We start from the raw sequence: 576716 nt of genomic DNA on the forward strand, positions 1-576716 counted from the left end.
GCCCAACACCGGAGGGATTCATGAGGCTGACAAATCTCCCAACAGAATAAGGGAAAAAATTAACTCCTGTTTAATTTTAAATTTTAGTTGGGCCGGTGATAATGTTATGATTCCCGTACTCCAGACCAGAGGAGATCTTTATGGCAGAGGTCTGAGTACTGGAAGGATATGCTGGTACGGGAGCAGGAAAGCCTAGTAACCCCTGGCGCCCTAACTCCGTTGTCTCGCCCGTGTTATCAGAAATCCCCTGCGAGACTATGGTTGCTTGAGCCCATGGCAGCCGCGTTCGAAGGGCGGATTATGTCTGCCCAACCCCGATGCCCCCTCAGGTCTTAATGGGAGACAAAGGGAAATCCGAGACAGGGTGATAACAAGGGGCCCTCTGACTAAGCAACCAGGCCAGGGGTTACAAGCTATCTAACTTAAACCAAAAGTATGTGCGGACAAACCGCCAGGGAAAAGGACAACCAAAGATCCACTGATCCGTTACTCCTATCCAGCACCGCTGGATACCAGAGTGGATTTGTGGGAGCGGAATCCTCCGCAAAAGCTCCAGAACACAATAAACTAAATAATAAATAGTAGCGGTCAAGCCGCGACACACGGCTACGCCGCGACTCACGAACACCACAGGATGTTAAAGGTGCTCGGTCGGACTCCAGGAATAGATGACAAATTCCGAGTACTGGATCACTGAGGACAGGAACAACCGGGTTGAGCAGGACTGGAAACTCTCTGTAACTGACACAGCAAACAGGAAGCTATCACCGGCGTCTGTGAGAAGTCCTGAGAGTGCTTAAATTTGGGAGCCCTCCAATCATGATCCAGACAGGGTAATCACATAATGATGCCGTGCAGCTGCATGCTGCACGGCCAGAATACACAAGCACTGATTAATTAAGACCCAGCAACGGGGAACGCGGTCTGACCGTGGCGTCCCCGTTGCTAGGGTCTGAGCGGCTCCGTGCGCCCGGCGTCTAGCGTTGCTAGGGAGCCGGCGGCTGTCTGCCTGCGGCGTCCCTAGTTGCTAGGCGCCGGGCCGCACTGACGGGCGGACCCTCGGCGCCTAACAGTACCCCCCCCCTTGAGGAGGGGTCAAGGAACCCCTAAGGCCAGGTTTCTGAGGAAATTTTCGAAAAAATGCCCTTTTGAGCCTCGGGGCATGGAGATCCTCATCCAGGACCCAAGACCTTTCTTCTGGACCATAACCTCTCCAATGTACCAAAAAATAAAGCCGACCCCGGGACAACTTGGAATCGAGAACCTTCTCCACTAAGAACTCCTGCTGACCCTGTACATCTATTGGTGATTTCCCCTGAGAGATCTTGCGAGGAAATCTACTGGACGAAACATATGGTTTTAACAAGGAGCAATGGAAGGTATTTCCGATCCGTAAAGTTTTTGGTAAACGTAACCGGAAAGCCACTGGATTGACTTTTTTGATAATATGAAATGGTCCAATAAATTTAGGACCCAATCTGGCTGAGGTTTGTCGAAGTTTAATGTTGCGAGTCGACAACCATACCCTATCTCCAACTTTAAAAGTGCACGGCCGCCGGAGCCTGTCAGAAAAAATTTTCTCCCGAAATGCCGCTTTTCTGAGAGCCAGGTGCACTTTTCTCCAAATGAGTTTGAGATGAGAGGTCAAGGTCAGTGAGGAGACAGAGGAATGTTGAAAAAAGGAATTAGCTCTGGGGTGAAAACCAAAAACTGTAAAAAATGGAGATACATTGGTGGAGGAATGACAGGCATTGTTGTAAGCAAACTCTGCAAACGGAAGAAACTCAGACCAGTCATTTTGGAGTTTGGCCGAGTACAAACGCAAATATTGTTTTAATGATTGATTAACTCGCTCAGTCTGCCCGTTGGATTGGGGATGGTAGCCAGACGTTAAAGATAATTTCATCTTTAATGAGGCACAAAAAGACTTCCAAAATTGTGCAATGAATTGTGGACCCCGATCAGAAACAATATCAGTGGGTAACCCATGGAGTCTGAAAACATGGCGGAGGAACAAGACTGCCAATCCCTGGGCAGATGGCAATCGGGGAAGAGCAATGAAATGGGCCATTTTGCTAAAACGGTCCACTACCACCCATATGACTCGGCATCCGGCTGACAGAGGGAGGTCCACCACAAAATCCATGGAAATATGAGACCATGGCCTAAGAGGAACATTCAAGGGCATAAGTTGACCGATAGGCAAGGAACGGGGAACCTTATGCTGTGCACAGACCTGACAAGAAAAAACAAACTCCTTAATGTCTTTGGAAAGACCAGGCCACCATACCGAGCGGGAAACTAATTCAAAAGTTTTAGCGATCCCCGGATGCCCGGCAACCTTGCTATCATGAAACTCCGTCAAAACCGTTGCTCTCAAAAACTCGGGGACAAAAAGACGACCAGCAGGAGTATTTCCAGGAGCTTGATGTTGAAGCTGTTTTAACTGGGTAAATAAATCTTGTGTGAGACCTGCCCGAATGACTGAAGACGGAAGTATGGGAGTAACAGGACTGTTGTTTTGAACTGGAAGAAAACTGCGTGACGGGGCATCTGCCTTGGTATTCTTGGAACCTGGCCTGAAGGTGATAATGAACTTGAAACGAGTAAAAAATAAAGCCCAACGAGCTTGCCGGGCATTCAGCCGTTTAGCTGATTCAATGTATTGAAGATTTTTGTGATCAGTCAAAACTGAAATGGTATGAGTGGCTCCTTCAAGCCAATGCCTCCACTCCTCAAAAGCCCATTTAATAGCCAGTAATTCCCGGTTACCAACATCGTAGTTGGATTCAGCAGATGAGAATTTCCTGGACATAAAGGCACAAGGATGTAATTCCAGGGAATCCGGATCCTTCTGAGATAGGATAGCCCCTACTCCAACCTCCGAGGCATCAACCTCAACAATGAAAGGCAATTCTGGGTTGGGATGTCTGAGGACCGGGGCTGAGACAAAGGCTTGTTTCAAGGCCTGAAAAGATAACTCCGCTTCACGTGACCAGTTGGTAGGATCTGCTCCCTTTTTAGTCAGTGCCACAATGGGAGCAACTAGGTCAGAGAAAGAGTGAATAAATCTTCTATAGTAATTCGCAAACCCTAAAAAGCGCTGAATTGCTTTTAAATTGGTGGGTTGCGCCCAACTAAGGATGGCTTGGAGCTTCTTTGGTTCCATACAGAATCCCCGAGGGGAAATAATGTACCCTAAAAAGGATACCTCCGTGACATGAAATTCACACTTCTCCAGCTTGGCATATAGGTGATTTTCACGTAATTTTTTTAGAACCTGACGCACCTGGGTAACATGTTGTTCAATAGAGTCAGAATATATCAAAATATCGTCTAAGTAGACTACAACGAATCTTCCAAGAAATTCACGGAGCACATCGTTAATGAGATCCTGGAAAACTGCCGGAGCGTTGGACAGGCCGAATGGCATAACCAGATACTCATAGTGGCCTGATTGAGTACTGAATGCCGTTTTCCACTCATCCCCTGACTTGATTCTGATGAGGTTATATGCTCCTCTCAGGTCAATCTTAGAAAAAATCACAGCCGAACGTAGCTGATCAAAGAGGACAGAAATCAGCGGCAAAGGGTAAGTATTCTTTACTGAGATTTTATTCAAGGCTCTAAAGTCAATGCAAGGTCTGAGTGATCCATCCTTCTTCTCCACGAAGAAGAAGCCTGCACTTAAAGGGGATTTAGATGGCCTGATAAATCCTTTCCCTAGGCTTTCTTTAACATACTCATTCATGGCCACAGTTTCAGGTCCGGACAATGCATATAACCTTCCCTTAGGCAAAGTGGCACCAGGAATTAACTCGATAGCACAATCATAAGGCCTATGGGGAGGCAGAATATCCGCATTGCCCTTGGAAAATACATCAACAAAATCCTGGTATTCCACAGGAATGGGTGCGGGAATGACAGCAGCTATTCTGATGGGAAGCGTAATACATTCCTTATTACAGATGGTACCCCATTGTAAGATCTCCCCCGACTGCCAATCAATGATGGGATTATGAAAGGCCAGCCAAGGGTGACCCAGAACCACAGGAACTGCTGGGCAATGGGTAAGGAAAAACTCAATCTTTTCAGAATGCAGAGCTCCTACCGAAAGTAGAACAGGAGGTGTACAGAGAGAAATAACCCCATTGGACAAGGGACTCCCATCTAAACCATGCATGGTGATACACCTACCCAAGGCTAACTGAGGAATACCTAAGGCCTTAGCCCATGTTAAATCCATAAAGTTCCCTGCAGCTCCACTGTCCACAAAAGCCGAGACCGAGGAACAGAGGCTGCCAAAGGAAACTTTAGCTGGAACCAACAGTGAATTATTTGAGGAGATAAGCTGCAGACCAAAGTGAACCCCCTCACAACTCACTTGGTCGAGGCGTTTCCCGACTTGTTCGGACAACTACGGGCAAAATGTCCCTTACCCCCACAGTATAAACAAAGACCAGAATTTTGCCTTCTGGTTCTTTCTTCAGGAGACAGTTTGGAGAGGCCTATCTGCATGGGCTCCTCTATGTCCACAGGAATGGAAAAAACACGAGGAGAAGACCCGACAGATGCTCCTTTTTCAGTCCTCCGCTCTCTGAGACGACGATCAATCTTAATAGAGAGCTCCATGAGTTTATCGAGAGTCTCAGGAGCGGGATACTGAAGGAGACTGTCTTTTATAGACTCGGATAAGCCGAGGCGAAACTGACTGCGCAGGGCTGGGTCATTCCATCCACAGTCGTTCGACCAAAGGCGAAACTCCGTACAATAAATCTCTGCGGGATTCCTACCCTGTCTGAGAGCACGCAACTGACTCTCGGCGGATGCCTCTCTATCAGGGTCGTCATACAATAGCCCTAAAGACCCCAGAAAGGCGTCTACAGACAATAAAGCCGGATCGTCTGTCTTTAAGCCAAAAGCCCAGGTCTAAAGATCCCCCTGTAGCAAAGAAATAATAATTCCTACCCGCTGAGATTCCGTACCTGAGGAGACTGGTCTTAAACGAAAATACAGTTTACAAGACTCTTTAAAATTAAAAAACTGCTTTCTATCCCCAGAAAAACGGTCAGGCAGATGCATTTTTGGTTCAGGAATGACCCTCGGGGAAGTCCGTAACAGATCTTCCTGTGACCTCACCCGAAGGGACAGATCTTGAACCATCTGAGTAAGCTCTTGAATCTGGCTAACTAAAAGCTGGCCAGGATTTGGCCCAACACCGGAGGGATTCATGACGCTGACAAATCTCCCAACAGAATAAGGGAAAAAATTAACTCCTGTTTAATTTTAAATTTTAGTTGGGCCGGTGATAATGTTATGATTCCCGTACTCCAGACCAGAGGAGATCTTTATGGCAGAGGTCTGAGTACTGGAAGGATATGCTGGTACGGGAGCAGGAAAGCCTAGTAACCCCTGGCGCCCTAACTCCGTTGTCTCGCCCGTGTTATCAGAAATCCCCTGCGAGACTATGGTTGCTTGAGCCCATGGCAGCCGCGTTCGAAGGGCGGATTATGTCTGCCCAACCCCGATGCCCCCTCAGGTCTTAATGGGAGACAAAGGGAAATCCGAGACAGGGGGATAACAAGGGGCCCTCTGACTAAGCAACCAGGCCAGGGGTTACAAGCTATCTAACTTAAACCAAAAGTATGTGCGGACAAACCGCCAGGGAAAAGGACAACCAAAGATCCACTGATCCGTTACTCCTATCCAGCACCGCTGGATACCAGAGTGGATTTGTGGGAGCGGAATCCTCCGCAAAAGCTCCAGAACACAATAAACTAAATAATAAATAGTAGCGGTCAAGCCGCGACACACGGCTACGCCGCGACTCACGAACACCACAGGATGTTAAAGGTGCTCGGTCGGACTCCAGGAATAGATGACAAATTCCGAGTACTGGATCACTGAGGACAGGAACAACCGGGTTGAGCAGGACTGGAAACTCTCTGTAACTGACACAGCAAACAGGAAGCTATCACCGGCGTCTGTGAGAAGTCCTGAGAGTGCTTAAATTTGGGAGCCCTCCAATCATGATCCAGACAGGGTAATCACATAATGATGCCGTGCAGCTGCATGCTGCACGGCCAGAATACACAAGCACTGATTAATTAAGACCCAGCAACGGGGAACGCGGTCTGACCGTGGCGTCCCCGTTGCTAGGGTCTGAGCGGCTCCGTGCGCCCGGCGTCTAGCGTTGCTAGGGAGCCGGCGGCTGTCTGCCTGCGGCGTCCCTAGTTGCTAGGCGCCGGGCCGCACTGACGGGCGGACCCTCGGCGCCTAACAGTTGTTTAATCGGTAAGCACATACTGTACTAACATTTATTTTCTGGATATGTTAGAATGTGATATACAGTAGTCAGTGAAACTGAGCCATATTAATACCTCATGGAGCAAGATATTGGTACAACCAACCTCCACCCATTTTCATGAGTAATACAGCATTTTGTGATTTGAATAAATACTCCTTTAGTGCATTATTAAATCTATTACTCACTGTGTCCCAAAGTCCATTAGTGCATTTGCCTATGGAGTTTTGAGCCTGATAAATAATATTTCAAACATTTCCTATTCAGTACCTGAGTACTTTTTCTGTTCATCCACATTGCTTTTGATTGGCAGTCGCCATTGCTCCTTCATCTTCAGCATGATATAAGTAGGAAAATAAGTGGTGAAGAGGAAGAAAATTTAAGTAGAAATAGATCTTGCTGGGTGAGAGCAAAATAGTTTGAGAGCAGCACAGAGGGAAAGTGGGTTGTGGGAGCAAATGGTGGTGGGAGATGGTGACAAGGATAGACATAATAGATGTAAAGGCAGAAAGACAGACGCACATAGGAAAAATGAAGGACATCTGAGGAAACAATTTGACAAAGATGCACATGCAAAACAATCTCTTAGCCTTACAGATAGGAGGAAATATTAAGGCAGGCACACAAATATGGGATAAGAATAGGGTAGATGGACAAATAGGGATAAGAATAAGGCAGGCACATAATTAGGGATAAGAATAAGGCAGGCACATAAATGGGGGGGGGGAGATAGAGCAGCAGGGCCGGCTCGAGGCATGTTCGACTCGAGCGGCCGCGCAGGGCGCCACCCTTAAAGGAGCCTGGAGCCGGCCCTGATCTCCCCTGCTGTCCTCCCGCTGTGTGCGCTGTGTGCGCTATGCGGCGCCGGCGTCTGATGTCAGACACCGGCGCCGCACAGCGCGCACAGTCAGACAGCGGCGCGCACAGCAGCACTCCCCCTCCCTCGGCACAGCAGGTACTGGGGGGCCTGGGGGCATATGTGGCACTGTGGGGGGCATTTATCTGGCACTGTGGGGGGGGCATTTATCTGGCACTGTGGGGGCATTTATCTGTGCACTGTGAGGGGGCATTAATGTATCTGGCACTGTGGGGGCATTTCTGGCACTGTGGGGTCATGTATCTATCTGGGACTGTGGGGGCATATCTAGCACTGGGGGGGGGGGCGTTAATGTATCTGGCACTGTGGGGGACATTTATCTGGCACTGTGGGGGGCATTTATCTGGCACTGTGGGGGGCATTCATTTATCTGGCACTGTGGGGGGGCATTAATGTATCTGGCACTGTGGGGGGGCATTTATCTGACACTGTGGGGGCATTTATCTGTGCACTGTGAGGGGGCATTAATGTATCTGGCACTGTGGGGTCATGTTTCTATCTGGGTCTGTGGGGGCATATCTGGCACTGGGGGGGGGGCATTGATGTATCTGGCACTGTGGCGGCATTTATCTGGCACTGTGAGGGGGCATTAATGTATCTGGCACTGTGGGGGCATTTATCTGGCACTGTGAGGGGGCATTAATGTATCTGGCACTGTGGGGTCATTTATCTATCTGGGACTGTGGGGGGCATTTATATATCTGGCACTGTGGGGGTATTTATGTATCTGGCACTGTGGGGGGCATTTATGTATCTGGCACTGTGGGGGGGGCATTTATGTATCTGGCACTGTGGGGGGCATTTATGTATCTGGCACTGTGGGGGGCATTTATATATCTGGCACTGTGGGGGGCATTTATATATCTGGCACTGTTGGGGGCATTTATGTATCTGGCACTGTGGGGGCAATTATGTTTCTTGCACTGCTGGGGGGGCATGTCATGTGCATTTGGCACTGCTGGGGGGCATGTCATGTGCATCTGGCACGGCTGGGGGGCATGTCGTGTCTAGCTGGCACGGCTCGGGGGCATATCATGTAGTGTTCCCATGTCTCAGTGCAATACCTGGCGCAAAGTGTCTAACGTGCTCTGCCTGGCGCAAAGTGTCTAACGTGCTCTGCCTGGCGCAAAGTGTCTAACGTGCTCTGCCTGGCGCAAAGTGTCTAACGTGCTCTGCCTGGCGCAAAGTGTCTAACGTGCTCTGCCTGGCACAAAGTGTCTTAACGTGCTCTACCTGTCGCAGTGTGTATAGGAGGTTCTACCTGGTGCAATGTGTATTAGCTGCACTACTGTGTGGTGTAATGCGAATTGCCACTATTATGTGGCCGCGCCCCTTCCCCACGAAGCAACGCCCCTAAATTTTTGATGCGCGCCTTCGGCGCGCAAGGTCCATGATTTTGAACGGGGCAACAAGCATTACAGTATGTACATAATTTTTCCCTTCTAACTTAAATATGTGCCCTCCCAAATGCAAAATGTGCCCTCCCCGTGATTAGCACCCCTGCCCTAAAAAAATCCTAGAGTGAACACTATCATGTGTAGCTGGCACTGCTGGGGGGCATATCATGTGTAGCTGGCACTGCAGCAGGGCATGTCCTGTCTATCTGGCACTGCTGGGGGGTATATCATGTCTATCTGGCACTGCTGGGGGCATGTCGTGTAGCTGGCACTGCTGGGGGCATGTCATGTGTAGCTGGCACTGCTGCGGGGCATGTCATGTCTATCTGGCACTGCACTACTGTAGACATTATGTGTAGCTGGCACTATACTGGAGACATTGTGTGTAAGGAACACTACTGTAGCTGTTATGTGTAATGCTGCTAATTGTGTGCGTAGAGGGGGTGTGAAAATATATTTATTTATTTATAGTGTGATAATATGAAGTTGTGAGGCCCTGCCCACTTTTTCAGAGACCACGCCCACTTTTCCGGGAGCGCGCCTACGGCGCGCGCATAGAGTATGGGAGGGGGCGCTTTTACATTTTCTGGCACAGGGTGCTAGTAGGCCTGGAGCCGGCCCTGTAGAGCAGGACATAAATAGGTGGACAGAATAGGGCAGGCACATAAATGGGAAAATAATTGTGCATAAATAGACAAATAGGGTACAAGAATAGGGCAGGTACGCGAATAGGGGGAAAGAATAGGGCAGGCACATACAGAACATGGGGGAAAGAATAAGACATGCTCATAAATAGTAGAGATGAGCGCCTGAAATTTTTCGGGTTTTGTGTTTTGGTTTTGGGTTCGGTTCCGCGGCCGTGTTTTGGGTTCGACCGCGTTTTGGCAAAACCTCACCGAATTTTTTTTGTCGGATTCGGGTGTGTTTTGGATTCGGGTGTTTTTTTCAAAAAACACTAAAAAACAGCTTAAATCATAGAATTTGGGGGTAATTTTGATCCCAAAGTATTATTAACCTCAAAAAACATAATTTACACTCATTTTCAGCCTATTCTGAACACATCACACCTCACAATATTATTTTTAGTCCTAAAATTTGCACCGAGGTCGCTGTGTGAGTAAGATAAGCGACCCTAGTGGCCGACACAAACACCGGGCCCATCTAGGAGTGGCACTGCAGTGTCACGCAGGATGTCCCTTCCAAAAAACCCTCCCCAAACAGCACATGACGCAAAGAAAAAAAGAGGCGCAATGAGGTAGCTGACTGTGTGAGAAAGATAAGCGACCCTAGTGGCCGACACAAACACCGGGCCCATCTAGGAGTGGCACTGCAGTGTCACGCAGGATGTCCCTTCCAAAAAACCCTCCCCAATCAGCACATGATGCAAAGAAAAAGAAAAGAAAAAAGAGGTGCAAGATGGAATTATCCTTGGGCCCTCCCACCCACCCTTATGTTGTATAAACAAAACAGGACATGCACACTTTAACCAACCCATCATTTCAGTGACAGGGTCTGCCACACGACTGTGACTGATATGACGGGTTGGTTTGGACCCCCCCAAAAAAGAAGCAATTAATCTCTCCTTGCACAAACTGGCTCTACAGAGGCAAGATGTCCACCTCATCATCACCCTCCGATATATCACCGTGTACATCCCCCTCCTCACAGATTATCAATTCGTCCCCACTGGAATCCACCATCTCAGCTCCCTGTGTACTTTGTGGAGGCAATTGCTGCTGGTCAATGTCTCCGCGGAGGAATTGATTATAATTCATTTTAATGAACATCATCTTCTCCACATTTTCTGGATGTAACCTCGTACGCCGATTGCTGACAAGGTGAGCGGCGGCACTAAACACTCTTTCGGAGTACACACTTGTGGGAGGGCAACTTAGGTAGAATAAAGCCAGTTTGTGCAAGGGCCTCCAAATTGCCTCTTTTTCCTGCCAGTATAAGTACGGACTGTGTGACGTGCCTACTTGGATGCGGTCACTCATATAATCCTCCACCATTCTATCAATGTTGAGAGAATCATATGCAGTGACAGTAGACGACATGTCCGTAATCGTTGTCAGGTCCTTCAGTCCGGACCAGATGTCAGCATCAGCAGTCGCTCCAGACTGCCCTGCATCACCGCCAGCGGGTGGGCTCGGAATTCTGAGCCTTTTCCTCGCACCCCCAGTTGCGGGAGAATGTGAAGGAGGAGATGTTGACAGGTCGCGTTCCGCTTGACTTGACAATTTTGTCACCAGCAGGTCTTTCAACCCCAGCAGACCTGTGTCTGCCGGAAAGAGAGATCCAAGGTAGGCTTTAAATCTAGGATCGAGCACGGTGGCCAAAATGTAGTGCTCTGATTTCAACAGATTGACCACCCGTGAATCCTTGTTAAGCGAATTAAGGGCTGCATCCACAAGTCCCACATGCCTAGCGGAATCGCTCCGTGTTAGCTCCTTCTTCAATGCCTCCAGCTTCTTCTGCAAAAGCCTGATGAGGGGAATGACCTGACTCAGGCTGGCAGTGTCTGAACTGACTTCACGTGTGGCAAGTTCAAAGGGCATCAGAACCTTGCACAACGTTGAAATCATTCTCCACTGCACTTGAGACAGGTGCATTCCATCTCCTATATCGTGCTCAATTGTATAGGCTTGAATGGCCTTTTGCTGCTCCTCCAACCTCTGAAGCATATAGAGGGTTGAATTCCACCTCGTTACCACTTCTTGCTTCAGATGATGGCAGGGCAGGTTCAGTAGTTTTTGGTGGTGCTCCAGTCTTCTGTACGTGGTGCCTGTACGCCGAAAGTGTCCCGCAATTTTTCTGGCCACCGACAGCATCTCTTGCACGCCCCTGTCGTTTTTTAAAAAATTCTGCACCACCAAATTCAAGGTATGTGCAAAACATGGGACGTGCTGGAATTTGCCCATATTTAATGCACACACAATATTGCTGGCGTTGTCCGATGCCACAAATCCACAGGAGAGTCCAATTGGGGTAAGCCATTCCGCGATGATCTTCCTCAGTTGCCGTAAGAGGTTTTCAGCTGTGTGCGTATTCTGGAAAGCGGTGATACAAAGCGTAGCCTGCCTAGGAAAGAGTTGGCGTTTGCGAGATGCTGCTACTGGTGCCGCCGCTGCTGTTCTTGCGGCGGGAGTCCATACATCTACCCAGTGGGCTGTCACAGTCATATAGTCCTGACCCTGCCCTGCTCCACTTGTCCACATGTCCGTGGTTAAGTGGACATTGGGTACAACTGCATTTTTTAGGACACTGGTGAGTCTTTTTCTGACGTCCGTGTACATTCTCGGTATCGCCTGCCTAGAGAAGTGGAACCTAGATGGTATTTGGTAACGGGGGCACACTGCCTCAATAAATTGTCTAGTTCCCTGTGAACTAACGGCGGATACCGGACGCACGTCTAACACCAACATAGTTGTCAAGGACTCAGTTATCCGCTTTGCAGTAGGATGACTGCTGTGATATTTCATCTTCCTCGCAAAGGACTGTTGAACAGTCAATTGCTTACTGGAAGTAGTACAAGTGGGCTTACGACTTCCCCTCTGGGATGACCATCGACTCCCAGCGGCAACAACAGCAGCGCCAGCAGCAGTAGGCGTTACACGCAAGGATGCATCGGAGGAATCACAGGCAGGAGAGGACTCGTCAGACTTGCCAGTGACATGGCCTGCAGGACTATTGGCATTCCTGGGGAAGGAGGAAATTGACACTGAGGGAGTTGGTGGGGTGGTTTGCGTGAGCTTGGTTACAAGAGGAAGGGATTTACTGGTCAGTGGACTGCTTCCGCTGTCACCCAAAGTTTTTGAACTTGTCACTGACTTATTATGAATGCGCTGCAGGTGACGTATAAGGGAGGATGTTCCGAGGTGGTTAACGTCCTTACCCCTACTTATTACAGCTTGACAAAGGGAACACACGGCTTGACACCTGTTGTCCGCATTTCTGGTGAAATACCTCCACACCGAAGAGCTGATTTTTTTGGTATTTTCACCTGGCATGTCAACGGCCATATTCCTCCCACGGACAACAGGTGTCTCCCCGGGTGCCTGACTTAAACAAACCACCTCACCATCAGAATCCTCCTGGTCAATTTCCTCCCCAGCGCCAGCAACACCCATATCCTCCTCATCCTGGTGTACTTCAACACTGACATCTTCAATCTGACTATCAGGAACTGGACTGCGGGTGCTCCTTCTAGCACTTGCAGGGGGCATGCAAATAGTGGAAGGCGCATGCTCTTCACGTCCAGTGTTGGGAAGGTCAGGCATCGCAAACGACACAATTGGACTCTCCTTGTGGATTTGGGATTTCAAAGAACGCACAGTTCTTTGCGGTGCTTTTGCCAGCTTGAGTCTTTTCAGTTTTCTAGCGAGAGGCTGAGTGCTTCCATCCTCATGTGAAGCTGAACCACTAGCCATGAACATAGGCCAGGGCCTCAGCCGCTCCTTGCCACTCCGTGTGGTAAATGGCATATTGGCAAGTTTACGCTTCTCCTCCGACAATTTTATTTTAGGTTTTGGAGTCCTTTTTTTTCTGATATTTGGTGTTTTGGATTTGACATGCTCTGTACTATGACATTGGGCATCGGCCTTGGCAGACGACGTTGCTGGCATTTCATCGTCTCGGCCATGACTAGTGGCAGCAGCTTCAGCACGAGGTGGAAGTGGATCTTGATCTTTCCCTAATTTTGGAACCTCAACTTTTTTGTTCTCCATATTTTATAGGCAGAACTAAAAGGCACCTCAGGTAAACAATGGAGATGGATGGATTGGATACTAGTATACAATTATGGACGGACTGCCACGGTTAGGTGGTATAAAAAAACCACGGTTAGGTGGTATATATTATAATAATAATACAATTATGGATGGACGGACTGCCTGCCGACTGCCGACACAGAGGTAGCCACAGCCGTGAACTACCGCACTGTACACTGGTTGATAAAGAGATAGTAGTATACTCGTAACAACTAGTATGACACTATGACGACGGTATAAAGAATGAAAAAAAAACCACGGTTAGGTGGTATATATTATAATAATAATACAATTATGGATGGACGGACTGCCTGCCGAGTGCCGACACAGAGGTAGCCACAGCCGTGAACTACCGCACTGTACACTGGTTGATAAAGAGATAGTAGTATACTCGTAACAACTAGTATGACACTATGACGGTATAAAGAATGAAAAAAAAACCACGGTTAGGTGGTATATATTATAATAATAATACAATTATGGATGGACGGACTGCCTGCCGACTGCCGACACAGAGGTAGCCACAGCCGTGAACTACCGCACTGTACACTGGTTGATAAAGAGATAGTAGTATACTCGTAACAACTAGTATGACACTATGACGACGGTATAAAGAAAGAAAAAAAAATACCACAGTTAGGTGGTATATATTATAATAATAATACAATTATGGATGGACGGACTGCCTGCCGACTGCCGACACAGAGGTAGCCACAGCCGTGAACTACCGCACTGTACACTGGTTGATAAAGAGATAGTAGTATACTCGTAACAACTAGTATGACACTATGACGGTATAAAGAATGAAAAAAAAACCACGGTTAGGTGGTATATATTATAATAATAATACAATTATGGATGGACGGACTGCCTGCCGACTGCCGACACAGAGGTAGCCACAGCCGTGAACTACCGCACTGTACACTGGTTGATAAAGAGATAGTAGTATACTCGTAACAACTAGTATGACACTATGACGACGGTATAAAGAAAGAAAAAAAAATACCACAGTTAGGTGGTATATATTATAATAATAATACAATTATGGATGGACGGACTGCCTGCCGACTGCCGACACAGAGGTAGCCACAGCCGTGAACTACCGCACTGTACACTGGTTGATAAAGAGATAGTAGTATACTCGTAACAACTAGTATGACACTATGACGACGGTATAAAGAATGAAAAAAAAACCACGGTTAGGTGGTATATATTATAATAATAATACAATTATGGATGGACGGACTGCCTGCCGACTGCCGACACAGAGGTAGCCACAGCCGTGAACTACCGCACTGTACACTGGTTGATAAAGAGATAGTAGTATACTCGTAACAACTAGTATGACACTATGACGACGGTATAAAGAAAGAAAAAAAAATACCACAGTTAGGTGGTATATATTATAATAATAATACAATTATGGATGGACGGACTGCCTGCCGACTGCCGACACAGAGGTAGCCACAGCCGTGAACTACCGCACTGTACACTGGTTGATAAAGAGATAGTAGTATACTCGTAACAACTAGTATGACACTATGACGACGGTATAAAGAAAGAAAAAAAAATACCACAGTTAGGTGGTATATATTATAATAATAATACAATTATGGATGGACGGACTGCCTGCCGACTGCCGACACAGAGGTAGCCACAGCCGTGAACTACCGCACTGTACACTGGTTGATAAAGAGATAGTAGTATACTCGTAACAACTAGTATGACACTATGACGACGGTATAAAGAATGAAAAAAAAACCACGGTTAGGTGGTATATATTATAATAATAATACAATTATGGATGGACGGACTGCCTGCCGACTGCCGACACAGAGGTAGCCACAGCCGTGAACTACCGCACTGTACACTGGTTGATAAAGAGATAGTAGTATACTCGTAACAACTAGTATGACACTATGACGACGGTATAAAGAATGAAAAAAAAACCACGGTTAGGTGGTATATATTATAATAATAATACAATTATGGATGGACGGACTGCCTGCCGACTGCCGACACAGAGGTAGCCACAGCCGTGAACTACCGCACTGTACACTGGTTGATAAAGAGATAGTAGTATACTCGTAACAACTAGTATGACACTATGACGGTATAAAGAATGAAAAAAAAACCACGGTTAGGTGGTATATATTATAATAATAATACAATTATGGATGGACGGACTGCCTGCCGACACAGAGGTAGCCACAGCCGTGAACTACCGCACTGTACACTGGTTGATAAAGAGATAGTAGTATACTCGTAACAACTAGTATGACACTATGACGACGGTATAAAGAAAGAAAAAAAAATACCACGGTTAGGTGGTATATATTGTAATACAATTATGGATGGACGGACTGCCTGCCGAGTTCCGACTGCCGACACAGAGGTAGCCACAGCCGTGAACTACCGCACTGTACTGTGTCTGCTGCTAATATAGACTGGTTGATAAAGAGATAGTATACAATACATACAACAATATACTACTATACTGGTGGTCAGGCACTGGTCACCACTAGTCACACTGGCAGTGGCACTCCTGCAGCAAAAGTGTGCACTGTTTAATTTTAAATTAATATAATATTATGTACTCCTGGGGGCTCCTGCTATAACAACCTGCAGTGCTCCCCAGTCTCCCCCACAATTATTATAAGCTTTGCCTTTTATACATTGATGTGCAGCACACTGGGCTGAGCTGAGTGCACACAGACTGAGTCACACTGTGTGACTGGCTGCTGCTGTGTATCGTTTTTTTTCAGGCAGAGAACGGATATAGCAGAGAACGGATATATTATATTAAAATAAATAAAAGTTAACTAACAACAACTGCACTGGTCACTGTGGTAAACTCTGTCTGACTCTGCACAATCTCTCTCTCTCTTCTAATCTAATTTCTAATGGAGAGGACGCCAGCCACGTCCTCTCCCTATCAATCTCAATGCACGTGTGAAAATGGCGGCGACGCGCGGCTCCTTATATAGAATCCGAGTCTCGCGAGAATCCGACAGCGTCATGATGACGTTCGGGCGCGCTCGGGTTAACCGAGCAAGGCGGGAGGATCCGAGTCTGCTCGGACCCGTAAAAAAAACATGAAGTTCGTGCGGGTTCGGTTTCAGAGAAACCGAACCCGCTCATCTCTAATAAATAGGGGGAAAGAATAGGTAATGTACACAAATAGGGGATAAGAATAGGGCAGGCACACAAATGGGGGGGAAGAATAGGGCAGGCACATACAGTAAATAGGGGATAAGAATAGGGCATGCACATACAGTAAATAGGGGATAAGAATACGGCAGGCACATACAGTAAATAGGGGATAAGAATAGGGCAGGCACATAAATGGGGGATACGGATAGGGCATGTACACAAATAGGGGATAAGAATAGGTCAGGCACACAAATAGGGGATACGGATAGGGCAGGCACATAAATGGGGGATACGGATAGGGCAGGCACATAAATGGGGGATACGGATAGGTCAGGCACATAAATAGGGGATAAGAATAGTTCAGGCACATAAATGGGGGATACGGATAGGGCAGGCACATAAATAGGGGATAAGAATAGGTCAGGCACATAAATGGGGGATACGGATAGGGCAGGCACATAAATAGGGGATAAGAATAGGGCAGGCACATAAATGGAGGATACGGATAGGGCAGGCACATAAATAGGGGATAAGAATAGGGCAGGCACATAAATGGGGTATACGGATAGGGCAGGCACATAAATAGGGGATAAGAATAGGGCAGGCACATAAATGGGGGATACGGATAGGGCAGGCACATAAATAGGGGATAAGAATAGGTCAGGCACACAAATAGGGTATACGGATAGGGCAGGCACACAAATAGGGGATAAGAATAGGGCAGGCACATAAATGGGGAATATGATTGGGGTAAGCACACAAACAGAGGAGACAGCTGCACACACATTCATAAAGAGAAGACTGAAAGCACATATGTTTTATTGTTATGGTATGTGTGGAATTACATTATAAAGTGAAGAATGACAAAAGTTATTTTTTATCCACTTTTTATAAGCAACAAAGGGAAATTATTAACTTATTTCCTAGAAAATCCTTAAAACTAAAATGTTATGCTCTGATTGGGGTAGGTAATACATTGCAGCCACCAGAGTGACGGCTGAGTTACATTGCACTACACTTCGACAAGCCACCTGTCTGAATGGATAGCTAGAGTACATCAATATTGTATGTACGGCGTACAAGGAGGACAAAGACAACCACACCAATTCAACACAATGTGTTGTATAATGTTTAGGCAGCACCAAAAGGCACACACATTATATTTAGCTATTGAAACATAAATTGAGAATCTATATGTATAAAAGTCAAATACCACAGACTCATCACAAAATCTTCTGAACCATAAGGACTAGGAACTTGCCATTTGCACAGTAGCTTGCTTATGTGACGCAGGCGCCCAATATGAAGGGATTTTTCAAATTTCCACCTACAAAGGGGATAAAAGTGGTGAAATGATTATTGGGAATTACCCCTCACAGAGGAGAGTTAAGACCCAGCCGGGGCTATAAAGAATGCATGGTGCCGTCAATACTAAGTCGCGGAAAGGGGAGGGCACAATGCTCCGTTCCTAGACTTCCCTTGCCAGTGGCAGTTGCAGAGCAGTCCATTATTCAGATAGGGGAGCCACATCAATTGCCACCCCTAAATGCTGTCAAACATTGCTGGGTGTGGCTATCCTATTTGAATAGTGGACTGCTCTGCAACTGCCACTGGTAAGGAAGTCTAGCCTTATGGTTCAGGAGATTTTGTGATGAGTCAGTGGTATTTGCCTTTTAGATATATATATATATATATATATATATATATATATACATATACATATTAGTGATGTGCACCGGACATTTTTCGGGTTTTGTGCTTTGGTTTTGGATTCGGTTCCGCGGCCGTGTTTTGGATTCGGACGCGTTTTGGCAAAACCTCACCGAATTTTTTTTGTCAGATTCGGGTGTGTTTTGGATTCGGGTGTTTTTTTACAAAAAACCCTAAAAAACAGCTTAAATCATAGAATTTGGGGGTCATTTTGATCCATTAGTTTTATTAACCTCAATAACCATAATTTCCACTCATTTCCAGTCTATTCTGACCACCTCACACCTCACAATATTATTTTTAGTCCTAAAATTTGCACCGAGGTCGCTGGATGGCTAAGCTAAGCGACACAAGTGGCCGACACAAACACCTGGCCCATCTAGGAGTGGCACTGCAGTGTCAGGCAGGATGGCACTTCAAAAAAATAGTACCCAAACAGCACATGATGCAAAGAAAAAAAGAGGCGCACCAAGGTCGCTGTGTGACTAAGCTAAGCGACACAAGTGGCCGACACAAACACCTGGCCCATCTAGGAGTGGCACTGCAGTGTCAGGCAGGATGGCACTTCAAAAAAATAGTCCCCGAACAGCACATGATGCAAAGAAAAAAAGAGGCGCACCAAGGTCGCTGTGTGACTAAGCTAAGCGACACAAGTGGCCGACACAAACACCTGGCCCATCTAGGAGTGGCACTGCAGTGTCAGGCAGGATGGCACTTCAAAAAAACACTCCCCAAACAGCACATGATGCAAAGAAAAATTAAAGAAAAAAGAGGTGCAAGATGGAATTGTCCTTGGGCCCTCCCACCCACCCTTATGTTGTATAAACAGGACATGCACACTTTAACGAATCCATCATTTCAGCGACAGGGTCTGCCACACGACTGTGACTGAAATGACTGGTTGGTTTGGGCCCCCACCAAAAAAAGAAGCAATCAATCTCTCCTTGCACAAACTGGCTCTACAGAGGCAAGATGTCCACCTCATCATCATCCTCCGATTCCTCACCCCTTTCACTGTGTACATCCCCCTCCTCACAGATTATTAATTCGTCCCCACTGGAATCCACCATCTCAGGTCCCTGTGTACTTTGTGGAGGCAATTGCTGCTGGTGAATGTCTCCACGGAGGAATTGATTATAATTAATTTTGATGAACATCATCTTCTCCACATTTTCTGGAAGTAACCTCGTACGCCGATTGCTGACAAGGTGAGCGGCTGCACTAAACACTCTTTCGGAGTACACACTGGAGGGAGGGCAACTTAGGTAGAATAAAGCCAGTTTGTGCAAGGGCCTCCAAATTGCCTCTTTTTCCTGCCAGTATACGTACGGACTGTCTGACGTGCCTACTTGGATGCGGTCACTCATATAATCCTCCACCATTCTTTCAATGGTGAGAGAATCATATGAAGTGACAGTAGACGACATGTCAGTAATCGTTGGCAGGTCCTTCAGTCCGGACCAGATGTCAGCACTCGCTCCAGACTGCCCTGCATCACCGCCAGCGGGTGGGCTCGGAATTCTTAGCCTTTTCCTCGCACCCCCAGTTGCGGGAGAATGTGAAGGAGGAGATGTTGACGGGTCACGTTCCGCTTGACTTGACAATTTTCTCACCAGCAGGTCTTTGAACCTCTGCAGACTTGTGTCTGCCGGAAAGAGAGATACAACGTAGGTTTTAAATCTAGGATCGAGCACGGTGGCCAAAATGTAGTGCTCTGATTTCAACAGATTGACCACCCGTGAATCCTGGTTAAGCGAATTAAGGGCTCCATCCACAAGTCCCACATGCCTAGCGGAATCGCTCTGTTTTAGCTCCTCCTTCAATGTCTCCAGCTTCTTCTGCAAAAGCCTGATGAGGGGAATGACCTGACTCAGGCTGGCAGTGTCTGAACTGACTTCACGTGTGGTAAGTTCAAAGGGTTGCAGAACCTTGCACAACGTTGAAATCATTCTCCACTGCGCTTGAGTCTGGTGCATTCCCCCTCCTTTGCCTATATCGTGGGCAGAAGTATAGGCTTGAATGGCCTTTTGCTGCTCCTCCAGCCTCTGAAGCATATAGAGGGTTGAATTCCACCTCGTTACCACCTCTTGCTTCAGATGATGGCAGGGCAGGTTCAGGAATGTTTGGTGGTGCTCCAGTCTTCTGTACGCGGTGGCTGAATGCCGAAAGTGGCCCGCAATTCTTCGGGCCACCGACAGCATCTCTTGCACGCCCCTGTCGGTTTTTAAATAATTCTGCACCACCAAATTCAATGTATGTGCAAAACATGGGACGTGCTGGAATTTGCCCAGATGTAATGCACACACAATATTGCTGGCGTTGTCCGATGTCACAAATCCCCAGGAGAGTCCAATTGGGGTAAGCCATTCTGCGATGATGTTCCTCAGTTTCCGTAAGAGGTTGTCAGCTGTGTGCCTCTTCGTAGCCTGCCTAGGAACGAGTTGGCGTTTGCGAGATGCTGCTACTGGTGCCGCCGCTGCTGTTCTTGCTGCGGGAGGCAATACATCTACCCAGTGGGCTGTCACAGTCATATAGTCCTGAGTCTGCCCTGCTCCACTTGTCCACATGTCCGTGGTTAAGTGGACATTGGGTACAACTGCATTTTTTAGGACACTGCTGAGTCTTTTTCTGAGGTCTGTGTACATTTTCGGTATCGCCTGCCTAGAGAAATGGAACCTAAATGGTATTTGGTACCGGGGACACAGTACCTCAATCAAGTCTCTAGTTTGCTCTGAATTAACGGTGGATACTGGAACCACGTTTCTCACAGCCCAGGCTGCCAAGGACTGAGTTATCTGCTTTGCAGCAGGATGACTGCTGTGATATTTCATCTTCCTCGCAAAGGACTGTTGGACAGTCAATTGCTTACTGGAAGTAGTACAAGTGGTCTTCCGACTTCCCCTCTGGGATGACGATCGACTCCCAGCAGCTACAACAGCAGCGCCAGCAGCAGTAGGCGTTACACTCAAGGATGCATCGGAGGAATCCCAGGCAGGAGAGAACTCGTCAGACTTGCCAGTGACATGGCCTGCAGGACTATTGGCTTTCCTGGGTAAGGAGGAAATTGACACTGAGGGAGTTGGTGGTGTGGTTTGTAGGAGCTTGGTTACAAGAGGAAGGGATTTAGTGGTCAGTGGACTGCTTCCGCTGTCACCCAAAGTTTTTGAACTTGTCACTGACTTATGATGAATGCGCTGCAGGTGACGTATAAGGGAGGATGTTCCGAGGTGGTTAACGTCCTTACCCCTACTTATTACAGCTTGACAAAGGCAACACACGGCTTGACACCTGTTGTCCGCATTTGTGTTGAAATAATTCCACACCGAAGAGCTGATTTTCTTTGTATTTTGACCAGGCATGTTAATGGCCATATTCGTCCCACGGACAACAGGTGTCTCCCCGGGTGCCTGACTTAAACAAACCACCTCACCATCAGAATCCTCCTTGTCAATTTCCTCCCCAGCGCCAGCAACACCCATATCCTCATCCTGGTGTACTTCAACAGTGACATCTTCAATTTGACTATCAGGAACTGGATTGCGGGTGCTCCTTCCAGCACTTGCAGGGGGCGTGCAAATGGTGGAAGGCGCAAGCTCTTCCCGTCCAGTGTTGGGGAGGTCAGGCATCACAACCGACACAATTGGACTCTCCTTGGGGATTTGTGATTTAGAAGAACGCACGGTTCTTTGCTGTGCTTTTGCCAGCTTAAGTCTTTTCATTTTTCTAGCGAGAGGATGAGTGCTTCCATCCTCATGTGAAGCTGAACCACTAGCCATGAACATAGGCCAGGGCCTCAGCCGTTCCTTGCCACTCCGTGTCGTAAATGGCATATTGGCAAGTTTACGCTTCTCCTCAGACGCTTTTAATTTTGATTTTTGGGTCATTTTACTGAACTGTTTTTTGGATTTTACATACTCTCTACTATGACATTGGGCATCGGCCTTGGCAGACGACGTTGATGGCATTTCATCGTCTCGGCCATGACTAGTGGCAGCAGCTTCAGCACGAGGTGGAAGTGGATCTTGGTCTTTCCCTATTAACCTCCACATTTTTGTTCTCCATTTTTTAATATGTGGAATTATATGCCAGTAACTATCAATAGCAATGGCCAACTACTACATATACTGCGCACAACTGAAATGCACCACAGGTATGGATGGATAGTATACTTGACGACACAGAGGTAGGTAGAGCAGTGGCCTTCCGTACCGTACTGCTATATATACTGGTGGTCACGGTCAGCAATCTGCAAAACTAAAATGCACCACAGGTATAGAATGCAGATGGATCGTATACTTAATGACGACACAGAGGTAGGTACAGCAGTGGCCTTCCGTACTGCTATATATAGCATACTGGTGGTCACTGTGTCAGCAAACTGCAAAACTAAAATGCACCACAGGTATAGAAGAATGTAGATGGATAGTATACTTAATGACGACACAGAGGTAGGTACAGCAGTGGCCTTCCGTACCGTACTGCTATATATACTGGTGGTCACTGTGTCAGCAAACTGCACAAATGAAATGCACCACAGGTATAGAATGTAGATGGATAGTATACTTAATGATGACACAGAGGTAGGTACAGCAGTGGCCTTCCGTACCGTACTGCTATATATAGTATACTGGTGGTCACTGTGTCAGCAAACTGCAAAACTAAAATGCACCACAGGTATAGAATGTAGATGGCTTTTTCCCGTGCCGGCATTGTAGTTAACAGTGTGAGGGCTAGGGTCCCTTCACACTGCACGGCCCCGGCCCGGCTGCCGGGTTGCAGCCGGGTCTCACCACTGGAAGGTCCGGCGGCCGGGCGGCCGCCGGGCCGTCTTTGGAGCCAGTAAACCATGTGTGTGAAGGGGAGCTTTCACATACAACGTTTTTTTCTGAAGCTGTGTCTGATGCTGCCCATGCGCACAGCATCACACACGGCTCAAAGCCGTCCTGTGTGACAGACACTGCCGGTTTCTCCCGGATGGCAAAAAGCCGGACAAAGTTTGTCCGGCTTTTTGCCATCCGGGAAAAACCGGAGTGTGTGTTACAGCCCTCTCACCTCCTGTGGCTTGGAAATACCGTTTCAGAGCCTTTCACACTGCACAGTGAAACGGTTCTGAACCGGGTAGGACCCTGCTTTTTAACCGTTTCAAAATACCAGTATTTTGAAAACGGTAAATTCAAGGTGGCCCTTTCACAACGCAGCTAGAACCGTTTAGGAAGGCTGAAAAATCGGCAATTTACCGGGTTAAAGCTGCGGTGTGAAAGGGGTATTAGTGTCTATAAGGAGTCCTCCAAGCATCTACTAAAGGAATAGTGATGGGTTTTTGGGGGTTTTAAATACACTTATATACAATTGGAGATTGGTAAACAAAATTATATCAACAATGTTTCATCAGTTCAAGTAATCAATGCTACTGTAGCTCAACTGAGTTTTTTTGTTTTTTTTAAGAATAAACTTATCTTAAGCAACAAATGTACACTTTATTTGAGTGACAAAAAATGTTACAAATTCATTCCACTGAGCACTTTATTGTAGATAAGGACAATGATTCCCTTTGCATGGTAAACATATAAAGTGGATATTTTGGATCTAGTGTTAAAGCATATGTTTACAATGGTGGTCATTCCGAGTTGTTCGCTCGCAAGCTGCTTTTAGCAGCTTTGCACACGCTAAGCCGCCGCCTACTGGGAGTGAATCTTAGCATAGTAAAATTGCGAACGAAAGATTAGCAGAATTGCGAATAGACACTTCTTAGCAGTTTCTGAGTAGCTCCACACTTACTTGGCAACTGCGATCAGTTCAGTCAGTTTCGTTCCTGGTTTGACGTCACAAACACACCCAGCGTTCGCCCAGACACTCCCCCGTTTCTCCAGCCACTCCCGCGTTTTTCCCAGAAACGGTAGCGTTTTTTCACACACACCCATAAAACGGCCAGTATCCGCCCAGATACACCCACTTCCTGTCAATCACATTACGATCACCAGAACGAAGAAAAAACCTCGTAATGCCGTGAGTAAAATACCTAACTGCATAGCAAATTTACTTGGCGCAGTCGCAGTGCAAACATTGCGCATGCGCAATTAGCGACTAATCGCTCCGTTGCGAGAAAAAAATACAGAGCGAACAACTCGGAATGACCCCCATAATCTGTTGAAGATGTGATTTTTAATAGTTCTGCCTTTCATCCACAGGGACCCCTTTGGGTCACATACAAATTTGCACAAGTAGTACAAACTGATACCGACACGGACTCTGATTCCTGTGTCGACACTAGTGATTCCAGGGGAATAGGTCCTAAGCTAGCAAAAAGCATTCAAAACATGTTTAAGCTATAAAGGAGGTGTTAGAAGTTACGAAGCCCCCTCTTTTACCACAAGGAGAGGGTTTACTTTAGTAAAGAAGTAATATAATTTTCCCTCCACCTCAGGAGTTGAACAGTCTCTTGGAGGGAGTCTGATTTAACCTGAAAAGAAATTTCAGATTCCCAAAAGGAATTCAGGCAGCTTACCTTTTTCCAAAAGGTGGGAGTCACTCCGCATTTGAGACAGGGCCCTTTCATAAAAGAGGAAAGGAGTTTCTCCCTGGACCTGGAATGGCTTCACTTAAGGAGCCGACAGACCGCAACTGAGTGAGGTGATCTATTTATGTGGCCAATGGGACACTACTCAGGCCTCCCATTGTCTGTGCGTGGGTGAGTAGTGCTATTGAAAAGTGGTCAGAAAACTTGTCATTAGACATTGACACAATAGATGGAGACGAGATACTCCTAACGTTAGGTCATATCAAAGACGCTGCTGCGTATGTACTAGAAACCATGAAATATATTGGTCTCTTGGGATCAAGAACCGCTACCATGGCAGTATCGACTCGGAGGGCGTTGTGGATTCACCAGTGGAATGCTGATGCGGATTCCAAAAGAAATATGGAGGCTCTCCCGTATAAAGGTGAGGCCTTGTTTGGTGATGGGCTGGATGCGTTCGTCTCGGCAGCTACCGCAGGTAAGTCGACATTCTTGCCTTATGCTCCTACACCGGCAAAAAAGACACATCACTCTCACATGCAGTCCTTTCGGCCCAACAAATACAAAAAAAACAAAGGTTCCCCCTTTTTTGCAAATCCGCCGCGTCTCCCGGATCATAGGAGCAGAAGTACACCCCTGCTTCTGCCAAATCTGCAGCATGACGCTGGGGCTCCCTTGTGGAAGTCCGCCCGGGTGGGAGCACGTCTGAAACTTTTCAGCCAAATCTGGATTCAACCTGGCCTGGACCCATGGGTCTTACAAATAGTGTTCCATGGATACAAACTAGAGTTTCAAGACGTCCCCCCATGCCGATTTTTCAAATTGACCTTGCCAGCTTCTCTTCCAGGAACAGAGGCAGTAACAATGGCAATTCAAAAATTATGTCAGGATCAGGTCATTGTCCTGGTACCCTTGTCACAGAAAGGAGAAGGTTTTTATTCAAGCCTCTTCGTAGTTCCGAAGCCGGACGGCTCGGTCAGACTGATTTTAAACCTGAAAAATCTGAATCTCTACCTGAAAAGGTTCAAGTTCAAGATGGAATCCCTGAGGGTAGTGATTTCCAGTCTGGAGGAGGGGGACTTCATGGTGTCAGTAGACATAACGGATGCTTACTTGCATGTTCCCATTTATCTTCTTCACCAAGCTTATCTGAGATTCGCAGTACAGGATTGCCATTACCAGTTCCAGACGTTGCCGTTCGGACTCTCCACAGCACCGAGGGTATTCACCAAAGTGATGGCGGAGATGATGGTCCTCCTTCGTCAAAAAGTAGTCAATATAATCCTTATCTGGATGATCTCATGATAAAAGCGAGATCCAGGGAACAGTTGGTGCAGAACATTGCACTCACCTTGTCAATACTCCAACAACGCGGTTGGATCAGGAATTTTCCAAAGTCGCAGTTGGAACCGATGACAAGTTTGTCCTTTTTAGGGAAGATTCTGGACACAGAAGTACGGAGAGTATTTCTTCCAGTGGAAAAGGCTCTGGAAATCCAGAAAAGGGTCAAACAAATATTGAAACCAACAAGCGTGTCGATCCATCAATGCATTCGGTTGTTGGGGAAAATGGTAGCGGCCTACGAGGCCATACAGTTTGGCCGATTTCATACCAGAGTATTCCAGTGGAACCTGTTGGACAAGTCGTACGGATCCCACCTACACATGCACCGGAAAATAATCCTGTCCACCAAAGCCAGGATTTCGCTCCTGTGGTGGCTACACAGTTCTCACCTACTAGAGGGACGGAGGTTTGGGATTCGCGACTGGGTCCTAATAACCACGGATGCAAGTCTCCGAGGCTAGGGAGATGTCACACAGGGGGAAAGCTTCCAAGGAAGATGGTCAAGTCAGGAAGCCTGCCTTCACATAAACGTTCTGGAATTGAGAGCCATTTACAATGGCCTTCTACAAGCGGTACATCTTTTTCAAGATCATCCCGTGCAGATCCAGTTGGACAATGTAACAGCAGTCACGTACATAAACAGGCAAGGCGGAACGAAAAGCAGAGCGGCAATGGCAGAGGTGACAAGGATTCTCCTCTGGGCAGAAAGACATGCAGGAGCTCTGCCAGCAATTTTCATTCCGGGAGTGGACAACTGGGAAGCAGACTTCCTCAGCAGACACGATCTCCATCCAGGAGAGTGGGGCCTCCACCAAGAAGTCTTCGCAGAGGTGACAAGTCTTTGGGGAGTTCCTCAAGTAGACATGATGGCATCTCGTCTAAACAAGAAGCTTCAGAGATATTGTTCCAGGTCGAGAGACCCTCAAGCAATAGCAGTGGATGCACTGGTGACCCAGTGGGTGTTGCGGTCGGTATGTGTTTTCCCTCCACTTCCACTGATTCCAAAAGTTCTCAAAATAATAAGAAGAACAAGAGTTTGAGCAATCTTCATTGCCCCAGGCTGGCCAAGGAGGGCTTGGTATCCAGATCTTCAGGAGTTGCTCATAAAAGATCCTCGACCCTTCCTCCTCGAGAGGACCTACTACAGCAGGGGCCGTGTGTGTCAAGACTTACCGGGGCTACGTTTGACGGCATGGCTGTTGAGCATCGGATCCTAGCCCGAAAGGGTATTCCCAAGGAAGTCATTCCCACTCTTATTCAGGCCAGAAAAGGAGTAACGTTTTTTCTCCATTTTCTGCAGGCTGGTGTGGATGCGGGCCTTACATTGGGGTCAATCAAGGTCCAGATTTCGGCCTTATCAGTTTTCTTTCAAAAACAATTGGCCTCCTTTCCAGAAGTTCAGACGTTCGTGAAAGGGGTTCTGTACAACCAGCCTCCATTTGTGCCTCCAGAGGCACCATGGGACCTTAATGTGGTGTTGCAGTTCCTTCAATCAGATTGGTTTGAACCTCTGCAGGAGATAGAATTGAAGTTTCTCACTTGGAAAGTGGTGATGCTTTTGGCCTTGGCATCTGCAAGGCGGGTGTCTGAGTTGGGGGTTTTGTATCACAAAAGCCCTTACCTGATCTTCCATGAAGATAGGGCAGAGTTAAGAACTCGTCAACAATTTCTTCCAAAGGTGGTTTCGTCCTTCCACATAAACCAACCTATTGTGGTGCTAGTAGCTACTGACACTTTCACTGAGTCACAGTCTCTAGATGTGGTTAGAGCTTTGAAGATTTATGTCGCAAGAACAGCTCGGTTATGGAAAACAGAGGCTCTGTTTGTCCTGTATGCTCCCAGCAAGATTGGGTGTCCTGCTTCTAAGCAGACTATTGCGCGCTGGATCAGAGGGACAATTCAGCACGCTCATTCTACGGCAGGCTTGCCGGTACCGAAGTCGGTGAAGGCCCATTCTACTAGGAAAGTGGCCTCATCCTGGGCGGCTGCCCGGGGCGTCTCGGCTTTACAACTTTGGCTACTTGGTCAGGGTCAAACACATTTGCTAAATTTTATAAGTTTGACACTTTGGCCGATGAGGACCTCAAGTTTGGTCAATCGGTGCTGCAGGGTCATCCGCACTCTCCCGCCTGTACTGGAGCTTTGGTATAACCCCATGGTACTGAAGTGGACCCCAGCATCCTCTAGGACATATGAGAAAACAGGATTTTAATACCTACCGGTAAATCCTTTTCTCCTAGTCCGTAGAGGATGCTGGGCACCCGACCCAGTGTGTACTTTACCTGCAGTTTTGTTCTTTATAGTTACACAAGTTGTGTTGCATTTGTTTTCAGCATGTTGCTGTAAATGGTTTATGCCTGTTGGCGTGTGTCATGTTGAATGCCATGATGTGCGGCATGGTTGAGGTGTGAGCTGGTATGAATCACCATTAGTATAAAAGTAAATCCTTTCCTCGAAATGTCCGTCTCCCTGGGCACAGTTCCTATAACTGAGGTCTGGAGGAGGGGCATAGAGGGAGGAGCCAGTTCACACCCTTGAAAAGTCTGATAATGTCAATTATTATCTTTAAACATAAAGCTATACACTATTACCGTGGAGCCGCTATGGCCGCTAGACCACGTGCACGTGCTACGCACTTTGTACGCTATTTGCGTACAGAGTCCCGCACGTGGTTTGCACTTGGCGTACACACGCTGCACTGAGTGTACGGAATACACACAGCGGGCGCACACACAGTTGATAACCTTTAAACCTTGTTAACTAAACACAGTAAGAATATGCTTATACTCTAAACCTTAATAATCAAATACTGTAACGATGTAACGCTTATAACCTTTAACAATGTGTATGCTGTTTGAGCGATTAAGACGCTAAGAGAGCCCTTTGCAGGAAAGTGAAGACACAACACCGAATTTGGTTATAACCAGAATAAAAGGGGAAAACAGTACAAATTATACACTACAAACTAACAGGGAAATCTAAACAGAATAACAGAGAATAAAACATACAATGGCGAACAAATGGCTACAGAGAAATATACATACGTGGGGAATCTTTCGCACGCGCGACCTGGAATCCAGTCCTCAGCTATTCAGGAAGAAAGCCTTCAGAGACATGAGGCTGGCCAGGCAACAGTGGTCTTTATATACACAACATACATTCACAATACAATGGTATATCATACCTCCCAACTGTCCAGATTTTCGCGGGACAGTCCCGTTTTTTGGGGACTGTCCCGCTGTCCTACCCGCGGGCCGCAGTGTCCCGCGGTGGGGGGCAGTTGGGAGGCTCTGTCTGTCGCTGCCCTGCTTAGCAGAGCAGCGGTGAACAGACGCTGTGCGCATGCGCACAGCGTCTATTCACTGAAGTCAGAGGGAGAGGGGGTATGCCAGCGGCTCACAGAGCGCTGGGTATGCCCCCTCAGTGACGAAAACGGGGCGTGGCTCGCGGGTCCTCCCGTGAAGCCACGTCCCCTTTTACTTAGGCCACGCCCCTTTTGGGAGCGCGCGTGGGTTCGCCGCGCGTGTGTCCCTCTTTCAAAGGGGACAAAGTTGGGAGGTATGGTATATGTCATCTCTTTGTTCATTGGACACAAGGATGTGTCTCTACATTACAGCAAAGGTCATAGGTGGATTTGAACAGGTGGGCTGTGTCTTTCCCCAACTGCTCAGGTGGGAGGTATCCTCAGGATTCCCGCCGCATGTGTAATTTACAGCAAATACAGTTAATGTTCATAATCTACTTTTGTACATAACTATACGCAGGAGCGAGCGATCCTTTCCTAACTAATACCGGAATATTACCCTTAAAATACCCTACAGCTGGATACTAAACACCACCTTTCAACCTTTATCTGACCCTTCCTATCATGCAAAGAGGAATCTCTCTGTCCAGGAACAGTTTAAACTAATCATACTCGCTGACATGGTCTAGGGGAATATTAACTACAAAATGCACTATATGGGTTAAATATGCTACGATCGAGTCGCACGCTACACGATCACAAACTCTACCGTAAATGCGCATACCACGCGCCAAGGCGCATGGCCGTGGAAGCTCCGTTACGCAAAGTGCGGATATGCGCACGCACGGCAGAGCGAGTGCACGCGCAGCGGGCATGTGCATGGGGTTAGTACAAAAGGATATGCATCATGATATTTTTCGACTTTGACAAGTCTTAAAGTGCCCATGGCTCCTGCGGAACCGTCTATACCCCATGGTACTGAAGTGGACCCCAGCATCCTCTACGGACTAGGAGAAAAAATCCTGTTTTTTTTCCTTTAGGTTATTAGCATTTTTCTGTTTGTCTCAGGTGGATTAGCCTTGATCTGCGAGTTGCATAAACGACATATTTGATGCACATGCTAATAGGTGGATATTTTCACTGGGTTTTTTTTAGCCCGAATTTTAGAGCTTTACTTTTAGTTATAGCAACGGGTGTAGTATGTGCTGCCGGCGGTCGGGCTCCCGGCGACCAGCATACTGGCGCCGGAATTCTGACCACCAGCATACCGACAGCTGGGCGAGTGCAAATGAGCCCCCTGCGGGCTATGCACGCCACGATATCTATTCTCCCTCCAGTGGGGTCGTGGACCCCCAAGAGGGAGAAAAGTTGTCGGTATACCGGCAGTCGGGATTCCGGCGCCAGTATGGTGGTCGTCGGGAGCCCAGCCGCCGGCAACCTGAAGACCACCCTATAGCAACAGTGACACCATCAGGTTCAGGAAATATTGATTGCTTGTGCAGCCCTGCTATGCTAAAAAAGTTTTGTGTAAAACTAGACTAGCGCTGCAGTTACTTACCCTGTGCGGTGGATCCAGCGATGAAGGTCCCAGAATAGAAGTGGGCAGTGTAATGTGACTGACGGATGCTACTGTGTGGGGTAATGTCACTGACAGACACTACTGTGCGGGCTAAAGTGACTTATGGACGCTATTGTGCAGGGTAATGTGACCGACAAATGCTACTGTGCGGTGTAATGTGACTGACGGACGCTACTGTGCGGGCAAATGTGACTGATGGACGCTATTGTGCAGGGTAATGTGACTGACGGACGCTACTATATGGTGTAATGTGACTGACGGACGCCATTGTGCGATCAACCCCAAATTAGGCCCTTAGATAAGCTGAAGGCTGCATAAGCCTGAGGCCATATAAGAGATCAACTTTTTGTGATTGGTTGTTTAATGACTAAGCAGTTGCTAGGCAGATCAGTTTTCCCTGTTGGTTTTTTCCCATTATATTAGAAGGTTGTGCATCAAGTTTAATAGGAGGGTCTTAGGATAGTATATAGGTGGGGGCCATTTTCCTAGACTTCCTCTTGCCATTCATTGTATGCCCGCCCGCCCTCCCGGATTTCAGCTACGGTTTTTGTTCTTGCAGTGGGCTATTGAAAGCCAGATTGGCGGGAAGTCGCTACCAACCAGCTGTCACACAGGCATAAGTGGTCATTGTGGGGCTCCCTCTTTAGAAGGACGGCAGGTGTGTCCTTTTCTTGCGGTTGGACATTTAGACGTTCCCCTGCGGGAACCGAACGTTTGCCAGAGAAAGAGGGGTAAGGCCAGCACAATGCGGGTTATGCGGGAAGGAGGCGGGGTATGTGTACTCCCCTCCTTGGTTTGGTGGTTTTCATCTAGGTGACTGATGCTGGTGTTTGGCAGCGACTTTCTGTTTGCCATCCTCCAAGCTAAATTTAAGTCTATAATCAAAATCAATTCTAATTCGATCACAATTATAGTTTAAAGAGTTGGTCAGCGATTAATAAACATCGTCTGACCTTTAACTCCAGCTACTGTGTCCGTGTCTTTATTTCAGTGTGTGGTGTTGTTTAATTTAGTGATAAGCTAGCTTAAAGAAAAGGTTTATGTAATCACAATAAAGTTATGAGCGCCTTATATATTTATAGAAGGACAATGTTTATGACTGACATATTTCTATGATGTTGTTGTCTGAGCAGTGCACATCATATACCCAATTAAAGGTCTTAAGGGTCTATTTACTAAGCCTTGGAGAGGGATAGAGTAGAGAGAGATAAAGTACCAGCCAGCCATCTCCTAACTGTTATGTTACAGGCTGTGTTTGAAAAATGACAGGAGCTGATTGACTGAATGACAGGAGCTGATTCCACTTTATTTCTCTCCAAGGCGAAGTAAAAAGACCTCTTGGGGGGTCAGTCTGAGTTGATGCTCGCTGCGCAGCGATCAGGTGAAAAAACGCGCGGCGTACGGGTACAAAGCCCTTTGTGGTTGTGCTCAGGTTCTAGCAAAGTTTTTCTTCGCACTGAAGATTGACAGGAAAGGGGTGTTCCTGGTTGTCAACTGACCGTTTTCAGGGAGTGTTTGCAATAATGCAGGCGTGTCTGAAAAAACGCAGGCGTGGCTGGGCGTTCGCTGGGCGGGTGTATGACGTCAAATCTGGACACGAATAGGCTGAAGTGATCGCAAGCGCTGAGTAGGTTCAGAGCTACTCTGAAACTGCACAAACTGTTTTTGCAGAGCTCGGCTGCACAAGCGTTCGCACTTCTGCAAAGCTAAAATACACTCCCCAGTGGGCGGCGGCATAGCGTTTGCACGGCTGCTAAAACTAGCTAGCGAGCAATCAACTCGGAGTGATCCCCTTGGTCCGTAGATTTGTAGAAAAATATTGGCGTTGTAATTGGTTACTATGTTGCAGAGTTATGTGGCAAAACATCCACCTACCATTTACAATGCATCAACATTGTGCTCTGGAAAATGTGACAGTTGGTGAACTCTTCCTGTACACCTGCTGGGTGACCTGGAACATGTGACCTGCTGGGTGGTCTGGAAACTGTGACAGTTATTTGCAACCACCTACTAAGCAGGGATTTTCTAAATTTGACTCCTAAGGGAGTGAAAAGGCTTAAAATGTTCCACCTAGCAGTCCTGCAAGTATGGAGGTACGGGGTGGTACTGCATACCGGTAAGAAATTGCAAGCCGGTGTGCAGTACCGCCGGCCCAACCTCCATGTTTGCAGCCGCTGCGCTGCGCATGCCTCTCCTGTGTCCCTCCTGTGTCTCCAGGGGCGGCGTGTATCTGAAATGAGGCACTGGTTTGTGAATCAATCAGAGCTTGTGGACCGGCAGCTATGGCTCCTGATTGGCTGCCGGTCCATGAGCTGTGATTGGCTCACAAGCCGGCACCTCATTTGAGAGACATACCGCCGGAGACACAGGAGGGGCGCGCGTTGCGGTGAGCGGAGGAGCATGTGTATCTGGCACTGGGGGGCATACGTGGCATTGGGGGTATATGTGTACCTGGCCCTGGGTGGCATATGTGTACCTGGCAGTAGGGGGACATATGTGGCACTGGGGGCATAAGTGTATCTGGCACTGGGGGGGCATATGTGTATCTGGCACTGGGGGGCATATGTGGCACTAGGGGCATATGTGTATCTGGCACTGTGGGGGGCATATCTGGCACTGGATGCATATGTGTGTCTCGTACTGTGGGGGCATATGTGTTTCTGGCACTATTGGGGCATATTTTTATCTGGTCCTGTGGGGGCATATCTGGCACTGGGGGCATATGTGTATCTGGCACTGTGGGGTCATATTTTTATCTGGCACTGCGGGGGCATATCTGGCACAGTGGGGGCATATGTGTATCTGGCACTGCACTACTGGGAGTATATGTGTATCTGGTACTCCACTATTGGGGGCATATGTGTATCTGGCACTATTTGGGGCATATGTGTATCTGGCACTGCGCTATTGGGGTTATATGTGTATCTGGCCTAACATATGTGTATCACGCCCCTATTTTCATTGGCCACGCCCACTTTTTGGCACACGCACCTTTGGGGCGCGCACACAGTACCACTAAGAATTTTTTTCTACTTGTACCACTGCCTCCCAGCAAACCATTGCCTGGTTGAAACTGAGCACATCAGCTAGTTTTATTATATTAAAGTATGTACAAACACCTCTATCTAGTGCTTTTTCTTCACAGTGTTCTCCAATCTTGTCTAATCCCTGACAGACTTTTTTCAATCATTCTAAAATAAAACATTAACGCCCATGGCCCATCATGTATTATTCTGTAGTATGTGTGCTCCTTGCATTTCTCTATAGTGATCAGTTATTCTCTCCTCTATACCTAGTCACCCCCATCCCCCATTCAACCTCTGCCCCAAACTTTCTTCACCATGTGTAAAACACAATGACATTTCTGTGTGTAATATATCCTCCAACCAAACAAAGGTCCTGTCTGCTATTATAAATACACTTGGAGCTGCCTGTGAAATATTATTTCTGTAATACGTTATGTCACACTGTGGAGACTGTGACAGGTACTGTCCTACTTTAGTGGAAAATAAATGCTGAAGAATTTTGGAATAAATGATGCATAATCAGGTTTATATTAGTGATGAGCGGGTTCGGATCCGCCCGAACTTCACCTTTTTTTTCACAGGTCCGAGCAACTCGGATCCTCCCGCCTTGCTCGTTTAACCCGAGTGCGCCCGAATGTCATCATCCCGCGGTCGGATTCTCGCGAGATTCGTATTCTTTATAAGGAGCCGCGCATCGCCGCCATTTTTCACTCGTGCATTGGAGATGATCGTGAGAGGACGTGGCTGGCGTCCTCTCAGTTTCTATGTTCAGTGGGCTGCAAATTGTGCTGCAAATATCTGTGCTCAGTGTGCTGCAAATATCTGTGCTCAGTGTGCTGCAAGTGCAAATATCTACGTTCTCTGCCTGAAAAACGCTCCATATCTGACTGTGCTCAGTGTGCTGCAAATATCTGTGCTCAGTGTGCTAATTGCTTTATTGTGGGGACTAGGGACCAGCAGTATTATATAGTAGGAGGACAGTGCAGAGTTTTGCTGACCAGTGACCAGTGACCACCAGTATTATACGTTCTCTGCCTGAAAAAAGCTCCATATCTGTGCTTCATTGTAGTATATAGTAGGAGGACAGTGCAGAATTTTGCTGACCACCAGTATAACTATATATATAGCAGTACGGTACAGTAGTCCACTGCTCTACCTACCTCTGTGTCGTCAAGTATACTATCCATCCATACCTGTGGTGCATTTCAGTTTTGCACAGTTTGCTGACCACCAGTATATAATATATAGCAGTACGGTACAGTAGGCCACTGCTCTACCTACCTCTGTGTCGTCAAGTATACTATCCATCCATACCTGTGGTGCATTTCAGTTTTGCACAGTTTGCTGACCACCAGTATATACTATATAGCAGTACGGTACAGTAGGCCACTGATCTACCTACCTCTGTGTCGTCAAGTATACTATCCATCCATACCTGTGGTGCATTTCAGTTTTGCACAGTTTGCTGACCACCAGTATATACTATATAGCAGTACGGTACAGTAGGCCACTGCTCTACCTACCTCTGTGTCGTCAAGTAAACTATCCATCCATACCTGTGGTGCATTTCAGTTTTGCACAGTTTGCTGTCCACCAGTATATAATATATAGCAGTACGGTACAGTAGGCCACTGCTCTACCTACCTCTGTGTCGTCAAGTATACTATCCATCCATACCTGTGGTGCATTTCAGTTTTGCAGTTTGCTGTCCACCAGTATATAATATATAGCAGTACGGTACAGTAGGTCACTGCTCTACCTACCTCTGTGTCGTCAAGTAAACTATCCATCCATATCTGTGGTGCATTTCAGTTTTGCACAGTTTGCTGTCCACCAGTATATAATATATAGCAGTACGGTACAGTAGGCCACTGATCTACCTACCTCTGTGTCGTCAAGTATACTATCCATCCATACCTGTGGTGCATTTCAGTTTTGCACAGTTTGCTGACCACCAGTATATACTATATAGCAGTACGGTACAGTAGGCCACTGCTCTACCTACCTCTGTGTCGTCAAGTAAACTATCCATCCATACCTGTGGTGCATTTCAGTTTTGCACAGTTTGCTGTCCACCAGTATATAATATATAGCAGTACGGTACAGTAGGCCACTGCTCTACCTACCTCTGTGTCGTCAAGTATACTATCCATCCATACCTGTGGTGCATTTCAGTTTTGCACAGTTTGCTGTCCACCAGTATATAATATATAGCAGTACGGTACAGTAGGTCACTGCTCTACCTACCTCTGTGTCGTCAAGTAAACTATCCATCCATATCTGTGGTGCATTTCAGTTTTGCACAGTTTGCTGTCCACCAGTATATAATATATAGCAGTACGGTACAGTAGGCCACTGCTCTACCTACCTCTGTGTCGTCAAGTATACTATCCATCCATACCTGTGGTGCATTTCAGTTTTGCACAGTTTGCTGTCCACCAGTATATAATATATAGCAGTACGGTACAGTAGGCCACTGCTCTACCTACCTCTGTGTCGTCAAGTATACTATCCATCCATACCTGTGGTGCATTTCAGTTTTGCACAGTTTGCTGTCCACCAGTATATAATATATAGCAGTACGGTACAGTAGGCTACTGCTCTACCTACCTCTGTGTCGTCAAGTATACTATCATCCATACCTGTGGTGCATTTCAGTTTTGCACAGTTTGCTGACCACCAGTATATAATATATAGCAGTACGGTACAGTAGGCCACTGCGCTACCTACCTCTGTGTCGTCAAGTATACTATCCATCCATACCTGTGGTGCATTTCAGTTGTGCGCAGTATATATAGTAGTAGGCCATTGCTATTGATATATTACTGGCATATAATTCCACACATTAAAAAATGGAGAACAAAAATGTGGAGGGTAAAATAGGGAAAGATCAAGATCCACTTCCACCTCGTGCTGAAGCTGCTGCCACTAGTCATAGCCGAGACGATGAAATGCCATCAACGTCGTCTGCCAAGGCCGATGCCCAATGTCATAGTAGAGAGCATGTAAAATCCAAAAAAATAAAGCTCAGTAAAATGACCCAAAAATCTAAATCAAAATCGTCTGAGGAGAAGCGTAAACTTGCCAATGTGCCATTTACGACACGGAGTGGCAAGGAACGGCTGAGGCCCTGGCCTATGTTCAAGGCTAGTGGTTCAGCTTCACCTGAGGATGGAAGCACTCATCCTCCTGCTAGAAAACTTAAAAGAGTTAAGATGGCAAAAGCACAGCAAAGAACTGTGCGTTCTTCTAAATCACAAATCCCCAAGGAGAGTCCAATTGTGTTGGTTGCGATGCCTGACCTTCCCAACACTGGACGGGAAGAGGTTGTGCCTTTCACCATTTGCACGCCCCCTGCAAGTGCTGGAAGGAGCACCCGCAGTCCAGTTCCTGATAGTCAAATGGAAGATGTCACTGTTGAAGTACACCAGGATGAGGATATGGGTGTTGCTGGCGCTGGGGAGGAAATTGACAAGGAGGATTCTGATGGTGAGGTGGTTTGTTTAAGTCAGGCACCCGGGGAGACACCTGTTGTCCGTGGGACGAATATGGCCATTGACATGCCTTGTCAAAATACAAAAAAAATCACCTCTTCGGTGTGGAATTATTTCAACAGAAATGCGGACAACTGGTGTCAAGCCGTGTGTTGCCTTTGTCAAGCTGTAATAAGTAGGGGTAAGGACGTTAACCACCTAGGAACATCCTCCCTTATACGTCACCTGGGCCGCATTCATCAGAAGTCAGTGACAAGTTCAAAAACTTTGGATGACAGCGGAAGCAGTCCACTGACCACTAAATCCCTTCCTCTTGTAACCAAGCTCCTGTAAACCACACCACCAACTCCCTCAGTGTCAATTTCCTCCTTACACAGGAAAGCCAATAGTCCTGCACGCCATGTCACTGTCAAGTCTGACGAGTCCTCTCCTGCCTGGGATTCCTCCGATGCATCCTTGAGTGTAACGCCTACTGCTGCTGGCGCTGCTGTTGTTGCTGCTGGGAGTCGATCGTCATCCCAGAGGGGAAGTCGGAAGACCACTTGTACTACTTCCAGTAAGCAATTGACTGTCCAACAGTTCTTTGCGAGGAAGATGAAATATCACAGCAGTCATCCTGCTGCAAAGCGGATAACTCAGGCCTTGGCAGCCTGGATGGTGAGAAACGTGTTTCCGGGTATCCACCGTTAATTCACAGGGAACTAGAGACTTGATTGAGGTACTGTGTCCCCGGTACCAAATACCATCTAGGTTCCATTTCTCTAGGCAGGCGATACCGAAAATGTACACAGACGTCAGAAAAAGAGTCACCAGTGTCCTAAAAAATGCAGTTGTACCCAATGTCCACTTAACCACGGACATGTGGACAACTGGAGCAGGGCAGACTCAGGACTATATGACTGTGACAGCCCACTGGGTAGATGTATTGCCTCGCGCAGCAAGAACAGCAGCGGCGGCACCAGTAGCAGCATCTCGCAAACGCCAACTCATTCCTAGGCAGGCTACGCTTTGTATCACCGCTTTCCAGAAGAGGCACACAGCTGACAACCTCTTACGGAAACTGAGGAACATCATCGCAGAATGGCTTACCCCAATTGGACTCTCCTGGGGATTTGTGACATCGGACAACGCCAGCAATATTGTGCGTGCATTACATCTGGTCAAATTCCAGCACGTCCCATGTTTTGCACATACATTGAATTTGGTGGTGCAGAATTATTTGAAAAACGACAGGGGCGTGCAAGAGATGCTGTCGGTGGCCCGAAGAATTGCGGGCCACTTTCGGCATTCAGCCACCGCGTGCCGAAGACTGGAGCACCAGCAAACAGTCCTGAACCTGCCCTGCCATCATCTGAAGCAAGAGGTGGTAACGAGGTGGAATTCAACCCTCTATATGCTTCAGAGGATGGAGGAGCAGCAAAAGGCCATTCAAGCCTGTACATCTGCCTACGATATAGGCAAAGGAGGGGGAATGCACCTGACTCAAGCGCAGTGGAGAATGATTTCAACGTTGTGCAAGGTTCTGCAACCCTTTGAACTTGCCACACGTGAAGTCAGTTCAGACACTGCCAGCCTGAGTCAGGTCATTCCCCTCATCAGGCTTTTGCAGAAGAAGCTGGAGACATTGAAGGAGGAGCTAAAACAGAGCGATTCCTCTAGGCATGTGGAACTTGTGGATGAAGCCCTTAATTCGCTTAACCAGGATTCACGGGTGGTCAATCTGTTGAAATCAGAGCACTACATTTTGGCCACCGTGCTCGATCCTAGATTTATAACCTACGTTGTATCTCTCTTTCCGGCAGACACAAGTCTGCAGAGGTTCAAAGACCTGCTGGTGAGAAAATTGTCAAGTCAAGCGGAACGTGACCCGTCAACAGCTCCTCCTTCACATTCTCCCGCAACTGGGGCTGCGAGGAAAAGGCTAACAATTCCGAGCCCACCCGCTGGCGGTGATGCAGGGCAGTCTGGAGCGAGTGCTGACATCTGGTCCGGACTGAAGGACCTGCCAACGATTACTGACATGTCGTCTACTGTCACTGCATATGATTCTGTCACCATTGAAAGAATGGTGGAGGATTATAAGAGTGACCGCATCCAAGTAGGCACGTCAGACAGTCCGTACGTATACTGGCAGGAAAAAGAGGCAATTTGGAGGCCCTTGCACCAACTGTCTTTATTTTACCTAAGTTGCCCCCCTCCAGTCTGTACTCCGAAAGAGTGTTTAGTGCAGCCGCTCACCTTGTCAGCAATCGGCGTACGAGGTTACTTCCAGAAAATGTGGAGAAGATGATGTTTATCAAAATGAATTATAATCAATTCCTCCGTGGAGACTTACACCAGCAATTGCCTCCAGAAAGTACACAGGGTCCTGAGATGGTGGATTCCAGTGGGGACGAATTAATAATCTGTGAGGAGGGGGATGTACACCAGGGACGTGCAGTCAGGGGAGGCAGGGGAGGCAGTGCCTCCCCTGTCATAATGATTAAAATAATAAAAATAAGATATTTATAACACAGTCTGTTATAAATATCTTTTTTCATTATTTTAATAATTCCCTCCCTGTGGCTGCTTGTGAGGGTGGGAGGCAGCGGGAGAGGTGCCTCCCGCTGCTAACACTAAAAGTCCGGGCAGCGGGGGGGCGGGGTGCAGTAATGGGCTGTGAAAGCCCATTGAAAATGAATGGGGAAGCGGCACCCATACTGGTGCCGCAATGACAGGGGCGTGCATTCAGCCCCGATGAATGCACGCCCCTGTCAGTGCCCCAGATGTGATTGGCCCAGCGGATCCAGTGCTGGATCCGCTGTCCAATCACTAGCGAGCCCCCTTCCCGGCTGCAGCGGGCGCCGTGGGCTGTGTGGGCGCCCGCTGCAGCCAGCGCTGCTGAGCGGCGCTACTATGGGAGAGATGTCATGAGTCATGACGTCTCTCCAATAGTACAGCAGAGAAGAGCCGGCGGACGGAGACGGAGGACAGCGCTAATGGAGCTGCGCTGCTGGAGCGGTAAGTATGTGTGTGTGTTTTTTTTTTTTTTTTTATGTGTGTGTGTGTTGGGGGCAGAGCAACAGGGGTTCAGCAACTGGGGGGCACAACAACAAGGGGCACAGCAACAGGGGCACAGCTATAAGGGGCAGAGCAACAGGGGCACAGCAAAAGGGGCACAGCAAAAGGGGCACAACTATAAGGGGCACAGCAAAAGAGGCACAACTATAAGGGGCACAACTATAAGGGGCACAACTATAAGGGGCACAGCAAAAGGGGCACAACTATAAGGGGCACAGCAAAAGGGGCACAACTATAAGGGGCACAACTATAAGGGGCACAGCAAAAGGGGCACAACTATAAGGGGCACAGCAAAAGGGGCACAACTATAAGGGGCACAGCAAAAGGGGCACAACTATAAGTGGCACAACTATAAGGGGCACAGCAAAAGGGGCACAACTACAAGGGGCACAGCAACAGGTGCACAACTATAAGGGGCACAGCAAAAGGGGCACAACTATAAGGGGCACAGCAAAAGGGGCACAACTACAAGGGGCACAGCAACAGGGGCACAACTATAAGGGGCACAGCAAAAGGGGCACAACTACAAGGGGCACAGCAAAAGGGGCACAACTACAAGGGGCACAGCAACAGGGGCACAACTATAAGGGGCACAGCAACTGGGGGGCACAACTACAAGGGGCACAGCAACTGGGGGCACAATTACAGGGGTCACAGCTACTGGCGGCACAGCTACTGGGGGCAAAGCTACAGGGTGCACAGCGACTGGGGGCACAGCGACTGGGGGCACAACTACTCGGGGCACAGCTAGGGGGCACAGCTATTGGGTGCAAAGCTACAAGGGGCACAGCGACTGGGGTCACAACTAGAGATGAGCGGGTTCGGTTTCTCTGAATCCGAACCCGCCCGAACTTCATGGTTTTTTTCACGGGTCCGAGCAGACTCGGATCCTCCCGCCTTGCTCGGTTAACCCGAGCGCGCCCGAACGTCATCATGACGCTGTCGGATTCTCGCGAGACTCGGATTCTATATAAGGAGCCGCGCGTCGCCGCCATTTTCACACGTGCATTGAGATTGATAGGGAGAGGACGTGGCTGGCGTCCTCTCCATTTAGATTATAAGAGAGAGAGATTTACTGGAGCTTAGGACTAGGAGGAGTACTGTAGAAGTGTAGAGAGTGCAGAGAGTTTACTAGTGAGTGACCACCAGACAGTGCAGTTTATTTAATATATCCGTTCTCTGCCTGAAAAAAGCGATACACACAGTGACTCAGTCACATACCATATCTGTGTGCACTGCTCAGGCTCAGCCCAGTGTGCTGCATCATCTATATATATTATATATCTGTCTGACTGCTCAGCTCACACAGCTTATAATTGTGGGGGAGACTGGGGAGCACTGCAGTGCCAGTTATAGGTTATAGCAGGAGCCAGGAGTACATAATATTATATAGTGAGTGACCACCAGACAGTGCAGTTTATTTAATATATCCGTTCTCTGCCTGAAAAAAGCGATACACACAGTGACTCAGTCACATACCATATCTGTGTGCACTGCTCAGGCTCAGCCCAGTGTGCTGCATCATCTATATATATTATATATCTGTCTGACTGCTCAGCTCACACAGCTTATAATTGTGGGGGAGACTGGGGAGCACTGCAGTGCCAGTTATAGGTTATAGCAGGAGCCAGGAGTACATAATATTATATTAAAATTAAACAGTGCACACTTTTGCTGCAGGAGTGCCACTGCCAGTGTGACTGACCAGTGACCTGACCACACTGACCACCAGTATAGTTAGTAGTATACTTATATTGTGATTGCCTGAAAAAGTTAAACACTCGTCGTGTGACTTCACTTGTGTGTTGTTGTTTTTTTTATTAAATAAAACTCATTCTGCTGACAGACAGTGTCCAGCAGGTCCGTCATTATATAATATATAATATATACCTGTCCGGCTGCAGTAGTGATATATATATATTTTTTATATCATTTATCATCCAGTCGCAGCAGACACAGTACGGTAGTTCACGGCTGTGGCTACCTCTGTGTCTGCACTCGGCAGGCAGTCCGTCCATAATTGTATACCACCTAACCGTGGTTTTTTTTTCTTCTTTATACATACATACTACTACGACATCTCTTTATCAACCAGTCTATATTAGCAGCAGACACAGTACAGTACGGTAGTTCACGGCTGTGGCTACCTCTGTGTCTGCACTCGGCAGGCAGTCCGTCCATAATTGTATACCACCTAACCGTGGTTTTTTTTTCTTTCTTCTTTATACATACATAGTTACATAGACATCTCTTTATCAACCAGTCTATATTAGCAGCAGACACAGTACAGTACGGTAGTTCACGGCTGTGGCTACCTCTGTGTCTGCACTCGGCAGGCAGTCCGTCCATAATTGTATACCACCTAACCGTGGTTTTTTTTTCTTTCTTCTTTATACATACATACTACTACGACATCTCTTTATCAACCAGTCTATATTATTAGCAGCAGACACAGTACAGTACGGTAGTTCACGGCTGTGGCTACCTCTGTGTCTGCACTCGGCAGGCAGTCCGTCCATAATTGTATACCACCTAACCGTGGTTTTTTTTTCTTTCTTCTTTATACATACATAGTTACATAGACATCTCTTTATCAACCAGTCTATATTAGCAGCAGACACAGTACAGTACGGTAGTTCACGGCTGTGGCTACCTCTGTGTCTGCACTCGGCAGGCAGTCCATAATTGTATACTAGTATCCATCTCCATTGTTTACCTGAGGTGCCTTTTAGTTGTGCCTATTAAAATATGGAGAACAAAAATGTTGAGGTTCCAAAATTAGGGAAAGATCAAGATCCACTTCCACCTCGTGCTGAAGCTGCTGCCACTAGTCATGGCCGAGACAATGAAATGCCAGCAACGTCGTCTGCCAAGGCCGATGCCCAATGTCATAGTACAGAGCATGTCAAATCCAAAACACCAAATATCAGTAAAAAAAGGACTCCAAAACCTAAAATAAAATTGTCGGAGGAGAAGCGTAAACTTGCCAATATGCCATTTACGACACGGAGTGGCAAGGAACGGCTGAGGCCCTGGCCTTTGTTCATGGCTAGTGGTTCAGCTTCACATGAGGATGGAAGCACTCAGCCTCTCGCTAGAAAAATGAAAAGACTCAAGCTGGCAAAAGCAGCACAGCAAAGAACTGTGCATTCTTCGAAATCCCAAATCCACAAGGAGAGTCCAATTGTGTCGGTTGCGATGCCTGACCTTCCCAACACTGGACGTGAAGATAATCTGTGAGGAGGGGGATGTACACGGTGATATATCGGAGGGTGATGATGAGGTGGACATCTTGCCTCTGTAGAGCCAGTTTGTGCAAGGAGAGATTAATTGCTTCTTTTTTGGGGGGGGTCCAAACCAACCCGTCATATCAGTCACAGTCGTGTGGCAGACCCTGTCACTGAAATGATGGGTTGGTTAAAGTGTGCATGTCCTGTTTTGTTTATACAACATAAGGGTGGGTGGGAGGGCCCAAGGACAATTCCATCTTGCACCTCTTTTTTCTTTTCTTTTTCTTTGCATCATGTGCTGATTGGGGAGGGTTTTTTGGAAGGGACATCCTGCGTGACACTGCAGTGCCACTCCTAAATGGGCCCGGTGTTTGTGTCGGCCACTAGGGTCGCTAATCTTACTCACACAGTCAGCTACCTCATTGCGCCTCTTTTTTTCTTTGCGTCATGTGCTGTTTGGGGAGGGTTTTTTGGAAGGGACATCCTGCGTGACACTGCAGTGCCACTCCTAGATGGGCCCGGTGTTTGTGTCGGCCACTAGGGTCGCTAATCTTACTCACACAGCTACCTCATTGCGCCTCTTTTTTTCTTTGCGTCATGTGCTGTTTGGGGAGGGTTTTTTGGAAGGGACATCCTGCGTGACACTGCAGTGCCACTCCTAGATGGGCCCGGTGTTTGTGTCGGCCACTAGGGTCGCTAATCTTACTCACACAGCTACCTCATTGCGCCTCTTTTTTTCTTTGCGTCATGTGCTGTTTGGGGAGGGTTTTTTGGAAGGGCCATCCTGCGTGACACTGCAGTGCCACTCCTAGATGGGCCCGGTGTTTGTGTCGGCCACTAGGGTCGCTAATCTTACTCACACAGCTACCTCATTGCGCCTCTTTTTTTCTTTGCGTCATGTGCTGTTTGGGGAGGGTTTTTTGGAAGGGACATCCTGCGTGACACTGCAGTGCCACTCCTAGATGGGCCCGGTGTTTGTGTCGGCCACTAGGGTCGCTTATCTTACTCACACAGCGACCTCGGTGCAAATTTTAGGACTAAAAAATAATATTGTGAGGTGTGAGGTATTCAGAATAGACTGAAAATGAGTGTAAATTATGGTTTTTGAGGTTAATAATACTTTGGGATCAAAATGACCCCCAAATTCTATGATTTAAGCTGTTTTTTAGTGTTTTTTGAAAAAAACACCCGAATCCAAAACACACCCGAATCCGACAAAAAAAATTCGGTGAGGTTTTGCCAAAACGCGTTCGAACCCAAAACACGGCCGCGGAACCGAACCCAAAACCAAAACACAAAACCCGAAAAATTTCAAGCGCTCATCTCTAGTCACAACTACTGGGGGCACAGCGACTGGGGGCAAAGCTACAGGGGTCACAGCGACTGGGGGCACAACTACTCAGGACACTGCTACAAGGGGCACAGCTACAACGGGCACAGCTACAGGGGTCACAACTACTGGGGGCACAGCCACAAGGGGCAAAGCTACAGGGGGCACAGCGACTGGGGGCACAACTACAGGGGTCACAACTACTCGTGGCACTGCTACTGGGGGCACTGCTACAGGGGGCAAAGCTACTAGGGGTACAGCTACTAGGCTCACAACTATTGGGGGAGCCTGCTCCATCATCCCAGCTAGCAGCAGCACTCTCCCCTGTCTATGCTAACGTCCTCCCGCGTCAGCGAGTGTATAATATTCATTAATTTCTCTCTCTCCTCCTGTGGATTACTTTGTTTGTAACTATAATTTTCATTTTTACAGGTACCGGCCCTATTGGATTCTACTGGACAAGTGGACGTGACCGGCGTGGGATGTAGGTAAGTAATCTCTCTCTCATTTTTACAGGAACCACCTATTGGATTCTACATGGACAAGTGGACGTGATCGGCGTGGGATGTAGGTAAGTATGTGTGAGTGTGTAAGTGTGTTTTAATAAATTTTTACTTTCACGGTGTGTGTGTTGTGTTTTTATTTGGGTATTTTTTTTGTTGTAGAACTACAGGTACCAGCGGGCCCGTTATTTCCCTGCATGCTGGTACTTGAGGTTCTTCAAGCACCAGCAAGCGGGGGAGGCTTGCTGGGCCTTGTAGTTCCACAACAAAAACAATGGCCCTCATTCCGAGTTGTTCGCTCGCAATGCGATTTTAGCAGTATTGCACACGCTAAGCCGCCGCCTACTGGGAGTGAATCTTAGCTTATCAAAATTGCGAACGATGTATTCGCAATATTGCGATTACACACCTCATAGCAGTTTCTGAGTAGCTTCAGACTTACTCGGCATCTGCGATCAGTTCAGTGCTTGTCGTTCCTGGTTTGACGTCACAAACACACCCAGCGTTCGCCCAGACACTCCTCCGTTTCTCCGGCCACTCCTGCGTTTTTTCCGGAAACGGTAGCGTTTTTATCCACACGCCCATAAAACGCTGTGTTTCCGCCCAGTAACACCCATTTCCTGTCAATCACACTACGATCGCCGGAGCGAAGAAAAAGCCGTGAGTAATAATCCTATCTTCATAGCAAATTTACTTGGCGCAGTCGCAGTGCGGACATTGCGCATGCGCACTAAGCGGAAAATCGCTGCGATGCGATGAAATTTACCGAGCGAACAACTCGGAATGAGGGCCAATATTCTTTTTTATACACACTTATGGCTATCAGCCCGGCACCCACCGCCCAGGGGTGCTGGGGACAGCCTCGGGCTTCACCCCTGGTCCTTGGGTGCCTGGAGGGGGCGACCTCTTGATTTAAGGGGTCCCCACTCCTCCAGGGAACCCCGGCCAGTTGTGACTAGTTGGGGGGGGTAATGCCATGGCCGCAGGGACCTACATAAATGTGTCCCCCGGCTGTGGCATTATGTCCCTGGCTAGTGGAGCCTGGTGCTGGTTTTAAAAATACGGGGGACCCCTACATCTTTTGTCCCCCGTATTTTTGGAACTTGGACCGGTCTAAGAGCCCGGTGCTGGTTGTCTAAATACGGGGAACCCCTGTCCAATTTTTTCCCAGTATTTAAACAACCAGGACCGGCTCAAAGAGCCCGAGGCTGGTTATACTTAGGAAGGGGGACCTCACGCATTTTTTTTTTTACATTTTTTATCCCATTCAGACCCTTCTCCATTAAGTTAATGGAAGCCCTGGACAACAAAATTGCATTCATGTCCTCCTCCCACTCCCTTCCCAAACACTAATTTTAATTTTTTTTCTATAAAAATGTACAATATATCACAAGTATGATGAGCAGGCAGGCTGCGGGCATTGGCGGCATCGGATTGAAATGCAAATTAGTGGCGGAGGGCTGGGTCAGTTGATGGTGGGCGAGTTTGTAAGCCATTGGCGGTGGCAGCAGGCATCGGCTCAGAGGCAGTAGCAGGCATTGGCTCGGCGGCGGTAGGGGTCATCGGCAGGATTCGGCGGACATTATGGCTGTAGTGCCTCACCAGCCTCTGACCTCACTGCACGCCACTGATGTACACAGTGAAAGGGGTGAGGAATCGGACGATGAGGAGGAGGTGGACATCTTGCCTCTGTAGAGCCAGTTTGTGCAAGGAGAGAATGATTGCTTCTTTTTTGGTGGGGGCCCAAACCAACCAGTCATTTCAGTCACAGTCGTGTGGCAGACCCTGTCGCTGAAATGATGGGTTTGCTAAAGTGTGCATGTCCTGTTTATACAACATAAGGGTGGGTGGGAGGGCCCAAGGACAATTCCATCTTGCACCTCTTTTTTCTTTCATTTTTCTTTGCATCATGTGCTGTTTGGGGACTATTTTATTGAAGTGCCATCCTGCCTGACACTGCAGTGCCACTCCTAGATGGGCCAGGTGTTTGTGTCGGCCACGTGTGTCGCTTAGCTTAGCCATCCAGCGACCTTGGTGCACCTCTTTTTTTCTTTGCATCATGTGCTGTTTGGGGACTATTTTTTAAATCTGCCATCCTGTCTGACACTGCAGTGCCACTCCTAGATGGGCCAGGTGTTTGTGTCGGCCACTTGGGTCGCTTAGCTTAGGCCATCCAGCGACCTTGGTGCACCTCTTTTTTTCTTTGCATCATGTGCTGTTTGGGGACTATTTTTTAAATTTGCCATCCTGTCTGACACTGCAGTGCCACTCCTAGATGGGCCAGGTGTTTGTGTCGGCCACTTGGGTCGCTTAGCTTAGTCACACAGCTGCCTCATTGCGCCTCATTTTTTTCTTTGCATCATGTGCTGTTTGGGGACTATTTTTTTGAAGTGCCATCCTGCCTGACACTGCAGTGCCACTCCTAGATGGGCCAGGTGTTTGTGTCGGCCACTTGTTTTGCTTAGCTTAGCCATCCAGCGACCTTGGTGCACCTCTTTTTTACTTTGCATCATGTGCTGTTTGGGGACTATTTTTTAAATCTGCCATCCTGTCTGACACTGCAGTGCCACTCCTAGATGGGCCAGGTGTTTGTGTCAGCCACTTGTGTCGCTTAGCTTAGTCACACAGCTACCTCATTGCGCCTCTTTTTTTCTTTGCATCATGTGCTGTTTGGGGACTATTTTTTTGAAGTGCCATCCTGTCTGACACTGCAGTGCCACTCCTAGATGGGCCAGGTGTTTGTGTCGGCCACTTGGGTCGCTTAGCTTAGTCATCCAGCTACCTCGGTGCAAATTTTAGGACTAAAAATAATATTGTGAGGAGTTCAGAATAGACTGAAAATGAGTGGAAATTATGGTTATTGAGGTTAATAATACTATAGGATCAAAATGACCCCCAAATTCTATGATTTAAGCTGTTTTTGAGGGTTTTATTGTAAAAAAACACCCGAATCCAAAACACACCCGAATCCGACAAAAAATGTTCAGGGAGGTTTTGCCAAAACGCGTCCGAATCCAAAACACGGCCGCGGAACCGAATCCAAAACCAAAACACAAAACCCGAAAAATTTCCGGTGCACATCACTAGTTTATATCATAGAATAAGCAGTTCAAGTAAAAATAAAGCCTTTGCTGACTATTACAAAATAGACCAGCACACATGTTTATTAAATTGTGGCTGCGATGTAACAATGGGGTGTTGGAGCAATGATTGGGAGACCAGGACACCAATGCGATAAGCTGGAGAGGGGACACTTTATATGGGGTGGGGGAGGGCGGGATGCGGTAAAGGGTTGATTAACACAAATGTAAATTTCAGTTATGTGTTGTCTTTGGTACTGTACGTATATATGGAAATCTGCATAGTACCACTCCCATACTATCATGCGTCACAGCATCCTGTCAGGCAGAGTCAGAACAACTGGACAGAAGAGAAAATTAGGTTATCTTAAGGGCCCCATACACTTATGCGACATGTACGACCGTCATGTCGCTGGCGATCACCCCAGCAGCCTCCCAGGCGGCAGGATTGCCCACGATAAATTGTATGCTGCCCTTTTGCATACAATGTATCTTGTGTGATCCTGGGCGATCCCAGCGATGCCTGCGGGTTCGGACATGATCACTAGTGCAGCACGATTAATCTGGAGGATCCGATCCGATGCTCACGGGAATGCGCATCAGATCAGATCGAAAACACCTCCAAAATGCCCGATTTCATCCAACATATCGGGCCGAATGCCCAAAATCGGATGAAATCAGGCATTATCGTTCTAGTGTATGGGGCCCTTAAGAGCAGCGCATGGTTAAAACTTAACTTTTATTCATTGTTTTTAATAAGTATACAGCAAACTTAGCTAAATAATTGTTAAGAATTGAATAAACACAAGAATGTGTAAAAAAAAAAAATGCATTTAACCACTTGCCTGGCATTGTTGCATCAGATGCGACCATACCAGCAAGCAAGGGCGTAGCTACCATAGGTGCAGGGAGTGCAGCTGCTATGGTGCCCAGAGCTGAGAGGGGCCCACCTTCCCTGTCACAGTTACATGTGTTATATACAGAGGCGTAGCTACCATAGGTGCAGGCCATACTTACCTACTCTCCCGGAAGCTGCGGGAGGCTCCCGTTTTTTGGGGTAGCCCGCCGCACCCCCGGAAGAGTGGGCAGGTCTCCCGCATCTTGCCCGCCCCCCGCATCGGGAAATGCCGCGATTCGCGGGTCCGTCGGGTGGAGAAGGGGTTAAAATGACACAAATCGCGTCATTTTAGCCCGGCCCCTTCCCGCGGACCCGCGGCATTTCTCGATGCGGGGGCGGGGCTTAGTGATGTCACAGCCCCCCCCCCCCCCCCCCTTCCCGAAGACACTTCAGCGTCTCCTCTCCGGGCTTCTTCTGAAGAGGAGAAATAAAAGAAATAAAATGTAGGTAAGTATGGATTTAGTGTCTCTTATGATTGGCTGCCCTTTGACAGGCTGATTTATAAGCATAATCTTATTGGTTTGCTTGATCTGCCTGTAATTTGTGAGACTGTTCCTGATAGTGAGCAGCAGCAGAGGAGGAGGCAGGCTGGGCTCATTATCCTAATGTGGACCATGCATCATACTTAGCCCCGCCCCCTTCCCGCGGACCCGCGAATTGCTGCATTTCCCGATGCGGGGGGGCGGGGCTTAGTGAAGACACTGCAGCGTCTCCTCTCCGGGCTTCTCCGAGAGAGGAGAAATAAAATGTAGGTAAGTATGGTGCAGGCAGTGCAGCTGCTTTGGGGCCCAGAGCTGAGAGGGGCCATGTTCCCTGTCACAGTTACATGTGTTGTATACAGGGGTGTAGCTACCATAGGTGCAGGGAGTGCAGCTGCTATGGGGCCCAGAGCTGAGAGGGGCCACGTTCCCTGTCACAGTTACATGTGTTATATACAGGGGCGTAGCTACCATAGGTGCAGGGAGTGCGGCTGCTTTGGGGCCCAGAGCTGAGAGGGGCCACCTTCCCTGTCACAGTTACATGTGTTATATACAGGGGTGTAGCTACCATAGGTGCAGGGAGTGCAGCTGCTATGGGGCCCAGAGCTGAGAGGGGCCACGTTCCCTGTCAAAGTTACATGTTATACACATTTTTCACCATTGGGTGATAAAAACGTTTGCCTTGGGACTTTCAATATATCTAGTTATGCCCCTGGACCTGCTCATTGTAATGTGGTATAAAATTAACTGGACTGAATGTATTATAATGTTACGTAATATGAACTGGGGCACTATAGTGTGGTATAAAAGGAACTGGGAACACTTTATGTGATTATGTGAATTGGTGACACTGTGTTGCATAATGTGTACTGGCAGCCCTACAATGTGATATGATGTGAACTAGGGCATTACTATGGTTTAGAAAATGAGCACGGGCACTATTATGGGGGCATAAAATTAACAACTCCTGCGGTCTCTCTCAAATCATTGGGGCAGGGGGCCCTTCAAAATGTTGCTATGGGGCCTATAACGTTCTGACTACTCCCCTGCCAGCAAGTGCCTTATCTGATCTGGTCAGGGCTGTTTCTAGCCAATTTGGCTCCCAGTGCGAGATTTAAAAATGCGAACCCCCATGACATAAAAAAAATGTCCCCCCCCACACACACACACACCTAGATAAAAAAACAACTTGTGCACGCTCCTGGCAAGGGGGTGTCAAAGGCGAAAAATATTGTTATTCTCATGCCTTGTACTAACCCCATGCGCTTTCCCGCTGCACGTGCACATTCTCTCCCGTGCGTGCGCATATTCGCAGTTGCGTGACGGCGCCTCCACGGTCATGCGCTCAGGCGCGTGGTATGTGCATTTACGATAGGGTTTGTGTGCGTCTGGCGGGCGACTCGATTGTTACATTATTAATCCAAATAGTGTATTTTATAGGTTATGGTCTCCTTAATAATATCAGTAAGTTTGTTTAGTGTAACTGGTTCATGGACAGAGAGATCCCTCTTTACATGATACGAAGGGTCAGACAGGTTTTGAGCAGTGGTGTTTAGTATGCAACTGTAGAGTATATTATTAGTAACATTCCGGTATTGGTTTGAGAGAAATTAATCGCTCCTGCGAATAGTTATGTTTATAAGAAGTTTATGGACATTTACTATATTTGCAGTTCATTATCCATGCGGCGGGAATCCTGAGATTCCCTCCCACCTGAGCAGTATGAAATAGTCACAGCCCACCTGTTCGAATCAACCTATGACCTTTTGTTATAATGTGAAGACAGATTCCTGTGTCCAATGAACAATGAGATTGTAGGCCCCTTTGTAGTGTACTGTATGTAGTGTATATAAGGCAGCCAGTCTGGGCCAGCTCAGTCTACTCTCCACAAAAGGTTTTCATCACTGACTAACTTGAGAGCTGGTGACCAGGACTGCGCAGCGATCATTCCCCAGTGTGTAAGTTTTTCTCTGTAACCAACTTGTTCTCTGTTTGTATTTGCCATACTCTCTCTCTCTCTCTCTCTCTCTCGCTCTGTTATTGTTAAACTGTTGTATATTGTATAATTTCTGTTATTTCTGTTTAGATATTGATGTTAGTCTGTAGTGTATAAGATGTTAACTGTATTTTCCCTTTTTACATAACTAAATCTCGTTAGTAAAGGTTTTGGAACCTTACAAGGTATTGTGTGTTTATCATTACATTGCTAAGGGTATTCGGAGCGTCTCAATCGCTCAAGCGGCTTTTATATAATAGAGGTTAATTAGCATTACATTGTGTTCACATTACAAAACCAAGGTTTACAGTATAGGCTCAGCCTTTCATTGTGTTGCATACAAGGTTTACTGTGTGTCATCCTGTGAGCGTCTGCGCCGCTCGTGTTCCTCTTGTGGGCACAGCGTCCGCTATGCTAGTAGCGTAGCATTACGGTACTCGGACCGCCTATAGCGTGCTCGATACCCAGCGTAAGCCGTGAGCGAACGTGCCGCTCGTGCGTCTCGACCACGGCCTAGCGTCTGCTATGCTAAGTGCATACCCTTACGGTACCCCGTACGCCCATTGCGTACTGAGTCTCTTACCAATATATAGTGAATGTTATAAGATAAATATTTAGTTTTATCAATTGGCGGCTCGTCCGTCCTCCACATATCCGCTCTAGCGAACACAAGCAGACTTTATCTGTCAGCAAAGGGCGGGAAGGGGTATCCCTTCGTACCCGTGTTGGTGGTGAGGGATACGGTAGTGCTGACTAGATAAGCGTCTGCATCGCTGTGCTGTTGGAGTGCTGGTGTAATCCGGAACCGGAAGGTAAGAACAGTACGCTATTGTCTTTTAAAACTGTTTTATTTCTGTTTGATACACATTGCGTACGCAACACACGCACACACCTGCATTTTCCATTTGTGTAAATTTTCACATCTCGCCTTCCTGTTTGCCATTTATCATTGATAACGTGCTGAGAAAGATTTGTTGCTATTGGTAGTTAAAAGTAAAAAAAAATAATACGTAAGGGAGTAATTTGTAAAACACGCACACGGTTTGCCTAAGATACAAGGAAGTTCTGTGTGGTGCTCAGTAAATGATTACAGTTAAATATCATTTGCATTGATATAAACGTGTTACTTGTGTTTTTGTGGACATATCTGGCCTGCGTACACGTGTCTCTAACAAAGGGCGGGACTAGCGTACGTAAGGGCCGACGCACGTAGCGTATATTACGCAACGGAGCGTATGGGTACGCCCACGTAATACAAATGACACAATAGTATTGTTTTAGTAGGCGATACGGAAGCAACGCGATAATAGCGCAAGTCACTCTCAGTGTCCTAAATTTTAGCGTAAATAATCCTTCTCTAGTTGTAACTCCTTTCGGGACTAGACTGCGATACTGAATGAAAGGGATTTCTGCGCAGAAACGAAAGTAAAGATTATATGAGGTTAAAGAGTGTGTATACATATATATAAGTTTCTCATTTTTGGGTGGAACCACAGGAAATCGAGTTCTCATGAGGTACATACGTGAAAGTGACAGCGCGGTGGCTTGGGAGGCATCCCTTGTTAAACATATTGAAATAAGAGCATTAGAGTATAGCAGACCAGGAGGTCACGGACCAGGAGGTCCAGAGACAGACCAGGAGGTCTAGGTACAGCAGACTAGGAAGTCCGCTATAGATAGAGTCAAGAAGCACAACACCAGGAGGGTTGGTGCAATACCCATATAGGCCATTAAGCTCTGGCTGAAGGAATTTGCAGCCACAATTTTTGATTCCACTGGTCGTTCCGCACATAAGATTAGTTGCTTATGTGCAGTACGATTGTACCGCATGTAATTGTGTGCATTAGTTTGTAACTTGACCCAGTACCATTTGCGTACGCTAGAGGGGTCATAAACGCTATTTGTACATTCTAACGTGATTTGTGTAATTTTTTTATTTTAAGGGAGGTTCGCTAGTCACTCGGGAATTCTCCAGCAACTGATATTTACTGGGAAGGGTTAAGTGCTCTTCGGATCACACCCACACGTTCCAGTAAATAGAGGTTCAGGTCGCAGGGGCCCTAGGTTGAGTACGCCAGCGCTAAGGCAGTGTGTGGGCGTATTGGTCGACGTGGGCGAGTGAGTGAAGGTACTCTGTAAACTTTCACCGTCGGCCTACCCCGGACATCTTGGTTTTTGTAAGGGTTCGCTGAAGACCCTGATTTGAAGGTCAGAGGTAGTGAAAGCAACACCTGCAAAGATGGGGGCCAGTTGTTCAGGTAGGGGGCGATCAACCCTGGTCCAGGTTGATTTAGTAAACCGGCCAATAGGGTCGGCAAGGTATATCATGTGTGAGAAATACGGTTCACACACAGAGGTTTTGTGCGATGAATGGGAAAGAATGACTGTGCATGACGGGGAAAAGTTCCCACGGGTAGGCAGTTTTAGCCCAATGTGTTACAAAATCTAAGGAGAAGGATATGTCTCATTAAATCTGCAAATAGACGGATCAAACATTATGATTATTTACAATTATGGCAACAGGAAAGTGAAATACAAAGAGGATTGGCTCAAGCGGCTGGATCTAACCCTATCAGGAAACTGATAGCCACCGCACCACCACCACCATACATAACGGGAGAGAAAGTGGTTACAGAGAATGGCACACTGGTGTATGATAAACATGCACTTAGTAACTGTATAGATGTTAAGAATAATGTAACTAAGATTGTTGATGCTAATACTAACTCGTGCAAGCTGTACCCTGTTTTAAACTTTCCCCAGGATTGTGACCAAGAGGATGAACCCACAACAATATCGGCACTCTCTCTAGCAGCCACCATAGCAGAAACAACAGTGGGCACGGCCCAACCAGTAAGAGCAGTATCAAAGGCCCCTAGTGGAGGGACAGGTGAGGTCGTATCAACTGGTAAGTACGGCACTGTACACTATGCTGAAACCATTACACCACATGTTGAAGAATCTACTCAGAATGATATTATTGAACTTAATCCCATTAGGGTAATTGCAGTACCAAATGGGAAAACTGACACTTCAGGAGTCACTCCTGTCAGAAACATCGCCATGCACTGCCCCTTTTCCCGAACGGAATTAAGATCAATGGTGTCTGAATTCCCTGATCCTAGGAAAGATCTAGTTGCAAGCCAGAAGTACATTAGAGAGCTAGGAAATACTGTGGAGCCCAATAACAAAGATTGGCGGATATTGCTGAGGGCATGTTTACCCTCCAATGTCGACTCAGCGAGATTTGGGCATGTTTACCCTCCAATGTCGACTCAGCGAGATTTATAGCTGACTGTAGACTAGATGAAGAGGTACCCCTTACTGAGGAGTACAATCAAGATAATGTGAAAAGAATTAATTTGCAGCTGGGAGTATATTTCCCAGCCGTTGCTAAATGGAACAAAATTTTCTCCATCAAGCAAAAAGAGGGAGAAATAGCTGCTGATTATTTTCATCGGGCACTGCAGGAAATGGCTAAGTATACAGGGATAGAAGACATTAAGACAAATGTGAATCATAGAGAAGTAGCAGTATCTGTGTTAATGGATGGTTTAAAGGAAGTATTGAGGACGAGGGTACAGACCACCAACCATGTTGGCGAGGTTTGTCGGTGGCTACTTTGAGAGAGGCCGCTATTGATCATGATCGGAACATCACCAGACACAGGGAGTCGCAGAGTGATAAGCTGATGGCTGTAAGTATACAGGCCCTTACCACAAGGCCAACTCAGCATAAGTCTCAGACCCCTGTGGGTAAGTCAACTGTGGTAACTTGTTATTACTGTCATAAAGAGGGACATTTTGCACGAGACTGTAGATTGAAAAATGCACAAAAGTCATATCAACCCCCTAGACAACGACATGACACACGAAATTGGGATCAAGGACCGCAGAGACGGAGTTATGAGCCACACGCAGGGGAAACAAAAAGGTATCCCCCAAGAACAGACTGGCAAGTCTCTGATAGTTCCCATTTACCCCCTTCACAGGTAATAGCTGCCAGCGCAATGCAGGGAGGTCACCACATACAATAGGGGTGGGGCCACACCTGTAGTCTGCAGCCAGTGAAATTAATTGCGAGCCTTGGAAGTGAACCCGAGGTCACAATTGATGTAGCTGGTAAATCTCTAAATTTCCTTGTAGATACGGGGGCGGCCAAGTCAGTGATAAATTCGACCGTGGGCATGAGAACCACTGGTAAAACAATTCCAGCCATGGGAGTAACAGGAGTAGTACAGCACTACCCTTTAAGCAAACCTGCAGAGATTACGATAGGGCCTTTGCATACCAAGCATTCTTCTTGCTGGCTGCATTGGCTCCGACTAATCTCCTAGGGAGAGATTTACTGTGCAAAATGGGATGTGTCATATATTGTACTCCTGAAGGTGTGTTCTTGGACATACCCGAAAACCACGCTCAGGAAGTGCAGGATATGCTAGATTCCCCAACAAGATTAATGTCACACACTGTTATTGTAAATAGGTGTCCGTCCAAGGTAGAGGAAATGATTTCCCAGACACCGGAATCACTTTGGACCAAGGATGGACAAGACACTGGATTAATGGCAAACGTAGCCCCAGTAGTTGTGCAAGTAAAAGATGGTAGGATAGCTCCAAAAATCCCACAATACCCTCTGAAGCCAGAGGTGGAGTTAGGAGTTTACCCTGTAATAGAGCGCTTGCTACAACAGGGCATTCTGGTAAGGACGTCCAGCACTGCCAATAGTCCCATCTTCCCTGTTAAAAAGAGTGGGGGGAGGGGTTACAGAATAGTGCAGGATCTAAGAGGGATCAACAAAATAGTTGAGAGTCAATTCCCCGTAGTGCCAAATCCAGCTGTCATCCTTATGCAAATCCCTCCCACTGCCAAATTTTTCACTGTGATTGACCTCTGCTCCGCTTTCTTCTCGGTACCTCTGCACCCTGACAGTCAATACTTATTCGCATTTACATACAGAGGAGTTCAGTACACCTGGACCCGATTACCACAAGGTTTCATTGACAGTCCAAGTATTTTCTCACAGGCTTTGCATGATTGTTTACAGTCTTTTCAACCTGAGAGTGGATCAATATTAATACAATACGTAGATGACTTACTGCTATGTTCAGATTCACTTGAATCGTCCCTGAGAGATACGAAACAACTCCTGTTACATCTTTCAGACACCGGACACAAGGTTTCCAAAGATAAGTTACAATTATGCCAGACCAGGGTGAAGTATTTGGGACACTGTCTGACACAAGGACTGAGACACCTCACCGCTGATAGAATTCAAGCAATTCGTGACATGACCCTGCCACAAACCCAGCAACAGATTAGAACGTTTTTAGGAATGTGTGGGTATTGCCGTAACTGGATCCCAGGTTTTTCCATACTAGCCTTGCCTTTGCAGGAGATGGTCTCCTCAAACAAACCTGACCGGATTTCGCACACAGACGAGTCTGAGATGGCATTTGAGAGACTTAAACAGTGCCTAACGCAGGCACCAGCATTAGGCATGCCAGATTATGGAAAACCCTTTGAGCTGTACGGAACAGAGAGTGCTGGGTGCGCGGCAGGTGTATTAACCCAGAAGCATGGTGATGCCAGCAGGCCGGTAGCCTACTATAGCGCTCAGCTAGACACGGTAGCGCGATCCCTCCCCACATGCTTGCGAAGTGTTGCAGCAATAGCATTGCTAGTAAGTAAAAGCGAAGATGTAGTGCTAGGACACAACCTCACAATTCATACACCACATGCAGTGTCAGCTTTACTGAATTCTGCCCAAACCAGACACGTCTCATCAGCGCGGTTTACAAGATGGGAATTGGCATTGATGGCCCCCGTAAACATCACCATAAGGAGATGCAGCGCATTAAATCCTGCAACATATCTCCCAGGTGTGCCTGGACAGGCACAAAGGGTGGAGGATGAGAGTGATGGTGAAGGAGGATTTAGTAAGGAAAATGACACACATGATTGTATGGAATATTTGACCCAAAATTTCACGGCAAGGCCTGACATCAGTGACAACCCACTGGAAGATGTAGATTTTACTTTCTACACTGACGGCAGTTGTCACAGACAGACGGACTCGGGAGACTTGTGTACTGGATACGCAGTCGTAGATGACCAAGGTACTATAGAAGCGGAACCCCTAGGCCCACCACACTCAGCACAAGTTGCTGAACTGGTTGCCCTAACCAGAGCATGCGAATTGGCTAAAGGCAAGTCAGCCAATATCTACACAGATTCTAGGTACGCCTTCGGAGTAGTCCATGATTTCGGGGCCCTATGGCGCCTCAGAAATTTCATGACGGCAGCTGGCACACCCGTAGCACATGCAGCCCACATCAAAAGACTTCTAACAGCGATACAGGAACCCGGTAGAGTGGCTGTTATCAAGTGTAAAGCTCACACGTATAGCCAAGACCCGGTATCACTTGGTAACAGCCGAGCAGACGAAGCTGCTAAATCAGCAGCCAGTAACCCCATACAGACAGACAGCACACAACTGATGGTATTTAATACTGTAAACACACAGAAATTATATGAAATGCAAGATTTGTGTTCACCACAAGAAAAGGCAGTTTGGAGGTCAAAAGGATATGGACAGGAGTCCTCAGGACTCTGGACAGATGGACAGGGTAAGCCAGTGGCACCCAGAGCATACCTTCCAAGTCTAGAGGAAGCGGCACATGGACTGACTCATCTAGGCAAAGAAGGAATGTGTAGGTTGGTAAGAGCTTATTGGTGCGCCCCAGGATTTTCTTCTCATGCGGGTAAAAGAGCGATGACATGTCTCACCTGCTTGAGGAAGAATATCGGAAAGGCAATACCAACAGAGCCATCCCATATCCCTCCTACAGATGGTCCTTTCCAGGTAATACAAATTGATTTCATACAATTGCCACCTTGTAGAAATTTAAAGTATGTATTGGTTTGTATTGACGTGTTCTCAAATTGGGTTGAAGCATTTCCCGCGGCCACAAATACCGCTGTGTTTACTGCAAAGAAAATTGTGCAGGAATTTGTGTGTAGGTACGGTGTCCCTAGAATCATTGAGAGTGATAGGGGTACCCATTTTACAGGTGAAGTTTTTCAAGCAATGTGTAAGTTGATGGGAATTAATAGTAAGCTGCACACTCCGTACCGCCCCCAGGCGAGTGCGAAAGTGGAAAGAGTAAACAGCACTATTAAAAACAAATTAAGCAAGGTAATGGCTGAAACAGGATTGTTGTGGCCCGAAGCTTTGCCAATCGTATTATACAGCATCAGAACCACTCCCAGGTCCCCTCTTAATCTGTCTCCTTTTGAAATTCTGTTTGGTCGACAACCCCATGTTATGATTAACCCCCAGGATGATTTGAAATGTAACAATGAAGTAACTGTAAAGTATTTGGTAAAGATGAGTAAGCAATTGAGGAATCAGAATGATAATCTAAAGTTGGTGATTCCTGATTTGCCAGACAGTAATTGTCATGACATTGAACCTGGGGATTATGTAATGATACGGAATTTTCTACGCTCAGGTTGCCTTATTGACAGATGGGAAGGACCATATCAAGTCTTATTGACCAGCACGACAGCATTGAAGGTTGCCGAGAGAGAGACTTGGGTCCATTCGTCTCATTGTAAAAAGGTTGCTGACCCAGAGAGGTCCCGTGATAAAGAACAGACGGTAGAGGTTGTATCACTAGAGTGTATGTTCCGGGAAGGTTGAGACGACACCTGAGCGCTGAGAATAATAAGACCGGAGGCGTTTGTCGAGCCAGATTTCTTTTTCCCTTTTGTTATTTTCTCCAGTTCCCATCTCCCTCCTATTCTCCTTCCTCCTTCTTATTTTTCTCCTTTTCCTCCTATAAGATGGACTTGCCCCAAGAGACTGTGATCCGGATTTTCCTGTTGACCATGATGTTGACCAGAGCAGTCTGTTTCGGTGAGAGTACCATGGAGGCCGAGAAAGGATCTGGAATGGGTTCTGATGACCAGGATGGAGGCGTAGTTTTCCAAGAGCAACATAATCACAGAGTAAAGGCGAGTATCAGAAAACGATCTGGTAGCATTGACAATAGAAGGAATTGTGAAGGATTGTTATCTGAAGAGAACTGCATCTGTAGGCATTGTGACAATATAGTTGAGGATGGGTGCATCAAGAAATGTCAGTCCAGTTTTAATGTCCACATGGACCGGCATCCATTGAGTGACTATCACTCCTTAGTGGGTAAAGTGTTTAACCAGACAGACTGTTGGGTATGCTCTCAAGTACCTCAAGGTCATAGCAAATCAGGACTAGTACCATTCCCGTTAACTGCAGGAGAGGTACTTGAGTTAAGTGGTGGGAGGCCGGTGGACAAGAGGTTTAATATCTCTAGTCCTCCTAGTTTGAAGCTCCACCAATATCATGTGGATAAGTCCTTAGTATGCTTTAACATTTCCAATCCCCGAAAGCCGGGAAATTGGGAAGTGTCATGGAGTAATCAAACCATGACATTTTCATATAGAGCCGATAGAATGCCCATAGACACAGAGCTTATACGCCAGATAGCCAACAGTGGAAAATATTTCCGGTATAGGTACACTCTAGGAAGTAGGACCATGCGAGTTGGAGAAGTATCACCAGGATACTGTGCACATATCATACAACCAGATACGTGTACTAGACAGATGGGAGAATTAGGGTTAGGAGATTTCACAAGGAAAATTTGTAACATGGTAATGTCATACTCTGTCCCATATGTTCTCCCCGATGATGCATATTTCATATGCGGGAGAAAGGCGTATAAGTGGCTTGCCCCAAACTCAGAGGGATTGTGTTACATTGGAAAAGTACTGCCTGAAGTAATGACTGTATCCCATAACAAAATGAAAGACATTCACCGCGGTGCCCAAGCTCCTTATACTCACACTCATTACGAGCACGTCGTTAAATGGCACCTGATAGAGAGGACAGAGCATCCGGCCTCTGATCTGATCCATGAATCCACCGGGATTCAATTCCTACTCGCGTTAGATATCACTCGTACCGCCAGAGGAGCGATAAATTATAAATATATATCTGCGCTAGCGAACTTGTTAGACAATATCACCGAAATGTATGACGACACGTTCAGGTACACTGGGAAAGAGTAACAAGCCTACAAAACAGAGCTGGTTCAGCATAGGATGATTCTCAATTATCTCACAGCAGTGACAGGCGGGTATTGCGTTACCCTAGCAACTCAGTATGGAGTAAAGTGCTGCACGTATATTACAAACAGCACCGAGGACCCGGCCGAGGTCATAGACCAAAAGATGGATGACATTTTGCAATTAAAGTGGGAGTTTCGAAGGAAACACAATCTCACACTCGCTGCTGTGGGTAATGAGCTGACCAGTTGGGTGTCATGGTTGAACCCACGAAATTGGTTCTCTGGTTTAGGAGAATGGGCCCAAGGTATTATAATGGACGTAGGGAAATTTCTCTTGTGTATTCTGGGAGTCGTCATATTGGTTGGTCTGATATTTAGATGCGTTCGGGCTTTAACAAAGTGTAAAGGTAGTATTAGAGTGATGAGTCTGAGGAGCGAGGACACTGTAATAACAACAACTAATTTGATTTATGACCCAACGATAGAGACAATGTTGTGATGAAAATGTGATTCCACGGTCCGTTTCTTTCACCCGTTTCTCCTTTGTTTCCTCCAAGGTACAAAGACATCCGCTTGGAAGAAGAATTTGACAACCTCTTTTATACAGACCATTGATGAACTATGCTACAAGCCCCCAATATCCCTAGTGACTTTAACTTTTTACGAAAGCCCAATACTTTAGAGACTGTAATTTTATGGACAATGGAACAGCTTTTGCTCGCTATTTATAGCAAAAGCACCGAGAGACATCAGACAACATGTACATCAAGACAAGACATCAGACAAGACCTCAATCGGCGACTGTTTATTTAAACTCACATAGTTTACGACTGCATTTATAACGATTGTTTCTTATCTTCATCTCTACAACCTCCAGGTAATGACACACATAGTCGACAGGGAATATAGACTCATATAGCAGCATTCACATGTTCCCCCCTTTCATGTATCATCAACTAAATGTGCTCCCCCATTTGTTGCAACCAAAAGCCGAAAAGAGCTCGGTAGAGTTTGACAGCCCATCCACAGACCCTCGATACGGGATAAGAAGGATTCAAATGTATACTTCGCAATACCTCGAAGCTTGATTTAAAACACGTACGGCACGATGATACATGACCCCTCAAACATGGATTTCATACACACATGCTTTTACTGTCTCACTAGGTCATACTTTTCCCACCTTCTCCTCTCCTCCCTTACCCAATCATAAAAGGTGTTTACATGATGACATATATTTTTCTGTTTTGTTTAGGAAGTGGCAGTTATTGGTGACTGCCAAAGGGTGGACTGTCAAAGTCGAAAAATTTCGTTATTCTCATGCCTTGTACTAACCCCATGCGCTTGCCCGCTGCACGTGCACATTCTCTCCCGTGCGTGCGCATATTTGCAGTTGCGTGACGGCGCCTCCACGGTCATGCACTCAGGCGTGTGGTATGTGCATTTACGGTAGGGTTTGTGTGCGTCTGGCGGGGCGACTCGATTGTTACATTATTAATCCAAATAGTGTATTTTATAGGTTATGGTCTCCTTAATAATATCAGTAAGTTTGTTTAGTGTAACTGGTTCATGGACAGAGAGATCCCTCTTTACATGATACGAAGGGTCAGACAGGTTTTGAGCAGTGGTGTTTAGTATGCAACTGTAGAGTATATTATTAGTAACATTCCGGTATTGGTTTGAGAGAAATTAATCGCTCCTGCGAATAGTTATGTTTATAAGAAGTTTATGGACATTTACTATATTTGCAGTTCATTATCCATGCGGCGGGAATCCTGAGATTCCCTCCCACCTGAGCAGTATGAAATAGTCACAGCCCACCTGTTCGAATCAACCTATGACCTTTTGTTATAATGTGAAGACAGATTCCTGTGTCCAATGAACAATGAGATTGTAGGCCCCTTTGTAGTGTACTGTATGTAGTGTATATAAGGCAGCAAGTCTGGGCCAGCTCAGTCTACTCTCCACAAAAGGTTTTCATCACTGACTAACTTGAGAGCTGGTGACCAGGACTGCGCAGCGATCATTCCCCAGTGTGTAAGTTTTTCTCTGTAACCAACTTGTTCTCTGTTTGTATTTGCCATACTCTCTCTCTCTCTCTCTCTCTCTCTCTCTCTCTCTCTGTTATTGTTAAACTGTTGTATATTGTATAATTTCTGTTATTTCTGTTTAGATATTGATGTTAGTCTGTAGTGTATAAGATGTTAACTGTATTTTCCCTTTTTACATAACTAAATCTCGTTAGTAAAGGTTTTGGAACCTTACAAGGTATTGTGTGTTTATCATTACATTGCTAAGGGTATTCGGAGCGTCTCAATCGCTCAAGCGGCTTTTATATAATAGAGGTTAATAAGCATTACATTGTGTTCACATTACAAAACCAAGGTTTACAGTATAGGCTCAGCCTTTCATTGTGTTGCATACAAGGTTTACTGTGTGTCATCCTGTGAGTGTCTGCGCCGCTCGTGTTCCTCTTGTGGGCACAGCGTCCGCTACGCTAGTAGCGTAGCATTACGGTACTCGGACCGCCTATAGCGTGCTCGATACCCAGCGTAAGCCGTGAGCGAACGTGCTGCTCGCGTGTCTCGACCACGGCCTAGCGTCTGCTACTCTAAGTGCGTACCCTTACGGTACCCCGTACGCCCATTGCGTACTGAGTCTCTTACCAATATATAGTGAATGTTATAAGATAAATATTTAGTTTTATCAGGGGCGTGGCCTCATCTAAATGGGTGTGGCCTCGTCTGAAAAGACTACCTCACAATCCAGTTTTTGACCCTGCTCCAACAGATCACGACCACCACAGGAGAAAAAAAATTCTACTATATTAAGCCCCACACAGTAATGTCCCCTGCACCATATTATGCCACACACCGCAATGCCCTTGATACATTAAATCCCCACACTACGGCAGGCAAGAGTCCCCATTTCACACATTACGGTAGGTGTCCCCATTTTACACATTGAGAGAGAGAGAGAATACTTACAGAGGCGATTACTGCTCTTCGGCCCGCTTCACCAGTCACTCCTCACGCCGGCCTGTCCCTCTTCCTAACTTGGATCCCCCTCTGTACTCCGCTAGGGGGGGGAGTTTCACGGAGTGATGGGGTTGCGTCGTGACGTAACGACGCAACCGCGTCATTCCATGAAACTCCGCCCCCGAGCGGGTTACTCAGGGAGAAATGGGAGGGGGAAGCAGGGAGCCACATTTAGTGCCGCTGCTCGCCTGCCCCAAGAAACGGCCCTGGATCTGGTCGCACAGGATGCGACCAGTCAGATAGAGAGTATTTGCAGCTGCAGGGAAGAGAAACTACCTGCTGCTGCTGTTCTCATAGGGACCGGAAGGTCCTTCTGCCTTCCCGCACCCTCCCCCAGTTTTTGCCATGCTGACCGATCAGCAGGATCCCCCCACCCAGCGGCTATAGACAATAGCGGCCACTGGGAAAGTGTAATCACTCCCCCCCGCTCCCGTGTACCTGGTGGCTGTTAAAACATAAATCGCAATGATTGTGATGCTTACGATGTTCCGATGGTGTTGACCGATGTTTGAGGAAAACAATATTTTTTTTTACAAATATTAGATATATTTAAAAAAATATATCAGTTTTTTAACTAAAATAATTTTGGATAAGGACAAATACATATTCTTCGCCTAATTCACTCATAAAAAACAGTCAATTTCTGAGCGTTTTTTTTTTTGGGGGGGGGGGGAATTGTCAGATAAGTGGTTAAGAAAGAAGAGTACTTAAAATCAAGAATCCTGTTATTAGAGTCCATGTCAGTTATTATGCTCTTCATATAATTTAATCAATATACAGTATGTGTGCATGATAATCTTTCAATGTATATCTGTCCCAATTACTAATGTGATACAATACTCCATGCCCAGGCCTTAAAAAATTCTATTTACATGTATTTCTGTTACCTGATATGAACAAACAGGTGAGAAGCAATTCATAATAAATGCTCCTACCTAGAAGACCAGATAGACAGGTTCTCAAACTTGGTCCTCAGGACCCCACACAGTTCATGTTTTCCAGGTCACCTGTAGATTTTTAGAATGTGACAGTTGGTGACACACAGTGTACCTGCCGGGTGACCTGGAAAACGTGGACTCTGTGTGGTCCTGAGGACCGAGTTTGAGAACCTATGAGATAGAGTACCAATAATCGCTCTTCAATAAATTAGCCCATACCTAATATACTAACTTTTAAGAATGGGCTGTTGCTAATGGGCAACAGGCTAAAACTGACCACCTGTTCCTGCTGCACGATCCTCCTTGGATAGACACTTTTGCTCACTGCACTGGCAGCTGTCCATAGAGAGCAGTGGCCTTATGTTCTCATTTTCTCTGCTGTCAAAAGTAGACTGGAGGAAGCACATAATTAGCTAACACTCATTTGCATACACCCCTAGATACATAACATGGTAATTTCATAAAAACCTCCATATCACAATCAAGGATGTTTTCTTGTTTCATTCCCATTTGCATATCTACTAGCCGAAATTCATCTGCTCTTCTCTTAATATATGTAGATTGACTATCTTGCTTTTATATTGTATTCTATAGTAAGTATGACTGGAAGTAATCATTTACATTAAGATCACGTGGCAACACTTTATGGCTGGAACTATAGTGATGCTGTATCCATGAGAAAGGAAATTTGAAATCCTCTACGAAACTTGTACTCACTGCAGTGAAATATGCCACATATAACATTAAAAAGGAAACACTCCTTAAAAATACTAACAAAAATTAATTTATACATATTCTTTTAAGAAAGAAATCTGCGGGGGGCGTGGCCTGGCTGCCTAATGGTGATGTCCGTGCTATACTGAGCTCCTGCTAAGGTGGCTTTTATTTCACCTCTCCCTGCACACTCACCCTCCCAGTTCTGTCACCCACCCACCGGAGACCCTCCTGCCGACTTGCCTGCTGTCTGGGGAGCGGTTGGACCGGCTGGCGGTGGCCGGCGGACCGGGGCCTACTTATGCCAGTGACAGGCCGCTCCCGGAGGCGCTGCGTGGCCGGCGCGGGGCTCCGGAGCTCGGCCGAATTCAGCGGCGGCTGCGGGGATCGTCAGCCCGCCTTCATCGCTCCCTGGTGCCCGGGGTTCCCCCCCTGCATACCTCTCCTCTGCCCCGATCCTGAACGCTTCAGACGGCCGCGGTCTACACGCTCCTTGAAGCCAGGGACTAGAGTTGCGGGCGGACCCGGAAGTGGCGGGGACGTTCCACGGGGCCTCTGGCTGTTTGCCTCCTTCTGCTGCCGCCTCCTGACCGCCTCTGGGGCCCCCATAGGGCTGAAGGTTGCAGGTACCTCTCCACATATCATTCTGAGGCTACTGTATACTGCCCTACATTAATTTCAATCAGAGGCCACCTTTGATTTCTACTCACTGACTTTAGGTAGACTGAGGCTCTTGGTCCCCCCTCCTCACTCCTGACTCTGAGCTTCCCCCACTGCAGCTACCTTGCAGCACTCAGGGACCTGTTATACCCCCCCACAAGTACCCACTGGATGCTGCAATCAGTGTGATCTGGGGTCTGACCAAGCTCGGGGATCTGCTGTATGGGAAACCTCATTCTCTCTCCCCCACACCTCCTATTTGCCATCCAAGAAAGGTCTTCCGCTACCCGCGAGCTGTTACGCTCTCCCCTACTGAAAGTCCACGAACGGCCGCTACCCTCTCCACGGCGTACCCTGATATTCTGCCCCTGCTTGGATTCTGCTGACCCATTTTTGATACACTGACCCCCCCAGTGGTCGCTGTTACCCACGGCTACGATATTGCCGCTCTTGCCTATACAGTCTGAGCCTGGTGTTCCTTGCGGCTGCGATGGTCTCTGGATGAATAACACCCCATGGTCGGCCTGACCGCCTCATAAACCACCTGTGTCAATTCCTATTCTCCACCCCACCGTTCCTTCCCCCCCCCCTCTCTATTGCAACTTTACTGGACAAGATAGCTCTCCCCTCGGCTGGCATCCATTATGTCACAAAGGAACAAGAAAGCTCCCCAGGCCTCCGCAAACTTCTTCGGGAGCTAGGCTAAGGGTCCCCAGACTATGGCGACCTCCCCGGAGTCCCCTTCGTCACCACTCTCTTCAGAGTCGGGTATTGACCCTCAGATACAAGCAGTGATGTCTGGCCTCCTGGATGGCGTGCAAACAGCCTTTAAGCAAGAACTATCCAAAGCTGTCTTGGACTTCAAAACGGAGATTGCCTCGCTTGGAAATCGTACGGATGCCTTGGAGACAAAGACTGACAACTTGTGTCGCTCGCAACAGCGTCTAGACCACGAACTCTCGAGGCTCCATGCTGAGGTTGAGACCCTGAAGGAACGCCAAGAAGACCAAGAGAATCGATCCCGTCACAATAACTTGCGCATACGTAATGTGGCGGAATCAGTCCAGAGCTCTACGTTGCCCTCCTTCTTGAAAGACCTCTTCCAGCATTTAGTCCTGGACTTATCTGATGAGGATTGCCTCTTTGATAGGGCACACAGGGCCCTGCGGGCCAAACCTTCAACATCACAACCCCCGCGGGACATTATAGCCCGCCTCCATTATTACCGCTCGAAGGAGAAAATAATTGCTTCAGTCCAGGATTCCTCTGATATAGCCTTCCAGGGCATGCAACTGCAGATTTATCAGGACTTGGCACCCTCGACCATCCAGAAACGGCGGGACCTCCAACCGATTACTAAGCTTCTACGCCAACACCAAATTCAATATCGCTGGGGATTCCCCTTTCAGTTGCAGTTTTCTTTTAATGGCATCAACTATACACTTAAGACCCTGGCACAAGGGCAGGAACTGCTTCGCAAGCTTGATCTCCTCCCATAATCGTCGTCCTCTTCTCTCGACTCATCTGCCTCACCGAAATCACAACGACCCCGTCCGCCTCAGCCAGACTGGACGAGAGTATCTCGTCATAGAGGCGAAGATGATGCTCCCCCCTGATTGCCTGCCCTCCTTTCTACTATTGGTTTCATGATGCCATTGTTCCAGTTTGCTGGAGGTTCCCCCTGGACTGGACTGACCATCCCCTGTTCTTTGGACCTCCTTTGTTTGTTTGTTTTTTGTTGTTTTTTTTTCTATACATTGCTGGATGTTTTGCCCTTAATGTTCTATATCCTGTGACATTAGTTGTTTGTCTATTTTTTGTACTGGGGGCCCTCCACGGAGCGGGTTGACCTGGTCCCTGCTTCATGGACCCCCCTAGTTTATCTCAGGCATTATATATGATGGTTATTTAAACGTTTCGCCTGTTATGTTTGCTATTGTTCATGTTGCTTTCAGGTTCATATTCACAGGATGACCGGTTGTTTTGGTGGTTCGGTCTTCCGATGTCTACCCTACCATGTGTACCACATGTTGTTGCCATACTATTCTCCTTGATACCCTCCTTCCCTCTCCTTCCTTCCAGGTTCTCCCCCCCTCCCCTTTTTTTCCTTTTTTCCCCCCTTCTCCCTCCCTCCCCTTCCTTCCTCTCCTGACACAGGTTTTATCTTCGTATGTTATAGTTTTTTGGCCTCGGCCATTCTGTTCTCGGTCAGGCCGCACCGCCTGATATGGTGGTTCGTGCCTCTACCCCCATGCTCCCTGCCTTGATTGCTTTTTTGACTATGTTTTTCTTTAGTTTGGCGGTCCTATTACGGGCCCCATTGCTACAGGGTTTTTGCCCGGATGGGCTTTTTCCCCTTTCTTCTTCCTCTTTTTTTTTTTAAACATTAGATTTTTATTGAAAAAATTTTCACACAGAAATGGGAAACAGAAAAAAGAGTAAAGGGGAACATAGGGGTAGTCCGGAATGGTTACCATAATCAAAGCACTTTTAACGCACAGTTGGATGAATATACAATCGGTTACATCGGGCATTCAGAATCAAGAAGAAGAGAAAAAAAAACACAAAAAAGAGGCTTAGCACAAACCAACAAAAAACAAAACAAAATTTTTTATTTTTTTTAAAGAAATTGTCTGATAACACAACATTCTTAAAGAGGTCAAGCTAGGTGGGGTGAAGCACAGATAAATCAATTGGAGAACTATAGACAGTTAGCCTACCTTCTCTCCCTGTTATGCACACCAGTGCCAGCAGGAATGTACTGGTGTCTGAACGGAGAGGGATGCAAAACAAATGAACTCACAGACAGACTGGGGAATATGACATTACATACATAGAAGGTGATAGGGTAACAAAATAAACACAAAGTGAACAGAGAAGCCCAAAGGCTAAGAAACTGGGTGTCTCCCTAGTATTAGGAATGCTTAGATGGAAAGAAGCGAGATGTTGTGATTTAATACGTAGAGAACCTGAAATGCTGTTGCTAAGGGCAACAGCAAAACCCTAAAGGGTTACCAACGGGTGTGGCAGTAAACTCCTTGGTCAGAGATGGAATAATAGACACAAGGAGAGTCTCCACAATCCTAGTCCTCACTTGCAGTGCACTGGTTCAGCTTACTGCCACTAAACTGACACCTGAACACCTTGCACAGTGAGAAAGGATTTTGGCAGGCAAGTCTGAGAATACAGCCGCAAACTTGCTAGGTTCACAGAGTAGCAAAAGAACCCCAGCAGGTTAAACGACTGACTCCAGTCTTACTGCTAGGTCTGGATTGGCAGAGTGTAATACCAAATCCCAAGGCCTATTTGCAGTAAGCAACAACAAATACAAAGTTTACACAGTACTAGCTAGCTTTCAGGAACTGACTAACCAACAAAGATTCAGCAGCATCTGCCTAACCTGAGAAGAGGGTTTATATAGCAGGTGCTGTCCACGCCCCACTCAGACCTCACAGACTGTGAGCACAAAAACCAGCACCGGATCCCCTGCCGTGCACAGAGCCTGTAACCACTGCACAGCAAAAGACCCGAACCGGAGTATCAGCTACGCTCAGGTTACTCCGCTAGCACTTGTCTCCCGGTTGCCATGACGACGTGGCAGCACAGAGCAGGAGACCCTAACAGTACCCCCCCTCTGGCGAGGGGTCAAAGAACCCCTACCACCGGGTTTATCGGGGAACTGCGAGAAGAAAGAGCGTATCAGTCTGGGGGCATGAAGATCACAACTGCGCACCCACGACCGCTCCTCCGGGCCATAACCCTTCCAGTGCACCACTAATGACAGCCGACCCCGAACCATCTTGGAGTCAAGAATCCTTTCAACAACAAACTCCCTCTGGCCACGTATCAGAAGAGGGGAAGGTCTTTCACTGGAAGAAGGATTACTAATCGCCCGTTTTAAAAGGGAACAATTAAATGTTTTATTGATACCCAAAGAATGGGGTAGATCTAACTGAAATGCCACCGGATTGATAACCCTAGTGATCTTATAAGGACCGATGAACCGGGGGCCTAACTTATGAGATGGCTGTCTCAACTTCAAATTCTTGGTAGACAACCAGACGAAGTCTCCTAATTTGAAGCTGCAGGGTCTTTTCCGCTTATCAAAAACCCTTTTGGTCACTAATGACACAGACACAAGGGCTTTCTTCACTTTCCTCCAAATACCTCTAAGGACCGAAACCACAGAGGAACCACCAGGCGTGGAGTCCTGGGGGTCAAAAGAATTGGCCTTAGGATGATGCCCATACACTCAAAGGAAGGGAGAGATCCCTGTAGCAGAGTGAGCCGCGTTGTTATAGGCAAACTCCGCCATGGACAGATGAGCAACCCAGTCAGTCTGACACTTGGAGACATAACACCTGATGAACTGCTCCAAGGACTGGTTCACCCTTTCAGTCTGCCCATTAGACTGTGGATGGTAGCCTGACGACAAGCTGACAGAAATCTGGAGATCGGAACAAAATGCCCTCCAGAATTTGGCCACAAACTGGGATCCGCGGTCAGAGACCACATCAAGTGGCAACCCGTGGAGGCGCACAACATGCAGCATAAATAATTCAGACAGGCGTCTGGCCGATGGCAGCCCAACCAATGGAACGAAGTGCGCCATCTTCGAAAACCTGTCAACGACAACCCAGATGGCTGTCATCCCCGAGGATTTGGGCAAGTCCACCACAAAATCCATTGAAATGTGGGTCCATGGCTTAGATGGAATAGAGAGTGGATGTAATGGGCCAACAGGAACCCCTCTAGGAGTCTTATTTCGGGCACAGATGTCACATGCCCGAACCCACTGATCTACATCCCTAGCCACCGAGGGCCACCACACCGCCCTAGATAGCAACTCCCGAGTTCTGGCAATACCCGGGTGACCTGCCGACTTCTTGGCATGGAATTCCAGGAACACTCGCTGTCTTAACCTAGGAGGCACAAACAAAAGACCTACCGGAAGGTCTGGAGGAGCCTGCTCCTGTGCTCTAAGGACAAATGACAAGAGGTCCTGGGTAATGCCCACTTTAATACATGATGGGGACACAATGGGCAATGGCTCCTCGGTGGTCTCCTGGATTGGAGCAAAACTCCGCGAGAGCGCATCAGCCATGATGTTTTTTGACCCAGGGCGATATGTTATAAAAAAAATTAAAGCGAGCAAAAAACAAAGCCCATCGTGCCTGCCTGGCATTGAGGCGCTTCGCTGACTCTAAATATGCCAAATTCTTATGGTCGTGAGAATTGAGACCACAAACTTAGCCCCCTCAAGCCAGTGTCTCCACTCCTCGAGTGCATCCTTAATAGGCAACAATTCCCGGTTACCCACATCATAATTCATCTCGGTAGGCGAAAATTTACGGGAAAAGTAAGCACAGGGATGAAGGCGATTATCAGACACCCCCATCTGAGAGAGCACTGCCCCAATACCCATCTCAGAGGCATCCACCTCCACCACAAAAGGACGCTCTGGATCTGGGTGTCGCAGCACCTTGGCCGAGACAAATGCCCTTTTGAGACGGGCAAAAGCCGCTTTGGCCTCACAAGACCAGTGAGCAACATCCGCCCCTTTCTTAGTGAGTGCCACCAAGGGCGCCACTATAGACGAAAATCCAGCGATAAATCGTCTATAAAAATTCGCAAAGCCCAGAAAACGCTGAAGCGCCTTCAAACTAGTGGGCTGCACCCAATCCAGGACTGCCTGTACCTTGGAACCCTCCATTTGGAAACCTTCTGGGGAGATAATATATCCAAGAAATGCGATTTGCTGAACTTCAAATTCGCACTTCTCCAGCTTCGCCCCAAGCCGGTGGTCTCTGAGTTTCTGGAGGACTAAGCGTACATGCTTCCGATGTTCCTCCAGGGAATGGGAGAAGATTAGGATGTCATCTAAGTATACAACTAAGAATCTATCCAAATATTCCCTGAGCACATCGTTCATGAAGTCCTGGAAGACTGCCGGGGCATTACAGAGCCCAAAAGGCATCACCAAATATTCATAATGCCCTGAGTGGGTATTAAAGGCAGGTTTCCATTCATCCCCCTCTCTTATTCGAATTAGATTGTACGCACCGCGTAGGTCAATCTTAGAAAAAATGGTGGCAGTACGAAGCTGGTCAAACAAGACCGAAATGAGAGGCAGTGGGTATGAGTTTTTAATCGTGATACGGTTCAATTCCCTGAAGTCGATGCAGGGTCGCAACGAACCGTCCTTTTTACCCACGAAGAAGAACCCCGACCCAACTGGAGACTGTGAAGGTCTGATAAATCCCTTAGCCAAGTTCTCCTGAATGTACTCTGCCATAGCCTGAGTCTCAGGACGTGACAGGGAGTACAACCTGCTCTTGGGAAGCTTAGCATTCGGCAACAAATCAATGGCAAAGTCATAGGGGCGATGGGGAGGTAGTACCTCTGCAACTCTTTTGGAGAACACGTCCGCAAAATCTGCATAACATCCTGGCAATCCTGGCAAACTTAGCTGCGAAAGCCTGACCGGAAGGCTCAAGCAACTCCTGAAACAATCAGTACCCCAACTAAGAATCTCCCCAGAGACCCAGTCAAATTGAGGATTGTGGGCCCTTAACCAGGGTAACCCCAACACCAATGGGGCAAAAGTACAGACAGTCACATAAAAGGACAATTTTTCAGAGTGTGTGGCTCCAATAAACAAAGAAATCTGGCTAGTGCAAGAGGTAATTTTACCCTGGGATAATGGTTCCCCATTTAACCCACAAATCTCAATTTCCGATGCCAAGGGTACTAAGGGAACAGAGTGTTTCAGGGTGAATTGGCGGTCCATAAAAACCCTGTCGGCCCCACTGTCCACAAAGGCCTCAGTCTTGACAGTTTGACCGAGGATCTTCAAGGTCACCGGAATGATAAAAGTCTTCTTGGGAAATTCTGACTTCTGGCCTGACAGGATATTTCCCATCACCCTCAGGCCCTGAAGTTTTCCGGCTTTTCTGGGCATGATACTACCACATGACCTTTATTCCCACAGTACAAACATAACCCCTGCTGTCTCCTCCGCGTCTTCTCACGCGAGGAGAGGCGGGTAGCCCCAATCTGCATAGGCTCCTCGGAAAATTCCTCAGAGTCTGAGGTTCCCTTGGGAAAGAAGGAAACCTCGGTCTCCCTTTCAAGCCTGCGCTCTCTCAGCCGTCTATCCACCCGAATGGATAACTGCATGAGCTGATCCAAGCTATCAGGCAAGGGATATTGTACCAGTTGGTCTTTTAACTGGTTAGAAAGACCTCTTCGGTACTGGTGTCTCAGGGCTGGGTCATTCCACTGGGTATCATGGGCCAACCTCCGAAACTCCGTACAATAAACCTCAACTGGCCTTCGCCCTTGCTTAAGGATCGAAATCTGAGCCTCGGCTGAGGCCGTCTTGTCAGGGTCATCATACAACATGCCCAGTGCCGTAAAAAAAGCATCAACACTTTTAAGCGACGGACAGTCAGGCTGCAACCCATATGCCCAGACCTGTGGGTCTCCTTGTAGCAAAGAAATCACTATGCCCACCCGCTGAATCTCCGACCCAGAAGACTGAGGCCTAAGCTGGAAATATAGCTTGCAGCTCTCCTTGAAACAAAAGAACTGCGAGCGATCTCCAGAAAAACGATCCGGGAGATTTACTTTCGGCTCCTTAACCCCTGAAGGCACTGCTGCTGCGGGAGCTCCGCCAGCGGCCTGCGAGGTGTGCATTTTAATGGACAAATCATTAAATTGTCGAGTCAGGACCTGCACCTGATCGACCACCTGTTGCAAAGTATTTTGAGGGGTATGCTCCATATTCCCACAAAATTTCAACAGGAGTATTAGGCTGCTGAATATGTTATGCACACCAGTGCCAGCAGGAATGTACTGGTGTCTGAACGGAGAGGGATGCAAAACAAATGAACTCACAGACAGACTGGGGAATATGACATTACATACATAGAAGGTGATAAGGTATCAAAATAAACACAAAGTGAACAGAGAAGCCCAAAGGCTAAGAAACTGGGTGTCTCCCTAGTATTAGGAATGCTTAGATGGAAAGAAGCGAGATGTTGTGATTTAATACGTAGCGAACCCGAAATGCTGTTGCTAAGGGCAACAGCAAAACCCTAAAGGGTCACCAACGGGTGTGGCAGTAAACTCCTTGGTCAGAGATGGAATAATAGACACAAGGAGAGTCTCCACAATCCTAGTCCTCACTTGCAGTGCACTGGTTCAGCTTACTGCCACTAAACTGACACCTGAACACCTTGCACAGTGAGAAAGGATTTTGGCAGGCAAGTCTGAGAATACAGCCGCAAACTTGCTAGGTTCACAGAGTAGCAAAAGAACCCCAGCAGGTTAAACGACTGACTCCAGTCTTACTGCTAGGTCTGGATTGGCAGAGTGTAATACCAAATCCCAAGGCCTATTTGCAGTAAGCAACAACAAATACAAAGTTTACACAGTACTAGCTAGCTTTCAGGAACTGACTAACCAACAAAGATTCAGCAGCATCTGCCTAACCTGAGAAGAGGGTTTATATAGCAGGTGCTGTCCACGCCCCACTCAGACCTCACAGACTGTGAGCACAAAAACCAGCACCGGATCCCCTGCCGTGCACAGAGCCTGTAACCACTGCACAGCAAAAGACCCGAACCGGAGTATCAGCTACGCTCAGGTTACTCCGCTAGCACTTGTCTCCCGGTTGCCATGACGACGTGGCAGCACAGAGCAGGAGACCCTAACACTCCCCCTATAGTCGGACCAACCTAACCATTTTAGGTGAATAGAATTAGCTGAGGAAGAGTATTTAGCTTCCGCTGTTTCAAAAATAAAATGTTTGTGAACCTTATTTTGAATAAACGTTAGAGAAGGGAGATTCTCAGATTTCCACAATTGGGCTATAGCAGCTTTAATGGCTATCAGAATATGCCCCAAGACGTAACGATCACCTATAGAGAGGTGGTCTACGAACAAATGAAATAATGCTAAAGATGGGTCCAGGGGGATGGTGAATCCTAAAATCATGCTAACCATACTGAAAACCTCTCTCCAAAGTGGTTGTATAAGTGGGCACGCCCAGAAGATATGAAAGATATCCCCCGTTGAGCCACATTTCCTCCAACATAATTTAGATTGTGAAGGCCAGATTCTATTTTGTCTTTCAGGGGTGAAGTAGGCCCTCTGTATAAGCTAATAGAACATTTCGGAGTGGTTAATACATTTGGAGACTTTAAAACAAGACATAAATATACTGTCCCATTCTGCATCAGTAAAGGATCTATTCAAATCTCTTTCCCATAGAATCTGAGCTTTGAATTTAGACTGTGTGCTGTCAGTTAATTGAAATTGATACCACCACGTAATCCCATATTTATGTGAGGGCGACTCCAGTCGGCTTTTAATGTAAGCCGGAAAAGTAGGTTTGTGAAGATGCAGAGCAAGTGAGCGTAACCAACTTCTCACCTGCAAATATTTGAAAAAGTCTTGGGTCCGAATCCCAAATCTCTCTTGAATTTGAGAAAAGGACATCAAGACGTCACCTATAAAAAAATCGCCCACAGTGGAAAGGCCCTTCCGAATACAATCTAAGAGGGAAATATTAGGAATCAATGACATAAGAGCGGATAACGACAGACAGGGTGACGGTAATACAATCTCTTCCGAAGAAGACACTAGTTTATGCCATGAATCTAGGGTCGTTTTAATAGACTTGACAAGCTTTGGGCAGCAGAGGGGGGCAACCAAAACAAACCAGGAAGGGTAACAGTGTTCAAATAAGAAGCTTCCAGAATGACCCAAGGTTTCAGGCTCGAGGTGTCAAACCAGTCTCTAGACTGACTTAACAGACAAGCAGCATGGTACTTTTCTATGTCAGAGAAAGCTACCCCACCGGATTGTTTGGGCAGAATAAGAATCTTTTTAGCAATTTTCGGCCTAGAGCCTCCCCACACGTATCTAATCAGGACCTGGTTAAATTTATTATAGAAGAGTTTGGGAAGGGGTCTTGGTATGGCACGAAACAGATACATTAATTTTGGCAATAAGACCATCTTGGCAGCGGCAATCCTACCCAGCCAAGACACTTCCTGCAACATCCACTCCCCAGTCAGCTCCGTAAAGGCTTTTAATAATGGGGCATAATTACAATCAATTAAATTATCTTCACTGGATAAATTAATCCCTAGATATCTCAGGGAGCAGGACTTCCAGGCATATTTGTACGATTCCTTCAACCTAGAGACCACAGTCGGAGATATATTGAGTGGGAGGGCCTCAGTTTTATTAGTATTTAATTTATAAAAGGAAACATCCGAATAGTCTTGAAGGGGTTCACTACGATCTGCCGGCGGCCGGCCTCCCGGCGACCAGCATACCGGCGCCAGGAGGCTGGCCGCCGGCTTACCGACAGTGTGGCGAGCGCAAATGAGCCCCTTGCGGGATCGCTGCGCTCGCCACGCTACGGGCACGGTGGCGCGCTATGCGCGCCACACTATTTTATTCTCCCTCCAGGGGGGTCGTGGACCCCCATGAGGGAGAATAAGTGTCGGTATGCCGGCTGTCGGGCTCCCGGCGCCGGTATGCTGGTCGCCAGGAGCCCGACCGCCGGCATACTGAACACCACCCGTCTTGAAGAACGGCATGAAGAACTGGCAAGGAAGTCTCAGGATCGGAAAGACATAATAAAATATCGTCCGCAAATAAGCTGATTTTGTGGGAAATGCCCCCTATAATAGGGCCCCTAATCGAGTCCCGAGATCTAATGCAAGCAGCCAGGGGTTCTATCGCCAACGCAAAAATAATAGGAGATAACGGGCAGCCCTGACGAGTGCCATTAGAGATATTAAAGGGTGAAGAAAGACATCCATTAACAAAGACCCTCGCACAGGGCGTGGAATAGAGAGCCAGGATAGAGTCTAAGATCCTTCCAGAGAAGCCAAATTTGTCCAGAGTTAATCCCATAAAGTCCCAGTTCAACCTGTCGAACGCCTTTTCGGCATCCAGAGACAGAACTAGGAGGGGTTCTTTTCTACAGGCAGAATGTTCAATGACATTAATCACCCTTCGCATATTATCTGGGGCCTGTCTGTTCAAGACGAAGCCCACTTAATCAGGGTTGATAAGAGAGGGGAGGAGGGGACTGATACGGTTGGCAATTAATTTGGCATAAAGTTTTAAATCCGTATTTAATAGAGCAATTGGTCTAAAATTTTGGACTGAGGTGGGAGGTTTTCCCGGTTTGGGGATGGTGACGATTCGATCTTCCAGCATTTCCTTGGGGAAGCGTCCAACTTCTGAGGCTTCATTAAACACTGATAAGAGCACCGGGGCCAAACTCTCCTTAAAAGATTTATAGAAACCAGAAGGATAACCATCGGGACCCGGGGCCTTATCTGCTGGAAGGGAGTCAATAGCCTTTTCGACTTCCGCTTAAGTCCAAGGCGCACTAAGAGAGCTACAATACTCTGGTGACAATGAAGGGAGGGGAAATTTGCCCAGGAAGTTCTGAACATCCGTGCCTGAAGGTTGAAAAATGGAGGAATCCTCCTTCAAATTGTATAGTTTGGCATAATAAGATGCAAAGACTTTTGCAATTTCGTCAGGATCATAAACTCTCCTGCCCCTATCCGAATGGATAATGTGAATTTTTTCCTTAGCTTTCCTGCCCCTCAACTTCCTCGCCAGCATCCTACCAGCCCGGTTACCATAAACATAGAATTTTTGGTTTAGTCTATGCAGGTTGCGTTGGACTTCCGCTAAATAGAAAACGTTTACCGCCTCTCTGGCTTCTTGCAATGATTTAAGAAGGGTTTTATCATGAGGATGTGCCTTGTGAGAACTCTCCAAGGAAGTGACTGCAAGCTCAGCTTGTTCAAATTTTTAACGATATTCCCTTTTAAGTTTAGCCGCTGTTTGAATCGCTGTACCTCGTGTTACTGCTTTGAGGGCACACCAGAATGTGAAGACGGATGTCTCCCGAGGAGAGTTCTCAGAGAGGTAATAATCCATAGTGGTTTGGATAGCCTGCTTGGTCTCTGGCTGAAGAAGACTGTGTTTACCTAAGCGCCAGGGGGCCGGGGTAATCTTTCTACTACTAATAGCCCAGTCGATGAATAGTGGGGAGTGATCCGACCATGACATGGGGAGAATAGAAATTTTACGGATGGACTGTAGAGTCCACTTATCTGCTAAAGCTAGGTCTATTCTGGAATAAGAGGCATGTACTGGAGAATAAAATGTGTAGTCTCTGTCCATTGGGTGTTTAACGCGCCAAAGGTCTAAAAGATCATTTTCCGCTAATAACTGACGGAAGCCCTTTGCATTCCTATGGAGCCGACTGGAGAGTGAGGTCCGCTTGCCAAAGTTATCAACCAAATAGTCAAGGGTCAAATTAAAGTCTCCCAAGAGAAGTAGAGCACCCTTGGCCAATTGTTGCACCTTAGCACATAGTTTCCTACAAAATGCTAATTGCTTGGTGTTCGGGGCATAGCAGGAAACTATCGTCACCTCTTTATTTTCAAGAGTACCCACTAAAATTAGAATTCTCCCCTCAGGGTCGCAGTATTGTGATGTGAGGGAAAACGCGCAATGTTGAGACACTAAGATTGCCACCCCCGGGCGTGGCCACGGCGGCAGAGGACTAGGCAGCAGGATCGAGGAGCTCCCTGGATAATTAATCCTGTAACAATCCTGGGGCCCCGATCCTGCTCTCCTCTGGACTAATCTCCTGCCTGGCGGTGCTGGGGAGGCGGTGGAGTGTGTGTGCGAGCGCTCCCGGCTCGCGTCGGCGGCCGCCCGGACTCCGGGCCTAGGCCGCAACTCAGTCCCCGGCCTCGATTTTGAAGCTCCGCCGGGCGCGTGCGCGCGCGCACACGATCGAGCGCCCGAGGCGGACGCGGCGTCCAGCGGCACAGGAAAGGAGCGGCACCCCACTCCTGCACCCTCAGGGCCACATCCTGATACCCTGAAGGCTGGTGCAGAGAGGGAAGGAGGGGGAAATCCTTGTGCTGGGCGGCCATTTTACCTGCAGCTCCCTGAGGCACTGAACACAGCAAGGTGCAGTGTGGGTGAAGACTGCACTGGGCTGGAGGATTGATACTGTCCCAGCTGCCCTGCCTCCAACTGCTTATACTGCTGGAATACCACACACTGGACATATTTATTTATACCATTGGACCCCCCAGGTCCCCCTTCTCCCTTCATTACAACATCTGGCTATCCCAGTGCCTGGCGTGCTGCTGTTACTGCATTTACCATCCACTGATATACTTTTGACACTGAATAACGGGACTCTCATTACTGCTGGACCCCCACAAGATGGTGAGGGGCGGCCAGAGTGCGGCCGCGGCTAAATTGGAGAAGTTTGCCCGACAGCCTACATCTCAGTCGACGCAGTCATCTCCTAAGCCTTCCCCCCCTACCAGAATGGATCCACCGGCTGGGGCCGACTCGGGGGCGAATACGCAGCCGTCTGCACCCTCCATCCAGCAGGTCCTGGAGGCCATAGCGGCCAGTGAGCAACGCCTATCGGACAAGATGGAGAAGGTGCAGTGCGATTTATCACTGCTACGACAGGACGTCCAACGAGTACGGGAGAGGGTGGGCGAAACTGAGACAAGGGTCTCCAACCTGGAAGACCTCAGCGGCCCTCTGCAACAATCGGTGTCTGCAGTTACACAGCAGGTCACAACGATACAAGCCAAACTCCTGGACATGGAGGGCAGACTCCGCAGAAACAACGTGAGGTTCGTAGGCCTCCCCGAAAAAGAAGAAGGGGCACACCCCGAGGATTTCCTGGAATCCTGGTTAAAAGAGGCATACAGTGCTGAATCCTTTACATCTCAGTTTGCAGTGGAGCGGGCCCACCGCGTGCCCTTCCGGCCTTTACCACCAGGTGCCCCACCACGAACTTTTATAGCAAAATTCCTGCACTACAAGGACCGGGACTCCGTCCTGCGCCTGGGACGTGTGAAGGGTCCCCTGATACGGAATGGAATCCGGGTGTCGGCATTTCCGGACTTTGCAGCGGACGTCCAAAAAGACCGAGCACAGTTTCTCCCCATAAAGCGACGCCTTCGGGACCTGAATATATCCTATTCAATGCTGTTTCCCTCCAGGTTGCGAGTGGTGGCGGACGGGGAGACTAAATTCTTCAGCTCGCCCAGGGAAGCGGCTTCCTGGTTGGACAGATACGCTCCGGGGGCACGCCAGCTGGCTCCAGACTGACATCGGGTCGCCTTCCTTTATGGGCCTACAACTCGCAAGTATAAGTCCAGGGAGCTTCCTCTCGTTTAGCGGTTCTGGACTTTGCTGAGAAGTGTTATAAACGTATAAACGCATAAGGGTTTAAATATTGGGGTTGTTTGATCTGTACGCCTAGTACAGTGTTGCCGTAGGCTTTGGGTTCTCCAGGGCTAGAGTTCGGTTAGGGATTTAGGTATGCCACAGTTCGGGGAGGTATACGGGGAGGGGGGATGCAGGGGGGCTGCTGTTGGCCCCCCAGTAGTTTTTCTGTTTTATGTTTTGAATTTAAGAAGCCTACATATTAGTCATTCGGAGGGTGTGGTGGGGTTGCACTGTTTCCAGGGGTTTGGCTTGGGGTCCGGGGCCGGTGGACGGCGCGACTGCGCGAGTAAGGAGCCGGGGGGTTGGGTGGTAGATAGGAGTGTTGCGCCCCAGCTGATGACTTGGCGGACATGCCTCCCTTAAAAATCTTGTCGTGGAATGTCCGAGGCATTAACAACAAAGTAAAGCGATCCTTAGTGTTTAAGATGATCAAGAAATATTGCCCAGATATTATCTGTTTAACCGAAACCCATTTGGAGGGAAATAGGCTGTTGTCGCTCCGTAGGCCTTGGGTGGGCTGGGCATATCATTCCTCGCACTCCTCCTATTCCCGGGGGGTGTCGGTAATGATTAAGAGGACTGTGCAGTTTGAGATGATTAGGGTAAATACAGATCCACATGGTAGATACGTGTTCATAGAATGTAAATTGTTCTCACGTAATTTTTTCCTGTTGTCTGTGTATGTTCCCCCCCCGTTTTCATATGATGTCCTGCAAAAGGCCGCCTTATTTGTTGCCTCCTCCCCACGTACCCCTGTCATCTGCTTGGGGGACTTCAACGCTGTGTTGGATGCCTCCTTAGACAGATGGAGGGCTCCCCGGGATCAAGGGACGGGGGGCGGTTCAGCCTCATCGGGATCTAAATTCGCAGACTTTCTAGACGGTATGCAGTGGGTAGACGTCTGGAGAATTCGGAATCCTAGTCTTAGGCAATACTCCTGTTATTCGGGTACACATGGCTCTTTTTCTAGAATCGACCTGGCCCTGGTCTCGCCTGGGCTTTTGCCTGGCGTGACGGATGTCCGTTACGAGGCACGGGGGGTGTCAGATCACTCGCCCCTGGTGCTCTCAATAGATGGGGAATGTCAGAGGGGACAGTCATATTGGCGGCTACACCCTTCCTGGTTGGCCCAGCTGGGCGAATGCCCGGAGTTGGTGTCCACATGGGAGGGATTTTTTGCAGACAATGTGGGATCGGCCCCGGCCCCGGTTGTCTGGGACGCGTTCAAGGCGTATTTGCGAGGTACAATGATCGGCAAAATTGCAGCCTGCAAGGTGGCTAGAAGGGCGACGGAAAGACAGCTTGAGACTGAGTGTAGAGATCTGGAGATGCGTTACCTGACAGAGGGTACTCCTGAGCTGAAGGCCCGCTGGCTTGCGGCCCAGGAGGCCTGGCTGGCCCACCTTTCAGATATAAATGCACGTTCCCTTTTGTTTAGGGCTACTAACATATATATGCAGGCGGACAGACCAGGTAGCCTGATGGCCCACTTAGTGCACTACGATCGACCTGGGACCACGATAGCGCAAATGCTTGACCCAGGCGGCTTCACGGTGGATGCCACCCCCGACATCGCTCAGATGTTCCTCGGCTACTTCAGAGAAGTATACGACAGTAGATTGACATGCTCCACGGAGGAACTAGACTTGTACCTGACAAACATTCCCCTTTCTAAACTCTCCCATGAGGCCAGGGACGCATTGGACGCACCTCTGACCCTGGAAGAGGTGGTGTCGGCGGTGGAGGTGTCTCCTAGAGGTAAATCCCCGGGTAGTGACGGTATTCCCACGGAACTATATAAACAGTACATAGAGTTCTTTGGTCCCCAGCTGCTTGACACGTATGTTAAAATGACTGCCACTAACAGCCTTCCTCCCTCAATGTCCGAGGCGATCCTTATAATGCTTCCAAAGCCTGGTAAGGACCCCAAGTTGTTGGACTCCTACAGGCCGATCTCCCTCATCCCCACTGACGCCAAGATCCTGGCGAAAATTCTTGCGGTCCGACTCAACCTAGCAATTGAATCTATAATTCACCCGGATCAAACCGGCTTCATGCCTGGGAAATCCACATCCATTAACTTGCGCAGGCTATACACCATTTTGCAGGCCCCCCGCGACTTCCCCTCGGACGCGGCTGTAGTCTCATTGGATGCAGCCAAGGCATTCGACAGCGTTGAATGGCCTTACCTGTGGGGAGTCATGAGGAACATGGGCTTCGGCCCAAACTTTATTCAATGGATCAAACTACTATACCAGAATCCACGCGCCAGGGTCTTGGTGAACGGCTACATTTCCTCCTCCTTCCCTTTGACACGGGGCACCAGACAAGGATGCCCCCTCTCTCCTGCCCTGTTTGCCATAGCCATAGAGCCCCTCGCTTGCCTGATCAGATCGCACCCGGACATTGGGGGAATAGGTACCGGCCCCTGTACTGACAAGATAGCCCTTTATGCGGATGACTTGTTGTTATTCCTCCAAGACTACGCAGTAGAGATGCCCACTGTGCTGCGGGTCATCGAGACATTCGGTGGGTACTCGGGTCTCCGCATAAATTGGACTAAATCATTTATTATGCCCATTATAGGCCCCCTCCCTCAGGTTCCGAAAATATCCCTGCCACTGTGCTGGACAGTTCAGTTTAAGTACCTCGGAATTCTAATTACAAACGACCCATCAGACTTTGTGCCCTTAAACCTCGACCCCCTAGTACAAACAGTAGTGCGCAAATCTAGAGCCTGGGGTAAGCTACCACTGACAATGACGGGCAGGGTCGGCCTTATTAAAATGGTAGTCCTGCCTAAACTATTGTATGTGCTACTACAGTCCCCTGTATTCATTTTTCCAGCCTTCTTCAGGAAATTAAATAGCGTCCTGTCCTCCTTTGTATGGGCCAATAAAAGAGCTAGAATTAAATTAACCACCCTCACCAGACAAAAAGGGGACGGCGGTCTGGCCTTGCCCCACTTCCAACTATATTATTATGCTGCTCAGCTATCACATATCAGTATGTGGCTTCGGGAGGGGGGGGGGGCTGGGCTGGGCCGGGCGTTCCTTCAATGCTATTACCCAGACCTTTCCCCGGCACAGGTCCTGGTGGGGGAAAACCCTTCCAGATTTCTACCTCCTATTGTCTTTCAGGCGATGAGAATATGGCTAGCATTGAAGGGCCTACTCGGGTATGAAGGCATGGACCCTGATACTCCCCTATGGCACTCCACAATGCTTAATGAACTGAGGTCCCTAGAGGGCGGGGAGGTATGGGCTCCGTACTCGATAGACTCACTGTCCCAATTATATAGTGACGGTTCATTGAAATCATTTCACCAATTAAAGGAGGAGTTTGGACTCCCGAACTCTTACTTCTACAGATATTTACAGCTCAGGCACGCCTTGCAGGCGCAATTTGGAGACTTCCCCCCGGCGCTCCTCCCATTTCCCATCAAAACATTTCTACAATCACTGGGTCGAGTCAAGGTGATTTCCTTCACCTACTCATACCTCCTTCAAACAATACATGCAGACCCGCTCTCGAATCTTCGGGCGAACTGGGAGTGTGACTTGGGTCCCATAGACGGGGAAGACTGGGAGGGCGCTCTGGGCAATCCGAGCCAGGTCACCAAATCGCTACGGTTTCAGCAGATACAGCTTTTCATTCTGCATAGATCATACATGACACCGAGCAGGCTGGCCAGATTCAGGTCTGATAATGTTGATGTTTGCCCCAAGTGCGGGGCTGCCGGAGGCACATTCTGGCACCTCATATGGGAATGCCCGTTGCTACAGGTGTTCTGGGCTGGGGTCAGGTCGATTCTGGAACACACGGGAACACAGAGGGGAATGCTGACTCCGAGATTTTGCATTCTGGGGGTGGGTGACTCGGATTCTGGGTCTAGATGGGAAAATACGTATGCCCGCAGCGTATGCGCACTTGCAAAAGTGTGTATCGCGCGGACATGGATGGCCCCCAGCCCTCCCACAATACCTGCTCTTAAAAGTTTGATCAATGATACCCTATTAAAAGAACGATATGTATATATGAAATATAATGCCCTTACCAGATACGAGAAGATTTGGTCTCCTTGGATCACTTCCACATACTCCTCCCTTGCCCTTCAAATGTAGCGGGCACTGCCCATTGCTGTGGAAGCGCTGTTTGGGCCCCGGGGCGTTGGGCCGAACCCTTTACCTCTCCTAACACAGTTGCTTAAATATTTAGCTGTCGCACCACACCATGCACACATCAGCTTGACTAGGCTTGAGTTTGTTTAGAGGGTTAGTTCGGGGGTAGTGGGGTTGTGGGCTATATACGGCTCACTAGACGGGGTAATTACACTTAAGGTGGGGGGAGAAAACTTAAAAAATGTTAAGTATGTGAACCATGACTTGGCTACAGACTACAAACAATATGTATATCGCGGGAAGACCGCACGGAAATGGTAATATGGGGAATATCATTCATGCATGTATAATACCATAAAGTTAATATGAATGACTGAATACTGTGATTATACACTATGACCAGTAACGTATTCTGAAATGTCTGTATCTCTAACTTTGTGGTGAATAAAAATTACTCTATTTAAAAAAAAAGATTGCCACCCCCGCCTTCTTTGCTGGTCCATTGGCCAAATAGCAATGGGGAAATCTCATATTAGTAAACCGTGGAGGGGCAGATTTAATAAAATGCGTCTCTTGGACGGCTATGATTTGAGCCCTAATTTTATGAAAATAATTAAGTGCTAACCTCCTCTTATGTGGGGAATTAAGACCCTTCGCATTTATAGAAACAATGTTAACCATACTGCAAAAAAATCGAACCAGCTGGCATGTAGAAAGTGTGAGCAACAATTTCCGGACAGAAGGAGAGGAAAAGGGAAAGAAAGGATAAGAAAAAGGAGAATAACAGTTAAAGGAAACATAACATTAACCCCTCTTGGGGGCACGGTTGGACGCCTAACCATGGCGACTCAGAATTAATCTGTGGGGGGTAGTGGTCAAACTGCCAACACCCGAACTAAAATTTAACAAGATGCAGTTCCTCGGGCCTCTATCTCTGGTCCCCCGCACCGCCAACCCCCGGGATTAAAAAAAAGAGAATCATTATTCTAGGGTAGAATACCCAGCTATCAACGAGACGTGGGGGGCAGCAGAGGCAGACAATAAACAGTAAACCATCGGTGTCGAGGCATCACCTGAAAACAGTTTAACAATATTCAAATCGGCCTTACATAAACACCCGTAATAAGCAACCGCCAGGGAACTGGTGCAAAATAGGAAACATGACATAACAAAACGCTTAGAAAGATATAAAAACAATGCAAGTATAGTAGAACAGACGATTCTCAAAGCTCAGCCGCCGACGAGGCCCAGTCCCGCTGAAGGCCTCGTTCGGGAGAGGTGTGTGTAGATGAGCTTGCAGAGTTTCGTGACGTGAGGATCTTTTTACCCTCCTCGACGTTTGTTATAAATACAGTAGATCCTTCTCGAGAAATAAGCAACTTTGTAGGGAATCCCCATCTATATAGAATGTTCTCTTTGCGTAACACCGACGTGATGGGGTAGAGAGAGCGCCTTTTCGCTAGGGTAGCAGGGGACAGGTCTCCGAATATCTGAAGTGAGCCCAAAGCCTCCGAAGCAATATCCGAGGGTCTAGCAGCTTTCAGAATTGCCTCCTTCACGTGGAAATAATGTACCCTCATAAGAACGTCCCGGGGGACCCCATCAGGAGCGTTCCTGGCTTTGGGGAGCCTATGGATGCGGTCAATCAGAAAGTCCGCCGAGCGGTATGAGGGAAGGAGTTTGCTAAAGAGGTCAACTGCAAAATTGTTTAAAGCGCTATTGGCGACAGCCTCCGGGACACCTCGCAACTTTATATTGTTACGTCTCGATCTGTCCTCCAGTTCAGAAAGCTTTTCCCTGAGTGTTGTGACCTCATTTTGAAGCAGTTCATGGGAGGAGATCAGGTCATTATGCGACGACACCACTTCACCCATTTTCGATTCTAGGTGATCGGTGCGGCCACCAATCTCATCAATAGATCTCTGGCATTCCTTCATAGTCGCTCTAACTTCAGCCGCAACTTCATCCTTAAATTGCGTTAGGAGATGCTTCATAGCGCCCACCGTAAGCGAGTCACTATCCTCGATAGAGCTGGTGTGTGTGGTAACAGTGGTAGGGGCAGACGCATCTCGAGGCGACGAGGCCACAGGGACAACAGACCTAGAGGGGCCAATCCGTACCTCTTTTGATTTAGCGGCTTGAGGAGAAGGTTTAAAGAACGCCACTTGGGAAACAGATTTAGTGGCCTTATATTGCTTGGGAGGCATAATAAAGCAGACCGGCACAAATAGAAGAACAGCAAAACTGTGGCGGATCCAAACGGTCAGTACTTGATGGTTATTGGTACCCTCCGTTCTGAAGTCTTGACACTTATTTCTGTATACGCTCCTAACCAGGATTAGCCTCAGTTTTTCCACTCCTTTTTCCGTCACATTAGCAAGGCTGCACAGGGCCACATTGTGTTGGGTGGGGATTTTAACACCATTCTTGACCCCAGTTTAGATAGGACTGGTCCCCCCCTTGCCTCTAGAGCTTCACGCACGCTTGCAGCCTCCCTTAAGTTTCACGACCTACGGGACTCGTGGCGTCTCTGCCACTCTGGAGCCAGAGACTATACACATTATTCGGCCCCGCATCAACACTACACTCGGATTGATATGTTACATATTTCGTCATCCATTGTCCCTAGAATTACTGACGCAGGGATAACCCCTTTCACTTGGACTGACCACTCCGGTGTTTATGTTCTCCTGGATCTATATCATTCCGCGCACACTGTTCGCTAATGGCGATTCGATGAATCCCTGCTGCTTAACTCGTCAGTCTCCTCGGAAATACGAATGGCGATAGAACAATATTTCACTGAGAATACCACGCCTGATGTCTCTTCTGGTATAATTTGGGAGGCTCATAAGGCCACCTTGAGAGGTCTCCTTATGGCACGGACCTCCTTGCTGAGCAAGAAAGTGACGCAGGAGATACACTTGTTAGAATCTCAAATAGCCACCTTAACCGCCCAACATAAACTAACTTCCTGTCCTACCTTAGTTGCACAAATCACTAACCTACAAGGCCAACTGAACGCGCTTTTGTCCCGTTGTGCGGCTCTTATTCTGCGGAAATTAAATCAGAAATTCTATGACAAGGCGGACAAGTTAGATTCCCTGCTGGCGAATAAATTGCGACACAAACAGGCGAGTGGCGCAATTGATAAATTGTATTCCCGAACTCTGGGTGGGCCTACTTACGATCCTAAACAAATGGCTGATGAGTTTAGAGATTACTATAGCTCTCTTTATAACTTGACGACCCCAACGCATGCCCCTTCCCTCGACCCGGAGGTTACGTTCCTACCTGTCCTCAACCCCTCTGCCGGGCATATCCACGGCGCAATTAGACACACTAAACCAAGATATCTCAGTAGAGGAGACGTTAACAGCTGTGAAATCCATGCGGTCCTCAGCCGCTCCTGGCCCTGACGGTTTCACGGCCCACTACCATAAACACTTTGCTAAAATATTGGCCCCTCACCTTACCGCCCTCTTTAATCAGATATTGGGGGGCGCATCCTTTGCTCAGGTGACTACTCAAGCTGATATAGTCGTGATCCCTAAGCCTGACAGAGACCCCACTCAGTGCGGTAATTATAGGCCCATCTCATTGCTCAATGTCGACTTAAAAATGTATGCAAAAATCCTAGCTTTGAGATTGGCCCCCCTTCTCCCCGCACTGGTACATCCCGATCAGGTTGGATTTATTCCAGGCCGCCAGGCCTCCGATAACACCAGAAGGGCCATTGATACTATCCATTCTATCCACCAACAAAAGTCCTCTTCCCTGTTGCTAGCCCTGGATGCGGAGAAGGCGTTTGATCGCATTTCGTGGCCCTTCGCCTTCTCGGTCCTCCAACGCATGGGCTTTTCTGGTAAGTTTTATGATGGTGTCTCAGCATTGTATCGCAATTCCTCAGCGCGGGTCTCTGTCAATGGGGTCACTTCTTCATGCTTTGAGATATCTAACGGTACCAGACAGGGATGCCCACTCTCGCCCTTGATTTTTGCCCTTGTCATGGAGCCTTTAGCGGCCAGGGTTCGTCTCAATCCGAATATTACAGGGATTCAAATTGGCCGCATGGAACACAAAATTGCACTTTATGCTGACGATGTACTGGTTTCTCTTTCAAACCCGACATTGTCACTCTCTCCTCTCCTCTCTGAGATTGACCTCTATTCGCAATACTCGGGTTATAAGATTAACGCTACTAAAACAGAAGTTCTTGATTTTTACATTACCCCTGCATCTAGATCGCAACTTGAATCAACATTTCCATTCTCCTGGCATAACCAAAAACTCAAATATCTAGGTATTTATCTAACCCACAGACATCATCAACTCTTTCAGGCGAATTTCCCACGTCTTATGGAACGAATTCGTTCTGACCTCCAAACTTGGTCATCCTATTTTATTTCATTAATTGGACGTGCCAATTCTGTAAAGATGAATGTTCTTCCCAGACTCATTTATCTTTTTCAATGCTCCCGATCTATGTCCCCCCCTATGTTTTTAAATTCTTGCAATATCAAACTTCTCGTTTTATTTGGGTCAATAAACATCCTAGAATTAAACTTTCGCTGCTACAACGACCTTCCTGGGGCGGAGGTTTAGGTATACCCAATTTCAAATACTATTACCACGCAGCCCAGATGGCATCCTGTGTTCAGTGGTGTGGCCCAGGGGCTGATAAAGTGTGGATAGCTATCGAAGCCGGCGAGCTGGGACTCTCCACGCTCTCTTCTGGCTTCCGAGAACCGCCCGCCCTCGTGCCACCTCATCTCATCCAGTGGTGGCCCGTTCTCTATACATTTGGGATTTTGTGGTGAGGAAACATCAATTGGCCCCTAACCCATCCCCCCTCATACCTCTGTTCCACAACCCTGCCTTCCCTCCTGAAATGTTTAAATCTGCTTTCTCACTCTGGAAACAGGGAAACGTTGCCTTTCTTAACGACATTGCCTCTACTACACCCTTTACTTCGTTTATCCAGATTCAGACACAATACTCTCTCCCTCATAGTGAATTTTTCCGCTACCTCCAACTTAGACACTTTCACTCCGGGGTTCATACCACTTTCTCTTCTAGGCCTCTCACCACTCTTGAAAATATATGAAAAGGTCTTATATCAGATCTCTATACTTTGCTATTGCGGGGCTCTGCTACTCCCAGAGATCACAGAGAATTGGCCTGGGAGAGAGACTTGGGTGTCACTTTGGATGAGGATGAATAGGGTGAAATTTGGAGTAATGCGTCCTCTAGCTCTATCTGAGTCAGGATAAGAGAAAATGTATATAAACTGGTATATCGTTGGTACTATGGCCCTCATTCCGAGTTGTTCGCTCTGTAATTTTCTTCGCATCGCAGCGATTTTCCACTAATTGCGCATGCGCAATGTTCGCACTGCGACTGCGCCAAGTAAATTTGCTAAGAAGTTTGGTATTTTACTCACGGCATTACGAGGTTTTTTCTTCGTTCTGGTGATCGGAGTGTGATTGACAGGAAGTGGGTGTTTCTGGGCGGAAACTGGCCGTTTTATGGGTGTGTGTGAAAAAACGCTGCTGTTTCTGGGAAAAACGCGGGAGTGGCTGAAGAAACGGGGGAGTGTCTGGGCGAACGCTGGGTGTGTTTGTGACGTCAAACCAGGAACGACAAGCACTGAACTGATCGCACTGGAAGAGTAAGTCACGAGCTACTCAGAAACTGCACAGAGAAATCTTTTCGCAATATTGCGAATCTTTCGTTCGCAATTCTGCTAAGCTAAGATTCACTCCCAGTAGGCGGCGGCTTAGCGTGTGCAATGCTGCTAAAAGCAGCTTGCGAGCTAACAACTCGGAATGAGGGCCCATGTACCTTCGCGATTGAAGGCGATGTTCCCTGATGTTACAGATGGCTGTTGGAGGGGCTGTGCTTCTCAGGGGACATATATGCATATTTGGTGGACCTGCCCGAAACTAGTACCTTTATGGAAGGAAGTTTTCCGACTTCTTTCATCCCTACTCTCCACCCCAATCCCCCTGGACCCTAAATACTTTCTACTGCCTCTGGACCTTCCGACTTTGACTACACATCAGAACAAGTTATTACGTCATGCGGCTACTGCCACGACATGTCAAATAGCAAAGGCCTGGAGGTCGCCCTCCCCACCGTCCCTACAATCCGTTGTAACTCACATTTGGTACGTTTATAAGATGGAATATATGACCAGTCTTATTAGACAATCGGCCAGGGCGTTCGATAAAATCTGGACACCCTGGCTCACTTCTCAAAATGCCCCCTCCCCATTCGGTAACTGATTAAGCTACGCACCCTTATTCTTATGTTGGCTGCCTGGATCCCGCCACTCGGACCTCCCCTCCTCTTCATTCTACCTTCCCTTTTGCCCACAATCTTGTTTCTTCCTTTTCCTGTCCCTATTCTTCCCGTTCTCTCACTTTCCTGGGCTGGTTGGCCACACCATGGACCTAGAGGACTCTTCCTTTTCTCGCTCTATCTCTGCTGTCTCACTTTAAAAGAAAACGGATTTACTCACTTGATTACTGTTATCTCCTAGTTGTGTACATCTTAGTACTAAAATGTTTGTCTATGCTTCTGAAACACACCGTTTATATGTATTACTGTGAATCGACCAATAAAATTCTTCTTAAAAAAAAAAAAGAAAGAAATCTGCTGAGCTGTTTTTAGAGTCAGGAATTATTTTAACTTGGAAATTGGATGAATGGTTTCGCAAATCAATCAGAATGTTTCATCACTTTCAGCATGTGTGAATTTTTAAATTATTTAAATAATACAATATTTACACCTCAGTCACATACAGACAGATGGAAGAATTCTGTTATCTGGACATTTTTTTTTTTTTTTTATTATTATTATTACTAGCAAAACCAGTCCACAACAGATCAGTTTCCAGGATCTTGTGTCTGTGGGTCTGAGATTAATTCTTATTTTGTACATCTTACAATAGTCATTTACAAGGTGCTGATGGTAGGTGGGTGGCAAAATGGGTGTAAAATTCTCTAATAATAATTCCTTGCTAAAATTACGTATTTCAGTCTATGTTAGGAACTCAAGATGCGTTTCATTTGGTAACAGTAAAGTATGTGTCTAGATGATTAGCACAGAGGAGTGCTTGCACACAATCAATTATGGCCATAAAAGCATCTTTTTTCCCAGGTACCTACATACATTGTCAGCTGTATAACATCCTGCACTGTTCAAGCTCCGCTCCATCTACCAGTGTGTATAACAGTGAGTACGGCTGTTACTACTTTATCTTTAATAAAACTAGTTCCACTAGTTAACAAAGCTGTTCATAGTTGTAAAGCATCTGTCAGCATGTACAGAAACTCTGCTACATACACAAACCTGTACACATAACAATCCTTATTGTGCAAACACATCTGTACTCCATAACTGAATGTGTGCCTGAGGTGCCCTGCCCACAGTGCATATGCTCGGTCGGCACACCATCAGGCACGGCCACTCACCTCCGCCGCCGCCAGCTGCAGCGCTGCGCGCAGTCATATATGTATTGGTGCACTCGGATTCTTCTCTGCCGAGCACATTACTACATAAAAGACAACGGGCAGCGCTGCAGCTTCCCCCTGCATGCTCCGCCCCTTCCCGGCTTATCCTGTCTCCGACGGAGCAGAGTAGTGCTGCTATGCTCAGCTCACAAGTAGTGCCCTTTCTGTGTGTGGGTCATCAGGCTTTGCTTGCTCCTCCACCTGCTCAATCACCTGTGACCTACAGGGATGTGTATATATACACACAGGGTAGTAACTAGGGTAGGGCAAACCGTTTGTTGCACACTGCACAGTTTTCATACAGGCACACCATCTGCTCTTACCCTGATTGGTGGTGTCTGTATGCGGGGAACGGTGCAGAGCTGGCTGCTGTGTAGGTAAAACGCACGGCAGTGATCAGATCTGAATTACACCCCCCCCCCCCCCCCCCCATGTGCACTGCAGGCGGGGCAGATACAGTATAACATGTGCAGAGAGAGTTAGATTTGGGTGGGTTATATTGTTTCTGTGTAGGGTAAATACTGGTTGCTTTATTTTTACACTGCAATTTAGATTTGAGTTTGAACACATCCCACCCAAATCTCTCTCTGCACATGTTATGTCTGCCTGTCCCCCCCACAGTGCACATGGTTTTGCCCAATAGCTAACAAATTTGCTGTTGCAATTAGATCTGAATTAGATCCTGAGAGAGATATGAAGGGGGCAATGTGTGGGTTGCTAAGTTGAGCCTTTGTCTCAGGTGAAAGAAAGCCTTGCTTCACCCCTGCATTACAATTTTAGTCTTTTAATTCCTGCAGATTTGCTTCAATGTTGCCTCCTTTCAATGCATTGTCCCTTGCCTCATCTAGGCGTGTCTTATAGGGCAATTGCGTTAATAATATATCAGACAATAAACAAATAAAACTGAATCATAAAAGTGACACTAGAAATGAATGCATGTCTCCTTCTTGTTATGCTCTTTGACTCTGTAAGACCTAGTGCATACATTGCTTGCCTACTTTTAAATCCTCTCCATTGTGGCACCTTGATGAACTGTTTCATTGCAGTGTTACCTCCTGCTGTGCGATGCTGTGATTTCTGGTATTGGGCAGCGGAAGGCGAGCCATAATGTGAATCGCTGCAACTAAATTCATCAAGCCCCGGTCCACCACTTCCCTAGGGATTGGAGGCTGGTCTCTTCCGGGAGTGAGGGAGAACTCTGACATTAGTGAGTCTCATAGACGTTCCAAGAAGGATATTTATCAAGTCTGCAAGATAGATACACAGTGGAGAGAGAACTGCCAGCCAATTAGCTTCTGTCATTTTATAAGCTGTGTTTGAAAAATTAAAGTAACTGATTTGTTGGTACTTTGGGGGTAATTCTGAGTTGATCGCAGCAGCAAGTTTGTTAACAATTGGCCAAAACCATGGCCCTCATTCCGAGTTGTTCGCTCGCAAGCTGCTTTTAGCAGCATTGCACACGCTAAGCCACCGCCTACTGGGAGTGAATCTTAGCTTAGCAAAATTGCGAACGAAAGATTCTCAAAATTGTGAATAGAAATTTCTTTGCAGTTTCTGAGTAGCTCGTGACTTACTCTGCCACTGCGATCAGTTCAGTCAGTTTCATTCCTGGTTTGACGTCACAAACACACCCAGCGTTCGCCCAGACACTCATCTGTTTCTCCAGCCACTCCCGCGTTTTTCCCCAGAAACGGCAGCGTTTTTTCACACACTCCCATAAAACGGCCAGTTTCCGCCCAGAAACACCCACTTCCTGTCAATCACACTTCGATCACCAGAACGAAGAAAAAACCTTGTAATGCCGTGAGTAAAATACCAAACTTCTTAGCAAATTTACTTGGCGCAGTCGCAATGCGAACATTGCGCATGCGCAATTAGCGGAAAATCGCTGCGATGCGAAGAAAATTACCAAGCGAACAACTCGGAATGACCACCCATGTGCACTGCAGGTGTGGCAGATATAACATGTGCAGAGAGAGTTAGATTTGGGTGGGTTATTTCGTTTCAGTGCAGGGTAAATATTGGATGCTTTATTTTTACACTGCAATTTAGATTGTAGATTGATCACACCACACCCAAATCTAACTCTCTCTGCACATGTTATATCTGTCCACCCTGCAGTGCACATGGTTTTGCCCAACTGCTAACAAATTTGCTGCTGCGATCAACTCAGAATTAGGCCCTTTATCTTTCCTATGTTTGATACATCTCCCCCTAGGACAGTAGGCAAGACTGATGTAATGATTCTGCAGAGCTTATGTGCTATCTATTAGAGATGTGCACTTGAAATTTTTCGGGTTTTGTGTTTTGGTTTTGGGTTCGGTTCCGCGGCCGTGTTTTGGGTTCGACCGCGTTTTGGCAAAACCTCACCGAATTTTTTTTGTCGGATTCGGGTGTGTTTTGGATTCGGGTGTTTTTTTCAAAAAACCCTAAAAAACAGCTTAAATCATAGAATTTGGGGGTCATTTTGATCCCAAAGTATTATTAACCTCAAAAACCATAATTTCCACTCATTTTCAGTCTATTCTGAATACCTCACACCTCACAATATTATTTTTAGTCCTAAAATTTGCACCGAGGTAGCTGTGTGAGTAAGATAAGCGACCCTAGTGGCCGACACAAACACCTGGCCCATCTAGGAGTGGCACTGCAGTGTCACGCAGGATGGCCCTTCCAAAAAACACTCCCCAAACAGCACATGACGCAAAGAAAAAAAGAGGCGCAATGAGGTAGCTGTGTGAGTAAGATAAGCGACCCTAGTGGCCGACACAAACACCGGGCCCATCTAGGAGTGGCACTGCAGTGTCACGCAGGATGGCCCTTCCAAAAAACACTCCCCAAACAGCACATGACGCAAAGAAAAAAAGAGGCGCAATGAGGTAGCTGTGTGAGTAAGATAAGCGACCCTAGTGGCCGACACAAACACCTGGCCCATCTAGGAGTGGCACTGCAGTGTCACGCAGGATGGCCCTTCCAAAAAACACTCCCCAAACAGCACATGACGCAAAGAAAAAAAGAGGCGCAATGAGGTAGCTGTGTGAGTAAGATAAGCGACCCTAGTGGCCGACACAAACACCGGGCCCATCTAGGAGTGGCACTGCAGTGTCACGCAGGATGGCCCTTCCAAAAAACACTCCCCAAACAGCACATGACGCAAAGAAAAAAAGAGGCGCAATGAGGTAGCTGTGTGAGTAAGATAAGCGACCCTAGTGGCCGACACAAACACCGGGCCCATCTAGGAGTGGCACTGCAGTGTCACGCAGGATGGCCCTTCCAAAAAACACTCCCCAAACAGCACATGACGCAAAGAAAAATTAAAGAAAAAAGAGGTGCAAGATGGAATTGTCCTTGGGCCCTCCCACCCACCCTTATGTTGTATAAACAGGACATGCACACTTTAACCAACCCATCATTTCAGTGACAGGGTCTGCCACACGACTGTGACTGAAATGACGGGTTGGTTTGGACCCCCACCGAAAAAGAAGCAATTAATCTCTCCTTGCACAAACTGGCTCTACAGAGGCAAGATGTCCACCTCATCATCATCCTCCGATATATCACCGTGTACATCCCGCTCCTCCCAGATTATCAATTCGTCCCCACTGGAATCCACCATCTCAGCTCCCTGTGTACTTTGTGGAGGCAATTGCTGCTGGTCAATGTCTCCACGGAGGAATTGATTATAATTCATTTTAATGAACATCATCTTCTCCACATTTTCTGGAAGTAACCTCGTACGCCGATTGCTGACAAGGTGAGCGGCGGCACTAAACACTCTTTCGGAGTACACACTTGTGGGAGGGCAACTTAGGTAGAATAAAGCCAGTTTGTGCAAGGGCCTCCAAATTGCCTCTTTTTCCTGCCAGTATAAGTACGGACTGTCTGACGTGCCTACTTGGATGCGGTCACTCATATAATCCTCCACCATTCTTTCAATGGTGAGAGAATCATATGCAGTGACAGTAGACGACATGTCCGTAATCGTTGTCAGGTCCTTCAGTCCGGACCAGATGTCAGCATCAGCAGTCGCTCCAGACTGCCCTGCATCACCGCCAGCGGGTGGGCTCGGAATTCTGAGCCTTTTCCTCGCACCCCCAGTTGCGGGAGAATGTGAAGGAGGAGATGTTGACAGGTCGCGTTCCGCTTGACTTGACAATTTTGTCACCAGCAGGTCTTTGAACCCCAGCAGACTTGTGTCTGCCGGAAAGAGAGATCCAAGGTAGGTTTTAAATCTAGGATCGAGCACGGTGGCCAAAATGTAGTGCTCTGATTTCAACAGATTGACCACCCGTGAATCCTTGTTAAGCGAATTAAGGGCTCCATCCACAAGTCCCACATGCCTAGCGGAATCGCTCCCTTTTAGCTCCTCCTTCAATGCCTCCAGCTTCTTCTGCAAAAGCCTGATGAGGGGAATGACCTGACTCAGGCTGGCAGTGTCTGAACTGACTTCACGTGTGGCAAGTTCAAAAGGTTGCAGAACCTTGCACAACGTTGAAATCATTCTCCACTGCGCTTGAGACAGGTACATTCCACCTCCTATATCGTGCTCAATTGTATAGGCTTGAATGGCCTTTTGCTGCTCCTCCAACCTCTGAAGCATATATAGGGTTGAATTCCACCTCGTTACCACTTCTTGCTTCAGATGATGGCAGGGCAGGTTCAGGCGTTTTTGGTGGTGCTCCAGTCTTCTGTACGTGGTGCCTGTCCTCCGAAAGTGTCCCGCAATTCTTCTGGCCACCGACAGCATCTCTTGCACGCCCCTGTCGTTTTTAAAAAAATTCTGCACCACCAAATTCAAGGTATGTGCAAAACATGGGACGTGCTGGAATTTGCCCATATTTAATGCACACACAATATTGCTGGCGTTGTCCGATGCCACAAATCCACAGGAGAGTCCAATTGGGGTAAGCCATTCCGCGATGATCTTCCTCAGTTGCCGTAAGAGGTTTTCAGCTGTGTGCGTATTCTGGAAACCGGTGATACAAAGCGTAGCCTGCCTAGGACAGAGTTGGCGTTTGCGAGATGCTGCTACTGGTGCCGCCGCTGCTGTTCTTGCGGCGGGCGTCCATACATCTACCCAGTGGGCTGTCACAGTCATATAGTCCTGACCCTGCCCTGCTCCACTTGTCCACATGTCCGTGGTTAAGTGGACATTGGGTACAACTGCATTTTTTAGGACACTGGTGAGTCTTTTTCTGACGTCCGTGTACATTCTCGGTATCGCCTGCCTAGAGAAGTGGAACCTAGATGGTATTTGGTAACGGGGGCACACTGCCTCAACAAATTGTCTAGTTCCCTGTGAACTAACGGAGGATACCGGACGCACGTCTAACACCAACATAGTTGTCAAGGCCTCAGTTATCCGCTTTGCAACAGGATGACTGCTGTGATATTTCATCTTCCTCGCAAAGGACTGTTGGACAGTCAATTGCTTGGTGGAAGTAGTAAAAGTGGGCTTACGACTTCCCCTCTGGGATGACCATCGACTCCCAGCAGCAACAACAGCAGCGCCAGCAGCAGTAGGCGTTACACGCAAGGATGCATCAGAGGAATCCCAGGCAGGAGAGGACTCGTCAGAATTGCCAGTGACATGGCCTGCAGGACTATTGGCATTCCTGGGGAAGGAGGAAATTGACACTGAGGGAGTTGGTGGGGTGGTTTGCGTGAGCTTGGTTACAAGAGGAAGGGATTTACTGGTCAGTGGACTGCTTCCGCTGTCGCCCAAAGTTTTTGAACTTGTCACTGACTTATTATGAATGCGCTGCAGGTGACGTATAAGGGAGGATGTTCCGAGGTGGTTAACGTCCTTACCCCTACTTATTACAGCTTGACAAAGGCAACACACGGCTTGACAAATGTTGTCCGCATTTCTGGTGAAATACTTCCACACCGAAGAGCTGATTTTTTTGGTATTTTCACCAGGCATGTCAACGGCCCTATTCCTCCCACGGACAACAGGTGTCTCCCCGGGTGCCTGACTTAAACAAACCACCTCACCATCAGAATCCTCCTTGTCAATTTCCTCCCCAGCACCAGCAACACCCATATCCTCCTCATCCTGGTGTACTTCAACACTGACATCTTCAATCTGACTATCAGGAACTGGACTGCAGGTGCTCCTTCCAGCACTTGCAGGGGGCGTGCAAATGGTGGAAGGCGCATGCTCTTCACGTCCAGTGTTGGGAAGGTCAGGCATCGCAACCGACACAATTGGACTCTCCTTGTGGATTTGGGATTTCGAAGAACGCACAGTTCTTTGCAGTGCTTTTGCCAGCTTGAGTCTTTTCAGTTTTCTAGCGAGAGGCTGAGTGCTTCCATCCTCATGTGAAGCTGAACCACTAGCCATGAACATAGGCCAGGGCCTCAGCCGTTCCTTGCCACTCCGTGTGGTAAATGGCATATTGGCAAGTTTACGCTTCTCCTCCGACAATTTTATTTTAGATTTTGGAGTCCTTTTTTTACTGATATTTGGTGTTTTGGATTTTACATGCTCTGTACTATGACATTGGGCATCGGCCTTGGCAGACGACGTTGCTGGCATTTCATCGTCTCGGCCATGACTAGTGGCAGCAGCTTCAGCACGAGGTGGAAGTGGATCTTGATCTTTCCCTAATTTTGGAACCTCAACATTTTTGTTCTCCATATTTTAATAGGCACAACTAAAAGGCACCTCAGGTAAACAATGGAGATGGATGGATACTAGTATACTTATGGATGGACGAGAGACTGCCGACACAGAGGTAGCTACAGCCGTGGACTACCGTACTGTGTCTGCTGCTAATATAGACTGGATGATAATGAGATGAAATCAATATATATATATATATATAATATCACTAGTACTGCAGCCGGACAGGTATATATATTTATTATGTAATGACTGATGACGGACCCGCTGGACACTGTCAGCTCAGCAGCACCGCAGACTGCTACAGTAAGCTACTATAGTAGTATGTATATAGAAGAAAGAAAAAAAAAAAACCACGGGTAGGTGGTATACAATTATGGATGGACCAGCGACTGCCGACACAGAGGTAGCTACAGCCGTGGACTACCGTACTGTGTCTGCTGCTAATATAGACTGGATGATAATGAGATGAAATCAATATATATATATAATATCACTAGTACTGCAGCCGGACAGGTATATATATTTATTATGTAATGACTGATGACGGACCTGCTGGACACTGTCAGCTCAGCAGCACCGCAGACTGCTACAGTAAGCTACTATAGTAGTATGTATAAAGAAGAAAGAAAAAAAAAAACCACGGGTAGGTGGTATACAATTATGGATGGACCAGCGACTGCCGACACAGAGGTAGCTACAGCCGTGGACTACCGTACTGTGTCTGCTGCTAATATAGACTGGATGATAATGAGATGAAATCAATATATATATATATAATATCACTAGTACTGCAGCCGGACAGGTATATATATTTATTATGTAATGACTGATGACGGACCTGCAGGACACTGTCAGCTCAGCAGCACCGCAGACTGCTACAGTAAGCTACTATAGTAGTATGTATAAAGAAGAAAGAAAAAAAAAAAAACCACGGGTAGGTGGTATACAATTATGGATGGACCAGCGACTGCCGACACAGAGGTAGCTACAGCCGTGGACTACCGTACTGTGTCTGCTGCTAATATAGACTGGATGATAATGAGATGAAATCAATATATATATATATATATATATATATATATATATATATATATCACTAGTACTGCAGCCGGACAGGTATATATATTTATTATGTAATGACTGATGACGGACCTGCTGGACACTGTCAGCTCAGCAGCACCGCAGACTGCTACAGTAAGCTACTATAGTAGTATGTATAAAGAAGAAAGAAAAAAAAAAAACCACGGGTAGGTGGTATACAATATTATATATATATATTATATACAATTATATATATATATATATATATATATATATATTAAACTGGTGGTGACTGGTGGTCAGGTCACTGGTCACACTATCAGCAACTTGCAAGTAGTACTCCTAAGCAGACAATCACAATATATATTATACTGGTGGTCAGTGTGGTCACAATGGCAGTGTGGCACTCTGGCAGCAAAAGTGTGCACTGTACGTTATATGTACTCCTGAGTCCTGCTCTCAGACTCTAACTGCTCCCCACTGTCAGTGTCTCCCCCACAAGTCAGATAATATACAGTCACACTATCTATCACTTCAGCAAGTAACTAGTACTCCTCCTAATGCTCCCCAAAATTACTACTGTGTCTCTCTCTACTGTCTCACTCTCTTCTCTATAAACGGAGAGGACGCCAGCCACGTCCTCTCCCTATGAATCTCAATGCACGTGTGAAAATGGCGGCGACGCGCGGCTCCTTATATAGAATACGAGTCTCGCGATAGAATCCGAGCCTCGCGAGAATCCGACAGCGGGATGATGACGTTCGGGCGCGCTCGGGTTAACCGAGCAAGGCGGGAAGATCCGAGTCGCTCGGACCCGTGTAAAAAAACATGAAGTTCGGGCGGGTTCGGTTTCCGAGGAACCGAACCCGCTCATCTCTACTATCTATGAGGCAGATGAAAAACTCATACTGATGACAAGAGGGCTAATTCTAAGTTGGATGCAGCAGCTGCCGTGTGTCTTGTGCTGCTGTCACATCTGCTACTTTATGCTAATGCTGTCACAAAGCCCTTCCCTGTTGTACAGCCATGCGTCTGAATGTGCAAGGCAAAAGACACCCACTCTGAGCGTCTACAGATGTATCAATCCTACTGTACTTGATGCATCTTTAGAAGCCACCATCGGTCGCATCATCATACTTGCACGAGCTCTATACTAGTAGGTGCAGATTCTCTGTCAGAGTATGGCCTCCAATGTGAACGATTAAGCACCTGTGTACACAACCACATTCAGCAACATCTGCACTCTGTGCATTTGATTAGCCATCCCCAAGGAACGCCCAAATACATTACAATACATTTGAAAGTCTGTGTATCTGTATCAGTACCGTGACTCTGCGTGTGGACAAATGGAATGCATTCGCATTGCGACAGATGGTAACGCAGAAGTAAAACATTGCTCCGCTGTGTTCAACATCAGCAGCACGTGCGATTCACAATAAGGCCCAAAGGTAAAGTGAAGTAGAACATTTTAATTTTGAAATATATGGAAAGCAAAAGGTTTCCTTAAAGAAATGAGAGGGAATTCTCTATGCCTCAGATTCCCTGAGCCAGGAAGTTGTGGACATTCTACTCTGCAGCTGTGGAGTGTGAATAGCGCTTTTATGTTTAGCCATTGTATGTATACAGTAAGTCCTTGTATGTACACAGTAAGTCCTTGTATGTACACAGTAAGTCCATAAGTAAACACAAAGCTATAAATAATGGCCACTCTCTGTATACACCTATACCTTTATCTTGTAATATATTTTTTTTGTATGTCCACTTTAATGTAAATCATCTTTAAATCCTGGGGGATCTACTAAATTACCTAAACGAACATGGCTGATAACATGGGTTCGGTATGATAATCCGCCGCACAGGATGCCGAATGTCATTATACCGACATCGGCATCCTGAGAGGTGGAATGCCGGCAGGGGGGCAAGCGCAACTAAGCCCCTTGCGGGCTCGCCACGCTGTGGGCTCAGTGGCGAGCTTTGCTCGCCACAGGTTCTATTCTCCCTCTATGGGTGTCAGTATACCGGCAGCGGTATGGTGCCCCCGTCAGGATCCTGGAATCTGTATTGTGACCGCATACCGATAACATATATAATATAGCTTTAAAATATAGTTTTATCATAAAAACATCGATTTAGGGGATGCTTTGTGTGCTATAAATGGAACTTCTGAAGTGAACTTGTCTATAAAGAGATCGACTTATAATGCTGAATTAAACAGCCTTCAGGGGGGAATTCAATTGTTTTTGGGAGCCCATAAGTAACGGCCGCCCGGCGGGAGTTATTCAATTGCTTTGCCATCAGACGTGAGTATTGCAGTGCTCATTATTTCTGCTTACAACTTCATGAGGTGACAAGCATAAATCCGTGAAAAGTCTGGCTTTTGGGCGCCCAATCTACCGTTTCGGCACCAATACTTTGCTCGGGCTTAGCCTCTTTATGCATCTAAACCCAGTGGGCGCAACAAGTGCGATAAGTAATAAGAACCCACGGCACTCGCAGAACAATTGAATATTGCTCATTGGGTGCCCATTACTTAGAAGCACCCAGAAACAATTGCATTCCCACCACTGAGTTTACATGCAATATTGTAATAGAATATATAATTCTCATTAATAAGCAGAACCATTTACACTTTACATATCAGTTACAGGGGTACAGCAGTGTCCATCAAAGATACATTTCAGACCATGGAAAACTGACCCATGTGCTGTGCACTAACACTTGTTTGTCTGTGGTTATACTATATTACATCTTTGCCGTTTGCTCCTTTTTAGCGTGATTACGATCTGTAAAACAGCTTATTTTATCTGAAATTCAAAGACGATGACTGCATCTAGAGTATCTCTTAAGAGATGCTTGGTCCGCATCAGACCTTTTATGGTAACATTCATTTATATTTGTTGTTTAGCATGAAACCGTACTGATTCACAAAGCAGTTTGCCTGTAAATGTTCCCATACAAGCTAAATACAGATGCAGAATACGATTTCAGCTATCCTCCATCACTTGATGAATGTACACCAGGCTCTGGAAAACATCAGTGCGCACATTTAGCTGCGAATAGCACAATAGGAAGGCGTGCACTGCCAGGAAGGATTATTCTGACACTGAAGCCTGAAAACTATAATCTTAACCCTGGGATGATTTGTATTTAGTAGGACTATAAGTATAAGACCAAACTTAATTACAAATCAGGAACTGCAGATTTCTCTGCGCTAAGAAGCTGAAGAGAATTAGATTACTGCATCGGGTACTGAATTATAGCGAGAGACTCATGTGACCTCACTGGTCATAAAAGTTTTATATGGTTGGACCTATTTCCAAACATTCTTAGCCATGCTTTCATTCCTCATTGGGGCTTATTGATGTATTAACTTGGCTGCTGTAATAAGGTGTCTACCATAGCAACCAAACACATGCTGTACACTATATTAGCAACAACAACTGCTACCTCATTTATGCTTTGTACATTAATAATTACAAGACAAGAGTTGTTTATAAAGAGGAAGACATTTTATTCAGGTTTGTCAGATATGGCTGAGAAGCCAGGAGCCTGCAGTGTGGCACGAAACTGTGGCCGTGGATGCAGCCTGTGAAGGTGAGTTTGCGGCATTCATAGCAAAGAACAGTTCTAAGTTGGGTATTATTTGGGTTATACAGCACTCTGATTTATTTCATTCTTGCCTGAAGTCGCAGAAAATTCTGAGTGCCTGATTGCGAAAGCCAGCACACGTCTAACTTATTGCACAGCCAACCTTTTCAAGCTCTTCAGTTTGGATCAGCATTTGAAGTGATTTGGCGCTAATATCTGTTGTACGAGTCGTACGTCTCAGCAGAGGCCCATTACCCTACACAATGCTGCAGCTTCCTAGTGCCTGGAAACCGTGTTACCAAGTGCAAAATAAGACCTGTGACATGATGGATAAGCGCATTACTCTTCAAACCAGCGGGGGTGGTGGTGGACCAGTAAAGAAAAAGGAAAAAAAGAAAGAAAGGAAATATATATATATTTATATATATATATATATATATATATATATGCAGCAGGATTAGTGGCACACAAGTGGTCATGTATGAACGCTATGCACAGACGCATGTCATATAATTGCACTTGCATGCAAAGATAGAAATATATGAATGCATGACCAATTCAGCTAGAAAACAGGCATATGGAAAGGGCAATGGTCTTATATAAAGGGGAAGTTTTATCAAACCCCTGAAAGAGCACAAGTGAAGGTGTTGCTCATAGCGACCAACCAAATTGTAGCTATCATTTATCTACTACATTCTATAAAATGATAGCAAAAATCCGATCCAGTCATTACAGGTGCTAGTCTTATTTAGAAGGTTCAATAAATCTACCCCTAGGTATCGTAGGCATGTACCTATTACAGTGACAAAGCTGAACAGATTACAGTGGCATTCCAAGCCATAGAAAGCATGAGGGCATTCACTAAAGCGCAGAGTTATTTTTAGGGTACAAACATACCTGGAACCCAACATTTCAAAGGGAAGCTATTGGCAAACTTAGGGGTCTATGTACTAAGCCTTGGAAAGAGATAAAGTAGATGGAGATAAAGTACCAACCAACCAAGCGTCTGTCATTTTTCAACCACAGTCTGTAACATGGCAGTTAGAAGCTGATTGGCAGGTAGCTTATCTCCGTGAACTTTATCTCTCTCCAAGGCTTAGTACATAGACCCCCAAGGCACATAAATCAATGCAATATCAACTGAGAAATAATAAACTTTTGTGAAACACAACTTATCTCCCCTAAATTCTAGTTATTCAATAACAAAATAAAATGAAAATACTTCGGGGTATATTCAATACCTGTCGGATCCTTTCCAACGGAAAGGATCCGACAGGTCAGAATTCAGTGCGATGGCCAAATCCGTCAGGTTTGGCCCGTTCCTGACACTGCCAATCCGACTTTTTTTAACGTCGAATTGACATTGTTGGAAACGGGGATAAAAACTGTTGGGTTGAACGTGCTTACGACAATACATGCGGCTCGGCGGCGTGTATTCCGACAAGTCAGATTTCCCGTCTTGTTGGCAAAAATGGGGCCCTAATGAATAGGTCAGAACCCCTTTCTGACAAGACGGCAGCTTCCGACGCTTATTGAATACAGCCCCTAGTGGAAAAAGCTAAGGTTGACCATGTTTAGTCCCAATGTTTGTACATGTGTTTCACTGGGGTAGAAGAAACATGATTCATAGATGTGTGCAAATGTCATCGCAGCTGCCATTTAGTACAGAGCGGCTGTGCAAAAATATGCAAATGTCTCAGCCGCCGGGATCTGTAGTGAAATGCCCATTGTTGGAGGCTCCATTATGTAGCTTGTGTAGTCACACAGCATGGCTGTCAGAAGACGCCAAAGCAAACTGTGATAAGCCTCCGGTAAGCATGCATTTGAGTTACCCCCCCCCCCCCCCATTATTTCTCACATAGTTCCCTGCTTATCACTCACTTTGCAAATAAATCCCCTCTGTGACCGCCAATGCTCCATAGCATATAACCTCAACACTGAATCCATCTTGGAAGCAGGCCATCAGGCAGCAACGGCGTAAACTGCTGCTATTTGTATACTTGCAGATTGGCATACTTGGAGCCCATATATGGAATCAAATTCAATAAGGAGGTGCACCTAAGCAATGGACATTACTCACTAAATAGAAATATGAATAACTAATGGCTTTTAGCTTTCAGTATGTACATGGGGTAATAGACAGAAGGTGTACAGAACGGAACGCCCTTGTAGCCATGGCTGTAGGGTTGACGGAAAAGGAACCCTTTTTCCCTTTGTTCACTTGGGAAGGGGAAGGGAGGGGTGTAGACCTTTGTTTTACCTTTTCTTACAACTTGTTCTGTAAGTTGAACAACAAATCTGCATTACACGTCACGTGTACATTTGTCTTCACCAATTTTTTACTCAATCTCTCCATTGGTCACAGGAAGCCATTTAATTCAAGCAGCATGATCGGACTCTTACATACATATGGACTGATATAAATATAAAAGGTGAGCACTATAAGGGCTACAGACTCCACCGTCAGTTTTTAGCCATGTATCCCCCAGGTACGGAATGCTAATTGTATCTCTGTGCTGGATTTAGAGGTGGCACTACTGCGTCTGCGATAGCGGGGAGCGATAATGTGCACATGCTAATGAAGGCCTTCCTCTTGTGCACCCGTGTGTGAAGGAGAGTCCCAGCACTGAGGCGCCATTTCTAATGTCCATGGACAGTGCAACCGTGGCGGTGGTTCTGAACACGCCACCAACACTCACACCATTGACGCTTGCTTCCTTCTCAAATTTGTCTAAATATGGGTCCTGTGGTTGTAGTTCTGCATTTGGGAACGCGGCCAATTAACACAACCGTGGCACACCCATCATTTTTGCAAACACTTTAGGTCAACTCCCAGTCACCGCCCATGGTTGTGCGCCGCAAGCTCTATTGCAAACGACTCTATTGTGCGCAACAGCATTCTATGCATACCCTCAATGGTACGTATGTGCCAGGAGTTTCAGCAGTTGTGCAGTGCTGCAATGTAATCACCCTGCATTACTTTCAGGCACTTCGTTTCCTCCATATACTTTAACATGATAAGCATTTAATCTTATATTTGGGAAATTTTTCGGTGATTCTGGGCAGTAAATCTTAATCGAAACAGAGAAGACGGTACGATTTTTCTCCTTTGAGCAATAAATCTCACAAGATTAATCGCTTATTATCCCTGTTTTCCTACAAGATTAATCTCAGGAGATATAATCGCAGAGACTGAAAATCGCCTTTATCGCCTGAGCCTCAGTAATTATTGCCTTTGCCAAACAAAACCTAAAAGTTGCACACAATTAAGTAGAAATTGATTTTGCTTTAATTGAGGCAACTACTTTATTGTTTAAGAGTGTAAACTTGCTTTATCTGTCACATATGTTCTGGACTTATGAGCTCTTTGGCTAGTTAGTGGTCATGCAATGGCTTTCTTCTTGTCCCTATCTTATTGCTACATGTCAGACTGTTTAATACTAAAAGATTTAAGTGCTGCAAACAAAATTGACAACATTAGATTTCTTTTTCTTAAGGTGGGTACGCACTGGAAGATATATCAGCAGATCAGTGGATATGCAGATATATCTATAGCGCATACACACTGCCCGATCCGTCGTGACTGACGACACAAACTGAGCAGGCATTTACTTACATGCGCCCGCACAGTTGCACTGTCAATCAGCACCGGCGGTAGGCTGACCACTCGCACACACAACACAATGGACCGATATATCTGTAGATATATCGTCCATCGTCTATGTTGCAGGGCCAACGCGATTTGTCTGTGAACGACGGCATTCACAGACATATTGCTAGTACACACTGGCCGACGGACCATCGCTATCGGCCAGTGTGTACCCAGCCTTAGACCAGAGGTTCCCAAACTCTGCCATTACAGTCCATATTTTAAGGATATCCATGCTTGAGCACAGGTGACTTAGACCCCTATGTACAAAGTCTTGGAGAGAGATAAAGAGGACAGAGATAAAGTACAAACAAACCAGCTTCTGTCATTTTTCAAACACAGCTAATATGACAGTTAGGAGCTGATTGGTTCTACTTTGGGGTAGACGTACAAGTCTTGCAGAGTGATAAAGCGAAGAGAGATAAAGTACCAGCCAGTCAGCTCTTAGCTGTCATGTTACAGGCTGTGTTAGAAAGATAAGTTAGGAGCTGATTGGATGGTACAGTACTTCATCTCTCTCTAAGGGGGATATCCATAGCCCCGGTAATTTACCAGGCTAATTGTCCCGCTGGGGGCTATCTAATTAGCCCCGATAAGCCGGCGCGTGCCGCGGCTTATCAGGGATTTTGTTTCACCTGCATCCAGCAGGCGAGGCAGAATCCCCGGAAACAGCCCCGTTTTCGTCCGAAAATCGGGCTGTTTCACACGAAAACACACAGGTTTCACTGAACCTGTGTGTTTTCAGGAGAAAGGTTTTTTTTTTTTACAGGCGATCCATCTGGATAGCCTGTAAAAATAAAAATCGGTGAAACATCGGAAAAAAGACCCGATGTTTTAACGGGGATAATTGGATATCCCCCTAAGTCTTAGTACACCAGCCCCTAAATCTTCAACCACTTTACCTCTCACCAAAGCTTTGTATGCAGACACCATAATTAGTACAGCAGTCAATTTGATTTAACCATCTAGGATATACTTAAAGCCTTGACTGTAATGGCAGAATTTGGTAACCCCCGTCTTAGGGCCATGCAGCAGCATGGCCCTCGCTGGCGACATCACCGATGGACCTGCATGCGCAGCCGATGGGCGATGTTGCTGATGATGCACTGGAGCATGATGATCAGCCACATAGCGCATACACTTTAGACAAAATCGTGACTGTCAGAATCGGCCACATCGTCTAGTGTGTACCCAGCTTTTGACTAATGCCCTGATTCCACCCTTACTGCTGATTATATTAACAAACAGCCGTCTCAGCGCTGAGGTGAAGTACCGATACGTAAGTTATGAAGACGAAGACGTGCATATGTAAGCACAACAACAATTGCATAGTCTTTAGGATGAATTCATCTGTCAAATAAATAAAACGATTGTCACAGTACACAAGCCTCTTCTGTAGACGACAAATAGTTGTGCAAGTACTTTCAATAGTGGTAATGTACCTCATTCCAGAATTACTGAACATGCACTGGGCAGAGAGAATGTATATCTTCCATGTTCTATCCTGACATCAGAAGCATAAGGCAGGACTATTTTAGTTGGAAGGGCATAAACCAACATTTGACCGGCTTTGTCAGTGTTCTGTTGGTTGAAGGACAATGAAGATGAGGAAAGTTCCAAAGCACTACGGAGAAGTGCTGGTTTGCTCTGTATATTATCCTATACGTCCTGTCTACTGCCAAACATTTTGCAACATATTGTACATTTAGCAAAAGTAAACGTAAAGCTTTTGCACATTGCTTCTCTAACACTTTATCACCACCAGCCTCATCTTTTTTTGTGACAGTTTCTCCACTTTACCTTCCCATTTACACAATGCATTTGTGGCTTGCAGAAACGTCTGTATTGCTCTAACTAAATATGTCCATCACTAGTGTAGGAGGACACATTAACATGAAAAAAATCTACAGTCTAAAGCAGGCTTAGGCAACCTATGGCTCTCCAGGGGCTGCAGAACTACAATACCCAGCATACCATGATAGTTTGGGGCTGGAATGGGAGTTCTGCAAGAGATGGAGAGTTACATGTTGTCGATCTCTGGTCTAGAAAGTCTATACCACCGAGAGCGCCCAAGTGGTACAAAACTAACCTATGGCTAAATATTTCAGTGTAGACACCCTGTGGTCCTGTGGGAACTGCATAGGAATTCTCACTACTATTGTACATTTACAGCATATATGTGTTTTTTGTTCCTCCCCCCCCCCAATTTCTAATCTAGTACAACACATTTTGTAAAGCAGTAAAGACATTACATATAATTTGTTTGTGATTGTAAATCGTATGCCTTTTGTTCCTGAAGTTATTGGGAAAAAAAGTAGATTATTAGGGGGCAAGAATGGACCAGCGTGTTAGAAAGTCTCAATGGGCTATCAGAAGACATTGCCGAGCTGCTCCTCCTTACTGTAAAGGAGACGGCTTATTCTAACACAACAGTACAAATAAACCCCTCGTACACACCAGAAACAGTTCCTACGGTATCCAATTCATCACCTGAGTTGCTTCAAAGTGACACATTATTTATCCACAGAGTCACTTAAATTGACCCAATGAGGATATAAAATGCCCAAACAATGTCCATTCCCAGTTTTGCATCCATTAATCACAAGTCTTATTTCTTTACGCACACCCTTTATAATGGCTGGTTAATCACTGTTCTTAGCCCATAGTTTGATCTGTTAGATCCTTCAGGCTCTTTTGCTGTCCGTGTTCTGGGAAAAGAATGTTCATGAGTTTGCAGAGTGATCCAGTTACTATATATTTCTGAGGGAGGGATAAATGGAGCAGGAGGCAACTGGTTAGGTCCTGTCCTGGTTTTCTACGTGCAGGTTCAGGTTCCAGTGGATTAGTGTTACAACAAGAAGATAGAGAGTCCTCCTCAATAAGGGGAGAAAAGTATAGTCCCGTGTGCAGTTCTGATGGGCCCAGGAGCTGGTCGCAGCAGATGGTGTGTGAGAGTAGGAGCTTGTAGAAGGGGAGGATTCCCAGCGTGACGTAAGCTCAGTGGAGAGGACACAGCAGCAGCCGCCATGGCAACTGCCAGTGGACTGGGCAGAAGCCCTGCAGATAATGTTTTAGAAAGATCCTTGGAGAACATCAGACTAGTCTATAAAGGAAAAGACAGGTAGATGTAGCATAAACATCAGTTTCTGAATAGGCAATTTCACCCAGTGTATTAAATATCTGCACTATTATTAGGAAGTTTTTTTCCCTTATCCAAATATTTATCAGTGCAAAAATAGACTATATTATGTAAATCTGTAACTATTGTAGATATTAGCCTAATGATCTAAAATTTAGAGAACTTCTGACATATGTTAAGATGTAATATATAACATCATCCATATGGGCTATTGGAACTTCCTCTCTCTGGCCTTACCGTACCCTCCTTCCCCACTTCAATCTACCATGAACGGTGCTGCTTATTTTCTTTTCTAACCGCTCTGCAACAGCCTCCCACTTTGCAGCCACTTTACTGGCTCCAAAACTCCTTTCCAATCCAGTTCAAACGCCTGCCCATCAGTTGCAGAGTACTTAGGAATCTATTTACCAAGCCTTGGAGAGAGAGAATGTAGACGAAGATAAAGTACCACCTCCTACATCTTTAGCCTCATTTCTGTCCACACTCCCTCCTGCCTCCTTTGCTCTTCCTCATATTTCTGCCTCAAATCCATCCTGATTGCCTCTTCTCATGCCCGCCTCCATTATTGCTCCACCTCCCATACTCTAGAACTCACTCTTTCACCAAGTCAGCTTTTCTTCCAATCTCAGCAGATTTTTCATCAGAACCTACCATTCCTCCTTCTAAATATCCTCTCTTCTATCCCTCGCTGTCCTAAGCTTCTCTCCAGTTCACTGTCCAACTGTCACAACCCTCCTATTCGCATGTATGCTCGTCTTCATCCCTAGCATAATCTTTACTTCCAGCACTCTTTTTCTCCTAGTCCCAGGCCCTTACAGTAACTCTGACTGTGTGTACTCACCCCCTTCACTGGGTACAGTGTCACAGACTGCTGAACTGTTTTCCCTTCCCAGTGAGCCACCAGTCACCTGTGTCCTACCTAGTTTGGGAGGCCTAAAACTCTGTGTTGTTCCAAAGAAATGGCAACTTACATTTACTATATTTATTATATTTCAAGTTTCACCTGTACTTTGAATATTCCCTGAAGGTGCACCAAGGGTCTATTTACTAAGCCTCAGAGACAAATAAAGTGGACGGAGATAAAGTACCAGCCAATCAGAAGCTGTCATTTTTCAAACACAGGGGTCTATTTACTAAGCCTTGAATGGAGATAAAGTGGACGGAGGTAAAGTACCAGCCAATCAGCTCCTAACTGTCATGCCACAGGCTGTGTTTGAAAAATGACAATTGCCGATTGGCTGGTACTATATCTCCAGTGACTTTATCTCCATCTAAGGCTTAGTATATAAACCCATAAATCTCCGTCATCTTTATCTCCATTCAAGACTTAATAAATAGACCCCTGTCTGTAACATGGCAGTTGGGACATGGTTGGGTTTTACTTTATCTCTGTTCACTTTATCTTTTCTCCAATATTATCTAAGACCCCAATATCTTAGATAATATCGTATCTTTCCTCGCCCCCTGTTCCTCTAAAATTCCCCCCCCCCCCCCCTTACTTCTTACGGATGCATCATTCCTGGTCTAGCCTCCATACGTTATGAGTCACGCACACTCGGCGCACGAGTGCTGCCAGCTCGTGTGTGACTCGGCCGGCACCGGGCGTCTTTTTTCCCTGAAAATTTTTATTTTTTCATTGCTATGTGAATACGACTCATAAGCACTACGCTGATTAAAATGATATGCAGCATATGTATACTCTGTGTGCGAATGCAGCTGTATAAGAAATGCTATGTTACAGTGTCAGTAAAAATCAGCTCCTGTCATTTTTCAAACACAAGGGTCTATTTACTAAGCCTTGAATGGAAATACAGTGGAGTCAACCAGCTCCTTACTGCCATGTTACAGGCTGTGTTTGGTTGGGACTTTATCTTCATCCACTTTAGTTCCATCCAAGGCTTAGTAAATAGACCCCATAGCCTGTAACATGGCAGATAGGAGCTGACTGGCTGGTACTTTATCTCTCTGCACTTTATCACTCTGCAAGGCTTAGTACATCTCGCCCATACAGGTAGCAGGTGTAGGTAAGGAAATTCCTGGCTGTTGTTACACAGACACACACCTCATGCTGCTGCTCGGCATCACTGAGTGGTAAGGTAATGTGGTGACATCACTGCATGTAGTGACAGCCTATCAGTGACGTGGAGCAGAAACATGAGGTGTGATACCCAGGGACATCCACTCCCCTACCTGTCTCTCAGGCATCTGGGGATAGATGGGCAGGATGGCTAGTATGCAACAAGGGGATCATTTTTTTGTCCAGACATCCCTGGCAGGTTACTTACCGCAAGTTCCTGTAGAGTTTGATGTTTCTTGTGCCGCCTCAGCAGAGGGTTGGGCTTCCCTGACACACCATCACGATGTCTGCGGCTTGAGATGTGCTGACAGGAACAAGAATGTATATGGTTTACATAAACGACTAGACAATTAAATGATAACGTGGGGGAAGTATCTACTCTTAATGTTGTTTTGATTACTGTTCATACTGTAGCTACCACATAATACTGAACCATCTTCTGTAACTGCACAGGGGAGCAGCAGCACAAACTATGGCGGCAGGAACATATGTTCGCAGACCTCATAAGTGGATATACTGTAAATATGCAATTCTGACTTTCACAATAAATAGTGTTTATTACATAGAGGAGTGTTTTTTATACAGGTCACCGAACCTTGAAGTATCATCTCAAATCTGTAATAACCCCAAGTAGGGAGCACAATATTCTGTAAAGCAAGTTTTCTCTATCGTCCTAGTGGATGCTGGGGTTCCTGAAAGGACCATGGGGAATAGCGGCTCCGCAGGAGACAGGGCACAAAAAGTAAAGCTTTAGGATCAGGTGGTGTGCACTGGCTCCTCCCCCTATGACCCTCCTCCAAGCCTCAGTTAGATTTTTGTGCCCGGCCGAGAAGGGTGCAATCTAGGTGGCTCTCCTAAAGAGCTGCTTAGAAAAGTTTAGCTTAGGTTTTTTATTTTACAGTGAGTCCTGCTGGCAACAGGATCACTGCAACGAGGGACTTAGGGGAGAAGAAGTGAACTCACCTGCGTGCAGGATGGATTGGCTTCTTTGGCTACTGGACATTAGCTCCAGAGGGACGATCACAGGTACAGCCTGGATGGTCACCGGAGCCTCGCCGCCGGCCCCCTTGCAGATGCTGAAACAAGAAGAAGGTCCAGAATCGGCGGCATGAAGACTCCTCAGTCTTCTTAAGGTAGCGCACAGCACTGCAGCTGTGCGCCATTTCCTCTCAGCACACTTCACACGGCAGTCACTGAGGGTGCAGGGCGCTGGAAGGGGGGCGCCCTGGGAGGCGATGAAAACCTATTTTTGGCTAAAAATACCTCACATATAGCCTCCGGGGGCTATATGGAGATATTTAACCCCTGCCAGAATCCGTTAAGAGCGGGAGACGAGGCCGCCGAAAAAGGGGCGGGGCCTATCTCCTCAGCACACAGCGCCATTTTCCCTCACAGAAAGGCTGGAGGGAAGGCTCCCAGGCTCTCCCCTGCACTGCACTACAGAAACAGGGTTAAAACAGAGAGGGGGGGCACTAATTTGGCGTTAGAAATATATAAAAAAGATGCTATAAGGGAAAACACTTATTTAAGGTTGTCCCTATATAATTATAGCGTTTTTGGTGTGTGCTGGCAAACTCTCCCTCTGTCTCTCCAAAGGGCTAGTAGGTCCTGTCCTCTATCAGAGCATTCCCTGTGTGTGTGCTGTGTGTCGGTACGTGTGTGTCGACATGTATGAGGACGATGTTGGTGAGGAGGCGGAGCAATTGCCTGTAATGGTGATGTCACTCTCTAGGGAGTCGACACCGGAATGGATGGCTTATTTAGGGAATTACGTGATAATGTCAACACGCAGCAAGGTCGGTTGACGACATGAGACGGCCGACAAACAATTAGTACCGGTCCAGACGTCTCAAAAACACCGTCAGGGGTTTTAAAACGCCCGTTTACTTTAGTCGGTCGACACAGACACAGACAGGGACACTGAATCCAGTGTCGACGGTGAATAAACAAACGTATTCCTTATTAGGGCCACACGTTAAGGGCAATGAAGGAGGTGTTACATATTTCTGATACTACAAGTACCACAAAAGAGGGTATTATGTGGGATGTGAAAAAACTACCGTAGTTTTTCCTGAATCAGATAAATTAAATGAAGTGTGTGATGATGCGTGGGTTCCCCCCGATAGAAAATATGGGCGGTATACCCTTTCCCGCCAGAAGTTAGGGCGCGTTGGGAAACACCCCTTAGGGTGGATAAGGCGCTCACACGCTTATCAGAACAAGTGGCGGTACCGTCTATAGATAGGGCCGTCCTCAAGGAGCCAGCTGACAGGAGGCTGGAAAATATCATAAAAAGTATATACACACATACTGGTGTTATACTGCGACCAGCGATCGCCTCAGCCTGGATGTGCAGAGCTGGGGTGGCTTGGTCGGATTCCCTGACTAAAAATATTGATACCCTTGACAGGGACAGTATTTTATTGACTATAGAGCATTTAAAGGATGCATTTCTATATATGCGAGATGCACAGAGGGATATTTGCACTCTGGCATCAAGAGTAAGTGCGATGTCCATATCTGCCAGAAGATGTTTATGGACACGACAGTGGTCAGGTGATGCAGATTCCAAACGGCACAAAGGTGTATTGCCGTATAAAGGAAGAGGAGTTATTTGGGGTCGGTCCATCGGACCTGGTGGCCACGGCAACTGCTGGAAAATCCACCGTTTTTTACCCTAAGTCACATCTCTGCAGAAAAAGACACCGTCTTTTCAGCTTCAGTCCTTTCGTCCCTATAAGAGTCATATCTGCCCAGGGATAGAGGAAAGGGAAGAAGACTGCAGCAGGCAGCCCATTCCCAGGAACAGAAGCGTTCCACCGCTTCTGACAAGCTCTCAGCATGACGCTGAGACCGTACAGGACCCCTGGATCCTACAAGTAGTATCCCAGGGGTACAGATTGGAATGTCGAGACGTTTCCCCTGCGCAGGCTCCTGAAGTCTGCTTTACCAAGGTCTCCCTCCGACAAGGAGGCAGTATGGGAAACAATTCACGAGCTGTATTCCCAGCAGGTGATAATTAAATTACCCCTCCTACAACAAGAAAAGGGGTATTATTCCACACTATATTGTGGTACTGAAGCCAGAAGGCTAGGTGAGACCTATTCTAAATCTAAAAAAATTTGAACACTTACAAAGGTTCAAATCAAGATGGAGTCACTCAGAGCAGTGATAACGAACCGGGAAGAAGGGGACTATATGGTGTCCCGAGACATCAGGGATGCTTACCTCCATGTCCCAAATTTGCCCTTATCACTAAGGGTACCTCAGGTTCGTGGTACAGAACTGTCACTATCAGTTTCAGACGCTGCCGTTTGGATTGTCCACGGCACCCCGGGTCTTTACCAAGGTAATGGCCGAAATGATGGTTCTTCTTCGAAGAAAAGGCGTCTTAATTATCCCTTACTTGGACGATCTCCTGATAAGGGCAAAGTCCAGGGAACAGTTGGAGGTCGGAGTAGCACTATCTCGGATACTGTTACAACAGCAGGGGTGGATTCTAAATATTCCAAAATCGCAGCTGATCCCGACAACAAGTCTCCTGTGCTTAGGGATGATTCTGGACACAGTCCAGAAAAAGGTGTTTCTCCCGGAAGAGAAAGCCAGGGAGTTATCCGAGCTAGTCAGGAACCTCCTAAAATCAGTGCATCATTGCACAAGGGCCATGGTAAAAAAATGGTGACTTCCTTCGAAGCAATTCCAGTCGGCAGATTTCATGCAAGAACTTTTCAGTGGGATCTGCTGGACAAATGGTCCGGATCGCATCTTCAGATGCATCAGCGGATAACCCTATATCCAAGGACAAGGGTGTCTCTCCTGTGGTGGTTACAGAGTGCTCATCTTCTAGAGGGCCGCAGATTCGGCATTCAGTTTTGGATGTTGGTGACTACGGAGGCCAGCCCGAGAGGCTGGGGAGCAGTCACACAAGGAAAAAATTTCCAGGGAGTGTGATCAAGTCTGGAGACTTTTCTCCACATAAATATAGCTAAGGGTAAATTTATAATGCTCTAAGCTTAGCAAGACCTCTGCTTCAAGGTCAGCCGGTATTGATCCAGTGGGATAAAACATCACGGCAGTCGCCCACGTAAATAGACAGGGCGGCACAAGAAGCAGGAGGGCAGTGGCAAAAACTGCAAGGACTTTTCGCTGGGCGGAAAATCATGTGATAGCACTGTCAGCAGTGTTTCATTCCGGGAATGGAAACTGGGAAGCAGACTTCCTCAGTAGGCACGACCTCCACCCGGCAGAGTGGGAACTTCATGGGGAAGTTTTCCACATGATTGTAAACCGTTGGGAATTACCAAAGGTGGACATGATGGCGTCCCGTCTGAACAAAAAACGGGACAGGTATTGCGCCAGGTTAAGAGACCCTCAGGCAATAGCTGTGGACGTTCTGGTAACACCGTGGGTGTACCAGTCGGTGTATGTGTTCCATCCTCTGCTTTTCATACCTAAGGTACTGAGAATTATAAGACGTAGAGGAGTAAGAACTATACTCATGGCTCCGGATTGGCAAAGAAGGACTTGGTACCCGGAACTTCAAGAGATGCTCACAGAGGACTTATGGCCTCTGCCGCTAAGAAGGGACTTGTTTCAGCAAGTACCATGTCTGTTCCAAGACTTACCGCAGCTGCGTTTGACGGCATGGCGGTGGAACGCCGGATCCTAAGGGAAAAGGCATTCAGGAAGAGGTCATTCCTACCCTGGTCAAAGCCAGAAAGGAGGTGACCGCACAACATTATCACCACATGTGGCGAAAATATGTTGCGTGGTGTGAGGCCAGGAAGGCCCCACGAAGAAATTTCAACTCGGTCGATTCCTGCATTTCCTGCAAACAGGAGTGTCTATGGGCCTCAAATTGGGGTCCATTAAGGTTCAAATTTCGGCCCTGTCGATTTTTCTTCCAAAAAGAATTGGCTTCAGTTCCTGAAGTCCAGAAGTTTGTCAAGGGAGTATTGCATATACAACCCCCTTTTGTGCCTCCAGTGGCACTGTGGGATCTCAACGTAGTTCTGGGATTCCTCAAAACACATTGGTTTAAAACCAGTCAAATCTGTGGATTTGAAGCATCTCACATGAAAAGTGAACATGCTCTTGGACCTGGCCTGGACCAGGCGAGTGTCAAATTGGTGGTTTTTTTCTCAAAAAAGCCCATATCTGTTTGTCCATTCGGACAGGGCAGAGCTGCGGACTCGTCCCCAGTTCTCTCCCTAAGGTGGTGTCAGTGTTTCACCTGAACCAGCTTATTGTGGTGTCTTGCGCCTACTAGGGACTTGGAGGACTCCAGGTTGCTAGATGTGGTCAGGGCCCTGAAAATATAGGTTCCAGGACGGCTGGAGTCAGGAAAACTGACTTGCTGTTATCCTGTATGCACCCAACAAACTGGGTGCTCTTGCTTCTAAGCAGACTTTTGCTAGTTGGATGTGTAATACAATTCAGCTTGCACATTCTGTGGCAGGCCTGCCACAGCCAAAATATGTAAATGCCCATTCCACAAGGAAGGTGGGCTCATCTTGGGCGGCTGCCCGAGGGGTCTCGGCTTTACAACTTTGCCGAGCGGCTATTTAGTCAGGGGCAAACACGTTTGTAAAATCCTACAAATTTGATAACCTGGCTAAGGAGGACCTGGAGTTCTCTCATTCGGTGCTGCAGAGTCATCCGCACTCTCCCGCCCGTTTGGGAGCTTTGGTATAATCCCCATGGTCCTTTCAGGAACCCCAGCATCCACTAGGACGATAGAGAAAATAAGAATTTACTTACCGATAATTCTATTTCTCGGAGTCCGTAGTGGATGCTGGGCGCCCATCCCAAGTGCGGATTATCTGCAATACTTGTACATAGTTACAAAAATCGGGTTATTATTGTTGTGAGCCATCTTTCAGAGGCTCCGCTGTTATCATACTGTTAACTGGGTTCAGATCACAGGTTTTACAGTGTGATTGGTGTGGCTGGTATGAGTCTTACCCGGGATTCATAAATCCTTCCTTATTGTGTACGCTCGTCCGGGCACAGTATCCTAACTGAGGCTTGGAGGAGGGTCATAGGGGGAGGAGCCAGTGCACACCAGCTGATCCTAAAGCTTTACTTTTTGTGCCCTGTCTCCTGCGGAGCCGCTATTCCCCATGGTCCTTTCAGGAACCCCAGCATCCACTACGGACTCCGAGAAATAGAATTATCGGTAAGTAAATTCTTATTTTAATGGGGAAAAAAATTAATATGTTCCTTAACGCACAAGCCCACCCTGACATAGACTGACACAGGAGCCAATGACAGTGACACAAAAAGACAGAGACACCGACAGTGTAACTCTTTTTTGCTATTCTGTGGTGGTATCTGTGTGTGGTATTCTGCTTGTACTGCAGCAATAAATACACCAGGGAAAACAGCCTACAGGAAGTAATATGATGCATGTTCCTGTTTCCTGGTGCATTCTTGGATTCGGAAACTGCTATGACTTAGCGGCAGATATTGTAAGCCTGGAGAAGTAATAAAGCAGTGATAAAGAAGTTATAAGTGGAAGGTGATAACGCACCAGCCAATCAGCTCCTGTCATTTTACAAACCTGTAATGATTGGCTGGTGCGTTATCACCTTCCACTTATAACTGCTTATCACTTCTCCAGGCTTAATACATCTGCCCCTATGTATGGAGTGTGGGGGAAGGACTTACATTGATGCTGTATGTAGGGGAAGTGTCTGTACTAAATAACCATCATGTTCTGCATCACAACACAATGTGTATTGCGATATTATATACAGATACATCAATGGATATTATCCATCTCTGCATATTATATGACTATTTGGGAAAACATTAGATAAACCTACTGATATTTCAGTACTTAAGAGAATGATGAGTGAGAGGTTAGGCTATCCTCCTCTATATTTACTACAAGTCACTCTGGCTGTAAAACTTTATTGCCTCCCACTCTCTTAAAATTTGCCCTGAAAAATATTTCAGCACTGAAACGAAATAATTTTAACTGGAAAAACAGATTGTGTTAAGGAACAATATAGTGGTACTGAGATTGTCTACCTGCTTCAGCTGCCCTTCAGAGGTGACTCGAACATTGCAGATCTCACAGTGAAAAGTCCTCTCCTGGGTGGTGGAGTCCAGAGGGCCACTTGAACCATTGCTCAGCCCTCCAAGTCGCGGATAGGCTTTTATAGGACCCAGGCCACTTTGAGCCTCCAGGATAGTCTTGTGCTTTGTACCTACAGGGAAAAAAAAACATTAATTAGGCTATAATTATACAAAAAGTTAATTGGTTCATTGTGAGCACTACATGGTTGGAGATCATCCAGTTTATTATATTCATGGCTTACCTTTGTTATGAGCCTCCAGTTGTGAGAGGGAGTTTACGGTTATTTTGCAGGGGGCACAGTACAGCGACTTCTTGGATCTTTCATCTTCGCTCTCTGTAGTAGATGGGCTAGCCCCGCTGCTTACAGGGGCACTAGAGGGAAGTGGATTTGTATAACCTCCGACTGTCTCAGATGAGGACTGTGAATACTCAGGTACAGCTGGACCATTGTTTTCATGCGTGATCATGGTCTCTGGACTCTCGGCAAAAAGTAAATCTGCGCCGTCGCTCCCTTGGTGATCTAGTGCAAGAAAGATTACAAGTCAATGCTATTAGACTTAGGGAGTAGAAGAAAGTGCTCATGTAACAAGATAACAAGTAGGAAACATGATAATACACCTGTACTATAATGAACAAGAAAAAGGTATGAAAATTGCATTAATTAACGTGAAGTTCCTCATATTCATATTAACTAATAATTGATGCCACAGTACAGAATTTCTAAAGAAGGTTAGAGGAAAATAGCAAAGCTTCTAAAAGTCATTACCCGGATGTGTCGCCTACTGTACCCTCGGGTGAGATGATCATTTCTGGTTTGAACCAAAATTTAAGAGAATGCAGTATAATGATTAGGATGTACGGTCATCGCTGGAGGTAAGAGGTACTTTGTCCCTCATGTCTCAGTGATGTCATTCGTTCCTCATGTAGTGGCTGCATTATTTTTATGTCAGTAGGTGTCTAGTACACACTATTACATGGATACACCTTTCTGCAAACAAACAATAGAAAGAACTAATCGGTAATTGTGCAATCTACAGTCAAAGTTCCAAAGAAAACTTGTAGCTGGTCATGTGAATTCAAAGTTTGTAATGCTATGATGATGCCATTGATGACTGTAGATGACATATTATTTAGCATTATTTGGCTTATTATTTAGGCCTCTTCAATTGCAATTCAACTTGCATAATCAAATAACAACACAGAGGACAAAAATTTACAGAATGCAATCCCAATATAAACAGAAAGAAATGAAACAACTGTATAAGAATACAATCTGATGTACTAACTAGCACAAAGTTTAACGAATTTGTGAAAAGTGGGCATCAGTGCAATGGGCTATCGCTTAATATAAGCTTTGTGGAATGGTTATATGAGAAGGGGGCTCTACACAGATAATAGGTAGATGGTAGGAGGCCAGGGTAAACGCCAAAACACCGTATCCCCCATCAGTGCATGGAAAACTTTACACATACTGTTCACTTAGAAAAACTATTGTAATTGAAAGAAAAATGTTATGCATCACGGGTGTTCTACGGAGAAAGAGTAACACTGTTTATTTTAGTTGCTATGTGACTAAATGATTCTGTTTGCAGGGTTTCTTGGATGCAATGCGGGCGTGTTTCTATTTTATGACATTAACACTGAGGTCTTGCCTGGGCACAAGCCAAAGCCTGTGGACCCAATGAATAAGGCGTTGGTGACAGCACAAGACAGAAAGTGGGTGTGTGGGATAGAAATAAATTGCATGAATGAAACAAAGTGTTAGGAAGGTTGTGCAGACTGTATGTGCAAGTGCAAATAATACTGAAACCAATTAACATAAAAAGAGATGATAGTATGCAATATCCACAGAGGAGCATTCATACTCTGGGGCTTACTTAATAACATAATACAATGTGCTGTAACCCATAGCAACTGATCAGATTATGGGGGTCATTCCGAGTTGATCAATAGCTGCCGTTGTTCGCAGCGCAGCGATCAGGCTAAAAATCAGCATTTCTGCGCATGCGTATGCACCGCAATGCACAGGCGCGTCGTACGGGTACAATGAGCATTGTGGGTTTGCACAGAGTCTAACGAAGATTCCAGTCACACGGCCGAACGCAGGAAGATTGACATGAAGTGGGCATTTCTGGGTGTCAACTGACCGTTTTCAGGGAGTGCTTAGAAAAACGCAGGCGTGTCTGGAAAACGCAGGTGTGGCTGGGTGAATGCTGGGCGGGTGTGTTACGTCAAAAGTCGTCCCTCCGTCGTTAGAATCACAAAGAGTAACTACAGGGCTGATCTTGTTTTGCACAAAAAGATTTTGCAGGCGCTCTGCTGCACAAGCGTTCGCACTTCTGCAAAGCGAAAATACATTTCCCAGTGGGCGGTGACAATGCGTTTGCACGGCTGCTAAAAACTGCTAGCGAGCGATCAACTCGGAATGACCCCCTATAGTGGGCAACAGGTGGCCCTAGAGCTGCATGCAGCTCTCCGATCTTTCACCTGCCGACACCCACTACTTACCTGCTTTATTGCAAGATTTGCTTGTTAGAACTTTGACATAGACCTACTCTCCTGTAATGTCTGGAAGTTTCCTTAATTTTAGAGAGTTCTCCTGAACACCCTGGAGAACTGTACACCCACTTGGACGCATGGTGACCAGAACTGGATCACCATACCGCTTGAAACTCTTCTCAGTAAACTCTTGGTAGTGAGGTCCCACAAGAAGGCCAGAATGAGCTTGTAATATTTGCTGCTGACAGTTATTAGGTGTCATCATTATTGAGCTTAAGATTTACTAAAGCTTCCAAATATGTGAGGGTGTTGCCCATAGCAACCAGTCTGATTTTAGCTATCATTTCTCTATTGCAATCTAGAAAATGATAGAGAGAATTTGACTGGTTGCTCTAGGAAACACCTCCACTTGTCTGTTTTAGAAACTTTAGTAAATCTGCTAAGGGAAAAAGACAGCTGCCCCTTAGGTGTATAATGTTGCCTAACTGATAGTTTACCGTGGGTTACAGCACATGTGTACATACAGAATCATTTCATTAGGTTAAGATGACATTATGTATAGGTGTCACATTTACCCAGGTCTTACTTCGGGACGGTATCGATAGCCTGGTGGTTGAAATACAGATGGCCAGAATGCAGACAGCGGAATCCCGATGTTCAAACTCCCGATAGATCCCAGTGAGTATTTTAACCCTTACCCACCCCTCCCGCAGCCTAACACTAATCTACCCCTCCCGTAGCCTAACCCTAACACACCACTCCCACAGCCAAACCATCCCCTCTCTCAGCCTAACTCTACTCCCACAGAATAACCTTAACACTCCCCCTAATGCCTAAACCTAACCCCAAAATTTACCGTTGGGATTCTGACCGTTGGGATTTCAACCTTCGGGATCCTGACCACATCCCCTTATTTCATAACATGTTATCACACCTCTCAACTTTTGGGAAGTAGAAATAGGGACTCCAGCGCGGTCTCAGAAAAAAGGGTGTAGTCTCGCAGTATAGCTGAGGGCGTGAGCCACGCCCCCATTACCCCGTCACTATGGGGGCATGGCCAGCGCTCTGTGAACTGCTGGCATGCCCCCAGTCCCTCTTGCCTCTCATCTATTCACAGTTGCTCTGCAGAGCAGCAGTGACAGCAGCCTCCCAACTGCCCCCCTCTCCCTCCCCACCGTGTGACACTGCAGCCCGCGGGTGGGACAGTCCCCCCCAAAAAAGACTGTCACACGAAAATTGCGACAGTTGGGAGGTATGTGTTATGCAATGGTGCACTTGTTGTATTAGGGCAGGGATGGGGAACCTGTGGCCCTCCAGCTGTTGTTGAACTACAGATCCCAGCATGCCCTGCAACAGTTTTAGCATGGCCAAATAGCAAAACTGTCGCAGGGCATGCTGGTACGTGTAGTTCAACAACAGCCGGAGCGCCACAGGTTCCCCATTAGGAGTTTAGGTGGCCACAAAGCTGTGTTAGTTGGGAGGAGGAGATATTCAAGACTAAAAGAAAAATATGTTCTACATGTAGGTCTGAGGAGTGGTTGATAAAAGAACAGTGCAGCCAAAGGCTGTTAAAATACAATAAAATAGACCAAATACTGATTGTTTCAAGGAATGCATTTGGAATGAGGGCAGGTGACTACACTTATGTTAAAAACAAAAGAAAAGCTAATGATGAAAATACTCATGTACTAAAACGATTTGGCAAATCTTTTTCTGCTACTGTTGCAGAGTTTAACTGAGGGTTATAACTAGATAGCTAAAAGGAAAGTGAATCTGAGCTTATAAACTAACTTAGAAGATTTGACTGCTACTGTTCCCATCATTCAGACTTAGCTCAGGAGCCTTTACATCACCTACAGTAACTTAAGAGATGCTCCCTTACTCACAAATCTTTCAGCTAGACGAAATGTGTCAATGTCTTCTTACACAGCAAGGATTACTTTCTTTCTAATGAGAATTTTTAGACAGCTATGTAAAATTGGTAGAAGATACAGGGGCACAGACTCAACTCCAAAAGAGGTCAGTCGTCCCTTTTACATCAAATGCCACCAAAAGTTAAGTTGTAACAATATGCTTTGAACTGTGTTCTTTTATGGCATGCCACAGTCACTGTATTATGTGCTTGAGACCATTCTGAACTTCAAAATGTATAACTTTGAGGAAGCAAACCCTTTAAAAACTGAACTTTTTTCCCAAAAGCAGGCAGCAAAAAGCAGCTCAGTAATAATCTCTTTATCCTTGGTTTGTTTCTGCAGACTGCTATTAAAGATTGATAATCCTGTAAATTTTCCAGTGTTATGACTACAATTTCAACTACAGTCAAATGGCACATGATGCAGAGGGAATACATACATATGACCGTTGGCTGGGATCCCGGCTGTCATGATTCCGACAGCGGGAACCTGGCCACCTGTATGCCGGCAGCGGGGTGAGCGCTAGAAAGCCCCGTACGGGCTCGCTGCACTCGCCACGTGGACACTCATAGAGGGAGAAAAGCCTGTGTCGGGGCGGGATGCTGGCGGCGGTGTTTCACCGCTTGTGGGGATTCCGGTGTCGGCATTGTGACCTCCGAGATCCCGACAGGCGGTCTAGTGATTGCCGCCCATGCAGAGAGCAGTAGAGGTACATCCTGCCCCTTCTTCCACCTCTGCCACCACATGACATGCTGGGTCTGAGAGAGCCAGATACTAGAAACTGTTTCTGTGTTTTGTAGCCATGCTTGTTTTCCATTCTAGAGAGATTTTGAAAAGGTGTTAATCATTTGTAAAATAATAGCTAAGAAATATGACATCATTATGCATCTTAATTATGCAATCAGATGCATAATTTAAAGATACCTACTGTATCTTGATCAAGACAAAAACCTTTTTATGTGCTTTAAAGTTAAAAACTACCACCTAAATTGGTGAATGATTTTGTCAAATGTCCTTGATTGCGGTGTCTCTTTGTTCCTTCCACCCACAGCTCCCACTAAAAATATCAGACAATCCCTGTTTTCATCCAGGGCTGCAAATGTAGCCATTATTTTTCCTTGGACTCTAGAGGTAGTGACAGAGCTAAAGCTGATAGAGAGAGTTTAAGCTTTCAGAATAAATACCAGTTTTTTTAGCTATATTTTTTAAGAGATGGACACATTTAATTATATTTTCATACCCAATATGCTAGTGCATGTTTTCCTGAAAATTAAAAAATCTTGGAATACAAATTGCCGTGCTAGACAGTGTACACAATAAAAGTGGACAGAGTCTCACTGAAACGCTGTTGATAATACTAGAATCAGTGGTGTAAGTTCGTCCCAGTTGCCCGAAGGCAAGATAAATATTGGTGCCCCCCTATTTCCTATATTAAGATACATATATGTATGTATGTATGTATGTGTGCGTGTGTTCTGAAAAAAAATGTATATACTGTATTTATACATTTAATTGTCTTTTATTTTAAATCACACATTTCTTAGCAGTCATACCCAGGATTAGAATCCATGACCTGTTACACTGACAGCAGACACTTTACTGATGGAGTTATGAGAATTCTAACTATATGAAGTAGAAGTTACTTGTAATTGTCAGAGAAGTAACTTCATATAGTTAAAATTTTCATATTTCCTATACAGGAGCAAATAGCTTCATCAGTAAGGTCTCTGCTTCCAGTGTAATAGGTTGTGGTTTCTAATCCTGGGTATGACTCTTGAAAAATGTGTATCTACAGTATAATAAAAAGGATGTGATTTGTAAGGTGCAGGGACCAGTTTGGAAGTCGGCCACTGAAGAGATAGCGGCAGCTATCAATTAACTTAATTCAATGGTGTCACAGAATGGGAGGAGAGGTGCTCCCCTTCATAGCAGGAGACCGGCGGCAGGTGACTCTGTTGCCTCCCAGAGTTCTGCCTCTGACTAGAATGGTGATGTATTATGCACTTTATTGAATAAGCAATAAAGGATTGTTTACAAGGGTTGTGTTCGGCGCCCCGGCGGTCTGGCACCCACTGCCCGATTGTCAAAGGTGAGTATAGAGCTTGGTTTACAGTTAGGGCCTGGAAGGGTGTATTTAGGCTTAGAGTCAGGCACTAGGCGGGTAGTTACTCATAGCCGCCACTGCCTAAGGGTAAGTCCTAGCCGCCACCCCTCACTTATTAGTCCTAACCACCACCCCCAAGGATTACAGTTAGGGTAGGGGCAGGAGAGGGCTAAAATACTTACCCCTGTCCGGTGTCAGGATGCTCATTGTTGAGATGCCTGGGTTGGTCATGTGACCGTTTGGAACTTAAGTCCCTGAATGCCATCCATTTCTTTAAGAATATATGTTTGGAGGACTCAAGTCCTACACAAAGCATGGGCTAACATACTATTCCTTAAAAAAATATAAACCTAAACAACCCAATGCTCCGTCCATTCAGGCTGTAATCAATAAAGTTTGGTTCGCAGCTTCAATGGAATATATCACAGCTTTGCTTCATGATTCTGTGGGGAAATTTTTAGATACATGGAACCCATGGTATTCTTATTTTCAGAGACAACTGCCTGGTCGGATGTAGACAATTACGCTCAGCTTTGTGTTGAGATAGACTTTTATTGTATGAATCTGTATATTTTACTCTGTCTTGAGAATACTAAAGACCGCTCACCCTCTATAGAAGTTTCTTTTTATTCTGTCCCCCCCCCCCCCCATTTTTCTTTCTCTCCCCCCCCCCCGCCCCCCCTCCTCAATGGTATTTTGTATTCAAATTTTATTTTAAATGCAGTTTGTTTAAAAAAAAAAAACATGAAAACTGAGTGGTAATCCTGGAAATTTTTAATTTCAATGTGCATCATTCTACATCAGGATATTTGCTGAACTGTAGTTCTACATGTATATTGATCTATATATATCTATGTCAGGTTGTACTGTTTGCCACTTTAAAAATAAAGAGTTAAAATATATATATATATATATATATTAGAGATGAGCGCCGGAAATTTTTCGGGTTTTGTGTTTTGGTTTTGGGTTCGGTTCCGCGGCCGTGTTTTGGGTTCGACCGCGTTTTGGCAAAACCTCACCGAAATTTTTTTGTCGGATTCGGGTGTGTTTTGGATTCGGGTGTTTTTTTCAAAAAACCCTAAAAAACAGCTTAAATCATAGAATTTGGGGGTCATTTTGATCCCAAAGTATTATTAACCTCAAAAACCATAATTTCCACTCATTTTCAGTCTATTCTGAATACCTCACACCTCACAATATTATTTTTAGTCCTAAAATTTGCACCGAGGTCGCTGTGTGAGTAAGATAAGCGACCCTAGTGGCCGACACAAACACCGGGCCCATCTAGGAGTGGCACTGCAGTGTCACGCAGGATGGCCCTTCCAAAAAACCCTCCCCAAACAGCACATGACGCAAAGAAAAAAAGAGGCGCAATGAGGTAGCTGACTGTGTGAGTAAGATAAGCGACCCTAGTGGCCGACACAAACACCGGGCCCATCTAGGAGTGGCACTGCAGTGTCATGCAGGATGGCCCTTCCAAAAAACCCTCCCCAAACAGCACATGACGCAAAGAAAAATAAAAGAAAAAAGAGGTGCAAGATGGAATTGTCCTTGGGCCCTCCCACCCACCCTTATGTTGTATAAACAGGACATGCACACTTTAACCAACCCATCATTTCAGTGACAGGGTCTGCCACACGACTGTGACTGATATGACGGGTTGGTTTGGACCCCCCCCCAAAAAGAAGCAATTAATCTCTCCTTGCACAAACTGGCTCTACAGAGGCAAGATGTCCACCTCATCATCATCCTCCGATATATCACCGTGTACATCCCCCTCCTCACAGATTATCAATTCGTCCCCACTGGAATCCACCATCTCAGCTCCCTGTGTACTTTGTGGAGGCAATTGCTGCTGGTCAATGTCTCCGCGGAGGAATTGATTATAATTCATTTTAATGAACATCATCTTCTCCACATTTTCTGGATGTAACCTCGTACGCCGATTGCTGACAAGGTGAGCGGCGGCACTAAACACTCTTTCGGAGTACACACTTGTGGGAGGGCAACTTAGGTAGAATAAAGCCAGTTTGTGCAAGGGCCTCCAAATTGCCTCTTTTTCCTGCCAGTATAAGTACGGACTGTGTGACGTGCCTACTTGGATGCGGTCACTCATATAATCCTCCACCATTCTTTCAATGTTGAGAGAATCATATGCAGTGACAGTAGACGACATGTCCGTAATCGTTGTCAGGTCCTTCAGTCCGGACCAGATGTCAGCATCAGCAGTCGCTCCAGACTGCCCTGCATCACCGCCAGCGGGTGGGCTCGGAATTCTGAGCCTTTTCCTCGCACCCCCAGTTGCGGGAGAATGTGAAGGAGGAGATGTTGACAGGTCGCGTTCCGCTTGACTTGACAATTTTCTCACCAGCAGGTCTTTCAACCCCAGCAGACTTGTGTCTGCCGGAAAGAGAGATCCAAGGTAGGCTTTAAATCTAGGATCGAGCACGGTGGCCAAAATGTAGTGCTCTGATTTCAACAGATTGACCACCCGTGAATCCTTGTTAAGCGAATTAAGGGCTCCATCCACAAGTCCCACATGCCTAGCGGAATCGCTCCGTGTTAGCTCCTCCTTCAATGTCTCCAGCTTCTTCTGCAAAAGCCTGATGAGGGGAATGACCTGACTCAGGCTGGCAGTGTCTGAACTGACTTCACGTGTGGCAAGTTCAAAGGGCATCAGAACCTTGCACAACGTTGAAATCATTCTCCACTGCGCTTGAGAGAGGTGCATTCCACCTCCTATATCGTGCTCAATTGTATAGGCTTGAATGGCCTTTTGCTGCTCCTCCAACCTCTGAAGCATATATAGGGTTGAATTCCACCTCGTTACCACTTCTTGCTTCAGATGATGGCAGGGCAGGTTCAGTAGTTTTTGGTGGTGCTCCAGTCTTCTGTACGTGGTGCCTGTACGCCGAAAGTGTCCCGCAATTCTTCTGGCCACCGACAGCATCTCTTGCACGCCCCTGTCGTTTTTTAAAAAATTCTGCACCACCAAATTCAAGGTATGTGCAAAACATGGGACGTGCTGGAATTTGCCCATATTTAATGCACACACAATATTGCTGGCGTTGTCCGATGCCACAAATCCACAGGAGAGTCCAATTGGGGTAAGCCATTCCGCGATGATCTTCCTCAGTTGCCGTAAGAGGTTTTCAGCTGTGTGCGTATTCTGGAAAGCGGTGATACAAAGCGTAGCCTGCCTAGGAAAGAGTTGGCGTTTGCGAGATGCTGCTACTGGTGCCGCCGCTGCTGTTCTTGCGGCGGGAGTCCATACATCTACCCAGTGGGCTGTCACAGTCATATAGTCCTGACCCTGCCCTGCTCCTCTTGTCCAAATGTCCGTGGTTAAGTGGACATTGGGTACAACTGCATTTTTTAGGACACTGGTGAGTCTTTTTCTGACGTTCGTGTACATTCTCGGTATCGCCTGCCTAGAGAAGTGGAACCTAGATGGTATTTGGTAACGGGGCACACTGCCTCAATAAATTGTCTAGTTCCCTGTGAACTAACGGCGGATACCGGACGCACGTCTAACACCAACATAGTTGTCAAGGCCTCAGTTATCCGCTTTGCAGCAGGATGACTGCTATGATATTTCATCTTCCTCGCAAAGGACTGTTGAACAGTCAATTGCTTACTGGAAGTAGTACAAGTGGGCTTACGACTTCCCCTCTGGGATGACCATCGACTCCCAGCAGCAACAACAGCAGCGCCAGCAGCAGTAGGCGTTACACGCAAGGATGCATCGGAGGAATCCCAGGCAGGAGAGGACTCGTCAGAATTGCCAGTGACATGGCCTGCAGGACTATTGGCATTCCTGGGGAAGGAGGAAATTGACACTGAGGGAGTTGGTGGGGTGGTTTGCGTGAGCTTGGTTACAAGAGGAAGGGATTTACTGGTCAGTGGACTGCTTCCGCTGTCGCCCAAAGTTTTTGAACTTGTCACTGACTTATTATGAATGCGCTGCAGGTGACGTATAAGGGAGGATGTTCCGAGGTGGTTAACGTCCTTACCCCTACTTATTACAGCTTGACAAAGGCAACACACGGCTTGACACCTGTTGTCCGCATTTCTGTTGAAATACTTCCACACCGAAGAGCTGATTTTTTTGGTATTTTCACCAGGCATGTCAGTGGCCATATTCCTCCCACGGACAACAGGTGTCTCCCCGGGTGCCTGACTTAAACAAACCACCTCACCATCAGAATCCTCCTGGTCAATTTCCTCCCCAGCGCCAGCAACACCCATATCCTCCTCATCCTGGTGTACTTCAACACTGACATCTTCAATCTGACTATCAGGAACTGGACTGCGGGTGCTCCTTCCAGCACTTGCAGGGGGCGTGCAAATGGTGGAAGGCGCATGCTCTTCACGTCCAGTGTTGGGAAGGTCAGGCATCGCAACCGACACAATTGGACTCTCCTTGTGGATTTGGGATTTCGAAGAACGCACAGTTCTTTGCGGTGCTTTTGCCAGCTTGAGTCTTTTCAGTTTTCTAGCGAGAGGCTGAGTGCTTCCATCCTCATGTGAAGCTGAACCACTAGCCATGAACATAGGCCAGGGCCTCAGCCGTTCCTTGCCACTCCGTGTGGTAAATGGCATATTGGCAAGTTTACGCTTCTCCTCCGACAATTTTATTTTAGATTTTGGAGTCCTTTTTTTACTGATATTTGGTGTTTTGGATTTTACATGCTCTGTACTATGACATTGGGCATCGGCCTTGGCAGACGACGTTGCTGGCATTTCATCGTCTCGGCCATGACTAGTGGCAGCAGCTTCAGCACGAGGTGGAAGTGGATCTTGATCTTTCCCTAATTTTGGAACCTCAACATTTTTGTTCTCCATATTTTAATAGGCACAACTAAAAGGCACCTCAGGTAAACAATGGAGATGGATGGATACTAGTATACAATTATGGATGGACTGCCGAGTGCCGACACAGAGGTAGCTACAGCCGTGGACTATTGTACTGTACTGTGTCTGCTGCTAATATAGACTGGATGATAATGAGATGTAGTATGTATGTATAAAGAAGAAAGAGAAAAAAACCACGGGTAGGTGGTATACAATTATGGATGGACTGCCGAGTGCCGACACAGAGGTAGCTACAGCCGTGGACTACCGTACTGTGTCTGCTGCTAATATAGACTGGTTGATAATGAGATGTAGTATGTATAAAGAAGAAAGAAAAAAAAAACACGGGTAGGTGGTATACAATTATGGACGGACTGCCGAGTGCCGACACAGAGGTAGCTACAGCCGTGGACTACCGTACTGTACTGTGTCTGCTGCTAATATAGACTGGATGATAATGAGATGTAGTATGTATAAAGAAGAAAGAAGAAAAAACCACGGGTAGGTGGTATACAATTATGGACGGACTGCCGAGTGCCGACACAGAGGTAGCTACAGCCGTGGACTATTGTACTGTACTGTGTCTGCTGCTAATATAGACTGGATGATAATGAGATGTAGTATGTATAAAGAAGAAAAAAAAAAACCACGGGTAGGTGGTATACAATTATGGATGGACTGCCGAGTGCCGACACAGAGGTAGCTACAGCCGTGGACTACCGTACTGTACTGTGTCTGCTGCTAATATAGACTGGATGATAATGAGATGTAGTATGTATAAAGAAGAAAGAAAAAAAAAACACGGGTAGGTGGTATACAATTATGGACGGACTGCCGAGTGCCGACACAGAGGTAGCTACAGCCATGGACTACCGTACTGTACTGTGTCTGCTGCTAATATAGACTGGATGATAATGAGATGTAGTATGTATAAAGAAGAAAGAAAAAAAAACCACGGGTAGGTGGTATACAATTATGGATGGACTGCCGAGTGCCGACACAGAGGTAGCTACAGCCGTGGACTACCGTACTGTGTCTGCTGCTAATATAGACTGGTTGATAATGAGATGTAGTATGTATAAAGAAGAAAGAAAAAAAAAAACACGGGTAGGTGGTATACAATTATGGACGGACTGCCGAGTGCCGACACAGAGGTAGCTACAGCCGTGGACTACCGTACTGTACTGTGTCTGCTGCTAATATAGACTGGATGATAATGAGATGTAGTATGTATAAAGAAGAAAGAAAAAAAAAACCACGGGTAGGTGGTATACAATTATGGACGGACTGCCGAGTGCCGACACAGAGGTAGCTACAGCCGTGGACTACCGTACTGTGTCTGCTGCTAATATAGACTGGTTGATAATGAGATGTAGTATGTATAAAGAAGAAAGAAAAAAAAAACCACGGGTAGGTGGTATACAATTATGGACGGACTGCCGAGTGCCGACACAGAGGTAGCTACAGCCGTGGACTACCGTACTGTACTGTGTCTGCTGCTAATATAGACTGGATGATAATGAGATGTAGTATGTATAAAGAAGAAAGAAAAAAAAAACCACGGGTAGGTGGTATACAATTATGGATGGACTGCCGAGTGCCGACACAGAGGTAGCTACAGCCGTGAACTACCGTACTGTGTCTGCTGCGACTGGATGATAAATAATGATATAAAAAATATATATATATCACTACTGCAGCCGGACAGGTATATATTATATAATGACGGACCTGCTGGACACTGTCTGTCAGCAGAATGAGTTTTTTATTTTATAGAATAAAAAAACACCACACAAGTCACACGACGTGTGTTTAACTTTTACAGGCAGACATTCACAATACAATATAGTATACTATATACTGGTGGTCAGGTCACTGGTCAGTCACACTGGCAGTGGCACTCCTGCAGAAAAAAAGTGTGCACTGTTTAATTTTTTAATATGTACTCCTGGCTCCTGCTATAACCTAACTGCTCCCCAGTCTCCCCCACAATTAAGCTGTGTGAGCACAGTCAGATATTATACATAGATGATGCAGCAGCACACTGGGCTGAGCACAGATATGGTATGTGACTGAGTCACTGTGTATCGTTTTTTCAGGCAGAGAACGGATTATATTAAATAATATAAAACTGCACTGGTGGTCACTGGTCAGTCACTAGTATAACTAACTAATACTATCAGCAAAATTCTGCACTCTCTGTTTGAGTACTCCTCCTAAGCTCCAGTAAATGAAGTGTCACTGTCTCACTCTGTCACTAGTATAACTAACTAATACTATCAGCAAAATTCTGCACTCTCTGTCTGAGTACTCCTCCTAAGCTCCAGTAAATGAAGTGTCACTGTCTCACTCTCACTCTCCTATCTATTTCTTCTCTAAACGGAGAGGACGCCAGCCACGTCCTCTCACTATCAATCTCAATGCACGTGTAAAATGGCGGCGACGCGCGGCTCCTTATATAGAATCCGAGTCTCGCGATAGAATCCGAGCCTCGCGAGAATCCGACAGCGTCATGATGACGTTCGGGCGCGCTCGGGTTAACCGAGCAAGGCGGGAAGATCCGAGTCGCTCGGATCCGTGTAAAAAAATAAGAATTTACTTACCGATAATTCTATTTCTCGGAGTCCGTAGTGGATGCTGGGGTTCCTGAAAGGACCATGGGGAATAGCGGCTCCGCAGGAGACAGGGCACAAAAGTAAAGCTTTTACAGGTCAGGTGGTGTGTACTGGCTCCTCCCCCTATGACCCTCCTCCAGACTCCAGTTAGGTACTGTGCCCGGACGAGCGTACACAATAAGGGAGGATTTTGAATCCCGGGTAAGACTCATACCAGCCACACCAATCACACCGTACAACTTGTGATCTAAACCCAGTTAACAGTATGATAACAGAGGAGCCTCTGAAAGATGGCTTCCTAAACAATAACCCGAATTAGTTAACAATAACTATGTACAAGTATTGCAGATAATCCGCACTTGGGATGGGCGCCCAGCATCCACTACGGACTCCGAGAAATAGAATTATCGGTAAGTAAATTCTTATTTTCTCTATCGTCCTAAGTGGATGCTGGGGTTCCTGAAAGGACCATGGGGATTATACCAAAGCTCCCAAACGGGCGGGAGAGTGCGGATGACTCTGCAGCACCGAATGAGAGAACTCCAGGTCCTCCTTTGCCAGGGTATCAAATTTGTAAAAATTTACAAACGTGTTCTCCCCTGACCACGTAGCTGCTCGGCAGAGTAGTAATGCCGAGACCCCTCGGGCAGCCGCCCAAGATGAGCCCACCTTCCTTGCGGAATGGGCCTTAACAGATTTAGGCTGTGGCAGGCCTGCCACAGAATGTACAAGTTGAATTTTGTTACAAATCCAACGAGCAATCGACTGCTTAGAAGCAGGTGCACCCAACTTGTTGGGTGCATACAGTATAAACAGCGAGTCAGATTTTCTGACTCCAGCCGTCCTTTAAATGTATATTTTTAAGGCTCTGACAACGTCCAACAACTTGGAGTCCTTCAAGTCGTCTGTAGCCGCAGGCACTACAATAGGCTGGTTCAGGTGAAACGCTGATACCACCTTAGGGAGAAAATGCGGACGCGTCCGCAGCTCTGCCCTATGTCGAATGGAAAATTAAATAAGGGCTTTTATAAAACAAAGCCGCCAGTTCAGATACTCTCCCGGCCGAAGCCAGGGCCAGTAACATAGTCACTTTCCATGTGAGATATTTCAAATCCACCTTCTTTAGTGGTTCAAACCAATTTGATTTGAGGAAATCTAAAACTACATTTAGATCCCACGGTGCCACCTTAGGCACCACAGGAGGCTGTATATGCAGTACTCCTTTGATAAAAATCTGGACCTCAGGGACTGAGGCCAATTCTTTTTGGAAGAATATTGATAGGGCCGAAATTTGAACCTTAATAGATCCCAATTTGAGACCCATAGACAATCCTGATTGCAGGAAATGTAGGAAAACGACCCAGTTGAAATTCCTCCATCGGAGCACTCCGCTGCTCGCACCACGCAACATTTTCGCCAAATACGGCGATAATGCTTCGCGGTGACTTCCTTCCTTGCCTTTATCAAGGTAGGAATGACTTCTTCTGGAATGCCTTTTCCTTTTAGGATCTGGCATTCAAACGCCATGCCGTCAAACGCAGCCGCGGTAAGTCTTGAAAAAGACAAGTACCCTGCTGAAGCAGGTCCCTTCTCAGAAGTAGAGGCCACGGATCGTCCGTGACCATCTCTTGAAGTTCCGGGTACCAAGTCCTTCTTGGCCAATCCGGAGCCACTAGTCTTACTCCACTTTGCCGTATAATCCTCAATACCTTTGGTATGAGAGGCAGAGGAGGAAACACATATACCGACTGGTACACCCAAGGTGTTACCAGCGCGTCCACAGCTATTGCCTGCGGATCTCTTGACCTGGCGCAATACCTGTCCAGTGTTTTGTTGAGGCGAGACGCCATCATGTCCACCATTGGTTTTACCCAACGGTTTAATAGCATGTGGAAAACTTCTGGATGAAGTCTCCACTCTCCCGGGTGAAGGTCGTGTCTGCTGAGGAAGTCTGCTTCCCAGTTGTCCACGCCCGGGATGAATACTGCTGACAGTGCTATCACGTGATTCTCCGCCCAGCGAAGGATCCTGGCAGCTTCTGCCATTGCCCTCCTGCTTCTTGTGCCGCCCTGTCTGTTTACATGGGCGACTGCCGTGATGTTGTCCGACTGGATCAACACCGGTCTTCCTTGAAGCAGAGGTTCCGCCTGGCTTAGAGCATTGTAGATTGCTCTTAGTTCCAGAATGCTTATGTGAAGAGACTTTTTCAGGCTCGACCACACTCCCTGGAAATTTCTTCCCTGTGTGACTGCTCCCCAGCCTCTCTGGCTGGCACCCGTGGTCACCAGGATCCAATCCTGCATGCCGAATCTGCGGCCCTCCAATAGATGAGCCTCCTGCAACCACCACAGAAGGGATACCCTTGTCCTCGGCGACAGGGTTATCCGCAGGTGCATCTGAAGATGCGACCCTGACCATTTGTCCAACAGATCCCTTTGCATGGAATCTGCCGAAAGGGATTGCTTCGTAAGAAGCTACCATTTTTTTTCCCCAGGACTCTTGTGCATTGATGTACAGACACCTTTCCTGGTTTTAGGAGGTTCCTGACCAGGTCAGATAACTCCTTGGCTTTTTCTTCGGGAAGAAAAACCTTTTCTGAACTGTGTCCAGAATCATCCCCAGGAACAGCAGACGAGTTGTCGGCATTAATTGGGATTTTGGAATATTCAGAATCCATCCGTGCTGCTTTAGCACCTCTCGAGATAGTGCTAAACCCATCTCTAGCTGTTCTCTGGACCTTGCCCTTATTAGGAGATCGTCCAAGTATGGGATAATTAATACGCCTTTTCTTCGAAGAAGAAATATTATCTCGGCCATTACCTTTGTAAAGACCCGAGGTGCCGTGGACAAACCAAACGGCAGCGTCTGAAACTGATAGTGACAGTTTTGTACAACGAACCTGAGGTACCCCTGGTGTGAGGGGTAATTGGAACGTGGAGATACGCATCCTTGATGTCCAAGGATACCATAAAGTCCCCTTCTTCCAGGTTCGCTATCACTGCTCTGAGTGACTCCATCTTGAACTTGAACTTCTTTATGTACAGGTTCAAGGACTTCAGATTTAGAATAGGCCTTACCGAGCCATCCGGCTTCGGTACCACAAAAAGAGTGGAATAATACCCCTTCCCTTGTTGTAGAAGAGGTACCTTGACTATCACCTGCTGAGAATACAGCTTGTGAATGGCTTCCAAAACCGTCTCCCTTTCTGAGGGGGACGTTGGTAAAGCAGACTTCAGGAAACGGCGAGGTGGCTCTGTCTCTAATTTCAACCTGTACCCCTGAGATATTATCTGCAGGATCCAGGGATTTACCTGCGAGTGAGCCCACTGCGCGCTGTAATTCTTGAGACGACCGCCTACCGCCCCCGAGTCCGCTTGCGAAGCCCCAGCGTCATGCTGAGGCTTTTGTAGAAGCCGGGGAGGGCTTCTGTTCCTGGGAAGGAGCTGCCTGTTGCTGTCTCTTCCCTCGTCCTCTGCCTCGTGGCAGATATGAATAGCCCTTTGCTCTCTTATTTTTAAAGGAACGAAAAGGCTGCGGTTGAAAGGTCGGTGCCTTTTTCTGTTGGGGAGTGACTTGAGGTAGAAAGGTGGATTTCCCGGCCGTAGCCGTGGCCACCAAATCCGATAGACCGACCCCAAATAACTCCTCTACGCATCGCCTGTCCACTGTCGTGTCCATAAAGCTCTTCTGGCCGAAATGGACATAGCACTTACCCGTGATGCCAGTGTGCAGATATCTCTCTGTGCATCACGCATATAAAGAAATGCATCCTTTATTTGTTCTAACGACAGTAAAATATTGTCCCTGTCCAGGGTATCAATATTTTCGATCAGGGACTCTGACCAAACTACCCCAGCACTGCACATCCAGGCAGTCGCAATAGCTGGTCGTAGTATAACACCTGCATGTGTGTATATACCTTTTTGGATATTTTCCATCCTCCTATCTGATGGATCTTTAAGTGCGGCCGTCTCAGGAGAGGGTAACGCCACTTGTTTTGATAAGCGTGTTAGCGCTTTGTCCACCCTAGGAGGTGTTTCCCAGCGCTCCCTAACCTCTGGCGGGAAAGGGTATAAAGCCAATAACTTCTTTGAAATTAGCAGTTTTTTATCGGGGCACCCCACGCTTCATCACACACGTCATTTAATTCTTCTGATTCGGTAAAAACTACTGGTAGTTTTTTCACACCCCACATAATACCCTGTTTAGTGGTACCTGTAGTATCAGCTAAATGTAACATCTCCTTTATTGCCAAAATCATATAACGTGTGGCCCTTTTGGAAAATACGGTTGATTCGTCACCTTCACTACCGGAATCAGTGCCTGTGTCTGGGTCTGTGTCGACCGACTGAGGCAAGGGGCGTTTTACAGCCCCTGACGGTGTTTGAGGCGCCTGGACAGGCACTAAGTGAGTGTCCGGCCGCCTCATGTCGGCAAACGACTGCTTAAGCGAGTTGACGCTATCCCGTAATTCCACAAATAAAGGCATCCATTCTGGTGTCGACCCCCTAGAAGGTGACATCCTCATATTTGGCAATTGCTCCGCCTCCACACCAATAACGTCCTCATACATGTCGACACACACGTACCGACACACAGCAGACACACAGGGAATGCTCTATACGAAGACAGGACCCACTAGCCCTTTGGGGAGACAGAGGGAGAGTCTGCCAGCACACACCAAAAAGCGCTATATATGACAGGGATAGCCTTATGATTAAGTGCTCCCTTATAGCTGCTTTTATATTAATATATTGCCATTTATTTTGCCCCCCCTCTCTGTTATACCCTGTTTCTGTAGTGCAGTGCAGGGGAGAGACCTGGGAGCCTTCCTGACCAGCGGAGCTGTGACAGAAAATGGCGCCGTGTGCTGAGGAGATAGGCCCCGCCCCTTTTCCGGCGGGCTCGTCTCCCGCTATTTAGTACATTTAGGCAGGGGTAAATATCTCCATATAGCCTCTGGGGCTATATGTGAGGTATTTTTAGCCTTTTTAAAGGTTTACATTTGCCTCCCAGGGCGCCCCCCCCCAGCGCCCTGCACCCTCAGTGACTGCCGTGTGAAGTGTGCTGAGAGGAAAATGGCGCACAGCTGCAGTGCTGTGCGCTACCTTAAGAAGACTGCAGGAGTCTTCAGCCGCCGATTCTGGACCTCTTCTTGCTTCAGCATCTGTGAGGGGGCCGGCGGCGTGGCTCCGGTGACCATCCAGGCTGTACCTGTGATCGTCCCTCTGGAGCTTCATGTCCAGTAGCCAAGAAGCCAATCCATCCTGCACGCAGGTGAGTTCACTTCTTCTCCCCTCTGTCCCTCGTTGCAGTGATCCTGTTGCCAGCAGGAATCACTGTAAAATAAAAAACCTAAGCTAAACTCTCTAAGCAGCTCTTTATGAGAGCCACCTAGAATTGCACCCTTCTCGGCCGGGCACAAAAATCTAACTGGAGTCTGGAGGAGGGTCATAGGGGGAGGAGCCAGTACACACCACCTGACCTGTAAAAGCTTTACTTTTGTGCCCTGTCTCCTGCGGAGCCGCTATTCCCCATGGTCCTTTCAGGAACCCCAGCATCCACTTAGGACGATAGAGAAAAGCTGAAGTTCGGGCGGGTTCGGATTCCGAGGAACCGAACCCGCTCATCTCTAATATATATATATATATATATATATACCTGCATGTATCTTTGGTTGGAGTTTAAAATATTCACACACTGTTAGCCAGTTAATAATAAGCCGTATTATACCACAAAGATCAGAAAACGAACAATGAAATGCGCTCCAAAAACAATGTGTGGCAGAGCATGGGTAAATCCCTTCCGAACTTGCACCTGTTAAACAATAGTATTTTTAAGGAAGTGCATTATCAATTATAATAACATTAACCATGGGTTGCAAACCAGTGTTCCATTTCATTCCTGGAAGTAATAGAGACTCAAAGGAGTCAAATCACTAATTAAAAGCCTTTCATGGTTGCTCTTGATAAAGTACTTGGCCCAAGTTCAAAAAAATAACCCTCTAACCTCTACTTATGCAGTGATGTAAATAGGCTCTTTTCTAGCTCTCTGAGTCTTCTACAGCAGCTGTAAAAACATTCTTTAATATAGGTATAATGAGGCTTTCCAGTTTCCACAGCTTCATAGCCATGGTCCTGTGTAAGTACAGCCATGAGCCTTCTCTGAGTACAGCCATGTCAGTATGAAACCAACAGTATTTTTTTTTTTACATGTAATGAGCCCACATATTAGAACCTGCGCTAGGAACACAATACAATGACAGGAGGGATTTATCCTCGCACTGAGAAGAAGGTCGGCACTGCTCCTAGAAACTTTCCAGGTTACAAAACTCTGGTAAAAATAGCATTTTACCGGCAATAGAAAAAGGAGACATTGGTTTCAAAGCGCTTCTATTGCCTAATATATCTGCTGCTATTTTTGCTCTAGTTTTCAAGCAGGAGGATTTTTTTGATATATATGTTCCCAGTGTGTGTTAAGAGACAAAGACATGGCCTGAATTCATGTCACACAGCAAGACTTCAATGCATTACTTACAATGGTGGATGTGGGAAATGAGAGGAATAAGGAAGACATGCAGTGATCAGAAGCCAGCTCCCAGACCTGTGCTGCATCCAAACCAAACACTGTCGCTAAGCTCATCCTCTCCACCATGACATTTATACAGGGCACTCGCCCAGGGTTAAGTGATGACAAAAGAGGATCCAGGACTGATGGCTCATTCACCGTCTAAGGTCACGGAACATTCAGTATTTCAAAAATAAAATGTCACCAGTAAACTGAACAACATTAATCCCCACAACCGATGCAACAATATGAATCATTTAATTAACAATGGCAAAGTGAAATTAAGGAAGTTCTAGTCAGAAATTATATGCAGAAACTGTCTTCCCAAGAAGGACTGCATTTTAAAATGATAGGAAGAAATAAATGTTGGTTATCTTTCCAGTACTGATGCTCTATCTGTGCAGGAACAAACTGCAGACATCAACATTGTATTTCTTAATAACCTGCGATCCCTTAGTACAAAAGTGCAGAGGACAGTTTTTGAAAATGAAGCACTGAAGCCTGTTACTACACACTGGACGTCTACATACAGTTACAGTGCGGGTCATTGAGACCTGATCGCTGGGCTGCTAAATTGCTGTCCTGCATTCAGACAGTCGCCGCCTCCAGGGGGAGTGTAAATTCGCCGTGCAATTGTGCGATCCTATGTGCACGCCGAGCTGCTAAAATTCACTTTGTGCAACCCAGGACTTACTACTCCAGTGCGATCGCATCAGGCTCATCGGGTCCAGAGCTGACGTTGAACACTTTCCCTGAAAACGCTTGGGAATGCCTGCGTTTTTCCGGACACTCCTAGTAAACGGTCAGTTACCACCCACAAACTAAACGGCCTCGTCCTGTCAATCACCCTATGAACGCCCGTGCAAACTGATTTTTTGCACCATCCCGGCGCTGACCAGCGATGCCCTTTGTTGCTGTCCGACGCACGTGTGCATTGCGGTGCATATGCAGTTAGGACCTGATCGCCTGCTGTGCGAAAACGCACAGCAGTGATCAGATCTGAATGACCCCCAGTATGTATGTAATGCCTGGAGAAATTGCACTGCGGGAGCCAGCACAATATGAACATTTGTTTATTAATCTGTAGTAAGCAGTCTGAGAAGTCACCACAGGGTTATTTTTGTTCCCCTCTATCTATCTCTCTCTCCTTTTTACGTAAACTTCAGCAAAAACGAGTTTTATGGTAAGAACTTACCTGTGTTAAAACTCTTTCTGCGAGGTACACTGGGCTCCACAAGGAATGGACAATGGGGTGTAACACTGTAAAGTAGGATCTTGATCCGAGGCACCAACAGGCTCAAAGCTTTGACTGTTCCCAGAATACATAGCGCCGCCTCCTATATCACCCCGCCTCCCTGCACAGGAGCTCAGTTTTTAGTTAACCAGTCCAATACAGTAGCAGGAAAAGAGACGACAACGGTTAGTAGCCACAACACCGCATTCTCACCACAGGAGACATGTCAGCGGCTAATGCCAAACCAACCCAAAGAAGTTAAGTGCGTCAGGGTGGGCGCCTTGTGGAGCCCAGTGTACCTCGCAGAAAGAGTTTTAACAAAGGTAAGTTCTTACCATAATACTCATTTTCTGCTGCGGGGTACACTGGGCTCCACAAGGAATGGACAATGGGGATGTCCTAAAGCAGTTCCTTATGGAAGGGGACGCACTGTAGCGGGCACAAGAACCCGGCGTCCAAAGGAAGCATCCTGGGAAGTGGCAGTATCGAATGCATAGAACCTTATGAACGTGTTCACAGAGGACCACGTAGCCGCCTTGCACAATAGTTCAAGGGTTCGCACCACGTTGGGCCGCCCAAGAAGGTCCAACAGACCGAGTAGAATGGGCCTTAATGTGATCAGGAACAGAGAGACCAGCCTTCACATAAGCATGTGCAATCACCATTCTAATCCATCTGGCCAGAGTTTGCTTGTGAGCAGGCCAGCCCCGTTTGTGAAACCCAAACACAACAAAAAGACAATCAGATTTCCTAATAGGAGCAGTTCTCTTCACATAGATACGGAGAGCCCGTACCACATCCAAAGACCGCTCTTTGGGAGACAGATCAGGAGAAACGAGTGCCGGAACTACAATCTCCTGAATAAGGTGGAACGAAGAAACCACCTTAGGTAGCTATCCGGGACGAGTCCTAAGAACCGCCCGGTCACGGTGAAATATCAGATATGGGGAACTACAGGACAAGGCACCCAGATCCGACACTCTTCTAGCTGAAGCAATAGCCAGCAGAAACACCACCTTAAGGGAAAGCCACTTAAGGTCAGCTGAACCAAGAGGTTCAAACGGAGACTCTTGTAACGCCTCCAAAACCACTGACAAGTCCCAAGGAGCCACAGGCGGGACATAGGGAGGTTGGATACGCAACACGCCCTGAGTTAAGGTATGCACATGAGGTAAGGTCGCAATTTTTCTCTGAAACCACACCGACAAGGCAGATATTTGAACCTTGAGGGAGGCCAGACTCAGGCCTAAGTCCAGGCCCTGCTGAAGAAAAGCCAACAACTTGGCTATACTAAACTTGGAAGCGTCATAATCGTTAGATGCGCACCAAACAAAGTAAGAATGCCTGACCCTATAGTAAATCCGAGCCGAAGCCGGTTTCCGGGCCCGCAACATAGTTTGAATGACCGCCTCAGAAAACCCTTTAGCCCTTAAGACGGAAGCTTCAAGAGCCACGCCGTCAAAGACAGCCGGGCTAGGTCCTAGTAGACACAGGGGCCCTGAACGAGAAGGTCTGGGCACTGTGGAAGTAGAATTGGACGCTCTGACGATAGGCTTTGCAGGTCTGAGAACCAGTGCCGTCTGGGCCACGCTGGAGCTATGAGAAGCAGAATTCCTTTTTCTTGCTTGAACTTCCGAATTACCCTGGGCAAGAGTGACACCGGAGGGAACAAGTACGGCAGCCGAAATCTCCACGGTACCGCCAGCACATCCACGAATGCTGCTTGAGGATCCCTTGTCCTTGCTCCGAAGACCGGAACCTTGTGATTTTGTCGAGACGCCATCAGATCTACGTCTAGAAGGCCCCACCTTTCCACTAGGAGTTGAAACACTTCTGGATGGAGGCCCCACTCGCCGGCATGCACGTCCTGACGACTGAGAAAGTCCGCTTCCCAATTCAGGGCTCCCAGAATGAATATTGCCGATATGGCCAGTAGATGGCGTTCTGCCCACTGTAGAATCCGTGAGACTTCCTTCATTGCTAGGCGGCTTTGAGTGCCGCCTTGATGATTTATGTAAGCCACTGTGGTGGCGTTGTCCGACTGTACTTGAACAGGACGGTTCTGAATTAAATGCTGGGCTAGGTTCAAGTCATTGAAGACCGCCCGCAACTCCAGAATATTGATCGAGAGGAGGGACTCCTCCTTGGTCCACCGCCCCTGAAGGGAGTGTTGTTTCAGCACCGCGCCCCAACCTGACCCTGACCCTCTTGCCTTTCTGAGAACGAAAGGACTGCTTTTGATAATATGGTGCTTTCTTAGGCTGTGAGGAAACCTGAGGCAAGAAAGTCGACTTTCCAGCTGTCGCTGTGGACACGAGGTCCGATAGATCGTCCCCAAACAATTCCTCACCCTTATAAGGCAAAACCTCCATGTGTTTTTTAGAACCAGCATCTCCTGTCCATTGCCGAGTCCATAAGACCCTCCTGGCAGAAATGGACATAGCATTAATTCTAGAGCCCAGCAGGCAAATGTCCCTCTGAGCATCCCGCATATATAAGACGACGTCTTTTATATGGCCCAGGGTTAGAAAAACAGTATCCCTGTCGAGGGAATCTATGTCGTCTGACAGAGTATCTGTCCATGCTGCTACAGCACTACACATCTAGGCTGAAGCAATAGCAGGTCTCAGTAGAGTACCAGAGTGTGTATACACTGACTTCAGGATAGCTTCCTGCTTTCTATCCGCAGGCTCCTTTAGGGCGGCCGTATCCTGAGACGGCAGGGCCACCTTTTTAGATAAGCGTGTCAGCGCCTTGTCCACCCTAGGGGATGTTTCCCAACGTAACCTGTCCGTTGGCGGGAAAGGGTACGCCATCAGTAACCTCTTAGAAATCACTAGTTTCTTATCAGGGGAACTCCACGCTTCTTCACATAATTCATTTAATTCATCAGATGGGGGAAAAGTCACTGGCTGCTTTTTCTCCCCAAACATATAAACCCTCTTGGTATTAACAGGGTTAATCTCAGAAATGTGTAATACATCTTTCATTGCAATAATCATGTATCGGATGGCCTTGGTCATTTTAGACTGTAAATGTGCCTCATCATCGTCGACACTTGAGTCGGACTCCGTGTCGACATCTGTGTCAACCATCTGAGATAGAGGGCGTTTATGAGCCCCTGACGGTTTCTGAGTCGCCTGGGCAGGCGCGGGCTGAGACCCCGGCTGTCCCAAGGCTGCAGCGTCATCAAACCTTTTATGTAAGGAGCTTACATTGTCGTTTAAGACCTTCCACATATCCATCCAATCAGGTGTCGGCCCCGATGGGGGCGACACCACACTTATCTGCCCTTGCTCCGCCTCCACGTAACCCTCCTCATCAAACATGTCGACACAGCCGTACCGACACACCGCACACACACAGGGAATGCTCAGACTGAGGACAGGACCCCACAAAGTCCTTTGGGGAGACAGAGAGAGAGTATGCCAGCACACACCACAGCGCTATATAACACAGGGATTTTCACTTATAATAAGTGATTACCCAATAGCTGCTTTATATGTTTTATTTGCGCCTAAATTTATGTGCCCCCCCTCTCTTTTTTACCCTTCTTGTACCTGGATACTGCAGGGGAGAGCCTGGGGAGCTGCTTCCAGCGGAGCTGTGAAGGAAAATGGCGCTGGTGTGCTGAGGAAGAAGGCCCCGCCCCCTCAGTGGCGGGCTTCTGTTCCGCTTTCTGTGTAAAAAAATGGCGGGGGTTTTTACATATATACAGTGCCAGACTGTGTATATGTATTTTTATTGCCAAAAGGTACTTCAATTGCTGCCCAGGGCACCCCCCCAGCGCCCTGCACCCTACAGTGACCGGAGTGTGTAAGTGTGCTGGGAGCAATGGCGCACAGCTGCGGTGCTGTGCGCTACCTTAAATGAAGACAGGAGTCTTCTGCCGCCGATTTCGTCGTCTTCAAGCTTCTGTTCTTCTGGCTCTGCGAGGGGGACGGCGGCGCGGCTCCGGGAACGGACGATCGAGGACAGGTGCCTGTGTTCGAACCCTCTGGAGCTAATGGTGTCCAGTAGCCTAAGAAGCACAAGCTAGCTGCAAGCAGGTAGGTTTGCTTCTCTCCCCTTAGTCCCACGTAGCAGTGAGTCTGTTGCCAGCAGAAGCTCACTGAAAATAAAAAACCTAATAAATACTTTCTTTACTAGTAAGCTCAGGCGAGCCCACTAGGAGCACCCAGCTCTGGCCGGGCACAGATTCTAACTGAGGTCTGGAGGAGGGGCATAGAGGGAGGAGCCAGTGCACACCAGATAGTACCTAATCTTTTCTTTAGAGTGCCCAGTCTCCTGCGGAGCCCGTCTATTCCCCATGGTCCTTACGGAGTTCCCAGCATCCACTAGGACGTCAGAGAAAACTTGTTTAATCACCTTCTGACGCTTGAACCTATCTGGTTTCTCAGGAGGAACGGATGGCTCAGGATCATCCGTAATCTGTAAAATTAACTTAATAGCCTCCAAAAGATCAGGAACATCCACATGTGAACCACCCTCCCCATCAGCCGTATCTGAGTCAGAACCTGTGGGGTCAGAGTAAGTGCCGTCTTCATCCGACGAGGTGTCAGTGACAGCAGTGGATTGTGAGGAGACAAGCGCTCGCTTAGAGGACCCCTTGGACGTAGGCGAGCGACGGTCAGACTTTTTAGTAGTCAGGGACTGGTTCAACTTCTTTATTTGAGCAGATAAAGTTAGCTGCAGGGACCACAAACGGTTGCACCGGCATTGGGGGTCCCATAGAGGGTGTTAGTTTATGAACTAGCGTATGCAGAAGTGTGGAAAAAGCGGCCCACGGCGGGTCATTATTTGCCCCCATTGCCACTGTCCCACTGGGGGGCAAAGAGCCCCCAGAACCAGAGCCCAAAGCAGCTATATTTTCCTCATAGGGGTCTGTGGCTTCAGCAACACCGGTCGTGTGTTCAGCCCCAGAACCGTTACCCTCAGAAGCAGACATGATATAACTTGCAGTATCAGGTAACACAGTACAATTTGTCAGCAGCACAATACCTATAGCCCAAACCCTTGCGCAGTGTAGTCAGCACCAGCAGAGATAAAGGAGAGATATGGTGACTAAATCACAGAGAAAAATACGTAATACAGTATATCTTTGTGAAAATCCTATATTAGATAAAACCTGACGCACCAAGCCCCCTCAGGTTATAGAATATAGGGATAGCAAGTTGAGTGAAAGACACGAAATGGACACCACGCAGCTATCAAATGCACACACAAATAGTCACAGTCTGTACAATGCAGAGGTTTTTACTAACAATAATACTTCACTGGACTAGCTTACACAGCTATATAACAATAGATATAACAGTACACAGTAAGAACTGGATGTATATCACAGGGTAATTGTACTAGGAAACCCTGACTAAGTGCACTCTTTCTTAACTAACACTGACTAAAAAAGGCAGGTAGAATACTTAAGTGTCTTGTAAAGTCACAGCACTGACAACCAGGCGACTTTACATAGGAGGATTTGCCCAAGCATTCCCAGGAACAGTGAGCTGAGGGATAATGGCGCCGCAGACACTGCCAGGGAGTGAGGGAGAGACAGATATGCAGCTCCAGGGCGGGAACATTTGCAGAAAATGGCGCCCTGGGGCTGGGGGAGTGGCTTCAGGTCCAAGCTCTATCCCCCTGCTGGCAAAACCACCGGGTACTGCGGGCTCTAATAAAACGGTTTATAGAGAAAACCTGACCTATCCCATGCCCTGGTGATCTAGTGGGATCGCCTGTACTGCCACAGTGTCCACCGCCAGCGCGCGCGGCCCGCCTCCCACTGACCGGCCGGATCGCGATAAAGAACGGGTCTCGCAAGCAGGACCCACTTACCACCTCCCGAAGCGCGGCCACGCGATCCCGGAGAGCCCCCGTCGTGTGTACCTGACAAGAAGAAAACCGGAGCCTCCTGCTGTAGTTAACCGGCAACCAGGGCTCGGGAGTGTACAGCACCGCTGGGGAGAGCCGGAGCTGCAGCCGTGAATGTCCACTGACATGTAACACTGCTGCTGCCCTTGAAGTCTTCACTTTTTTCCTCAGAAAAAAAGCTCTTCTTAGGGCTGCCTGGAGAAGCCCCTCTGTTAAGTGCCTGCTACTGCAGCACCAACTACAAAACTGAGATCCTGTGCAGGGAGGCGGGGTGATATAGGAGGCAGCACTATGCATTCTGAGAACAGTCAAAGCTTTGAGCCTGTTGGTGCCTCGGATCAAGATCCTACTCTACACCCCATTGTCCATTCCTTGTAGAGCCCAGTGTACCCTGCAGCAGAAATACTATTAATTATCCCTTTGGAATATTGCCAAATATACAACATTTCCTCAGAAGCCATTACTAAACCTTAATTTTATCATTTTATCTTGTTTGCACTACTGACTGCTGTTACCTGGCATAGCTGCACCAATCTTCTGATCCTATTCTATATTGTGCAGCTCAGGCTTTTCCTCCTGTGATATTTTCTTACTTATACTCCAGCAGTTCCCAATCTTCATGCAACGTACAAAGCTGGCACTTACCTTCTAAGTACACTCCGCTGTGTAAAGATGTGCCCTGTGGGCACATCCATGTTGCTGTCCCTAGCTGGGGACAGCGCTGGGGCAGCTTGTCTGTCCCCAGCGCTGGGTGCGTGGCGGCGGGTGTCCGGTGCAGGGATTACCTTTTTCCCTGCACCGGACCAGAGACTGCAGGGGCGTTTGAATCTTGGCGCCCTCCGGGAGCCAATCGCGGCTCCCGGAGCGGCAGCCAATCGGAGAGGGATGCGGCGAGCCAATCGGCGCTCGCCGCGTCATAGGCCCCGGCCCTGGCGTCTGACGTCAGACGCCGGGCGGGAGCCGAAGGGACGGGGCGCGCGGAAGAGCGCGAAGAAAGAAGACGGGCGGGAGAAGAAGAAAGAAGACGCCGGGCGAAGCGCGCGGAAGAGCGCGGAGAAGCCGGACGGGGAGCCGAGGCGCCATGGACGAGAAAGAAGACGGCGGCCGCTGAAGAGGCCAGAAGACGTCTGGCTCCTGCAAGAAGATGTCCAGCGGCGGCTGGACGCGGAGCAGCGGAGGCGGCGCCGCTGGCCAGGACGGGTCAGCGGCAGAAGACGGTGCCGGAGGCCCCCGGATTAGGTGAGGCCTCAGTGAGGCTGTCCTTCCCCCTTCCCTTTTCCTCCCTTGACCACCAGGGACGGGCATTAGGCCCGAGGGCACAATTCAGGCACTAGGCCTGTTGCGCAGATAGGAGGTTTGGGGGCCAATATTTGATTAGGTGGTTTGGGCATTAGGCCCAAGCCACCCTATCCCTGTGCGCAGTTAGGCGGGCACTAGGCCCGTGGGTGAAATCAGGCAATAGGCCTGTGGGACAGATAGAGGGCATTAGGCCCTAGTGTATTTTGGCCAAGTAGGTACATATAAGGTGACCCTGGGCACAAGGCCCAGGTCACCCAACGGGCAACAAGTTAGGCGGGCACTAGGCCCGTGGGTGAAATCAGGCCTCCGGCCTGTGTGCAGCTAGGGGGCGCTAGGCCCAGTGAATAACAGCCCCCGAGGTGAGTACAGGTGGCCCTGGGCACTAGGCCCAGGCCACCCCGAGGTATTTAGGAAGGCAGAGCTGAGGCCCACATGAGGGAAGGCACAGGAGGTGGGTAGGCCGTGCGGTGCCCACCCCCTTCCAGCGGCAGGTAGGGATTAAAAAGGGACAGCACCGTTTGATCTTGTATTCCGATAGTGTGATGTATGTTGTTACCGTGCAGGGCAAAGTGTATGTGTTGTTTAAGTTGTGCATAGTTGTGTCGCACCACCCACACGAGCTAGTTTGAGGGCTCTGTTTATGTAGCTAGTGTAGCGGACGCACACTAGGTTAGAGTTAGGCCCTGCACGGCTGTTTCTCTTTGCCTCCTTACAGGGACCTGTAAGTGGAGAAGATCGGAGTGCAAGACTTGTGACGGTGAGTAGCATCCGTGTACGTTTGTCCCTTGTCTGACCCCGAGCGCCGGAGTCAGGATTGCTCACGGACGTGAGAATCCCTTTCATCACACTACGTGCGAGAGCGCGAGTGTGTGAAAGCTGGGTGGCTGAGGCTTTGTGCCAGTGATGACCTTTCACCCAACCGGTGAAGGTCGCGGTCACCCCTGGGGTATCCCCTGTTCCAGTGGAAGAAGGGTCGATACCCCCCTTAAGGTAAACCATTCTCTCCTCAGCTTGGTCGTCGGTCAGCTCCGAGAGGGAATCGCCGTGTCCGGATCCGATTGAAGATTTCCAGGTCCGTCGAGGGTTCCGGTACCTGAAGGTGAGAGAGAGAGCGGCGCCTGGTGAGTACCGAGTCTACACCTGCATGGCAGCAGGCACCCCACCACACAGCAGCCGCACCCTCTCACAGCTGCACCACCTTTTCTCATGTCAAAAGTCTGTCCCTAACCTATGGAACTCCACCCTTTCACACCTATGTCACATTCTGCACAATATATATACTAATTGTACATTATGATAAAAAGTCACTACCTCTTCAATCGGTATCCCTCCTGCAAACCTGCCTTTGTGCTTCTCTCCCATTTCCGAACACTTTGGAACTTGCACCCCAAATTTCCGCACAAGTTTGTTATCTTGCTTTGAAGCTATAGGTCTAAAATATCTCATGTACTGTAGACAGTAAGATCTATGGATGTAGCACCTACATCTGAATGGTTTTTGCACTTATTATCCTTTGTTCCAAATATAGGCCTGATTCAGAATGGCACTCTACTGCTTCTGCTTTAGTGTCATTTAACGTAGTCGTGTCTACGTCTTTATGCCAATGCTAGTACATGCCTTCCCCCTGTGCAGAAGCGTACATCTGAGTGTGCAAGGACTGGGTCGCCTACTTTGTGCGACTTTAGACTGAACAGTCCAGCTTGGAGCGTCTTTAGATGGTACCATCAGTTGCACCATCAAAACTTACACTGCTGCAAGCTAGGTGCAGAGTCACTGTCAGAGTCTGGCCTCCAATGTAAGTGAACAATCGTCTGAGTTGGCAACCAGTTGTGTGATAAGCCCGTGACACATCCATAAGATGGTGCATCTCCGTGCATCTGAATACCCACCTCCATGTCACCTCCCAGGAAAGACCAATAAGACCAATACATTTCTGAGACTACTTACAGTAGATGCCTGCGCCGTTGAAAAACATTGACCCTTTGCACAAAAATACGCATTGCAACCCCCATACTGTGATGACCCATACGTCATAAGTAGCTATACAAATAAGCTTACAACACACAAATACTTAGTGGGCCTGATTCTGAGTCAGTCACAAGTGTAGATATACACTGCATTATACAATACATATGCAAACAGATAGGTTTGTGGACAGATCTCTCTTTGCGTGAAATGGGTCTCCAACTGGTTACCGTGATGATGCACAGAACAAATCCGTCATGTTGGCGTATCATGGCAGTGTTGTGACCACGCTCATTTGCAGCATGTGGACGGAGATGGGACGCCTGTTCCTGGCGGATCTTTTGCACCCAGCATGATGACAGCCGCGGACAGAGAAATAATGGGCGACGCAGCCTTGCTCATGAAGGTGGATGGAAGATCGGCATAGACAGATGGATACTGGCATTAGCATGACGTGCTGTAGTAAGCAGGATGCCGTGGCTGAAGAGGAATCAGGCCCTAGTTATGAACACAGGGTGTCATTCCGAGTTGATCACTCGCTAGCAACTTTTTGCAGCGCTGCGATCAGGTTAAATCTCGGCGGTGCATGCGCAGGCGCGTCGTACGGGTACAAAGAGGATTGTGATGGGCGATGGATTTAACGAAAAATCCATTCTCAAAGCCGATCGCAAGGTGATTGACAGAAAGAGGGCATTTGTGGGTGTCAACTGGGAGTGTTTGGAAAAACGCAGGCGTGTCCAAGCGTTTGCAGGGCGGGTGTCTGACATCATTTCCGGGACCAAAAAGACTGAAGTGATCGGAGCGGCTGAGTAAGTCCAGAGCTACTCAGAAACTGTAAACAACTTTTTTGTGCTGTCGGCTGTACAAGCATTCGCACACTTGCAAAGCGAAAATACACTCCCCCTTAGGCGGCGACTTTCTGATCACAGCGCTGCAAAAGGTTGCTAGCGAGCGATCAACTCGGAATGAGGGCCACAATCATATGTGTAACTTGAATTAAAGTGACATCCTTAAAAAAAAAAACTATTGGGACACTTGAGGAGAAGGAATAGTTTTTACGCGTTACACAGAGAATGAATGCAGATACTGTGCCAAATAGAAAACACAGCGCCACAGCTGAGAGTAATGGATGCGAGAACTTAGCTGACAAAGAACAGCAGGTACTGTCCCGCACTGGAATGATAACTATGGTTATTACTGAGTGCTTTCCAGTGCTGCCCTCTCCCCAATAGAAAGCATATACTGCAATTTTAGTACTATATGCATGAGAGGAATAAGGAGACATAAAATTGGGTGTGGGACGGGTGAAAGATTTCAGAGTTCAAACTCTCTGTGTCACTGAATTTGATGAATAGCAGCGTGAGCATCTTAGCATGACTGGGCTGGGAGAGAGAAAGAATACATAACACCAACAAATAAACAAGAAAGCACAGAACAGATAGTGTATAAATCTGTTGGCTTACCCCATCAACCATATGTGCAGAGAACAGGCTTACCTCCCCCTGAGCTCACTCACAGCTGACCTAAAAAGTTTGGGTGTGGTACATTAGGTCGACATGAGTTAGGTCGACATGCATTGGGTCAACCATGTTTGGTCGACATGCATTTTGTTGACATGATCACTAGGTCGACATGGTCATTAGGTTGACATGTGCTAGGTCGACATGGAAAACGGTCAACATAATTTTTTTTAACTTTTTCTTCTTGTCGTTTTCTTTGAAAAGTGACAGGGAACCCCAATTAGTGTACTGTGACCCCTCGCATGGCTCGCTTCGGGCACAGGTTACCGTTCCCAATTGTAGGCCACGTGGATCGTTAAGTATGAAATTAAAAAAAATTGTGAAAAACTCATGTCGACCTAGTACATGTCAACCTAATGACCATGTTGACCTGTGATCATGTTGACCTAATGCATGTCGACCAAACGCGGTCGAACCAATGTATATCGACCTAACTCATGTTGACCTAATGACCGCCATCCAAAAGTTTTACCCGTAAGACAAATGGAAATACACCCTAGACATTCAAACTGAAGACACTGGGGGTCTTCTGCTAAGGAAGGCCTGTTCTAACAGTGTTTTATTTAGAGGCTTTATCACCTCGCCCATTAATAACCAGACACATGCATTTTAGAAACATACCTGCAATATGTAGGATGCATTTTAACTTTTACTTGCGCATACAGTATGCATTTAAACTGTATTCAACCAGTATACTGCATTGTTTATACACTGAAGTACCAAAAGTCTTGTGATAGATGCCTAGTATCATGTAGGACCCCTTCTAACCAGGTGAATGGTATACCACTGGAGAGATGTTGACCCATACCGTCTGGATAGCTTCCCACAGCTCCATAATATTTGTAGGTGCTAGATCTTAGGACCTCTCCATCATGTCCCATAAATTCTTGATTGGGTATGTGTTGAGCGAAAGTGGTGGCCAACCATTCGTTGGAACTCTCCTGGGTGCTCCTCGTACCAATTCTGGACAACTTGGGACTGATGACATGATGCATTTCCCTGCTAGAATATTCCATCATTGTGGGGTACATGAAATCCATGAAGGGCTGTAAATGGTCATCAAGCAGTGCATTGTAGTGGTTTATGGTCAATTACGTGTTCAGACGGACCAGTGGACCCAACCGATGCCACATGAACACACACCACACCATTATGGATCCACCACCAGCCTGCATGGTACCATGTTGACAATTGGGGCCTATGGCTTCATGGGGTCTGCACACGCCTGAACAGTACCATCAGCATAAAACAACTGGAACAATGACTCATCGGTCCATGCCACATGCGGCCAGTCCTCTAGGTTCAATTAGCAATGGTGCGAGCCCAGGTGAGGTGCTGTGTCTGGTGTCGAAGTGTTAACTCTTTTGGGTCTTCTGCTCCCATATCACATGGAAGCCTGCACTGAATATGAAGTTGATTTGCGCCAGTATTGCTTGTCTGTTACCACTGACAATTCCGGCCAGATGCCGCTAGTCACAATCATTAAGCATCCGTGGTTGGCATCTGTGTTGTTCACAGTGGGTGGTAATGCCTTTCATGAGGTATTCCCGGTACACACGTGACACCATACATCTAGCAATGTTGAATGTACGCACAACTTCAGAAATTGAATGTCCCACCCATCAGACACCCACTATTATGGCCCGTTTGAACTCAGATAACATACGTTGCCTTGTCATGAGCAGCTTAGCCGGTGCTCAAACCGACTCACGAGAGGTCAGATTACAACTAATGCAGGTCTGGGCATTTCCAATTACGTTACAGTACGGTGGCATCACCTACCATTACCTTTACATACTGGTATCCCATGACTTTTCTCACTTCAGTATATGTAATAAGTTATTGATATAGCAGTAACTGTACTTGACCTCATGAAAAGACATGACAGGCACATATCTGCACACAACCACAATGTTTTCACAACCTTCTCCTGTCCTCCAACTACTCCCCATTGAGCAGCCATGCTGCTTATCTTCATCCACCTCATGGGAAACATGGCAGACCACAAACATAATAAAAAAACTGATGGGGCACCATTAATCATTATCACGGATACATGTCATGCTGTTACAACATCCTGCATAACCAAATAGTAAGTCAACCTTGCCAAGTCTCCAGCAAAGCCAACATTCCTTTAACAATGTCAAACACAGGTAAACTGACCCAGCATCCTACCTTTCAAATGTATGTGTACTGTATGCGTGACTGGCAGTCAGCATACCTCCGCCTGGATCCCGGCAGCGGAATACCAGTAGTGGCAACCTGCGGTCACCATTGGTTCTATTCCTACTACATGGGTGATGTGGACACCCACGAGTGGGAATAGTCCCTGTTGGTCGGCATGCTGACCGTCATGATTGTGAGGGTGTGGGATGTAGGAGGAGGTATTGTGACCGGCGGTCTCCTGACCGGTCACATAACTACGCACAAGCAAATTCTCAAATTTTTCAAACGGTTACATGGGACCGGTCTGCTCACTCACGCCAGGCATCTCCTGCTGTGTGGCATATTGAGGCAAGATGTATGAGAACATATAAGTACTTTAATATTAACTGAAAGCCATTCCAACTAACCTGCTCCATTCATTGTCCTTATAGGGAAAATTTGGTTGTAGCTTTTTACACACTAGGAATTTTGTAAATTCAGTATGATTTACCGACGGGTGGGATGCCGGCTGTTAATATCCCAACTGCAGCATCCCGCCTGCCAGAATGCCGGCAGCGGGGCGAGCGCAAAGAGCCCCCTTGCAGACTTGGACACCCACGAGTGGAAATAGTACTGTTGCGCCAGGATCCTGGCTGGCGGCACTGTCGGCTGGCGGGATTCCAGCGCCAGTATCCTGACCACCGGGATCCTGACAGCCTGCAAATTAAATGCATCCCAAATTTTGCACATCTCAGGGAATACATGTAAACAAGCATTCAGTGGGAGGAAAGAAAGGATGTGTATTTTTAACATGTTGGCACATGAATGTCGACATATATTTTTGGCATATTTTAGCTTAACCCTAACACAAAAATGTACAGCCGACGGTCTGGTGTTGACATGTTAAATGTTGACATTATCATCATGCCAACATTTTAACCATGTCTACATTTTTCTTGTTGACATTATGCCCATGTCGATATTCTGATTGTTGACATTCAGGACCTGTCGAAATTCTGGTTTTATATTCCGATTGTGGACATTCTGACAAGACACAAGAAAATAAGAATTTACTTACCGATAATTCTATTTCTCATAGTCCGTAGTGGATGCTGGGACTCCGTCAGGACCATGGGGAATAGCGGGCTCCGCAGGAGACAGGGCACATCTAAAAAAGCTTTTAGGTCACATGGTGCGTACTGGCTCCTCCCCCTATGACCCTCCTCCAAGCCTCAGTTAGGTACTGTGCCCGGACGAGCGTACACAATAAGGAAGGATCTTGAATCCCGGGTAAGACTCATACCAGCCACACCAATCACACCGTACAACTTGTGATCTGAACCCAGTTAACAGTATGATAACAACAAATGAAGTAGCCTCTGAAAAGATGGCTCACAACAATAGTAATAACCCGATTTTTGTAACAATAACTATGTACAAACATTGCAGACAATCCGCACTTGGGATGGGCGCCCAGCATCCACTACGGACTATGAGAAATAGAATTATCGGTAAGTAAATTCTTATTTTCTCTAACGTCCTAGTGGATGCTGGGACTCCGTCAGGACCATGGGGATTATACCAAAGCTCCCAAACGGGCGGGAGAGTGCGGATGACTCTGCAGCACCGAATGAGAGAACTCCAGGTCCTCCTTAGCCAGAGTATCAAATTTGTAAAATTTTACAAACGTGTTCTCCCCTGACCACGTAGCTGCTCGGCAAAGTTGTAATGCCGAGACCCCTCGGGCAGCCGCCCAAGATGAGCCCACTTTCCTTGTGGAGTGGGCCTTTACAGATTTAGGCTGTGGCAGGCCTGCCACAGAATGTGCAAATTGGATTGTGCTACAGATCCAACGTGCAATCGTCTGTTTAGACGCAGGAGCACCCATCTTGTTGGGTGCATACAATATAAACAACGAGTCAGATTTTCTGACTTCAGCTGTCCTTGAAATATATATTTTTAATGCTCTGACAACGTCCAGTAACTTGGAGTCCTCCAAGTCGCTAGTAGCCGCAGGCACCACAATAGGCTGGTTCAAGTGAAAAGCCGAAACCACCTTAGGGAGAAAATGAGGACGTGTCCGCAGTTCTGCCCTGTCCGAATGGAAAATCAGATATGGGCTTTTGTACGATAAAGCCGCCAACTCTGAAACTCTCCTGGCTGAAGCCAGGGCCAATAACATGGTTACCTTCCACGTAAGGTATTTGAAATCTACCGATTTTAGAGGCTCAAACCAATGAGATTTGAGAAAATTCAAAACTACGTTCAAATCCCACGGTGCCACTGGAGGCACCATTGGGGGTTGTATATGTAGTACACCTTTGACAAAAGTTTGTACTTCAGGAACTGACGCCAATTCCTTCTGGAAGAAGATTGATAAGGCCGAAATTTGAACTTTAATGGACCCCAATTTTAGGCCCATAGACAATCCTGCTTGCAGGAAATGTAAGAATCGACCCAATTGAAATTCTTCCGTTGGGGCCTTTTTGGCCTCACACCACGCAACATATTTTCGCCAAATGCGGTGATAATGTTGTACAGTCACTTCCTTCCTAGCCTTCATCAAGGTAGGAATAACTTCCTCTGGAATGCCCTTTTCTTTTAGAATCCGGCGTTCAACCGCCATGCCGTCAAACGCAGACGCGGTAAGTCTTGGAACATACAAGGTCCCTGCTGAAGCAGATCCCTTCTTAGAGGTAGAGGCCACAGATCCTCCGTGAGCATCTCTTGAAGTTCCGGATACCAAGTTCTTCTTGGCCAGTCCGGAGCCACTAGTATTGTTCTTACTCCCCTTTTCCGTATAATTCTCAGTACCTTTGGTATGAGAGGCAGAGGAGGGAACACATACACTGACTGGTACACCCACGGTGTTACCAGAGCGTCCACAGCTATTGCCTGAGGGTCTCTTGACCTGGCGCAATATCTGTCCAATTTTTTGTTGAGGCGAGACGCCATCATGTCCACCTTTGGTTTTTCCCAACGGTTCACAATCATGTGGAAGACTTCTGGATGGAGTCCCCACTCTCCCGGGTGAAGGTCGTGTCTGCTGAGGAAATCTGCTTCCCAGTTGTCCACTCCCGGGATGAACACTGCTGACAGTGCTATGACATGATTTTCCGCCCAGCGCAGAATCCTTGCCGCTTCTGTCATTGCTCTTCTGCTTCTCGTGCCGCCTTGTCGGTTTACGTGGGCGACTGCCGTGATGTTGTCCGACTGGATCAACACCGGCTGACCCTGAAGCAGCGGTTTTGCCAGGCTTAGAGCATTGTAGATCGCTCTTAGCTCCAGTATATTTATGTGAAGGGACGTCTCCAGGTTTGACCACACGCCCTGGAAGTTCCTTCCCTGTGTGACTGCTCCCCAGCCTCGTAGGCTGGCATCCGTAGTCACCAGGACCCAGTCCTGTATGCCGAATCTGCGGCCCTCTAACAGATGGGCACTCTGCAACCACCACAGGAGAGACAACCTTGTTCTTGGTGACAGTGTTATCCGCTGATGCATGTGCAGATGCGATCCGGACCATTTGTCCAGCAGATCCCACTGAAATGTTCGTGCATGGAATCTGCTAAATGGAATTGCTTCGTAAGAAGCCACCATCTTTCCCAGGACTCTTGTGCATTGATGTACTGACACAGTTCCTGGTTTTAGGAGTTTCCTGACAAGTTCGGATAACTCCCTTGCTTTCTCCTCCGGGAGAAACACCTTTTTCTGAACCGTGTCCAGAATCATTCCCAGGAACAGCAGACGTGTTGTCGGGGTCAATTGAGATTTTGGAAGATTCAGAATCCACCCGTGTTGCTGAAGCACTACCTGGGTTAGTGCTACACCGACTTCCAGCTGTTCTCTGGACTTTGCCCTTATCAGGAGATCGTCCAAGTAAGGGATAATTAATACGCCTTTTCTTCGTAGAAGAACCATCATTTCGGTCATTACCTTGGTAAAGACCCGAGGAGCCGTGGACAAACCAAACGGCAGCGTTTGAAACTGATAATGACAGTCTTGTATCACGAACCTGAGATACCCTTGGTGTGAGGGGTAAATTGGGACATGCAGATAAGCATCTTTTATGTCCAGGGACACCATGAAGTCCCCTTCCTCCAGATTCGCTATCACTGCTCTGAGTGACTCCATCTTGAACTTGAATTTCTGTATGTACAGGTTCAAGGATTTCAGGTTTAGAATAGGTCTTACCGAACCGTCTGGCTTCGGTACCACAAATAGTGTGGAATAATACCCCTTTCCCTGTTGTAGGAGGGGTACCTTGACTATCACCTGCTGAGAATACAGCTTGTGAATGGCTTCCAATACCGACGTCCTTTCTGAGGGAGACGTTGGTAAAGCAGACTTTAGGAACCGGCGAGGGGGAGACCTTTTCGAACTCCAACATGTAACCCTGAGATATTATCTGCAGGATCCACGGGTCCACTTGTGAGCGAGCCCACTGATTGCTGAAAATCTTGAGTCGACCCCCCACCGCTCCTGAGTCCGCTTGTAAAGCCCCAGCGTCATGCTGATGGCTTTGTAGAACCCGGGGCGGGCTTCTGGTCCTGGGCAGAGGCTGCTTGCTGCCCTCTCTTACCCTTTCCTCTGCTTCGCGGCAGATAAGACTGTCCTTTTGGTCGCTTGTTTTTATAGGAGCGAAAGGACTGCGGCTGAAAAGACGGTGTCTTTTTCTGTTGGGAGGGGGTCTGAGGTAAAAAAGTGGATTTGCCGGCAGTTGCCGTGGCCACCAGGTCCGAAAGACCGACCCCAAATAATTCCTCTCCTTTATATGGCAATACTTCCATATGCCTTTTGGAATCCGCATCACCTGACCACTGTCGCGTCCATAAACTTCTTCTGGCAGATATGGACATCGCGCTTACCCTTGATGCTAGAGTACAAATATCCCTCTGAGCATCTCGCATATAAAGAAACGCATCCTTTAATTGCTCTAGAGTCAATAAAATACTGTCCCTATCCAGGGTATCAATATTTTCAGTCAGGGAATCCAACCACACTACCCCAGCACTGCACATCCAGGCTGAGGCTATTGCCGGTCGCAGTATAACACCAGTATGTGTGTATATACTCTTCAGTGTAGTTTCCAGCCTCCTATCTGCTGGATCCTTGAGGGCGGCCGTATCAGGAGACGGCAACGCCACTTGCTTTGATAAACGTGTGAGCGCCTTATCCACCCTAGGGGGTGTTTCCCAGCGCGCCCTAACCTCTGGTGGGAAAGGGTATAATGCCAATAACTTCTTGGAAATTAGCAGTGTTCTATCTGGGTTAACCCACGCTTCATCACACACGTCATTCAATTCCTCTGATTCTGGAAAAAATACAGGTAGTTTTTTCACCCCCCACATAATACCCCTTTTTGAGGTACCAGCAGTATCAGAGATCTGCAAAGCCTCCTTCATTGCCGTGATCATATAACGTGTGGCCCTATTGGAAAATACGTTTGTTTCTTCACCGTCGACACTAGATTCATCTGTGTCGGTACCCGTGTCGACTGACTGAGGTAAAGGACGTTTTACAGCCCCTGACGGTGTCTGAGACGCCTGAACCGGTACTAACTGGTTAGCCGGGCGTCTTATTTCGTCAACTGACTTTTGTAATGTGCTGACATTATCACGTAATTCCATAATTAAAGCCATCCATTCCGGTGTCGACTCCCTAGGGGGTGACATTACCATCATCGGCAATTGCTCTGCCTCCACACCAACATCGTCCTCATACATGTCGACACACACGTACCGACACACAGCAGCCACACAGGGAATGCTCTAATCGAAGACAGGACCCCCTAGCCCTTTGGGGAGACAGAGGGAGAGTTTGCCAGCACACACCAAAAGCGCTATAAATGTATATAAACAACCCTAGAAGGTGTTGTTTACTATATATGCGCTCTTAATATATAAATATCGCCAATTTATGCCCCCCTTCTCTTTGTTACCCTGTTTCTGTAGTGCAGTGCAGGGGAGAGACCTGGGAGCCTTCCTCACCAGCGGAGCTGAGCAGGAAAATGGCGCTGAGTGCTGAGGAGAATAAGCTCCGCCCCTTTTTCGGCGGGCTTTTCCCCGGTTTTTAAGAAACTGGCCTGGGTTAAAATACATACATATAGCCTTAATGGCTATATGTGATGTATTTATTTTGCCACTAAAGGTAATTATATTGCTGCCCAGGGCGCCCCCAGCAGCGCCCTGCACCCTCCGTGACTGAGTCAGTGAGCCGTGTGACAACAATGGCGCACAGCTGCCGTGCTGTGCGCTACCTTCAAGAAGACTGAGGAGTCTTCTGCCGCCTGTTTTCCGGACCTCCGTTCTGCCGTCTCTTCAGCGTCTGTAAGGGGGATCGGCGGCGCGGCTCCGGGACGAACCCCAGGCTGACCTGTGTTCCGACTCCCTCTGGAGCTAAGTGTCCAGTAGCCTAAGACTCCAATCCATCCTGCACGCAGGTGAGTTGGAAATCTCTCCCCTAAGTCCCTCGATGCAGTGATCCTGTTGCCAGCAGGAATCACTGAGATTGAAACCTAAAAAAAACTTTTCTAAACAGCTCTTTAGGAGAGCCACCTAGATTGCACCCTCTCGGACGGGCACAAAAACCTAACTGAGGCTTGGAGGAGGGTCATAGGGGGAGGAGCCAGTACGCACCATGTGACCTAAAAGCTTTTTTAGATGTGCCCTGTCTCCTGCGGAGCCCGCTATTCCCCATGGTCCTGACGGAGTCCCAGCATCCACTAGGACGTTAGAGAAAACTATAACAGTCTATCCTATCAATAACAAGCCTGCAGAAGTACAGTATAATATAACGCCATACACACAGAGTAGAGTGCATGTTCTGATGGATCAGGCAAAAGTAAGTATGTGTATAGGAAGTGCCGAGTCTCCTGAACAGCAGTTCAGCAGAAATAGAATTGGAGGAAGCTTGGAATGGACATGGGGTTATCCCGTGTATTCCATATGCCAAGATTATAAAAGGCTAGTTCTAAATGAGCTAAGAAACTGGCAGACGTAGGGGCCAGGCATTCTCTACAGTATTTACTACATTTTATAATTCTTATTATTATGAACTACTATATTAACAGTATATGCACCAAATCTGTTCCCATTATACTGTACATGACTATCAGTAGCGAATCTTGCTACGGGCACACAGGATTTTTGCCTGGGGCGCCGCCGCCATCCGGAGGGCGCTGCCGCCGTAGCTAGATCCGCTACTGGTGGTGCCCCCCGCTGCTGTGCTGTCACAGCTGTGCGGTGCGCGATGCACCGCACGGCATTGTGGGAGAAGAACATAGACACTAAGGGTCATAATTGACCTCTAGTGTCTATGCTGTGCTATGGGAGAGACGTCATGACGTGACGTCTCTCCCATAGATCAGAGGAGCGGCGCCGGCGGCCGGAGATGGAGGTAAGCAGCGGTCGGGAATCAGGAGCGGGGATGGTGAGTATTAATTATTTTTATTTTTTTGTAAGTGGCACAAACGGGGGCACAACTCTACAGGGGGCACAGCTCTACAGGGGGCACAAGTCTACAGGGGGCATAAACGGGGGCACAACTCTACAGGGGGCATGCCTGACCACGCCCCTTTATGAAGCCCCGCCCCTAGTTTCGCTCGGGGCGCCACAAGTGCTAGAACCGGCCCTGATGACTATGGATTGTCACATTCTATAGAGACACACAAAAGCACACAATCTCTGCATCCGGGAAATTTCTGGAGTAGTTTATTTTCAGATGAAATGGGAGGCTTATTCCTTAGCTATAAAATGCCTATGCTCTTTAACTTATTGCCTGCTAGCGGGAGTATAACAGAACGTGTCTGCAGGGCCTGGCAGTCTCCATCACCATTCAGGCAACTGATGCCATAAAATTCTTTGGACAGGGCCAGGACTCAGCTGCACACAAGAGAACGCACACAGGTTTTCACACATGTACATTTTGGTTCAGAGACTGCTTTGGCAAAGCAGATCTGGACTTTTATTACCTAATGCAACCATATGTCCTTGATTAATATTTTTTTTTTTCTGACACACCTATATATGGAAGTATACATGCATGTGACTGTACAGCTGTTGTTGGGATGTGTTGAGATCACCACACTGCATACATAAGTTTCCTAATTAAACTTGAGGCTTGAAGGCGCACCAAGATACTATACATAAAGTTCATGTACGGGGAAACAAACCTCATCACAGGCAATCAGGCATAATCAGACACACATGCTATTAAGTAAAAGTGAGGGCACAGCGGGACATAGTCCTTCCCTCTGGGGGATGTAAGACTGGGGAAGAGGGGGTGTAATGCTTTTAGTGAATATATTTCTCAGGGAAATTATCCAACATTTGCAAAGTGTCCGCAGCTGGAGGATCAATTACACATTTAACCCTTCTTTAGCTGAATAATACGCCCTTCCTGCTGTAACAAGCCAAATCCACCTCACACAACACAGCACAGATTGTAGGAATTATGGGTGATAGCAAAGCCAAGGCCTTTGTTTTTTTTTATAGCAACAGCATGAATCGTAGTGAAGAAATATCAGCTGCAGTCACTTCGGATATTTTTACGTTCTTTTACATACGGTACTGATACCTGTATAAATATATAACTATATAATGTAGCCATGTGTAACGGGTACAGGATCGCAGAAGGAGGTAGCGACACGCCCCGTAAACAGCTTTCTGCTGTTACTCCCCATTACCACCCACAAACGGTCCCTTACTATCAAGAAGTTTGTGAATGAATCCACACTCCGAGCAACTACGGTAACTAGGCCATACTTGCCTACCTGACCCTCTCCATGAGGGAGAAAATGCTCTGTTCCTGGACTTTCCTGGTAATGTATGATTGCCATCACCTGTGGTGAGCTAGTTAATTGATAAGAAAGGTGTTTCACCGCAGGTGATGGCAATCATACATTACCAGGAAAGTCCAGTAACAGAGCATTTTCTCCCTCATGGAGAGGGTTATGGGCCCTACACATTGGCCGATCCGCCGCCGAGCTGCCCGACGGCGGATACGTCCGACGGTCGACCCGGCGGCGGAGGGGCAGTGACGGGGGGAGTGAAGTTTCTTCACTCCCCCCGTCACCCGGCTGCATTGAAGTGCAGGCAAATATGGACGAGATCGTCCATACTGGCCTGAATGTGCAGTCGACGGGGGACCAGCGATGAACGAGCGCGGGGCCGCTCATCGTTCATCGCTGGAGCCTCCACACTCAAAGATATGAACGGTATCTCGTTCATTTATGAACGAGATCGTTCATATCTTTGACTGATGTCAGCCAGTGTGTAGGGCCTATTAGGTAGGCAAATATGAACTAGGCTGATCATATTATCCCTTTAACCTGGGGCACTCATGAATTACACAGGTTCTGTGGCTGCTTAAAACCAGGTGAAATGCAGGCTTGTAGTCAGCCAACCACAGAACCTGTGTAATTCATGAGTGTCCCAGGTTAAAGGGATAATAGGGTCAGCCTATGGTAACGGACTTTTACCCATCTCTTATCTGCATAAACTATGAATCAGGCCCCTTGGTGGGTGTTTACTAAGATAGTAACAAAGATGCAGATTGCGCTAAGCTTCTATAAGCCTATCAGAAATTAACTTTTATCTTTGTAAATCTATTGATTTTATTGTAGCGAATAAAAAAAATATTTTTAAGTGCCTTAGGATAAATTACCTAATTCATATAAAATACGTGGTAAGGATAGCAGAAAAATAAGTATTTAATATAATCCCGAGAAACAGACCAATTTTATGCACATGCATCATTATTGTATCAATATGATAAATGATCTCGCCAACATAGTTTTAATCGCTTTTAACAAAAACAAATAAAATGGTATTACGTGACTGTATTCTCCTTAGTCATCTATTGCAGTTCCCAAGTATAATTAATGAAGAGTGAATTGATTTAGCATTTGGTACTGAATTTCAAATATCAAAGATGTACAGGAGCAGACTATTCTAAAGATGCTATGTTGGGTGATGGGGTCTTCACACCCAATAGCCACCTTTCCCATATTTACAGTATATCACACCCATTTCACAACGAGCCTCTGCCAGGAATATCGCTGAGGCAAACGGGGTCCTGGGTTGGTGTGAAAGGGTCAAACCAGGTTGTGTATCGCGACCAGGGCTGGCCCGACGCATATGCGAGGTACGTGGCTGCGTAAATCAACAGACTGATAAGGCCGCTGCGTCTGCGTGGCGGTACTCGGAGCTGCCTGACAGTGCCGGACTCTGTGTTTCTAAGTTACATATGAAATTGGTTGAGCTTGAATTGACAGATCATTTCCTTACAGATTTCTCATCATACGTATTAAAGCTGTAGCAATAAATGGTTACTTAATATTTATTTATTTACAGTTTCTTATACAGCGCAGCATATTCCGTTGTGCTTTACAATACTGACTTTTGTTTTGACACTTCCTGTTTATGGGCAATACTAGCGTAATTTGGGTACCTCTATTTATGCGTAATACTGCTCCAATCCGGTATAACCCGTAATACTGCTCCAATCTGTAAATGGGTATAACCCAGACACCTGGTGTATTGGTAATACTGGCCAAATTTGTGCAGCTGTGTTATAAGCCAGGCACCTCTTGTATATGGAGAATTTTGACCTACTCTGGGCACCTTTTGTATAAACTGGGCACCTGTGGCATATGGCCACTGCTAGAGCTATCTTCCTGTCACCTCTGCCTCAATCACCGACTAGCTCCCTCTCATCCCTGCCTCACCAGTCACCTATCTCCCTGTCACCCCTGCCTTCCCAGTCACCCACTATTTCCCTGTTACTCCTGCCACATCAGTCACCCACTATCTACCAGTCACACCTGTTACCCTTGTCACCCACTATCTATCATCCCTGCCTTCCCAGTTACCTATTATTTACCTGTACCTTTGGGGGTACAATTGTGTGGCCATCCCCCTTTTTTGTGAGAACACATCCCTTTAAGAAGTTTATCCCATCAAGGGGCATCAACATTTATATTTGCTTAGAATTAAAAAAATAAGCTCGGGCTGGCCCTGGTCGCGACCAGGGTTGGAACTGGGCCGAATCTGGGTAGGCTGCAGTGTGAAAGGTGCAACATGGTTTATCAGTTACGTAAAAAGGATCTAATTGGTGGAAAGGTTCATGTGACATCGCATAATCAGCTGCGGTCACTGTAGTCGGTTTCCCCTTGCACAGCATGATGGACACACACAAAGTCTGTGTAATGTTGCAGGCTGAGCCATAGCACTAGCATCGCTGTCGGGGGCCCAGAACAAGTAGCAGCCACATACAGTAAGCCAGGCACCTACCCCTGTGCCGACTGTCCAGAGCGACTCTGAGCTGCTGGCCATCCCACCCTGATCCACCCTGATGGGGCAGTAGAGGAGGAGGAATCAGGAGGAGGGCGCCAGGGAGACAAGCCTGACCACTGCCCACTCCTGTACCAGCATCAACAGTGATGCCTGGTGATGTTGCTATCCACTTACCCATCATTGTATGTGACAGTATGGGCAAAGAGGGATATCCATGCCAGGGTACAGTGTGAAAGGTGACAATCGGGAATTAACCTGTGTCCAAGGTGCAGTGTGAAAGAGATATGAATAGCTGTGCATGTGTTGAAACCGCGTTCAATAACCTGGATCGGACCCGAGATTTCAGTGTGAAAGGGGTATTACACAGCAGTGAGGGCGTGTCATTGCAGCAGTGGGCTTTGTAAAGCTGGATGGAAAACCAAATAGAGACAAAACAGGAAAGAATTATCAGAGCCAGCTATTGGAAAATTGCTTGAAAATTATTTTATAATGACATGAGCAGGTTAAAAGTGTCACACAGTCAAATACACGAGGAGCTGTCAAAAAGACAAATACAGTAACATGCTGATGTCTCCAATACACAAGTAATGCTATCCAGATTGTTGGGAGGATAAGCAACTGATCTAAGCAGGTGTCAAAGTGATTGATCCTTTTGTGCTGCTAGGAAGATAAACTAAATAACTCTAAATAACTTCCACCTAGGAGTGGATGATACTGGACCCTATCCCTCAGCAAACAGATCTTTTCTATGACAGATATGAGGTTTACTAGCTGTCATTTTCTAAATGCAAAAAACAGTTTTTCCTCACGATACAGGGGAAGCAAAGGAAAAAAAAGACCATCTTTCTATCTGGACCAAACCATGCTTTATTTTTACACAGCAATTCAGACTATTAAGTTACCCATTCAGGTGCCCAAACGTCACTTTTTTGCGATTGGGTCCAACACTTTGGTTGGGTTTAGCCGCTTTACGTTTCTAAACCTGACCTCTAGGGGCATGCTAGCCGCACTAAATAATATCACTTGAATATCGCCCCGCAATCTCCTGTCACTTTAGATGGGAGATCGGGTGCGATATAACAATTGAATTCCGTCCTATATCTCTCTGCACACTTTAAATCTGCCCCGGGCGCCGGATTTTAAGGGGCGCGGCCAGGGACCTCTACCCGGCTCCCTCAGTCAGCTGCTTCTCCACCCCTGCGATCTGGAAGCGTCTGCCAGCACCCAACACCCAGGAGGATGCCAACAGAGCAGAGCCGGTAATTATGGCGCAGGCAGGAGGGGTTTGATTACACAGAACACAGAACTCCCGCGCCAATTCATTACCAATGCCGCCCGTGGCATACTAATCAGACACGGGCTGTGATATGGATGCGGAGCTGCTGTGGAATGAATATGGAGGATGCAGCCACAAGGCAGAATTTAATATTGAAGCCCCAGTAACAGGAAGTGCCCAGCGCCACCGTCCAGTCCTTCCCCACTCCCCCTGGGCTGTGACGTGCACACTGCACACCACAGCAAACAGCCAGTAAACAGGTTTAAGAAACTTCCCAGTTGCTCTAAGTGTGCTAGCGAGAAAATACATTAATTGAGAGTGGCTGGGCTGCTTCTTCATCCACGGTGTCTCCTCACAATGTGTGGGCTTCAGGGGGGAATACTCCCCCCCCCCCCCCCCCGTATGCACTGCGCATTTGGCCACAGCAGTCGTGGCTCCCAGTGGCCTTCAGTATGTCATCCCTGTAGGAAGCTGCAGAACTGTCGACCTGGCCCATGTACAGTACCATGACCCTGGTCTCAAATCAGCTCCCTCTAACATGTAAGTTTTATCCTGTATTTTTTTATTTTTAATCATTCTCTTTGTTACTGCCCATGTAAGACCCTCTCTGCACTTGTCTCCTCTGTGCCTTGGTTTCCGGTATAAAAGATAGATAGTGTCTAGTTAGACAGTCAATAGATAGACACCATATGTTAGACAGACATTATGTCGACAGGGGCAAAAGGTCGACAGGGACAAAAGTCAACATGAAAATGGTCGACATGAAAAAGGTAGACACCAGGGCCCTCATTCCGAGTTGATCGGTCGCAAGGCGAATTTAGCAGAGTTACACACGCTAAGCCGCCGCCTACTGGGAGTGAATCTTAGCTTCTTAAAATTGCGACCAATGTATTCGCAATATTGCGATTACTAACTACTTAGCAGTTTCAGAGTAGCTCCAGACTTACTCTGCCTGTGCGATCAGTTCAGTGCTTGTCGTTCCTGGTTGACGTCACAAACACACCCAGCGTTCGCCCAGGCACTCCCACCGTTTCTCCGGCCACTCCTGTGTTTTTTCCGGAAACGGTAGCGTTTTCAGCCACACGCCCCTGAAACGCCGTGTTTCCGCCCAGTAACACCCATTTCCTGTCAATCACATTACGATCGCCGGAGCGAAGAAAAAGCCGTGAGTAAAAATACTTTCTTCATAGTAAAGTTACTTGGCGCAGTCGCAGTGCGAACTTTGCGCATGCGTACTAAGCGGATTTTCACTGCGATGCGATGAAAAAGAACGAGCGAACAACTCGGAATGAGGGCCCATGTTTTTTGCATTTTTGTCGTTTGTGTGGATAGTTTTGTCATCTGGGACCCCCAATTGCTTGTAGAAAGGCATACCCTTGCGGGACTCGCTTCGCTCGCCATGCTTCGGGCACAGTGACTCGCTGCGCTCGCCACAAGGTTTATAACCAACTCTATGCCGACATGGATAGAGAAAGTATGAAATAGTCCAAAAACATGTTACATTTAAAAAAAAACATTTGTCTATCTTTTTTATGTCGACCATTTCCATGTCGACCTTTTTACCATGTCGATGTTTTGTACTGTCTACCTTTTTCATGTCGACCTTCTGACCCTGTCGACCTAATGTCTGTCTAACATATGGTGTCTATCTGTTGACTGTCTAACTAGACACTGTCTATCTATCAACCGGATACCCTATTGCATTCCCATCCACAATGCACCAATGTTTTTGCTTGTTATCTCTCTGTGCTAGCATTTCTTCCCTTTCTTGGTGCCAACCTATATGCTCATCCCCTATCTGCACCGGCAGTGTGCCCAGGTGCCATTAAGTTAAGTGCATATAGCCTATCAAACGAGATGCGGCACTCACGCGTCCTAATGTAAGAAGTATGCAGCAGGTTTTTTCCTGGCTTGTTAACGTTTCATTTATTCATATAAATTTTGTCAGGATACAACGAAAGTATATGAATAAATGAAAGCTTGACAAGCCAGGAAAACCTGCTGCATATTTCTTACATTAGGACTCGTGAGTGTCGCATCTCGTTTGAGAGAATATATATATATATATATGTATGTTAATGAGGGGTACTACTGTGCATTGTAATGAGAGTAAGAGTGCACTACTGTGTGGTGTAGTTTGGAATCTATTGTCGTATTTTGAATTATCATTTATTTTTCTTTAATTATATATATATATATATATATATATATATATATATATATATAAAATTATAAATCCTAGTTTCAGCCCTGCCAAGGTGCAAAGTTACTTGCTCTTTTCTACTTTACTCCCCACTCAGAATCAACCCCACAAAGGGCAACCTTACTGCACCGAGTGCTGTACAGAGGGGGTCATTCAGATCCGATCGCTGGGCTGCTAATTTTGCTGGGGGTGTATATGCACCGTGCAATCCTATGTGATCCTATGTGTACGCCGAGCTGCTAAAATCCACTTTGTGCAGTGTGTGCGCAGCCCAGGACTTACTCCTACAGTGCGATCACATCAGGCTGATCGGGGCCGGAGCTGACGTCAGATGCCCTCCCTGAAAACGCTTAGGTATGCCTGCGTTTTTCCGGCACTCCCAATAAATGGCCAGTTATCACCCACAAATGGTTTCTTCCTGTCAATCACCTTGCGAATACCCGTGTGGTTGGATTTTTCGCACCATCCCATCGCTGACCAGCATTGCCCTTTGTTGCTGTCCGACGCGTGTGCGCATTGCGTGCATACACATGCGCATTTAGTACCTGATTGCCTGCTGTGCTAAACACACAGCAGGGATCAGATCTGAATGACCCCCAGAGACATTTATTTCATAAATTACAGGCACTGCACAGTCAGTCTGTCCACTATACTTTGAATTAGCATATGCCTAAAGCTTTCTATATGTGACTAGAGTATATCCTATATTCCCTCTTTTCTTACTTGTCTGATACATGATTTGCATGATTTACACATCCATAGACTGGTGTACTCATCTGGCATAATCTGGGTACACACTATAAAATCTATTGTCCAGTATATCGTCCTGAGGTGGACTGGAAGGACCATCTTATAGTGTATACACCTAATCTGTCCTTGTCACCCATTATTCAGCGCATCATCCCATATGATGTGCTGCACACTGTGGTGATTAACTGGATACAATCTTCTGACACAATATATTGTGCCGTCCTTGGGAAGATTGCACAGTGGCCCTTATTCAGCATTGGTCACTAAATTGAAAAACTGCAAATCGGCCGATTATCGGAAGACTGCGCATGCACTGTGAACGCACCCCACGTGCGCAAAAACTGCATTGCGGTCGCAGTACAAATCGCAGACTCTGTGAAATGCGATTGCAGAGTTACTGACAGGAAGTGACCGTTCGTGTGTGTTAACATGGCATTTGTGGGGAGTTGTTGGAAAAACGCAGGCGTGTCATGGGCGTTTTTGGGGAGTATATATCTGACGTCAGCTGCAGTCACTTGCGATTAAAAATATTTTGCTGGTGTGACTTCATCTGCATTATTCTGAGTAGGCATGGGTTAACCGCAACTGTCAATGGTACTCTGTTTTGTGCACTGATCGTAATTCTGCGAATGCATACGCAGTGCTGCGATTGCATCAATGAGTGTCTTACCATTTCAGGGCGGCTCTTCACATGCGATTTTTAGCAGTAACAGTTTTGAGACAATCGCAATTTCAGTATCAATAGCAATCCAAGCTGAATAACCCCCAGTGTACACTGTATATCTTGTGTTACGGGATTTAGTGAAATTGGAACAATCATAGCATGGTATAGTGCAGGGGTGGGGAACCTGTGGCCCTCCTGCCATGGGTATAGTGTGTACCCAGCTTTAGAGTACACTATCGGCTGTGTTTCCCATCGGTCTAAACTCCACTCCATACAGCTGTAGCTGAACATTTGCACCTTGAACATTTGGGTTTGTACTGTTCCTGTGAGAGGCATAATGGATATATGAATAGACAGGTAGAACAATGCAGGAGACTGCAGGATGGAAGGTACAGTCTTGCATCTGCTTGAACATTCAAAGTCCCATATGAGGCCGGCCTGAGGTACATTTCTACTCTGTTCAACACCAGGACAACTATATGCATCACATTCATAGGGGTAACACTGGGAAACCACCAGTTAGCACGTACCTTTAGCTTCATCTGTATATACCTCAGAGCTTCAGTGAGAATCTGAGGCAAACAGAGCAACATGGCTGACTGCAAATAACTGCCCTAACAGCCATGGGAATTTATGCCTTTTATTGTCTGATGCGCAGACTCTAAATGTTTACTGGGAGCTTTATTTTCCTATAAAGCCATTAAGCCCCATTCGTCATCGCTCCGAGGCACATCTAGTTATTAGTGCAGTCTGTGATTTTCATCCACTGAAATGGGACACATGAGTCACAACATCAGTCACTTAATTTAGGGGAGAAGGAGGTAGTAACGTAAGAGGCCTACTGGGGGTAATAAGCAGCATCATTACATCTGTCACCGGTGTGTAAAGATTATTCCTTCTTAAGGACCAAAGGGGAGTCTCACAATATAGATAATTTATATTACTTGCTTATGGCAGATGGATGTTTTGTTCACATCGGAGCGCAATAATAAAACAGTGTTAAGCAGAACATGCTAACTTATAGCAACCAACTATAGCTTTCCACTAGTCTGACCGCAGAGTGTGTTAATCACTTACACCTGGTTGGTTGCTATGAGTGACAGCACATCTCTATTCTAGGACATTCTGGACATTTTAGTGATACGAACCACAGGTTGTAAGTATAACATAGTTTTGAACAACAGTTTCACACAATTAATAAAATGATAAATCAAAGTGTGTGCGTGGGGGGGGGGGGCACTTACATAATCAGGGGTGCTGTAAGGGGGGGGGGGGGGCTGCCAATGCTAACTGTCGTGGCCCAAACCTGTTAGAGGGGCCCGGCAGTGCCAAAGGCCAGCTGCTGAGTGGTCAAATATCCGCCTTTGCATTTTGTGGTGCTGCTTTTGACATAGCGTATTGTATTTTCCATCATTTTTTGCCGGAGGGCACATCACCATGTAACCCAGATTTGGTCACACCCCTTCAAGTGTCTTAACACCCCTGTACATATACCCGAACTACCTGAATGAGGGGTAGAAAGTATTTCAGTTATGCCTGCGCTCACACTTTATGATCGAATTGCACAGTCCTAACAATGCAGCTCTGCTTCATTTCCCTTACCAATATGACCCCCAACACTATAACTATGCATGTGAGGTGACATCTTGTCCATGGGGTATGATCAGTGTCTTCTCCTTAGTTCCTGAGACCGGAGAGTAGTAACACGCTGTTCCAACACCTGCATCGTTTCCGCAATATGGGAGACAGTCTCCAGGCTGGTGATCTGCCTAACCCCGCTCCCGTGTAACAGTGAGTACATTTGTACAAATCTCATATTCAATAAACCACACAACCTGTTTAAGTTTTACTGGACTAGTTGCCTGGATTAATTACAACTCTGCTGGTGTGTACACAACTCTGCTAAACCAAGTTGTACATAAATTTAATACTCATATAGCTGTACAACACATCCACTATGAAAGAAACATCAAATCAAATCAGCCTGTTTAAAAAATGGAAACAAATTGTGAGGTAGCAATGCTAACCACTGTGCTGCCCCTAAGATTTCAGAACATAAATATACAGCTTCACATATACCAAGAACTGGTTTTGTTCTGAACATTTGAAAAGCTCTAATGTCTGAAGAAGACATGCCTCATGCAAAACACATATGATGTCTCAGTGTACACAAAGATTTGAATCTCAGATAAATGCCAAAGGGGTGGGGCCTTGGACTGCACACCCTAATTCCAAACATAATAAGAGGTGCTGTCATAATGAAACGTCTAGGTTTGCTAAGCAGGATAGTTGTAATAAATGGTAATAAAGTAACAAAGAATAAATTTGAGGTTCTTAGCATCATTTTTGGCCAAACAGCATGGGGCCCACCATCCGTGACCAAGTGCCCTTATCTTGTGCTTCCCTAACACTATGGTTCAAGTCCGGAGGGTCCCATGCCCAGGGCTTGAATCTTAGTGTTAGGGACCCTCCAGATGAGGTCAGCTAGTTGCAGTTGGTGGGCCCATATGTTTTAGCCAAAATTATGCTAAGCATATCAACTTTGCTCTATGTTAGATTCCAGAGTTTATTCTAATTATTCTGTTTAGCAGTGCTTAGTACTATAGAATGTGCATCGGTATTTTACATTTTTTTTAATCCCAGGTAATTGTCATCTAAATGTTAGATACACAAAGCATGTACTGTATATAAACTAATATAGAAGGGATAAAAATATGTCACATCCACAAAAGGTAAATATGTTCTTTAAAGCTCTCTTGACCCACTGTTATACCAAGGTTGGGTGGATAAAATAAAAGACCTTTGTTTTGTTTGGCATCTTGCATGTATCTGCCTCAGTTACACAACAATAACTAAATTAAAGACACTCAGTTCAAATTTGCACTCTGGAGACTTTTATAAATGCAACAAATCATAACTCCTGAAAAAGGAGTTTAATAGAAATTTGTAATATCTAACACACACACACACACACACACACACACACACACAACCTATGCAACAACATTGAGATACTTAATTTAGCTGTACACAACCCAACCTTTTCCCTCCAGATCGATGATAGTAACTTATTTCACAATATAGTATGGTGTGAATTACTCTTGCTAGGAGGTGACATAAATGTAATTTCTAATAAAAATGTTATATTATTTTCATACACCAATTTACAGAACGGTGGGGTTGCAATTGCAAATACGATTTATAAATACACAAGTCATATAACACACATTTACATATATATATAAATACATATGTGTGTGTGTGTATGTATGTATGTATGTATGTATGTATGTGTGTGTGTATATATATATATATATATATATATATATATATATGTAAACAGCTTCACATCATAGTTACTGGCTGCACTGCGTTTCTTTTCACAGTGATACTGTAAATCTGTGTAGATACCGTGTAAAAGGCGCACATACATCTGCAATTAATTGGAAGAATTGTGCATTTTGCAGATGATTGTCCAAAAAATTGGTAATATGTGGGGCTCATCAATTGCCAATTCCGACCAAAAAGTGATTGCAATCGCTAAATCAGGTTGTCCAACATGTTGACTTTCACCGACCAATCGTGACTATAGATATGGTAGTGAGTGGAGATGATCTGACGATTTGCCGACTGCTACTAGTAAAATGATGAGCCTTTCAAAATTGGCTATCTGTATTTACTGAAAATGATCTGCAAATCACTGAAAAATATTTGTAATGTATAGGTGCAGGTTGGTGGATTGGGAAATCATTAAATCATGGAAACATTTCCAGAATCATTGGATTGTTGTTTTCTAAATGCTGATGTATGGGCCCCTTAACCTATGCATGGTGCAAATGCTGAACTCACACACTGATGGTACAGTGTTAAACTGTGTATGGTTGATAATACATACATTGTTAATTATACAGTACATGTTGGTGATAGGGTCCAAGGCATTGGTTAATACAAATTGCAGATAGGGTACAAGGCATTGGTAATGGTAAACACAAGTTGGTGATAGGGTACAAGGCATTGGTGAGTACATGTTGGTGACAGGTTACAAGGCATTGGTAAACACATGTTGGTGATAGGGTACAAGGCATTGGTGAGTACATGTTGGTGACAGGTTACAAGGCATTGGTAAACACAAGTTGGTGATAGGGTACAAGGCATTGGTGAGTACATGTTGGTGACAGGTTACAAGGCATTGGTAAACACATGTTGGTGATAGGGTACAAGGCATTGGTGAGTACATGTTGGTGACAGAGTACAAGGCATTGGTGAGTATATGTTGGTGATAGGGTATAAGGAATCGGTGAGTATATGTTGGTGATAGAGTACAAGGAATCGTGAGTGCATGTTTTACTTATTGCAGTCAGGGGTAGTTTAACCTTTGAGCTACAGTACACTAATTTCCAGGTAAAGTTTACACTGCCTATCATCCAACACCCACACACACATACTGTACAACAGTAACTGGAGCTTTGTATGTTGTTATCACAATACATGTATTTGTTTTTTCCCAAGCCCAACTTTACAAGTAGTTGTAAAACTTAGGCTGTATAGAATGTGGTTATGCATATAGGGCCTGATTCTGTTGGGGGCAAAGCAAAAATGAGCAGTAAAGCTACCCAGTATTTATGGGATGGCGGTCATTAGGTCGACATGAGTTAGGTCGACATACATTAGGTCGACCACGTTTGTTTGACATGATCACTAGGTCGACGTGGTCATTAGGTCAACATGTACTAGATCGACATGGAAAAAGTCGACATGAGTTTTTCACAATATTTTTTACTTTTTTTTGACCTTTTTCATACTTAACGATCCACGTGGATTATTGGGAACGGTAACCTGTGCTGAGTGCAGCAGTAGCAGAGCGAGGCACCTTGCCCATGCGAGGGGACACGGTGCACTAATTGGGGTTCCCCGTCACTTTTCGAAGAAAACGTCACCAAAAAGACCCCACAAAACTCATATCAACCTAGTGATCATGTCGACATAATGCATGTCGACCAAACGTGGTGGCCCCAATGTATGTAGACCAAACTCATGTCGACCTAATGAACCACGCCCGTATTTTTGGCTATATGCAAAAGTAGCCAGTACTGTATTTACCCGGATACAAAACTAACACACATATATTTACATCCCTTGCACTGCAATATTATTTGCCCATGTGCTCAGTTACTTGCTCTTTCTTGCTTTACTCCCTACTCAGAAGCAGGCCCATAGGGGGTAATTCTGAGTTGATCGCAGCAGGAAATTTTTTAGCAGTTGGGCAAAACCATGTGCACTGCAGGGGAGGCAGATGTAACATGTGCAGAGAGAGTTAGATTTGGGTGGGTTATTTTATTTCTGTGCAGGGTAAATACTGGCTGCTTTATTTTTACACTGCAAATTAGACTGCAGATTGAACACACCCCACCCAAATCTAACTCTCTCTGCACATGTTACATCTGCCTCCCCTGCAGTGCACATGGTTTTGCCCAACTGCTAAAAAATTTCCTGCTGCGATCAACTCAGAATTACCTCCATAGTACAGACAATTGTATACGGCAGACTGCTATCTCTGTATGTCCACGGACAGACCTCTCTCTAATACACTGGGTAAATGCTACGAAGCTGAAATGCAGTGACATTATTTAAGGTCTGATTGCCTCTTTGCATATTATACTGGCAAGTGAATATGATATCACGTGTTACACATGGATAAGTAAAGAAAGTACATGTAGTGTCAAATCTCAGTCACCTTTGCTGTCTGTATCACTCTCGCTGGCACTGGGTACAGGGCTGATCAGTGGGGTGTTTCTGTCACCATCTTGCTGTCCCTCTTTTTGTCGGGTTTTGGCATTCTCGATCCCCTTCACTCTCCGTGCGTGTCTGTTCCCTTTATAATGCGCCTCAGCTTGATTCTGCAAGAAAACATTGGTTTTATTCTCCATATTAATATATAAGTGAAGAGCCATGCAGAGAAAATACCTGACTAAGAACCACCGTGGGCCTGCAACGTGGCTGGGTGTTATGCTAAGACATGCATTAATCTTCCAATGCTATGTGCCGTACTGTGTAACTGTATGCTGCCCAACTGTCACCCAATGCGAGATCATGTGTGGCTCCGTCTGTGACAGGACCATTTGGTCACAGCAGGAGGGAGGAATGGGAAGCTGCATTATTTAAAGCTTAGACTCTCTCTGTAGCAATCTACAGTCAACAGTAAAAATGCTGCTAGTTCATTCTGTGACGCTCTCAGTCCACAGGGACCAATAACTGCCCATTTTAATAACACATTCAGTATTATACAGCTTGGATGCCCTCCAACCTTTACTGCACTGCACAGCATGCCCATCATACGCACAATATATGGAGACAAATAATATACAGTACAGTAATTGAAGAATATACAGTATATACACGAGTATTTCTATAGTAGAATGCATTCAAGGATTTTTGTTTTCCCAATGCACAATGCACACAAAAGAATCCCTGTCCATCAAAAGCTCTGGTTCAGATAAATACACTGGGCCTGATGCAGATATGAAGGTAAATTGTCCATAACTGCTCCCACGTGGTGTGGATGGAACTACATGCAGCCGTATGCAGTTGTACGCATCTTTGAGGTGTGTCTGAAATTATACACCTGGAAACGCTCCCATTCAAGTCTGCATAGCCGACAATTCCTGCCGACATGCCTTCCATACCCTCCAACATGACCCGCCCCACTAGGTACAAAATGCTCTGTTTCTGGACTTCCCTCTTAATTTATTATTGCCATCACCTGTGAAGAAACAGCTTTCTTATAATTTAACTAGTTCAACACAGGTGATGGAAATCATATATTAAGAGGGAAGTCCAGAGACAGAGCATTTTGTACCTAGTGGGGCGGGTGATGTTGGAGGGTCTGGCCTTCTAGACTTTGCCTGCAGCAGAACACCCATTTACAGCCCAGTTCCATCCCTTCACTTCCAAATGGGAATGTGACTGAAATGCATAGGACTCTGGTTCCGTAGCATGTGCAGTGCAAATATACTCAAGACATGTTCCACAAATTGCAGATGCCAAAGTGAAGAAAGTGAAGAGAAGATGGTCTCATTTACTGTACAGTACAGTAATTAAATAATACATGCAACAGCTGACTGCACTTTACTTACTGCTGTCTCCCACGCAAAACTTCTCTATACCAGCTTGGTGTACCTGACTCATACTCTGCTGTCTCCCACTCACATTCTCTATACCAACTTATTGCACCTGACTCATACTCTGCTGTCTTCCACTCACATTCTCTATACCAACTTAATGCACCTGACTCATACTCTGCTGTCTCCCACTCACATTCTCTATACCAACTTATTGCACCTGACTCATACTCTGCTGTCTCCCACTCACATTCTCTATACCAACTTACTGCACCTGACTCATACTCTGCTGTCTCCCACTCTCATTCTCTATACCAGCTTAGTGTACCTGACTCATACTCTGCTGTCTCCCACTCACATTCTCTATACCAACTTATTGCACCTGACTCATACTCTGCTCTCCCCATTCTCATTCTCTATACCAGCTTAATGCACCTGACTCATACTCTGCTGTCTCCCACTCTCATTCTCTATACCAGCTTACTGCACCTGACTCATAATCTGCTGTCTCCCACTCTCATTCTCTATACCAGCTTAGTGTACCTGACTCATACTCTGCTGTCTCCCACTCACATTCTCTATACCAGCTTACTGCACCTGACTCATAATCTGCTGTCTCCCACTCTCATTCTCTATACCAGCTTAGTGTACCTGACTCATACTCTGCTGTCTCCCACTCACATTCTCTATACCAACTTATTGCACCTGACTCATACTCTGCTCTCCCCATTCTCATTCTCTATACCAACTTACTGCACCTGACTCATACTCTGCTGTCTCCCACTCTCATTCTCTATACCAGCTTAGTGTACCTGACTCATACTCTACTGTCTCCCACTCTCATTCTCTATACCAACTTACTGCACCTGACTCATACTCTGCTGTCTCCCACTCTCATTCTCTATACCAGCTTACTACACCTGACTCATACTCTGCTGTCTCCCACTCTAACATTCTCTATACCAGCTTACTGAACCTGACTCATACTCTGCTGTCTCCCACTCTAACATTCTCTATACCAGCTTACTGCACCTGACTCATACTCTGCTGTCTCCCACGCAAACATTCTCTATACCAGCTTAGTGTACCTGGCTCATACTCTGCTGTCTCCCACTCAGGCCCGGCGACAGGGGGGGTCAAAGGGGACACTCGCCCCGGGCCCCAAGGGTCAGAGGGGCCCCAAGGGTCAGAGGCGCAAAAAAAACGAGCCGCAGCACCTGTTAATGCTGTCTAAACTACCCACTCCTCTCGGCCGCTAATTAACTAAAAAAATTAATTAATGCTGTCGGCCGCACCAACATTCTCCCCCGGCCCCCCTTACCCTGTCACTTGGTCCAGGCCCGTTGTGGTGCTGACGTCAGGCGTCAGGATGCTGCGCTGTGGCCCAGGCCCTGCCCATCCCCTGTCTCTTGCTGTTGCTGTATGCCATACAGTGTTATCCTGAGCTGTACATACTCCTTTCAACAGTGCGGATCCTCAGCGGCACCGAGCAGTACTAGTACAGATCAGGATGACACGGCAGGGCATGATGTACAGTATACATAATAACACTGTAATAGAAGGGGCATTATTATTGGCAGGCAGGTTGCTGTGTGGCTTGTGGTGCTGTAGTGCACACTATGACCCGGGATGGCACTGAGTTATATCATCCACTGTAATGGAAGGGGCATTATTACTATTATTATTACCAAGCAAATTGCTGTGTGTCTTTTGGTGCAGCTACTGTACATGTGGGTATAACTTGGTGCACACTATGCACCAAGTTATACCCACATGTAGCAGCACCAGAAGCCACACAGAAACCTGCCTGGTAATAATATTAATAGTAATAATGCCCCTTCCATTACAGTGGACGATATAACTCAGTGCCATCCCGGGTCATAGTGTGCACCAAGTTATACCCACATGTAGGAGCACCGACACAGCAACCTGCCTGCCAAAAATAATGCCCCTTCTATTACAGTTTTATTATGCATACTGTACACCATGCCCTGCCGTGTCATCCTGATCTGTACTAGTACTGCTCGGTGCCGCTGAGGATCCGCACTGTTGAAAGGAGTCACAGCAGTTACGGCACTTCCACCTGTCTGGTAGCAGGAACCAGGCACAGCGGACCCCATACAGCATGGGAACTGTGTACAACTACTGCTGGAGGGAGCCACTATAGTGACGGCACCAACACCTGTATTGCAGCAGAATACCAACACAGCGGACCCCCGCATTTCATCAGGCACAGTTCATTTCTGGGGGGAGCCTCTGGAGTGAGCACATCTAACTGAGGGTAGTCAGACTGTCACACAGAGAGCGCACAAAGTGAGATCTGCAGCGCTGAACCATCTCTCCATGGGGTACGAGAAGACGTCTGTAGGGTAAGATAGGGAAAGTTTGCCACATTACATGGGGGCTGCAGTCCAAATTTTTGTGTTAAGAGCCTAAACATTGTTAGTACATTTTATACGTATTTTAATATTTTCACTTAATTGGTACACATTTTATACACAATTATACATTTTTTTATATTATATATATATATATATATATGTATATATATACACATTTATATACATTTATATACATCTTAAATACAGATTTTATACATGATCTTCTACCTCTTATATTTATGCTACCTTATATGCACATGCAGGGGTGGGATGTTTGGAGGAGGGGATGATGAGGAAGGGGGGAGCTCGAGGGCGGTTATGGGGGGCCCCCATAGATATCAGTGTACCAGGCCCCAAGATTTCTGTTGCCGGCCCTGCTCCCACTCTCATTTTCTATACCAGCTTACTGCACCTGACTCATACTCTGCTCTCCCACTCTCATTCTCTATACCAGCTTACTGCACCTGACTCATACTCTGCTCTCTCCCACTCTCATTCTCTATACCAGCTTACTGCACCTGAATCATACTCTGCTGTCTCCCATGCAAACATTCTCTATACCAGTTTAGTGTACCTGACTCATACTCTGCTGTCTCCCACTCTCATTCTCTATACCAGCTTACTGCACCTGACTCATACTCTGCTGTCTCCCACTCTCATTCTCTATACCAGCTTAGTGTACCTGACTCATACTCTACTGTCTCCCACTAACATTCTCTATACCAGCTTACTGCACCTGACTCATACTCTGCTGTCTCCCACTCTCACTCTCTATACCAGCTTACTGCACTTTACTTACTGCTGTCTCCCACGCAAACATTCTCTATACCAACTTACTGCACCTGACTCATACTCTACTGTCTCCCACTCTCATTCTCTATACCAGCTTACTACACCTGACTCATACGCTGCTGTCTCCCACGCTAACATTCTCTATACCAGCTTAGTGTACCTGACTCATACTCTGCTGTCTCCCACTCTCATTTTCTATACCAGCTTACTGCACCTGACTCATACTCTGCTGTCTCCCACTAACATTCTCTATACCAGCTTACTGCCCCTGACTCATACTCTGCTGTCTCCCACGCAAACATTCTCTATACCAGCTTAGTGTACCTGACTCATACTCTGCTCTCCCCCATTCTCATTCTCTATACCAACTTACTGCACCTGACTCATACTCTGCTGTCTCCCACTCTCATTCTCTATACCAGCTTAGTGTACCTGACTCATACTCTACTGTCTCCCACTAACATTCTCTATACCAGCTTACTGCACCTGACTCATACTCTGCTGTCTCCCACTCTCACTCTCTATACCAGCTTACTGCACTTTACTTACTGCTGTCTCCCACGCAAACATTCTCTATACCAGCTTACTGCACCTGACTCATACTCTGCTCTCCCCCATTCTCATTCTCTATACCAACTTACTGCACCTGACTCATACTCTGTTGTCTCCCACACTAACAGTCTCTATACCAGCTTAGTGTACCTGACTCATACTCTGCTGTCTCCCACTCTCATTTTCTATACCAGCTTACTGCACCTGACTCATACTCTGCTGTCTCCCACTCTCATTCTCTATACCAGCTTAGTATACCTGACTCATACTCTGCTGTCTCCCACTCTCATTCTCTATACCAGCTTAGTGTACCTGACTCATACTCTGCTGTCTCCCACTCTCATATACCAGCTTACTGCACCTGACTCGTACTCTGCTGTCTCCCACTCTCATTCTCTATACCAGCTTACTGCACCTGACTCATACTCTGCTGTCTCCCACGCAAACATTCTCTGTACCAGCATAGTGTACCTGACTCATACTCTGCTGTCTCCCACTCTCATTTTCTATACCAGCTTACTGCACCTGACTCATACTCTGCTGTCCCCCACTCTCATTCTCTATACCAGCTTACTGCACCTGACTTATACTCTGCTGTCTCCCACGCAAACATTCTCTATACCAGTTTACTGCACCTGACTCATACTCTACTGTCTCCCACTCTCATTCTCTATACAGGTTGAGTATCCCATATCCAAATATTACGAAATACGGAATATTCCGAAATACGGACTTTTTTGAGTGAGAGTGAGATAGTGAAACCTTTGTTTTTGATGGCTCAATGTACACAAACTTTGTTTAATACACAAAGTTATTAAAAATATTGTATTAAATGACCTTCAGGCTTTGTGTATAAGGTGTATTTGAAACATAAATGAATTGTGTTAATGTACACACACTTTGTTTAATGCACAAAGTTATAAAAAATATTGGCTAAAATTACCTTCAGGCTGTGTGTATAAGGTGTATATGTAACATAAATGCATCCTGTGCTTAGCTTTAGGTCCCATCACCATGATATCTCCTTGTGGTATGCAATTATTCCAAAATACGGAAAAATCCGATATCCAAAATACCTCTGGTCCCAAGCATTTTGGATAAGGGAGACTCAACCTGTACCAGCTTACTGCACCTGACTCATACTCTGCTGTCCCCCACTCTCATTCTCTATACCAGCTTACTGCACCTGACTCATACTCTGCTGTCTCCCAATCTCATTCTCTATACCAGCTTACTGCACCTGACTCATACTCTGCTGTCTCCCAATCTCATTCTCTATACCAGCTTACTGCACCTGACTCATACTCTGCTGTCTCCCACTCTCATTCTCTATACCAGCTTAATGCACCTGACTCATACTCTGCTGTCTCCCACGCAAACATTCTCTATACCAGTTTAGTGTAGCTGACTCATACTCTGCTGTCTCCCACTCTCATTCTCTATACCAGCTTACTGCACCTGACTCATACTCTACTGTCTCCCACTCTCATTCTCTATACCAGCTTACTGCACCTGACTCATACTCTGCTCTCTCCCACTCTCATTCTCTATACCAGCTTAGTGTACCTGACTCATACTCTGCTGTCTCCCACTCTCATTCTCTATACCAGTTTACTGCACCTGACTCAAACTCTGCTGTCTCCCACTCCCACTCTCATTCTCTATACCAGCTTAGTGTACCTGACTCATACTCTGCTGTCTCCCACGCAAACACTCTCTATACCAGCATAGTGTACCTGACTCATACTCTGCTGTCTCCCACTCTCATTCTCTATACCAACTTATTGCACCTGACTCATACTCTGCTCTCTCCCACTCTCATTCTCTATACCAGCTTACTACACCTGACTCATACTCTGCTGTCTCCAATCTCATTCTCTATACCAGCTTACTGCACCTGACTCATACTCTGCTGTCTCCCACTCTCATTCTCTATTCCAGCTTAATGCACCTGACTCATACTCTGCTGTCTCCCACACAAACATTCTCTATACCAGTTTAGTGTAGCTGACTCATACTCTGCTGTCTCCCACTCTCATTCTCTATACCAGCTTACTGCACCTGACTCATACTCTACTGTCTCCCACTCTCATTCTCTATACCAGCTTACTGCACCTGACTCATACTCTGCTCTCTCCCACTCTTATTCTCTATACCAGCTTACTGCACCTGACTCATACTCTACTGTCTCCCACTCTCATTCTCTATACCAGTTTACTGCACCCGACTCGAACTCTGCTGTCTCCCACTCCAACTCTCATTCTCTATACCAGCTTAGTGTACCTGACTCATACTCTGCTGTCTCCCACGCAAACATTCTCTATACCAGCATAGTGTACCTGACTCATACTCTGCTGTCTCCCACTCTCATTCTCTATACCAGCTTACTGCACCTGACTCATACTCTGCTGTCTCCCACTCTCATTCTCTATACCAGCTTACTGCACCTGACTCATACTCTGCTGTCTCCCACACAAAAATTCTCTATACCAGCTTACTGCACCTGACTCATACTCTGCTGTCTCCCACTCTCATTCTCTATACCAGCTTACTGCACCTGACTCATACTTTGCTGTCTCCCACTCTCATTCTCTATACCAGCTTACTGCACCTGACTCATACTCTACTGTCTCCCACTCTCATTCTCTATACCAGCTTAATGCACCTGACTCATACTCTGCTGTCTCCCACACTAACATTCTCTATACCAGCTTAGTGTACCTGACTCATACTCTACTGTCTCCCACTAACATTCTCTATACCAGCTTACTGCACCTGACTCATACTCTGCTGTTTCCCACTCTCATTCTCTATACCAGCTTACTGTACCTGACTCATAGTCTGCTGTCTCCCACTCTCATTCTCTATACCAGCTTACTGCACCTGACTCATAGTCTGCTGTCTCCCACTCTCATTCTCTATACCAGCTTACTGCACCTGACTCATAGTCTGCTGTCTCCCACTCTCATTCTCTATACCAGCTTAGTGTACCTGACTCATACTCTACTGTCTCCCACTAACATTCTCTATACCAGCTTACTGCACCTGACTCATACTCTGCTGTCTCCCACTCTCACTCTCTATACCAGCTTACTGCACTTTACTTACTGCTGTCTCCCACGCAAACATTCTCTATACCAACTTACTGCACCTGACTCATACTCTGCTGTCTCCCACTCTCATTCTCTATACCAGCTTACTGCACCTGACTCATACTCTGCTGTCTCCCACTCTCATTCTCTATACCAGCTTACTGCACCTGACTCATACTCTGCTGTCTCCCACGCAAAAATTCTCTATACCAGCTTACTGCACCTGACTCATACTCTGCTGTCTCCCACTCTCATTCTCTATACCAGCTTACTGCACCTGACTCATACTTTGCTGTCTCCCACTCTCATTCTCTATACCAGCTTACTGCACCTGACTCATACTCTACTGTCTCCCACTCTCATTCTCTATACCAGCTTAATGCACCTGACTCATACTCTGCTGTCTCCCACACTAACATTCTCTATACCAGCTTAGTGTACCTGACTCATACTCTACTGTCTCCCACTAACATTCTCTATACCAGCTTACTGCACCTGACTCATACTCTGCTGTTTCCCACTCTCATTCTCTATACCAGCTTACTGTACCTGACTCATAGTCTGCTGTCTCCCACTCTCATTCTCTATACCAGCTTACTGCACCTGACTCATACTCTGCTGTCTCCCACTCTCATTCTCTATACCAGCTTACTGCACCTGACTCATACTCTGCTGTCTCCCACTCTCATTCTCTATACCAGCTTACTGCACCTGACTCATAGTCTGCTGTCTCCCACTCTCATTCTCTATACCAGCTTAGTGTACCTGACTCATACTCTACTGTCTCCCACTAACATTCTCTATACCAGCTTACTGCACCTGACTCATACTCTGCTGTCTCCCACTCTCACTCTCTATACCAGCTTACTGCACTTTACTTACTGCTGTCTCCCACGCAAACATTCTCTATACCAACTTACTGCACCTGACTCATACTCTGCTGTCTCCCACTCTCACTCTCTATACCAGCTTACTGCACTTTACTTACTGCTGTCTCCCACGCAAACATTCTCTATACCAACTTACTGCACCTGACTCATAGTCTGCTGTCTCCCACTCTCATTCTCTATACCAGCTTACTGCACCTGACTCATAGTCTGCTGTCTCCCACTCTCATTCTCTATACCAGCTTACTGCACCTGACTCATACTCTGCTGTCTCCCACTCTCATTCTCTATACCAGCTTAGTGTACCTGACTCATACTCTGCTGTCTCCCACGCTAACATTCTCTATACCAGCTTACTGCACCCGACTCATAGTCTGCTGTCTCCCACTCTCATTCTCTATACCAACTTACTGCACCTGACTCATACTCTGCTCTCCCCATTCTCATTCTCTATACCAGCTTACTGCACCTGACTCATAGTCTGCTGTCTCCCACTAACATTCTCTATACCAGCTTACTGCACCTGACTCATACTCTGCTGTCTCCCACTCTCATTCTCTATACCAGCTTACTACACCTGACTCATACTCTGCTGTCTCCCACGCTAACATTCTCTATACCAGCTTACTGCACCCGACTCATAGTCTGCTGTCTCCCACTCTCATTCTCTATACCAGCTTACTGCACCTGACTCATACTTTGCAGTCTCCCACTTTCATTCTTTATAACAGCTTACTGTACCCGAGTCATACTCTTTAGTCTCCCACTCTCATACTCTATACCAGCTTACTGCACCTGATTCATACTCTGTAGTCTCCCACTCTCATACTCTATACTAGCTTACTGTACCCGACTCATACTGTTCTCATCTATTACCTTTTCCTCCATATTCATATGTAGGAACTAAAATGGTGAGTTATGTTTGTAGCACATCCTGATGCATCTTTTTTTTACGTCTTAATTAGCAGCAGGCCAAAGTATGATCATTTACAGCAGCGGTGGCCAACCTGTGGCTCTTGAGCCGCATGTGTCTCTTTCTTTATTCAAATGTGGCTCCCAAAACTCTAAATCATGTGACCACAACAGATACAGAAACCTCTGCACTCCAGCCAGACATGCAGCAGCACTACAGGGACTGAAAACTGAAGGAGTCAGATACTAGAGGTGAGACACCCACAAGCAAACAGAGGACACATTAGGGACTGCTGCAATGGCACGAGTTGATGGGGGGGCTGTAGTGATACATGGGGGTGGACTAGAGTGACACATGGCAGAGCTGGCTGGAGAGACACAGCAGGGTCCTGGCAGGAGTGACACATGGGAGACCTGGCTGGAGTGACACATGGGAGAGCTGGCTGGAGAGACACAGCAGGGTCCTGGCAGGAGTGACACATGGGAGAGCTGGCTGGAGTGACACGGGGGAGCTGGCTGGAGTGACATAGGAGGGTGCTAGCAGGAGTGACACATGGAAGAGCTAGCTGGAGTGACAGGAGGGTGTTGGCTGGAGTGACACATGGGAGAGCTAGCAGGAGTGACACGGGGGAGCTGGCTGGAGTGTCATAGGAGGGTGCTAGCAGGAGTGACACATGGGGGAGCTGGCTGGAGTGACAGGAGGGTGTTGGCTGGAGTGACACATGGGGGAGCTGGCTGGAGTGACAGAGCAGGGTCTTGGCAGTAGTGACACATGGGTGACCTGGCTGGAGTGACACAGCAGGGTGTTGGCAGCAGAGACATATGGGAGAGCTGGCTGGAGTGACACGGGGGAGCTGACTGGAATGACATAGGAGGGTGCTAGCAGGAGTGACACATGGGGGAGCTGGCTGGAGTGACAGGAGGGTGTTGGCTGGAGTGACACATGGGGGAGCTGGCTGGAGTGACAGAGCAGGGTCTTGGCAGTAGTGACACATGGGTGACCTGGCTGGAGTGACACAGCAGGGTGTTGGCAGCAGAGACATATGGGTGACCTGGCTGGAGTGACACAGCAGGGTGTTGGCAGCAGAGACATATGAGAGAGCTGGCTGGAGTGACACGGGGGAGCTGACTGGAATGACATAGGAGGGTGCTAGCAGGAGTGACACATGGGGGAGCTGGCTGGAGTGACATATGGGGGAGCTGGCTGGAGTGACAGGAGGGTGTTGGCTGGAGTGACACATGGGGGAGCTGGCTGGAGTGACACAGCAGGGTCTCGGCAGTAGTGACACATGGGTGACCTGGCTGGAGTGACACAGCAGGGTGTTGGCAGCAGAGACATATGGGAGAGCTGGCTGGAGTGACACGGGGGAGCTGACTGGAATGACATAGGAGGGTGCTAGCAGGAGTGACACATGGGGGAGCTGGCTGGAGTGACAGGAGGGTGTTGGCTGGAGTGACACATGGGGGAGCTGAAGTTTATTATGTGAATCTATTTGTGAAAGTGGCTTTTTCAATGGATCTGGCTTTAAAAAATGTATTTTATGTCTTTCTTGCTTTTTTAATGTATTTCATACCAGGGGTGTGGTCTAGCAGGCACAAGACCACATTCTATTTTTGCATGCGCGCCATCGGATCGATGTCGGCTCTTTGACGTACCTAACAAGGTTATTTGGCTCTTTGTCACTGACTGGTTGGCCACCCCTGACTTACAGTTATCACTTTTATATTCTGACAGTAGCATTTCAGATTTATTGTGTAAATAATTTATTGTGCAGGTTCTCACCGTTCAAGTGAGAAAGAATATCTACTCTGCTACACCAATATATAAGATGTGTGGTCTGGGAAAGTAATTTAGTTTTATTTGGCTTATGGATGACTAAAGATCACATACATACATACATACATACATACATGACGATTTTATACTGTAACACATCTGTCTGTAGTCTCCTCTGCCAAGGTTTCTAAAGACTAACATGGAGATTTAAGGGTTTTGCTTGCCTTATTATAAAAGCTGAATATGATGTAATGTTTCACAGACATCTGTAACATATAGAGTGTTTTGTAGGAACAGTGATACCAGCACAGTAAGGGCACTACAAAATCTTGTTCTGTTTTATATCCAGTCTATGATGACAACTAGGAATGTATCCCTTAAGACTTATGAGCACAATTACTGGTTATCCTAGGTCAAATCTGCTGGGAACTTAAAAACAACTTATATGTAAAGGGGCCCATACGTGAGCAATTAATCAGCCCATTTGTGTGAGCCAAGTATGATCAGAATCAACGAGTTGTGGGTTTCTAACAAGCTGGCTTTTGCAGATCATCCGAGAATCGTGGATTGCCAATCGGTGAATGTGATCGGGGAATTGTGCTTGTGGATAAGCCTCTTAAGACAAAGGACTTGGGAAATACATTGTCCTTATTTTAGCTAAGGCTTTCCCATTATTTACTGGAATGTTTAGCTGTGTCGCATTGCACTGGATGGTTCAGAAAGGAACAAGGCCGCAGGTCAACATTCCCCCATGTTTTTTGGTCCCTAGTGGCTTCACATTACCTTTTTTTGGGCCCTGGCTGTCACAGCAGAATCTTGTCAGTTCATTAATATCTTCTTCTCCTAATTCGCTGAGGAAGAATCTACAATCTGCAAGAACAGCTGAGACGTCTGACTAACACTCCATAAATGTAATGGTAAGATGATTAGCAAAGGATAGGAAACCCGTGCAATAGGCCTCCACGACTCTGAGAGAGCCAGCTGACAAAAAAATTTAGGCTTGAAAAAGTTATATATACTGTATACAGCTGGGAAACAATATATAAACTATTCTTATCTGCTCTGACCTCTGGTTTGTGATCACAGACTGTACTCCCACATTCTGTAGAGTCAGCAGAGAGGCATGTGATGCTCTGTAAACATCCATATACACATGCAATTATTAAATGCATTTAAATGTACAGAGAAATCCACAGTCAAGGGCACATGAACCGTTCATTCCTTACTCCAAAAGCAGCTCCGATGCAAACAGACATTGCTGGCTGCAGTGAAAGGTGTTGAGAGGGCTCACAGGCTGGGCCAGGATCAGATCGTATGTCATTTTTGGCTTCTAACCCATCCCTCCAGCAGGATTCAAAGAACTGCATTCCTAGAGAATTCTTTCATTCACTTCGCTACTGATAACATGAATCTAAAGCACTAGAGTATCATGCTTTATTTTAGAGGGTTTCAAAATACTCACAAAAGGAGGCAGATGGTTTTTGAACTGCTCATTATTATTACTGTACTTACAGCTATTTTTTAAGAAAAATAAACTATCCCACATTTACAGTACAGTGTGTCTGGTAAATATGTTATTTGTAAAACAACAAAGCAATTACAATGGATAATGTGGGATGTAATGAAGTCCGAGTTCAGTGACTAATCCATGCCTTGTAAACAGTAGCGGATCCAGCAGGAGGCGATGAGGGTGATCGCCCTGTAACTCAGCAACCCAGCCTCACCCCCTTGTTGTTCGTGCGGGCAGCAGAGGCCAGGGGAGCTGCGTGCGACGGCTGGGACCTGCTGCATTGAGTCGTGGCAGCAGAGAGACGCCTCGGCATGGGACCACCCAGTGTGTCCCGGCACCTGCTACCAGCAGCACAACTCTCTGCGTGCAGCAGCCTTGTTTCCTCCTTCAGCCACGGAGGAGGTGCCACCGCCATGTCTGACTGCGCCAGACCGGGAACAGCAAGGATGAGGCGGTGCACAAAGCCAGGGAAGACAGTGTTGTGGAACATGGTATCAGCACTCAACCCAGATTTATCCCCAGGTGGAGGTCAGTGTGGAGGTGACTATACCAGAGGTGGTGTGTGCTTGGCACAGGTCACTGATATAGCTGTCCATGGGTAGGGGGCATCGGCCTTATATCCACCTCCCTGCACTGTGAAATCCTAATAATCCATTAGTATGTAAATGGCAGCAGAGCTAGGAGAGGATGAGGGGGGAGTTCACACCCCACAGTTCTTCACACACTTCCCATTGCCAGCCAAGGAAAAGGGGGCATCCTGACAACTCATACACAGGCACCCCTTCACCTATCAGCCCATGGCTACCTCAGCCTTTAATACTAATATATATATATATATATATATATAAATATATATATATACTGTATATATATATATATATATATATATATATATATATATATATATATATATACCGTATATATATTATTAGTTTTTTTATTATTATTATTATTATTATTATACTTTATTTATATGGCGCCACAAGAGTTCCGCAGCGCCCAATTACAGAGCCCATATGCGCATAATCAAAACAGGAAAACATTGACTTACAGTTGAGGACAATATTGGACAAGTACAGGGTAACTAAGCATAACTACATCAGTAGACGACACTGAGATAAGTATCAAGGTGGCCGAGAACTGCAGGCTTTGGGTAGTTGAGGATTATTAAAGTAAGAAAAGGATAATCACATGAGGGAAGTGGGCTCTACTCGTTCTAAAGGGGAGGGGCAGACAGACAGGGGTGACACAGATGGGGTAGACCGAGCATTGGACAGAGGGTTAGGATGAGATTTGGCTGGGTTTGGTAAAGAAGTGGGTCTTGAGAGCCCGTTTGAAGTTCTGTAGAGAGCTGGAGAGTCTGAGGGGGAGAGTTAGAGAATTCCAGAGTAAGGGAGCAGTATGTGCAAAATCTTGGAGGTAGGAGTGGGACGAAGTAATCAAAAGATAGGAGAGTCGGCCTGCATTAGCAGAGCGAAGAGGACGGGTGGGAGAGTAAAGGGAGATAAGGTCAGAGATGTAAATGGGAGAAGAGTGGGTGAGGGCTTTATAAGTGAGTGTCAGAAGTTTGTATTGGATTCTGAAATGGAAGGGAAGCCAGTAAAGTGCTTGTAGGAGAGGGGAGGTGGACGTAGTGCATTTGGTGAGGAAGATGAGCCGGGCTGCAGCATTGAGGATAGATTGGAGTGGAGAGAGGTAATTGTCAGGGAGGCCAGTTAGGAGGAGATTACAGTAATCCAGTCTGGAAATAATCAGTGAGTGGATAATGGTCTTGATGGCATCCTGGGTGAGAAAGGGTCTGATCCTGGAAATGTTTTTGAGATGAAAATGACAAGTTTGTGAGAGGTGCTGAATATGTGGCTTGCAGGAAAGGAGGAGTCAAGGATTACACCAAGACAGCGCACTTGGAGGCTAGAGGAGATAGTCATGTCATCAATGGATAATGAGATTGTGGGAGGTGAGATTACGCGGGAGGGTGGGAAGATGATCAGCTCAGTCTTGGACATGCTGAGTTTAAGAAAGCGCTGGGACATCCAGGAAGAGATAGCAGAGAGACAGTTGGAGGTACGAGTGAGGAGAGCCGGGGAGAGATCAGGGGAAGAAAGGTAGATTTGAGTGTCACCAGCGTAGAGGTGATATTGGAAGTTAAAAGAACTAATGAGTTCACCTAAAGAGGACGTATAGAGAGAGAAAAGGAGAGGACCAAGAACAGAACCTTGGGGGACACCAACAGTTAAGGTGGGTACACACTAATAGATATATCTGCAGATCAATTGATCTGCAGATATATCTATGGACGGATCAAGCAGTGTGTTCAGCATACACACTGCCCGATCCGTCGGGGACTGACGTCATGAACTGGGCGGGCGTGTACACACGCCCGCCCAGTTCAGCTGTCAATCACCGCCGGCTGCCGCAGCATGTGTACGGGCGGTCGGCCGACCGCCTCGTACACACACAGCGATGCGCCAATATATCGGTAGATATATTGGCCGTCAGCTGTGCTGCGGGGCAGAGGCGATCTGTCTGTGAACGACGGAGTTCACAGACGTATCGGCCGTACACACTGGCCGACGGTCCCGCGATATATCGGCCGTTCAGGAGAACGGCCGGTATATCGACCAGTGTGTACGGGCCTTTTGTGGAAGTGAGGGGGAGGTAGTGTCATGAGAGGAGACAGAGAAGGAACGATCAGAGAGGTAGGAGGACAGCCAGGATAGATAGATAGATATATATATATATATATATATATATATATATATATATAATTAATTAATTAATGGACTAAACTATATTCTATGGTTACACCAGGTGAGTGGGTGCACAACTTCTTACATGTGCAACTATTTATGGGTCAAACTATTTCATAATAACCAATTTCTATTCAGTATAGTATTTATTATTTTTGTGCATGGAGTGTTACTAGGGGTTGTGTGTGCTGTGTATCATTACTGTCTGTGTGTGTTAGTAGTGTATGTACAGTATGGTGTATCACTAGTGTCAGTGTGTGTCTCAATAGTTTATGTATTGTGTATCACTTGTGTCTGTGTGTGTGTTAGTAGTATATGTATGGGGTATCTCTAGTGTGTGTGTGTGTGTGTGTGTTAGTAGTGTATGCATGGTGTATCACTAGGGCCTAGTGGACTAGACTGCAAGGATTAATTTTAACCCCCCCCCCCCATAGGAGAAGTCTAGATCCGCCCCTGCTTGTAAATGATAGCCCTTTAAAAGAAAAATCTGAGTTCTTCCGGTATCCCACACGGCTGCTCACTTTACTGCTATGGCTTTGTGAGAAAGCACAAGGTTATGCTATACACGCCCATAGGGTGGGGCTAGACACCTACATTGTGCTAAATCCCTTTTATAATAGATATTGATAATTCAATAAATTCGTAAGTGACAATTTATAATACAGCTTTGCCAGATAAGTGGTTAAACAGAAAGTTCCGGCCCTCTGTCAGTACCCAGTCTTAAAAGAGAGCATATAGCTGCAAGAAGCTCTGGTACCCAGCACAACAGGAATCTCTCATAAAGTTTTATTTTTTATTTTTTTAAATGACAGGATGGGGGTGTTCCTATTATTCAAAAAAAAAATTTGGAGATAGACATTGGTTTCTACTTGATAGACAATTGCAATATTATTTTGTCCATGGAAGAAAATAGATCAAAGGCACATACTGGCTAAAGCTAGGTACACACTGGGGGTTATTCTGATATCAGCCCTTATTCTCAGTTGTTCACTCGCTAGCTGCTTTTAGCAGCCGTGCAAATGCAAAGCCGCCGCCCTCAGGGAGTGTATCTTAGCTTAGCAGAAGTGCGAACGAAAGGATCGCAGCGCTGCTACAAAAAAAGATTGTGCAGTTTCAGAGTAGCTCCAGACCTACTCCTAGCTTGCGATCACTGCAGACTATTTAGTTCCTGTTTTGACGTCACGAACGCGCCCTGCGTTCACCCAGCCACGCCTACGTTTCCCCAGCCACTCCTGCGTTTTTATCTGACACGACTGCGTTTTTATACACACTCCCCGAAAACGGTCAGTTACCACCCAGAAACAACCACTTTCTGTCAATCACTCTGCGGCCAGCAGTGCGAATGAAAAGCGTCGCCAGAGCTTGTGTAAAACTGCATAGGCTTTTGTGAAAGTACGTCGCGCGTGCGCATTGTGCCGCATGCGCAGAAGTGCCGATTTTTAGCCTGATTGCTGCACTGCGAACAACGGCAGCTAGCGATCAACTCGGAATGACCCCCATTGTTGGAGGTGCACTGTGCATCGCAAAGTACTGGTTATTGGTACTTTGCACATGTGCAGGAGCTGTTCTGCGAGTTCTTGAATGGGTCCTGTGACATAGTACGCAGCCCAGCATCAGACTATCAGTGATTGACAGTCTGATGCTGTCTGGAGACGAGGAGGGAGCGCCAACGGCCTCTGTTTCTCCAAACGGAAGCATGACACTGCCATTTCAGGGGAGGGAAGAGGCCAGGGATCTCCATGGTTGCACAGAGATTTCCTGGCCTCTGTGACGGACAGCTTGCACATCCCCATAGATGCCGCAAGCCACCCAATGGTGAGTGAGTAATCCGATGCAGAGTCCTAGGATGCAGATCGAATCACTACCGCAGCAGGAGGCATCTACTTGTAATAGAGGCCTTCTGCTGCATTACCCTACAGAGCTATCGCTGCTGCAGTGATAGCAATTCAAACCACATCTGTATCAAGCCAGCTATGCAATGGGTGGCGTCAATCAGATCAAATTTCCAATCCGATGGAGCAATTATCGGATCGGTGCGCACCCGTACACACAGAGCCACTTCTTCCTCAGTGTGCACTTGTCTTTGATTTTTATGAACGGGATTATCGGGACCATCATATAATTATCATCTGATTGACAGAGCTTTTCTAATAATAAGGAAATAAGATAATATTGCCGAGCCGTGCAATAATGCCTGCACAACCAGAGATGCTGGAGGGCTGAAAGTCCCATAGATTAACAAAAGCACAAAGATAAAAATAACTGGGCCGTAACATACATAAAATATAGAAAAAAAACACGATTGTGACTGGGGAAATACAAGAGAGAGAGAAGGCTGTGGGTACAAGAAGCAAAAAGGAGCACGGAAAGCAGAAGGAGAGAGCAGTTTTCCCTTTTGGCTGCCAATGAATCGACATACGCTTAATATCTCCCCACGCCGCCTCAGTTCAGTGTTTAGATAACTGGGGATTAACAGGAAGTCGCCTCTGAAAAATTCTTGGCTGGACACATCCACAACACAGCAGCCGTCTCCTGGGGCAGAGGGGAATGTGTCAACCACCTCACTGCCAGGCCGGATTTGTAGAGCCATACTTCCGACCAGCACAAAGGGAAAATAAGCAGATTTGTAGCCATCAACTTTTTAATCAAAAAGATAATTATACTTCACAAGTTCCATATGAAAAATAGGTTTACGGTCTCCTAACCACTGCAATTAAATTGTGGGTTGAGTCCCAATTAGAAATTGTAATAAAGAGAAGATCTGGAGCTTTTAATGAAGAGCCAAGCCCATTACCACCATATAACTCTTATGATCACATCATGGCAGAATCTAAAAAGCTTAATTGAAGATATAAGCATTCCTTCTGCAAATGATAATAATATCTAGCACATTACATGGCCTACAAACAGGGCCGGTTCTTAGCTTTGTGGCGCCCCGGGCAAAATATAGGGGCGTGGCTTCAAATGGGGGCGTGGTTACGACGCTGAAAGAAAAAATGAAATAAAAAAAAAGTATACTTACCATCCCCGTTCCTGATCCAGACCGCTGCAGACCCCCTCCGCCGGCGGCGCCGCTCTTCTCCTCTCCTCTCTTCTCTTTGATCTATGGGAGAGACGTTATTACGTCTCTCCCATAGAACAGCATAGACACTAGAGGTCAATTATGACCCCTAGTGTCTGTGCCACTATGCTGTGCGGTGCGCGATGACGTCATCGCGCATCGCACAGCAAAGGTCCTCTACATGAAGGGAAACTAGACCGTAGCGTCTAGTTTCCCTTCATGGAGAGGACCTTTGCTGTGCGGTGCGCGATGACGTCATCGCGCACCGCACAACTAAGGTCTTCTCAATGAAGGGAAACTAGACGCTACGCGTCTGGTTCCCTTCAAAGCGAGGGGGCACAGCAGGGCACTGCAGGGGGCACAGTGGCGGATCTTGCCCTGGTGCGGCGCCCTCCGGATGGCGCCGGCGCCCTCCGGAAGGCGGCGCCCCGGGCAAAAGTACCGCTTGCCCGTGGCAAGAACCGCTACTGCCTACAAAGTTCTGCTCACTGTACTTTCCACATCCCTGCTGTCCAGACTGTTCCTAGTATGCATCCATTACTGGATTCTATCAACAAAGGCTATATTTTGAGGGGAGGCAATTACAAGACCACCTGTCGGGATCCCGAAGATCATAATGCCGACGCCGGAATCCCGACAGACGGTGACATACCACCATCGGAATAGCGGCACCACAGGCTTTTCTCCCTCTGTGGTTGTCCACCCAAAGAGGGAGTATAGATCCACCGTGCCCGCAGCGTGGCGAGTGCCGCGAGCCCGCAAGGGGCTTTCTAGCGATCGCTCTGCTACTGGCATACTGGTGGCTGGGATCCCGCTGTCGGGATCATGACAGCCGGGATCCTGGCCGCCGGTACACAGGTATGTATTCCATTTTTGACATGTAACTATATTTGCCTAAATCCACACCTGTCTATGCATCTTCCTCGTCTTTACAGAGAATCCCACTTATTTAGTTATAATAAAGCACGGTTTCCAGTATATCTATAGTTTCTTATAGGTACAACACATGTAAATTTCAGTGATTTTGTAGGGTCAACAATATTTATGAAAAGGTGTTAAAATAATTAACTAAGCCAGTGTGGTGATTATCTCAATGCAAGATCAATTTTTTTTTTTTTTAGAAAAGTTTTTTTTTATTAAAGCACTGCATGTTTTACAATAAAAACATTTGAAATACAATATTAATTGCGTACAGTCGCATTATTGTACATAAACAAATGAGAGTGTGTACAGAGATATAAGACATAGAACAACATTATATTTTGAGATTTATACTCCGCACATAGATTGAGTATTAGTATTTAGATAGGTCCAATGCATAGCAATATCAAAAGGATCACTATGATCCTCTCTCCGAATTATAGAGTAAATAAAATGCAGAGCATTTTACAGTATATGGACATGTATTCATGCAGAAGAAAAAGAAAAGAAAAAGTAAAAAATAAAATTAAAATCATCTCTCTCTCTCTCAACCCCTACCCCACCCCCAGATCTACCCCGCAGCAAGAACAATATATGTAATACATTGCTCACTTAAGATGCCCATGTGTGGTTGGGCTCAATCTCCACAGGTGGGTCATTGTCAGTCAGGCGTAATAAATACCAAGAGGTATCTTTCAGGCTGCAATAAATTTGTCTCTTCATCTCCATGTGGAGATGACAGTGTGGCAATATAGCTTTCCCACATTGTAAAAAAAATCTACTTTAGATTCTTTTTCCAAACTAATTTCAACCCAATCCATTCTAAATTGGTAGAATAGTTTACACTTAAACAAGGAAAATGTCGGGGATGAAGAAGATATCCATTCCTGCAGAAAGGTCTTATGGGCCGCCGCACTAATCGCTAAAAGGAGACGTCTACCTCCCTTGCTAACTTTGCAAGATCAAATGTTAATTTGGCACTAGTGAAGTGATAGGCTGCATTCCCTGAATAGTAGTGCAGTCTACAAAGTAGCTGCCTCCACACCAGTGTACAAGTACACCCATTTATCAGACAAAGGGGGTAATTCAGACCTGATCGTCACAGCAAATTTGTTTGCAGTTGGGCAAAACCATGTGCAGTGCAAGGGGGGGGGGCAGATATAACATGTGCGGAGAGCGTTAGATCTGGGTGTGGTGTGTTCAAACTGAAATCTACATTGCAGTGTAAAAATAAAGCAGCCAGTATTTACTCTGCACAGAAACAATATACCCCACCCAAATCTAACCGTCTCTGCAAATGTTATATCTGCCACACCTGCAGTGCACATGGTTTTGCTCAACTGCTAACAAATTTGCTGCTACGATCAGATCTGAATTACCCCCAAAGGGCCTAATTCAGCATGGATTGCAATTGCAATATTGCTGTGAATAGGTGGGGAACCAAACAATCCCAAAGCAGAATAAAGAAGGTTTCTTCACCACCAATAGATTCATGTATAACTCTTTTTATATACCTTGGCTGTATGGTGGTCATATGACTGAAGACAACAAGAACAAGTTACGTTACTGAATCTACTCATCTCCATCACTGTAGCACTTTTTAGAGTGTCACCCATTTCAAAGTGCACTAGTAGGCGCTTTTAACATATCATTGGCTGTATGTTGTTTTTAATGTGTGACTAACAACACACATTATATATATATATATATATATATATATATATATATGTATGTATAGATATGTATATATATATATAGTGATCGCTGGACAGCTGGGTTAGAGCATTTCCAAAATATCAGGTCTTATGGGGTGTTCCCGGTATGCAGCGGTTAATGCCTACCAAAACCGGTGAACCGGCGACAGGGTCATGGGTTCCCAAGGCCCATTGATGCACGTGAGGAGATAAGGGTAGCCCGTCTGGTCTAATCCCACAGAAGATCTACTGTAGCACAAATTGCTAAAAAAGTTAATGCTGGCTATGACAGAGAGGTGTCAGAACACACAGTGCGTCACAGCTTGCTACATACTGGGCTGCGTAGTTGCAGACTGCCGATGCTGACCCCGGTACACAGCCAAAAGAGTATCCACTGGGCAGGTGAGCGTCCGAATGGGACCATGCAGCAATGGAAGTAGGTAGCCTGGTCTGATTAATCACACCATGTGGACACCTGGGTACGTGTGCATCATTCACCTATGGAAGAGATGGCACCCGGATGCACTAGGAAAAAAGGCAAGCTGGCAGAGAAAGTGTTATGCGCCAATGCTCTTGGGCCCTGGCATTCATGTGGATGTTACTTTGACACGTACCACCTCCCTAAACATTGTTGCAGACCAAGTACACCCCTTCATGGCAATTGTATTCCATAATGGCAGTAGCTTCCTTTCGCAGGATAATGCGCCATGGCACATTTAAAAAAATACTCAGGTATGCTTTGAGGAACATGACAAAGAGTTCAATGTGTTGACTTGCCCAAATTTCCCAGATCTCAGTCTGCTCCAGCATCTGTCGGATGTTCTAGAGCACAGGTTCTCAAACTCGGTCCTCAGGACCCCACACAGTGCATGTTTTGCAGGTAACCCAGCAGGTGCACAGGTGTATTAATTACTCACTGACACATTTTAAAAGGTCCACAGGTAGAGCTAATTATTTCACTTGTGACTCTGTGAGGAGACCTGCAAAACATGCACTGTGTGGGGTCCTGAGAACCGAGTTTGAGAACCTATGTTCTAGAGCAGTGGTTCTCAAACTCGGTCCTCAGGACCCCACACAGTGCATGTTTTGCAGGTAACCCAGCAAGTGCACAGGTGTATTAATTAATCACTGACACATTTTAAAAGGTCCACAGGTGGAGTTAATTATGTCACTTGTGATTCTGTGAGGAGACCTGCAAAACATGCACCGTGTGGGGTCCTGAGGACCGAGTTTGAGAACCTATGTTCTAGAGCATGGGTCTTCAACCTGTGGCTCTCCAGCTGCTGTGAAACTACATATCCCAGCATGCCCTGCCACAATTTTGCTATTAAGGTATGCTAAAACTGAGGCAGGGCATGCTGGGATGTGTAGTTCCACAGCAGCTGGAGGGCCGCAGGTTGAAGACCTATGTTCTAGAGAAACAAGTCTGAGCCATGGAAGACCCACCTCAAAACTCACAGGACTTAAAGCATACCTCCCAACATGACCCTCTCCAGGAGGGACAGAATGCTCTGCTTCTGGACTTCCATCTTAATTTGTGATTGCCATCACCTGTGGTGAAACACCTTTCTAAAAAGCTAGGTACACACTATACAATTATCTGGCAGATAATCTGCCAGATCTGACTGGTTGGAATGAAAATCTGGTAATGCATGAGAGCAAATGACAATCAACCATTTGCTCCCAAACACTGGAAAACTAACAAAACACAAATTTAACCAACTTGGATGAACAATTGTTTTTGTCCATTTTGCAGTTTTTGGGAGCAAATGGTCGATTGCCATTTGCTCTCATCCATTACCAAATTTTTATTCCAACCAGCTAAATCTGGCAGATTATCTGCCAGATAATTGTATAGTGTGTAGCTAGGCTAATCCTTTAACCTGTTCAACACAAGTGCTGGTAATCATAAATTAAGAGGAAAGTCCAGAACCAGAGCATTTTGTTCCACCTGGAGAGGGTCATGTTGGGAGGTATGCTTAAAGGATCTACTGCTAAAGCCTTGATGCCAGATACCACAGACCACCTTCAGAGGTCTTGTGCAGTCATGCATCAGCAGGTCAGAGTTGATTTTCATTCTATGTGTCTTTGATTATGTTCTTTGAGAAGTCAATTTTACTCATGCATATATTGTACACTTTTCATTTCTGATTTAATAAATGTGATTAGTGATGAGATAAATATACTGACCTCCACCATGGTTAGTTGATTAGCAATTATGCTGGTTTTTAATGCTGCCTATTCCCTGTCTATAAATCAGTGACTATGCAAAAACAAGTGGTAATAGTAGAGCAGCCAGCTCCTTGTTACAAAGTACTAATTACGTTGGGTACAGAAAAGTTCATATTCTGTGTACTTTTGAACAGTAAAATGAAGCGTAGCTGACATTGCTGTGAATCATCAGTCTTTTCACAGTTCTCATCAAGACAATTAAGGTAATCAGTAACCACTCTGATCTAAGAGGAAACAAATCTGGTCAAGTGTTGTCATGTCATTTTATTACAGCCCCCCAAAAAAAGGATAAAAAACTTCTCACAGATGTAAAAGAAGAACAAAAAAAACAACTAAAATCTGCAGTCAGCTGGTGATACACAGGAACAGCAGAGATTCATTCAATCTGACACACTATATATCCAGAGCCAGGTTACAAAAGTCCAGAAAACTGTACACAGGCCACCAACAGTAGCATCATCAGACTGTACAGCATGGTTGTGCTGTACAGTCAGGACACTGTAATGTGGAGAGGAAGCCAGTCCATGAGACAGTGTAGTGCATACAGGCATGCTAAATAACATGGACCATCTTTACTGCACATACTATAGCACTTATGTGTATTTTGTAAACCATTAAAAGTATAATGTGAGACCTTATCTCTACCAACTCAGGACTGGCGCCAGAATCACTAACTCTACATAGTAAGGAATCCCCACACCCCCCCTTTCCCACCTTAACTGTCCGCATCACTGCATCTACTCTGCACTTGGAAAGGAATGGCTCCACTCCCCACAATTCCTCCTGTTGGCCAGGGCACAGTGTAATAGAGAGGCTACCACAAATCCTTTGGACATACGTGCCAACTCTCTAATGAGGTCCGTAGAGTCCCGAATTTAGGGGGGCTTTCTTGGCCTCCTGATTCATGGCCAGTCAGTCCGTCACTGCCACCATTTCCACACTGAAGTGGGCAGCCTAGGAGTTGGATGGTGTGACTCACATTGAATTCCATCATCCTAGCCGCGCCACCCTCTACAAAATGGTATTCGGTCTATTGATCTACACTAAAAAGGTCTACAGTCAATAGGTCGACCACTAATGGTTGACATGCATTAGGTCGACAGTGTCAAAAGGTCAACATGGTCAAAAGATCGACAGTCAAAGGGTCGACCGGGTCAAAACGGTTGACACATGTTTTTTTTAGGGTTTATTACATTTTTACAACTTTTTCGGCATTTACTATCCATCCAGTATTTAAACTATTACCTTTAGTAACCTTGTGGCAAGGAAAGCAGAGCACAGCGAGCCACCGAGCCCTAAGCGTGACGAGCGGCCGCATTTAAAAAAAATTGGGGTAAACAATGTTTAAAAACGCAAAACACCCCCCAAAAAATTGTGTTGACATTTTGACCCTGTCGACCTGTTCACAATGAACGGTACAGGACAAAATCACCACCCAACCCTCGAAGAGTGGGTTTTAAAAAAAGTTGGTAAGTATGCCTTGGGGTCATGCAGGGTTGGACTGGTTGACAGAGGCAATCCCCGGTGGTCCCCACTGCCTCCTCAGGATCCAGACTATGCCCTTTAATTATACATATGTTACATTATACGGCACAGGACTCTGGTGTATGTTCTACAGTGCATTGCTGTTATTATTTTGGTACATTATCATACATATACTATCAGTGTTTACTATATATAGTTATAAAGGGTCCCAAATCATGCACTTTGTAATGGTTAGCCAAGCCTCTGTGGTAGCTAGCCACACCCTTAAGCATGGGGCCCTACCACTACATTCCCCCAGTGGGCCCTTCATGCCAACAATGGGAGTTGGTTTGTGCAAAAAAAGCACCTTAAAGGATTGAGAGTAGAATAAAAGAAAAACTAATACAAACGCAGTAAACCATTAAATAATGAACATTAGAACTAGAAGCAGGAAGCAATATCAGTAATAAGAAATACATGTGTGTCTAAAAAAAAAGAATGAGTTATGATGCGTTCCTATGGCGGTCATGCTGGTAATAGATGAATAACATGTTTTAAACTGTACTGCAAAATATTCGTTTAATTCCATATTCGGGCAAAAAATCTTGTATGTTTTAAAGGCAAATATCTGGCTTTAATATATGCATGTACGTGACAGTGTATAAGATAAGCTGAAGGCTGCATAAGCCTGAGGCCATATAAGCGATCAACTTTTTGTGATTGGTTGTTTAAATGACTAAGCAGTTGCTAGGCAGATCAGTTTTCCCGGTTGGTTTTTTCCTATTGGATTAGAGGGTTGTGCATCAAGATGAAGAGGAGGGTCTTAGGTTAGTATATAGGTGGTGGCCATTTTGCTAGACTTCCTCTTGCCATTTAGTTTATGCCCGCCCGCCCTCCCAGAATGCGGCTACGTTTTTTGTTCTTGCTGTGGGCTATTGAAAGCCAGATTGGCGGGAAATCGCTGCCAACCAGCTGTCACACAGGCATAAGTGGTCATTGTGGGGCTCCCTCTTTAGAAGGACGGCAGGTGTGTCCTTTTCTTGCGGTTGGACATTTAGACGTTCCCCTGCGGGAACCGAACGTTTGCCAGAGAGAGAGGGGTAAGGCCAGCACAATGCGGTTTATGCGGGAAGGAGGCGGGGTAGGTGTACTCCCCTCCTTGGTTTGGTGGTTTTCATCTAGGTGACTGGTGCTGGTGTTTGGCAGCGGTTTTCTGTTTGCCATCCTCCAAACTAAAGTTAAATATATATTCAAATCAATTCTAATTCGGCCTCAATTATTAGTTTAAAGAGTTGGTCAGCGATTAATAAACATCGTCTGACCTTTAACTCCAGCTACTGTGTCCGTGTCTTTATTTCAGTGTGTGGTGTGGTTTTATTTAGTGATAAGCTAGCTTAAAGAAAAGGTTTAGGTAATCACAATAAAGTTATGAGCGGCTTAAGGTTCCCAGCAATCTCTTATTAATATTTATTAACATTTATTTACATAGTGCAAGTATTATGACGCAGCACTGTACAAGAATATGTAATCATTTACATTAGCCCCGACCTCATTGGAGGTTACAGTATAAAATCCCCTACCCCACAAGTACTTTTTGTCAGCAGCCAATTAAACCACTAGACAGAACAACAGGAGGGAATCCATGCAAACATTCGGAGAACATATAGGGCCTGATTCTTTGTTACTATGCATGCTTAAAAATCCCTAAACCCTCATACAGCGAATGAGTCCCATGATGCAGACACATAGAGGCGCAGTTGCGGTTCAGACGCACAGGACCAGAAATGTATTGGAAATGAGATGGTCATTCCTGGGCGGTCACTGGGAGGTGGCTATTTAGACGTACAAAAATGGATGTGTTATAGGAGTGGATGGGAGTAGATGCCTAGTCGCTCACATTTGAGGCCATACATACTCAAATAGAAAATCAGCACCTACCACTGGGCTGATGCAAGTTGTGATGAGACTGATGGTGGCATACTGATCAGTATTACAAAGTCTAAAGATGCTCATGGTGGGCATCTCAGTGCTTGCACAGTCAGACACACGGCTATACACGTTGGGTATATGCTACCGCTCCCCAAAGATTCTATCCCCACTCTATGGGTGTCGTGGACACCCACGAGTGGGAATAGCCCTAGCGCAGCTGCAGGCATTCTGGCGGTTGGGATCCCGGCGTCGGAATTCTGACTGCCGGGATCATAACTACATTCCAGCCATACACCAGGGAAAAGGCTATTAATAACATTACATATAGTTGCAAGTGTGATCATGGCGAAATAAGCTAAAGTGGTCAGGCAGGGTGGAGCTCAGGATCAGGCCCACAAACTCCACCCAGATGGGGCCCTGATTGGAATCGAACCCACTGTACAGCAGCAGGATGTGTTTAGCATCCCAGCTGTCGGGGTGCCGGTGGTCATGTGACCGATGCTGGAATCCCGTCACCACTCAGGAAACCGGCGCCGGATCACCGACAGCTAACATCCCGAAGGTGTCAGGTTACGGGTTATGCACTGAGGGTGAGGGTGGTTTAGTCCTAGGACGCCATCCCCCGCGGTTAGGGTAGGGGACAGGGAGGGGGTAGAAATACTTACTCCCTCCGATGTCGGGATCTTCAATGTCTAGATGCTGCAGTCGGTCATATGACTGTCAGCATCCCAACCGCCGGCATATAATACGTATTCCGCGGCAGTAATGCTAACCACTCATAGTGCACAGGCTGCACCAGCATGCATATTGTGCGTATGTAATGGGTTCAATTTAACAAGGTTAACGGTGGTTGGTAACATTAAGGCTAATGGGCATAATTCAGACCTGATCGCTAGGGTGCGTTTTTTTGCATCCCTGCGATCAGGTAGTTGCCACCTACTGGGGTATGGGGAAATCTCTATGCAGGGGTGCAAATGCATGTGCAGGAGAGCTGCACAAACAGAAGTTTGTGCAATCTGTGCACAGCCCAGGACTTACTCTTCCAGTGCGATGATCGGGGCCGGAGCTGACGTCAGAAACCCTCCCTCCAAACGCCTGGTCCCTCCTGCGTTTCTCCGGACACTCCTTAAAAACGGTCAGTTGGCACCCACAAACGGCCTCTTACTGTCAGTCACCTTGCGATCGCACCATCCGTCGCTGCCTGGTGCTCCCCGACGCTGCCGACCGATGCAACTGTGCATTGCGATGCATACGCATGCACAATTCAGACCTGTACGAAAACGCAGCCTAGCGATCAGGTCTGATTTAGGCCCTATGTGCCCAGCTCTTTTAATTCCCCAGTTCACCACCAGACAATTTATCGGGTAGCTAGGGAGATTGGCAAGTCATTGAGAAGCAATTCATTACATTATTTATGCGTGACAAAATCATTTAACCCTTCCAGGGTTTCTTGAACTGAATTTTACCCAATACAATAGTGGAACACAGCAGCATTCGTGATACCGGGGACATGTACAGGATTTCTCCTTGTAAGAAAATGAGAGAGTGTGTAATGAGACTCAGCAGCTCATTTAGTGTAGTGTGAAATAGTGTGAAATGGAGAGTTAATGTGGGAGGTAATTAAAACAAGTTTTACAGTGTTCATGCAGCAGGGGCTGTATATATAAATAGAAAAGCCTCATTATTTTGTTAAGTACAAGGGAACTGCAAATGAAGATAATTTTAGCTATGGGACAAGAAAAATACAAGAGAACTTGAATCCATGCTGTTTTCCTTTCAGGGATCTCTGCATTACCCTGGAATCTCGATGTTAGTGCTATAAGCCCACAGGTCAAGTAGTGAACATGTGTTTCAGAGCTCACTCACTTCATCCAAGCAGTGGAACAAATTCCTCTGTTTTCTTTTTCAGCTAAATAACCTTAAACCATCCACTTATGTGATTCATAATCACAAACACACCGAACATACTGGTAGGGCTTGTCACCTTCATACTGTGGCCCATATTTATCAAGCCTTGGAGAGTTATAAATAGCACAGTGATAAAATGCCAACCAATCAGCTCCTGACTGTCATTTTTCAAACACAGCCTGTAGCATAAAAGTTAGGAGCTGGTTGGTTTGTAGTTTATCACCGTGCTATTTATCACTCTCCGAGGCTTGATAAATGGGGCCTGTATATCTTAACAAAGATTTAAAAATAAAATGAATTGTAGTTAATATGGATTTGATTTATTTAAAATTAGAAAAAGACGTGTTTCACATCAGCAGGTAATGTAATTCTGAGCCTGATTCAGAGGTGGACGGAGGTGTAGTAGTAACTGTGGCTTTGGTTGCAGGCACTACTGCCAATGTATGCTAATGCTGCAGCCGATGGGCTGTCTACGGCTATGAGGCGGCTTTAATCCACTGATGAGCATTGAAAGTCGCACCACACAGCGGTCATCAATCGCACAATCGGACATCAGTGCAATGTCCGATGGTACATGGCTGCCAATGCCAGTGTAAATACGCAGATAAAAGCCACCCCCAGTCACTGCCCAGGGATGTCTATCAAAACTGCATGGATCTCCAATTGTGATTAAGTGTCAGCCGGCAGTAACCATCGGGGACATATGTGCAGTGCATCTCAGACACGTCGGGGTTCTAAATCCGTCCACCTCTAAATGAAGCCATCTATCACACACAGGGACTAATACAGATGTGGTTGGAGGTGGATCGCTGCTGCTTACTTAGCAGCAGCAGCAGCGATGCACTAGTATGATAATGCAGCAGGAGGCGTCTGGTATGCGTAGATGCAAGTTGCAGTTAACGATGATTTCTGTTCAAGTCTGCGGAGGATCGCACAGAATTCTGAGTTACATGCCCTGATCGCAGGTGTCGCAGACATGTTAACCAATGGGTTAGCTCCAGAGAATTAACTCGCGTTAACTGGTGATTTACAGCATAAGAAAAAGAGTCCTTAATTGAACAGACTTGTGCAGTCCGTAATTGAATAGACTCGCACCCTTTTCCTGGTGCGGTAACTGACCGCCTTTAATCGAATCTGGCCCCTAGACGTGTGGCCGATACAAAACATAGATGAATAACAATTGCAGTATACCTTGTGGAGGAGCAGGTGTCTGGCTACTCTGAGGCCACCAATAATAAAGCAGCTATTGGGGACTGTAATCTGTACTAGCAGCAGTGTGGGATAATTAAAATGAGGAAAGGCAGTGGAAGGTGGCATCATGAAAGACGAAGTAGCCATTTTACAAGTCTTGAACCCAGGATTATAGTTAATTGATATGAAGTGAAACGCCTTCCATTTGTGGTTCTAGAGAAGGCTTTCACTTTTGTCATGGAAATCATAGAACACCAGCCTCTGCACCACCTTGTGCTGAGAAGATAATTATATGAGTGGAGTTTGTATGATCTCCCTGTGCTTGCTCTGGTTACACTGGTTTCCTCCAAAAATCTAAAACTATACTGTTAGGTATGTGTGTACATAGGGTAGTGGTATGTGTCATGGGGATGCAATTAATATAACGGCTGTCGGGATCCCGGTGTTCAGGAGCCCAATGCCAGAATTCCGCGAGCTGGTAAAATGCATGCCATCGGAATACCGACCACTCCCCAGTATTTCCACTCGGTGGTGGGTCCACACCACCACCCGAGGGAGAACAGAACCCGTGGTGATAAAAGCTCACCACCGGGCCCGAAGTGTGGCGAGCGCAGCAAGACTGTGAGGGGACTCGCTGCGCTCTCTGTCGGTATTATGGCTGGTGGGATGTCGCTGTCGGGATCCTGACAGCCGGCAACCCATCAGCCGGGATACTGTCTCCATCCCGTGTACATGTGGTAGTGAATATAGATTGTAAGCTCCACTGGGGCAGGGACTGATATGAATGGTATATATTCTTCTTAAAGTGCTGTGTGCGCTAAATATCTGCTAATAAATACATTTATAATGAGGGGTAGGACAGGGGGCTAAACTATAGAGCAGCCATCTGTAATAACTCCTCCAAATTGTAAAGTGTAGACAACACTTGCAGGAAAACCTGCTGCAGGGCTTGAGATATGTTAAAATACTATTCCAGCATAGTAAGGAACCAAAACATAAAAGAAAAGCCAAACTGGTTACTTTATGAGAAAAAGAAAGTTCTGAGGTGGCCGGTCCTAGAGCCCAGGAATACCTGTTAATAACAGTTCCCATGCAACCTGATGATGCTCCAGCAACACTGCGCGAAAGAATAGGTGAAAACTGCCATCTTAAGATGGAGAGAGAATTGACTGCATAGGAAAGGAATGAGTTAAACATCTTGTGAGGGGTGGACTTAGATGTGAGGAAAGTACAGCCTTTTGGAAAAAGGGGAGGGTTAATATATATAGGGAAGGCTAGGCCATTTTGCTCTCTCTTGTTGGTGATTTTGCCTTGGGTGAGTGCTGCAGTGCAGGATCTCCCCATTTATTTGTCAGTGTGGGAATTTCTTATTGTTTAAGCCTCTTTGCCTTACACTGCCCTCCTTTTTGCACCATGGCTGCCTCTCGCCCTCGCCGCTCTGTAGGAACCCCAGCTCGGTACCGCATTTCGGGCGGTGGGGCTGGGCCCGAGGCCGGGCTGGCTGGCCCTGGGGACGGCGTCCCGTCCCCTGGGGCCGCCACAGGCTCGGGCGGGGACACGGAGCGGCGGACCAGGTCAGCCTTGCCGTTGGCCGCGGCCGGGTCCCCGGGAGTGGGGAACAGTTCCGGCGCGCCGGCAGTGGCTGGCGGGTCCGGTGCGCGGGCAGTGTCGGCAGCGCAGCGGGTTACTCGCGATTGCAGGGAGCTCGGAGCGGCCGCGGCGCAGCTCGATCATCGTGCCGGGTGGGACGAACAGGGACGGGTGGCGGCGACGCCTGCCCCCCGGGGTGCTAGGCAATCGCCGCGACTGCTGTCTGGGTCCTCTGCTCCATTTTCTTTTGCAAGTGAGCGCGGGGACGTGGAGATGACGGAGTCCGAGGACGAGGAGGTCGGATTTGCCACGCCGGAGGATTCCGTGTCGGAGCAGTCGACGGCATCAGGTGAGGTGGTACAGGCGGTATCGGGCTCCTCCACGCGCTCTAGTTCTCGCAGCTCTTCCTCTTCCTCCTCTTCCTCTTCTCTGTCGTCGCCTGCGTCCGAAGTCAGTAGTACGACTAGGGCGAAGAAGCGTGCGACGAAATTCGCCAAGAGGGCGGCGGGTCAACAGGAAAGGCGGAAGAGGCGCAAACGGCTTAGCGAGGACGCTCGCAGGGCCAAGAAGCGCCGCGATTTGCCAGGGGTTGTCCGCTGCGACTACACTGCCGTGATGCGGGGGCTGAGGGACAGCTGCCGTAGGAAGATCCGCAGGGGGGACTACGTCGATGTGTTCGTCTTGACAAAGGACGCGAAGAAGGACTATAAGTCGGCGGCAGCAAAGAAGGGCATTGGGGCCGAGGCCTTCCGTACCTTCGACAACTGGCTGGCCGGCTTTTGGGTCTTCGCGGCTTGTTACCTAGAGGATAGGCCGGACGAGCACATGAACATCATTCGGTACCTGCATCTCATACACGATATGCAGCGCACATCGTCGGGCACTGAGTGGCGTAGGTATGAAGAGGAATTCCGGGAGAAGCAGGACGGGTTACAGGTCATGGACTTTGGGTGCAAGGACGTGGAAGTCTGGCTCAAAGTCACTCTGGCTTCGCAACAGGCTAAGGAGCCCCGGAACGCGGGGGCGGACGGGCACCGCGCAGGGTCGTCCGCCCAAGGGTCCGGCGCGGACGGCGGATCGGCCAAGACAGGTAGGTCGGCCGTCCGTGCAGGGGGGCAAGCCGCCGCAAAAGGAAAATGCTTCGCGTTTAACAACGCGGCCTGTTCCTTCGGCAAGCAGTGTCGTTTTCGACATTCGTGCTTGCAATGTGGCGGTTCCCACCCAGCCTCCTCCTGCTTTAAAGGCAGTCGTCAGGGTGCCCGGGGTAAGCAAACTTACCCAAGACCGGGCGCGGGCGGGAGCGCTCCGCAGAGCTCCAACGCCAATTAAGTTGGATACGATGGGCAAGTGGTTGGATTGGTATCCAAATAGGGCGGATGCGAAATTTCTGTTTTCCGGTTTTCGTTTTGGTTTTCGCTTGCCTGTTGCGAGCGAGGTATCGGTTCGGGCCCAGCGGAACCTCCAGTCTGCCCGAGCCTTGCCGTTGGTGCTGCGGGAGAAAGTGGATAAGGAGGTCAGGTTGGGCAGGATGGAGGGATTGTTTATCTCACCCCCGGTGGATGGTTTGGTCATCTCCCCGGTGGGGGTGGTTCCCAAGAAGACTCCAGGCGCTTTTAGGCTCATTCAGCATCTTTCTTACCCGTCGGGGGCGTCGGTCAATGACGCGATACCGCCGGCTCATTGCTCGGTGGTGTATCAGTCGTTTGACGAGGCATTGGAGCTGGTCCGCAGTTACGGGACTGGGGCCCTCATGGCTAAGATTGATGTTGAGTCCGCTTTTCGGTTGCTGCTGTTACATCCGGACTCGTTCCGTTTTATGGGTTTTCGGATTGGAGCGGAGTATTTCATCGACAAATGTTTGCCGATGGGATGTTCCGTTTCATGCTCGTTTTTCGAACGGTTTAGCACATTTCTACATTGGTGCGTGGAGTCTTCGTTAGGGGTTCACGGGGTCGCCCATTACCTCGATGATTTCCTGTGTGCGGGTCCAGCAAGTTCACTGCGGTGCGGCGACTTGCTTTTCAGCATCCGAGCTCTGTTTTTCCACTTCGGCGTTCCCGTGGCCGAGGATAAAACAGAGGGACCGGTCTCCTGTTTGTCATTTTTGGGGATTGAAATTGACACGGTGGCGGGATCGTGTCGACTGCCTCGGGACAAGGTGGTGAAGCTCCGCAACGCTATTTGCCGGTTCGAGGGGTCGCGTAAAGTCACACTGCGGCTGGCGCAGTCCTTGCTGGGCATGTTGAACTTTGCTTGTCGGGTAATCCCGATGGGCGGGGTTTTCTGCCGGAAGCTAGAAAGGGCGACTGCGGGGTGTGCCAGACCACACCATTTCGTGCGCCTGTCCTCCGAGATTAAGAGGGATTTGGCCGTATGGGCCTCGTTCCTGGAGGACTTCAACGGGGTGTGTATATGGCAGGCACCAACGGTCGACAGCGCTAGGTTGCAGCTGTTCACCGACGCAGCGGGTGCCTCTGGATTCGGTTGCTATCTGGAGGGATCTTGGTGCGCGGCATCGTGGCCGGCGGAATGGCATCGCGAAGGTTTAACTAAGGACCTCTTGCTTCTTGAGCTTTTCCCCATTATGGTGGCGCTGGAGGTCTGGGGCGATCGGCTGGCCCATCGCAGCATCTTGTTTAGATGTGACAATCTGGGCGTGGTGTATGCGATAAATAACCAGAGGGCGAAGTCGCTGGTGGTTCTGAGGGTGCTGGGACAGTTGCTATTGACATGCCTGCGTAGGAACGCGTGGTTCCGCGCGCAGCATGTGCCTGGTCTGGAGAACGGAATAGCCGACGCATTGTCGCGAGGGCAGTGGGAAAGGTTTTGTTTGTTGGCACCCGAGGCCGACGAGCATGGTTTTCATTGTCCCGGTTATGTTTGGCAGGTGATCGGGCCGGACTGGAGGGTCTAGCGTTGCGGTCAGTCGCGCCAACCACGCTTAAGGCTTACGGGTAAGCTTGGAGCGAGTGGGAGGAGTTTGTTCGAGGACGAAATCAACAAGGTAAGAGCGGGAATCGGATGATGCTTTCTTTTATTTGGCAGCTGTATGTTTCGGGTAGGTCCAGAGCGGTGGTATCCCGGTACTTGGCTGGTATTTCGTTTTTCAGCAAAATCAAGGTCGTCCCTGACGTGACGAAAAGTGGGATTCTGCTGAAGGTGATGAAAGGATGGGCGCGAGTCGCGCCGGCGCCGCCTGACAGGAGGCGGACCATTGATGCGGCCTTGCTGCCGGCTGTCATCAGGGCGGTTGGCGGTATCGCGTCGTCCACGTTTGAGTCGCTGTTGTTCAGTTTGGCGTTCTCAATGGCTTACCACGGGGCCTTTAGGGTTTCGGAATTGGTAGCGCCAGATTCGCGCATGCTTGTCGGGGACGTGGTGGTGGGTGAGAGGTCCTTGCTATGCAGATTGCGTCGCTCTAAGACGGACCAAGTGGGGAGAGGTCGATGGGTCACCTTGGTTCCGGCATTTGAGGAGAGCATTTGCCCAGTAAGGTTGGCAGTGCAATATGAGGCAGTACGGCCCGACGGTCGGGGGTCATGGCTGCTGCATTATGATGGGCTGCCGGTGACGAAATATCAATTTCGTTGGATGCTGGGTCGCTGTCTGGCGAGCTTGGGCCTTCCACCCGCTGCTTTCGGGACACATTCCTTCCGCATAGGGGCTGCGACGTCGGCTGCGGCGGCGGGATTTTCCATGGCTGAAATCCAGGCGGTGGGGCGCTGGAAGTCGTCAAGTTACAGACGATATATTCGCCCCGTTGCATGAGAGGTTGGCTTGCGCGTGTGTTTTTGCTTAATTATAGTTGTTATAATCATGTTGTTACAGTTCAGTTCGTTCTTGTGTTGTGCGTTTGTTTGTCTTCCCGTTTTATCCTACTCAGGGATTAGCCACTCGCCGTTGCTGGCATGAGCCGGCAGCGGGGGTCTGGAGTTCTTTTGCGATTTTTTGCCTGACTTGACGGACTGAATTCCAATCCACAATTCGGCTGATCAGTTCTAATCAAAGTCCCTCAGCAGGTTTTTACACTTTCACCTCCAGCTGAGTTCTTACATGTTTTTCCCGTTTTATACCCCCCCCCCCCACCCCGTTTAATTTCTTATTTTCATTTGATTTTCCCATTGTGTGTTTATGTTCCGCTTCAAATTGGCTAGAAGCTTGTGCAGCTCGGCTAGGCCGTGACTTCTGCAATAAACGAGAACTCAATTTTTTCTTTTGGCAGATCCTTCAGGTAATGCATTTAATAAACAATGATATAGATAATTAGTAACCAATTTTACCCCCTTTCCTCCTCTTCAGGTTTGTTTGAAGATGACTTGGCTATTTGGGTGGTTGGCCACTCTTATTTGTATTGGGCCGCCAGGTTTTTGGCCTCGGAGGGGGCTCAGATGTTTCCTAGGGCTCAGGGAGTTCGTTGGCTTGGTTGGCGGGGGATGATGTGGAGAGATCTGAGGAGTAGACTAGTCAGTCAGGCCAGCGAGCATGGAGTCCCTAGGGTGCTGGTTGTCCATCTAGGTGGCAACGACCTGGGGAAGAGGACATCTTTGGAGCTGCGGTGGGCCATGATACAGGATCTGGCCAGTGTGGCCGCAGCATGGACCAATTGTGTCTTGGTGTTCTCCTTGATGGTGCCAAGGTTGAGTTGGCGAGGTGTGGCGGATGGTCGCCGGATTGATGAGGCCAAACAGAAGGTGAATGGGGCGGTGGCGAAGTGGGTGTTGTCCCACGGAGGCAAAGTAGTTCGCCACCCTAGGATTCGGTTCCGAGACACTCACCTTTTTCGGCCTGATAGTGTGCATCTATCCAATGAGGGGATGATGCTTTTCCTGGAGGATCTGTGTCTAGTGTTGCAGGAGTTAGGGTGAGGTTATGGTGGCGGTGCGAAGACTCTGGGGAAGAGTCTTTCCCTGTTGGCGGAAAAGAACGGCAGTTTGTAGTTGTATGGTAAGCTGTAGTGATTTACAGTTTGGTATGGTTTAGGTGCACTCACCTCCATCGACTTTTTGGCCGCTCGACCACCCGTCCGGGGGCAGCGGCAGGGCACCCATCAGGGTGGGTAGTCACTGTGGGGGTTGAGTTGGGCACCTATTACCGATTTGATAGTTTGTAGTTAAATTAGGATGGTTTTGAATTTTAACATTTTAAGGTTAGCGTCAGTTTAATAGAGCCGTTCTTTTTTCTGCCACCATATGCCGGCTGAATCGGCATCTTAACAAAGTTTTCATTTACAGGTTTGCTATGGTTAGGGTCAAATAAATAGCTAGCAATTTTTCTGCTAAATTCAAGTCTCCGTGTCTTTATTTCTTGGTATTAGAGGTAATGAATGCTTTACTTGAATGAAGGGGTCCACCAAATATCACTAGGATGTTTAGGAGAGAGAATTGACTGCATAGGAAAGGAATGAGTTAAACATCTTGTGAGGGGTGGACTTAGATGTGAGGAAAGTACAGCCTTTTGGAAAAAGGGGAGGGTTAATATATATAGGGAAGGCTAGGCCATTTTGCTCTCTCTTGTTGGTGATTTTGCCTTCCCGCCCTCCCGCCCTTTTGGTAGAGGTTCTGGCACGGAGTGCCTTGGCGTTGAATTGTTGGCTGGGTTTATCGTTGGCTATTTATTGGCGGAAAAGAACGGCAGTTTGTAGTTGTATGGTAAGCTGTAGTGTTTTACAGTTTGGTATGGTTTAGGTGCACTCACCTCCATCGACTTTTTGGCCGCTCGACCACCCGTCCGGGGGCAGCGGCAGGGCACCCATCAGGGTGGGTAGTCACTGTGGGGGTTGAGTTGGGCACCTATTACCGATTTGATAGTTTGTAGTTAAATTAGGATGGTTTTGATTTTAGCATTTTAAGGTTAGAGTCAGTTCAATAGAGCCATTCTTTTTTCTGCCACCATATGCCGGCTGAATCGGCATCTTAACAAAGTTTTCATTTACAGGTTTGCTATGGTTAGGGTCAAATAAATAGCTAGCAATTTTTCTGCTAAATTCAAGTCTCCGTGTCTTTATTTCTTGGTATTAGAGGTAATGAATGCTTTACTTGAATGAAGGGGTCCACCAAATATCACTAGGATGTTTAGGAGAGAGAATTGACTGCATAGGAAAGGAATGAGTTAAACATCTTGTGAGGGGTGGACTTAGATGTGAGGAAAGTACAGCCTTTTGGAAAAAGGGGAGGGTTAATATATATAGGGAAGGCTAGGCCATTTTGCTCTCTCTTGTTGGTGATTTTGCCTTCCCGCCCTCCCGCCCTGTTGGTAGAGGTTCTGGCACGGAGTGCATTGGCGTTGAATTGTTGGCTGGGTTTATCGTTGGCTATTTATTGGCGGAAAAGAACGGCAGTTTGTAGTTGTATGGTAAGCTGTAGTGTTTTACAGTTTGGTATGGTTTAGGTGCACTCACCTCCATCGACTTTTTGGCCGCTCGACCACCCGTCCGGGGGCAGCGGCAGGGCACCCATCAGGGTGGGTAGTCACTGTGGGGGTTGAGTTGGGCACCTATTACCGATTTGATAGTTTGTAGTTAAATTAGGATGGTTTTGATTTTAGCATTTTAAGGTTAGAGTCAGTTGAATAGAGCCATTCTTTTTTCTGCCACCATATGCCGGCTGAATCGGCATCTTAACAAAGTTTTCATTTACAGGTTTGCTATGGTTAGGGTCAAATAAATAGCTAGCAATTTTTCTGCCAAATTCAAGTCTCCGTGTCTTTATTTCTTGGTGTTAGAGGTAATGAATGCTTTACTTGAATGAAGGGGTCCACCAAATATCACTAGGATGTTTAGTGTGAAGCTGGTTGTGGTTCACCCAAAGTGAGCAGCAGCTATAATTGAAACTAAAGTTGCTTCTGTCATGTATTAAAACAAGGGGGGTGAATATTTATGTAATCTATAGTCCTGCACCAGAGATATACGCAATGCTGATATTTAAGGAGTTAAGTGATTATCAGCCGATAATCGCCTCACTCACAGTGATTGGCAGTCTGGAAGCGTTTGGGGGAGAGAATGGGGAGTGGCGTAAAAAACAGACAAATCATTTCCGTGCATGCCTCGGCCTGCGTCTGTGATCCTGTACGCAGTAACAGTGGCTCCAGCATCTCGCTTCCTTTAGCCATGCCCCGCATCTCTGTACACAGCCGCCGGTGGGCGTTCCACAACATCACCAGGCAGCATTAGCATATTGTCACACATCTGCTGCATATGGGATCACAGCTGTGAATACATTAGCCTCCATCTCTGAAGCAGAACTTATGATTGCCTGTATTTTTATTTGTAAATTATGTGGGCATTCATGGTACACTTAGGGGGTGACCCTATTAGCTGGTTGCGAATCATTGCGGCAGCAGCCGAACTTTACGGCAGCCCGAATTCGCACAAAAGTGCTCGCTGCCCCATAGGGCTCCGAGCACTTTAGTGCGAATTCAGCCCGAAATCAGCCCATGAAGGGAGCTTGCCGGCGTTTAAATGGCACATTGCACCCTTCGCAGGTAATAGGATCGGCTTCTTTGAGTTACAACTGTGAAATGTATTTCCAAATTCCTTACGGCACTGGAAACATTTTCAATAGGTACGTTATATATGCTGTAACCTTAACGTCAATCTAAGCTTTTCCTTTTCTCCCATCTCCTCCTCTCCAGATGGTCTGAATGAGAATGTATAATGTGCACATTTCCGTGCGGTGCTGCTTTTTGTCAAGGAAATGTGTTAGTGCTATTTATATTCATTTTATATGACTAATTGCTACCAAAGTCAGTTGATAATGTATATACAGTATGCCGGCTAACATTAAAATTTCACCTTTGGAAATATCAAATCCTGTGAGTCAGGATCAGAAGAGCATCATCACCTTCTGCTCCTCTATCAGACTAGAGCAGAGGTCCCCAGACACCGTCCTCAAAGCGCCCTAACGGTCCAGGTTTTAAGGATAACCAAGCTTGGGCACAGCTGCCTTAATTAGGACATCAGTCCACTTAATTTACCCACATGTGCTCAGCCATGGATATCCTTGACACCTGTACTGGTAAGGTGCATACACACTGTGCGACCCGTGTGGCGGCCGATACTGACTATATTCACGCTGGAGGCATGAACCTCCGATATAGACAGTATCAGCCCTGCCTGTACCCACTATATTTCATTGCGATGCCGATCCTGCGGGACCGCGCATAGGCATCACAAGGTGCATATACATGGTGCGATATGTACTACACTTACTTCCGATATGTACTACATAGTCCATATCGGGGGTAAAATTGCACCGTGTGTAACTGTGTCGCACCTTTAGGGTGCCTTGAGGACAGAGTTTGGGAGCCACTATACTAGGGGATATATTTATTAACAAACCATTTTTCAAAGCCACACATTCTTGGTAGTTTTAAGGGCTGGGCTTAAACGTGCAGGAGCAATACACACAAAGGGGGTTATTCAGATCTGATCGCTGCTGTGTGTTTTCGCACAGCGGGCGATCAGATCAGAACTGTGCATGCGTATGAACCGCAATGCGCAGGCGCGTCGGACAGCTACAATGGGCATTGGTCAGCGATGGGATGGTGTGAAGGATCCATTTGCATAGGCGTACGCAAGGTGATTGTCAGGAAGAGGCTGTTTGTGGATGGCAACTGACCATTTTCAGGGAGTGTCCGGGCTCAGTCGTTTTCAGGGAGGGTGTCTGACGTCAGCTCCGGCCCCGATCAGCAGGATTCAATCGCACTGGAAGAGTAAGTCCTGGGCTGCACAAACTTGTTCTTAGCAGCTCAGCTACACATGCATTCGCACACTTGCACGGCGAAAATATAATCCCCCTGTAGGCGGTGACTATCTAAACGCAGGACAGCAAAAAAACGCAGCCCATCGATCAGATCTGAAGTAGGCCCAAAGTCAGGCATGTTTTGTGTGCATTATTACAAGAAGTCGGCAGCTTTGAAAAAGCGTGTAATGTGATGTTAGAGCGGTCTCACTCCCAGCCCATCAATGACAGGGAAGCAGGGAGCAGCGACACAGGTATGAAGCTGCCAGCTGGGGCCCTCCATGTAAGAAGCTACTGCTCAGTATGGGGGAGCCCTGTATGTGTAACATTATGTCACTCTTTTAGGGCCTGATTCTAAATCACAGCAATGCGAACGGAATTACAGATGCCTGCAGTGAATGGAATGCTAATACAGCTATATACCTGTATTAAGTTATATGTGTCTATGCAATTGCGCTTCCAACTACTCCATCCAAAGAAGAAACCATCATCATTATCAGAAACTTATAATGGCGTCCATTTAGCATACACACAACAGAATAAGTAGTAACTCTGGCTACACGTTCATGGCAGTCTCACAGAATGGTTCTCTTACGTGTTTACACCCTATTGCTGCCCAGTTACCACATAGAGCCAGATTCTGAGTCAGATGCAGCGGCATCTACGTCTTTTGCCTATGCGTCTGCGACTTTATGCTAATGAGGCTGCAAAGCCCTTCCCTGGTGTAAATCCATGCTTCCCAATGTGCAGGGACTAATGCGCCCAGTATCAGCGTCTTTAGACACCCCCACCGGTTGCACCATTTTAACTTGCACAAACACTATGGCAGGTGGAGAGTCTCCATCTGTGTATGGCATCTGATGTGACTGATTATGCTCCTCTGTACCGCTTTCCAGACACTCCCATGAGACAGTACATCTCCGGGCGTCTGACTGGTCACCTCCCAGGAACACCCAATTAAATTTCAGAGACCGTGCGCCTGACATGAGCAGTGGGGATGCGGTTATGTGACCACTGGTCACTATACCGACACCGGGATCCCAACAGTTAGCCCACTGGACGGCTTGCTGACCAGCAGGGACTATTCCCAGTTGTGGAATAGTCTACGACACCCATAGAGTAGGAAAAGAACCTGTGGCGAGTGCATTCACAGTATGATAAAAAAAATCTCTAGATGGCGCCACATTTTTACTTTCCTGTGAATCAGGTCTACTGTGTCCTATGTGACTGCCTAGAGTCTATTACTGTATATTACAGTAAAGATACAGGTTGAGTATCCCTTATCCAAAATGCTTGGGACCAGAGGTATTTTGGATATGGGATTTTTCCGTATTTTGGAATAATTGCATACCATAATGAGATATCATGGCAATGGGACCTAAATCTAAGCACAGAATGCATTTATGTTTTATATGCACCTTATACACACAGCTTGAAGGTAATTTTAGCCAATATTTTTTATAACTTTGTGCATTAAACAAAGTGTGTCTACATTCACACAATTCATTTATGTTTCATATACACCTTATATACACAGTCTGAAGGTCATTTAATACAGTATTTTTAATAACTGTGTGTATTAAACAAAGTTTGTGTACATTGAGCCATCAGAAAACAAAAGTTTCACTATCTCACTCTCGCTCAAAAAAGTCCGTATTTCGGAATATTCCGTATTTCGGATATTTGGATATGGGATACTCAACCTGTATAATGTTTGATATACACAACTAAACTAAAAGGGATAATATAAACTTACAGACCACTCTTTCAGCCACAATTGCAGTGACTGATTGTGGAATCCACTATCCCCTTTTTTATATATATGTGTAAAAGCTATATTTTAATTACTTTCATTATACATTTAAGATATAAATAAAAGTGTGCCACAGACAGACTCATAGGGCCGGATTCAAATGCCCCCCCCTCCCATTGGCAATTGCACCTGCCGGCAGTATTCAAATGTTGCTGCCGACGGGCACGACAATTAAATTTCAGCATGCTACCCCTGGGGGCGGAGAGCTGAAATGCGCGTAAAGAGACCCGTTTCTTTCCACGATTGCAGCTATTACTTTAATCGGGTTTAGGTGCTTTGCGCGCCTACAGCCAACTGTAATGGGTGCGATCAGCGCGATAACAAGGGGGGAATTCAAATATCGCCCCTCGATCTCCTGTCACTTTAGACGGGGGATATGGGGTGCGATGAGATTTGAATTCCCCCTCATAGTCTGCTTGCTCTTCGCAAACTCCCTTTGATACCGTTTTCGGGACTATTATCTGGGAGCACCACCAACCCAACTCAGCGCTATTAAAATAGCAAGAGATATAGCTGTATTTTGTTTTTTCACCTACATATACATAAATATATACGACTGCTATTTCAATCCATTCACGTGCAGAGGTTGATTCCCTACCAAGACTGCCTAGAGTCGCCTAGGAGTAGCCCCTTTCCTGACATTGGCTTACTGGTAATATAAAGTAATAAAAGGTTATATGGTTAAAGTATCAATTTTATGAAATGTTTGGACAAAGCATGGAGAATCCTTTCCACCTGTCCATTTTGTCCTACTTTCATATGTCTTCAGTGATATTCAGGAAAGAGCAGTGTGACTCAGAAGGAGAGTCGGGCAGTCAAAGCAGAGAGTTAGCTTTTGGGCTGGCTGGTGTATGGGCTGGAAAAATAGGGATCACTGTATAGAAACTGTGTGCTTGATGTAATATTACCTCACCACACTGAACCTCATTTTCAGCGCGATGTACTAAACGGAAAATACGGTAAATCCCCTGTTTACAGCATTTTCCTAATGTACTATCCCCCGACTGCCAGGTTAGCGCCGCGGAGGGGTTTGCCAGCTTTTGATGGCGATACCCCACAGAAGCCAATGGGCTTCTCTCTGCAGCGCTATGTGAGGGATCCAATTGGATCCCTCCCAGCATAACTCACGCCCGCCCCCATCACCCTGCGCAGACTGACTCCCGGGGGCCGAGTCCCGGAAGTCAGGCTGCCGCTGCGCACTGCAGAGTACATCCCGCCCTGTTATTTGCTTGCTACATAAAACGTATCATTATAGGATCTGGCTGGTGACAGTAACTGTTCAGCTAATGCCGGGGTGGGGTTCATGTGAGCAGAAATCAGGGTCACTCATTGAGTTACACCGGCTGCCGCACCAGTTACCATTAGTATTGACCACTGCACCTGCACCATTCTAGCTGCAAGAGATCTGTCAGAATCAGGCCTCCCTACCCCATACGCACAACGGAGCATTTGAAACACACCCAGGACACTCCCATGATACGCCCACAGGTCATGGAGGTTATGTATAATTGCTTTAACATCGCCAAGTTCATAAGCTGAAATGTCCTATTTCATGTAACAACGTAATTGGGAAATTGCGTATGACTAGGATATTCATAAATGCGTTCATTTGCTCCTCTGCATGCGTTGTATCTGCATCCATGACAAGAGAGCAGTGCAAATAAAAATCAGCCCCTAAATGAGCCGGAACCTTATAAACCAATGTATACAGGTGGTCATTCCGAGTTGTTCGCTCGCAAGCTGCTTTTAGCAGCTTTGCACACGCTAAGCCGCCGCCTACTGGGAGTGAATCTTAGCTTATCAAAATTGCGAACGAAAGATTAGCAGAATTGCGAATAGACACTTCTTAGCAGTTTCTGAGTAGCTCGAGACTTACTCGGCATCTGCGATCAGTTCAGTCAGTTTCGTTCCTGGTTTGACGTCACAAACACACCCAGCGTTCGCCCAGACACTCCTCCGTTTCTCCAGCCACTCCTGCGTTTTTCCCAGAAACGGTGGCGTTTTTTCACACACACCCATAAAACGGCCTGTTTCCGCCCAGAAACACCCACTTCCTGTCAATCACATTACGATCACCAGAACGAAGAAAAAACCTTGTAATGCCGTGAGTAAAATTCCTAACTGCATAGCAAATTTACTTGGCGCAGTCGCACTGCGGACATTGCGCATGCGCATTAGCGACTATTCGCTCCGTTGCGACAAATAAAATAACGAGCGAACAACTCGGAATGACCCCCACCCAGTAGAAGCTTTCTGCATTAACATTTCCTGACAAGAAACAGAGCAGTGGTAACAGACATGAATGACTCCCTAGCCATCAGCATATTAGTTATGGGGTCTTACCTGGCAAGCTTCGGTGAATAGAGAGTAACATGAAAATAATTATATATAACAGCCATGAAAATGTGTCAGCTTCACAGTCCAGTGCAGCTGTTTCCAGATGTATATTTCTAGCTGGGTCCCAAGTGACCTTCATATGAATATTCTGTTTCTCCAACTCATGTCGCATCACACACACATTCTTCCACCATGAGAAGCTGTATTCCCCAGGCGTCCCTGCAGTATGAGCTCCTATGCTTGCTTCCCCATATACTTCTTTCTCTGTCTACTTAGACCCTCTGTTACATGTTCTAATTTCTGCCACCTCACTTTTTTTTTATCACCTTTTCTCCTCCCGTTTCCTCTTTATTCCTTTCTATTTCTCCACATCTCTCCTTTATATCTCTCCAGGCCCACTCCTGCTTTCACTCATCAGTTTCTTTACCCTAGTGCTCTTCCGGGCCATTTCCTCCCATGCAATTTATTCTACATCATTGTCTCCATCTTCCAATTCTACTTCTTTCCGGGTCATCACCTTCATATATTCTGGGCTCCATTCCACTTCCTTGCCGCTACCATTCCTCCACCTTGCCATTCCATGCAAAACACTGTCACATCCTCAGCCAGGTATGTGTCAGCGTCACATGTTTGCCAACAGCCTGGAAGGAGTGTGTGGCAGCTGGCTGAGCAGACAATATCGTGCACTGAGCAATGCCCTTCATATTTTACTATAACTGATGTCTACGGTTAATTGGTCACAAATTTCCTAACACTGTTCCTTTTTTTCACTCAAAATTGTCTCATGACGCTGACTTTAAAGACAGCAGAACTTGCTTTTAATTTTATGTATCCCACTGAGGCCATTTACAAATGGCTAAGGTGTAAAGGCACTAACCCTTGGAGAGTGATAAAGTGGGGAGAGATAAACTACCAACCAATCAGTTCCTAACTGTCATTTTTCGAACCGTCTGCAGTTAGGAGCTGATTGGTTGGTACATTGTCTCTCTCACTTTATAATTTTCCAAGACGTAGGCGTAGGGGGTGATATATATCTGATCACTGCTGTGCATTTACGCACAGCGGGCGATCAGCGTTTGACTGCACATGCACCGCAATGCACCAGCGCGTCGGCAAACAACAACAAGCATCACCGAACAGCGACAGGCTGGTGCGAAAATTACAATCGCACAGCCATTCACATGCTGATTGACAGGAAGAGCACGTTTATGGGTGGTAACTGACTGTTTTCTGGGTGTGTCTGGGAAAACACAGGCATTCCCAAGCATTTTCAGGGAGGGTATGTGACGTCAGCTCAGAACCCAATCAGCCTGTTCTCATCGCACTATAGGAGTAAGACCTGGGCTGCGCATACACTGCGCACAGTGAAAAAATCATTCACTGGTGAGTGAGGTGCAAACGGATTTGCAGCTGTCTGCTGACTGAAGAGGTTTTTTTTGCAGCTCGGCGTGTACCTGCGATCGCACACTTGCATGACAAATATACACTCCCCTTAGGCGGCAACCATCTGAACACAGCACAACAACTTTAGCAGCCCAGCAATCAGGTCTGAATCAACCCCACAATACGATCTGCTCAATTGCTGCAAATAATAATTTTGTAACGTATGTACTATGGACCTCATTTAGCTTGGCTCGCTATTGTGATAGAAATTGCAATTTTCTCAGAACTGCTTCTGCTTAAAAAAACGCATGTGAAAAGTCGCCCATAAAGGTTAAAGACGCCCACCGATGCATTTTCAAATTTGCGCATACATTCACATAACTGCGATGCATACACAGAAATCAAGTACCATCCACAATTCCGGTTCACCCATGTATACGCAGGATATATGTGGCTGCAGTAGCATCGGCACCATGTTTTTTATTGCACCCATGTATACCAGAATAAACGCAGCTGCAGTAGCATGTTTTTATTGCAGCAATCACAGCTGACGTCAGATGCACGCCCCAAAAATGCCCATGACACCCCTGCGTTTTCCCAACCACCTCCCACAAACTAACACTTTCTGGCAATCGCTATGCAATCATACTTTGCTGGGCCTACGATCCCATTGCAAACGCATTTTGGCCTTCAGTTGATGTGCATGTGATGTGGTCACATTACATGTGCAGGTTTTCGATAATCGTCCGATTTGCGAATTTGCTATTTTCAACTGAGGCTGAATTAGGCACAATATGCACAAATTTCCATTCAGGTCCTGTGATTGAATGTAATGCTATATTCTAGGCCAGTTGTTTCCCAAAATCAGTGCATCCTAACAATCCAGGATTTACGAATATCCATATTTTGGCACAGATGGATAAATAAAAAGGACTGAGGTAGTGAGATGGTTAAATAAAAAGGACTGAGCACAGGTGACTGAGGTCACCTGTGCTCAAGTATGGATACCCTTAAAACCTCGACTGACCCTAGTTATCCTGAGAACCGTCATTGGGGTTAATTCCAAGTTGATCGCAGCAGGAATTTTTTTAGCAATTGGGCAAAACCATGGAGGTCATTCCGAGTTGTTCGCTCGCAAGCGGATTTTAGCAGATTTGCTCATGCTAAGCCGCCGCCTACTGGGAGTGAATCTTAGCATCTTAAAATTGCGAACGATGTAATCGCAATATTGCGATTACACACCTCGTAGCAGTTTCTGAGTAGCTCCAGACTTACTCGGCATCTGCGATCATTTCACTGCTTGTCGTTCCTGGTTTGACGTCACAAACACACCCAGCGTTCGCCCAGACACTCCTCCGTTTCTCCGGCCACTCCTGCGTTTTTTCCGGAAACGATAGCGTTTTTTCCCACACGCCCATAAAACGGCCTGTTTCCGCCCAGTAACACCCATTTCCTGTCAATCACATTACGATCGCCAGAACGATGAAAAAGCCGTGAGTAAAATTACTAAGTGCATAGCAAATTTACTTGGCGCAGTCGCAATGCGAACATTGCGCATGCGCATTAAGCGGAAAATCGCTGCGATGCGAAGATTTTTACCGAGCGAACAACTCGGAATGAGGGCCAATGTGCACTGCAGGGGGGGGCAGATATAACATTTGCAAAGAGAGTTAGATTTGGGTTGGTTATTTTGTTTCTGTGCAGGGTAAATACTCGCTGCTTTATTTTTACACTGCAATTTAGATTGCAGATTGAACTCACTACACCCAAATCTCTCTCTCTCTGCACATGTTATATCTGCCTCCCCTGCAGTGCACATGATTTTGTCCAACTGCTAATAAAATTCCTGCTGCGATCAACTTGGAATTACCCCCATTGTCTCTATTGCAGAACTGGCTTGCACGCATAGTCTTGGTACCTTCCATGAAAAATCTGGACAATTCCGACTTTGACCAGCACTGCTCAAACAGGATTTACTAAAAGAAAAATGCTGTAAAAATCCAGTTTTTCGGGAGTTTTACCGCATTTTCAATGTACTAAACCCTGGCCGCCCGCTTACCGATGCAGAGGGTATTGCCAGCTTTTTATTGCAATACCCTATAGAAGCCTATGGGCTTCTTACCACTTCCCGTCGCATCCCGCCGCCCCGCGCCACTCACGCCAACCTCCCTCACCTGCATGCTGTCAGCATCCCAGTGTGCTCTTTGAACCCCCATCCTCCTCCTCCACCGCAACACAGGCAGTTTAGTACAACCCGCCCATAGGCTCATAGAGAACCTCTGTTTCTATAAATGGGATCAGTATGAAATACCGGTGGACGGGATCCCGACTGTCATGATCCCGTTCACCGTAATGCTGGCAGCGGGACGAGCGCTAGTAAGACCCTTGCGGGCTCGCTGCGCTTGCCACAGGTTCTATACTCCCTCTAAGGGTTTTGTGGACACCCACAGAGAGAGAATAGCCTGTGTCGCCGCTTCGGGATTCCGGCATCGGCATTGTGACCACTGGGATCCCCTATAAATGTATAGTAACCAGTCTCCTGCATTTAAGGTTTAGCAAACTGATGTCCACCTGTCAGTCCACAGCCCATATGTGGCACAGATATCCTGCGCCTGATTACTACATTATTATAAACAGTGCATATACATATGCAGCCTCTAAAGTGGATGGGTACACATACGATCACTGGACTCGACTCTCAGTGCTGGGCCCCAAAACAGTAATTATACCCCTGATATTGACCATAAGAAGCCTTCATGTGCTACTGATCTGAGTAATGATATCTGCTTTGCTTACCGGGTCCATAAACTGGAAGATCAGGGATAAAAAACAATGGGTATAGTATGAGTGGCCGGCGACCAGGATTCCGGGGGGTGGTCTTCAGTATATCGAATGTAGGGATCCCGGCGCACAGTATACCGGCGCCGGGATCCTGACACCCGGCATACCGACAGCTATTCTCCCTCATGGGGGTCCACGACCCCCCTGGAGGGAGAATAAATAGCGTGGCGCACGTAGCGCGTCACCGTGCCCACAGCGTGGTGAGCGCAGCGAGCCCGCAAGGGGCTCATTTGCGCTCGCCACACTGTCGGTATGCCGGCGGTCAGGCTCCCGGCGCCGGTATGCTGGTTGCCGGGAGCCCAGCTGCCGGCATACCATACTACACCCATCCCGGGGGCCAGCATACTGGCGCCGGAATCCCGACCACCGGCATAGCGACAGCTGGGCAAGCGCTACACTCTGCACTCGCCACGCTGCCGGCACAGTGGCACGCGCTATGTATTTTCCCTCCAGGGGGTCGTGGACCCCTAAGAGGGAGAATATGTGTCGGCATGCCGGCGGTCAGGATCCCGGCGTCGGTATGCTGGTCGCCGGGATCCCGGCCGGCGGCATACTGAAGACCACCCAAAACAATGAGAGAGAGCAAGTACATAAAATCCTCCAGAATTAGAGGAACATAAAGGGTAATTCAGATCTGATCGCTGGGCTGCTTTTTTTGCTGTCCTGCAATCAGATAGTCACCGCCTACAGGGGGAGGGGAAAAGCCTGTGCAAGTGTGCGATCGCTTCTTTTGTAGAGCTGCACAAAAATCAGTTTGTGCAGTCTTTGTGCAGCCCAGGACTTACTTAGCCGCTGCGACGTAATCCTGCTGATCGGGGCCGGAGCTGATGTCAGACACCATCCCTCAAAACGCCCGCGTTTTTCCAGACACTCCTGGAAAACGGTCAGTTGCCACCCACAAACAGCCTCTTCCTGTCAATCACCTTGCGAACACCCGTGCGTTCGAATTTTTTGCACCATCCCGTCGCTAGGCGCCGATGCCTGTTGCTGTTGTGCGACGCACCGGCGCATAGCGGTACATACGCATGCGTGGTTCAGATCTGATCGCCCGCTGTGCGAAAACGCACAGTAGCGATCAGATCTTAATGACCCCCATAGACACTGTTCACTGAGAAACATACTTAGGAAGTAATGTTCAGAAGCAAGACAGAATGGCTCACTGAGGAATATTGTATATTACCTCCTTATCAGACGCAGAGCAATCTTATTCAGGCTCTTTGATTACAAACAATCATTCTCAAAAAGGAAATAAAAGATTTTATTTAGCTGTGAAAGAGTTAACCTCATAAAACGCTATCTTCAGCAGCGGTTTAACTCCCAGGGGTGCAATTCTTCCAGAATAGCCTGTTACTAGATTAGGATACATTACACAGGAAGAGGAATTCATACCAAACTGTTTATATGTCCTTCTGGCTGCTATCACACACGGCAAGGGAATCTCAAGTACTGTAAGCGGCAGTATGCAATGAGAACGGAGGACTAGCAGATCTGTACATGTTATCTGTAACAAACTAATCCAGTGTTTATCAATCCAGCTTCATAGAGGCACAGCTGCTTGTAACATCCCATCTATGCCTACACTGACATGTATAAATATTATTCCAATCTCTGCTGGACTTTTGTCCTCATTCAAAGTATTCAACTACGGATGCGAAATAAACAGAAAAAAAACACTCCCAGGGGCTTCCCCCTCCCATTTTACCCCCCCTCCCGCGTCTCAGCTGGGCACGGGGAGCTAAAAAATAATCCGAAGCGGCCCAGCTGTAAAGACAGCTGTTCTAAAAGCAGGACAGTTAACTAGAGCTAGCAAAGGCAGATTACATGCGAATCAATCAGACAAAGATATGGGTTTGCCACAATTCATTTCCATTGTGTGTTCCGGTCTACTCCTGAGCACTGTGCACATAAATCTCTTGGCAGGCTCACAAGTTTAAATCTCCATTTAATTCCAATTTAAGTCATTACCACAATGCAAAGCACTGTAGCAGCAAAACTGTATTAAAAGGAGAGTACAACAAAAGATGCAAAATGCTTTATATTATACAACGGGACTGTCCAGGCACATCTGAAACAATACACACATACATACAGTACATACAGAAAACCATTCATAAGCGGAACACTTTGAGGATGTCTGCTTAATCTAGAAGTGATTTTAACCACTTACCTCTGAGTTAAAGCGGATTTGACACACGTTGCAGGAGATGACCGGCCGTTTTGTCTTGAAAAGTGGGACTCCAAAGTTAGGGTTCATCAGAGGCTTGTGGATGGGATCCATCTGTGTGGATATAGAACAAGCTGTGTTCAGTCAAACACACCAATACATTTCTATCAATGAAATGCCAGCCAGGCTCCACTTTCCCCAGATTAATTTAGTCTCCAGCCACTAGGAAACAGGAGAGAGCAGAAGTGACTGCTAATAACTGTTCTCAGTAACATAGAGTAAACACAGGTGGCTCAACCCATAGAGCTTGTACAAGAGCAGAACTGATCTGGCCAGCACGAGTTACACGGGGTCTCTTACTAGTGTTCTTCATTTACTTCTGCTGTCGGGGGGGGGGGGGGGGTTAAAGATGTTACTGCAGCAAGAATGCTTTATTTAGCTGTGCGGAGCGAATGTTTGATTCTCCCACCCTTCCCCAAGGGAAATCCACCCTCATCACTCATTTCTGAGCCAGCAGAACTATGACCAAAAAGGCAGAGATAACCCAAGACTTTTACATAGCAAACTATTTGCTGAACATGATGTGTTAAACATCACATGATCCTAAATCTAGAAAATGTATGAAGTATTACCAGGTGGTCTACTTCTCCCTACTTATATTGATGAATTGAGTGGTATTCAGTTATACACAATTTACATCTTGTTACAGAGAAAGAGAATTGTAAATTAAAAAAGACCACACAGAACAGTATAACATATACACAAACAATGCAATGTCAGCTGTGCGCTCACAATTGGCCAATCAGAGGCGATTCCTAGTGCTGGGGACCACCATTACCATAATCAGTGCATTTGTAACTGCCCCTGACCACTCGCAAATAAAATGCACATATTCTGTACAGTATATATGCATCTATGGGTAGGAGAATAGGGGTATCAGCGACCAATGGTGTTTCTTTCTAGAGAACAAGGCTAGAATCTGAACAGTGGTAATGCAAATAACAACACTTGAATGTTCAAAGGGATGCAGACCCGTTTTTCAATAAAAGGTATAACAAAAGTTTTATTCTAAAAAACAAATAGGTTAAGGGGGGTACTCACGGAGCGATCGCTGCTTAAAACCTAAGCAATCTGACTAGATTGCTTAGATTTTAAGCCGTGATCTCTCCGTGTGTACCCCCTACAGCGATAGCGATGCGCAGCCCCGTGCATTGCTATCGCTGGTGCTATCTAGCGGGTCGCTCACTTCACCCGCTGGGTGAAATGAGCGCCCCCCCCCCCCCCCGCTCCCCCCACACGCTCAGCACACATCGCACCGTGCTGAGCGGGGGGAGAGATGCGCTCAGCACACATCTCTCCCCACATCTGCCAGTGAGTGCTGGCCTTAACACTTTTGAGCTAAAATAACAAGAGAATTAATTTAACAAAATTACTTTGAAAAACAATCTAAGAGAAGGTAAAAAAAGGAGAGTATAGAATATTATGAGACTATTTTTTTTTTAATATATATTTTTTTTTTTAAGATAAAGGACTGCAAGCTTATCTTAATGTGGAGAGTCAACGAGGTACACTCAACGCGTTTCGTCCATCTGACTTCATCTACCTGCACACATGCATGCATACACATTCTTGACATGTGCTGAATGATATCACACATGGGGTCTGATTCTGAGTTGGGAATAAAGCAAAAGAGCAAGTAACCGCACCTGGGCAAGCCATGTTGCAATGCAAGGGGCGCAAATATATTTATTGTTTTTGCATGCAGGGCAAATAATGGCTGCTTTTGCATGTATCCAGCAGATAACTGTGCAGTTTTAGTTTTACACAGCAATTTAAATTTGGGGTTGGACATGCCTCTCTCACATCCAGAGGCGGATTGGCCATAGGGTTTACAGGGAAGATTCCCGATGGGCCGGCGCACCTGTGGGGCCTGTTTTGTTTGAGGACATGTGGTCCTTTTTATAGACATAATGAATAAGATGCAAAACAATTTGCATATATGAAAATGACTTTGCCACTTAGCCTGTGATTGCAGATGATCTAGTGTATGCTCTGTCTGCCTGCTTGGCTGACATATAAGATTGAGTGAATAGTGATTGGGATACGGTTGGTGTAATAAGCAAGAAAATATCTTTCTAAAGAATGATATAGTTTCCTAAATTCTGAAGGTGTATCATATAATGTGCTCATAATATTTAATTTTTTTTATTTTTAACTTCCCCCTTGATGCTGGACATGCCCACTATCTGGACAGTCTTGGGGGGAGGGTGCTGCTGCCATGGCCCATGGCTAGACCTTACACCTCTGGTGCTGCCCATGTGGGGCCACTAGTACAAATGTTTCCAAGGCCACTTTTTGTTCCCAATCCGCCCCTGTTCACATCTAAAGCTCTCTGCACCTGCAGTGCAGCATGGTGTTACCCTGGGGCACAGTTACTTGCTCTTTCTTACTTTATTCCCAAATCAGAATCAGGGCCAAGATTTGCTACCCAAACTGTGCAGTACTCCCTCTGCATCAGCCCAAGGTGTATTAAGCACCTATTATTTATTTTTAACCTTTATTTATACGCCACAAGGGATCTGCAATGCCCAATTACAAAGTACATAAACAAATAAGCAAATCAAGTAATGCCCACACTAGTAATGCCACTTACACATTCAGTAATGCTTACCGTAGTAATGCCCCTTACACATATAGTAATGCCCACAGTAGTAGTGCTCCTTACACACACACACATACATACATACATACATACATACATACTGTACATACATACAGGCAGGGTCACATAGACACATACATAAATACAGATGGAGCCTCGGTTATCTTTGCTCCGTGTGTGACTAGGCGCGCCGGGAGCACCTAGTCACTGTGAGCGTCTTCGTCTGTACGGGCGTGCGTACCCGGACGGAGACGTGCCTCATTCACTTGAATGGAGAGCATCTCCGCCCGCGCTCCCGGACAGAGATGCTCTGAATGGGAGTGTCTCTGTGCACTCCCGGCGAGACTAGGAAGACGGATCGCCTAGTCACGCCGGGAGTGCACGTCTGTGACTAGGCAGGCAAAGATAACGAAGGCTCCATCTGTATATACATACATATAGGGAGTGTCACACACACACACACACACACACACTACCTGCAACAGCTCCCTTCTCTTCCATGGCCAGCCAGGAATCAAGGTGAGTCTATATGCTCTTCTGTAAACTGTGGTGAAGCGTGGGAAATACCTTCTGGCCCGCGGCAAGAGGGGGGAGGAGCAAGGAACAGAACATGGGACTCAAAGTGTACCCTCGCTGGCTTGCTTCGGGCTCAGTGGCCAGGTTACTAAAGGAAATAGATTGTGACATGGATAGTAAAACTGCTAGCGACCTTGCTCTTCTCCCTGCCATCGCTGGTCAGATGGTATTTCCCATGGTTACTGAAGAGGATCTAGCGTTGTAGACCCGCCTCCTGTCGGGTCAGAGGAGCGTGTGCTGGGCTCCACTAATCCAGGCTAAGCACACACTCTCTGACCCCAGCAGCAGTAAGGCGGGACTAAGGAGGATATGCTGCTGCTCTATGTAGCGTTGTTCGCCTCTGAGGGGAGTGGAGAGTGTGACCCAGGTAACCCTACTCCCCAGCCCAGCCCACCTGTGAGACTCTGTAAGCAATTTTGTGCATGCGGATCTGAATCATCACTGGCTTCATAACTGTGCAAAGTAGTGCTCAATTTATCCATTTTATTATTTTAGTATTTCTAGTAGGTGCAGTTCCTACTTTGTGAGCTGCTTGACAGATACAGTATAATCCATTGAACACACAAGGGCACCTTTTCTGACTCCCTTTTCTAAAGAATATAAAATATTAAATGTTTGCAATTAACTGACTTAAATATGTAAGATTCTATCCCTTAATAGTTTATCATTTTAATGAACGCAACCAAACCAACATGAAAAATGTATAATATAATTCTGCAGTAATAAGTTTTGCTATTTTCAAATTTGTAATTATGCATTATCATGAATAGAAAAAAAAATGCAAAACACAAATCGCACTTTGCAATGATCTTCCACCTTCGGCAGACAAAGAAGATATCTGGTAGTTTATATTTTAAGCATCAGAATGTAAAACAAGGTGCATCTGATCGCATCTATGCCCGATATATAAAAGGACAATGCTTTTATTAGACACAAAACATCGGGTTTTAAAACCTGGCGCTTCTGATAGAGTTCATGTCCAATTGTTGAAAGCATTGCCCTTTTAAATCTCATGCATAAACTCAATCATAAGGGCGGCAACGCTTTGTAAATAAACCCCCTGGTGTTTAGGAATCAGACTAGGCAGTTGCTGGTGTCAGGCTTATAATAAAGGTAAAATAAATAAAACAAACTAATTAGAATTCTAAAGACAAATCTGCGATCAATAAAAGCGCTTGCCATAACGTTTGAGATATATCTTTTATTCCATCTGTGATAATAAATAATGACAACACTGGAAAATGTATTATTACTACAATTTAAATCCCTAAGAGTTCCCCTTTAAAACAACCATTTTCCACTTTTATATTTTCTTTCCTAGCACTTTAATTGAGACTACTGGCAAAATCTTCACAGCAACAATTTTAATGTTTTGAGTTTCATTTGTGGAACACTCATTATTCCTGAAGCAAAGCATATGCAGGATGTGTTTATGCATTTAGCATAGGGAGAGTTTGCAGAGAAAGGTCAAAGTTACAACTGTCAGCCTGAGAGAAGGATAGCTGGGAGGACACCCAAGACTAGCCCTTACCTCCAAGATAGCGCAGTATTGCTACAGCACAATAACAACCCTTCAGAAGGCAAAATAAGACATAAAACTGAGTTTCTATTAGTGGCCAAAGAATTTGTTAACTCTTCTCCCACATCCTGTTACTTCACTGATGTTATGTTATTATTCCAGGGAAATCTCAAGAATTTAAACCACTCCGCCATCAGAGATAAGGTGCATTACTTTCTACGTATCTGCTTACTTTCTGTATCTTCTGCAGCAGAAGTCCATGGTGCAAGTATGGAGAGGACTTGGCATGATTCTGCCATGCCCCTGCTGTGCAATGATGCGATTCACATAATCAAGCCCCACCCATCTTTTAAGCACTAACGCATTTCACCACAGCAATGGCAGGGCTTGAGGACGTCTGCCCCGCCCCTTTTATAAGAAAGAGAAGTGGGATACATTATTCTGGTCTACTCAGAAATTCAGGAGCCTCCTGGACATTCTAGGAGTAAGTAATATGGTGTAACAAATTAAAATTGTACAACAATTATTTGGGATTTTGGAATGTTTTGTATGAAAGCATGGTATTTCTGCGTTTATAAAATGGTGTGGTATATTGAGACAGATTTCACCCATATGATTGGACACATTAGATCACATGACTGTGCATTATTTCCCAACGACCGCACACCTCAGGCCTGATCTACTTCAACTGTCAGTTGAAACATCATCACAAAGCTCAGCTGTATCACTCCACAAGTGTACACAGTAACAGCTCTCACACAGACACTGCTGACAGGGGAGCAGCTCATCACTACCACACTGTGACTAATATTTCTGACAGAAACATTTTTCAAAATGCCAAATTTACCACGTAACTCAAATGATACCACATCAGACCTCATCACACATGACTTGTACAATGATGATCTATTCAAGCAGCCCCTTCAGAATCAGCAAACATCTGTGTCACCTTACAGCATCTCCACATAGAACTATTTTGTCACAACAGGGGCAATTTTATAAGATAGATACAGTATATCACTCTTGGGTGTGCGGTCGCAACGCCTTGGGTGGATGAACGCACGAGGCCCAAAGCGTGCATATATCAGAGCACAAACGAACACTTAAGAGTGGAATATCCATTAAGTATATACTATTATATATACTGTAATTACAGTATATATGTCTATATCACATTCTATTCTATATGCTCACTGCACCCAGCAGTGAGGTGAGCGGGACTGCACATCGCTGTAGCCGGCACCCTACACACGGAGCAATGTGTGCTTAATTTCTAAGCAATCTAGTCAGATTGCTTATTTATTTATTATTTATTGTTTCTTATATAGCGCAGCAAATTCCGTTGCGCTTTACAATTGGAGATAACAATGATATAACAAAGCTGAGTAATAACAAACAGTCATAGAGGTAGGAAGGCCCTGCTCGCAAGCTTACAATCTATACGGAAATAGGCATGGATACACAAGGATAGGTGCTATCTATTGCATAGTTGTCTGCCAGATTGCAAAGGTTTTTGGTGGGCTGAATGATATGGTCATACAGCAATGATGAACCGTGGTCGAGAGGAAGGGAGAGTGAAGAATGAGAAGACATGTCAGGATATTTGTGGACTGTGCAGAGTGGATGCAATTTGATAGGAAGGTTTATGAAAGTTATGTGGACGGTTCTGGAATTTGATATGCTTGCCTAAAGAGGTGAGTTTTCAGGGAACGCTTGAAGGTTTGGAGACTAGAGTAGAGTCTTATTGTGCGTGGTAGGGCATTCCACAGAGTGGGTGCAGCCTGATGAAAGTCCTGCAATCGTGAGTGGGAGCGAGTAATGAGTGTGGCTGAGAGACGCAGATCTTGTGAAGAGCGAAGAGGTCGGGTTGGGAGATATTTTGAGATAAGCGAAGTGATGCACATTGGTGTAGTTTGGTTAATGGCCTTGTGTGTGAGTAAAAGTATTTTATATTGAATACGGTAGAATACGGGTAACCAATGGAGGGACTGACAGAGCAGATCTGCAGACGATGAACGTCTAGCGAGGAAGATTAGCCTCGCAGCTGCATTCAGAATGGATTGTAGTGGTGAGAGTCTCGTTTTGAGAAGACCAGTTAGGAGACTATTGCAATAATCAATGCGGGAGATAATGAGAGCATGGATTAGAGTTTTAGCAGTGTCTTGTGTAAGGTATGGTCGTATTTTGGATGTTTTTTAGATGCATGTAACATGATCTTGAGACAGATTGAATGTGGGGAACAAAGGACAGATCAGAGTCAAGGATGACACCTAGGCAGCGAGCTTGTGGGGTAGGGCAGATTGTCGAGTTTTCAACAGTGATAGAGATATCAGGTTGGTACCTACTATTGGCCGGTGGAAATATAATTAACTCTGTCTTTGAAATATTAAGTTTGAGGTGGCGAGATGTCGTCCAAGATGAAATGGCAGAAAGGCATTCAGTGACACGGTCCAGTACAGATAGGGACAAGTCAGGGGAGGATAGGTAGATTTGAGTATCATCTGCGTACAGATGATACTGAAATCCAAAAGAGCTGATTAGTTTACCAAGAGATGAGGTATAGATAGAGAAAAGGAGAGGACCCAAAACTGAGCCTTGCGGTACTCCAACTGAAAGACGTAGCGAAGAGGAGGTAGATTCAGAAAAGCGAACACTGAAGGAGCGATTAGTTAGGTAGGATAGGAACCAAGAAAGGGCTGTGTCTTTAAGACCTAGGGATTGTAGTGTTTGTATGAGAAGAGAGTGGTCAACAGTGTCAAATGCAGCAGATAGATCTAGAAGAATAAGAAGTAAGTAATGGCCTTTAGACTTCATAGTGACCAAATCATTCATTACTTTAGTAAGTGTTGGGAACGGAAGCCTGACTGAAGTGGGTCCAATAAATTGTGTGAGTTAAGAAAGTGTGTGAGTCGAGTGTAGGCAAGTCTCTCAAGTAGCTTAGAGAGACAAGGGAGCTGAGAGAGAGTTAGGGTCAGAATTTAGTTTTTTTCAAAATGGGAGTAATCATTGCATGCTTGAAGAGTGAAGGAAAAATACCAGTAGAGAGAGAGATTACAGATGTTAGTAAGGTAGACTGCTTAGAAATTAAGTAAAAATTGCTACGTGTGTACCCCCCCTTTATAGTCATGATTTCACAGATTTTGCAAAGCTAAACTAGTCTCCACCACTCCAAGCCTTCCGCTCCGAGCCTGATTTGCAAAGAATTTATTAGTTTCTTAATACAGATTTTATTGAATATGACACACATTTACACTCCAGAGCACACTATCCATCTACTGAGTATGCATAGTAATTGAGAAGGGTGCAATGATTGTGAGCAGAGTGGATATACAGATATCAACTACTGTGCTTGGGTGGGTTATACATACTTTACTACTTTCCTGGACTGTTTGAGACACTGCCAGGACAAAGGACCTTATTCAGTAAGGATTGCAGATTCTGCATTTCAGTACAATCTGCAATCCTTGCAATCGCATGCAGGGGCCGCCCATCGTAGGGCAAGGACGCCCAGCATGCGACCTGCCACCCACCCACTGTGATCACGCTGTAATTGCCGCCATTTTCTCGTTCGGAGCATTTGGGTGTGACGACATGCAGCCACCCCTAAAGCGCCGCCAGCGCTGCCCCAAGAAATGCCTCTGCCTGTCAATCAAGCAGAGGCATTTGTAGTTAATGCAATACACTCGCATTAACTGCTTGCGCAGGACGGGACCTGCGCGTGTGCAGACTGTACTTTTCTCAAAAAACGCTGTTGCATCGCAGCTGCAATGCGACCTGAATAAGGCACAAACTACGTCAGTATGGGGTTAACATTCAGGGTCAATATCTGGGACAAATCTTTAACAAATCTGTGACAATCACTACTAATTAGTGATAAATCCATGTATTCGTTAATCAGTGGTTGGTGCATTACACTGAACATGCATCAATGCCATTAAATGCACTAAGTGAAGCCAGTGTGTCTCTGGCTATGAGGCTATAATCCAAAACCAGCTGTTTAGTATAGGGCAAACAAGGAAGTACTGTACCAATTCAGTGGAGTACAACATTGTCCTCACAACACGCAGGCTGTATTACTGCACTGATGGGCCCTACACACTGGCCGATTTTCGGAAAGATATGAACGATCTCGTTCATAAATGAACGAGAACTCGTTCATATCTTTCAGTGTGGAGACTCCAGCGATGAACGATGCGCGGCCCCGCGCTCATTCATCGCTGGTCCCCCGTCAACTGTACATGCAGGCCAGTATGGACGATCTCGTCCATATTTGCCTGCACTTCAATGCAGCCGCGTGACGGGGGGAGTGAAGAAACTTCACTCCCCCCGTCACTGCCCCCCCCGCCGCCGGGTCGGCCGTATCCGCCGTCGGGCAGCTCGGCGGCGGGTCGGCCAGTGAGTAGGGCCCTTGATGAGAGTATGTGATTTCATTGAATTGCTAAAGCTGGTTCAGGGAATTAATCCTAATGGTTGGATTATTTATTCTTGCTAAAATTCACTCTGCAGCCCCGTCCATTACACTAATCTTGAATTGGTCTACTGGCATTGCTAACTGATACAGCTTTGGATAGTTCAAAGGCATATGGCAAATGCAATAGTAGAGGTGCAATTTGGAAATGTGACATAAGGATGGAGTTTCAGTGTTTTACACAATAATTTGCTTTATGCCTACAATGAGGAAGGGCAGTAATTCCCAACAGGTGTTTCCAGACACACAACTGCGTCACTGTGGAAGGATGAATGTCTCACACAATACATTTAAAAATATAGATTATAAGGGAAAAATAAGCACTCACTTTTGTGAAACCTCTTCAATATATACATACAGCAATTTTTCATATGAGAATGTCTGACACAAGAGTAGAAGATTCACAGCAAGAGAAAAGTTGATAACCGGTGTTAAAAAAAATTCAATCATTTAAAAAGTCAGCACATTTTACAATTAAAACCTGTGGGGAAGAAGTCTTAGGCTTAGGTTTGCCCATGGCAAGTAAAACAAACAGAATCAGCAAGTCTTAAATAACCTTTATTCAAGCAGTTATTCGTGACAATGTGCTCCTTGAGCATATTGTTCTGCTGCTCATTAGAGATGACAATTTGCACCTCAGCAAAGCAATCAATATTACAGCTCAGCATGCAGTCAAATTATGGATTTCTGCACAGAAAAAATACTGTTTTCCAGCTCCTGATTTTCACATATAGGGGTCAATCCAATTACCTGAGATGATCTGGCGGTAGCAAATCATCGCGGCGGCGGGTGCACTTTACGGAAGCCCAAGTTCACACAAAATTGTTCGCGACCCCACAGAGGTCCAAGCAATTTTGAGCAAATTCAGGCTGTGAATGGTGTGAGATCGCATGACGTTGTCAGTGTTTATACGCTGCGGCAATGGCACTTCACACCTTCGCAGCTAATTGGATTGACCCCATACATTTTTTGGAGTTCCACAACAATAGCACCATGAAACTGGGGATCCCGGCTGCACCAAAGGTCCACACAGCGCACATGAAGGTATCCGCCTAGATTCACCTCTTAGGAGACACATTTGTAGTGTAGACATGCTGTGTGTGGGAACAACTTCAAGAAGAGAACTGTGCAAAAGTATATACCTCACATCAAAGTATGCTTGCCTGGTCTCCTGAATTTCGGGGAGTCCTATAGAACTCCCATGAAAATCAGCCACCCTCTCCACTCCCATTTCTCTTTCTTCTGCTGGGCTGGAGCCATGATGATACGATCAACTTCCTAACACTTAAGAACCACCTCTCATATCAGATAACACATATTTTTTTTAAAATACTCCTCAGTGTAGACTCATTTATGGCCTAAATTAAACATGAGGTTGGGGGGACATTGGAACTTAATGGAAATATTGAAGTGCACGAAGAAGGATGGAGGGTATAGAGGTGGTTTTGCACTGAGCGGATAGAGGGCCTAATTCATGTTTGTACGCTAATGCATTAGCATGTGCAATGCTCTAGGCTACGGTATTGCTAATGTTAGCAAGTGAAGCTGCCGCCCAGGAATTAAAAAAGACACCCACCGGAGGCATTGCAGACTCAATCATAAAATGCGTACACATTAACAGTCTATATGTAAAAACAAGGAACATCGAAGCTAAGGGTAGCCATGTTTTTGTGTATACAAACTTGCAGCTGTCGGCAGTAAACACCCCTGAAAACGGCCATGACACGCCTGCATTTCCCCAACCATTTCCCATAAACTCCACGTTAACAACTTCAAGCGGTCACTTCCTGACGATCACTTTTCCATGAAATCCTCATTGTGAGGTGGATCACAGCAGATACCTTTGTAAATGCGCATTGTGATCGTGTCACATGCGCAGTCTGCCAATAATCGCCATGTTGCATGATAATCAGATAGTCTGTGTAATTAATTTCTCCTATGTAGGACATATAATGCTGTCTGCTACTGTGTATCTATTCCTAGTCTGCCTTGGAACCAAGAACACCTGAGCCTGTAACCCATGTGTCTCCTCAACACTTAGTATATCTTAATAATCGATGTACATTATTGATGGAACCATTGGTTGGTAACCTCGATGGTATGGCTATGAAACCAGGAACCAGGCAGGCAGTAGGCCATTTAGAGCTGGAGGTGGGTTTTCTCATGTCACATGGGGGCAGAGCTATCCCAGAGCTAAGGCGGAAAAAAATAATAATGTTGAGCACCATGTCATTAATGGCAAGATCATCATCCATCGTTGGTTAACCAATGATCGTTGCTAGCAATCAAGGGTTGATGGCCGTCCCAAACACTTAGGGGGGTATTTAATTCAAGTCGAAAACTGCCTCTTGCCTGAAAGACGGCAGTTTCCGACTGTTTTAGGTCAGAAGGGGTTCCGACCTATTCAATGCTGACCCCTTTTTTCTGACAAGTCGAGAAATCCAACTCGTCGGAAACCTGTCGGAAAGCACCTGGATTGGCGGCTCATGCCACCGATCCGCATGTATTGATGGAAGCACGGCCAAACCCGACAGAAAAAAAAGCCGGATTGGCTGGGGGATGTGGCTTGGCTGCCTAGCTGAATGGAAGCAGCTTGGGAGAGCTCTGGGACAAGCCTGCACTGCCTTGCCTATATTACCCTCCACGCACACACTATCAGTGCCTCTCTCCCCCCCCCCCCCCCTTAAGTATCCGAGTGTGCAGTGAAGTGTTGGAGTGCTGCTGTGGATCCGAGGGATGAGTTCATCGTACCCCTGCAGGTTGCAGCTCACTCCTTCCATAGAGGCTGCGGCCAAGAATTCCCTGTCTACCCGGACATCTACTGCGACCAGGTGTGTGCCTCCCTCCGGACCGCCTGGCTGAGGTTGTGCCCGCGGACTTCCCCTCCGCTCACCGACGGCTGCCTCTGACTGCCCGGGGAGTCTCTGACCGCCGGCTTTAGACGCTCAGCAGACACCGCCACGAGCACCCGTGAGGTGAGCTAGCCGCAACACACCGCGGTAATTATCAGCGGAACGCCTGGACACTGGTGCTCTGTTTGCTTCTCCCCTCTCCCTGACAGGGCTCCCAGCCCTACAGCATCTCACTGGTGCCCAGCACGTCCATTTGTTTTCCAGCTTATAATATGGCAGTTCGGAATGGCATTGTCGAGAACGGCCAAATCAAATCGGATTTGGCCATTCATTGAATAGTGTTTTGTCGGATCCTTTCCGATAATGCTTGTCGGAAAGGATCCGACTTGAATTGAATATACCCCTTAGATTAGCACTGTACTTCTGCAGCTCAAGACAACATAACATAATTTGTACTGGTTGTGTAAAAATATTATATATGGGCAATGCAAAAATACTGTATACAGGTGGTCATTCCGAGTTGTTCGCTAACTGTTTTCGGTCGCTGTGCAGCGATCAGGCAAAAAAAAACGCAATTCTGCGCATGCGTATTTGGCGTAATGCGCACGCACGACGTACTTTCACAACAGCCGATGCAGTTTCATACAAGGTCTAGCGACGCTTTTCAATCGCACTGCTGGCCGCAGAGTGATTAACAGGAAGTGGGTGTTTATGGGTGGTAACTGACCGTTTTCGGGGACTGTGTGTAAAATCGCAGGCGTGTCATATACAAACGCAGCATGCCTGGGGAAACGCAGGCATGGCTGGCCGAACGCAGGGCATGTTCGTGACGTCAAAACAGGAACTAAACAGTCTGAAGTGATCGCAAGAAAGGAGTAGGTCTGGAGCTGCTCAGAAACTGCACAATCTTTTTTTGTAGCAGCGCTGCGATCCTTTCGTTCGCACTTCTGCTAAGCTAAGATACACTCCCAGAGGGCTGCGGCTTAGCGTTTGCACGGCTACTAAAAGCAGCTAGCGAGCGAACAACTCGGAATGAGGGCCACTGTCAATGGTCTTACCTGCAATGATACATGTCGGTGCCTCTTAATAGTAGAGTTAAATACTGTATATAATATATATGAAAAAGATATCTGTTATGCTAGCTATGGAAGAAGCAGCCCCGGAGCTTGGCCTCTGCTGACTAGTTTCATCCTATGAACAAGTAAGATAAACATAAACACTCTTTTGGCTGTCTGTAAAAACTAGCCCTTAAAACAACAGAATTGCTGAGATTTTTCTGACACGGACATAATCTTATCCATACACGTCTTCATCTGGTCCATATTTTTTAGTTTATTTACACTTTCTTATACAGCGAAGCAAATTGCACTGCGCGTTACAATTTATGTTTAATCTCAGCTGCCCTGGCGATATTTTCTTGATAAATTGCCTGAACAAGTGACTTTTTTTAATTGCTGCTATAAATGGCTTTAAAAACACAAGATGATTTTTCTAACCCTTTTGCATCCAATGCCATAAGCTCTCTCAGAGCATTTTCATGTGTTGTGACAAACCAAATAAAGAATTCTATTAGCGAGTCACAGTATTAAAAAGCACCTATATACTGTACCTCTGATAATACAAATTATACTACGTTTATGTTACAAACTTGAGAGTATAATTTGAAATGTAATTAATATTTGTAGTAAAGTGAACATTTGTATGCGTTTTGCTGTATTATATAACTTATGTTTCTGTGATTTTAAACCTTCCTCTATCACACATATGTGGGTAACATTTTAAAATATTTTCCAGGGACTATTTGAGGCTGACATTCTGTGAGGATGAATCTCATTTGCACATTTACACAGTACAATGCTAATGCAGAACACCTAGGAAGCCGTGTGTGCTGAATCTCTGAAATAGCAACAAGACAGACAGGTGTCTCAAGACAAAGGAACTGCAAAAGTCCACAACATTAAAGGCCCATATAGATGGGCCGATGCGGGAGAGATGTGTGCTGAGCGAACCGCTCAACACACATCTCTCCCGCCGCTCAGAACAGCGTGATCTGTGCTGAGCGTGCGGGGGGAGACCGGCGGGGGGAGACGGGGGGGGGCTCATTTCACCCAGCGGGTGAAGTGAGCGTCCCGCTAGATTGGCCTACATGCAGGCCAATCTAGCACCAGCGATAGCGATGTAGGGGGTACACACCCTTAAGAATAAATGTCTTTCCTGCATTATAAGTCATGGTCTGCAGGGGTGTGGTATGAGTTGCCGGCGGCCGGGTCCCCGGTGGCCAGCATACCGGCGCCGGGATCCCGACCGTCGGCTTGCCGACAGCGGGGCGAGCACAAATGAGCCCCTTGCGGGCTTGCTGCACTCGCCACGCTGCGGCCATGCTATATATTCTCCCTCCAGGGGGGTCGTGGACCCACAAGAGGGAGAAAAGGTGTCGGTACGCCGGGTGTCGAGATTCCGGCGCCGGTATACTCTGCGCTGGGATCCCAACAACCGGTATACTGAATATTACCCAGCCTTTAGATGTCCTCTATTTCCTCAGTTTCTGACTATAATTGGTACAGATAAATTAAACATAGACAATGCAAACGGAGAGAGTGGATAACTTTTAAGAGGAATCTGCTGGTCAAAGCACCCATGTAGCTGACATGCCCCCAAAAAGTTACTGCTGGTATTTAGCTATTGGGAAATGTTCCTATTAGTGTTAAAAATAGCATATGTTTGCCCTGGCTCCATGCATAGTTTTTCTAGCTCATGTAAATGACTACTTGGCTTCTAAATTCTACATTGTTTTGTCCACCCATGATGTATCCAGAGATGCTTTATTTGATGTCATCTAGTATCATTCACCTGCACTAACCACATGCTGACCTTGGCCAAACCTTTGACGGAGAACTCTTGTCTCTACGGAAAAACTTAGTAGGTACTATATTACGTTCAAGGACCGTCCAGCACTTGTGCTGAGATATAGACCAGAGTGTGCTAGAAGCAACAAAGCAGAGAGCGACACCCCAGGCAGGAAAGAGGAACTGCATGGGTTTTGAAAGGTGCAGGGTGCTGGAATGAACACTACATAGAGATCCAGTGTCAGACTGGGGCAAGAAGGGCCCATCAGGAAAATGCAGTGGTAGGGGCCCATGCTTAAGGGTGTGGGCAGGCAATAGTGGAGGTGTGGCCAACCACCACAGAGTCCAGGCTAACCAGTAGAGATTGCCTGGGCTGGGCCACCGTGCTAAATATACATATAGTAAACACTGCTTGTGCGTGCATGGTAATGTAGAAGATTAATAACAGGAGGAGACGGGCCCACAGGCAGTGGGGTCCACCGGTGGTTTCCCCTGTTCCCCTGTGGGCCAGTCCGACCCCGTAGAGATCAATGATCTATATCAGAGGTTACCAAACGCTGTCCTCAAGGCATCCCAACGGTCCAAATTTTAAATATATCCATGGCTCAGCACAGATGCTTAAATCAAATTGACTGACATACTAATTAAGGGGTCTATTTACTAAGCCTTGGATGAAGATAAAATGGATGGAGATAAAGTCCCAACCAACCAGCTCCTGTCATTTTTCAAACACACCAACGGTTTCTTCACTCCCCCCTTCACCCGGCTCCATAGCAATGCATGCTAATATGGACATAGCCTGCATGTTTAAACGAGCCGGCACCAGGCGCGCATCATTAATCGCTGGTGCCTACACACTGAAAGATATGAACGGTATCTCGTTCATTAATGAACGAGATTGTTTATATTATTAATTTATTAACAGTTTCTTATATAGCGCAGCATATTCCGTTGCGCTTTACAATTAGAACAACAGTAATAGAACAAAACTGGGTAAAAACAGACAGACATAGAGGTAGGAAGGCCCTGCTCGCAAGCTTACAATCTATAGGGAAATAGGCATAGATACACAAGGATAGATGCTACCTATTGCATAATGGTCCACCAGATTGCTAGGTTCTTAATGGGGTGTATGATATGATCACCCAGCAATGTTGGCCAAGTGTCAGGAGGGTGTGAGAGTAAAGAAAGACAAGATATGTGAGGTTATGTATACTGTACAGAGAGGATGTAATTAGATAGGGAAGCACCTAAGGTTATGAAGGTTTATATCTTTCACTGGTATCGACCAGTATGTAGGGCTCTTTAATAAATTGGACTGAAATTGTGGAAAGTTTCTTGTAGACCAATTGAGTACAATTTCATGTTTGGAACCCCAATTCAGAAGCGCTAGTTTCAAACATCCCCTTCTAGTCATTCATATGTTCATAGTAGTTAGGTGATCACTACTTGAAACTTAAGGGCCCCATACACTACTGCGACATGTCCATCTGACATATCGCAGGCGATTGGTGGCGATCACCCCGGCAGCCTCCCGGGTGGCAGGATCGCCCAAGATACATCGTATGCTGTCTGTCCTTTTGCATACGATGTATCTTGGGCGATCCTGGCCGATCCCAGCCACGCCTGCGGGGTCGGACCAGATTGAATGTGCAGCACATTTAATCTGGAGGATCCGATCCGATACTCACGGGGCCGTGCATCGGATCGGATCGTATACACAGCCAAAATTACCGATTTCACCCAATATATCGGGCCGAATGCCCGAATTGGGCTGAAATCGGGCATAATCATTCTAGTGTATAGTGCCCTTTAGCTGCCTCTGGGCTAGATGCATCATCGCTTGGAAAGTGATAAAACGGAGAGTGAAAAAGTACCAGCCAATCAGCTCCTAACTGCCATTTTTCAAACACAGCCTGTGACATGGCAGTTAGGAGCCGATTGGCCGGTACTTTTTCACTCTCCATTTTATCACTTTCCAAGCGGTGATGCATCTAGCCCTCTATCTATTGAAGCGCAAGGAGTCAATCCATTTTTTCTTTATATAATTTTCAAACATGGGGAGAGAGAGGTAGATTTGGGTGGGGTGTGTTCAAACTGAAATCTAAATTGCAGTGTAAAACTAAAGCAGCCAGTATTTACCCTGCACAGAAACAATATAACCCACCCAAATCTAACTCTCTCTGCACATTATGGGGGTCATTCCGAGTTGTTCGCTCGTTATTTTTTTCCGCTACGGACCGATTAGTCGCAAACTGCGCATGCGCAATGTACGCAGCGCGCCTGCGCCAAGTAAATTAGCACAAAAGTTTGGTATTTTACTCACGGCGTAACAAAGTTTTTTCATCGTTCTGCTGATCATAATGTGATTGACAGGAAGATGGGTGTTTCTGGGCGGAAACTGCCCGTTTTCTGGGAGTGTGCGGAAAAACGCAGGCGTTTCAGGGAAAAATGCGGGAGTGGCTGGAGAAATGGGGGAGTGGCTGGGCGAACGCTGGCAGTGTGTGTGACGTCAAACCAGGAACGAAAAGGACTGAGCTGGTCACAATGGCAGAGTAAGTCTGGAGCTAATATCTGCCCCACCTGCAGTGCACACAGTTTTGCCCATTAGCTAACAAATTTGCTGCTGTGATCAGATCTGAATTAGGCCCACAGCCTGTAAGATGGCAGTTAGGAGCTGATTGGCTGGTACTTTATCTCCGTCCAAGCCTAGTAAATAGACCCCTAAGTCAACTGTGGCCAAGCATTGGAAATACTTAAAACCTGGGCCGTTGTGGTGCCTTGAGGCCTTGGGAATCTCTGATCTATATAAAAGATCCAGTCAAACTTTGGTAAATGCACAGAGAAAGTGCCAGATGTCATTGCTGGAAAAAATAATTATCTAACTGATAACGTTCATTGTGCCCACTTCTCAGTCGCTGCCGCATAGCCCTGGAAATCCTGTCACAATTGCCTAGGACTTAAGGTGGCCATCCACTACTCAGACTTGTCTGAACTGCAGATCTCATCAGATTTCTCTTGAGCTCTCCCGGGAGCTTCCCGGGAATCGGATCTGACCCTGGGCTTAATTTTCACTACATTCACTTCAGATGTATCTGATGCGATCTATCATGTGTCAGATCGCATCAGATATATCTGATGCACACATGTTACATGCGATTGATCTGATGCTGCTGCTGCCGCTGTTCCCCCTCTTGGTGGGTGGGAGTGGCCAGGGAGATGCCAGTCAAGTGACGCTTCAGATGAATCTGATCAGATACATCTGAAGAAAAAAAAACAATCCGATGTGCACCTGATTTCTTCAGATTCCGATAAATAGTTGGGGCAGCCTCAGAGATTTGTAGTTCAGACAAATCTGACACGGGAGTGCGCATCGGATCGGAAGAGCCATCCGATGTGACATTTTTCTTCAGATTTGACGGTCAGATGCGTCGAAATCTGAAGAAAACTGTCCAAATCGGACTAGTGGATGGGGGCCTTAAGATTTTGAAGCACTGGGGAAGGGATTTTTGAAGATTCCAATCTTACCAAGTATAGCTGAGTGCACTGACACAATCGCACATTAGACATCATCAAGATGCCTTGTACAGACTGTGTATATAGATTGTGAATACAAAAAAGGAATAATCCCTTATATTTCAATATATATTTTCTATGCACTGTAAAAACTGGTCTGCGACATAGGTTAATGAACTGAGAGCGGAAATGTCCTAGCTGCAGGTACATCTGAATATAAATGCTGTATAGATGTGCATTGTATTCCTGTTGTACAGTGCCCCAAACTCTGCCACAAACAATGAATAATACAAACCTTATTTTTCATCTTACAACCAGACTTCCAGGAGTGATCGCTCAATGGTGGTCATTCCGAGTTGTTTGCTCATTGACGATTTTCGCTATGCTGCGATTTGTGCTAAATGCGCATGCGCAAGGCACGCAGGGCGCATGCGCTTAGTTATTTAACTAAAAACTTAGCAGTTTTGCTGCTGTTCGAGCGGTGCTTTTCAATCGCACTGCTGATCGGTGAGTGATTGACAGGAAAGGGGTGTTTCTGGGTGGTAACTGAGCATTTTCCGGGAGTGTGCTAAAAAACGCAGGCGTGTCAGGGAAAAACGCAGGAGTATCTGGAGAAACGGGGGAGTGGCTGGCCGAACGCAGGGCGTGTTTGTGACGTCAAACCAGGAACTAAACGGACCGAGCTGGTCGCAATCTAGGAGTAGGTCTGGAGCTACTCAGAAACTACAAGAAAATATTTAGTATCAATTCTGCTAATCTTTCGTTCGCTATTCTGCTAAGCTAAGATACACTCCCAGAGGGCAGCGGTCTAGCATTTGCAATGCTGCTAAAAGCAGCTAGCGAGCGAACAACTCGGAATGACCACCAATGTCAGGGCAGTCTACTAGGCAGGGGGTCATATGAGTAAAGGGACAGGGGGCAAGTTGCCATGTCCATTATTTGAGTTCTGCAGAATTATTCCACGTCAACCTGTGCAGAATATAAAGATAATTTGCTTCCTTCAGGTGAAGGGAGAAGTCCTTCAAGGTTTTAGCAGCATATTTTTCTGCCATTTGACGCTTCTAGTGATCTGTAGTTGGCACTGCCACCTGACATGCCAGTACTGAATTCATCAAACCCAGTATTATGTCACGGCAACATAAGTAAAATGCCGCTATTCAGGATCACAGTGCTGGCACCTCGCACCAACGTCATCATACAGAATGGGCATCTAAATGCTGGGATCCCGCCAACGGTATTGTGACCGCCAGTCTCCTGATCGCCGGTCACACATACCCAGCCACATCATAGGTGTTGATGAAACTGAAGTCCCTTATATTTATTTCTACCACTGCTGGTGGGATTATATCTCAAGCCTCCTGCATTGTGTCCCCATCACATCACCCCTCACTTATTCCTATAACAGCGGGGGCTTCACCAATGTACCCACACTTCCATTTTTCACCTTTTTCCAAGTATATATTAATAAAAGGGTTATTTCTGCTGCTCAGGTTACCCTGAAAGGTTTTCCTAGCAATGAATGAGTAATGAAGCATACCGCTGCATCATAATATATTTATAACTCTCTATTAACCACTTAAAAGCATCTGCTGCCAAACACCTTTTTCTCTCACTTTTTAGAGCGTGGCCGTAAACCACAGGGGACAGGCACAAGGGGCGGAACAAGTGCAGAAATACAGGAAGGTGCAGACAGGTAAAAGAGACAAAACCGCACAGTAACTACACATGCGATGAAACCAAGGATCTATCTACTACACTACTGCTGCTATCACCGACCTACATGTCCTCTGCAAGTCACTCTTGCTGCTGTCACTACTATGTACTACTTTTAATTACAGCCTTTCTATAGGTATACACGAAGGTGTGTGTGTGTGTGTGTGTGTGTGTGTGTGTGTGTGTATATATATACATACTATATAAATATATATATATATATATATATTCTGCACAGTACCCCTTGCACTACATTACCGTTAAGTACATTAATGAGAAGCCCCACTCAGTTTGCTTGGCTATAAATGAAGCACCGTTCATAGGCCCTCATTCCGAGTTGATCCCTCGCAAGGCGAATTTAGCAGAGTTGCTCAGGCTAAGCCTACGCCTACTGGGAGTGTATCTTAGCTTCTTAAAATTGCGACCGATGTATTCGCAATATTGCGATTACACATCTCGTAGCAGTTTCAGAGTAGCTTCAGACTTACTCGGCATCTGCGATCAGTTCAGTGCTTGTCGTTCCTGGTTTGACGTCATAAACACACCCAGCGTTCGCCCAGACACTCCCCCGTTTCTCCGGCCACTCCTGCGTTTTTTCCGGAAACGGTAGCGTTTTTATCCACACGCCCCGAAAACGCCGTGTTTCCGCCCAGTAACACCCATTTCCTGTAAATCACACTACGATCGCCGGAGCGAAGAAAAAGCTGTGAGTAAAAATACTATCTTCATTGTAAAATTACTTGGCGCAGTCGCAGTGCGATTATTGCGCATGCGTACTAAGCGGAATTTCACTGCGATGCGATGAAAATTACCGAGCGAACGACTCGGAATGAGGGCCATAGATACCAATATACAGCGCCACCTAGCCATTACATGATTGTGAAATACAAAAGGTATACTTAGTATAGTAACAAGTAGTAACCACTGAACTCCAGAAAGAATAGCTGTAATTAATATAGTTTGCAAATACCCCTTTATATAGAGCGTGTTCTGTAAGGACCTCCACATTGCGCGGTGTAGCACATATAATTCTCCATATCAAACAGAGCATGTGATAGTTGTTAGACCTGAGGATATCTGAACACATACAGTATACATACTAAATACAAAGTGGACTCTCAGGCAAGTATACACATAGCAGATTCCCGGTGGGAATTGGAAAGTGAAAGCTGAATACAGTTGTCTGTAAGCGCAGAAAGAGAAAGGAGATTAGGCAGCAGCAGGATTGTTCCCTCTGATTATGAGGAAGGATTCAGATAGACAGATAACATGGAAGGGAGAGGGGGCAGAGAGACAGAAAAAGCAGCAGAAGGTGAAAAGAGAAAGAGAGGCGTAGGGAACAGATGGAAGGGAGAGGAGAAGAGATACAGTAACAGGAGACAAGTGCCATGGTGTCTCAGGACTGCAAGAGGAGGGATGGCAGTTTAGGGGTGCAATAAATCCTTACCCTTCATATATGTATGTCTGCATCCCACAGCAGCCTGGCCCTGTGCAAGAAGAGAGCAGCCTGTTCTGTCACAGGAGAGCATCCCAAGTGCAGCAGATCCCATCACCCCTTCACTGCCAGAGAGGGTGCTGCACTGTGTGCCCCTACCAGGCTCACGCATGTATCACACAGCACAACGGAGCCTCGCTGCCAGCATACCATGCTGAATAGCTTCCTTAACCCCTTCCCTGCTTTTGTGAATTAATACCGAGAACACATGTACATGTCACGCTCTAGCTCTGAACCAGTGCTCACATTGATTAACCCCTTCATTATCAGGAGTCAACTGTGTTGCAAACTTTGACTCAGCCACAGTAAAACAGGCAATTCCCATGCACTGCAGATACATTTCATCACCCATGAGCCGGAGAGGTGGTCAGCACTCCTGTGCCAGCAATGCACGTCTCTCCCCTGCCACCAAACAGCACACGAGTGGACCCCAGGGCACACTGCAATGTCATAGTGCAAGCCCCCCTCCTCTCTACAGGCAGGCGGCTGTACCCAACAGTCCCAGCAACATTCCTCATTCATACATGCACATAGTAGCAGTCTACCTCACCTGCAAACAAGCAGGCATGTCAGTACCCCGCAGTCCCCCTTAATGCACATTCATTACATTATATAGTGTGCATGTACCCAGGGCCGGTTCTACACCTTGCAGCGCCCAGTGCGAAAGTTTCCACTGCCACCCCCCCCCCCCCCGCGGCAAAACAGGGGCGTGGCTTCATAGGGGAGGGTCGAGAGTAGTTGTGCCCCCCTGTAGAGATGAGCGGGTTCGGTTTCTCTGAATCCGAACCCGCCAGAACTTCATGTTTTTTTTCACGGGTCCGAGCGACTCGGATCTTCCCGCCTTGCTCGGTTAACCCGAGCGCGCCCGAACGTCATCATGACGCTGTCGGATTCTCGCGAGGCTCGGATTCTATCGCGAGACTCGGATTCTATATAAGGAGCCGCGCGTCGCCGCCATTTTCACACGTGCATTGAGATTGATAGGGAGAGGACGTGGCTGGCGTCCTCTCCGTTTAGAATAGATTAGAGAGACACTTGATTTACTAATTTTGGGGAGCATTAGGAGTACTCAGTACAGTGCAGAGTTTTGCTGATAGTGACCAGTGACCACCAGTTTTATTTATAATCCGTTCTCTGCCTGAAAAAAGCGATACACAGCACACAGTGACTCAGTCACATACCATATCTGTGTGCACTGCTCAGGCTCAGGCCAGTGTGCTGCATCATCTATTATCTATATATAAATAATATTATATATATCTGTCTGACTGCTCAGCTCACACAGCTTATAATTGTGGGGGAGACTGGGGAGCACTACTGCAGTGCCAGTTATAGGTTATAGCAGGAGCCAGGAGTACATAATATATTATATAGTGAGTGACCACCAGACACACAGTGCAGTTTATTTAATATATCCGTTCTCTGCCTGAAAAAAGCGATACACACAGTGACTCAGTCAGTCACATACCATATCTGTGTGCACTGCTCAGGCTCAGGCCAGTGTGCTGCATCATCTATATATATTATATATCTGTCTGACTGCTCAGCTCACACAGCTTATAATTGTGGGGGAGACTGGGGAGCACTACTGCAGTGCCAGTTATAGGTTATAGCAGGAGCCAGGAGTACATAATATTATATTAAAATTAAACAGTGCACACTTTTGCTGCAGGAGTGCCACTGCCAGTGTGACTAGTGACCAGTGACCTGACCACCAGTATATATAATATTAGTAGTATACTATCTCTTTATCAACCAGTCTATATTAGCAGCAGACACAGTACAGTGCGGTAGTTCACGGCTGTGGCTACCTCTGTGTCGGCACTCGGCAGCCCGTCCATAATTGTATATACCACCTAACCGTGGTTTTTTTTTCTTTCTTTATACATACATACTAGTTACGAGTATACTATCTCTTTATCAACCAGTCTATATATTAGCAGCAGACACAGTACAGTGCGGTAGTTCACGGCTGTGGCTACCTCTGTGTCGGCACTCGGCAGCCCGTCCATAATTGTATATACCACCTAACCGTGGTTTTTTTTTCTTTCTTTATACATACATACTAGTTACGAGTATACTATCTCTTTATCAACCAGTCTATATATTAGCAGCAGACACAGTACAGTGCGGTAGTTCACGGCTGTGGCTACCTCTGTGTCGGCACTCGGCAGCCCGTCCATAATTGTATATACCACCTAACCGTGGTTTTTTTTTCTTTCTTTATACATACATACTAGTTACGAGTATACTATCTCTTTATCAACCAGTCTATATATTAGCAGCAGACACAGTACAGTGCGGTAGTTCACGGCTGTGGCTACCTCTGTGTCGGCACTCGGCAGCCCGTCCATAATTGTATATACCACCTAACCGTGGTTTTTTTTTCTTTCTTTATACATACATACTAGTTACGAGTATACTATCTCTTTATCAACCAGTCTATATATTAGCAGCAGACACAGTACAGTGCGGTAGTTCACGGCTGTGGCTACCTCTGTGTCGGCACTCGGCAGCCCGTCCATAATTGTATATACCACCTAACCGTGGTTTTTTTTTCTTTCTTTATACATACATACTAGTTACGAGTATACTATCTCTTTATCAACCAGTCTATATTAGCAGCAGACACAGTACAGTGCGGTAGTTCACGGCTGTGGCTACCTCTGTGTCGGCACTCGGCAGCCCGTCCATAATTGTATATACCACCTAACCGTGGTTTTTTTTTCTTTCTTTATACATACATACTAGTTACGAGTATACTATCTCTTTATCAACCAGTCTATATATTAGCAGCAGACACAGTACAGTGCGGTAGTTCACGGCTGTGGCTACCTCTGTGTCGGCACTCGGCAGCCCGTCCATAATTGTATATACCACCTAACCGTGGTTTTTTTTTCTTTCTTTATACATACATACTAGTTACGAGTATACTATCTCTTTATCAACCAGTCTATATATTAGCAGCAGACACAGTACAGTGCGGTAGTTCACGGCTGTGGCTACCTCTGTGTCGGCACTCGGCAGCCCGTCCATAATTATATATACCACCTAACCGTGGTTTTTTTTTTCTTTCTTTATACATACATACTAGTTACGAGTATACTATCTCTTTATCAACCAGTCTATATATTAGCAGCAGACACAGTACAGTGCGGTAGTTCACGGCTGTGGCTACCTCTGTGTCGGCACTCGGCAGCCCGTCCATAATTGTATATACCACCTAACCGTGGTTTTTTTTTCTTTCTTTATACATACATACTAGTTACGAGTATACTATCTCTTTATCAACCAGTCTATATTAGCAGCAGACACAGTACAGTGCGGTAGTTCACGGCTGTGGCTACCTCTGTGTCGGCACTCGGCAGCCCGTCCATAATTGTATATACCACCTAACCGTGGTTTTTTTTTCTTTCTTTATACATACATACTAGTTACGAGTATACTATCTCTTTATCAACCAGTCTATATATTAGCAGCAGACACAGTACAGTGCGGTAGTTCACGGCTGTGGCTACCTCTGTGTCGGCACTCGGCAGCCCGTCCATAATTGTATATACCACCTAACCGTGGTTTTTTTTTCTTTCTTTATACATACATACTAGTTACGAGTATACTATCTCTTTATCAACCAGTCTATATATTAGCAGCAGACACAGTACAGTGCGGTAGTTCACGGCTGTGGCTACCTCTGTGTCGGCACTCGGCAGCCCGTCCATAATTGTATACTAGTATCCAATCCATCCATCTCCATTGTTTACCTGAGGTGCCTTTTAGTTGTGCCTATTAAAATATGGAGAACAAAAATGTTGAGGTTCCAAAATTAGGGAAAGATCAAGATCCACTTCCACCTCGTGCTGAAGCTGCTGCCACTAGTCATGGCCGAGACGATGAAATGCCAGCAACGTCGTCTGCCAAGGCCGATGCCCAATGTCATAGTACAGAGCATGTCAAATCCAAAACACCAAATATCAGTAAAAAAAGGACTCCAAAACCTAAAATAAAATTGTCGGAGGAGAAGCGTAAACTTGCCAATATGCCATTTACCACACGGAGTGGCAAGGAACGGCTGAGGCCCTGGCCTATGTTCATGGCTAGTGGTTCAGCTTCACATGAGGATGGAAGCACTCAGCCTCTCGCTAGAAAAATGAAAAGACTCAAGCTGGCAAAAGCAGCACAGCAAAGAACTGTGCATTCTTCGAAATCCCAAATCCACAAGGAGAGTCCAATTGTGTCGGTTGCGATGCCTGACCTTCCCAACACTGGACGTGAAGAGCATGCGCCTTCCACCATTTGCACGCCCCCTGCAAGTGCTGGAAGGAGCACCCGCAGTCCAGTTCCTGATAGTCAGATTGAAGATGTCAGTGTTGAAGTACACCAGGATGAGGAGGATATGGGTGTTGCTGGCGCTGGGGAGGAAATTGACCAGGAGGATTCTGATGGTGAGGTGGTTTGTTTAAGTCAGGCACCCGGGGAGACACCTGTTGTCCGTGGAGGAATATGGCCGTTGACATGCCAGGTGAAAATACCAAAAAAATCAGCTCTTCGGTGTGGAGGTATTTCACCAGAAATGCGGACAACAGGTGTCAAGCCGTGTGTTCCCTTTGTCAAGCTGTAATAAGTAGGGGTAAGGACGTTAACCACCTCGGAACATCCTCCCTTATACGTCACCTGCAGCGCATTCATAATAAGTCAGTGACAAGTTCAAAAACTTTGGGTGACAGCGGAAGCAGTCCACTGACCAGTAAATCCCTTCCTCTTGTAACCAAGCTCACGCAAACCACCCCACCAACTCCCTCAGTGTCAATTTCCTCCTTCCCCAGGAATGCCAATAGTCCTGCAGGCCATGTCACTGGCAATTCTGACGAGTCCTCTCCTGCCTGGGATTCCTCCGATGCATCCTTGCGTGTAACGCCTACTGCTGCTGGCGCTGCTGTTGTTGCCGCTGGGAGTCGATGGTCATCCCAGAGGGGAAGTCGTAAGCCCACTTGTACTACTTCCAGTAAGCAATTGACTGTTCAACAGTCCTTTGCGAGGAAGATGAAATATCACAGCAGTCATCCTACTGCAAAGCGGATAACTGAGTCCTTGACAACTATGTTGGTGTTAGACGTGCGTCCGGTATCCGCCGTTAGTTCACAGGGAACTAGACAATTTATTGAGGCAGTGTGCCCCCGTTACCAAATACCATCTAGGTTCCACTTCTCTAGGCAGGCGATACCGAGAATGTACACGGACGTCAGAAAAAGACTCACCAGTGTCCTAAAAAATGCAGTTGTACCCAATGTCCACTTAACCACGGACATGTGGACAAGTGGAGCAGGGCAGGGTCAGGACTATATGACTGTGACAGCCCACTGGGTAGATGTATGGACTCCCGCCGCAAGAACAGCAGCGGCGGCACCAGTAGCAGCATCTCGCAAACGCCAACTCTTTCCTAGGCAGGCTACGCTTTGTATCACCGCTTTCCAGAATACGCACACAGCTGAAAACCTCTTACGGCAACTGAGGAAGATCATCGCGGAATGGCTTACCCCAATTGGACTCTCCTGTGGATTTGTGGCATCGGACAACGCCAGCAATATTGTGTGTGCATTAAATATGGGCAAATTCCAGCACGTCCCATGTTTTGCACATACCTTGAATTTGGTGGTGCAGAATTTTTTAAAAAACGACAGGGGCGTGCAAGAGATGCTGTCGGTGGCCAGAAAAATTGCGGGACACTTTCGGCGTACAGGCACCACGTACAGAAGACTGGAGCACCACCAAAAACTACTGAACCTGCCCTGCCATCATCTGAAGCAAGAAGTGGTAACGAGGTGGAATTCAACCCTCTATATGCTTCAGAGGTTGGAGGAGCAGCAAAAGGCCATTCAAGCCTATACAATTGAGCACGATATAGTAGGTGGAATGCACCTGTCTCAAGTGCAGTGGAGAATGATTTCAACGTTGTGCAAGGTTCTGATGCCCTTTGAACTTGCCACACGTGAAGTCAGTTCAGACACTGCCAGCCTGAGTCAGGTCATTCCCCTCATCAGGCTTTTGCAGAAGAAGCTGGAGGCATTGAAGAAGGAGCTAAAAGGGAGCGATTCCGCTAGGCATGTGGGACTTGTGGATGCAGCCCTTAATTCGCTTAACAAGGATTCACGGGTGGTCAATCTGTTGAAATCAGAGCACTACATTTTGGCCACCGTGCTCGATCCTAGATTTAAAGCCTACCTTGGATCTCTCTTTCCGGCAGACACAGGTCTGCTGGGGTTGAAAGACCTGCTGGTGACAAAATTGTCAAGTCAAGCGGAACGCGACCTGTCAACCTCTCCTCCTTCACATTCTCCCGCAACTGGGGGTGCGAGGAAAAGGCTCAGAATTCCGAGCCCACCCGCTGGCGGTGATGCAGGGCAGTCTGGAGCGACTGCTGATGCTGACATCTGGTCCGGACTGAAGGACCTGACAACGATTACGGACATGTCGTCTACTGTCACTGCATATGATTCTCTCAACATTGATAGAATGGTGGAGGATTATATGAGTGACCGCATCCAAGTAGGCACGTCACACAGTCCGTACTTATACTGGCAGGAAAAAGAGGCAATTTGGAGGCCCTTGCACAAACTGGCTTTATTCTACCTAAGTTGCCCTCCCACAAGTGTGTACTCCGAAAGAGTGTTTAGTGCCGCCGCTCACCTTGTCAGCAATCGGCGTACGAGGTTACATCCAGAAAATGTGGAGAAGATGATGTTCATTAAAATGAATTATAATCAATTCCTCCGCGGAGACATTGACCAGCAGCAATTGCCTCCACAAAGTACACAGGGAGCTGAGATGGTGGATTCCAGTGGGGACGAATTGATAATCTGTGAGGAGGGGGATGTACACGGTGATATATCGGAGGGTGAAGATGAGGTGGACATCTTGCCTCTGTAGAGCCAGTTTGTGCAAGGAGAGATTAATTGCTTCTTTTTGGGGGGGGGGTCCAAACCAACCCGTCATATCAGTCACAGTCGTGTGGCAGACCCTGTCACTGAAATGATGGGTTGGTTAAAGTGTGCATGTCCTGTTTTGTTTATACAACATAAGGGTGGGTGGGAGGGCCCAAGGACAATTCCATCTTGCACCTCTTTTTTCTTTTCTTTTTCTTTGCATCATGTGCTGATTGGGGAGGGTTTTTTGGAAGGGACATCCTGCGTGACACTGCAGTGCCACTCCTAGATGGGCCCGGTGTTTGTGTCGGCCACTAGGGTCGCTAATCTTACTCACACAGTCAGCTACCTCATTGCGCCTCTTTTTTTCTTTGCGTCATGTGCTGTTTGGGGAGGGTTTTTTGGAAGGGACATCCTGCGTGACACTGCAGTGCCACTCCTAGATGGGCCCGGTGTTTGTGTCGGCCACTAGGGTCGCTAATCTTACTCACACAGCTACCTCATTGCGCCTCTTTTTTTCTTTGCGTCATGTGCTGTTTGGGGAGGGTTTTTTGGAAGGGACATCCTGCGTGACACTGCAGTGCCACTCCTAGATGGGCCCGGTGTTTGTGTCGGCCACTAGGGTCGCTAATCTTACTCACACAGTCAGCTACCTCATTGCGCCTCTTTTTTTCTTTGCGTCATGTGCTGTTTGGGGAGGGTTTTTTGGAAGGGCCATCCTGCGTGACACTGCAGTGCCACTCCTAGATGGGCCCGGTGTTTGTGTCGGCCACTAGGGTCGCTAATCTTACTCACACAGCTACCTCATTGCGCCTCTTTTTTTCTTTGCGTCATGTGCTGTTTGGGGAGGGTTTTTTGGAAGGGACATCCTGCGTGACACTGCAGTGCCACTCCTAGATGGGCCCGGTGTTTGTGTCGGCCACTAGGGTCGCTTATCTTACTCACACAGCGACCTCGGTGCAAATTTTAGGACTAAAAATAATATTGTGAGGTGTGAGGTATTCAGAATAGACTGAAAATGAGTGTAAATTATGGTTTTTGAGGTTAATAATACTTTGGGATCAAAATGACCCCCAAATTCTATGATTTAAGCTGTTTTTTAGTGTTTTTTGAAAAAAACACCCGAATCCAAAACACACCCGAATCCGACAAAAAAAATTCGGTGAGGTTTTGCCAAAACGCGTTCGAACCCAAAACACGGCCGCGGAACCGAACCCAAAACCAAAACACAAAACCCGAAAAATTTCAGGCCCCCTGTAGATATGCCCCAAGTAACTGTGCCCCCAGTTCATTTGCCCCCAGTAGCTGTTCCCCTGTAGCAGTGCCCCCTGTAGTTGTTCCCCTAGTAGTAGTGCTCCTTGTAGCAGTGCCCCTGTAGTAGTAGTGCCCCCAGTAGCTGTGCCCCCCTATAGATTTGCCCCCAGTAGTTGTGCCCCCAGCTGCTGTGCCCCCAGGTAACTTGCCCCCAGTAGCTGTTTCCCCTGTAGCAGTGCCCCCTGTAGTTGTTCCCCTAGTAGTTGTGCCCCTGTAGTAGTGCCCCCAGTAGCTGTGCCCCCAGTTGATTTGCCCCCAGTAGTTGTGCCCCCAGTAGCTGTTTCCCCTGTAGCAGTGCCTCTGTAGTTGTTCCCCTAGTAGTTGTGCCCGCTGTAGCTGTGCCCCTTGTAGCAGTGCCCCTGTAGTAGTGCCCCCAGGAGCTGTGCCCCCAGTTGATTTGCCCCCAATTGATTTGCCCCAGTATGTGCCCCTTGTAGCAGTGCCCCCAGTATGTGCCCCCAGTAGTTGTGCCCCTTGTAGATGTGCCCCCAGTATGTGCCCCCTGTAGCCGCTTTGAAACCTAAAAGAAAAATCACAATACTTATCAACCTCGCTCCTGCTTCCGGACCGATGCTTCTGCTGCTTCTGCTGTCTCCGGGCGCCGGCTCCTCTCTATGAGAGAGACGTCATGACGTCTTTCCCATAGCAGCGCCGCACTGACACTAGAGGTCAATATTGACATCTAGCCAGAGTCAGCGACGCCGGCTGCAGCCGGCGCACACAGCGCTCGCTGCAGCCAGGGGCCGGGAGCCAGGGAGCGGGTAGTGAGGATAATAGTAGCGGCTCTTGCCACGGCGGCGCCCTCAGGGTAGCGGCGCCCTGGGCAAAAAGCCTGCTTGCCCATGGCAAGAGCCGCTACTGCATGTACCACAGTCCAGGAGACAGCTATCAGACCACAGACCTCACCAGCAGGGTTGGACTGGCCCACAGGGGTACAGGGGAAACTTCCGGTAGGCCCCACTGCATGAGAACCCACCCCTCCTCTAGGGATCAGGCTCCAGACTGCATTAATTATACATTATATATATATATATATATATATATTACCTTGTACTGCACAGGACTATGGTGTATTTTCTGCAGCATACTTGCCTACCCTCCCTCATTCTGCAGAAGACTCCCTGAAAATAGGAATTTAATTACCTGCCGGTAAATACTTTTATTTATTTATTAGCAGTTTCTTATATAGCGCAGCATATTCCGTTGCGCTTTACAACTTTTCTCGTAGTTCGTAGAGGACGCTGGGATCCATTTAGTACCATGGGGTATAGACGGGTCCTTTGGGAGCCACTGGCACTTTAAGAGTTTAATATTGTGGGCTGGCTCCTCCCTCTATGCCCCTCCTACCAGACTCAGGGGCAGATGTATTAACCTGGAGAAGGCATAAGGAAGTGATAAACCAGTGATATGTGCAAGGTGATAAAGGCACCAGCCAATCAGCTCCAATATGTAAATTAACAGTTAGGATGTGATTGGCTGCTGCCTTTCTCACCTTGCACATATCACTGGTTTATCACTTCCTTATGCCTTCTCCAGGTTAATACATCTGCCCCTCAGTCTAGAAACTGTGCCCCGAGGAGACGGACATACTTCGAGAGAAGGAAATACACAGATAGTGGTGAGATTCACACCAGCTCACACATACAACAAAAGGAAAGCCATGCTAACCAACTCGGAACAATTCAGCAACGGCTGAACCAACAATACTGAACCAAGTAACAATGCAGGAATACGAAGCACTGGGCGGGCACCCAGCATCCTCTACGGACTACGAGAAAAGGATTTACCGGTAGGTAATTAAAATTCTATTTTCTCTTACGTCCCAGAGGATGCTGGGGTCCATTTAGTACTATGGGGATGTGCCAAAGCTCCCAGTACGGGAGGGAGAGTGCTGAGGTTCCTGCAGAACTGATTGACCAAACCTGAGGTCCTCAGAGGCCAAAGTATCGAACTTGTAAAACTTAGCAAACGTGTTCGACCCTGACCAAGTAGCAGCTCGGTAAAGCTGTAAGGCCGAAACACCCTGGGCAGCCACGCAAGAAAAACCCACTTTACGAGTAGAGTGGGCCGTAACAGATTTTGGACACGGCAAGCCTGCCGTAGAATAAGCATGCAGGATAGTTAACCTGATCCAGCGAGAAATTGTCTGCTTAGAAGCAGGACACCCAACCTTGTTGGGATCATAAAGGACAAACAGAGCGTCCGACTTCCTTTGACGATAAATTCTCTTCACATATATTTTCAAAGCCCTCACAACATCCAAGGACTTTGAGGTAATTGAGGAGACAGTAGCCACTGGCACCACAATAGGTTGGTTGATATGAAAGGCTGACACAACCTTTGGAAGAAATTGCTGACGCGTTCTGAGCTCAGCTCTATCCTCATGGAAAATCAAGTAGGGGCTCTTGCATGACAGTGCCCCCAATTCCGACACACGTCTAGCAGACACCAATGCCAACAGTGTGACCGCCTTCCAAGTAAGAAACTTGATGTCCACGTCCTGTAAAGGCTTGAACCAATCCAATTGCAGGAACTGCAGCAACACATTAAGATCCCAAGGTGCTGTAGGAGGCACAAAGGGTGGTTGAATGTGCAGAACCCCTTTCAAGAATGTCTGAACCTCAGGAAGAGTAGCCAATTGTTTCTGTAAGAAAATGGACAAGGCCGAAATCGGGACCTTTATGGAGCCCAAGCACAGGCCCACATCCACACCTGCTCGCAGAAAGAGGAGAAACCGTCCCAGTTGAAACTCCACCATAGGAAACTTCTTGGATTCACACCAAGACACATACTTTTTTCAAATCCGATGGTAATGTTTAGACGTTACTCCCTTCCTAGCCTGTATCAGGGTAGGAATGACCTTTTTCGGAATACCCCTCCGAGCAAAGAGCTGGTGTTTTTATTATTATTATTATTATCCTTTATCTATATGGCGCCACAAGGGTTCCGCAGCGCCAAATTACAGAGTACATAAATAATCAAACAGGAAAACAGCAACTTACAGTTGATGACAGTATAGGACAAGTACAGGGTAAATAAACATAGTTACATCAGCAGATGACACTTGAATAAGTATCAGGTGGCAGAAGACTGCTGGATGTGGTACAGTTGAAGATTATTAAAGTAAGACAAAGGATAAGCACATGATGGAAGAGGGCCCTGCTCGTGAACGCTTACAATCTATAGGGGAGGGGTAGACAGACAGGGTTGACACAGATGGGGTACATAGAGAACGTGGAACAGAGGGTCAGGATGAGATTTGGCTGGGTTTGGTGAAGAAGTGGGTCTTGAGAGCCCGTTTGAAGTTTTGTAGAGAGGTGGAGAGTCTGAGGGGGAGAGGTAGGGAATTCCAGAGAACTGCAGCAGGACATGAAAAATCTTGGAGGTAGGAGTGGAAGGAAGTAATCCGTAGGCAGGAAAGTCGTCGTGCATTAGCAGAGCGAAGAGGACGGGTGGGAGTGTAAAGGGAGATAAGATCAGAGATGTAGATGGGAGAGGAGTGGGTGAGGGCTTTGTAAGCGAGTGTGAGAAGCTTAAAATGGATACTGAAAGGGAAGGGGAGCCAGTGAAGGTCTAGTAAGAGAGGAGAGGCAGACGTAGTGCGTTTGGTGAGGAAAATGAGCCGGGCAGCCGCATTGAGGATAGATTGGAGTTGAGAGAGGTGTTTGTCAGGAATGCCAGTCAGGAGGAGATTACAGTAGTCCAGTCTGGAGATGACCAGTGAGTGGATAAGAGTCTTAGTAGCATCCTGGGTCAGAAAGGGTCTGATCCTGGAAATATTTTTTAGATGAAAACGGCAGGTTTGTGAGAGGTGTTGAATGTGTGGTTTGAAGGAGAGGGAGGAGTCAAGGATTACTCCAAGACAGCGCACTTGGGGGCTAGAGGAGATAGCAGTGCCATCAATAGATAGTGAGATTGTAGGAGGTGAGGTTATGCGGAAGGGACCATTCAACCTCCATGCCGTCAAACGTGGCCACGGTAAGTCTTGATGGGCGAACTGCCCCTGTTGTAGAAGGTCCTCACGAAGAGGAAGAGGCCTCGGATCCTCCACCAGTAATTCCAGAAGATCCGTGTACCAAGCTCTTCTTGGCCAGTCCAGAGCAATGAGGATCGCCTGAACGCTTGTTCTTTTTATGAGTTTGAGAATCCTTGGGATGAGTGGAAGTGGAGGGAACACATACACTGACTGGTACGTCCATGGAGTTACCAGTGCGTCCACCGCCACTGCATGTGGGTCTCTCGACCTGGAACAGTACTTTCGAAGCTTCTTGTTGAGGCGAGAGGCCTTCATGTCTATCTGAGGTACACCCCATCGGCTTGTCACCTCTGTGAACACCTCTGGGTGGAGGCCCCATTCTTCTGGATGAAGATGGTGTATGCTGAGGACGTCCGCTTCCCAGTTGTCTACTCCCGGAATGAAGATGGCTGACAGCGCCACCGCGTGCTTTTCTGCCCAGAGGATGATTCTTGTTACCTCTGACATTGCCGCTCTGCTCTTCGTTCTGCCCTGTCGGTTTATGTAGGACACTGCCGTTACATTGTCCGACTGAACCTGAATTGCCTGATTTTGCAGAAGATGTGCCGCTTGTAGGAGGCCGTTTTATATGGCCCTTAGTTCCAGCATGTTTATTGGAAGGATGGATTCCAGACTTGACCACTTTCCTTGAAAGTTTTCTCATAGAAACATAGAAACATAGAATTTGACGGCAGATAAGAACCACTTGGCCCATCTAGTCTGCCCCTTTTTTATTTTATCCTTTAGGCAATCTCAACCCTTTTTTAACCTTGATTCTTTGTAAGGATATTCATATGCCTGTCCCAAGCATGTTTAAATTGCCCTACAGTCTTAGCCTCTACCACCTCTGATGGGAGGCTATTCCACTTATCCACTACCCTTTCTGTGAAGTAATTTTTCCTTAAATTTCCCCTGAACCTCCCCCCCTCCAGTCTCAATGTATGCCCTCGAGTTCTAATACTTCTTTTCCTTTGAAGAATGTTTCCCTCCTGAACTTTGTTAAGACCCTTTATATATTTGAAAGTTTCTATCATGTCTCCCCTTTCCCTTCTCTCCTCCAAACTATACATGTTAAGATCTTTTAGCCTTTCCGGGTAAGTTTTGTGATGTAGGCCATGCACCATTTTAGTTGCCCTTCTTTGTACACTCTCTAATGTATTTATATCCTTCTGGAGATAGGGTCTCCAGAACTGGACACAGTATTCCAGATGGGGCCTTACCAATGACCTATACAGTGGCATTATCACTTCTTTTTTCCTGCTACTGATTCCTCTCCCAATGCAACCAAGCATCTGACTTGCCTTTCTCATTGCTTTGTTGCATTGCTTTCCTGCCTTCAAGTCACTTGAAATAGTGACTCCTAAATCTCTTTCCTCCTCAGTAGTTTCCATTATAGTACCCTTGATACTATACTTAGCCTTTGGGTTTTTGAGACCCAAGTGCATGATTTTGCATTTTTTAGCATTAAACTGTAGTTGCCACGTTCTTGACCATTTCTCAAGCCTACCTAGGTCATTAATCATTTGTTTGACCCCTCCCGGTGTGTCTACCCTGTTGCATATCTTTGTATCATCTGCAAAAAGGCATATCTTCCCTTCAATACCATCTGCAATGTCACCAACAAAGATATTAAAGAGAACTGGACCTAGTACAGATCCCTGGGGTACTCCACTGGTAACATTTCCCTCCATAGATTGCACTCCATTAACTACAACTGTCTGTTTCCTATCCTGCAACCAGGTTCTTATCCATTTCACTAATTTATAATCCACCCCCAGGCTTTCAAGTTTATTTAGCAGTCTGTGATGTGGGACAGTGTCAAATGCCTTACTAAAGTCTAGATATGCTACATCTACAGCTCCCCCTTGATCTATTATTTTCATCACAGAGTCAAAAAAGTCAATAAGATTTGTTTGGCATGATCTCCCACCAGTAAATCCATGCTGTTTTGGATCCTGTAAGTTGTTTGATTTAAGATATTCCACTACTCTTTCTTTTAATAGTTTTTCCATTACTTTCCCTACTACTGATGTAAGGCTTACTGGTCTGTAGTTACTTGCTTCTTCCTTGCTTCCACTTTTGTGCAGTGGAACTACATTTGCTCTTTTCCAGTCCTCTGGAATATCACCTGTATTTAGTGACTGGTTAAATAATTCTGTTAAAGGTGTAACCAGGACATCTTTTAGCTCTTTGAGTATCCTTGGGTGTATTCCATCTGGTCCCATTGATTTATCCACTTTTAGTTTTGAAAGTTCTGTTAGGACCTTCTCCTCTGTAAATGTATTTTCATCTACCTTATTTTTATGAATGTCCTTGCAATTTAACTGTGGCCCCATCCCTTCTTCTGTAGTAAATACTGAGCAAAAATAATTATTTAGGTGATCTGCTATTGCCTTGTCTCCCTCCACCAAATGCCCACTCTCTGTCTTAAGTCTTATTATTCCTCCATTTGATTTTCTCCTTTCACTTATATACTTAAAAAAAGTTTTGCCCCCTTTATCTACTGACTGGGCCATTTTCTCCTCAGCTTCTGCCTTTGCACGTCTGATCACTTTCTTAGCATCCTTCCGTCTGTCCAGATACTCCTCTTTGTCGTTATTATTTTGAGTCTGTTTGTATTTCCTAAAAGCCATCTTTTTTGCTTTCACACTAGTTGATACTACTTTTGTGAACCACACTGGCTTCCTTTTCCTGGTGCTTTTCCTAACCATTTTGATACAAAGGTCTGTTACACTTAGTAATGCACTTTTAATTTTTTTCCACCTCTCCTGCACCCCTTCCAAGTTCCTCCAGTCTGCCAATGAATCACTTAAACATCTCCCCATTTTTGCAAAGTCTGCATTTCTAAAATCCAACACCTTTTGTTTTTGTGTGAGAGGAGTTGGATCCTGTCTTTATACTAAACCATACTGCTTGATGATCACTGGATCCCAGGTGCTCACCCACATATATATCAGATATTCTATCACCATTTGTAAGAATTAGATCTAATATTGAGTCTTTGCGAGTGGGCTCCCTCACCAATTGCTTGAGAGATGCTCCCTGTAAGGAATGTAGAAATTTGCCACTTGTAGCTGAACTTGCAAAAGACCCCTCCCAATTTACATCAGGTAAATTAAAGTCTCCCATGATTATGACTTCTCCCTTAAAAGCCATTTTAGAGATGTCCAACAATAGGTTCCTGTCCAAATCCTGCCCCTGGCCTGGTGGTCTATAGATCACCCCAATGCGAATAATGTCCTTCTTCCCAGTTTCTATGGTGACCCAAAGGGCCTCAGTTTTGGCTTCAATATTTTGTATTAAAGTGGCATTTATGCTTTTTTTCACATACATTGCTACCCCTCCTCCTATTCTTCCTATTCTATCTTTCCTAAATAAATTGTATCCTGGTATAGTTAAGTCCCAGTCATGATTCTCATTGCACCAAGACTCTGTAATAGCCACAAAATCCAGGTTATCCCTTGTCATTATCGCAATTAGCTCTGGAATTTTGTCTCCTAAGCTCCTAGCATTTGCAGACATAGCTTTAAAAAATGTTTCTGTGCATTTGTTAGTAGTAGCCATGTCCAGAGCGTACAAAATGAATGACAAGTTTAAAGTTGAAATTACCTGTTTGGGGATGTTGCTCAGTATTTGTTTTCTTTCTCCTTGGGTAACTGCTCCCACTGAGACTTGCATCCGTGGTTAGAAGGATCCAATTCTGAATCCCGAACCTGCAGCCTTCGAGTAGGTGAGAAGCTTGCAGCCACCAGAGGAGTGAAATTCTGGCTTTCGGCGACAGGCGTATCCGCTGGTGCATGGGAAGATGTGATCCCGACCATTTGTCTAGGAGATCTAGTTGGAAAAACCTTGCATGGAATCTTCCGTACTGTAGAGCCTCGTAGGAGGCAACCATCTTCCCCAGAAGGCGAATGCACTGATGAACCGATACCTGGGCTGGCTTCAGGACATCCCGGACCATTGATTGGATCACCAACACTTTCTCCACTGGTAGAAACACCCTCTGCACTTCCGTGTCGAGTATCATCCCCAGGAAGGGCAGTCTCCTTGTCGGCTCCAAATGTGACTTTGGAAGGTTCAGGATCCACCCATGATCCTGGAGTAGTCGAGTTGAGAGAGCAATGCTCTGCAACATCCTCTCCTTGGAAGATGCTTTTATCAGCAGATCGTCCAGATATGGAATTATATTCACTCCCTGTCTGCGGTGGAGTAGCATCATCTCTGCCATGACCTTGGCGAACACCCTCGGTGCTGTGGAGAAGCCAAATGGCAGTGCCTGGAACTGATAGTGACCATTCAGCAGCGCAAATCTGAGATAAGCCTGGTGAGGTGGCCAGATCGGAATGTGAAGTTAGGCATCCTTGATATCCAGGGATACTAGGGATTCCCCCTCCTCCAGACCTGAGATCACCGCTCTCAGAGACTCCATCTTGAATTTGAATTCCCTCAAGTAGGGGTTCAATTACTTTAGGTTTAATATCGGCCTTACCGAAACATCCGGTTTCGGTACCACAAACAGGTTTGAGTAATAACCCTTGTGTTGTAGGTGAGGTGGAACTGGAACAATGACATTTGTTCGTACCAATTTTTGAATGGCTTCCTGTAGGATAGCACTTTCTGTCAGCGAAACTGGTAAGCCTGATTTGAAGAATCTGTGAGGTGGGAGTACTTGAAACTCCAGTCTGTACCCCTGGGTAACAATATCCATCACCCAGGGGTCTAGGCATGATGAAGCACAGACGTGACTGAAGTCTTTTAGTCTCGCCCCACCTGCCCAATCTCCAGGCTAGGAGGTCCACCATCATGCTGAAGATTTGGAGGAAGCAGAACCTGGTGTCTGTACCTGGGAACTTGTTGGTGCAGGTTTTCTGGATTTTCCCCTACCTCCTCTAAAGAAGGTGGGGGGAGGTTTGTATTCTTTAAATTTTGCAGTCCGAAAGGACTGCAGTGTAGGCGTAGGATAAGATTTCCTAGCTGGTGCTGCTGCGGAGGGAAGAAATATCGACTTACCCACAGTCGCCGTGGAAATCCATGCATCCAATGCGTCCCCAAATAGTGCCTGACCTGTGAAGGGTAGGTTCTCCACACTTTTCTTGGATTCTGCATCTGCAGTCCATTGGCGTAGCCAGAGTTTTCTGCATGCCGATACTGCCATGGAAGTAGCCCTCGCATTACGCAGGACAATGTCCTTCATGGCTTCCACCATGAAACCTGCAGAATCCTGTATGTAACGTAAAAACAAGTCAATGTCACTCCTATCCATAGTATCTAAGTCCCCTAGTAAAGTGCCTGACCATTTTACTATGGCTTTAAAAACGCCTGTAGCCATGTATAGTGATTTGAGCGTAGTCTCAATCTTGCGGTCAGCCGGCTCCTTTAAGGCGGTTGAACCAGGGACAGGTAAAACCACCTTTTTAGACAACCTAGATACAGAAGCGTCTACTATAGGTGGGTTTTCCCACTTCTTCCTATCCTCTTCAGGAAAAGGGAAAGCAATGAGAATTCTTTTAGGGATTTTGAATTTTTTCTCTAGGATTTCCCAGGATTTTTCAAATAAGTAGTTAACTCCTTTGAAGCCGGGAAGGTGAGCGAGGATTTCTTATTTACTGTAAAATAAGATTTCTCTCCCGGCTCAGGTACCTTCTCAGTAATATGCAAAACATCCCTAATGGCTTCAATCATGAGCTGCACCCCTTTAGCAAGGGATGCATCTCCCCCCTCCCCATCACCGTCCCCTGTATCAAAGTCGGTATCAGTGTCAGCTTGCATTATCTGGGCAAGTGTACGCTTTTGCGTAGGTGGGCTCTTAGACGAAGTAGTGGGAGCTGAATACTTCAAACTCTCTACAGATTTTCACAAAAACTGCGTCTCTTTTTCAGTATGTGACATCCTATTTGAAATCTGGGATATCATTCCTCTTAAAGAATCTACCTATGGGGGTTCGGATTCAGAAGGCTGAGACAGCATATTGCAGTCCTGAGTACATGGAATAGACTCCTCAGGAGAAGATAAACACTCTGCAGCACAGGACACAGAATCCTTAGACATGGTAATGTGGGATATACACACTTACACACACACAGGAAAATGTCAGACACAGTTTCCCCCAGAGTACCTTCAGAGAGTCACAGAGTATAAGGAGCCAGCCACACAGCGCCCCTGTAGGCAATTATTATGATAAAAGCCTGGCGCTGACTGACTACCCTTAATAGGGTAATTAGTACTAGTATCACACTCCCCCCCGTCTATAACACGCTGGTACCGCAGAGGTGGAGGGCAGCGCTCCCTGTCAGCGTTCTTTCCTATGTATCTGCAAGAGAAAATGGCGCTGGTGAGTGCTGGATCCGCTCTGAGAGGAAGCCCCGCCCCTTGGAATGGCACGCGGCTTCCAGCACTAATTGTTTATACTGGCCTGAGGTGTTTGTTGCTAACAGCGGGATTAGCCCCTGTTAGCTGAGTGAACTGGGTGAATAGGGTGAATTGTGCATGCTCAGGACGCCCCTCAAAGCGCTTACACAAAGTGTTGCTGAGCTTTCCGGAGCGCAGCCTGTCAGAGCTGCGCTCCCACCCTTGTGCTGCCACACCCGCCGGCGACCCGCTAACCGGGACGCCAGGGCTGTACTCACCACTCTTCTTTCTTCTGGCTCTGTTAGGGGGTGGCGGCCGTGCAGCGGGAGTGAGCGGTCGCCTCGTGGGCTTACGATCAGCACCCTCAGGAGCTCAGTGTCCTGTCAGCAGAGATAGAGAACCATTAACTTCAAGAGTTGGTTCCTACTCCCCCCTAAGTCCCACGAAGCAGGGAGGCTGTTGCCAGCAGCCTTCCTGTAACCTAACAAACTCAGAAAATAATAAAACTAGAAAAACTCCTAAGAGCTCCCCTAGCTGTGACCGGATCCTCCGGGCACATTTTCTAAACTGAGTCTGGTAGGAGGGGCATAGAGGGAGGAGCCAGCCCATACTATTAAACTCCTAAAGTGCCAGTGGCTCCCAAAAGACCCGTCTATACCCTATGGTACTAATATGGACCCCAGCATCCTCCAGGACGTAAGAGAAATAGTAGCAATCTCCCTGACTCCCTGAATAAGTCCAGCAATCTCCCTGATTGCACCTTAACCCCATTATGCAGCTGTTACATTCTTGGGGGGGGGAGGGAATAAATCGCAGATACAGTACATGCATTCAAATGGGATCATCAGCGCCATTTCTCTGCATTGGTTATAAGGCACAATGATCCCTATGGCTACATGTATTTTAAATAAAGTCTCTCGTGGCCACTTACAGTATATGGAACCTCTTGTAAAACACAATACACAAACAAATTCTGCAAAATATAAGTGTATTTTCTTCAACAAGTAGATCTTACTAACTTTGGGGCTCATTAACATTTGGATGTCAGTCATTTTTATGACACGCCTCTCAGATGTAGCAGTACACGTCCGCGCTGATAGGTGTTACTTTCACATCTCCCTGAAATGCTTTTTAAAAAAATAAGATTTTACTCACCGGTAAATCTATTTCTCGTAGTCCGTAGTGGATGCTGGGGACTCCGTAAGGACCATGGGGAATAGACGGGCTCCGCAGGAGACTGGGCACTCTAAAGAAAGATTTAGTACTACCTGGTGTGCACTGGCTCCTCCCTCTATGCCCCTCCTCCAGACCTCAGTTAAGGAAACTGTGCCCGGAAGAGCTGACATTACAAGGAAAGGATTTTGGAATCCAGGGTAAGACTCATACCAGCCACACCAATCACACCGTATAACTTGTGATAACCTTACCCAGTTAACAGTATGAACAAACAACATAGCATCAACCAAAGGATGCCAATATAACATAACCCTTTATTAAGCAATAACTATATACACGTATTGCAGAAAGTCCGCACTTGGGACGGGCGCCCAGCATCCACTACGGACTACGAGAAATAGATTTACCGGTGAGTAAAATCTTATTTTCTCTAACGTCCTAGTGGATGCTGGGGACTCCGTAAAAACCATGGGGATTATACCAAAGCCTCCAAACCGGCGGGAGAGTGCGGATGACTCTGCAGCACTGAATGGGCAAACACAAGGTCCTCCTCAGCCAGGGTATCAAACTTGTAGAATTTTGCAAAAGTGTTTGAACCCGACCAAGTAGCCGCTCGGCAAAGCTGTAATGCCGAGACCCCTCGGGCAGCCGCCCAAGAAGAGCCCACCTTCCTTGTGGAGTGGGCTTTCACTGATTTTGGATGCGGCAATCCTGCCGCAGAATGAGCCTGCTGAATCGTGTTACAGATCCAGCGCGCAATAGTTTGCTTTGAAGCAGGAGCACCCAGCTTGTTGGATGCATACAGGATAAACAGCGAGTCAGTCTTCCTGACTCCAGCCGTTCTGTTAACATAAATCCTCAAGGCCCGGACCACGTCCAGCAACTTGGAATCCTCCAAGTCACGAGTAGCCGCAGGCACCACAATAGGTTGGTTCAAATGAAACGAAGACACAACCTTTGGTAGAAATTGCGGACGAGTCCGCAATTCTGCCCTGTCCATATGAAAAACCAGATAGGAGCTTTTACATGACAAAGCCGCCAATTCTGACACACGCCTAGCCGACGCTAAGGCCAACAGCATGACCACTTTCCACGTGAGATACTTTAGCTCCACGGTCTTAAGTGGCTCAAACCAGTGGGATTTCAGGAAACCCAAGACCACGTTAAGATCCCAAGGTGCCACTGGTGGCACAAAAGGGGGCTGAATATGCAGCACTCCCTTAACAAACGTTTGAACCTCAGGCAGTGAAGCCAGTTCCTTTTGAAAGAAAATGGATAGGGCCAAAATCTGGACCTTTATGGATCCTAATTTTAGGCCCATAGTCACTCCTTACTGTAGGAAGTGCAGGAATCGACCCAGCTGGAATTCCTCTGTAGGGGCCTTCCTGGCCTCACACCAAGCAACATATTTTCGCCATATACGGTGATAATGTTTTGCTGTCACGTCTTTCCTTGCCTTTATCAGCGTAGGAATAACTTCATCCGGAATGCCCTTTTCCGCTAGGATCCGGCGTTCAACCGCCATGCCGTCAAACGCAGCCGCGGTTAGTCTTGGAACAGACAGGGCCTTTGTTGTAACAGGTCCTGTCTGAGAGACAGAGGCCATGGGTCCTCTGTGAGCATTTCTTGCAGTTCCGGGTACCAAGTCCTCCTTGGCCAATCCGGAGCAATGAATATTGTTCTCACTCCTCTTTTTCTTACAATTCTCAGCACCTTGGGTATGAGAGGAAGAGGAGGAAACACATAGACCGACTGGAACACCCATGGTGTTACTAGTGCGTCCACAGCTATCGCCTGAGGGTCCCTTGACCTGGCGCAATACCTGTTTAGCTTTTTGTTGAGGCGTGACGCCATCATGTCCACCTGTGGGAGTTCCCATCGATTTGCAATCGGCGTGAAGACTTCTTGATGAAGTCCCCACTCTCCCGGGTGGAGGTCGTGTCTGCTAAGGAAGTCTGCTTCCCAGTTGTCGACCCCCGGAATGAACACTGCTGACAGTGCTTGCACGTGATTCTCCGCCCAACGAAGAATCCTGGTGGCTTCTGCCATCGCCCCCCTGCTTCTTGTGCTGCCCTGTCGGTTGACATGGGCCACTGCAGTGATGTTGTCTGACTGAATCAGCACTGGTTGGTCTCGAAGCAGAGGCTTCGCTTGGCTTAGGGCGTTGTATATGGCCCTTAGTTCTAGGATATTTATGTGCAGACAAGTCTCTTGACTTGACCACAGCCCTTGGAAGTTTCTTCCCTGAGTGACTGCCCCCATCCTCGGAGGCTTGCATCCGTGGTCACCAGGACCCAGTCCTGTATGCCAAACCTGCGGTCCTCGAGGAGGTGAGCACTCTGCAGCCACCACAGAAGAGACACCCTGGCCCTGGGGGCCAGGGTGATCAGCCGATGCATCTGAAGATGCGATCCGGACCACTTGTCCAACAGATCCCACTGAAAGATCCTGGCATGGAACCTGCCGAAGGGAATGGCTTCGTATGACGCCACCATCTTTCCCAGGACTCGCGTGCAGTGATGCACCGACACCTGTTTTGGTTTCAGGAGGTCCCTGACCAGAGTCACGAGCTCCTGAGCCTTCTCCTCCGGGAGAAATACCTTCTTCTGGCCTGTATCCAGAATCATGCCCAGGAAGGGCAGACGCTTCGTAGGGATCAGCTGCGACTTTGGAATATTCAGAATCCAGCCGTGCTGCCGCAACACTTCCTGAGAGTGTGCTACGCTGATCAGTAACTGCTCCCTGGACCTCGCCTTTATGAGGAGATCGTCCAAGTATGGGATAATTGTAACTCCTTGCTTCCGAAGGAGCACCATCATCTCCGCCATCACCTTGGTAAATATTCTCGGTGCCGTGGACAGGCCAAACGGCAGCGTCTGGAATTGGTAATGACAGTCCTGTACCACAAACCTGAGGTACTCTTGATGAGACGGATAAATGGGGACATGCAAGTAAGCATCCTTGATGTCCAGAGACACCATGAAATCCCCCTCTTCCAGGCTTGCAATGACCGCTCTGAGCGATTCCATTTTGAACTTGAATTTCCTCAGATAAATATTCAGGGATTTTAAATTCAAGATGGGTCTGACCGAACCGTCCGGTTTCGGTACCACAAACATAGTGGAATAGTAACCCCTTCCCTGTTGAAGGAGGGGAACCTTTACTACCACCTGCTGGAGGTATAGCTTGTGAATTGCCGCCAGCACTTCCTCCCTTTCCATGGGGGAAGCCGGCAAGGCCGATTTTAGGTAACGGTGAGGGGGCGTCACTTCGAACTCCAGCTTGTATCCCTGAGACACAATTTGTATAGCCCAAGGATCCACCAGTGAGCGAACCCACTGGTGGCTGAAATTTCGGAGACGCGCCCCCACCGCTCCTGGCTCTGCCTGTGGAGCCCCAGCGTCATGCGGTGGATTTAGTGGAAGCCGGGGAGGACTTTTGTTCCATGGAACTAGCTGCATGGTGCCGCTTTTTTCCTCCACCCCTGCCTCTGGCAAGAAAGGATGCCCCTCTGACTTTCTTGCTCTTTTGCGAACGAAAGGACTGCATTTGGTAATACAGTGCTTTCTTCGGCTGTGAGGGAACATAAGGCAAGAAATTTGACTTCCCTGCCGTAGCAGTGGAAACTAGGTCTGAGAGACCGACCCCAAATAATTCCTCACCCTTATAAGGCAAAACCTCCATGTGTTTTTTAGAGTCGGCATCCCCTGTCCATTGCAGAGTCCATAAGACCCTTCTGGCAGAAATGGACATTGCATTTATTCTAGAGCCCAGCAGGCAAATGTCCCTCTGGGCATTGCGCATATATAGGACAGCGTCCTTGATATGTCCCAGGGTCAGTAGAACAGTTTTCCTGTCCAGGGTATCTATCTCCTCCGAGAGATTATCAGTCCATGCTGCTACAGCACTACACATCCAGGCCGAAGCAATTGCTGGCCTCAGTAGAGTACCAGAATGTGTATAAACAGACTTCAGGATAGCTTCCTGCTTTCTATCCGCAGGACCCTTTAGGGCGGCCGTATCCTGAGATGGCAGGGCCACCCTCTTAGATAAGCGTGTCAACGCCTTGTCTACCCTAGGGGAGGATTCCCAACGTAACCTGTCCGTTGGCGGGAAAGGATACGCCATCGGTAATCTCTTGGAAATTACTACTTTACTATCAACGCCACAAAGTACTACCTTTAGTAACCAGGTGGCGAACGGAGTGGAGCGAGCCACCGAGCCCGAAGCATGGCGAGCGAAGCAAGCCCGCGAGGGTACATTTCGGGTATCCTGTTCAGCCCTGGTTCCTCCCCCTGGTGACGTGGCTTCGCCCCCTGTTCACGTCAGAGGTCCCTTACCCAACTTGGATTTAGTACCATCCGTGATATAACCACATGCCTGCCTATCACACCTACTGCAATAGTGTGGTCATATAGTATATTTTTGTGTTTCCCCATTAATTTTCCAAATGCAGTCACTAGGATGGAAGTAGTGAAAAATGTCTTTTTATTGCAGTTGATGGGGCTTTGGGGCCCATTTATCATTGATCACATATGCATTTCAATATGCGATCATATCAGCTGGATGTATTATCCAGCATCCACAGGGACAGGGGCTCTGAAAGGAGGCCGTCCCTGCGATGTGTTGTGAGGGCTGCCGGGCTTCTAAGCATGCGCAGTCCCTGCTGACCATTCAAGCGCAGAGACTTCCAGGGAGGGTTCCGCTGGTTACAAACGCAATGTGTAGGCCATAGCTGCTGAGATTAATATGTGTAGCTGCGGGGGTCAATATCAGAAATGCTTCACATTATGAATAACGATACATCAGGCAACATCGCATTCCCCGCAGAAACCAATGGGGGATGCTGCTGCCGTTGGGAATGGAGGGATCACTGCGGTCCCTCCTACATACATTGCAGGGATACTTAATATTTGCAGCTAACCCCCAAAATAGAGGGTTTTGAAAAGCCAATGCATAGTAAGTATGAGGCCCATTTATTAAATAATGGGGCAGATGTATTAAGCCTGCAGAATTGATAAAGCAGTGATAAGGGGAAGGTGATATCGCACCAGCCAATCAGCTCCTAACTGTAATTTTTCAAACCCATAATGATTGGGGTTCACTACGGCTGGCCGGCGGTCGGGCTCCCGGCGACCAGCATACCGGCGCCGGGAGCCCGACCGCCGGCTTACCGACAGTGTGGCGAGCGCAAATGAGCCCCTTGCGGGCTCGCTGCGCTCGCCACGCTACGGGCACGGTGGCGCGCTACGCGCGCCACACTATTTTATTCTCCCTCTATGGGGGTCGTGGACCCCCACGAGGGAAAATAAGTGTCGGTATGCCGGCTGTCGGGCTCCCGGCGCCGGTATACTGAGCGCCGGGAGCCCGACCGCCGGCATACAGAAGACCACCCAATGATTGGTGCGTTATCACCTTCCACTAATCACTGCTTTATCACTTCTCCAGGCTTAATATATCTGCCCCAATATTTGCTGTTCTTTCCCTGAAAACACCCGTTTTTTACAGCTTTTACCTGCCATATTTAAAAGGACAATAACTTTTTGGTTAAGATCAAGTGTAGATGCCGACGTACCCTGGTAGGCATAAAGGTGCTCCCAGTAGGCGATAGGCAGTCACTTGATCCTCTGGCCAAGAGGCTGGCAGCCTGAAGCCCACGGTGCTATGTGCCCCTGATGCCTTCTGAGCCAGGGCTGTCTGAAAATGCACAGGTTGTAGGGCACACCTGTACATGAGTATGGCACTTTAAATTAGGCACTTTGTATTAAGGATCCACCATTTTTCCTTTGTCGTAGTCTTCTAGCTGGGGCAAGGATAATTTTCTATTTATCCCGGTGCCTATTTATTTATTTATTGCACTTTGCACTTTTTTGCACCTTTTTCACTACATTTGTTTGTTTTTATTTGTGTTCACGTTTTTTGGGGTTTGGGAGAGACTCTTATGGGCCGCCCTCTCCCCTAGTCTCATGAGGCTCTTTCCTTTTGGGGAGAGCCGAAGAATGTATTCCCCAGGGGGCCACAATTGGAGAGAAATGAGCGATCCCAAGACTTGTGGTGGAAGAAGCCTGAAGACTGTTGCCCCCTAAGGGGCCTTTTGGCTCCGGGAGTCAGGGAATCAAGGTGTCCCTCTTTGCTTTGGCAAGGGGGGACCTGAAGATTCTCTTTTTCCCTCATTGAGCCTGCTCTGATGAAATGGGGAGTAATGGGGCCCTTTTGGAGATGGTCCAAAGACCAAAGACCCTAGCATAGTCTTTGCACTGCACTGAATGAATTGGAGCATACACCTCGGGGCTTCAATCTAAAAAAATAAAAGGGCAATAATAGTAAATGCAAAATCAGGCTTGTTTTGCATGAAGTATTATTGCCCTTTTAAATATGGCAGATAAAAGGTGTAAAAATCGAGGGTTTTGAAATTCACTCCTTATTAAATACTGTATGGCTCAGAAAAGAAGCCTGCTTGTCAAGTATGTGGTAATTGCTCATTTTCAAACTTGTTTTTCAATTAGCTTTAGGCTGTGGTAATTCACTAATGTTGAAAAACCTCTCTAACTCCATTATTTGAGATTATGTTATTGAAGTTGAAGAAGGAAACGACTGTCACACTAACAATAACCTGTAGACTGTATGTAACCAGTACAGCTTTACTGTAGAAAGCTGGTAAGACATGGTAAAAGCAAAGGTACACAAACCTTCTGTGTTACACAGTGTGTCACACTGCTTAAATAACCCGCTTGCAGGTGTGTGAAGGGGTCCCCAAAAAATAAACCCCATGGGTCACCCAGCTGGTCAGTGGTGTTGCAGATGATCCAATATCGCTAATGCACGCAAGAGGCGGAATGCATTACCATATTAAAGCTATCGCTGCTGCTTCCATGTAAGCAGCAGCGATAGCAACTCCAGCCATATCTGAATCAGGCCCTAGGTAAAAAAAACAAAAGGCACAGTGTGCACATAAGGAAGCATTGCAGGCCTGCACTTGCTGCAGTTTTACTGCAATATTTAAAATGGCAAGGTAATTGCAAAATGCCTGATTTCATTCATTTTAAATTCTGGGGGCAAAACAGCCAATAAACGACTTCTATGAAAAACCGTCTCTTATTAAACACACCCCTTAGTGGGGAGTTCAGTTGGGTGGGAGGCTTAAAGAAATTTGTGTACCTTATGCCCAATTTTGGATTACCGTTGTTAGTATGCACACTTGCGGTTGCAGGGAACTGAAAACCCTGCAGTGCGAGTAATATCAAAATAATAATACTTACTTGTCCTGTGGTCTCTCCTCCATCTTTACACTAGGGAGGGGGCTGCTGTAGTTCTCCCAGCCGCTGCCTCCTGGGGGATGACCCTACATGGGAGGGGGGTGTCACACACACTGGGGGTCACACACACACACACACACACACACACACACACACTCTCAATACATTCACTCAGCACTGCCGCAGGATTCTGGATCCCTTAGCCAGGTTAAGAGGGAGGGGGGGGGAGGGTCCAGGGGATACTGTACCTCGGGCCCTCCTCTGTCAAGCAGCCCCCCGACCAAAGCACTCTGACATCACTAGCTCTCCCTATTGTGCAGCAGCAGAACCAGGCAGCTGGAATGCGAACAGGACAGTAAGTAGTGCAGGCAGAGACACAGTATCAGGTTTTAGAGAGAGACACACACAGAGTCCTTTTGAGTTCTCTCCCAGTAACTAGTACATAGGCTGCTGCTGTTCTTGCATGTGACAAGATAGACTATAGGTGTATATTAAGTTTGTTTAAATTGTCTTTGGTCCAACTACAAGAACACTTTATAAAATAGTTGTCTCTCAAATACAGATGTAGCTATGATCATCTTACTACAATGCTGCATGCTGCACCACCATGCCGGCTATTGCTTCATTAATTCATTTAGGAATTAATGGAGCGATCGCCGGCTGCAAATAGTAACAGCCTTGCATCATACCATGCAGCAAGTCATGTTGCAGCATGCTGCATCGCAGTAAGATGAGCATGGCTACATCTGTAGGTGAAGCTATAAACAGTACCCAGGCATTATTAAACTATTAATTAAAATCTAATATATCAATTGGTTTAAATTTAATATACACAATAAGGGGGGAGGTGTCACCAGGGTTCCAGAGCAAAACTCTGATTTTTCCTAAAATAAACAATTTTAAGAAAAATAAGACTTGCTCTGGGGGTGCATGAAAAAAGATGTGATGATTCTTATTTTGCCCCCTGCAACTGAATAACAAGACCCTGCAGCTGTAGGAAAAACCTTGCACTATGGGTTTTTTTTTATTCCCTCCGTTGAGCTCCCCCTTTAGTGTTTTCACTTTTGTACATAGCTAGATTAGTAAGTCCCAACTTATGTGACATTGTTTGTAACATGTATGAGTCACATTTGTAGTCACACACAGATGTTAGTATATTGTCATACATAAAACTACAATTATGGAAAGATTTATATATTTGATAACAAAAGTGAATTGCCAGTGACTTGAACATTTAGATATTCGAGAAGAACAAAAGTGAATTACCACTAATTTGTGTCATAACTATTAAAATACAACTAATAGATATGTAATTTTCATCGCATATATTTTACAGGTTTCTCCTGATATAATTTAATTCTTACAGCACATTCAGCATGGCATTACGACACATAAACTTATGATTTCTATAGACAGAAATTCCAACAGTGACATCTGCAGGCTAAAAGTATGTAATTCTCTACAGAATATAATAAGATAGAACACATTATTTTCTAATAACATAAATTTAACCTTCCTTTTAAAATCCCTGCATTCTGTGGAAGCTACAACATTTTAACGTTTTATCACACCTAAGATGGGATGTACTAACCTTGCGGTGCACATCCTGCCACATATTGCATGGATACTGATAAGAGCTGTCCTTTGCGATGCGCTCAGGTCCCTGGACTTTCAGGTTTATGACCAGGGAGTTCATCTGCGCATGCGCAGAAAGCCTCAGCGGACATGGTGCATGCAGGGAGGGATCCGATGGGATCCCTCACACAGCACGATGCAGTAAGCAGCCCATAGGCTTCTATCTGGTGTTACTCTCCACATCGGAGCCTTGGCAACGGGGCTTTAGAACATTTGGATATGCAGTAAAAACTCTCTAAATACAGAATACCGCATTTCTGCTTTTGTGCACCCTGCGCCTAAACTAAAGGTAAACAATGCTTGACACAAATAAAGTGGCAATTAAAGGGTCAGCACAGATTGCCATATAACTAGAAAGTTATAGCACCTTCATGGAAAAAGGTCACCCACAGCAGGCATGGAAACTAATGGGGATATGTATCAATACTTGGAGAGAGATAAAGTACCAACCAGATGGCTACTTATACCCCTTTCACACCACACAAATACCCCGGAATATTGCTGGGTTGACGTGGGTCGATGTGCAGCGTGAAAGCGGTAAGTTCTGAATTACCGGGTCGCCTGACCTGGTATTTTAACCGGGAATAAAGCCGGGTTATTCCTTGGTTCTTTCCGGGTCAGGTGTGGTGTGAACGGGTAACCCGGGTCGATGTGATCTGGGACCCATTCACAGTATGGAGGAGGCGGTTTGGAGATGATCTCATCTCCAAGTGCCGCCTACTCACCCGCCCTTGATGAAGCCAGCGCCGCCTACGCTCCTGACCCCAATGGCAACCCGACCCGGCATATTGCCGAGTCACGTTGGCAGTCTGAAAGGGGTCTCATGCGGGTTGCACCAGGGAAAGATCCATGTACAATTCCAGTGTGTGTCCTGCACTTGCAATGTAAAAGCAGTTTAACTAACAATTTTCAAACACAGCCTGTAAAATGACAGAAGCTGTTGGGTTGGTACTTTATTTCTCTCCAAACTCTGATAAATATCCCCCTAAGTTTTTAAATACAATTAAAAAATAATTAATTGTAAGGCTTGATAGATATTTTTGTCCTATAAAGGTAAGTGCTTTTCCTTTGTTCGAATTATATGTAGGTTTTAAGTTGCAATATTTATATGCCGCTAAGCGTGGCGTTGGTGTAGCTGCAATGACCAGTATACCTCATATGTTGATAGTTCATTCCAGTACATGGCTCCTTAAGTGCTCACCCACTGCCACATGCTGCAACGAACTACAGATAATTCTAATAAAAGAAAAGAACCTTTATTATTTATTATTTATTTATTTACTAACAGTTTCTTATATAGCGCAGCAAATTCCATTGCGCTTTACAATTTATAAAAACGTCCTATCCATTTAATGATGTCAGGAGCATGATGATCAGTAATACTGGCACAACAGTTTGGTTTTACTATAATTAATATATAGGTTTTTTTGTCATATAATTGTCTTTCTCAATTGTCTGCCACTTACAACATAGTTCTACACAAATAAACTGACTCTTATGGGCTTGGCAGTATGTAGGATTGTGTCTACCACATAAATAATCCAAGTTCTAGTTTCATTCTTTTTGTATTGTTGTATTTAGTTTTTGTCAAGTAGATCTGTGCCATTCAAATCCATAGAACTAGGGGAACAAGTATTTAGGGGTGTAGTTAATTGGGGTTATGTATGGGATCTAGATGCCTGCAATCACATGACCAACATCGGCATCCCGACATTGAGAATGCCGTCAGGTGAGGGGGTAATTATTTTACCCCTCCCCTGTCCCTTATCCTAACCAGCCTAGATGGCAGCTAGGGCTAAGACATTGGGAGTAGCGTCTAGGGATAAGAGTCCAGGGTTGGTGGCTATGGCTAATCCCCCCCTGCCAGGGCCTAACCCCAACTATTCCCCCTGGGCCCTAACCCTAACAGTTACTCAGATACTTCCCTTCAGGATGCGGGCGGTTGGTGTTCCGGCTCCGGGATTCAGAGTGGTGTCGGGATTCCAGCGTCGGTCACATGAACACCAGCATCCCGTCTGCCGGGATGCTTACCGCATCCCGTTAATTGGTATATGTTGTGAATATACTCAATAGCTGTCTAATGTCAGCTCCTAGCTTCGATGAGCAAAGTAAATCATTTCTCATCTGGTAAACATTTCAAGTATGATTTTCTGAGAAACATCTGATGACCTATAGGAGTCAGAATCCATTGCTGAACAATAACCGGAAAAATAATGTAACAGCAGCTTGCAGGCCGTAACCTGTGGTCCCCAGTGAAAGTCTGGTTTGAGTGATTATTTATTGCATTGCGTTGCTGGCTGAAGTCTGTAGCTGTTAGCATCACTTTTATTGTTTAATAACCTTGTAAGAGTCATTTGAAGCTCTAGCGGAAGCTGCGTGTTCTTATTTTTAGCAGTGGCAGTATATTATTGTTTGTGTAGCAGCAATGTTCTTCACTGCTGTCTCCGCCACAAAACCATGTTGTAATGTTTAAATAGTGCTACTGGGGTTTATCCTTTGTGCTTTCTTTATGTTCAAATCAAAGATAAAAGTAATTCAATGGTAATGGTAATTCATTTATTGTGGGAGTTCTAATTCGACAGCCTGACAGACAGGCCACTTACTGTGGGAGTGAGGTTCATAATACATGTATCCCATGTTTCCCAGGGTGTTTGCGTAGGCTTATTTTAAGCATCTCAAATGGTACTGGACAAATTGTATAAAGTTCATTAATAGCTGAAATGATCACTTACACTTACATGTAATTTTCTGAAACCTACTGGCTGGAATTTAAGCAAATTATAAAATAAAAATAGTAGTTAGTAGTTACTGTCTGGTACAAAATGCCTCTAATTTTACTCATATTAACCTTTTCCATTCCAAAACACAGGTTTTTTTTTTACCCAGTCTGATTTTACATACGACTTAGGAGGGGCCTCCAAGTTTGTCCCCATGCATCAGAGCAGTGGGGGGTAGTGTGAGTGACAGTCTAGAGTGGGTGGGCAATAAGTGACCCTCTAGCTGTTGTGTGACTAAACATCCTAGCATGCCGTGCCGCAGTTTTGCTATCAAGACATGCTGGGATGTATAGTACAACAGCAGCTGGAGAGCCGCTTATTGCTGGTAGACCTAAAAAAAAAGAAGCTACAAGTAATGGCCATTATCCATTAATGGTTCATAACCATTTATTAGTTTCCGCCAGAAGGTAAATAGATTTACCATCAATGGGGCTGGTCCAGTGGCAAAATCCCATTTCTTTTTAGTACTGCACGTACTCGACTGTAGTCCTAGGTTAAACCATGAATGGTTTGCCCTAGGGTCACTTCTAAATATTTTGCTGTGGGGCCCACTGAATTTAAGTTACGCCCCTGGGAACATCTCCTTTTATAGCACTTCCAGTGGCCACACCGTGATATACATATCTCCTAACTTTATTATTATTGGTCTCAAGACACTTCAAGAAAGGGACATGCAGCAAAATGTGACAGGCGCTGATTTTTGGATAAAGTGTTGCCTGGATTTGTCAAGTTGGTTTTAAATTGCTGTTTTAAAGCCTACAAAAAAAATTGCAGAGGCAATTTGATATAATTTCCTACTTCTTATGCCAAATTTATTTAGCTGCATTATCTCGGTATCCGGACTCCAGGTCGACAGCAAAAAGGTCGACACACCTTAGGTCGCCGCCAATTGGTCGACACACCTTAGGTCGACGTGGGCAAAAGGTCGACATGGACAAATGTCGACAGGAACAAGGTCGACATGGAAAAAGGTCGACATGAGTTTTTCAGGATTTTTTTCTTTTTTGGAACCTTTTCATACTTAACGATCCACATGGACTACGATTGGAACGGTAATCTGTGCTGAGCGAAGCGGTAGCGGAGCGAAGGCACCATGCCCGAAGCATGGCGAGCGAAGCGAGCCATGCGAGGGGACTCGGTGCAACAATTGGGGTTCCCGGTCACTCTACGAAGAAAACGACACCAAAAAAACATAAAAAACTCATGTCGACCTTTTTCCATGTCGACCTTTTGTCCATGTCGACCTAAGGTGTGTCGACCAATTGGCGTCGACCTAAGGTGTGTCGACCTTTTTGCTGTCGACCCTCAGTCCCAGACCCCATTATCTCATATATTTGGGTTAATGTGGCTGGGCGCGAATCTTTTTCCTCTGCCATTAGATACTGAATTAACCTGCATTCATTCTTCTGAGCACCCTCCTCCACCCCCCCAATAAATAAGACAGTTAGACGTTTTCAATTAGCATAATTTGTCCAATAATTAAATTTTTTAAGTGACAGTCTACAAAAAGCAGAATGGGTTAAATGATGTGGAACATGTATATGTGGGTGTTGTATTGGTGGGACAGGTGTTTTGAAGCTTACAGGTGGGAGTTGCCGTTGTTGTTGTTTTTTTGGTCAGTTTTTCTCAAAGTGGTTTAAAATGACGCAAAAATTACCTGACAGGCATTTTTATGCATCCCAAATTAATTCAGTGTGCTAAACAAAACCCTTTGCTGCCTACAATTTTTTCACTGTTGGTAAAAAATGAAAAATCTCTAATTTGACACCTTTGAAGACCCCAATTTTTTTTTTAATAGCCACTAATAGTCTTTTATACAGTTATCCAATGTTGGCACCTTTTTGGGGTCCATCGAGATTTCCCACCCTTAACATTGGGATACGCCTTTTGCAATTGAATTGCGCGTTAGGCGGAAGTGTGCATATAGAAAGTATCACATATCATCACTTATTTTACCGCAGCTAATTGAATTTGGCCCCAGAGTGTTAAATCTGGCAAAGTGACTTATATAGAGAGGCAGGGCTAAGTGTATCAGAATCTAAATTTGATGCTATGGATCTTATTATCACCTGAGTGAGAAAACTCCAGTTACCACTCTTTCAGGCATGAGGCATCTTGTCTTCCTAGGTGTATGATGGGATGATGGAAACAGTCACTGGGGCAGATGTATTAATCTGGAGAAGGCATAAGGAAGTGATAAACCAGTGATAAGTGCAAGGTGGTAAATGCACCAGCCAATCAGCTCCTAACTGTTAATTTACATATTGGAGCTGATTGACTGGTGCATTTAACACCTTGCACTTATCACTGGTTTATCACTTCCTTATGCCATCTCCAGGCTTAATACATCTGCCCCACATGTGTTTGATAGATCCCTGGGGTAGTCATATCAAGCCTGGAGAAGTGATAAAGCAGTCATAAGTGGAAGGTGATAACGCAACAGCAGATCATTACGGTCTGAAAAATTACAGTTAGGAGCTGATTGGCTGTGTGTTATCACCTTCCACTTATCACTTCTTTATCACTGATTTATCACTTCTCCAGGCTTAATACATCTACCCTCTATTTCCTGTTTCATAACAAAGTGTGATTACAGCTGTTACACTTTATCATTGTGAACTAAAATGTGCATAACATGTAACATAAATGTGACATAACATACCGTGCTGAACCTGGGGAAAAGACCCAAAGCTGGCTGCGGTTCCACAGGAAACGAGAGGAAAGGTTTAATATTCAGATGACGCTGGACCATAGCTGGAGGGCTGTGAAATAGGGCAGGCATAGTACCACCTCTGTTAATACTCCCTGAAAAGAAAATATGAGCGTTGAGTGAAGCAATACAAATGAACATATATTATATACAGTGCTTCATTAGAGAGCCTGTAAGAAATGGCAGGTAAATAGTCAACAGTGGCAGGTAAATAGTCAAAAGTGACGAGGAAGAAATAATATTGAAAGCGTCTGAACTGTGTCGGCATTATAACTTTTAACATAACGGCAAAGTGAGAGATATCCTGAGATGATGCATCCAAACCTTGGAATACAGATGGTGCCACGCTCATGCAGAGGCATAGACCTGGGAAAAAAGTCTCGGAGCCAGTGCACAAAATCTGGAAAGACCTAATCTGTACTGACACATCCCTGGTTCGTACTTTGGTATGAAAGGGGAATGAATATGATTTAAAACCGTGTTCATTATCCTGGCTTGGACCCAGGATTTTGGTGTGAATGGGGTATGATAAAGTTTACTCAGAACTGGAGTAATAAAATGAAATATCATTATTTTGCCACCAGTATGGTATACTTCGAACAACATGTACAAGAACAAAATAACTGGTTCACAACATTGCACTCTGCAATCAGGAAAAGTAATTACTATAAATGTTATCTTCCCATAGACATAAATTCTGAACTTTTTATTTCTTGTTTTTGGAAAACAATAAAATGCCAGCATTCTGCACTACCTCACTGGCCGCAATAGATTCAGTTCATTTTGCAAAGTACACATCGATATGTTTCTAACAAAGCTGATGTGATCTCTGAGCTGGCTCACTGTGTCTCAGATTCAGGTTGTTATCATCCGACAAGGGTGAATCTAATAATTATGTTGCCATTTATATGACCTACAAAAGAGCCCTTTGATGTCTTGCTGTGTGTGGAGCTTTTCAAACTTCACAGGTATTTTGGGTATATGCACCAAAGAGACTGCTGAGGTTTTACAAGCTCGGAACACATCATTGTATGTATGAAAAGTTTGCAATCATTTGGATGAATCGCAGCTGATGACAATAGCAGACGGCTGGATAGACGGGACAGAAGCCGCTCTGATCCTGCTTTACATTTTTCAGATAAAAAAATTGTACAGCTGAAGAATCCTCCTTATTATTAATAAAACTGCGCCTCTTAGATTTGCTTTGTAGAAATGTTATGTTGTTTATATGCTTTGAAGGTTTTTCACATTTATGTGTTATGCCTTTCATATTTGCCTCTTACATTTGTTATTTTGATAATCACTCAAGGCTATTTACATTTTGTGCTATACGTTTCATATTAACAAACTATTTGTTTTGATTCTCCTTTGCTTTGATTATTTGTTATTTATTCAATGTCAGTTTGTTTTATTAGGCTTCAATAAAAAGGTTTAAAAAATAAATAAATAAAAATGTCAATGCATGAAACCTGAGTCTGACAGTAGCCGTGCACCCTAGGAAGAGTTAATGATAAACAGGTCTCAAGTGCACATACACCGTCTTAAGGTGGGTATACACTAGGCGATGTGCTCGGTGAGCAACATTGCCTAGTGTTTCTCCTCCCGGGCTGCCCGACGGCGGGCATACTCACTAATGATATTGTACAGTGACGTCATACCGCGGCCGGCCGGAGCATGCAGCTTTGAATGATGAGTCCAAATTGAGCTGCATGCACGGCTGACACGCTGCGGGGCCTTGGACTGTCACTGGAGACTGTAGTAGAAGATTTTTTTAGTTATCTGGCCACTGCAGCAAGACAATGTGTGAATGCTGTGGACAGGGCCAGCGCTACCACTAGGCAACTTTAGGCAGCTGGCTAGGGCGGCAGCCGCTGGAGGGCGCCTTTTATTCAGTCCAACATTAAAATGAAAGATGTTTCTTTAACATCTTTCATCTTCTGTACCAGATGCTGGTGACAGAAGCGGCAGACACTTTCCCCCCAGCAACCAATTTTTTCTTTAATATTTTCAAGGGGGAGGGGATTGAGGACAAGCGCGCCGCGTATGCAGTCAGAGGCAGCAGGTGCCCGCTCCTCACCAGCGGCAAGTTAACACCGCCAGCGGCGTTATGTAGCCGGTGACCGCAACGGGGAGCAGTGCCTCCCCGCCAGCAGCAGCAGCAGCGCCAACCCGGCCGCCAGGACCATGAGTCGATAGACGTTGGCAGGCAGCTGCAGGGAGCAGTAACCCCGCCCACGCCAACCCGGCCAACGGTAAGATGTCCTTTGTGGTGATGCGGCATCCGGAGTAGTGGCTTCCTGGAGGAGTTACTCCCCGAGAAAGTGGTAGAGGTCACAGTGTATGTATGTATGTATGAGAGAGGCCGTATATGTATGCATGTATGAGAGAGGCTGTATATGTATGTATGATAGAGGCTATGTATGTATGAGTGAAGCCATATATGTATGCATGTTTGAGAGAGGCCATATATGTATGTATGTATGTATGAGAGAGGCCATATATATACGAACGTACGAACGAGAGGCCGTGTATGTATGTATGTATGAGAGAGGCCGTATATATATATATATATATATGTACCTACGTACGTATGAGAGAGGCCGTGTATGTATGTATGAGAGGCCGTGCGTGTATGTATATATGAGAGAGGCCATATATGTATGTTTGTATGTATGTATGAGAGAGGCCATATATATATGTATGTATGTATGAGAGAGGCCATGTATGTATGTATGATGAGAGGCCATGTATGTATGTATGTATGAGAGAGGCCATATATGTATATGTATGAGAGAGGCCGTGTATTTATGTATGTATGAGAGAGGCCGTATATGTATGTATGTATGTATGTATGTATGATGAGAGGCCATGTATGTATTTATGTATGTATGAGAGTGGCCGTGTGTGTGTACGTATGTATATATGAATGAGAGTGGCCGCATATGTATGTATACAGTATACAAGGCAGTGCAATGGTGTGTGTGTGTGTGTGTGTGTATATATATATATATATATATATATATATAGTATATATATATAATGTGAGAGGCAGTGTGTGTATGTATGAATGTATATATGAGAGAGACAGTGTATGGATGGATGGATGAAAGAGGCTACGTACGTACGTACGTACGAGAGGGCAGTGTATACATGTATGTATATGAGAGGCATTGCATATATGTATGTATATGAGAGGCAGTGTATGTATAAATGTACATATGAGAGAGGAAGTGTATTTATGAATCTATATATGAGAGGCAGTGTATGTACGTACGTACGTACGTACGTACGTACGTACGTACGAACGAATGAGAGAGGCAGTGTATTTAAGAATGTATATACAAGAGAGGCAGTGTATGTATATATGAGAGACAGTGTATATATGAATGTATATATGAGAGAGGCAGTGTATGTATGTATATCAGTGGCAGTGTATGTATGAATGTATTAGTGATGATGAGAGGCAGTGTATGTACAGTATGTATGTATGTATGTATGTATGTATGTGAGAGGCAGTGTATGAATGTATGTATGTATGTATGTATGTATGTATGTGAGAGGCAGTGTATGAATGTATATATGAGAGAGGCAGTGTATGTACGTACATACATATGGGGGAGGCAGTGTATGTATGATGTATATATGAGAGACAGTGTATGTACAGTATGAAGGTATATATGAGAAGCAGTATATGTACAGTATGAATGTATATATGAGAGAAGCAGTGTATGTACGTACATATGGGGGAGGCAGTGTATGTATGAATGCATATATGAGAGGTAGTGTATGTAATGTATATATGAGAGGCAGTATATGTACAGTATGAATGTATATATGAGAGAGGCAGTGTATGTACGTACGTACATACATATGGGGGAGGCAGTGTATGAATGTATATACTGTATGAGAGGCAGTGTACTGTATGTATGAATGTATATATGAGAGAGGCAGTGTATGGATGTATACAGTATATGTATGCATACCTCCCAACTTTTCCCTTCTCTAAAGAGGGACACACACGCGGCGCAGCCGCGCGTGCTCCATGAAAGGGGCGTGGTCTAATAAAAAGGGGGCGTGGCTTCACGGAGGACCCGCGCTCGCGAGTCACGCCCCCGTTTTCGTCACTGAGGGGGCATGCCCAGCGCTTTGTGAGCCGCTGGCATGCCCCATCTCCCTCTGACTCCAGTGAATAGACGCTGTGCGCATGCGCACAGCGTCTATTCACCGCTGCTCTGCTAAGCAGGGCAGCGAGAGACAGAACCTCCTAACTGCCCCCCCAACACGGGACACTGCGGCCCGCGGGTGGGACAGCGGGACAGTCCCCAAAAAACGGGACTGTCCCGCGAAAATCGGGACAGTTGGGAGGTATGTGTATGTATAAGAGATAGAGGTGAGTGGCAGAAATAAAGGGAGATAGTATGTGTGTAAAAGAGTGCGAGAATGAGAGACACAGAAAAAGTAGATAATGTGAAGGAATAGGAGAGAGACACAGTATGTATGAATGTATATATGAAATAGGCAGTGTATGGATATGTATGTACAGTATGTATGAGAGACAGAATGAAATGGAAAGAGATAGGCAACTGGGTAGAGTGCCAGAATCTGGGGAGAGCCACTGAGTGTACCCATCAAATAAGGATGTCTCTGAGAGAGACATTCTTGTTGTACTCGATGCAGTTAGACGGCTGGAAAACATATAAGAAGCCGTCCATGCACTTTCACCTTACTGACTGGGAAAGTAGGTAATTGGTGGTGTTGGGGGCAGCAGGCAGTAGTTTTGCCTATGGTGCCAAGAGACCTTGCACCGGCCCTGGCTGTGGACCTATTTGGACAGTGGGCTTGGAGTTGCAGAAACGCCAATGCCCTGCCGATATGACAGCCTGTTGGGCTGACATATTGGAAACTAGATACACACTGAGCGATGTTAATGAAGGATAGAATGATCACTGTTCTGTCTTCATTAGCATATATGGTGTTGTTAGCGATATTCTCAGGTTTGATGTGCAGCACATCAAACCTGACGATGCATATTGGGCATACACACTGCCCGATATGCGCCGAATTGAGCAATATGTCGGTCCGATTGGATGACATATTGCTCAGTGTGGACCCAGCTGTACAGAAACTAACAGGTTTTAAGGTCTGTACACACGGTGAGATCCTTGCTTTGCCTGATTTTGACTGCGATTTCCCTTGAACTCCCCCAGAGCCCAGATAGCACAGATTTTGACTATCTGTACTTTCAATTTTGTCTATGTATGATTTTGACTAAGGGGTCTATTTACTAAGCCTTGGATAAAGATAAAGTCCCAGCCAATCGGCTCCTAACTGCCATGTCACAGGCTGGGTTTGAAAAATGACAGTTAGGAGCTGATTGGCTGGTGCTTTATCACCATCCACTTTATCTCCCCTTAGTGCCAATTTTGACTATACTTTGTACTCGATAGTACACTAAATAGTCAAGACTGACTTGCCTGCACAGTCTATCTAGCCTTGCGATACCGACCTAGCAGGACCGCGCATCGGGATCGAATCGTTATCGCAAGCTGCCTAACATCTTGAGATGAAAAAACAATTTGTGTTCCCTAATGCACACTGAGTGAGTAATAATACTACATAATAATCAGATAATACGAAGATCTTAGTTGCGTATATCTACAGATATAGGGTTAAGCCCGCAGGCCGTTCGGCAAGGCGTCTCCGTCACTGGGGGTCCCTAATACTAGGTATGGGTCCGGGCTGCAGGACCCCATCACGTCGGCACAGGTCGGCTACCCCAGGTCAGCACACAGGTGAAAGTTAATAAGGGTTAATAAGAAGCACAGAAGTGCTATATAAGTAACACCTTCAGATGTGCAGTAAATTTCCTTAAGCTTTTGACTATATAGTCAAAATCTTACAGATTTATCTCACCGTGTGTACACACCATAAGAATACTGGCAACATGTCTCAACAAAGAAAACAAAACAACAAAAACATTGGCTAATATGTAGATCTGTAAGTAAAACTAAATGCTTTATATAGTTACTTTAACTCTAACATGTTATTATGACATTTAATAACTTTGTGGTGCTTTAACTAAATTGGCAAAAGATTGATTTTGTCATATACAAAAGACTCAGTCTCCCCCAGCTTTATATCATTCTACTGTGCTGTTACCAACATCAGCTGAACAGTACAGTGAGTTGAACACCAGAGGGAAGCAGAGAACCATACAACTTTTATACAATCCAAGCCAAATACGCACACGTGTGTGTGTGTGTGTGTGTGTGTGTGTGTGTGTGTGTGTGTGTGTGTGTGTGTGTGTGTGTGTGTGTGTGTATATATAAAGGTACTGATCCACTGCATTGGCAAATGCATGGGGGGTTTCCAGAACTGGGTGGAGCCAATCACAGGGGTGGGGACTGAGGTGACCCAGTATATGCTGGGTCTGTAAAACTAGTGTGTCTGTGTGTGTATATATATATATATAAATATATACATACACGCATATCTACACACACACATATATATATATATATATATATATATATATATACAAAACCAAATGGAGGCACTCAGAAGGAAAGGAGACGACACACCGCTGGAGCGGTGTGTCGTCTCCTTTCCTTCTGAGTGCCTCCATTTGGTTTTGTTATTTGTATGCTCTGCATGAGGTTGTGCACCGGAACAAGCTGTCTACATTGAAACCGTGAGTGCCGGACATATTGGAACTATATATATATATATATATATATATACCGTATATACACATATATATGTATGTGTGTGTGTATATATATATATATATATATATATATACATAGCATATTAAAAATGCATACATATATATATATATACACACAGTACATGTATATATATATACACATGTATATATCATATGTGTGTGTGTGTGTGTTTATATGTATTTATATACATGTGTATATATATATGCATGCACATGGATACATACTGTATGTACTATAATTAAAATAAAGTAAACTTTTATTAAGCACTTACAAGTGCCACCAGGAAGACAGCAGGCTGCAGAGGATGCTAGACAGCCATTAATAATACTCATGGTGGAGGGGGGTTTCTGGGTGCGCCACTGCACTGCACTCGTCACACCTATATTTGAGGTACATGTGGTTTGTGACCACATTGTTTAAATAAAATGTACAGAAGCTCTGCACTCACCATACACAAGGGTGGTTCAATAAGTCAGGTTACAAGACCGCTCTCCTGTGTCATGTTCTCTATGTCATTCTCATTGCTGCCAGAGCAGGTAGACCACTGCTTCCCCTCACAGTCATTAGACTACGCCTCATATCAGTCATACTGTCCCAGCATCAGCTGTAAGATGGCGGGGGTGGGGGAAACATGGTCACACATTGAGGTGTGTAGTATAATCAGATTTCTGCATCTAAAGGGCACATCAGCAGCTGAAATTCATCACCATCATCAGGTGTATAGTGATAACGTCATGTCACGGAAACAGGTTTGGGTTTGGTGCACTCGGCCTGTGGTGGACGTGCTTGGTGGCCAGATCGCTGCTCATCGTGAATATCTGTCCGGCCATTATCAAAGGTGATGCACCAAACCCAAACCTGTTTAGTAGAAGTTCCAGGAGAGCATGTGCACATTAAAATATCTGAAGGTGGAAACCCCATTTAAACACTAGCATAATTTTTTTTTTTTTTTTTACAGAATTAGAAATATATACAGTATGTTCTGTTTAATCACATTTACATTCAGAACATTCAAATCTATGGGGGAAATTTAATTATCCCGCCACTAATTGCCACGCTGCAGATATTCAATTAGCGGTGAACATCCTGCACGCGAGTCCCCGCAGACGGACTGAACCTCGCATCTCATGGACCTGCAAGGTAAAGTCTCTGGAAAAGGCCACAAAATCTGGTTGTGCGTGGGAAAAAACCCCATTGATTCGCAATTTACGCGGAAAAAGTGGGTTTACAAGAATAAAGTCCAGATTTTTCGGTGCAGGAAAAGGGCTATTTAATTGAATAGCCTTTCCCCGTGCCACGGGTATTTTCGTAAGCAACTAGTCGTGGGGGAAACCCTGCGGCTAACTGAATACCCCTCAAAATGCGGTAAAGAGGAACTGATAGCCTGCATATTACTGACTGTGTACATGAGTAACTTGCTGGCAAGATTCCGCGGAGTTTATTTTATACATGTATGTAACTGTACTAACGTCTAGGAGGACACGTAGACAGCCACACCTGTAATAAATAATCCAGATTATCAAGTAGCTTGATATATAATGTGTCATGGATGCTGTATATAGTTCAGTCTCTGAATGATTTGCATTGTGCCAGCAATAATACACTGCTCACAAGGACCACACTGAGGAAAGGCAGCTGTTTAGCCTTACTGACAACATCTGACTACCTTCTCCAGGCTAAAGTCAATGCTGTCCTTAGTAATTAGCATTTTTTTCCATTATGCCCTATATGCTTGGATGGCTCTTTTCTGTCTCTAACCACAGTCATCTGAAAATAATATTATTCATTTGTCATCCTTCACTTCCAGTATCCATTCTATATTTATCACACCTACCTCCTAGGAGCAGAATATTCAAGAAACAATGGAGGTAGAGAACTAGAGACAGAGATATACATAGTAATAGTACATTGACCATATTGACCATATTCAGCTATAATTATCTTATGTATCCAGTCTATAGATCTACACTAAAAACGTCTACAGTCAAGGTCTACAGTCACTAATGGTCGACATGTATTAGGTCAACACAGTCAAAAGGTTGACATGTAAAAAGGTTGAGTGTCAAAAAGTCGACATGACAATTGTGGAGATGTGTCCGGTACTCCGGGACACATCCCATCAGCAGCACGCAGGGGATCTGTGTCCCCTGCGGGAGTGTGTGTGTGGCAGCGCTGGGGCAGCTTGTCTGCCCCCAGCGCTTGTCTGTGGGCAGGAGCGGCGGGTGTCCGATACAGGGATTACCCTTTTCCCTGCACCGGACCGGAGGCTGCGGAGAGGTTTAAATGTTGGCGCCCTCCGGGAGCCAATTGCGGCTCCCGGAGCGGCGGCCAATCAGAGAGGGGCGCGGCGACCCAATCGGCGCTCGCCGCGTCATAGGCCCCGCCCCCGGCGTCTGACGTCAGACGCCGGGCGGGAGCCGAAGAGGTGCAGAAGCGCGCGGAAGAGTGCTGAAGAAGCGGCCGGGACCCGGAGTGAGAAGACTGCGCGGGTGAGCGGAGGAGACGCCGCGAGGAGAAGAAGAAGACGGGCGTGGGAAGAGGAGCTCCGGTGGCCGCTGAAGAGGCCGGAAGACGTCGGGCTCCTGCAAGAAGATGTCCAGCGGCGGCTGGACGCGGAGGAGCGGAGGCGGCGCCGCTGGCCAGGACGGGTCAGCGGCAGAAGAGGGCGCTGGAGATCCCTGGGGCAGGTGAGGCCTCAGTGAGGCAACTTTCACCCCCTCCCTTTTCCTCCCTCGACCACCAGGGACGGGCATTAGGCCCGGGGGCACAATTCAGGCACTAGGCCTGTTGCGCAGATAGGAGTTTGGGGGTCATCATCATAGTCGGTGGTTTGGGCGTTAGGCCCAAGCCACCTAAGCGGCTGATAGGCGGGCGTTAGGCCCGAGGGGCACATCAGGCAATAGGCCTGTGGGACATTAGAGGGCATTAGGCCCTAGTGTACTTTGCCGAATAGGGTATCATAAGGTGACCCTGGGCACCAGGCCCAGGTCACCCAACGAGGGACAAGTTAGGCGATCGCTAGGCCCGTGGGTAAAGTCAGGCCTCCGGCCTGTGTGCAGTCAGGGGGCGCTAGGCCCAGTGAATAAGTGCCCCGAGGTGAATAAAGGTGGCACTGGGCACTAGGCCCAGGCCACCCTGAGGTGTTAGGTAGGCAGGTCCGCTTGACCTGAGCCCCCGGAAGTGTACAGGAGGTGGGCAGGCTGTGTGGCGCCCACCCCCTTCCAGCGGTAGGGATTTAAAGGGACAGCACCATTTGATGTTGTACTTCGATGTGTATGTTGTTACCGTGCAGGGCAAAATGTTGTTATAGAGTTTGTGCATAGTTTGTGTTGCACCACTTACACTTGAGCCAGTTTGAGGGCTTTGTTATGCAGTTAGTGTAGCGGACACACACTAGATTAGAGTTAGGCCCTGCACGGCTGTTTCTCTCTTTGCCTCCTTACAGGGACCTGTAAGTGGAGAAGATCGGAGTACAAGACGTAGGACGGTGAGTAACATCGGTCTGTGTGTTCCTTCTGTGTGTGTCCCTATCTGACTCCCTTCCTTCAGGGCGAACGGTCAGCCTTGCACGCCGGTGCAAGGTAGAATTTCCACCTGGTGCGAGAGTGCCAATAGGTGAAATTCGGGCTCTGAGGCGGACGCCTGGGATGACCCTCACCTAGCCCGAAAGCACTATTTTTCTCTGGGTCGGAGGGCGTTTCGGTCCACAGTTAGGAGGACGGCACTCAGCAATCTCCTTCCTCCTAGGTCGTCGTGTCCGGGTCCGACGGAAGATTTGCCAGGTCCGTTGAAGGTTCCGGTACCTGAAGGTGAGAGAGAGCGGCGCCTGGTGAGTACCGAAAATACACCTGCACGGCAGCAGGCACCACCACACGCACCGCCCCACCTCTTACACAATGGTTAACAAATATGGTTGACACAAGTTTTTTTTCAATTTTATCATACTTTACCATCCACGTGGGCTATGATTGGGAATAGTAACCTGTGCCGAACACAGTGGCGAGGGGACGTGGTACACTAATGGGGCTTGTTTGTGGCATAATAGTGGCAAAACACCCCAAAAGAGAGAGAAAAAATGTTTTTTTTATTATTGTGAGGGGTTTTTTGTTTGTTTTTTTGCAGTTTATGTTTATTAAGATCCAACAAATAATTACATTGACAAACCATCATTTGTACATACATAACAAAGTCACTTGAACGTGGAGATTGTCGTAAGTTATTGAAGACAAATAAAAACATTGGACCAAATTTTTCAATTAAGTAAATCAAGCATCAGATATCAGGCTTACACTCATAACAATAGAAAAAACAATAAAGAGGAAGAAGAATTCGAAAAAGAGGGGGAAAACATCCAAACAGTGGGATTACAGGTAGAATTTGCCAAACAATATCCAGGTATTATCAACTGAAGGGGACATTCAATACCTAGACCACCTCACTCTACCTTCTACATAAGGATCGACAGGCACAGATTCCTTATAGGAGCCATGGTTATTATTGTTTTTTTTTTATTCACACACTGGGGGTAATTCCAAGTTGATCGCAGCAGGAATTTACTTAGCAATTGGGCAAAACCATGTGCACTGCAGGGGAGGCAGATATAACATGTGCAGAGAGAGTTAGATTTGGGTGGGTTATTTTATTTCTGTGCAGGGTAAATACTGGCTGCTTTATTTTTACACTGCAAATTAGATTGCAGATTGAATACACCCCACCCAAATCTAACTCTCTCTGCACATGTTAAATCTGCCTCCCCTGCAGTGCACATGGTTTTGCCCAATTGCTAACTAAATTCCTGCTGCGATCAACTTGGAATTACCCCCACTGCACGGTATGCGTCTTTGATAATTTTTATTGATTGTTTACCTTATAAAATAGTTCATATAATTATTTTTTTTGCAGATATTTTGTTTATTATATATCTCTATTGAATACTGGGGGGAGAGTTATTAAAGCTTGGAGAGAGATAAAGTACCAGCCAATCGGCTCTTTACTTAATCACCTATAAAATGGCAGTAAGACGATGATTGGTTGGTACTTTATCTCTCAACACTTTATTCTCTCCATTCTTTAATAAATCTCCACCTTTATTGCTGGCTTTTCTAACCCCTTACCCCTTTTTTTTCTTTCATAAATATTTTAAATATTACCACACGTTGCAGAGGTCATAATTTAATAATGTTATGCATAAACTAAGGAGTCTATTTACTAAGCCTTGAACGGAGATAAAGTGGATGGAGATAAAGGGGGTCATTCTGAGTTGATCGCTAGCTGCCATTGTTCGCAGCGCAGCTATCAGGCTAAAAATTGGCATTTCCGCACATGCGTATGCCCCGCAATGCGCACGCGTGACGTACAGGTACAAAGCCCTTTGTGGTTTTGCGCAGGTACTAGCGAAGTTTTCTTTCGCACTGGCGCCCGCTAGAAGATTGACAGGAAGGGGGCGTTTCTGGGTGTCAACTGACCGTTTTCAGGGAGTGTTTGCAAAAATGCAGGCGTGTCTGAAAAAACGCAGGCGTGGCTGGGCATTCGGTGGGCGGGTGCATGACATCAAATCCGGACACGAATAGGCTGAAGTGATCGCAAGCACTGAGTAGGTTCAGAGCTACTCAGAAACTGCACAAACTGTTTTTGCAGAGCTCGGCTGCACATGCGTTCGCACTTCTGCTAAGCTAAAATACACTCCCCAGTGGGCGGCGGCATAGCGTTTGCACGGGGGCTAAAACTAGCCAGCGAGCGATCAACTCGGAATGAGGGCCAAAGTGTCAGCCAATCATCTCCTAACTACCATGTCACAGACTGAGTTTAAAAAATGACAGTTAGGAGCTGGTTGGCTGGTATTTAATCTCCGTGCACTTTATCTCCATCTAAGGCTTAGTAAATAGACTCCATAATTAGTAAACTAAGAATAAATATTCAACTCTCTAGAGTGGACTTAGCCATATTAAGGGGGGAATGCAGGGCATACTGTACCCCGGGCCCCCGTTTGTCAGGGGGCCCCCCAACCAGAGCGCACTGACATCACTAGCTTTCCCATTTATGCAGCAGCAGCCAGAATGCTAGCAGGACAGTATGCAGTGCAGGCAGAGACACAGGAGTATCATGTTTCCTGAGCTACTGATGGAGCTTTCCGACTAGAGGAGAGATAGGAGGATGGAGAGAGCTATAAGTGATACAGGGATCCCAGCTTCTACTCCTCCCCACCTGGGTGTCTGAGTCCTGTGTTATCTACTGAAGGTCTAAAGAGAGAGACACACACACACATACACAGTCCTCCTGAGTCCTGTCCCAGTGTGTAAGTAGTACATATGCTGCTGCTATTCTTGCATGTGACAATATAAATTATAGATTTTATTTTTCTTTGTGTATTTTAAGGTTAAGTTGTCTTTGTTCCACTACAAGAAATTGTATAAAATAGTTGTCTTTCAATAAGGTAGAGCTATAAATAGTACCCATGCATTATTAAACTATTAGTTTAAAACTAATATACACCATTGGTTTAAATGTAATATACACAATCCATATCTCTTAACATGACCTGTTCCAGGAGGGATAAAATGCTCTCTATCTGGACTTCCTTCTTAATTTATGATTGCAATCACCTGTGTTGAAGTACCTTCTTAGCAATTAAATAGTTCAACACAGGTGAGGGCCAATCATATATTAAGTGGGAAGTCCAGGTAGAGAGCATTTTGTCCCTCCACGAATGGGTCATGTTGGGAATTATGCACAATCTAGTATACACCCCCTTCCACCCAGGCCCCCGCATGCTGCGGTTGGGCCGGATGACAGGACGGCAGGATTTGAATGAGAACGCATACAAGCCGCACTGTGTTCCATTGAAATCCCGTGTGTCACTGGTCGGATCCTGTTCTGCGGGATCCCACAGAATAGGATCCGTGTGCACACAAAACCCCCATCTAGCAGGACCCGCTTTGCCGCTATGTGTGGCCCTAGCCTTAGACGCAATAATCGGTTGCACCATCGAGACCTGTAATAGCGCCATGCTAGGAGCAAAATCTCCATCAGAGTATGGCCTCTAATATGAAAGATTATGCATCTGAGCTTGCAAGCACATCAGGGCACGCCTGTGACACTCCCACAACACGTCAACAACACGCCCATCAGACAGTACATCTCTATGCAACTGAATAGCCACATCCCAGTCACCGGCCAGGAACTCCCAAGCACATTTCCAATATATTTCTGATACTATGCGTCCCAATCACAAATGTGTCTGTGTGTGTACATGCCACGGAACGCTCGCTCTGTACGGCTTCTTAAATGCAGGCACAGTACCTAAAAATCGCTTAACTATGATGGCTTGGGATCAGGTGACCGGCGGTCAGGATCCCGCCCGCCAGATTGCCGGGTGGGGAGGGGGGTGAACAAGCGCAATGAAGACGCTTGATGTGGACACCCATGAGTGGGAATAGTCCCTGTTAGTCGGCATGCTAACTGTTGCAATTTCTAGTGGTCGGGATTCCGGCGTCGGCATATTGACTGACAGGATCTCGACCGCCGGTAACATGATTACATCCCACTATAACTTTTGCCATTGCATGCGTCTCAGAATCAGGCCTTTAATGTGGATTATATTTACTTTAATTTGTTTGTTACATAATTAATTTCATTGCTTTTGTTGAGTAGCAGTGGTTTACTGGTGCTGCAGTTCTATGGGGATGATCATATGAAGTCCTATTTGAAAATATGGGTGGCCAGAGAATTAGAGTAGATTGTAAGCTCCACTGGTGCTGGGACTGATGTAACTGATTAAATATGCTCTGTAAAATGCTACGTATTATGTAGGCACTTTACAAATAACCGTTCATAATAGTGATCCCGTCGGTGACATATGATAACTGCATTGGTTATGCCCAATTGAACATGAATGAAATGGAAATGGTTTTGTTAGCACAGTACGAGCTGCTTTGTATTGGTGCGAAGCCACTGTTATGGCTCTATATCTAATTTGATCCATTTTTCCCATGACAAGTTCTTATATACACTCACCGTGTAAAGCTCCGTATGTGAGCTACAGTATGAGCTTTATTTAAGGCTACAACATTTACGATCTGTCACAGAAATAAGTTGTAAGACTGTCACTGTCAAATAAAGGGACAGGCTCGGTGGACCGTAGATTTTCTCCCACTCAGTCATTTTGTCATCTTGTAGCGGTGAGGACAGCTGTCATAGACCCTGACTGTAACGGTTTGCATCGCAGTGCCACTTCAGGGTAAGGGAGACACTCCTCATTTTGATTTGCGTTAATTGAAGTGCTGACAGCGTCTATTTAGTTTATTTCTGTCTCTATCCAGAAGAAAATAAAATATTCTCTCTCTTGTTTTTGGAAGCCTCTGTACAGATTTAGGTCACATATTGTTTATGGATTACACGGCTCCAGCTGCTTTGTGTTAAACTGATTTGGGTCATAAGAATTATCATTGGCACAGGCATGCTTAATCTAGGAACGGCTACAGCTTCTATCCTGTAGCATACCCAAGGGAAGGGCACCGATAGGGTGGGGGAACCAGGTACTGTTGGAGGGGCCCAGTGGGGACCAATTTGCAGTTAGCACCTATTATATGACATTTATATATATGTCTCATTGGCCCTGGTTGTGGATCCTAAGTCTAAGTGGGACCAGTAGTTTTCTTTATACAAGAAAATCTAAGAATTTTAAAGCTAATTTACCTTGGAAAATATTTTACTATGGCGGCCTTCGCCTAGCACACACATACCTCCCAAATGTCCCGATTTTCGCGGAACAGTCCAGTTTTTTTGGGACAGTGTCCTGCAGTGAAGGGGCAGTTGGGAGGCTCCTGTCACTTGCTGCCCTGCTTATCAGAGCAGCGGTGAATAGATGCTGTGCACATGCGCACAGCGTCTATTCACGAGAGACAAGAGTGACTGGGGGTATGCCAGCAGCTCACAGAGCGCTGGGCATGCCCCCTCAGTGACGACACAGAAGGCGTGGCTTATGATTGCAGCTTTGCCGTAAAGCCATGCCTCTTTTCCAGAGGCCACACCCTTTTGCTGAAAGTTGGGAGGTGTGGAATCATCTGGAGGGCACCTGCATGCAGACATTGCTCCCAAGGCTCTCCGGCAACTCACTTGGCAGCAGAGGGTGGTATGATTAGTAAAGTAACAATTGTGATTGGTTCTTTCATGCAGCCCCCTCTTTTTGGGTAGGGGGGTTCAGGTTTAGTTACATGGAGGAGCTTTGGTAAAAACAGCAAGGTGTAGGAGGAACCTTAGGACAATATAGTGTAGATACAATTTCTTTGTAAGAAAATAAGCCATGCCTCCCTAAAGCACAGAATACTGACATATGTCCCACACTGATGAACTCTAACTCAGCAGTCATGGCTGAACCCTGTCTCAGCAATGACTACTGTGAAACTCTAAGGGGGGAATTCAAATGTTTGAAAAGTCGGTTGGGTGTCTGTTTTTTCCTGTCTATTAGATAGGAAAAAAACAGTCACCCAACTGACTTTTTAAACAGCTAGAGAAAAGCCAGATTTCCCACAAAAATGGGTATTTTCATTGGAAAAGGGGCTTCTTCCTGTCTATCCAACGCTACCAATGGTAAAAGCATTAGAAAATCTATTTTATAATGATTGCAGTGTTACTTGTATCTTTTATTTTGCTTTACCCATCACTGAACGTTGATATCGAAAGACATTAATTAGAAACATGCTTATTTAATTCAAAAATAAATAAATACAAAATTCAAACTTGAATGCTCTCTGATTATATTTTCCTAATAAATTACAGCAGCGACCACATATTTATAATTTATCATTTCATCTTCCAAAACGAAAGCTATAGAAGAGGATGCATTACCCTGCCCGAAGAAGGTGTCATATGATTGGAGGTGAGCCCGAAGAAGGTGTCATATGATTGGAGGTGAGCCAATCACGTAAGACTCACACCTACGCTTGCGCTGCCTTCTTTGGCTATGTAATCAATGCGCAGTTCAAGCAAATTTATATAGTAGCACTAATTGTGAAACTTGCAACTTCATCATCTCCTCACCTTACATGTAACAACAATCAAAACTTAGGGTGTCATTCAGCACGGAGTGCAGATTCTGCTAAAAAGCAGAATCTGCAATCCTTTCTGTAGCATGCAGGTGGCCGCCCATCGCAGGGCAAGTCCGTCCAGCATGCTAATTGGCGGGCGAGTTATGAGATCATAAAACAATTGCAATCGCATCGCTCGTGCAGAAATTAGGGATGCCCCCCCGCAGCAGCAGCTAGACTGTGTGTGCAGGAGGGCTGCTGACATTTTTTACATCAGAGCGGCTGCGTATGACGTCACACAGCTGCCCCAAAAATGCAGCTGACATGCCCCCGTTTTCCCCGTGCCGCCCCCCACCCGCCTCGTGAGCACCTCTGCCTGTCTCCGTTCGCACCCATTGCAAACCGTTTCCATTCTGTGCTGAGAACAGTGATATTGCGGTTACATCGCGTTGCGATGTGGAATAACCTCCTTAATCTGATATGTGCAGTCTCTGGAGAGGCCTAACGACCACAGCAATTGTGGATGACCCCAGGTGCACCGCCACCATGTTTTGTATCGGAGTGGCTGCCTGTGACGTCATGCAGCCGCCCCGCAAACGGCACTGCCCCACCCCCATTTTGACCGCCACCCCCGCAATGCCACATCGCCAGCCCGCAAACGCCTCTGAATGTTAATCAGGCAGAGGTGTTCACATCAATGCGATGCAATGGCATTGGCCTGGTCGCACATGTGCAGAACCTGTGCGTGCTACTGGCTCCGGAATTGGGAAAATGCAGTCGCAATGCGACCTGAATAGGGGCCTAAAAGTGGATGCTTTGTATGTAACTGTATTACTAAGTCTTACAGAGATTAATTACTCAAATAATGTTTTGACAAAATCAAATGCGATATTAAGAGGATCTGGACTCTCGAGGGTGTTACAGTATATATCTCTTTTGTAGTGTGATTGTTTATATTTAAGAATTCCTGGAGGACCACAGTCTTTTTTAGTCTCATGGTCTCTCAGCACATTACGCTGCTGGCTAACTCACCCATTTGAATGCAGCATGCCTAGATCCTTCCCTGTAGGGATTTCTGGGTACTGGAAAAGGAAACTTGTCCTGAACTCATCCCTACCAAGTTCTCTCTGGTTCATCAACTCTTTCAACACCACTTGGCATGTTTCATACCTGGCTAGTTAAGACATGCCTAGGCTTTCATAGAATACTTGTAATTACATCTGGTAAAGTCAGCACTGTAGCATCAGGTGTGATAAATAGAACCCTGGGCCTGAGTAGGTGCACTATTTATGTGTGTACTAAAACCTCCCCTCATTGCACCGCATTGAATCTGCCCTAAAATATGAATTCTACTGATAAGAGAGATAAAGTGGATGGAGATAAAGTACCAGCCAATCAGCTCCTACATGTCATTTTTCAAACACAGCCTGGAATATGGCAGTTAGAGGCTGATTGGCTGGTACTTTATCTCGGTCCACTATACTGTATCTCTCTTCAAGGCTTAGTATATAGGTCACTTGGTAAGATTCATGTTCAAAGTAAAAAAACTATGTCTGATTTCTTGATAATAGTATCTGCAATCTTCTGTCTATCCTTTAAGGTCAGTACTGACGGGAGAGATGTGTGCTGAGCGAGGGGACGCGGGGACGCTCACTTCACACAGCGCTGAAGTGAGCGGTGCAGGCTCAATCTAGCACTGGCGATAGCCCCGCGCATCGCTATCGCTGGAGGGCATACACACGACAGACCCGTGCTTAAAATTTAAGCAATCTAATCAGATTGCTTAGATTTTAAGCACGGATCTCTCCGTATGTGTACCCCCCTTAAGGCTGGTGTCAGGTGGGTGCTTAAAATGCTAATGCCTTTCTAACAAGGTAGGTGCTCATGCCATCACATGGGAGCCAATATGCTTTAAAGATAATGCATTCAGCCAGAAAAGATTCTTGAGATAGTAAAGGAACACATTTTGCTACACAAAACTTCCAGTTCAGTAATTCCACTGAAGGATGCTGCATATAGCCGATGCCTGTGATCGACAATTACTTGATGCTTTGATTAAGTCCTTTAAAATTGAAACGTGTCAGGGGTACACCCAGAGAACAGGGACGTGCGGTGACATAGTAATATGTTATATTACTGTATATTACAGCATACACATGCCATTGTGTTGCTCTAATTAGAGTGATGTACAGTAGCAGCAATAGAGTGACTATAATGTGACATACAGTAATGAGTCAGGGTCTTCACTCGAGATAGGAATTGGAGTGTCTAACATTTCTTCATGGAAACTTGGATTCACTGGCACAACTGCAATAGGTGTACATTCTCAGGTGGCCGCCTCTCATTAGCAATGTAATATTCTTTTAAGATAGGAAGCTGGGTATTTTGGGGGAGATATATTATCAGTAGCAGCAACAACGGCTCCTACCTTGATGGGGAGGGGGGCTGACAAATGCCCAGTAGCGACGGCGGTACTGCACATGCATAAAACACCAGCTTCTGCATCGGCTGCAGCCCATTGAAGCTGGATAGAGCTGAACAGCAGGGAGGGCTACCCACAGTCATTTTTATAGTCAAAACTCTGGAGTAAAAAGTCTATGACAGGTGAGGCATGCTCCCCCCTGCCTACCTTTTCCGCACATCTCTTATTAAAACTCACCAAATTTCCAGCAGTATATACTGCTGCATCTGTGTATAATGGCCACATGTATATACTGCTGCACCTGTGTATAATGGCTACATGTATATACTGCTGCACCTGTGTATAATGGCCACATGTATATACTGCTGCACCTGTGTATAATGGCCACATGTATATACTGCTGCACCTGTGTATAATGGCTACATGTATATACTGATGCACCTGTGTATAATGGCCACATGTATATACTGCTGCACCTGTGTATAATGGCCACATGTATATACTGCTGCACCTGTGTATAATGGCCACATGTATATACTGCTGCACCTGTGTATAATGGCCACATGTATATACTGCTGCACTTGTGTATAATGGCTACATGTATATACTGCTGCACCTGTGTACAATGGCCACATGTATATACTGCTGCACCTGTGTATAATGGCCACATGTATATGCTGCTGCACCTGTGTATAATGGCCACATGTATATACTGCTGCACCTGTGTATAATGGCTACATGTATATACTGATGCACCTGTGTATAATGGCCACATGTATATACTGCTGCACCTGTGTATAATGGCCACATGTATATACTGCTGCACCTGTGTATAATGGCCACATGTATATACTGCTGCACCTGTGTATAATGGCCACATGTATATACTGCTGCACTTGTGTATAATGGCTACATGTATATACTGCTGCACCTGTGTATAATGGCCACATGTATATACTGCTGCACCTGTGTATAATGGCTACATGTATATACTGCTGCACCTGTGTATAATGGCCACATGTATATACTGCTGCACCTGTGTATAATGGCTACATGTATATACTGCTGCACCTGTGTATAATGGCCACATGTATATACTGCTGCACCTGTGTATAATGGCCACATGTATATACTGCTGCACTTGTGTATAATGCCCACATGTACCCTTGGGCTCATATATTGTGCGTAAATCTGGATCTGGTACTAGCCAATGTCTCCTCAGCTATTTACCTCACCGCACATCCCTGATCAGTAGGTAAGTGTTAAATGCACTAGAAACAGCGCAATGCTAATACATCTCTGCCTTATTGCTGCCAGCTTCACCTCCATAAGAAGGAAAGTAGGAAGAATTTTAGCAGAACGATAAGTGCCCTAACAATGCATATACCCATTTTATGTTGGATCTTCAGTATTTAAATGGAGTTCATTTAAATGTGTGAGTCTAAAGCTACACAAGCTAAAAGTTTACTTCACGGAGAACTAACCAGCTCCGAAGTGTATTTGGATTGTAAGACAATAGTCTATATGCTAATTTTTCTCTTTATTTTCTCTTCTTTTTTTGTCACAAAACACTCCAGCCTTCCATGGGTCACATACCTTTTTTCCCACTTTGGGTCTCGGAGCTGTCCAGGTGTCTTCATCTCCCTGCAGCAGTGGGCTGGCAAGCTAATAATAGCTTGCACTCAGCTGCACAGCCAATTGGAACATATTATATTTAACATCTACAGTACATTGGTGATTGGTATTAGTATCTCCTTTTTTAAAAAGCAATTTATGTTTAAAATATCCCTACATGAGTGGAAGCAGCCATTTTGTGTGCAGAACCAATATTCAAGCATTTTGTCTGCAGAACCAACATCCAGCCTGTCACTACCCTAGTGAGTTCATGGGCTAAGAATGGTTCAGCTTATAAAATAGCTGTTTTCATTCCTGACAAAAATACTGTCATTTGTTTTCCTAAATTGATAATGTTGATTCATAACTATGTTGTTTTGTTATTAAATCCAGCAATTTATACAAAGGGCTTATTTAGTTAGGAATGAAAGGGCTAGTTGTAGCGATTTTTGCATATAAGTGGCTCTTTATTGATAATTATCACACTTTATATGGCACCAAAAGGGTTCCGAAACACTGTACATACTGGTTGAAACATACAGCCAAGTAACCAACTTTACAGTAACACATAATAAACCACAAATTACATAATTATGTGAAGACTACAGAGGGAGAGAGGGCCCTGCTCACAAGAGCTTACATTTTAAGGGGCAATGGATAAGATAGCCTTTGATAACTATAGAGCAAGTATATTATAATGCAATCAAATATGAATTCAGAGCTGGAAATTTGTCTCCTAGTAAACACAGCAAAATCAACAAGTGCATTTTTTTCTTCTTATTTGCCATTTGATAATAACTATGGCCCACAGTTCAGTATATTTTCAATACAATTCCTTGGTGTAAGCATAGAAAAGAAGAAATGTTATGCTTCTGGTGCTATAGGCTCACAGTTTTTAGATTTATGGCAACAATAAGTGGCCCACCACAAAAAAACGCAATGTGTGCAAAATGTCACTGCACCTCTACTTCCCATTGTTTGTATTTTCTCTACAGCCTATTAAATCTCTCTCCTTTCCAATTTTATACCCTGCTAGGTCTCATCCCCTGCACAGTAAGAAATAAACTGACAGGAGAGTTTGCTAATACTTAATTGCATTCAGCTGCAACTTTAATGAAGCAGTGTATCAAGCCTTGGCAGCACTGCCCCAATAAAGAACCTCGTTAGTCAGGCAAAAAATAATCGTTACTTGAAATATACTATGTGTAAAAAGTAAACTACCTCTGTGATTTCTATACAAAAAATGGAAAGTTTTTCCCTCGGGAAAGCATATTATTTAGCTGTAGGTTAAACACACAGATTATAATAATGATCATAGCACTTACTGCACCGCACCACATACCTACCTACCCTCCCAAAACAGCCGGGAGGCTCCTGAAAATTGGGTGGCGCTTATGCCTCCCCGGAAAGGCGGGCAAGTCTCCCACATCCCCCACTGGAAACAATGATAAACCAAAACTGGGTAATAACAAACAGTCATAGAGGTAGGAAGCAGGGCCGGTTCTGGCGCTCTGTGCGCCCCGGGCGGCAATAGGGGCGTGGATTTGTACAGGGGGCGTGGTCATTTACGCACCCTATACAGACTGAAATGATGTGCGGTGCGCGATGACGTCATCGCGCACCGCACAGTAAAGGACCTCTCCACGAAGGGAAACTAGACGCGTGTTTCCCTTCACAGCGGCAGCGGGGGGGCAGCGGCCAGCAGCAGCAGGGGGGCAGCGGGGGGCACACAGCAGCAACGGATCTTGCCCTGGTGTGGCGCCCTCCGGAAGGCGGCGCCCCGGGCAAAAGTCCTGCTTGCCCGTGGCAAGATCCGCTACTGGTAGGAAGGCCCTGCTCGCAAGCTTACAATTTATAGGGAAATAGGCATGGATACACAAGGACAGGTGCTATCTGTTGCATAGTTGTCCACTAGATTGCAAAGGTTCTCAGTGGGCTGCATGATATGACCACACAGCATTGATGAACCGAGGTCAGGAGGAAGAGAAGATATGTGTGGACTGTACTGGAAAGTTTATGAAGGTTATGTGGGCAGCTGAAGAGGTGAGTTTTCAGGGAACGCTTGTTGGCATGCCAGATGTACAGAGCTACACAGTGGTGTAGTTCATTCTAGGCATGTGAAGCATGTGAATCAGCCCGTTTCATGTATTTTAATAGTCTTCTGTGGTTTATATTTTTGTGGCATTAAAATGTTTTATTCTTTATGGATCATTTGTTGATAACTGCACAATTCAAAATGAATTCACAGGTCTTGAGGATGTGCTGCAGCAACACCTACCTGTCTGCAAAAGTCACTGTTGCAATTATGGTCTATAAATGCTAAATAAATTGGTATTACAGACTTACAAGGCATACAGTAGAGGTAAGGAAATAAGGGGGTCATTCCGAGTTGATCGCTCACTGCCGATTTTCGCAGCGCAGCGATCAGGTAAAAAAAACAGCAAAACTGTGCATGCGTATGCGCCGTAATGCGCACGAGCGTTGTACAGTACAATGGTTCTAGTGAATAATCCATTCACACAGCCAATAGCAAGGAGATTGACAGGAAGAGGGCATTTATAGGTGTTAACTGACCATTTCTGGGAGTGGATGGGAAAACGCAGGCGTGTCCAGGCGTTTGCACCACCAGGGTGGGTGTCTCACGTCAATTCCGGGGCCTCCGTCGCTGCATTCATCGCACAGGAACTACAGGGATAGTCTTGTTTTGCACAAAATGTTTTTGTACCGCTCGGCTGCAAAGGCGTTCGCAGACTTGCAAAGCGAAAATACACTCCCCTGTGGGCGGCGACAATGCGTTTGCACAGCTGCTAAAAGTAGCTAGCGAGCGATCAACTGGGAATGAGGGCCTAAGAGTAAAACTTGCTGTGGGCCAGATAAGGCCAGGTATTTTTTTTTCTCATTACGACTATTCTATCTACTAGGTAACTAGAAGTGCAGGTTTCAGTATGCAAAGTCAAGGGGAGGCCATTGCCACCAAATTCTGGGAAATGGAATTGCTGACTGGGATTAAAGGGGGGTACTCACGGAGCGATATTCTAAGCAATCTAACTAGATTGCTTAGAATATAAACCTGATCGCTCCGTGTGTACCCCTTACTGCTGCTAGATTGGCCTGCCGTGCAGGCCAATCTAGCGGGTCGCTCACTTCACCCGCTGGGTGAAGTGAGCGGCCCCCCCGTCTCCCCCCGCACGCTCAGCACAGATCACGCTGTGCTCAGCGGCGGGAGAGATGTGTGCTGAGCGGTTCGCTCAGCACACATCTCTCCCCGCATCGGCCCGTGTATATGGGCCCTCATTCCGAGTTGATCGCTCGCAAGGCGAATGTAGCAGAGTTACACACGCTAAGCCGCCGCCTACTGGGAGTGAATCTTAGCTTCTTAAATGTGCGACCGATGTATGCGCAATATTGCGATTACAAACGAGTTAGCAGTTTTTGAGTAGCTTCAGACTTACTCTGCCTGTGCGATCAGTTCTGTGCTTTTCGGTCCTGGCTGACGTCATAAACACACCCAGCGTTCGCCCAGGCACACCCACCGTTTCCCCGGCCACTCCTGCGTTTTCTCCGGAAACGGTAGCGTTTCCAGCCACACGCCCCTAAAACGCCGTGCATCCGCCCAGTAACACCCATTTCCTGTCAATCACAATGCGAACGTCGGAGCGATGAAAAAGCCGTGAGTAAACTTACTTTCTTCATAGTAAAGTTACTTGGCGCAGTCGCAGTGCGAACATTGCGCATGCGCACTAAGAGAATTCTCACTGCGATGCGATGAAAATCTCCGAGCGAACAACTCGGAATGAGGGCCTTGGGCCTTACCACCGACAACAGCAGTGTTATCGCCAGTGGTAAATGTTTGTTGCATATGGTAAAGCAGGCAAAGAAGATCCCATAACTAGCTAAAATGCACATTTCCGCCAGCAGTAGGGATTTTACCTTTCGATGAATCAGCCCGTTTCATGTATTTTAATAGTCTTCTGTGGTTTATATTTTTGTGGCATTAAAATGTTTTATTCTTTATGGATCATTTGTTGATAACTGCACAATTCAAAATGAATTCACAGGTCTTGAGGATGTGCTGCAGCAACACCTACCTGTCTGCAAAAGTCACTGTTGCAATTATGGTCTATAAATGCTAAATAAATTGGTATTACAGACTTACAAGGCATACAGTAGAGGTAAGGAAATAAGGGGGTCATTCCGAGTTGATCGCTCACTGCCGATTTTCGCAGCGCAGCGATCAGGTAAAAAAAACAGCAAAACTGTGCATGCGTATGCGCCGTAATGCGCACGAGCGTTGTACAGTACAATGGTTCTAGTGAATAATCCATTCACACAGCCAATAGCAAGGAGATTGACAGGAAGAGGGCATTTATAGGTGTTAACTGACCATTTCTGGGAGTGGATGGGAAAACGCAGGCGTGTCCAGGCGTTTGCACCACCAGGGTGGGTGTCTCACGTCAATTCCGGGGCCTCCGTCGCTGCATTCATCGCACAGGAACTACAGGGATAGTCTTGTTTTGCACAAAATGTTTTTGTACCGCTCGGCTGCAAAGGCGTTCGCAGACTTGCAAAGCGAAAATACACTCCCCTGTGGGCGGCGACAATGCGTTTGCACAGCTGCTAAAAGTAGCTAGCGAGCGATCAACTGGGAATGAGGGCCTAAGAGTAAAACTATGCGTTCATTTCTAAATAAATGCATCGTATGGTGTATACACACGGTGAGATATTTTCTTACGATTTTGACTATATAGTCAAAATCGTAAGAAAAGTTAGTGCAGATCGCAAGGTGAAAGTCACCTTGCGATCCCGATTCGATGCCGATACACGGTCCTGCGCGGTCGGCATCACAAGAATAGATACACTGTGCAGGCAAGTAAATTTTTACTATCTCTATAGAAGAGATAGTCAAAATTGACACTTAGCCAAAAACGCACATAGTCAGTATCGCAAGCACACTCATTATGTGCTTGCAATACTGACTATGTGCCGACCTAGCCCCTGTCGCATAGTGAGAATTGGATATAGCCCAAATCTCACTAACTATATTTGCAATGTATACCGCAATATATAAAGTATATATTTAAGGTATCTTCAGTGCTTCAAATATTCCCCCCTCCCCCTAAATTGTGAGCTTCTTGGAACAGGATCCTCTTCTATCACACATCCATTACATCTCTTGAAAAAACAGCTGCTAGCCCATACTAGTATGCCGATTATCCCTTTGCTTCCGGGTGTGGTATGCAAAGTCAACTACACTTAGGTTGACAGTGTCTAGGTCGACCACCATTGGTCGACAGTAAGTAGGTCGACATGGTTTCTAGGTCGACAGGGTCTCGACATGACAGAAGGTCGACATGAGTTTTTGCACTTTTTTTGGTGTCGTTTTCTCCATACAGTGACCGGGATCCCCAATTAGTGCACCGTGTCCCCTCGCATGGCGAGCAACTTTGGGCAGGATGCCTCGCTGCACTCGGCAGAGGTTACCGTTCCCAACTGTAGTCCACGTGGATCGTAAAGTATGAAAAAGTTTAAAAAATATATATTTTTTAAAACTCATGTCGACCTTTTGTCATGTCAACCTAGAGTCCCTGTCGACCTACTTACTGTCGACCAATAGTGGTCGACCTAGACAGTGTCGACCTAAGAGTTGGTCGACCAAGGGACCAGATACCTTTGGTTCCTTAAATCTCGGCAGTATTATGTACTAAGAATTGTGGTGATAATTGTTACCTGTGCTCTGTTTTAGTTTTTCTGTTACTGTAATGTTAAGTTCTGTGTACCCTGTAGTGTGTGCCGTATGTACGGCGCTGCAAGCCACTTGTGGCGCCTTATAAACAAAATGTAATAATAATAAATAAATATTTCTAATGGGGGCAATTAAATTGTCTCTCTTGCTACAACCTTCTCAACGCATCTTTCTACGGTTAAGTCCTCAACGTTAAGTTTTACTGGGAACATTTTGTTGTATACTGTACTTAAAATAAACAGTGTAGGATGGTAACAAAGTATCCGTGCCTGCCTTGGTGACCTGGCGGGAGTGATCATGATGGGTACCTCGACTATCAGCTGTGGAAGCAGCTTGATTGCTATTGGTCCAGGCGGTCAAACTTCTCCTAGATTACTTTTTCCGAAGTTGCACTGGATGTTCTGGGCTTGCGAGTAAACAATGAGAGGCTACTTTGACATACAGGGCCTAACTCAGCATGAGTTGTAGTTTTGAGAAAATTCGCAAAACTACAGCTCATTCCACTAGTATGCAGGCATGGCCGCCCCGCATTCTGGGTCCTATCTCCCTGCTAAAATGTGAAGCGCTCGCAAGTTTAGGGTAACCATCTGCGAAAACAGTCGCTGAGACACAATGTTTTGGGTCGCAGTGGCTGCGTGTGATGTCACGCAGCCGCCGTGGCCGGCTCTGCATATGGTCCAGACACATCCCCATTGTAGGGACCGCGCCCCCCCAAACTCCACCACAATGCCCCTAAAACACAGTAAACACGCCCCGTTGCCGCCCCCCGCATGCATAAAATTATTCAGGAACACTTATGAATTATCTATCTATCTATCTATCTATCTATCTATCTATCTATATATATATATATATATATATATATACGGTATATTACACATTTTATTAGATAAAGAGGAGATAATGCTAAATGAGGACAAGTGATGGGTGATAAAACATCTCTGGCGCAATGAACATAGGTGACGACATCCTACTAATTGCATGTATGGAATTTCTTGTTTCCCCAATTTGTCATTTTCAGCACAGTGGATTTCATTGAACAGGTTAATATTATAATTTTATGATCCCTTCTTAACTATTATTCTGTTGCCTCAACTGGCACATGAAGGGTTAAGAGAGAGCGTGGTTATGTAACGTCACAGGAGACTGGGAAAGTGCACAATACATCATTAAACATCTCTAAGTTCTTAGCTGTTGGCTCTGTGTTCCTCCTCGTCCCAACATGCAGAACACTGAGGTAGCTGGTGTTTGTGCTGCTTTGGTGTGCGGGAACTGCTTTATCGTGCTGTGTTTCCCAGCACTTTATTCTTACATAGCGATCCACTTCAGGTTTAAGCTATGAAAAATCACAGCACAAAGGCATATGTAAGGGAGGTTTTGCTTTTATTATTGCTTGTTTATCTGGAAGAACACAACGCTATAAATGAAAGTCTTTTGTAAGAAAGAATCGGATGTATTGTTATAGGCTTTATTTTTACTAATTAGCAGCCTTATGAATTGGGGAAACCAATAAAAATAAACTCTTCCATTATTGTCCAGCAGCGTCCTTTGCTCTCCTTTTGCCTGGACGCATCCTAGGTGGACAGCTGTTGTGCTTGGGGACAAATGAGAATTGAATCTGTTACAAATTCAGATAATCCGCAGGAATGCGGTCTGGGTTTATCTCAAATTGTTACATTAGTAGGGACTTGATTTAGAGTGTATTGTGTAATGATGTGGTAGCAATAGGGATCAATGAAATACATTCCAGCAGTAATACTAGATAAATCTAATTGATACAGCGTGATTTATAATGGTTTATTTATTGTTTGGATTCTCTACATAGCTAAGAAAGAATGTACATACACTGTGGTTCTGTTTGGAAATTTGTTTCCTTCCTTAATAATGGAATGAAGAAGTGTAGCTTGTGGGTTGCACTTTATTTATGAACAAATGTGCAAGGGTTAAATTCGGTCGTAAATACAAGTCCTAATACCAGTCTCCAGATGCTGTACAGTAGCTGTATCCATCTGTAGCACAAACACTGACATTTGCAATGACAAAAGAGAGCATTAGGGCGTAAGTATTTGTTGTAAAAACACTTTCTCTTACATTGGCTAACATAAGCAGTTTGAAAGACTTTTCACAAATCATAACACAAGCTTATAGAGCAGAGTAAAACTCCATAAAGCACTACAGCAAACAAAAATATATAAATGTGATGTTACTATAAATGTAGGAGCCAAACAGAGATGTTTCAGGGCCAACAGAGTATACCTGTATTTATCTACAATAAAACTGAAGAAGGGCAATTTGGAATAAAACGTAACATGGGACTTTACCTGGATCAGACATATTTGTACATGTTAGCTATTACCTATTGTCATAGCCAGATTAAAGGGAGAATGCAGGGCATACTGTACCCGGGCCCCCCTGTGTCAGGGGCCCCCCCGGCCAAAGCACACTGATATCAATAGCTTTCACTCTTAATGCGAGAGCCAGAATGCTAGCAGATAGTATACAGTGCAGGCACAGACACAGGAATATCATGTTTCATGAGCTACAGACGGAGCTTTCTGACCAGAGGAGAGGTAGGCGGGTGGAGAGAGCTGTAAGTGACACATGGATCCCAGCTTCTGCTCCTCCCCGCCTGGGTGTCTAAGTCCTGTGTAAACTATTATGCAATGAAACCATTTGGGTCTAGAGATAAAGACACACACAGAGTCCTCCTGAGTCCTGTCCCAGTGTGTAAGTAGTACAGAGGCTGCTGCTATTCTTGCATGTGACAAGATAAATTATTTTATTTTTCTATGTGTATTTTAAGGTTAAGTTGTCTTTGTTCCACTACAAGAAAATGTTATAAAATAGTTGTCTTTCAATTAGGTGAAGCTACTGTGTAAACAGTACCCAGGCATTATTTAACTATTAGTTTAAAACTAATATACACCATTGGTTTAAATGTAATATACAAAATCTATACCTCCCACCATGACCCATTCCAGGAGGGACAAAATGCTTTCTACCTTGACTTGCTTCTTAATTTATGATTGCAAACACCTGTGTTGAAACACCTTTCTTATCAATTAAATAGTTCAACACAGGTGGCATCAATCATATATTAAAAATGAAGTAAAGGTAAAGAGCACGTTGTTCCTCCTGAAATAGGACATATTGGGAGGTATGCAGAATCTAATATACATCCCCCACCTTCCACCTGGGCCTCCCTTTCTTCCCGGGTACTCCCAAAGCTTAATCCGGCCCTGCCTATTGTCCCACATGCTTGTGCAGTTAGCACATAGGTGTATATTTAATGGGTGCCGGGTGTGTGGTACACTGGAGCCACTGGGCCCAGAGGAGCTCACACTGCACAATGGGGCTGCAGCTGGCACCCAGTTGTCACCCGCTGAGAGGTGACAACAAAGTGCTGACTCCTCCTCAGTGACATGAGCAGGGTGCTGCACTGTGACATTACGTGAAGCACCATGCTCCTGTCACTATACAGGAGCCGGCAGTGCACTTGCACTTGTCCCCGGGGGCAGCCCGTATCTCTTGCACCCCCGTAGTGACAAAACAGGGGTTCCGGACATGAGGTCACGCACCTGCCCATGGGCCCACACCCCTTTTGTCGGCACATGAAATGTGCGCTTCCGCACCAGGGGGGGTCATTCCGAGTTGTTCGCTCGTTGCCGATTTTCGCAATGGAGCGATTAAGGCAAAAATGCGCATGGTACGCAGCGCGCATGCGCTAAGTATTTTAGCACAAAACTTAGTAGATTTACTCACGTCCGAACGTTGAATTTTCATCGTTGAAGTGATCGGAGTGTGATTGACTGGAAGTGGGTGTTTCTGGGCGGAAACTGGCCGTTTTCTGGGAGTGTGCGGAAAAACGCAGGTGTGTCAGGATAAAACGCGGGAGTGTCTGGAGATACGGGGGAGTGGCTGGCCGAACGCAGGGGGCGTGTTTGTGACGTCAAACCAGGAACGAAACGGGCTGAGCTGATCGCAGTGTAGGAATAGGTCTGGAGCTACTCAGAAACTGCTAAGAATTATTTATTCGCAATTCTGCTAATCTTTCGTTCGCAATTCTGCTAAGCTAAGATTCACTCCCAGAGGGCGGCGGCCTAGCGTGTGCAATGCTGCTATAAGCAGCTAGCGAGCGAACAACTCGGAATGAGGGCCCAGGTGCCACAGCAATCAGTGACGCCGCTGCCCTGCACCCATACTTCTCCAACATTGTCACGTCAGGAATCACCAGGAAAATTAATGCCAGTTTCCCAAAGATCTGCTCATGTACTTTAGAGAAATCACTGGAAACATGAATGCTGAGGAGAGAGGGGCATGCACAGAGACTACACAAGCCCCCTCTTCGCTTAAGATGCCCCTGAGATAGTAAACTGTTGCAATTTATTTGCCTTTAGAATTTATAGTGGGAAGTGCAATGATAGCGTCCTAGAGTTCCAGCTACCTAGTCACACACTGTCTAATCACGCAGGATATAGCATGCCATTTACACATTATTTTAACATAATTACATTGTGCCATCTTTAACAGTATGACACCTGAAGAAGACAGCATGGGATATCCATGTCTAGTTAGGCAGATATTAGCTCTGCAATGACAACAGGAAAATACAAATACTGATGGCTGACTTACTATAATGGTCCTCATGACCTTATTTAACTCCCCATTTATTTTGTGTTAATAGGACAATCATACCTTACTTTGACAAAGCTCTCTCGGAGGACCTTAGGGGTGACCAGTCCCTGGTGTAGAATACAGCTGGCCAATCCTAACTAACACACAGGATGGCAGGATCAGGTTACAGTTTGCAGGTAGCCAAATTGGATGAGATCCAACCGTTTTGGAATCTCTGGCTTCTCTGAGAATGACTGTAAATACTATTTGTTAGTCCTGAAGGCAGCCCACAGACAGCAAATAATGGGGATTTTTCCCGAGCCTGAGTAGCCTGTTTTTCATATGCTGCGACTATGTTAGCTCATAGGTCCGGGAATTTATCCCAGATTCTATCGGTTAATGGGGGTCATTCCGACCCGTTCGCACGCAGCGGTTCTTCGCTGCGGTGCGAATGGGCCGGAAATGCGCATGCGCGGTGGACGCTTTGCGCACACGCATCGTTGCCTGGCGACGATCGTCACCGGGCAACGGCGCCGCCAGCGACAAATGTGATCGCAGCGGCGATCGCAAGAAGATGGACAGGCGGGAGGCATTCCGGGGCGGATACTCACCATTTCCAGACGTTTTTCGGGGTCTGGTAAAAAAAACGCAGGCGTGTCCAGGCAGATGCCTGAGGTCAGGAGGGCAGATGTCTGACGTCAAAGCCGGGACCTGCTTCGCTGGATCCGTCGCACAGGGTAAGTATGTCCAGGGCTAGTCTTATTTTGAGTGAAACTTTTTTAGCATAACAGGGCTGCACAAGCGTTCGCAGCCCTGCTATGCTAAAATACACTCCCCCATAGGCGGAGATTAGTTGGTCGAACCAGCAGCAAAAAGTTGCTTGGTGCGATCAACTCGGAATGAGGGCCAATGCCCGTTACCAGGGTAATTTACCGGGCAAGAAAAGAGGGGCTATAATTGAATAGCCCTATGTCGCAGGTAATAAGCGTTGTTGATAAATGGAGCCCTAATTTTGTTACTGCCATGATCACCAAGATAGTGAAAACAGACCATGTTCATATCAATGCCAATCTTGGTCACATACATAGGTGGCCAAAATAGATTGTAAGCTTACGAGCAGGGCCTTCCTACCTCTGTCTGTTTTTACCCAGATTTGTTCTATTACTGTTCTAATTGTAAAGCGCAACGGAATATGCTGCGCTATATAAGAAACTGCTAATAAATAAATAAATGACTAGCCATTCAGCCTATGCATCAGATCTTGTCTGACTGGCTGGTTGACCCAATATAAGTCATCTGTGTTCATATGGACCACATTATCTTTCAATGCAGTTCAAGAAGGTAAATTAAGCATTTGTGCCATTATTATTATTATTATTATTATTATTACTTCTATTAACATATTTTTATATTTAGTGCCAGCATACTCCGCAGTGCCTTCCCATTGGGAACACATACAATAATAAAACAAGAGGTCCTTTCTTACAAGGTTACACTCTAAGGAGTTTGTAATACCCCTTTCACACCGCAAGTATAACCTGGGATATTGCAAGGTCGAGACAGCTCAACCCGGGTCGAGGTGCAGTCTAATAGCACCACTTTTCAATATCCCGGGTGGAGTAACCCTGCATTTCAACCCGGTATAAAAGCAGTGTTATACACGGGTCCGACCCGGGTCGATGTGCACTCTAAAGTGTCCAACCCGGGTTATTCAACCCTGCACTCATGTAAAAGTGCTGATTGGCTGTTCCTTGTGTGCCTTGATGATGTCAGCAGCCTGAGCCCTGCTACACAGGAGAGAACAGAGAGCAGTAACAATTAGAGCTATTAAGAATTAGGGGTGAGGCAGAGATTGCTAGGCAGCTTACTGTATACCTCCCAATTTATTAAAAGTACAAACAGGGACCTTGGGGTGCACCTGAAAAGGGGGCGTAGCCTACATGAAAGGGGCGTGGTCTCGTGGCAGAGCTGTGATCGTGAGTCACACCCCCTTGTACCGTCACTGAGGGGGCGTGCCCAGTGCTCTCTGAGCTGCTGGCATGCCCCCTCTGTCACCTGTGAATAGACACATGCGCACAGCGTCAATTCACCGCTGTTCTGCTAAGTAGTGCAGCAGTGACCCTAACCTCCCAACTGCTTCCACCCCACCCCACCCCACCGCGGGTGGGACAGCGGGGCAGTCCCCAAAAAACGGGACTCTCCCGCGAAATTTGGGACAGTTGGGAGGTAAGTTACTGGAACAGTAAAGATGCAATTGTATATGAAAACATCGCTCTGTCAGCCATGCTTCCTACAATGCTGTGAGCTGTCCCCGCCCTCTCCTTTTGTCCCCTTCTGACACCTCATCTTTCTGAGCGAAAAAGAGTCCATTTAAAATGACATCCATGGTGTTTTAATTGCTGACCCGGGTTGAGTTAAAAGGAGCCAACCCTGCAATAACCCGGGTTGAAAGTGTAGTGTGAAAGGGTCTGACCCGTGTCCAACCCGGGTTGGACCCAGGTTCAAAATACCAGGTCGGACCCGGGTTTGCGGTGTGAAATGGGTATAATAGAAGTTGGAAAAATTAGGTTAAATGTCACAGGCAGGATATCATCCCAAACTGGTTGCTATAGAAAAAACGGTTAATGGGACTCTATGATCCCGTCACACACAGCAATTTGAAGTTCTGTATCTTGTATAGTTACATAAACAGTGTAAATGTACAGTAAAACAGTTGGGAATTTCATGAGCTTGCCTAAAGAGGTGAGTTTCACCATTGGAAGGATGGAGCGGAGGTTAGGGGAAAGTTTTGTAGAAGCTGGGAAAGAATTACACTGAGTGGGTGCAGCCCAAAATAACCTTGCATGTATGAATTGGATATTGTAAGGAGTGTGGATAAAAGACACAGATTTTCAGTTGAGCTGAGCAATCAAGTTGGGGAATATTATGAGTTAAGAGAAGAGATGAATGTTAGTACAGTTTTGTTTTAATGACTGCTTATTAATAAAAGAGTTTTATATTAATTCTGTATACTATAGACAAGAAAAGTAGAATAGCATTTAGTCTAGCTACTTTCCTAAAGAGAGTTCAGTTAACGTTGCTTTTCACCCACATGTTCTTATTCATTAATTACATGGAAGTACTAGTGACTGATAACATCGTATACCAGACTAGCCCATGTGTACCCTGGCCTGGACAGGCTCTGTCCTGCACACAGGAAGGTGTCTCCAACTTTACAAAGTCAACTGCCCTATTCAACTTTAACTTGTGGGCAACCATTTTGCCTTTGGATTCTTCCCGCTGCCCTAGGGTGCACAAAACTGACCACCCATTTCAGGGCCGGTTCAAGGGCGCAGGAAAAGGGCGTGGCATAATACAGGGGGCGTGGTGAGTCACGCCCCCTGTACATTGAAAGCGCCGCTTGAATGCTGAGCGGTGCGCGATGACGTCATCGCGCACCGCACAGCAAAAGGTCTAGTTCCCTTCGTGGAGAGGACCTTTGCTGTGCGGTGCGCGATGACGTCATCGCGCACCGCTCAGCAGTTACTCTCCACGAAGGGAAACTAGACGCATAGCGTCTAGTTCCCTTAAGGAGGCGCCGAGGACGGGGACGGCAGCGGGCAGCGGAGGCGGACGGGGGACACAGCGGGCAGCAGTGGCGGATCTTGCCACGGTGCGGCGCCCTCCGGATGGCGCCAGCGCCCTCCGGAAGGCGGCGCCCCGGGCAAAAGTCCTGCTTGCCCGTGGCAAGAACCGCCACTGACCCATTTACATCTGCAGACCACCCTAATGACCAACCAGAATTTGTGCAGTCATCTTTGTGTGCATAGACTCTCTCTCTGGGGGAAATGTATCTAACCCTTGAAGAGAGACAAAGTGGAGAGATATAGTACCAACCAATCAGCTTCTAACCGACATTTTACTGGCTCTGCCCCACTTTATCTCTCTCCAAGGTTTTATACATCTTCACCCTTTGTGAGAAACACAAGACGATTACAAAAACAGATTCCATTACATTGTATACGTACAAATGTGTCTTTTACCATGGCAACAAAAGCTTTTGTTTTGTGGAATTTCTAGAATGTTGACCAATATTTCAGGTTGCCATGCTATCTCTCCATTTCCCTTGTTTGTTTGTTTTTTCAGGTTTTTGTAAAAAAAAAAAAAAAAAAATCTGTTTCTTGTAACTCTCATTTTTACTCACCTGACCTAGAGAAAAAATTAGATTTGATGTTTACATCTGTCACTTACCCTTATGAATTTACAGAGAAAACACAGACACTAACCCTCCCTTACTAACTCAGTAACGTAACCTGCTCTTTTCATCCTGTGCGCAGAATGAAACCTTATACTCACCGTCTCCTGTTTCATATTTCTGAATGCTGTAGGATTAAGTTCTGTGCAGAGCAACAAGTCATTGTGAATTCCTCTACTGTTCTGTATTAACTTTCAACACCTCTGATTGGAGAGTGTTCCGCGAATACCCTTCCTTTTCACACAAGAAGTTAGTTCTTGTGCATAACAATGAGTGCAATTGTGGGCATATGCCTGTAATTCCAACAGATAATTGATTTGGCCAATATGCATGCCATGTAATACCACAATAATGACAGAAATTGTTCTTGCTAAATCCAGCTTCTTTAGGGTAGGACAAAATATAGCACATCTTTAGGATTAAATTGAGTTCATTTTATGCTTAATTGGGAATTATATTACATTTCATGATAAGCAAAGTAGCTTTTATGTGACATTATTATAATTGTAGTTGGAATGGACTACATTAATGCAATAATACAACAATAATAATAAAAATAAAATAAATAATAAATAAATAAATACTGTTTCAAGGGGCTGGTAATGGGATCCCGACCGCCAGAATGCCAGCAGCGGGGTGAGCGCTAGAAAGCCCCTTGCAGGCTCGGTGGCTCACTGCGCTTGCCACAGGTTCTATTCCCACTCTATGGGTGTCGTGGGACACCTACGAGTGGGAATAACCTTGGCGCAGCTGTCAGCATTCTCGGCGGTCGGTATTCTGGCCGCCGGGATAGTAACTACATCCAGCTTTAAGGTTAGTAAATGTTATTTTAGAAGCTACTTGGAACAAACTTTTATCATCTGTAGCTAAAAAAAAAAAGAAGAAGACTAGAGGTGGGAAACACTGCTGTAAGTTTTGTAGTAGTTCAGCAGCGGTGGTTATAGCACCTTTTTCCTATGTACCACTTTTTGTTGTAAAAAAACAACAACAACCCTGTATGTCATTGTCTATAAAAGTCCTAGTACCCATGGGGGGTAACTATAATGGATGCAAAGGGGTGGCCACTGCTATGGGGCCCAGAAGCTTAGGGAGCTCTGGACACGTGATTTAAAGTGGCATACCAATTGCTAAGCAATTGGGTCTGATCCATTGCCCTGCCTGAAATGTGTGACATTACATTTTCAGAGAGAGATGTGTGTAATGGGTGTTATAATGGCAAGGGGGCAGAGGCGTCACTAACTTTTGTGACACCCTTTGTGGCAGTATTATATTGTGATTGTGAGAGGGGCGTGGCCTCATGGCACAGGGCCACGCCCACTTAAGTGATGATTTGAGCCCATTCTCATCACCACTGGGGCAGCCCCCCAGGCTCTCTACTGAGTCCCAGCACAAGAAAACAGTGTGGGCGGATGCTGCTCGATGACTCCATCAGCTCTGCTATTTTGGTGTTACTCCCTCAGATGGTGTCACCCAGTGCGGCCCATACCCCAGTAGTGATGTAATGAAGGGCACTGTAATGTGTCACAATATGAACTGGAGGGGCACAATGATCTGCTTATTGTAATGTGGCGGGCACTATAATGTTACATAATATGAACTGTAGGGCACTGTAATGTGGCATAATCTGATCTGCTCATTGTAATGTGGAGGGCACGATAATGTTACATAATAAGAAAAATAAGAACTGGGGCACTGTAATGTGGCACAATATGAAAAGAACTAGGGCACTAACATGAGACATGATGGCACTAATATAATGATTCATAACTGCTGCGGAGAGGTGTCTCTCAAGAAGCACTGGGACAAGGGCCCATTCAGTATGTTGCTATGTTCATGCGCAAATTGCTGTAACTTTTGCCGACAGTGTGAGGCGGCCAGTGCAGAGGAGGTTATTACCGGTACTACTGGAGTGAAGGAAAGAGAGAGACTACCCACTAATACCCCTTTCAGTCACAGCCTTTAGACCTGGGATATTGCTGGGGCTTGCTGCACGACCCGGGTCTCGGCTTTCTGAACAGACCCTACATGAGTCGGATGTCGTTGGTCCGCGACCCAGCTTGCTACCGGGGTTATTCTTGGGATTGACCAGAGTCCCCTGTTGTCTGGTAAGGCATTACCCGGGTCACTGGCGGGCACAGTAGCTCTTGAAGATGACATCATCTCCAAATGTCCACTGTTATACGATAGAGTCGGGTCACTAGAAGACCAGGGTCCACTGTGAACGGCTTTAACCTGTGTGCAGTGTCCCAGGTCAAATCAGGGGTTTATGTCTGAAAGGGTGTAAAGAGAGGGTTAACTTCTGGGTCAAGCGGAGTGCCCCAACCTATGCTATGATCAAGTGAGTACAACTGTCATGTGATGAAAAGAGACAGCCTGTAATAAGATGTGAAGTATTCAGCTGTGAGTTACCACTAAAGTACTTGCTGTAACTAAGGTGCTGGTGAGGAGAAAGATGAAAGACTTTTTATTCAATCATAAGCAGCACTTTGACCTTTATATGATAGTTTCACTGCCATGTGGTCCTGCAGACTCAGTCAGAGCTGAGTAGAGTGCTCTCTTCTGTATGCACTGTCGGGATATTTCTCCCAATTTAAGAAGAGGTAAATGGCAGAGAAGATGTGATGCCTCTCTTTGCCCTGCTTACCACTGTGACAATGACGCTACATAGAATTAACAAGTGTTGAAAAGCTATGGTGTTGCTGCTATGTAATGCCATCTTGAGATGGCATTGATTGCCGATACCCAGCATAAGCATATTGCCTATACACAGCATAAGCATATCACTGGAAGTGGAACAATTCACCTGCAGCTTAAGCTGGCAGTGACGGGGAGATAACTCTGCATTATGCAGCGATTCAGAACGCACTCATTGACCCACTTATGACAAACAGAGCTCATAAGCATGCAGTCTTATTTATCATAGCAGACACCACACAATCATTATTTTATGTGGCAGTCTCCGCTGGGTGATTCCGAAAGTATAGCATGTATTCTGATATCGGTTGCTGATTTAGGGATAGACTGACTTTTGTCCATAATAAGAAACAGCTGGACACTAAAATGCTTCTTGTTTGCAGAGCAACTTTATCTAAACATGTATCAAACAAAATAAATTCAAAGGCACGCACTTCTGCTAGGCAAGCGCAGGGGGTAGCGGCATGTGAGGGGACACTGACGTACAGTCATTGAAGCACTGTGCAAGCATTCACATTGGCTGTTCCAGCGCACAGCAGTGGGACTTCTAGACACAGGACATGTGCACAGTGTTAGCTCTTTGTACTTCATGTAATATTTGTAGAATATGTGTGTACTCAGACTATGAATATGTCAGGGAAAGACACAGCATGAAGCCCCCCCCCCATGTTAAAATGCCCCAGCTTCCATGCATGTATAAACATTCACCACTCTGTAATAGACAGCGGAACTATTCCCGCCCCCCCCCCCCCCCCCCCCCCACACACACACACACATGCATCCCATCCCACTTCTACCCTCCTTATCCCACACTCACCCCCTTCCCCGAGTTCTGCTGCTTGGTGTAATGAGGTGGAAGTTACTTTTATCATTTCTGACAAACTAGGGCACTTCCTCAGCAATGCAGAGAAGAATGTGAAAGGAGGACATAGAATATAGGAGGGAATAAGGGTGTGCAAGAGGCAGAGGTTGAGAGAATACAGAGGTGACAAGAGGGCATACATATGGAACAAAACAGTTGTTTGGAGTTACAAAGTAAAATGTTGGACAAAAAAAATAATAGCTCAAAATTCTATATTAGGAAAACCTTGAATTTTGAACAGAATAACAACATCTAGAATTTGGATGTACTGTATATACCCCGCTTAGCCCAATTACCCTCAGGGACTGCCACTAACAGCGCACATTAAACCCAAGCACGTCACATGTAGTATGTAACCAGCTCTTATTTGTGTGGGGAATAAGGCCGCTCCTCATCCTTTTGTGATCACCAGTGAAAACGTGTAAATGGGGCATGCAGCACCTAAACGACGCCACTGCAGACCGCAAGTGCAAGCAATCCTGGGTATCGGGTCACTGGAACCTATAAGTTCTATCCCTATTTGTTTTCTTTACTGGTGTGAATAACTGCTGGTAAATGTTTTAACATTAGTGGGTAATTGGCCTTATTCTAGGGTTCGGTATCATTTGTCACCAGTGATGCTGTCGGGCTGTGACTGCCCACAACATAACTGACGACTAATGAGCTACCTCCCCTTATTCTAGCATTGTACAAAACTGAACTCAACAGCACATGCAGAACAGTATTGTCTGAAATCTTAAGTGCATTTATTTGTTTCTGTATTGGCCATTAGTCAGGTGTAAAGTATGGGATGGAAGTAGCGTATAACTGTGCTTCTATGCTCTATGTGTGAAAATAAGAATGGATTTATGACGTGAGAAATTGCCATCCTGTGTGCGATGCTGTGTGCACTTTGTGTAATTTGTGCTGGGATCACAAGTGCTACGGTTACAACCCTGCTCCATGGGACTCTCTTTAGTCGACAATCACAAAAAGCTTGCACATTTTGCTGTGGCCAAGCTGATGGTAGACCTTGTTTTACCTTTAAACATGATTGTATTAAGCACAATATTTTAGATAGAACCACAGAAGTAGACAAGGGCGTAGCTACCATAGGTGCAGGCAGTGCAGCTGCTATGGGGCCCAGAGCTGAGAGGGGCCCACCTTCCCTGTCAAAGTTACATGTGTTATATACAGGGGCGTAGCTACCATAGGTGCAGGCAGTGTAGCTGCTATGGGGCCCAGAGCTGAGAGGGGCCCACCTTCCCTGTCAAAGTTACATGTGTTATATACAGAGGCGTAGCTACCATAGGTGCAGGGAGTGCAGCTGCTATGGGGCCCAGAGCTGAGAGGGGCCCACCTTCCCTGTCAAAGTTACATGTGTTATATACAGGGGCGTAGCTACCATAGGTACAGGCAGTGCAGCTGCTATGGGGCCCAGAGCTGAGAGGGCCCCACCTTCCCTGTCACAGTTACATGTGTTATATACAAGGGCGTAGCTACCATAGGTACAGGGAGTGCAGCTGCTATGGGGAGCAGAGCTGAGAGGGCCACACCTTCCCTGTCACAGTTACATGTGTTATATACAAGAGCGTAGCTACCATAGGTACAGGCAGTGCAGCTGCTATGGGGCCCAGAGCTGAGAGTGCCCCACCTTCCCTGTCACAGTTACATGTGTTATATACAGGGGCGTTGCTACCATAGGGGCAGGCAGTGCAGCTACTATGGGGCCCAGAGCTGAGAGGACCCCACCTTCCCTGTCACAGTTACATGTGTTATATACAGGGGCGTAGCTACCATAGGTGCAGGCAGTGCAGCTGCTATGGGGTCCAGAGCTGAGAGGAGCCCTCCTTCCCTGTCACAGTTACATGTGTTATATACATTTTTCACCATTGAGTCGTACGTAGGGGCCCTTTCAAACTTTTTCCTAGGGGCCTGCAATATATCTAGGTATGCCCCTGGACCTGCTCATTGTAGTGTGGTATAAAATGAGCTGGAGGGCATTTTAATGTTATACAGTATAATATGAACCGGGGCACTGTAATGTGGCACAATATGAATGGGGCGCACTATATATCATAATGTGAATCGGGGGTACTGTGCGGCATAATGTGTACTGGCAGCTCTGAAATAAGACATAGGGTGAACTTAAGCACTACTGCGATTCATAAAAGAAACTAGGGCACTACTATGGTGCAGAAAATGAACTAGAGCACTATTATAGGGCATAAAATTAACAACTGCTGCAGAGATGTGTCTCTCTAGAAGCATTGGGACGGGGGCCCCCTTCAAAATGTTGCTATGGGGCCCACAAAGTTTTGGCTACGCCCCTGGAAGTAGAATTTCATACTTGAAAGCATATGCAATGATTTTAGGTAAAAACAGCTTCCACATTAAATAGCCTCTATCGTATGTATGTATGTATGTATGTATGTATGTATGCATGTACCCTACTAGAAGGCTGCCCTCATTTGCACAGTACAGCTACAGGCATTTGGCAATGTCCAAAGGAAAAAGAAAAGAGAGATTTAAAAGAGGATATAGAAGAAAAACGTAAGCCTTTTTGGAGCAAGTAGCAGGCATGATATAAAAGTAGCTTTGTATAAATTATTAAATAAGAAATGTTAAATCATGGTGACAGGTGCACCTTAATGAATGTGTCCCTGCAGCTTACGCACAACACAGTGATGCCTGCTTCTATCACATTATCCAGTGTATGTTATAAATCCTACTGAAGCTAAAGCGTTTCAAGTGTCTCAATGAGCACCAGTTTTATGACACTGAAAAACATGATTTTACAACAACTAAGCAGATTTTATTATTCCTTCTAATTTATATTTATAACCAAGTGGCAGCCATTAATGAGACGGGAAGCAAATCCCAAACTGCCATCATGTCGCTCTGCTAAAGTCCCCTGATCTCCAGCACTTTGTCACTTGGAGGTACGGTAGGACGCAGAGAGAGAACAGGTGACAGATGATTTATTGAGCCAGTAAGGAAGACCAGTTGTTTATATTAACTCGATCTGTGTTCCAAATTCTCATTATTCCTCATAAGGTAGGGAACACACGTAGCGATAAATTAAACAACGTCGCTCATTTTGACCCTTCCTGAGAGACGTCATTTACGTTATCGCTAAGTGTGTATGCCGCCACTGTCGAGCGATGCGCGGCCCCGCGGTTCGTTAACGATCCTTGGTGTCGGCCATGAATGTAGCTCAATTTGGACTCATTGTTCAAAACTGCATGCACGGCTCTTCTGCAGCATAACGTCACTGTGCGATATCATTAGTGATAGCACACAGTGTGTATGACCGCCATTGGGCAGCCCGACCCAGGAGGGGAAACATTAGGCGACCTCGCTCATAGAGCACATCGCCTAGTGTGTACCCACCCATAGTGATGGAACATTATAGTTATCCATTGCTTTCTAATTCATGGGCACCTGGATAACTGCTACATTATTTAGTGTCAGAGTGGGTCATAATCAACCTCCTGGTCAGTAAATGATTGAACAACATAATCTTGTACATGCTGGGGCTGATTCTAAGTTGTATGCAAAGTTGACTTAATTTATAAGCATCCAGGGAAACGAAATATAGGGGTCTATTATTTACTAAGCCTTGGATGGAGATAAAGTGGACGTAGCTAAAGTACCAGCCAATAAGCTCCTAACTGCCATTTTTCAAACCCAGCCTGTGACATGGCAGTTAGGAGCTGATTGGCTGGTATTTTATCTCGATCCAGGGCTTAGTAAATAGACCCCTTTACTCACTTGAGCTAATGCGAGATTCTGTCTGCAAGCGGGAAGGTGTGCCACCCATTGATTTCACGCCAACGGTTGCAAACCTTTATAACTAGAATCTAGGGGCCTTAAAGCAGAAGTGGATGGTGGTCACATAATCCGTGCAATGAGGCAGCGTTCTCTATCTGCCTCCTAGCCTGCAGCCAGACAGTGATTGTCTGTCAGCATGCTGATTGGTGGATGGCTGGAGCTATCCACCAATCAGAGTGATGACAGTCATTCACTGTGTGAAAGCATGTAGAGAGACTGTGTGAAAGCACAGTAGGGGCAAGTTATCTTTTTTTTTAATAGGTTCCAGTCAGGGCCGGATTAAGAGCCACATGGGCCTGGAGCTGAAAATGTTTAAGGGCCTACTGTGATATGCCGAGGAGCTGTGATCAGTGTGGGTGTGGATGGGGCCAGAGGATACTTACATACTTTCTCTCCGTCTCCCGGAGAGGAGACGATGCAGGCGACTTCGTGGGGCGAGGCCGGACTGTGACATCATCAAGTCCCACCACCACATCCGGTAAATGCCGCGATTCTCGGGTCCGCGGGACAGGGGTTGGGCTAAAATGATGCAATTCGCGTCATTTGAACCCCTTCCCCTCCCCACGGACCAGCGAATACGGGAGAGTATGTCTCCATCCTGCCCGCATCACTAGGGTGCGAGCAGGATGCGGGAGACCTGCCTACTTTTCCGGGGGTGCGGGGGGCTACCCCAAAAAATGGGAGCCTCCCGCAGCTTCCGGGTGAGTAGGCAAGTATGGGCAAGAGCCACATGGGTGTGTACACCTCTTACACTATCAGCCCCACTGTTTCGCTAAGTACATAAAAACACAAAAAAAAATCATATATTTCTGAGAAAACTAGAAAAACTATTTAAATACTTACGATTTATGGCCTATAGTGTGGCCAGCTGGGTGGCTGGTCATCCTCACGCTGTGGGTGTATAGGGGCCTCAATGCCTCGCTTTGTCCATGGCCTTCAATGCTGTTAAGACAGCCCTGGCACCAGCCCCACGCTGGCTGCAAGAGAGCCATCTGAAACAGGCTTCACTTCTCAGTATGCACACCTCAGAATTGCATGAAGCTTAAGCTACACACCCATGACGCTCTCACAAGTCAGGGCGATTCTGTGACAGTATTGTCGCCACTCAGCTCCCATCCCGAAATGTCTAATTGAATGGAAAGACAGATCCAGCTGAATTCTGTCTGCCTCATAATAGGACAGAATCCGCTGTATGCTGAAACCCACCATTTGCCCCCGTACACAGAGATCCATCCGACTCCGCATTTAATAATTATAGAATTGAGAAATAATAGTAATAAATAACAGGAGTTAATATAATAAGCAAGATGGGTCTGGTATGATAAACTATATACTACTGCCCTGTCTGCTTTGGCGATATTTAAGGATGTAAAGCGCAACGGAATTTGCTCTATATAAGAAACTTAATAAATAAGGATGCAAACAAATGGGTTCCTCTCCTCTAAAGGCTGTCATTGTGACTTACTAAGCACTTCCTGTTTTATAAAGTGGGGCGAAAAAGTACTATATAAATAATCATGTCCATTGCTAAGTGAGCTGCACCTGATTCCTGGACCAGATGGCTGGACTTGCCCCTCAAGCAGAAAGTTGACAGCCCAAAGCTGGGCTATGGTGCTCTCTGCATTCCTAGATAAACTATGCAGAGGACTTAATTTTGTTCTGTTTCACAGTATATATATATATGTATATATATATATATATATATATATATATATATATATACATATATATATATATATAATCACATAATTAAAAGAAATAAAAGAAATAAAAGAATAAGAGTTCTGTGGTTTACACATCACTGTATGCACGTGACATTGAATGCCTATGTCAGAGAGAATGGGAAGTCTTCTGTTCTTGTGATACTGGGAATAAGTTTTGTAAAGGAAGACATCCCATCTGGCCAGGTGTCTTACAGTGATGGAGGACTGAGATCCACCAGACATAGATATCATCTTCTGTGACACAATATTACTGTGGGAGCCCCCTCCTCTGATAATGTTAACTGAACCATTCCCCTGAGGCCAGACGCTGCCAGGAAGGGAGGCATAAAGGAAGCTATTCAGCAGGGAATCACAACCCCTTCTCTCCTAGTGCATTCCAAGCAAGGTTAAGCCAAGAGTCTATGAAGTTCAGTTAACCCTTTCACAGCTACCAATATCTCATCTGCATACCTCCCAACATGACCCTCTCCAAGACAGACAGAATGCTATGCTCCTGGACTTCCCTCCTAATGTATGATTGCAATCACCTGTGCTGAAACACCTTTCTTATCCATTAACCTGTTCAACACAGGTTACAGAAGCAGAGCATTGTGTCCCTCCTGGAGAGGGTCATGTTGGGAGCTATCCATCTGTCCCCATTTTCACTATAGCGCAGCATCCAAGGATAACAAATTCACAATCCATACAGGGATTATACAATATATACTACTCAATATTGTTAATGGACAGATGGAATATTGTGGTAAACAAAGTCAATTTATTGTTTGTTCCAGAAATATACAGGCCTATAATCTATTACCCGGAATGCATGGGATTTTCATAACAAGATCTTTCTCCTTAGTTTGGTATACAGATGTGTCCTCATTCATCTTTGCTGCAGTCACGCCAAACAGCCCCTCTTGGCACACCAGGTCCTATGAGACTCTGCCAGACTGGGCCTCTTTTTTGCTGATGCCGGGATCCCGAACGCTGAATAGCCCACCGGTCGGCATGCCAACCAACAGGGACTATTCCCACTCCTGGGTGTCCACGACACCCATAGAGTGGGAATAGCACCTGTGGTGAGTGCAGCGAGACTGCAGGGGGCTTCACTGCACTAAACTCAGGATCCTGGCGTTGGTATGGTGACCGGCGGTGACCCGAACCAAACCCCTTTCTGCAATCCATGGCTCTTTTCCATGCCAAGTTCTGTTGTGCGTCATATACAGACACAAATATGCCAGTGTTGCATATCAAATTAATCCTAGTTGCATTGCGCCACAACTAAGATGCATTTTTGACAAGGAATTAGATGCATTTTTGTCAAGGACTAAGATGCATTTGCTACAATAAAAGACGCACAACGCTAGCAGAGTTGCATGGGACCTATCTGCTCACCAGACTGGGGCATGTAGGTCGAGGGCCCACCAGAGGAATGCAGTGGTAGGGGCCCATGATAGGGGTGTGGCCAGTCTGCAGAGGGGGTGTGGCCTGCAACCTAATTGGTTTGATTAACCATTAGAGAGTGCAACGTCTTGGCCCCTTCATATATACAGTAAATTCATCTGCTGCATGCATGATAATGTACCAGATTAATAACAGATTAATAACAGCATTGCACTGTAGAAAATACACCATAGTCCAGTATAAGGTAACATATGTATAATGTATAATTCAAGTGCACAGTCTGGAACCTGATCCTTAAAGCAGGAGGTGGGCCCCCCAGGCAGTGGGGCCCACCGGTGGTTTCCCCTGTACCCCTGTGGGCCAGTCCAAGCCTGCTGCTCACTCACACCAGGCATTTCCCGCTGCATGGTGTATTGAGGCTAGAGAGTAATGTACCATGCCTAAAATATACAATATTATACATACAATATCCTATATTTCTACTAGAGATGAGCGGGTTCGGTTCCTCGAGAACGGAACCCCCCCGAACTTCACCCATTTTACACGGTTCCGAGGCAGACTCGGATCCTCCCGCCTTGCTCGGTTAACCCGAGCGCGCCCGAACGTCATCATCCTGCTGTCGGATTCTCGCAAGATTCGTATTCTATATAAGGAGCCGCGCGTCACCGCCATTTTCACTCGTGCATTGGAGATGATAGGGAGAGGACGTGTGCAGCGTTCTCTCAGTTGTGTTCAGTGTGCTGCAAATATCTGTGCTCAGTGTGCTGCAAATATCTGTGCTCAGTGTGCTTGCAAATATCTGTGCTCAGTGTGCTGAAAATATCTACGTTCTCTGCCTGAAAAACGCTCCATATCTGTGCTGCATTGTAGTATATAGTAGGAGGACAGTGCAGAATTTTGCTGACCAGTGACCACCAGTATTATATCAGTACGGTATAGTAGTCCACTGCTCTACCTACCTCTATGTCGTCAAGTATACTATCCATCCATACCTGTAGTGCATTTTAGTTGTGCGCAGTATATATAGTAAGAGGACAGTAAAGAATTTTGCTGACCACCAGTATATAATATATAGCAGTACGGTACAGTAGTCCACTGCTCTACCTACCTCTGTGTCGTCAAGTATACTATCCATCCATACCTGTGGTGCATTTTAGTTGTGCGCAGTATATATAGTAGGAGGACAGTGCAGAATTTTGCTGACCACCAGTATATAATATATAGCAGTACGGTACAGTAGTCCACTGCTCTACCTACCTCTGTGTCGTCAAGTATACTATCCATCCATACCTGTGGTGCATTTTAGTTGTGCGCAGTATATATATAGTAGGAGGACAGTGCAGAATTTTGCTGACCACCAGTATATAATAAATAGCAGTACGGTACAGTAGTCCACTGCTTTACCTCTGTGTCGTCAAGTATACTACAAAAGTTCAGTAAAATGACCCAAAAATCAACATTAAAAGCATCTGATGAGAAGCGTAAACTTGCCAATATGCCATTTATGACACGGAGTGGCAAGGAACGGCTGAGGCCCTGGCCTATGTTCATGGCTAGTGGTTCAGATTCACATGAGGATGGAAGCACTCATCCTCTCACTAGAAAACTGCAGTGCCACTCCTAGATGGGCCAGGTGTTTGTGTCGGCCACTTGTGTCGCTTAGCTGAGTCACACAGCTACCTCATTGCACCTCTTTTTTTCTTTGCATCATGTGCTGTTTGGGGACTATTTTTTAAATCTGCCATCCTGTCTGACACAATCGTGTATCAGGAGTATACCGCACAGGGGAATAATAAGATATGAAATGGATAATATGATAACCAAAATGTAATGAGTGAGGAAGGAAAACCAATGTTTTCTAATCAATCTTAAATTTGGTGGTGCACCCTGAGTCAGTATTGAAACATGCAACAGGAACGGAGAAAAGAAGACTCTTTTGTGGGTGCTTATTCTGTCTTTTCTTTCCCCTTCTCAATACAAGTAACAAGTAATTGTAGCTGACCAGAATTATTAACATCATTGAGGTGTCATTATTTCCTAACCTGCATTACTCCAAGAGCATTCATTTTCAGGCGTTCAGTTGAGATTAATCTGTATTTGAAACCCAGACAGTTCGGAACCGTTATTTAGTATTTATACTAGTAATATTTGTTCTGTGTTCCTTTTTTATCTTTTACTTATTTGTATATCCAACTACTATTCCATTTTATTTGATCTTGTTAATAAAAATTATATTTTAATAGAATATCATTGTTTCCTTTGAAACTTCAAAAATACTTAAGAGTGCACCCACAAAAGAGTCTTCTTTTCTCCTTTCCTGTTGCATCCTGTCTGACACTGCAGTGCCACTCCAAGATGGCCCAGGTGTTTGTGTCGGCCACTTGTGTCGCTTAGCTTAGTCATACAGCTATCTCATTGCACCTCTTTTTTTCTTTGCATCATGTGCTGTTTGGGGACTATTTTTTAAATCTGCCATCCTGTCTGACACTGCTGTGCCACTCCTAGATGGGCCAGGTGTTTGTGTCGGCCACTTGGGTCGCTTAGCTTAGCCATCCAGCGACCTTGGTGCAAATTTTAGGACTAAAAATAGTATTGTGAGGTGTAAAGGTGTTCAGAATAGACTGGAAATGAGTGGAAATTATGCTTATTGAGGTTAATAATACTATGGGATCAAAATGACCCCCAAATTCTATGATTTAAGCTGTTTTTGAGGGTTTTTTGTAAAAAAACACCTGAATCCGACAAAAAATTTTCAGGGAGGTTTTGCCTAAACGCGTCCGAATCCAAAACACGGCCGTGGAACCGAATCCAAAACCAAAACACAAAACCCGAAAAATTTCCGGTGCACATCACTAATTTCCACACACTGGAGTGACCGGTTCCTAGTTGTTAAATTGAATAGCAGTGCTCCTCACTGTAGTTTAGCAAGAGGCACTGGTTACCTGGTCTCCGGATAGCAGTACCCGTGTTATCCTAGCTGTATTAAATAAATGCACACACCTAGGGGTGTAGCGAGGGTGGCTCCGGTGGAGCGTGAGCTCCGGGCGCCGAAAAAGTTAGAGTGCGCCCTGCCCAGGCCCGGCGCTACCCGCTCAGCGAAGGGATGCAGTGCAGGGAGGCGCTGGGACAGAGAGGCGCTTTCCCTGCTCTGAATCCCTTCACTGCTGCGACGTCCTGTCCCCCCTGCTGCTGCTGTGTCTGTCACTGTATGACAGTCACTGGCAGCAGCGTCTGCAGAATCAAAACCTCCTGCCTCCCCTCCCCGTGTGACAGCGGCTGAGTACGGGACAGAAGGGGGCGGAGCTAAACGGGCCGAAAGGGGGCGGGGCTAAACGGAACAGAAGGGGCGGAGCTACACTGATCAGGCTGCAGTACAGAGGGAGACTGGCTTAGGTAAGTGGTGTGTGTGTGTGTGTGTGTGTGTGTGTGTGTGTGTGTGTGTGTGTGTGTGTGTGTGCATATGGTGGGTGGGTGTGTATGTGTGTGTATATATGTGTGAATTGTGTGTGTGAGGTATGTCTGCGTACGCGCACTTTATGGACGCTAGTACTGGGGGGGGCATTACGTATAATGACGCTACTACTGGGGGAGGCCATTACATGCAAGGACGCTACTACTACTGGGGGGGCATTACGTATAAGGACGCTACTACTACAGGGGGGCATTACGTGAAACTACGCTACTACTGGGGTGGCCATTATTTATAAGGACGATACTACTACTAGGGGGGAATTACGTATAAGGATGTTACTACTACTGTGGGTGCACTACGTATAAGGATGCTACTACTACAGGGGGGCTTTACGCGTAACGACGCTACTACTACTGGGAGGGTGCATTACGTATAAGGACGCTACTACAGGGGGGGCATTACGCGTAACAACGCTACTACTGCTGGGGGGGGCATTACTTATAAGGACGCTACTAGTACTACGGGGGAATTACATATAAGGAGGCTTCTACTGGGGGTGCATTATGTATAAGGACACTACTACAACTGTGGGGCACTACGTATAAGGACGCTACTACTGCTGGGGGGGCATTACGTATAAGAACGCTACTACTACTTGGGGGCATTATATATAAGGACGCTACTATTACTCGGGGGGCATTACGTATAACAATGCTACCACTACTAGAGGGGCATTACGTATAAGGATGCTACTACTGGGGGGGCATTATGCATAAGGACGCTACTACTACAGGGGGGGGCATTACATGTAAAGATGCTACTACTGGGGGGGCCATTACGTATAAGGATGCTACTAGTACTGTGGGGGGGGCATTATGTATAAGGACGTTACTACTACTAGGGGGGAATTACGTACAAGGACGCTTCTACTACTGGGGGTGCACTACGTATAAGGACGCTTCTACTACTGGGGGGGGCATTACGTATATAAGGACGCGTCTACTACTGGGGGTGCACTACGTATAAGGATGCTACTACTACTCTGGGTGCATTATGTATAAGGATGCTACTACTACTGGGGGGGCACTACGTATAAGGATGCTACTACTACTGGGGGGCATTATGTATAAGGATGCTGCTACTACTACTGTGAGTGCATTATGTATAAGGGTGCTACTACTACTGGGGTGCATTACATATAAGGACGCTACTACTACGGGTGAGGCATTACGTATAAGGACGCTACTACTACGGGTGGGGCATTACGTATAAGATTAATAAGATTGTGCTACATTGTGGCGTAATTTTAAATGGGGGTACTATTGTGTGGCCATGCCCCTTAGTTGTGAGACCACACCCCTTTTCCCGGCGCACGCCAACGGAATATGGGAGGGCGCAATTTTATAGTTTGCAGGGGGGCGCCGAACACCCTAGCACCGGCCCTGGCCCTGCCGCCTGCTCACCTCCTCCTTCTGCCCACTATACCACGGGCCGTTTTACAGGCAGCCACAGAGCAGGAGTAGGAGAAGCAGAGGGGCGCACACTGACTCGGTCTTGGAGACTAGGGAACATGACAGACCAGAGGTGACAGCAGGAGACACTGACAGCCGGCACATGCCGGAACTTTGCCGCCCTCCATATACTGTATGTCTCACTGTCTGCTTGTAGCTGTGCAGCAGGTTACTTCTGTCCTGCTACACCACTCTCTGCCTCGGCTACTGCAGCACCTCTTTCTACCCCAGTTGCTGTAGCATCTCTTTCTGCCCTGGCTGCTGCAGCACCTCTTCTGCTTCCGTCATTGCAACACCACTCTCTGCTCCAGCTGCTATAGCACCTCTCTCTACATTGATGCTGCAGCACCTTTCTCTGCCTCAGCTGCTGCTACAGCACCTCACGCTGCATTAGAAGCTGCAGAGTAACATGTATAAGCGTCTCTACTGTGGCATAACCTCTCCTATATTTTTGTGGTGCGCCTTCGGCGCGCACTGTCACTGTTTTGGTCATGAGTGGAGCCCAAAAGAAACTTCCACCCTGAGCTCCACAAGGTCACCAATGTAGGATTTTTCTATTTTTTTTCTTTTGAAATGTAACATGCCCCCAATTCAGTACAGGGGAGGGGGCGCCGAAACTTACCCTTGCTCCAGGGACCATGGCACCTAGCTACGTCTCTGCACACACCTCAGCAAACTAAATCCCAGACAAAAAAATAACTACTTACGGCTTACTACATCTTCATTAAAAAATAAAAAGTCCAGAAAGCACTGAAATACAAATAAAGCACAGGCATACATCTTATATTCAGTAGTGCATTCTGGGAAACAGGTAGTGGGATATGTCCATAAATACCTGCTATTCATTTTTTTTTATTACTTTAACAACTTAATATTTTTTTCAAAACCTCTCAGAAATTCTTGTATTTTTGTAATAGTTGAATTATGATAAAATCATCTATTTAAAATCGATTTTATAAAAACAAAAATTAAATATTGATTTACATTTTTTATATATATATTTTAAACATTTGGTGACCGAAATATCAGACCACTGATCATCAGAACATCACGACTACTAGTGCCTTTCCTCTCTGCTGTCCACAGGTGGGGGTGCCGCCAGGCTGCACAATCAGCAGTGAACGACTGTACTGGGGGAGGGAACAATGATGCAGAGTGGCAGGAAGGTCCTTCTGACATTGGCGGCTGCTGGAACATTATCCTCCCTGTGGCTGTTTCTGACTGGTCACATCAGATGCGACCATGGGCCTAATTTAGACCTGATCGCAGCAGCAAATTTGTTAGCTAATGGGCAAAACCATGTGCACTGCAGGTGGGGCAGATATAACATTTGCAGAGAGAGTTAGATTTACGGCCCCCCTGCAGAAAATGCGGCCGCATGCACAGGACCGCATGCGCCCACACATTTTCTTATTTTTTTGCTGTTGGATTGCACACTGCGATCCAACCTGAATTAGCCCCTATGCCCAGGTTATAGTTATCTTATTCACATTAAAAAACATAGTGAAAACAATACATTGTGATCAAAGTAAAGTTGTTGTAAAATTAGTGGTTACTCGAGACAAAAGGCTGACATTAAATAGGAATTTAATTTATTTAACTTTGATTCATATTTCAGTTAAGGGCAAAATAGCAAAGTAATTGCAATTGTGTTAGTTGTAGTTCATTCAGTATGGGGGGTAATTCCAAGTTGATCGCAGCAGGATTTTTGATAGCAACTGGGCAAAACCATGTGCACTGCAGGGGAGGCAGATATAACATGTGCAGAAAGAGTTAGATTTGGGTGGGTTATATTGTTTCTGTGCAGGGTAAATACTGGCTGCTTTATTTTTACACTGCAAATTAGATTGCAGATTGAACACACCCCACCCAAATCTAACTCTCTCTGCACATGTTATATCTGCTTCCCCTGCAGTGCACATGGTTTTGCCCAGTTGCTATCAAAAATCCTGTTGTGATCAACTTGGAATTACCCCCATGGTGCGCTAAATAAAGTAGTCATTTAATAAACCTGTGCACAAGTGACATCTGTATAAAATAGGCATCAGATTCCAAGCATGTTACAGAGTAGTAACATCATAGCTTCACCGAATCAGCAGTCTAGTCTACGTCAATAAATTCCATCATTGGCATATAATATAATCAACCTTACCATCTTATTTTTATAGTACTAGTCCTTTAGTTAATGACATAAACCACTGTTTACTTCCCATATGTTGCAGAATGTGCAATACAGCATTGTTTCAGCTTGTCAGCAATTAAACTGTCACTGAATGCAAGCATAATTACTGTAATGCTTCCATTGCTAGGGTCCCTCCCTAACAGCACATTATTTATTAAAATATATGCTTGAGCTACACCTCTGTATAAATGCTGCATGACCCCGCCCTATATACATTATATAAGTTATACTTCTGGCTGTAAGTAACAGCTAATATATTCATATATCTCTGGGAAAGTTCTGATGTGTCAATATGTCATTGTAATTGGTTTACAGAAAAGTCTCAACATTTAAATGAATCTGGTACTTCACTGGTACATAGATAGTAAAGTCTTTATACTGGATGAGTAGTTGAGTTTGTGTGTCTAGACGAGTGACAATTAAATAATATATCACCAAGTGCCAGTGTCGGACTGGGACATGAAGGGCCCACTGGGGAAATGCAGTGGTAGGGGCCCATTCTTAGAGGATTGGCAAACCATTAGTGCATGGTCTGGGCACCTTGATAAATATATATAGTAAATACTGCTAGTGCATGCATGATAATGTACCAGACTAATAACAGCAATGCACTGTAGAAAATACACCATAGTCCTGTGCAGTATAATGTAACATATTCATAATGTATAATTGAGAGGGTGGGCCCCCAGACAGTGGGGCCCACCGGTGGTTTCCCTGTGCCCCTATGGGCCAGTCCGCGCCTGTCAAGTGCTAAAAAAGGTAGAGCTATATCAAAGGGATCAACATAATATCCAAAACACTCCACCACAAGCACAGTGGTAACCGATCACTGTATTTCCTCAGCTGTGTAAACACTTTTGCTATTATTTACTGACAATATAAATGATTTTGCTGTGCAGTATATACCTGTCTGTATTTGCTCAGTTGTTTGTACAGTTACTGCTATACGGCCCTTGCTGTGTTCATACGCTCTGCAGTTTTGTGGAAGGTAATACGAGTGTGCACTTTTCATAATATACCCAGAAGAAATGGTAGCATTATCTTTTCTCTATCGTCCTAGTGGATGCTGGGGTTCCTGAAAGGACCATGGGGAATAGCGGCTCCGCAGGAGACAGGGCACAAAAAGTAAAGCTTTAGGATCAGGTGGTGTGCACTGGCTCCTCCCCCTATGACCCTCCTCCAAGCCTCAGTTAGATTTTTGTGCCCGGCCGAGAAGGGTGCAATCTAGGTGGCTCTCCTAAAGAGCTGCTTAGAAAAGTTTAGTTTTAGGTTTTTTATTTTACAGTGAGTCCTGCTGGCAACAGGATCACTGCAACGAGGGACTTAGGGGAGAAGAAGTGAACTCACCTGCGTGCAGGATGGATTGGCTTCTTGGCTACTGGACATTAGCTCCAGAGGGACGATCACAGGTACAGCCTGGATGGTCACCGGAGCCTCGCCGCCGGCCCCCTTGCAGATGCTGAAACGAGAAGAGGTCCAGAATCGGCGGCAGAAGACTCCTCAGTCTTCTTAAGGTAGCGCACAGCACTGCAGCTGTGCGCCATTTCCTCTCAGCACACTTCACACGGCAGTCACTGAGGGTGCAGGGCGCTGGGAGGGGGGCGCCCTGGGAGGCAAATGAAAACCTTTTTTGGCTAAAAATACCTCACATATAGCCTCCGGGGGCTATATGGAGATATTTAACCCCTGCCAGAATCCGTTAAGAGCGGGAGACGAGGCCGCCGAAAAAGGGGCGGGGCCTATCTCCTCAGCACACAGCGCCATTTTCCCTCACAGAAAGGCTGGAGGGAAGGCTCCCAGGCTCTCCCCTGCACTGCACTACAGAAACAGGGTTAAAACAGAGAGGGGGGGCACTAATTTGGCGTTAGAAATATATAAAAAAGATGCTATAAGGGAAAACACTTATATAAGGTTGTCCCTATATAATTATAGCGTTTTTGGTGTGTGCTGGCAAACTCTCCCTCTGTCTCTCCAAAGGGCTAGTAGGTCCTGTCCTCTATCAGAGCATTCCCTGTGTGTGTGCTGTGTGTCGGTACGTGTGTGTCGACATGTATGAGGACGATGTTGGTGAGGAGGCGGAGCAATTGCCTGTAATGGTGATGTCACTCTCTAGGGAGTCGACACCGGAATGGATGGCTTATTTAGGGAATTACGTGATAATGTCAACACGCGCCAAGGTCGGTTGACGACATGAGACGGCCGACAAACAATTAGTACCGGTCCAGACGTCTCAAAAACACCGTCAGGGGTTTTAAAACGCCCGTTTACTTTAGTCGGTCGACACAGACACAGACAGGGACACTGAATCCAGTGTCGACGGTGAATAAACAAACGTATTCCTTATTAGGGCCACACGTTAAGGGCAATGAAGGAGGTGTTACATATTTCTGATACTACAAGTACCACAAAAGAGGGTATTATGTGGGATGTGAAAAAACTACCGTAGTTTTTCCTGAATCAGATAAATTAAATGAAGTGTGTGATGATGCGTGGGTTCCCCCCGATAGAAAATATGGGCGGTATACCCTTTCCCGCCAGAAGTTAGGGCGCGTTGGGAAACACCCCTTAGGGTGGATAAGGCGCTCACACGCTTATCAGAACAAGTGGCGGTACCGTCTATAGATAGGGCCGTCCTCAAGGAGCCAGCTGACAGGAGGCTGGAAAAATATCATAAAAAGTATATACACACATACTGGTGTTATACTGCGACCAGCAATCGCCTCAGCCTGGATGTGCAGAGCTGGGGTGGCTTGGTCGGATTCCCTGACTAAAAATATTGATACCCTTGACAGGGACAGTATTTTATTGACTATAGAGCATTTAAAGGATGTATTTCTATATATGCGAGATGCACAGAGGGATATTTGCACTCTGGCATCAAGAGTAAGTGCGATGTCCATATCTGCCAGAAGATGTTTATGGACACGACAGTGGTCAGGTGATGCAGATTCCAAACGGCACAAAGGTGTATTGCCGTATAAAGGAAGAGGAGTTATTTGGGGTCGGTCCATCGGACCTGGTGGCCACGGCAACTGCTGGAAAATCCACCGTTTTTACCCTAAGTCACATCTCTGCAGAAAAAGACACCGTCTTTTCAGCTTCAGTCCTTTCGTCCCTATAAGAGTCATATCTGCCCAGGGATAGAGGAAAGGGAAGAAGACTGCAGCAGGCAGCCCATTCCCAGGAACAGAAGCGTTCCACCGCTTCTGACAAGCTCTCAGCATGACGCTGAGACCGTACAGGACCCCTGGATCCTACAAGTAGTATCCCAGGGGTACAGTTTGGAATGTCGAGACGTTTCCCCTGCGCAGGCTCCTGAAGTCTGCTTTACCAAGGTCTCCCTCCGACAAGGAGGCAGTATGGGAAAAAATTCACGAGCTGTATTCCCAGCAGGTGATAATTAAATTACCCCTCCTACAACAAGAAAAGGGGTATTATTCCACACTATATTGTGGTACTGAAGCCAGAAGGCTAGGTGAGACCTATTCTAAATCTAAAAAAATTTGAACACTTACAAAGGTTCAAATCAAGATGGAGTCACTCAGAGCAGTGATAACGAACCGGGAAGAAGGGGACTATCTGGTGTCCCGAGACATCAGGGATGCTTACCTCCATGTCCCAAATTTGCTCTTATCACTAAGGGTACCTCAGGTTCGTGGTACAGAACTGTCACTATCAGTTTCAGACGCTGCCGTTTGGATTGTCTACGGCACCCCGGGTCTTTACCAAGGTAATGGCCGAAATGATGGTTCTTCTTCGAAGAAAAGGCGTCTTAATTATCCCTTACTTGGACGATCTCCTGATAAGGGCAAAGTCCAGGGAACAGTTGGAGGTCGGAGTAGCACTATCTCGGATACTGTTACAACAGCAGGGGTGGATTCTAAATATTCCAAAATCGCAGCTGATCCCGACAACAAGTCTCCTGTGCTTAGGGATGATTCTGGACACAGTCCAGAAAAAGGTGTTTCTCCCGGAAGAGAAAGCCAGGGAGTTATCCGAGCTAGTCAGGAACCTCCTAAAATCAGTGCATCATTGCACAAGGGCCATGGTAAAAAAATGGTGACTTCCTTCGAAGCAATTCCAGTCGGCAGATTTCATGCAAGAACTTTTCAGTGGGATCTGCTGGACAAATGGTCCGGATCGCATCTTCAGATGCATCAGCGGATAACCCTATATCCAAGGACAAGGGTGTCTCTCCTGTGGTGGTTACAGAGTGCTCATCTTCTAGAGGGCCGCAGATTCGGCATTCAGTTTTGGATGTTGGTGACCACGGAGGCCAGCCCGAGAGGCTGGGGAGCAGTCACACAAGGAAAAAATTTCCAGGGAGTGTGATCAAGTCTGGAGATTTTTCTCCACATAAATATAGCTAAGGGTAAAATTATAATGCTCTAAGCTTAGCAAGACCTCTGCTTCAAGGTCAGCCGGTATTGATCCAGTGGGATAAAACATCACGGCAGTCGCCCACGTAAATAGACAGGGCGGCACAAGAAGCAGGAGGGCAGTGGCAAAAACTGCAAGGACTTTTCGCTGGGCGGAAAATCATGTGATAGCACTGTCAGCAGTGTTTCATTCCGGGAATGGAAACTGGGAAGCAGACTTCCTCAGTAGGCACGACCTCCACCCGGCAGAGTGGGAACTTCATGGGGAAGTTTTCCACATAATTGTAAACCGTTGGGAATTACCAAAGGTGGACATGATGGCGTCCCGTCTGAACAAAAAACGGGACAGGTATTGCGCCAGGTTAAGAGACCCTCAGGCAATAGCTGTGGACGTTCTGGTAACACCGTGGGTGTACCAGTCGGTGTATGTGTTCCATCCTCTGCTTTTCATACCTAAGGTACTGAGAATTATAAGACGTAGAGGAGTAAGAACTATACTCATGGCTCCGGATTGGCCAAGAAGGACTTGGTACCCGGAACTTCAAGAGATGCTCACAGAGGACTTATGGCCTCTGCCGCTAAGAAGGGACTTGTTTCAGCAAGTACCATGTCTGTTCCAAGACTTACCGCAGCTGCGTTTGACGGCATGGCGGTGGAACGCCGGATCCTAAGGGAAAAGGCATTCAGGAAGAGGTCATTCCTACCCTGGTCAAAGCCAGAAAGGAGGTGACCGCACAACATTATCACCACATGTGGCGAAAATATGTTGCGTGGTGTGAGGCCAGGAAGGCCCCACGAAGAAATTTCAACTCGGTCGATTCCTGCATTTCTTGCAAACAGGAGTGTCTATGGGCCTCAAATTGGGGTCCATTAAGGTTCAAATTTCGGCCCTGTCGATTTTTCTTCCAGAAAGAATTGGCTTCAGTTCCTGAAGTCCAGAAGTTTGTCAAGGGAGTATTGCATATACAACCCCCTTTTGTGCCTCCAGTGGCACTGTGGGATCTCAACGTAGTTCTGGGATTCCTCAAAACACATTGGTTTAAAACCAGTCAAATCTGTGGATTTGAAGCATCTCACATGAAAAGTGAACATGCTCTTGGACCTGGCCTGGACCAGGCGAGTGTCAAATTGGTGGTTTTTTTCTCAAAAAAGCCCATATCTGTTTGTCCATTCGGACAGGGCAGAGCTGCGGACTCGTCCCCAGTTCTCTCCCTAAGGTGGTGTCAGTGTTTCACCTGAACCAGCTTATTGGGGTGTCTTGCGCCTACTAGGGACTTGGAGGACTCCAAGTTGCTAGATGTGGTCAGGGCCCTGAAAATATAGGTTCCAGGACGGCTGGAGTCAGGAAAACTGACTTGCTGTTATCCTGTATGCACCCAACAAACTGGGTGCTCTTGCTTTTAAGCAGACTTTTGCTAGTTGGATGTGTAATACAATTCAGCTTGCACATTCTGTGGCAGGCCTGCCACAGCCAAAATATGTAAATGCCCATTCCACAAGGAAGGTGGGCTCATCTTGGGCGGCTGCCCGAGGGGTCTCGGCTTTACAACTTTGCCGAGCGGCTATTTAGTCAGGGGCAAACACGTTTGTAAAATCCTACAAATTTGATACCCTGGCTAAGGAGGACCTGGAGTTCTCTCATTCGGTGCTGCAGAGTCATCCGCACTCTCCCGCCCGTTTGGGAGCTTTGGTATAATCCCCATGGTCCTTTCAGGAACCCCAGCATCCACTAGGACGATAGAGAAAATAAGAATTTACTTACCGATAATTCTATTTCTCGGAGTCCGTAGTGGATGCTGGGCGCCCATCCCAAGTGCGGATTATCTGCATTACTTGTACATAGTTACAAAAATCGGGTTATTATTGTTGTGAGCCATCCTTTCAGAGGCTCCGCTGTTATCATACTGTTAACTGGGTTCAGATCACAGGTTGTACAGTGTGATTGGTGTGGCTGGTATGAGTCTTACCCGGGATTCATAAATCCTTCCTTATTGTGTACGCTCGTCCGGGCACAGTACCTAACTGAGGCTTGGAGGAGGGTCATAGGGGGAGGAGCCAGTGCACACCACCTGATCCTAAAGCTTTACTTTTTGTGCCCTGTCTCCTGCGGAGCCGCTATTCCCCATGGTCCTTTCAGGAACCCCAGCATCCACTACGGACTCCGAGAAATAGAATTATCGGTAAGTAAATTCTTATTTTAGTACTCCTCGTTATCACTTTAGATGATCCTTTTTCTTTTAAAGTACTATTAATTTCACTGTAATGCAGGAAAGTTAGATGATACCATTTTTGCTGCTTGTATTGTACATGCTGCTTCTTGTATTGATGCCATGTTACTTATGCCTTAATGCACATTTGTGTTTTGTTTTGACTTTACCTTTCATGTGTCTGCATTCCCATTGTTTACTGATCCAAAAAGCTCTTTCTTGTTCTGGAATCCCAGGCTCTCTCCTTCAAAACTATGGCATCTCCACTGCTATTTATTTTAAATATCTTTAATTTAATTTTCTTTCCATTTAGCAGGTTCCCCATGTCTTCATGCGCATATTGCGCTTGTAAGGAACTCCTATTGGCACTTTATGTCCAATTTGCTCATTGCAGCAATCTTGGTGCTCAGGTGCCTGTGAGTGTGGTCCTCTCTATTGAAGGTCATGGACCAGCCATGACAATTCTTGCTGTGACATTGAAACTTCCCGGTCTGATGCAGTATGGGTCTATTGAATATATTTGCCATTGTGTTCCAACACAATAACCTTTTCTTCCCCATGATGTTCTTATACCAGTACTCCACATCAGACCTTACATATATGTTTCTGTTTGTGCACCTTGATCCACACAGCTCAGGGGAACTTTAAAGTGGGACTGTTTCAGGGGTGTAAATACAGGAGACAATGGAAGGCCATCACCACTGGGTGACTGTCCTGAAGGGGGCACACTGACCTCCTCCATTGCTGAAGGTTCTACTTTATATGCCCCAGAGCATGAATAAGCAGGGACCCCCTGGGGCATGTCTCCCTGCCTGGGTGCTGGTAAGTAATGTGGAGGGGGGGAGGTGAATGTGATCTGCAGGAGACAGGGCCCTTCCTTCAGCTCCTCCCACTGTAGCCTATGGGGAGAGACTTCCTCTTGAGTGCACACTCCCCCCCCCCACCCTAATGCCCCCTCATCCACGCAACTATATAGGGGGCACATGTCACCCTTTGTAGATGACCCCGGCTAGTACCAGGCAATTAGTACCCACCCACCTCCCATCTCGGAGAGCATCAATGGCAAACGCCGGATTTCGAGAGGGGGGGGGGGTTTCCAAATGCAATCAACAATCTCCCATTATGTGGAACACTGAAGCAAGTGCGAAAGTCTGGGGAGCAGTAGAAGAACCACTTAATGGCCCTGGATATGATTGTAAACATTTTCTTTTTTTATACACTGGATACTGTATGGAATACAGTGTTCATATTTGGCACTATAGATGGTCTATAGTATATATAGGCTGTATCAACATATTTAAATAATATAAATGAGTTAAGTGGTCATGAAAAGGTTAATCATGCCATAATAAATAAATAAATACACAAACATAATAGAACCAGTACTGCACTTTTAATTACATATTCTTCCACCTCATGGTAAGGCACCTGTCTCTTCTTCCTTTGTAGCTACTCTCTGGTCCAGTGCACTGATTGAGAACTCAGATCCACACACATAGCAAACTTGGTAGAAGAAGCTGCTACCACTGGGCATATGCAGTAGTTTCTGCTCTGTCCCTTACACTGCATGTTGTGGCGGCAGCTCTAGTAATCGTATTATATACTATTGCTATTGTCATAATTTAAGCAACTTGCCAAGAGGAGGGGGGTGCCCGGGCAACCAGAAACACCCCCTGCGTTTGCCTATGAGAGTGTACAGTATGTGTGGGTGCTGCTAAGACGGAGTGTTGGTAGTGAATGCAAACAGAGGGGAAGTGGGGGGAGACTGACAACCTTCTCACCTCTGTGCTCCTAGTATGAACTTACGCCCCTGGACTATTTAATAATGTGTATTATTAGTTGTTCAAGGTTCTTGTTGGTTTAGGTGTAGCCCAGATGCATTTGTCTTATGTTTACCTAGTATTATCCTTAGATTGTAGGTCCTCACACCCTGGTGCCTTTATGCTGTGTTTTGTCTAGAACCACAGTACTATGGTGGTAATTCCGACCTGATCGCACACTGCCGTTTCTCGCAGCGATCAGGTCACTACTGCGCATGCGTATGCACCGCAATGCGCAGGCACGTCGTACGGGTACTAAGCGTTGCTGGGCGATGGATTTAACGAAGAATCCATTCGCACAGCTGATCGCAAGAAGATTGACAGGAAGAAGGCATTTCTGGGTGTCAACTGACCGTATTCAAGGAGTGGCTGGAAAAACGTAGGTGTGTCCAGGCGTTTGCAGGGCGGGTGTCTGACGTCAATTCCGGGACCGGACAGGCTGAAGTGATCGCAGCGGCTGAATAAGTTCAGACCTACTCAGAAACTGCACAAACTATTTTTGTAGTGCTCGGCTGCACAGTGGGTGGCGACTATGCGTTTGCACGGCTGCTAATAGTAGCTAGTGAGCGATCAACTCGGAATGACCCCCTATGTCATATTTCTGCATGTTTGATTCATGGTACAGCACTGTGTAAAATGTTGACCCTTATAAATACCAGCAATCGTAATAATACGCTTTGACACTTTACAAGAAGAAAAACTATGAGAACAAAACTACAAGGATGAGTTTAACTGACGGGAAATGGGACAGGAAATGTTAAATAGATAGTAAGGGTTTGTGGAGTAAAGCAAATATATTCTGTGTCTGACAGGAGTAACAAGGGCACTGTGAGCTCCATGTAAAAGAAAAATGTTTAGTGCATTGTACAGGAAAAAAACAATCAATGATGACAATCTAAAGGAAGCTAAACACAGTTTCTGTGGGTAATCTTGATGGCAGTGGCAAACACTCACTTGTTAACTGTGAATTATGTGCCTACGGACTGCAGTGACATTTTGTTCTGGAGACACGCACCATGGCGAAATGCATTTAAGACAAATTCTACAATCCTATCAGTATAAGTTTTATTTAGTTTATGTTCTTGTACTTGTCAAGGACTTGCTCTAAACTCTTACTGTTGTCCACATCTACTAACGTATTTATACTTTCTCATGAGCAGGGCCCTCCTACCTCTGTTCTTTTGCCTTTTCTTACCTATACTATCATCTACATACTCCCTACAGGGGCACCTAACCCTCGGGTTTTACCACCCTGATGCTTATTTCAGTGTCATGTCTGCTGATGCAGAAATGTGTGTATATACCCTGTACTTGTCCTACAATGTCTTGTACTGTAAGTCGCTGTTTTCTTATTTTGCTAATTTGTTTAGATACTTTGTTAGACTTTGCAGAACCCTTGTGGCGCCATATAAATAAAGGGCATAATTAATAAATATACCAACATTTTTTCTCCCTCTTGGGATCCACGACCCCCCTGGAGGGAGAATAGATAGCGTGGCGAGCGCAGCAAGCCCGCAAGGGGCTCATTTGCTCTTGCCCAGCTGTCGGTATGCCGGCGGTTGGGATTCTGGCGCCGGTATGCTGGTCACCGGGACCCTGACCGCCGACATACCATACTGCACCCCTCCTGCTAGCCACACACTGTTATCACCTATTTACGTCATACACATTTCAACATGCTTCTTCCATCTACATTGCTTACCACAGCTTACTTCCTCCAATCATTGAACTACTGTTATCTGACACCCAGTGTCGCTGAGTGTATGTGTGTCGGGAGGGGATGGGGGGGGGGGGTGGGTACTGCATACAGGGGCCTGATAATATTGGCCAATAGGGGCCGGGTCCCTGGATGCGGTGTGCAAAGCCATCTTCTTTCACATTTTCCCCCTGAGAAGGGATCCGATCAGCTCCTCCCAGCACCCCTTTCCCTCCTGCGGCCCCCTAAACCCATGCATGCACAGAAAGAACTCCGGGTCACAAACCCGGAAGTCCTAGACAGCTTTTATCAGGAGAGCTGTCCTTTGTGCTGTTATGCTTGCGAAGAGTAACGGGAAGCATCACAAGCAAAATGTGATATTTTATGCATCCTGCCCACAATCCTAATAACAGCACTGCAGACACAGATCACTTGGAAAATGGCCGCCGTGGCCATTTCAGAATGATTTGCGCATGCACACTGGAGATGTCCCCGGGAACAATGCGCAGCATAATACCACAGTCTACTCACAGCCAGAGAGGATATGGCCCGCAACAGAGGCTGCATGTGGGCCCTGTCCTCTCTTAAAATGTCCCTGATATGAAACATATTTACTATATTTGGTTTCACCAGTATTGATTACCTTAATAGTGCTCATTCTGCTTCTCACGTTACTACATCACCTACACCTTAGCTCACCACTAATCCAACTTTCTTGTTTGCATCATCAGATCCAATATCTACAATCCACAGCTCCTGTGCAACATCACTATCATGGTAACCTACAACAAGCAGTGCTCTATGGCTACGGATAGATAAGTATAAGGTTCAATAGGTAGAGGAACCTGTGTTTAGTCTCAGATGCAGACATGACTTTGAAGTTGGTGTAATCTTTGCCAGTTAGCATATGTTAAGTAAGGCAGGTTAGCAATGATATATAGGGTGGTTCTTACATAACAAAAAGTTTATCAATTTTTCTGGTTAGCTAATTGAAATATATATAATAGCTAACTATGGGGTAAATGTATGAAGCAGTGATAAGAGAGGAGAAGTGAGGCAGTGGAGAAGCTGGCCATTACAACCAATCAGCAGCTCTGTATAATTTTATAGTAGGCAAATGATAAATGTTACTGCAATGCTGATTGGTTGCCATGGGCAACTTCTCCACTAGCTCGCTTCTCCTCTCTTATCACTGCTTCATACATTTACCCCTATGTCTGCTTAAACTACATGTAAAGAATTAAAACAAGACATTTTTGAACATGAAGCTCTATTTAAGGACACTTCTTTGATCAAAATGTGAATTGGAAAACAAATTTCTATGACACCAAACCACTTTCAAGTATAATTGGCCAAGTATAATTGTTGCAAATGAAATTCACTATTTTCATATGTGCAGTAAGTACACCTTGCATAATCCCTGGATTATTGCTTCTCTCACTTGTTTGCCATATTCTAGAGGGTACAAGTGCTTCTTTATTTAGTGCTATGGGAGAACATCAATACTGGTTGATTGATTTGCCAGCTGCATCCTAGGAGAAGTCCTTAATACTAAGTCAGGGTTAAACTTATTTATGTGTGTATTTCAGTTTCCCTCCTTACAAGAACCATTCATTGTCTTCTACAAAAGCAGTTTAACTTCAGCATCTTTTTATCAAGAAGGTATACAAGGAATGAGCCACACAGACTCGTAAAATATAGATCAAATCTAAAGTATTGAATCAAATTCTAAAGTATTTGTTTCTCTTAGTCTTCACCTCCTACTGTGTACCTATTTATCCCAAGTCTGTAAACTTTTCCAAGTTTGTCTACAAATTTGTAAGTCAAATAATATTTGTATTGCATATACTATTTAATACCCTTATGTTGAGTTGTTAATTTTAGTTGCATTTTTGCACTTAGTTGCTGGGACATCCATGAGTTGAATTCCCACTAATACCAGTTTTTACACAGAAAGGCATGTTTCCAAGTGAAGAAGTTCTACCCAGTAATTTGCTGATAAGCGCAGGTCCTTTTTCTGTGTGAAAGGGTCAACCTGTGTTGCAATTCCCGGGACTTCAACCCAGGAATTTACCAAGGTTGGAGACCTGGTAATTTTGACCCAGTTTGACCCTTTCACACAGACAAAATACCTGTTATGATCCGCAAATTACCAGGTAGAAATTCTTGCCCAGTAATTTGCTTGTCTGTGTGAAAGGGGGGTCAGACAGGAACCGGTAAAATTGCCCGGCACTGTAATGGCGGGTAAAAGCCGGTTAATTCACATATTTCTGTCTGAAAGTGGTATAACTAACGTTTATCAAGTTTCACAGGTCACAGGTTTGGAATTTCCTAAGGCATGGTTATAGGTTTTGACCAGCAGCTGGCATCAAATAATGTTGTTGTTTTTTTACTAAATATTGAGTGGTATTAACATTTGAGAAAACTGTTTCTGTGGCTGCTAACATAACGTAATGGAATATATATTAAGGGTCCCTTATGAATGTATGTATGAGTACTAATCAAGAGACTAATCATCTCATCAAAATACTAACAAACAAATTATCTGATCCTTGTTAATGGCACCACTATATTCATCTTAGTAAATTGCAAATTTGTCCTTTTTTTTGTTTGTTTTTTTTAACTCAAGTGGTCTGTAAATCTGGACTCTGAATAGATTAATATGCTGTACTTGTAGTTATTCATTGTGACTCTCACAGTGATTGTGATTTTATGGTTTGTGGCACTTTTGATTTTATTCAGATTTTGCCAAAGAAGGATCCATGGTAATAAAATAAACATTTTGTACTGATTAGCGCCTCAGTTTTTTTGTTGTTGTTGGTACTAATGGCATAAAGTGCGCTTCTTTTGTAGAGGCAGCTATTAAAAAAATATATATATTTACTTATCAACCACATTCATTGTGTACAGGGCTGTCATAACAGAATTGTGGGTCCTGGGCAAAGCAATGCACTGGGGGCCCTACCCACCCATTCACCAGAATAAATAAAGAAAAAAAGTCATAACTTACCCGTCCTTTGGTCCAGCGCTGGCTCTCTACTTGCTTCCAATGAATCGCTCGCTGATTGGTGGATAGCTCCAGCCATCCACCTATCTGCATGCTGACAGCCATTCACTATCTGGCTGCAAGCTGGGAGGTAGATAGAGAATACTGCACACTGACTGGTGGAAAGCTCCAGACATCCACCAATCAGCAGGCTGACAGGCACTGATCGCTGTCTGGGTGGGGCATATAGAGAATGTGAATTACACACTACCAGAGATATATACGCAAGACGCCTCCTGCAATAACAACTGTCTCTGAATCAGGTCCATAGATACCAGTGTGCACTGCGCATGACTACCGTTAGTTACACAATCCTTTCAGGACCCAAGTGGAGATGAGTTACAATTTGTATTCATCTCATTCTACATTTGGTTACAAAATTTTGCCAGTGGAAGTGTTCCCAATCCTAACTCATCACAACTAAACAGCAGGATTGACCCTCTACTCTCGGTAAAGACCCCATTGGAGAGATGGGGGTAACCTAACTGTCAAGTTTTATTAGGTTTGTGTTTCCGGATGATAGCACATTCTGTCTGGTTCCTGAATTGACCCATTGTGCATAGTTCTAGATACTCCCTGTTTGCTTTATTTGTTACTTCTTTCCTGCAATGATTTGTTTGATTGCTCTGTGACACTTGACGTAATGACAGGTCCCTGTCTGTGATTTCTGCTGTTTACATGCACATGTGATTGCTCTGTCTGTTGTATTTGTGTGGGGGTTTTTTTTTTTCTTTATTCTTTCGTTTTGGAAATTGTATTTTGGAAAAGTTAATAAAAAACGTACACAATTAAAAAAATACCCAGCAGGATTGACGATCATCTTCCCAGCAAAAGTAGAACTTTGCACCTTTACAAAATGGCCTGTTCCACTGTGTAACTTCTCTCTAGCGATGACCGTTTCAATAAATGTCCCCCAAGTGGCACTTTCCACTACCCTAAGCCAGTCCTGGCCTGGTATAAAAGAGACAGTTACTTTGTTGCAAGTGACACTTACCTTTTTATAAATACTGCTCTGTGGTCCTGCTGATAAGTTATATTTCCTTTATATCCCCTCCTTCTTTATAACCAAAACACAGGAACATAACATTTACTCCACACCCTATTCCGAGCACCATACTTCATACCTCCCAACTGTCCCGATTTTCGAGGGACAGTCCCATTTTTTTGGGACTGTACTGTCCCGCTGTCCCACCCGCGGGCCGCGGTGTCGAGGCCACACCCCCTTGCCGGGCGGGCGCGGCAAAGGAGTCCCGAGTCAGCTTCATTCAAAGTTGGGAGGTATGATACTTCATTCACTGAAGCTCTGTAAAAGTACCCATCAATATTATCACAATTATCAATTACATTAATGGGAAAAATACCATGCACTATTAAAAATCATACGGCTTTTATCTAACCTGGCCTAGAACAAGTGCAATTTATTTTGTTGCAAGCATCAACCTTACTATAAAGCTCATCCTGCGGTCTCACTATAAAGCCCCACCCATTTTGACAAAGCCCCACCCATTTTCACGCCACGCTAAACACCTTAATTTTTCAAATTACTTTGATAAATGCCCCCATACAGTATATGTATTTTAACCTGCAGTTAGTGTAGCAGAACACAAGATTAAAGAGTTAAACAGATTGTTAAAAAGAGATTATTAGAGAGAGTATTACAAAGTGAACCCCCCCCCCCCCGGGGGGCGACAACTGCTCTGTATGATTACTTAAGTATACAAAAAAGAAACCTGCAGAACAAAGAATATATTGCCGGGGGCTGTAAGCACCAATCTTGTCTGTATGTCTCTCCAGCACCTGGCTCAGGTAATGAAGCCTGCATGCCTTTGCTAGAGATCTTAATCCTTAGGATGGAAACGGGGGGAGGGGAGGGGGGGGGGGTACGTAAGGTATGGAACCAAAGAAGCAAAACATGATTCTTTGGCTTCAGACAATAAAGAGCAAAAAAGCAAAAAATGTATAAGCAGAGGCATTCACAATGGGAATAGTTAAAAAGGCAGAAAGGGCAGGCTGTGACAGGCTCACAAGCAAACTCACATGCCTGCAGGTGAACTGTGACTGCACAGGCAGACTGATGGCAAGATTGCTGGCCTGTCAACCATAACAGCTCATGAACTGCCGCTTGTGATTTCTGCTTCAGCTAGGCAGTCCCACTAATGCCTGTTAACAAAGCACCCTAAATGGTGGAAACACAGCTGGGAAAATAAATGCTCCTTTTATTGCCAGAGTAAAACAGGTTAAGTGAAACTACACATAGGAATATATATATTCCTACCATCCTGTCTTCTTCCACACTCAGATAATGGAGCTCATTCAGAGATGGATGCAGATGGCTGCATACGCAGACAGATCTGCGTCCATATCCTCACATGCTGGGTGCCTTCCAGCATGTGAGGCTGCCTCCCGATTAGACAATTAGATTGTGGATGCATCGGAACTAAGGCTGACCCCTGGCAGCACAGCCTGGTTGGCCGATAGTTTTTTAATCAGAATGGCTGCATGTGACAGAAAACTGTCCCGGCCACCCCTATTCAAACCACCCCGCCCTCCCAACGCTGCATCGCCGCCCCCCGCGAATGCCCGCCACTGTCAATCACATTGCGGTAAGTTTGCCCCCATCAGCAAACCACGCTGCTACGCGACCCCCGGCTAATGTATCTGATGAGGAATTGTTACTGAGGCAAATTGAAAGAGCAGCAGGAGTAGGTGACATAGTGGTGATGGGAGATTTTAACTATCCAGAGATAAACTGGAAACACGATTCATGTGATACTGCTAGGGGCAATATGTTTTTAAACACACTGGTGATAATGATAACTACAAGGTTCAATTAATTGAAGAACCCACCAGGTACAATGCAATTAACAAACAAGGGGGAATTGGTATCAGATATTGAAGTGGGGGAGCCCATAGGAAACAGCGACCACAATATGATCACATTCAATATCAGTTTTCATAAAGAGTCCTATACTGGCTCAACTAGGACTCTAAACTTTAGCAAAGCCAACTTTGAAATGATGAGGAAAACTCTAAGGGATATTGGGGGTCATTCCGAGATGTTCGCTCGGTAAAAATCTTCGCATCGCAGCGATTTTCCGCTTAATGCGCATGCGCAATGTCCGCACTGCGACTGCGCCAAGTAAATTTGCTATGCACTTAGGAATTTTACTCACGGCTTTTTCATCGTTCTGGCGATCGTAATGTGATTGACAGGAAATGGGTGTTACTGGGCGGAAACAGGCCGTTTTATGGGCGTGTGGGAAAAAACGCTACCGTTTCCGGGAAAAATGCAGGAGTGGCCGGAGAAACGGGGGAGTGTCTGGGCGAACGCTGGGTGTGTTTGTGACATCAAACCAGGAACGACAAGCACTGAAATGATCGCAGATGCCGAGTAAGTCTGGAGCTACTCAGAAACTGCTACGAGGTGTGTAATCGCAATATTGCGAATACATCGTTCGCAATTTTAAGATGCTAATATTCACTCCCAGTAGGCGGCGGCTTAGCATGAGCAAATCTGCTAAAATCCGCTTGCGAGCGAACAACTCGGAATGACCCCCATTGATTGGGAAGGTTTGTTTCTAGGAAAAAAATACTACAGAGAAATGGGATGTAGTATCTACTAGCTAAAAATACTCTCAAATTTATTCCTACGAGCAAAAAAAGGATTCAAAATAATAAACCGATGTGGCTTAATAAAAAAATAAAGGAACTTATGGGCAAGAAAAGGCAAGCATTTAAAAAATACAAATCTGATGGGAATGCGAAATCATTTCAGCACTATAAGGACTGTAACAAAATATGCAAAAAAGAAATAAGAGCGGCTAAAGTAGAAACAGAAAAACTAGTAGCAAAGGAAAGCAAAGCGAATTCAAAAAAAATCTTTAAATACATTAATAGCAAGAGATTAAAGAAGGAGAGTATAGGCCCTGTAAAAGACAAGTCGGGAGTCCTAATCAAAAATTATAATGATATAGCGGACATACTTAATGAATTTTTTTCAACAGTATTTACTAGAGAGGACCCAATTATGGGACTAACACACAACCTCAATAATGAGAATATCCCACTGATAGGTACTTATTTACGTGAGGAGGTAGTCTGTGACCGATTAAAACATTTAAAGATTAATAAGTCACCAGGGCCCGATGGAATTCACCCAAGGGTTCTAATGGAGCTTCACTCTGAACTTGCAAGACCGCTATTTTTGATCTTTAAGGATTCAGTTATATCAGGTATGGTTCCCAAAGACTGGCGTATAGCGGAAGTAGTGCCTATATTCAAAAAGGGAAGTAAAGCTGAACCGGGAAACTATAGACCAGTTAGTCTTACATCTTTAGTGGGGAAAGTACTCAAAGGTATCCTAAGGGATAGTATTCAGAAGTTTCTTGAAGCCAATAAAATCATCAAAAGGAATCAACATGGATTTGTGAAGGACAGATCCTGTCAAACCAACTTACTTGGTTTTTATGAAACAGTAAGTGCAAACCTCGATCAGGGTAAAGAGGTGGATATAATCTTTTTAGATTTTTCCAAAGCTTTCGACACAGTACCACACATGCGACTTATCTACAAGCTACAAGAAATAGGGCTAGGAAGCTCTATATGCACTTGGGTCAAGAATTGGTTAGTTGATAGAGAGCAGCGCGTTGTGGTTAATGGATCTCTTTCAAATTGGACTGAAGTGTTAAGTGGTGTGCCACAAGGCTCGGTATTAGGACCGCTGTTGTTCAACATTTTCATTAACGACCTAACAGAAGGTCTAGAGAGCATGGTGTCAATTTTTGCAGATGATACCAAATTGTGTAAGGCTATAAATACAGAGGAGGATGCTGAGTCTCTTCAGAACGACTTAGTTAAATTAGAAGCATGGGCAGCCAAATGGAGAATGCACTTCAACAAAGACAAGTGTAAGGTAATGCACTGTGGTAGCAAGAACAAAAATACCCCTACATACTGAATGGGGTAAAATTAGGGGATACTGTACTGGAAAAAGACTTAGGTGTTCTCATAGATAGCAAACTAAGCAGTAGTTCCCAAAGTAGGATGGCAGCAAAGAAGGCTAATAAGATACTAGCATGCATAAAACGGGGAATTGATGCAAGGGACGTGAGTATTATACTCCCATTATATAAATCACTAGTGAGGCCACATCTTGAATACTGTGTACAATTCTGGGCACCGTACTACAAAAAGGATATCCTGGAGCTAGAAAAGGTTCAGAGGCGGGCAACCAAACTGATTAAGGGCATGGAGAGGATGGAATACAATGAAAGGCTTGAAAGACTAGGAATGTTTACATTGGAAAAGAGGAGACTAAGAGGGGATATGATCAACATCTACAAATAAATAAGGGGACAATACACAGAGCTAGCGCGGGACCTGTTTTTGGCCAGATCAACACATAGGACTCGTGGACACTTGCTCAGGTTAGAAGAGAGGAGATTCCGCACAATACGTCGTAGAGGCTTTTTCACGGTAAGGACAATACGTGTTTGGAATTCCCTGCCTGAGGGAGTTGTAATGGCGGACTCTGTCAACACCTTTAAGAATGGGTTAGATAAATTCACAATGGATAAGGATATCCAGGGTTATGGTGCATAGTCACGCACTATAGTTACTATAAAAAGGGATAAAATGCAACGGCTGAAATCAGCATCAGTCATAATTTTAGACAAATCATCGTGCATAGGAGACCACAAGTAGGTTGAACTTGATGGACAATTGTCTTTTTTCAACCTCAGATACTATGTTACTATGTTACACATGAGCGGCCTACTTAGGATCAGCCCCAATATCCTGTTGTTTTTACTTTTTACACTAAGTTTCCAATTTTGCAATAGCTTAGTTGAATTTGTTAACGATTCATTAAAAAGACAAAGAGAAAAAGTTTAACTCCAGGTAATTAACTTACCCCAGGTAGTTACAGTTGGAAAACAAGTGTGAAAAGCAGAAAAAGTATTATCTCGCAGTGATAACATTTGGGCCAAGAAGCAATTGCCATGCGTGATAAGAACAGAGTTGAAGTTTGAGGTAGAAAGTTATTGTTTAGCAGTAGAATCACATTGCTGTAGAAATGTAAGCATACATACTGCTACACACATATTTAAGATTATATGAGTGGAATTATCAGGTATTAGAATCTAAAACTAACTGTGAATTGCATAGAAAAAAACTAAAATAAAAAAAGGTGTGTGTGCGTGCGTGTGTGTGTGGGGCACGCTATTAGAGACATGGACGGATTGCCGGAGAGTTGACATAAAAGGTTCAGTTTGATTAGGGGTGAGTAGGTTCTCCGCATGAGTAAGTGCGTGAATATGCGGCACTTATTGTAGGGCCAGATTGGCTGATTTCTTGTTTGCAGTCCAGAGTGCGGGGTGAGATAGGAACAAGATGAGATGTTGCTAACATTTCCAAGACGTTTAATGTGCATTAATTTTACACACCTATTGCGCAAAAATTCTGCTGATAGGGTGTATGTGTGCTCCCGTTTACTGCGTAATTCAATTAGAAAACCGCGCATTCTATTAATGGCCATAATAAAGGTATTTGGGGTTCTTAAATTGTGTAAAATGGCAGTTCGGTTATAAGCATTTTTCTAAAATAGTGAAAACAATTATTGAAAGTAAGTGTTGTAATTGAATAGCCCCAAGGCTACCACCCTTTTTCACAACCAGTAATTTACAGGGTCTAATTGAATTCCCCCCCAAGCCTCTTCCTTTCTATTCAGCAGAATGCTATTGGAACACTAGAGATAGAAAAATGTGTCAACATTTTTGTAAATTTGTACACAAATAGCAAGTTCCTAAATCATAATGCTACTAGCATCATTTACTTTTATATTAAATTTTTTTTTAAAAACACACATATTGTAAAAATTGGATATTGGGTCCAGTCCAAAACGTGTATCCAGAGCTGGAAGCGTGCGAAAATTCAGATTTTAATGAAATGCTCTGTCAATCCCAAATGATGTTTGTTCAGCCATGCAGATGTAATAATAGTCTGATTATCCTTTCAGCAAAAAGGGATTTCTTGTTCGCAGAGAGAGCCTTCCTTTAACCCTGCAACTGCCAGGTCTAGAACCCACTGACAGAGGCACGTACAATGGCAAATGTGAACGGATTGCTTTTATATCTTGTTGGCTGATGCATATTCATTAGTTTCCTTGTACAATTATTAAAACCTTGTAATTCAGAAAAAGCATAACCATACGGACTTCTAGAATAAAATATTTGCATATTTATTTCAACACATGCATGTTGGTTATTATATGTCATAGGGGTATATTCAATTGAAGTCGAATCCATTCCGACATTCATTTGTCGGACTGGTTCCGACCAGGGCTATTCAATGCCATCTCAATTCGAACTTAAAAAAAGTCGAAGTTAGATGCGGGAGCTGAGATGGGGGAGAGCCGCGGGCAGACGGGGAGAGCAGCGCTACAGCAGTGGCTATAGCAGCATAGCCGGAGGATGTGTCACAGCCGCCACTCACGACAGCGTTTACCCGGCACCAGCAAGCGAGGTCTCCCTCGTCTGCCCGCGGCTCTCCCCCATCTCCACCCCCCCATCTCCTCCTCTCACCCCGACTCTGCTCCCGCATCTCAATTCGTCTTTTTTTAAAGTCGAATTGAGATGGTCAAAAAGGGGGCCAAAACCTGTCGGTTTGGCCCCATTTTTCGACAGAAGCACGCGGATCGGCAGCTATTCCGCGATCCACGTGCTTTTCGACAAGTCAAAATCCTCAATTTGTCGAATAATTTGGGGTTAGATTGAATAGTTCGGAACCCCTTCCGACCTAAAAAAGTCGAACACTGCCGTCTTTTCGATAGATGGCAGCTTTCGACTTCAATTGAATATACCCCATAATGTCCATTTATCTAAGTCACCTAGAGTAACTGAATACAGTACAGAGAGAGAGTGTAGTATTAAACTGTCTGTGCATGGGCAGATCTAAATGTTAGATGTGTTATTGTCTTCTATCTACAAACCATGCAGTTTGCATCTATTAAATTCACAGCACTCTGGGTTGCTGAAAGTACAGATGTATCTGCAGAGCCTTCATCAGGTCCCCTTCCACCAGGTACAAAATTCTCTACTCTAGGACATACTACTTTATTTATTATTCTATATGAGATTTGCTCATGCACTGCACCAAAAACCAACACTCTATGGGTTACAGTATTATGCAGCCAACCTTTAGTCTGTTCCAATGCAGAGCTACAAGCAGTCCTTATTTCAACGACCCCAAGCATGGTACCATATGACCACAACATGTAATGTTTTTAGGATTTTTGTGTGTAGAAACCGGTGGTATAATGACTGACCGGCCAAAATAGATGAATTCACCTATGCAGAAAACATGATCTGTTATGGGTACTCGAGGACTGGATTTGAGAACCACTGGCAATGGGTCATGTCACTTGGTGCTTGGATCAAGCAACTATATTGCGTGGTCAGGCTACCATTAGCCCTTCTCATTGTTTTGCTGTTATGACTGTTGTTCTTAGTTTGTGTAGATTAACATTGTACTTTGGATATACTTCATTTGGTAATGAAATGTACAAAAAGTAGCTTTACGGTGTTAGGGTCTCCTGCCCTGTGCTGCCACGTCGTCATGGCAACCGGGAGACAAGTGCTAGCGGAGTAACCTGAGCGCAGCTGATACTCCGGTTCGGGTCTTTTGCTGTGCAGTGGTTATAGGCTCTGTGCACGGCAGGGGATCCGGTGCTGGTTTTTGTGCTCACAGTCTGTGAGGTCTGAGTGGGGCGTGGACAGCACCTGCTTTATAAGGCCTCTTTTCAGGGTAAGCAGATGCTGCTGAATCTTTGTTGGTTAGTCAGTTCATGAAAGTTAGCCAGTACTGTGTAGCTTTGTATTTGTTTGTTGCTTACTGCAAATAGGCCTGGGGATTTGGTATTACACTCTGCCAATCCAGACCTAGCAGTAAGACTGGAGTCAGTCGTTTAGCTTGCTGGGGTTCTGTTACTCCTCTGTGAACTTAGCAAGTTTGCGGCTGTATTCTAAGACTTGCCTGTCTAATCCTGTCTCACTGTGCTAGGTGTCAGGGGTCAGTTTAGTGGCAGTAAGCTAAAACCTGTGCACTGCAAGTGAGAATCAGGATTGTGGAGTCTCTCCTTGTGTCTATCATTCCATCTCTGACCAAGGAGTTTACTGCCACACCCGTTGGTAACCCTTTAGGGTTTTGCTGTTGCCCTTAGCAACAGCATTTTGGGTTCTCTACGTATTAAAACACAACATCTTGCTATTTCCATCTGAGCAGTTCTAATACAAGGGAGATAACCAGTTCCTTAGCCTCTGGGCTTCTCTGTTCACTTTGTGTGTATTTTGTTACCCTATCACCTTCTGTGTACGTTATGTCATATTCCCCAGTTTGTCTGTGAGTCCATTTGTTTTGCATAACAGTTCAAACACCAGTACATTCCTGCAGACACTGGAGTGCATAACAGTTCTGACACCAGTACTTTCCTGCAGGCACTGGTGTGCATAACATATTCAGCAGCCTAATACTCCTGTTGAAATTTTGTGGGAATATGGAGCATACCCCTCAAAATACGTTGCAACAGGTGGTCGATCAGGTGCAGGTCCTGACTCGACAATTTAATGATTTGTCCATTAAAATGCACACCTCCCAGGCTGCTGGCGGAGCTCCCGCAGCAGCAGCACCTGCAGGGGTTAAGGAGCCAAAAGTAAATCTCCCGGATCGTTTTTCTGGAGATCGCTCGCAGTTCTTTTGTTTCAAGGAGAGCTGCAAGCTATACTTCCGGCTTAGGCCTCAGTCTTCTGGGTCGGAGATTCAGCGGGTGGGCATAGTGATTTCCTTGCTACAAGGAGACCCACAGGTCTGGGCATATGGGTTGCAGCCTGACTGTCCGTCGCTTAAAAGTGTTGATGCTTTTTTTACGGCACTGGGCATGTTGTATGATGACCCTGACAAGACGGCCTCAGCCGAGGCTCAGATTTCGATCCTTAAGCAAGGGCGAAGGCCAGTTGAGGTTTACTGTACGGAGTTTCGGAGGTTGGCCCATGATACCCAGTGGAATGACCCAGCCCTGAGACACCAGTACCGAAGAGGTCTTTCTAACCAGATAAAGGACCAACTGGTACAATATCCCTTGCCTGATAGCTTGGATCAGCTCATGCAGTTATCCATCCGGGTGGATAGACGGCTGAGAGAGCGTAGGCTTGAAAGGGAGACTGAGATTTCCTTCCTTCCCAAGGGAACCTCAGACTCTGAGGAATTTTCTGAGGAGCCTATGCAGATTGGGGCTACCCGCCTCTCCTCGCGTGAGAAGACGCGGAGGAGACAGCAGGGCTTGTGTTTGTACTGTGGGAATAAAGGTCATGTGGTAGTATCATGCCCAGAAAAGCCGGAAAACTTCAGGGCCTGAGGGTGATGGGAAATATCCTGTCAGGCCAGAAGTCAGAATTTCCCAAGAAGACTTTTATCATTCCGGTGACCTTGAAGATCCTCGGTCAAACTGTCAAGACTGAGGCCTTTGTGGACAGTGGGGCCGACGGGGTTTTTATGGACCGCCAATTCGCCCTGAAACACTCTGTTACCTTAGTACCCTTGGCATCGGAAATTGAGATTTGTGGGTTAAACGGGGAACCATTATCCCAAGGTAAAATTACCTCTTGCACTAGCCAGATTTCTTTGTTTATTGGAGCCACACACTCTGAAAAATTGTCCTTTTATGTGACTGTCTGTACTTTTGCCCCATTGGTGTTGGGGTTACCCTGGTTAAGGGCCCACAATCCTCAATTTGACTGGGTCTCTGGGGAGATTCTTAGTTGGGGTACTGATTGTTTCAGGAGTTGCTTGAGCCTTCCAGTCAGGCTCTCGCAGCTAAGTTTGCCAGGATTGCCAGGGTGTTATGCAGATTTTGCGGACGTGTTCTCCAAAAAAGTTGCAGAGGTACTACCTCCCCATCGCCCCTATGACTGTGCCATTGATTTGTTGCCAAATGCTAAGCTTCCCAAGAGCAGGTTGTACTCCCTGTCACGTCCTGAGACTCAGGCTATGGCAGAGTACATTCAGGAGAACTTGGCTAAGGGATTTATCAGACCTTCACAGTCTCCAGTTGGGTCGGGGTTCTTCTTCGTGGGTAAAAAGGACGGTTCGTTGCGACCCTGCATCGACTTCAGGGAATTGAACCGTATCACGATTAAAAACTCATACCCACTGCCTCTCATTTCGGTCTTGTTTGACCAGCTTCGTACTGCCACCATTTTTTCTAAGATTGACCTACGCGGTGCGTACAATCTAATCCGAATAAGAGAGGGGGATGAATGGAAGACTGCCTTTAATACCCACTCAGGGCATTATGAATATTTGGTGATGCCTTTTGGGCTCTGTAATGCCCCGGCAGTCTTCCAGGATTTCATGAATGATGTGCTCAGGGAATATTTGGATAGATTCTTAGTTGTATACTTAGATGACATCCTAATCTTCTCCCATTCCCTGGAGGAACATCGGAAGCATGTACGCTTAGTCCTCCAGAAACTCAGAGACCACCGGCTTGGGGCGAAGCTGGAGAAGTGCGAATTTGAAGTTCAGCAAATCGCATTTCTAGGATATATTATCTCCCCAGAAGGTTTCCAAATGGAGGGTTCCAAGGTACAGGCAGTCCTGGATTGGGTGCAGCCCACTAGTTTGAAGGCGCTTCAGCGTTTCCTGGGCTTTGCGAATTTTTATAGACGATTTATCGCTGGATTTTCGTCTATAGTGGCGCCCTTGGTGGCACTCACTAAGAAAGGGGCGGATGTTGCTCACTGGTCTTGTGAGGCTAAAGCGGCTTTTGCCCGTCTCAAAAGGGCATTTGTTTCGGCCAAGGTGCTGCGACACCCAGATCCAGAGCGTCCTTTTGTGGTGGAGGTGGATGCCTCTGAGATGGGTATTGGGGCAGTGCTTTCTCAGATGGGAGTGTCTGATAATCGCCTTCATCCCTGTGCTTACTTTTCCCGTAAATTTTCGCCTGCCGAGATGAATTATGACGTGGGTAACCGGGAATTGTTGGCTATTAAGGATGCACTCGAGGAGTGGAGACACTGGCTTGAGGGGGCTAAGTTTGTGGTCTCAATTCTCACTGACCATAAGAATCTGGCATATTTAGAGTCAGCGAAGCGTCTCAATGCCAGGCAGGCACGATGGGCTTTGTTTTTTGCTCGCTTTAATTTTTTGATAACATATCGCCCTGGGTCAAAAAACATCAAGGCTGATGCGCTCTCGCGGAGTTTTGCTCCAATCCAGGAGACCACCGAGGAGCCGTTGCCCATTGTTTCCCCATCATGTATTAAAGTGGGCATTACCCAGGACCTCTTATCATTAGTCCTTAGAGCACAGGAGCAGGCTCCTCCAGACCTTCCGGTAGGTCTTTTGTTTGTGCCTCCTAGGTTAAGACAGCGAGTGTTCCTGGAATTCCATGCCAAGAAGTCGGCAGGTCACCCGGGTATTGCCAGAACTCGGGAGTTGCTATCTAGGGCGGTGTGGTGGCCCTCGGTGGCTAAGGATGTGGATCAGTGGGTTCGGGCATGTGACATCTGTGCCCGAAATAAGACTCCTAGAGGGGTTCCTGTTGGCCCATTACATCCACTCTCTATCCCATCTAAGCCATGGACCCACATTTCAATGGATTTTGTGGTGGACTTGCCCAAATCCTCGGGGATGACAGCCATCTGGGTTGTCGTTGACAGGTTTTCGAAGATGGCGCACTTCGTTCCACTGGTTGGGCTGCCATCAGCCAGACGCCTGTCTGAATTATTTATGCTGCATGTTGTGCGTCTCCACGGGTTGCCACTTGATGTGGTCTCTGACCGCGGATCCCAGTTTGTGGCCAAATTCTGGAGGGCATTTTGTTCCGATCTCCAGATTTCTGTCAGCTTGTCGTCAGGCTACCATCCGCAGTCTAATGGGCAGACTGAAAGGGTGAACCAGTCCTTGGAGCAGTTCCTCAGGTGTTATGTCTCCAAGTGTCAGACTGACTGGGTTGCTCATCTGTCCATGGCGGAGTTTGCCTATAACAACGCGGCTCACTCTGCTACAGGGATCTCTCCCTTCCTTTGTGTGTATGGGCATCATCCTAAGGCCAATTCTTTTGACCCCCTGGACTCCACGCCTGGTGGTTCCTCTGTGGTTTCGGTCCTTAGAGGTATTTGGCGGAAAGTGAAGAAAGCCCTTGTGTCTGTGTCATTAGTGACTAAAAGGGTTTTTGATAAGCGGAAAAGACCCTGCAGCTTCAAATTAGGAGACTTCGTCTGGTTGTCAACCAAGAATTTGAAGTTGAGACAGCCATCTCATAAGTTAGGCCCCCGGTTCATCGGCCCTTATAAGATCACCAGGGTTATCAATCCGGTGGCATTTCAGTTAGATCTGCCCCGTTCTTTGGGTATCAATAAAACATTTCATTGTTCCCTTTTAAAACGGGCGATTAGTAATCCTTCTTCCAGTGGAAGACCTTCCCCTCTTCTGATACGTGGCCAGAGGGAGTTTGTTGTTGAAAGGATTCTTGACTCCAAGGTGGTTCGGGGTCGGCTGTCATTTTTGGTGCACTGGAAGGGGTATGGCCCGGAGGAGCGGTCGTGGGTGCGCAGTTGTGATCTTCATGCCCCCAGACTGATACGCTCTTTCTTCTCGCAGTTCCCCGATAAACCCGGTGGTAGGGGTTCTTTGACCCCTCGTCAGAGGGGGGGTACTGTTAGGGTCTCCTGCCCTGTGCTGCCACGTCGTCATGGCAACCGGGAGACAAGTGCTAGCGGAGTAACCTGAGCGCAGCTGATACTCCGGTTCGGGTCTTTTGCTGTGCAGTGGTTATAGGCTCTGTGCACGGCAGGGGATCCGGTGCTGGTTTTTGTGCTCACAGTCTGTGAGGTCTGAGTGGGGCGTGGACAGCACCTGCTTTATAAGGCCTCTTTTCAGGGTAAGCAGATGCTGCTGAATCTTTGTTGGTTAGTCAGTTCATGAAAGTTAGCCAGTACTGTGTAGCTTTGTATTTGTTTGTTGCTTACTGCAAATAGGCCTGGGGATTTGGTATTACACTCTGCCAATCCAGACCTAGCAGTAAGACTGGAGTCAGTCGTTTAGCTTGCTGGGGTTCTGTTACTACTCTGTGAACTTAGCAAGTTTGCGGCTGTATTCTAAGACTTGCCTGTCTAATCCTGTCTCACTGTGCTAGGTGTCAGGGGTCAGTTTAGTGGCAGTAAGCTAAAACCTGTGCACTGCAAGTGAGAATCAGGATTGTGGAGTCTCTCCTTGTGTCTATCATTCCATCTCTGACCAAGGAGTTTACTGCCACACCCGTTGGTAACCCTTTAGGGTTTTGCTGTTGCCCTTAGCAACAGCATTTCGGGTTCTCTACGTATTAAAACACAACATCTTGCTATTTCCATCTGAGCAGTTCTAATACAAGGGAGATACCCAGTTCCTTAGCCTCTGGGCTTCTCTGTTCACTTTGTGTGTATTTTGTTACCCTATCACCTTCTGTGTACGTTATGTCATATTCCCCAGTTTGTCTGTGAGTCCATTTGTTTTGCATAACAGTTCAAACACCAGTACATTCCTGCAGACACTGGAGTGCATAACAGTTCTGACACCAGTACTTTCCTGCAGGCACTGGTGTGCATAACATACGGAAGCTGACACATTTTTTTTATATTGAGGTGTATGCTGTATATTACAGTAAGTATAGTTTTTATTTTATATTGTGGTATTTAAACATGTTTTATTGTGTTGGGATCGTTTAAACCATGCTCAGCTTTATTAGAATGTGTTGTTTGTGACAACTGAATGTAAGAATATAAGCTTGGTAATTAAGAATAATGATTAATAAGTGACTTTAGATGGCCTTGCGAGACACACCTAACCATCTTTTTCAAGAATGTAATATGTACGTTACTAAATACATCCCCTTACCCTAATTATGTTGCACAGGGGCTCTGACTATCAAATAATAATTAGCCTGTACAGTTCTAATTCTCTGACCCACAGTTGTCAGTTGTCCCTAATTTCCAGGGACAGTTACAGGGAAAATTGTGTTTCTGGAAAAGTATTTTCAGTGCATACATATCCGCAGCGCTTTACAGAGAATATTTGTCCTTTTGCATCAGTCCCTGCCCCAGAGGAGCTTGCAATCTACGTTTCCTAGCACATGTACACACTCGTACCAGTGTATTTTTGGATTGTAGGGAGGAAACCAGAGTACTCAAAGGAAACCCACACAGGCACTAGGAGACTATAGAAGCTATACACATACCTATGGGGACCCTAAACCAAATTCTACACCCATCCCCAGCCCACCTGAATTGCCCCACATAGGACAGTCCGGGGATGTCCCAGGAGGCTCAGCACGGCCACACTTCCTCCCAGCGCCACTCAGGAGAGCCGGCTGGGAGAGCAGATGTGGCTTCGAAATAACTAGCCACCCACGGGGCTCTGAGGGTGAGTGTCAATCTGCTGGCAACGTAACTGGGTACGGGGGAGAGATAGACGCCGGGGGGGGGGGGGATTTGAGAGTGGGCATGGCATCCCTGTTCTACCTGTGTTCAACCCTGGTTGTAACCCAGGTAGTAATCAACCCAGGTTATTTTTTTGGGAGCCATTTACACTGACGGCCAACCTGAGTTCTACAGAATACTGACCTCAATATGGATTGGCCGCAAAATTTTGCAAGTTTTTTACGTTGGTAATTTTTAAGTGCGCTCAACCGCACAGCAGAATTAATTTCCCATTAGTATTGTGTTCTATAAATATTCATGAGTATTAATGACAGTGAGAACTGATGGAGGGTGGGAGCACACTCAGTCAACTAATGGAGTGGTGGGAGCACACTCAGTCTGCTGCTTAGAAACTTTATTGGTCATCATCAAACTCCAGAAGGTACAGCATTTCTGCTAACAAATTAATATGGAGGGACACCTGATGCTTTGGAGCTAATTACAGTGTTGCCATGCAACACGTATTTAATGTGTCTGGTTTACAAATTCACAAAATAATATTTGTAAAAATTAAAAAAAATTATCTAATTAAATTTATAATTCTAACTAATGTATTTCTGACATGCTTAACATGTTTAAACATAGAAAATAGAAAATAACACATTATGTTTTATCTTTTTATTTAAGAAACATCAGTGATGAATATTAGGTCATATCTGAATGGGCAAAGGGAATAAGAAGCACACATCTTAAAAATAGATTTTATATGAGTAACATTTTCACCCAGACGGTGGATCCTGGTACATAACCATAAATTAACTTTATGATTTTACTAAAAATAAACAAGTACTCACAATGTCTTTTCTTGAACTTTAGTTATTATATATTACTGTAAAGAGTATGGGAGGAGAAAAAATAAGAATTTACTCACCGGTAATTCTATTTCTCGTAGTCCGTAGTGGATGCTGGGTACTCCGTAAGGACCATGGGGTATAGACGGGCTCCGCAGGAGACTGGGCACTCTTAAAAGAAAGATTAGGTACTATATCTGGTGTGCACTGGCTCCTCCCTCTATGGCCCTCCTCCAGACCTCAGTTAGGGAAACTGTGCCCGGAAGAGCTGACATTACTAGGAAAGGATTTGGAATCCAGGGTAAGACTCATACCAGCCACACCAATCACACTGTACAACTCATGATAACTATACCCAGTTAACAGTATGAACAATAACTGAGCCTCTCTCAACAGATGGCTCATACAATAACCCTTTAGTTAAGCAATAACTATATACATGTATTGCAGAGAGTCCGCACTTGGGACGGGCTCCCAGCATCCACTACGGACTACGAGAAATAGAATTACCGGTGAGTAAATTCTTATTTTCTCTGACGTCCTAGTGGATGCTGGGTACTCCGTAAGGACCATGGGGATTATACCAAAGCTCCCAAACGGGCGGGAGAGTGTGGATGACTCTGCAGCACCGAATGAGCAAACTCAAGGTCCTCCTCAGCCAGGGTATCAAACTTGTAGAATTTTGCAAAAGTGTTTGAACCCGACCAAGTAGCAGCTCGGCAAAGTTGTTTAGCCGAGACCCCTCGGGCAGCCGCCCAAGAAGAGCCCACCTTCCTCGTGGAATGGGCTTTTACTGATTTAGGATGCGGCAGTCCACCCACAGAATGTGCAAGCTGAATGGTGCTACAGATCCAGCGAGCAATAGTCTGCTTTGAAACAGGAGCACCCAGCTTGTTGGGTGCATGCAGGATAAATAGCGAGTCAGTTTTTCTGACTCTAGCCGTCCTGGAAACATAAAGTTTCAGGGCCCGGACTACGTCCAGCAACTTGGAATCCTCCAAGTCCCTAGTAGCCGCAGGCACCACAATAGGTTGGTTCAAATGAAACGATGATACCACCTTAGGGAGAAATTGGGGACGAGTCCTCCATTCTGCCCTTTCCATATGGAAGATCAGATATGGGCTTTTACATGACAAAGCCGCCAATTCAGACACACGCCTAGTCCAAGCTAAGGCCAAAAGCATGACCACTTTCCACGTGAGATATTTTAGCTCCACGGTCTTAAGTGGCTCAAACCAGTGGGATTTTAGGAATCCAACACACGTTAAGATCCCAAGGTGCCACTGGAGGCACAAAAGGGGCTGAATATGCAGCACCCCTGTAACAACGTCCGAACTTCAGGCAGTGAAGCCAGTTCTTTTTGAGAGAAAAAGGGATAGGGCCGAAATCTTGGCCTTTATGGATCCTAATTTTAGGCCCATAGTCACTCCTGACTGTAGGAAGTGCAGGAATCGACCCCCCTGGAATTCCTCTGTAGGGCCTTCCCGGCCACACACCAAGCAACCTATTTTCGCCATATACAGTGAAAAAGTCTTGCGGTCACGTCTTTCCTAGCCTTTATCAGCGTAGGAATAACTGCATCCAGAATGCCCTTTTCCGCTAGGATCCGGCGTTCAACCACCATGCCGTCCAATGCAGCCGCGGTAAGTCTTGGATCAGACAGGGTCCCTGTTGCAACATGTCCTGACTGAGAGGCAGAGGCCATGGATCCTCTGAGAGCATTTCTTGCAGTTCCGGGTACCGAGTCCTTCTTGGCCAATCCGGAGCAAAGAATATTGTTCACACTCCTCCGTTTATTACAATTCTCAGCCCTTGGGTCTGAGAGGAAGAGGAGGGAATATATAGACCGACTGGAACACCCACGGTGTTACTAATGCGACCACAGCTATCACCTGAGAGTCCCTTGACCCAGCGTAAAACCTTTTTTATCTTTTTATTGAGGTGGGACGCCATGTAGTCCACCTGACGCAGTTTCCATCAATTTGCAAAACTGCGTGAAGACTTCCTGATGAAGTCACCACTTTTCCGGGTGGAGGTCGTGTCCACTCCCGGAATGAACACTGCTGACAGTGCGCTTACTTGATTCTCCGCCCAGCAAAGAATTCTGGTGGCTTCTACCCTCGCCACCCTGCTTCCTTGTGCCGCCCTGGTGGTTTACATGAGCCCCTGCGGTCTGACTGGATCAGAACCGGTTGGTCGCGAAGCAGGAACTCCGCTTGACTTAGGGCGTTGTATATGGCCCTTAGTTCCAGGATATTGATGTGAAGGCAAGTCTGTTGGCTTGACCACAAACCTTGGAATTTTCTTCCCTGTGTAACTGTCCCCCACCCTCGGAGGCTTGCATCCATGGTCACCAGGACCCAGTCCTGAATGCCGAATCTGCGGCCCTCGAGAAGGTGAGCACTCCGCAGCCACCACAGGAGAGACACCCTGGCCCTGGGGGATAGGGTGATTAACCGATGCATCTGAAGATGTGATCCGGACCACTTGTCCAGTAAGTTCCATTGTCCTTGCATGGAACCAGCCGAAGGGGATGGCCTCGTATGATGCCATCATCCGTCCCAGGACTCGAGTGCAGTGATGCACTGACACCTGTTTTGGTTTTCAATGGATTCCTGACCAGTGTTATGAGCTCCTGAGCTCTCTCTATCGGGAGATAAACCCTCTTCTGGTCTGTGTCTAGGATCATGCCTAGGCGAGGCAGATGAGCTGTAGAAACCAACTGCGACTTTGGAATATATAGAATCCAGTCGTGTTGCCGTTTCACTTCCAGAGAAGGTGATACGCTGTCCAGCAACTGCTCTCTTGATCTCGCTTTTATGAGATCATCAAAGTATGTGATAATAGTGACACCTTGCTTCCGCAGGAGCACCATCATATCCGCCATTACCTTGGTGAAATTGGTAATGACAATCCCGTACCGCAATTCTGAGGTACGCCTGATGAGGTGGATAAATGGGGACACTAAGGTATGCATCCCTTATGTCCCGATTCATTTCAGGCATGCAATGACCGCTCTTAGCGATTCCATCTTGAACCTGAACCTTTTCAGGTATATGTTCAGGGATTTTAATTCAATATGGGTCTAACCGAACCGTCTGGTTTCGGGATTATAACATGGTCGAATAATAACACCCTCTTGTTGAAGGAGGGGACCCTTGACCACCACCTGTTGAAGATACAATTTACGAATTGCAGTTAACACTGGCTCCTTCTCTTGGGGGGAAAGCCCGCCGGGTCCTCGGTGAGGGGGCATCTTCTCACAGTCCAGCCTGTATCCCTGCGATACAATTTCTATTGCCCAGGGATCTAACAGGGAGTGAACCCACTTGTGGCTGAACTTACGAAGGCGTGTCCCCACCGGGCCTAGCTCCGCCTGTGGAGCCCCAGCGACATGCGGTGGATTTTTGTAGAGGCCCGGGAGGACTTCTGTTCCTGGGGACTAGCTGTGTTGTACAGCTTCTTTCCTCTGCCCCCGGCTCTGACAAGAAAGGACGCACCTAAGACTTTCTTGTTTCTTTATTCGAAAAGCTGCATTTAATAGTGTTGTGCTTTCCTAGGCTGTGCAGGAATATAAGGCAAAATATCAGAATTACCAGCTATAACTGTGGAGACCAGGCCCGAGAACCTTTCTCCACACAATCCTCAGCCTTCCATATGCCTCTTAAGTCGGCATCATCTGTCCAATGTATATTCTACAGGACACGTCAAGCAGAAATCGACATAGCTTTTGTCTCTAGGACCCAGTATACTCATGTCCCTTTGGGCATGCTTTATAATTATATATCTATCACTTAAGACAGCATCTTAAAATATTTATATGCATACTAGGGTCTCAATCTCTGCTGATAAGGTACCTGTCCACGCTGCCACAGCGCTATAAACCCATGCCGACACAATCGCCGGTCTGGGTAGTATACTAGAATGTGCACGCTATCTGCAGGATCCCTGAGAATAGCTAGTGCAAACAGGACACCCAAGGGGAAGATTCTCAACACATCCTGGCCAGTGGCGGTTCTTGCCACGGGCAAGCGGTACTTTTGCCCGGGGCGCCGCCTTCCGGAGGGCGCCGGCGCCATCCGGAGGGCGCCGCACCAGGGCAAGAACCGCCACTGTGCCCCCCGCAGTGCCCTGCTGTGCTCCCCGCTTTGAAGGGAACTAGACGCGTAGCGTCTAGTTTCCCTTCATTGAGAGGACCTTAGTTGTGCGGTGCGCGATGACGTCATCGCGCACCGCACAGCAAAGGTCCTCTCCATGAAGGGAAACTAGACGCTACGGTCTAGTTTCCCTTCGTCTTGAGGACCTTTGCTGTGCGATGCGCGATTACGTCATCGCGCACCGCACAGCATAGTGGCACAGACACTAGGGGTCATAATTGACCTCTAGTGTCTATGCTGTTCTATGGGAGAGACGTAATAACGTCTCTCCCATAGATCGAAGAGAGGAGAGCAGAAGAGCGGCGCCGCCGGCGGAGGGGGTCTAGGTCAGGAACGGTGATGGTAAGTACACTTTTTATTTATTTGTATTTTTTCTTTCAGCGCTTAAGCCACGCCCCCATATTTTGCCCGGGGCGCCACAAACCATAGAACCGGCCCTGATCCTGGCCCTAGTGGGGAAAGGATACAGCCTGAGAATTCTCTTGTGGGAAGCTGCCGTCTCTTGTCTGGAGATTCCCGCTCTTTTTCCTCATGAGAGGAGGGAAATTTACCTCAGCATTCTTCCCCTTAACATGTGTACTCTCGTGTCAGGGACAGATGAGTCATCAGTGACATGCAAATCATCTTTTATTCCAATAATCATATATTGAATATCTTTTAGCCCTCTTGGCTGTAACTTTGCATTATCGTAGTCGACAGTGGAGTTAAACTCCGTGTTGATACTTTGTTATTTTGGATAGTGAACATAGAGAGACTCTGAAGGACTCTGTGACATAGGGACAGACCAGGGTAGATTTCCTTTCTGTTCCCTAACCTTTTGTGCAATAATTTTACCTCAGCACTTACACATATCCAAACAGGTGTCGGCGTTGTTGACGGAGACACCCTCCCACACACTTATCCGCTCTATCACCTCCTTAGAGGAGCCTTTTACCTCAGACATGTCGACACACGCGTACCGACACACCACACACACACACACAGGGGATGCTCTATTTGAAGACAGTTCCCCCACCAGGCCCTTTGAAGAGACAGAGAGAGAGTATGCCAGCACACACCACAGCGCTATATAATACAGGGATGTACACTATACTGAGTGATTTTTCCCCTATAGCAGCTTATATACACAGTTTTGCGCCTAAATTTATGTGCCCCCCCTCTCTTTTTTACCCTTTGTGTACCAGGATACTGCAGGGGAGAGCCTGGGGAGCTTCCTTCCAGCTGAGCTGTGAAGAGAAAATGGCGCCGGTGTGCTGAGGAAGAAGGCCCGGCCCCCTCAGCGGCGGGCTTCTGTCCTTTTATGTACTTTAATGGCGGGGGTTAATGCACATATACAGTTTATCAGACTGTATTATGTGCTTTTCGCCAAGTAAGGTAATCTAATTGCTGCCCAGGGCGCCCCCCCCCCAGAGCCCTGCACCCATCAGTGACCGGAGTGTGTGGTGTGCTAAGAGAGCAATGGCGCACAGCTGCAGTGCTGTGCGCTACCTTAATGAAGACCGGAGTCTTCAGCCGCCGATTTTCAACTTCTCTTCGTTCTTCTGGCTCTGCAAGGGGGACGGCGGCGCGGCTCCGGGACCGGACGACCGAGGACTGGGTCTGTGTTCGATCCCTCTGGAGCTAATGGTGTCCAGTAGCCTTAGAAGCCCAAGCTAGCTGCAAGCAGGTAGGTTCGCTTCTCTCCCCTCAGTCCCACGTAGCAGTGAGTCTGTTGCCAGCAGATCTCACTGAAAATAAAAAAACCTAACAAATACTTTCTTTTCTAGGAAGCTCAGGACAGCCCCTAGGGTGCATCCAGCTCTGGCCGGGCACAGATACTAACTGAGGTCTGGAGGAGGGGCATAGAGGGAGGAGCCAGTGCACACCAGATATAGTACCTAATCTTTCTTTTAAGAGTGCCCAGTCACCTGCGGAGCCCGTCTATACCCCATGGTCCTTACGGAGTACCCAGCATCCACTAGGACGTCAGAGAAATACAGATATTAAGGGGGAAGTGAAAAGATGGAGAAGTGTACACTGAAGGGGAAAGGGGGTTGTAAATATTTCAAAAGTGCCATGTATTCATAAGTATAAATGAGATAGTAGATACATTATTCATTAAGTTCTTGAAGTTCTCAGGGTTAAAAGAAATCTATGGTTTTGAAATGTGTATATGTGTTTGAGTGTTTTGTTTTGCATAGATGTAATAAACCTAACAACATCCTATTTGTAAGTGCATTTAGGAGTCAAGATGTTTAACAAAATTTTAAAACCATTCTTCTGGCTGCATGTATAATACGGATGGCTAATTTGTTAGAATTATTACCAAGACCTGTTATATGGGCTCAGCAGTGGCGGTTCTTGGTGCGGGCAAGCAGGGCTACTGCCCGGGGCACTGCCACCTCAGGGCGCAGCTGCAGTCACCCCATCAGCACCCACCTGCCCTTGCCCGCCCTCCTTGCCGCCCACCGCCATTTACAACTGGAGCCCAGTTTGGAGACAACGCTGGTCTGGCGGTAGAGGGGCTGTGAGTGGCACCGGCATCAAAGCACCGGGAGGTGTGACAGCAGTGGCTGCAGGAAGGAAACCTGCTACTCCATGCTATGCCTCCCGGCCCCCGCACCGTGCTACCTGACTCCTGCCTCCCAGGCCCCCACACCGCACTGTCTGCCACCCGCCTCCCAATCCTGACACTGTGCTGTCTGCTTACCAACCCCCACTTTGCACTAATGGTGAAAGGATGCAGCTGCGGGTCTTCGGGGACAATAATGGAGAGGAGGTGGTGACAACCTGCTGCTGACTTGCCTTGTCTGGAGACAGGGACCTGCTGCGTCTAGAGAGCTGGTGAGTAACAAACACACACACACTTAATCACTCACTGACTCACTTACACTCTCTCCTACGAGGCTCTACCTGGTGCAATGTGTATAAGGGGCTCTACCTGGTGTAATGTGTATAAGGGACTCTACCGAGCGCAATGTGTATAAGGGGCTCTACCTGGTGTAAAGTTTAAGGGGCACTAGCTGGTGTAATGTGTGTAAGGGGCTCTGGTCTGCTGTGGTGTAATTCGTGTAAGGGGCATTAACATGGCATAATGTGTATAAGGGATACTACTGTATGGTGTAATGTGATTAGGCACATTCGCCCTGGGCGCCACATGGTCTAGAACCGGCCCCGGGGCTCAGTGGAACTGTAATCAGAAATGTATCTTCCACTAGCTTCTGAATATTTGAAGGCAGTGGTTCTCAAACTGTGTGCCTAGACACCCTGGGGTGCCACGGGGTAGTTGAAAGGGTGCCTAAAGTTGCTGGCCCAGGACCAATTCAATTTATTTATGGCCAATGTATTAAACAAAATCAGTGCTTGTGGCTTCCAGTCATACAATATGTGGACAAACAGAAGTGTATCCTGTCCCTCACCACATAACTAAACCTAAGGATGACATATAAACATAATTTACTTACTTTCATTGTTTCTTTCTGAATTTCTCAATTTGACCTTGGGTTGCCATAAAAAAAATTCTGATACTTTAGGGTGTTGTGACTCAAAAATGCTTGGGAACCACTGTCTTATGGACATCAACTAACAACATGCCCAGTAAATATGATTGGTCTCGTTTTTTATTGTTTACAACCTCTCCAACACCGAGAAGAAGCTGAAAGTCCATTATTTAGTCTAGTTAGATATTGTCTATATCTTGTTTTGTATATATTTTATAGCCTTTGCTTTGCTTAGCATTGAGAGGGAAGATTCTACTATGCCTTGTCTAATTTTAGACCATAAATCCTCCTCTGGGTCTACAGTCCTAGATCTTTGTATAAAACCTTGGAGAGAGAGAGAGTGGAGAAGTTGCCCAAATCAACCAATCAGCTTTTATCTGTCATTTAATTAGCACAGTTTTTGAAATGTCAGAGCTGATTGATTGCTTTGGGCAACCACTCCACATCAAGGCTTGATACACCTCCCCACAGTGACAAAATTGACTTAATCTGTGTGACAGGTATTTTTTTTTTACATTTACTAATTATTCCATCACTGCAACAGGAAACTAGTTCATAGTTGTAATTATTTATGACATCTGACAATGTCAATGATAAGATCAACAATATTTCATGTATGCTTCTGTGATACAGAGGTAAAATGACTGATCTTATTGGGTCAACTTCAAAAGCAGACATAGATTATACCCTAAGGGTGGTGTACCCTCCAATACCATGCGTCAGCATTAATCATGATGAAGATCAGTCAGTGAGGACTGCCAGTACACAATGACCTGTCTTACGTGCCCTGACCAGACCTGCAGTGCTGCTTGCAGTACTTTCCAGGGGTGCTGAGAGGTAAGGGGGAAGGTATGGATAGCCTGGGCCCAGGACTCAGTAGGGGCAAGGGAGCAGTAATCATGCAATGCAGTGACCCCCCCCCCCCCCCCCCCCCCAGTTCTTCCCAGCAACTTGCATCATAGCTACATAGTGATCAAGTTGCATAGCTAAGACACCCCCACGCCTCTCCCCCGTGACCATGCCATCACAGCACATGGGTCTGCGGAAGTCTTGGTGGTCCTGTTACTTTCGGTCCAGCTAGCAAATATACAGTATTATGTACTGACAGTGTGCTTACAATAGAAATCAGTGACCCCAATGATAAAATCCTTTCAAGCCTTATCCACCAGCCGATGAATAAACCTGAGTGCTGCTGCTTGCCAGCAGAGGGGTGCTGCATGTAACAGCCAGCAGTTCATCCAGTGTGTGCCGCATGTTCAGATTGCTTGCACAGAAGTAAACATGTATATTTGCTCGCATGCAGAGTTGTATGCATCTCTGCGGCCTGACCGACCTAATCCGTATGAGAGAACGTCTCATTAAAAAAACAGTTACGCCCTATCAGTGTCATGCGGAGATGCATTTGGTTTGCGGATACCTCTGCATCGCACATAGCTGTATACACTTGGTTCCGGAGCATGCGTAATCAAAAACGCACAAAACATGAGGTGCGGACTGCATCATGCCCAAATATATATGCCATCTACAGGTTAACTGGTACAGAAGCGATACACAGACAGCTACCTCAGGTGCCACTAACAGGATAATGCAGTTATCCAATTTTAAGCCTAGCTATAAAGACTGTTTAATATAATTGTATTTAATTCACTGCCTATTAATTAGAGACATTTCTAAAGAACCCTGACCAGTCAGCATATCTCAAGGACACAGCTGTTTTCCCCTGACTGCAGAGATGAAGTTAAATTTCTTTGGCAGTAATTCATGACAGCCCTGAAGAATCCCTAGCTCTCAGACTCAGCACACTGTCATTGTAATGTGCAATAATACAACAGGCCCCTAACTAGAAGCATGGGTGTGACATGGAATTAACAAAATGTACACACAAAGTTATGATTGATTAGTACATATAGATGGTCTTTTTCTAGATTGACATAACTGCATAAAATGATAATCCTATTTAGCTTTGTCTCATGGCTCTAAAATTGCACATCAATGTTCTGACTCATGGCAGATATATACGATAGATAGATAGATAGATAGATAGATAGATAGATAGACAGACAGACAGACAGACAGACAGACAGACAGACAGATAGAGCCCACAGGTGCGACACTGCCTATTGTATTGCTTTTTCTATGCGTGGAGTGCCGCACCTGTGGGCTGTATTCATCTAATTGTGGGGGCAACAGCTAAGTATATCAATTAATATGTAGTGCCGGACCTGTAACTGTTTTTATACATACAAATATATATATATATATATATATATATATATATATATATAAAATCAGTGGTCTAAGTGGGAATTTGGAAGTGGGGGTATGGAAAATTGAAAGGGGTATAGTGTCTACTCCAGGGTGTACTGTGTGTGCATGCCAGAAAAGGTGTGTGGCCTATCACCACAAGGGTCGTATCCTTAAGAGGCACATGGTGGAGGGAGGACTGAGGGGGATGGGGGGGGGGGTGATGCAGGGTGGGAGGAGGACATAATGGGGATAGGGACAGAGGAAGGGGGATATTCTGGGTGGGAGAGGACGCAGGGTGGGAGGGGAACATATTGGGGATTGGGACACTGGGTGGGAGAGGATGCAGGGTGGGGGAGGGACATATTGGGGATTGGGACGCAGGGTGGGAGAGGACGCAAGGTGGGAGAGGGACATATTGGGGATTAGGACACTGGGTGGGAGAGGTCGCAGGGTGGGAAAGGGACATATTGTGGATTGGGACACTGGGTGGGAGAGGACGCAGGGTGGGAGAGGGACATATTGGGGATTGGAACACTGAGTGGGAGAGGACGCAGGGTGGGAGAGGGACATATTGGGGATTAGGACACTGGGTGGGAGAGGTCGCAGGGTGGGGGAGGGACATATTGTTGATTGGGACACTGGGTGGGAGAGGACACAAGGTGGGAGAGGGACATATTGTGGATTGGGACACTGGGTGGGAGAGGACGCAGGGTGGTAGAGGGACATATTGGGGATTTGGACACTGGGTGGGAGAGGACGCAAGGTGGGAGGGGGACATATTGGGGATTGTGATCTAATATTAAAGCCTACCAGTCTTGATGGGCGCCCTGCGTGGCTCCAGTGGCGGCAGGTACAGGAACCAGGCACACCCCAGGTGGGCGCCCAGTGGGGCTCCGGTGGCAGCAGGGATGAGAGCCGGGCACACCCCACGGGGCTCCGACAGGGAAGGGAGCAGCATCATGTAAGGGCAGCAGGCTAGCCACTTCCCCCGCCTCCTGCTGCACTCTTTTTAATTCAATAAAAAGCCAGACTTCCGGGTCAGTGGAAACGAAGTGCCGGTATGCCATACTGCTGCATACCGGCCTACTTCGATCACTGTATATAATGTCCCAAAGGCGGCACTCCAAATAAAAAAAGACAACAGAGACAAAAAGTGTATCCATTAGGTCCACACTCACGTTACTGTACAATTGTTGGGGTGACCACCAATAGAGTGTAATCATGCACCAAATACAGTAGCCAATAAGGGGTGTAATCAACAGGCTTCTCAATAATCAGTAGGATTTATTCATATTGCTACCATTGATCCAACATCAACATTTTGGTCCTTGCTTGGATCTTTCTCAAAATACCCACCCGTATATGTGTGTATATATTTTATATATACCAATATATTCTTATGGCACTCACTTTCCATATATTATATACCAGCGTGCCTTCCTCTAGGTACATACAGGTAGATGGGTTCCATTACCGGGATGGCATATCTCCTCCTTGTGGTAATGAACCAGGTGGCACTCCTTTGGATTTTTCAAAATAGTGAATCAAATTGTATTCAAGCCAATATCATATCAACAAAGTGCAAGCATAGTGCAGGTCACCAACGTTTCAACGCATTCCCAGCATTTTATTCAAGATGCTATGTCATGTGAGAAATGTGAAACATAACAAAACTTAAAAACTTTATTTGTTGTATCCTGAAGAAGGACAGTGCCTCCTGAAGAAGGGCAGTGCCTTCCCTGTCATTAATTATGAAAATAATACAAAGAAGATCCATAAGACACATATTCTGTGTCATATGTATCCTCTTTATATTATTCTAATAATTTTAGTCTAGTAATTTAGTTTGGGAGGCACTGATAGCAAGTGCTTCCCGCAGACAATGGGAACAAGGATGAAGCAGGGGGCGGGGCCAAGCGCTGGGCTGTAAAAGCCCATTAGTAAAAGAGGGGAAAGCGGCACTTATACAAGTGCCTCGCTGACAGTGATGGGCTTTCAGGCATGCCCCTGTCAGCGAGACAGCTGTGATTGGACAGCGGATCCAGTACTGGATCCGCTGGTCCAATCACCCATATGCGGCGGGGGGAAGCAGCAGTTACTAATGGCCCTCATTCCGAGTTGATCGCTCGCTGCCGATTTTCGCAGCGTAGCAATCAGGCTAAAAAGCGGCATTTCTGCGCATGCGCATGGTACTGTGCATGCGCTAAGTACTTTCACACAAAACTTTGTAGTTTTACACAAGCTCCAGCGACGCTTTTCAGTAGCTCCAGTGTTCGTTGTTTGATTGACAGGAAGTGGGTGTTTCTGGGCGGCAACTCAGCGTTTTCAGGGAGTGTGCTAAAAAACGCAGGCGTGCCAGGTAAAAACGCAGGAGTGGCTGGATAAACGGGGGAGTGGCTGGCCGAACGCAGGGCGTGTTTGTGACGTCAAACCAGGAACTAAACTGACTGCAGTCATCGCAAGCTAGGAGTAATTATCGAGCCACTCTGAAACTGCATTACATTTTTTAGTAGCAGAACTGCTAACCTTTCGGTCGCACTTCTGCTAAGCTAAAATACACTCCCAGGGGGCGGCGGCCTAGCGTGTGCACTGCTGCTAAAAGCAGCTAGCGAGCGATCAACTCGGAATGAGGGCCAATGTTGGAACTGTCCCGGGTCACTACAGCAGCAGTGGCCTCGGGAAGCCCAGAGCAAGAGTGCATGCAGCGGCGGTAGTGCCCGCATTCTCCCCTCTCGTTCCTCCTTTGGGTCCGCCTGCCCAGCCAACAGCAGCGGCAGCATCATCCCAGGTTAGAGAGGGGGGGCAGCTGCAGTGAGGTGCAACAGTGCATTGTGATTATATATGCCTCCCCAGCCAAACACCTCACCGCACGTCACTGTGTGTGTATAATATATATATATATATATATATATATATATTAGAGATGAGCGCCTGAAATTTTTCGGGTTTTGTGTTTTGGTTTTGGGTTCGGTTCCGCGGCCGTGTTTTGGGTTCGAACGCGTTTTGGCAAAACCTCACCGAATTTTTTTTGTCGGATTCGGGTGTGTTTTGGATTCGGGTGTTTTTTTCAAAAAACCCTAAAAAACAGCTTAAATCATAGAATTTGGGGGTAATTTTGATCCCAAAGTATTATTAACCTCAAAAAACATAATTTACACTCATTTTCAGCCTATTCTGAACACATCACACCTCACAATATTATTTTTAGTCCTAAAATTTGCACCGAGGTCGCTGTGTGAGTAAGATAAGCGACCCTAGTGGCCGACACAAACACCGGGCCCATCTAGGAGTGGCACTGCAGTGTCACGCAGGATGTCCCTTCCAAAAAACCCTCCCCAAACAGCACAAGACGCAAAGAAAAAAAGAGGCGCAATGAGGTAGCTGTGTGAGTAAGATTAGCGACCCTAGTGGCTGACACAAACACCGGGCCCATCTAGGAGTGGCACTGCAGTGTCACGCAGGATGGCCCTTCCAAAAAACCCTCCCCAAACAGCACATGACGCAAAGAAAAAAAGAGGTGCAATGAGGCGCAATAAAAAAACCACGGTTAGGTGGTATATATTATAATAATAATACAATTATGGATGGACGGACTGCCTGCCGAGTTCCGACACAGAGGTAGCCACAGCCGTGAACTACCGCACTGTACACTGGTTGATAAAGAGATAGTAGTATACTCGTAACAACTAGTATGACACTATGACGGTATAAAGAAAGAAAAAAAAATACCACGGTTAGGTGGTATATATTATAATAATAATACAATTATGGATGGACGGACTGCCTGCCGACTGCCGACACAGAGGTAGCCACAGCCGTGAACTACCGCACTGTACACTGGTTGATAAAGAGATAGTAGTATACTCGTAACAACTAGTATGACACTATGACGACGGTATAAAGAATGAAAAAAAAACCACGGTTAGGTGGTATATATTATAATAATAATACAATTATGGATGGACGGACTGCCTGCCGACTGCCGACACAGAGGTAGCCACAGCCGTGAACTACCGCACTGTACACTGGTTGATAAAGAGATAGTAGTATACTCGTAACAACTAGTATGACACTATGACGACGGTATAAAGAATGAAAAAAAAAACACGGTTAGGTGGTATATATTATAATAATAATACAATTATGGATGGACGGACTGCCTGCCGACTGCCGACACAGAGGTAGCCACAGCCGTGAACTACCGCACTGTACACTGGTTGATAAAGAGATAGTAGTATACTCGTAACAACTAGTATGACACTATGACGACGGTATAAAGAATGAAAAAAAAACCACGGTTAGGTGGTATATATTATAATAATAATACAATTATGGATGGACGGACTGCCTGCCGACTGCCGACACAGAGGTAGCCACAGCCGTGAACTACCGCACTGTACACTGGTTGATAAAGAGATAGTAGTATACTCGTAACAACTAGTATGACACTATGACGGTATAAAGAATGAAAAAAAAACCACGGTTAGGTGGTATATATTATAATAATAATACAATTATGGATGGACGGACTGCCTGCCGACTGCCGACACAGAGGTAGCCACAGCCGTGAACTACCGCACTGTACACTGGTTGATAAAGAGATAGTAGTATACTCGTAACAATTAGGATGACACTATGACGGTATAAAGAATGAAAAAAAAACCACGGTTAGGTGGTAGGTATATAATAATAAATAATACAATTCTGGTCGGACGGACTGCCTGCCGTGTGCCGACACAGAGGTAGCCACAGCCGTGAACTACCGCACTGTACACTGGTTGATAAAGAGATAGTAGTATACTCGTAACAATTAGGATGACACTATGACGGTATAAAGAATGAAAAAAAAACCACGGTTAGGTGGTAGGTATATAATAATAAATAATACAATTCTGGTCGGACGGACTGCCTGCCGTGTGCCGACACAGAGGTAGCCACAGCCGTGAACTACCGCACTGTACACTGGTTGATAAAGAGATAGTAGTATACTCGTAACAATTAGGATGACACTATGACGGTATAAAGAATGAAAAAAAAACCACGGTTAGGTGGTAGGTATATAATAATAAATAATACAATTCTGGTCGGACGGACTGCCTGCCGTGTGCCGACACAGAGGTAGCCACAGCCGTGAACTACCGCACTGTACTGTGTCTGCTGCTAATATAGACTGGTTGATATTTAAAGAGATATTAGTAGTATACAACAATACTATACTGGTGGTCAGGCACTGGTCACCACTCCTGCAGCAAAAGTGTGCACTGTTAATTAATATAATTGTACTCCTGGCTCCTGCTAACAACCTGCAGTGCTCCCCAGTCTCCCCCACAATTAATTATAAGCTTTTAATTTATACATTGATGACTGTGCAGCACACTGGGCTGAGCTGAGTGCACACAGACTGAGTCACACTGTGTGACTGACTGTGCTGTGTATCGTTTTTTTTTTCAGGCAGAGAACGGATATAGCAGAGAGAAGTGAACGGATATATTATATTAAATAAAAGTTAACTAGCAACTGCACTGGTCACTGACTGTGGTAAACTAACTCTGTCTGCGACTCTGCACAATCTCTCTCTATCTAATCTATCTATCTCTATTCTAATGGAGAGGACGCCAGACACGTCCTCTCCCTATCAATCTCAATGCACGAGTGAAAATGGCGGCGACGCGCGGCTCCTTATATAGAATCCGAGTCTCGCGATAGAATCCGAGCCTCGCGAGAATCCGACAGCGTCATGATGACGTTCGGGCGCGCTCGGGTTAACCGAGCAAGGCGGGAAGATCCGAGTCGCTCGGACCCGTGGAAAAAAAAGTGAAGTTCGTGCGGGTTCGGATTCAAAGAAACCGAACCCGCTCATCTCTAATATATATATATATATATATATATATAAAATATATGGCTATTTATTTTCTGTGAACTGTTGTTCCAGGTGTTTTGCAGACAATACAATAAATATCTGTGTTTTTTCTACTAGCTGGATATTCTTTTTATTTCCATCTCATGAACAGCAAGATCTGTTTCTATTTCTTGCTGCATTGATGCTTAAAAGCTTAATTCTATTAAGCTTTTAAATAACCTTGAAATGGCTACTTACTGAGAGTTAGACGTCACTTATCAATGAATAGAAGCATAAATAAGTTTCTATTATTTCCCATTAGTATGAACCAGCAGGTACAACATTTTAGCTATTTTGTCTTCAGCCACTCTGTACATGAACAGAGGAGACCTACACTTCAAAATATTTAGCAGCATCTGGTATGTGCTTCACATGCCAAAATTCTGCGAAACTGACAAATCTGGAGAACTAGAGAACCCCATGCATCCCACCCAACAGTGAAATGCGTGCTTTGGGGGTCATGATGATATTTGCTTTGAATCATGGTGGTGGGGCGATTATGATGCAAAAGGTGGTGGTGGGGGGGTCTTATCTTGACTGGTATTGGTTAATTCAGTATCTGTTATGGTATTTTGAGGCTGGGGGGGCCAATGTGCAGCGCCCCACCCCTCATGCAGAAAGCTTCCCCCATACCTCATCATTCTGGTAATTAATCATAGTGATGGCGAATGTGCAGAAGAGAGTGTTTGCTGCTCCTACAAAGAGACCTTCTTTCCGAATATATCATCAGAAGGATAGTGCCACCAGGCGAGCATAGGGATGGGAATACAAAATGATATGGTCCCTGGGCCTAATTCAGACCTGATCACTCGCTAGGGGTTTTTGCACTGCTGCGAGCAGATAGTCGCCGCCCATAGGGGAGTGTATTTTTGCTTTGCAAGTGTGCGAACGCATGTGCAGCCGAGTGGTACAAAAAAGTTTTGTGCAGTTTCCGAGTTGCCCAGGACTTACTCAGCCGCTGCGATCACTTCAGCCTGTCCGGGGCAGGAACTGACGTCAGACACCCATCCTGCAAATGCTTGGACACGCCTGCGTTTTTCCAAACACTCCCAGAAAACGGTCAGTTGCCACCCACAAATGCCTTCTTCCTGGCAGTCTCCTTGCAATCGCCCATGCGAATGTATTCTTTGTACGATCCATTACACAGCAATGATCCGATTTGTAACCGTGCGACACACCTGTGCATTGTGGTGCATATGCATGTGCAGTTCTGACCTGATCGCAGCGCAGCGAAAAATCCTAGCATGTGATCAGGTCTGAATGACCCCCCTAGTGCGCATCCTTTAGCGGCCTCGGTATAGTATAGAAAATGGGGTCACACCTTTTTCCCCAAACATACAAAGTTTAAACACAGTTTCTAATACTCAATGTAGGCGCATAAAGAAAACAATAAGCACATTTCCCGATAAGATGCTCTTTCTTCCACTTCAGCAGATGTGTAGTTCCTACATAAAGGGAGGAAGAAAAGAAAAAAACAGATCATCATGTAATACAGTAAGCGTGCAATTGTTCCCCAGTAATCACCTTGTGGGACACACACACACATATGATAATCTGTGAATGAAATTGCTGTATGGTGGGCAGGGCCGGCGACAGGGGGGGTCAAAGGGGACACCTGTACTGGGCCCCAAGGGTCAGAGGGGCCCCAATTTTATACCACTTTATGTCCAGCAGGTATGTTAGCAGGAAATCATCATAAAGTTATTGGGGAGAGACAGACCGTGGTGTGTGTGAGGGTCCGGGGGAGGAAGGAGAGATATACATATTTATATATCTGTATACTGTAGATAAAAATATATATATTTATTTAATAACAGTTTATTATATAGCGCAATAAATTCCGTTCCTCTTAGGGGGCCCCAAAGATATCCCTGTCCCGGGCCCCAAGATGTCTGTTGCCGGCCCTGATGGTGGGGTGCTCCCCCCTAACCAAACTCTCACAATGGTAGGTAATGATCAGGCATCTCAAATAACCATTCACAACACGTAATCACTGTATATAAGACATTGTATATAATATTGTTGGGGATGCCCCTCAACAAAGCAACACAATGGTAGTACTGTAATAATAGTAGATACATCTGTGTGGGTGGTGGTGAATCAGTCAGTGCAGGGTGTGCAGCACGGGGACCTCCCCGTACCCCAAGGACGTGTGGTGAGGTAAATGGCTCGGGATGCACTGGCTAGTACTAGAGCCAGATTTACACATAATTTATGAGCCAAAGGGTTCATTTGGGCGTTATACACAGGTGCAGTGGTGTATATACTGCTGGAAATGTGGTGAGTTTTGATTAGAGGTGTGCAGAAAAGATAGGCATTGCCTCACCTGCCATTGACTTGTTACTTCAGAGTTTTGAGTATAACAATGATTAGAATAATACAAAAATATATTTCTAATATATTCTTTCTACTTTTCATATAATTAAGGGGTTTCTGCGACCACGCACTAATCGTAGTCACATGCTGGGGGCAGCACAGCACAGGGCAAGGCATGCAAATCTTGGCAGCGATGCGATTGCAATTCAGTTGCGATTGCATCACTGAATTGTGGATGCCCCTCTGCCTCCGCAGCCATGCTACGTAGGCGGATGCAGAGTGGCCATTTTTCGGGTTGCAGCAGCCGCTTGTGATGCCCTGAACCCACCCCCATTTCCAATGCCACACCCACCCAATGCTGCATCACCGCCGCACAACTCCACGTCACCCCCCTGATTGCCTCTGCCTGCGTTTACATGCAAACGGGAACTGCATGTGCGCACTACAGCAAACAATGGCCCAATGCAATCACATCAGTGGGCCAACCTAAATAAGGGGGTAATTCAGAGTTGTTCGTAGATATGCTAAATTTAGCACATCAACGACTATTTACTCTGACATGCGGGGGGACGCCCAGCACAGGGTTAGTCCGCCCTGCATGTCAGGCCCTACCCCTGCGGCCCATACTCATGCACAGAACAGACGGTTTTTAGCCTGATCGCTATGCTGCGAAAAAAGGCAGCGAGCGATCAACTCAGAATGACCCCCATGGTTTTGCCCAACTGCTAACAAATTTGCTGCTGCGATCAACTCTGAATTAGAGTGCTAATTCAGTAAGGATCGTAAAAAGTACAAATTTGCAAAAACTGCGACCAATCGCAAAATTTCGAAAGCACGCCCAAATGGAAAATCTGCAGCACTAATTTAATGTTACAAAAAAAAAAAGGTGGACTTGTCAAATTTGCTAATTTTGCGATGAGATTTTAAAAATCTGTATTTTTTTTGCGTAAAACGTACACTTAGTCGCATTATTTGCGTAAAGGTTTCTGATGTCACAATTTAACATCAGCCACACATAACATTGAGCCAACCATGCCTACTGACAGGATGCATCGAACAACAAGACAAGCTACTTCCGCTGCTGAATCCACAAACGTACGCGGAAAAAGGAAAACCAAATTGTTGTTTTTTTATGTTGAAAGTTTACATACATGGCATATTAATGTTTCTTTGTTATTATTAACATTCCTTATGGTATTGTTTAATGTGAAAATATAAAAAAAAAAAAGTGGTGCATAATTAAAATGTCCACAAAATCCCAATTATTGTGGTGCTGTTATTGAACATATGTTTCTTTGTCAAGGGGAAAAAACAAAACAAAAAACCTTACACATGTATGTGGGTATGATTTTTGAAGATAATAATTGATTGTTGCTTTAAATCATAAATCATAGCACCGTCCTTGACTGGTTTACCTCTTACCTCACTATCCGCTCCTTCTCTGTGTCTGCCTGTGGAACCAACTCGCACCCTTCCATCCTTCCTGTTGATGTCCCTCAGGTTTCTGTCCTAGGCCCCCTTCTGTTCTCCCTGTATACCTCTTCCCTGGGTGCGCTCATTAACTTCTTTGGCCTTCAATACCACCTCTATGCTGATGACACACAACTCTACCTCTCATGTCCTGATCTGTCCCCCTCTGTCCTCTCTCAGGTCTCCAGCTGCCTCTCTGCCATCTCCTCCTGGATGTCTGAGCGCTCTCTGAAGCTCAACATGGACAAAACTGAACCCATTATCTTTCCCCCAGCCAGAGCAACACCCCCTACAAATATCTCTATCACTGTTGACAACACAATCATCTCCCCCGTTCCCCTACTCCGCAGCCTGGGCGTCACTCTTGACTCCTCCCTCTCCTTTGCAACCTATTTCCCAGCTCTGGTGCAATCCTGTCGCTTCCAGCTACGCAACATTGCTCGCATCAGGCCATTTCTCTCCCAGAGTGCAACTAAACTTATCATCCACTCACTGGTCATCTCACGACTCGACTACTGCAATGTTCTCCTCACTGGCCTCACTTGCTCCCATCTCGCTCCCCTCCAATCCGTCCTCATCTCCGCAGCTAGGCTCATCTTCCTCTCCCGCCGCTCCACATCTGCCACTCCCCTTCGACAAAATCTACACTGGCTCCCATTCCCCTACAGAATCCTCTTCAAACTCCTCATCCTCACATACAAGGCCATCTCTAATTCCACTGCTCCCTACATCTTCAACATCCTCTCCCTTCAAACTCCCTCCCACCCACTACGGTCGGCCGTTAACCGTCGCCTCTCATCTGCCCAGGTCACTGCTTCCCATGCACAAGTTCAAGATTTTGCCCGTGCTGCACCGATTCAGTGGAACGCTCTCCCCCGCTCCATTAGACTCTCCCCACCTTGCAAAGCTTCAAACAGGCACTGAAAACCCACCTATTTATCAAAGCGTACCCCTCCGATGCATAACCTAGTCCTTAGGCTGCTCCTCCAGCCCCCTGCCCCATGCCTTGAACATCTCTGCTTTGCTTGCATACTGCCATCATGTTTCCTCCTGCTTGCTTGCACCTCATGTCATCTGTCTGTCTCCCCTCCCCACTAGATTGTTAGCTCTTCAGAGCAGGGCCCTCTTTCCACTTGTTGTCAAAGCCCTCTTCTCGACACATTTCACTCGCAGCTCTCTCCTACTCAGCGACCATCTTTACCTGCTTTTTCTCCTACTGCTAAAGGCTCATCTCTATCTATGGCCGCCAGCCCCAAGTAGTACAATGATTACTCTCTAGCTACTTACATCTAAGCTGTATTATGTTTTGAGAATTGTGGTGCTCTTTGTTACCTGTACTCTATTTTTGTTATTTCTTTTCTTTAATGCTAAGTTTTGTCTCCCTGTACTGTCCCTTGTACGGCGCTGCGAAACACTTGTGACGCCCTATAAATAAAATTTAATAATAATAAATAACTCAGCTTTTAAACTAAAAGCCATTAATTAAAAAAAAAACTTGCTTGTAAATGTTATTGTACATGCTTGTAGAAAAACAAGTGTGTTCTTGACAAACCTGCATTGTTATTAACTTAAAGAATTATTAGGTTACTAACATATATTTTAGAGTAATACATGTGTTAAATAGTTTAAAGCTCCCTTACATGTTGTTACGTTTCAATGCTACTGAATTGTGGTCAGCAGTGTGCGCTGCTTCAGCTGGGTGTAATGAAGCAATGATTGCAGTATATATCCAACATTCTACAACTGAGGTCAGCTTGTGCAGATTTTAAGGTAGACCTGTAGTCACTCAGAAACTGCACACCATAAATGTGCGTTCAGTTGCAAAAAATGTGTAGGCACCGCCTCTCAAAAAACTGCATACGCCCACAACACGCCCCTGCTCGTAATTTTTGCGAGACCAGCCCTTTGGTATACCCCCTACACGCCTACTTTTCGGAGTGAATACGCAGTTTTTGCTACGTCTGAGAAGTTGTAATTTTAGACGTAGATTCTACTTCGCCCATGACCGTTGCGTTCCGTGCGCATGCGCACTACGCGGATTTCCGCAATTTTTACGTTTTAGCAATTTTGCGTTCCTTACTGAATTAGCCCCTAGGCCCATTATCCTTAACATTATTAATGCCTAGGGTGCAACATCTATTTCATCCATTAACAAAGATAAAAGACTCAATATATGGATTTCCTATATACACACTCTTGATTCCTCTATTAAAAACACTATTTGTGCGGTGGTTTGTTTAACCTCATGGTACAATTTTTCTTGGAGAAATATACTTCTAGGGACTGATTATGACTGTGGAGACGGAAAAACAAATTAAAAATGTGTGTCTGTTTGTCTGTCCATTCGTTTGCAAAAAACTACTGGATGAATTTGGGTGGTGTTTTCACTACTGTTTAGCTTAGTGACCTAGAAAGAAACTGAGGTATGTATGATCTTGATATCACATCAGGGAAAGGAACAAAAAAGGAAACACCAGATGCTTCACACTCGGCGCAATCAGTATGCAGGCTCGCAGCCCCAAACATAAAGAGACGCCGATCATGTACAGGAGGAGTGGACAGTGCTGGCGCTACCTACTCAGCACAGTCTACAAAGCAAGGAGGCACCGGACACCAGAGGCTCTCTCTCCCCACTCTGCTTCTACACATTGCTGATGTCACGTACACTTTCCAGTGTTGCTGCCGCAGCCTGCGTCTGTCACAACGTATGACAGGCAGCAACGGCGCCAGCAGCATAAATAGAAGCTCTACAGTTTAGTCTGAACTCGTTAGAGGGCACTCCCCCCCCCCTTCCCTCTCCTCCCGGCTCCTCCCCGCTGCACCGCTCAAGTGGGATGACAGACCTGCTGCAGCATTGTCCCCACTCCTTCATTCCCCCTGCCACTAAAGACACAGTAGTCTTCAGCACCTGTCCGCTGCCCATATCCCATCAATGGCACATTTATGTAGAGGGTTACAGCTCTCTATCATTTTCGGGGCCCAGGCACTTTTATTTTTCATTTTCAGCCACATGCTGCACTGTGCTTATAGCAGATGCCGGGCAGCTACTTCCCGATGCTCTGCTGACTCTGAGTCTGCTTCCTGATTAGAAGCAGGAACAGGAAATCACATGGTGCACGTGTCTACACTGGAGGAACCTTAAGGCATGAAGAGGAACCGCCCAGCAGGTCTAGCAGTCAGCCATACCATACGGAGGAGCATACACTCAGGTACACTCTGAAGCTGATACACTGGGGAAAGTGGCATATTTATATGTGCTAGGGAAGGGGGTGGTATAAATATGTGCTGGGGGGGAGTGGTATATTAATGTGTGCTGGGTGTGGTATATTAATGTGTGCTGGGAGTAGTATATTGTGTGCTAGGGGTGGTATATTAATGTGTGCTGGGAGGGGGGGGAGTAACAAATTAACAATGTGTGTGTGGGAGAGACTGGTATATTAATGTCCACTGCTTGTCAACCACTGCCTCTCCCCTGCTGTAACCTCTTTCCTGTCACTCACTGACTCCCAGAGGCTGATTGCCCATAGGGTCTACAGCGAAGATTCCCGGTGGGCCGACGCACCCACGGGGCCTGTTTTGTTTGAGGACATGTGGTCCTATTTATAGACATAATGAATAATATAGACATAATGAATAAGATGCCAAACAATTTGCATATATGAAAATGACTTTGCCACTTAGCCTGTGATTGCAGATGATCTAGTGTATGCTCTGTCTGCCTGCTTGGATGGGATACGGTTGGTGTAATAAGCAAGAAAATATATCTTTCTAAAGAATTATATAGTTTCCTAAATTCTAAAGGTGTATCATATAATGTGCTCATAACATTTAATTTTATTTCCTTTTAACTTCCCCCTGATGCTGGACATCCCCACTATCTGGAAAGTCTTGGGGGGAGGGTGCTGCTGCCATAGCCCATGGCTAGACCTTACACCTCTGGTGCTGCCCAAGTGGGGCCACTAGTACAAATTTTTCCAGGGCCGCTCTTTGTTCCCAATCCGCCCCTGCTGACTCCCACCCTCTCCCCATCATCTCTTTGTCCTGTCACCCACTGACTCTCACCCTCTCCCCATCATCTCTTTCTCCTGTCACTCTCTCCCTGTCACCCACTGACTCTCACCCTCTCCCAGTCACCTACCTCTCCTGTCACCAACTGACTCTCACCCTCTGCCCGTCACCTTTCTCCTGTTATACTCTCCCTGTCACCCACTGACTCTCACCCTCTCCCTATCATCTTTCTCCTTTCACCCTCTCCCTGTCACCCACTAACTCCCCCTCTCCCTGTCACCTATCTCTCCTGTCATCCACTGACTCTCATCCTCTGCCCGTAACCACTTTCTCCTGTTACACTCTCCCTGTCACCCACTGACTCTCACACTCTCCCAATCACCTCTTTCTCCTGCCACCTTCTCCCTGTCACCCACTGACTCTCACCCTCTCCCCATCACCTATCTCTCCTGAAACCCACTGGCACTCACCTTCTGCCCGTCACCTCTTCTTCCTGTTACACTCTCCCTGTCACTCATTCACTCCCACCCTCTCCCAATCACCTCTTTCTCCTGTCACCCTGTCCGTGTCACCCATTGACTCTTACCCTCTCCCCATCACCTATCTCTCCTGTCACCCACTGACTCTCATCCTCTGCCTGTCACCTCTTTCTCCTGTTACACTCTCCCTGTCACTCACTGACTCTCACCCTCTCCCAATCACCTTTCTCCTGTCACCCACTGACTTTCACCCTCTCCCCACCACCTATCTCTCCTGTCACCCACTGATTCTCATCCTCTGCCCGTCACCTCTTTCTCCTGTTACACTCTCCCTGTCACTCACTGACTGTCTCACCCTCTCCCAATCACCTCTTTCTCCTGTCAACCTCTCCTTGTCACCCACTGACTCTCACCCTCTCCCTGTCACCCACTGACTCTCCCCCTCTGCCCGTCACTGTCTTCCTGTCACCCACTGACTCTCACCCTCTCCCCATCACTTATCTCTCCTGTCACCCACTGACTCTCACCCTCTCCCTGTTACCTCTCTCTCCTGTCACCCAGTGACTCACCCTGTCCGCGTCACCACCTGTTTTCACCCTCTACCTCTCATTGTCACCTTCCTCCTCTCACTGTCACCCACTGGCCACTGCCTCTAATTGTGGCAAATGGAACTCGTTTTCCACAATAAGCGTGCCCGTGGCTGTGCATGCACCCGAAATCCATAGGATATGCTTCCGCGAACGCTACGCAGCTTGTCATGGCTAGTCACAAGTGTGATGTGGCTGCTTGCGGGTAGGATGAGAGCGGCCACATCTGTATTTGTAGGAGGGCGCAAAATTTATAGTTTGCAGGAGGGCGCTAAACACCCTAGCACCGTCTCTGGGAGCGGAGATGCGCTAGGCGGTCAGGTGAAAGACCGAACATATATCCTCCGCTCCGTGCAGTCGGTGAATGTAGCCACAGCAGCATTGTGCATGTTTAGCCCCTCCTACTCCCTGATGGTCCCGGCGGCCAGTCTCACCTCTAACGCGATGCATTGCTACTGTGTGTTGGTCCCAGCGCCTCCATCCCTGGAACTCCCGGACTCTTCTCCATTGTACTGCCTTCTTCTATACTGTTACTGCCTCCCCTTCCTCGGTGGCTCCGCCCCAGGTCTGTTCTGCATAGGATATCTGATTTCCCACGCTGCTCTCATTGGCTGCACCATAGCAACACCACAGAAATAAGATATTCTGTCCCAGCTACAGGTATGTTGAAAGGGTGGTTAAACGGTATATAATAAATATTAATAGATATAAGGGGGTTATTAGTATTATTATTTGGGGGGTAGTCATTATGGGGGTGAAAGGGTTAAGATGAAGAGCTATTGCTTTTATTGGAATTAAAGAATGTTAAATACTTATTTTTGATTATAGTGAGGGAGGTAATGAGGGGATTAATATATTAATTCAATTAATTGATTAGTAAGGGCTAATGTAGGTAATATCCCGGCTGTTGGGATCCCGGCGGTTCAGGATCCCGGTGCCGAAATCCCACCAGCCAGTAATGCCAACAGCACTCGCAACGGTTATTCCTACTCATGGGTGTCCGTGACACCCATAGAGTTGGAATAAAAAAAGGGGACTCTTTGTGCTCGCCCCGCTGCCGGTATTCTGGCAGCCGGGATGCACCTGTCGGTATATTGACAGCTGGCATCCCGTCCACCTGGATATCATTACCATCCCAATGAGATAACCAGTTAAGAAGTAAAAAAAAAAAATCACTCTATTATATGGTGGTTCCACTACTGCTCTTTAAGGGGGTGATAAGGATATACAGATGTAGCTACGCTCATCGTTGCCGCAATGCATTCGCATGGCATACTCATCGCAGCAATGCGCGTACGAGCTGCACTGTGACTAAATGCAGCTGGGGATCACAACATAGAAGTATATTGCATGTGCGTGCGTATGCACACATGCACCATAGACGTGGGCACACTAGTCGCTCCACGCATCACGGCAACGATGAGCGTGGCTACATCTGTAGGGTAATGAGTGCTAAGGTTCTTTTAAAAAAGCGTAGTGTAAAATAAATGTTTATGTACAGTATATGCTATGATGGCACCTGTAGGAAAGAAAAAATGGTGCGTCAACTTAGTTGTTCAGTGCCGCACGTTCTCATACCATCAGAAGCAGGTGGTGACACTAGCTCTAGCTGACCCTACCTCATGTGGCGGTTTGGGAGAATAAGCCCCCGTCTAAGGTGACTGGTAGGCCGGGGTGTATCTAGAGGTCTGAGTGCCCCTGGCTGGCGCCGCCCCCCCCCCCCCTCCCATATTTTCAGAATAATCACAGCTGTTCAGGCTTTCTCAATGCCACAGTCCAACAGCAGTGGTCGATACATGCTGCCTTGAGGCAGAGCTAATGCAGCAAATGTCTGGTAGTGGTAGATGCTAGATCCAAGTGGGCTAGGACATCTGATGTCACAACAGTATGACCCGTGACCTGCCTCCTCATGAGGGGGCAGATTCGGCGCATCGGGTAGATGGTTAGGTTTAGGCTGCAGGAGGGAGACCGGGGTAGGCTGTGGGAGAGGACGGTTAGGGCTAGGCTGCAGGGGAGGGGGGTGTTAGGGTTATGCTGCTGGGATGGGGGGGTTTACGTTTAGTGAGGGTCATTCAGATGTGGTCGCAAAGCAGTATTGTATACAAATTGGTCGATATTTTTGCACTGCGCATGCGTATGAGCCGCAGTGATTATATTGCGATGGTGTTTTTACTGAGGAATTAGTCACAAAGAGAGTGAGAGGTAGACAGCATTTTGGGGTGGTAACTGGGAGTAGTCGGGTAAATGCAGGCATGTCATGGTCATTCAGACAGCGTTTTCTGAGGTTAGGTTTGGGCTGAGGGGCGGGCATTATGTTTAGGCACTCACAGGGAGGGTTTGGGTTAGGCTCCGTGGATTTGGCAAAGTCTGCCACATATAATAATGGTAATAATAATTAATTTCTACAGCACTATAAATATATATTACATACACACAGGATCGGCACTCAGAGCCGGCCCTAACCAATATGATGCCCTAGGCAAGATTTTGGCTGGTGCCCCCTAGCACCACCACTGGTTCCGCCTCTGACCTTGCACCTCTTTCCCAGCACCATCACCCCTCACCCATAGCAGTCCTTATTTTGGTGTTTGGACCCCCTATATTTTAAATAGGAACAGTTCGCACATTTGGTGCACAGCCCAAAAAGGGGTGTGATTTTGCTGGCAAGGGGCATGACCACACAATAGTAACCCCAATTCCAATTACGCCACACAGTACTGCAACTTTATTCACATTTGATCATGCGATAGTGTCCATAATTCATATTACATCCCACAGTAGTATCACTTTACCTTATAAACGTTACTCCTCACAGTAGAGCCCCTTATTCATATTACATCACACTGAATTGCTCCTTATTCACATTACACCACACCCTATTGCTCTTTATTCACATTAGACGACACAGTAGTGCCCTTTCTATACGCAACGTCACATAGTAGAGCACCTTATACACAAAATGCCACACATTAGTAATGCATTTATATACATAATTCCACACAGTAATGACCCTTACACATGAGACACCTTATTAATGTCCTTATAAACATAATGTGCCTTACACATTATGACAACTTTATTAATGCCCTTTTACACATAATCTCCCTTACACATATGCCGCACATTATTAATGCCCTTATACACATAATGACACATAGTGCCCCCTACACATTATTAGTGTCCCTATACATATAATGACACACATACAGTAGTACCCTGTTACATATATGCTGCACATTATTAATGTTGTAGAAAAAAACGGGGTGAAAATCCTATAGGGCGCTTCTTGTATCCGTGAGCTGCCTTCTAAATCCAAAATAGGACCTATCCCAAAAAGGTCCTAGAATGTGGACAGAAAAAAGGGGTGTTGTGGATAAGATGGCGCTAACGTTCATGCAAGGTGGAATAGATGAGGGAGTCGAAATACTTAGCTCTGTGTATCACCGTGGTGGTCCGAAGAGACTCTATGTTCGGGTCCCCGATATTGCGTTCGACCACGGACGGAGTGAAAAAGATAGAGAACACACAATGTGTGATATTGTAACATAAACAGTAGCAGATAAACTACATTGAATTCATCCGGCGTACCTCACTTACAATGTGAGTCGTCGGATGACAAATATAAAGGTATCTTTTTTCTCATAAAAGATGGTACTTCTTCACATGTTCATGTGAAGAAGTACCATCTTTTATGAGAAAAAAGATACCTTTATATTTGTCATCCGACGACTCACATTGTAAGTGAGGTACGCCGGATGAATTCAATGTAGTTTATCTGCTACTGTTTATGTTACAATATCACACATTGTGTGTTCTCTATCTTTTTCACTCCGTCCGTGGTCGAACGCAATATCGGGGACCCGAACATAGAGTCTCTTCGGACCACCACGGTGATACACAGAGCTAAGTATTTCGACTCCCTCATCTATTCCACCTTGCACATTATTAATGCCCTTATACACATAATGACTAGAGATGAGCGGGTTCGGTTCCTCTGAATCCGAACCCGCCCGAACTTCAGTTTTTTTTACACGGGTCCGAGCGACTCGGATCTTCCCGCCTTGCTCGGTTAACCCGAGCGCGCCCGAACGTCATCATCCCGCTGTCGGATTCTCGCGAGGCTCGGATTCTATCGCGAGACTCGGATTCTATATAAGGAGCCGCGCGTCGCCGCCATTTTCACACGTGCATTGAGATTCATAGGGAGAGGACGTGGCTGGCGTCCTCTCCGTTTAGAGAAGAGAGTGAGACAGTAGAGAGAGACACAGTAGTAGTAATTTTGGGGAGCATTATTAGGAGGAGTACTACTATACTACTACTACTTGCTGAAGTGATATAGATTAGATAGTGTGACTGTATTAATTATCTGACTTGTGGGGGAGACACTGACAGTGGGGAGCAGTTAGAGTCTGAGAGCAGGACTCAGGAGTACATATAACGTACAGTGCACACTTTTGCTGCCAGAGTCAGTGCCACACTGCCATTGTGACCACACTGACCACCAGACCAGTATAATATATTTTGTGATTGTCTGCTTAGGAGTACTACTTGCAAGTTGCTGATAGTGTGACCAGTGACCTGACCACCAGTTTAATAATCAATCACCACCAGTTTAATATATATATATATATATATATATATATAATTGTATATAATATATATATATATATATAATATTGTATACCACCTACCCGTGGTTTTTTTTTTTTCATTCTTCTTTATACATACTACTATAGTAGCTTACTGTAGCAGTCTGCGGTGCTGCTGAGCTGACAGTGTCCAGCAGGTCCGTCATCAGTCATTACATAATAAATATATATACCTGTCCGGCTGCAGTACTAGTGATATTATATATACATATATATTGATTTCATCTCATTATCATCCAGTCTATATTAGCAGCAGACACAGTACGGTAGTCCACGGCTGTAGCTACCTCTGTGTCGGCACTCGGCAGTCCATCCATAATTGTATACCACCTCCCCGTGGTTTTTTTTTTTCTTTCTTCTTTGTACATACTACTATAGTATAGTAGCTTACTGTAGCAGTCTGCGGTGCTGCTGAGCTGACAGTGTCCAGCAGGTCCGTCATCAGTCATTGCATAATAAATATACATACCTGTCCGGCTGCAGTACTAGTGATATTATATTGATTTCATCTCATTATCATCCAGTCTATATTAGCAGCAGACACAGTACGGTAGTCCACGGCTGTAGCTACCTCTGTGTCGGCACTCCGCAGTCCATCCATAATTGTATACCACCTCCCCGTGGTTTTTTTTTTTCTTTCTTCTTTGTACATACTACTATAGTATAGTAGCTTACTGTAGCAGTCTGCGGTGCTGCTGAGCTGACAGTGTCCAGCAGGTCCGTCATCAGTCATTACATAATAAATATACATACCTGTCCGGCTGCAGTACTAGTGATATTATATTGATTTCATCTCATTATCATCCAGTCTATATTAGCAGCAGACACAGTACGGTAGTCCACGGCTGTAGCTACCTCTGTGTCGGCACTCGGCAGTCCATCCATAATTGTATACCACCTCCCCGTGGTTTTTTTTTTCTTTCTTCTTTGTACATACTACTATAGTATAGTAGCTTACTGTAGCAGTCTGCGGTGCTGCTGAGCTGACAGTGTCCAGCAGGTCCGTCATCAGTCATTACATAATAAATATACATACCTGTCCGGCTGCAGTACTAGTAGTGATATTATATTGATTTCATCTCATTATCATCCAGTCTATATTAGCAGCAGACACAGTACGGTAGTCCACGGCTGTAGCTACCTCTGTGTCGGCACTCGGCAGTCCATCCATAATTGTATACCACCTCCCCGTGGTTTTTTTTTTTTCTTTCTTCTTTGTACATACTACTATAGTATAGTAGCTTACTGTAGCAGTCTGCGGTGCTGCTGAGCTGACAGTGTCCAGCAGGTCCGTCATCAGTCATTACATAATAAATATACATACCTGTCCGGCTGCAGTACTAGTGATATTATATTGATTTCATCTCATTATCATCCAGTCTATATTAGCAGCAGACACAGTACGTTAGTCCACGGCTGTAGCTACCTCTGTGTCGGCACTCGGCAGTCCATCCATAAGTATACTAGTATCCATCCATCTCCATTGTTTACCTGAGGTGCCTTTTAGTTGTGCCTATTAAAATATGGAGAACAAAAATGTTGAGGTTCCAAAATTAGGGAAAGATCAAGATCCACTTCCACCTCGTGCTGAAGCTGCTGCCACTAGTCATGGCCGAGACGATGAAATGCCAGCAACGTCGTCTGCCAAGGCCGATGCCCAATGTCATAGTACAGAGCATGTAAAATCCAAAACACCAAATATCAGTAAAAAAAGGACTCCAAAACCTAAAATAAAATTGTCGGAGGAGAAGCGTAAACTTGCCAATATGCCATTTACCACACGGAGTGGCAAGGAACGGCTGAGGCCCTGGCCTATGTTCATGGCTAGTGGTTCAGCTTCACATGAGGATGGAAGCACTCAGCCTCTCGCTAGAAAAATGAAAAGACTCAAGCTGGCAAAAGCAGTAGCACCGCAAAGAACTGTGCGTTCTTCGAAATCCCAAATCCACAAGGAGAGTCCGACTCCAATTGTGTCGGTTGCGATGCCTGACCTTCCCAACACTGGACGTGAAGAGCATGCGCCTTCCACCATTTGCACGCCCCCTGCAAGTGCTGGAAGGAGCACCCGCAGTCAGTTCCTGATAGTCAGATTGAAGATGTCAGTGTTGAAGTACACCAGGATGAGGAGGATATGGGTGTTGCTGGCGCTGGGGAGGAAACTGACCAGGAGGATTCTGATGGTGAGGTGGTTTGTTTAAGTCAGGCACCCGGGGAGACACCTGTTGTCCGTGGGAGGAATAGGGCCATTGACATGCCTGGTCAAAATAAAAAAAAAATCAGCTCTTCGGTGTGGAAGTATTTCACCAGAAATGCGGACAACATTTGTCAAGCCGTGTGTTGCCTTTGTCAAGCTGTAATAAGTAGGGGTAAGGACGTTAACCACCTCGGAACATCCTCCCTTATACGTCACCTGCAGCGCATTCATAATAAGTCAGTGACAAGTTCAAAAACTTTGGGTGACAGCGGAAGCAGTCCACTGACCAGTAAATCCCTTCCTCTTGTAACCAAGCTCACGCAAACCACCCCACCAACTCCCTCAGTGTCAATTTCCTACTTCCCCAGGAATGCCAATAGTCCTGCAGGCCATGTCACTGGCAATTCTGACGATTCCTCTCCTGCCTGGGATTCCTCCGATGCATCCTTGCGTGTAACGCCTACTGCTGCTGGCGCTGCTGTTGTTGCTGCTGGGAGTCGATGGTCATCCCAGAGGGGAAGTCGTAAGCCCACTTGTACTACTTCCAGTAAGCAATTGACTGTCCAACAGTCCTTTGCGAGGAAGATGAAATATCACAGCAGTCATCCTGCTGCAAAGCGGATAACTGAGGCCTTGACAACTATGTTGGTGTTAGACGTGCGTCCGGTATCCGCCGTTAGTTCACAGGGAACTAGACAATTTCTTGAGGTAGTGTGCCCCCGTTACCAAATACCATCTAGGTTCCACTTCTCTAGGCAGGCGATACCGAGAATGTACACGGACGTCAGAAAAAGACTCACCAGTGTCCTAAAAAATGCAGTTGTACCCAATGTCCACTTAACCACGGACATGTGGACAAGTGGAGCAGGGCAGGGTCAGGACTATATGACTGTGACAGCCCACTGGGTAGATGTATGGACTCCCGCCGCAAGAACAGCAGCGGCGGCACCAGTAGCAGCATCTCGCAAACGCCAACTCTTTCCTAGGCAGGCTACGCTTTGTATCACCGCTTTCCAGAATACGCACACAGCTGAAAACCTCTTACGGCAACTGAGGAAAATCATCGCGGAATGGCTTACCCCAATTGGACTCTCCTGTGGATTTGTGGCATCGGACAACGCCAGCAATATTGTGTGTGCATTAAATATGGGCAAATTCCAGCACGTCCCATGTTTTGCACATACCTTGAATTTGGTGGTGCAGAATTTTTAAAAAAACGACAGGGGCGTGCAAGAGATGCTGTCGGTGGCCAGAAGAATTGCGGGACACTTTCGGCGTACAGGTACCACGTACAGAAGACTGGAGCACCACCAAAAACAACTGAACCTGCCCTGCCATCATCTGAAGCAAGAAGTGGTAACGAGGTGGAATTCAACCCTCTATATGCTTCAGAGGTTGGAGGAGCAGCAAAAGGCCATTCAAGCCTATACAATTGAGCACGATATAGGAGGTGGAATGCACCTGTCTCAAGCGCAGTGGAGAATGATTTCAACATTGTGCAAGGTTCTGATGCCCTTTGAACTTGCCACACGTGAAGTCAGTTCAGACACTGCCAGCCTGAGTCAGGTCATTCCCCTCATCAGGCTTTTGCAGAAGAAGCTGGAGACATTGAAGGAGGAGCTAACACGGAGCGATTCCGCTAGGTATGTGGGACTTGTGGATGGAGCCCTTAATTCGCTTAACAAGGATTCACGGGTGGTCAATCTGTTGAAATCAGAGCACTACATTTTGGCCACCGTGCTCGATCCTAGATTTAAAGCCTACCTTGGATCTCTCTTTCCGGCAGACACAAGTCTGCTGGGGTTCAAAGACCTGCTGGTGAGAAAATTGTCAAGTCAAGCGGAACGCGACCTGTCAACATCTCCTCCTTCACATTCTCCCGCAACTGGGGGTGCGAGGAAAAGGCTCAGAATTCCGAGCCCACCCGCTGGCGGTGATGCAGGGCAGTCTGGAGCGACTGCTGATGCTGACATCTGGTCCGGACTGAAGGACCTGACAACGATTACGGACATGTCGTCTACTGTCACTGCATATGATTCTCTCACCATTGAAAGAATGGTGGAGGATTATATGAGTGACCGCATCCAAGTAGGCACGTCACACAGTCCGTACTTATACTGGCAGGAAAAAGAGGCAATTTGGAGGCCCTTGCACAAACTGGCTTTATTCTACCTAAGTTGCCCTCCCACAAGTGTGTACTCCGAAAGAGTGTTTAGTGCCGCCGCTCACCTTGTCAGCAATCGGCGTACGAGGTTACTTCCAGAAAATGTGGAGAAGATGATGTTCATTAAAATGAATTATAATCAATTCCTCCGTGGAGACATTCACCAGCAGCAATTGCCTCCACAAAGTACACAGGGAGCTGAGATGGTGGATTCCAGTGGGGACGAATTGATAATCTGTGAGGAGGGGGATGTACACGGTGATATATCGGAGGATGATGATGAGGTGGAGATCGTGCCTCTGTAGAGCCAGTTTGTGCAAGGAGCGATTAATTGCTTCTTTTTTGGTGGGGGTCCAAACCAACCCGTCATTTCAGTCACAGTCGTGTGGCAGACCCTGTCACTGAAATGATGGGTTGGTTAAAGTGTGCATGTCCTGTTTATACAACATAAGGGTGGGTGGGAGGGCCCAAGGACAATTCCATCTTGCACCTCTTTTTTCTTTAATTTTTCTTAATTTAATTAATTAATTAATTTTTCTTAATTTAATTTTTTGCGTCATGTGCTGTTTGGGGAGGGTTTTTTGGAAGGGCCATCCTGCGTGCCACTGCAGTGCCACTCCTAGATGGGCCCGGTGTTTGTGTCGGCCACTAGGGTCGCTTATCTTACTCACACAGCTACCTCATTGCGCCTCTTTTTTTCTTTGCGTCATGTGCTGTTTGGGGAGGGTTTTTTGGAAGGGACATCCTGCGTGACACTGCAGTGCCACTCCTAGATGGGCCAGGTGTTTGTGTCGGCCACTAGGGTCGCTTAGCTTACTCACACAGCTACCTCATTGCACCTCTTTTTTTCTTTGCGTCATGTGCTGTTTGGGGAGGGTTTTTTGGAAGGGACATCCTGCGTGACACTGCAGTGCCACTCCTAGATGGGCCCGGTGTTTGTGTCGGCCACTAGGGTCGCTTATCTTACTCACACAGCTACCTCATTGCTCCTCTTTTTTTCTTTGCGTCATGTGCTGTTTGGGGAGGGTTTTTTGGAAGGGACATCCTGCGTGACACTGCAGTGCCACTCCTAGATGGGCCCGGTGTTTGTGTCGGCCACTAGGGTCGCTTATCTTACTCACACAGCTACCTCATTGCGCCTCTTTTTTTCTTTGCGTCATGTGCTGTTTGGGGAGGGTTTTTTGGAAGGGCCATCCTGCGTGCCACTGCAGTGCCACTCCTAGATGGGCCCGGTGTTTGTGTCGGCCACTAGGGTCGCTTATCTTACTCACACAGCTACCTCATTGCGCCTCTTTTTTTCTTTGCGTCATGTGCTGTTTGGGGAGGGTTTTTTGGAAGGGCCATCCTGCGTGCCACTGCAGTGCCACTCCTAGATGGGCCCGGTGTTTGTGTCGGCCACTAGGGTCGCTTATCTTACTCACACAGCTACCTCATTGCGCCTCTTTTTTTCTTTGCGTCATGTGCTGTTTGGGAAGGGTTTTTTGGAAGGGACATCCTGCGTGACACTGCAGTGCCACTCCTAGATGGGCCAGGTGTTTGTGTCGGCCACTAGGGTCGCTTAGCTTACTCACACAGCTACCTCATTGCGCCTCTTTTTTTTCTTTGCGTCATGTGCTGTTTGGGGAGGGTTTTTTGGAAGGGACATCCTGCGTGACACTGCAGTGCCACTCCTAGATGGGCCCGGTGTTTGTGTCGGCCACTAGGGTCGCTTAGCTTACTCACACAGCTACCTCATTGCGCCTCTTTTTTTCTTTGCGTCATGTGCTGTTTGGGGAGGGTTTTTTGGAAGGGACATCCTGCGTGACACTGCAGTGCCACTCCTAGATGGGCCAGGTGTTTGTGTCGGCCACTAGGGTCGCTTAGCTTACTCACACAGCTACCTCATTGCGCCTCTTTTTTTCTTTGCGTCATGTGCTGTTTGGGGAGGGTTTTTTGGAAGGGACATCCTGCGTGACACTGCAGTGCCACTCCTAGATGGGCCCGGTGTTTGTGTCGGCCACTAGGGTCGCTTAGCTTACTCACACAGCTACCTCATTGCGCCTCTTTTTTTCTTTGCGTCATGTGCTGTTTGGGGAGGGTTTTTTGGAAGGGACATCCTGCGTGACACTGCAGTGCCACTCCTAGATGGGCCCGGTGTTTGTGTCGGCCACTAGGGTCGCTTATCTTACTCACACAGCTACCTCATTGCGCCTCTTTTTTTCTTTGCGTCATGTGCTGTTTGGGGAGGGTTTTTTGGAAGGGACATCCTGCGTGACACTGCAGTGCCACTCCTAGATGGGCCAGGTGTTTGTGTCGGCCACTAGGGTCGCTTAGCTTACTCACACAGCTACCTCATTGCGCCTCTTTTTTTCTTTGCGTCATGTGCTGTTTGGGGAGGGTTTTTTGGAAGGGACATCCTGCGTGACACTGCAGTGCCACTCCTAGATGGGCCAGGTGTTTGTGTCGGCCACTAGGGTCGCTTAGCTTAGTCATCCAGCGACCTCGGTGCAAATTTTAGGACTAAAAATAATATTGTGAGGTGTGAGGTATTCAGAATAGACTGAAAATGAGTGTAAATTATGGTTTTTGAGGTTAATAATACTTTGGGATCAAAATGACCCCCAAATTCTATGATTTAAGCTGTTTTTTAGTGTTTTTTGAAAAAAACACCCGAATCCAAAACACACCCGAATCCGACAAAAAAAAATCGGTGAGGTTTTGCCAAAACGCGGTCGAACCCAAAACACGGCCGCGGAACCGAACCCAAAACCAAAACACAAAACCCGAAAAATTTCCGGTGCACATCTCTAATAATGACACACATAGTGCCCCTTACACATACAGTATGTTGCACATTATTAATGCATTTTTACATGACACACATAATGCTCCTTACACATATTCCGAACACTACTGCACAACCAAACCACTCACATGCACACAGCACTCACACAGCCGCTAACACTGTGACCTCTGCCTCTGCTTGGAAACAGATGTGTCCTCATAAATCTTGCCTCAATGCTAACGTCGGGCACACCTTTTTTTTATGAAAATGCATCTTATTTTCATTGCTATGTGGCTAGGATGAACACGCAGCTTCTGCTGATTAAAATGATATGCAGCATGCCTATATACTGTGTGAGACTGCAGCTGTATCTGCATATGAAATGCTACACACAGAATATAGGCATGCCACATATCATTTTAATCAGCAGAAGCTGCTGATGCCCCTAGGCATATCAAATGCCCTAGGCAATTGCATAGTTTGCCTATACCTATGGCCGGCTCTGTCGGCACTCCACATATTACCGCGTTTGTGCCTTCACATATACAAAAGTATAAGCATATCTCTCCATCGGTGTGGCACTCGGCAAGAAAAAATACTCGAGACCATTCTGGTATTTATCAACTTTCAAGTGCCTTTTTTACATAAAGGGCACTGAAATGTTGATAAATACCACAATGGTCTCTTGAGTATTTTTTCTTGCCAAGTGCTGCACCGATGGAAAGAGATTATATATATATATATATATATATATATATATTCTGTTTTCATTGCCTTTGATATTAATATATTGATCATTTTATAATATTACCCCCTCAAACATAGACACTAACAGCCGCTTCCTGGTTATGCTGCTGAGCCATGACCACCTGTCATTGTCATCCTAGGAGAAGCGCCCATGTTTGTGCATAATAATAGCCTGGCACAAGGGAGAGAGCAGGAGGCCATACGCACTGCGTGACGTCATTGCATATAACGGGTGGCCGGGAACCATGATTGTACCTTTCAGTAATCCAGACCGGGCGCCGCCACGGGAGGACATTCCCAGTGGTAACATAGATGTGCGCAAGAGCCCACTGCCCATCCAGCAGCATGTGTGTCCAATGAATGTCCTCCCGCTGCGGCGCCCAGTCTATGTTCCCACTTACTACTGATCCTACTCACTGCAGACTGCTGCCTCCTGACCACACAACATCACAAAGTGGGGGCGTGGCTGGCAGCTTCAGGAAGTGCAGCACTGTCTGAGCATCCTAAGGATGCTCCGGGCAGCTGCACAGACTACAGCAATGATAGTGCTAGTTTTAAGAAAGGGCCATTCTACCCCCTGGCCACGGGTGGCACCGTCAGACGGCGCCCCCAATTGGTAGGCACCCCTGGCGAGTGCCATTCTGGCCAAAGGGTAGATACGCCCCTGCTGGTAGGTAATTCAAGTGTTTGCACAACTAGCCCCTTGACGGATCACGGCGGCAGCATTCATTTCACGAAATAAGCTGCATTAAGTGGCTTGTCCCGTCTAAGTGACGGACGTGCTGCAGTTACGGCACACCCAGCAGTTGTCGCAGGTCTAACCAGCCATGGTGGGAAACTATAGTGACATCAAACAATCAAATATTCAGCCAGTGACTGCACCATTGACGTCCATAGTGAGCACACCATAGATGCAGGCATACTAGTTACGCCATCCATGACATTTAGCGATTCAGCAATTTATGGGAGCCGAAATGAGATTATATCTTGCCCGCCAAACCTAAAAACGTTCTGACGCCCCAGTATATATATATATATATATATATATATATATATATGTGTGTAAAAAGAGCATAATAAATATATGTTATAGTGTGTATTCTGATTGTTTCCTGAGAAAGATGAAAGACACAGGCACTGGCTCTATTCCCCATCCTTGTATAATCTCTGTACCCATCCTGTCTCTTTCTGTTTAGGTCTGGAGGGATTTAGGTCAGTGCTCAGCAAATTTGCAACAGTGAAGAAACACAGTGAGGGCTCAAAGGATGAGAAATATTGGAGGGCCAGTTAAATTATCTTATCTGTTCCAGTATTCCTTACACAGCAGTTAATTAAATCTCTTAAATAGGTCACCTGGGTAAAATAATGATTGCATAGATATTTCCATATACATATATTACAGCAGATATATAGCTTATGGGCATTATTTTCAATGTATTTTATATACGTGGTCAGTAAAACACACAGATCTGCATACATGATTTTGCAACTCTTTGAGTTCTGATTTTACTGCGGCATTCCACGGAATGTAATGTTCCACTGTTTTTGCAAATTTACATTTCGCAGTTTATATTGTATGAAGAGACTTGGGCCAATGATCACTACATTTGGCTATGGAATGTAGGTGGGTGGACCTGTAAATACTTCAGGCTAATTTCTGCCAGAGGAGCAAGGCAGTCACTTTGTAAATATTGCTCATCTTGGGGGAGATGTACTAAGCCTGAAAAGTGATAAATATCACTGTGATAAAGCACCAGCCAATCGGCTCCTAACTGCCATATTACAGGCTGTGTTTGAAAAATGACAGTTAGCAGCCGATTGGCTGGTACTTTATCACTGTGATATTTATCACTTTTCAGGCTTAGTACATCTGGCCCCTTGTGAGCTGTCAAAATTTGCCATCCAAATTTGATGAATCCCCTATAAACTCCCAAAGAAAGGAAAATCTCTCGGACTGTAATTTGTGAAACATAACGAGTCTTGCTCTAGCAAGAAGACAAGACAAATGTAAAACAATGCTACATTTTATTTTTGAACCCCGATAAAGACACTTAAATTCCAAATCCTATGTAGCCGACTTTTATTCTGTTTATTGTGCTTATTGTCCAAATATAGGTCATGTGTGACGTACTAGATGTTCTGCATTGGCTACATGACTGATTAAATTCTGCATTCGTATCAGAGCAATATGTCAGAGCAGATGTCTCTTAGCCTAAAATGTAGCAAAATATCACAATAGCCGGATCTCCTGATGGACTAAATCCACTTCTGACAGCTTTGTATTTCTTGTACATACACACCACAGTTGTGGTTCAATGTCTGACTGCTAGGCCTGTCCTTGTCTTTTGTATTGTGTTGTGTTTTACACTTAACAACATTGGCAAACCGTGAGCAGAGAAAAACTATACATATAAAAGTCACAAGAAGGAATATGGGGCCTTGTTCTCCTACTGAATGAAGACCAATGGTGTATCTATGCTGGATGCAAGGTGTGCTGTGTACATACCCCTCACCCGTTCACAATCCATCAGTGCCGCAGAGACCACGGGAAAAATTCTGCCTGAGACATTTTTTCAAAGATCTGCGAATGCACAATACTGAAATCATCGGAAATAGACCCTAGCACATTGCCAGAGTGTACTTGGGTATGCATCTGCAGGAGAAGAGTAGGGCCCGCATGGAAACTGCATGCCAGCTCCATCCCCTCTAAAACTGTCCCTGATGAAGATTTCATAGAAATTTTAATTTAATCTCATACCTTGAAGAATGTCAGTCAGTAAGTCTTTAAAAAAACTGAAAAAGTTTACGTCTGTAGATTGTATGTCCCTGTTTTCAAAAATGTACATTCTGCACATTACCACTATTATTGTATGATTGCAAATTTTCATTACCCAGACTTGTCTACATCATGTACAGAAGCTGTTTATTTGTAAGGGGTTGGGTATAAAATGCCAGCGGTCAGGAACCCGATGGTCAGAATCCCAAGGATCACAATGCCGACGGATCGCGGTGAGTATTCTAACCCTAACCCACCCCTCCTGCAGCCTAGCCCTAACCGTCCCCTTCGGCAGCCTAACCCTTCCCTCCCCCTAGTGCCTAACCCTAAAACTAACCCTAATACCATTTACTGTACGTCCATTGGCATTGTAACCATCGGGATTCTGCTGTTGAGATTCTGAACATCGGGATCCGGACCGATAGGATCCTGACTGCATCCCTTTATAAGACCATATACCGTATATACTCGAGTATAAGCCGACTTTTTCAACACTTTTTTTTGTGCTGAAAAAGCCACCTCGGCTTATACTCGAGTCAGTGCACAGTGACAGGGAGTGCAGTGTGAAGGAGGGACACGGAGCGCACAGCGCGCGGCTCTCCTGTGTCCCTCCTGTATCTCCGGCGGCAGCGGCGGGTCTATTAAAGGAAGTACCCGTTCGTGACCTCTGATCACGAACCGGCACTTCCTTTAATAGACCCGCCGCGGCCGCCGGAGATGCAGGAGGGACACAGGAGAGCCGCGCGCTGTGCGCTCCGGGTCCCTCCTTCAGAAGACAGCGCGGGATTGACGGAGGGGTAAGTAACAGTACTGGGGGAGCATATTTGGCACTTGGGGAGGGGGCATATCTGGCAGCAGCATGAGGGGCATATCTGGCAGCAGCAAGAGGGGCATATCTGGCAGCAGCATGAGGGCATATCTGGCAGCAGCATGAGGGCATATCTGGCAGCAGCATGAGGGCATATCTTGCACATCTGGCACTGTGGGGCATATTTGGCAGCATGAGGTTATATCTGGCACATCAGGCACTGTGGGGGCATATCTGGCACTGTGGGGGCATATCTGGCAGTATGAGGGCATATCTGGCACTGTGGGGGCATATCTGGCAGTATGAGGGCATATCTGGCACTGTGGGGGCATATCTGGCACATCTGGCATTGTGGGGCATATCTGGCAGCATGAGGGCATATCTGGCACTGTGGGGGCATATCTGGCAGTATGAGGGCATATTTGGCACTGAGGGCTGTGTACGGCTAGAGCTGCATTTCCCACCCTAGGCTTATACTCGAGTCAATAAGTTTTCCCAGGTTTTTGTGGTAAAATTAGGTGCCTCGGCTTATATTCGGGTCGACTTATACTCGAGTATATATGGTAATATAATATAATAATGATAATATTCTGTGCCTGAGTGATATACTATAGGAATGGCTACAGCTAATAACACAGGTTGTGTAGCAGAGTAGTGTTGAATGCCACTCCAGGGTAAAACCTGGATAAAACTATTTCCAATTTTTACCATCCCCCAATAAAATGTATGCATAAAGTGTGCTCATCACAAGCCCATTTATAATATAACACAAGGCCACTTTCCTTACTGAAGAACATTCTCAGTCTTGTCATTAATGTGAGCAGTAATGAAGAGCTCACAGGAAAAAACGTTAAAGTAAGACGAATAGCGCCCTTACGTATAATGCGATGTGCCCTCTGCCTTTCCATCAACTCTATGTATTTACTATGTATTTACTATGGACAGCAGCCAGCTCCCACCCTCTGTATCATCTTCCCTGCGTGCCTGGCTCTCAGTGCTTTCTTTTCCTCACTGCCACTGAACGGACATAACTTTTATTCTGTCACCCAGCATTTCATACATTTTTGTTACATCTGTAATTTCAAAATGTCAAATCTCAAGAAAATCCTGACACATTATGTTTAGTTTATCCTTCTGACTAAAAGATTATTCGTTTAGCTGCAAAGCTTTGCAATTAAATGACAAATTGTTTTTAATAAAATGAGAGAAATAACAATATTAAGAACACACTTGAAGGCTAAACACTGCATACAAATGATTTTCATTTTTTTTTAAGTTAGTGTAATTCACATTCCAGCAGCCACATGATGCAGAAGTATTATTTATTCATTGTTCAGTACTAAGTAGCGTGTGCATTTTGTTACATAGCACTGTACAAAGAGTTATTCATGCACTATTTACCTGCCCAGTCATGTTTACAATGTCATTATTCTGTGTGTGGGACTTGTCGAAGGTCAGAATAAGCCGACACTTTGATTCAAACCTGGGTACATCTCTCAGGGGTATATTTACTAAAGTGCAAGTTTATGGAAATGGAAATGTTGCTGTCAAGTCGGCTCTTAAATACTAAGGTGCTCATTGTAGTAGGTTGTCCACATGTTCTTTCTGGCAGAAAAACTATGGCCCATCCAACATAACACTAGCACTAAGTATGTACTACTAATCCTGACTATTTCAAGTTTAGTTCCACATATTGAATGTTTCATTGTTTTATTGATAAAACCAGCTTTGTTTGAAACAGAGAAATACATGTGGGGCAGATGTATTAAGCCTGGAGAAGTGATAAAGAAGCATCCCAAGTGATAGGTACCTAATGGATAAGGATATACAGGGTTATGGTGCGTAGTCATGCACTATAGTTATTAAAAAAAAAAGAGGAATAAACACAACGGCCGACATTAGCAACAGACAAAAATAATACAGCGTAGGAGACCACACATAGGTTGAACTCGATGGACAAATTGTCTTTTTTCAGCCTCAGAAACTATGTTACTATGTTACTTTGTATATGATAAGTGGGAGGTGATAACGCATCAGCCAATCATTACGGGTTTGAAAAACGACAGTTAGGACTAGAGCTGATTGGCTGATGCGTTATCACCTTGCACTTATCACTGCTTTATCACTTCTCCAGGCTTAATACATCAGCCCCATGTATATCTTCTGGTCTATTATACACCTTTTCCACTAAACTTTTAACCCAGGTTACTGCTGGGGCAACCCGTGTCGAGGTTTGGAGGGAAAGGGTCAGATAAAAATGAGTAATGGTGAGTGTCATGCTAAAAGTATACAGAGAACCAGATCACAGGCGACTGGAGATGCCATCTTCATGTGCTGACAGAACAGGCAGACTGCACACTTGTGCAGTCTGAAAGGGGTCTATTGGGGTATCTCTCTCTCCTCTCTCTCTCTCTCTCTCTCTATATATATATATATATACACACTAGCGTTTTCCTACGGCTTTGCTCGCGTGGATGTCTGTTATTGCTGAGCAGAAATAATTTTCCAAAGACAGTAGTGCCATCTAATATTGTGAAGTATATTTTTATATTGTACACATTGATCACAAAATGTCTTTGTAAACAATATTTATAGTTTTTACTTCAGAGATTTTATACAAAAAGATGCTTGGGGTTATTAACTCAGCGCAGGCCACGTAAAGCTGCCCATGGGAGAAGCCGCTGGTCCTGATATCTATGCCTGCAGTTCTGAGTGTTAGCCCCTGTGACTTGCTGATAATCATAGTGAAGCAGACGCTTACGGGAAACTGCAGGTGCGTGAATTGAAAATGAAAATTGTTGGGGATAAGAGGTATAAATGGTATAACACAGTCTCACCTGTGCCACATCCCTACAGAAGCTCTGCCTCAATTAGGTTCCCATGCAGAGCATTCACTTTAAGTCAGGTTCTATTGCATAACTTGGGCGGAGTCAAGTCCCGCAGAAGCATGATCGGAACACCAACTTTAAGTGCTGAGTCTCAAGCGCCTGCTGTTTCCTTATTGTTTACTCTCTGATGTCACATCAAGATTATAAATACTTCAGTTTCTTCCTAGGTCGCTAAGCTATACAACAGTGAAACCGCCATCAAAATTCATCCAGTAGTTTTTACGTGATGCCAGAATAAACAGACAGACAAAAATTCTGACCTTTTTTCTCATCATTTCCATTGTTCATAAACAGTCTCTAGAAGTATATTTCTGAATAAAAATTACTATGTACAGATACAACCCTTACAGTTTTATTATATGTATAATATTTATTAACAGTGCGCCTGCATATTCCATTGCACTTTAGAATTGGAAACAAACAATTTTAAAACAAGGCTGGCTAATGACAGACAGTCACAGCTGTAATCAAACATGAGCCTACACATGTGGGTTTCCATATCTCTGTTCTGAGATGTATGCTTCTTTAGATATGTAGAGCCTTAAAACTTGCACATAGATGCACCTGGAGCAAATATCAACCTCCCCCATACAATTGTATGCAAACAATCTTTTAACACTGGCACTGGTTAGCATTGCTAGAACATGGATGGCTCCTGCTTCTCCTTCCATTCCCCACTGGATGCCCTCTGAAGTTTGATAGGATCTGAGATCTCTGGCAAGAATCTAGGTATGTCCTTCCCTAGATCATTCCTAATTTGGTATGTAGTGCCTCCGCCAGACCATGCCTCTTAATGTGGTATGATTGTTACTGATTTGTACTGCATTACTGCATATGTTAGCCACTGTCATGTCCAACATCTTTCTTATCTATTGATCTCTCTGTACACCTTGTGAATACTCAGTTCTGCCCAACATTTACTTCACTCCAATTTGAATTTTGTATATATTCATATTGGATTTTGTATCTCACGAACTTATGATACAATGGGGGTCATTCCGAGTTGATCGCTAGCTGCCGTTGTTCGCAGCACAGTGATCAGGCTAAAAATCGGCACTTTTGCGCATGCGTACTTTCACACAAAACTATGCAGTTTCACACAAGGTCGAGCGACGCTTTTCAGTCGCACTGCTGATCGGTGAGTGATTGACAGGAAAGGGGCATTTCTGGGTGGTAACTGATCGTTTTCCGGGAGTGTGCTAAAAAACGCAGACGTGTCACATAAAAACGCAGGCGTGCCTGTGGAAATGGGGGAGTGGCTGGCCGAACGCAGGGCGTGTTTGTGATGTCAAAACAGGAACTAAACAGACTGAAGTGATCGCAAGGAAGGAGTAGGTCTGCAGCTACTCAGAAACTGCTTGGAAAAATGTCACCACTATTCTGCTAACCTTTCGTTCGCACTTCTGCTAAGATGAGATACACTCCCAGAGGGCGGCGGCAAAAAGCAGCAAGCGAGCGATCAACTCGGAATGAGGGCCAATGTTCTCATCTTTCATGGTATGTTTTTATTGTTTTTGCTATGTATGCTCCAGTTATTTTTTGTTCTTTTGCTTTTTATTTATTTGCTTTTCTATGTTTCTTTTTGTTTTCTTGTATTATTGGAAACTTTTAATAAAAATACCTAATAAAAATAAAAATATGCATCAATCATCATCATTAACAACAACTCCAAAACTTGCAGCTGGTCATAAATGTGTAAATTGTATCAGCTCAGTGTTTTAAGACCTATGTACAGGTTGATGCTACCATCTGAAATTACAATATACAAAATATTCTGAAATACAATTTTTTTTGGGCGCAGCTGAGATAGTCACACCTTTGCTTTCTGATGGTTCAATGTACGCAAACCTTGTTTCATGCACATAATTAGTAAAGCTGTGTGTTTAAGAAGTATATGTAACATAATGCATTCTGTGTTTAGACTTGCGTTGCTTCCCCAAGATATCTCATTATGGTATGCCAATTCCCCAAAATATGGAACAATCCTAAATCCAAAATAGTTCTGGTCCCAAGCATTTTGGATATGGGAGACTCAAACTGTAACTGAAAATAAGGCATGTCTCAAAGAGCCATCCTTTAAATTACATTGTTACTGTACTACAGTTGCACGTTAGAGACCTGATTCATCTCACCAAGTTCAGAATATGTGCAACTCTATTACATGTGTAATGCATCAATTCTGTAGTAAAACACATTCTTACATTGCACAAATGCACTTCCATGCAGCTCTAAGGCAGGCCCATGATGTCCAAAATATAACAGAAACCTAAGAAATCGTGCATAAGGTATGTCCAAGGTTCAACCATCATCCACCCTTTCAATAAATAAAAACTGAAATAAATCCTTTATGTGTATCAATGTCACCACGGCAGCTTCCAAACCTCATTTGTCTCAAATACAACAGACGCCCAGCTCCACCTTCCAGATAGAAATACTCGTACAGTTGTGTCTGCGCACACACTAGTTTCCCATGAGTGGATAGTATGGAAGACTTAGAACACTTAGCAATTAATAAAAAAAATTATATGGGAACTGAAAGCTGGATTTATTATTGCTTCAAAGCTTTCCAGTTTTATTTAAAAGATCAAAATAATTACATATAAATTAATGGAATTGAACTTGGTATGTATGGGTAATGAGAAAATAACAGAGAAGTTCTTAGAAAACTTACAACAATTTGTACTTTGATGCAAGTGCCTGTTAACACGATGCACCTTCCTTTTCATATTCTATTTTCACCTCTGTTAACACAGTAGAACCGCAACAAATGATCTAGAACTTGGAACTAGCCATTTTCCAGATTAAGGGGAACATGGAAGCAAACAGACATTTGTCACAATATAATGCAGTCTGAGATCGCTGGAGATGCGGGTTGCCGGACGTTTCATGGCATTTTTTTAAAGGGACAATCACTTCCAAGGCATGGTTTCCGAGATCGTCCGGCAACCCGCACGTCCGACGATCTCGAACTGCTTTATGTCTGGGTTATTTAAGACTAAATTGCTTTCAAAATCTATATCGTGCAAACCCACCTTCTAGAATTAGAATGGTTTAATTTTACTTAGTCAGCTAATGATCTGCATGTGTGCACAGTTGTACCGTAGGTGTACCACACTGCTTAGGTATGATGTGATTTGGCCTCGTGTGATTGGTTTGTGTGTGTCCAGTCTGGATGTCGTTAAATCAGTCCCAATGACCGATCACTGTGTGCCAGAGTAAGTTTTACAGTCCAAAAGAAAAACATATGCATGTCATTTACGTGGACATAACCAAAACTATTTCATGCTCTTTTGTTTATCCTAGTATGTGTATCCAAATAAGGAGCAATAAGGGGACATGTCTCAGTATACAGCACACAGTTTAATGGCATGCCCCCCTGATAGTCGAACCTTGTAAATAGTTTATATTAACAGTTTGACACTGAACTGAGCAGCAACAACAAGCAGGAGACCACAGCCTCCTTACAGCACTAGCAAGTACAATTAGACCACACAACTATTCTTGTTATAACGGAGATGCCATAATACAAAATAATAACAGAGATGTCATAATACAATTAGCCAAAGAGGGACTCAACCATCATTGCCCCACCCACTTACCGAAGCACCCAAGCAATGGAGGAAATCACTATGGCAGCACTCCTGTCCTAGTTGTCATGGTTAAACATAAATAGCCACCCAATCTGCTGTAAAACGTCACCCTGTGAGTTCTGGCCACCAGCGCCCAGTGTTCTGCATGCCACTCAGCCCAATGGGAGTCACCAGCATAATATACAGCATGGTTATATCTGACAGTCACCAGCAACCCCTGTTGCACCAACTGCCACACCACTCTACCCTATGCTGTCCACAGCCTTTTGCTGTGCTACAGGGATCAGGTTCTGTTCTCTCCCAGCTGTCTTCCCACTACGCATGCTACACACAGAAGGACCTGATTTTCTTCCTCCTCATCCAAGGACCTACTGGTCCCCACTGGAGCTTTGTTTATTTGTTTATTTATTTGAGCTTCTCTGTGGTCCACTATGGGCCTAATTCAGACCTGATCGCAGCAGCAAATTTGTTAGCAAATAGGCAAAACCATATGCAGTGCAGGGGGGACAGATATAACATGTGCAGAGAGAGTTAGATTTGGGTGTGGTGTGTTCAAACTGAAATCTAAATTGCAGTGTAAAAATAAAGCAGCCATTATTTACCCTGCACAGAAACAATATAACCCACCCAAATCTAACTCTCTCTGCACATGTTATATCTGGCCCACCTGCAGTGCACATGGTTTTGCCCTTTTGCTATCAAATTTGCTGCTGCGATCGGGTCTGAACTAGACCCTATATTACTATTTACACAGTCCCTAGAGTTTGTGTAGCAGTCTATGGATGACACAAAAGAGAGTGGGGGAGGGTGGATTGATGGATTAACATTTAAGAGGGTTTGAGAAATCACGTTATACATTTGACCAAGTGTACTTGAAAAAAAATGGGTTAAACTCCGAAGCTCAATCATTCTTCCCAGAGCTGCTTTATTTTTTTAATGTTATCATCGCAGGAGTTAGTCTGTTCTTTGTGTTCTTTAATTAAATGTTAAATGAGAGTTGGGGGGAAATTTAATCAGGCAGGACTGGTTCCAGGGAGACATCCATATGTCTCTGTCTGCAGGCAATGAGTCTGCCACATCAGGCATGTTACACTAACCAATCCTGGTGGAAATGAGCTAGAAAGTACAATGATTATAGATGGGAACGTACGGTATCCACCAGAAATGCAATGATGTACGAGTATGTAGTGGTCCCTTGTGAGAGAGTGGAGGGGGCTGCAGTATCCCATAGCAACTCTTGTTTTCATGTTCTAGCTTGCACAAGGCTGCTCAATGCACATGTCTGATTCTGGTTACTAAACATATAGCCTATGTTAGCAAATAACTGCATAAGTATGTGATACAGTATTTCGTTACTTAAGCCTTTAGAAGTGTCAGACTACTGGATCTTGGCTTTGTTTTCCCTTGAATTGCTAACTTCCTGAGTCAGTGGAAATGCTGCTACCACTGTCAATGTAAACCTTTCATGTTTTTGATACTCAAACAACATGTGTGTGTGTGTGTGTGTGTGTGTGTGTGTGTGTGTGTGTGTGTGTGTGTATATATACATATATATATATATATATATCTTCAGATACAAAGATTTAAAATTTATAATATGTTTACTTCCAATGCCTGATCTAGTGAAAAAAACTAGGAGCTGCCTGTCTCAGGATAAATAGAAAGTTTGGGATGCAATTCTATAAATGTTTGAGCTAATTGCATGTTGTGCTGCTGAGGAGTCACAGAAGTGTCTCTTTCATGCTGATGGACCAAGAGTAAATGATGCCATTGCTGAACCACAAAGATGAAGGTGATATTACCTAAAATAACATTGGGGTGAACTGGAGTACATGGTTTGTACTTATGAATCTGCTGATTTGGTTATGGAAAGATGCTCCGCAGCACAGACACACTGATGTGTGACCTCATGGGCCTGGAGTGGGATTTATACCTAATTGTTTGGCGTCACACATTTGTTCAGAAGAAATCTGCACGTATATGTGTGTGCGTATACATATTTTATGGCATCTGACATTTGGGTCTGTTTGCAGCTGAAGAAGTGGGACAGGGTAGTGAGGAGGCATTCAGTTTCAGATAAAGTACTGTAAGAGGGTGTTCATGTAAATGCCTACAGTTGTAGACCCTCATGGACAGTATCAGTTTCAGGTCCCTGAGGGCTAGTGCAAATACACAATGATGATGAAGGTCGTCAGTTTTATTAGCTAATTTAAACTTTACCTCTGAAGCTTATTAGTATCAGTGACAAGTGACAGCCCAGTTTCCAGTCCAGAGACAGAATTGCTGCGCCTACCAGGGCCACTGCACATGCATGCAAACACTGGCTTCTAGGGACTGCATTGGCTGCAGCTCCTTGAAGCTGGGTAGGGCTTTTGAAAAAGCAGAGGAGTAGCTCCCAGTTGTAAGCCTTCTTTCTGTCAGCCACGGCCTCAACTGGCAGCAGTACCACTGGGAGAAAACACCTCCCCCTGTGATTGCCTCTCTTGTGTGTGATTAGCACTTAGGGGTCTATTTACTAAGCCAGTGGTTTCCAAACTTTTTTGAATCACAGCGCCCCAGAATATGACTTTTTTTTTCACGGCACCCCTAGGCCAAAAATTTCTTATTGAAAAATGTAAAAAGAAATATTACATTAAGTAGATCGCGCTTATAGGTCATCCTTAGGGTCAGTTGTGTAGTGAGGGACAAGATTTGCTTCTGTTTGGCCACATATTTTATGACTGGCAGCCACCAGCACTGGTTTTGCCTATTATATTGACCATGAATAATTTTAATTGGTCCTGGACCACCAATCCAAGGCACCCCTGCAAGTGTCCCGAGGCACCCCAGGGAGCCACGGCACACAGTTTGGGAACCTCTGTACTAAGCCTTGGATGGAGACAAAGTGGACAGAGGAAAAGTACCAGCCAATCAACTCCTGTCATTTTTCAAACCCAGCCGGTAACATGGCAGTTAGACATTGATTGGCTGGTACTTTATCCCATCCACTTTATCTCCATCCAGGGCTTAGTAAATAGACACCTAGTGCTTTCACGAGAAGTAACTGCCATTGAAACTAGTGCACTGGTTCTCTGAGGGTGGTGGATTTAACTGAGGGAAATGTCCAGCACTGGTTATTACTTACACTCATATTCAGTTGAGAATACATTATTTGCTAAATGATACAGGTTTGTTTTTAATTAAAAGAAAAACTCAAAACAAATATCATTTTTGACAATGAACCTAATAAATGTCTATGGGCTTCTCTTTTCAGAATTCCCTGAGAGGGACCCCATAGGATCCCTGAACGCTTCCATCACAAACCAGGAGGTCCCCATAACACAAAGGACAGCTCCTATCGGAAGAGCTGTTCTTTGCTTAAATCTACACGCATACAGCATTAATAAACACGACTGTAAATCAGTCGGGGGATGTACCACATTCAAAATGTGATGCGTGATGCATTCTGTCCCAAATGTTATCAAGCCTTTATTTAGCGCTTAACTTGTTTGTGTGGTAATTTCTGAGTGTATGTAAACCTGGCGCACGTGGTACCGAAGCAGACCTGGATGCCTCTTGTGATGTATACGCCTCAGAATATTTGTGTAAATACATACGTTTAAAGACTTCATTTATGGATGCCTATGTGGCATAGTTGCCTTTTGTCCTGGTTTGTCTGGTAGACTACTGAAATCTGGGGAGCTCTAACAGATTCCCCGGAGAGACCAGCCTCCAGATTCCTGCCCATTTCCTCGGTGAAGTCAAGTTGAGCATTTTGTTCCTGCCCACTTTCCCAGTGATGTTGGGAGACTGAGGGCTCAATATTACGATTTGCCGGGAAGTGAGACATTGTGTCCCTGACCTATTACACTATGATAATTGTAGCATTGTTCAATGAGGCCACAAGCATATCAAGCAAGTATTGTCTTATGGCCCCAGCAAGCTGTGGAGGAGAAATGTCCCATAGTACTTTACATAGTATTTTTCATTCACATTTCAGAGCAGGCGTGGCCACGTCTCCGAGGTTTGGCCACTCTTCCCTTATATCACCTGAGCCCACTGAATGTCTCAACAGCCCTGTGCATGTGCGGGGGTTGAATTTTTTTTAACTTTGGGAATGAGATGTGATGCCGTCCGAGTTTGCCGTGGGTGCAAGATACCAGCCGAGTTCTGACTTTTTTTAAAGCGGCAGCCATTTACAAGGCATGGTTTTGCTTTGTACATGATTGCCTCTTTAATGAAAACATCCAGAATCCCGCACCTCTGGCAAACTCGGATGGCATTACATCTTGCTCTGAATTTATGATCGTTGGAGGTAATTCCAAGTTGATCGCAGCAGGACATTTTTTAGCAGTTGGGCAAAACCATGTGCACTGCAGGGGAGGCAGATGTAACATGTGCAGAGAGAGTTAGATTTGGGTGGGTTATTTTGTTTCTGTGCAGGGTAAATACTGGCTGCTTTATTTTTACACTGCAAATTAAATTGCAGATTGAACACACCCCACCCAAATCTATCTCTCTCTGCACATGTTATATCTGCCTCCCCTGCAGTGCACATGGTTTTGCCCAATTGCTAACAGAATTCCTGCTGCGATCAACTTGGAATTACCCCCATTGTCCTGTAAAATGAATGCAAAGAAAACCAACATTTTTATTTGCTTCAAGTGATAATCATGGATACCAGTAAAATAATTCCAGGGTATGAGTTGCTAGCATTAGGGAACAGTTCAGATATATTGCAAACTGCACTAGTTGTGACTGAAGCTCAGACGTCAAACATGTCAAATACGTAAAACACGTGTAAACAACAAATATGTAGAAAATGTGAAATAGTGATGATTAACATTTTAAAACAGGAAAGTAAGTGTCTGTATTCCCAGCATGCTCTGCTCTGGCAGTTACTGCTGCCATAGAGTGTGACGAATGTGAACTATCTTATATTGCATAGGTTTCATTAAAAGGGAATCAATGTAAAGTCATTTTTATCTTTGGTTTAATGTGATTCCAACTATGTTGAACCAGACAAGGCTATGTTTTACTGAGAAATCATTTATGAAATAGATATTTACCAAAGGACATTACATGGTGATGCTTTTCAGTACTTATTAAATTCCACTCAGCTACTTGCAATTACACAATTAGACTAAGGCAGGGCTATGTATACACAGGTGGCTGAATGCATTAATACAGAATGTGTATATTTGTGTCATCCAGTCAACAACAGTCACAAATATTCTGTTTAATGGGGGTAATTCCAAGTTGATCGCAGCAGGAAATTTTTTAGCAGTTGGGCAAAACCATGTGCACTGCAGGGGGGGCAGATATAACATTTGCAGAGAGAGTTAGATTTGGGTGTGGTGTGTTCAATCTGCAATCTAAATTGCAGTGTAAAAATAAAGCAGCCAGTATTTACCCTGCACAGAAACAATATAACCCACCCAAATCTAACTCTCTCTGCAAATGTTATATCTGCCCCCCCTGCAGTGCATATGGTTTTGCCCAACTGCTAAAAAATTTCCTGCTGCGATCAACTTGGAATTACCCCCAATGCATATTCAAGTGTGTATCCACACTAGATGAGAATAATCCTCTGCACAAAATGCCTTTTGCTGTGGTACAGACCACTGGGGAGAGATACGAATTTCCAGCAATCCGTTTCAATTCTGTTTCATAATTCCACAGAATTCCATAGAATACCATTCCACATTGTATCTGAAAATATACATTAAACTATATAAATAGAGCAGGGCTAGTGAAGTTAATTTTATTCTGCTGTGCTGTGCGATTGCTGATGTAATTCAATAGATCCACATTCACACACATTCAGGACCTGGCACCAGAGGAGAGTAGGTCCCAGTCTCCCCAGGACTTTGGGAGTTGGTCCGTGGCTTGCAGTCGATGGAGAAGTAAAAAAAGAAAAACAGTCTTACATGCACTATGGTGGTCATTCCGAGTTGTTCGCTCGTTGCCGTTTTTCGTTATGCTGCGATTTGGTGCTAAATGCGCATGCGCATGGTACGCAGCGCGCATGCGCTAAATTATTTAACTAAAAGCTTAGCAGCTTTTCTGTCGCTCTGCTGATCGGTGAGTGATTGACAGGAAAGGGGTGTTTCTGGGTGGTAACTGAGCGTTTTCCGGGAGTGTGCTCAAAAACGCAGGCGTGACAGGTGAAAACTCAGGAGTGTCTGGAGAAACGGAGGAGGGCTGGCCGAACGCAGGGCGTGTTTGTGACGTCAAACCAGGAACTAAATGGACTGAGGTGATCGCAATCTAGGAGTAGGTCTGGAGCTACTCAGAAACTGCAGGAAATTATTTAGTAGCAATTCTGCTAATCTTTCGTTCGCTATTCTGCTAAGCTAAGATACACTCCCAGAGGGCGGCGGCCTAGCGTTTGCAATGCTGCTAAAAGCAGCTAGCGAGCGATCAACTCAGAATGAGGGCCTATGAGTAGACCATAAAGTCCAAATTTCAAGTTACACGAATGGTTTTTCTCACTTATTACCATTCAGAAAGTTGTCATACCTCTCAATAGGAAGAATACGCACGCTGGGTGTGTCATCATCTGACATTATTACACTCCCCTTTTTTTCATCATACATGAACTGCCACGAGGAATAAGGAGAACCATTTGTGTTACTTGAAATTTGGACTTTACCGTCTACTCATAGCGCATGTAAGACTGTTCCTTTTTTTACTTGTCCATGTATGTACAGGTTGGTGACCTATTGTGTCAGTCTTCTGCTACTCATGAGTGCAGCGCCCCAGGATTGACAAGAAGTTTTTTTCTATTGTCACCAGTGATGGAGAAGCGTAGACACCTCCATAACAGAAGAACTTTGGGAAAGCTTACCCTGTGCAGCGTTTCTGCATTGAAGCAGAAGAGCTGGAGAGGGGAACTTCCCCATAACCTGTGTTCCGCCAGACAGAGATAGGTTACAATGTCTATATACAATGGCTAAGGCCATTTGATACGTTTCCCTATCCTGAGGGGGGAGGGGGGGGGTGGATGCATCACCAGATGAGAACCCCCTCGGAAAGTGCTGTTTCGGGGGTCTTGCTACATCAGGCAGCATGGTTGCTTTACGAGGGATGGAGCCAGTGAGAGACAGCACGTGTATATGGAAATGGGAAGTGGGGGGGGGGGGGGAGATTATTATGTGTAACAATATGACTGCAGAGGGGAGACTCTCAATATAGAGGTAGAGTGAAGGAGCCGCCTGGAAGAACCTTACTGAGAGGAAGCATGCCAGCAGCGATATAGCTACTAAGCAATGTCAGTCTCTAATCGCATAAATGTGCAGCAGTATTAGTTGGGAAGTCCCCTAGTACAGCGCTCCGTTACTGTGAGTAGGTGCCGCTGCATCTAAGGAGCCTGGATACAGCATTCGGTTCCTTTTTAAGAGGATCGTTGTGAGCTTCAAGCAGCATTGGGAATGATAGATAGATATATAGATAGATAGATAGATAGATATCCACAGTGCCACCCCCCCCCCCCCCACCCCACCCCCCTCTACTCTCTCAGGCCTCTCTGCTGTTCTGATCCCCATCGCTGCCATTCCGCTCCACCTACACCCCTAATGATCTGGTGGAGCGCTGAGGGGGTCCTTTCTAAATTTTACTATGGGGCTCACAAAGGTCTATCTACACCCCTGGTTGAGATGCTCAATATGCGGGTGCAACCATAAATATTACTGTGCTGGAAGAGAAGGCATATAAATAAAAGTTGCTTATTTTGCATAAGAGATAGTCTGGTGCACATTATTTTGTCTGACATTTGTACTGCACCACACTGTCAACATACATGTGCAGCTCCTGGAAACGTATGTGCTCAGCATCACTATATGTACCCTCTGGTCAGGTACACATCACCAATGCCATAGATGGAGCTTAAGGTTAAAGGTCTGTGACTGGCACACTAGTTTCTGAATTTCAAAAAGGTTTTGCTTTTCTTCATGTATTGCTTAAGTAGCCCATTTGTAGGGAGATATGTAATAATAGAACTATATGTTAAATTAGGTCAAAGTGACGTTGAAATATATTATCTTATATTAGAGCCAACTATACTACAAACTGTCATTTCCTGTTATTACAGATGTTCTTATGGTCATGTGGTGACATGTACTTCCCAGCCCAGAGACTGCTGAAAATTAATATTCAGAGTAATTCAATGAACTAAACATATCTCGCTAATATTTTATTATAACTGATTGGCGAGTTGCTTGGAGTAGAATCAAAGTTGACCTTATAAGATTCAGGGCCTCTTTAAAACAAAGAGGACTTGTTCACTGTTGCAGTGCTTGAAATACAGAGCTGAGCTTGATAAGCAAAGAAGAGACACTAGTGCGGTCACTACGCTTCCCCAGGGGACACATCTGTCACTCTACAAACAGCCACAAACCAAAAGCTAAGTGACCCCTGCTACCTAATGCACATATCAAAGTATCTGAGTTCCCCAATTGGTTCACTGGCGCGCTCCATCACAGCAATGTTTTATAAACTGTAATTATTTACTCATTCCAGAACGGTCCGCCTATATCATATGGCTCTATGGAAACAATGCTGTACTGCCCATGGACTGGTTTTTAATAAGCTGTCTAGATAAGCAAGGAAGGGTGTGAGAGAATGTGTGGCAGGGAGGATCTCTTGAACAACTGTGGCATCAAGTGTATAATTGGAATCTGCCCACTAATTATGCAGCATGCTGTTATATCCTGTAATACATATATATTAAATTGCACTTGGGTTTATATTACCTTCTCTATCAGCAGACTGAAGCACAGGTTGCTGTACAATAATAGGGTTAATTGGTCATTTGAGTCAATAGCATGCCTTAAACTTTATCTTAGTATATTCATTTATAACCAACAAACTACAAATTATTTGCACATGACTATGGAATCTATACAAAGGGAGAAGATCCCTAAATTAGCCGCTGTAGACTATTGGCTACACAATGCAAACTTAGCCAGAAGAGGGTTACCTCGGCACCGTGCACAGCAATGGCTGCCGCACATGCGTAGATGGATGCGTTTAATTTGTTGGCTGTCGGGATCCCGGCGGTCAGGATACCGATGCCGGAATCCCTACAACCAACAATGCCGCCAGCCAGAATCCCGGCGCACTTAGGGCTATTCCCAATCGTGGGTGTCCATGACACCCATAGAGAGAGAATAGATCCTGTGGTGAGCTCAGCAAGCCACCGAACCCGCAAGGGCAATCCAAGCACTCGCCCCTCTGATGGCATTCTGACGGGCAGGTTGCCACTGTCAGAATATTGACAGCCGGCATCCCACCTGCTGGTAAAACATACTGCATCTGTGTAGACAGCAAGACAGTGTATGCGCAGGAGTCCTGCTTCCACTTCGAGTGATGGATCACACGCAGATCATATAGAATATGTCATTAAAGAAAAATAGACTCCTTTATTTTGTAAGCTATGAATGTGCAATCAGATATTTCCCATAGTGAACTTATGCAGGATTACAGACAGTCTCCTGTATATAGGAAACAACACTTTCTCTTCCACCAGACAATAACTAAAACAGGTGGGGAACTAAAGCCCATATCTCCGCCATTTTGTGTCATATAAAAAAGTAACCCTTATATTTAATGAGGTAGGTTATTTCTAGATTTTAAAATGGTAGGTCTTGTTGGGCTTCCGTATTCTTCCTACATACAGTAAGCGTTAAAAGAGTGTTTATCGGGGAATATGCCAGACATATTTATTGAAAAATGGGCCCCTAAATGAGCTCTTGTGAGAAAATACTAATAGCATTTCATTTTGGTCCAAGATATGCACGAAAACAAAGCAACCAATCATATAATTGCTTTCACTGTCTAACTTGTAGTAAAAGATCCAGACAAAAACTTATTGGGTGCTGTGGCTTACTGCAAATTTATCACATAAATGCAATCTTAGTAAATACCATTTATTATTTTTGCAAAAAGCATTCCTAAAATGTGAGCATACCCCAAACGGGGAACATTGCAGAACAATCACATTTTCCTGTAATAAGACATTATTTATTTGCCAAATTCGAGGAGTGGCCAATCCATACTTTACATGGCATGACTTGGACGGTCGGGGTGCACCTTTACATATCTTTGAATTGTGAATTTTTATATATTTATTAATTTGTGTATAAATCATAAATGAACACATAAAAACATCATGGGAGATTTAATTTGACAATACTCGTGCCAAAGATGTCACAGTCCTGCCCATAGCCAAGTTCCTGTGCGTGTTGTACCATGTGCTGCAAATAAGATCTTGTTTTGTTTTCTTCTTTTTTTCTTGCAGCTACATAAAAGTATATTATTCTACTAGAAAATATTTATATTCTTTCAGTTTTGTAACTCTCTGGGAATCGGTCAAGGTGATGGCCCCAGGCAGTAAGGTTGGTTCTCAAATTACATACTGCAAAAAAAATAAAAATAGTCCTTATTATCTTCCTTTAAGGTGTGTCTGATGGTGAATATTTCCCCTCCAGACGTTGCTGTCGCAGAAACACGGCTTTCCCTGTCTGGCCTGAGGATGATTTGTGGTGAAAACGTTTTATAACTGGCTTTCCTCCCTGAAGATGTCCTGCTGGCTAACCTTCCACCTGTGCTTCCACAGGTGCCCTGCCCTTGGCCAGACACACACTTTGGGGGTAATTCTGAGTTGATCGTAGCAGCAAGTTTGTTAGCAATTGGGCAAAACCATAGGGGTAATTCCAAGTTGATCGCAGCAGGAATTTTTTTTAGCAGTTGGGCAAAACCATGTGCACTGCAGGGGTGGGTGGGGGGGGGCAGATATAACATGTGCAGAGAGAGTTAGATTTGGGTGTGGTGAGTTCAATCTGCAATCTAAATTGCAGTGTAAAAATAAAGCAGCCAGTATTTACCCTGCACAGAAACAAAATAACCCACCCAAATCTAACTCTCTCTGCACATGTTATATCTGCCTCCCCTGCAGTGCACATGGTTTTGCTCAACTGCTAAAAAATTTCCTGCTGCGATCAACTTGGAATTACCCCCCATGTGCACTCTAGGGGAGGCAGATATAACAAGTGCAGAGAGAGATAGGTTTGGGTGTGGTGTGTTCAATCTGCAATCCAAATTGCAGTGTAAAAATAAGGCAGCCAGTTACCCTGCACAGAAACAAAATAACCCACCCAAATCTAACTCTCTCTGCAAATGTTATATCTACCCCCCCCCCCCCCCCCACCCTGCAGTGCACATGGTTTTGGCCAACTGCTAAAAAAATTTCCTGCTGCGATCAACTTGGAATTACCCCCTATAGTGCCATTGTTTTGTGTAAAATCTGACTTGATGAGTTAGACTTAGAAGAACATACGAGCACTGAGATAGTAAAAGCTTGTTCTTAAAGTCCAACAAACTTGATTTGACACTAAGGGGCCAATTCAATTAGGAGTGATGTTCTCGCCCACATGAGTAAGTGTGGCTATATGCTGCACTGACAGTACCACCAAACTCAGGGATTTTTGTTTGAGGGCTGCAACGGCAACTCACCCCCTTTACCCCTAGTTGAATTGACCCATAATAGTCCAGAAAGTTATGCAAGGGAATGCATGCATACAGGCGTTCTTCCAAGTGTTCTCTTCTGTGATTTTGCAGGTTGCATGAAATATTAACAAGCAGTAATGCTACATAATTAAAGTTTATAAAGAGTTATATGGGTGTATTGAACACTTTTGGGTGTATTCAACTGATGTTGGATCCTTTCCGATGGAAAGGATCCGACATTTGAGTATTCAATTAGCGGCTGACAATGCCATTCTGACTTTTTTAAAGTCGGATTGACATTGTTGGAAACGGGGCTAAAACCTGTCGGATTTGGCCGCGATTCTGTCAAAACCTGTGGATCCGTGGCTATTCCGCCAATCCACATGTTTTCCGACAAGTTGAAATTGCCGACTTGTCGGAAAACTGGCAGGAGGACTGAATAAGTCGGAACAGTTTCTGACCTAAAAAAGTCAAGGTGGCAGTTTCGACTACAATTGAATACCCCCCTATGGGGGAATTCAATTGAGCCTGATAAAGTTTCAGGTGAAAAAAAGGGTTTTTGCACGATTTTTTTTAACAATGATTTTAGCATGCAATTAAAAAAATCCCGTTTTCAGGCAAAAAAAAACAAAAAAACACAAGCGGCAGGATGTAATATAGTCAGAGATCGCAGGACAATTTTTTAGACGTTTCATTTAATAACTTTCAGGGGATCAATTAGTTGCTATAATTTACTGCTGCTAATTGAATTCTCCCCTATGTTGCAGTAAAGATTTTAGAGCATTCTTTAACCACTGCAGTTCAGCACTCCTGTGTATGGACTTATGGGACTTTTGTTCTGAGGATTTCATGGAGAAAAATAATAAATAAAGCACAAAATAAGAGGGAATATTAAAAACACATGAAAGTGTATATAACTATCTGCTGTTCGATTTCGTTTACTCTGGTGGGATGTATACAAGGTGGGGGGAGATGTACTAATCCTTGGAGAGAGATAAAGTAGCAGTCAATCAGCTCCTAACTTCCATGTTAGAAGCTGTGTTTAAAAATTGGCAGTTAGGAGCTGTTTGGTTGGTAGTTTATCTATCTCCACTTTATCACTCTCCAAGGCTTAGTACATCTGCCCCACTGCTCAACACAAAAGAAAATGAGCTTTCTTGTTGCAATGACATGTCCACTTACTATTTACTAATTTTCCTTTTTAAAGCACCTGTGAAAAAGTACTGCTGTTTAGCTGTCCATTTAACGCCAATGTTGAGGAAAACAAAAGGGATGTGTCACTTACATATCTGTCAGGGTAATGTCTCGTACACACAGGTGCTAACCTCATCCCCATTTATGATCATTGTGAGCTTTAATCACCACTTGGTGAATGCAACTCAACCAGTACTACCAAAAGGGTTCACTGAATCCTATGAAGAACATGCTGACAGTACACAAAAGTGTCAATGGTGAATACTGGGTTATTATCTTGCGTCCGCCGTCTATGTTGCATCCAGCTTTCATGGGGTACAGTCTTAAACTGTTAATTACATTACTACATTATTTATGCACCTGAGAACCAAACACTTTGCCTCTCAAGCCGTGACTGGCCTCACATTCTACATCTAAGTTTATAGGTCTACCAAGCAGATATAAGAGTACCGGCTGTTTGCGCTATGAAAAATGTGGTGCACCTTATTATTAAGGGAAAACAGACTTCAGATTATCACAATAGAAGTTAAAGCATGCAAAGACATCATTTAGTGCTTGTAGATATGTGAAGCCCTAATGAGTGAGTAATCAGTAAAGGACTAAGCACAACGTGCCTCACCATTCGGACAGTGAAACTGGAGCTAGCTCACCACTGTACTATTGCAAAGGTTGGAAAACCAGCAGGTTTCTGTATCAGTTCTAAGTGAGGGTGAATTTACAAGAAGCCTGTCCTCAGCACTTGTTTTCCAAATCCTCTTGTAACAGAACAGGTGCATATTGGTCCTTACCAGTGGCGGCTCCTACTTACTTTAAGTAGGGGGGCTGCCACTACACCCAGCCCAGAGAGGAGAGGAGACATGGAGACCCGGGTCCTGGCACCTGCACAATTTATTTGGCAGGAGCCAGGACCATAACCAGGGCCGTCTTAACAGCAGTGTAGGCCCCTGGACACAGCAATGCCCTGGGGCCCCTACCCATCCTCCAGCAGTAGAGGTGGGGGGTCCTATCAGCAGCAGCTTTGATGTCCCGCGGGTGGCAGGCGGTGTTTTATCTTCCGCTCAGCATGTAGGACCTGGATCAGTAATTTCTGCTAATTACTCCTTTACTGCACAGATGGGGCAGGAGGGTAACACGAAACTGTAGAAGGGGCCATTGGGCTGAATGAAGGGGTCCTGGTACATGACTTTCAGGGTGGCAGGGGGTGTTTAATATGTAGTAGAGGGGTGGATAGTGGAGTGGGCTTAATATTCATCATTTTCTGGTGGTAGGGCAGCTTGCTTGACTGCAGATATTTCAAGTTTCTGGGAAAAGATTTCTTAGCTTTGAATGGTATTTTAAAAAAATATAAAGTCCCACCTTTCAGGAGGTTCTGGGGACTTGGGGAACAGAGTTCAGGAGCCAGAGCAATCCACCAACAAAAATATAAACCTACATCCAAGGCGTGTGGAGCAGGGACAGGCTGCTGGAAGGCTGATATCTCTGATTCTGGGTATATTATAGACAAGCTGCCAGTGTCCACCAAAAGGGGAGAGTGCCAGCTTTTGGAGTATAACCTTAAAAACATTCTAAGTTAGACAGAACCCAAGATATCTGGCTGAGAGGAGCAATTAACAGGCTTGGATGGGGACCACTGCTTTGAAGTTGGATATCTCCGGTTCTCCAGGACCGATTTTCAAAAATCTGGTACCCCTGGAAAGAAGGGATCCTCAGCTATCAGCCTAGGATCCTTATACTCCTGGGGCCCTTGGTAAAATGCCCATTTAGCCCATACAAAAATACGGTCCTGACCGTAGACTGCACATGCGCACACCCCCGGCTTCTATGGACTGCATAGGCTGCAGCCCATAGAAGCTGGATTGGACTGCGTGAAGTGGCTTCCTACAGTATGTCAGCTTTCTGCCTATCGCAGCCCGACCTGGCAGTCCCGGAGGAAGTAAACATCTCCCAATGGGACTGCCTTGTGTGTCTGTGAGTGGCAGGTAGGACTTCCAATTTGTCACTGCCAGTCACAATGAAGCCTGCATCTGGCTTCACTGACACTGAGAGGGGTGGCAAATTTTACCTACCTGGGGGAAGGGGGGGCTACATTCCGGTAGCCGATATGTAAAATTCGCCACTGGTTCTTACAGAATACCCATGTAAAGAACCACTGATTGTTCAACATGTTAAATGAACCCCAAGACCTCCCCTGCTGAATAGCAGACTGGAAATAACGTAGTCTCTGACATATTTGATTTTCTTGTTTACCAAGTGGCACTGCAACTAATAAAATCTCATATTCAAATTTATGCTAAGATGCATATTTATCAAGGTTTAACCCACTGAGCAAGTTTGTAAACAGAGCCATCTCTTGGCACATACAAACTCATTATCACCTGCCAGACTAATAAATGTTATGGGTCTTGTGTAGGAATGATAGCCCAGATGCACAGAGTTGCAGACAGAGGCCGGCAGATGTTACCGTACATCCAGACACTATTTGGCATGCTAAATGTGTCACTGACCATTTGCTGCATTTGCAGAAAGACTATTTTATTAGTGCAAGTGATTAATATAGAGACAAGTTAAAAGTTCAAGTGATGCACACTCTCTTTTACTTCCAAGTAGCTAGATCAGAGATTTTCAACCTTTTACAACTCGCGGCACACTGAACAAGATTTAAATATTGCCAAGGCACACTCAAATATAATGGTGATGCATGGTGCAGTTGCGTGTCCTAGGATGTCTGGTGCAGTTGCCTGTCCTAGGATGTCATGTCACAGCTTCTCCATAGGTAATGCCTGAGCCATATCTGAGAAAGCCAGAAGAGCCCAACACTGCTCGGGCCCAAAATTAGAACTGTCTCTGCAACCACTAAACCCACCAGTATTGATGGTTCCAGGTCCTCAGTAGCAGCAAAACACTGACTGTCCTGGCTGTGCTTCTATGGCGGCACACCTGGAAACTGCTCCAGGCACACTAGTGTGTCACGACACAGTGGTTGAAAAACACTGAGCCAGATACAGAGGAAGGGTGCAGAATGAATCACATTGTCAAGACAATTGCATTTGTTAATACCATGGGGTATATTTACAAAGATTCGTGTTTTAGCCGTTTTTAAGGGTGTTTGATCTCGAATGGTATCGGGTGCATTTTACTGCAACTTTTTGAATCCTGATACGGTCATTCACTAAGCTGCCGACTTTTCCAAATTCGTATTTTCCGATGTTGATGTGATTCGTAATGTTAGGCAGTGTTTTACGGGAGTGATGAGTAAAACACTGCCTGACAAAACACAAAGAATCCCGGCCGGATCTGTGAGATCCGTGCAGGGCTTCATTGTGTACCTTAAGAAGGTGTTTAAAGTGTAAAAAAATTCAGAAAAAAATTGCGTGGGATCCCCCCTCCTAAGCACAACCAGCCTCGGGCTCTTTGAGCCTGTCCTGGTTGAAAAAATATGGGGGGGAAAATGACAGGGGTTCCCCCATATTTCATCAACCAGCACCGGGCTCTGCGCCTGGTCCTGGTTCAAAAAATACGGGGGACAAAAAGCGTAGGGGTCCCCCGTATTTCTTAAACCAGAACCGGGCTCCACTAGCCAGGTACATAATGCAACAGCCGGGGGACACTTTTATTGTGGTCCCGGCGGCCCTGGCATTACATACCCAACTAGTCACCCCTGGCCGGGGTACCCTGGAGGAGTGGGAACCCCTTAAATAAAGGGGTCCCCCCTCCAGCCACCCAAGGGCCAGGGGTGAAGCCCGAGGCTGTCCCCCCATCCAAGGGCGGCGGATGGGGGACTGATAGCCTTGTGTAAAAAATTAGAATATTGTTTTTAGTAGCAGTAATACAAGTCCCAGCAAGCCTCCCCCGCAAGCTGGTACTTGGAGAACCACAAGTACCAGCACGCGGTGGAAAACCGGGCCCGCTGGTACCTGTAGTACTACTACTAAAAAAATACCCAACAAAAAACAGGACACACACACCGTGATAGTATACGTTTATTACATACATGCACACCTCTAAACATACATACTTACCTATGTTCACACGAGGCTCGGTCCTCTTCTCCATGTAGAATCCTCGGGGTACCTGTGAAAAAAGTTATACTCACATAATCCAGTGTTGCTTGTCTTCTTTGTATAATCCACGTACTTGTCAAAACAAAAAAACGGAAACCCGACCACGCACTGAAAGGGGTCCCATGTTTACACATGGGACCCCTTTCCCTTACTGCCAGGACCCCCCCTGACTCCTGTCAAAGAGGTCCCTTCAGCCAATCAGGGAGCGCCACGTATCCAATGGTGGGAACTTTGCGGTCAGCGGTTGAGCGAAAGTAACCTCACCGCTGACCGCAAAGTTCCCACCATTGATACAATGGAGCGCATAGGCGCTACATTGTATCTCTGCCGTGTGCAGCCTCACAGGCACTACAGGAGCACACAGCAAATCAGGAGAGTGCCACGACGTGGCGCTCCCTGATTGGCTGAAGGGACCCTCTTTGACAGAAGTCAGGGGGGGTCCTGGCAGTCAGGGAAAGGGGTCCCATGTGTAAATATGGGACCCCTTTCAGTGCGTGGTCGGGTTTCCGTTTTTTTGTTTTGACAAGTACGTGGATTATACAAAGAAGACAAGCAACACTGGATTATGTGAGTATAATTTTTTTCACAGGTACCCCGAGGATTCTACATGGAGAAGAGGACCGAGCCTCGTGTGAACATAGGTAAGTATGTATGTTTGGAGGTGTGCATGTAAGTAATAAACTTATACTATCACGGTGTGTGTGTCCTGTTTTTTGTTGGGTATTTTTTTAGTAGTAGTACTACAGGTACCAGCGGGCCTGGTTTTCCACCGCATGCTGGTACTTGTGGTTCTCCAAGTACCAGCTTGCGGGGAGCCTTGCTGGGACTTGTAGTACTGCTACTAAAAACAATATTCTCATTTTTTACACAAGGCTATCAGCCCCCCATCTGCCGCCCTTGGATGGGGGGACAGCCTCGGGCTTCACCCCTGGCCCTTGGGTGGCTGGAGGGGGGGACCCCTTGATTTAAGGGGTTCCCACTCCTCCAGGGTACCCCGGCCAGGGGTGACTAGTTGGGTATGTAATGCCAGGGCCGCCGGGACCACAATAAAAGTGTAACCCGGCTGTGGCATTATGTACCTGGCTAGTGGAGCCCGGTGCTGGTTTAAGAAATACAGGGGACCCCTACGCTTTTTGTCCCCCTTATTTTTTGAACCAGGACCAGGCGCAGAGCCCGGTGCTGGTTGATGAAATATGGGGGAGCCCCTGTCATTTTTCCCCCCATATTTTTTCAACCAGGACCGGCTCAAAGAGCCCGAGGCTGGTTATGCTTAGGAGGGGGGACCCCACGCAATTTTTTTTTCTGTTTTTACACTAAACACACCCTTTCCCATAGATAACCATGCACAGATCTCACTGATCCGTGCATGGTTATCCAAACTCGACTGAAAAAGCAGGTCTATTTTTTTGCTGCTTTTTTTAACGATTCGCAAAAAAATAGACCCGCACTTGAGCACTCAGAGACTAACACCCAAATACGAATGAATAGTGAATACCCATATTGTATGAAATAACAGCCGTGTTTGACCGATGGTCTATTCATTCGTATTTCAGAACTTTGCCGTTAAATCCATTACGAATAGACCAGACACTGCCGAGATTTGTGCTTAGTGAATTCCCGGATTGGGACTTTGAAAAAAAAAACACAAATCGGACAAACTCGAATTTTTAGTAAATATTGGCCCATGTTTTCTAAATAAAACCATTCAATTTAATTGAGATTATGAAACAATCCCTTAGCCTAGTGCATGTATTGTGTACTTATTCAAGAAAGCTCTTAGATGATTTCAGGCCACATCTGACCAGTACATTATTAGCTGGCTCCTTTCTTGAATGCAGTATTTAATTAAAAACTTGGCCTACATTAGAATCTTTGGAGTTGTCACAGGGTGTTATAGTCATTGAAAATCATTTAAGATGTAACACTATACCATAGAGCAGGCCTGGCCAACCTGTGGCTCTCCAGATGTTGTGAAACTACACATACCAGCATGCCCTGCCACATTTTTAGCATTCCTTAATAGCAAAACTGTGGCAAAGCATGATGGGACTTGTAGTTTTACAACAGCTGGAGAGCCACAGGTTGGCCAGGCCTGCCATAGAGTAAGCAGACGTGAGCAGCAAGTTCTCAGTTTCTTTGTGTCAAGCCACAGATGAAAAAATGTTTAAGGGGGAGATGTACTAAGCAGTAAAAAAGAGTGGAGAAGTGAGCCAGTGGAGAAGTTGCCCATGGCAACCAATCAGCATTGAAGTAACAGTTATAATTTGCATACCATAAAATCATACAGAGCAGCTGATTGGTTGCCATGGGCAACTTCTCTACTTGCTCACTTCTCCACTCTTTTCACTACTTAGTACATCTCCCCCTTAATCCTTCTTATAAACGTGCATTCACAGAGAGCAGTGTGTATATCAGATCTTCCAGGCTGTTGTGCCTAGGCAAGCAAATTTATGTGTTAGCTGGTGTGTCTGGTGATTTATGCCTGCCCCCCCATTGTTTGCATGCTACTGTACTGTTTTGTTGTGATGGGGTTTAGTCTGGTGCCACTGTTCCCCGTCACGTTACATAGAGTTATAATATGAATGAATCTTGAGGAAACGTAATATAATAATCAATGTACAAGTAATACTACACAAGTAATCTAACACTGCATCAGTCTGCACCTGCATGGGGCCCACAAACATGATAGCAGTATGCTACTGTGTAACACAATACAAATACCAAAATAGGTATTTTAAATTGATGTTGTTAACACGTTCTGGTTGGTCCTGTTATATATTTAGATGTTCATTTGCACCAGGGATGATTCTTAAGGGGTAGTTCAGTCAGAGATAATAGACCCAGTTCCAGCTTCCAAAACTACTGAAAGACCATTAAGACTAATTACTAAGTTTTTATGACAATAAATGGACCCAGTTCTATTTCAACCCAGAAATGCACCATGCTTACAGACTCTGATGGCAGAAAATAACAACAGCCCTTATAAAAACTGTACATATAGGCCTTCCATTTATCAAGCCCTGGAGAGTGACAAATAGCACGGTGATAAAGCACCAACCAACCAGCTCCTAACTGCCATGTTACCGGCTGTGTTTGTAAAATGACAGTTAGGAGCTGTTTGGTTGGTACTATATCATTGTGCTATTTATCACTATCCAAGGCTTGATAAATCTGGGAAATAGTATAGTACTAAAAGAACATATTTAATAAATGGAGTCAGAACGGGTATGGTATGGGTCATTAGGTCGACATGGAAAAAGGTTTACATGAGTTTTTTACTTTTTTTGGTGTCGTTTTCTTCGTAAAGTGACGGGGAACCCCAATTAGTGCATCGTGTCCCCTCGCATTGCTCGCTTCGCTCACCATGCTCCGGGCAAGGCGTAGTCCACGTATGAAAAAGTTAACAAAAGAAGAAAAAAAACATGGAAAACTCATGTTGACCTGTTTCCATGTCGACCTAGTACATGTCAACCTAGTGACCATGTCGACTATTACATGTCAACCAATAGTGGTCGACCTAATGACCGTCGACCTAAGTCTTGTTGACCTAATGACCGTAAGCCGTCAGAACTGTCAGGATACTGTAACTAGGAAATCTATTTCTGGTCAGTCATCTGAGACTGCTGTGGTAATTTGTCATGATCGGTACAGTGGACGCTGAGTTACCTTGCCATGACTTCCTGGGCTAGTTTTTTCTTGTCACATGGAGGAATGCCTCCAGAAAACTTTATACCCTTGTTATACTTTTTCAGCCAGTTATATATTTGTGTTTATATTAATTAACTCCAGAGATTAAGGGCCTGATTCAAGTTGCAGGCAATTCCAAATGGGGATGGCTCGTGTCTCTCTGAGCATACATCACGGCCTGCATTCATAATTCTGGTCATAGCAGGGAGTACATACATACAGTAGGGTCAACGTCCCAGAGGCAGAATTGCAACCAACTTCAGTGTGATCTCCTGCACCAAAGATAGAGCTGGTGCAACTGCAGATAATAGTGATTACTGGCTGGGGTCAGTGCAACTGCAGATAATAGTGATTACTGGCTGGGGTCAGTGCAACTGCAGATAATAGTGATTACTGGCTGGGGTCGGTGCAACTGCAGATAATATTGCTGACTGGCTGCGGTCAGTGCAACTGCAGAAAATATTGCTGACTGGCTGGGGTCAGTGCAACTGCAGATAATATTGCTGACTAGCTGGGGTCAGTGCAACTGCAGATGATATTGCTGACTGGCTGGGGTCAGTGCAACTGCAGATAATAGTGCTGACTGGCTGGGGTCAGTGCAACTGCAGATGATATTGCTGACTGGCTGGGGTCGGTGCAACTGCAGATAATAGTGCTGACTGGCTGGGGTCAGTGCAACTGCAGATGATATTGCTGACTGGCTGGGGTCGGTGCAACTGCAGATAATAGTGCTGACTGGCTGGGGTCGGTGCAACTGCAGATGATATTGCTGTCTGGCTGGGGTCAGTGCAACTGCAGATGATATTGCTGACTGGCTGGGGTCGGTGCAACTGCGGATAATAGTGCTGACTGGCTGGGGTCGGTGCAACTGCAGATAATATTGCTGACTGTCCGGTGGCACAAATACATCCAGCCCTTACTTGCCTATTCCCCTGAAATGTCCATGGTCACCCACTCCCTGGGAGAAGTAGGAAGTCTGGACAGCTCCATGAGGCTCTGAATTGCATCTCCGTACCACCCTCTTTCAGCTCTACAATACTGGTATTGTATAGCTGAGATGGTGCTTCACTGATTTGGGTATGGCATCACGACTCCCACACTGCCCAATTGGCCAAACCATGGCTCTTCCCCATACTGCTGACCTGAAATAGTCCCCCCTCCAAAAAAACCCACAACAGTCAGCAAATATGAGAACTCAGAATGCAGGCAGATGTGCGCATGGGATCTCTGATCATTGAAAGTGGACAAAATCGTGACCCCTTTATGTGTGATTGAGGACCATGGTTTCCTGCAGTTCTACACTATGGGGTATATACAACTGAAGTCGGATCCGTTCCGACATTCATTTGTCGGAATGGATCCGACAAAGGCTATTCAATGTCATCTCAATTCGACTTTAAAAAAGTCAAATTGAGATGCTGGAGCTGAGACGGGGGAGAGCCCCGGGCAGACAGGGGAGAGCAGCGCTACAGCAGCGGCTATAGCAGCGTAGCCGGAGGATGTGTCACAGCCGCCGCTCACGGCAGCGTCCACCCAGCCCCAGCAGGTCTCAGTTGCTGGAGCCGGATGGACGCTGCTGTGAGCGGCGGCTGTGACACATCCTCCGGCTACGCTGCTATAGCTGCTGCTGTAGCGCTGCTCTCCCCGGTTTGCCCGCGGCTCTCCCCCGTCTTCCCGCTGGTCTCCCCCCTCTCCTCCTCTCGGCTCCCTCATCTCAATCCGACTGTTTTTAAAGTCAGATTGAGATGGCCCCATTTTCGACAGAAGCACGCGGATCGGCAGCTATTCCGCCGATCCACGTGCTTTTCGACAAGTCGAATTCCTCGACTTGTCGAATAATTTGGGGTTATATTGAATAGGTCGGAACCCCTTCCGACCTAAAAAAGACGAAAACTGCCATCTTTTCAACAGACGGCAGCTTTCGACTTCAATTGAATATACCCCTATATGTTTATATTCTCCTTTATATGGCTTTGTCTTCGATTCCATTATTCTTAATGTGTTTGGAACAATGTTCTGCAAAAGCTCCATGTAGGAAAAATCAATAGTAAGATAATTAAAGATATCCATGCATAATGCCTTTTATATTCCAGCAGAGCATACATATGCCATTCATGGAGTAATAGATGGAGCAGTGTAAACAAAATTAGCATCTACAAAAATCATCTATTATTCTATAACAAACTAGTCAACTGGTATAATGGATAAACCCTTTCGGAGAGAGCAGAGCTACTGGACGGAGGCTATTGCTGTCTCTGGCTTTAATCTGCACTACTGTGAAAAGGGGATGAAGTTTTAACAAATGGTGTTTTGTGATTGTGATCCGAGCTCTGATTGGGGCAGGTACAGTGGCTTCATGTCCCTCTATAATTACAGAAGCACAGCTGCTGAGTGCGTTGGTGGAAAGCCAAGGTGAGGAGGGACACGTGCCGCTGGGTCCATTACAGTAAATGTTCCTGCTCCCTAGGGAACAATAATCATCAGAGCCTTTAGATGGTCAAATAACTGCAGAGCCAACCTGGCCACTAGGAATGGTCAGCACTGCAGGGTTATTTTCTTATGGTGGGTGGGAGAATTAAGGCTGGTGGTGGGTGTGAAAGTGAAAGCTGAAATTATCATCATTATTATTATTATTATTATTATTATACAAAAAACCCTAAGCATTGTAAGCTTTTCAGGTCTGTTATATAACAGCCAGCATGCATCGTGCTGCTATCTCCAGTCACAACTCTTACAGTACGTAGCTTATCCTTCTGCTAATAAGCTATATTTAACCACTTACACTACACACAATGCATGGCGACTTCCTACATAGTGCCCACCTCTGCCACCGCAAATCTGCATATTCCCAGCCAGCATGCAACATATGGCACTTTCCAATCACACACAGTGCACTGTGCAGATCTGTGCCAGCAGGCAGTGTATTAGCCAGATATCAGCAAGGTTAGTGATTTCACATTACGTTACACACAGACCTTGCTCAAATAAAATGGTCTCAGATACAGAGATCACACAGTACCTGTGGGAGTGGGATAGTCGGATTTACATTACTTTATGTTCACCAGGTATACCTGGAGGTCAGTCCCTGTTACCATGCAGACAATAGTTTACAAGACCAATGAGTTTTCAAGGAGCACAGCTAGACATCCCGTTGTAAGTGACGGAGGAAACTACAGAGGGAATATGCTGGGGAGTGAAAGGATCAGCAGTGCCAGTGTCCTAAACATCCTATTTCCTGGGTATCTGACCAACGAAATCCCAAGACAAAAATAACTTCTGCTCAAGCACCAGGAGATGCAGAGAGTAGCTCTGGTGCATCTGCCCCATCCTCAAATCCGGATACACAGCTGGAGAAGGGGAAAGGAAGAGGTGGACGGGGGGAGCAAACAACAGAGTAATTTGGTGCAGAGAAGATACATCAGAAGGACTGAACTGCAACAATAGACACAGCGTCACAGAGAGATAAATCTGTGACTCGCTAGATAAAAATAATATAGCAAGACGCAACAAAAGAGCTTAGTAAAGTGATGCAGAGACATACAGTACAGTACAATCAATAGATTCCATTATGGCTCTCACAATTGCAAAAGCTTTGCAAAAAAACAACCAAAAACCTAATAATGAAAAGGTGGAAAAAAGTGTTCACTCACCCAAAATCATGACTTCAGCCTGCAGGGTCTGGCACACACAGGACGCTTTCCCTCAGATGGTGTGAGGAGGGGCAGCTCTCCTTTCAGGCACTTCTGAAACACTCTATCCGCTCTCTTCTTCAGGCAGCAATTGGAAAAGCCTTTTACCAGCACAGAAAAGGGAGAGGAAATGTTAGGGCTCTGACAGTTTGTGCGACAGGCAAGCCTGGGAGGGTAGGGGGGTGGGGGGGATGTGGAAGGGGGGGACAAGAAAGAATAGGCTTGTATAATTCTAGCAAGGGTGTCAGGATGAAGCGGACGATGCCCTAAATACACTCCTGACAGGCAAGGCTACAGTCCAACGGTGTGGATGGAATTATCCTGGAGAGTTTTTAGAGATCCAAGAAAGTTCTATGGCTTTCCTATTTGTAAACTGCTATTAAACCGGCTGCAGAACTAGGAAGGCAGCTGAAGGGCTAAGGCAGATTGTAGAGTTTTGGGCACTTGCAGAAGCCAAGTCCTCATCTCTTCCTGCACAATGGGGAATGTTTCTGGCAATATCCCAAGTAGGGTTCACTCCCAGCACCTCTGTCTTTATTCAGGACAAACAAGGAAACTCCCAATAGAGAAGAGGGAAAGTATCTGAGGATACGAACTCTCTGTAATACTGTAGCACTCCTATCCCACTGTTCTGCACTGTGCCAGGTGAGGGGCGGGTCTTTGTGTCACCTGTACTTGCTTTCCATTGGCCAAGTTATTTTGCTTAAGGGAGGTAAGGGTGGGGAGAATAGAAGCTATAGATTTAACCCTTGTGTTTACTATTTAACTGATACTGGGATCCATTAACTCCCATCTTAGATATTTTTGCATAATTCCTTAAAAATAACACAATTTCTCAGTAAACACTGAAGTGATGGCATCAGAACTCACAGATTATAAGCAATGACTATTGACTACAGAAGTCACTGTTTTACTGATATATACAGAAGTCTATACAGGTATTAACATAACTTGTTTCTATGTTGACTTTTTTCTAGATTCATCTGTTACTCTCCCAACTATTGCCAGTTACACACAAGTAAAAAATATTCATTGATTTTTATAGTTCATTTTAACACTTTTTTTTACTCAAGTGCAACATTCCTATATTTATATCATCAATAATGCATTACTGCTGTTATATTCTATTTTAATGTCCTATTTAGGAACCACTGCGATCTCAGTTTGTATCTTGTAGCTGTATGCATGGTTACCACATGTCCAATATTCCAGGTACATTCCTGTCTTTATGTATTATTCATCCTTAGGAAATGTTGTCGTTGCAGTTGCAGTACTGCAGGTGGTTTAGTCATGTTTTACAGTTGGCCTTATTGATTTGAACACGTTAATTTTCATGTGGTAGGGTCTTGCTTTAAATGTAAATGTAATAATTTGACTTTTGCATAAAACTCAGGATGAGATGCAAGAATATTGGGAAAGGTTTTTAACTCTGATCATCACGTTTACCTACAACTCTGCAAAAAAAAAAAAAGGATGTTTCATTTTCATGGTATGGGTACTCTTAGGGGGAGATGTATCAAAGTTTGCAGAGAGATAAAGTGGACTGAGATAAAGTACCAGCCAATCAGCTTCCTAACTGCCATGTTACAGACTGTGTTTGAAAAATGACAGGAGCTGATTGGTTATTACTTTATCTTTCTCTACTTTATCACTTTCCAAGTTTTGATACATATGCCCCTTAGGGGTACATTTACTAAGCAGTGATAAGGGTGGAGAAGTGAGCCAGTGGAGAAGTTGCCCATGGCAACCAATCGGCATTGAAGTGACATTTATAATTTGCATACTATAAAATTATACAGAGCAGCTGATTGGTTGATGGGGAAATTTCTCCACTGGCTCACTTCTCCACTCTTATCACTGCTTAGTAAATGTCCCCCTTAGTCCTTTACAAGGCATACAAACAAGAGTAACACAAAAAAATCCCAGCACAAACCTGATGAAAACAAATGTATTGTTTCAATATATTCACTTTACTTTGAGTTTAATTTTCTCCAGCGCACAGTATATTACAGATAGGACTGGTTGTGGATGTTTAGGACCCATGTGCCCAAGTGCATACACAAATCCTTGCTTTTCCTGTTTGCCTGCTGCATGTAGCACTTTCCTACTTGCCTACCCTTCTCTTCAGCAGTCAGTATCACTGCATGTTCTTACCTTCCTACATCCCTGTATTATTATTATTATTATTATTATTATTATTATTTATTATGATCCTTTATTTATATGGCTGTACTGAGCATCAATGCTCTGTGTGCTTACTTACAAACGTTTACTCTTGTCCCATCAGTCCATCTGTATACCCACGTAGTGTATCCCTCCCTGCTTCATCTAGCGCATCCCTCGGCTCATCCATACAGCTTATACGCATCTCTGCATGACACATCCAGGTTCTACTGGTGCCCACATTCTAACCCTTGCACACTGGTGTATTCCCTGTTCTTATATTCCAGTGGGGAGGTAGCTGCCATAGCTATCATCATACATGTCCCACTCCCTGTCTCTCTCCAGCCGGCTCTGTGTATATCTTCTTCAGCCTCCCATTCAGTCAGTGCACCATTTCCCCTCCCCCAAGTGAGTCAGTGACAAGTGCCCGGAATACTAAATGTAGGTGATGCTCAGCAAAACTGGAACCTCAGTAAGACATGCACTATCATCTGCGGGATGCTGCTGAGCAGGGAGGGGGCGCTGTCCATTATATCTCTCTTTTCCAGTCACTAATACTTTTCTTACTGTTGCTTGGCACTAGGAATTCTTTCCTCACAGTAAACATTTACTGTTTGCGGTTCCTTTTACAGTTTACTTTAAAGCTTGTTTACTGATAATTGCCACAATCCTATATTTCTATCATCAATAATGCATTTGCTGCTGTTACCCTCACTTCTAGCTGCTGCTGTATTCTCAGTTTGTATCTAGTGCCTGTATGCATAGATACCACATGTCCCTCATTGCAAGGTACAGTCCAGATTTTACAATGCGATGCACACAGGGCACGAGCGGCGAGCCGCACGCAGATGCTAATGCCGCAGCATCTATTGACAGTCCCCCGTCTGCAACTTTATTCAAACGGAATACAAACTCCTTCCCTTGTGTACATCTGCGCTGCTGAATGTGCAAGGAGTGAGACACCCACTTTTAGTGCCTGTGTGCACTGCATTACTGATTAACGCGTCAGTCCTATGACAGGTGCAGTATCTCCATCTGACTACAACTTCTTCTTCTTGCATCTGTGCGTCAGGCAACGCAGCTGCTTGCATTGATACTATTATGTGACACTCCCATAATACGTATATGAGGGGAATCATATTTGTGTTCACTTCAAAGCCACCACCCAGTCACAGCACAGGAACGCCCATCACTTTAAGCCACTAACACCCGCGCCATAGGTTTTTTTGCACATGTGCAGTTGCAAGTAATTGTCTAACTACTGTACATGGACATCGGCATTGCCATATAAAGGGACCACATGAAATATCTGTCATTTCTCCATGGTTTTCCACTTTTTTAAATTGAAAGAAACAGTCATTACCCCATTTTGTCCAAAATATGTCACAAAGGGGATATTTTGTGAGAGACAAAGTACCAACCAATCAGCTCCCGTCATTTTCGAACGCATCCTGTAAAATGTAAGACAGAAGCTGATTGGCTGGCACTTTCTGTCTCACAATTTTCTCTCTCTCAGAGCTTTAATAAATACCCCCCAAAATGTGGTTATCACTGCCTGACAAATATAACCCCTAACTTGAACTGAATTGTTTATATTCTACCAAACCTTAACTACATACATAACAAAGAAAATAATCAGGCCCAGTATATGGGTAAAAAAAGTAAATGAAGTATATAAAACTGCTGTACTTTTTTTAAAAGATGGATTTATCATGGGCTGGCTTCTTTGAAACCTCACATCTCTGCTGCTGCAGTAACTAGAGCTGCTCCATGCTTCTTGAAACAGTTCTACCTGAAATGCTATAGAAGGTCGCCATGTAATCCCAAACAAGCTCATACATGTTCGAATTGGCTCAAACATTGCCAAACCCATACATGTTGTATAGTTACCTCATCTTTTTTCTGCGGGCTGAGAACATGAACTTTGAGTAAACAATTATAAAATACATACCATAATTTAAGTTTTTCAAAGACACAAGGCTAGTTTGATTGCATTTCAAACTGGATCAAATAGTTCAAGCAACTCTACTGTTAACATTGCTCTGCTCTAAAATGCTATCTAATGATCATTCCAAATAAACGGGAGTATTGAGTGAATCATAGTTTTCATGTTCGTGTGTTGAGGGAAAGGGGGGGGGGGGGGGGAGGAGCAGAGCCGGCCCTAACCAATATGATGCCCTAGGTAAGATTTTGGCTGGTGCCCCCCTAGCACCACCGCTGGTTCCGCCTCTGACCTTGCACTTCTTTCCCAGCACCATCACCCCTCACCCATAGCAGTCCTTATTTTGGGGTTTATACCCCCTATATTTTAAATAGGAACAGTACGCACATTTGGCGCACAGCCCAAAAAGGGGTGTGATTTTGATGGCAAGGGGCATGGCCACACAATAGTAACCCCAATTCCAATTACGCCACATAGTACTGCAACTTTATTCACATTTTATCATGCAATAGCGTCCATAATTCATATTACATCCCACAGTAGTATCACTTTACCTTATAAACGTTACTCCTCACAGTAGAGCCCCTTATTCACATTACATCACACTGAATTGCTCCTTATTCACATTACACCACACCCTATTGCTCTTTATTCACATTAGATGAAACAGTAGTGTCCTTTCTATATACGCAACGCCACATAGTAGAGCAACTTATACACATAATGCCACACATTAGTAATGCATTTATACACATAATTCCACACAGTAATGCCCCTTATACATATGAGACACATTATTAATGTCCTTATAAACATAATTTGCCTTAAACATTATGACAACCTTTATTAATGCCCTTTTACACATAATGTCCCTTACACATATGCCGCACATTATTAATGCCCTTATACACATAATGACATGTATAGTGCCCCCTACACATTTGCTGCACATTATTAGTGCCCCTATGCACATAATGACACACATACAGTAGTACCCTGTTACACATATGCCGCACATTATTAATGCCCTTATACACGTAATGACATGTATAGTGCCCCCTACACATTTGCTGCACATTATTAGTGCCCCTATACACATAATGACACACATACAGTAGTACCCTGTTACACATATGCTGCACATTATTAATGCCCTTATACACGTAATGACACACAGTGCCCCTTACACATATGTTGCACATTATTAATGCATTTTTACATGACACACATAATGCTCCTTACACATATTCCGAACACTACTGCACAACCAACCCACTCACATGCACACAGCACTCACACTGCCACTAACACTGTGACCTCTGCCTCTGCTTGGATACAGATGTGTCCTCACAAATCTTGCATCAATGCTAACGTCGGGCACCTTTTTTATGAAAATGCATCTTATTTGCCATGCATTGGTATGTGGCTAGGATGCACAAGCAGCTTCTGCTGATTAAAATGATATGCTGCATGCCTATATACTGTGTGAGACTGTGGCTGTATCTGCATATGAAATGCTACACACAGAATATAGGCATGCCGCATATCATTTTAATCAGCAGAAGCTGCTGATGCCCCTAGGCATATCAAATGCCCTAGGCAATTGCCTAGTTTGCCTATAGCTATGGCCGGCTCTGGGGAGGAGTTGGGGGCAGGTCCTAGCTGCATAGTGCACAAGAGACCTATGGGGTAAAGAAATGACATCAGGGGAAGAACCTGATGACATATGCTTTTAAATCTGACTGCACACACACGAAAAGCCAAATCCAGTTTGGGCATCGCTGAGGCCAGTGCAGTTGCAAAATGACAGTATACCTCCTAACTGTCCCTATTTTGGTGTTACTGTACTGATTTAAGAAGGACAATCCTTATTTGCAGGAGATTTAGGAGGCATTCTAGGGGGAGACCATCAGGATACCGACACCGGAATCTCACCGGCCGGTATTCCCACTTGGGTAGCGGATACCCACTCGGGTGACGGATACCCGCTTGAATGGTGGTCCACGCCACTACCCAAGGGGGAAAATAACCCTGTGGCGTCGGTCTTCTGATTGCCGGGATCCCGACAGCCGGGATATCATACTGAATCCCACATGTGCATCCAGTGGGGACATAAGTTGTGTCCTGCAAACCAGTTACACAGTGAATGTGCGCAGCAAATTGCATCTGCAATTCAATTCCAAACCAGCAAATTTACATTTCTTTTTGTGCACCCCCCCCCCTTGAACTGGCGAAAAGGTAGCAAAAATCTGGGCACCTCTCATTGAGACCTCTCAATGAGTAATCATGCACTTAGAGGTATTTAAATAGAATAATTTAGCCAATCAATTTTTGGGTGAATTTCCATAAAAAGTTCTTAAATAATGTAGGACATGTATGTAGAGGTGTTGTATTGATGGGAGAGAGGCTTTAGAACTTGCAGATGGGAGTTAATATTGCCTTGCCCCCCCCCCCCCCCTCCTTTTCCTCCTTTTTTTAACAACCTGTATAGAAACACTGAACATTTACTTTACAGTACTCTTGTATTCATTTTTCCATCACCAATAAAATATGCTAAAATCGGTCATTTGACACCTTTTATGAACCTCCAGTTCTTTTCTTATGGTCACTAAGGGGGAATTCAATTAGTGCTAATTGCGGCGGATCTATTCAATTAGCGGGGTTTACCCTGTGCGCAGGACTGCGGGGACTTTCGCACGGGGTAAACCCCAGAGTATGAATGAACCTTGCAGCTCATGGAGCTGTGAGGTAAAGTCCACGTAAAAAACCCACAAAATCGTGTTGCATGTGGGGGGGAAAAAAACACTGATTCCACTGTTTACACTGAATCAGTGGATTTCCATGCGTGAATCACAATTTTCAGCGTGGTAAAAAGGCTTTTTATTTGAATAGCCTTTCCATGTGCCGTGGGGATTATTGGCAGCGATTGGTCGCGGGTTACACCCTGCAGCTAATTGAATATCCTCCTGAAGCTGGGTACACACTAGACAACTTTTAAATGAATTTGCAGAAAATTACCATTAGTTACTACAAATCTGTTTTGTCGTCCAGTGTGTATCCCCTAGGTGGCTAGTGATGAGTGCTCCAACGATTCACTAGTGACATCCCCTTCATCTGTACATGCAGCTCAATCTGGGGATGTCGCTAGCGATGCCATGCTGGACCCACTCCTGCACCCGCTGCCGCTCTGTCGATGCCAACATTGGCAAGTGTGTGCACACCAATATCACACTGGGTACACATCATTTAGTGTGTACCCAGCTTAAGAGTAAACACTCAATGTCTGTAGAGCCTAGATTATTTATAAAAAAAAGTCTGCAAATGTGGGAATCCCTTTTAATTACTTGAGGCTGACTTCCTTGTGACTGCCTTTTTAATATTTTTAGAATGCCTTTTATTGTGTGTGTACACGGCTGTCAATTATACAAAGCGACTTTCCAAAAATTGGGTCTACATTATGCGTCATAATATACCCAGTCAACTGTGTCATGGATTTAAACTGACCGCTGTAGAATGATGTTAAGGTAAACTAGGAACGCTCTGAACGTCTCAGAATTCCTTGCTTTAGCATCAGATGTTTACCAAACAAAATCAAAAAGGAAAGCTACAATTAACCTTTTTATTGATTAAGTAAGTAATTAAATTATTCCTGTGATTCAGTTTAACAACCCATGTTTAAATTCTTATTTTGCATAAAATGAAGAATTATTATGTATTACCAGTTATTTATATAGCACACATATTCCTCAGAGCTTAACAGAATATTTGGCCATTCACATCAGTCCCTGCCCCAGTGGAGTTTACAATCTATATTCCCTACCACGTGTATACACTACACATTAGCATATTTATAATTGGTGCAGTGTGTGCACATGGATCCTGGTGTCCAAGGGGACCACACAACTCACGCTGCAGCCGTTTCTTTAATACTCACCTCTCTGGAGTCCTGTGTTGGCAGCAGCAAGAGCACAAATAGTCACCGGGAAAATGGTGCGGTGGCCATTTTCCTGGTGTTTTGGACATGCGCAGTAGAAATATCGCTAGGAAAATGGCCACCATGCATTTCTCCGGAGATATGTGCCAATAGTGCTCAGACTTCTACAGCGCTGCCGGTTAAAGAGGTGGGGGCTCAGACAGAGGAGGCTGCACACGGGTCTTTGATATATATTTCACATCGTCTAGTGTGTATGGCCCTACCAATCAACGATGCGCGCAGCCGCGCTCGTTCATTGGAGGTTGGCATTTGGCCGTGCAGCATGCTCAATGTGAGCAATGTCATGTCAGAACAGCCTGTGTTTGCGGATGCCCTGAGTGCTGGAAACAAGGAGGATGAAGATAATTCCTTTTCATATATTTATTAAGGATAACAGATCAGAATGAGACTGTAGGAAGATTGAGACTAATTAGTTCAGGATTGGGAAACTGCAGTGAACTAAGTCACTGAATGATATGAGGCCGAGATTGAAGAACTGTGAGGAATATACTTATGTTAAAGACGAGACTGAAGAACTATGAAGTTGAGTTGTTGAGTGATGCGAAGGCAAGGCTGAAGAACTGTGAAGACTGTTAGCCGGATGATGTGAAAACGTGAATGTGGAACTGTGAAGACTGGTTGCTGGATGATGCGAGGACGTGAATAAAGAACAGTGAAGACTGGTTTCTGGATGATGCGAAGACATGAATGAAGAACAGTGAAGACTGGTTGCTGGATGATACGAAGACGTGAATGAAGAACTGTGAAGACTGGTTGCAGGATGATGCGTAGATGTGAATGAAGAACTGTGAAGACTGGTTGCAGGTTGATGCGAAGATGAGAATGAAGAGCACAGGCTGAAGCTGGCGAACCACCGTGAGAATCCTGCGGAATCCGAAGGCGCCGGTGGGAGAGCGGTTAACCGTGACTGTGCACTGGAGAGCTGGCGAGCATAGAGCAGCGAGAGTCGGCTGAGAACTAGGAGAGCCCGACAGGACCAATTAACAAGAGACGCACAGAACAAACTGCAGGACCACAGAGCTAAGGCACAGAGTAACCACAACAAAGCACTGGCACAGAATGCAATAATCCCAGCCTATTTATAGGCAGCAGGAAAACAGGATTGGCTGACACTCACCTATCACGCACATTGGTGCTGCCCTTGGTCTCCAACATGGCCGCACCCAGCACTGCAGACATGCCAGGAAGCTGCAGGCCACTAGGTCCTCCCTCCAGCCTCCAGAAGCCATCTCCCACCGCCGAACCAGCCGTATCCCCGTGCGCCCACAGAGCGCCGGTAAAGGACGGATCCCGGGACCCACGGCTGTAAGCGCCCGTCGCGTGACAGTACTCCTCCCTCTGAGGGTTGTCTCCGAACACCTTCGAGCTTTCTTAGGATTTTTGGAGTGAAAGTTCTGAATTAACCTTGGAGCATGGACATCCTCAGCGAAAACCCAAGACCTCTGCTCGGGTCCATGCCCTTTCCAATTGAGAAGATATTGAAGACGTCCATAACGATGACGAGAGTCTAGAATTTCTCTAACCTCAAATTCTTAATCTTGTAAATTGTGAATTTTAGCAGGTTTGGGCAAGGCTGTACGAAATTTGTTGAGAATCAAAGGCTTCAGAAGTGATATGTGAAAGGCATTAGGTATCTTCAAAGAAGGCGGCAGTTTTACTTTATAAGACACAGTATTAAGCACTCTTTCTATAGGAAAAGGACCAATATACCTAGGTGCAAATTTCATGGAGGGTACTTTGAACTTAGATTGCGAGTAGATATCAAGACTTGGTCCCCCACCTTGTAACTGGGCACTGCCTTTCGTCTTCTATCATCGAAGGATTTATAACATATGGAAGTTTTAACTAAAGACTTGCGTGCTTGAGTCCAAATCTTGGAAAGTTGCTTGAGAACTAAGGGGGTCATTCCGAGTTGTGCGCTCGTTATTTTTTTGTCGCAATGGAGCGATTAGTCGCTAATGCGCATGCGCAATGTCCGCAGTGTGACAGCGCCAAGTAAATTTGCTATGCAGTTAGGTATTTTACTCTTGGCATTACGAGGTTTTTTCTTCGTTCTGGTGATCGTAATGTGATTGACAGGAAGTGGGTGTTTCTGGGCGGAAACTGGCTGTTTTATGGGTGTGTGCGAAAAAACGCTACCGTTTCTGGGAAAAACGCGGGAGTGGCTGGAGAAACGGAGGAGTGTCTGGCCGAACGCTGGGTGTGTTTGTGACGTCAAACCAGGAACGAAACTGACTGAACTGATCGCAGTTGCCAAGTAAGTGTGGAGCTACTCAGAAACTGCTAAGAAGTGTCTATTCGCAATTTTGCTAATCTTTCGTTCGCAATTTTGATAAGCTAAGATTCACTCCCAGTAGGCGGCGGCTTAGTGTGTGCAAAGCTGCTAAAAGCAGCTTGCGAGCGAACAACTCAGAATGAGGGCCTAAGTCAGCTGCTGGCACTTCCTGAATTGGAAGAGGTTGAAATTCTGGTACTCGCGGATGGAAACCATAGTTGACATAGAACGGTGTGGATTCAGAAGATGAATGAAAGATTATTATGAGTGAATTCTGCTAGCGGAAGATAGTCCGACCAATCATCTTATGAAGAGGAAATATATAAATGAAGGAAGGTTTCAAGATCTTGATTTACTCCTTCTGTGTGGTCATCCGACTGGGGATGATATGCTGAAGAATGATTCAGTTTGATGCTTAGGGAACAACAAAGTGCTTTCCAAAATTTGGCCACAAATTGCGTGCCCCGGTCCGAAACAATTTCTAAAGGAAGACCATGCAGCTTGAAGATCTCGGAGATGAATAATTTGGGAAGTACTGGGGCCGAGAGCAGTCCTGTTAGAGAAATGGAATGCACCATTTTTTAAAATCAATCCACCACTACCCAGATGGTATTACGTCCCTTCGACGGGGGTAACGCAGTTATAAAATCCATCGAGATATGGGTCCAAGGCTTTTCGGGTATGGGTAACGGATGTAGCAGACCTGGTGGCGGGCCCTTGGTATTTTTGTGTTGAGCGCATTTATGACAAGCTGCTATAAATTCTTCTAAGACGTGGCCACCAATAGGACCGTTGAATGAATTCAAGAGTCTTGCGGATCCCAGGGTGACCCATAAAAGATGAAGCATGAGCCCAAGTCAATAGCCGTTTCCGGAGATTTGGGGCAACAAATGTTTTTCCAGGCAGGGGTACAGGAGCTGAAGAAATCTGAGTCGTTAAGAAAGATGTTGGACTTACAATAGCTTGTTCAATCTTTAGATCATTGGATTCAGACGAATTGAAGGATCGGGAGAGGGCATCAGCTTTCTTATTCAAAGATCCTGGGCGATAAGTGAGCTTGAAGTTAAACCGGGTGAAAATGAGAGCCCATGTTGCTTGCCACGGATTGAGACATTGAGCTGTATGAAGATAAAGTAGATTTTTATGATCGGTGTATACTGTGATGGGATGTTGAGCTCCTTCTAAAAGATATCTCCATTCTTCGAATGCTAACTTAATGGCAAGCAATTCCTGCTCCCCGATGGCGTGGTTTTGTTCGGCAGGCAGGAATCTTCGAGAATAATAACCACATGGATGGACCTTCTTGTCCTCGTAAACTTGGGATAAAACAGACAAGTGCCTCTGTGGAAGCATCCACCTCCACGAGAAATGGACAATTAAGGTCAGGTTGACGAAGAATGTGAGCAGACGTGAAGGCTTGTATCAAACCAGGGAAAGCTTTAGCAGCTTCAGGAGTCCAATACGAGGGAATCGCTCCTTTCCGCATTAAGGCCGTTGATGGGTGCGACCAAGGTGGAGTAACTCTTAATAAATTTCTTGTAGAAATTGGCGAAGCCAAGGAAGCGTTGAATCCCTTTGAGAGTCTTGGTAGCTGACCTGTCACGAATAGCTTGAACTTTGGCAGGATCCATCCGTAGCTCTGATCCGGAAATGATGAAACTCAAAAATGGAATGGATGCTACAGTACCTCGAAGGTACATTTCTCCAATTTACAGTATAATCGATTCTTCCTCAGACGAGTTAAGACTTCCTTGACATGGAGACGATGTGACTCTAGATCTTTGAAGAATATTAGGATATCATCTAAGTATACCACCAAGCATTTATAGAGAAGATCCTGAAAAAGTTAATTCACGTAACTTTGGAAAACTGCTGGTGCATTACAGAGACCAAATGGCATTACGAGATACTCGTAATGCTGGAGCAGGTGGAGATGAAGAGGGATCTTGCCGAGGTCTTAACCGGAAATTAAGACTTGGATGTTCGAACTTAGATTTCTCCAGACAGCGTTCCCTATACCGCAAGTCCAGTTTGTTACAAGTAGAAATCAGTTCATCCAATTTCGTGGGCACATCCCGAACCGTCAAGTCATCCGTAATCCTGCCAGAAAGGCCGTTCCAAAAGGCAGCGATTAAGGCCTCCTCATTCCAATTCAATTCAGAAGATAAAGTATGGAACTGGATCACATACTGACTGACAGGGCACGAGCCCTGACGAAGACGAAGGATCTCAAGGGATACTGAGGTGGTTCGGCCTGGCTCGTCGAAGATCTTCCTGACTGAAGAAACAAATTCAGCATAATTGGAGAGGATTGGGTCCCCCTCTCCCAAAGCGGAGATGCCCACTCCAATGCTTGACCAGTGAGGAGAGAAATAATATATGCGATTTTTGTGTGGGCCAATGGGAAATTGGCAGACTGAAGCTCAAACTGGATTTTGCACTGGTTAAGGAATCCCCTACAAAGTTTCGGAGAGCCATCGAACTTACTAGGTGGAGGTAGCTGCAGTCGTGATGTTGAGACTGTCGCTGGAGGTACTACTGCAGAGGAAGAGACTACCGGAGGCGGGGACTGTGGGGCCCTAATGGCCGCATGAAGAGCCTCTAACCCAGGGGTGGGGTACCTCTGGCCCGCGGGCCATATAAGGCCCGCAAAGCCGTTAGCTCCGGCCCACCCGCTTGTGTCAGTGAGACACGCTGCCGCTCAGTCCGGCGGCAGCATGTCTCAGTTGTCAGGACAGGGAGGCGGCGGTGGAGTGTAGGACTTCAAACCAGCCGCCAGTTCGTGAGCCAATCAGAGCTTGCGGACTGGCAGCCAATCAGGAGCCGCCGCTGCTGGTCTGCGAGCTCTGACTGGCTCTTGAACTGGCTGCTGGTTTGAAGTCCTATACGCCGCCGCCCGACATAACCGCGCTCTCCTCCCTGTCCTGACCCCCTGACACCCAAGACACGCCGCCGGATGGAGCAGCAGCAGCGGTAAGCGGCACAGTGGTGTGGGGGGGGGGGGCACTGTGGGGGCATTTGTATACCTGGCACTGTGGGGGCATTTGTATACCTGGCACTGTGGGGGCATTTGTGGATTTGGCACTGTGGGGGCATTTGTATACCTGGCACTGTGGGGGCATTTGTATACCTGGCACTGTGGGGGCAATTGTGGATCTGGCACTGTGGGGGCATTTGTGGATCTGGCACTGCATTATTGGGGGCATATGTGTATCACGTCCCATTTTAATTGGCCACACCCATTTTTTGGCGCGCTCTAAGGGGCAGACCTACTGGGGGCAGGGTAATTTTTTAAGTTAAGAATTTTTGTATGGCCCCCCGAAGGATTTTATAAATATCCAAATGGCCCTTGGTAGAAAAAAGGTTCCCCACCCCTGCTCTAACTGGTCTGACATGGTTTGCATGAATTGAACAATTTGCGACTGAGTGGACTCCTGAATCTCCAGGCGTGAGAGAATGTTGGTCGTAGCATCGCCTCCGAAGGCCTGGTTGCCTGTTAGATCCATGTGGCCAGTGCTTAATGTCAGAACAGGCCGTGTTTGTGGAACCGTTGGACTCTGACCAACCGAAGCAGCAGATGCCCCTGAGTTCTGGAAACAAGGAGGATGAAGATAATGCCTTTTCATATATTTATTAAGGATAACAGATCAGAATGAGACTGTAGGAAGACTGAGACTAATTAGTTCAGGATTGGGAAACTGCAGGGAATGAAGTCACTGAATGATACGAGGCAGAGATTGAAGAACTGTGAGGAATATACTTAGGCTGATATAAAGACGAGACTGAAGAACTGTGAAGTTGAGTTGTTGAGTGATGCAAAGGCAAGGCTGAAGAACTGTGAAGACTGTTAGCTGGATGATGTGAAAACGTGAATGTGGAACTGTGAAGACTAGTTGCTGGATGATGTGAGGACGTGAACGAAGAACAGAGAAGACTGGTTTCTGGATGATGCGAAGATGTGAATGAAGAACAGTGAAGACTGGTTGCTAGATGATACGAAGACATAAATGAAGAACTGTGAAGACTGGTTGCAGGATGATGCGAAGACGTGAATGAAGAATTGTGAAGACTGGTTGCAGGATGATGCGAAGACGAGAATGAAGAGCACAGGCTGGAGAAGGCGAACCACCACGAGAATCCTGCGGAATCCGAAGGCACCAGTGGGAGAGCGGTTAACCGTGCACTGGAGAGCTGGCGAGCGTAGAGCAGCGAGAGTCGGCTGAGAACTCGGAGAGCCTGACGGGACCAATTAACAAGAGACGCACAGAACAAACTGCAGGAGCACAGAGTCAATGCACAGAGTAACCACAACAAAGCACTGGCACAGAATGCAATAATTCCAGCCTATTTATAGGCAGCAGGAAAACAGGATTGGCTGACACTCACTTGTTACATCGCTCATCACGGCACGATGTGAACATTGCTCCTCTCCCCGGCAGCTGACGGGAGCCGCATGCCCAGTGTCTCCCACTGCCCTACCAATTAATTTTCTCCCACTGCCCCGCCAATTACGTTTTTTTCACCCACTGCCCCACCAATCTCCACTGTGCCACCAACGGATGACCCGGCAGCGGAGAAGTGACGGGGGAAGTGACGTTTCTTCACTCCCCCCGTCACCCGGCCCCATAGCCCTGCATGCTAATATGGACGATATTGTCCATATTGGCTTGCAGGTATGAACGGGGCGGCACCAACAATGAATGACCGCGGGGCCATGCATCGTTCATCGTTGGTGCCTAGTTGCCTACACACTGAAAGATATGAACAATATCTCGTTCATTAATTAACAAGATTGTTTATATCTTTCAGTGGTTATCGGTAAATGTGTAGGGCCTATAAGTTGGTGGCACAGTGGAAATTGGTGGGGCAGTGGGTGAAAAAAACTTAATTGGTTCCCCCTTCTACAGCCCTGCCCACACACAGAGAAATGCCAATTCCAAAGATATCTTTCGTCTTTCAAATTGTTTGAAAATTTTTCTTAGTGTGTACACTCAATTTAATTTGTCAGGGCTCTGGGAAGTTCAAGGGAAATTGCTCATCTTCCACATGGTTCATCTTTCACATTGGTCATGTCTTCTAGTGTGTAGGGCCTTTAATGGGCCCTACACACTGGGTGAGAATATTGAAAGATATGAACGATCTCGTTCATTAATGAACGAGATATCGTTCATATCTTTCAGTGTGGAGGCACCAGCGATGTTCATTGCTGGTGCCCCGTCGCTTGTGCATGCAGGCCAATATGGACGATCTTGTCCATATTTGCTTGCACTGCTATGGAGATGGGTGACGGGGGTAGTGAAGAAACTTCACTCCCCCTGTCACTGCCCCCCCCAGCGTCGCCCGGTCGCCCGACGGCCGTATCCTCCGTCGGGCAGCTCGGCGGCGGATCGACAAATGTGTAAGGCCCATTAGGCTACCACCAAAAATAATAATGATTGCATAGACATAAACTGAACGAAGAGGTTTAACTGAGGCCAAACAAGCATTGGTGCATGATTCTCCCCAGGATTGGATCTCCATATTTCGCCAACAGAGTTTTGGATTATGTTTTTGTAACCAAGGTAATCCGAGAATCATGTCATGAGAGGCTTTGGGAATCACAAGAAAGGAGATATAGTCGGAGTGTAATATTCCCATTTTCATTCTTAGATAAGTCATTTGAAAGGTGAATATGCCTTCAGGGATTCGACTCCCATCCACCGCCGTAATGGAAATTGCCTGTCCAAGGGCACAGTCCGAATCTTAAATTGCTGGATGATGGAGGAAGAAATGAAGTTCCCAGCTGCTCCGGAGTCTAATAAAGCTGAGAAAAAGAGGACAGAAGATGGAACTTCCAAATAAATGTGCAAAGTTGGCTCCTTTCCAGTACGTGACTCTAAAGTAACTCCTAGCTTAACCTCTCTGGAGTAAGCTTGGAGCAGGAGTTTTCCAGTCGGAGTTTACAGGACTTCACAAAGTGATCTGAAGAGCCGCAATACATACTGAGGTTCCCCTGGTGGCGACGAGAACGCTCTTCTTACGAAAGCCAAGAGCGACCGATTTGAATCGGCTCTTCAGTTGCTGGAGCAGGTGGAGATGAAGAGGGATCTTGCCGAGGTCTTAACCGGAAATGAAGACTTGGATGTTCGAACTTAGATTTCTCCAGAATGCATTCCCTATACCGCAAGTCCAGTTTGTTACAAGTAGAAATCAGTTCATCCAATTTCGTGGGCACATCCCGAACCGTCAAGTCATCCGTAATCCTGCCAGAAAGGCCATTCCAAAAGGCAGCGATTAAGGCCTCCTCATTCCAATTCAATTCAGAAGATAAAGTATGGAACTGGATCACATACTGACTGACAGGACACGAGCCCTGACGAAGACGAAGGATCTCAAGGGACGCTGAGGTGGTTCGGCCTGGCTCGTCGAAGATCTTCCTGAATGAAGAAACAAATTCAGCATAATTGGAGAGGATTGGGTCCCCCTCTCCCAAAGCGGAGATGCCCACTCCAATGCTTGACCAGTGAGGAGAGAAATAATATATGCGATTTTTGTGTGGGCCAATGGGAAATTGGCAGACTGAAGCTCAAACTGGATTTTGCACTGGTTAAGGAATCCCCTACAAAGTTTCGGAGAGCCATCGAACTTACTAGGTGGAGGTAGCTGCAGTCGTGCTGTTGAGACTGTCGCTGGAGGTACTACTGCAGAGGAAGAGACTACCGGAGGTGGGGACTGTGGGGCCCTAATGGCCGCATGAAGAGCCTCTAACCCAGGAGTGGGGAACCTCTGGCCCGCGGGCCGTATAAGGCCCGCAAAGCCGTTAGCTCCGGCCCACCCGCTTGTGTCAGTGAGACACGCTGCCGCTCAGTCCGGCGGCAGCGTGTCTCAGCTGTCAGGACAGGGAGGCGGCGGTGGAGTGTAGGACTTCAAACCAGCCGCCGGTTCGTGAGCCAATCAGAGCTTGCGGACTTGCAGCCAATCAGGAGCCGCCGCTGCTGGTCTGCGAGCTCTGACTGGCTCTTGAACTGGCTGCTGGTTTGAAGTCCTACACGCCGCCGCCCGACATAACCACGCTCTCCTCCCTGTCCTGACCCCCTGACACCCAAGACACGCTGCCGGATGGAGCAGCAGCAGTGGGTTAAAAAAACTTAATTGGTTCCCCCTTCTACAGCCCTGCCCACACACCGAGAAATGCCAATTCCAAAGATATCTTTTGCCTTTCAAATTGTTTGAAACATTTTCTTAGTGTGTACACTCAATTTAATTTGTCAGGGCTCTGGGAAGTTCAAGGGAAATTGCTCATCTTCCACATGGTTCATCTTTCACATTGGTCATGTCTTCTAGTGTGTAGGGCCTTTAATGGGCCCTACACACTGGGTGAGAATATTGAAAGATATGAACGATGTACCGTTCATATCTTTCAGTGTGGAGGCACCAGCGATGTTCATTGCTGGTGCCCCGTCGCTTGTGCATGCAGGCCAATATGGACGATCTCGTCCATATTTGCCTGCACTGCTATGGAGACGGGTGACCGGGGGAAGTGAAGAAACTTCACTCCCCCTGTCACTGCCCCCCTCCCCCCCCCCCCCGTCGCCCGGTCACCCGTCGGCCGTATCCGCCGTCGGGCAGCTCGGCGGCAGATCGACAAATGTGTAAGGCCCATTAGGCTACCAGCAAAAATAATAATGATTGCATAGGTATGGGTTTGTCTGCCGAGGCTTGCCCAGGAGCTCCAGCATGGTAAGTTGCATTGGTACTACTCTATGGCCCTCATTCCGAGTTGATTGCTCACTAGCTACTTTTAGCCGTGCAAATGCATAGTCGTCGCCCACAGGGAAGTGTATTTTCGCTTTGCAGGAGTGCGAACGCCTGTGCAGCAGAGCGGCTGCAAACACATTTTGTGCAGAACAAGACCAGCCCTGCAGTTACTTATTCTGTGCGATGATTGCTGTGACGAATGACATGGTAATGACGTCAGATACCCGCCCAGCAAACGCCTGGCCACGCCTGCGTTTTTCCAAACACTACCAGAAAACGGTCAGTTGACACCCAGAAACTCCCACTTCTTGTCAATCTCCTTGCATCCGCCAATGCGACTGAAAGCGTCGCTAGAACCTGTGCAAAACCACGATGCTCTTTGTACCCGTATGCAGCGTGTGTGCATTGCGGTGCATACGCATGTGCAGATATGCTGTTTTTTTAAATGATCGCTACGCAGCGAACAACGGCAGCTAGCGATCAACTCGGAATGAGGGCCTATGTGTCACTGTGATATACAGCAATACAGAATACTAATCACCACCGTCCACTAGCCACCATTGATAAATAGACTACTATGTACATAATGAGCTTTCCCATAGAATGCCATATAATGTACAACAACTAATTTATTCAATAGGATGAGGAACATTATGGCTGATTGTCCAACCGGTGAATCCATCTAGAGCTAACTCTGAGCTATCTGCAGGCTCAAATTTCATTGGTGATTGTAGAGGGGGGAGGTTTACAATCTGGGATTCCCTCCATACTGCCAAAATAAAGAAAGGTGACACTTTGCCTTTAACTTCAGAAGAGAAAGTAATATTACAGCCAGACACATATTAAACATGAATTTCCCAACCTGGCACATTTCACAGGAAAGCAATGTTCCGCTGCCTTTTTACCCATTGATTTTCCAACTGAATTAACCTGGATTCAATTAAATAATAGATGCTAAAAAACCTTTACTATAATTAATTTCATTCCGCCCAAGCTACTATAAGTGGAACTTATGTGGGGACAAATGGGAGTAGAGCACAGAGCACTGTGCTACAGATAACATACTGTAAGCTGTGCTGTAAGGTATAAATGTGTTCTATCTAAGCTCAAGTATGCTGTAAATCACTAAAGAGCCTGGATGAGCAGGACCACAGGGGTATAGTCCTGATGTGCCCCACTGGTTCAGGGCCCTGACCCCTATCTCTGACCACACCTTCTTTTTTTTAATATATAAAATAAACAATTCAGAGAACTATACATACCCAATGTTTTCGTGCATCTCCAGTATTTTTGGATCTGCACATGTGCAGGAGTCGGACTGGGCATGTGCAGTTCTGGGGATGTAATGTTGCTCGCAGTGCCCGATATGCTGCAGCCTGATTGACATGGGTGCAGCTTTGACCTTGGATGCAACTTCACTGGCTCCAGCAGCATGAATTTCCCGGTCATCCAGAGTAACCTAAGGTTACTGAGATGAGCGATGTTCACACAGATGATCAGATTCCGCATCTTTGGACCCAGCAGCGGATCACAAAAACCAGCAAGAGGCATCTATTTACACAAGACGCCTCCTGCATCATATTATCATGCAGACGTAGTGACTGTGGGAATTTCGGCCATCTCTGAATTGGTCCCTCAGACTAATCAGTGCCACTAAGTCCTCTGACCATCTAGGAGTGCACCAGAGATATGACAATGGCACTAGAGGTGTATTAAGAGAGGATGGGGCCCATGTGCAGGAAGCGTCAGTGACAGTGACTCTGGGCATTAGGCGAAATGCAGGTCTTTGCGCATGAGCAGTAGGTCATTTCACTGGGAAAATGGCCACTGCACCATTTTCCTGAAGACATGCGCACCACCTAGTGCTCAGAGTAACTGTCACTGCCGCTGCCACAGGATTCTGGAGAGGTAAGGATTGAAAAAGTGGGCGCAGTGTGTGCAGTGTGGGCCTCTCTAGACCCAAGGGCCCGTGTGTACTGCACCCATTATAGATATACCACTGATTGGCACCTATAAAGCAAGACTTGCCTGACTGTTCTATCTTGGGAATACAGCAAGTCTTGCTGCAGGACTTTAATGTACGAAAGTTGAAAGTGGACAATGGGAGAGCTGACAATACCTGTGCCGGTCAATTCAATTAGCGAGGTTTACCCAATGCTGTAAGTCCTGAGGTAGACTTTTCCTCGCAATTTTGGAAGCTGTGAGGAAAAGTCAGCAAGAAAAGACACTCTGGTAGTATTTAATGCATGGGCAAACTCACTGATTCTGCATTTTACTGGGGATCAATGGGTTAGCGAACATTAACTCTTGGTTTACCATGTGGGGAAAAGGCTCTTTTATTGCATAGATCCTAAGCATGAAACTCACAGCTATTCCCCATTCACAAATGACGCTCTAAATTGATTTCTCCATTATAGTGTATGAGTCAATGATTGAAAATTATAACATCTGGACTACTGCACCCCAAATTGTGAGGTAGGTAGCTATTGTCACAGAGTCCTTGCTATTTACAGTGTCAGTCTCTCTGTCCTCCTGTCTGTATTGGCCTCTCTCCCACTCCCGCTGGTCCAGTTTTGCTTCCCCTCAGTGTCAGTCACTCTCTTCTTTCCCTGTCCGTGCCAGACTATCTTCACTTCCCCTGTCTACGTCATCAGTGATAACCACATAATACTTATAGTTAGTAAAAGTATTGGTTCTCTCATCTTTTTGACAGACAGGTGGTACACTCAGGGTCATAACCTTTGGTGAAAGAGTGCAGTTACCCATTGTAACTATAAAACAACTGCTTTAATATTCTTACTGTTCCGTGAAAGTGAATTATACTCTCCACGTTACTAAGCAAATGTGATTGGCCTGTTCAAAGATCACTGTGACATTATAACATTTCAACTACAATTCATCTTTGTTACCATGTGAACTACATCCTCTCTGGCAAATGGCCCCAACAGTTCAGTGGTACACTGGTACACACTATTTCATGGGCTCCTGCTATGGGTGTAGTAGGGTATGCCGGAGGCCGGGCTCCTGGTGGGCAGCATACCGGCGCCGGCATCCCGACCGCCGGCATACCGACAGCTGGGCGAGCGCAAATGAGCCCCTTGCAAGCTCGCTACGCTATCTATTCTCCCTCCAGGGGGGTCGCGGACCCCCCAAGAGGGAGAAAAAGTGTTGGTATGCTGGCTGTCGGGATTCCGGCGCCGGTATACTGTGCGCCAGGACCCCGACAGCCGGCAAACTGAAGACCACCCCCTGCTATTGCATTCCCCCAATGTGTTCTTCGTGCCCCAGTCTGACACTGTTGCAGAGTAGAGGCAACAGAAATAGCAATTGTTTTACTCAACAACAAAAATCTCTTCCATGCAGTACTGAAGCTAGAACACTGTTTTGTGTTTTACATGATAATATACCAGACTATTGGCCATGCATCTGGATACCAGAATCAGTGGAGGCGTATAATAAACTAGGCTTTGCCAAAATAGTTCATACAGGGTGGGTATAATCCTGTTATCTTGCCTGTGACAAGAACTGTGTGACTCAATAAAAACATCTTAGGTGTGGCTTGTTTGAAGCCATTTGATAATCACAGACGCTGATTGCTTTTTAGGTGCTGCCTGGCAAAATGAGTCATTCTAGATAGCAATGAAAACGACTTCACATTTATGGAACTTTAAGGGAAAAAGGAGAAACTCCTTAAACAAAGAGAACCTACTATATTTAATTAATGTGCTTTGTAGGTAATGCTTCCTGGCAGATGGTATGCCGCGATTTAGCTGGTTTCACTTAGTGCTGATGTTACAGTGATACATTTAATGTGACAATACTAACTGCATAAATCAGTTGCATTAACAAGATGGACAGCCTCGTCGTATTATCTGCACAAATAGAAGACGGGATGGAAGCCAAATGTAGCCGAGTGTTTGCTTCTATAAGAAATAGTAAATGTATGCAACCAATTCATGAAAAATGTGATATATTGTTTACACTCACATCATTCCATTCTTATAGGCCCTACACACTGGCCGATTTTTTGAAAGATATGAACGATCTCGTTCATAAATGAACGAGAACTCGTTCATATCTTTCAGTGTGGAGGCTCCAGCGATGAACGATGCGCGGTCCCGCACTCGTTCATCGCTGGTCCCCCGTCGGCTGTGCATGCAGGCCAATATGGACGATCTCGTCCATATTTGCCTGCAGTTCTATGGAGCCGCGTGACGGGGGGAGTGAAGAGACTTCACTCCCCCCATCACTGCCCTCCCGCCGCCGGGTCGCTCGTCGGCCGTATCCGCCGTCGGGCAGCTCGGCGGCGGGTCGGCCAGTGTGTAGGGCCCCTTACCCTTTCTGCATGGAAAAAAAAAACACAAAAGTTTTGCATCTATCTTATCTCCCGTTATAAGTGTATAAGGTGTAGAACTACATGTCCCAGTATACACTGGCTGATTTATTTTCATATTATAATGGGTGCAGTGTGTGCACAACATACCCTGCACCATGTATAATTACTTACCCCTCCCTGAAGTCCTGCGTTGGCGCTCAGGGCCGACAACAGAAATATATATATATATATATATATATATATTATAATGCATCTCCCTCTCTCCTTCCTCCCACAACCCCACAGTCTGTCTCTCCCTAATGGCTCCATGCTGCATTCCCGGCTCCCTAAGCCCATTTAAAGCCCTGTATCCCCTCACCAATCCCCTCTTACCCTGGAGAGAGACTCACCTGTGCTGCACTTCCCAGACCCGAACACCACACAGCAGACCACACCAGAGGAGGCCGGTGCAGGGCACAGGAATCCTAGCCAGCGGAGCTTCTGCCATGTCCCATAACTGCCTGCAACAGAGCAGGACCTGGAAGAGCGGGCACACAGTCACTGTGTGTGAGAGACTCCTGTCACTCTGAGGCTGCAGCCACACCGCCTCCAGCTCGTTGCCCTCTTTTGACAAGATGGTTTATGTCCCTGCAGGGCACTTAGCATTTACTTGGGGCCCCTCTGATACTTTGACCCTCCTGTCGCCGGCCATGTTGGCGTCGCAGCAGAAATCACCCAGAACATGGCGCTGTGCCCATTTTCCTGGTGATGTGCACATCACATGCACAACAGAGTTTAGTCACCGGGACATGGCAGCGCCATGTTTCCAGAGACCAGCATGCAGTAAACGCTGGCACAACGCCAGCATCTACTGCGCTGCAGAAAGGAAAGGGCCCGCACGGAGTCTGCACATGGGCCCCCTCCCCTGATAAACCGCCCATGCACTAATTGAAAGAAAATGATGGAACTTGTTGCCCAGAAAACGGCAACGAGCCCATCTAGGGCTGGCACTGTATGCTGGAACATGCAGTTCTTCAATAGGTAGGGTCGGCAATACTATCAGGCTAACCTAAATGGTCATCTAGCCACTGAGAGGTTGATGTAGGGTTGAACATACTCCTGTTTGTAGATTGTATCTTTGGTTAATTCATATTGTGTAAGCACCAAAAATAGGGACATACAAGTACAGGCTGTGCAAAGTCATACGCATTTTGGTTGCATCAACATTTGTTACTGAAGAGACAGAACTGTGGTTTGATGCTGCTTGAAAGGTTGATTCGGAATGGTACTCATGACCCCAGTGCTGTAAGGAAACAATGCTATCTGCTGTGCCACCATGCTGCCATCAAGTTCCAAAGTGCTGATGGAATATATATATTTTTTCCCACCATGTTCATTTCCAGGTCCACATACACAATCCACAAAATTAGGCAGCTTCTGAAACCAGGATTTGGTCACACACCATTACATACACTAGGAAACAAAATAGGCCCATTCACCAGCTCATTACCTCGTGTTTCATCACCTCTCGCAGTGGCTGCAGGAGGGAGAGCGCCATCATTGTCTCTGTGTATGGCTCTTTCTGCAGGAAGCAGCAATAATTTCTTTTTTTCTACACCTATTATTTAAACTAAAATATTATATTAATGTACTTTGACATACTATAATCTTAGTATTCTTAATATATAGTTTTAGAATTATAAGGCATAATATGTCCTGTACTCTTCAGATGATCAGGCTAATAGAAGTTACTGCAGTACTGTGACATGTATAAAAGCACTCGGCCTGTCTCCTCAGGGATATAGAATATCCTTATAATCTACAGAACATGATATATTATCCCCTAAATCTACTGTTTTATGAGACTCCAGTCTGCCCTGTGATGTCCTTTGCAGCTACAGAAACACATGTTGAGATTCCCTCATTACTCTTTAACGGCATTCGCCATCCTAAGGTCACTTATAGCTCACCCAGGAATAGAGAGCGATCTGCAAGCAATCACGTGTTTTGAGTTTGGCAAAAACTAGATGGTGTTTGCTTTTGGATTTCAAAAACAATATGTAGATTTGCTGAAGATGTTACCAAAAATAATCAAATAATTTCATTTTGATTTTTTCTGTCCCTATCAGTATTACATAAGTAGTACAGGAATATAATTCAAATGACATCACCATCATTCATAACAAATATCCCATTATTCTGCATTATATTTATGCACAGTTATTTCATTTCAAATGACCTCATCATTACAGTATATAACAGTAATGGCAATATGCCCAAACATTAATGCAGAATGCAGTCTAATGTAGTGAAGCACAACTAAATTCCCCGGGATTGTGTAATAAAACAGATCCATGGCAACATCAGGCTCTTTCTAAAGGGCCCAGAGCTTACTGGGCCTGATTCTGATTTGTAAGTAAACCCGATGGGGTATGTGCAAATTCGATGGTGGGGAACTGCGCATAATTCAGAAATAGAAAACTCTGATTTGTCTGATAAACCTGAATATGAATAATTTATCTCTGCTTCCAGTGTTGCTAAAGGTAGACTTGCTGTAATATATGAGAGAGGCATCTTTTCTACATCCAGACACTATTAATGGCATGTAGCACATCTAAACTTTGTACGCATATCATCTACCAACGCCCAGGGACTTATCAGCCTTGCTCTATATGCAGGGGCGTTTCTCTAGCCAGCAGCGCTGTAGCTCTGGGCAGTAGGGTCCCTAGAGGACTCTAGTGCTGTCCCAGAGTCTAGAGTGCATGCGTAGATCTCCGGGAAAATGGTGCGGCAGCCATTTTCCTAGTGATTTTCTTACTGTGCATGCGCAAAACACTGGGAAAATGGCGCAGCGTAATTTTCCTAGAGATTTCTGCAGCGCTGCTGCAGTACTGCGGGACTAAGTATTAAAAATAATGGGTGCAGGGTGTGCGGTGTGGGCCATCCTGTACCCTGGGGGCCTGCGTGCACCGCACACATTGCCCCCATTATAAATACGCCAGTCTCTATATGGCTCTAGACTCCTGCCTACCTATGTTTGTCCTTCCACTTTTCTGTTTCCTGTCTCCTTCTGCCTGCACTGAAGGAAGCAGTGACAGAACTATCGCCACTAGAGATGATGCGGCTGCGGTGAGGAACCGAAGTGGAAGGAGCCTGCTGTGCCACCCTCCTCAGGCCACGCTCTCCTATGGGAAGAGCAGATGTAACACAACCATGCCCTCATCTGCCCCTGTTCCTTCTGAGCCTGGTAATATTTGCTACTGCTTATTCTATGGTTCTCAGGGATTTGTTTTGCGCATATTGTACTGGGGACAATGCAGAGTTGCATGCAGTTAGCATTTTCTGATTATTAGCACTCTGTATTCTCCCGACGCAACTTCAGGCACTCTAGAGTTCTCAGCTGCATCTCCAATTGCTGCATAAGTAGCTGGCAGTGGGCATTTGCACGTAAGCTAATGTCAGTGAGGGCGTATAGGTGCAGCTGTGTTCTAATTATACAGAACTAGTTACCATCCCATCAAAATGATGGAAGAGCATAACAGTAGTCAGCGCCGGCGGCTGTGAGTGCCCGATCGGAGCAACACTTTAATTGCTTTGTCAGGCGCCATCTAGTGGCCACCGGCATGCAAAATACTTGTATTCCCCCATAGAGGTGAGGAGCAGCGTTAGCCTTTTATTATATAGGATTGTGCGTAGGCAGCGCTCCGTCTTTCAGATGCGTTCTAGCACCAAGAATAGGGCTGGTGTAAGTAAGTGCTGATGATGACCACTTACCCATATGTGCAGTTAGGGGCAGTGCAGTCTCAGCGGTGCATACAACTAGGTATGCAAGTGAATCTCCACACTTAGGGGTCTAATCATGAAGCAGTGAAGAGTGGAGAAGTGAGCCTGTGGAGAAGTTGCCCAAGGAAAAAAATCAGCTGCTCCGTACAATTCTATAGTATGCAAATTATAAATGCTGATTGGTTGCCATGGGCAACTTCTCCACTGGCTCACTTCTCCACACTTTTCATTGCTTCATAAATAGACCCCTTTGTTATGTTCACATGAGTGTAAGTGTGGATGGCTGGCATGTGACCACTGTGTGTCATGGCTTCCCTATCCATAGCAACATTAGAATTGTACTGAAAATTTGCGCAAGGATATTGAGCCGTAACAAATAAAACAACAATTGGCAAAAATCTGTTCCTGATAAGAGGATTTTGTATTGTAAATGATATCATAGAGAAAGCAGTGACCAAGCAATCATGGACCAAGTTGGGTAAAGCAGCAGCAGCAGGTGATGTAATAGTTGTCCTGCTGACAATGTTAATAATTCTCTGCACCAGTTTTACACATGAGCAGTAATCAAGCATGACAATAATGATAAACATAATGTGAGTGCGCTTGTGGAGGTTTCACTCTATCATAGTGCATCATGCTCCCGGCACACCCTCTTATGTGCGGGGATACACAGGACATCATACTGTAGATTTAGTTATTTCAATGAATTTATTTTTGTGCAAGGGTTAAATCTGCAGCATTTCCTCATTGGAGACTGTGGTTTTGCTGCTCCTGCATCAGTCAAGGTGACCCTACTACTGCAGTAATATTAATCCCTTCATTGCTGAGGGAGCTACAAAGCAGGACGACCCTAGATTGGAGCAATGAGGCAAGAAGGGAGTCAGAGAACAGTTGTTTGCTTTATATTGTATAAACCTTGATCTCTTTTTTTAGACTATTATGATTCATAGTCTTTTGCTGAGCTTTCAGTATTATCTATCACACTGTGGAAATAAAAAAAAATATTTATTACAGAATTGAATTCATGAAAATCCTGATATCTGGCCTGAAATAAGTAGGTAGGTAGAAACATGTCACGTATCATATATAAATGAATCTATATACACTGTTAAGTACGGTGTTGCGTCATTCAGTTTATTTGTTATGTACTATAGTAGGGTGTCCTGCACTTTCTTAGCCTGGTTGTCAGAGCAGCTGTGACTGTAGCTTGCCCAGTGGAAGTCGCTAAATTACTGTGAAACTCCGACTCCATTGAGATTTCCACTTGGATTTCAAGGCCAAGGTAGTGGCTTTTGTGGGAGTGTAGCAGTGTATACGGTTCAGTAGGAGGAGCTGAGTGGGTCCTGGGTTTTCCTTTGCTAAGTGCGGGCATGACCTATGAGTGTGCTACTTTTACACTGGAATGTAGGTGGATTTAGGGTGTTCCCTACTTTGCCAGAGGCCTTTTTTTTCCAACCAAAGGACTTGACTTTTTTCAACTATTTATGCTAAGGATCCAGAGGGCAGCACTATCAGTAGGTGAGACCAGGATCTCAGGATTAGGGGAGCTTTCTATTTCTTTATTTTCATTGTGGATCCCCTGCCAGCTGGTAATTTCTTACCCGTAAAGTTGCCAGTAGTTGTTCCGCCATGTTGGCAATAGGTTGGTAATGTTAGGCTCCGCTATCATGTCAGAGACTGGCACCACACACTCACAAAGAGAATATATCTGACAGGAAAAGGGGGTAATGCCTAGGACAGTGTTTCCCAACCCTGGTTCTCAGGACCCCAAACAGTTCATATAGTCCAGATCACTTAGCAGGTGCACAGGTGTATGACCAATTGTCACATTATAAAGATCCACAGGAGACCTGGAAAACATGAACTGTTTGTTGTCCTGAGGACAGAGTTTGAGAACCACTTGACAAATGTGTCCTCATACATCTAGCCTCAATAGGCCATCTGGATCAGGCCTCAATAGGTCTCAGCCAGGTCGCACCCGGGATGGATCCATGTACAAATCCTGGATGCGACCCGGCTAAACCAGTCTGAAAGAGATATAAGTCTGCTAACCCTTCTCCTTCCTTTAAGCCTCCCTACCCACAGCCTAACCCAGACCCTCCCCATCATACTTATGTTCAGGATGCTGACTGGTGGTATTCTGACATCGGGATTCTGAGCGGTGTCAGGATTCTGGCACCAGTCTTCTGACTGCTGGCATCTTGATATTCAGGATACCAACTACATCCCCTTAGTACATCTCCCTTTTAAAAACAAGAAATGTCTTGAATATGTCAAAGAGCTGCAGTTTGCCCATGGTGAGTGGAGGAGTTTGGCGGTTCCTTCAGTGGCAGAACTACCTTAGGTGTACGATCCCATCCTTCCATGGCCCCCTATGAACCCACAACGCTCCTCAAGGCCCTGTGCATTGCTCTTAAAGAGGCAGAGGACAGAGTGTTCCTCGGAGAAGCACATACGCAATGGGAGAACAAAGTTTCATTATCTGCTTTTATGGGGACACATTTAGCATTCCCTTGTGGAACTGTCATGGTAAAGTGCGTTTGTTGGAACATTTTGCAAAATGTACTAAATAAAAGGCTTCAAACATACAAACGTGTCACATGTAATAACGACTATCTCCATGTCTCCTCACTCTTATGAGTGATATAAACCATACGTTTAAATCAGCAGCATTTTCAGACAGAAATGGAAAAGATGGTTTTCTGGAAGGAGGTTGGTCTTAGTATTAACATTTCCATTTTTGCACTGTGCTCCCTGGACCCTTTTCTACATAGCCTAGGTGCATTTGTGGTTTGTGGGAAGAGTCACCTGAAAGCATAGAGCAAGCGCGCACACTGAAGCATGAAAGGCAGGCCACATGCTACAATGCAAATACAAGGCATTTGGTTTTACACAACCATGACTTTATACCAATATATCACATTGTTCTGCTGGTTTAGTAAGCTCAGCCAAGTGATAATGTAATCTAACAGGCTGTGCAATCCTACATGTGTCCTCAGATGACCCCCAATATTGCAAATTATGCCTGTTCCCTTCCTTCGTGCATGGGAAATGGTGATGCTTTTTGTTAGGTCTGCATTAAATTCAACTTCAGATATTTTCCTTTTCAATGAAGCCCCTCTTATTGAACTATATAAACATAGGGAAACGGCTACAACATTAGAGACTTCAGAAACTTCAAGTGTACTTATACTAAGTAAATTTATTCAAGAAAAATAAAGCAAACTTTTATCTATGATAAAGGACCACAGTCTGCTGGCAATTCACAAGGTCATGTCCCTTCCACCATTCATTCTTGTTCTTGAAGTTGTTATTTTATTTTTTATAATAGATGTTTTTAAGCCACAAAATATTAAGTCACATAAAACGCTTCTATACGAGCAATCTGTAAACATATCTGGCCTTTACGTAACAAGGGGTATATTCACATTACGCTTTCTTGATGCTTTTTGCTCGGTGCACCCTGTGGCAGATTTGCGAGCCTGGCTGGAAATGTCTATTAGAAAAGGTGAAATGTTTACATCCTGCTGTCATCATTTGGTAGTGTGTGCATACTTTGTTTTTTTGTGTAATCCAGTGGATTACTATGCATCAAAAATAAAGTGTAAATTTATCAATGTGCATTTTTGTGTGTAGGTTTGATATCACTTGCACAACGCTGGTGACGTGTCCCTCCAAATTACCAGTTTTACTATCCAGCGTATTCAAGAGTCAAACTAAAATTTCAGATGATGTGTGGCGGTTTTGCATCCCTTATATTGTGCTTTGTGGATACTTACACTCATTATGCAGATTGCCCTCTTTTCTTTAAAGCATTTTAGAGTGGCTCACTTTAGGCTATATTCATCACTGTATATTACATCATATCGAGGCAATATATAATAGTCTTAAGAAGCCATTCAGTAGTACTAGAATGCAACCTAGATATGCAGCCCCCTTGCAATCCAGCCGCCCAGTGCACAGTCTGGAATACAAATAATTCCGGACAGTCTTCTGCATACTGTGCATACGCTGGCAGTGCCTTTTGCACACCGGGGTCTGTCTCATCAGAGGCCGCAAAGGGAGCGGAGTGTGTATCGAACATATAGCCATATTAAGAGGGGGGATGCAGGGCATACTGTACCCCAGGGCCCCCTTTGTCAGCCCGCCACCCCCCCCCCCTTTTATCCAATTAAACCATTTGGGTCTAGAGATAGACACACACACACAGAGTCCTCCTGAGTTCTGTCCCAGTGTGTAAGAAGTACAGAGGCTGATGCTATTCTTGCATGTGACAAGGTAAATGATTTTATTTTTCTATGTGTATGTTAAGGTTGTTTAAGTTGTTTTTGATCCAGTACAAGAAAATGTTATAAAATAGTTGTCTTTCAAATAGGTGGAGCTACTGTAAACAGTACCCAGGCATTATTAAACTATTACTTTAAAACTAATATACACCATTGGTTTAAATTTAATATACACAATCTATACCTCCCAACATGACCCATTCCAGGAGGGACAAAATGCTCTCTACTTGGACTTCCTTCTTAATTTATGATTGCAATCACCTGTGTTGAAATATTTTTATTATCAATTAAATAGTTAAACACAAGTGACATCAATCATATATTAAGAGGGAAGTCCAGGTAGAGAGCATTTTGTCCCTCCTGAAATGGGACATGTTGGGAGGTATGCACAATCACAATACACCCCCCCTCCTTCCACCAGCCCCCCCCCCCTTCCCCCTTGAGTGCCTCGGGACCCCCAAGGCTTAATCCAGTCCTGATCGAACACATGGAGGAGGCTTGGAAGTAAACTTCCCTGCTTTTCTTTCACAAGTTTCCCCTCAATACACCATCCAGTGATGACAATATTTATTTATTAATTTTAGAAGAGAAACAAAAAGCGCAGCATTCCGTTTCTATCGTACGGGAAAGTGATGTTAACTCTAATTAGGGGTACTGCTATATAGCCTATATATAGGCTTTCTCCACAGTAAACCCCTTCTCTGTACAGGATGAAGAGGTGAAAAGCCATGTTATCATGGCTAAACTGTATCCGGTCAGATAGTTGATATAGTAATCATCTTGACAATCATAATGTCGACACTACAATATCCACACTAAAATGTTGACATGGTTCAACATATTGACAGGCTCCACATCGACATCCACAGAATGTCATCATGTTCACATCGTCAACATTGTAGAAATGCTGATGTTTAAGGTTAGGCACCGTCGAGACAGTTAGGGTTAGATGCTACGGAGAAGTTAGAGTTAGGCTGCCGGGTAGTTAGGGTTAGGCACTAGGGGTAAGTTAGGGTTAGGCACTAGGGGGGAGTTTGGGTTAGGCACTAGGGGGGAGTTTGAGTGGCTGCTGGAGAGTTTGGGTTAGGTTGCTGGGGAGTTAGTGTTAGGCACTAGGGAGAAGTTAGAGTTAAGCTGCCAGGGAGTTATGGTTAGGCACTAGGGGGAAGATATGGGTAGGCACTAGGGGAAAGTTAGGGTGGCTTTTGGGGAATTTGGGTTAGTCTGCCATGGGGAAGTTAGTGTTAGGTACTAGGGGGAAGTTAGGGTTAGGCACTAGGGGGGAGTTAGTGTTAGGCACTAGGGGGAAGTTAGGGTGGCTGCTGGGGAGTTTGGGTTAGGCCACCGGGGAGTTAGGGTTAGGCACTAGGGAAAAGTTAGGGTTAGGCTGCCAGGGAGTTAGGGTTAGGCACTAGGGGGAAGTTAAGGTTAGGCATTAGAGGAAAGTTAGGGTTAGGCACTAGGGGAAAGCTATGGTTAGGCATTAAGGGGAAGTTAGAGTTAGGCACTAGGGGGGAGTTTGGGTTAGACACCAGGCGGAAGTTAGGCTGGCTGCTGGGGAGTTTGGGTTAGACATTAGGGAGAAGTTAGGGTTAGGCTGCCAGGGAGTTATGGTTAGGCACTAGGGGGAAGATATGGGTAGTCACAAGGGGAAATTTAAGGTGGCTTTCGGGGGGCTTGGGTTAGCTGTCATGGGGAAGTTAGTGTTAGGCATTAGGGGGAAGTTAGGGTTAGGCACTAGGGGGGAGTTAGGGTTAGGCACTAGAGGGAAGTTAGGGTGGCTGCCGGGGAGTTTGGATTAGGTACTAGGGAAAAGTTAGGGTTAGGCTGCTGGGGAGTTAGGGTTAGGCACTAGCGGGAAGCTAGGGTGGCTGCCGGGGAGTTTGGGTCAGGCTGCTGGGGAGTTAGGGTTAGACACTAGGGAATAGTTAGGGTTAGGCACTAGGGGGGAGTTAGGGTTAGGCACTAGGGCCCTCATTCCGAGTTATTTGCAAGGTAGGAGACCTACTCCTACCTTGCGATCACTTCAGACTATTTAGTTCCTGTTTTGACGTCACAAACATGCCCTGCGTTCGGCCAGCCACGCTTACGTTTTCCCAGCCACTCTTGCGTTTGTATCTGGCACGCCTGCATTTTTTCACACACTCCCCGAAAACGGTCAGTTACCTCCCAGAAACACCCACTTCCTGTCAATCACTCTGCGGTCAGCAGTGCGACTGAAAAGCGTCGCTCGACCTTGTGTGAAACTGCAATGGCTTTTGTGAAAGTACGACGCACGTGCACACTGCGCCCCATACGCATGCGCAGAATTGCGGGTTTTTTACCTAATCGTTGCGCTGCGAACGAAAGCAGCTAACGATCAACTTGGAATGACCCCCTAGGGGGGAGTTAGGGTGGCTGCCGGGGAGTTTGGGTTAGGCTGCCAGGTAGTTAGAGTTAGGCACTAGGGAAAAGCTAGGTTTAGGCTGCCAGGAAGTTAGGGTAAGGTTGCCAGGACGTTAGGGTTAGGCACTAGGGGGAAGTTAGGTTTAGGCTGCCAGGAAGTTAGGGTAAGGCTGCTGGGGAGTTAGGGTTAGGCACTAGGGGGAAGTTACGGTTAGGCATTAGGGGAAAGTTAGGGTTAGGCACTACAGGGAAGTTAGGGTTAGGCACTAGGTGGGAAGGTTAGGGATTAGGAATAGGGGAGAAATTCTTACTACAACTGCTGTGTGTAACAGGTCTGCGCTGGAAGTGCTGCACAGAACCAGGACATGGAAGACAATGCCGGAGGCACAGCTGCCACCAGGAACAGGTAAGTGACCGCCTGCCCACCAGAGACTATATTTCGACATTCTATCATGTCAACATAGAACTCATGAATGTTAACATGGTCACTGTCGATGTGCTAAATATAGTAAACACTAATACAATGTTGACATTCTCATGCCAACCTGATGTATGTCAATATAACATACAGTACCAGACCCAGTGATACAGGGCTTTTCACTTCATGAATACAGCCCTTATTTTTATTAAATCTTTATTATACCTCCCTATTTATGTTACAATGGCGCCAGACAACATCTATTGTTTGTCAGCATTTGGTACATTATCTTGGTCTTCTTTATTACCTCTGCACCACAGATGGTAGTCTATGGGAGGGAACACACTGTTTTGCATCACACATAGAAGAACCAGCCTGCACAGACTAACTTTGGGCTAATTTACTGTAACAGGTGAGTGATTCCCATCTCAAGCTCATGAGCTCCTCTTAGGTAATGGAAATCAGCCCAGGCTGCTGTGATTGGTTGAGACGAGGCAATATAAGAGGATGTGAGCAATAGAGTATTTTGATTTTATACTGTATATAAAGGTGTATGAAGTTAGATGATTGGCTGTTGCTGAGGGTATGTGAGGGTGAGTAATATAAATTGGATCCTGTAGATCAAGGAAACCAGTGCAGGAATATGCAAAGTAGTGGATTACAGTGGTTGTAGATGGGTGAAAGGATTGGCAGATAGCAGGATATTGCAGTAGTCAAGGTGGTAGAGGTAAGAAAAGGGGGGTAAGATGACACTATTATATAGAAGTTGTTTCATATTCTCTAACATCTCTTAACACATCAATAGCAACCCGATTGTTAGAAGCAAAACACTGAAATCTGTGAAAAAAATGATTCCAAAATATTTAATTCAGCTGTAACAAATTAAAATTTCACGCTTGGTATGTTTGTTTAATATAGATGCAGCTATGGAAAATGATAATGAGTGCAGCTATTTCAGGTTACTGACTACATTTGCACATATTAGGTGATCTGGAAATATCACATTCATAAAACAAACACACAAAAATCCAGGCGCACACTGATGTAGATAGAACACTGATGTAATAGAATTTGTTTGCTGCTGCTAATTAGGGAAATACTGTGTTTCCCAATTAAAATAATAGTGATTAAAAAAAAAACAACTTTGTAAATCTACCAACACAGATATCAGAAACTGTAAGTTGGAAATCCATTTAATATTTGTAATGAAAATTGTATTTTAGGTTATTGAAGGAGCAGAAATTGTTGTAATAAAATATCAAACCAAATAAAAACATATTATAAAACAGATAGCATGTTTAATAATACAAAACAATAGAAAAAATTATTAAAAACACAAAAAAAAAATACACTCACTATTTGGAACGATACAACTCTAGAAAGACGAGGGGGCACTGAGAGGGAGAAGGCGGGGGGAGTGGAGGGGGGCATTGGGGGAGCAGGTACAGATTGACCATGACTCACATTTGTAAGAGCCCAGGAGTACAGGGAAGACATAACCACACCCCCTTATGTGGCCTGGTCCTCCAAGCAACCTGGTCCATCAGAAGTCATGGTGCCTCTGCCTCTGATGATTATTCCTGAAACAATATGAGACCCTAAACCAAGTCCATTCAAGAGAAAAAATAAGAATTTACTTACCGATAATTCTATTTCTCATAGTCCGTAGTGGATGCTGGGGACTCCGTAAGGACCATGGGGAATAGCGGCTCCGCAGGAGACTGGGCACATCTAAAGAAAGCTTTAGGACTATCTGGTGTGCACTGGCTCCTCCCCCTATGACCCTCCTCCAAGCCTCAGTTAGGATACTGTGCCCGGACGAGCGTACACAATAAGGAAGGATTTTGAATCCCGGGTAAGACTCATACCAGCCACACCAATCACACCGTATAACCTGTGATCTGAACCCAGTTAACAGCATGATAACAGAGGAGCCTCTGAAAGATGGCTCACAACAATAATAACCCGATTTTTGTAACAATAACTATGTACAAGTATTGCAGACAATCCGCACTTGGGATGGGCGCCCAGCATCCACTACGGACTATGAGAAATAGAATTATCGGTAAGTAAATTCTTATTTTCTCTAACGTCCTAAGTGGATGCTGGGGACTCCGTAAGGACCATGGGGATTATACCAAAGCTCCCAAACGAGCGGGAGAGTGCGGATGACTCTGCAGCACCAAATGAGAGAACTCCAGGTCCTCCTCAGCCAGGATATCAATTTTGTCGAATTTTACAAACGTATTTGCTCCTGACCAAGTAGCTGCTCGGCAAAGTTGTAAAGCCGAGACCCCTCGGGCAGCCGCCCAAAATGAGCCCACCTTCCTTGTGGAGTGGGCATTTACAGATTTTTGGCTGTGGCAGGCCTGCCACAGAATGTGCAAGCTGAATTGTACTACAAATCCAACGAGCAATAGTCTGCTTAGAAGCAGGAGCACCCAGCTTGTTGGGTGCATACAGGATAAACAGCGAGTCAGATTTCCTGACTCCAGCCGTCCTGGAAACATATATTTTCAGGGCACTGACAACGTCTAGCAACTTGGAGGCCTCCAAGTCCCTAGTAGCCGCAGGCACCACCAATAGGTTGGTTCAGGTGAAACGCTGAAACCACCTTGGGGAGAAACTGAGGACGAGTCCTCAATTCCGCCCTGTCCGAATGGAAAATCAGATAAGGCTTTTTTCAGGATAAAGCCGCCAATTCTGACACGCGCCTGGCCCAGGCCAGGGCCAACAGCATGACCACTTTTCATGTGAGATATTTTAACTCCACAGATTTAAGTGGTTCAAACCAATGTGACTTTTGGAACCGAAAACTACATTGAGATCCCAAAGTGCCACTGGAGGCACAAAAGGAGGCTGTATATGCAGTACCCCTTTTACAAACGTCCGAACTTCAGGGACTGAAGCCAGTTCTTTTTTGGAAGAAAATTGACAGGGCCGAAATTTGAACCTTAATGGACCCCAATTTCAGGCCCATAGACACTCCTGTTTGCAGGAAATGTAGGAATCGACCCAGTTGAATTTCCTCCGTCGGGCCTTACTGGCCTCGCACCACGCAACATATTTTCGCCAATTGCGGTGATAATGTTTTTGCGGTTACATCCTTCCTGGCTTTGATCAGGATAGGGATGACTTCATCCGGAATGCCTTTTTTCCTTCAGTGTCACGATCCGGGTATCTGGACGCCATTTCTTACCCATCAGATGCCTCCTAAGGCTGGCTCAGCGCTCCAGGACCGGATCCCATCTGTTATCCTAATGTTCACATTCCTGCATCCTCTCCTGTCTCTCTGAGACGCTGTCACAGTAACGCCTTATTACATCTGGCATGGCGTCTCCCGCGGCCTCCGCCGCCGTCCCTGAGCTTCTGCATGCAGAGTGTCAGAGTGGCGATTACGTCAGCCGCGGCCTCCGCTGTGTCCGCGTGGTTGGATGTGCACTTGTCAGCCTGGCGTCTCCTGTCTCCAGTGGCCGGCGCCGCCATTACTGTTTTCATTACCACATGGATTACAAACCAAACTTCCCTCCAAGTGTCTGCATGGGCGCAGCCATCTTGGATTCTGTCAGCTGATCATTTCCTCCAATCTGTTGTCAGTATTTTTAATCTGCATAATTGCCAAGCCAATCCCTTCCTTGCTGCAGGTATAAATACACTGTGCCTGAGCAAGGAAAGCGTCAGTGCTTTGGTTGTCAAACCTAGTTCCTGTTTGTCTCTCTCCTGTGATTGTCTTCCAGGTTCCAGCTCCTGTCTCAAGACTTCCACCATAGAGACCCGCACCAGCATTCCACCTGCGGTGTAGCCTGACTCTCCAATCCATTGTGGATTCATCTGTTTCCAGCTACAACATTACCTGCTTCCAGCTCAGCTTCCAGCAGAGTACAGCTTCTCTTAAAGGGCCGGTGTCCTTTCTACACTTTACCACTCTCCACCGGTATTATTATTTCTCCGCTCTCAAGTTCTACATTTCAGTTCATATTTCATCGCTCCCAAGTTCATTTATTATTTAACTGGTTCCAGCCAGTATCCACTCCGTGCTAACAACAGTCTGGTTCCAGCCAGTATCCACAGCAGCCGTTTTATCTTCAGCAACCCAGCTTTTCCTGGAACACCAGCTGGTACAATCCTGGGTTATCTCCATTGCTACAGTCGGGCCTGGTAAGGACTTTCCATCTAGAAGATTATAAGAACTATCTCACACTACCAGTGCCCTGTGGCTTCTGCCATCCTGTAGTACCCAGGAACTGTATTTATTCTTTGCTGACTTTTATGTTTTCTTTTACTGCTGCTGTGTTGCGGAGTTGTCATAATAAACATCATTGACTTTTATCCAAGTTGTCGTGGTCACGCCTTCGGGCAGTTATTATTCATGTTACTTACATGTCCGGGGGTCTGATACAACCTCCCAGGTTCCGGTACATCTCAGCCCCTACAACTGAGGCTGCCTCCCGTCAGCTCAGGCCCTCAGTTGTGACAGTAAGCACTGACCTAATGAATCCAGCCGGAGACCAGGATCAAGCGGCCAGGCCGATGCAAGAACTGGCAGCCCGACTAGAACATCAGGAGGCTGCACAGGGCCACATCATCCGCTGTCTCCAGGATTTCTCTACTCGGCTGGATGGGATTCAGACAACTCTCCGTGGATCAGGCGCGTCTGGTGCGTCAACCACAGTGACTCCAGCTATAACCCCACCCACCTTACCCATTTCTGCTCCACGTCTTCATCTTCCAACGCCAGCAAAATTTGACGGATCTCCAAGATTCTGCAGGGGATTTCTCAACCAGTGTGAGATTCAGTTTGAGCTACAACCTGGCAATTTTCCCAGTGACCGTACAAAAATTGCCTACATTATTTCTCTTCTCAGTGGCTCAGCCCTTGATTGGGCATCACCGTTATGGGAGAGGTCCGACACCCTGCTATCTTCCTACACTGCCTTCGTGTCAACATTCAGGCGCATCTTCGACGAGCCAGGCCGGGTAACCTCAGCTTCATCCGAGATTCTCCGTTTACGCCAGGGGTCACGTACTGTAGGACAATATCTGATACAGTTCCAGATCCTGGCATCCGAACTGGCATGGAACGACGAGGCCCTGTATGCTGCATTCTGGCATGGCTTATCTGAGCGTATTAAAGATGAGTTAGCTACCAGAGACTTACCTTCTAAGTTAGATGAGCTAATCTCACTCTGCACGAAAGTTGATTTACGTTTCAGAGAGAGAGCAACTGAGCGTGGAAGATCATCTGCTCCAAAATCTTCTGCTCCTCCTCCTCGTCAACTGTCACCATCTAAAGATGAGCCCATGCAACTTGGCCGTTCCCGTTTAACTCCTGCTGAGCGCCGAAGACGTCTCTCCGAGTCTCTCTGTCTCTATTGTGCAGCTCCGTCTCACACCATTAATGCCTGTCCCAAACGTCCGGGAAACTCCAAATCCTAGCTCGCCAAGGAGAGGGCCGGCTAGGAGTAATGATCTCCTCTCCATCTCCTCAAGATTGTAATCTCCCAGTCTCGCTTCAAGTTGCTCAACGTTATCGGAACGTCATTGCCCTCCTTGATTCCGGAGCAGCTTGATTCCGGAGCAGCAGCTCCTTTATTACCGAAGCCTATGTTAAACGGTGGTCCCTACCCACCGAGAGACTTCCTTCGTCCATTTCTTTAACTGCCGTGGATGGCAGCAAAATTTTTGATGCAGTTATTTCTTTAAGGACTCTACCAGTTCGTCTGAGAGTGGGAGTTCTTCATTCCGAACTTATTTCTTTTTTAGTGATTCCAAGAGCCACACATCCTGTGGTCCTGGGCCTTCCATGGCTCCGTCTTCACAATCCTACAATTGATTGGACGACTACGCAAATCCTGGCATGGGGTTCCTCCTGTGCTGAGACATGTTTGTTTAAAGTATTGCCTGTCTGTTCTTCCTCCCCCAGGTCGTCTGATGTTCCACCTCCTCCATATCAAGATTTCACGGATGTGTTCAGTAAAGCTTCTGCTGATATCCTTCCTCCTCATAGAGAATGGGACTGCCCGATTGATCTCGTTCCAGGGAAGGTTCCACCTCGAGGCCGAACTTATCCGTTGTCTCTGCCTGAGACGCATTCTATGGAGGAATACATTAAAGAGAACCTAGCAAAGGGGTTCATTCGACCTTCTTCTTCCCCAGCCGGCGCAGGCTTCTTTTTTGTAAAAAAGAAAGATGGTGGTCTGCGGCCGTGCATCGACTACAGAGGTTTGAACGACATTACCATCAAGAACCGTTATCCTTTACCCCTGATTACTGAGCTCTTTGACAGAGTTAGCGGAGCTACCATCTTTACAAAGCTGGACTTGAGAGGTGCATACAATCTCATCCGGATCCGTGAGGGTGACGAGTGGAAGACCGCCTTTAACACCCGTGACGGACATTATGAGTACCTCGTCATGCCCTTCGGATTGAGTAATGCTCCAGCTGTCTTCCAGCATTTTGTCAATGAGATCTTCAGAGACATTCTATACCGTCATGTCGTGGTCTATCTAGACGATATCCTCATTTTTGCCAACGATTTAGAGGAACATCGTTTTTGGGTTAAAGAGGTTCTGTCCCGTCTCCGTGTCAATCATCTCTATTGCAAATTAGAGAAATGCGTCTTTGAAGTCAAGTCCATTCCGTTTCTAGGGTACATTGTGTCCGGTTCCGGACTAGAGATGGATCCTGAGAAACTACAAGCAATCCAAAATTGGCCGATACCCTTAACCCTCAAAGGGGTCCAGAGGTTCTTGGGGTTCGCCAACTATTACCGAAAGTTTATACGAGACTTTTCCACCATTGTGGCGCCTATTACTGCTTTCACTAAGAAGGGTGCTAACCCGTCCAAGTGGTCTGAAGAAGCCATGCAAGCATTTCATCTTTTAAAACAAAGGTTCATCTCTGCGCCTGTTCTGAAACAGCCTGACATCGACTCTCCTTTCATCTTAGAGGTGGATGCCTCCTCCGTTGGAGTAGGAGCGGTGTTATCTCAGAGGGCTAAAGATGGCCATTTACACCCTTGCAGTTTCTTCTCCCGGAAGTTCTCCCCAGCTGAGCGCAACTATGCCATTGGCGACCAGGAGTTGCTAGCCATCAAGCTCGCTCTAGAAGAGTGGAGGTATCTGTTGGAGGGAGATTCTCATTCAATCACCATACTTACAGACCACAAGAACCTTTTATATCTGAAAGGCGCACAATGTCTCAACCCTCGTCAGGCCAGATGGGCACTTTTCTTTTCCAGGTTCGACTTTAAACTCCAGTTCTGTCCGGGCTCTCAGAATCGCAAGGCCGATGCCCTTTCCCGCTCATGGGAGCAAGAAAATGAGTCAGAGTCTTCAGACAAGCATCCTATTATAAATCCGTTGGCATTCTCCACGGTAGGGATGGACTCTACGCCCCCATCAGGGAAAAGTTTTGTGAAACCGATGCTAAGGAAGAAGCTCATGCATTGGGCCCATGCTTCCCGTTTTGCCGGACATACAGGTATCCAAAAAACCCTGGAGTTTATCTCTAGGTCCTATTGGTGGCCAACTCTGAAAAAGGACGTCTTGGAGTTTATTGCATCTTGCCCAAAGTGTGCTCAACATAAGGTATCCCGCCAGTCGCCTGCGGGGCAACTGGTTCCACTATCTGTTCCCCGTCGACCTTGGACCCATTTGTCGATGGATTTTATTACAGATTTACCCATGTGCAACAAGTTCAATACCATCTGGGTGGTAGTTGACCGGTTCACCAAGATGGCACACTTCATTCCTCTCACCGGTCTTCCGTCAGCTTCCAAGTTGGCTCAAGTATTCATACAAGAGATCTTCCGACTCCACGGTCTTCCTGAAGAAATTATCTCAGATCGAGGAGTTCAATTCACAGCCAAATTCTGGCGAAGTTTATGTCAAGTCCTTCAAGTCAAGCTAAAGTTTTCCACGGCTTACCATCCTCAGACCAATGGTCAAACTGAGAGGGTGAATCAGGACTTGGAGGCCTTCCTCCGCATCTATGTGTCCTCCTCTCAAGATGACTGGGTTCAATTACTTCCCTGGGCCGAGTTCTGTCATAACAACCAGTATCATTCTTCATCTGCTTCAACACCATTCTTCACTAACTTTGGATTCCACCCTAAAGTCCCTGAGTTCCAACCGCTTCCAGCAACTTCTGTTCCCGCAGTGGATATCACCTTGCATCAGTTTGCCAATATCTGGAAGAGCGTACGATCAGCTCTGCTCAAGGCATCGTTCAGGTACAAGAAGTTTGCGGATAAGAAGCGTCGAGCAGTTCCTGCTCTCAAGGTGGGTGATCGGGTATGGTTATCCACGAAGAATTTGAGGTTAAGAGTTCCCAGTATGAAGTTTGCACCTCGCTATATCGGTCCTTTCAAGATTGAACAAGTCATCAATCCTGTTGCTTACAGACTTCAGTTGCCTCCCTTCTTAAAAATACCCAGGACATTCCATGTTTCCCTGTTGAAACCGCTGATCTTGAATCGGTTTCATTCCTCACTTCCTCCAACTCCGAAAGTCCAAACTCAACGAGGCGTTGAGTATGAAGTGGCCAAGATCCTAGACTCACGTCACCGTTACGGTCAACTACAGTATCTTATTGACTGGAAGGGTTACGGCCCTGAGGAACGTTCATGGACCAATGCTTCTGATGTCCATGCTCCTGCCTTGGTCCGGAGATTCCATTCCAAGTTTCCTCAAAAGCCAAAGAAGTGTCCTGGGGCAACTCCTAAAGGGGGGGGTGCTGTCACGATCCGGGTATCTGGACGCCATTTCTTACCCATCAGATGCCTCCTAAGGCTGGCTCAGCGCTCCAGGACCGGATCCCATCTGTTATCCTAATGTTCACATTCCTGCATCCTCTCCTGTCTCTCTGAGACGCTGTCACAGTAACGCCTTATTACATCTGGCATGGCGTCTCCCGCGGCCTCCGCCGCCGTCCCTGAGCTTCTGCATGCAGAGTGTCAGAGTGGCGATTACGTCAGCCGCGGCCTCCGCTGTGTCCGCGTGGTTGGATGTGCACTTGTCAGCCTGGCGTCTCCTGTCTCCAGTGGCCGGCGCCGCCATTACTGTTTTCATTACCACATGGATTACAAACCAAACTTCCCTCCAAGTGTCTGCATGGGCGCAGCCATCTTGGATTCTGTCAGCTGATCATTTCCTCCAATCTGTTGTCAGTATTTTTAATCTGCATAATTGCCAAGCCAATCCCTTCCTTGCTGCAGGTATAAATACACTGTGCCTGAGCAAGGAAAGCGTCAGTGCTTTGGTTGTCAAACCTAGTTCCTGTTTGTCTCTCTCCTGTGATTGTCTTCCAGGTTCCAGCTCCTGTCTCAAGACTTCCACCATAGAGACCCGCACCAGCATTCCACCTGCGGTGTAGCCTGACTCTCCAATCCATTGTGGATTCATCTGTTTCCAGCTACAACATTACCTGCTTCCAGCTCAGCTTCCAGCAGAGTACAGCTTCTCTTAAAGGGCCGGTGTCCTTTCTACACTTTACCACTCTCCACCGGTATTATTATTTCTCCGCTCTCAAGTTCTACATTTCAGTTCATATTTCATCGCTCCCAAGTTCATTTATTATTTAACTGGTTCCAGCCAGTATCCACTCCGTGCTAACAACAGTCTGGTTCCAGCCAGTATCCACAGCAGCCGTTTTATCTTCAGCAACCCAGCTTTTCCTGGAACACCAGCTGGTACAATCCTGGGTTATCTCCATTGCTACAGTCGGGCCTGGTAAGGACTTTCCATCTAGAAGATTATAAGAACTATCTCACACTACCAGTGCCCTGTGGCTTCTGCCATCCTGTAGTACCCAGGAACTGTATTTATTCTTTGCTGACTTTTATGTTTTCTTTTACTGCTGCTGTGTTGCGGAGTTGTCATAATAAACATCATTGACTTTTATCCAAGTTGTCGTGGTCACGCCTTCGGGCAGTTATTATTCATGTTACTTACATGTCCAGGGGTCTGATACAACCTCCCAGGTTCCGGTACATCTCAGCCCCTACAACTGAGGCTGCCTCCCGTCAGCTCAGGCCCTCAGTTGTGACAGTAAGCACTGACCTAATGAATCCAGCCGGAGACCAGGATCAAGCGGCCAGGCCGATGCAAGAACTGGCAGCCCGACTAGAACATCAGGAGGCTGCACAGGGCCACATCATCCGCTGTCTCCAGGATTTCTCTACTCGGCTGGATGGGATTCAGACAACTCTCCGTGGATCAGGCGCGTCTGGTGCGTCAACCACAGTGACTCCAGCTATAACCCCACCCACCTTACCCATTTCTGCTCCACGTCTTCATCTTCCAACGCCAGCAAAATTTGACGGATCTCCAAGATTCTGCAGGGGATTTCTCAACCAGTGTGAGATTCAGTTTGAGCTACAACCTGGCAATTTTCCCAGTGACCGTACAAAAATTGCCTACATTATTTCTCTTCTCAGTGGCTCAGCCCTTGATTGGGCATCACCGTTATGGGAGAGGTCCGACACCCTGCTATCTTCCTACACTGCCTTCGTGTCAACATTCAGGCGCATCTTCGACGAGCCAGGCCAGGTAACCTCAGCTTCATCCGAGATTCTCCGTTTACGCCAGGGGTCACGTACTGTAGGACAATATCTGATACAGTTCCAGATCCTGGCATCCGAACTGGCATGGAACGACGAGGCCCTGTATGCTGCATTCTGGCATGGCTTATCTGAGCGTATTAAAGATGAGTTAGCTACCAGAGACTTACCTTCTAAGTTAGATGAGCTAATCTCACTCTGCACGAAAGTTGATTTACGTTTCAGAGAGAGAGCAACTGAGCGTGGAAGATCATCTGCTCCAAAATCTTCTGCTCCTCCTCCTCGTCAACTGTCACCATCTAAAGATGAGCCCATGCAACTTGGCCGTTCCCGTTTAACTCCTGCTGAGCGCCGAAGACGTCTCTCCGAGTCTCTCTGTCTCTATTGTGCAGCACCGTCTCACACCATTAATGCCTGTCCCAAACGTCCGGGAAACTCCAAATCCTAGCTCGCCAAGGAGAGGGCCGGCTAGGAGTAATGATCTCCTCTCCATCTCCTCAAGATTGTAATCTCCCAGTCTCGCTTCAAGTTGCTCAACGTTATCGGAACGTCATTGCCCTCCTTGATTCCGGAGCAGCTGGGAACTTTATTACCGAAGCCTATGTTAAACGGTGGTCCCTACCCACCGAGAGACTCCCTTCGTCCATTTCTTTAACTGCCGTGGATGGCAGCAAAATTTTTGATGCAGTTATTTCTTTAAGGACTCTACCAGTTCGTCTGAGAGTGGGAGTTCTTCATTCCGAACTTATTTCTTTTTTAGTGATTCCAAGAGCCACACATCCTGTGGTCCTGGGCCTTCCATGGCTCCGTCTTCACAATCCTACAATTGATTGGACGACTACGCAAATCCTGGCATGGGGTTCCTCCTGTGCTGAGACATGTTTGTTTAAAGTATTGCCTGTCTGTTCTTCCTCCCCCAGGTCGTCTGATGTTCCACCTCCTCCATATCAAGATTTCACGGATGTGTTCAGTAAAGCTTCTGCTGATATCCTTCCTCCTCATAGAGAATGGGACTGCCCGATTGATCTCGTTCCAGGGAAGGTTCCACCTCGAGGCCGAACTTATCCGTTGTCTCTGCCTGAGACGCATTCTATGGAGGAATACATTAAAGAGAACCTAGCAAAGGGGTTCATTCGACCTTCTTCTTCCCCAGCCGGCGCAGGCTTCTTTTTTGTAAAAAAGAAAGATGGTGGTCTGCGGCCGTGCATCGACTACAGAGGTTTGAACGACATTACCATCAAGAACCGTTATCCTTTACCCCTGATTACTGAGCTCTTTGACAGAGTTAGCGGAGCTACCATCTTTACAAAGCTGGACTTGAGAGGTGCATACAATCTCATCCGGATCCGTGAGGGTGACGAGTGGAAGACCGCCTTTAACACCCGTGACGGACATTATGAGTACCTCGTCATGCCCTTCGGATTGAGTAATGCTCCAGCTGTCTTCCAGCATTTTGTCAATGAGATCTTCAGAGACATTCTATACCGTCATGTCGTGGTCTATCTAGACGATATCCTCATTTTTGCCAACGATTTAGAGGAACATCGTTTTTGGGTTAAAGAGGTTCTGTCCCGTCTCCGTGTCAATCATCTCTATTGCAAATTAGAGAAATGCGTCTTTGAAGTCAAGTCCATTCCGTTTCTAGGGTACATTGTGTCCGGTTCCGGACTAGAGATGGATCCTGAGAAACTACAAGCAATCCAAAATTGGCCGATACCCTTAACCCTCAAAGGGGTCCAGAGGTTCTTGGGGTTCGCCAACTATTACCGAAAGTTTATACGAGACTTTTCCACCATTGTGGCGCCTATTACTGCTTTCACTAAGAAGGGTGCTAACCCGTCCAAGTGGTCTGAAGAAGCCATGCAAGCATTTCATCTTTTAAAACAAAGGTTCATCTCTGCGCCTGTTCTGAAACAGCCTGACATCGACTCTCCTTTCATCTTAGAGGTGGATGCCTCCTCCGTTGGAGTAGGAGCGGTGTTATCTCAGAGGGCTAAAGATGGCCATTTACACCCTTGCAGTTTCTTCTCCCGGAAGTTCTCCCCAGCTGAGCGCAACTATGCCATTGGCGACCAGGAGTTGCTAGCCATCAAGCTCGCTCTAGAAGAGTGGAGGTATCTGTTGGAGGGAGCTTCTCATTCAATCACCATACTTACAGACCACAAGAACCTTTTATATCTGAAAGGCGCACAATGTCTCAACCCTCGTCAGGCCAGATGGGCACTTTTCTTTTCCAGGTTCGACTTTAAACTCCAGTTCTGTCCGGGCTCTCAGAATCGCAAGGCCGATGCCCTTTCCCGCTCATGGGAGCAAGAAAATGAGTCAGAGTCTTCAGACAAGCATCCTATTATAAATCCGTTGGCATTCTCCACGGTAGGGATGGACTCTACGCCCCCATCAGGGAAAAGTTTTGTGAAACCGATGCTAAGGAAGAAGCTCATGCATTGGGCCCATGCTTCCCGTTTTGCCGGACATACAGGTATCCAAAAAACCCTGGAGTTTATCTCTAGGTCCTATTGGTGGCCAACTCTGAAAAAGGACGTCTTGGAGTTTATTGCATCTTGCCCAAAGTGTGCTCAACATAAGGTATCCCGCCAGTCGCCTGCGGGGCAACTGGTTCCACTATCTGTTCCCCGTCGACCTTGGACCCATTTGTCGATGGATTTTATTACAGATTTACCCATGTGCAACAAGTTCAATACCATCTGGGTGGTAGTTGACCGGTTCACCAAGATGGCACACTTCATTCCTCTCACCGGTCTTCCGTCAGCTTCCAAGTTGGCTCAAGTATTCATACAAGAGATCTTCCGACTTCACGGTCTTCCTGAAGAAATTATCTCAGATCGAGGAGTTCAATTCACAGCCAAATTCTGGCGAAGTTTATGTCAAGTCCTTCAAGTCAAGCTAAAGTTTTCCACGGCTTACCATCCTCAGACCAATGGTCAAACCGAGAGGGTGAATCAGGACTTGGAGGCCTTCCTCCGCATCTATGTGTCCTCCTCTCAAGATGACTGGGTTCAATTACTTCCCTGGGCCGAGTTCTGTCATAACAACCAGTATCATTCTTCATCTGCTTCAACACCATTCTTCACTAACTTTGGATTCCACCCTAAAGTCCCTGAGTTCCAACCGCTTCCAGCAACTTCTGTTCCCGCAGTGGATATCACCTTGCATCAGTTTGCCAATATCTGGAAGAGCGTACGATCAGCTCTGCTCAAGGCATCGTTCAGGTACAAGAAGTTTGCGGATAAGAAGCGTCGAGCAGTTCCTGCTCTCAAGGTGGGTGATCGGGTATGGTTATCCACAAAGAATTTGAGGTTAAGAGTTCCCAGTATGAAGTTTGCACCTCGCTATATCGGTCCTTTCAAGATTGAACAAGTCATCAATCCTGTTGCTTACAGACTTCAGTTGCCTCCCTTCTTAAAAATACCCAGGACATTCCATGTTTCCCTGTTGAAACCGCTGATCTTGAATCGGTTTCATTCCTCACTTCCTCCAACTCCGAAAGTCCAAACTCAACGAGGCGTTGAGTATGAAGTGGCCAAGATCCTAGACTCACGTCACCGTTACGGTCAACTACAGTATCTTATTGACTGGAAGGGTTACGGCCCTGAGGAACGTTCATGGACCAATGCTTCTGATGTCCATGCTCCTGCCTTGGTCCGGAGATTCCATTCCAAGTTTCCTCAAAAGCCAAAGAAGTGTCCTGGGGCAACTCCTAAAGGGGGGGGTGCTGTCACGATCCGGGTATCTGGACGCCATTTCTTACCCATCAGATGCCTCCTAAGGCTGGCTCAGCGCTCCAGGACCGGATCCCATCTGTTATCCTAATGTTCACATTCCTGCATCCTCTCCTGTCTCTCTGAGACGCTGTCACAGTAACGCCTTATTACATCTGGCATGGCGTCTCCCGCGGCCTCCGCCGCCGTCCCTGAGCTTCTGCATGCAGAGTGTCAGAGTGGCGATTACGTCAGCCGCGGCCTCCGCTGTGTCCGCGTGGTTGGATGTGCACTTGTCAGCCTGGCGTCTCCTGTCTCCAGTGGCCGGCGCCGCCATTACTGTTTTCATTACCACATGGATTACAAACCAAACTTCCCTCCAAGTGTCTGCATGGGCGCAGCCATCTTGGATTCTGTCAGCTGATCATTTCCTCCAATCTGTTGTCAGTATTTTTAATCTGCATAATTGCCAAGCCAATCCCTTCCTTGCTGCAGGTATAAATACACTGTGCCTGAGCAAGGAAAGCGTCAGTGCTTTGGTTGTCAAACCTAGTTCCTGTTTGTCTCTCTCCTGTGATTGTCTTCCAGGTTCCAGCTCCTGTCTCAAGACTTCCACCATAGAGACCCGCACCAGCATTCCACCTGCGGTGTAGCCTGACTCTCCAATCCATTGTGGATTCATCTGTTTCCAGCTACAACATTACCTGCTTCCAGCTCAGCTTCCAGCAGAGTACAGCTTCTCTTAAAGGGCCGGTGTCCTTTCTACACTTTACCACTCTCCACCGGTATTATTATTTCTCCGCTCTCAAGTTCTACATTTCAGTTCATATTTCATCGCTCCCAAGTTCATTTATTATTTAACTGGTTCCAGCCAGTATCCACTCCGTGCTAACAACAGTCTGGTTCCAGCCAGTATCCACAGCAGCTGTTTTATCTTCAGCAACCCAGCTTTTCCTGGAACACCAGCTGGTACAATCCTGGGTTATCTCCATTGCTACAGTCGGGCCTGGTAAGGACTTTCCATCTAGAAGATTATAAGAACTATCTCACACTACCAGTGCCCTGTGGCTTCTGCCATCCTGTAGTACCCAGGAACTGTATTTATTCTTTGCTGACTTTTATGTTTTCTTTTACTGCTGCTGTGTTGCGGAGTTGTCATAATAAACATCATTGACTTTTATCCAAGTTGTCGTGGTCACGCCTTCGGGCAGTTATTATTCATGTTACTTACATGTCCAGGGGTCTGATACAACCTCCCAGGTTCCGGTACATCTCAGCCCCTACAACTGAGGCTGCCTCCCGTCAGCTCAGGCCCTCAGTTGTGACATTCAGGATCCGGCGTTCAACCGCCATGCCGTCAAACGCAGCCGCGGTAAGTCTTGGAACAGACAGGGTCCTTGCTGGAGCAGGTCCCTTCTTAGAGGTAGAGGCCACGGATCTTCCGTGAGCATCTCTTGAAGTTCCGGTTACCAAGTCCTTCTTGGCCAATCCGGAACCACGAATATAGAGCTTACTCCTCTCCATCTTATCAATCTCAGTACCTTGGGTATGAGAGGCAGAGGAGGGAACACATACCCTGACTGGTACACCCACGGTGTTACCAGAGCGTCTACAGCTTATTGCCTGAGGGTCCCTGGACCTGGCGCAATACCTGTCGAGTTTTTAATCATGTGGAAGACTTCTGGGTGAAGTCCCCACTCTCCCGGGTGGAGGTCGTGCTGAGGAAGTCTGCTTCCCAGTTGTCCACTCCCGGAATGAATACTGCTGACAGTGCTATCACATGATTTTCCGCCCAGCGAAGAATCCTTGCAGCTTCTGCCATTGCCCTCCTGCTTCTTGTGCCACCCTGTCTGTTTACGTGGGTGACTGCCGTGATGTTGTCCGACTGGATCAACACCGGCTGACCTTGAAGCAGAGGTCTTGCTAAGCTTAGAGCATTGTAAATGTCCCTTAGCTTCAGGATATTTATGTGAAGTGATGTCTCCAGGCTTGACCATAAGCCCTGGATATTCCTTCCCTGTGTGACTGCTCCCCAGCCTCGCAGGCTGGCATCCGTGGTCACCAGGACCCAGTCCTGAATGCCTAATCTGCGGCCCTCTAGAAGATGAGCACTCTGCAACCACCACAGGAGGGACACCCTTGTCCTTGGTGACAGGGTTATCCGCTGATGCATCTGAAGATGCGACCCGGACCATTTGTCCAGCAGGTCCCACTGGTGCGTGGAATCTGTCGAATGGGATTGCTTCGTAGGAAGCCACCATTTTACCCAGAACCCTTGTGCATTGATGCACTGAGACTTGGCTCGGTTTTAGGAGGTTCCTGACTAGCTCGGATAACTCCCTGGCTTTCTCCTCCGGGAGAAACACCTTTTTCTGGACTGTGTCCAGGATCATCCCTAGGAACAGAAGACACGTCGTCGGAACAAGGTGCGATTTTGGAATATTGAGAATCCAATCATGCTGCCGCAACACTACCTGAGATAGTGCTACACCGACCTCCAACTGTTCCCTGGATCTTACCCTTATCAGGGAATTGTCCAAGTAAGGGATAACTAAAATTCACTTCCTTCGAAGGAATATCATCATTTCGGCCATTACCTTGGTAAAGACCCGGGGTGCCGTGGACCATCCATACGGCAGCGTCTGAACTGATAGTGACAGTTCTGTACCATAAACCTGAGGTACCCTTGGTGAGAAGGGTAAATTTTGACATGAAGGTAAGCATCCTTGATGTCCCGAGACATCATGTAGTCCCCTTCTTCCAGGTTCGCAATCACTGCTCTGAGTGACTCAATCTTGAATTTGAACCTCTGTATGTAAGTGTTCAAAGATTTTAGATTTAGAATCGGTCTCACCGAGCCGTCCGGCTTCGGTACCACAACAGTGTGGAATAATACCCCGTTCCCTGTTGTAGGAGGGGTATCTTGATTATCACCTGCTGGGAATACAGCTTGTGAATGGCTTCCAAAACTGTCTCCCTGTCAGAAGGAGACATCGGTAAAGCCGACTTTAGGAAACGGCGAGGGGGAGACGTCTCAAATTCTAATTTGTACCCCTGAGATATCACCTGAAGGATCCAGGGGTCTACTTGCGAGTGAGCCCACTGCGCGCTGAAATTCATTGAGACGGGCCCCCCACCGTGCCTGATTCTGCTTGTAAAGCCCCAGCGTATACTGAGGGCTTGGCAGAGGCGGGAGAGGGTTTCTGTTCCTGGGAACTGGCTGATTTCTGCAGCCTTTTTCCTCTCCCTCTGTCACAGGGCAGAATGAGGAACCTTGTCCACGAAAAGACTGCGCCTGATAATACGGCGTCTTCTTATGTTGAGAGGCGACCTGGGGAACGTGGAATTCCCAGCTGTTGCCGTGGCCACCAGGTCTGAAAGACCGACCCCAATAACTCCTCCCCTTAATAAAGCAATACTTCCAAATGCCGTTTGGAATACGCATCACCTGACCACTGACGTGTCCATAACCCTCTACTGGTAGAAATGGACAACGCGCTTAGACTTGATGCCAGTCGGCAAATATTCCGCTGTGCATCACGCATATATAGAAATGCATCTTTTAAATGCTCTATAGGCAAAAATATACTGTCCCTATCTAGGGTATCAATATTTTCAGTCAGGGAATTCGACCACGCCAACCCAGCACTGCACATCCAGGCTGAGGCGATTGCTGGTCGCAGTATAACACCAGTATGTGTGTAAATACCTTTTAGGATACCCTCCTGCTTTCTATCAGCAGGATCCTTAAGGGCGGCCATCTCAGGCGAAGGTAGAGCCCTTACAAGCGTGTGAGCGCTTTATCCACCCTAGGGGGTGTTTCCCAACGCACCCTAACCTCTGGCGGGAAAGGATATAATGCCAATAACATTTTAGAAATTATCAGTTGTTATCGGGGGAAACCCACGCATCATCACACACCTCATTTAATTTCTCAGATTCAGGAAAACTACAGGTAGTTTTTCCTCACCTGAACATAATACCCCTTTTTTTGGTGGTACTCGTATTATCAGAAATGTGTAAAACATTTTTCATTGCCTCAATCATGTAACGTGTGGCCCTACTGGAAGTCACATTCGTCTCTTCACCGTCGACACTGGAGTCAGTATCCGTGTCGGCGTCTATATCTGCCATCTGAGGTAACGGGCGCTTTAGAGCCCCTGACGGCCTATGAGACGTCTGGACAGGCACAAGCTGAGTAGCCGGCTGTCTCATGTCAACCACTGTCTTTTATACAGAGCTGACACTGTCACGTAATTTCCAACAGTTCATCCACTCAGGTGTCGACCCCCTAGGGGGTGACATCACTATTACAGGCAATCTGCTCCGTCTCCACATCATTTTTCTCCTCATACATGTCGACACAAAAGTACCGACATACAGCACACACACAGGGAATGCTCTGATAGAGGACAGGACCCCACTAGCCCTTTGGGGAGACAGAGGGAGAGTTTGCCAGCACACACCAGAGCGCTATATATATACAGGGATAACCTTATATAAGTGTTTTTCCCCTTATAGCTGCTGTATAGTTAATACTGCGCCTAATTAGTGCCCCCCTCTCTTTTTTTAACCCTTTCTGTAGTGTAGTGACTGCAGGGGAGAGACAGGGAGCTTCCCTCCAACGGAGCTGTGAGGGAAAATGGCGCCAGTGTGCTGAGGAGATAGGCTCCGCCCCTTTTTCGCTGACTTTTCTCCTGCTTTTTTATGGATTCTGGCAGGGGTTAAATGCATCCATATAGCCCAGGAGCTATATGTGATGCATTTTTTTGCCATCCAAGGTGTTTTTATTGCGTCTCAGGGCGCCCCCCCCAGCGCCCTGCACCCTCAGTGACCGAAGTGTGAAGTGTGCTGAGAGCAATGGCGCACAGCTGCAGTGCTGTGCGCTACCTTGTTGAAGACAGGACGTCTTCTGCCGCCGATTTTCCGGACCTCTTCTGCCTTCTGGCTCTGTAAGGGGGCTGGCGGCGCGGCTCTGGGACCCATCCAAGCTGGGCCTGTGATCGTCCCTCTGGAGCTAATGTCCAGTAGCCTAAGAAGCCCAATCCACTCTGCACGTAGGTGAGTTCGCTTCTTCTCCCCTTAGTCCCTCGATGCAGTGAGCCTGTTGCCAGCAGGTCTCACTGAAAATAAAAAACCTAATCTAAAACTTTCACTAAGAAGCTCAGGAGAGCCCCTAGTGTGCACCCTTCTCGTTCGGGCACAGAGATCTAACTGAGGCTTGGAGGAGGGTCATAGGGGGAGGAGCCAGTGCACACCAGATAGTCCTAAAGCTTTCTTTAGATGTGCCCAGTCTCCTGCGGAGCCGCTATTCCCCATGGTCCTTACGGAGTCCCCAGCATCCACTTAGGACGTTAGAGAAATACTGGGTAAAATGTATACAGCAGTCCCAGGACCCAGCTAATGCAGTGATGTGATGGCAAGTACACAGATGATTCAGACAGAAGGTATTCGGCTGGCAGGTGCTAATCTGACCGGTTTCTCCACTATAATTGCAGCTACTTGCTTCCACATTCCTGTTCATCGTGTATCATGTGAAGATGCCCATGTTACCATGTACATGGGATTAGCTGATTTGCATATATCTGTTTTTATTTTGTTGAGAAGACAAATAAGCAGAAAGGGCAAACTATGTCATTATCCTTGTTAGAATGTGTTGGGGCTGAAATGCCGGCGGGTGGGATGCTGGCGGTAAAAATACAGACAGGGGTCGGGAAGCAATCTTCCCCTCACCCTAGCCCTCCCCGCAGCTTAACCCTCCCCCCCCCCCACAGACTAAACCTAACAAACCCCCACTGCGGCTTACCTCTCCGACGTCCCGGCAGTCACTTGATCAGGATCCCCACTGTAGGAATGCCAGCGCTGGAATTGTGATCCTATTCGGGATGTCAACACCGGCATTCTGATCAGTGTTGGGATTCTGTCATCAGTCTTTTGACAGACGGGATCCTGACCGGATCCCATTAGTATAACCCTTCTCCCCATGTGTATTCAGCCCTTTATCTACATTGCCTTTTCACAAACCCGCTATCCCATAATTAACACCTTATCTTCCAGCATCAAAGTGTAATCACACCCAGGCCCGGCGACAGGGGGGGTCAAAGGGGACAGCCATCCCGGGCCCCAAGGTTCGGAGGGGCCCCGAGGCTCAGAGACATACAAAACGGAGCAGCGGCACCTTTGATTTGCATGCTGGCCGGTCACTGCTACACAAACAATGAAGCCAATTGGCTAAAGTAATCCCCCGCTACGGCAACCCGCCACCGCGACCTCCTCCCCATCAACCCGCGGCAACCCCAGTTAACACATACATGCGGTGCATGCGCCATGGGAATGAATGATGGCGCTATCCTGGCATCATTACACGAGAAGCTGACTGTGCCCGTGCCGACTCTTCTGACCTACTCCCTGCCTCCAGCGGCTAGCGAAGAGCAAGAGGAGAGACCGTGCTTGCAGCGCAATTTGGCTGCAAGCAGAAGAATCTGGCTGCAGTATCAGCAGCACTGCATTTCTCACCCCTGGGAGGGGTACACTTGTGTGGTATTTAAGTGTGTATATTTAATTTTATTCTAATGTGTGTGTATGTAGATAGATAGATAGATAGATAGATAGATAGATAGATAGGTGTGTGTGTGTGCGTGCGTATATATATATATATATATATATATATATAAATATTCTGCGCTCCGGCACTCTCGGCCTCCCCCATAGGGTGTACCTTGCTCCGGTGCCCTCCTCAGGGTAAGCGACCCTTGTACATGCACAAATAGACAATAAGAGGCGGCACTCAGCAGACTTGTGATGCAAAATCAAAAAAGTGTAATAGGTACGGTCAACGTTTCGGGGACCACCTCCCCGTCTTCAGGACCTGAAGACGGGGAGGTGGTCCCCGAAACGTTGACCGTACCTATTACACTTTTTTGATTTTGCATCACAAGTCTGCTGAGTGCCGCCTCTTATTGTCTATTTGTGTATATATATATATATATATATACACACACTAGGTGATTCATCGCTACATATATATATTACCAAATCTTTCTTGGCTTAAATTTCAGCAGAAAATGGTTGGGCGGGAGGGGCCCCCAGAGACTTAATTGTACCGGGCCCCAAGATTTCTGTTGCCGGCCCTGATCACACCCTAGTGACATCCTTGATTGAATTGCTCTGATTCTTTCTTCCCAGCCTCACCCTTAGCCGACTTCTCTATTAAAGGAGAAAGTCATTAGCAAAAGCCTCCTACTTCCGAGGACATCCTCAGATATGCTGCTGTTTACCAATATAAGGGACTTATTCATTAGGCAGTGCTGCTTTATCAGCGGTGTATACTAAAACACCAGAGCAATTCACCTTTGCTCCTGATCAGCTGACCCCATGATCCCTATCGCCGCTACTTCCATAGTAGTGAAACTAATCACTGCTGAGTATGACTTGGCAGTGTTAGTGCACGTGCGTGAATTGGGGTTCATGCATGCGTATGAAGAAGTCAGCGCCCAGCGGTGGTATCCTACAGGGTTGGAGGGATATGAAAGGAACGCATTTTGCGACCCAGTCCTCCTTCCTATGGGAAGGAGCGGGAGTCCAGTGATCAGCGCCATCTGCAGATCGCAAAGGTTCTCAATATCACACTCCAAAATTCTAGTATTTTTACAGCTTGATGAGTTTGAGGTTTCCATACAATAGCATGGGGACCGTGCGCCAGGTTGGGACTGAAAAGAAAGCAGGAGATACAGTATCTGTGATATATCCTGTGTTACCTTTATAATTAATGGCCCCAATACTTAATTTCTACAAAAGTAGGTGTAAACGTTAAAGGGATAAAGAATAGACTCTACTCTTTTCAGACAGAAATGTAGTTTTGCTGCTCCCTGCTTGACCCCCCTTTCACACGGGGAAGCAAATTACCAGGTGAAGCAGTTATACCTGGTAATTTGTAGATCAGCATGGGTATTTCTTCTGTGTGAAAGGGTCAACCAGGCTGAAATTTCTGGGTTGAAGTCTCGGGAATTTCAACCCGGGTTGACCCCTTCACAAAGAAAAAGGACCCGTGTTTATTGGCAAATTTCCGGGTAGAACTTCTTAACGCGGTCATTTGACTTTCTGTATAAAAGGGGTATTAGTGACATGCTCTGAATCTTCAGTATTCTAATCCCAAACCAATCTTTACTGCATTTAAATCTTTTTATCCCTACCAAAATATCCCATCTGACTACAATCACATCCCAGATCTTGTTCCTTAAGATGGGTACACGTTAAACAATGTGCAAACAACGCAATGGACGTCCCGATTTCCCTTGAATGCCCAGACAAACGATAGAAACTCATTCAGTTTAGATCGTTATTGAGACAGAAATTGCAATTTTCTCGGCCACCATCGACAATACCGGTTGACTCATGCCTACGCAGTATATATACGGCTGCAGTTGCAGCGGCGCCATGTTTTTAATCGCAGCTGACGTCTGATGCACGCCATCAAAACGGCCAAGACACATCAGCATTTTCCCAACCACTCCCCACAAACACCAGGTTACCTTACAAAAAAATGCAACTGAAGCTGAATAAGGCCCATGGTGCGTACACACTGTGCAATATTACAAATGATCGAACAACATGTCACACGTCATTTGGGTGTTTGGTGCTTAACAATATATCAGGTATATATGTAGGAAATGTGTACACACCGATTTGCTGAAAATCATGCACAATATCATCACATTGATCTGAAGATGCGACGAACGATGCACGGGAGCGTGCAATAGTGCGTACACACTAGACAATGTGGACGATTTGTCGTTCCGATTCGGGTCAAAATGACAAATCAATTTATCATCTAAGGCAGAGGTTCCAAAATGCGGCCTTCAAGGCACCCCAATGGTCCAGGTTTTAAATGTATCCATGCTTGGCCACAGGTGACTTAATTAGCACCTCAGTCAATTTGATTTAACCATCTGTGCTGAGCCATGGATAAACCTAAATCCTGGACTGTTGGGGTGCCTTGAGGACTGCGTTTGGGAACCTCTGGTCTAATGTGTACTCAGCTTTACATCAAGGACAAGATTGATGTCATCTATATGGAATGGAACCTGCTCTGTTTGTTTCTTACACCTTCTCTCCATTTGTTACCACAAATTAGGTAAAGTGTTACCCTACCTGCATGGAAGGAAACAAGACCACCCAAAGGAAACCTTACTCAGATGAAACCCCATACAAGCATAGGGAGAACATGTACACTCGTCTGCACTTTGGTCATACTAAAGCCTACAGTATAACCCCTGAGGCTGAGATGCAGGAATGCTAACCACTGTGACAGTATGCTGCCAATTAGCAACTGAACCGTACTTCAGTTATATTCTTATTAGTCTAACCCACTCTCCCACAGCCTAACCCTAACCATCCCATCCCACAGCCTAACCCTCCTCTCCCACAACCTAATCTTAACCCACCCCTCCCACAGCCTAACCCTGACCCACCACTCCCACAGCCTAATCCTAACCATTCCCTCCCACAGCCTAAACATAACCCACCCCTCCTACAACCTAACCCTAACCATTCCCTCCCACAGCCTAACCCCAACCCACCACTCCCACAGCCTAACCCTAACCATTCCCTCCCACAGTCTAATCTTAACCCACCCCTCCCACAGCCTAACTCGAGACATCTCCTTCCACAGCCTAACCCTAACCTACCCATCCTACAGCCTAGCCTTCCTCTCCCACAGCCTAACCCTAACTTCCCAACCACCCCGGCTTAACCCCTATATTCCTATATAGTGTACGTAGAGTCCTCTTCTTTATCCGTTAATGGCCCTCATTCCGAGTTGTTCGCTCGTTATTTTTCTTCGCATCGGTGCGATTTTCCGCTAACTGCGCATGCGCAATGTACGCGCTGCGTCAAGTAAATTTGCTAAGAAGTTTGGTATTTTACTCACGGCATTACGAGGTTTTTTCTTCGTTCTGGTGATCGGAGTGTGATTGACAGCAAGTGGGTGGTACTGGGCGGAAACTGACCGTTTTATGGGTGTGTGTGAAAAAACGCTGCCGTTTCTGGGAAAAACGCGGGAGTGGCTGGAGAAACGGGGGAGTGTCTGGGCGAACGCTGGGTGTATTTGTGACGTCAAACCAGGAACGAAACTGACTGAACTGATCGCAGTGGCAGAGTAAGTGTTAAGCTACTCAGAAACTGCTAAGAAATGTCTATTCGCAATTTTGAGAATCTTTCGTTCGCAATTCACACTCCCAGAGGGCGGCGGCCTTGCGTGTGCAATGCTGCTAAAATCTGCTAGCGAGCGAACAACTCGGAATGAGGGCCAATATCCAGTCTTGTATTATTATTGTGTTTGTCACCGATTGTATTGCATTGTGCAGTATGCTGATGTCATATAAATGTTAATAAAATAAACTGCCCCTATGTGCTGCCTTATTATATACTTTTCTTAAATGGATATTTCTTAGTCACTTAAATCATGCTTGCCTAATCTCTTGGATCCTGTGGGAGACACCCGGTTTTCCGGGTAGTCCACCGCACCCCTCCCTCATTCTGCCCACATCCTAGTGAAATGGCCAGAATTGGGAGATAAATGGAGTGAAACTGTTGTCCCGGCAGAGGAGGCGGGACCTAATGATGTGATTCTAAGCGAATTGTGTAATTTCAACCCCACCTCTATGCAAATGCACTCCAATCACATCATTTTTACCAGGAGGGGGCGGACCTAATGACACTATTATCCCAGCTCTGCCCACCTGCTTCTCTTCTCCAGGCAACATTGTGGCAAAATAACAACTAATACTCTTAATAATAAGATTTGTAAATTACATCTAACGACATTTTGCTGCCAAAGGGCAAAGTCACACAGGGCTACAAAACGCTATAATTTTCTAATAAAAAATGTAGCATTTAATAGCTGCCTCTAATCCCATTATAATTTATGTAGACTATTAATTACTCTTACATGAGCATTGCCAAGTTACACATAATAGCTGAAATGAAAAGTGGAGAGTAAAATTAGCTGTAACCCCAGTATTTTGTAGCCCTGTTCAATTGATATAGCATTATAGTGGAAATATATAACACAATTGATATTAACACATCTTATTGAATGATAGTTATGTCAGACAATATGTAGCAAATGACGGTGAAATGTTTTGAGTTCTGGATTTTCACATTTCCTCCCTTTTCCCATTCCTCTATTCCCCCAACTTTAACTCATCACAGTCACATACCTCCTGGTGCTGGTAATGTGGGACTCCCTTGCTCGGCGAAGCTGCCTGTGACCAAAAAGGGAGTGTGGCCTATGAAAAAGGGCGTGGCTTCACAGGAGTGCCGCAATCACAAGCCATGCCCCTGATTTTGTCACTGAGGGGACATGCCCAGCGCTCTGTGAAGTGCTGCCATGACCCCAGTCCCTCTGTCTCCCGTGAATAGACACTAAGCAGCAGTGACGTGCGGTGAGGTCACTGGTTGGGGAGGCACTGGCAGCTAACAAGCCCCCCCCCCCCCCCCCCCTGAAAATAAACCAAAAAAAAAAAAGTGTGGTCCCCCAACACACCAGTAAATCCAGCACTAGGCAGAACCAGCCAGGGGGAGTAATGCCACAGCAGGGGAGACACTCAGTGTGGGGTCCCCCTGCCATAACATTAATCTGCCCCCCAGCCAGTCAGCCCAGGGTTGGAATTCCTCGGAAAGTGGGAACCCCAAAAAATTAAAATGGGGTCCCCCCTCCCGAGCATAGCCCAGTGCTATGCCCCGCACCCCTGGTGGCGGTGGGTGCGGGGTTCATTGTGTGTTAACAGTGTTCTTTACAGGTGGCCTACAAGTCCCAGTAAGCCTGCCCCAGCATGCTGGCACTTGGAGAACCACAAGTGCCAGCATGCCTGGACACCAAGGGCCTGCTGGCACCTGTAGTCCACCTGCAAAGAATAGTAATATTGTTCTTTACAGGTAGCCTACAGGTCCCAGCAAGCCTGCCCCAGCATGCTGGCACTTGGAGAACCACAAGTGCCAGCATGCCCGGACATAAAGTGCCCGCTGGCACCTGTAGTCCACCTGTAAAGAAAATATTAAAATAAAAACACCACACAAGTCTTGAAAATAAGCTTTATTAAACTGGGTCTTCACCTGGGGGCGGCGGCCTTTAAGCTCTTTTGCGTGGCCGCCGCCTTCCCAGGGCTTCCGGCGTCTTCACCTGGGGGGGCGCCACCTCCCCAGGGCTTCCAGCGTCTTCACCTGGTGGGCGGCGGCGGCTAAGCTCTTTTACATAGCCGCCGCCCAGCCAGGACTTCCGGCGTCTTCATTCTTCAGGAGCTCTTCACAGCTCCTCCTCCGCCGTCGGACTGACTCTCCTCCGCCTCGCGCTGACTTATATAAGTCAGCTGGAGGGGGCGGGGCGATGACGCGGCGAGCCGTGATTGGCTCGCGGCGGCCATCTTGAATTTCAAAAATGACGCTGAGGCGCCATTTTTGAAACTGGAACCGCTCCGCTGCCAAACTCTGCAGGATAAAGGTAATTTCCGCCGCCGCAACCCGCACCGCCAACGCCCGCTCCACCGCCGCATCCCGCACCATCGACGCATCCAGCCGCCCACACCTCCTCCGCCAGCGTCGCCCACACAGTGATTGACAGCGGATCCAGTGACGGATCCGCTGGCCAATCACTGTGGCCTCACTGACAGGGACGTGCTTTCATAGGTTGAAAGCACGTCCCTGATGGAAAGCGGCACCACTAATGGTGCCGCTTTCCCATATATTTTCAATGGGCTTTTACAGCCCATGGCTAGTCCCCGCCCGTGCCCACCCCCCGCTCCCCATACTTTCCCCAGTGATAACAGGAGGCACCACGATCGGTGCCTCCCAAACACATATACAAAACAGCAACGATAAGAATAATATTAAGAAGATACATATGGCACAGAATATGTGTCATATGCATCTTCTTTGTAATATCTTAATCATTATGACAGGGGAGGCACTGCCTCCCCTGCCTCCCCTGACTGCACGTCCCTGCTAAGCAGAGCAGCAAGTGACAAGAGCCTCCCAATTCCCCCACCCCCACGCACCGCGGGATACTGCGGCCTGTGGGTGCAATTCCCCCACCCCACCCACTGCGGGACACTGTGGCCTGTGTGTGGGATAGCGGGACAGTTCCACAAAAAGACCCCACTTTGGAATATAAGCAATTACTGACTAATTAAGCTAACAGAAACTTCTAATTGCTTAAACAGTCCTTGGGGGTGGGGGTGGGGGGTTGGAGGATATGGCAGGGGGGGCGGGACGGTGCCCCAGGGTCTCAGAGCAAGTCCCATTGATTTTTCCTAAAACTAACGATAGAAATCAGTGCATCCAGTTTTCTGAGTAGTAATTGATTACCAAATCAATGTGTGGAGATGTTACCCATATAAACCAATTAAATTCTGGTGCTTATCTTCTAGAAGGTGCTAAATAAATGATAAGTAGAATCTTCACTGGTCTCCATCGTCAACATCTCCACTTCTATAAACCTGCACTTTAGTAAATATACCCCTTAGTGCTGTAGGGCAAGGCCATAGAAAGCCATTGCAGGTTCAGGTGATGGGGGAGCCGTTGTCAAATCGGGTGGTATTCATGTGACCGCCGGTCAGCTGACCGACAGTCACATGACCTCCTCCACCAGCCCGACGGGTCACTATCCTGATGGTCGGCATGCTGACCAACAGGGACTATTTCCACTCGTGGGTGTCCACGACACCCATAGAGTGGGAATAGAACCCGTGGCCACCGCTGGTCGCCACCGAGCCCGCAGCGAGCCCGCAAGGGGCTTGCTGCACTCGCCCCTCCCCCCGGAAATGTTTTCTACAGGCAGCAGAAAGTAGCAATGTAAATGATTCCTGCAAAGCATCTTGTTAGGAAATGGGGACTATAAATAAAACAGAGATAAAATAAAACTCTCTTACTACAACATTAGGGGGGTAATTCCAAGTTGATCGCAGCAGGAATTCTGTTAGCAATTGGGCAAAACCATGTGCACAGCAGGGGAGGCAGATTTAACATGTGCAGAGAGAGTTAGATTTGGGTGTGGTGTGTTCAATCTGCAATCTAAATTGCAGTGTAAAAATAAAGCAGCAAGTATTTACCCTGCACAGAAATAAAATAACCCACCCAAATCTAACTCTTTCTGCAAATGTTATATCTGCCCCCCCTGCAGTGTACATGGTTTTGCCCAACTGCTAAAAAATGTCCTGCTGCGATCAACTTGGAATTACCCCCTAGATCAGTACTAATTATTGTGTGATGATAGAATTATCTTTATGAAGATGTTTGGAAACAATGGTCTCAGTGTCGCAGCAGTTTCATAAGATAATGTTGTGATAAATATATATATCCTCACCTTAGATGTTCTTCCAGATAGCACCTTCCTATCACTGCAGTGATGGTGGTGCTATGTATGTATTATTGTGATGTTATCTGGTGTAAAATAAGCCCCAGAGGCATATGACAGAGAGAAGCAGGTAATGGATTAGGGGACCTGACAACAAAACTGCGGCAAGAATGTTCATTTGTCCTGTAACATTGTAAGAAGTCACCTGAGGGGTCATTCTTGAAACAGTGATAGATGTTAGCTATTAACAGCCACTTAACAGCTAACAGAATTCATTTCAAATCTCCTTAAGAGCTGGAACTTAAACATTTCAATACAAAAGATGCTGCACAATGAGTAAATGCAGGGCCGGTGCAAGGTCTCTATGCACCCTAGGCAAATCTCCAGCCTAGCGCCCCCTAACCTGCAAACCCCTCCTCCCCCCCCCCCCCCCCTCCCAGGGAAGATGCAGGCGGCCACTAGGTGGACTAGGGTATATTGCATTATTATACATATGGAGAAAAAAGAAAAACAACCATCATGGACTTTGAAAGTGAAAAAGTATATTTTTGTGACTTTGTTCACAATATACAGTACTTTTACTTTCAAATCCTTGAGTGATGACCATTCCTTCTGCCTATGTACACATGCTAGCTGGCATATTGGCAATTGTATAGGACACTGAGGCCAATTTAAACATTTTTTGCTGAGTGCTGGAATAATCTATCTATCTATCTATCTATCTATCTATCTATCTATCTATCTATCTATCTATCTATCTATCTATCTATCTATCTAGTATACATTGCATCTGTATATGGGGTCTGGTGGGATATTTAATTGTATGTGTATACATACATACAGTATTATATACATATATACATGTATTTGTTCCATCCCCCATCTGTAAGTTAATTACTAACCCCCCCCTCCATATGTACTGTATTGCACCCCAGTGCCTGTGTTTCCCTATTATGCTGTTTACAAGAGCAACCCACCCACCAGGCTGTAAGATGTGTACTGCCTGTGGTCCTGCAGAAACCCCCATGGGTTACTTACCTAATAGTTGTTTCATTGTTTTCCCTCATAATTGGTACAGCTCCTCTTACAGGCGGCAGCAGCAGCATTACAGCGATACTGCAGGTGCAGACATGTAGTCAGGTGCTGCTTGCTGCTGGAGAGTTGGGATCCAGGCGCCTGCATCAGGACTATGAGGAGCAGCCGTGGGGGTGCCCCTTTGGGAGCCATAGTTACATCCACCTCCTATGTGCCTTCGTATGACATGATGTTACACTTGTTAGCACGGAGGAAGCGCTGAGGCACTCTGTGGTACAGCCTGATGGTGACCTAATTAGACCCGCAGCAGCAGCCAGCGCAGTGTAAGGAGGAGGCCGCACACAGAATAATCCTTCAGTTTTTTGCTAGATGAATTTAGTGGCGCCCCCCAAGAGCCGGCGCCCCTAGGCAGCTGCCTAAAGCTGCCTAATGGTAGAGCCGGCCCTGAGTAAATGTACAGTATGTAATGCATTATTACATGCAGAAAGGGGCTATTAGCTGGGTCTATAGGGAACGGGGGTTCAGTCTTATATGTGGAGTTAATGCTGTGTTTATAAGACACTGTGATAAAGCTGAGGAGGATTTTTTTCATCTGTTTACAAAATGTAAAAAATGTCTGACCTCGCCAGAAGGCTTCTGATGCACCTCCGCAACAGGGTTAATTCACAGCCTTGGACTGGTGCTTTGTTGGCTATAAATGACTAAACAATGGAATTCTCTTATATCACCTGCCAAAAATCCAACCCCACTCTGTGGAACACATTTCTCTTCCACCAAGACTCACACGGACTTATTTCATGTGGAATTGTGCTCTCGCAAATAATAAAAACATAAATAACTTGTGTGTTGTCTCCGTTTACAGCTGTTAAAAAGAATATAATACATATCTGCCATGTTAAATGTACTTGTTGCAATTTAATTTACAGCTCTACATTATCAGTAAGTGAGAACTTATTAAATAACTCTGTAATTTGTTCAAATTCAGGAAAATGTGAAATATATTTATAAGCTCAAACTCTATCTCCTGCCATCTGCTGTAAGCAGAATGGGACTGATTCAAAGTCGCACGGAATGTAGCTGGAAGCTTGAAAATAGCTGCAGATTTGTCTGTATTCATCTCCGCCGCACCTATATATCTGCCGGTGAGAGCCGTTGTCATCACTATCTGCACTATAGGCACAAGTTTGCACCAGCCCTGTCCTTCATTTAAAAGATCCATCTGAAATTGCCGGATCTTTGTGAATGCTTATCTCTGAATAGACCGCAGGTCCATTTACATGGCCACAATAGGGCCAAGGCAAAGTTATTCTAAGTGCAAGTGCCCCAATGCCACCAAATTATTATTAGACTTTATTTATAAGGCGCCACAAGGGTTCCGCAGTGCCTAACAAAGTGCATGAACACATGAGCAAAACAAGAGTGACGGTAAGGGACTTACTGTACAAGACATTACAAGACAAGTACATGGCTTATAAACATTGCTGCATCAGCGGTCATAACAATCAAATAAGCAACAGGGTGGCAGAACCCAAGTGTTAGGTGCCGCTGTAGGCAGTAGTATAGTATAAGTAAGAGGGAAAAGCACGTGAGAGGAGAGGGCCCTGCTTGTGACATTTTTGGAGGTTTGACCGCAAAATACAGGTTGATGCATCCCGCTCTAGGTGAGAGCTTTGTAAGTGAGTGTGAGAAGCTTGAATTAGGTTCTGAAGGGAAGCATGTGTAGGACTTGTAGGAGAAGTGAGGTAGATGTAGTATGTTTGGAGAAAAAGATGAGTCGGTCGGCAGCACTGAGGGCAGATTAGACTGTAGAGTGGTGGGAGTTAGGAAGGCCAGATAGGAGAAGGTTACAGAAGATGACCAGTGAGTGGACGAGGGTCTTAGTAGCATCCTGATTGAAAAAGAGTCTGATATTAGAAATATTTTAAGACAGAAACGGCAGGACTGAGAAAGGTACTGAATGTGTGGTTGTGAAGGAGAAGGCGGAGTCAAAAATAACTCCAAGACAGCGCACTTGGGGGCTAGAGGAGATGATAGTGCCATCAATAGATAATGAAATTGTGGGAGGAGAGGTTACCAGTTTAGCTGCAAGTGGAGATCAGGCTGACTTGCATGATGTTCTGAATAGCCCGCAGATCAGCACAGATGAGCATGGTCACCTTGGACTGTGATGTGGCATAGATGTGGCCTCAATGTACATCACAATTCCACTTAGATTTTAGCAGTCCAGGTCATCACACCAAGGGGATACCTGTCGACCTAGAAAGGGTTGACCCAATGAGCCACACCCGATAACTTGATTTACTGAGAATCCTAACATAATTTATCTGCTGTAGAATGGCGCAACTCACGGGACTATACAGCGGGTGTGGGGCCCTGATGATAGCTTCCAGGCACCACGTGCCTTGCACTCTCTACTTAAACCCCTGGGATCTCCTGGAGGGGACCATTAAAAAGTCTGCAAGTAAATCCACAAACCCTTTTCCTGGTCACGGCTGTGACAGAAAGCCCCAAGCCCTGGTTATGGGAAGAGGCATGTTAGTAAAATATTTTCATAGGTGATAGTTCAGCTTTCAGCAATGTAATGCAAGCTCTCATTCTACAGACACAGAAGAAGCACAATGCACATTGCAGTCTTCTGTTCTCACCTCTCTGCCAACTTGTGCATTTAATATGATAAGTAAGACTGTAGGTGAAACATTGCAGAGCGGACTACAGTATTTGTGCCAAAGCCTCAGTTTATTCTCAGAATTGATTTGATGGGTAATCAATACTTTTCACCAAATGCACTGTTACACCGACATAACTCCAGGCAACATTTCATCGCCCAGCAAAGGAGGGTCAAAGATCAAATCTCATGGGTCCATTTTTTTACTAAATGCCTTTATATTGATAAGACAAATCATTTTGGACCTTTTATCTCCAGGAAGCTGCCCTAAAGAAAGTGTAACCTATATCACTTTTTATTCAGGTGCATGACTCTATGTTGGTCATATTTCCAAATCCTATTGAAAATAAGGTATAGAGCAGGACACACAAATATGGTGTATGCCTGATTGCGTTATGTTGCCATGTAAACGTAATTAACACTAGTGCTTCAAGCAGGCAAATGTCTTGTGTTACCTTTAAATTATATCTCAACAATAAAATATATTTTGTGGTAAGAATGGTTTAAAGAACGGATGGCGTAGTGGTTAGCATTGCTGCCTCACAGCACTGAGGTCTCAAATACACTCCCAACACACATGGCCCTTCCTCCCACATTCCACAAATATATGGGTAGGTTAATTGGTTTCTGACAAAAATTTTAGTCTAGTCAGTGTGTGTGTGTGTGTGTGTGTGTGTGTGTGTGTGTGTGTGTGTGTGTGTGTGTGTGTGTGTGTGTGTGTGTACATGTGGTGGGGAACATAGATTGTAAGCTCCACTGGAGCAGGGGCTAATGTGAATTGCCATATATTGCCTGTAAAGCGCTGCGGAATATGTGTGTGCTATATAAGTAACTGGTGATAAATAGAGGGCTCACATTTAGGTACATAGAATATTTAAAACAGGTGATATAGCAGCCAACCACATGTGCAGCTGAAAATCGCCGTCCCCACAGTCGTGTATGGCAGTTTTCTCCAATATAACGGCATGAAACAAATGGTAAATTTTTATTAAACAAAATCTATTGTCACTGCAAAAAAGCAGCAATACGAGATTTTAGTTTATGGGCAGAAAATTTGAGGTGTGGTCAATAGACCCCCACAGGGCTGCCATCAGGGAGGGACTGTGGGGACTGGAGTCCCGAGCCCTTACAGAGAGGGGGGCCCACCCCTGGCTCCTACCACTGATACCTACAGAGCTGCACAAGGCTGTGCAACAACAGCGGGCTGATGTGTAGGGAAGACTTCTTAAAACAAGCCTTCCCTGTGCATCAGCTCTCTGTGAATCATTCCTGCGGGTCTGCAATGTTCCACCTATATGTAACATCACGATGTGTGACATCACATAGGTGTGGAGCAGTGCGGCAGAAACTTTTTTGGGGGGAGGGCAGGCCCGGTTTATTTTGTATGTCCCAGGCCCCACAATTTCTGATGGCAGCCCTGGAGCCCCATGTCCTGTTTATATCTCACAAGAGACAGTGGTGCTGTTAAATGTATGGTTTCCCATCATCCATTGCCTCAGTCATACTTTTTTTCTGTTTAAGAAAACACATCACTAGTCAGCATGTAAATTCTTATACGCCCACCAGAGCTCATCTATTAGTGGGGGTAATTCAGATCTGATCGCAGATGTGCTAAATTTAGCACATCTACGATCACTTACGCTGACATACAGGGGGACGCTGAGCACAGGGCTAGTCTGTCCCGCATGTCAGGCTCTGCCCCCTCCCCCGCACGGGTGCAAAAGCATCGCACAGCGGCGATGCTTTTGCATCCGCTGTGTAGCTCCCTGCCAGCGCAGCTCCCGGGTCGCATCGGCTGCTTGTGACATCACGCAGCTAGCGCAGCCTGCCCCACGCAGTGGTCCAGACACACCTGCACTGTCCAGACCATGTCCTGCCAACGGCGTTCTAACGCCGTTGGCACGCTCCCTCCCGCACCACGACCGCCTCTGCCTGTCAATCAGGCAGAGGTAATTGCAGTCCTGAGATGCTGTTAGCATCTCACTTGGCTCCCGGGGTGCGCATGCGCAGTGCGCCCCCTGCACGTGCGCACTCCAGCAAGGGCTTCAGACTGCAATCGCTGACGGGCAGCGATCCAGTCTGAGTTAGGCCCAATGTTTTTTGATGCCCCGGCCTCATCCTTGTTCATTATTGTAAGCTTGCGAGCAGGGCCTTCCTACCTCTATGTCTGTCTGTTTTTACCCAGTTTTGTTCTATTACTGTTGTTCTAATTGTAAAGTGCAACGGAATATGCTGCGCTATATAAGAAACTGTTAATAAATAAATAAATAAATTATAAAGTCCAATAATGATGTAACCTTGGACTGAAGAAGGGGGAGGAGCCTATGGAAATGTTGTGCCCCATGTTATTTACTCATTACACTTGTGATTGTAAATCTTGTCATTCCTATACGTTACATCAGGTGAGCAGAGACAGTAAGAATTTAACTGCTGTTATATTGGATGTTGCTCTAACAGAAATTAGAGTAAATTGTAAACAAAAAACCATCATACAATAAAATCCTAAAGACGGGTGTACTACGTCAATATGATATGCATTTTAATTTGCTATTGTTTAATCACAAATAAAAGAAAGATATAGGCTGTATAATTATTATTATTATTATTATTATTATTATTATTATTATTAATCTGACCAGGTAGTTACTAGCACCAGACTGAATAAATATATTTTATTTTAGTTTCTAGAAAGATTTTTTACCATTATTAGTCACAATACACGTCAGGTATGGAAATAATATGTTTATAGCAATGTCTAATTTATATAATCTTTCCGTTTGTGGAAAGGACCAAATTGACCTTTTCTTGGTCTGAAGTAATAAAATATTTTTATTAGTATTTTATTATTTTCATTTTTGTTGTAGACTAGACAATACTGTATATGTGTATTAATCTTCACATTTTATTACTGCATGTGTGTCAAGGGTTGGAAGGTGAGAGACTGACAATATTATATAAATATTGTGATGGCTCTTTCCAATAATCCCAGCAGGCACATGAAAATGTGCTATCCATTACACTTTGTCATGGATTACTGCATACCCTCCAACATTTCTCTAACGTCCTAGAGGATGCTGGGGACTCCGTAAGGACCATGGGGAGAGACGGGCTCCACAGGAGACATGGGCACTTTAAGAAAGAATTTAGTTCCTGGTGTGCACTGGCTCCTCCCTCTCTGCCCCTCCTCCAGACCTCAGTTTGATTCTGTGCCCAGAGGAGCTGGGTGCTTTTCAGTGAGCTCTCCTGAGTTTGCTGATAGAAAGTTTTTTGTTAGGCTTTTTATTTTCAGGGAGCTCTGCTGGCAACAGACTCCCTGCATTGTGGGACTGAGGGGACAGAAGCAGCCCTACTCTCTGAAGCTAGGTCCTGCTTCTTGGGCTACTGGACACCATTAGCTCCAGAGGGATCGGTACGCAGGATCTCACCCTCGCCGTCCGTCCCAGAGCTGCGCCACTGTCCCCCTCGCAGAGCCGGAAGTCTGAAGCCGGGTGAGTATGAGAAGCAAGAAGACTTCACAGGCGGCAGAAGACTTCGTGATCTTCACTGGAGGTAACGCACAGCACTGCAGCTGTGCGCCATTGCTCCACACACCTACACATACTCCGGTCACTGTTAGGGTGCAGGGCGCAGGGGGGGGGCGCCCTGGGCAGCATTTGGAACCTCATTCTGGCAAATGAACACATACATACAGCTGGGCACTGTATATATGTAGGAGCCCCGCCAAAGAAATAAAATTTAAGCGGGACAGAAGCCCGCCGCCGAGGGGGCGGGGCTTCTCCCTCAGCACTCACCAGCGCCATTTTTTCTCCACAGCACGCTGAGAGGAAGCTCCCCAGGCTCTCCCCTGCTGATACACGGTAGAAGAGGGTTGAAAAGAGAGGGGACACACATAATTAGGCGCAAAAAAGTATATAAACAGCAGCTACTGGGTTAACATTAAGTTACTGTGTTATTCCTGGGTTATATAGCGCTGAGGTGTGTGCTGGCATACTCTCTCTCTGTCTCTCCAAAGGGCCTCGTAGGGGAACTGTCTTCAGAAAGGACATTCCCTGTGTGTGTGGTGTGTCGGTACGCTTGTGTCGACATGTCTGATGTGGAAGGCTATGTGGGAGAGGAGCGGGAGCAAATGAATGTGGTGTCTCCGCCGACGGCGCCGACACCTGATTGGATGGATATGTGGAAGGTTTTAAATGATAATGTAAATTCCTTGCATAAAAGATTAGACAAGGCTGATGCATTGGGACAGTCAGAGTCTCAACCCGTACCTGATCCTATGTCGCAGGGACCGTCGGGGTCTCATAAGCGCCCACTATCCCAATTTGTTGACACAGATACCGACAAGGATTCTGACTCCAGTGTCGATGACGATGATGCAAAGTTACAGCCAAAGTTGGCTAAATCACTCCGATATATTAAGGAGGTTTTGCACATCACAGAGGAAACCCCTGTCCCCAGTGGCGTAACTAGAAATTTTTCTCCCCCAAGCCAAAAAAGTCTTCGGCGCCCCCCCCCCCCCTTCATGCTCCATAATTGGGAGCAAGAAAGGAATAAATATGCGCGCGCCAAAAAAGGGGCGTGGTTTTGTTGGAGTGGGCGTGGTTTCGCATAAAGGGGCGTGGCATTGCAGGAAAAGACTACCTTATACCCCAGTTTTGCAACCTGCAACCATACGTTGGCCACCACAGGAAAGAAAAATAATCCTGATTCATGCCCCTTACATTATTTGTCATTTTTCCTCCTTATAGTAATGCCCAGTATACATTATGCCACATACTGCAATGGCCCTTAGACATTATGCCGCACACAATAATGCACGACACAATATGCACACACTGTAATGCCCCCGACACATTATGCCACACACCGTAATGTCTGTGACACATTATGCCACACACCGTAATGCCTGTGACACATTATGACAGGAATCGCAATGCCCGTTATACATTATGCTACACACTGCAATGCCCCTGATACATTATAGCACATACAATGTCTGTGACACATTATGACACACACCGCAATGTCCGTGATACATTATGCCACACACAGCAATGCCCGATACATTATAGCACATACAATGCCTGTGACACATTATGCCACACACTGCAATGACCTTGAGACATTATACCACAATGCCCGTGATATAGTATACCATACACCGTAATGCCTGTGACACATACCGCAATGCCCTGCCCGTTATACCCTATGCCACACATCGCAATGCCCGTTATGTATTATGCCACACTGCAATGACCCTGAGACATTATACCACATACCACAATGCCCGTGATATAGTATACCACACACCGTAATGCCTGACACATTATGACACACACCGCAATGTCCGTGATACATTATGCCACACACTGCAATGACCCTGAGACATTATACCACATATCACAATGCCCGCGATATAGTATACCATACACCGTAATGCCTGTGACACATTATGACACACACCGCAATGTCCGTGATACATTATGCCACACACCGTAATGCCCATTACACATTAAGTCCTACAGTAAGGCTTCTAATTACTTTTCAATTACCTGCTCGTTGTCAGGGGTTTCATGCACTGGGTGTCATGCTCGTTGCCAGGGGTTTCATGCTCTTGGTTCCATGCACGGTGCCAGGGGTTTTCATGCTCAGGGTGTCATGCTCGTTGCCAGGGGTTTCATGCACTGGGTGTCATGCTCGTTGCCAGGTGTTTCATGCACTGGGTGTCATGCTCGTTGCCAGGTGTTTCATGCACTGGGTGTCATGCTCGTTGCTAGGAGGTAGTCCTTGTTGCTAGGGCTGTGCTCCCAGTGCCACATATGTCCCCAATGCCAGATATTCCCCCACGGTGCCAGGTACTTACATGCCCCAGTGCCAAATATAGTCGTCGTCCCCATGTGCCAGGTACACATATACCCCCCCAGTGCCACATATGCCCCCAGTGCCAGATATTCCCCCCCAGTGCCACATATGCCCCCAGTGCCAGATATGCCCCCAGTGCCATATATTCCCCCCCAGTGCCAAATATGCCCCCAGTGCCATATATGCCCCCAGTGCCAGATATTCCCCCCCAGTGCCAGATATTCCCCCCGTGCCATATATGCCCCCAGTGCCAGATATTCCCCCCCAGTGCCAGATATTCCCCCCGTGCCATATATGCCCCCAGTGCCAGATATCCCCCCCAATGCCATATATGCCCCCAGTGCCAGATATTCCCCCCCAGTGCCATATATGCCCCCAGTGCCAGATATTCCCCCCAGTGCCAGATATTCCCCCCAGTGCCATATATGCCCCAGTGCCAGATATCCCCCCCAGTGCCAGATATTCCCCCCAGTGCCATATATGCCCCAGTGCCAGATATCCCCCCCCCAGTGCCATATATGCCCCCAGTGCCAGATATTCCCCCCAGTGCCATATATGCCCCCCGTGCCATATATGCCCCCAGTGCCAGATATCCCCCCCCCAGTGCCAGATATTCCCCCCCAGTGCCATATATGCCCCAGTGCCAGATATCCCCCCCCCCCAGTGCCAGATATTCCCCCCAGTGCCAGATATTCCCCCCAGTGCCAGAAATGCCCCAGTGCCAGATATCCCCCCCCCCAGTGCCATATATGCCCCCAGTGCCAGATATTTACCCCCCCCCCCCCCCGCCGTCGCTTTTTGGAGGGACACGGAGGGCACAGCTCGTCTCTCCTGTGTCCCTCCTGCTGCATTATCTCCGGCGGCCGCGGGTCTACTAGGGGGAAGTGCCGGTTCGTGAGCCAATTAGAGCTCACGGACGGCACTTCCCCCTATTAGACCCGCGGCCGCCGGAGATGATGCAGCAGGAGGGACACAGGGAGGCGCTGTGCCCTCCGTGTCCCTCCAAAAAGCGGCGGAGGGAAGGAGACTGCAGACTGACATGCGGACGCTCGTCCGCATGTCAGTCTGCTGTAAATCAGTGCGCCCCCTCAGCCCCTCGCCCCCAAGCCACCGCGAGGACTGCGGGGGCAGTAGTTACGCCACTGCCTGTCCCTGACACAAGGATGTATATGTATAAGGGAAAGAAGCCTGAGGTAACTTTTCCCCCCTCACACGAACTGAATGAGTTATGTGAAAAACCTTGGGAATCTCCAGATAAAAAACTGCATATTTCCAAACGTATTCTTATGGCGTATCCTTTCCCGCCAACGGACAGGTTACGATGGGAATCCTCCCCTAGGGTGGACAAAGCTTTAACACGCTTATCCAAAAAGGTAGCCCTGCCGTCCCAGAATATGGCTAACCTCAAGGATGCTGCTGATCGCAGACAGGAGGGTACCCTGAAGTCCATTTATACACATTCAGGTACCTTGCTCAGACCGGCAATCGCGTCGGCCTGGGTCTGTAGTGCAGTAGTGGCATGGACTGATACCTTATCAGAGGAGTTTGATACCCTAGATAGTAGAGATGAGCGGGTTCGGTTTCTCTGAATCCGAACCCGCCAGAACTTCATGGTTTTTTTCACGGATCCGAGCAGACTCGGATCCTCCCGCCTTGCTCGGTTAACCCGAGCGCGCCCGAACGTCATCATGACGCTGTCGGATTCTCGCGAGACTCGGATTCTATATAAGGAGCCGCGCGTCGCCGCCATTTTCACACGTGCATTGAGATTGATAGGGAGAGGACGTGGCTGGCGTCCTCTCCATTTAGATTAGGGTTGAGAGAGAGAGAGAGAGATTGACCTGAGGCTGTGATACTGTAGAAGAGAGTGCAGAGTTTAGTGACTGACGACCACAGTGACCACCAGACAGTGCAGTTGTTTGTTTTATTTAATATATCCGTTCTCTGCCTGAAAAAAACGATACACACAGTGACTCAGTCACATACCATATCTGTGTGCACTGCTCAGCCCAGTGTGCTGCATCAATGTATATATATATCTGACTGTGCTCAGCTCACACAGCTTATAATTGTGGGGGAGACTGGGGAGCACTGCAGTGCCAGTTATAGGTTATAGCAGGAGCCAGGAGTACATAATATTATATTAAAATTAAACAGTGCACACTTTTGCTGCAGGAGTGCCACTGCCAGTGTGACTAGTGACCAGTGACCTGACCACCAGTATATATAATATTAGTAGTATACTATCTCTTTATCAACCAGTCTATATTAGCAGCAGACACAGTACAGTGCGGTAGTTCACGGCTGTGGCTACCTCTGTGTCGGCACTCGGCAGCCCGTCCATAATTGTATATACCACCTAACCGTGGTTTTTTTTTCTTTCTTTATACATACATACTAGTTACGAGTATACTATCTCTTTATCAACCAGTCTATATTAGCAGCAGACACAGTACAGTGCGGTAGTTCACGGCTGTGGCTACCTCTGTGTCGGCACTCGGCAGCCCGTCCATAATTGTATATACCACCTAACCGTGGTTTTTTTTTCTTTCTTTATACATACATACTAGTTACGAGTATACTATCTCTTTATCAACCAGTCTATATATTAGCAGCAGACACAGTACAGTGCGGTAGTTCACGGCTGTGGCTACCTCTGTGTCGGCACTCGGCAGCCCGTCCATAATTGTATATACCACCTAACCGTGGTTTTTTTTTCTTTCTTTATACATACATACTAGTTACGAGTATACTATCTCTTTATCAACCAGTCTATATATTAGCAGCAGACACAGTACAGTGCGGTAGTTCACGGCTGTGGCTACCTCTGTGTCGGCACTCGGCAGCCCGTCCATAATTGTATATACCACCTAACCGTGGTTTTTTTTTCTTTCTTTATACATACATACTAGTTACGAGTATACTATCTCTTTATCAACCAGTCTATATTAGCAGCAGACACAGTACAGTGCGGTAGTTCACGGCTGTGGCTACCTCTGTGTCGGCACTCGGCAGCCCGTCCATAATTGTATATACCACCTAACCGTGGTTTTTTTTTCTTTCTTTATAGTCATACTAGTTACGAGTATACTATCTCTTTATCAACCAGTCTATATTAGCAGCAGACACAGTACAGTGCGGTAGTTCACGGCTGTGGCTACCTCTGTGTCGGCACTCGGCAGCCCGTCCATAATTGTATATACCACCTAACCGTGGTTTTTTTTTCTTTCTTTATACATACATACTAGTTACGAGTATACTATCTCTTTATCAACCAGTCTATATATTAGCAGCAGACACAGTACAGTGCGGTAGTTCACGGCTGTGGCTACCTCTGTGTCGGCACTCGGCAGCCCGTCCATAATTGTATACTAGTATCCAATCCATCCATCTCCATTGTTTACCTGAGGTGCCTTTTAGTTGTGCCTATTAAAATATGGAGAACAAAAATGTTGAGGTTCCAAAATTAGGGAAAGATCAAGATCCACTTCCACCTCGTGCTGAAGCTGCTGCCACTAGTCATGGCCGAGACGATGAAATGCCAGCAACGTCGTCTGCCAAGGCCGATGCCCAATGTCATAGTACAGAGCATGTCAAATCCAAAACACCAAATATCAGTAAAAAAAGGACTCCAAAACCTAAAATAAAATTGTCGGAGGAGAAGCGTAAACTTGCCAATATGCCATTTACCACACGGAGTGGCAAGGAACGGCTGAGGCCCTGGCCTATGTTCATGGCTAGTGGTTCAGCTTCACATGAGGATGGAAGCACTCAGCCTCTCGCTAGAAAAATGAAAAGACTAAAGCTGGCAAAAGCAGTAGCACCGCAAAGAACTGTGCGTTCTTCGAAATCCCAAATCCACAAGGAGAGTCCGACTCCAATTGTGTCGGTTGCGATGCCTGACCTTCCCAACACTGGACGTGAAGAGCATGCGCCTTCCACCATTTGCACGCCCCCTGCAAGTGATGGAAGGAGCACCCGCAGTCCAGTTCCTGATAGTCAGATTGAAGATGTCAGTGTTGAAGTACACCAGGATGAGGAGGATATGGGTGTTGCTGGCGCTGGGGAGGAAATTGACCAGGAGGATTCTGATGGTGAGGTGGTTTGTTTAAGTCAGGCACCCGGGGAGACACCTGTTGTCCGTGGTAGGAATATGGCCGTTGACATGCCTGGTGAAAATACCAAAAAAATCAGCTCTTCGGTGTGGAAGTATTTCACCAGAAATGCGGACAACAGGTGTCAAGCCGTGTGTTCCCTTTGTCAAGCTGTAATAAGTAGGGGTAAGGACGTTAACCACCTCGGAACATCCTCCCTTATACGTCACCTGCAGCGCATTCATAATAAGTCAGTGACAAGTTCAAAAACTTTGGGTGGCAGCGGAAGCAGTCCACTGACCAGTAAATCCCTTCCTCTTGTAACCAAGCTCACGCAAACCACCCCACCAACTCCCTCAGTGTCAATTTCCTCCTTCCCCAGGAATGCCAATAGTCCTGCAGGCAATGTCACTGGCAATTCTGACGAGTCCTCTCCTGCCTGGGATTCCTCCGATGCATCCTTGCGTGTAACGCCTACTGCTGCTGGCGCTGCTGTTGTTGCTGCTGGGAGTCGATGGTCATCCCAGAGGGGAAGTCGTGAGCCCACTTGTACTACTTCCAGTAAGCAATTGACTGTTCAACAGTCCTTTGCGAGGAAGATGAAATATCACAGCAGTCATCCTGCTGCAAAGCGGATAACTGAGGCCTTGACAACTATGTTGGTGTTAGACGTGCGTCCGGTATCCGCCGTTAGTTCACAGGGAACTAGACAATTTATTGAGGCAGTGTGCCCCCGTTACCAAATACCATCTAGGTTCCACTTCTCTAGGCAGGCGATACCGAGAATGTACACGGACGTCAGAAAAAGACTCACCAGTGTCCTAAAAAATGCAGTTGTACCCAATGTCCACTTAACCACGGACATGTGGACAAGTGGAGCAGGGCAGGGTCAGGACTATATGACTGTGACAGCCCACTGGGTAGATGTATGGACTCCCGCCGCAAGAACAGCAGCGGCGGCACCAGTAGCAGCATCTCGCAAACGCCAACTCTTTCCTAGGCAGGCTACGCTTTGTATCACCGGTTTCCAGAATACGCACACAGCTGAAAACCTCTTACGGCAACTGAGGAAGATCATCGCGGAATGGCTTACCCCAATTGGACTCTCCTGTGGATTTGTGGCATCGGACAACGCCAGCAATATTGTGTGTGCATTAAATATGGGCAAATTCCAGCACGTCCCATGTTTTGCACATACCTTGAATTTGGTGGTGCAGAATTTTTAAAAAAACGACAGGGGCGTGCAAGAGATGCTGTCGGTGGCCAGAAGAATTGCGGGACACTTTCGGCGTACAGGCACCACGTACAGAAGACTGGAGCACCACCAAAAACTACTGAACCTGCCCTGCCATCATCTGAAGCAAGAAGTGGTAACGAGGTGGAATTCAACCCTCTATATGCTTCAGAGGTTGGAGGAGCAGCAAAAGGCCATTCAAGCCTATACAATTGAGCACGATATAGTAGGTGGAATGCACCTGTCTCAAGCGCAGTGGAGAATGATTTCAACGTTGTGCAAGGTTCTGATGCCCTTTGAACTTGCCACACGTGAAGTCAGTTCAGACACTGCCAGCCTGAGTCAGGTCATTCCCCTCATCAGGCTTTTGCAGAAGAAGCTGGAGACATTGAAGGAGGAGCTAACACGGAGCGATTCCGCTAGGCATGTGGGACTTGTGGATGGAGCCCTTAATTCGCTTAACAAGGATTCACGGGTGGTCAATCTGTTGAAATCAGAGCACTACATTTTGGCCACCGTGCTCGATCCTAGATTTAAAGCCTACCTTGGATCTCTCTTTCCGGCAGACACAAGTCTGCTGGGGTTGAAAGACCTGCTGGTGACAAAATTGTCAAGTCAAGCGGAACGCGACCTGTCAACATCTCCTCCTTCACATTCTCCCGCAACTGGGGGTGTGAGGAAAAGGCTCAGAATTCCGAGCCCACCCGCTGGCGGTGATGCAGGGCAGTCTGGAGCGACTGCTGATGCTGACATCTGGTCCGGACTGAAGGACCTGACAACGATTACGGACATGTCGTCTACTGTCACTGCATATGATTCTCTCAACATTGATAGAATGGTGGAGGATTATATGAGTGACCGCATCCAAGTAGGCACGTCACACAGTCCGTACTTATACTGGCAGGAAAAAGAGGCAATTTGGAGGCCCTTGCACAAACTGGCTTTATTCTACCTAAGTTGCCCTCCCACAAGTGTGTACTCCGAAAGAGTGTTTAGTGCCGCCGCTCACCTTGTCAGCAATCGGCGTACGAGGTTACATCCAGAAAATGTGGAGAAGATGATGTTCATTAAAATGAATTATAATCAATTCCTCCGCGGAGACATTGACCAGCAGCAATTGCCTCCACAAAGTACACAGGGAGCTGAGATGGTGGATTCCAGTGGGGACGAATTGATAATCTGTGAGGAGGGGGATGTACACGGTGATATATCGGAGGGTGATGATGAGGTGGACATCTTGCCTCTGTAGAGCCAGTTTGTGCAAGGAGAGATTAATTGATTCTTTTTTGGGGGGGTCCAAACCAACCCGTCATATCAGTCACTGTCGTGTGGCAGACCCTGTCACTGAAATGATGGGTTGGTTAAAGTGTGCATGTCCTGTTTTGTTTATACAACATAAGGGTGGGAGGGCCCAAGGACAATTCCATCTTGCACCTCTTTTTTCTTTTCTTTTTCTTTGCGTCATGTGCTGTTTGGGGAGGGTTTTTTGGAAGGGCCATCCTGCGTGACACTGCAGTGCCACTCCTAGATGGGCCCGGTGTTTGTGTCGGCCACTAGGGTCGCTAGTCTTACTCACACAGTCAGCTACCTCATTGCGCCTCTTTTTTTCTTTGCGTCATGTGCTGTTTGGGGAGGGTTTTTTGGAAGGGACATCCTGCGTGACACTGCAGTGCCACTCCTAGATGGGCCCGGTGTTTGTGTCGGCCACTAGGGTCGCTAGTCTTACTCACACAGTCAGCTACCTCATTGCGCCTCTTTTTTTCTTTGCGTCATGTGCTGTTTGGGGAGTATTTTTTTGAAGGGCCATCCTGCGTGACACTGCAGTGCCACTCCTAGATGGGCCAGGTGTTTGTGTCGGCCACTTGGGTCGCTTATCTTAGTCACACAGCGACCTCGGTGCAAATTTTAGGACTAAAAATAATATTGTGAGGTGTGAGGTGTTCAGAATAGACTGAAAATGAGTATAAATTATGGTTATTGAGGTTAATAATACTATGGGATCAAAATGACCGCAAATTCAATGATTTAAGCTGTTTTTTAGTGTTTTTTGAAAAAAACACCCGAATCCAAAACACACCCGAATCCGACAAAAAAAATTCGGTGAGGTTTTGCCAAAACGCGGTCGAACCCAAAACACGGCCGCGGAACCTAACCCAAAACCAAAACACAAAACCCGAAAAATTTCAGGCGCTCATCTCTACTAGATAGGGATACTGTTTTATTGACCCTGGGGCATATTAAAGACGCTGTCCTTTATATGAGAGATGCTCAAAGAGACATTAGTCTGCTGGGTTCTAGAATAAACGCTATGTCGATTTCTGCCAGAAGGGTCCTGTGGACTCGGCAATGGACAGGTGATGCCGACTCAAAACGGCATATGGAGGTTTTACCTTACAGGGGTGAGGAATTGTTCGGTGAAGGTCTCTCGGACCTGGTCTCCACAGCTACGGCTGGAAAGTCAATTTTTTTGCCTTGTGTTCCCTCACAGCCTAAGAGAGCACCGCATTATCAAATGCAGTCCTTTCGTTCACAAAGAAACAAGAAAGTCCGAGGTGCGTCCTTTCTTGCCAGAGGGAGGGGCAGAGGAAAGAAGCTGCACAATACAGCTAGTTCCCAGAAACAGAAGTCCTCCCCGGCCTCTGCAAAATCCACCGCATGACGCTGGGGCTCCACTGGCGGAGTCGGGGCCAGTGGGGGCGCGTCTTCGGAATTTCAGCCACATGTGGGTTCACTCCCAGGTGGATCCCTGGGCAATAGAAATTGTGTCTCAGGGTTACAAGCTGGAATTCGAAGAGGTGCCTCCTCGCCGGTTTTTCAAATCGGCCCTACCGTCTTCCCCCCTAGAGAGGGAGATAGTGTTAAATGCAATACAAAAATTGTATCTTCAGCAGGTGGTGGTCGAGGTTCCCCTCCTTCAACAGGGAAGGGGTTATTATTCAACCATGTTTGTGGTTCCGAAACCGGACGGTTCGGTCAGACCCATATTGAATTTAAAATCTCTGAACCTATACTTGAAGAGGTTCAAGTTCAAGATGGAATCGCTAAGAGCGGTCATCGCCAGCCTGGAAGGGGGGGATTTTATGGTGTCACTGGACATAAAGGATGCGTACCTTCATGTCCCCATTTATCCACCTCATCCGGCGTACCTAAGATTTGCAGTACATGACTGTCATTATCAATTTCAGACGTTGCCGTTTGGTCTCTCAACGGCTCCGAGGATTTTCACCAAGGTAATGGCGGAAATGATGGTGCTCCTGCGCAAGCAGGGTGTCACAATTATCCCGTACTTGGACGATCTCCTCATAAAAGCAAGATCAAGAGAGCAGTTGCTAAACAGCGTATCTCTTTCACTGAAAGTGTTACAACAACACGGCTGGATTCTCAATATCCCAAAGTCGCAGTTGGTTCCTACGACTCGTCTGCCTTTCTTGGGCATGATTCTGGACACGACCCAGAAAAGGGTTTATCTTCCGATAGAAAAAGCCCAGGAACTTATGACTCTGGTCAGGAACCTTTTGAAATCAAGACAGGTGTCCGTGCATCATTGCACTCGAGTCCTGGGAAAGATGGTGGTCTCATACGAGGCCATTCTTTTGGGCAGGTCCATGCGAGGACTTTCCAATGGGATCTGTTGGACAAGTGGTCCAGATCACATCTACAGATGCATCGGTTGATCACCCTGTCCCCCAGGGCCAGGGTGTCGCTCCTGTGGTGGCTGCAGAGTGCTCACCTTCTCGAGGGCCGCAGATTCGGCATTCAGGATTGGATCCTGGTGACCACGGACGCAAGCCTCCGAGGTTGGGGAGCAGTCACACAGGGAAGAAATTTCCAGGGTCTTTGGTCAAGTCAAGAGACTTGTCTGCTCATCAACATCCTGGAACTAAGGGCCATATACAACGCCCTACGTCAAGCGGAGGCCTTACTTCGCGACCAACCGGTTCTGATCCAGTCAGACAACATCACCGCAGTGGCTCATGTAAACCGCCAAGGCGGCACAAGGAGCAGAGCGGCAATGGCGGAAGCTACCAGGATTCTTCGCTGGGCGGAGAATCATGTAAGCGCACTGTCAGCAGTGTTCATTCTGGGAGTGGACAACTGGGAAGCAAGCTTCCTCAGCTGACATGACCTACACCCGGGAGAGTGGGGACTTCATCCAGAAGTCTTCGCACAGATTGTGAGTCGGTGGGAACTGCCACAGATAGACATGATGGCGTCCCGCCTCAACAAAAAGCTACAGAGGTATTGCGCCAGGTCCAGAGACCCTCAGGCAGTAGCGGTAGACGCCCTCGTGACACCGTGGGTGTTCCGGTCCGTCTATGTATTTCCTCCTCTTTCTCTCATACTCAAGGTGTTGAGAATAGTAAGAAGAAAAGGAGTGAGAACAATCCTCGTTGTTCCAGATTGGCCACGACGGACCTGGTATCCAGCTCTGAAGGAAATGCTCACGGAAGATCCGTGGCCTCTTCCTCTAAGGCAGGACCTGTTGCAACAGGGACCCTGTCTGTTCCTAGACTTACCGCGGCTGCGTTTGACGGCATGGCGGTTGAACACCGGATCCTAGCGGAAAAAGGTATTCCAGTTGAGGTTATCCCTACGCTGATAAAGGCTAGGAAGGAAGTAACAGCAAAACATTATCACCGTATATGGCGAAGATATGTTTCTTGGTGTGAGGCCAGGAATGCTCCTACGGAAGAATTCCATCTGGGCCGTTTCCTTCACTTCCTACAAACTGGAGTGGATTTGGGCCTTAAATTAGGCTCCATTAAGGTCCAGATTTCGGCCCTATCCATTTTCTTTCAAAAAGAATTGGCATCTCTCCCAGAAGTTCAGACTTTTGTTAAGGGAGTACTGCATATTCAGCTTCCGTTTGTGCCTCCGGTGGCGCCTTGGGACCTTAATGTGGTCTTGGACTTCCTAAAGTCACACTGGTTTGAACCACTGAAAACGGTGGAGTTGAAATATCTCACTTGGAAGGTGGTCATGTTATTAGCCCTGGCTTCGGCTAGGCGAGTGTCGGAATTAGCGGCTTTATCACATAAAAGCCCCTATCTGGTTTTCCATATGGATAGAGCGGAATTGCGGACACGTCCTCAGTTCCTGCCAAAAGTGGTTTCATCCTTTCATATGAACCAACCTATTGTGGTGCCTGTGGCTACACGGGACTTAGAGGATTCCGAGTCCCTTGATGTGGTCAGGGCTTTGACAATTTATGAAGCCGGGACGGCTAGAGTCCGAAAAAAAGAAGCACTGTTTGTTCTGTATGCAGCCAACAAGCTTGGCGGCCCTGCTTCAAAGCAGACTCTTGCTCGCTGGATCTGTATCACGATTCAGCAGGCGCATTCTACGGCAGGATTGCCGTTATCTAAATCGATCAAGGCCCATTCCACTAGGAAAGTGGGCTCTTCTTGGGCGGCTGCCCGAGGGGTCTCGGCACTACATCTGTGTCGAGCTGCTACTTGGTCGGGTACAAACACCTTTGCAAAATTCTATAAGTTTGATACCCTGGCTGAGGAGGACCTCATGTTTGCTCAATCGGTGCTGCAGAGTCATCCGCACTCTCCCGCCCATTTGGGAGCTTTGGTATAATCCCCATGGTCCTTACGGAGTCCCCAGCATCCTCTAGGACGTTAGAGAAAATAAGATTTTACTTACCGGTAAATCTATTTCTCGTAGTCCGTAGAGGATGCTGGGCGCCCGTCCCAAGTGCGGACTTCTTCTGCAATACTTGTATATAGTTATTGCTTCAATAAAGGTTACGTTATTGTTGCATCGGGCGTGAACTGATGCTATGTTATTGTCATACTGTTTACTGGATTGTTATCACAAGTTATACGGTGTGATTGGTGTGGCTGGTATGAATCTTGCCCTTGGTTTAACAAAAATCCTTTCCTCGTACTGTCCATCTCCTCTGGGCACAGTTCTCTAACTGAGGTCTGGAGGAGGGGCAGAGAGGGAGGAGCCAGTGCACACCAGGAACTAAATTCTTTCTTAAAGTGCCCATGTCTCCTGCGGAGCCCGTCTCTCCCCATGGTCCTTACGGAGTCCCCAGCATCCTCTACGGACTACGAGAAATAGATTTACCGGTAAGTGAAATCTTATTTTTACACATAAAAATCGGCACAAATTAGGAAAAGGAGCATGACCACGGGTAAAGCCTCTTCCTATACTTTCAATGGAAGTTTGGAGAGCCAAAAATCGGTACAGACCATAAAAAAAAGGTACTGTACCAGGTAAAAAGGTACAGTTGGAGGGTATGTTACTGTTCCATAGGCTGTGATATGCTCCATAATACTGTCCTATTCTAAAGTCCTTTACATGGTAGCACATGTTAGGATTAGGGTTTGCAGTCCAGCAATGTGTGATCCCTAAATTCCACAGGATTTCATTTAGCACCATTATTATTGTCTTGCATCCGTGGGATTAGTCTTGCAGGACTTGCTTTACTGAGGGAGCTCGTTTCAATGGTAAGGTGAGCTCATTCGTTCCGCAGGCTGCGACTGTGATCTGGAGGGGGAATCAGAGAAAGGTGTTTCCTGCTTCCTCCAGTCCTCCCATTCTGACTTCTGCCCATGTGTAGGACCAGTGGCTGCAGCTCACACCGCATCATACAGGGGGAGCAGGATAGCACATCTATATATATATAAATGCAATAGCCCTCATTCATTCATTGCAACGGAATATGCTGCGCTATATAAGAAACTGTTAATAAATAAATAAATGACTAATTCACAGAGCAGTAGACTCCAGCACAATGCCGAAGATTACTGTGCTGTGCAGAGGAGGGGGCCACCCGGAGGTCCACACGGGTCCCCTCCTCTGTTAAAGCGCCCACGCTTGAACAATATAAATCAGAGGTTCTCAAACTCGGTCCTCGGGAGCCCACACAGTGCATGTTTTGCAGGTAACCCAGCAGGTGCACAGGTGTATTAATTACTCACTGACACGTTTTAAAAGGTCCACAGGTGGAGCTAATTATTTCACTTGCGATTCTGTGAGGAGACCTGCAAAACATGCACTGTGTGAGCCCCCGAGGACCGAGTTTGAGAACCTCTGATATAAATAGTAAAAAGCTATAGAGCACAGGTTCTCAAACTCGGTCCTCAGGACCCCACACGGTGCATGTTTTGCAGGTCTCCTCACAGAATCAATAATGAAATAAGTGAAATAATTAGCTCCACCTGCGGACCTTTTAAAATGTGTCAGTGAGTAATTAATCCACCTGTGCACTTGCTGGGTTACCTGCAGTGCATGTTTTGCAGGTAACCCAGCAGGTGCACAGGTGTATTAATTACTCACTGACACGTTTTAAAAGGTCCACAGGTGGAGCTAATTATTTCACTTGCGATTCTGTGAGGAGACCTGCAAAACATGCACTGTGTGGGGTCCTGAGGACCGAGTTTGAGAACCACTGCTATAGAGTAATGATGAATTTTACCTTCATGTTCCATGTGTATACATATCATGGTTAGGATTTAGTGCTGAGCCCAAGGGTTCTGATATGTAACTTTTTTCCATAATACAAAATGTTTCTCTAAATAGTTATATTTCTGATAAACAATTCACTTTCTGAAAACGTTTAAATCAAGGACATCTAACCCAGGGTGGAAATCCAGCAGACCATGGGAGTATTCCTTAGCCATGGGGTGGACACTCCTATGAATAATCTCACACACACAAACAGTGATAATGTTATTACAAAGTACATTTGAATAGTTTAATGCTGCAACATTAATTTTAATACACAGCTCCATTGAATAAGGATCCTCATATGATATAATTTAGTATCACAGTGATAGTAACGAATATGCTGCTGGTATGTAACATAACTTACCTCTCTGACAAGTTCCTGCAGTATCCCCCTCCTCGGCTGGGGGGCTCCACTGTGTTGCCGGCAGCCTACTGCCGCTGGAAACAGGCTGCTGAGTAATGTGCGAGCGTGACGGCTGTCTGTGTATGCCCATTATCAGTGCCAGATTAAGGTCCCCATGGGCCTGGAGCTGAAATTTATGAAGGGCCTATTGTGTGCCGCTGTAGGGGGGGTGTTCAATGCTGCGGAGGTGTGACTAGTTATGTGTTTGCGTGATCTACAAAGGGTGTGTGACCTTTGCCATGGGGTGTGACTAGCACCACGGGGACATAAATGTAGTTTTAACAGTTGGGGTGGGAAATTAGCAGCCCTCCTCCTGCTGTGGGACTACACATCCCAGCATGCCATGTCCATAGAGAATAAGAGGAAGTTCAGTCATGCTGTATATCCTCAATGCGTTTTGTCCATTGTGCTTGTAGCAGGACTTCATCAGGAAAAACACCCTAGCCATTTTAGCTAATAGGCTACAGTCTGCAAAAAGTACCATGTATCCTACAGATCCCTCTCCGGCACTCTCCACTCATGCATGCAAGATCAGTAGACCGTACATGTGTCCAACCCCAGAAACCGAATGAATGAGATCGCTAATAACAATTCAACAATAACAAGGGGCGCTACTCCCACTGCTAGCTAGATGGGACATTAGCCTAGCAGGTAAGGAGGAGGACGAGGATCAGGGTCAACAGAAGTACAGTACTGAATGATAAGTATGGGGGAGGGACAGAAATGAGGGCAGAGCAGTGGATAGAGAGGGTCAGGGGTAAACTAAACTTTCTATCATCTGGGACAAAGAAGCAGCACAGCAACCCTCCCCCTCCCAAGAAGATACTAGTCCCCCTCTCACATACACTAAAACTACAACCACAATTGCCTGGCGCTTAATTGCAAAATAGTTTTTATATATAATATTAATAATATTGCTAAACTGCTTATACAGCTGGAAAATATGTTAAACGAATAGCATCAGTGAAGTAATTGGGCTTGTGGTAAAAGCCAAACAAATTCACCTGAACTAGTATGCAAACTAAAACAGAACAACTTCCCCTCCCCCCCTGCGCTGTTAATCTACTGTACATGAAGCAATAAAGCATAAATACACTTGACTCAATGAATTATAAAAAATCAACTTTACTCAATAATGACTAGTCATATAATTTTAAAAAGAATCAATAAAATAACATATAACAATATAAAATACAATAGATTAAGAGAGGTGGATCATATATAAATCTGCATAATGGATATATCACTGTCCATAATGAGACTTTACTGTCAGCTGCATTTAAAGTGTCCAGCCTTTAATAATTATCATCAGCACAGTTTGTATGGATTTATCCTGTGTAATATATCAAGCAGCACTTTATAATAAAATATAATATTCTCCGCTATCGGGAGTATTACGTGTGTTCCCGGTGAGGTGTTATAGCTGGAGGCGAGTGAGAGGTGTAATCAGACTCCGGAGGGCTGTACATTTACCTGTCTGCAGCAGCACAGAAATCCTGTGGGCCTATTTTGATGGGGGGCCCTGGAGCTGCAGCTCCATCCGCCCCATTATTAATCCGACCCTGCCCATTATACTTTTACCCTGTGGGCAGTGGTGCCGAGAGGGGGAAGGGCAGGTACAATGTACCTGGGTCCAGGCCTGATGGAGGGGCCCAGATGGGGTACTCAGCAAACCCTGGGAAGCTTTGATGAAGCCGGAAAGGCTTGTGCTGGGTTCCTATTGCTAGTAACTCATGGGGAGCTGGCTGGAGTCATATAGTTGGGTGCTAGCAGGAGTGACACATGGGGGAGCTGGCTAAAGTGACACAGCAGGGTCCTGCCAGTAGTGACACATGGAAGAGCTGGCAGGAGTGACTCTTGGGGAGCTGGCTGGAGTGACATAGTGGGGTCCTGCCAGTAGTGACACATGGGGAAGCTGGCAGCAGTGACTCATGGGGAGCTGGCTGGAGTGACATAGTGGGGTCCTGCCAGTAGTGACACATGGAAGAGCTGGCAGCAGTGACTCATGGGGAGCTGGCTGGAGTGACATAGGAGGGTACTAGCAGGAGTGACACATGGGGGAGCTGGCTAGTCACACAGCAGGGTGCTGGCTGGAGAGACATAGGAGGGTGCTAGCAGGAATGACACATGGGGGAGCTGGCTAGAGTGACACAGCAAGGTGCTGGCTGGAGAGACATAGGAGGGTGCTAGCAGGAATGACACATGGGGGAGCTGGCTAGAGTGACACAGCAGGGTGCTGGCTGGAGAGACATAGAAGGGTGCTAGCAGGAGTGACACATGGGAGAACTGGCTAGAGTCACACAGCAGGGTGCTGGCTGGAGAGACATAGAAGGGTGCTAGCAGGAGTGACACATGGGGAAGCTGGCTAGAGTGACACAGCAAGGTGCTGGCTGGAGAGACATAGGAGGGTGCTAGCAGGAGTGACACATGGGGGAACTGGCTAGAGTCACACAGCAGGGTGATGGCTGGAGTGACAAGAGGGTGTTGTCTGGAGTGACACAAGGGGAGGCTGAAGTGTATTATGTGAATCTGGCGTATTCTATTATTTTATGTGAAAGTGGCTTTTTCAATGTATTTTATGTTGAATCTGGCTTTAAACAATGTATTTTATGTGGATCTGGCTTTTTTCAATGTATTATATACCAGGGGCGTAGTTTAGCAGGCACAAGGCCACATCCCATTTTTGCATGCGTGCCTTCGGCTCAATATCGGCTCTTTGACGTACCTAAGAAGGTTTTTTGGCTCTTTGACTCTGACTGGTTGGCCACCCCTGATGTGGACTGTACTGCTTACATAATATGTAAGTGATACAGTGACAAATAGTAATAAACAAAGTTGACCGTTGTTGGCTAATTACAGAAGGGACGACATTACCCCTTTAGCGAGAGTTAAAGGTCTTATATCTGGTTCTTAAATAGAAAACATAGACATGTATTTTATTTAAATAATTGACATCTCCCTCTCAAATTCCCTTACTGATTCCCTTTTAGTGAATCCATCAAGATGTTGAAATTTACAATTTGTTAATTGGAATCCAGTTGTGTGATTCAGAACGATTCGCTATACTTGTGAACAGCAACTCTGCTCCAAAATGCCACAATTTTTCTTACGCATTCGGACACTAGGAGTCCGTTTTATCCATTTTTTTGGCGGCTGGCATATCAAATGGCACACTGAATTGTAAATATTGCTCACTTATCAGGTTTTAGTCACAATTTGCTTTTAAACCAATTTACAGAGAAACCGATTGACTTCAGTGAAAATTCTTTGAGGTACAGAATCAGAATCCAGTCACTTCAAGGAAAGACTTTTAATAATACTGTTGGGGAATCTGAGGATGACTATGACCCTATTTTGTGGCACAATCTGAATTTATATATTTTGTGTTATATGGTAAACGCTGCAGGAAAAGGACATTTTACCAGTGTTTGAGATCCTGCAGTACATCTACTGTATACTGGTATGGTCAGACCATTAATGGATCTGGGTTGTCAGCCACAGGTCAAGGGTCATCCACTTGGTGGAGAGGAGCCGACTGATTTGATTGCTTCCCTCTGGGTCACCTGAATACAGGGCCCAAAACCTTTCTGTCAGTTTAAAAAAAAGTTCAGGTACTGACAGATGAGCAAGGCATGCATGTAATGGTCGGGGTAGACAATGTAACGTGGACTTCAGTGAAATCTAGAAGCCAGCAGAACCTTTTGATGGGTGTCCGGTCTCTAGGTCGACAGTAACTAGGTCAGTGTCTAGGTCGACCACTATTGGTCAACAGCAACTAGGTCGACAGGGTTTCTAGGTCGACAGGGTCTCTAGGTCGACATGTTCTAGGTCGACAGGTCAAAAGGTCGACATGAGTTTTTCACATTTTTTCTTTTTTTGAACTTTTTCATACTTAATCCATGCAGACTACAGTTGGGAATAGTAACCTGCGCTCGGCACCTTGCCCGAAGCCCGCCCACCATGCGAGGGGACACGGTGCACTAATTGGGGTTCCCAGTCACTGTACGGAGAAAATGACACCAAAAAAACATAAAAAACTAATTTCGACCTTTTGACCTAGACCATGTCGACCTAGTTACTGTCGACCAATAGTGGTCGACCTAGACACAGTCTACCTTCCATACCACACCCCTTTTAATGAGCCAAAGACGATGTGCATTCACTGGCATGAATAGAATACCTGTCCCTCGTGTGTGTGTATATATATATTTGAAATATTAGTCATTTTGTGAGCAAAAAATAAGAATTTACTCACCGGTAATTCTATTTCTCGTAGTCCGTAGTGGATGCTGGGAACTCCGTAAGGACCATGGGGAATAGCGGGCTCCGAAGGAGGCTGGGCACTCTAGAAAGATTTAGGACTACCTGGTGTGCACTGGCTCCTCCCACTATGACCCTCCTCCAAGCCTCAGTTAGGACACCGTGCCCGGACGAGCAGACATAATAAGGAAGGATTTAGAATCCCGGGTAAGACTCTTACCAGCCACACCAATCACACCGTACAACTCGTGATACAATATCCAGTTTGACAGTATGAAAACAACTGAGCCTCTCAACAGATGGCTCAACAATAACCCTTTTGTTAACAATAACTATTTACAAGTATTGCAGACAATCCGCACTTGGGATGGGCGCCCAGCATCCACTACGGACTACGAGAAATAGAATTACCGGTGAGTAAATTCTTATTTTCTCTAACGTCCTAGTGGATGCTGGGAACTCCGTAAGGACCATGGGGATTAAACCAAAGCTCCCAAACGGGCGGGAGAGTGCGGATGACTCTGTAGCACCGAATGAGAGAACTCCAGGTCCTCCTCAGCCAGGGTATCAAATTTGTAGAATTTTGCAAACGTATTTGCCCCTGACCAAGTAGCTGCTCGGCAAAGTTGTAAAGCCGAGACCCCTCGGGCAGCCGCCCAAGATGAGCCCACCTTCCTTGTGGAATGGGCCTTTACAGATTTTGGCTGTGGCATGCCTGCCACAGAATGTGCAAGCTGAATTGTACTACAAATCCAGCGAGCAATAGACTGCTTAGAAGCAGGAGCACCCAGCTTGTTGGGTGCATACAGGATAAACAGCGAGTCAGATTTTCTGACTCCAGCCGTCCTGGAAACATATATTTTCAGGGCCCTGACAACGTCTAGCAACTTGGAGTCCTCCAATTCACTAGTAGCCGGCCGGCACCACAATAGGCTGGTTCAGGTGAAACGCTGACACCACCTTAGGGAGAAATTGGGGACGAGTCCTCAACTCTGCCCTATCCATATGGAAAATCAGATAAGGGCTTTTACATGATAAAGCCGCCAATTCTGACACTCGCCTGGCTGAAGCCAAGGCTAATAACATGACCACTTTCCACGTGAGATATTTCAGATCCACGGTTTTTAGTGGCTCAAACCAATGTGATTTTAAGAAACTCAACATCATGTTGAGATCCCAAGGTGCCACTGGAGGCACAAACGGGGGCTGAATATGCAGCACTCCTTTTACAAAAGTCTGAACTTCAGGTACTGAAGCTAGTTCTTTTTGAAAGAAAATCGACAGAGCCGAGATCTGTACTTTAATGGAGCCTAGTTTTAGGCCCATATCCACTCCTGCTTGCAGGAAATGCAGAAATCGACCTAGTTGAAATTCCTCTGTTGGGGCCTTATTGGCCTCGCACCATGCAACATATTTTCGCCATATGCGGTGATAATGCGTTGCCGTAACATCTTTCCTGGCCTTAATAAGCGTAGGAATGACTTCTTCTGGAATACCCTTTTCCTTTAGGATCCGGTGTTCAACCGCCATGCCGTCAAACGCAGCTGCGGTAAGTCTTGGAACAGACAGGGCCCCTGCTGTATCAGGTCCTGTCTGAGCGGTAGAGGCCACGGGTCCTCTGAGAGCATCTCTTGAAGTTCCGGGTACCACGCTCGTCTTGGCCAATCCGGAACCACGAGAATTGTGTTTACTCCTCGCTTTCTTATTATTCTCAATACCTTTGGAATGAGAGGCAGAGGAGGGAACACATAAACCGACTGGTACACCCACGGTGTCACTAGAGCGTCCACAGCTATCGCCTGAGGGTCCCTTAACCTGGCGCAATATTTTTTTAACTTTTTGTTGAGACGGGACGCCATCATGTCCACCTGTGGTTTTTCCCAACGGTTTACCAGCATCTGGAAGACTTCTGGGTGAAGTCCCCACTCCCCCGGGTGGAGGTCGTGTCTGCTGAGGAAGTCTGCTTCCCAGTTGTCCACTCCCGGAATGAACACTGCTGACAGTGCTAGTACATGATTCTCCGCCCATCGGAGAATTTTTGTGGCTTCTGCCATCGCCATCCTGCTTCTTGTGCCGCCCTGTCGATTTACATGGGCGACTGCCGTGATGTTGTCTGACTGGATCAGCACCGGCTGGTGTAGGAGCAGGGATTTTGCTTGACTTAGGGCATTGTAGATGGCCCTTAGTTCCAGAATATTTATGTGAAGGGAAGTCTCCTGACTCGACCATAGTCCTTGGAAGTTTCTTCCCTGTGTGACTGCCCCCCAGCCTCGAAGGCTGGCATCCGTGGTCACCAGGACCCAGTTCTGTATGCCGAACCTGCGGCCCTCTAGAAGATGAGCACTCTGCAGCCACCACAGTAGAGACACCCTGGTTCTTGGAGACAGGGTTATTAAGCGATGCATCTGAAGATGCGATCCGGACCACTGGTCCAACAGGTCCCACTGAAAGATTCTGGCATGGAACCTGCCGAAGGGAATTGCTTCGTAAGAAGCCACCATCTTTCCCAGGACCCGCGTGCAGTGATGCACTGATACCTGTTTTGGTTTCAGGAGGTCTCTGACTAGAGATGACAACTCCCTGGCTTTCTCCTCCGGGAGAAACACTTTTCTCTGGACTGTATCCAGAATCATACCCAGGAACAGTAGCCGTGTCGTCGGAACCAGCTGTGACTTTGGGATATTCAGAATCCAGCCGTGCTGGTGCAGCACTTCCTGGGATAGTGCTACTCCCACCAACAACTGTTCATTGGACCTCGCTTTTATTAGGAGATCGTCCAAGTACGGGATAATTAAAACTCCCTTTCTTCGAAGGAGTATCATCATTTCCGCCATAACCTTGGTAAATACCCTCGGTGCCGTGGACAGTCCAAACGGCAGCGTCTGGAATTGGTAATGGCAATCCTGTACCACAAATCTGAGGTACTCCTGGTGAGGATGGTAAATGGGGACATGCAAGTAAGCATCCTTGATGTCCAGGGATACCATGTAATCCCTCTCGTCCAGGCTTGCAATAACCGCTCTGAGCGATTCCATCTTGAACTTGAATTTCTTTATGTATGTGTTCAAGGATTTCAAATTTAGAATGGGTCTCACCGAACCGTCCGGTTTCGGTACCACAAATAGTATGGAATAATAACCCCGGCCTTGTTGAAGTAGGGGTACCTTGATTATCACCTGCTGAGAATACAGCTTGTGAATTGCCGTTAGCACCGCCTCCCTGTCTGAGGGAGCAATTGGCAAGGCAGATTTTAGGAACCGGTGGGGTGGGGACGCCTCGAATTCCAGCTTGTACCCCTGAAATACTATTTGCAGGATCCAGGGATCCACCTGTGAGCGAACCCACTGATCGCTGAAATTTTTGAGGCGACCCCCCACCGTACCTGGCTCCGCCTGTGGAGCCCCACCGTCATGCGGCGGACTTGGAAGAAGAAGCGGGGGAGGACTTTTGCTCCTGGGAACCTGCTGTTTGTTGCAGCCTTTTTCCCCTACCTCTGCCTCTGGACAGAAAAGACCCGCCTTTTCCACGCCTGTTTTTCTGGGTCCGAAAGGACTGAACCTGATAAAACGGCGCCTTCTTAGGCTGTGAGGGGACATGGGGTAAAAATGCTGACTTCCCAGACGTTGCTGTGGAAACTAGGTCCGAGAGACCATCCCCAAATAATTCCTCACCCTTATATGGCAACACTTCCATGTGCTTTTTAGAATCTGCATCTCCTGTCCACTGGCGAGTCCATAAGCCTCTTCTAGCAGAAATGGACAATGCACTTACTTTAGATGCCAGTCGGCAGATTTCCCTCTGTGCATCTCTCATATATAAGACTGAGTCTTTTATATGGTCTATGGTTAACAGGATCGTGTCTCTGTCTAATGTGTCAATATTTTCTGACAGTTTATCTGACCAAGCAGCGGCAGCACTGCACATCCAAGCTGACGCAATAGCTGGCCTAAGTATAATGCCTGTGTGTGTATATACAGACTTCAGGATCGCCTCCTGCTTTCTATCAGCAGGTTCCTTGAGGGCGGCCGTATCCGGAGACGGTAGTGCCACCTTTTTAGACAAACGTGTGAGCGCTTTATCCACTCTAGGGGGTGTTTCCCAACGTGACCTATCCTCTGGCGGGAAAGGGAACGCCATTAGTACCTTCTTAGGAATTACCAATTTTTTATCAGGGAAAGCCCACGCTTCTTCACACACTTCATTTAATTCATCTGATGGGGGAAAAACTACGGGTAGTTTTTTCTCTCCAAACATAATACCCTTTTTAGTGGTACCAGTAGTTATATCAGAAATGTTTAACACCTCTTTCATTGCCTCAATCATACAGTGAATGGCCTTAGTGGGCATCAGGTTTGACTCATCGTCGTCGACACTGGTGTCAGTATCAGTGTCGACATCTGGGTCTGCTTGAGGTAGCGGGCGTTTTAGAGCCCCTGACGACCCATGCGACGCCTGGGCAGGCACGAGCTGAGAAGTCGGCTGTCCCACATTTGGCATGTCGTCGATTTTCTTATATAAGGAGTCTATACGTGCACTCATTACTTTCCATAAGCCCATCCACTCAGGTGTCTGCCCCGCAGGGGGTGACATCCCTTCTAAAGGCATCTGCTCCGCCTCCACATCATTATCCTCATCAAACATGTCGACACAGCCGTACTGACACACCGCACACACACAAGGAATGCTCCGAATGAGGACAGGACCCACAAAAGCCCTTTGGGGGGACAGAGTGAGAGTATGCCAGCACACACCAGAGCGCTATATAATGCAGGGACTAACTGAGTTATGTCCCCTATAGCTGCTTTTTATATTATATATGTATTGCGCCCAAATTTAGTGCCCCCCTCTCTGTTTTTACCCTGTTCTGAAGTGTAGACTGCAGGGGAGAGCCAGGGAGCTTCCTTCCAGCGGATCTGTGAAGGAGAAATGGCGCCAGTGTGTCTGAGGGAGATAGCTCCGCCCCTTTTCCGCGGCCTATTCTCCCGCTTTTTTCTGGATTCTGGCAGGGGTATTTACCACATATATAGCCTCTAGGGCTATATATTGTGGTATTTTTGCCAGCCAAGGTGTTTTTATTGCAGCTCAGGGCGCCCCCCCCAAGCGCCCTGCACCCTCAGTGACCGGAGTGTGAAGTGTGCATGAGGAGCAATGGCGCACAGCTGCAGTGCTGTGCGCTACCTTGGTGAAGACTGATGTCTTCTGCCGCCGTTTTTCCGGACCTCTTCTTGCTTCTGGCTCTGTAAGGGGGACGGCGGCGCGGCTCCGGGACCGAACACCAAGGACTGGGCCTGCGGTCGATCCCTCTGGAGCTAATGGTGTCCAGTAGCCTAAGAAGCCCAATCCGGCTGCAAGCAGGCGAGTTCGCTTCTTCTCCCCTTAGTCCCTCGCTGCAGTGAGCCTGTTGCCAGCAGGTCTCACTGAAAATAAAAAACCTAAAACTATACTTTCTTTCTAAGGGCTCAGGAGAGCCCCTAGTGTGCATCCAACCTCGGCCGGGCACGAAATCTAACTGAGGCTTGGAGGAGGGTCATAGTGGGAGGAGCCAGTGCACACCAGGTAGTCCTAAATCTTTCTAGAGTGCCCAGCCTCCTTCGGAGCCCGCTATTCCCCATGGTCCTTACGGAGTTCCCAGCATCCACTAGGACGTTAGAGAAATTGTAAATGTCTTTCCCTGCCCTCCTCTCCCTGAGATATAGAGGAAAAGGGAATTTTATATTAAGTCAGGCGTGATATAATTCATTATAGAATATGCTTTATTTGACACCTGACTTTATTTGACGTTGCATCTCTCCCATTACTGTACTAACACTGCTGGTTTGAGTTCTGTGTAAGTCCTCCCAATCAACAGCAAAGGGGTCTGCCGTCATAGAAGGAAACACTGATGGAGTGAATACCTAGATAAAAACATATCTGAAGAAGATGAGGCTGTGCAGGGCTTCACATTGGGTCCTGTGACCTTGTCGGGCTATCACTTTGCTGCCCAGAATCTCCTCTTACTCATTAGGCTGCTGAGGCCATTAATAATTCACCGGAGTCAGTGTTGTGTTCAATAGCTTTTCTACTAATTTGCTGTCCTGCCCCATTGTCAGCATCAACAGTACCGACTTTAATGGATGTAAAGAGGGTAACAGTAGAAGAGTGCCGGATCCCTGTTACTAACCACAGTCGCCAGCTGGTAAGACAGAGGAGGAGGACAGATCAGTGAGGTCTCACACTCCTTAACGGCCTACACAGATATTCCTGATAGGAATATTACTGCTTGTTCAAGGAATGATGATTAAATCCAGCCTATCAATAATTCACTATCACAAAAAGTGATTACATTAACATACCTCCCAACATGACCCTCTCCAGGAGGGACACAATGCTCTACTCCTGGACTTCTCTCTTAATGTATGAGTGCCATCATCTGTGCTGAAACACCTTTCTTATCCATTAACCTGTTCAACACAGGTGCTGGCAATCATACATTAAGAGAAAAGTCCAGAAGCAGAACATTGTGTCCCTCCTGGAGGGGGTCATGTTGGGAGGTATGCATTAATGCTAATACAGTCAAAGCTTAATTGTGAACATTATCACAACCTTGAAAAAGTTAGATTCCATCTGTGTTACTCAGGGATCAGGTGGAAAGAGAGGTGTTTAATTATACTGTACATAGTACCCATAACCCCATCTTTGATGACAGCTGTGCATTACTCTCTTACACCTCACTCATATGCAAGAACGGGCTGCACCGAAATTCTCCAAGAATTTTTCAAAAATAGTTTTGCTTGATACCATTGGTTACATTTCCTTGTTATATATTTGCAAAGATATGTAAGAGTGATCACCAAAATAGGGCTACACGGAAGTGTATATAAAGCAGTGATGAGCGAGGTTCGGTTTTACTCGGTTTTACTCGGTTTTACTCGGTTCTCAAAACGGCATCTTATTGGCTATCCAAAACACGTGACATCCGTGAGCCAATAAGATGCCGTTTTGAGAACCGAGTAAAACCGAGTAAAACCGAGTAAAACCGAATCCGCTCATCACTAAATTATAAAGTCGAAGGTGCGTGAGGGCTGACCAACATGCTACAGTGGAGCAGCGCACCGTCAAAATGAACTTGAGAGCTACCAGACATGTCTAAAATGACAGTTCAGCCCGTCTAGCTGCTGTCCGTGCTGCACACGTCGGATACTCTGCCTAGTGGTCATAATAATGTGACCGTGTATATGGATCTTACAGACTATACTTAGCAGTACAGGTTGAGTATCGCATATCCAAATATTCCGAAATACCAAATTTTTTGAGTGAGAGTGAGATAGTGAAACCTTTGTTTTCTGATGGCTCAATATACACAAACTTTGTTTAATACATACAATTATTAAAAATATTGTATTAAATGACCTTCAGGCTATGTGTATAAGGTGTACATGAAACATAAATTAATTGTGTGAATGTACACACACTTTGTTTAATGCACAAAGTTATTAAAGATATTGGCTAAAATTATCTTCAGGCTGTGTGTATAAGGTGTATATGTAACATAAATGCATTATGTGCTTAGACTTAGGTCCCATCGCCACGATATCTCATTATGGGATGCAATTATTCCAAACAGAGGCAGAACTCTGGGAGGCAACGGAGTCAGCTGCCGCCGGGCTCCTGCTTTGAAGGGGGGCACCTCTCCTCCTGTTCTGTGTGTTCAGCAACATTAATCAATTAAGTTAATTGACAACAGCCGGTAACTCTTACATAGCTGACTTCCCCACTAGCCACTACACCTTACAAATCACACCCTTTTAATTATAGATATACTGGAAGCAGACACCTTACTGATGAAGCTATTTGCTCCTATAAAGGAAGCATGAGAATTCTAACTATATGAAGTTATTTCTCTGACAATTACATGTAACTTCATATAGTTAGAATTCTCATACTTCCTATGCAACAACCTATATCTCCATCAGTAAGGTGCATGCTTCCAGTGTAATAGGTTGTGGGTTCTAATCCTGGATATGACACTTGCAAATTAATGGTCAGAGAAATAATCAGCATTGGGAGCAGGGGTGGGGAACCTTTTTTCTACCAAGGGCCATTTAGACATTTATAAAATCCTTCGGGGGCCATACAAAAATTATCAACTTAAAATTAGCCTGCCCCTAGTAGTTATGCCCTAGTAGATATGCCCCCAGTAGTGCACTGCCAGATACACATATGCCGCCACAGTGCCAGATACACATATGCCGCCAGTAGTGCACCGCCAGATACACATATGCCGCCAGTAGTGCACTGCCAGATACACATATGCTGCCACAGTGTCAGATACACCTATGCCACCACAGTGCCAGATACACATATGCCGCCAGTAGTGCACCGCCAGATACACATATGCTGCCACAGTGTCAGATACACCTATGCCGCCACAGTGCCAGATACACATATGCCACCAGTAGTGCACCGCCAGATACACATATGCCGCCACAGTGTCAGATACACCTATGCCGCCACAGTGCCAGATACACATATGCCGCCAGTAGTGCACCGCCAGATACACATATGCCGCCACAGTGCCAGATACAGATATGCCACCACAGTGCCAGATACAGATATGCCACCACAGTGCCAGATACAGATATGCCCCCATAGTGCCAAGTACACACATGTCCCCACAGTGCCAGATACAGATATGTCCCCACAGTGCCAGATACAGTATGCCCCCACAGTGCCAGATACAGTATGCCCCCACAGTGCCAGATACAGTATGCCCCCACAGTGCCAGATACAGTATGCCCCCACAGTGCCAGATACAGTATGCCCCCACAGTGCCAGATACAGATATGCCCCCACAGTGCCAGATACAGTATGCCCCCACAGTGCCAGATACAGTATGCCCCCACAGTGCCAGATACAGATATGCCCCCGCCCTGCTCACCGCTGCTGCTGGCCTTCTCCTGCCCCTTTGTGCTGCTGTGTGTGACAGGGAAGAAGAGTGCAGTGTGCACCTCTCCTGCCCCTTTGAACTCAGTCCGGCCGCTGCGGCGTGTGTCATCTGTAGGGAGGAGAGCGCAGCTATGTCCACTGTCCAGCGGCGGCGTGTAGGATCTCAAACCAGCCGCCAGTTCGTAAGCCAATAAGAACTCACAGACCGGCAGAGCGGCTCCTGATTGGCTGCCGGTCCGCGAGCTCTGATTGGCTCACGAACCGGCGGCTGGTTTGAGATCCTACACGCCGCCGCTGGACAGTGGACATACTGTAGCTGCGCTCTCCTCCCTGCAGATGACACACGCCGCCAAGGCCGGACTGAGCTCAAAGGGGCAGGAGAGGCGCACGCTGCGCTCTCCTCCCCTGTCACACACAGCAGCGGGTGGCCGGGCCGGATCAGTTGGCTTTGCGGGCCTTATACGGCCAGCGGGCCGGAGGTTCCCCACCCCTGATTGGGAGGGACTGAGCAGATCTATGTAGTGTGTGGCTGGACCCCTACATAGATCTGCCTAGTTGCAATGGTTTTGTAGTAGCTTCATATAGTTAGAATCTGCAGGCTTTCTATGCAGGAGCAAATTATATACATAAGGGGGGGCGGGGGGGGGGGGGGGGGGCACCAATATTCTTCTTACCTCCGGGCAATTGGGACAAACTTACGCCACTGATTCCAAAATACGGAAAAATCCGATATCCAAAATACTTCTGGTCCCAAGCATTTTGAATAAGGGATACTCAACCTATATCACATATTCGTATGGTTTGACAGCTAAAAATAAATATTCGCACAACCAAATTAACTACTAAAGAATAATGACTTCACTGTTTGGATTTGGACATGTTAATGAACTTGGGAGTTGTTGTAGTAAGCAGTGAATAGAGTGGAGAAATAGACCAGTGGAGAAGTTGCCCATAGCAACTAATTAGTTATTCCCTAGCATTTTCATAGAATGTACTTGATAAATGCTATATTGATGTTGATTGGTTGGAATGGGCAACTTCTCCACTCGTTTTACTGTTTAATACATCAGTCCCTTAGTTTTCCTGACATAGGGCCTAATTCAGACCTGATTGCAGCAGCAACATTTTTTTCTAATGGGCAAAACCATGTGCACTGCAGGCGGGAACAGATTTAACATGTGCAGAGAGAGTTAGATTTGGGTGGGGTGTGTTCAAACTGAAATCTAATTTGCAGTGTAAAAATAAAGCAGCCAGTATTTACCCTGCACAGAAACAATAACCCACCCAAATCTAACTCTCTCTGCACATGTTATATCTGCTCCACCAGCAGTGCACATGGTTTTGTCCATTAGAGAAAGATTTTGCTGCTGTGATCAGGTCTGAATAAGGCCCATAGTTACTAACATTTCATTTTGCAAATAGCACCAATTAACTTTCTCATGTTAGGGAAGTGAAGATCTGAAAGACAAACCTAATACAGAGTAGGACTAAGAAGACAATAACTCAAACTATAATGTCATGATCTGTGGTATGTATGAATCTAAAAACTGTCCCCACTTACCCTATTCATTTGTGGATATTTATACCTCCCAACTCTGGACATTTCTAAAGTAAATCGGCATGGGGATGGGGGGATTGTGGCTGCAGCATGCTGGGTGCCCAGTTGTGTCATTACAGGTGTGACTAGGGGCCTAATTCAGACCTGAATTTAGCACATCTACGATCAGTCTGCATGTGACGCCCAGCATGTCAGGCACGACCCCCCCCCCCCCTCCCCGCACAAATACAAAAGCACCGCACAGCGGCGATGCTTTTGTACTGGAAGAGTAGCATCCAACCAGCGCAGCTCCTGCACGCTGGCAGGGAGCTACTCGTCATTGCCCAAGTCGCAGCGGCTGCGTGTGATGTCACGCAGCCACCGTGGCCTGCCCCCCCCAACGGTCCGGGCATGCCTGCATTGCCTGGTTCTCCCCCGTAAACGGCGGCCAAACGCTGCTGGCCCGCCCCCTCCTGCCCAGTGACCGTTTCTGCCTGTCAATTAGGCAGAGGCGATCGCAGGGCTAAGACAGCCCTGCGTTTCCAGAAAAACGCAATTTTTTTTAATGACGTATGCAGCCGCATCTGTCTTTTCTGTGTGCGGCAGTAAAATATATGACAACCCTCTGCAAAGTAAGTGAATGTCTCGATCGCAACAGTTCACTGAAATTGGAACTGTCCTGCTGAAATAGGGACAGTTGGGAGTTATGGCATTACTGTATTCAGTTCTGGATTTCCCACTAGGCACGTGAGGCACGTGCCTATGGGCAGCACCTCCCAGAGGCGGCACAGCAGGTCTCTCCTCCCCATGAAGCTGGAACTCACACCCTGCAAAGCCTGCCAGCAGGTAAGATCCAGCTGGGGGTCAGACTGGACAGGGGGGCATCAAAGAGTCAGCGGTCCAGGGAGATATGGGGTGGCAGCAACTGGACACACACATCGCCCTCCATCTTCCCATTTCTCACACCTCCCATCGCCTTCCTCCCCTGAGTCCCTGCTTCATTAGCTTGCCACCAATACGGAGCCCCCGACCCCCCTCAAACCCACCTCCCATCACAGAACTCCCGTTACTCCCCTACTCACCCTCTTACCGCGTAACCTTCGATCCCCCCACCATTGCAGAACCCCTGAATGCCCCTACCATCGAGGCACCCCCCCCCCCCAATGCGGCACCTCCGATCCCTCCCATCTCACCCATCGCGGATTACCCCCATCCCCCTGACCCCCTTTAAGAACCCCTGACCGCCACCCCTCTCTTTTCCAATCCCCCTCCCCCTCTTTGTCAACACTGCATTTTATTTTTCCCTGCTGGGTATCATAAATTAGTTCATATATGTACAATTTTAAATTACTTAATCCTGTAATTTAGTCCCTGGCCACACATTATATTGTATACTATTTTTTTTTTTTTGGGGGGTAGGGGGGGAAGAGGGGGAAATAGTGATGTGCCTAGGGGCAGCCAGACCCCTAAATCCACCTTTGACTGTATTAACAGTTGACATCTTAGAAAATTAAGAATTTTGAATGAAAAATAGGATGTTATCCTGAGCTATGGCAAAAGGGAACTCTACATATGAGGGGTGTGCAATATCAGTCAGGATGCACAAAAAATATTATATTTATAAACAAATATTAAATTTTTTTCAAAGTATTCACCAGAGAAGTCTATGCAAAGTTGCACGCGCTCAAACCACTTGGTGAAGCAGCTAGAGCAGTTTGCAGCAGGTGTGTTGTCTACATGCTGGATGAAGGTCTCCACAGCAGTTTCCGGTGACTCAAAACAAATCCCACACATCTTATGCTTGATTTGTGTTAACACAAAGAAGTTGCAGGGGGCCAGGTCTGGACTGTACGATGGATGTCCAATCTTCTGGATGCGTTCATGGGCCAGAAAACCACAGCAGGTGATGGAGAAAAGCACTATGAGCACAAGTTTTTGGATGGCAAATGGAAATGGAAGTGTCCTGGAAATGCCTTCTAGCACTTGCGGCAGGCATTAGTTGGCATACCAGTCCCCAGTGACATCGCGCTGCTGCACAAGTGGTACGGTAGTTATATGACCATTCTTGGGTCACAAAAACAGGCACCATCTACTTGGCCATGCTGCGCTCACGTCAGAATTTCTGTGCACATCCAACTGTGGCCCACAAGGCCGTCTGATGTTCGGTCTTGGGGTCGAAACTATAGATCCAGGATTCATCGCCACTGATGATCTCCCAGGCAGAGTTTGAGCAATTGTCATCAAACCTGGCCAGCATGTTGTGGCATCATGTCACCCAAGCCTCCTGCTCTAGATGATGGGGCACCCAGTTTGCAGAAACCTTGCTCAGGCCAAGCTTTTCTTGGAGTATTAAGCAGATGGATCCTGATGAGACGCCTATCTCCTTCTCTAACTTGCTATGTTCACCTCAACTATGGCCCGCAGGCCAGCAATGTTGTCCTTGGTGATGGCTGACACAGGTTGGCCGCAGCACTAATCTTCCATGGATTGTCTACCATGCTGAAATTCTTCAAAAAGAGTTTTAGATGATGCTTCCTCCCCACAAGCAGCTCACAGTCGGTCAAAACTGCTGAACTCCATAACTAGTTTGTGAAGGAAGTGAACATGCTGACTTCTTCTTTTTCTCAGTGTGCATTGCTGCTTATATACAGTTCTGTGCCTTGTGAACTTTAGTTAGAGATTACAGTTCACAACCAGGGCCTGTTCTAGACCTTGTGGCGTCCAGGGCGAATGTTTCCTTTGGCACCACCCCTTCACCTTTCAAAACAAGGACAGTGCGCACCGAAAGCGTGTGCCAAAAATATAGGGGCATGGCTTCATGGGGAAGGTACATAGCCACAGAATAGTACCAATTCACATTACACCACACAGTAGTACCCCTTATATATGCCAGGAAGAGATCCTTATACATATTGTGCCAGGTAGAGCCCCTAATACACATTACCCCAGGTAGAGCCCCTTTTATGCACGTAATGCCAGATAGAGCCCCTTTTATACACGCTACTTCAGTTATAGCCCCTTTTATACATTTTATGCCATGTAGAGCCCCTTCTACAGGTTAACCAGGCAGAGCCCCTTATACACATTGCACCAGGCAGAGCCCCTTACATGCATTACACCAGGTAGAGCCGCTTATACACGGTGTGCCAGGTGGAGCTTCTTATACACGTTATAGCAGATAGCGCCCCTTATACACATTGCACCAGGTAGAGCCGCTTATACACATTGCACCAGGCAGAACCCCTTACATACAATACGCCAGGTAGAGACGCTTACACAGATTGTGCCATGTAGAGCCTCTTATGTGATAACCCTGCAAAAACAGTTGAACCTAATAGCCCCAAACATGGACCCCGTGCTGTTCGGAGGGGCAAACAGAGGAACTACATATGGGACGATTCATAAAATGGGCTGCTTATAAGTAAATATGGGGGTTGGAGCAGCAGCTATAAGGCCAGCGTGTGGTGATCAGAACTGTCACCCGCATGCCGTCCCCATTGTACTGGAGGAAGAAGGGGGCTCGTGAGCTGGCAGTTGGGACCGTTAGGGGAGGAGCTCGATCAGCTTAGCCTGAGGAGAGGGAGGACGACACGGGTCTATGGAGAAGACCGGACTGCGGTGGGAATCAGCGCCCTTACCGGATTGTGGGCTGTGCCTTAGGACCAGACAGTGTGTGAAGGCAGCTCGGGTGATTCCGGCAGCAGGTGCAGTGATCAGCGGGACCTGACCCTCTCAAGTGCTCCCGACAGCCGGTCCCTAAGCCAGCATAGAAGGGGGCCGGCCGCAGCTCCGGAGCAGGTGGGGATCGAAGCGGAGCTCGTCCAGAGAGGCAGCAGAGCGGCCACTACAACAAAGAACTTGGCCGGAGGCGGTCTAAGGGCGGAACAAGGGCGGACCAACCCTGCTGAGCATCCGTGAGGGGGAGGCCCCCTCAGCGAAGGGACCCTTCCATTCTTAAAGGCTGCAATCACCTCGCCACAGGGCTACACCAGCAGCAGCAGGTCAGTAAAAGCTCCACACGCAGCACAGCCTGTCACTATCCTGCATACACCAAACCATCAGTTTAAGCCAGTGGGCATAGTCCGGCCAGAGAGCGCTGCTTAGAAATTGACTCACAGGTTCCTGCCTGAACTGATCATTTAGCGCTCTCGTAGGGACAGCTACAGTTTCTTCTCATGTAATAGAGGCAAAACTAGAGGCCAAGAGTTATTAGAGCTGCATAATACTCCTTCAGTATACACAAATATCTGGAAAGTGGTAGCCCTTCTACGCACAGCCAGCACAGTGTATAGACCGAGAGAATAGCTGTACAGCGGTAGGAGGAGGAGTACGAGGGATCAGCTACAAGGTTCGACTTGGCAGGAGCAGCCACAGACTAGGCACAAAGACCAGTTAACAGACTCACCTGCGCAGAGTAGTCATCCCTCAGGATCAGCCCTAGGATCAGCACTAACCTGTAGCCAGGACCGCATGCCAGGCGGGAACAATTGAATTTGGTAGTCGGATTTGCCTGACGAGGTTAACCGAGAACCCACTGATTAAGCCCCTAGTTGGACAGTGATGTAACCCCTCCACGCTGAGCCCATTACTCACCTTTCGACTCTCAGCATGACAGGTGACTTGTCACACTTTAAATATTTACCGAGGAACGAGCCAGGAAAAGGTACCCACCGTGCACCAACGTTACGTTGATCAGCTGAACATTAAGGGGGAACTAGCGGTGTTATACACGGTACCGTGTAGGGTTGAGAAACTGTAGTCGTACTGATTTTGTAATAATATGCATAGTATAGAGTTTATTCTCAAATGTGTTATATAGTGATAAGATAGAGGAGTGAAATTACACAGTTTAACCAAAAACAGTTAAGTAATTACAGGCCCACGATTTCTGAAGTTCTTCGTTCAATAATAATTAAAAGTTCATTGTTACACAGTGTGTAGTTAATTGTCCCAGACAACAGTAGTGAATTGGGTATTGTAGAAAAGGGGTTGAACATACTACATAGGTACCGTACCTGTCTAGGCGGGTACCACACGTGGCGTCACGAACAGGATACAAACAAAAGCTAAGGTTATACCCCATTGGTTAGAGCAAGATGTCTCAAGGGGATGATCAGGCCCAGGCAGGTTTAGGGGAAATACCCAACAGGGAGGGGCCCGCTATGTCCACGTCTGCACCTATTACTATGCCATATTATTTTGGCGCACCGTGGCTTCTCACCTATTCGGGGGATGTTCCCTCCACGAGATCTAAGGGATTTAGGGACTTTAAAGATCAGATTGAAGCCATGTTCCGTTTATACCCACTAAATGAGTCTCAAAAGATAGAGATAATCATCGGGCAGTTGAAAGGTCTGGCCCGGCGAGAAGTAAAGTCGTGGCCCGTCAGTCAGAGGAAAACCGCAAAGGAAATATTGGAGAAACTAGTCAGTATATATGACGCCAAGACTTTGTCGGAGCTGAAGACGCGTTTCTACGCTAGGAAACAGCAGCCCCAAGAAGGATTACGTGAGTTTGCTATTGAATTACAAGAGGCATTACAAGCTGTTAAGCTGTGCGAAACCACGGAAATAATGCAAGAGGATGACACCCTCATAAATCAGTTTATAGACGGAATTTATAATGATCACACAAAAGGCCAACTTAAGATGTTACGACGACAAGAAACGGCTTGCAGCTTCCAGGAATTTAAAGAGTTAGCAATAAAAATTCTAGGGGATACTACTTTGCAAGGACCTTCTGCTGTAACCTCAGAGGCGCGGTACAAAGGAGTCAGTCAACAGTTGCGGCAGATGCACAGAATGTGATGAAAGGGTAGATTGCCGACCTGACCCAAGGAATGACCGACCTGTGTCGAGAACTCAAAGCCTTGAAGGAAACATCTAATTTACAGGGGCAAGGTTGGCAGGGGGAAAGAAGGCCTTGGTATGGCAATAGAGGAGATATGCTTCGGACTTCCCGCCGTCGACCCACGGATCAATTTGATGAACAAGGCAGGCCAATATGCCGGCGCTGTCAGAGAAGTGGTCATATAGAACGTAATTGTCAACAACCTGAGCCTTTAAACACAGAGATCCCGAGGTCAGGGACCACCCCTCGGGAGAGCTCTCATCAATAGGTCCCTCGCCTCGAGAATGGTGGCTTCAATATGTGGGCCAATGCCCCTCTATTGAGATCGAGATCAACGCGGTCACCATGCCCGCTCTATTAGATACAGGATCCAAAGTTACGACAGTACAATGGGCGGAATTTGCGCGACACTGGACAGAGGAAGAAATGAGTTCACCACCACCAGCCTTTTTGAATTTACTAGCAAGCAATGGTCAGGGCATAGAGTGTAGAGGCTACTGGGAAGCTGAGATAAAGATAGGCCAAGCCCAGTTGTCCAAACAAGGTTGCCTCATCACCAATCTCGAAGACAGAGGTTTGCCACCTGTAATAGTCGGAATGAATGTCCTAAGAAGTTGTCCCGAGGAGCTAATCACAGTGCTAAAACAGTAATTACGCACCAGCACCTGTTCTGAGAGGCGAGCGTTGCAACAGACCATCAGCCATCTTCGAAGTCAACAACGCTTTACCAGCCACAGTGGGGAAGTAGGAACTGCTAGGATAGCGGAACGACGAACCATTACGTTACCCCCGAATTCCGAAAACGTAGTCTGGTGTAAAACTAGAATAGGACTCCGTGGGCGAGACTATGAAGCCATCGTTGAAAGGACTGACAAGTGCCAGACGGGTGCCTTCGCTGTAGCCAGGACTCTAGCCCTAGTAACCCAAGGGAGAGTGCCAGTTCGAATCCTGAACCCTCACAATAATCCAATTAGGTTATACAGATATCAACCAATCGCCAAGGTCTTCCAGGTCACTTTCCAAGATATAGTGGGCACGGAAAGTATGGCGGCTCAACAGGTATTAATGGCAGAAGAATCTCCCGGGGGATGCACAGAAACCCCCTAGTGGAATGAAATAAACATTGGGGATGATAGTACCCCGAAGGAGGAGGTAGAAAGGGCCCTCCAAATAGTTCAAAGGAATGAAAAGACATTCAGTAAGACTCCGTCCGATTTTGGATATGCCAAAGGAATTCACCATCATATACCCACTGGGGCTGCTAGCCCTATCCGGGAACGTCATCGCCCTATCCCACCAGCATTGTACCAGCCAGTAAAGAAGATGCTGGAGGAAATGAGAGCATCAGGAGTAGTGAGAGATAGCCACAGTCCATGGGCGGCTCCACTTGTTCTGGTCAAGAAGAAGGACGGGAGCTTACGCTTTTGCATCGATTATCGAAAATTGAATGCGGTTACACACAGGGATGCCTACCCATTGCCCCGGATAGAAGAGTCATTGGCTGCTTTGAGATCCGCAGCATATTTCTCCACATTGGATCTAACCAGTGGTTATTGGCAAATTCCCGTGGCCCCAGCGGACAGAGAAAAAAACGCTTTTACCACCCCAATGGGGTTATTTGAATTCGTTAGGATGCCGTTTGGGTTGTGCAATGCACCCGCTACTTTCCAATGTGTGATGGAACATTGCTTGGGGCACCTCAATTTTGATATGCTCCTCCTTTATTTAGATGACATTATCGTGTTCTCCAAGAACTATCAAGAACATCTGCACCACCTGGAGGAAGTTTTTGCTCGGCTTGCTGACTACGGATTCAAGCTAAAGCCGTCCAAGTGTCACCTACTTAAGTCAGTGCGCAATATCTGGGCCATATTGTCGGTTCCAAGGGGGTGGAGCCTGACCCCGAAAAGGTGAGAGCAGTCCGGGATGTGAGACGCTTCCTTGGATTTGTGGGCTATTACAGGCGGTTTATAGTCAGTTTCGCAAAGATTGCAGCCCCACTGCATGAACTGTTATGAGGTGGGCCAGAGCATGAGCCACGGGGAAATGTTGCCGTCCACTGGACCACACGTCAGGACGAGGCATTTAAGAAATTGAAAGAGCTGCTGATAAGAGCCCCGTTGTTGGCTTATCCTAATTATGAGCTCCCCTTTAAGGTGTATACGGATGCCAGTAACCAGGGTTTAGGAGCTGTACTAGCCCAGGATCAAGAAGGGAAGGAACGGGTAATTGCTTACGCGAGTAGGGGCCTGCGAAAGACTGAAAGAAATGACAATAACTATAGCACCTTTAAATTAGAGTTGCTTGCGTTGATTTGGGCTGTTACGGAAAAACTCAAAGATTATTTGCCTGCCACACCTTGCGTTATATATACAGATAACAATCCGCTAGCCCACCTGCAGACCGCCCGGTTGGGGGCATTGGAGCAAAGATGGATGTCTCGGCTTGCGAACTTCCAGTATTGCATCAAGTTGAGAAGAGGAAGATCTAATGGTAATGCCGATGCTCTCTCTCGTCTGCCTGGGAGAATGGAAGAGGAGCTAGAAGACCAGTGGGAAGAGGTAGAAATTCCTGCATTTGTTCCACGGACAAACAGGCAAGGGGCTGTTCTAATTAACAACACAGACGTCATCGTCATCTATGAAGGTATTGATGACATCTCGACCAAGTGAGGCATAGACTGGAAACAGATTCAGCATGAGAGCCCAACACTCCGGAGGCTCAATCAGATTGTTTCCGCTGGAGAGTTTCTAAGTAAATCCGAACGGCAAGAAGCGGACACTGAACTGGTGCAGTTACTCAGGCACCGAGACCGGATTAGTTTCACGCAAGGGATCATGGTTCGCAGCAGCATAGACTCAAGTACCCACTACGCCGTCAGTCAAATTATAGTGCCACGTCAAAAGAAAAACCTAATTCTTCAGGCATATCAAAACCGATCGGGGCACTTTGGAGTGAAAAAGACGGAAACGGCTATCCGGAAAAGATTTTTTTGGGTTGGCTTGCGAGCTGACGTTGAAGAATGGGTGGAAGAGTGCCCTTGGTGCACAGTAAAGAGGAACGTCCAACCGGGACAGAAAGCGCCACTGCACCCCATCCAAAGCCAGCGCCCGCTGGACATTGTGGCTCTAGATCATGTCAAATTAGGAAATAGCCATGCTGGATATCAATACGCATTGATGATCATCGACCACTATTCCAAATTTGCAGTAGCCGTGCCAGTCCGAGATATAACCGCTAAAACCACTGCTGAGGCATTCCTGAAAAATTTTGTTCGACCTTATGGATATCCGGAGCAGCTATTAACCGATCAAGGCCCAGCTTTTGAGTCCCTGTTATTTGCTGAGTTGTGTCAAACATACGGGTGTAAAAAGCTCCGGACAACCCCGTATCACCCGCAGGGTAATGGTGTATGTGAAAGAGCAAATCAAACCCTGATAGAAATGCTTCACGCTATCCCGATGCGACAACGGTTGAATTGGCCTCGTTTATTACCAGAACTCACCTATCTTTATAACAATATGGAGCAGGGGTCCACCGGATATACCCCATACTATCTCTTGTTCGGAAGGCTAGGCAAACTTCCTGTGGATTTGGAACTAAACACAATTCCACATGATACCATAATTCCACGGACTGACTGGGTATTGGAACATCGACGCAGAATTGAGGAGGCTAGTAAAGTGGTAGAACAAAGAATGGAGGGGGTGCATCAGAGGCAAAAGAGTTACTACAATAAAGATGCTTATGCAGAACCCTTGGAAATTGGGGATCGGGTCTGGAAAAAGAATAATCAGCGTAATAACAAACTAGACCAAAAATGGGAACTTGTGCCCTATATAGTGACTCACCTGCCAACTCCAGACACGGTCGTCTATGGGATAACGAAAGAAGGAGAGACGGGTGTCGCTCCGATAATGGTGCACCGGAACCAGCTCAAAATATGTGTATCCCGAATGGAACAAGAGACTGCTCCAAATGAAGTCACCTCTATTGCAGAAAATTGTGAGGGATCTACTAATTATCCTTTACTTGACCCAGTGGATCTTCTGCTATTTATGGGGGGGGGGGCCTTCACATTTAACTTAGGGGCGGGAGGGGCTCATCAAGCTCAGTATCCACCCCTACCAGGGAACGAAATAGAGTCTAAGGAAATGGGTGACCAGACTGTTGAAACCAGTCCGGGGACTGGGATAAGAAGGTCCGTTAGAAGTACCAGGGGAATCAAACCCATTCGATTTAGACAATTATAGAGTGTTTGTTAAAATACACAATACCGTATGTTGTAAGTAATTACATGTTAGAAGTATAAGAAAGAGAAAAGAAGGTAGTTGCTGTGACGATGTTTATTTATATAAGATATATGCTACTGTTAGCCATGTTATATTTGGCCTTGCCTGAGGACATGCAATACTTCAGCGAGGAGGAATGTGATAACCCTGCAAAAACAGTTGAACCTAATAGCCCCAAACATGGACCCCGTGCTGTTCGGAGGGGCAAACAGAGGAACTACATATGGGACGATTCATAAAATGGGCTGCTTATAAGTAAATATGGGGTTTGGAGCAGCAGCTATAAGGCCAGCGTGTGGTGATCAAAACTGTCACCCGCACGCCGTCCCCATTGTACCGGTGGAAGAAGGGGGCTCGTGAGCTGGCAGTTGGGACCGTTAGGGGAGGAGCTCGATCAGCTTAGCCTGAGGAGAGGGAGGACGACACGGGTCTACGGAGAAGACCGGACTGCGGTGGGAATCAGCGCCCTTACCGGATTGTGGGCTGTGCCTTAGGACCAGACAGTGTGTGAAGGCAGCTCGGATGATTCCGGCAGCAGGTGCAGTGATCAGCGGGACCTGACCCTCTCAAGTGCTCCCGACAGCCGGTCCCTAAGCCAGCATAGAAGGGGGCCGGCCGCAGCTCCGGAGTAGGTGGGGATCGAAGCGGAGCTCGTCCAGAGAGGCAGCAGAGCGGCCACTACAACAAAGAACTTGGCCGGAGGCGGTCTAAGGGCGGAACAAGGGCGGACCAACCCTGCTGAGTATCCGTGAGGGGGAGGCCCCCTCAGCGAAGGGACCCTTCCATTCTTAAAGGCTGCAATCACCTCGCCACAAGGGCTACACCAGCAGCAGCAGGTTAGTAAAAGCTCCACATGCAGCACAGCCTGTCACTATCCTGCATACACCAAACCATCAGTTTAAGCCAGTGGGCATAGTCCGGCCAGAGAGCGCTGCTTAGAAATTGACTCACAGGTTCCTGCCTGAACTGATCATATAGCTCTCTCGTAGGGACAGCTACAGTTTCTTCTCACGTAATAGAGGCAAAACTAGAGGCCAAGAGTTATTAGAGCTGCATAATACTCCTTCAGTATACACAAATATCTGGAAAGTGGTAGCCCTTCTACGCACAGCCAGCACAGTGTATAGAGCGAGAGAATAGCTGCACAGCGGTAGGAGGAGGAGTACGAGGGATCAGCTACAAGGTTCGACTTGGCAGGAGCAGCTACAGACTAGGCACAAAGACCAGTAACAGACTCACCTGCGCAGAGTAGTCATCCCTCAGGATCAGCCCTAGGATCAGCACTAACCTGTAGCCTGGACCGCATGCCAGGCGGGAACAATTGAATTTGGTAGTCGGATTTGCCTGACGAGGTTAACCGAGAACCCACTGATTAAGCCCCTAGTTGGACAGTGATGTAACCCCTCCACGCTGAGCCCATTACTCACCTTTCGACTCAGCATGACAGGTGACTTGTCACACTTTAAATATTTACCGAGGAACGAGCCAGGTAAAGGTACCCACCATGCACCAACGTTACGTTGATCAGCTGAACATTAAGGGGTTGAGAAACTGTAGTCGTACTGATTGTGTAATAACATGCATAGTATACAGTTTATTCTCAAATGTGTTATATAGTGATAAGATAGAGGAGTGAAAGTAACACAGTTTAACCAAAAACAGTTAAGTAATTACAGGCCCACGATTTCTGAAGTTCTTCGTTCCAGAATAATAAAAAGTTCATTGTTACACAGTGTGTAGTTAATTGTCCCAGACAACAGTAGTGAATTGGGTATTGTAGAAAAGGGGTCGAACATACTACCTAGGTACCGTACCTGTCTAGGCGGGTACCACACTTATACACATTACACCAGATACAGCCCCTTATACACATTGTGCCAAGTAGAGCCTCTTATACATATTGCGCCAGGTAGAGCCTCTTATACACAATGCCAGGGTTGTAGCGAGTCATGCCGGGCCCCCCGGTAAAGAGGGGGCATGGCTTAAAAAGGGGCATGATGATGCTCATCGCGTTACTACCTTACTTGAACAGGAAGCGGGTACCTCCTCCCTGGCCAGTGCCATCTTCCCAGTGATATTACCAGCATTCTTCCCAGGTAGCCCCTTATACACATTGTATTGTGCGGGCAGTGGGAGGTGGCCGGGAAGGGGGCCAGCCAGCATGGTGTGAGCAGCGTGCGCTAATAGCACTGGCAGGGTGACTGTAGCCGTGCTCCCAGGCAACAACCCCCCCCACCCCCGGGCGCCCGCCCTGCTAGTCAGCACCAAAAACTACCACTGTTCACAACCAGTCTACCAATGCACTGCACATCCAGGCAGTGGCACCAACAGGGGAGTTGAGGGGGGCAGGTACTCTTTACCTGGGCCCGCAACCCCCTCTCCCCCTCGCAGAAAGCCGGACAGGAGAGAGAGAACTGACTGCCGATGTAGCAGCTGCTCTCCCCTGCCCAGCACACGCTACTCAGTGATGTGTGCTGAGCCGGGGAGAGAGGCATCAGCAGCGCTAGCCTGTCCTCTCTCTCCCTGTGTGGATGGGGAGCGAGCAATTGCATCCTGCCGCTCTGGACACTTATACATTACCTCCCACCGTGTGGAGAGCCGCACGGACTATATAATTAATGGAGGGGGTCTGGCCACGCCTCCTCCATTTGGCCACAACCCCTCCTCGCCAGAACTCTCGTGCCCCTGCATACAGGAACTTATTGCACACCCTCATATAAGGAATAAAAGAAAGGAAGGAGGGAGGGGCTGTAACATTTTCTCCAAAAAGGGAGAATTGGGTCGTATGCTCATATTTACAGAATGAAACATGAATTTGTTTTATCTAGTAGTGCTTCAAGCGCCAACAAGTTAAATGGCATAGGAATTGTGGGGCTAATTCAGACTGGATTGCTGCAGCGGCAGCGATAGCAGTCTGAATTTTTTCAATGCGTGCGCACCCCGGGAGCCCAGTGAAATGCTATCAGTATCTCTGGGCTGCGGTCGCAGGGCGGGAGGGGGCATGCCAACGGCATTAGAATGGAGGCGTGTCTGGACCGTTTGGGGGACAGGCCGCAGCGGGTAGCTCCCCTCCAGAGCGCAGAAGCTGCGCAGGTAGGGAGCTACTCGCCAGGTACAAAAGCATGAACGCCGAGCGGCTGGGCGTCACCCCGCATGTCTGTGAAACTGATCGTAGATGTGCTAAATTTAGCACATCTACGATCAGCTCTGAATTAGGCCCAGTGTCTGTAATGTGAACTGAACTGAGAACCTGCTAGGTTAGTATATTAAATTTACTGCACCGTGAGTTATAATTATCTATGGTATAACCTGCTATAAGCTGTCAATTTCTAGTTAACAACATATATTTTGTGTAAAGAAAAAAAGATTTATTAGAGATCTTTTACTAACAACAGATACTCATACCCCTGTCCGTTATTATGTCTCACATTTCTGGTCTAAAGCACACAACCACGTCCTGCTGTTTGCTTTATGATATCAGTGTACTAAATTATTTTACATTGTAGCTAGTGAGGAATCTAGAGAATGTTCTGCGAAGTGAAAGAAGTGGGGCAGAAATTCAGGTATGACGCTTTAGTTATGAAAATGCAGAGGAGTGAGAGTTATAATCTCTGCTGTTCTTTCTGTAATGTTCTGCACATCCTGCCCTTCTTTATTACACACGTATTTATTTATTTATTTATTTATTTATATAGTTGGATATCATAGTGGAAGAGTTGAGGAAAACAGTATCTAGGTAAAGCAGATCCAGAACATGTCCCTGGTAAATCTGTGACACTTGGCACTTGTTATAAAGTGCACCTTATGATTATGATAGTTTATATTTGTGTGTACAATGTGTCTATGGCCACCTTTATTCTCTATGCCTGGCAGGGCATCCTGAACTTTCTACTTGACAATAGCTGGGTAGCGACAAGTTACATACAGTAAGCCTGGCATTGGATGGTAGATTTATAAGGCAATAATGCCGCACTAGAACAATGAGAATAATTGAGGCTATATTTCTTAGAAATAATATGCAAATAAGACACTACACAAAAAGAGAGGGCCTTCTGTGTAATGCAGCAGCTTGAGCCCGACACAAATCAGTAAAGTGGGGCCCCTCCCCCGCTCACCATCAGCAGTAAGTAGCAGTGGGGTCCTGGTTGGTAAATTTACTACTTATCTACAGCGCTGCAGTGCAGAGGACAAGTGGGACTCACCATAGCTTTTTTGATGTACATGGTGAGGACAAGTCAGACTCATCCTTAGCACTGAAGTGAATCGACTTACCATTTACTAATTTGGGGTCTAATTCTCATTACATTAAAGGGGCATAATGAGGTTTTTTTTTATGGGTCCAACTCTTTTAGTGTGCTGGCACTTATAGTGCCACAAGAATAGCCACTATATCTGGGCAATTTTTTTACCCTGGTAACCACCAGTTAGGGGTATCAGGAAGGGCACATTGCTATATAGCATTGGTCTGGGCATCTCTAGGTATGGGGGCCCAATCATTTGTTTGGGCTGTATAGCATGGTCTATTACAGAAAGACTGGAAGGATATTTTTTTTATTACATAACTTATTTATTCTTCTACTTAATGTATGGGGGGAAAAAGGATCTCTACATACAGTTTCACAAGGTGATTTGCCATAAACCACACGTGGGTTGGTGCAAACCGCTTCCTGTTTATTGCAAACCACCCGGTAAAAGGAGTTTTGAACACCACACATCACCAGTGGTTTGGCTTTTCACCTTCTAAACATGATGATTCAAAACCAAAAATAAAGATCTATGGGTGTATGTAAAATGGTATGAGACTGCACTAGTCTGGGAATCCCTATTTATTTGGGCTTCTGGTATCAATGGCTAGAGTACATATTCATTGTACACAATATTGTTTGAGTAGCTGACATACTGTAAATTCACCAAAGGGCTGTAACTAGAGAGGTTGGTGCCGATTCACATAGCACAAGTGCTCTGGGGGCAGAACCACTCACCAATGCCATATCCATTTGCCCGGTGCCCACTGTAGTGTTTTACTGTTTTTACTAGCGGTGCACCTGGCTCTTTCTCAGCTGTTAGCACCCTGAGCTCCTTCCAGCTCCCGCACAGTGCTGAGGACCTGTTGTGCTCACCAGGTAGTGGCAGAATGAGGCGTACTACTGTGTGGCATAACAAGAATAAGGGACACTACTGTGTGGCGTAATGTGATTAAGGGGTATTACTGTGTGGTGTAACAAGATTAAAGGACACTACTGTGTGGCATAACGTGACTGTGCGGTGTAATGTGACTAATGGAAACTCCTTTGTGATATAATGTGAATAAGGGGTACTACTGTGTGATGTAACAAAAATAAGGGACACTACTGTGTGGTGTAACGTGACTAAGGGATACTACTGTGTGGTGTAACATGAAAAAGGGACACTACTGTGTGGTGCAATGTGAATAAAGGGTACTACTGTGTGGCGTAACATGAATAACGGAAACTACTGTGTGGCTTAACATGAATAAGGGGACACCACTGTGTGGCGTAACATGGATAAGGGAAACTTATGTGTGGCATAACGTGAATAAAAGGTACTACTGTGTGGTGTAACATGAATAAGGGACACTACTGTGTGGCGTAATGTGAATAAGGGGTATTACTGTGTGGTGTAACAAGATTAAAGGACACTACTGTGTGGCATAACGTGATTGTGCGGTGTAATGTGACTAATGGAAACTCCTTTGTGATATAATGTGAATAAGGTGTACTACTGTGTGATGCAACAAAAATAAGGGACACTACTGTGTGGTGTAATGTGACTAAGGGATACAACTGTGTGGTGTAACATGAAAAAGGGACACTACTGTGTGGCGTAACATGAATAAGGGACATTAGTGTGTGGTGTAAAGTGAATAAAGGGTTCTACTGTGTGGCGTAACATGAATAAGAGAAACTATTGTGTGGTGTAGCATGAATAAGGGACACTACTGTTTGGCGTAACATGAATAAGGGACACTACTTTGCCATATAATGTGAATAAAGTTACACTACTGAGTGGTATCATTTGAATTGGGGGTACTATTGTGTAGCCATGCCCCTTCTCCATGAGACCATGCCCCTGTCCCTATTCAAAATATGGTGGTGGGGGCAACAGTGCTCTTTCTGGCACAAGGCACCAATATGTCAATATCTACTTATGGCTCTGGTCCTTGATGATTTGCATTTAATTACGCTATCAGAAGACCCAATCCGAAAGTCATGACCGTGATATACTGTAGTTGTTAAGATCTTTTGGATGGTTATGAAATCACACTGATTAAAGCAAGAGCAGGATTAGTGTGTCTCCAATAAAAACCTTTGCCCTCAGAAGCTGCCTGCTTCTATGCTGGCGGGATTCTAGTAGCCATAGCTATAACATCTGGGGAGAAAATATCAGACTCTGTAAGCTCATAAATATCTTCATCATCACCACTTTTAAGAGATCACAAATACAACTTCCCAAATAAATGATTATTTATTTATTTAAAACTTTTGTTTTAAAGGCATTGCGTTACAGGGGGAAAAAAACAATAATCAATTAATCACAGACAACAAATAAACATGAAAGGAACAGCCAGAATATCCAGACAATTCCAATATGAAAACAAAGCCTTCATAGTGGGTTTCATATTTTACAGCTACACAACAAAAATCTGGTTAATAAACAGTAGATCAATAGCACCTGTCATCCAAAAATAATAAGGCCATAACCTGAGCATTGAATCAATATAAGGCAACAAGGAAAGGAAGAAGAGAAGGAACGGGCGTGGGGCAACAAGAAGAAGGGCACAATAACAATAAAACACAACAAAGGTATTACTAAGAGGTTCCCAGCATTGATGAATTACATAAAGTGAACCAGGGGTTCCATACCTGGTGATTTTTGGGAAGAGTATTATTTAAAAGGGAAGTAATATATTCCATAGAAATAACATACCATAACCTAGTGACAATAAATTATAATTTTTTATTATGATTTTTTATTTATTAGATGTCGCCATACACATTACCCAGCACAAAGGCCTAAAGACAGGGTTGCTACATACAAGAGCATGCAGGCTATACATAAATGGATCTGCAGATTATGTAAATATGTAGTGGCAAAGAGGGAGACAGGGCTCTGCTCACAAAAGCTTATAGTCTAGATCAGCGGTTCCCAACCCCATGATACGCATAACTCCGGGGGGGTACGCTGCAGACTGCTCTAGGGTACTTAAAAACAAAGCCAGTAATGGCGGATCCAGACAGGGGCAGAAAGGACGATCACCCTGCCCTACACATGCCTCCGCACAATTGAGAAGCCGGCGCCGGGATGGATAGCTGAGTCCCATTACCCGTACAGTACTTCCGTCCGGCGCCCACCGTGACGATCATATGCGGCAGCCGCAACGTGCCCTGGCAGCACTGACAACCCGAAGCCTGCCATCGCCGCTGAGAGTCACTGGGGTGTGGGTGGGGATCAGGGTGCTCACACTGCTTCATATAGTGACCGGGGTCTACGCTGTGTGATACCCCCAGGGGCTCCTGTGCAGCACATTCTGGGTGCTCAGAGGGGGGAGGGAGCAGTGTGGGCCCACGCACAGATCCCCGTCTGGCCCCCTTAACCGACAATAACCCCAAGCAGGCCGCCCGCCGGGTGCAACTAACAGCAGCAGAAGGAACACACACCACAGTCAGTGCTCACTTCCTGCCCCGTGCAGAACGGGTTAATGTCGGGAGTCCTCCTACCTACAGTGATCCACATTTCCAAAATTATTAAGAGCCACATTTAAAGACATGTATATCAAGGTAAAACTTGTACTTGTAATACTATTTTTGTTTTTAAGTTAGGGCTGCAAAAAAATGAAAAAATTGAAAAAAATTGGAAAATGTAAAATCAAAACTAAAAGCCTATAAATGCCATTAAAGAGTTGTTTGATTATTTAGCTAACCTAAGAACATTACTACCTAACAAAAACAAACTTTTATGTCGAGGATGGATGGGTGGGGATGTATGAGACGAGGGGGTACTCAAAAATGATAAGCCTAATCAAGGGGAGAAAAAAGGTTGGGAACTGATGTTCTAGATGGTCTATGGGTGGACACAATTGTGGAGGCTGGACATTTAGGAGGAGGAGTGGAAGGCTTTGCTAAAGTGATGAGCTTTGAGGGCACGCTTGAAGACAGGGAGGCTGAGTGTCTCCTGGAGTGTGAGAGGGCATTCCAGATGATAGGCGCAGCACTGTAGAAATCCCAGAGTAGTGCATGGGAGTAGATGATGCAGTAAGAGTGAGTGGGAATAAGGCTGGATACATATGGAAGAGGAGTGGTTGAGGTATGTGAAGGTGAATGAGAGGAGTTAATTCTGAGAGGGACAGGGATCCAGTGGTGCAGCAGAGGTGGAGCATCAGAAGAGGAAAATAAGCTGTGAAGCAGAGTTCAGAATATACTTCATTGCAACGAAGTAGGTGATGTGTAGGCCAGTGATGAGTAAATTACAATATTCAAGGTGAGAATTGATAACAGCATGGATAAGGGTTGTAGGGGCAGATGTACTATTCATTGAAAAGAGATAAAGTACCAACCAATCAGCTCCTGTCATTTTTCAAACAAAGCCCATAACATGATAGTTAAAAGCTGATTGACTGGTACTTTATCTCTCTCCACTTTATCATTGTCTTTGAGGCTTCCAGTATGAGAAAAGGGAAGATCTTGGAAATTTAGCCGAAATAACAAGAATAGCAGAGGGACTGGATCTGGGGAGAGAAAGACAATACACAGTCTACACAGTCAAAGATGATATTAAGACATTGGACTCGAAGAATAGAAGAAGTGGAAGTGTTGTCTGAAGGTGTTGTTAATGGTGAGGGAGAGGAGGTAAAGAGAGACAGAGAATTGGGGGGGGGGGGGGAGAAAGAGAGGATGTATTTAAGAAAGAGGTGTGACATTCAATAGGAATTGGCTTATAACTATCAGGCAATATGAGAAAGCATGGGAGAATTAGAGGTCAGTGGAAGAGAAATAAAGTTTGGTATCATCCACATACAAGTAATACTGAAGGTCAAAGGTGACCATGAGCTACCCAAGGTAAGAGGTGTAGAGGGAGAAGAGTACAGCCTTGGGGAACACTAACAGGAAGTGGGAATCAAGGTAAGTTGGAAGCAGCAGTAGGAACAGAACAGGGGAGTAACCAGAACTTTGTGGGCCACTTAGCAATGTCCCAATGCTTCTTGAGAAACAATTCTCCACAGCAGTTATTAATTTGCCCCATAATAGTGATCTAGTTTTTTTTCTAAACCATTGTAGTGCCCTAGTTAATATTATCCCCATAGTAGTGCTATAGTTTATTTGCTGAACCATCATAGTTCCCTAGTTTACAAGATGTCACGTTGTAGGGCTGCCAGTACACATTATGCCACACATTATCCCCAATTCCCATTACGACATACAATGTCCCCAGTTCATATTATGCCACATTAGAGTGCCCCGTTCATACTGTGCCACACTATAGTGCCTCAATTGCATATTGTGCCACATCAAAGTGCTCCAGTTCTTATTATGTAACATTATAGTATCCTCTACAATATAATGAGCAGATAAGATTATGATACATTACGGTGCCCTCCAGTTCATATTGTTCCACAATGCAGTGGCTGCCAGTTCAAATGATGTTGTATTGCAGTGCACCCTTACCATTATAACATGACATCTAGACATTGGACTTGAAGAACAGAAGAAATGGAAGTGTTGTCAGGAGGTCACCCTCCTCTCACTGAACATGTAATGTCAAACAATTCAGGCTGGGCAATGGATCATACCTAATTGCTTAGCAGGCAAATCTGGGAAACTGGTATGCAACTTTATAACTGAGTCCAGGCCCCCCTAAACCTCTGGGCCCAATAGCAATGGCACCCTTTGCACCCACTATAGTTACGCCCATGGAAGAGAAACATGAGAGTGCAGTGTCAGGGAGGAAAACAGAGTGGAGAATTTCAAAGAAGAGGGGGTGGGTTAACAATGTTGAATGCCGCAGTAATGTCTATAAGAATCAATATAGGTAAGTGACTCTTGGATTTTGCAGAGATCAGGTCACTAGTGACTTTGTTGGGGGCAGTTTCAGTTGGGGTTGGAAACTAGATTGACCAGGGAGTAAATGGGAAGGAAGGAGGTGAGCCTGTTGTAGACACCATGCTCAAGGGGTTTGGAGGCATAATGGAGAAGAGAGGTGGGGTAATAAAAAGGTACGGTTTCTTGAGAATGGGGGAGACCAAGGCATGTTTGAAGCGAGGGTATACATTTCATGATGTGCAGCTTAACATTTTATAAATTTGCAAGGGGTGAGTATTTTATATAAGCACTTAACTGTGTATAAAATTATAAAGTGAAAACATATGCAGGTCCATATCATAAACAAACTAGATCAGAAAAAAAGTGATAACTGATACCTTTATAATACCTAGGTATGTAAACAACTTTACTAATTAATTTGCTGATAAATTCACAAAGTACATACTGTATATTCTAGTACAAAAATAAATCAAAAAGTCAGACAATTCCATTGGTACTTCTGAACTAAATTGATGATATACACATAGTAACTCAGTGTTTGCCATTCAAGAGATGACTTTCCAACAGATCTGAATTTGTCTTTGTACTTTTCTTATTTTTTTATTTTTTTATTTAAGCTTGCATAGATACACATTGTTTCCAGGATATTCATTGCAGATATAGCAGAACTTTTAGTTTTCTGATCTTATCCCGTCCTCCTTGTCCCTATCAAAATGTCATCAATCATCACTGTAACAGACAAAAGGATGTCTGTTTTCAGTATGATTATAACTGGGAAGTAAATGACAAACTAACATCCATTATCATCACCACCACCCCCACTTTTTCTTCATCTTCTCCAAATATAAGTATACTTTAGCTGCCCCCCGCTAACCTACCTCCCTAACATCCTCATTATGACAGCATACAGGGCGGGATGTATTAACATACATCGCCGCCCCTCGCCGGTTACCGCAGCGATGTTGATCGCATATGTACTAACATATGCGATCAACATCGCGATGCGGTGACGGAGGCCCCCCGCGATACCTGTTAGGTGGTCTGCGGGGGGTCTCCGTCACCTCCCCGGGGTCCCCACACTGGCTAGATGCCGGGAAGCAGCAGCAGGCTGCCCCCGGCACCTCCTCCTCCCCCCTGCAGCCGGAAGGACGTCCGGCTGCGTTGCTAGGGGGAGGAGGACACTACCTTTCCGGGTCCAGGGCAGCCTGGAGGAAGGTAAGCCAGGGGGAAGGGGGGTCGGCGTCTGCGGCGGGGGTCGACGGTGTCGGCGGGTTGCGGCGGTCGGCGAAAAGAAGCCCATAGGCTTCTATAGGGTTTCGCCATCCAGAGATGGCGAAACCCTGGACGCCGAAAACGCTGCGGTAGGGTCTTAGTAAATATGAAAATGCGGTAAAACCCCCGTTTTCGGGGGTTTTACCGCATTTTTGCTTTAGTACATCCCGCCCTCAGAATGAGACCATTGCAGCGGTTCTTCAGTCCTGGGTAACTGATCACTATCGGATGCCAATGCTGGCAACTTTTTGCTCAATCACAAGTCTGGTTTGTCCATATTAGCTATACTGTACTTTCATCTTGCAGATATGTTAGTAAGCCTATCCGCAGATTAATTATTTATAACATTTTATGCACAGATTTTTCTAAGCAGAACTTATTTTTTATTTTACATTTTTACATTTATTGAACATTTTACGGTTTTGTTTTTTTTCAATGCATAATATCTGATTCAGGTATGAATTGCTTGTTGCTTACATAGGAGTTCCTCTCCCACATGGTATTGTTTTCCGCACTTGGCTGTTGCGTGGCATAAGAACACTTTGGTCCTGGTTAACCTTGGGAGAGATAGCCGCAAAATTTCCAAAGACATAAATAACATCTGCCAAATTGAGCCCATTGTTTATCTTTCAAATAAAATTAACATTGTTTTTTTCTCTCTTGCTCTCCAAATTGGCACATACATAAGCAATACCAGAAATAAATGGCTTTTTAAAGCAAATGCTACCACTGTTTTAGCATTACGGGAAGACTACATGAAGCCATTATATTTGTAGGAGTTGTACCTGTATAAAGCTAGTGTGACACACACTGCGATACAGTGCCGTTTCTAGGGGCGGGCGAGCCGTGCAACCGCACGGGGCGCCCGCCGCGGCACTTTGTTACTCCTTCTCGCCTCTCCCGAGCGTCATCCCGCAAAGTCCCGCCCCCCGAGCAGGAGCGCTCGGGAGAGGCGAGAAGGAGAAGCAAGAAGGAGGAGGCGGCCGGCGCGAGGGACGTGAGGCGGCGGGACCGAAGAGCGGGAAGACGTAAGTATTCTCTCTCTCTCCCCCCCCTCTCCCCCTTCCTTCTCCTCAGCTTGAAACCTGCCTGCCGCTGCCGCACTGTGTAAAATGGGGGCACCTGCCTATGGGGATACCTGCCTGCCACACTGTGTAATATGGGGGCACCTGCCTATGGGGATACCTGCCTGCCACACTGTGTAATATGGGGGCACCTGCCTATGGGGATACCTGCCTGCCGCACTGTGTAATATGGGGGCACCTGCCTGCGTACTGTGTAATATGGGGGCACCTGCCTGCGTACTGTGTAATATGGGGGCACCTGCCTGCGTACTGTGTAATATGGGGGCACCTGCCTGCGTACTGTGTAATATGGGGGCACCTGCCTGCGTACTGTGTAATATGGGGGCATCTGCCTGCGTACTGTGTAATATGGGGGCATCTGCCTGCGTACTGTGTAATATGGGGGCACCTGCCTGCGTACTGTGTAATATGGGGGCACCTGCCTGCGTACTGTGTAATATGGGGGCATCTGCCTGCGTACTGTGTAATATGGGGGCACCTGCCTGCGTACTGTGTAATATGGGGGCATCTGCCTGCGTACTGTGTAATATGGGGGCACCTGCCTATGGGGATACCTGCCTGCCACACTGTGTAAAATGGGGGCACCTGCCTGCGTACTGTGTAATATGGGGGCACCTGCCTGCGTACTGTGTAATATGGGGGCACCTGCCTGCGTACTGTGTAATATGGGGGCATCTGCCTGCTGCACTTTGTAAAATGGGGATACCTGCCTGCGTACTGTGTAAAATGGGGATACCTGCCTGCGTACTGTGTAAAATGGGGATACCAGCCTTCCGTGCTGTGTAAAATGGGGACACCTGCCTGCCGCGCTGTGTAAAATGGGGACACCTGCCTGCCGCGCTGTGTAATATGGGGACACTTGCCTGCTGTAATGTGTAAAAAGGGGACTTTTTTATTTTTATTGTTTCCCCATATCAGATGAGGCCATGCCCACTTTAATGAGACCACGCCCATTTTAATCAGGCCGCACACCCTTGTCGGGAGCGCATGCTTTTTCTTTTTATGGCTATATGGGGGGGGGGGGGCACACTGGGAGCCAAATTGTCTAGAAACGGCCCTGCTGCAATAGAATGTCCACATAGGTTTTGCTGAGCCACTGGGCTGCAGTTTATTCACCAGTTTGTCAGGATGGTACAAACAGCATCAATCCAGCAGTCACATCAGCAAAGTGTTCCTGTGGTCCTGTTACTTACTATACACTGCTCACCTAGCTAGTCACCGGCCAGCTGGTCCAGTGTCGGTCACCCTGACTCAAACCCATGACCATTTAATTAATCCTCCTCCCCAAGTACTACCCTCCAATTACTCAGACCATCTGATGCAAGGATTCAAGGATCTACGGCCTTTTCATCTGGTTCTGCATTATAGGTGAGGTCAAAAACAATAAACAAAATACCTCTGTCTTTTTTCACCTATAATGCATAACCTGATGGAAAGGCCGTAGAGCCTTGAAACGTTGTTTTTTTGCACCATGAAATTTATTTTTTGAATACAGTTTAACTTTATTTAAGTCCCTGGAGTGCCGCCTATTTTTCTTCAATAGAGGTCCTATCACAGGACCCAAGGAGGATTACCAGTTATATTAATTTCAGAAGGGCACCCTGGCATCTTTGCTTTTTATCATCCAGAGTGCCAGACGACCACACACACATATATATATATATCTATATATATATATATATATGCAAATGATGAATGGTACTCCTTACTAGTACTGCACAACATGCTCCGGTGCCCGTCAGAATCAGATAAAATGTACGGAAGCAGGACGGCACTCATAGAGACTAGTAAACCATAGAAAATCAGCACAGAACACTGTAGCTGTATGTCAACGTTTCAGAGTTAGACTCTTTTAAAGGAGTCTAACTCTGAAACGTTGACAAACAGCTTCAGCGTCCTGTGCTGATTTTCTATGGTTTACCAGTCTCAATGAGTGCCGTCCTGCCTCCGTACATATATATGTATGTATGTATGTATGTTTGTGTGTGTGTATATATCTATATATATATTTATTACACATACCTGCACATATACATACACACCCACCCTCCCACCCACGGAAACCCCCCTCGCTAAATCCTGCGTTTGCCACTGCCTGTCTTCAACATAAGACTCTCGGAGAAGGCATTAAAGTCTCTCACAAGAGGATGCAGTTCAGGGGCGGATTGGGATGGAAAACCAGCCCGGGAAATTTCTGGAAGCAGCCCTAATGGAGGCGGGGTCTGTTGAAGGGGTGGGGTATGTTGAGAGGGGTGGGATACTCTTCATAGAGCCTGACACAGCCGTCCTTGCATCTTTTGCTGCAGTTGGGCCTCTGACATTTATGCTAATTCTACTACATAACCCTTCCATGGTGGCATTTGTCTATTCTCACTATATACAGTACTTTACTGTCCTTATCAGTGGTCATTGCTTAGTCTGGCTCAAGTTCAGAACATGGGAACCCTGGTCTATTAGTTTCACTATTCACGTGGACATCTAATGGGAACAGTAACCTGTGGCAAGCAAAGTGGAGCGAGCCGCCCCGCCCGAAGTATGGCAAGCGACGCAAGCCCACGATGGTACATTTATTGTTTTGACCAGTGTAGTTATACTAATCCAAGGGATCCCATATTCTGAACTTGAATCCCCAGTTCTGCTAGATTCCTTATGCTCCTACACTATATTTTTGTTACATTCTGTGGTATGCGGTTAACTCGTCGAGATCCCGACTGTCACAATACCGATGCCGGGATCCCGACGGCGGGGGGCACCATACTGCCGCCGGTATACCAGTGAAGTAGATCATTCCCCTTCTATGGGTGTCCACAACACCCATAGAGGGAGAATAGAACCTGAGGTGATTGAAGCTTGCCACCGAGCCTGCAAGGGGCTTCGTTTTGCTCGACCCCCTGCCGGCATTCTACCGCTCAGGATGCCGATGTCGGGATACAGATGGTAAATCATACCGAACCGCACTGTCTCATCTGTACCTTTTATCCTCTTTCTTCTTTGTACATTCTGTCATGCCCTACACTTTACTCTTGTTCCACTTCACTTATTATATAGTCTCTCCTTTATTTTATCATAGTAATATTATTCTCATTATCTTTACTCTTCGTCCTTTACTTTCTTCAAATTTCTCTTTTTAGTTTCCTTAATTTTTTATCTGTCCACGCTCTCATACTACATACTCATACTATATTATACCGCACACAGATCCCTTTCCCTCTATATTACAAAACACGCAAGTACCTGTCCCTCTATACTACAACACACACAAGTCCCTGTCCCTCTGTGTTAGAAAACACACAAATCCTTATCCCTTTATATTACCAAACCCAAGTACATGTCCCTATATATTACAACACACGCAAGTACCTGTCCCTCTATAGTACAACAGTCCATGTCCCTCTACATTACAACTCACGCAAGTCCCTGTCCCGCTATATTACAACACACAAGTCCCTGTCCCGCTATATTATTACAACACACAAGTCCCTGTCCCTCTGTATTACAGCACACGCAAGTCCCTGTCCCGCTATATTACAACTCACGCAAGTCCCTGTCCCGCTATATTACAACACACAAGTCCCTGTCCCGCTATATTATTACAACACACAAGTCCCTGTCCCTCTGTATTACAGCACACGCAAGTCCCTGTCCCACTATATTACAACTCACGCAGGTCCCTGTCCCGCTATATTACAACACACAAGTCCCTGTCCCGCTATATTACAACACACAAGTCCCTGTCCCTCTGTATTACAGCACACGCAAGTACTTGTCCCGCTATATTAAAACACGCAAGTCCCTGTCCTTCTATATTACAACACCCGCAAGTCCCTGTCCTACTATATTAGAACACACAAGTCCCTGTCCCTCTATATTACAACACACAAGTCCCTGTCCCGCTATATTACAACACACATGTCCCTGTCCCTCTGTATTACAGCACACGCAAGTACTTGTCCCGCTATATTAAAACACGCAAGTCCCTGTCCTTCTATATTACAACACCCGCAAGTCCCTGTCCTGCTATATTAGAACACACAAGTCCCTGTCCCTCTATATTACAACATACACATGTCCCTATCCCTCTATATTACAACTCACAAGTGCTTGTCTCTCTATATTACAACATGCAAGTCCCTGTCCCTTTATATTACAACACGCAAGTCCCTGTCACTCTGTATTACAACACACGCAAGTACTTGTCCCTCTATATTACAACACGCAAGTCCCTGTCCCTCTATATTACAACACGCAAGTGCCTGTCTCTCTATATTACAACACGCAAGTCCCTGTTCCTCTATATTGCAACACACAAGTACCTGTCCCTCTATATTACAACACGCAAGTACCTGTCTCTCTATATTACAACATGCAAATACTTATCCCTCTATATTACAACACACAAGTCCCTGTCACTTTATATTACAACCGCAAGTAAGTCCTTGTCCCTCTATATTACAACACGCAAGTACCTGTTCCCTTTTCTTGACTCTTTACACTCTTTGAAGCCTCTTTAGTCTTTATACTTTAGTCTCATTTATTTTGTCTTCCTTTTTCTCCATAATAGCTTACTGACATATTTTCCTTCCTAATCCCTGACATAGAGCCTCTTACTTGCCTTATTCTCTCTCTCTCTCTATCACGTACTTTTCTTTGCCACCTCAATTTATTTTCTTTCACTCCACTTTTATTTTCATTAGTAATCCATATACCTCTCTGTCCTCTCCCTCATCCCTTCTTCTACTACATCTTTCTGTACTTTACCGTGCACTGAGCTACTGAACCTCTTTCTGCCCCTGTAGTTGGTTCAGTCACTTCTCTGCAGCAGAGCAGTGCCGAGTGCTAGCCACGCCCCCTGCATGACGTCATGCCTAGTCCGGAGCTTGCTGTATGAGGAAGTGCTGCACGGACTGCAGCATCACTGGCAGTTGCTGTGCACTGTGTGCAGGGGCCGTTTCCAAGCTCTGCCTGATCGGAGCTGAGCTCCGATCTCGGCCGGAGGCCAGGTGGAGGGGTGAGTCAGCCTGCTAAGGGGACAATGGGACCGGCCAACCAGGAACTGGCCCGGTGTCCCGGCGTCCCAATCCGCCCCTGATGCAGTTAATTTACCAGCTGTCGGGATCCCGGCGTTCAGGATACCCACGCCAGTAACAAACTACCCTGTTTGTCACACTAGATCAGTGATTTTTAACCTTTTTTTACTCGCGGCACACAGAACAATATTTTAAAATTGCCAAGGCACACCATCAGTTCCCCACAGAAAAAAACAAAAAACACACATTGGCCCTCACAGAAAAAACAACCACATTGCTCCCCACATAAATCATGTTGCTCCCTACATAAATCCTATTGCTCCCCACATAAATCAATCACATTGCTCCCCACATAAATCCTATTGCTCCCCACATGAATTATTCACATTGTTTCCCCCAAAAATCCATAAATCCTTATTCTCCCCACATAAATCCTATTGTTCCCCACAGGAGAAATAAAATAACAAATATTAGCCCCTACCAGTCAGCTGTCCTCCTCCCTGTCCCTCAGTGACGGGGGTTGTTCATAGTGGAGTGCTGCGAATACTGAGCAGCGGGAAGTCAGGCAGGTGTGGATGTTGGTGGACAAGGAAAGCTGTGTATTCTGGCAGGAACTGGAAGATGTGTGAGCAGGCGGGTGGGCTGGCTGGGTGGTGAGGCGCGGCGGCCGTGACCTATGATATCACACCGCCGCATCTTCAAGGCATAGGTCACGGCCAGAGCACGACTGATCCTCTAAGAAGAGCCTGGGCCAACAGTTCACTCTGAAGGTGCAGGAAGCTGCTCTAGCTCCGCGGCACACCTTGCAGCTGGTCGCGGCACACTAGTGTGCCACGGCTCACTGGTTCAAAAAGCCTGCACTAAATTATGGACCTAGCAAGATTCTACATTGATGCCCTCCTCCTCCGATCCACCCAAACCACACTACTTACCCTATACACACATTATACACAAGTCACACTGACAGCAGACACTTGATACATACTGATCACTATGCACATGTTTGTTTGTTTGTTTTTAAATGTTTTTATTGAGAATTTTTCAATAATGAGTACAAACAGACAATCGGTATCAAAAAGCCATGTAGCATTAGAATTGTACAAATCAGAATGTGATAAGATGGAGGGGATCATAAACCGTCATCTCAAAAACGTATTCTTCAAACAACTCCACAGAGATATAAAGAATGGCAATACACATAACCAATAAAATAAACAAATTCAAAAGAACATTCAACCACACATTCATACCACAAGACACACAGACGAAAAAAAAGGGAAGTGGGGGTGGGGGGGTGGGGGTGGGGGGGATAGGAGATCAGGACTCCCCTACCAGTAGTCAAAAATAGAATAAATTATTTTTTTGTTTTTTAAAAACATATATTGGGGCAATAACAGAACAAATAGACAAAATGATCAGTCATCAGACACAGTTTTGTAAGATGTTAACGAAAGGCCATCAAACAGTTGTAATATATGAGTGCGCTGCAAAGGAGCTAAGGATTCCACCAGGGGGCCCCATTTCTTATAAAAGAGGGCTACTTTGGTACCTAAATCTGGCAAGGTGGATTGCCTCTCAAAGTATAATAGTGTTCTCAAAGAGGATTTTAAAACTTCCAACCTTGGGGGGGACGCACAGAACCATTGAGTTAAAATCAGTTTCTTCCCAACTGTAAGAATCACCCATAATAGGGGAATAAAATTTGAGTGAGAGCGAGGTAAGTTCCAGGTCGAAACAAACATGCCCAGAAAGGAATCCGGAGTCAGGGGGATGTTAATACCAAAAGTGTGGCTTATGTACCATTGTACCTTGTGCCAAAACGTCATTACCTTGGGGCAATGCCAGAAATTATGCATAAAGGAGGCATCTGGTGCCTTACACTTGGGGCACCTGCCTGATTCCGCAGGAACCATATGTTTCCGCCTTCCCGGCGATATATAGGCTCTGTGTAAAAACTTGTAATGAGTTTCCTGCAGTTGGGAAGAGTGTAACACTTTAAATGCATTTGCTACAAATTTAAAGGTATCTGCCCAAGCTACATCCTGGGAAAAATCAACACTCCACCTCTCTGACCAAAGTAACCACATCTTATTTAACTTATTACCCATCAGTAGTAGGTCCCAGTAAATCCATTGGGTCTTAAAACCTTGTTTGTTCGTCCTAGTGAGCAAAGCTACCAGGGGATCAGGCCCATCCTCTGACCTCCACACAGGCGGTAAGGACTGGACATAGTGGCGAAGTTGGAGATACATAAAAAAGTCTGAGCAATGAAGTCCAAACTTCTCCACTAGGTCCTGAAAGGAGTACAGAACACCTCCTGGATCAAAAACATCTCTCACTACCGCTATACCTTTCTGTTTCCAATTTTGAAACCTGATGTTTTCCAAAGCCGGTGTAAAACAAGGGTTGCCCAAAATTGGAATAAATCTAGATTGCCCAGGATGTCTATCTAAGGCAAAATTTATGGTCCCCCAAGCTTGGTAAGTATCCCAAAATAGTATATTGTTCTTGACACTTAAGGGTAACAGATTTTTGGGGGTATGTATCAGTGCACGCACATCATACGGTGCCACAAGGGCTTGTTCAATATCATAGTTAGCATAGGTGGAAGACACTAATAGCCAATCTGAAAGGTATCTAAAAGAAACTGCCCTGGAGAACGCTGCTAAATCCGGTACCGCTAGACCACCATTGGGTTTCTTAAGCTTAAGTTTGGATAGGGCTATGCGGGATCGTTTTCCACTCCATAAAAATTTCGTGAATAGTCTGTCATAAGCAAGAAGATCAGCCTTGTTAAGTTGAAGAGGTAATAATTGAAGAGCATAAGAAATCTTAGGGAATATGATGCTTTTTAGTACGGCTGCTCTACCTAGTAAGGAGATAGGGAGCGTAGACCAAGAAAATAAAGATTGCAGCACCTTAGTCAGGATAGGAGAAAAATTAACTGAATAAAGATTTGAAAGCTCTGTAGGGATAAGGATGCCCAAGTATTTAAGTGTGAAAGTGTTAAATGTAAATTGCGACAGGACAGGAGAGGAGGCCATGTGTAATGCGGGGGGGGGGGGGGGGTTAAGTGGTAAAAGTTCAGATTTAGACATGTTAATTCTATATCCAGCAAAGGAGCCGAACTTGAATAGCAAGGACATGGCTGGTATTGATTTGTGGGGGTCTGTAGTAAACAATAACATGTCGTCAGCAAAAAGGCTTAATTTCAATTCTTGATGACCGATAGAAATTCCAGAATACTAGAGTTCTCTCAAAGCTACAGCCAGAGGCTCTATAGCTAGGGCGAACAGTAAGGGGGATAGGGGGCAGCCCTGTAGGGTACCTCTATGCAATTGCACTGGTTCAGAGAGATAGCCATTGCAGAGTATACGTGAGCTTGAGGAGGCATACAGGGTCTGCAGCACACTGGAGAGGCCCAGCGGAAACCCAAAGTGTGATAACGTAGTAAACAGATGATCCCAACTGACTAAATCAAAAGCTTTCTCAGCATCTATAGACAATATAAAGTGTGGGTTCTGGTCCCCACTGAGCCCCACCCAGTGCGCCGCAGCCAGGACTTTTTGAATATTGTTAGAGGAGTGCCGCCCAGTCAGTGGCGTAACTACTGCCCCCGCAGTCCTCGCGGTGGCTTGGGGGCGAGGGGCTGCGGGGGCGCCACTGATTTAGTGCAGACTGACATGCGGACGAGCGTCCGCATGTCAGTCTGCGGTCTCGTTCCCTCCCCTGCTGTTAGGAGGGACACGGAGGCACAGCGCACGCCTCCCTGTGTCCCTCCTGGGTCTCCGGCGGCCGCGGGTCTCATAAAGGAAGTGCCGTTCGTGAGCACTTCCTTTATTAGAGTGACCCGCAGCCGCCGGAGACCCAGGAGGGACACAGGGAGGCGTGCGCTGTGCCTCCGTGTCCCTCCTAACAGCAGGGGAGCGGGGGAGCGGCGGCGGAGGAAGGGGGGGCACACGCACTGAGGGGGCATATCTGGCACTGGGGGGGGGGGGATATCTGGCACTGGGGGCAAATTTGGCAGGGAGGGGGGGTTGTTAATATCTGGCACTGGGGACATATATGGCACTGGGGGGAATATCTGGCACTGGGGACATATGTGGCACATGGGGGGATATCTGGCACTGGGGCATATGTGGCACTGGGGGGGGGGGGAATATGTGGCACCGGGGGGGGGGGGGGAATATCTGGCACTGGGGGCATATGTGGCACTGGGGGGGAATATCTGGCACTGGGGCATATGTGGCACTGGGGGCATATATAGCACTGGGGGGGGATATCTGGCACTGGGGGCATATGTGGCACTGTGGGGGAATATCTGGCACTGGGGGCATATGTGGCACTGTGGGGGAATATCTGGCACTGGGGGCATATGTGGCACAGGGGGGGTATATGTGTACCTGGCACATGGGGGGGGGTATATTTGGCACTGGGGGCATGTGAGTACCTGGCACCGTGGGGGAATATCTGGCACTGGGGACATATGTGGCACTGGGAGCACAGCCCTAGCAACAAGGACTACCTCCTAGCAACGAGCATGACACCCAGTGCATGAAACCCCTGGCAACGAGCATGACACCCAGTGCATGAAACCCCTGGCAATGAGCATGACACCCTGAGCATGAAAACCCCTGGCACCGTGCATGGAACCAAGAGCATGAAACCCCTGGCAACGAGCATGACACCCAGTGCATGAAACCCCTGACAACGAGCAGGTAATTGAAAAGTAATTAGAAGCCTTACTGTAGGACTTAATGTGTAATGGGCATTACGGTGTGTGGCATAATGTATCACAGACATTGCGGTGTGTGTCATAATGTGTCACAGGCATTACGGTGTATGGTATACTATATCGCGGGCATTGTGATATGTGGTATAATGTCTCAGGGTCATTGCAGTGTGTGGCATAATGTATCACGGACATTGCGGTGTGTGTCATAATGTGTCAGGCATTACGGTGTGTGGTATACTATATCACGGGCATTGTGGTATGTGGTATAATGTCTCAGGGTCATTGCAGTGTGGCATAATATATAACGGGCATTGCGGTGTGTGGCATAGGGTATAACGGGCATTGCGATATGTGTCACAGGCATTACGGTGTATGGTATACTATATCACGGGCATTGTGGTATAATGTCTCAAGGTCATTGCAGTGTGTGGCATAATGTGTCACAGGCATTGTATGTGCTATAATGTATCGGGCATTGCAGTGTGTGGTATAATGTATCACGGACATTGCAGTGTGTGTCATAATGTGTCACAGACATTGTATGTGCTATAATGTATCAGGGGCAGTGCAGTGTGTAGCATAATGTATAACGGGCATTGCGATTCCTGTCATAATGTGTCACAGGCATTATAGTGTGTGGCATAATGTGTCGGGGGCATTATGGTGTGTGCATATTGTGTCATGTGCATTATTGTGTGTGGCATAATGTCTAAGGGCCATTGCAGTATGTGGAATAATGTATACTGGGCATTACTATAAGGAGGAAAAATTACAAATAATGTAAGGGGCATGAATCAGGATTATTTTTCTTTCCTGTGGTGGCTAACGTCTGGGCGTGCAGGTTGCAAAACTGGGGTATAAGGTAGTCTTTTCCTGCAATGCCACGCCCATTCCAACGAAACCACGCCCATTCCAACGAAGCCACGCCCCCTTTTTTGCTGCGCGCGCCTTCGCCGCGCGCATATTTACCCCTTTATCGCTCCCAGTTATGGGGGATGGGGGGGGGCCGCCGAAGAATTTTTTGGCTTGGGGGAGATAAATTTCTAGTTACGCCACTGCACCCAGTGATAAATCCAGTCTGGTCTATATGAATTAAAGAGGGTAAAAGGGATTTTAATCTGTCTGCTAAAATTTTTGTAAATAATTTGTAATCTACATTAAGTAGTGAGATGGGCCTATAGCTGCCTGGGAGATTAAGGTCTTTCCCCGGTTTAGGGAGAAGACGAATCATGGCGTCATTAAAGTATTGTGGGATTTTATGGGAACACAAAATAACGTTGAACACGTCTGTCAGGGTTGTCCCTATGCGAGAATGTAGGATTTTATAAAATTCCCCTGAAAAACCATCAGGACCTGGAGTCTTAACTGGCTTCAGAGACCTTATTGCTTCCTCAACTTCTGGATGAGTAATTGGAGCACAGATGCCATTAGCCAGAGAAGAATCAAGAACCAGTAACTGCAGAGACTGCCAAAAAGAAGATTTAGAATCCAAATCAATCTGAAGGGTTGCTTATATATCTGAGTAAAAACCGGAAAGCACAGCCGCTATATCTCTTGATTCTGTAGCAAGGGAGGCATCAGGGCGTGAAACCTATGATTTTTATGGAAGGCATGTCTATCTCCTAAGGTTTTTAAAGTGGCCTCAAAGTGGGTTTTAGCTGCAAGGTAGAGACGTCTGGAGGATAATGTGGGTTTCGTCTTAAAAGTAGTATAAGTCTCAGTCAATGTCTGTTGGGCTAATTTAAAAGTGGTAGCAAACTGCTTTTTGCGGCGAGATACAAATTCTATTATACGACCTCGAAGAACAGCTTTTGCGGCCTGCCAAAAAAGTTGAGGGTCAGTTAGAGCCATGTAAGCATTTTCCTTTTGAAAGTCCTCCCAAAACACTATCAATTGTCTCCTAAAGGAAACAGAGGAGGCAAAATCAGTAGGAAATCGCCACCTCCTATAAGCACCCACATCCAGAGAAGTAGAAAATTCCACCCAAACCAAAGAATGATCAGAGATGGCCATAAATTCTATACTAGTCTGCACCGAACTGGGGATTAAAGAATCAGACAATAGGAGGAAGTCTATACGTGACAATGTATGATGAGCGGCAGAGAGACATGTAAATTCCTTCTCCGTAGGGTGAAAGAATCTCCACACATCAGTAGTCTTCAATTGTTGCATGATATATGGAATACCAAGCTTGGGGGGGGGGGGGGGGGGGATCTCGAGTGTGTGGAAGAATTAGTATCCAGTCTTTTCGAGGATATCATATTGAAATCCCCGCCTATAATTAACGGCATAGATGAATACGGGAGAAGTTTTGAAATGAGTAGGCGGATAAATTGTTTAGAGTACTTATTGGGGGCATAAACGGCACAGAAAACATATCTCATATTATAAACATCAATTTCCAGTACTATAAACCGTCCTTCTGAGTCTGGGACAGATGTTATTATCTGGATCCTGAGTCGGGATCTGGCTAGAATCATAACACCTCTAGCTTTTGTGGAATAGGGGGCATTAGCAAGAACACGCCAGCCTAAAGTACCCAATTTTTGGGCTTCGGGGGAGAGGAGATGTGTTTCCTGCAAGAGTACAAAATCTAGCTTCAATTTATTCAGGTACATAAGACATTTTTTTCTTTTGATCGGTGAGTGTATACCACCGACGTTCCAGGTCGCTACTTTAAGAGTAGCCATAAATCCGACTTATATTGAGAAAGACAGACAGACAATATATAAAACAGTGTAATAATTATATCAATTCGTGAACAGAAAAGTAAGGAAATACTGGGGGGAACCTGAGGAAGGGGAAGGGGGAAGGGGGGGGGGGGCACAAGACAACCAGACATACCCAGCCACACCAAAACAACACATAAACATATTAGAAGTAAAACAAAAAACACAGTTTCAGAGAATCCCTTGCTTGGAAAACTCTGAATTCTCTCTTCAAGAGACTTCACTGCAGGCAAGGAAGGTCTTGCACTATGCAGCATGGAGGTACTCACTCCTAGCCACCACAACCTATCATAATCAAAAAAGGAGTACTGGTTACCCAAACATAAATATATGACCACAGGAAAGGAGAGAACAGTACGGAGACTGCCCCTGTCTGAAGACATGTCCAGAGTCAGACAAGGTGTACATGACTGCAAGACCACAACATTAGGGAAAAATAAAATGACAAGGGCACTGCAGAAACGAACAGCTATCACGTGTAAATTGGAAAATTACACATTATCCATGAAATTCCTGGGTCAAGATAGCCAGTCAGCCTCATTCTCGGGACGATTTGCTTCGGAGATATATGCCTCTGCATCCTCAGGAACTGTGAAATCTTTAAATGCGGCACCTTCAAATACCCACAATCTCGCCGGGTATAGCAAGGCGAACTTACGCCCCGCTTGGGCCAATTTAGAACAGGTAGGGGGAAAAGCTTTACGCAGCCTGGTAAGCTCAGGGGAATAGTCTTGGAACACTAAGAGGCGAGATTCTTCCCAAATGAGATACTTCTTCTTGCGTGATGCAGACCACAGGGCTTCTTTGTGTAAGAAGTTGAGGCATCGAAACAGCACCGGTCTGGGTCTAGCAGAGGCAGAGGAAGACATACGCGCAGGACCCGTCCTGTGGGCCCTTTCCACAACTAAATCAGAACAAATGTCAGGTATCCCCAATAAATCAGGCAGAAAGTCATACAACGCGGGTCCTTTGATGGCTTCCGGAAGGCCAATCAGACGGAGGTTGTTTGGCTTCGATCTGTTCTCGAGATCGTCCAACTTCGCCCTCACCATTGCATCAGAATCATGTAACTTGATCATTCCCTCCTTCATGTCAGCTATAGCTTGGAAATTTTCCCCAGCAGTGTGTTCAACATGAGAGATACGTTTAGCAAGTAGTTTACACCGACTCTTTATATCAGTAACTGCTTGTTGCAAAGCTGCAGCATGTGTTTGTGCTTGTTCCTGGAGCAGGGGCTGCACTGTCTCTCTCACTGCTTTAACTCAGGGTTGCCTACCCTCCCGCATTCAGCGGGAGGCTCCCGTTTTTTACATAAGCCTCTCGCTGCCCCGCAAAAGCTCCTGGTCCTCCCGGTTTATCACTCATGTTGAAAATGCAAACTGCGCATGCGCAAGTCCGGATTGCCAAGGGGAGAGGCCTGCACGGGAACATCATGAAGTGGATGTCAAATTATTTAAATGCCAGCCGCCGATACCCACAACCATGCAGCAGCACTCATTTAAATAACATGACGCCGCCCATGTAGGTCCCGCCCCCGGCATGTGCAGTTTACATTTTCCTAACATCAGAAGACAAGGGTCCAGCCACTGTGGAGTTATGGGTACTGGCGGCTTTACCCGAACATTGCATCCTCCGGCCCTATCACTGTGTGCCTGTACCAGCTCCGCATGCTCCTCCCCGCATCTGTACAGCGAGAGGAGGGCAACAGGAGCCGACACCAGCAGAAGCTGCTCATCGGGTGACAGAGCTGTGGCTGGGGTGACTGACAGTGGGGGTGGATCGTTCACAGCAGCAATGGACACCAGCTGTGACCTGAGGAGTCAGCAACACGGAGGAGCAGAGATACCCGGGCAGGAAAGAAGGTTAGAGGTGTGTGTGTGTGTGGTGGTCCGGGTGTGCACTGGAGTGAGGAGAGCTATGGGCAACCACCTGATTTATGTGGACGCATGGGATACTAAGTGCAGGGTGTCGGGACCCAGCAGAGCTGTGAACTTCCCTCCTCCTCCCTGAGTCCCCTCATACTTTGCTGCTGCTGCTGTTGCTGTCAAACTCCTGCAGGACGTCCTCCAACTTTGAGTCTTTGCTGTTCTGACTTACCCACCTGAAGCCCCACCTCCTGTCACTGCACAGCTGTCAGTAACCAATAGGAGGCTGCAGCTCACAAATTAGCACTTGTAATACAGGCTGGGCTGGCTTGAGGAGGGAGCCATGTTCCGTGGTGTCTCCTCTCTGAGAGGTGCTCTCCCTCCTCCCATCGCTGCTACATTCTGCTGGTACTTTCTATACTTTTTACTTAGTTCTAAAAAATGTATTGTAGGCAGAATCCCCATATGCACAGCAGCGCAAGTCACCTGCCCTGGTTATTGGTCAGTGCAGCAGCTGTCTATATTCCTGGGTGCCCCTTTCTGTGAGTCCGTCCCCATCCCCTGGCAGCAGCAGCAGCAGCACACAGTCACAGGAGAATGGGCAGTAAGAGAGGCAGAAGAATAATCTCTGAAATATGTACTGCTACAAAGAAAGGTAAATGTGGGACTCTGGACCTCTTTCTAAGAAATACCCCTTTCCATGCCGTAACAAAACATTTTGGTTCCCTGTGCCAAAAACAAAATTGGCGTCCGCCCCATTAGTTAAATAAAGACAGCTAGTGCCCAAAAAACATGGGGTGGGGTGTTGTCTTGCAGGGAAGGGATGTGGCCACACAATACTGTAGCTTATTCACATTATGGCCCTCATTCCGAGTTGATTGCATACTGCCACTTTTTGCAGCTCATGCGATCAACCTGATGCCGCTTATGGGGGAGTGTATTTTAGCATAGCAGGGCTACGATCGCTTGTGCAGCCCTGCTATGCTAAAACGTTTCATGCAGAACTAAACTAGGGTAAAAGTTACTTACCCTGTGTGATCACTTAAGCAATGCAGGTCCCGGAATTGACGTCAGACATCCGCCCTCCAAACGCCTGGACACACCTGCGTTCAGATTTCCACGCCCCGAAAACGGTGAGTTGACGCCCGGATCCGCCTTCCTCCTATCAATCTTTTTGCAGTCACCGCTGTGACCACTTTCTTCGCTGGTGGCCTTGCTGCCTGGCGACGGCCATCGCCAGGCAACGACGCGCCTGCGCAATGCGGCCGCCGTGCATGCGCAGTTCCGATCCAATCACACAGTTGCGAAGAAGTGCATCGTGCGATCGGGTCAGAATGACCCCCTATGTCTCCAGTAGTGCCACTTATTGACGTTGCGCCCACAATAATGACCCTAATTCACGTTACGTCTAACAGCAATACCCCATATACAGGTTTTACCACACCAGTTACAGTCCCTTTTTATGCCATATACAGGTTGAGTCTCCCTTATCCAAAATGCTTGGGACCAGAGGTACTTTGGATATGGGATTTTTCCGTATTTTGGAATAATTGCATACCATAGTGAGATATGGTGATGGGACCTAAATCTAAGCACAGAATGCATTTATGTTTCATATACACCTTATACACACAGCCTGAAGGTCATTTTAGCCAATATTTTTTATAACTTTGTGCATTAAACAAAGTGTGTGTACATTCACACAATTCATTTATGTTTCATATACACCTTATACACACAGCCTGAAGGTCATTTAATACAATATTTTTAACAACTTTGTGTATTAAACAAAGTTTGTGTACATTGAGACATCAAAAAACAAAGGTTTCACTATCTCACTCTCACTCAAAAAATGTCCGTATTTCGGAATATTCCGTATTTCGGAATATATGGATATGGGATACTCAACCTGTAGTACCACTCCTTATACACAGTATACCACACAGTATATACAATGTCCTCTCTCTGCAGTACACCATGAAAAGTGGCCAGGAAAAAAAAGGAAATATACTGGATTTTTTTTTAAGTATAACTTGTTATAAGACAATATTATGTAGGGGATCTGGTCTCTAAAATGAGAAGTGACTTTTGTTTATTGATTAAATTAGGTTTTGTGAGTTTACACACACTCCCCCGGCCAAAGCCGCTTTCTTACCCGCCACTGTCTGCAGGACACTTACACCTCCCATCTGCGCACCTCTTCCCTGGCCACCCGCGATCTCACCCGGCAGCAGGACCCAGTGCTTACCCGGCACTGCGGGGCGCTCATACCTCCATCTATTCCGCCTCTCCCCCGGCCACCCGCGATATCACCCAGCAGCAGGACCCAGCGCTTACCCGGCAATGCAGGGCGCTCATATCTCAATCTGTTCTGCCTCTTCCCCGGTCACTTGCGTTCTCACCCGGCAGCAGGACCCAGCGCTTTCTTACCAGGCTCTGCAGGGCGCTCACACACACACCTCCATCTGTGCCGCCTCTCCCCCGGCAGGACACGCAGATCGGAGCAAGTTAAAGATGGGGATTTGATGACAGGGAGCAGCAGCGTGGATCTCGGCTCACATACTAGTAGCCAGCGCTGCCTGCTGTCATCTCCACATGAACTGTCACAACCAGGAGGGCCAATCGGGAACACGGCACACAATGCGCTCCCATTAATGGCACTAGATACGCCCATAGGTGGAGCTAGATACACCCTTTGGGCAGAGCATTGCATGCCCTCTCATCGGCGTGGCGCGTTCTACTACCAGCTAAAATCTCCCTCAAACTAGTTTTCAAAAGTAGGCAAGTATGCTTTAACTATATCTTGGTAGGACAGAGGGAGGTCAGGGGGCTGCTCAGCGTTGGGAGGATGTTTACCTGACCTTTTTGAAGCAGGTCCGTCAGCCTGTGGTCCAGAGGCAGGGTCCCCGGCATCAGGCTGAGTGGCAGGTGCCATTTTGGATGTGGACCCGCGATCAGGATCGGGCCGCAAACGGGCTGATTTCCCCGGCATCCCGACCAGGAAGCGATCCATACACAGGGGGGGCAACCTGAGGCAGGTATGGGGTGCTGTAAGGGGGTGTTTAGACGCCTGGAAATGGTGTGTAGCAGGGTAGATAGGTGGCTGGCACTGGAGCTGGCTCAGGGAGCTGCTACTCCATGCAGCACCAAACAGGAAGTCGACTATGCACATGTTACACATATTATAAAACCGGATACACAGTGATCACTCTGCACAGCATACCTCCCAACTTTTGGATCTCTGAAGGGGGGGGGGGGGGGGGGTACTCCTTGCAAGTGCCATGATCACAAGCCACGCCCCCATTTTAATCACTATGGGGTCTTGGACTGCGCTCTGTGATCTGCTGGCCATGCCCACTGTCCCTCTCTGCTGGTGAATAGATGCTGTGCGCACAGCGTCTATTCACCGCTGCTCTGC

General features: G+C 46.2%; 1 protein-coding gene across 3 annotated transcripts; it reads right to left on the reverse strand.

Moving 5' to 3' along the window:
- Window positions 1-103568: 103568 nt before the first annotated feature.
- On the reverse strand, window positions 103569-437588 carry ZNF385A (zinc finger protein 385A). 3 transcript variants are annotated; one of them, XM_063952187.1, is made up of 8 exons: window positions 436940-437588; window positions 283179-283321; window positions 227432-227542; window positions 176126-176288; window positions 119860-120138; window positions 119570-119748; window positions 112743-112838; window positions 103569-110421 (listed from the first exon to the last, which is right to left on the reverse strand). In XM_063952187.1, the coding sequence occupies exons 1-8, from the start codon at window positions 436947-436949 to the stop codon at window positions 110194-110196; spliced, it is 1209 nt and encodes a 402-aa protein (XP_063808257.1). In that variant the 5' UTR covers window positions 436950-437588; the 3' UTR covers window positions 103569-110193. The 3 variants fall into 3 exon arrangements, with proteins under 3 accessions (XP_063808257.1, XP_063808258.1, XP_063808259.1); XM_063952188.1 differs by lacking the exons at window positions 283179-283321; window positions 436940-437588 and adding an exon at window positions 249028-249163; XM_063952189.1 differs by lacking the exons at window positions 227432-227542; window positions 283179-283321; window positions 436940-437588 and adding an exon at window positions 198616-198718.
- Between the last annotated feature and the right edge of the window lie 139128 nt (window positions 437589-576716).

The sequence above is a fragment of the Pseudophryne corroboree genome, chromosome 2, assembly GCF_028390025.1.
Source record: "Pseudophryne corroboree isolate aPseCor3 chromosome 2, aPseCor3.hap2, whole genome shotgun sequence".
NCBI classification, from domain to species: Eukaryota; Metazoa; Chordata; class Amphibia; order Anura; family Myobatrachidae; genus Pseudophryne; species Pseudophryne corroboree.

Coding starts and splice junctions, on each gene's coding strand:
- ZNF385A (XM_063952187.1), bottom strand. Junction 227,543..283,178: donor TTTTCCCCAGGTTCAGCACG/GTATGTTATGTC, acceptor ATATCCACACAG/ATGGATCCCATCCACAAGCC. Junction 176,289..227,431: donor AAATCCGCTTTAACTCAGAG/GTAAGTGGTTAA, acceptor GTTTTCTTGCAG/AATCAAGCTGAGGCGCATTA.